At 39.7% G+C, this 549,350-nt stretch overlaps 7 protein-coding genes, 1 long non-coding RNA gene and 1 other non-coding gene across 14 annotated transcripts; 3 read left to right on the forward strand and 6 right to left on the reverse strand.

Annotated features, from left to right (window-relative positions):
• Positions 1-157,082: 157,082 nt before the first annotated feature.
• On the reverse strand, positions 157,083-162,585 carry mycn (MYCN proto-oncogene, bHLH transcription factor). 3 transcript variants are annotated; one of them, XM_057822634.1, is made up of 4 exons: positions 162,417-162,585; positions 161,212-161,403; positions 160,266-160,953; positions 157,083-158,775 (listed from the first exon to the last, which is right to left on the reverse strand). In XM_057822634.1, exons 3-4 carry the CDS (start codon positions 160,930-160,932, stop codon positions 158,057-158,059), a joined length of 1,386 nt encoding a protein of 461 aa, XP_057678617.1. In that variant the 5' UTR covers positions 160,933-160,953; positions 161,212-161,403; positions 162,417-162,585; the 3' UTR covers positions 157,083-158,056. The 3 variants fall into 3 exon arrangements, with proteins under 3 accessions (XP_057678617.1, XP_057678614.1, XP_057678615.1); XM_057822631.1 differs by having other exon boundaries at positions 157,083-158,778; positions 162,417-162,564; XM_057822632.1 differs by having other exon boundaries at positions 157,083-158,778; positions 161,212-161,548; positions 162,417-162,536.
• A 12,248-nt stretch (positions 162,586-174,833) lies between these two features.
• On the forward strand, positions 174,834-320,796 carry LOC130907485 (uncharacterized). Its single transcript, XR_009061485.1, has 4 exons — positions 174,834-174,923; positions 236,048-236,278; positions 315,395-315,475; positions 320,505-320,796. It is a non-coding gene; the product is annotated as an uncharacterized LOC130907485 (long non-coding RNA).
• Positions 320,797-329,011: 8,215 nt separating this feature from the next.
• mrpl19 (mitochondrial ribosomal protein L19) lies at positions 329,012-336,194 on the reverse strand. Its single transcript, XM_057823301.1, has 6 exons — positions 336,052-336,194; positions 335,770-335,893; positions 335,524-335,642; positions 333,020-333,154; positions 332,757-332,938; positions 329,012-329,420 (listed from the first exon to the last, which is right to left on the reverse strand). Exons 1-6 carry the CDS (start codon positions 336,128-336,130, stop codon positions 329,187-329,189), a joined length of 873 nt encoding a protein of 290 aa, XP_057679284.1. The 5' UTR covers positions 336,131-336,194; the 3' UTR covers positions 329,012-329,186.
• LOC130907826 (protein eva-1 homolog C) lies at positions 335,407-473,136 on the forward strand. The gene is given in 10 exon segments (XM_057823300.1): positions 335,407-335,674; positions 338,961-339,171; positions 339,174-339,356; positions 379,026-379,246; positions 380,069-380,192; positions 395,064-395,216; positions 408,004-408,147; positions 465,643-465,777; positions 471,182-471,346; positions 471,566-473,136. Coding segments are annotated over 10 exon segments (1,728 nt in total). The 5' UTR covers positions 335,407-335,662; the 3' UTR covers positions 471,946-473,136.
• A 3,263-nt stretch (positions 473,137-476,399) lies between these two features.
• Positions 476,400-486,741, forward strand: efhc1 (EF-hand domain (C-terminal) containing 1). Of its 2 annotated transcripts, none has more exons than XM_057823692.1 (9): positions 476,400-477,082; positions 480,448-480,726; positions 480,863-481,150; positions 481,234-481,383; positions 481,672-481,864; positions 482,051-482,277; positions 485,666-486,041; positions 486,142-486,288; positions 486,364-486,741. In XM_057823692.1, the coding sequence occupies exons 1-9, from the start codon at positions 477,017-477,019 to the stop codon at positions 486,375-486,377; spliced, it is 1,740 nt and encodes a 579-aa protein (XP_057679675.1). In that variant the 5' UTR covers positions 476,400-477,016; the 3' UTR covers positions 486,378-486,741. The 2 variants fall into 2 exon arrangements, with proteins under 2 accessions (XP_057679675.1, XP_057679674.1); XM_057823691.1 differs by having other exon boundaries at positions 486,422-486,741.
• On the reverse strand, positions 486,540-496,241 carry tram2 (translocation associated membrane protein 2). The gene is made up of 11 exons (XM_057823693.1): positions 496,021-496,241; positions 494,966-495,029; positions 494,734-494,843; positions 493,207-493,323; positions 493,080-493,138; positions 492,784-492,868; positions 490,937-491,007; positions 490,744-490,848; positions 490,514-490,657; positions 490,250-490,407; positions 486,540-487,572 (listed from the first exon to the last, which is right to left on the reverse strand). Exons 1-11 carry the CDS (start codon positions 496,138-496,140, stop codon positions 487,496-487,498), a joined length of 1,110 nt encoding a protein of 369 aa, XP_057679676.1. The 5' UTR covers positions 496,141-496,241; the 3' UTR covers positions 486,540-487,495.
• Positions 496,242-496,792: 551 nt separating this feature from the next.
• On the reverse strand, positions 496,793-496,866 carry trnai-aau (transfer RNA isoleucine (anticodon AAU)). Its single transcript has one exon. It is a non-coding gene; the product is annotated as a tRNA-Ile (tRNA).
• On the reverse strand, positions 496,828-504,698 carry xkr5a (XK related 5a). The gene is made up of 7 exons (XM_057822680.1): positions 504,439-504,698; positions 502,373-502,556; positions 501,020-501,204; positions 500,721-500,933; positions 500,334-500,503; positions 499,853-499,964; positions 496,828-499,745 (listed from the first exon to the last, which is right to left on the reverse strand). The coding sequence occupies exons 1-7, from the start codon at positions 504,569-504,571 to the stop codon at positions 498,805-498,807; spliced, it is 1,938 nt and encodes a 645-aa protein (XP_057678663.1). The 5' UTR covers positions 504,572-504,698; the 3' UTR covers positions 496,828-498,804.
• Positions 504,699-510,285: 5,587 nt separating this feature from the next.
• On the reverse strand, positions 510,286-534,070 carry prdm1c (PR domain containing 1c, with ZNF domain). 3 transcript variants are annotated; one of them, XM_057822675.1, is made up of 7 exons: positions 526,656-526,951; positions 525,483-525,740; positions 522,601-522,720; positions 521,402-521,654; positions 511,727-512,691; positions 511,525-511,653; positions 510,286-511,427 (listed from the first exon to the last, which is right to left on the reverse strand). In XM_057822675.1, exons 1-7 carry the CDS (start codon positions 526,800-526,802, stop codon positions 510,849-510,851), a joined length of 2,451 nt encoding a protein of 816 aa, XP_057678658.1. In that variant the 5' UTR covers positions 526,803-526,951; the 3' UTR covers positions 510,286-510,848. The 3 variants fall into 3 exon arrangements, with proteins under 3 accessions (XP_057678658.1, XP_057678661.1, XP_057678659.1); XM_057822678.1 differs by lacking the exon at positions 526,656-526,951 and adding an exon at positions 533,946-534,070 and having other exon boundaries at positions 510,290-511,427; XM_057822676.1 differs by lacking the exon at positions 526,656-526,951 and adding an exon at positions 528,764-528,930 and having other exon boundaries at positions 510,291-511,427.
• Between the last annotated feature and the right edge of the window lie 15,280 nt (positions 534,071-549,350).

Consider the following 549,350-nt stretch of genomic DNA (forward strand, 5'->3'; position numbering starts at 1 on the left):
TGAGAGAAAAAAGTAGCGGTTTATAGTCCGAAAATTAGGGTAGAAGAAAAATGAATAGTATGGAATTAAAAAAGGAGTTGAATGCTTGTAAAATACAACATAAGGTTTGCCATAAAAAATATATTACATGGGAAAAATATTTCTTAAACAATTCAGAGTTCATTGACCATTGTTAAAATCTGCCTTATCTGCATTTTAACGTATTCTCCTTTTATACTGTTCACTTTCATTTTTACACCTCCCTTGAACTTTCTGCCACATTTCCCAAGATGGGAGGAGCCGGAAGCTGTATTCAAAAATATGAATGAATGAAAGAATACCTTTCATACTGCTAGGTGTGATTGTGTTTGTTTTCTCAGTGTTGTTTTATCGGGATCAAACAGCAGCGAGGGCATTAGCTACAGAGGACTCTGCTCTTTTATTGCCGCTTGAAAGGATAACGATTGTGTTCATACAGAGAGCCGGTGTGTTCAAGGGAAAACTACTAAGGCCAAAGAGGATTTGAGGATGGGAACTCACCCACGCAAAAATCATGCAAATCACTTCAAGGCATGTTGACTCATTGCTGTTTGGGTAACACCAACACAACCGCCCACTTCTCATAATGATCCACGTTGGTTTGCAGGTGACTTTGTAGTTTAAGGTGCAAGGCTTTGCTCAGGGACTTTAGGGCTGTGGGTTTGAGACCAACCAGAGACAAAAATATATGGCGGAAAACACTCAGGTGACTTGAAGTTCCGCTCTGAGACCCCCAATTTGGCCAAATTTAAAAATTGTCCGATATGCATGTTTGATACATCATTGGAAAGCTTAAAATCTACATTTTCTGGGGAAGAAAATTTTTGAACAGGAGGGCATTTTTTAAACAAAATGTTTTTTCAACACCAAAACCCTATCTGGAGGCGAGAGCATGCGAGAGCAAAATTACAGACGCAATGACTTTAACGAGATATTATCGCGTACTTACTTTGTTTCGATCCAAAAACTCCATATAGCATGTATCACTGAGTGTCAAGACACAGTTGTGAATGCCTACAGCTGGATTTTGGGGGGATTTTATGGGTGAAACATGGCAATATAACAAGGGTCGCGATGCAGAAATCTCAGACATCAAGGAGTGGTCGAGATTTTCTTTTTCATATATTTACCCCTTTAAATTTTTTTTTTTTTTTTTTTTTTTTTTTTTTTTTTTTTTTTTTCTTCCTCTGTTTGGATCGATTATTTATCATCTAACATATCGGAGAAAATGCGACAGTAACAAAAAAAAAAATACAATTAAGCAATAGTTATGAGGTAGATATCAGAGACTTTTTTTACAGATGGGATTTTTTTCATTGTGAAGTCATTTGTGTAAAAGTTTAAAATATGCGAGTGAATAATATTTTTAAGTGTTTTTTTTTTTTTAAACGAAATATTAGACATCAATGAATGATTCGAAGCTAAAAATGACAGACATTTTGAATAATATATTTAATTACCTTAGTTTTATGGCTGGGTCAAAACAAAAGCGGTTGCGCGACGTCTGTAAACGGGGGTTTTCAGGGTAAAACGGACAAATTAAAAATAGTTTGGGGGCTTAATGCGCCATGAATCTGCTATGGCAGCATATAGACATATTATTCTATCAAACACAACAGTAGTTTTGGCTTAAAATATAGCAGTTTCTTTGAAAGAGGAGTGCAAGAGCAGAAACTGCTTTTTCAGTCTTGTCTGTGTTTTCCGCCATATATATTTATTAGGGGTGTAACGGTACACAAAAATCTCGGTTCGGTACGTACCTCGGTTTTGAGGTCACGGTTCGGTTCATTTTCGGTACAGTAAGAAAACAAAATGCAAAATATAAATGTGCTCGTTGTTTATTACACACTTTTGTGCTTTCAACAATAGGAACATTAGGCTATACAAAGCTAGAATTCTGCTGAAAAAGTAGTGGGTATTTAAAGATAATCCAACAACAATTTGCCTTTCAGACCCCGCGTATTGGTCAGCTTTCTTTCTGAAAGAAAGAAGAAAAAAGAAGTCCTGTGCTAAAGAGAAAAGCAGTCCCAATGACAAAGATTTTAACATGCATTTTACAAATGCAATTTTATGTAAAATGCATTTTACACGAGTGACTTCCGGCCCGATCCTAGCTACCGGTAGTAGTATTGACGCAGGAGGGCCGCGTCTCGCGTCAAATAATCAACTCTGCCTTTCTCGTGCGTCGCGTTGAGCTGCTTCTGGGACGCGTCTAACACGCGGCCGCACTGCGACTGGTGTGCATTGGCTGATTGACTTTAACGCCCGCGTTTCACTACGTTCTCGCGGTGGCCACGTTGTCGCGCCGTTGACGTTTCTTAACTGTCCTACCGTGTTGGTCCTCATTATAGTAAAGAAAACGGAGTAAATATCTACACAAAGAAACTGTTACCCGATCGACTCACAGCTTCAAAAAGTAAGGGTTACATTATGTTAGAAACTCGTTCGGTACGCCTCCGTTCCGAACCGAGGACCCCGAACCAAAACGGTTCAATACAAATACATGTAGCGTTACACCCTTAATATTCATACATAATTGGGACAAGTAGGAAGAAGGCAATAATGAACAATGTATTGTTCTGTTATTGGATTTCTGGTAGATGTCTGGTTCAACTCTTATGTACCCTTGAGCAATGTTGATTCACAGTCATCGAGGTCATAGGACTCCACAAGTTGTGTCGTTTTGGATAAATAGCGGAACGTTTTCAACCACCAACAATGAGTCAAGTTGCCTTTGAATCCAACAGCAGTACGTGATTTATCCTCAGGCAAGATGCCAAGCCCTCCGGTGTCTCTAGCGACTGCCTCATCAGTGTGTGAATTGCTTTCCTTCCATGGCAGCACACACCACCAGGCAACACTGTAAAAGTGTCTTCAGGATGGACGTGCAATATAAAAATGCAGGCCTTTTTTATGATAGGAAAGACTGTTACTTTCCTGAAGCAATCGGGTGTTGTGACACATTGGCTCTTAACTCAAACCAGATTAGATATATGCTTAACACTGTCACATCTCAACAAAGCTGTTCCGCTAGGGAGTTTTTGTTGAAGATTGTTTGGTTGTGCACAAAAACAACTCACCATATATTTTGGAATCCGGATCAAGATGAGTATACAGAACTTCCCATATATCCAGGACCTATGAAACCTTATTGTTAACTTGTCAATACTGAATGTCGTTCTTATTGATTTTTATATCTTTAATATCAGGTGGTTTACACTCCCAGCTGAGATTGGCCACCAATGTAACCAGATGTCAGAGCAGACATCATCTCACCACAAAACACCCAATGGGTATGGATTAATGTGATCCATCTTGCTCAAGTCCCCCGACAAGATGAGCCAAAATGTTTTTGCGGATGCACTAAACCTGAACTCTCACGAGCCTCCTCTGTAGTCATTCAAGAAAAAAACTCAAGACATGATAATTACATGGAGTGCCTTTTTCAGGTATAGATATCTCAATAAATCAATCTCCCCCTCCACACATGTATGCACCTGAGCATCTTCCAGCAATCATACCCAGCAATTTCATAATATTACCCTGCAAAATAATGACCAAGCACATAATGATTGCATGGGAGAGTATACTCATAGTGTAGATAGATGTCAATGCATTTTAAATCACTGCCGTTCTACCCTGACATCATCTTTGAAGTGTCGGGGTGTAGGCGTTTACTTGCAACATATATACTGTAGGTTTTTCCTTTTACCACAACCATTTCATTTTAGACACAATAATCGAGGGTTGACTGTCTGTTTGATGTGATGAGAACCAACTTGAATTAAAACATCCCTCAGCTTTTGATGTGTTACCTTTACTCCACACCTCTTCCTTTGTAGTATGAATACCTTTAAGCCCAATTGCCATCAAGTAACATGCTTGTTTGTTACAATAAACGTTTTCTACTTCCACTGACAAAAGGATAAGAAAATAATTAGCATATATTTTGTAATAGTTTCCATAATACTGTATCTACAATGACAATAGTCTTCACGCCTGTCTTCAATATAAATATATATGAAGTGATTACCAAACTTTTTTTTGTCAAGAGTGTATGCAATATTTTAAGGAGAAATCTAATCAAACAACTGTGATCATTAGGCCGAAATCTATTCTTAAAAAGAAAACATCTACGCCTGCTATGTTATGCAAAAACAATGGGTGAAATTAGGGCTGCAGCTATCGATTATTTTAGTAGTCGATTAATCTATGAACTTGTTAGTTCAAATAATCGAGTAATCGGATTAGGAAAATAAAAAATTAAAATACCTGATTTTAGCCTCAAATTGTATAAAAATAAATTAATGAGCTAGCTCTAGCTTAAATGCTAAAGTTTTTTTATTTTTATTTTTTTATTACAATGTTCTTAACAAATCGTTCAAACACATATTCCCACCAAGAAACAGCTAAATATACCTATAAATTACGAATGCATTGAAAAAACATATTAGGTTAAACAAAAACTCCTTACGAGGAACAGCTGGATTCAGACATATTACATGAATTACCGTAATTTTCGGGCTACAAGCCGCTGCTTTTTCCCCTACTTTTTAATCCTGTGGTTTATATTCCAGTGCGGCTTTTATATTGATTTAATTGGGACAACAGTGTCATAAAACTGCCATAAGACCGTCATAATTATGACATGATTATGACACTATCATGGACATTAATGAATGAATGAATGTCATTAAGTATCATCCAGAACATTTTGTCACCAACACTCCATTTGTGTCCAGCTCGGATCTTTTACATCTATTCAAAAGTGAGATAATTTGCAGGATGACACAAAATGACATCTGTCATAAGCATTCATTAATGCTAATGGCAGTGCCATGTCATAATTATGATAGTCTTATGACAGTTTTATGGCGCCACTGTCAAATAAAGTGTTACCAAATACCACTTAATGAAACAACTGGAAGAGTAACTGAAGAAATAATTAGAACAGACCATGAATTTTAATTGTTATTTAAATCTGTAGTGCTGCAATGCATGCTAGGAGGCATGTTGTACAACAACAGTGTTGACAGCAGGTGGCAACAGAGGTTGACTGTCTTCCCCAAGGGAGCAGTGATAGCCAAATGAAGCTTCTTGAAGCAATTAAGCTTTGCAGCCAATTGGTTCAAAGCTTCATGGTGGTTCATTTAGTATTATGACAGTCTTATGATGCCGCTGTCTAATAAAGTGTTACCGGTTAATATCTTTTGGTGTACATATCCCATAATACAGTGAGGACAGCTGCAGCTCATTGTCCAGTGCGGCTTATCTATGAACAAATGGTTTTTTCTTGTCAAATTTGGTGGGTGGCAGCGTATAGTCAGGTGCGCCTTATAGTCCAGAAATTACGGTATGTCATGTTCACTGTTGCCACTAGAGGTGGGAATCTTGGGGCACCTAACGATTCTATTACGATTCAGAGGCTACAGTTCGATTATAAATCCACTATTGATGGACCCCCAACCCCCCCAGCGTGCTTTTAATGTTTCGTACATTAGTTCCAAAATTGTTCTAAAATCCTCACAGACTGAACCAAACTACTTTTTCAATATCAAGTTAAAAGTTCAAAACAGTAAATAGAATTCTCAAGTCCCCATTCTGTATCAACAGCTTTAAAATTGTTAAAATTGCTCCCGTTATTCCATAATTTCCCTTCTGTCTACTTTGGACATGTGAAAGTTTTAAAACTGTTTCATCATTTAAAGATAGATTCAAGTCAAGATTTTGCAGATTGAGGAGTATTTTAGATAAAAAGTTGATGAGGTTCGCTGCAACAGAGCCTTCCAGAGAAGTCTACTGCTTTAAGATGGTGGCTGTTTACTAACGCCGGCAAGTCTGTCATTTTGCATCTAGTTCTCTATGTATGTTCCAACGTCGCCGTCGTCTGTCATTTCGCATCTAGTTCTATATATATGTGCTATCTACCGTATCATTATGTGGCCGTATGTTTGGCTGCAGTCAGGTGTTATTGTTTTTTTTTTTTTTTATCTAGCAGCATGAGTTGAACATGATATTTACTATCGTTCCGTTCCTTATTGCGTCCCAAAGACCGCGCTGTGATTTAGTTCCGCTTTACCTGGTATAATTAAATAATCGGAATTTGGATGTCGCACGCCTCTAGTTGCCAGTATAGAATAGTGAATCCACCCAATCAATAAAAATAAATGCAAACACTTTCAAAACAAACCATTACAACGCCACTTTAATTAAACGAATACTTAATGCAGCAACATTTAATTCGAAGCTTTTTTCTAATCGAATTACTCGAGTTGTTCGATTTAGCGTTGTAACACTAGTTGAAATACCCCAGATGAATATGTGAAAAAATAAGGTTGAGGTATTTTACCATCATTTGAAAAACCTGACATGTCTGAGAAAATATTATTCAGTTAAGAACACACAACTTGAAAGTTTTAACCTTACATGGACTGAAATGGTTAGTGTTTAACTTTGAATAAAAAGTATCAACAGCTGCCTATACTAGAACTACAATCACCTTTAAGCGACCCTTAACCATAACTGAAATCAACCCTTTAAGTGCATATGACACCAAAAAGCATGTTTATTTCATATTTCACGCTGTGTTTTATGCTCCTAAATGAAATGGACAGCTTGGATGTGTTGGAAGCGATCGTTTTATATATTCAATTTTTGAATCCCGCGCCATGAAAATGAGTTACTTCCGGCTCCAGTCTCAGGTTTAGCATGAATGCGAATGTGACGTCACCCGGGTCAGGATCTCACAATACAGCATTGCTTTATAGTATGCAGATAGACTGCGGATTCAGCTGATTTTGCGGATTTATTTGTTTATTTTTCGCATCACGCCAACCAAACAGCTGCAGGCTTTTGCAGCTGCACCAGGGAGAGGCCTGTGAGCCTTTTTGGGTTTCAGAAAGTTCCCGTTCACTCCGAGATCGGCCAAAACAAGCGTACGGCAACTGTGGGACCATTGGACTTACGAGAAAGTGAGTAAACATCATGTTTTGTATTATGTTAAATTTTAGGATCATGGCACACGTTTTAATACCGAGGTGGCTTGCATTTTGTGGCTGACATGCTCCTTGTCCACTCGGCCGACGACCGGCGGCTTGTCGCACATCCCCCCGCCGGGAGAGCACTATACACGTCTCATTGCCCTCTTCTGTGCCCGGTGTTCTGTCAAATTTTCCACCCGATCATAAATTGCAACTTTGTGTAAAAAATAGCCGCGTAAACACTACAAACTTTTTTTAAATAAAGGACTATTTACTTACGTTTGATCATGGATGGGCATGTAGAAAAGCTCTCCTCAGACACATTCTGACATGTTAGCTGCACAACAACAACAGCCGCTCTCCTATGACTCTCTTGCTGTTTACGTCTTCATCGTGTAGTAAAGCATTATTTTGCCATATTCGTGTTGACCATCTGGCAGCTACGTGCTCCTCCAACGTCAGCCGTTTTGTCCGGCGGTCATTGTCCAAGTGCTTCCCCACAAACGAGCCCTCTGCCCTCAGCAAGGGAACAACGAGCTCTAACTTGCTCGCCGCCGGGCAGGTTGCCGATCAGCAAAGACGATCGACAACCCCGCCAGCGTGTGAAATGGTCCGGGCTAGGTATGTGTGATTTTTCGCTTCGAAGACTTTGAAACATCACTCGGTTTGGGTTAGCATGTCGGCTAGCTGTCACGCCTCTTGGTTTGTTTACATTCTCTGAGGCCGGGGCAGGGAAATGACAAAAGCCTGACTAACTACGGTGGCATAAAATATCGTTCGGGAGGTGCAACAGTAAAGGTGTAGTCGACAGTTTTGACCATTATGGAGTAATTTTGCCATGTCCTACTGAATGAATGCATTTTTATCATTTCATATTCCATTTAGCACAAGGTTGTTATTTGTCATGACTATACCATTTATTTAGCTATTGGGGGAAAAATACTTGGATAGAAAGAATATCCTGTATGTTGGAACAGAGAGACTAAAACAATGACATTTTGCGGCTCTCTTTATCGTACTTTCCTCGTTCCAAATAATTCCCTCTCAAAAAGCTGAATAGTGAAACAGATGAAACCATTCTCCTGCCGACGTCATCCTCCTGTTGGGGACGCTAGAGCCCTATCATGGTAGGCGTGGCTAACCGGCAGATTAAAAGACTAATTTCTCGCCATCTGCGCTTTGCCAAATTGTTATATATAGTCATATCGTCTCAAAATATGATTCTAATTCACATAATAATGCTATTTAAGACTTATTTTTCTCCTGTCGTACGCACTTTAATCCTATAGTTCACAAGTCACATTGCAGAGTTGGTAAACTGCTTCATCACTTGATTGCGATCAACTGCAGAACTGATCACAAATACTGATTCATTCTTTATCAGTAGTAAAACCTAACATGGAAGTTTCGATATACAGGAAGATTGGGTTTCCGGGTCTGGTTGTGTTACGTTCCGTTGGCAGATGCTTCTTTGCTTACCAACCCTGGAGTCCTGTAGTGTCTGGGATTCAGCCGGCTTTGCGAGATTGGATCAGTCTGGGACAGGAAATACCCCCTAACAAGCAGAGTCAAAATGTGATTAGGCTTCATTTTTTCCTGATGTCTGTTGGTTTTATGTGTGCCGGCCTGTTCTTGTGACTCACATCGCTCAGGTAATGACACATTATCCTTCAACACACACACAGTAAAGCCCCTGCTACTTTATAGTCATGATCAAAAGCAGTAGTCGTGTTGTTTCATCACTCTTATCCACTAAATGAGGCCAAAACATTGCGTTTTATGACAATTCTCAAACTTTTAACTCCAACTTGCTTTCATGGTTATCCCTCTGCCATGTTGGTTCCAGGCCTTCGCAGTTTCTTTCATGATTAAACCTTTATTTCCTAACAGTGCCTTTATGACATATTGTCCTGGTAGGGCTGTTGATGATGAACTCCTAACTTTAGGCCAGCCGTGCGGCCTTAACGAGGGTTCCGCCAGTTCGGTGCGACACTATAGTCCCCCCAGTCGGACACTAACGAGTCGCCGCACACTGACCTCTCAAGCGGCTCAAATTAGATGTAAATTGTGCCTGATTTTTACGGGAGTCCCTAACGTGATCCAGATCCCCCTGCCATCCCAGCCAGCGGGTCAACGCCGTGAGAATGTCTCGCTCCCTAACGACATTTGGAGTGGTCGATGAGAGGGGTCGCGGGTAATGGTGACCTCGCTGGCCTACACTTCACTTCCTTCTAATTAGAGCGCCGGGCCAGATCAAAGGAGCCAAGAGTATCGCAGCAGGAGGGCCACTGAAGAAGGAGGCAAGCTAGTAAAGACCAAGGGAAGGCGGGAGGAGGGTTTTCTATAAGTAATAGTGTACGGATGGGGGAGAATTTAGTTTTTTTTCATTAGTTCTAGAGGTCAAAGGAGCACTCAACCTGTGGGCCGCGGGATGGAGCATCTTCTATGGGCATCCGGAGTCTCTTAAAGGCTAAGCAGGGAAGATTCCAACTATAAATGCCTTGCGCGCCTCATCAAAACTGTGGCTTAGCACAGACCAGCCTGTTGTGCCTCCTCACTTGCAGTCACTAGGATCGATCACCATCAATGGCAGTGAATAAGTTATAATGTATTGAAATAATTAGACATGTGACTGAAAATTTGGCGCGGCAAACTTTAAGCTAAAATAGCTACAATCGCATTTTCGGTTTTCGGTTAAAAGACTGAAAGTTTACCCCACCACCACCACCACCGAACAGTGTGAAGAACCGTAGTCCTCTTGTGATGACGTCATCAAAACACCGCGAGAAGCAAACCTACTGGCTCACAGCCAACATTCCACGGGTTGGAAGTATTTAGAGGTATCAAAGAAATATATAAATTATTAAATGAAATAAAATATGCCGTATTGGCCCGAATATAAGACGACCCAGATTATAAGATGAACCCCTCTTTTTCAAGACTCAAGTCTGAAAAAAGACCTTTTGAACACCAAATTTTTATACAGAAAATAATTACAGTACATCCGAAACAAATGATTATAACACTATATTTGAGAGAAAAAGCATGTTATTTTGCCTCATTCAAATCTTAAAATCTGAACATTTAAATATGTAAACTAAAGTGCAATCACATTCGTAAATGAATGGCTTCTGGTTTTTGAAATGTAAATAAACCAATCTATTGTGATAAAACAACAAAATTGCAACAACTGCATTAACCATCAAAGTGGAGTTTAGCTGTAACTGTAGTCTTGAAACAAATCTGAATAAGGACAAAAAATTGCAATAAAATAATGCAAACTAGTTAAATTTGAGAGTAGCTGGGATCTGTCATGACCTAACATCGCTCCAATGATATCTGGCGCCATCTAGCATCGTGAATGGGTATAATGTCTAAACCGCGAATATAAGACGACCCCCTTTTTCAGTATTATTTCAATGAAAAAATACAGTAATAAATTTGCTTCATCATGGTTACACGCGTCTTCTGGCGTTACTTTCCATTGATGTCCTGCGGCACATTAAGTACAGTGCATTTGAGCCCATGCGTGAGTATTGGAGATTAATCAAGCGAACAGTATACAAATAGTATTTAAATGCACACATGTGCATTTGCTGTGGTATAGTACAATACGTTTATAGCACGACCGCTTCCTCTTTTTGTCACAATTTTTTCCCGAGACTTCCACACCCCCTCTGCCAGTTGCCATTTATCCGGCTCGGAGCGCTAGAACTCTGCCTGCTCGCCTGGCTCCCGGTCGATTCCACTTGTTGCACAAGAAAGCACAGAGCCTTATTTTAAGGAGTATGAGAGATAGTAATAGCCTCGTAAAGAGCTTTACTAGTTTCAACGAGAACGGAATAGTTTTTTGTTGTTGTCGTGAACTAGAGTTCCACTCAAATGGACATCAAGATCTCATTTAGCTTGGCAATTGGAGGCTTGAGAGCCATTTTTCGAGTGTCCCGAACTTGTATGAAAGCGCATTTATCAAGGTTTCATCGGCCGTGACGTGTGCAAACAGAATGCTATGACGACGCCAGCCTGGGTTGTAGAACCAAATACAAGGCAAAGGGCATTAATCAGGAAATAAGGAAATAAAAGGATTTTTGAAAATAAAGAAATAGAAAATTAATTATATGCATGTATATTTTTCTGCCTTTCGGTTTTCGGTTCAAGTGTTTCTAATATTCGGTTTTCGGGTTCGGCCAAGAATTTTTCTTTACGTCCCTAAAAATAATGTAAGATTCAAAGAATGACAATATGCACAAGATCTACAGCAATTTATTCAGTATATTGATGCTAACCGCACTGGGATGGATACAACATTCTACGAACTTCTCGGAGATGACGTATTGATCTTCTAGGTGCTTGGTGTCAGGTTTCAGCAAAATTGCGCACTGTGCCATTGTACAGGTTTACATGAAATGTATGTAGTTTATCTGCAGGAGCACGGTGGCACACTATCACTTCTATCTCTGAACATATGGTAGAATGTAGGCTAATGTGATACCCTTCAATGAGCTTTTAGTAGTAAATTTTAATTTGCTATCTAAATCCACTTTCCCTGGAGAAACAATGCTATAGTTTTACTGTTTTGGTGGACCCTTACTAGACCTGCACAATATATTGTTTGAATATTGCCATCGTGATATGCGCATGCGCAATAGTCCTATCGCAGGATGTGCGATCATTATTATTTTTTTGAGCACGTCAACTTTTGGTTTGCTTCAAAAAAGCAGCAAGTGTGCCGAGATATAGCTTCCTGTATTACTTTTATATACAGAAATCTTTATCATTCACAAATAAACCTTCTTAGCCTGGATTAAATGGTATTATAGGAATACAATCATATATCGCGGTTTTGAAATTTTTTGCACTTTCAGAAATGAATTAATAATACAATTAAAGTAAATTGAAGCTCCTTAAATTTATAATGCAACAATCATAAATTACAGAAACTGAAATAACATTTTGATAATGAATAATATGATAAATTGCTTAAAGAACATAAAGAAAAAAAATCAGACAAACAAGGGGGAAACTCAGGAAAAAACTCTTATATTACTGAATGCAATACACTAATACAATAACATGATAAGTCAACCAAAGTCTTCCCAAACAGAGCTATTCAAGTCATCAGGTGAAAACCTAGTCTTACTGTTCCAATATACAGTATATCGCAATTAGAGCTGAAACGAATACTCAAACAACTCGAGTAACTCGAGTTTAAAAACTGATCCGAATAATTTTATTCACCTCGAGGAATCGTTTAATTTTGCCAGCTCTAAGCATCACGTTTTGCCCGGACTACTTTTAATGCGGGACGACGCGCTGACGTCTCGTGCGTAGAGGAAGAAGCAATTAAAAAAAAAAAAAAAAAAAACGCTAGCCGACAGCTGCTACAAAATACGCCGACGTTGCTAAAATCTATGCCCGCAGGATGCTAGTGTGGTAGCAGGTAGTGTCCGATGCGTCTCATAGATAAGCATGCATTTAGGACTAGATTCGAAATGAATGACTCGGTCGCGTATGGGCAGTTAGTAAATCAATAATTCTATTGATTATGACCACTGTCGATGCGTGGCTAACGTGTCTTACATACAGGCTTTATTCAATCTGTAAAAACACAGCGCTGTAGAGTGATGAGGGTGTAAAATTAAAACATATTAAGGCTAACTGTCAGTTTTAGCTCAGTAGTCATTGCTGAATAAAACACCAAGTAGCACTGGTCCCTAATGTGCTCCAATACAGCAGGTATCATACATTTATTTTGAACACCGGTAAAACTCAAAATCCTATCAGTACTTAAAATTTAGACTAACTTAAAATTTAACTAGAACTTAAAAATAGCTTGACACAAATGGAAATTAAATTGAAACACGTGGGAAAAACACGTAGCTTTCAAGTGATGTGTTTTATCAAGCGTAACTACATTTTTAGGTAAGACATATGTTTTTTTTTTTTTTTTTTATAAGATCTAGAAGTTTTTTGAGTGAAAGCAGTGATTTTTTTTTTCTAGTCACATCTTAGATGCAATTGTTGGCTGTTTTCAACAATGCACATCGAAAATAAAGACATTGATTGACTGAAAATGGTTCAATATTGGATTAAATGTCTTTTTTTCTCAAGTATATTTATAATTGCTCTTTACCTAAAAACAAAAGTTTTATCCGATTACTCGTTTAATCGATAGTTTTCAGCCGATTACTCGATTACTAAAAATATTCGATAGCTGCAGCCCTAATCGCAATATATCGCTAACCCCCAACAAGTCGCAATGTAAATTTTTTCTAATATCGTTCAGCCCTAACCCTTACTACTGTGCTCAAAAGAGATCATTAGGACTCGAGATAAATTATACCGGAACTGGTGTTGGTGGTGATACGATGTGTCTGTACTTTTAGTCAGATACACAGATACAATTTCATGAGACAATACTTTGCAAAAACATCTGCAGTGACTTGTATTATATTTGAGGAAAAAGCAATGTCATGTGTGAAAAAGGTGTTTTCTGTTATACAAAATATTCAAAACGACTAAGAGATCGATTACCATCGTACTTTAATGGAGCCAGACTTTCGGGGAGCTGGCAGTAATCATCAGGATAAGCTCGTGTCATCCCTGTCACTCACCTGGATTTATCAGCAGGAAATCTGGGAATGCCACGACATTCCAGCACCGGACAAAGAGGGCCACAGTGAAACAGATGAGATAGGATTTGGCACTGAGCGGCGCCCTATTGCACGCTTGTCAAAAAACATCATCGATCAAGATGGGTTTGGATTGTTTGTAAACTTAACCGCAAAGGAAAAGGGCGATTTTAGCTAATCTAAACCTCTCATAAATCACAGTGATTAAAAACTTGTTTGTAAAAGTCAAGAAGCAGACCTTCTCTAGTCAGCCATGTAGCTCCCCTGGGGGCGAACCAGTGCACTATACAACCCCCTACTATTGATGTTGACATGTTCACTGACCTAGTCTATCAACACACACGAGCACGCACACACACACAATTGGTCTAGCCCTTCCGTGCGAACAGGCTCTGATATCATTTGTGTCGTCTGATCGAGTCTGATCCGACCTCTGCGTGTATGTATGTCTGTGTGCGCTTGCCCTCTGGTTGTGTATGTAGCGGAGCACAAGACCCCCCGCCCACCACAGGGCCCCCTAAACACCCAGATGAGTTTCTTAGCATGACCCAGAACACTTAGTTCTTTAAATAAATGTACCACCAACAGGGCACAATGTGTTGCCAACAATAAATAAAGAGCCATTCACAAAATAATTGCGTACTGCTTAAATCAGTGGTCTCCAAACTATTCCACATAGGGCCGCAGTGGGCGCAGGATTTCATTACAACAAAAGAAGACGACACCTTTGCATCAATCTGGTATCTTACAAGTGTAATCAGTTGATTGCAGTCAGCTGCTGCTTGTTTTAGTAGAAACTTCATTGGTTAAACTGTCGGTACTCGATCGGTTGGAACAAAAACCAGGATCCACAGCGGCCCTTGAGGACCGGTTCGAGACCCCTGGCTTAAATAAATGAAGTAATACAATACAGCTTTTGAAAATGTGGCCTAGTGCAGTACTTCTCAAATAGTGGGGCGCGCGTACAGGCAGATGCGTACTTATAATAGTAATTTTATAGACAAATACTATTTACAGTGGCAGCAGAGAGTTTGGGGGGGTTGCGAAACATTTAGGTCTTCCTTGGGGGGGCGTAACAGAAAATAATTGAGAAGCACTGGCCTAGTGATTGGATGTTGGGTTAGTAAATGTAACTTATGGTGAAAGTGGGAAACAACACATACGAGCACAGGTCACAACTTCAAGTACTCTAATCTGTTTAGATTGACACTGTTTGAAAGGTAATCATTTAAACAGGATTGTTGGTTTAATTTTCAGTGGTGTGCAAAACTGCTTGAACTGAGAGATGTTTGTAATCATATTTACTTTTCCTTCTAATAGATTGTGCAGGTGTAATTATAGGGTTAGGGTTAACTCATCGCCGACTTTACCTCAACACACAAGGTAATGGGTGGTTACCTGATGCAGTGTTTTTTAAACCTTTTCTGAGACACGGCACGTTTGTACATAGGAAAAAATATCAAAACTGTTCCAAAAGTACTTCCTTTACAGTATATTTAATTATCCAATAATTGCTCAATATTTATTTTAGGCCTGCAGCTATCGATTATTTTAGTAGTCGATTAATCGATGACCTAGTTAGTTCGAATTATCGAGTAATCGGATAAGGAACATAAAATATTAAAATACCTGACCTGAGCCTCAAACGGTATAAAAATTAAATGCTATAAAATGCCAACGTTTTTTACGAGGCTCTTAACAAATAGTTAAAACACATATTCCCACAAAAAACGGCTAAATATACCTTTAAACTAAATGACGAATGCATTAAAAAAACATTAGCTCAAACAAAAACTTATGTTGGTCTTTACAGGGAGCAGCTGGATTCAGCCATGTGAAATGAGACAGACTAGAGGGCAGTGTATCCACCCAAATCAATAAAACTAAATGCAAAAAACAAACCATTACAACGCCACTTTAATTAAACGAATACTCGAGGCAGCAAAATTTAATTCGAATACTTTTTTCTAATGGAATACTCGAGTTAATCGATTAATCGTTGCAGCACTAATTTATTTTAACTCGGTGTGACTTGAGCCTGTTTAGATGAACACAAAGCAGATATCCTGGGTGGAATTGAAGAAAGACGCACACGAAGCTCTTCTTCAACAGCTCTTTTTCTCTGTTTTTTGTTTTTTTGGGGGGTTTTTTTTGTTCTTATTTTTTTCTATCGCAGTTAGGCTTGAAAAGCTCAGACTTATCAGACAGGGGGACTTTAGCAATTTCTTTAACCGCATCAGGGCCGAGCTTCTCGCTGACAATTACTTTGTAGGCAGGTAGTATTTCTCTGCCACAGTGTGGGATTTTTTGAATTAGCAACAGGTTCAGCAACAAGGTGGCTTTGAGGGCTTTCTCAAAAAAGTTGCCTGCTTCTCTGTGTTTTCACAAAGGCTAACAAAAAAGTCCATCGACTTGGTTTGAAGCGACGGGTGTTTTGTTTGGAGATGACATTTCGTGTCGCATTCAAGAACTGCTCTGATTTCTAGCCATCGGCCACCTTGCTGTCCTCGACAATGTGTTGGAGTAAAACACAGAGGGAGGATTGACGGTCGTCACATATGGATAAAATAGAACACTTTCACGTATATCGACACTTGACGAGTCTAATCTAATGACGTACAGTAGATGTGCTGGGGTCCACATTGTCGCGGACAGCAAGGTGGCTAGAAATCCGAGCAGTTCTTGAACGCGACACGAGCAATACCTCCCTCATTTGCACAATACCGAAACCTTTACCTAGTCCTTCCTTCCTTCTGCAACTCCGCCCGACGACGTGAAAAAAAAAAATTGGATAATTTCTCACGGCACACCTGACAATCTCTCACTAGTGTGCCGTGGCACACCGGTTGAAAAACACTGCTCTAATGCAATTATTTTTAGCTGAAAAGTACAATATTTCAAGATGCATTTTAATACAGACAAATTCCATATTAAGTGAGTGTGTGTGAATGTGTTTTTCTATCTCACTCTGAATGCCACGAGAAGGGCTCTCTAGCTGTGCCCTCTATTTCCACGTGATATTGAAAATTAAGACGTTTACGGATTTCGTATTTGGAGTGAGATCGAGTTGTTTTGTTTAGGCCAGTGGTTCTCAGCCTCGCTAAAGGTACCGAACCCCACGAGTTTCACAGGTGAATTCACTGAACCTTTCATTTCATAATAAATCCATTTTTTTATTTTGTATTCAAGACCTAGCAAGTTAAAAGTTAAAAAGTTAGTAAATTTCTGTTGAAATTTCTTTCAGATTTCAAATTTACGACAAATAATTTTGCCTTTTGCTGTTGAGTTTCATGTTGGTAGATAAAATAACTCATTTCATTTCCCACTGTTCCTTTTTTGTTTTTATGTTTACACTCTTTTTTGTTTTCATGTCTACATTCTCATTTTACTCTCACATCCTTGCATTACATAGTATTTTTATGGCGTATACTTCCTCTTACCAAGTGTCAGTCAACCTACCACTGAGCAAACAGATTTCTCTTCTCATTAGATAGAGGGCTAGCAGTTTAAAGAAATGGAATAAAACCTGTAAATTAAGGGCAAACAGTCCAAAACCTGGTCTAAAACGCCACTTCGACTGGATTTAGTCAGCGTACAAATTAGGGGTCTACATTTCTTAACCTTCATCAAACCCCTGAGGCTTACTCGACAAACCCTTGAACCCCAGTTGAGAACCACTGGTTTTGGCGATAGTTTTCCAAATTACTATTCATATGTTACGTTAACAGACACCTATCCATTTTATTTTTATAACTATAATGTATAATGTTTGTTCGTCTCTTATACTCCAGTATGACGTGTATGTTGTTTTCCACTAACCTCAGGTAAGATTTATAGTTCCAAAAATGAGGTATATGACTGGAGCAGATGCAAGCTTACTTTGGGCTAAAGGCAGGTACGTCCAAACCTAGAACCCAGAAGATTGACCTGAAAAGCTGTATTAGTTGAACTTGTATCATTTCATAAACTCTGCCAATACATAGCCATAAGTAAATAGATCAGATTCGGATTTCCCAATCTGATCACATGATTAGAAATTGGGCCGACCGCACCATTTTTTAGAGGGTCGGAATCGGGTTAAAAGGATTGTGTTTTTAATGGATTTTTTTTTTTTTTCTGCATCATGCTCGTATAGCCTCTCATCCTCCCTCCTGCTCACTAAGCATTGCGACCAAACTTGATTTTTCTTCTTGGCCACCAGCAGGCATTTGGTTAACAATGATTGACAGGTTTTTAGCTTTGATCTAGCGAGAGAAGGCTTGGTAGAGTTACAATCAACCGCGCAAATGTTTCAATCATCGTTTAGTTTGTTACACACCAGCCTGTGGCAACTCATGCAAGTGAGACGCTGTTCTCGGCAGCATGAGCGTCAAAGCGTGAGTGAATTTGAGTGGACTCACTCAATTAAATATAGACAACCATTTTTTTGTTATTGTTGTTTAAAAAAAATCACATTATGAAGGCAGTACAGTGGAACAGTGGTTAGCACGTCCACCTCACAGTTCTGTGCGCCTACATTTTGTGTTTAGTGGGGAGCCTTGGCAATATATATTGCAGTGCCAATTTTTTCCAATATCATTCAGGACTATTTTACATATACATATTTTTACTTTTTAAAAAGAAACAAAATAATCCAGAAATACAATGGCATTGCCAAAAGATGCCAAAACCCCCCCAACAAAAAAAACACTTTATACTCTGCATTACTCCCGGAAACAGCGGAAGAGGAAGTACTGGAAGTACAGTACTGTAACATCTGAAACTTCTGTTCAAATAGAAAAGAAAAAAAAAGGTTTTCTCCGGGATTGGATCGGGACTCTGTATCAGCAGATTCTCAAAATCAGGTGACTCAGACTCTGGTGCAAAAATATGTGATTGGGACATCCCTAGATCAGATTAAAATCTGTCATTCGTGTTTTTAGTCAAATGAAAGATGGAAGCCATTTTAAATTAGCACTGCACTGTTGTTTTCATTCAGACAGCTAAATAGGTTTGCAAACTGACTGACAGCTCTCCACACCAACTCGTTATGGTAACAATTACCTTGGAATCAATTGGTCAAATTCTAGTCCAGTGACTGAGGCCTTATTGTGCGATGGCGGAAAACAGCGGCTCTCTTCTCATCTCCCCACCCAACGCATCATTTTGGGCTTGACCCCTCGGGCCCCTTCAACCCCACCGCTCGCTTCCTCGCTCCTAATACCTTCCTGTCTCCATTATTGGACTGTGGAGGTCATGCTGTGTAAAGGTCAGGGTTTAGGGGTCATGGCGTCACACAGGCAGGACGCCAAAAATAGGTGCCGTGTGATTTTTAACCTCACGGAAATAGCTGCGAGCTATAAGCTTCAGTCGTTTGTGCTCGTGATTTATGTCTTTGTGTTATTCATTTCCTTTACATGAAGATTAGCATGCATGCCCACATGAATACTTTGGAGATTTGTTGCACTGTATGTTGACGAAATAAGTGAATACCAGTTGCTTGGCCTACATACCAAAGTGGTTGTTCACAAATGGAGCCGAGTAGGCGTGAGAGCAAGAATCCAGTTATACATTGTAATAGCTTTAGGCGCGGTGGCCAACGTTTACAAAACACCAGAGATTGGAGGTAACTAGGGTTGGGCATCGTTTGAATTTGAACGGTTCTGGTTCCGATTCAGATTCTTTTAATAGGCAGGGTAAACAAAATTGCATTGTTTATATTAGGGTGACCAAACGTCCTCTTTTGCCCGGACAAGTCCTCTTATTACGTGCCCTCCGGAGCGTCCAGCCGGGTTTCATAAATTCATGAAAATGTCCGGTTTTTATGATTTTTCACAGGACCAATTTGAAGAGAATCCCTCCGGCCGCTAGGGGGCAGGGCCTGCCTGCATTGACGTGGATTCTACTTGTAGGGGCGGGAGAAGGAGTAGATCTTCTTCTTCTTTTTTGTTGGCAGTTTACCCTTTGTTTCATGGGGAATTACCACCATCTACTGACGGTTTGGCAAGAGATCAGACTGCAGTAAGGAGTTCAATAAGGAGTTCTAAAAGACGTAGCTCCATACAACTTTCTGTAAGTTTATCTCCTGTTAATGTAGATCACGTGTCTTCTGTTGTATATAGAGTTATATGTGTACACAGTGTACACAGAGATGCAGTATATTTTATGAGTCTTGTAATTATTCTGCATTAGTTTATTTGGTTGAATGCTAGTAATTTATTCTAAATATCTGTGTTTCTTATGAGTTTTTTTTTTTTTTTTTTACGATAAATACGTATATAATGGCAACTGTTGACTTCTGTCCGAGATTTGTACTGGTGTAATCTGTAAAATCCCGTTTGGTGTCGCATCTTTGCGCTGCAGATTATTGTAAACTTTTATAGCAAAGTCTGATTTTGCCTCGGCTCCCGTACTCGTTAATAGGGTAGCAATCAGTGAGCTCAGCCACGCTAGGCATTATGGGCAATGTAGTTTTGAACTGCTGCGTTTGGAAACATGCTGGTTGAATAGCTTGTCAGTTTATTTCGGTTATTGTTTTTCGTACAATCTACAACATTGAATGAGAATAAAAATTGAGTGGGAATAACAATTTGTCAACAACAATTGTCGTGATAGTAATTTAAAAAGATGTTGAGTTGGCACATAGCCTACTGTGTGTGTGTATTGACTGGGCTACCTTCATTTCCATGGGTCTGCATTATATTATTTTTTTTATTCATTATTCGTATTTTTTTAAATTTATTTATTTATTTATTTTTTTTATTGTTTATGTTTTAGGAAGAATCAAGCCTGTTGAGTAAACAGTTGAGTAAAAAAAAAAAGTGGGTCATATAGGCACCTTTGAGTGATCTTCGAGTAAAATTCAAGTATCTCAAAAACGGGCCAGGTGTCCTCTATTTTGGAAATCAAAATATGGTCACCCTAGTTTATATTAATTTCTTCTCGATTATTTTTTAAAAAATTTATATGAGCTTTCAATTAATTTTGCTGTGAATTTGTCACAGGGCTATTTTTAACTTGTATATAAATATCAGTCTTTGAACTTGAATATGATGAAGTTTCTTTCCACAGGAGTGCGCTTTCAAAAAGATGTTTATTTTTCAAAAGCTGACGGGGAAACCATTTACACATATTGTTTTGCCTATGTTTTAGAGTGTCTTATGCTGCAGGCATTTGTTGTATTGCATCGTTAGTTTTAGGTGGTATTTCTACAAGTTGGTTAAGGGCCGTTCAGATGTCAGGCTAGGAGTGTTCTGTCCTTTGATCTTAAGCTGACTACTTTTTAGGTTTGATTTCTTTCTAAACTGATATATTGTTCATCCCTCCGCAAGATGTCACTATTGTAACTCTGGACTCTACAGTTTTTCTTTGGTTTTGCTATGTGCACTTGGCTTCCCCTAGTGGTGACTTACTGGAAGCAGCAGGCAAAAAGGACTTATTTTTTACTTTAGTTGGAAAAGAATCGTTGAGGTGTACAGATGCTACACACGTCCTCTGCACTACACATTGTTGGGAACCCTCGTTAAAAAAAAAATCTAAGTTTGCACGTTTTAACAGAGGGTCTGATATCATTTCGGTGTGTTTATTCTGTTACTTTGTTGTCATTTATGTGAAGCGAAGCAACACGTTTTTGTGCTAAGCTAAATTAGCCACTTCATATGATTTGCTCATAGCAGAGCTAGTCTTCGTGTGGTTTCTTTGTGGTGTTCGGCAGCTATTTCTTCCGGTTGGCAGTCAAGGCATCGAAACTTGGAATCGAAATAAAAAAATTTGAACGGTCCCGAATCCCATTGATTCTCGATACCCAACCCTAGAGGTAAAGTCAAAAAAAAAAAAAAAAAACCTTCACTTTTTGTTTTTGTTTCATACTTTGTCAAAGTAGGCTTGTTTTACTTATTTTCAAATTCTGCGAATGTCAGCACTTTCAGGTTTAAAAAAAAAAAAAAAAAAAAAAAAAAAACGGTGCCGATTGAGTACTTCTACTTTTAGACTTCCCCTATCGTATATGGCTTTTATTTGGTACATGAGCACGCTCAACTCAAAACACTTAGTTTCTCAATGAAATGAAAATGTTGTTACCGGTGGTCTTGCAAAGAAAATGATAAAACATTTCACATGTTTTTAATAAAGAAAATAGCTTTTCATGGTACTAATTTTAGTCATTTTTTGCAGAGAATAAATATTATTTGCCTGTAATTATAGTCATATTCTCATATGTGACTCATGTTTGTGTTCAATTGTCAGCCCCTTACTGCATTATTATAGCCTTTCCCTAGCGGTTCTGCATTAGGGCAGTTATGCGGTTGTCTTAACATGTAATTCTTATTTTGACATTAAAACAAGTTGACACTAGCTGTCAGTAGCATTATTTGAATTGTCTTTTTGAAAGATGTGAGAGTTTTTTTGTCCACCTCAACCACACACCTCGCAGGCCAGCCATAGCCAGGCCTCCATGCAGGATACCTGCTGCCACAAGCATCTGCCACGGTGCTGAAGCACCGTAATGTAAAGCATAAATCAATCCCATCCCTGGCTGGGTACAGTCTGCAGGAACTGAATGCGCCTGCATGGTGGGCCTGCATTCCCAAGCAGCAGCTCACCTGCACGGCGGTGGCATCGTGACGGCTTATCGGGGCTCTTCTTCCCCTTGTTTCTGTTCACGCTCTTAAAGCAGCTGCAACTTGAGAATGCTTCTTAAGGTGCTCATGAATGGGACAAGTTGACGTATTTCGTTAACTGACACGCAAGTGACAAATGGTGCCGCGCGCTGTAAGTGCGTGCGGGTATCTACAATTACCTGAAGAGTTGAGAGGAAAGAGTTTACCTTAAATGTTACTCACACTAAAGATTGACTGCCTCAGGAGTGTAGGTTTAGAAGTCCTTATCTGCATCGGGGCTGAGCGCACCTGAGAGCAAAGGGCATTATTGGGAAATACAAGATGGAAAATGTTTAGATTGCTTTAAAGATTACCATCTCCAAGGAAGTGGGAGGAATAAGTACCTCCTTAAATGATATTACAATATAAAAGATATGGATAACATAAAACGTAATGTAGGTTTGGTGCATTTTTGACTGATCATGGCCTTCCCAACTAAAATTGTCATTACTGAAAACTCCAAGGAAAACTGGGAGAGAGGTTTGTTGCCTATGTTTAAATAAAAATTAGATGTGGAATAGTTTTCGTTTTGTCCCCTAAGGTCGTCTGGAACCGGTCTTCTGCATGTTCCAAGAACAAGAACCAAGCAGGGTGAGGCAGCATTTAGTTATTATGCTCCTCACCTCTGGAACAAGTTACCTGAACGTCTGAAGTATGCTCAAACTGTTAGCTTTTTAAAATCAGGGCTAAAAACACTTTTGTTTAGCACTGCATAATCCATAACTGTCTATATATATTTCAATCTACTTGCTTTCTATTCCTCTTGTGCTTATCTCCATTGCTGATTTAAATTATTATTATTAGTAGTAGTTTTTGTTTTATTTTTATTTATTTTTATTCTATTTGTTATTAAATGCGATTTTTATGTATAATTTTATTTCCGATTTTGATTGTCTTAAATGTGATTTTTATGATCTTCATGTGATGTAAAGCACTTTGAATTGCCTTGTGTTGAATTGTGCTATATAAATAAATTTGCCTTGCCTTGCCTTGCCTTGCCTTGAATAAAGTGAATTTGGACTCATTTACATTGAGTGATAACTTATTTATCTTTGAATATTTTGCAAAATTCTCTAAATAAAAATTTGCTTCGGCCATCAGCGCAAGTAAATCCTTGCGCGAAATAAATGGACTAGTATATCAGCAAAGATGAGCGTGAACAACGAGTGAGTAGCTTCTGCGATAGCATTAATATACTCTATATAAGAAGCGGTCCCAAGATAGAAAACTGTGGAACTCTACACCTTAGAGAGGAATGACTTAATTTTAATACAAACAAACTGCTGGCAGTTTTGCAGGTTATACAAAGCTTAAGATAACGATGATCTCACGATATGGCGATACAATGATTATAGATACATTGGTCAGGAAATCATTCTAGGATATTTTACAGAACAACTAATAAACAGAAAAACAAGCTCTTTATCCTTCTGCTCTACGTTTATCACTAGTAGACGTCCAACCCATTTGAACTGAGAGGGTGGCCATTGATAAACCCCTCCCTCTTCAAACGGGCCACTCCCACTTGGCCATCACTGGCAGCCAATGCCAGGCAACGAGGTAATTCTGGGCCATTTCAGATCATTACTTGTTGATTTTCAGTCACTTCCTGTTAATTTCTGGGTATTTTGGGGTCACTTCTTGTTGGTTTTGTGGCGTTTTTTTCTGTTGATTTTGGGTTAAAGAACAGGAAGTGACCTGCGAATCTCCCAAATGAATAGGCAGTGACTCAAACTCAACGGGAACCGACCTGTAAATGCCCTAAAATGAGCAGAAAGTAATCTGTAAATGCTCCGAAAATCGGAAAGAGTGACTGTGAATGCTCTTGTTTCAAATTAACAAACATTCATTCGCCCTTCCAAGTCTTACAGTGATGGATTGGGCATTGAGCGAAGTCAGTGGCAGCCACAGAGTTAACTGAGGCACTATTATGGTTTTGGGAGCATACTTGTTGGTTTCTTTTTTTTTCCTTTTTAAACATTGACACCTTTTTAAAACGATATCTCGATTCTTGGCGTGAGCGTGTCGATAACCTTTTTGGGATGTAAAGTCTCATGATATATCACCATTTCGATATTTTGTCACACCCCTAGTTAACGGTATCAAAAGCGTTTGTTAAATCCTGTTTTTTCTTAAAGCAAATTGCTTGCTGTTAAAAGAATTGTTGTGTCAAGCTATTAAATAGTGACTGTTACTGTACATCCGTCTTAAGGTAAAAAAAAAAGTTCTCAATATGGCACTCCCACTTCCTTCTTTTGCAAGCATCAACATTATAAAACGACTTTATTTCTTTTCAACAAGTACCTACAATGTTTGATTAATGATATGAATTGATTAGAGTGTGGACTAAGATTATTTCCTTTGATGGTGGCGGTATACGAGTCATCTGTTACAGCGCCTTTCATCAGTATATTATTCATGGTGCAAAACTGTTTGACTTTCCCCTTTTGGAGAGAAAAAAAAGGAGGAAGAATTGATAATAAATCCCACCTGTGCAAGCGTGTCTTCCTCAAACCGGGGGATGTAAAGTTTCCGGGACACCCGTATGCACTGCTATAAAGACTACTGCCTCCTGACCCAGAGGGGGCTAGCCTGTAATAAGAACCATTGGAATGAGGTGATTGATCGCGCAGCTGAGAAGGCAACAGGCTGGATAGGCTGGTGCTTGTCAATGCTTAGGATGGTATGTAAGGTGTGTGTGTGTAAAACCATGAAAAGCGGGACACTCAGAAGCCACAGATTTGGCTTTTGAACCTGCAGTATTTAATTACACAACTTAATAAGAAAAAAAAAACACTATCATGTTGCAAGCTGTTACAAAAAATTATATACTGTACAAAAAGTAACACAACAATACGGAAATGACACAATCTGGAGCAGTTTAACAAACAAACAAAAAGATAGCATGACAAAAACATTTTTTTAAAAAGTAAATTCTTCGATCTGACTTGTCAAAAAAAACAGTGCCATTACTTTTACATTATAGGAGTGGTTATTAACCTTGCTAAAGGTAACGAACCCCACGAGTATCAGAGGTGCATTCACCAAACCCTTTGGAATTTCATAAAACAGCCTTTTTTTTTTTTAATGAATTCCTAACCGAGCAAGCTAACATCTAAGTCAGGGGTGGGCAAACTATTCCACAAAGGGCCGCAGTGGGTGCGGGTTTTTGTTGCAACCCATTTAGAGGACACCTTTTCACCAATCTGCTGTTTTACAAGTGCAATCAGTCGATTGCTGTCAGGTGCTTCTCATTTCTGCTGAAACCGCATTGGTTAAACTATCTGTGCTGGGTCAGTTGGAACAAAGACCAGGACCCACTGTGGCGCTTGAGGACCGGTTTGCCCACCCCTGATCTAAGTGAATTCCTATTTAAATTTGTTCCAGATTTCGAATTCACTACAAATAATTCAACCTTTTGCTGTTGATTTTCACGTTGGAAACTCATTTCATTTCACACTGTTCTTTTTTGTTTTGTTTTCATGTCTACATTCTCATTTTACTGTCGCTTCGTCGCATAACATACTATTTTCATGGCGTAAAATAAAGCATTTTTTTTTTTCCGTAATTACGCAACTCATGTTGTTTGTAGGTCTGTTATCCTTCCTAATACCAAGTGCCAGTCAACCTTCCATTTACCAAACTGAATAAAAGTTGAAAAAATGGAAAAAAGCCTGTAAATTGAGGGCAAACCAGTCAAAAACCTGGTCTAAAACTACTTTGCCTAGATTTAGTCAGCGTACAAAATAGTGCTCTTTCTTAACCTTCACCGAACCCCTGAGACTTACTCGCCGAACCCCTGGGGTTCAATTGAACCCCAGTTAAGAACCACTGCTCTATAGTATCGACCATAGAGGTCAATACATGGATCTTGTCCTTCAAAAAAATGCCACCATGCAAACCATTCATCCTTCCTTGCTACTGGTCAGTGTTGTTTTAGGCAGCGCTTTAAATTTTCGTCTTAGTCTTTTGGTTGGTAATACTTATTATTCTTAGTCATGTGTTTTTCTAGTTTTTCTTGACGAAAACGCAAAACTAATTTCATCTAGTCTTAGTTGACGCTAACTAAAAATGTTTTCATCTGTAGATTTAAAAAATTTACTTCAAAAATAAATAAATAAACGTTGACAGACATGCATATACAACCCCTAGCAAAAAGTATGGAATCACCCGTCTCGGACGAGGACTCACTCAGACATTTTATCATGTAGAGCAAACTCAAAGCAAAACATTGTGGTGGTCAGTAAAGGAGCTCCAAAAAATCTGATTATTACATGCGTCGCGATTCGACACGTGATGATTCGATTACGATTCACAAAGGTTCAAAAACGATGATTTTTTTCCTCATAACTTTATGGGAGCCGCTCGTAGCAGAACGGAATTCAAGACACGTCTGCCGCCCGGGCACCGTTAACGGGCTAACGCACGTTATGATGGATGCTGCCGGTTACTGAGAGAGATTTTAAAACCAGGTGGTCGTGCTTTTGTGCGCAAGTTATTTTTTAGAGCAAGAGAGGAAGAGAGATAGTTCGTTGCTCCTTGTCTTTTAGATGTCCAGCAGTAGTTTTAAGGCATTTCAATTGAAAAATGTCCTTAGTGTGTTGCTAAGACCCGTCTGCATCTATAAGAGGTGAGTACACGAACCCTCTTGTACTGTTTAGCCTTTATTGTTGTTGTTTTTGAGATGTTAATAGTTAGCGCTGAGCACTAAGCTAATTAGCTAATTCGCTAACGTGTATTTCATATGCAGAACGTGTAAAACCATGATTAAGTACAGCGGTAACACTAAAAACATGCAAAATAGTACAGAAATCTGTGAAAACAAAGGATAGTGGTTAAAAAGAAGTCTTATTTATAAAGACACTTAGTTTCCAGAAAATGTGTGATTTATTCCACCTGTGTAAATGTTATTGTATTGTTGAGAGAAATAAGTACTCCCTTTCCTGTAAAAAATTAAACTAAATTTTAAAAAAAAAACTGCTTGAGGGCAGCTTTTTGTTGTATGGGCATGTTTCTATCGTTCCTGTTTAATCATTAGGATATTTTAGATAAATGATGGACATAAATTTATTCGGCTACTGTATTAATTAGTAATGTACGATGTATCGATAATCGCGATAACCATGATAATCGTCAATACCGTGATAATCGTTCAATCATCGAATCGTAGCGCCCTGAATCGTAATCGAATCGAATTGTGGGGTGCCTAAAATGGCACATCCCTAGTAGTCGTTAAATGTTACATTTATAGAGCAAGTGCAGGGAAATATATATGGAATCACTCCATTCTGAGGGGGAAAAAAATGGAATCATGAGAAACAAGCAAAGAAATAACAATCAAAACACATCTCTAGTATTTAGTAGCACCACCTCTGGCTTTTATGACAGCTTGCAGTCTCTGAGGCATGGACTTGGTGAGTATTCTTCATCAATTTGCTGCCAACTCTCTTTGATTGCAGTTGCCAGATCATCCATGCAGGTCGGAGCCTTGCTGTGGACCATTTTTTTCAATTTCCACCACAGGTTTTCAAGAGGGTTGAGATCTTGGCTATTTGCAGGCCATGGCATTGACTGGATGAGTCTTTCTCCAAGGAATGCTTTAACAGTTTTAGCTCTGTGGCATGATGCATTGTCATCTTGGAAAATGACAAACATATTTTCAATTGAAGGGATAAGAAAGCTGTCTAAAATTTCAATGTAAAGTTGTGCATTTATTCAAGATTTAACCACAGCCATCTCCCCATTGCCTCTGCCTGACATATCAACAAGGACTGAGGGAATTTTTATGTTTTCTTCAGGCAGTCATCTTTGTAAATCTCGCTGGAACAGCACCAAACAAAGGTTCCAGCATCATCACCTTGTCCAATGCAGATTGACTCATGACAAGGTGATGATGCTGGATGTATTCGCTAAAGTAAATGCTATGCTAATGCAACAAGTTACATTTAGTGTGTGATGATCACTCAGCACAGATCTTTAAAGGCTCAATCAACATTGCATAATCTCTCTGGCCAAGAAAATAAACCTTACCATGTGTGCAAGCCTGCATGGCGACTGTAGACGACACATTGGTCAGTCAGGGAGGGGGTGGTGTGCAGCACGTCACGGGTGACATAACCAGACACTGTTACGTTTCAGGCTAACTACACATAAAATATAACACATTGTGAACATGTGACAGAAATTATTGCGCATCTTCGTGTCATTCTCGTCTCGTCAAACGAAAACTGGCTTTCGTCGTCTCTTCATGTTTTAGTCCTACTAACCACGTTTTTAGCTTGTTACTGTCTCTTCATTATCTTGAATTAAGTGTTCGTTGACAAAATATTTTCGTCATCATAATTGTTGACGAAAACAACCCTGATATTGGTTTTGTCTTTTATTGATTTATAAGTAAACTACTAGTAGTTAAATTTATTTGGTGAACCAATGTCAGAGTTCCTTTAATCACCCACCCTCCTTAGCATCTGGCTTTGATTGACATATACGATAGCAAGTCAGATCTCGTTTTTGCACAAGTTGCAACGCTGCAGCGCATCCAACCTTGGTCATTGAAAAACACTGTCAGTATGCAGTAAATACAAGAGCGGGTACCGAGTCAAATAAGACACAGAAAACTGAATAAATGAATGCCCCACTCAACACACACACTTTGAGTAATGTTTAAGCCAACAGAGAAGGCCTTGCTGGCCTTAGTGGACAACCACTTAGTAGCAGATTTTTGGACGCGATTTGCGCCATGGTAGAGGCATGAACCTGAAATGAGGTGCAAATCACACTGATAGCTGTCTGTCCTTGCAAAACCACCTCATTTGTTCTTGAGAGCGACTGATTACGGAGCTGTTTCTCAACACCTTTGTCTTGCACTGGTTCAAATCCGAGCAAAGTGACAGTGGCGTGATGGATGCCTCTAGAGCACAAAGAGGCGCGGAGGCAGAGGGGAGGGACTGGTGGAAGACTTGAGCAATTGTTCATATCCAATTTTACATACCTGATGTCATCTTTAAGTGAGCACCTCTGCTTTCTCACGGCCCTTCAAGGCAAGTTATGTCTTCACAGCTGTTATGACTTTGCATACTTGCGACTAGTAGCTGTGTATGTGAAAAGCAAAGATAGTTGGAAGCACTCGCATGCTTTACTTAGGAAGAGGATAATGTAATGTAATTGTTTAAAAACCCTTTGTTTAAAAGTTGTCTGGGATGTATAACACATTTAAAATACATCTCTGGATTCACTTTACAGGGCCTTTAAGTTGGTGTTGATGCTGAGAAACAAAATGTATGACATGCTGTGTGCCATTTGTTGTATTTTTAAACCAAGAGCTAGTTAGCATTGGCCCTACTGTTATGCTTTCAAAACAATGTTTCCACAGTTTTTTAAAGATTTCAAATTTGCAAAAATATTTAATAATTCGAGTTTAAAAAATGCCCCTTTCTTGAATGTAGCCTTTTAGAATTCCAAAATCTGTGGGTATTTAGGATTGTGCAAGACACATACATTCATCACATTTCCTTAACATGATAGTTCTCCCCGATCACGACTAAAAAAATATGCATTAGCAGGGGTCGACAATATGAATTGCCCGGTGGCCCGACGACATATTTCCGAAACCCCCAGCACCTGGCCAAGCACCGGGGGGGAAAAGATTACTCAAGAAAGAGAAAGTCACCGAAGGAGTTGAGGGAAAGCGAAATTCAATATGAAAAGGAAGAGAATGTTTCAGCCCCAGTGGCAAGACCGTTGAATTCGGCTCGGCTACAATGAGACAAAAAACAAGGCTTACTGTGAGTTGTGCAGATCAATGCCCACATATGCAGACAAGTAAGTTGGAGAGAAGTTAGCGGGGATGTAACCTATGGTAATAATAGATAATAAAATAATACAAATAAAATAATATCGTCATAATGACGGCCTAGCTTGAAAATTGTTAGCCATAATTACCTTAGTCATCTCCTGAGCCGGTGGAGGCGGTAAGGCAAAGGCGAGAAAGCTTCTCCCGCAGGCTCGCCTCCCCCGGAGCTCCCAAGAAAAAAAAAAAATTGGGGGTGTTCGTTTCCGGAAAACATTAAAATATGTGTAACTGGTCACTGGAGTCTATTTGGACTTATTTATGATTTTGGTTGGGGTATTCGTTTTCCGGGTTGGTTCACACTGTAAAGTCGAAAACGGGTACATTCTGATGACACATGCCAGTTTGTTACATGCAGACGTTACACAAAAATAAACGCCCTAGATCAGGGGTGGGGAAACCGGTCCTCGAGGGCCGCAGTGGGTCCTGGTCTTTGTTCCAACTGATCCAGCACAGAGCTTTTAACCAATGAGGTTTCAATGGAAACAAGAAGCACCTGACTGCAATCAACTGATTGCACTTATAACCAGGAGTGGAAGTGGGCCAGAACGTTCAGGAATGCAGTTTCGGTAGGGCCAGAACGTAGTTCCGGTATAAGATTCACGGCCGGAATGCTGTTCTAGTACACGGTGCGTTGATTCTGAAAATATGACAGCAACTGTCAAAACGCTATGTAAAAATATTTAAAAAATGCTAAGCTGCCACACATGCATTTCAGCTCCAAGAAGAAAACAATCTACTAAAGATACACGATAATATCGGTCACCGATAATTATCGGCCGATAATGGCAATTATGACGTCACACAGATAATCCAGATAATAAAAAAATTCAACCGTTATATACTTGATTTTGCCTCCAAATGTGCGCAACCGAAGAATTCAGCACACCGCCTCCTCAACCCCTCCCCTCTCTGAAGCCCCTGAGGGAGGAGGGGTTTAGGAGGCGGAGTTACACGACAAGAAGTAATTGAATATTAATGGCGGCTGTTACTAAAAAAACGACGCTCTCGCCATCTGCGAAACATGTACCGTAGAAGTTCCACGAGGCAGAAAGAAAGCATTCATTCATTCAAAACCACTAACCCAGCAGCCATTTAAAACTGCATCACAAAGATTTTTGGAACGAATACGAGGCTGCTGCTAGCGGGAATGCTAAAGCTATTGTAAACACTAAGTTAAACTACAGGGCTTGTGACGATACAGAGTAGCTGTCTTCTGATGGAGCCCGCCGCTCTGGCCGGTCCGGCAGGCCGCCGCCGCCGCCTCGCCATAGGCGGGGTGGGCCGAGCCCGGTTCCCCGGCTTCGGGACCTCCGGCGAACACCCCGGTTTCTCGAGCATTCCCTCACGGCGTGCGAGCAGAGCCAGGACCCGAATACGCTGCGGCGAACCGGCTGGGGCGGGCGGATTATCCGGTACAAACGTAGCTTTTTTTTTTTTTAACCTAAATGACCCGAGAACCACCATTCTTCATGAAAAAGTGATGTCCAGTAAGCAAGCTTATCATGACAGCACAGTGGTTAGATGATAATTTAAACATGGAGAAAACGAAGTCAGCCAGTCAATAATGCATTCAGTATGTAAAATGACGAGCGGTCAGATGACTTTGTAACGCTGCCTTTATTTTCGGCTTAACAAAATTCAGAACACGCACGCGGATGCGAGCTCCAACTCTGTCCAAATAGTACTGCCGTGTATTAGTTTAGCTGCTGTAAAGCAAATGTCGTGAAAGCCGCAAATGTAAACAAAGCGCTGCAGAATGGTTACATGACATCTCGCTCTTTTGAGTTAATCATTTTCACAGTGTGCAACAAAGCATATAACATTAGCAATAACTTTTCAAATTATTTAACTTATTTCTCTGATCAATTACAGTCACAGTAGATAATCAAATTCTTAAATCAATATTATGTAGCCACAAATATTATTCAAAATCTTTCCTCCAAGTTTTTGTTTTTTTTAGGATTAAGTATAATAATGTATTGCTTAAAACAAGGCTGTTAAGATTATTTTCAGCGAGCTATTTTTCTTCCAAGAAATCTGAGAGAAATACACTTGAAGCGATGGCAGATAATTTCACTTACTGCCAATAGGTTCACACTTAAAACTGACTAGTTTTAAGGAGGTGTGTTTTGCAGTGTATTAATGTTATATATGTTAGGAATGGCTTACTTTTAAAGGCATTTTTGTGCAACTTAGGTACAGTGCCATGCAAAAGTATTCGGCCCCCTTGAATCTTGAAATGGAGGTTGCGGTTATTGCTGTTTTTGTTAACTTTTCTTTTGCAAATCATTGAAAAAAATACCATTTTGAATGAAAATCAGCTTTTATATGTGTTATAGAAATAACTGTGCTAAAACAGTTTTCTTTGCATTTGAGTAGTTAAAGATGTTTGACCCCCCCCCCCCCCCCCCCAAAAAAAAAGAAAGGAAAAAAAAAAAATTCTGGCTCTGTGGCGACCTTCACGTCGGGGAGTTCCGGCAAGAAAGTCTAACCACTTTCACCCCTTTTTATAACACACCAGATTGGTGACCTCTTGATGGGTTGCAGCAAAAACCCGCACCCATAGCGGCCCTTTATGGAATATTTTGCCCACTCCTGCCCTAGATGGACTACCTGGGCATCAGAGCGCAAAAATCAGTCAACTGAAGAGGAGATGGAGGAAAAACTGGCTACAGTGGAGTGATATGGAATTGGAATCGGATTATTTGCATTAAATTCATGTTTTTGCACCATTTTGCTGCACACTTAGTTAAATTTGCCTAAAAAAAAAAGAAAATTCAAGCAAATTGTTCTTTTTCGTGATTATTGGGATCAATAACTGACGTGTTACCTGGGCAAGTGGTTTTGATAGTGGAGCCAGTGAACTTCAAAAGCCAGTAATTTCCCTTATTGTCTACCACTGATTAGTACAGTAACAATTTGTTTGCTGCTTCCCACAAGTAATAAAATGTCAAGCTGTGATAGAACTTTTTTAGGAAGGGGATACTGAAGTAAAATGACCAGTGAATGATCAGCCCTCCATGCCCCACCAGCCCCTAAAAAACTGTCTTGTAGGTGTGACATGCCGGTGTTACCGAGGCTTCTAATCCGATTAGCCTCAACTCCAAACCCTGCCCTTCTGCAGGCGATGAGGGACGAAGAAGCGCACAGACTGATTCCCCACCGTGACTCAGTCACACCTGCAGCCGCCAACATCCAGGCGTCACACTCGATTGATCGGAAGTCTGATTCCTGATAAGGGTTGCACCTTTCTGAGCTGTGTTACAGAACATTTCTGGAGAACGAAAAGATGATTGAGAGGCAAACTGCGGGGGTGGCAGAAGCGGGGTTGGTATGAATGTGTTCCTCGGTGGGTGGGAGGTATTCGAATAGGCGCATGACAGAATGATGATGGGGGTGGATCTGAGCCCAAAGCTGTTTTTTTTTTTCTTTTTCCTTTTTTTTTTGAAGGTAGAAAAAGTTGATTGATTACTGGTTTAAAAACCCCTGAGGAAAATCATTGCTTGAACTTCCTATGCTGTTTATGAGTGTTCCCTCAAACCACCTGATTTTCACATCCACTCGTAAAAATGCACATTCAGCAAAATGGGGCAACAAAAGGCCAATTGGACACAATTACATAACATTTTCCTCCCAGACAAGAGTTATGTTATGGATCATAATTTCATGTTGGGCCTTCCTTTGTGGAGTTGTGCATTGTGGGGGGAAAAAATAAGTCTCATTTGACAACAGGCATACAGACCTCCGCTCTGGCTGCTTTAGAGCGAGTGTCGTGTTGTTGCAAGTTGGGATAGTTTCCAGCCCCCAGTCTTAAAACTACTCTAGTTTTGCTGCTCAAACATGCAGTAGCCATAGGAAAGATGATTAATTGTGGTAGACCAATTTACTAGACAGTTGACATTTAACCCTTTAAGGTCTGGGCCTATTTTGTCTGATTTTGCATGCCTTTGAAGTTGCCTTTATATTTCAAAGAAAGAATTGTTTACGATGATCTGGTTTGGTCCCTTTTTTTGTGACACCTTGAACTTCATGTCCAAACTGTTGTTTCCTTCACTAACCAATTATAAATCATCATTTTGGGCCCAAAAAGACCAAAAATTCCAAAATCGTTTTGTCAAAATTTTTAATATTGATGTCCAATTGACAACCAAACATGCGTAACGAACCGTTTTGAAACTTTGTAATATTTATTCAACATGTTAGGATGAACATTCAACCAAAAAAATTTAGAATAAATAGTCTTATATTTGACAATTCAACATAAACAACAGGTATAGCCATAGGCGTTTTTTGCCTTTATACATGCTCTAGTCAAAACAGGTTATATACAGCAGACCAAACAGTGAAGAACAGTGAAAAAATATATACCATCTAACACAAAAAGTGTTTAGAGGCCATCTCTTTGAGTTTAGGTATTGCGGCCCATCACCTGATGAAAACTATGTACACACAATCAAGCTTCTTGAACACACATTTATATACACAAATTGAGAATGCTGATTGTGGGGGAAAAAAAAAATATAACATTGGGAAAAAAAGTATTTTCAAAAATATTTACAATAAACAAGTTAAATTTTTGTCAAAGCAGTTTCGTCCTGGAATTAGACACAGGGCTACATCACACAGCTCACACTTCCATGGGGTGTTGGTCCTCTTTCCACCCTTCCATTTTCATTTCACTTTACTTTCATTGTCACTATAAATGTACATGAAAAAAGTCAGTATTTATGAAAATAGTAAAGTATAAAATAAAAATATATACAGCAATAAATAATAATGGAAATCTATATGTATGACAATAGAAAGAATACCATACCTGAATATGTGCTACATCCCTAATCTTCATATAGAAAGTAGAACACCACAAATTATAAATTCCTGCCTGGGATACCCACAGTGCACGTACGACTTTGATCTGATATGCACATTTTATTATTATATTCACAAACACACACTTATATTGCATCAAAATTAACTTTGTCTTGCGATATAAAAAGAAACTTTCAAAAGAAACTTTTTCATCATAAAAAAAAAAAAAGAGTGAGTTGGCTTACCTCTGCTCGTCGATGGCGTCACCCACGTGTTCAAATCCGTCACTATCTTCACTCGAGGACTCTTCCGAAGAAGAAGATGATGACGAATTTGGACCATCCTCTTCCTCAAGTTGATCAAAAAGCACAATTTCTTGCGCTAAATTTAGTTTTCCGTTCATTGTCAAAGTCACACAAAGTCGCTGCTCGAACCAAACGGCCGTCGCTCGCCACCTCTGCTTTAGAACACTCCTCCCCTCTCGTTCGGTAGAACCTCGCGCGGCAGTTATATTTATTAAAAAAAAAAAAAAAACGCATTTTGTGCTTCCACTGTGACTTCAAAAGGGTTCGTTTGATTTGTGTTTTTTTCATGGAGCTTCCGTTTTGAAAAAGGACAAGAAATGATGGAAATATAGACATAAACAAATGATCCATGCAGCGTTTTAATGTTTTTTTGAGAGGACAATAAAACTATAAAACTTAAATGACAATATCTCACGTTCTAGTTGGTCGATTGACTTCAAATAATAACGAGAGTAAACCGCAACTTCCGCACTTTAAAACGAGACCAACCAAAGGCATAAGGGTGACGTAATTAAAACGTGAGGGCGCTTCAAAGACGACGTGCGCTGAGGACGCGCCGGCGCGTCCTTCGACTCTCAAGGGTTAAAGATAAACATTGTTTTAATAGGTTAATGATCGAGACGCTTGATTATTATTGCAATTCAGAGTATTGTATCGGAGGCCCGACAGTGTTGGACAATTTCCTAATGGACTTGAAAGGTTCCATTGCAGTACTTCCTTTCGTAAATAAGTGTTTTTGTATGAACTGTCAACTCCTTTTTTTCCCCTCTCATTCATTGTCATTCTAATAAGGCAGTTGTTTAGAACAATAGGCAATGTCAAATTTAGGGGGAGTTTACATGGCGACTCTGCGACAAAAGGACGCAATGACTGAGTAGTGGAATGGCCTCACGTGCATATGGTGTTGGCAAAGACGGAAGGCGAAGACGAAAAATTCTGAATCCTGCCTCCAAAGTGGAGGAATTCGATTGCGAGGGATTGAGGGGGGCTTGCTCCGCATGCATATCAAAGGCTCCCGCGGTGCGAGACCGCGCCGATAATGTCAGCACTCGTACACGTCACAATGGGCGTACGCAGTGATGCTACTAAACATTAAAAACAGCAAATATGGCGGAATGTCGGATTTAATTTACTGTTTTAATAATATTTTAATTCAATATTTTGAATGTTTCCATTTTTGTGCCTTTTTGAACAAAAGAAAAATGCCATTGCTTTGAGTGGGCGGGCATATTTTTTTCCGGGTTGAGGAGCTTGGTGGGGTCAAAGTGCATCATTCGCTGTCGCCTTGTAAATCTGCACTGCCCCCTAAGGCCTGGCATGAATACTACATCGTTTTCATGCGGAATTGCCACATTGTTCGAATGGAGATAGGCCCATATAAGTGCAAATTTGGAATTTTTCGTATTCTCAGAGAGTCACCATGTAAACGGCTCCTTAGACATTTGCAGTAATTGCATATTGCAGTTTAACATTCTTACTCTGGTAGTACACAAGGTGCATCAACGCAGTGAAACAAGGCCGTTAAAGTCAAGCAGCGTTTCAGAGTGGCTGCGTTTTAGATGCGTCCAGAAGCGATTAAACGCGCCGCATCCAAAACAAATGGCAGAGTTTATTATTTAATGCGAGACGAAACCCTCCCGCGTAAATCGAACGAGGTAGGATGGGGCAGACCAGAAGTCACTCATGTAAAAATATGGTGGTTTTGGTCAATTTTCAAAATAATATGAAATTAATTTTATTAGTATCTGTGTGGCCCTTTAACTCGAAAATTCATCAATAAAGCTATTTAAAACATTCCATAAGAAAAAAAAAAGATTTTTTGAGGCATTTTGAAAATACAGTGGTACCTCGACATACGATCGCATCAACATAGGAGGGATTTTCTCGTGAGAGAAATCATACCTGTCAACCCGAGGCCGTTGGCAATCTTACAAATAGTGACGTATGCTCTTACAAATTGATGACTAATCTTACAACGTTGTATATAGTGTGCAATATGAAACAAAAGTAAAACTCAATTTGTAAAATAACAAATTTATTGGTAATATTGTAACATATAACCTGGTGCAATCAAAGAACAATCAATATCTTCAGCTACATCATGATTACTAAAATTGAACAGTGACTTTTGTTATAATTGTATGTGGAACTTTTGGCAATTTCTATCATGTCTTGATGGCTGCACTTCATGGCACTTCAGCTCGCAATTCAGTTTGACTTGAAGGTAGTTCGTTAGTTTGTCCAATCATAAATTAAAAAGGTCAATTAATAAAATTAACTCACCGATGCAATCTTTGAGTCAGTAAACATTTCTTTTGCTAATTCTGAGAAGTGATCAGTAGTAGTTGCAGGCAAATTCTGTTCGGCAACAAATTGGCAGAATAAAATCTCCGCTTTCGTCACTTTTTGTTCCTCAGACTTCATCTTTATGACCAGTGTTGTTAATTAATCTTACTTTTAAAAAGTAATTAATTAGTTACAAATTACTTCTCCCAAAAAGTAATTGAGTTAGCAACTAAGTTACCTGAAGGTAAGAGTAATTAGTTACTTGGCAAAGTAACTGGTCTTACCTTTCATGTTTTTTTTTCCCATTTAAAAAAATAAACATATAAATAAAACATAGTAACCTTTGCTATGTTTGGAAATTGTTTAAAGTTATGAATCAACTGTTAAAGTTGTTAAAATTGCTACCGTTTTTGCATTAGTTCCCTTTTGTCTACTTTCGACATGTTAAATTTTTAAAACTGTTTCATCATTTAAAGATTCAAGTCAAGATTTTGCCAATTTAGGAGTATTTTACAAAAAAAGTTACTTAAGTTCGCTATGAAGGTTCACTAAAACAGAGCCTTTCTGAGAAGTCTACTGCTTCAAAATGGCGGTTGTTCATTAACGTCGCCGTCTGTCATTTCGCATGTAGTTCTATAAGCATTTGACATCTAGGCTTAGATTGTAGGCTGTCGGCTACAGTCAGGAAATATTGGAGCCACCTAGCCTAGCATCGCGTTTGCTACAGCTTCACCACATTCTTATCTCTGTGTCTCTGACTTTTCTCGCGTCATTCAACTAACGTCGTAACGCATTGTAATGCACATTGTCTCGTTGCCAAAACTGTGACAAAATCGGAACGGAGAAAAAAAAAAACGTAATGCACGAAAAACGTACAGATTTAGTGCTCACTTGTACAAATTACGCCGAAACCGTACAACTTGACAGGTATGGAGAATTCAACAGGGGTCCCATGACGGTTAGTGCAGGTGGTGGAAAAAGGAAATGCGTAGATTATGCTTACCATTGAAATTAAGATGGAAATGATGGAAAAATATGAGTGTGGTGTGCACGTCAGTGACGATGCAGCTGGCTGGAATGTGTCTACAATCGCTACGGTCCTCCTCCGACCTCTGTTAGCCAATCTTTATAAGTAATTCATTTGAGAACTTGTGCAACACAACAATGCTACTGTCCGCCGTAGCTGACGTCAACAACAAAATGAAAAAAAGTAAAAACTCGCCACTCTCTAACCCGTCGTCAGTCACACGGTGCATTCAGGAACAGCATGCAAAACACAACCACCACATTAGAACCTGAGTCGTTACATACTTATCATTATTATTATTCTGATTTGTATTTATGATTTATTTGTTTCTATGTTTAATTGCTATTTGTTATTGTACCAGCAGTATTTATTAAGTATTTAGCGTAGGTTTTTGGGCTGTGGAACGAATTAATCGAATTATAATGTATTGTTATGAGAAGATCTCGCTTGGCATACGAACATTTCGACTTACAAACCAGGTCCTGGAATGAATCTTCTATCTTTCAGAAACAAAGCTTACCAGGATGTGGGGCCTGAAAGGCAAATGGTTGTTGTTTTGTGACTTTAAATACCTGCTACTCTCGGGCTCTTGCGCGATCTTGCAATCCTCGCGTGAAGAGATCGAGCCACTCCACAGACGCTCTGCTTATAAAATGCATCCTGTTGAAATCAGGGATGAGCGTCAGATGTGCCTGATATATATTACCGGGGTTAGTTGTCGAGATGGTAAGAAGGGTCATGTTAAAACAAAATGGGATATTTAATGATAAAGGCCTTATGTAAGTAGTGAGTTAAGCCTCTGGCATCTACTGTAATTGTCCTCACAATTGACACTTCGGTGATAAAAGTAGTGAACCATTGTACAATGCAATAAAACAAAACGTTAACTTTGAGCGTCCTTCAAACCAGAGGCACAAACTCCAAAGGAAAAGCCAAACATAGGTTTTCTAAAGCGTGTGTTATGCTGACATGTCTTGTGACATCATGCAATTCTGAGTTTTGTATCAGAGGCCCGACAGTGTTGGACAATTTCCGAATGGACTTCAAAGATTCCATTACAGTACTTCCTTTCGTAAATAGTTGTTTTGTATGAACTGTCAACCCTTTTTTTTTTTTTTTTTTTTTTTTTTTTTTTTTGCACGTATTTAGCACATCTCTATTGAGTCGTCACCACCACCCGTAGTGTCGGGTTGTTTCCTTTAGGACGCTCAGGCGTCAACAAAGGTGCATTGTGTAGTTTATACTCCGAAATAAAAACTGAAAAGGAACAATAGAGCGTTTGTGGACACGGCGCAAAGCAGCGGGGGGAAGAGGCGGAGAGCTTTCCTGGAGGAGAAGTTGTGCAAGCTAAGGAAGAATTCAAAGCGTTCGAGAAGATACTAGGTAGGAGAGTTGGCAGAACATTCTCTTACATTTGGCTGCGAAGCGTTGCACTAAGCACCAAGCTGTGTTCCTCTGGCGAGGGCCAGTACTGCAACCGAACAGAATATGCGCACACACTTTGTCTCGGGCTGTTAACAGGCTGGTCGTGAGATATTGCCTTGAGAAACAAGTCAGCGTGCGAAGTTGCTTTGTAACTGTCAGATTATACAACAGTTGCACAGCTCTTGTGACAACTCCCTCTCCTTCTTTATAGTATTGTATTATTTGAAAATGCATTACTCACATCAGGTGTCACAACAGAGCTCAGATTTAAATGCACTGGGATTTGTTAACACAAATCAAATTGTAAGCACCAGATTTACTTGATTTACTTGGTGCAGACATTTTTTTCCCCAACATATGAATAGGGCTGCAGCTATTGGTTATTTTAGTAGTCGATAAATCTATCAACTAGTTATCAAGAATAATCGAGGAATCAGATTAGGGACATTCAGGCTACGTCTACACTAGGACAGATAATTTTCTCCACAGTATTTTGCCAACTATTTTTATACCTGTCCACACTTACGTTTAAGGTGCGTTTAAGGCCCCCTTGCTTCTGCAAGGTACGCCTGCATTTGCGCAAACAACGTAGAAAGGAGCAGCCTCATATATTACGTCATTGCCCGCGCGGTATACCTTTGAAATAGGAACTCGTCATTCGCCCTCGGCAAATTTGGAAACTACTACACCTTCTAGACTGTCGTTATTTTGTGATCACTGTTATTTTTTCGTGAATGCAATTGAACTCATCACGCAGGAGCAGTCGCCGAGTTGTGATTGAAATAAATCTTCAGAGAACAACAAAAACCAGACATCGTTACTTGGCATGTTACAATCAATGCTCAGCTGCGCTCTCACCACTTGGAAAATAACAAATAGAAGCATATCGTGTGGCCCTGCGTATATTTACTGGAAGCCGCAACCAGGAGTGCTTTTGCATAACAGAGGCGGTCCTGGAAGTGGCGACAGTTTTGACATGCATAAATGTCATGAAAAAAAACTGATTGCGCCTCTTTGACTGAGCGTACCACGCAGGTCACTGTTCGGGATTTAATTTTCCTCTACGCATTTTTATATACCGTATTTTAAGTCGCACCTGAGTATAAGTTGCAACAGCCATAAAATGGCCAACAAAGAGAAAAAAAAAACATATGTCGCACCGGAGTATAAGTCGCATTTTTGGGGGAAATTCACTTGGTAAAATCCAACAAACAGTTATGTCATCTTAAAAGGCAATTTAATATAAAAATACAATAGAGAACAACATGCTGAATAAGTGTACAGTGCATGAACAACGAAATGCGAATATACTGTCCTCACCAGGACGCTACGGCTCGGTCTTTGCTATACAGCGAGCTAAACTAAATGACGATGCTAGACGTCCGTATAATTTGCGGAATCAATTTCATCCTCGATACCAAACATGTTCGCATCAACGTAAACAAATGATAATTAGGTGCTACTACAGCAATGACAAACAAGGTTAGCATGCGTTCGCTAGCATTAGCACATCGTTCAAACAACCACACAACTGGCTCTAAGTGTCCGATCGCGGGTGGAAAACACACAACAACAACAACAGAAAAGATGATACACACAGGCGTTGCCTCTGTAGAAATATTTTACAAGCATAAACAATGAACATAGGTTCACAGCCGTGTTTCTCTCTCTCGCCCACTCGCTCAGAGACGCTGCGTAGCTGTCCGTCTTCTTCTGGCGTGTGAGCGCTCTTCTTCGCGTAAACAAGTGCGAGTGCACCCCCACTTGGGCGTGAAAGCGACACAAACTAAAAGCATGGATTTCAATATCAAAAAGTCAATAATACAATTGAACACACATTGCCAAAGCTAGAACGTGAACGTGGCCATAGCTATTAAGAGTTATTCAGATAACTATCGCGTAAAGAACATGCAAACACGTTTACCAAACCATTAGTGTCACTCCAAAACACCAAAATAACATGTGAAATGATATCATAATGTGTTAATAATTTCACACATAAATCGCTCCTGAGTATAAGTCGCACCCCCAGCCAAACTATGAAAAAAACTGCGATTTATAGTCTGAAAAATACGGTACTCATGTTCGGTCGGCGTTGAATATGGAGGGGCCAGCCTTGCAGCTGGCTGATCGGAGGCAACGAGGGAGACAAGCTCTGTAAAAACCGCTCATCTCCGCGTCATCTGAGATGGGAGGACCACAAATGGGCACTGCATTAAAGCATATTATTGAAACGTAGTTTGAAGGTTCAAGAAAAATGTGTGGAAAAGAAAGGAGGAGCAGGAATGCCATGTCGTGATCATCTGCCTCCATTGTTTTCGATGCCATCATGCCGCACTAAAAATGGCGACGGCATGGCGTCACTTCCTTAGTATCCGATTGTTGTACAGAGACAGCAGTCCATAATAAGCAGCAGGTAATATTACCCACCTGCATTATCTATCTAACAACTAATCGGGATAATAGGCATACTAGTGTAGCCGATATTCCATATAGACCAACTAATTACACGTTTAAGGCCATTATCCGTCTTAGTGTAGACATAGCCTTAATGCGTTGGAGAATAAATTTTAGGAGATGTAAAACAAAGGCTTGCCAAGATGGCACTTTCAAAAGAAGCATTAAATGCAAATACAAAATAAAATTCCCGAGTGTTTCTTCAAACTATGCAGGATTGAACTTTCATTTAAGAATAAAATAAAATACCTGAGTTTAGCCTCCAACTGTATAAAAAAATAAATGAGGATCTAAGTAAAACAAATGAACAATTGGCTAACTTGCATAGCAAAAGTCCGCCATCTTAAATTCTATAAAATGCTTTTTTTTTGTTTGCGCTTTACAAATCGTTTATTAACACATTCCAGCAAAAAAACGGCTAGACATACCTATTAACTAAATTATGAATGCATAAAAAAACATTAGTTTGAAAAAAAACTTATCTTATGTTCGTCTTAACAGGGAGCAGCTGGCAGCCATAATAAATGAGTTATGTCATATTCTCTGTTGTCATGGGAGGTCAGTGTATTCACCTAAATCAATAAAACTAAATACAAACACTTTCAAAACGAATAATTTCAACACCACTCTTAATTATAGGAATACTCTAAGCAGCAAAATTTGATTCTAAGCTTTTTTTACTAATCAAATTACTCGAGTTAATTGATTAATCGTTGCAGCACTACATACAAACTTTTTTCATATTATTTTTATATCATTACAGTAAGGTTGTTACTCAGTCCAAGTGTTGCTGCAAAAATACCATGTTGGCAATAGTGCATGTAAGACCACCATTGACCCTGCGAGCCTCTGCAGCACAGAATGTCACTACGCAGCGTTTTTTTCTTTTTTTTCCCCTATTTTGCATGCGTCACACAGAGGCTGACGAGCGCACTCTTGCATGGTGACACGCAGGCTCCGAAAATCTGCTGACATCTCCGCTTTGAGCAGGCGCCGTTCAGGCCTGTGGCTACAGTTGACACTCACAATGACAATGGTCACCCAAGGGTGACTCAAAGATGAAACCCAGGCTTCATTGACAAAAGAGCTTTTAATTTGTCAGAGCTCAAACCTCTGCCAATTATCTCCAAATTACATGTCTACCCACTTCTGACAGATCTACTGAGCTTCTAGACTGGAAACCAGACATCAGCCTTTTTTCTGCTGTTGAATTGTTTGGGCTGAGGAGGGGAAAGTGGGTCAGTATCAAACACCCCAGGGAAGTAATAGCATAGCAAAGGGAGTACTAGCTCTTGTTTGCATGTACGAAAGAGGAGAGTAGTGAGTGAGTGGGTGGGAAGATGGGATGAAAGTAAAGTGAATTGAGAATGCTGTTTTGCTACTCATGCAGAAAAATTAAACCCTTGAACCTTTGGAGTAGTGTCCCAAAAAAACATTCAAATGGCTTGTTTTGCAAGGTAGCACACGTGCTATCATATTGTGTCTTCGTTTTTGGTGCCATTAGCAAGTTGAAACACTTTACATGATTGAGGAGGGTGTGAACCCCCCCCCCCCCCCCCCCCCCCCCCCCAAAAAGATCTTGGAATCATTGGATAGGAAAAGTGCATGCCTGGTCAAATGCCAAACTTTTCATACGAACAACTCTGCAGTTTATTTGGGAATATTCAGTTAAATGTTAACAGTTGTGTGCTGACATTCATTTGAGCATTAATTTGAAGTTATTGGTTAACTTAGTCACTGCCAGGCCCTATATTTGATATATACACTGCTCAAAAAATATAGGGAACACTAAAGTAACACCCGTAAACACCAGTAAACCCCGCAAACAGTTTGCTGAAGACATGTCAACAAAGCACATGGATTACTGCAACCATGTTAAATGGTCCGATGAGACGGGCGGAAATTCTTGTGTACCGTCTTCAGAAGAGGCTTCCTCCTGGGGTGACAGCCATGCACACCAATTTGATGTAGAGTGTGGTGTATTATCTGAGCACTAATAGGCTGACCCCCCAGCTCTTCAATCTCTGCAGCAAGGCTGACAGCACTCCTGTAACGAGTCACATGGCATTTTTGAGGGAAAATGACAAGCAGTACTCAATTTGGACATTTAGGGATGTATTTACTAAGGGGTGTACTCACTTTTGTTGCCAGGGGTTTAGATATTAATGGCTATATTTTAAGTTATTTTGTGGGGAAAATAGATTAACGCTATTATATTAGCTGCACACAGACTACTTTTCATCATGTCAAAATGTAATTTTGTCAGTGTTGTCCCATGAAAAGATATACTTAGATATCTGCAGAAATGCGAGGGGTGTACTCACTTTTGTGATACACTGTATATAGTTTTAAACTTCCCGTTTTTTCAATGAGTTGTAAATGTTGTTGGTCACTTAATGTTGAAAAACATTGCATTTGATCAGATTTGCATAGGCTGATAATGGATTTTCAGTATATTTCATTGTTGAATATAAGTAAATGTAGTTACCTGTTTAGTCACTGAATAAATAGATTTAACTGGTACTCACTTTGTACACATTTTGTTTTAAATACAAGCAATTGAAAAATCAACTATACAGAATATCTTTCACTACAAGGGGCAGTTTATTTGACGACTCTGCAACACAAAGACGGAATGACTGTGTTGCGGAGTGGCTTCGCGTGTATATGGTGTCGGTGAAAACGAAAAATTCTGAATCCTGCCTCCAAAGTGGAAGAATTCGATTGCGGGGTATTGACGGGGTGCTTTTTCCGCATGCATATCAAAGACTCCCCCGGCACGAGACCGCGCCGATAACGTCAGCACTCGTATACGTCACATTGGGCGTGCGCAGCGGTGCTACTAAACATTAAAAACAGCAAATATGGCGGAACGTCGACTTTAATTTACTGTTTTAATAATATTTTTTAATTAAATATGTTGAATGTTTCCATTTTTGTGCCTTTTTGAACAAATGAAAAATGCCATTGCTTCGAGTGGGCGGGCATATTTTTTTCCGGGTTGAGGAGCTTGGTGGGGTCAAAGTGCATAATTCGCGGTCACCTTGTAAATCTGCACTGCCCCCTAGGGATTGGCATGAATACTACATTTTGTTCATGCGGAATTGCAACACTGTTCGAATGGAGACGGGCCCATATAAATGCAAATTTGAAAGTTTTCGTATTCTCACCCTGTAAACATTCACCAAGTCATCATGTAAACAGCCCCCAAATGTAAGAAGTAGACATTGAACTACTGTTCATCTATGACCCTGGTGTTAAATCTGACGCCAAACTTGATTTGACCTTGAGTAGCGGCGACATAAAAGGGTTGCAGAAGTGAGGGTCTGAAACGGGGCAGACGGAACAAGAGAAGAATGAAATAGTAATGAGAGGAGATGGGCCGGGGCTCCACCGCCTAGCATCTCCGTCTCCACTCTCGCCCTTGCCCCCTGCTGTGATAACGTCCCCTCTCGTTTTTGTCTCATCCTGCCATTTGAGTTGCGCTAGTTTCTTCCTGTATCTCCTCCTCGACAGCAGGGGAGAAGCGGCCAGAAGGGGCGAGAGACGTCGATGTGTGAGTGAAGGAACACTTTCTTCCACTCGCTCGTATAAAGCCATCACTATCCCTGTTAAGTCCCTCCGCCGTCTGTCCTCCTCGCCCGCCGCCTGCTTGTCAAAGTGTTTATTCAGCTTGGCATTGTTTCCTCACTCCTCATTTTCACAGAAAGAGTCCGAGAGTGTGATTCACTGCATTCACTTGAGGACAGTAGGGGAGATGAAAAGACATTTGGGGGGTAAAGACCCCCTGCCTCTTGCGCGCCAGTCAGTGGAAGGCAATGTAAGCGTCCATGCCAGTGAGAGGTGGCGCGAAGGTGGTGCGGCAATGGAGAAAAGGGGCCTCTTTGGGCCGTGCCCCCGCTGATTGAGATGTACCCCACACAGGCTAAACCCACTTTGCGGTGGTATTGCATCGCGAAAGGCCCCCGTTAGCCTCCGGGGAGCGCCAATTCCAGTCAAGAGCCTGCTGAGAAGCAGCTTGTAGAGAGGGAGCTGAACTTGACATGCTTCTGGACAGAACCTAAAGGAGCCCGGGATAAGGAGGGGACCCCAGCAGGATGGGGTACTGCTCGGTGCCAGGGTTGCCCGGGTTACAGTCACAAGGAAGAGGCATGATTCTCTCTCCCTTAATGTATTATTTTTGGGGGGAGTGTTGTTTTGTGTGCTCTGCGGTTGTATGCTGCTACACCGCCGTAGGGATGCTCCGATCCCTGCCGTTCTGGTGTCTTGACCACTGCCCTTTGATCTCACTCACACACATGCCCCACACTCCTTTGGTGTCAGTGCCACTTTTATTTGAAGCTTGTTTTGACACTTTGCATGTTTGGCCAAAAATGATGAAATGATTATTTGTCTGAACTCATCCAGACCTGTTCAAAGTACAGACATTTTTAGAAAATCATGCAAGGCAGGACCTTTTAATGAGAGAGTATACCGTATTTTTCAGACTATAAGTCGCACCTGAGTATAAGTAGCATCAGCCATAAAATGCCCAACGAAGAGGAAAAGAACATATATAAGTCACACACAGGGGCGAAAGTGGGCCAGAACGGTCAGGAACGCAGTTCCGGTATAAGATTCAGGGCCAGAACGCAGTTCCGGTATAAGATTAAGGGCCCGAATGCTGTTCCGGTATAAGATTAAGGGCCTGAATGCTGTTCCGGTACACGGTGCTTTGATTCTGAAAATATGATGGCAACTGTCAAAACGCTGTGTAAAAAAAAAAAAAAAAAAAAAATGCTAAGCTGCCACACATGCATTTCATCTCCAAGAAGAAAACAATCTACCAACATCAGATTTACATACATAAGTGTTAACAACAAGCATAATAAAGTACTTGTGTAACGTCATCTGTTTCCACCAATATTTATTATTTATTTTATTCCACGGACGGCATGGAGGTTTCCCCAGCTTCTGCCGTTATCTGAGTCTGACAATGATGAGTCACATCAATGTGCGAACTCGCGCAGCAAACCAAAACGCCTGGACTCATTTATCTGTTCAATTGGCTGACATACTGACATGTGATCAGCAGAGAAAGTTAACTCTGATTGGTTCAAATGTGCATGTTTTCTGGAACAGCAAAAAAAAAAAAAAAAAAAAAAAAAAAAAGGTTTAAGGATGCGACAAAAAAAGGGCAATGCAACCTAAAATGGATCAAATCTTTAAGAGCAACGAAAGAGTTGAGGAGGCTTATTTATCATATTTAGTTTTATTTGCTCTGATGGGTAGGTTCAGAACATCTTAGCTGTCAATGTGCACTTTGACTTATATTTGTTCATTTATGTTAGGCTACCTATTTATTTCCTTATGATTTAAAAAAGTCAATCTTTGCGTGATCTTCAAAATATATTCCATTTCACTCTGCATAATGTAAGTAATTTGTACTTATTTTTCTAAATGTATGTTACTTATATCTTATTTAAAAAAAAAAAAAAAAAAAAAAAAAAAAAGGAAATGTTTACATTAACTTTTATCTAATTTTTATATCCTATGTTCTTAAGCACCGGTAGTTAAAATTGAGATTTGGCATTTAGTATGTGAGGAAATGAGGGAAAATAAAAATTAGAAGATGGAGGTTGGGCCTATTGCTGTTTTATTTTGCAAATCATTGAAAAAATACAATTTTGAAAGAGTCAGTTTTTGTATGTGTTATAGAAATAACTGAGCTAAAACGGTCTTCTTTGCATTTCAATAGTTTAAGAGGTTTGAAAAATTTGAAAGAAAAATAAATAAATAAATAAAATTTCTGGCTCCGTGGCGACCTTAACATCTGAGAGATCCGGCAAGAAATTCTAGCCACCGGAGTATAAGTTGCATTTTTGGGTGAAATTTACTTGATAAAATCCAACAGCGATCCATGGATAGAAAGACTTGTAGTTCTTAAAAGATAAATGTTAGTACAAGTTATAGAAATTTTATATTAAAACCCCTCATAATGTTTTCGTTTTAATAACATTTGTAAAATTTTCAATAAAAAAATTAGTAGCCCGCCATTGTTGATGCCAGTAATTACTTACACAATGCTCATGGGTGCTGAAGCCTATAAAGTCAGTCGCACCCAAGCGCCAGCAGAGGGCAACAAAACTCAACAACAAAAACACAACAAGTACACATTTCACTTTAATGTTTGAGCGGGGCATGTGCTTTCATTGCGTCAAATACTTCAATGTGATTAATTTAAAAAATTAATTACCGCCCGTTAACGCGATAATTTTAACAGCTCTAAATTTGATATAAAAATACAATAGAGAACATGCTGAATAAGTGTATAGTATGACGTTACATGATGCATGAACAACGAAATGCGAATATACTGTCCTTACCAGGATGCTACAGCTCGGTCCTGGCCATACAGCGAGCTAAACTCCCAAATGACGATGCTGGACGTCCGTATAATTTGCTGAATCAATTTCGTCCTCGATACCAAACAGGTTCGCATCAACGTAAGTAAATGATAATTAGGTGCTATTACAGCAATGACACAAACAGTTAGCATGCGTTCGCTAGCATTAGCACATCGTTCAAACAACCACACAACTGGCTCTAAGTGTCCGATCGCAGGTGGAAAACACACAAAAACAACAGAAAAGATGATACACACAGGCGTTATCTCTGTAGAGATATTTTACAAGCATAAACAATGAACGTAGGTTCGCAGCCATGCTTCTCTCTCTCTCTCTCTCAAACAACACGTCACAAGTGACACAACAAGACACTGCTACTATGCAGTCTAACTACACATAAATGTCACACATTGTGAACATGTGATGGAAACTATTGCGCATTTCCGTCTCGTCCTCGTCTTATCAGACGAAAACTGGTATTGGGCTTCTTACATTTTAGTCTCCCGAAAACACGCTGTTAGCTTGTTATCGTCTCATCATTGTCATGAAAAAAGTGTTCATTGACGAAATATTTTCGAAACAATGCTGGTCTCCACTATTACACATCAGACAATGGGAATTCTGTGTTTTTTCAATTTATATAACTAGATTCTTTCCACTGGAATGCACATGATAAAGGTGCTGTTTGTCCCTTTAAAGATTTTGTACTGTAGTGTAAACTGCTTGACACATACACACACGCAGATTTCAGTGAGCACTACAGTAGGGTGTGACAATTGGTCCTATTCAGTGGCTTCACTGATAGCCTAATCACAATAGTTGGAGAAATTACCGCCGAGCCGACAGATTGATTGTATGTGCAGTGAGGTGTGTGTGTGTGATTAGTAGTCTGGCTTGTATTATGGCTTCGATGGGTATAAAGTGCCTACTGTACTGTGAGTCATGAGGTGTTCTGGTATCCATTTGGACCAATCGGCACTGATGACTGGGGGTGGTGAAGAGGGTTGAGGGAAGGGGGGTTTGCTACCCCCAGATAACTACTGCTCTTCCGTGATCAAACAAACCACCAAGGGAGACCTCGGTCATACTCTCGCTCACTCTATTATCCATATTTTCCTTCTTCTTACAACCCCAACCTCTCGACTTTCTCCCGGCATGCCTGAGTTTTTTTTTTTTTTTTTTTTGCCATCTGCCTCTCACAATCAGCATTATCCACAAAAAGCCACACGAGGAAATATGACGAGAGGAGGAACGATTCATGATTCATCAGCTGAAGTGAAAGACAGGAAGCATTTTGGAACAAATAGCGATTCAAGTGGAAATGTTATACCTGATGTGAATGAGTGATGCATAGAGAGTCTGAGCCGTCTGCAGTCTGAGCCAGACAGTAGTCACCTTTAGAAAGAAAAAAAAAGAAGATAATTAGCCTGTGCTGACTTTGTAATATAGTCGTTAAAGGGCTTTCTTTTCACAGAGCAATTATATTTGTGTGTGTCTGAAAACACATCTTTTATATCAATAATATCATTTGTTGCATAAGGATGATAGATGGCGCAAGTGGGTATGAATATATATATATATATATATATATATATACACACAGTTGTACCTCGACATACGATCGCTTCGATCTTTACGACATCCGACGTAAAATTTGACTCGCCATTTGTTTTTACATCCAACGACATCCTCGAAATAAGACAATTTATGGCAGCACCGCAGTTTGTTTTCCTGCAAGACACACGGCGGATTTTCTTGTGAGAGAAATCAACATGGGTTTCAAGAATGTTAGTGCCGTTGGTGAAAATAGGAAAAAGGAGATGCTTACCACTGAAATGAAGATGGAAATGATAGAAAAATATGAGCGTGGTTTGCGTGTCTGTGAACTGGCTCGACAATACGGCCATAGAATGTTTACGATCTCGACAGTCCCCCTCCGACCTCCGTTTGCCAGTGTTTATAAGCTAAGGTGACAATTATTATTGATGTAACATTGCCAAAGAAATCCTCACCTTCGTCAGGTTTTTACGGTGGCAGAGAGATGTCAGGCGAAATGCAAAGTCCAAACACTTTGCAAATAGAAAAAAGCATGAACCCCAATTCCAATTGCTTTGCAAAAGAAGAAAAAACACGAATGCAAACTGCCACAACACGATTCCCAATTCATGAAGAGCAATTGCAAATTGGCAAAAGAACAAACCCAAATTGCCACAACACCAATGCAAATGACTTGCAACATGACAGCAAATGACTTGCAAGACGAATGCAAAAAGCCACAGCACAACAGCAATTTCCCACAGCACGACGGCAAGAAAAAAAATAAAAGGACGAGACTTTGTATGGTGCTATACATGCTTTGTGACCATCACTATGGACCTCCGTGAGGTTGCCCTCCCCATCACACGCGAATTTATATAAAAATGTTGTAAATCATTTGTGCTGTAAAAAATGTCGTTTATGCTGCGATCGTTTTATTGATATTGATATTTTAATTTCGAGTGAGGACGTCATAACTCCTGTGGATGATGGAGCGTAGCAACTCTCTCAATAACAGAGAGGTGTCCAAACAACTAGCTTGAACGTATCAGAAACGGATGACACAACATCGGGTCTATTGCTGTAAATGAGGGGCTGATAGTGACGCCATTACTCGAAATTCAAATCTCAAGCCCCCCCATTTACAGCAAAATGGACCAAAATTCATTTGTGCTAGTTGTTGACACCCCCGTTATTGAGCGAGTTGATACGCTCCGTCAGCCACTGGAGTTATGATGTCGTCACTCGAAATTAATATCTCGTAATCAATAAAACGATCGCAGTAAAACTGACAATTGTTTACAGCACAAACGATTGATCATTTCTATATAAATTTGTGTCTGTTGGGGGGGGGGGACTTCACCGAGGTCCGTAGAGATGGTCAAAAAGCACATATAGCAATATACAAAGTTTTTGCATTCATCTTGCGAGCCATTTGCTGTTGTGTTGCTGGCTATTTCAATTCGTGTTATGGCAATTTGGGTTCGTGCTTCTGCCAATTTGCAATCGCGCTTTAGGAATTGGGGATCGTGTTGTGGCAGTTTGCATTCGTATTTTTTTCTTTTACAAAGCGTTTGCAATTGGGGTTCTTGCTTTTTTCTGTTTGCAAAGTGTTTGGATTTTTGCCTGACACCTTGCCACTGTACGTTTTTAGTCATTTACTGTATTTCAGAACCTGTGCATCTCAATGCGTTGACTGTCCGCCGCAGCTGACGCCAACAACAGAACATGAAAAGTGAAAGTGCACCTTTCTCAGTCTGTGACGTCAGCCACGCATTGCAACCCGATTTGTTACATTATTACAGGTATAATTATTATTATTATTATTACTAGGATTATGAATATTTCTATTTTTATTTATAATTTATTTGTTTTGTTCTGTGTAATTGCTATTAGCAATAGTAACAGCAGTATTTATTCGGGATTTAGGGTAGGTTTTCGGGCTGTGAAACAAATTAATGGAATTATAATATATTGGGAAAATCTTGCTTGACATACGACCATTTCGACCTACAAACAAGGTCCTGGAACGAATGAACTTCGTGTGTGTATAGATATACTAGTATATGTATATACACCATTCGTATATATCTATACTAGTATATGTATATATATACTCTATACACTCACCGGCCACTTTATTAGGTACACCATGCTAGTAACGGGTTGGACCCCCTTTTGCCTTCAGAACTGCCTCAAGGTCAGCAACAATACTCAGATAAGCTGTGGCGTTGCAACGATGCTCAATTGGTACCAAGGGGCCCAAAGAGTGCCAAGAAAATATTCCCCACACCATTACACCACCACCACCAGCCTGAACCGTTGATATAAGGCAGCATGGATCCATGATTTCATGTTGTTGACGCCAAATTCTGACCCTACCATCCGAATGTCGCAGCAGAAATGGAGACTCATCAGACCAGGCAACGTTTTTCCACTCTTCTATTGTCCAATTTTGATGAGCTTGTGCAAATTGTAGCCTCAGTTTCCTGTTCTTAGCTGAAAGGAGTAGCACCCGGCGTGGTCTCCTGCAGCTGTAGCCCATCTGCCTCAAAGTACGACGTACTGTTCGTTCAGAGATGCTCTTCTGCCTACCTTGGTTGTAACAGGTGGTTATTTGAGTCACTGTTGCCTTTCTATCAGCTCGAACCAGTCTGGCCATTCTCCTCTGACCTCTGGCATCAACAAGGCATTTCCGCCCAGAGAACTGCCGCTCACTGGATATTTTTTCTTTTTCGGACCATTCTCTGTAAACCCGAGTGATGGTTGTGTGTGAAAATCCCAGTAGATCAGCAGTTTCTGAAATACTCAGACCAGCCCTTGTGGCACCAACAACCATGCCACCTTCAAAGTCACTCAAATCGCCTTTCTTCCCCATACTGATGCTCGGTTTGAACTGCAGGAGATTGTCTTAAACCATGTCTACATGCCTAAATGCACTGAGTTGCCACCATGTGATTGGCTGATTAGAAATTAAGTGTTAACGAGCAATTGGAGAGGTGTTCCTAATAAAGTGGCCGATGAGTGTATATGTATATATAATATATATATATATATTATGCGGTGACATTTTTTGATGACCTACAGGTTAGATGTGTACAGAAAGCCTTCATACTGCTGACACATCACATACATATTCGATTTACTGTATATCCATCCATAAAAAAGGCCAGTTTGGATCTGGAAAAAAATCTGATTTTGACTGTTCACACTGAGTGAAAAAAAAATCTGATATGTGTGCATATGGAGAAAGAAAGCGGCCTTAAAATCTGTCTTACTCCTATGTTGTGCCACCAATGATAACTTACATCTTTTTAAACAGTTGATTCAGATAAGAATATCGTATGAATCATTAGGCTGGTAGAAACAAGAAGAGGAAGCGGGATGGCACCAACGAGATTGGGGTGTAATAGGAGGGCCTGATGGTTTTAATCCCTCCTTGGTGGCCTGTCTTCCCTTCAACACAACAGGTCCAATAATTACCCCCTCTCCGCTGGCAGCTCACACTCACAACTCTAGCAGCGGGGAGCGGACTAATACTCTTTATCCTCATTGCGCGCGCACACTGTCTTTGGCTCCGTCTGGAAAATGGTGCAAGAAAGCAAAAAAGATGGACACGGTGCAAGAAAGCAAAAAAGATGGACGCTGCGGCCTCTCACTGCGACTCTCGGCCAAAGTCTGCCAGGAAGTCACTTGGTTGGCAGAAGGTGTCGTCAAGTGGCTGTCGCTCTCCGCCTGTCTGTCGGCCTCTCGCCGCCTGTTTGCAGCTCACCTAATTAACACGCTCTCGTCGCCAAGTTGTTTTTTGCGTGAAAGAGCCACCCAGTGTGTTCAGCAGAGCGTGTACCAGACTAGTACAGTGTTTTTTTTTGGTTTTTTTTTGGTACATATTCTGTTTAATGATTGTTACATCATCAAACAAATGTGTGGATTTTGTAGTAATTATCTGACTTGTTTTCCAGTTTGTTTTATGGACAACTTTGTCAGGCAAAAATCTACTTTGCTTTCTATTATGACTGGATTGTTGTTGTTATTTATTTCTTTTCTGATTCATTTTGAAATTGCATCATTAAAATTTAAAGTTGTCAGATAACGACTTTTTAATCGATAACCGATATCCGGATATTGTCCTACTCCAAAAAATCCGATACCGATATATAGTGTACTTAACATATTCATTATTTTTCAATCAGTTATTGTTCCAGTGTTGTCACAGATTACTTGAAAAAGTAACTTAATTACTTTTTCGAAGTGTAATCAGTAATCTAGTTAGTTACTTTGATCATAAAATAATCAGGAAATTAAGTTTCTTACAAAGTAATTCATCGGTTATTTTCCACCAATTTTTCTCTCTTTGCTGCCTCAACATAAGAATGACAAAGAAAAATGTGATCGCATGTTATTGACTCTCCAATAATTAAATTCATAAGGGAAGATCAGAATTTTTCACATAAGGCTTAATCTTGGAGTTGGATGGAGTTTGAGTTCAACCACCATTGACTCACGCTAGCTTAGCCACTCCGGAGCCCTGAAATTAACAAATAACTGACAAACCGCATTGAACTCCACCAACTAATTAAACCCCCGCTAACTCGAACTGACGTTAAAAATTCTGAACTTCGGGTTAGGGTTTAGGGCTTAACAACAGTGCCAATGTCAAACAATGCACATTGACTGTACAATAATCAACAGCAAGCAAATGAATTGCACAGTGCAATAAACATAAAGGTGGGGGCGGGCGCAGATGCGCGTGCACAACATATCCCAAAAATGCTAAACAAACACGTCACCTCACGGCATAAATGTGCAACACGAATATGATGTAAAAAATGCTTGCTAACTTGGAGCGATGACTACCCGCCATTGCAACGGCAAAGCTACGAAACGGTCGCGCATGTAGCGGCTCCAACCTATTGCTGGAACCTTCGAGAAAGAAAAAAAAAAACCCATCATTCATGGATGCTCACACATCAACATTCCCTCACACATTTCAACACAACGCTGCACTCTGCTTGAATGTGCACTGGATTACGCATGCCTTTCTCAGTTCCAAAAAAGGAAGTAACTTTGAGCGGTAACCATGGAAACGAACGCATAGTGGGAAGATGGGAACCTTTAACATTTTCTATTCGAAATGCTCTTCGTACATGCCTACAATATTCTTCATTCTACATACATGATGAGGCAATAACAAAAAGTAACACACAGACACGAAGGAAAAATGAACACGTTAGATTGCTCGTGACTGAAAGAAAGTAATCAGATTAAAGTAACGTGTTACAACACTGTATTGTTCAATTTTTGCACCATGAATGCAAATGGTCTGCTCACATAACAAATCCCAAGCATCTTAGTTTGGAGACATCTAATGGACAATAAGCATTACTGCTGTGCTAAGCTGTGGCCAGCCCTTGTACGAAGGCAGAAGGTTTCTACTTTCACTTTGAAGGCAACTGCATATTTGCCCAAATCCGATAATGAAAAACAGATTTCAATATTATCCAATATCATTTCAAAATGCTTTTATCGGCCGATAATCGGGCAAACCTACTAAAAATGTATTGAGCGGGGTAAGTTACATAGACCTGTTCACATTACACATATGTCAAGTCACTTGTTGCTAGGTAGAATTTCAAAGGCACATTAACAACATGCCACAGGCCACAATCAACAACCTGATGAACTCTGCTAAGGAGAAGTATTGCACTATGTGATTCAAATGGTCACACCATAAACTATTGAACATTTTTCTGACGCCAATATTTTAAGTCTCAAACAATGTAGCATGTACCGTATTTTAGGTCTATATCATGTGTTAATGTAATTTGTTTAATAAATTCAATGCGTCAAACATATGAGGGTGCTTTTTTAGGATTAGATTCGTCTATAAAAAATACGTTTTCTTTTTTTAATCATAGACTGTAATTTATCACCGCGATAAACGAGTGAACACTATAATAGAGTTCAAATGACTATGAAACAGGCATGTTGGTCATGCACTGACTCTCTATAGGAAGATAAAACTCCATCTGTAATGCACACAAATGCACCTTTTTGCTGCACCCTGCCAAGATATCTCATGGTTAATGAAGCAACCGTAATGGACTGCCAAAGACATTAATAATAGATCAGCTCTGGGTTTTTTATAGTGGCTAAATAGCTTCCGAACATGATGACATATTCCCGGATCGATAAAAGGACCACTTTACACTTGGTGCAGATTTCCGCCTCAGGAATGAACACCCTTCAGTGTACTGGATTCATTTTGTCAACAGAGGGGAAATTAGTGGTAAACTTGGGCAGTTCACCTTTTCGCCATGGTTATCCACAGTAACCATACTAACCAATGTTCAGGGGTGAGGCATTTGTGAGTAAATTTAAAACCCTTTCGCTCACTTTGTAAGATATGAAGTAGCTGGTGGTATTGCAAGATACGGTATACAGTAGGGTGAGAAGCTTGTTCATCCGGGAGGGACTTTGGTCGAGCCGCTACTCCTCCGCATTGAGAGGAGCCAGTCTAGGTGGCTCGGGCATCTGGTTCAGATGCCTCCTGGACGCCTCCCTGGATAGGTGTTCCGGGCATGTCCCACCGGCGGGAGGCCCCTGGGACGACTCAGGACATGCTGGAGAGACTATGTCTCTCGGCTGGCCTGGGAACGCCGCGGGATCCCACCGGAGGAGCTGGTTGAAGTGGCAAGGCAGAGGGAAGTCTGGGCTTCCCTGCTAAAGCGGCTGCCTCCGCGACCTGACCCCGGACTAAGCGGTGGATGATGCATGGATGGATGGATGGATGGATGGTATACAGTAAGATAACAGTTCAAAGTTTTCAGTTCTCTAGGACTTTAATACTTGGAGGCTCTAATAAGCCCCAATTGTTCTCTTTTACTAAAATATGTTATTAGAAACACATAAAATATTGCCATTGATTTAAAAATCTATAATATTTAGTACTGTATTTTTTTGACTATAAGTCGCACCTGAGTTTATATGGCACCAGCCATAAAATGCCCAATGTAGAGGAAAAAAAACATACTGTATGTCGCACCACAGTATAAGTCGCATTTTGGGGGGAAATTAACTTGATAAAATCCAACACATAGAACAGATATGTCTTCTTGAAAGGCAATTTAATATAAAAATACAATCGAGAACAACATGCTGAATAAGTATACAGTATGATGTTACATGATGCATGAACAACGAAATGCGACTATAATGTCCTCACACCTACGGCTCGGTCCTGGCCATACAGCGAGTTAAACTCCCAAATGACGATGCTGGACGTCCGTGTAATTTGCTGACTCAATTCTGTCCTCGATACCAAACAGGTTCGCATCAACGTAAATAAATGATAATTAGCTGCTATTACAGCAATGACACAAACGGTTAGCATGCGTTCGCTAGCATTAGCACATTGTTCAAACAACCACACAACTGGCTCTAAGTGTCTGATCGCGGTGGAAAACACACAACATCAGCAGAAAAGATGATACACACAGGCGTTGCCTCTGTATAGATATTTTACAAGCATAAACAATAAACGTAGGTTCGCAGCCTTGTTTCTCTCTCTCATTCTCTCGCTGTCTCTCTCTCTCTCTCTCTTGCCCACTCGCTCAGAGACGCTGCATAGCTGTCCGTCTTCTTCTGGCGTTTGAGCGCTCTTCTTCTCGTAAAAAATTGCGAGTGCGCCCCCACTTGGGCGTGAAAGCGCCACAAACTAAAAGCATGTATTTCAATATAAAAAAGTCAATAAAGCAAATGAACACACATTGCCAAAGGTAGAACGCGAACATGGCCATAGCTATTAAGAGTTATTCAGATAACTATAGCATAAAGAACATGCTAACAAGTTTACCAAACCATCAGTGTCACTCCAAAACACCAAAATAACATGTGAAATGATATCATAATGTGTTAATAATTTCACACATAAGTCGCTCCTGAGTATAAGTCGCACCCCCAGCCAAACTATGAAATGAAAAAAAAAAAACCTGTGACTTAGTCTGAAAAATACGATACATGTTTTGACCTACGGAGGGCGCCATGTTTTAGGCTCGCAATGGACGCTCGGGGTGATGACGTAGATTGTCACTATCACTCGACGAATGCTACAGGGTTACTGCAATCCCTTCTACGCGGCGAGACTTCAACAAATAATCTAATCGGTTAAAAGCAGCTTGTACTTAATATTTGAGTTTTTATTGTCTTATATTACCTTTTCATTTCCTCAAAATACTTTTTGCATGTGTTCCCTCTCATAGTTTTAAGCATTGTGTAGATTGTTGATCTGTTGACCAAATTAGTCACGTAGCATATTTAAACCACCCTTATTCGATATTACTATGTTTAAGTATTTTCTTAAGGAATATTTTGTATGTTCTGTCTGTAGACGTCTAAACAAAATACGCTGAAAGCACACAGTAGTACTTTGGGGTTCAAATTCGCCTCTTGTAGGATGTTTCGCCAGTGTAGAACATTTTGGCAGAACCCCCCCCCCCCACACACACACACACACACACTTTCGTCTCGTCTCATCCCGCCTTTCCTGTTCAGTTTGCTTTTGCTGCTCATTTTGTGAAATATCCACAGTGCTGTCATGCTCATTCATGTTCCTCTCGAGTTCAAATTGAAGGAGTTGAACAGATGACATGTTTATGTCGCTAGAGTCAGTCTCTAGAAGCCCGGCAGCATAACCATGTGACGTCACCGCCCTACGACGTCAACAACAATTGCAACCTACTAGTTAAACTAATTTTACAAATTTTATAAAATGAAAACATCAAGAAGGGGTTTCAATATAAAATTATTTCAACTCATAATAACGTTTCTCTATTAAGAACTACAAGATTTTCTATACGTGGATCATTTTACAACGGACTGCCTTAATTGGTTCCTATACGGAGTTTTCAAAAGTGCTTTTAGGTAAGTCTGCTTTTTCTTGTAGTTTGGAGGTCTGCGCAGCCATTGATTGCATTGTTATGTAACATCTCATTTGCATATCAAGACAAATAGCTGACATTTTTGCGTGGTGTGAAGTAAAACAGATCAAATCCATCTCCCTGCTGAAGGCTTGGGTCGAGGTGAAGGGTTAGACCGAGTGTTTTTGTTTGTGGACGTGTGTGTTCCATTCGGCTGTCATTTTTTTGTTTTGTTTTGTTTTGCATGTGTTGTGATATTAGACCAAAGCAGCACATAATGTATGATGTTGAGAAATGTGTTTTTGATGAAAGCAAGAGTCACAGATCTTTCAAGGCTCCTCATCACATCTAATAACATCACTGTGCATCTTCAATACTACTAATACTTTTGGATAAGATAACCGTCCTGGATACCCTCACAATTCCCTCGCCCATCCCACCTCAACCAACCATGAGCCCCCTATGGGGGTCATACAATGACTGTCATGCATATCATTATTGGTGGAGGCCCTCCTTCCCCTCTGGGGGTCCGCTCATTGACCTCCCAACAAAGGATGAAAGTGTCCCATCCAGGGGAAGGGGCCGGCCGGGCCGAGGTTGGGGTGAAGAGGCCTGCGTCCTCCTCCGGGTCGGGATAAGACCCAGCAGGACTTTCTTCACGCTAATAGGCACGACCCCTGAACCCCACACAAAGAGCATCACTTCAGGAGCCATGGGCACTCAGTGTGTGAGAGCAAGTGGGAACCAATGGAAGTGAAGCGGGGGCTCTGGGTGCCTTTGATAGAGTCGGACCACTGACTTTACAGAGGACAAAATTGAGAGAGCAAGAGGGGAGCTCAAGGGAAGCTTCAGTTTTTGTTTTGGGCAAAAGTACTTGTTGCTTGGGTGAGAAATATTTTGGTGTCATTTTGTAAGCCAACAAACTAGTAGCAGTTAAAAAACATCCTTACTCTTGCTGTGTTTTTGGGAGAAGAAAAATCTTGTCCGTTTTAAGTAAGCTGGACATCGCCATGGGACGATATCAGTTTCTCACGGTATGATAAACTTCACTGTATCACAGCATCAGAATTAATGCACTAAAAATGTATTATTTTTTTTAAAATTGGCTTGAGAAAACTACTTTGAAAATGTTGAATATGTCATCCAATACTTGCATATGGAATACTTTGTAGAACATAAGTATATTTTTGTATCACTTCAGGGCTATCTGATGCCTCCAAGCAACATTTGTGAAGTTGGCCCCCCATCAGACGCAAGTCTATAGAAAAAATTACCGTATTTTTCGGACTATAAGTCGTACCCGAGTATAAGACGCACCAGCCATAAAATGCCCAACGAAGAGGAAAAAAACATGTATAAGTCGCACCGGAGTATAAGTCGCATTTTTGGGGGGAATTTACTTGATAAACCCAACACATTGAACAGATATGTCATCTTTAATATAAAAATACAGTACAGAACAACATGCTGAATAAGTGTACAGTATGATGTTACATGATGCATGAACAACGAAATGCGAATATACTGTCCTCACCAGGACGCTACGGCTCGGTCCTGGCAATACAGCGAGCTAAACTCCCAAATGACGATGCTGGACGTCTGAATAATTTGCTGACTCAATTCCGTCCTCGATACAAAACAGGTTCGCATCAACGTAAATAAATGATAATTAGGTGCTATTACAGCAATGACACAAATGGTTAGCATGCATTCACTAGCATTAGCACATCGTTCAAACAACCACGCAACTGGCTCTAAGTGAACACACATTGCCAAAGGCAGAACGCGAACGTGGCCATAGCTATTAAGTTATTCACATAACTATAGCATAAAGAACATGCTAACAAGTTTACCAAACCATCAGTGTCACTCCAAAACACCAAAATAACATGTGAAATTATATCAAAATGTAGGGTTGCCACCTGTCCATTGAACTAAGGAACGATCCGTAACTGGGAATTAAATTTTGCGTTCCGTATTGAACTAATACTGAATACTGTATAAATGAATATAGTACATTTCTATGCATTTTAGGAGTTTTGGGGATGTCCCTTTTTCTTCCTGCCTGTACAGCTTTGGGCGCGAGGGGGGCGTCCCGTATTTTTTTATTTCTGAAAGGTGGCAACCCTATTATAATGTGTTAATAATGTCACACATAAGTCGCTCCTGAGTAGGGCTGTCCCAAACGACTAATTTCCTCCCGATTAGTCAGCCGACTATTTTTACGATTAGTCGACTAATCTAATATTTATTTATTTTTTTTACTAATTTAATAATGACATTTTTGTTAAAGCTTATTAATTCACAAAAAACATTTTGGAACACCGAAATTCTTTATTAACGTATGAATAAATAACATAAATATAATAAATCACAAACAATGAGGTCAAATGCTGCTGGCATTAACTGGTGCAAAAAAATGTAACCGGAAACACTGTGACTTCACCTTTTTAAAAGGAGTCAAAACAATTCTTACTGTTTTTGCGGTATGTCATTGTCTAGATTGTTCTAAATGTTAAAATTAATTGCAATGTCCTGGACAATCATTTTCAGAATACTTTATGTGAGTTCAGATGCTCTTTCCGGTGTGCATTCCGCATTTTTTGGGGAGGGGAAAAACTGTTCAAATTTTGTTTGTTTTAACCTGAAGATAACGCAGAGGGTACACAGAAATTTTACCACAATTATTTTGAATGAAAGGCACACATACCCACAGAAACAAAAATTAAGTATATAGTATTAATTTTATAGTGTACTACTATATGTAAAACTTTATAATATTAAATAACTAACTAATAAAAGTCGTGAAGTGAGAGGGCTACGTGCAATTCATGTGTGCACCTAACATGGCAAACATAAGTTAATATTCCTTTCTTTAAAGAAAGTTTGTAGTGTGTACTTTGGAATCGCTGCATTCGCGGTCCTTTTTAACGTTACACGCATGCCAACTTTGTCAGAACACCGGCAATGTGCGGCAGAAAACTACAGCAAATATAAAATAGCATTTGTTTTTAGCCCCGTCATGTTAAGTGCAGGGAAAAAATACGACTCACCCGCTGAATTAGTGGGAGGCCTGAGTTTGTTTCGTTGAGACGAGATGGTCCCGAGATGGGAGAGTGAGAGAAGCTAGCATCACAAATACACAATGTTGGAAATTGTAGCACAGTTTTCAGCGCGCTCCTAGCGATGTCAGGATATTCTGAAATGACTTTAATCCAGAACTTCGGGAGAGTTGTCTCAAATGCGATCTCTACAAGCTGATATTCCTGTTCCACAGACATGCTCGAATAACTCGGTTTATTCACATACGGGTCACGAATTCACTCCTTCGCAGTTCGTGGGTCTTTAGTGATTGGGAAGTAGCATAAATTTTGTTTTCTTCAAGATTGTAGGCACATCTTCTGGCTCGTCAGGTTCCCTTTTCCACGTAAAAAGTCTGTCCAAAGACGTCTGTTATTCAGTCATTCTAGTGTGCTAATTATTTCCGGGAAGAAATGTGATTGGCGACGACCTACGTCATACGTTATTATCGAGTCCAAGCGCACATAGATATACAAAACGAGATTTAGTGCTAACAGCCCAATCAATGCATTTCTATGACGACCTCCTATCCTGTAGTTGTATATCTAGAGTAGACAGGGATATTGGTGTGTTAATCGGCACAGGCAAAAGTCAATTGTCCAGAATGCAGTCGTTAATAAATTATCTATTATTTCTGCGCGGCCCGGTACTAAATGCGCCACGGACCGGTACCGGTCCGCGGCTCGGTCGTTGAGGACCCCTGTTCTAGAACATGTTTTCAGTACAGTAAGATCTTGAGGGTGAAGGAGTTTATAATGTGGGAACCAGAGGCCCCCTCTGGCCTTCTCGTTTCAGCTCCGTTGATCAGAGGGGAGGAGTGAGAGAGCGAGCTGGTGGCAGTGGTGGTAGGGGCGGGGGGTTGGATACTGTACCTGCAGGGAAGCTCCAGTGTGAGGCAGCGAGAGGGGTCCACTTTTGGTTCTGCTATAATCCATCCACAATGGCTCTCCTCCCATCGCCTTCCCCCACTCCCGCTTCGCCTTCACCCCGCAGTGCGACATGCCCCCCCGAACCCCCACAAATAAAACTCTCAGCGTCTTCCCACATCCTCATGCTATGCACTGAATTCAAGAAAGGGAGAATGATGGAAAGTGAGAATTCTATTTGAGGCTATTCCATTTTAAAGCCATCACGAGACGTCAAATGGTTATTTTGGCTTCTATTGATTTTGTTGGCAGGGGCTCCTGGGTGTAATTTTTTTTAAAAGGGGGGGGGGCGCATGGAAGGGGCTGCAAACAGCAGCAGAATATGACACTTGTGACAAGGCGTTCCCCCACAATTAAAGTGCCCTGATCTTTGTGGGTTGTCAGCCAAACACTTTTAGAAAGAATGTGTCCCACACACAATCAAAACATACACATAAATGTCCCTGCATAACAGTGCACAATAGGCTGTCATTTCGATGCAATATAAGAGCTGGTATGGGTATATTCTTCCTTCAGAACTGTCTCTACAGCCCCAAAGAAAGTGAATTCCCAGTGGGCGATCACCTGTGGAGATAATCTTGATCAGCACTATAATTAATGAGGTCTTAATGACGCCTCTGAATTTGGCCCTGAGTCATCAGCCATGAGATGATACCTAGAACAGATGTTGGAAACCTTTAAAAACATTTGGCATATTTTTTTGCACTATAAATCAGTTTTTTTTTTTCATAGTTTAGCTGGGGGTGCGACTTAGTAGTATACTCTGGAGTGACTAATGTGTGAAATTCTTAACACATTATTATATCGTTTCACATGTTATTTTCACACTAAACCACCAAACCCCTCGAATACGACTTATACTCTGGTTCAACTTGTATGTTTTTTTTCCTCTTCACTGCTCATTTTTTGGCTGGTGTGATTCATACTCATGTGCGACTTTTGTCTGAAAAATACGGTATAGTAGGTGCGAGATGGTCTTATAATGGGGATTCAATAATGCATAAAAAAACAAGCTTAAGAAAATGCTTCATGGGCAATGGTTTGAACTTTTCATTCATTAATAAATGAAAATATTATGGCCTCTTCAAGACTGCTCTCTGCACCTAATTTATTGGTGTGCTTTAGCATGAACCGTAATTTCGACTCTTAAGGCGCACCTGACTATAAGCCGCCACCCACCAGATTTGACACGAAAACGGCATTGGTTCATAGATAAGCTGCACTGGACTATAAGGCACAGTCCTCACTGTATTATGGGGTATTTACACTAAAAGATATTTAACCGGTAACACTTTATTTGACAGTGGCATCTTGAGACTGTCATAAAACCAAATTAACCACCGTGAAGCTTTGAACCAATTGGCTGCAAAGCTTCATTTGGCTGTCACTGCTCCCTTGAGGGAGACTGTCAACCTCTGCTGTCAACACTGTTGTAATCCAACATGCCTCCTAGCATGCATTGCAACACTACAGATGTAAATAACAATCAAAATTCATGTTCTGTGCTAATTATTTCTTCAGTCACTGTTCCAGTTGTTTCATTAATTGCTAGTTAAGCTTTTTGGGAACACATTTGACAGTGGTGCCATAACACTGTCATGAGACCCTCATAATTATGACATGACACTGCCATGAGCATTAATGAATGCTTATGACAGATGTCACTTTTGAATGGATGTAAAAGATCAGAGCTGGACATACACTCACCGGCCACTTTATTAGGTACACCATGCTAGTAATGGGTTGGACCCCCTTTTGCCTTCAGAACTGCCTCAGTTCTTCGTGGCATAGATTCGACAAGGTGCTGGAAGCATTCCTCAGAGAGTTTGGTCCATATTGACATGATGGTATCACACAGTTGATGCAGATTTGTCGGCTGCACATCCATAATGCGAATCTCCCGTTCCACCACATCCCAAAGATGCTCTATTGGATTGAGATCTGGTGACTGTGGAGGCCATTTGAGTACAGTGAACTCATGTTCAAGAAACCAGTCTGAGATTATTCCAGCTTTATGACATGGCACATTATACTGCTGAAAGTAGCCATCAGAAGTTGGGTACATTGTGGTCATAAAGGGATGGAAATGGTCAGCAACAATACTCAGGTAGGTTGTGGCGTTCCAACGATGCTCAATTGGTAATAAGCGGCCCAAAGAGTGCCAAGAAAATATTCCCCACACTATTACACCACCACCACCAGCCTGAACCGTTGATACAAGGCAGGATGGATCCATGGTTTCATGTTGTTGACGCCAAATTCTGACCCTACCATCCGAATGTCACAGCAGAAATCGACTCATCAGACCAGGCAACGTTTTTCCAATCTTCTATTGTCCAATTTCGATGAGCTTGTGCAAATTGTAGCCTCAGTTTCCTGTTCTTAGCTGAAAGGAGTGGCACTCGGCGTGGTAGTAGCCCATCTGCCTCAAAGGTCGATGTACTGTGCGTTCAGAGATGCTCTTCTGCCTACCTTGGTTGTAACGGGTGGTTATTTGAGTCACTGTTGCCTTTCTATCAGCTCGAACCAGTCTGGCCATTCTCCTCTGGCATCAACAAGGCATTTCCACCCACAGAACTGCCGCTCATGGATATTTTTTCTTTTTTGGACCATTCTCTGTAAACCCTAGAGATGGTTGTGCGTGAAAATCCCAGGAGATGAGCAGTTTCTGAAATACTCAGACCAGCCCTTCTGGCCACGTTCAAAGTCACTCAAACCCCCTTTCTTCCCCATACTGATGCTCGGTTGAACTGCAGGAGATTGTCTTAAACCATGTCTACATGCCTAAGTGCACTGAGTTGCCGCCATGTAATTGGCTGATTAGAAATTAAGTGTTAACGAGCAGTTGGACAGGTGTACCTAATAAAGTGGCCGGTGAGTGTAAATGGAGTTAGTGACATAATTTGCCGGTTGACAAGTAATGACATCTAGCATTAGCATTCATTATTGCCCATGAAAGTGTCATACAATAATTATGACGGTCTTATGGCAGTCTTATTACGACGATATCAAATAAAGTGTTACTTATTAACACAAATAAATCTACAAGTAAGCCACACTGTACTATAAAGCAACAGGATTCAAAACAAGGGGAAAATAGCGGAAAGTCCGAAAATTATGGTTGTCATTCTTATTCCTCTCCAATCCATTGTTGTATTTGAATCAGTGCAAATTCCCCCATTGTGCGCTGAATAAAAGTCTTAAAAATACACACAGGTAAGTTGCATTTTTATGTTGTCTTAACCAATTTTGCATTGTAGTGCAAGTCTCTCAACTTTAATTTAAGAATACAACTTTTGTTAGACCAGTACTTCTCAAATAGTGGGGCGCGCCCCCCAGGGGGGGCGCAGAGCGATGCCAGGGGGGGCGCATGTGACCTCAGGGAACATGCTTTTTTTTGTTTTTTTTTGCCGTACTTGAATAAAGTGTACTTGCACATCCACTCAGTAGGTGGCAGTGGCGCTCTCATTTTCAGAGTGCGCGCAGTATTTTTGAACTAAGGAAGAGCACTCAGCACACACAGAAAACAGATATGAAGAGCTGTAGGCACACTATCCTATTCCCCTCACTATCCACTACAGCAGCTGTAGGCGCACTATCCTAGTGAACCTACAGCGCCGCCGCTATCGAAAGCCGTTTTCCGACCGGACTCACTCGCGCAGCAACCCACTGTCTTGTCCGGCTCTCACATCGCCGCCCGAGAAGTGCAATTTTCGGCTTGGGATCGTCACGACGACCGCCCTCACCTACAGTTCTACCTCGGCCGCCGAGAATGCGCTTTTTTCATGCCGTTTGCCTTTTAGCTTTGAGTTTTAATACAGTGGGTGATGACGAAAGACCACTGTTTACTGTGTCTAAAAATAATTATAGCAGACAGCTAGAAGCCAAATCAATTAAGACGCCACTTAAAGACATCAGACCCCAATCTCATTGATAAGCCGCTTGATTGTTTTTCAGTAAAAACGTGCCGAATATTGCCAACAATCGTCCTGCTTTGTCAGTGTTATATCAGTAAACCAGTGAGCATTGACATTGTTAGCATGCTCATTGCAAAATACCTCCACACTATTGCAAAGGAGGTAAATACTGTGAGCAGCAAAAATAAAAAATGTCCTTCTGTCCAAGGACACTCTTTTTTTCTTTTATTCAGTTTTGGTTTTTTGAGTCCATTTTTTTGGCATATTGTCCTCATGAGTGAATGTTTCTAATCAATTTTAATTTGTTATTATTTACTGATTTTATTACATTTTATTTTTCTGTATCAAATGGTCAAAAATGTACCTTTACAGTTTGGATGTGACTTTTTTTGAAATTCAGGCAAATTGATGCGTGTCAAGTCTTCTCTGTTACAAACAAAACAATGTTAATAAAGTTATACTTTATTATAAGTTGATCTATGTTACTTTTTTTCTTCATTAGAAACAAAGGACTCAATGTTAGGCAGATGCTTATTTATAATAGTAATTTTATAGACAAATGATAATATTTACAGTGGCGGCAGAGAGTTTGGGGGGGCGCGAAACATTTACGTCTTCCTTGGGGGGGCGTAACAGAAAATAATTGAGAAGCACTGTGTTAGACAGATAGACACTCCAATTCTAAGACAAACAAACTGAATTCATGCGACCGCAGCAGAAGTCAAGTGAAGTCAGTGAGCCACTACAGTGACTACAGCATTGGTAAAATACAATAGCCTGTTTGACCAAATCCACATTCTCAGGCAGTCTTTCCTGTACGACTTTCTCCAATGTTTGCCGTGGTAAAACGATATTAAATGATGCTTATTATTTGATGCCTATGAATCTCAAATTTCATACTTCAACTTCCACGTATTTTTAACATCAAATGATGTGATAATGGACATTGCACACACACCGACACGCACGGCCTGGAAGAGTGTTATGTCAAGTACCTCCCATCAAGCTTTGTTCCTGTGTGCTGAAGTGAGTGAAGCGAATGGCAATTCTTCATTCTCACCCTTGGCGCTCACCCCAACTTTTATCCTCTCTTCCCTCCTTTTCCTCCTCACCCTCCCCGCGCCTGACCGCGGCGTTTCCCTAATCTGTATTGAGCCACAGCACCCCACTGTACCCCTACTCTTTTCCTTCCTCTTCAGCCTAACAGCCTTCACTTTAAAAAAATTGTTTTAATTTATGTCCGTTTTCACTGTCGTCCACTCCCCCCATTCAAATCCTTGTTTCCTCCACGTTTGAAATGCCGACAGTTGAACTTATCCTTTTCCCCAGAGTGATTGGCAGGTCCGTTCCCCCTTTGCTTGAATCCATCTCTAGCCCCTCATCTCTAAACCCACTGTAACGATCCATCACGCTCCCATTTTTTTGCATTCCATCACTCTTCTCCAGCATCCCATCGTGGAGCTGAGACAAAGCAGGCCCCCATTGTGTACCCCCCCCCACAACCCACCCACCCAACTACTCTTCAGTTTCCGACCAGGCTTGGGCCGGTTAATCTTCCCGAGGCGCTCAGTGTCGAACCCCCCTCACTCTCCCCACCGCCCCAATGCCAGCAGACAAAGAGGGGGCTCCCTAATTCTCCCTTTCTCTCCTTTACCCTCACCACCAACTGCCCCCTCTACACCTACATTCTCCATCCACTGGGCCTTAGAACCAGCGGAAAGGCTTTGAAGAGGGAGATCACCCCCCCTCAAGTTTCTGCCTTCCATCCTACTAGTACCCACACACCTAAAAAAAAAAAAATGCACCACCATAGCTGGACTGTCAGGGTGGCCCTTCTTCCTATACGCCCCCACCCCTGCCACTTCTCCATGCAAGTGCCTATGTCCACCATTTTACATACCCTTAGCATCTAGTTGCCCCCCTTCACCAAAAACTCATGAAAGATGGACATCGTGAAGAATGTGTTTTCCGCACTGAATGCATGATTGGTGATGTTGACAGCTCTGTGGGCAAGGCGGCCATTTTTAATCAGACGTTAATTTATTACGCCGCGCCTGTGCGGGCATGACTTTTTGTTCGCCGAATGAGTGGGGTGTTATTTCTTTCTTGCTTTTTGTTCATGGTTTTGTCGGGGAGTGTGGCTAACATTAATGGTGTGTCAGAGGCCTCCATCATGGCGCTTATACAATATCTCACCCTGAGCGAGTCGCGCACCATTTTCGGGAAAAATTTGGCAAGCACATGATGCTATATCTATTGAGTAGAACCTCTATGTCGGCCTCCAAACTCAGCATCTATATCCATACTTATTAGTGGTGGGAATCTTGGGGCACCTAACGATTTGATTACGATTCAGAGGCCACGATTCGATTATAAATCGATTATTGATGCCCCCCCCCCTCAGAAGCGACTTGTGTGTGAAATTATGAACACATTGTGATATCATTTCACCTGTTATTTTAGTGCTTTGGAGTGACACTGATGGTTTGGTAAACTTGTTAGCATGTTCTTTATGCTATAGTTATCTGAATAACTTAATAGCTATGGCCACGTTCGCGTTCTGCCTTTGGCAATGTGTGTTCAATTGTATTATTGACTTTTTTATGTTGAAATGCATGCTTTTAGTTTGTGGCGCTTTCACACCCACGTGGGGGCGCATTTGCACTTGTTTACGTGAAGAAGAGCGCTCAAACGCCAGAAGAAGACCATCTTTGAGCGAGTGAGTGAGAGAGAGAGAGAGAGAGAGGAGAGAGAGACACAGCTGCAAACTTACATTTATTGTTTATGCTTGTAAAATATCTCTACAGAGGCAACGCCTGTGTGTATCAGCTTTTCTGTTGTTGTGTGTTTTCAACCCACGATCGGACACTTAGAGCCAGTTGTGTGGTTGTTTGAACGATGTGCTAATGCTAGCGAACGCATGCTAACCGTTTGTGTCATTGCTGTAATAGCACCTAATTATCATTTATTTAAGTTGATGCCAACCTGTTTGGTATCGAGGACGAAATTGATTCAGCAAATTATACGGACGTCCAGCATCGTCATTTGGGAGTTTAGCTCACTGTATTGCCAGGACCGAGCCGTAGCGTCCTGGTGAGGACAGTATATTCGCATTTCGTTGTTCATGCATCATGTAACATCATACTGAGCACTTATTCAGCATGTTGTTCTCTATTGTATTTTTATATTAAATTGCATTTCAAGATTCGTGCAATCCGTGCAATCAGATTTGTTTATTTGCCTGACGTGTTCTTAACGAGCAATGTCACTCTTGCGCGTCGGAAGTTGTCTCCACAACAACACAGATGGCAAACGGGAGAACCGAGGATATGTTCCAATCTGCGGTAAATTCATTTTTAAATGAACAAAAACCGGGTCCGATCACGTCATTTTCAAAGTATCGGAATCGGCCAAAAAATATCAGCCATGCCTTTGTTTAATATATATAAATATTTTTTAATAAAATCGTTTTCTAGTTGTATTTAATGTTACAGACATAATATGTTACACTCATCCAGAGTAGTTTAGGCTTAAGGTAGGGTTATCAAATTTATCCCGATAACGGCGGTAATTAATTTTTTAAAAAATGTATCATGTTAAAATATTTAACGCAATTAACGCATGTGCTGCACGACCAACTCACGCATTGTCACGCTCAATCTGTAATGGTGCCGTTTTACCTGTATGGAGAGATAAAAGGCAGCGTAAAATGAGTAGAGTGAATATTGGCAGCCTTTGGAGCCTTTTTTTAATTGGCTAAAGCCTTACAATCCCTCTCCCTATGATTAGAAATATCATGGGAAGCAATGTGGGGAAGCAAGGTAGCAATTGATCTTTTTCTTAACACCTTATGTTATTTCCCAACGCAGAGAAGATATATCAATTGGTAGCACTACGCACAGTCATGGTTCCACTTCCCATCATGCATTTAGGCATGGCTACAGTATCATTTACTGAAAGCTCAACAAATACACTAGATGGCAATATTTAGTCACAATATACAAAGTCACAAGTCTTTCTATCCGTGGATCCCTCTCACAGAAAGAATGTTAATAATGTAAATGCCATCTTGAGGATTTATTGTCATAATAAACAAATACAGTACTTATGTACTGTATGTTGAATGTATATATTCGTCAGTTTTTTTCATTTTTTTCTTAATGCATTGCCAAAATGTATATGATCAGGAAAAATTATCGGGAATGATTGGAATTGAATCAGGAGCAAAAAAAAAGCAATCGGATCGGGAAATATCGGGATCGGCAGATACTCAAACTAAAATGATCTGGATCGGATCGGGAGCAAAAAAACATGATCGGAACAACCCTACCAAAAACACATGAGCGCAACGACGCAAGTCATTGACAAGTGTCTCGCGTTAGCCATGTTGAATAAACTTCTCCATTGTCTGCTCTCCTCGTATGTTTTTTTCCTCGCGCTAGAGTTTCTTGTCACATTACCAACGTCACGTCCGCCCATCGCTGATTGGTCCACTCCGCTGTTTGTTTGCTGTGGCTTGCCCCGCCCTGGGAATTTGATCCTCGGAACATTCGCCAGACTCTATCGCTGGAACAGCGGTGAGTCTGGAGTTCCAGGCCAGGGTTTGACCTCTGAATGCCTCCATTTTGTGCGGAAAATTAATTCAAAAAATTAGCATAGAAAATGCGATTCGTTTTGGGCGGATATTCATTAGAGGTGGGAATCTTTGGGCACCTAACGATTCGATTACGATTACGTTTCAGAGGCTACAATTCGATTATAAATCGATTATTGATGCGCCCCCCCCCCCCCCCCTCGCGCTATTAGCTGCTTTTAATGTTTTGTACATTAGTTACAAAAACTGTATTAAAAAAAAAAAAAGTTTTAAATAAACGACTATTTCAGTATCAAGTTAACAGTTAAAAACAATACTCAAATCCCCATTCTGTATCAACAGCTTTAAACTACATTCAATTAATTTAATGTTGCGAATCAACCGTTAAAGTTGTTAAAATTGCTCCCGTTATTCAGTAATTTCCCTTTTGTCTACTTTCGACATGTGAAAGTTTTAAAACTATCTTAAAGATTGATTCAAGTCAATATTTTACCGATTTAGGATTATTGCATCTAGTCCTATATAAATATGATATATACCGTAACATTATGTGGACATACTTTGTAGTAGCTGTCAGCAGCAGTCAGGTATGTTGTTGTTTTTTTTATCTCGCGTCATGACTTGAGCTAGAGCCGTGAGTTGAGCATTGGCATTACCCGAGGGGCCGGGTAATGACAAGCATGATGTTTAGCTACTCTCGCTCTGTTCCTCATTGCGTCCTGAAGACCGCGCGGCGCGCTGAGTGTGTTTTACTTCCGCTTTACTTGACATATTTCAATAATCGGAATTTGGATGTTTGTGAATCGTTCTCGAATCTTCCACGGCCGAATCGCGAATAATCTAAGAATCGGAAATTTCGCACACCTCTAATATTCATACTGAAGTGACAGTTCTTTATTGTGTGTTACGCCAGCAATGCTTCATGGGTGGTTATCTTGTGGGTCTCTTGTATTCTTCTCCACGTCGCTTGCCACAATACTGTACTCAGTGATGGAAAAGCGATTGTGCATTAAATCGTTTCTGGTGTCGTTTTATGATTACTCCATTACAGCTGCATCTCTAAGTAAGTATCTTATATCTGCCAATCGGTTGTATTGCATTCATGTTACACAAACCCAAGCAACGCCGGGCCAAACTGCTAGTCATCAATAACACATGCAGATATAACTGGGTAAGAGACAGGGATGTAATGTAATTCAACAAGAAAAGTATTGGTTTGATTAGAGTACTAGACAACTAGATCATGTAGTGACTCTCGTTTTCCGCTTGCTGGAAAGTGAAAACTGGTTTCATGTGGTCTTTTGATGGCTGCTCGGAAACAAAAATATAATTTCTAATACTTTACTACTCCCTGTTGACAGTTACTGTAAGAATGTGCCAGCTAAAACATATAGGATTAAATATTATAGCAATTGTTCAATCAAACTGCCTTTGGTCAAACCAAAGTGTTATCTTGATGCCAACTTTAATGCAAAATGGATGTACGCGTATGTCTAGCATGTCTTGTGAGGTACTCATGAAATTGACTCTGAGGTTTTGCGCAACCTCAGTGTTGTTCTTTGTAAAACCTCACTCTTCCTTTTTTAACATAGCGCTACTGGTGCAACGAGGAATTTTCTAGTTGTTAGTTGGTCACCTCGCCTTGCCGCCCAATGATGACTTTAATACTATTTTCACTAAATTCGCCTATATTTATACACCCTGGCAATAATTTTCAAAAAATGTTTGCGAGGTGAAATAGAAAGCCGAAAAGCCAGTGAATAACAAAGTAGTTATTATAGTGCTGAGGTCAAAACTAGTCCTACTCAGTGCATGTGTGTGTTTAGGGGGGCTAATAATCGCTCAAATGTGGGGATAATGGTGCACACTTGCAACCTTTGCTAGGTGACATTTATAGTTTTGGACAAAGGTGACTTGTGTAACCGTGTGAGAGCCACATTTGGTGCTGCTTTCTTTCGCACGTCTCCGTGTGTGTGCATGTGTCTGTATCCTGATGGGTGTGTGAACAAGCCCTGGCGAAGTGCTGGGGGGGGGGGTTTGGTTGTAGCTGGAGCGCAATGGAAGCTTATTTACATTTTTCGTAAGTTTATGAGAAACTGCAAGAAGAGGTCAGTTTCAGTTTTCCTGTGGCATTTTTGCACAGCACAAGTAGGCACGTTCAGAAACCGCAGATATTACTGTTTAAAAATTTTTTTGTAATACAAATTTTTCATTTAAGAACAGGTTACTTATATTGGCGTAGCCGTGTCACCTCTTCTTCTTCTAAAGTTTGTAAATGAACGACATTTCTGGTCACAAAGAAGCACTCTCAAGTTCATTAATATGTGACAACAACTATGTTTTCCATTCGCTGTACCAGTTTTGTTTTTGGCTGCCCTTTTAATTTTTGTCTTAGTCTTTTGGACGATAATACTCATGTCATATATCATTTATTTCCAAATGTGTTTGTTTTTGTCATTTCTGTTGATGAAAACAGACTAATTGTCTAGTACGTTTACTCAAAATGTTTTTGTCTGTAAAATTCAAACGTTTTAGTCCAAAAATAAATGAATAAATGAAGGTTTCCAAGTATTTCGAAAGGACATTGACAGATGAGCACATATTGTAGCGTATACAAGGACAATGCTGACTTGGTGATAATACACACTCAGCAGGAAAACATATTTTGAATTTATTATACCCACTTGGACGCCACGGACTGTATGCAAAAAAAAAAAAAAAAAAAAGTCTGAGATAAGCAGAGAATGCTCGCCAATTGCCTAATGCTAACGTGAACATAAATGCTAAGCTAACGCTAGGGGTGTAACGGTACACAAAAATCTCGGTTCGGTACGTACCTCGGTTTTGAGGTCACAGTTCGGTTCATTTTCGGTACAGTAAGTAAACAAAATGCAAAATATAAATGTGCGAGTTGTTTATTACACAATTTTGTGCTTTCAACAATAGGAACATTAGCCTTTACAAAGCTAGAATTCTGCTCAAAAAGTAGTGGGTATTTAAAGATAATAATCCTAAAACAATTTGCCTTTCAGACCCCGCGTATTGGTCAGCTTTCTTTCTGAAAGAAAGAAGAAAAAAAAAGTCCTGTGCTAAAGAGAAAAGCAATCCCAATGACAAAGATTTTAACATGTAATTTACAAATGAAATGCCTCAATGAATCTTTTTTCTTATGAACGGTTTTCAAAAGCTTTATTGGTGGATTTTCTCAAGTTAAAGCGCCACACAGAAATTAATAAATTTAATTGTGTAAGCAGGATCTGTGTATTATTCTTATTATTTAGTCACAGGTGCTTTAGCTCATTTCAATTTATTTTATTTAAATGGGCTATTATTTATTTTATTATGTGTTTATATTTTACAAATGTGATGTAGTATTCATTTATATTGTATATTTTATGTTGTATAACTTTAGTTCCTATGTGAATATTAGTTCCTACTTGTTTTGTACTAGGAGGGTTTTGTATTGAACACGGGGCCGTGTTGGTTATTATTATAGCAGAGAAGACAGCAGTAAATCAACAAAGACAAGTCAACTGTGCCCCGATCTACCATTCAAGAGATCTGATTGGCTCAAAAGTGGGTTATGATTGGATATTGGTTTGAAAATTAACCGGATCCACCGTATTTTTACACGAGTGACTTCCGGTCTGCCCGATCCTAGCTAGTAGTATTGACGCAGGACGACCGCGTCTCGCTTCAAATAATAAACTCTGCCATTCTTTTCGCGTGTGTCGTGTTGAGCTGCTTCTGGGACCCGTCTAACACTCGGCCGCACTGCGACTGGTGTGCATTGTCTGATTGACTTTAACGCCCGCGTTTCACTGCATTCTCGTGGCGGCCACGTTGTCGCACCGTTGACGTTTCTGGGTTATATACTGTCCGTGTTAGGGTTAGATCCTCATTATAGTAGAGAAGACGGAGTGAATATAATCTACACAAAGAAACTGTAACCCGATCGACTCACAGCCTTGAAAAGTAAGGGTTACATGGCGTCAGAAACTCGTTCGGTACGTCTCCGTTCCGAACCGAGCACCCCGTGCCGAAACGGTTCAATACAAATACATGTACTGTTACACCCTTAGCTAACGCTATGAGTTACATTTTGTGTGTGGCGATCTCTCAGCAAAGATCCTTTAAAGCAGTGGTCCCCAACCTTTTTTGCACCACGGACCGGTGTGACGTGATCCTTTTTTTCACGGACTGGCAATGTGTGGCAGAAAATGACAGTAAATATAAAATAACAAGTCGAGGCTAAAAACGAATATTAAGTGCAGGGTAAATGTCACTCACCATACACTGAATCTCCTAAAACCTGTCAGAAAATATCCGTGGTTGCAAGCATAATGAGTTCTTCGCCAATTGTGAAAGGTTTCTTAGCTTTAACAATTCGGTTTGCCATGAGGTATGATGCTCTCAGTGCATTCGCTTTTGTTTCCTCATTTGCTAAATTTAAGCCACATGTTATGCAGAATGGGCTTGGTTTTAGGCTCCTCTTCTGGCTCAGCAGGTGGCCTTTTCCCTGTAAAAAAGCTGTCCAAAGACGTCGCCGCCCGCAGCACACATTGACAGCAGCTAAAGTTACTGTTTACAATGACTGGCGCTAGGCTGCTATAGGTGTACAAACAACCTAGTAATTGCGGCCAATCACTAGATGGCGACCTATACAAATCTTTACTCGAATTAGTCTATAGAGTAGGAATATTGATGTGTCAAGAGCCACAGGCCAGATTGCAGTCGAGAATAAATTATTTATTTCCCGATGGTTGGGGACCACTGCTTTAAAGGCTAAAACAGCATTGCATATTCTCTCTTGCCAAGATAAGAAAACAAATCTTACCGTGTGTATTCCAAAACAAGCAAGCCTGGAGACTGGAGTGGACACTGATGAGAACATCACATGAGTGACACAACCAGACACTGCTATTATGCAGGCTAACTACATATAAAGTCTCGTCAGAAGAAAACTAGCATTCGTCTTGTCATGTTTTAGTCTCCCAAGACATATTTTTAACTCGTTATGGTCCTGTCATAGTCATAAAAAAATTTGTCCGTCAACGAAATATTATTGTTATAGTCATAGTCAACGAAAACAACACTGCTATGTAAACATCTTCCACTTTCCAAAAAGATTTTTTTTTTCTGATTTTGTACAAGTACGTACATGGAAGTGGGCCAGACACTACTACGGATATTAGATTTTTGAAGGGAATACGACACGAAACGTCAATTCGTGCATTTGTTCAGCATCACAAGCAATTATCTGTTTTAAGTCATTTTATTTAATTATCTGGAGATCGTTTGGCAAAACTGAAGTTTGGTGTAGTTATGCAGTAGCTGAATTTGTGGTCTCTTACTACTCCTATGACTTGGCTAAGAAATTAGACCCAAATGTGATGCTTCAAGATAAGAATGTTTACCATGTTTATGTTGTGCTTTGCAGCTGCACTAGAAAATGATGCTGGAATTTAAGAGCAGTTGGACCATAATATACAGTACAGAGCTCAAGTTTTCATACGATTTTTTGCTGAGAACAAGTTCCTTATCGTCTACCCGCTTCAGAAATTTGCGAGGAGTTGGGATTATCAGCTCTCATGTCGGGTTGCTAAGCGAAATGGATGAATAACAGGCACTTGATATGGGTTCTCTTTCTACTGGATTTACAGTAAACCGGTTAAGTCGAAATCCGAGCTGGAAGCATGACCAAACAATCACCGTTAGTGTTCTTCAAGGTGACTGCTTTGTTTTCTTGCGGTCCGATTCTCTTTTTAAAACTGATGGACCTTCTCCTCTTTCTTCTCCGCATCCCGCTTTCATCAATGCTCGCGGCAAATCTTTTCAGGTCTACTCTTCTGCAGCATTCCAAAATCCATTAGCAGTCAAAGTAGAGGGTTAGGGTTTTAGAGGGGAGGTATTGCTTGTTTCTGTGGGTGGATACCTGTTTGAATGGCATGTGCGCAGCTGGAAAAATGATCCTACTTCAAACAAGCATATGAATCAGAGGTATCACTAACACCACCCACTCAAAAGCAATAAAACAAGAGCAGGGTGGGGTCGTCTGAGCGCCCGCTCAATCGTGCGCCTTATGAGAAGTGAAAGGAACTCCGCACGGAACACATTAGCCGGCGGAAAAATTAGTCGAACATGGCTGCAAAGGCCGACGATGGTTTTCCTGAAATTATGCTGAATTGAAAAAAAAAATGGCAGCTGTTTCATGCCATACCTCAATGTGTCACCAGGCAATTGTGCCAGTTATGTAATCAGCACAGTGAGCGGCAGCAGCGGAGGTACATATAGGGGAATTACAGAGATCAGGAGGGGGACACTTTACTGAGACATTTGTGGGGCCCCTGCTTAAAAAAGACTAAAAAAGGAGGGTGCAGGATATGAAGTCAGGGCTTGAAAATGCCACCATGCTTCGCAATGCAGCCTTTCAGGCTTTTAATGCACAAACAAAAGGAGTGTGAACACTTCCATAGAAAACGGCTTGATTTTTTTTTTCTAAACAAAAGGTCCAGCCGCACCTTATTAGTTAATCCAACGAAAGCAAATGCCATCAAGCACTAAAATTTGACATAGTTGAAAGTGCCGCTGACATTTTCATTTTTTTTTTGCCATATCTTATCGCAGCACAGTAAGCACACAATAACTTTTTATTGTTCCGACCGCAAAGTTGAATGGCCACTACGCGGTAATACATACAGTGTGTGAAAGATAATTTTGAATTTCATACCTCTTGTCCGTTAGAATAAGCAGAAGGAAGTGTTAACGGCTAAGTGATAACAGACTACTGAATGCATTTCAAGGAAAACGAAATCAACTTCTTGTACAGGAAAAAGTAAAAGTGAGGTAGCGTTGCAAAAAAATGTAACTGATTGAAATATATTTAGAATTGTTATTACTTTGTATATTTTAGATACGTTGCATTACAATAAATTAGAGGTGCAACAATTAATCGATTAATTGATTAGCAAATAAATCGAGTACTATTTTGATAACCAATTAATCGTTTAGGACCTTCTTCACCTTAAAATTGTTTAAATTTTTGAAATGATAACACATATCACTTCTCAGTTGTAAATATTATCAAATTTCTTCTTTATATTTTTAAGTCAAAGTAGGACATGATCAAAATCTACTTTTCCTTTGGAAAACAGCAATTCACATTTTTGCCAATTTTCAGACATCTTACTTTCTAAACTGGCTTCTTGATAAAGCTTCAACAACTAATCGATTAAACAAATTAATGAAATAATTGCCAACGAATATGATAATCGATACAGTTGTAGACTACAGTTACCGTAATTTTCGGACTATAAGGCGCACCTGTCTATAAGCCGCCACCCACCAAATTTGACACGAAAACAGCATTTGTTCATAGATTAGTCGCACTGGACTATAAACCTATATTTACTTCAAAGGATATTAACCGTTAACATTTTATTTGATAGCGGCATCATAAGCTTTGAACTAGGGCTGTCCCAAACGACTAATTTTCTCCCGATTAGTCAGCCGACTATTTTTACGATTAGTCGACTAATCTTATATATATATATATATATATATATATATATATATTTTTTTTACTAATTTAGCAATGAAATTTTTGTTGACGCTTATCAATTCACAAAAACATTTTGGAACACTTAAATTCTTTATTGAAGTAAAAATAAACAGATAAATAACAATAATAAATCACAAATAAACAATGACTTCAAATGCTGATAGAATTAACTTGTGCAAAAGAATGGAATGTAAACAGATTCAGAACACTGACTTCTCCTTTCCAACATGATTCAAAACAATTCTTAAAAAAATACCTAGCATTAATATTATAGTCTACTGTAGTACTATATATAATACTATTATAATAATTATTCATTGCCAATCAGACTTTTCATAAAGTGTGTCGTTTTAAAGGTATTCTTTGTGAAGAATCTGAAGTATGTGGGATTAACTCCAGAAGTCGTTATTTATATGACGAACATGACATGCTTTTATTTTGAAATGCTCACCGGACGTACATTAGCTAAACTGCTAATTTAAGCTTTACACTCCGCAAAAAAGCACTTTTTGTGATTGCATGTGGTGTCAGTAATAGATTTTTTTCCTTTTGCAAATGCTGTTAACCAGCGATTTTTCATGTTTGAATGTCACCTTTTAACTGCAAGTTTTGGAGAAGGCTGCCTGTTTTATAGCCGGCTAAAGTAGGTCTTCTTCTTTTTTTAGCAATGCTAACGTATATAGTGTTTAATATAGATGTGTTTTCTTATTTTGTATGTCTGAACTTTAATTCTACAGCGTGTTGATGAGAGAAAAGAACTAGAGTCTCAGATGCCATCTGCACGCATGCACAAATGGACGCACGCACGCGCAGCGATAAAACGCAGCCGTGAAAATGACCGCCCTCATTTTTATTTACCATACGATATATGGACTCATTGGATATCGCGACAGGCTTAGCAACTTTAATAATACATGTCATTAGTTAGTTAGATGGACTTACAATCTCCTGTCGTTATCATTCACGGCCGACGTGCAGCCAAGCTTGGCATTGAAGAGACAGAACACAACAGTGTACCCTCCTTTGTTTCTATAAAAATAAGTCAATGTTTTGGACTCTCTGGTGCGCTTTTTTTTTTTTTGGCTTTGTGTCGCTTTCCCCGCTTGCATACCAAGTGTCCGACATTCTGAACTTTCCACGCATATATTTTTTTTAACCCTTCATTAACCGTCGACGGGATGTTGTGCTCGTCGGCGGATTTACGTCATCGATGACGTCGACTATGTCGACTAGTCGGGACAGCTCTACTTTGACCCAATTGGCTGCTAAGATTCATTGCTTCAAGAAGTTTCATTTGGCCATCACTGCTCCATTGGGGGAGATGGTCAACCTCTACTGCCACCTGCTGTCAACATTGTTGTCCTCCAACATGCCTCTTAGACTGCATTGCAGCGCTACAGATGTCAATACCAATTGACATTTATGTTCTGTGTTAATTATTTCTTCATTTACTGTTCCAGTTGTTTCATTAATTGCTAGTTATGATATTTGGGAACATAAGCATTCAGTAATGCCCATGATAGTGTCATAAATAACTATGACGGTCTTATGACAATCTTATGACGCCGCTGTCAAATAAAGTGTTACCTATTAACCCAAATAAATAAGCAAAGAAGCCGCACTGGATTACAAACCGCAGGATTCAGACTGAGGGGAAAAAAGTTGCGGCTTATAGTCAGAAAATTACGGTCAGTCAGAAATATTATTATAAAATGTTACTTTTGAAGAAAATAGTCATCCATTTAGTCTTCATTGTTACCTACAGCATGCCTAAAACAACTTTGAGGTCAATTGGTAAAAGGTAATTGAAAAAAGGGACATTTATCCGATTAATCGATTCATCATTTAAATGTTCGATTAATCATTATGAAGTTAATTATTAGTTGCAGCCCTACAATAAATAAATTCAGGGTGGGGCAGAGCAACTTGCTTATTTAAATTTGGTGCCCTGAAGCGATGGTTGCTCTGAGGATGGTAGGGATGGACTTATTTGAGAGGGTGGGGCTTGAAATTTGGTTCTTAGCATGTATTATTTATTTTGTGTTTATTTTTCAGGAACCCCAGTGAGCATCATGGAGTGGACGAAGTTGGAATGTGCTTTCGCTGTTGAGGCATTGTTTTCAAGTGAGCAATAAAATCATTTGGGTTAAGCTTCTGCACTATAGCTAATTTGTAAGGATGAAATTTTAATTCTTTGAGGATTTGTCTCACAGAACGAGCAGACAACCCTAGAGAAGATGCGTGTTTGCGAGCAGACCGTCGGAGAGATCTCAAAACAGATAATGCCACCGCGTCAATGTTTTGGGGTGACCTTGCTGTTCTTGGGAGGCCAGGTTTCTATTTCTTTACATCGCCCATTTCCCTGAAGTTATTTATCCATGAAACAATTGACTACCGGCCAGGAACAGGACCACTTGGGGGTCAATATTGAAATGTCTGCAGAATGCACGTTGTGTTGCGACGACTGAGCGACCGCTTGAAAAAAATGCCTCAACATCGAAAGCGCATTCCAACTTCTTCCACTCTATGATGCTCACTTGGGTTCCTGAAAAATAAACACAAAATAAATAACGCACAATAACAACCAAACTTTAAGCCCCCACCCTCTCAAATAAGTCCATCTGGACCATTCTCAGAGCAACCATCGCTTCTGGACGCCAAATTTAAATTAACAAGTTGCTCTGCCCCACTCTGTACTAGGGATATCACATTGCTTCGATTTGTTAAGCAATGATCCAGTCGTTTGATCAAAATGCAAAAATTGTATCATCATCCCCAACTTTTAGAAATATTGTTTTGTTTAAAAGGTTTTCATTCAAATGCCTGAAATGTTTCAGCAACAAAATTGTGAGAAATCTTGAAAATTGATTTTTATTTTTTATTACTTTAGGAGAAATATGACTTACCATATTAAATGTGTACAAATCGTACGAAATTACGGCAGATTTTGCATTACCGGCAAATATATTGGTTTCCTAAGACTAAATACTATATCGCATACTATATGAAGGGAAATACTATGATGTACAGGCTCAGCTCTTCTTTTCCATGTTAAAAAAAAAACAAAAAAAATGGGTTCTCTGAAATTCAAACTTATACTTTAAAATGTCCATTTTTAACCAGAAAAATGTGAATGCTAATGCAACAAGTTGTACATGTTGGTCCACTTATATCTTAAACTTCAAAAGTAGCTAATGTGAGAGGAATATTGAATTAAAACAACTTTAAAATGACTCTACACTTCAGGATTTCTACATAGAACTGCTTTGAATGAAAATAGTCTTTTTGTCCGCATGTTAGCGTCCTCGCACAAACTCTAACGTGCTCATTTCAATTGGCCGTGGCACCACATAAACCATCGGGCAAGCCATTAAATTGAGCAGCACATCCTTTTTAAGATAGTGAAAAGCCACATATATTATTTTTACATTGGCCTTGACGGCGGTACTATGCACTCAACAGAGAGTGCCCTTTTTGTTGTGCGACATTACGACTCTGCTGCCCTTCCTCTGCCACACACACACACAAACATACAAATACTCTGCTCGCTGATGGAAGGCAAACTCGTAAAAGTGTCACATGGTCCCATTTACCCCAAAAGAAGTCATATGCCATTGTGCCCGCCTCTGTTTAAATCTGTTCCGCTAAACTGAATGAGAGTCTCCGCTCTTTCCTCGAGCCATGCTGAGTTTAGATGTAATTACACAGAATCCTTTAGTTTTATTTATTGTTTATTGTCCTTTTAGTTTTTGTACAAATGCTGCAGGCTTTTGGAGGCATTTTAGTTGTGAAAGGCCGCTGTGTCAATGGCAAATCTCTATCAAAAGTCGTATTGAACTCAGCCGATGTTGTTCGTTGTTTTTAGGAATGCGGCAGCGAATATGAGTTGGCAGCTGAGCCTGAAGGATGTTCCCACAGTGGATGAACCCCGGTTATAAATTACATAAACGTTAAAGTTTATTTCTCGAAACAACCATTGAGACGCTCCTTGCGCTTTTGTCTCACCCATAACTGATTTGTGTGAATGTACGACCACCTAGGATACAAGTGAGGATGGGGTTTGGTTTAGAGATCGGCAGACTTTAAGTGAGGAATGTTCGGGCATACAGATGAGGGATGGGCTTTTGACTTAAAAATTTTCTTGGTTGACTCAATTGGATTCATTTAAAAAAAAATTTTTTTAACTTTTTTTAATTGACTCTGTGATGTTTGCAGTGTTGTATTTTAACATCTGTGTGAAGTACATTGTGAGTTCTCTTTGTTAGAATTCCCATGTAGACAAAAGTGTGAAGGTTTCCCATTATTATTAAACTCACTGTGTCACTTTTTAAAAAAACTAAAAAGGAACCAACAAATGTCTACCTAAATATTCTACTACAATACTGTCTCTGTTAACTCAATGGCTGCCACTGACGGTGCTAGATGCCCAATACATTTAGACTGGGAGGGGCGAATGACCATTCGCTTAATCGAAATCGGAGCATTCGCAGCCAGTCTTTCCGATTTTCGGGGCATTCATAGACAAGTTTCCGAGGTACTTTAGGGTGGCATCACATATCAAAATCCCTCAAAAAAGAGAATTTGGAAACCGCATTCATCTGCCATCATCACGACATGGGAGGACAACATGTTCATGAAGGCAGATGTGGAACCAAGCCCGTGCCATGTTGCCGCTGGTGTTATTGGAAGGTATGTTCTTCCTATCCCTGCATTTTCATGTGTCTGGTGCTCAAAAAATACTAAAGCTAAAATCTTGCAAATGTAGCGTCTTGTTGTCTTTGTCAAATGAGTTTAATTTTGGGGCATCTCAGGTCATTTGCTGTTGATTTTTAGTCACTTTCTGTTGATTTTGGGGCATTTCTGGGTCACTTCCTGTTGATTTGGGAGCATTTATAGGTCACTTCCTGTTGATTTGGGGTTACAGAAGAGGGAGTGACCCGGGAATCTCCCTAAATGAATAGGCAGTGACTCAAACTCAACAGAAAGTGACCTGTGAATGCCCTAAAATGAACCGAAGTGACCTAGAGTTTCCTGAGCGAAACATGGGTGGCACCATCTTTGAGAATTTCTGCTCCGAACTTACGGTTTAGACAGGACAACATGAAGTGCGGTTGAAGTAAGCAGAGTGTTAACAAATTTAAAACGGCAAAATCAAACCAGAGGAACCTATGGAATCTCATAAAATTGATTCAGCAGGACGTAGATGAGAGTCCGAGACTTTCTGTGCTGTGCGTGAACTCCTGGAAGTGCCTATATATATTGTTGGAAGTGCAATGTTTTGATCAGCGACCAGCTAGTAGCTCTACCTTACCATATGCCTTCAATCGAAACCAGCTGCAGACAATAAGTAAAGGATGTGCTTTAAACCTAAGGATCTACAGGATTGTATGTTTGTTGTTTTCACTTCGTTGATCATCTATGGACAAAATCATAACAACCTGTGCAGCCTGTGTTAAAAAGAGGTGTAGATTGATACGCCGGCCACTTGAGACCAAAATAAAGTGAAATTACAAATAATATTACACCTGCCGAATGCAGAAGTGCTGACACGGATTTTGTTGTGACAAGGAAATACTACAAGGTATATAACCGAAAATAGTATGTCATTCTTTTTTATTGCAGATATTATCTCAATAAAACTTTTGGACAACATTATTCCTTTTCTTGTTTTATTAAAACGATTGGCGCATGTGCAAAACAGGTCAATAAATCAGTTTATATAACTATTAGAAAAATATTAACAAAGGTAGAGCATAAGTTGAGCCTTCCATCATCAAAGTAGAACACATGTAGTCTCGATATATGTCCATCAACGTACAGTAAGTGTTGGTGTGAGGCACATCACGTTGTCTTCCCTTTGCTAACAGCGTTTTCCACCTGTAAACACATGATCAAAAAACTTGTATTTATGTGTTCACATAATTGTGCCATCCTACACGTACTGATTAGCAACAGGCTGCTAGCAGCAGATAGCATGTGTTGCAGCCACTGCAGTACAGTGGTAGTAGCAAATAATTTTAAACATGATCATAATTAGAATCATCATCGTAATAACAATATCAAAGACAACAAGTCGTTTCATGCGCAATATTTTAGCTTTAGTATTTTTTGAGCACCGAACACATGAAAATGCAGGGATAGGAAAAACATACCTTCCGTAACACCAGCGGTAACATGGCTACATAAACACCCGTTTTTTGTGGTGGCACAGGCTTGGTTCCACTTGTCTATTATCAATGTTTTGTTTGTTTGTTTTTTAACACAAAAAAAAATAAAGAACGGCAACAGCCGTTTGATGTTGATGTCATGAGTTTTCCAGAACTCTACAACGTGTCCACATTCCGTAGGGTTTGAAGTCAATACTTGTACTGTTCACAGCCTCAGGGGGGCATATTTGCATTGGTATCTGTGTGTGGCTTTTGATTTGCTCTGATAGTCCTCAGTGAATTTCCCAAGTTCATATGACTTTCAATTGAGAACATGCTGTAAAAATGTTGAATTATTTGAATTCAGATGTCATCATATTGACTGTCATCACTTATGTGATGTACTAGCATTTGCCAGCATTGACATAAGCATCTCCACTAGGCATGTGCTGGTATGATATTCTGACGGTATGATAACCTTAAGCCAAAATATCACGGTTTCACGGTATCTCGGTTTTGCAATTACAATTCTAAAATGTGTTACTTTGAGATATATGGATTTTTAAAAAATCTATTGAAACGGATTTTTATTTTTCTAAATATATTAGCAAATTGGAACATAAGTATCATGTTAAGTTCAAATAAATGATAAAAAAAAATATTCTAAATAAAATTAAAACAAATGTAATCCTTTAGGTGAGCTTAAACCCACAGCCACAGCTCAACATTATTACCATCAGAAAAAAAAAAATCTGAATTATTTTCCATAAAAAGCACGTGTGTATGACTCGTATCATGTTTACATTATACACACTCTCTCTTTCTTAACATAGACTGTAGCCAGAGAGAAAAACACCGCATGTTCTACCACCGCTAGACACACTAAACACTCTGGAGTTAACTCTCGTAGCAGGTGGGAAACATTCATGACAGTGTTTACTCACCTTTAATCTTGTTTTAATAGGAAATCATATTGGATGTATTGCCTCCTCAGCAGCCACCCTCCGCAAACATTTTTTACATGTCTGTTGGCCGTCTGTATTTTTTCTGTAGCCGAAATATTCCCATACCAGCGATTTCATTTTCTTCGACAAGGGAAAAAGTTAATGAATTTCACCTTCTCCAGCCATCGTGTAGCACAGCTGACTCACTGACACTGAGCAGCAACTGGTGGGGGAGGGTTGAGCCTTGCAGCTACAAGTGAGGGATTTCTCCACAGATTTTTGGGACATAAAAAAAGCGAATACCTTAAGGACAGTATGACGGACAATTTTTGTGGTTTTGAAATCTTGACGTTTTCATACCACAGTATACCTTGAAACCTGTTCTCGGCACATGTCTAATCCCCACGTATAGGTTGCTCTTCAAAGCATTTTTCTTTACTGTACTATAACAATCAAGAGTTGTCAGAGCACATTTTCCATTGCCTTGAACAGTGCAAATTATCATTTCCATTGTTAACTTCTTGTCATACCATCAATCTCTAATTTCATCGTTTCTCTTTTAAATTCCCACCACTATTCATTGCACACATTCATCCTTGTGAAGCGTATTGGATGCTCATCAAATACGATTAAGGCTAATATAAGCCTTTTATGAACATGAAATCACTTTACATACATTTAATGGCTGCCCACATCTGCACTCTTGGTTTTGGCTTTGAAAAGTGGAATAATTTCAAGGCTTTGAGGATGATAAAGACTGATGGAGGTTGCTGTATGGAGAGGCAAAGTATGCTTTTCCCATATCAATCAAGGCCTATGGATGGCGAGGCTAGTTAGCGGCTCATGATTGTATTGAGGCCCTCGGCTGGGCTTCCAGCGTGTCCCTGAGGCTGGTCTCTTTTGCTCGACCCAGTGGGGGGGACGAGGTGGCGCCTCTCCGGCCCCAAATCCAGCCTACGTTCATGCGTCCGTTCGGATCCATCATTGCGGGGCTGGTGTGGCGGGGCAAGGGCCGGCCTTTGTCCAGCGCCGCATTCTTTGGCCCATTGTAGGCCGACCGCAACCATTTAAGGATTTTAAAGGCTCGTTTGCACAATTCCTTTTGTCGGCGACCCTCGGCCATGAAAAGCGGCCGAGGTTGGTTGGGTTGGGGGGAGCAATGGTTTTTTAAGTAAAAGGGGGAATAGATTTAAAACTAAATGGGAAGTGGGGAATTTAGTTTGTTTTTTTATGTTAATTCTTAATTAGTGGAACTTCAAATGATGAGCACAATCTGTTCCGGTATGCTGTTGAATCTCTGCTTTGTTCGGGTTTTGGAACGATTTTTGCCCGTCGGAAGTCACTGAAATTAATATTCCATTCTGGTGGCAGAATGGGAGTTGTACCAGTGTAAAAATGTATTTCAAGTCAAACATAAAAACAAATAAATCAAACTTGTATCACCCAAAATGGGTTTTTCGATTCAAACTCTGAATCACAAATTTAAGATTTCCTGCCACACTGCATTAATTTGATGATTATTGTTCTGTTCATTCTAGTGTGGCTGCCTTGGCCACCTGAGGACAGTGTAGGACAGGCAGGCAGTTAGATGCACTGTTCTTTGAGATTTCTTAACTCCTCTCAGCTTGTCAGTACGGGCGCTACTATCAGTCGCTCTTCATAGATGATAAGCAATATGTCTTTTAGTACTCTTTTAATTTCTCCATGTGTTGCTGCACCTTTTTTGTCCAGTTGGTTGCTTATAGCACCGTTAGGCATGTGCCGGTATGAGATTTTGACGGTACGATAACCGTGAGCAAAAAAATACCGCGGTTTCACGGTATCACGGTAGTGCAATTATAGCTCCAAAATTTTGAGATGTATGGGTTTAAAAAAAAAAAAAAAAAGAATAAACATTTTTTTCCCCATTGAACAGGATTTTTTTTCAAAACATATTTGCAAATTGGAACATGAATATAATGTGAAAATAAATAAATTAACAAAAAATAACAAATATTTTATATAAAATTAACATAAATAGAACCTAGACTATACCCACAGCCACAGCTCAAGTTGCTCAATATTAGAGCAAGAACAAAATAATTGCTATAAAAAAGTTAAAACACTTCTAAATAAAATTAAAAATATATACTGTATGACTTTTTTTGAGGGGGGGAAGCTCAAGTGAAGTTTTGCCATTTTCAGCCACCGTGTCAACTCTAGTCTACATGATGCCATGCCTTTGTGTTAAAAAGAACAAAGAATGCATAAGTTAATAAGTTAGTTAAAAATGTATGTTAGTTTTATAAGTTAGTTAAAATGTAAATATTGTTGAGGAAAGGTTTCATCTAAAAAAAAATGAGGAGTGAGACCTCCTTTCTCAATTAGCGATCTTTGACGCGATCCTTTTTCTTCCCCCCTTCATTCAAGCTTGTTTCTCACTCAGCGGCTGTGAGACATAAAACCTCGACAAAGCTGCTCTCCCAGCTTAGCCTAGGCTAACATTCGTCTTTGTAAGTTTTAGTTAGTTTGTATATTGAATTTGAAAGGAAAATGTGTGTTTTGTTTTTGGCGAACTTTATAATGGTGCTACTGCTATCCTGTTGAACCTAATCACACGTGGAAAAATACAATTGTACAACGTTTTAAATGTATTCATTTGTATATTTAAGCACGATTTGAGAGCTCAATAAATTGAAGAAAAGTACGCCTTGTGTTTGGAGGGTTTGTTTTTGGGGTTTGCTGGCTGTTTAGCACAATAGCGTCACTGACACTCACGGCAACAAACAGGGGAAGGGTGAGCGCTGCCACACCAAGCCACTTCGGCTGCATTTTGGCGCATGAAAAATAGCGAATACCGTACTAAGGTATGACGGAAAATTTTAGTGGTTTTGAAACCGCGACGTTTTCACACCACGGTAAACCGTGAAACCGGTAACCGGCACATGTCTAAGCACCGTAGAATTGAATTTAGCATTAGAATTTAAAAAAATACTTAAACTAGAGATGTCACCGAAAATTTGGCGCCAAAAACGTTCGGACGAAAATAGCTAAAATTGCATTTTCGGTTTTCAATGTGAAGAACCGTAGTCATCTTTTGATGACGCACGGCGAGAAGCAACACTACTGGCTCGTAGCCAGCATATCCGCGGTTTGTAAGTATTTTGAGGTATCAAAGAAATATATGAATTATTAAATGAAGGACAATAAATTTGCTTTATCGCTGCTACATGCTCGTTCTGAAGTTGCTTTCCATTGATGTTCCGCGTCACATCGAGTACAGTGCATTTGAGCCCGTGCATGCGTGAGTAATTCGGAGTTTAATCAAGCGAGCAGTATATAAATAAAGTAGCATTCAAATGCATACATGTGCATTTGCTTTGGCTTAGTGCAACAATTTTATGGTACAACCACTTCCTGTTTTTGTCACATTTTTTCACGAGTTCGACACCCCCTCTGCCAGTCGCCATTTAATCGATCGATCTCGATCCATTCCACTTGTTGCACAAGAAAAGAGCAAATCTTATTTCAAGGAGTACGAGAGATTGTAATAGCTGTAATAATCCGGCTGGGAGCACTTGAACTCGGCCCGCTCACTTGGCTCTCGGTCGATTCCATTTGTTGCCTTGTAAACCGCTTTACTAATTTCGGTGAGAACGGAATAGTTTTTCGTTGTTGTTGTGAACTACAGTTTCACACAAACATACAAATAAAGAAGATCAAGATCCTCCAGGACTGGCCAGCCCAGTCACCAGACATGAACATCATTGAGCATGTCTGGGGTAGGATGAAAGAGGAAGCATGGATTATGAAACCCAAGAATGTTGTTGAACTCTGGCAAGACTGCTTTCTTTGATGTGCCTGATAACTTCATCAATAAATTGTATGAATCCTTGCCGAACTGCTTGGATTCAGTCCTTCAAGCCCATGAAAGTCATACAAAATATTAAATTTGGATCTCAAAGCACCATTACTTAATTCGCTTATGTTATGTAACATATTTTTGTATTTGAAGTATTTTTTTTTTTTCAATTTTCACACTAATTTCTGTAGGCGACAAAACTTTTGTCTTGCCAAAATTTGACCTTTATGTCTTCATTAGATAATAAATCTTTTTTTCAGTGAAACAAATATATTTTTGTACATTCAACATCATTTGGGAGGGTCTTAGCTTTCATATGAGCCATTTCTGAAACCAAATGAATAATTAAAAGTCAGGTTATTAGCAATTGTTTCTAAAAAAAAAATGGATAAGCGACAATATCATTTAGCTTAGCAACTGGATGCGTGAGACCAATTTTTCGAGTGTCACAAACTTCCAAGAAAGCACATCTATCAAGGTTTCATCGGCCATGACGTCCACAGAACCGAATACTACGACAACGCCATAACATCTGCTTTGGTACGCGTTCAGATTTTGGCACAAAATGCTCACTCCCGCAGGGAATGCACCCTCCCAAGAGGTTTCAAACAAAATTCCTCGAGCCTCGGGAGTTGTAGAACATTTTGGAAGGACCACATTTTATTTGCGCCTCATGGTAAAAAAATTAAAAAGGCACAGTGCATTAATCAGAAAACAATCAAATAATATAATTAGTGCTGTCAAATTTATCACGGTAACGGGCGGTAATTTTAAAAAATATATCACGTTAAAATAATTGACGCATGCATGGAATGACCCATTAATGCGTTGCCTCAAACAGTTTACAATGACGCCGTTTTAGCATATAGGGACAAAAAGGCAGAGAAATGCAAGTGGACACAGGTGTTCATTGGAGGACCGCCCCTTTTATTGGCTTAAGCTTTGGCAACTCTTTCACAACAAATATAAGTATTGTGGCGAACAACGTGGGGAAGAATGACAGGAGACGGTCTTTTCTTAACACACTTAATTGAACACAACGCAGAACATATTGTATACCATTTGCAGCCACCACTGACAGTCATGGTTGCCCAACTTTGCATTGCATTTGGGCGGAACAGGTAAGTCGCTACAGTATCATTTAGTGAATGCACAACAAAAATAATATTCCTCTCTCTCAAAAAAATAATGTTCACAAAAAGAAAAGTGCTCAATGCAAAGAGAACTGGCATTCCCAATCAAAATAGCTATGCAAAATACACATAAAACTTACTCAGACTTTGCCTTGGCTGGATCTCTTAATTAATTTAAAACTCGCCATTGACACCTTGTGGTGTATTTCAATCACTACCTTACGTAGTTAAAGACACTGTGGAAGAACGACAGCGAGCCCATGTGACGTCCTGCTCGGCGACGTCAACAATGCGAGCTATTCGTTTATTTTTAATTGAAAATTTTACAGATTTTATTAAAACGAAAACATTACTGTAAGAGGGGTTTTGATCAGAGGTTGCGCTCGACTTTTTCGTTGTCTGTCATTTTGACTGACAGGGTCATAAAAATCCGGTCATAATCTATTATTACCCGTCACTTAAATTTTTAAAATGATAATAATGACATATTCAATAGTATTTAGTTTTCATTCATTTTTAATTAATATTCTGTCTGAACAAGCTTAACAGAGAATCCACACCGTGCCATCACACATCAAGCAGATGAATATGTAACTTTTTCTCCGCAGTGACAAAAACAGCTGACAGTGGAAGGCTACATATGGAACAATGAAATTAACAGTTCACCTGTTGTGGCCTGAACGCAGTCTCACACCTTCCTCCTGGTGCGCATGGACTTGAATTGCGTGCCCGCTTGTGCATAATCAAAGGTCTCAAGTGGGATTGCTGCAGAGGCTATTGTCATCAGGTTTTGGACTTTTGCCTCGGACAGACGACTTCTCATGGCCGTTTTGATGTTGTTCTGGAGGCTGAATCCGCGCTCTGCAGCCACACTCTTTTTTCACCTCTTTTATCAACACTATCGTCGTTTTGGGGCTTTTTGAAGAAACTTCGGACACTCATTTGCCTTGACCTTTTTTCCGAGTAAGGCCAACGACCTCATGCATCAAGAGAAACAATAGCTAATTAATATGCTCACTCGCCACCCTGTGGTCTGGGGTGTGAATTGCAACCTGTCAAAATGACAGATGGACTTCAGTTTTTTCCGTCACCGTTTTAAAAAACCGGTCAACGATGGAAAATATTCGGTTAACGCGACCCCTGGTTTTGATATAAAATTACTATAAATTGTACTCAAATGTATCTTTTAAAAATTACAAGTCTTTCTATCCGTAGATCCCTTTAACAGAAAGAATGTTAATAAGGTTAATGCCATCTTGTGGATTTATTGTTATAAGAAACAAATACAGTACTTATGTACAGTAGGTTGAATGTTTATGTCCGTCTTGTGTCTTCTCTCCATTCCAACAATAATTTACAGACAAATATGGCATATTTTAGAGATGGTTTAAATTGCAATTAATTATGATTAATTAATTTTTAAGCTGTGATTAACTCGATTAAAAATTTTAATCGTTTGACAGCCCTAAAAATAATATATATTATTAAAAATTAAATTAAAAATGAATTGTATGCATGTGTATTATTCAGCCTTTCGGTTTTTCAGTCAAGATTTTTGCTTTCGGTACATCCCTAACTTAAACCTAAACTGGAACTGACCAGAAAAAGCTTGACACTTCTTTCACAGCCACCTGACGCTATGCACTCTCAAAGTAAAGCATAAATGACCTTAAGAGCGGCTGATATCTCAAAAAAGTACACTGGCTCGTATGTCAATGCATACTGTATAGTTAAAATTCTGTTGGCTAGCACAACTGGTTCTTAATGCACAGGGCAGAATAGATTGGCATGACAACAGATAAAGGATAAAGTCTGATTAGTCAATAAAGCCACCACCCATGCAACCATATGACTGGAATCAGTGCAATGAAGAGAATGGACTTTTGGGAGTAATTTAACATTTAGTCATATGTGTTAAGGCCAGTAAAAATGGCCCTGCTGGCCCTCTTCGCCTGTGACATGAAAAAGGTGAGCAAAAAAAACAAAAAATAAGCAAAACCTACACACATACAAGATAATCCTTGAATGCTCGCAGAACTGAGCTGATTTCATTACGTGTTCACAAAAGCACTTTGTCTGTCCTTGGCCATCAGGACAACCATGTTTTTCTCATGCCAAGCAAGGCACATGTCGTAATGGGATGTGCAGATAACAGCTCAGACGCTTTGCATTTTCTCAAGAGTAAAACAAACGTGGAGCACAACAAAAGCTATCGCGAGCCTCTCCTGGCAGCCTGTGTGAAAACAAGTCGTTATCAATGGAGGGAATATTTTTGCTGTTCTCCGCATTCCCGACCTGAGCTGTGAGGGACCTTGGTGCAAGAGTTATTTTGACTGTGATAAATGTTGGGTGTATGTGTGTGTCTGTGCATGCGTGAGTGTGTGTTGCGTCACCTACCCCTCTTATCCTGCATCCTTAATGACATCACAATCTCGAAGCAGAACATGTATAGATGTCAGATGATTTAAAGGATGTCGTTAAAGGTACTTATTGATATTCAACTGCTGAAGCGACCATCCTTGCGCCACTAATGTAGGTGTGCTGTAATATTGTAACGCACAATTTCCCGCTGTAGGAAATCAGCATTTTAAAAAAAAAATCATTTCAGTATGATATGCCACTCATATTGTGCTCATACCTAAATTAAGGATAATGCTTACCACATTAGATACTGTTTGTTAGTTGTACTAGTATAGTGGAGTAATGAGTTTTACATATTTGACTGTTTTCTGTGTGTTACAGCACTAAACTACTGTTTGGTTTTAAAAAGGCAGCACAGTGCTCTAGTGGTTAGCACTTCCGTCTCACAGTTCTTGGCTTGACGTTCGAATCTGTGCTAATGCTTTTCTCTGTCGAATTTGAATGTACGCACTCAGAGTGTACTCTCGCGTTCCAAAAATATTGAATTAGGTCCACTGAAGACTCTTAATTGCATGTACATATGAATTGCTATTTGGATATACGCTGTGCCACGCCCAAAGTCATCTAAGGACAAGTGTGAATGGATAGTTTTATAAATGTCATATGTATAGATACCAATATGCAAATTATAAACATAAAAGCGGAATGACAAGGCAGTCAGCGGACAACACAAACTTCACAATCCTTTGTATTCAAAGTAACAATATGTAACAATTGAACCTCAATGTGGTAACTGCATTTTTTTCCCATTCATTTGTTAATTAGAACAATGGCATCCCTGTTGTTGCCACAGCAACCACAGAATCAACCGTTTTCAAAGTGTGAGGCAATAGAACGTGAAGAAAACTGGCACACTTGGAGGAAAAATAAAGACAATTATTTTGTTGACCACAAAATGTGAGACAAATCCCAATGGAAGTAGAAAAACACAAAGAACAGCAAGGACCTGTAGACATTTTCGTCTTCAATGAATGTAATGTATTTTTCCAGAAAATACACAATTTCTCCCAGACATAAATGCAACTACAAATGTTTTCAGTATGAATGTGTTTATTTTTTGGATTTACATTGGAAAAACAAAAAAAGCTGAAGAGAAATGTACACATTTTTGCACAGAATGCAAAAAATGGGCTGGACAAAATTGTTAACATCCTCAACTCAATATTGGTTGCACATCCTGTAGAACAAATAAGAGAAAGCAATCGCTTCCAATAACCAACAAGTTTCGTGTACCTCTCAGATGGAATTTTGGAACACTCTTCTTTTGGGAACTGTTCCAGGTCTCTCAGATTTGCAGGGTGCCTTCTTGCAACAGCAATTTTGAGAGCTCTCCGTTGGTGTTCAATGGGATTTTGATCCGGACTCGTCAATGATTCGTGACTCCTTGCACACTGTCAAGGCCCCCAGTGCCAGAGGCAGCAAAGCAACCCCAAGACATCATTGAACATCCACCATGTTTGACTATAGGCACTGTGTTCTTTTCTTTGTAGGCCTCATTCTATTTTCTTGCACTGGGTGCCTGGACAGTGGGCAAGGTGTCATGAAATCTGGAGACTATCAAAATATTTTGCGCCGAATGTAGGGTGTAGTGTCAGAAAACTGGGTCTGTGTCAGAGGTCATGGGTCTTCCAACAGGACAATGACCCGAAATATACCTCAAATAGCACCAAGAAAGGGTTGAAGACAAGGCGCTGGAGAATTCTGAGGTGGCCATCGATTAGTCCGGCTCTAAATCCCATTGAACACTGTGAAGAGATCTCAAAATTGATGTTGCAACAAGGCACCTTTCAAATCTGAGAGACCTGGATCAGTTCGCAAAAGAGGAATGATCCAAAATTCCATCTTAGATGGGCACGAAACTTGTTGATGGTTAAAGGAAGTGATTGCTTTCTGTTATTTCCTCCAAGCGATGTGCAACCAAATATTGAGGTGAGGGTGTCAACAATTTTGGCCAGCCTATTTTTTGAGTTTTGTCGGAAATTGTGTCAATTTGGCTTGTTTCCTCAGTTTATTTTTGTTTTTCCAATGTACAGCGAATAAACAAGCACATTCATACTGAAAACATTTGTAACTGCATTAATTTCTGTGAGAAATGCTGTTTTTTTCTGGAAAAATTCCAGGTGTACCAACAGTTTCGTCCATGACTATGTTTTTTTTGTTTGTGGCTGTGAATTTTCATTTTATGAAATTATTCCATTGCATTTTACATCAATTCGTAGAGCCCTTGTGCAAGAAAAACTCATCGTTAAACGAAACTGAATAATCTGCATATTTTTCACCGCAGCAATCTCTTTCCCACTGCGGGTGCATTAAACAATAGATTCATGCAAATGTGATTGGTTCATCGATTTGTACTCAGCTAGCTGATAAAGTGGATGGATGTGCATGGCTAATGTGATAAGGGGCGTTGGTTCTTGTTGTTGTTTAACGTTGGCCTAACACTGCACGTGAATGCTCCGCCACAGGGGGGGTTGATGGTAGCAGGCTAATCTGATGCTATGTAGGATACTTAAAGACTCTTACGGTCCTCCAAAGCACATTGTTATAATCCTGATTGGTTTTAGCACTCAAGCAGAAACCAGTGCATTCCTTCCTATTGTGTTTCATTCAGCGGAAAAGCTTGAGTGAAACAAAAGAGGCGGCGCATCTCAATCTGTCGCTATTGTTCCTCATACAGTGACCAGCAGAGTCTATAGGGAACCTTTACTGACTTAACACTTGACTGTGAGGAATCATTTGGTTTTTTTTTTTATTCAAACCGCTTTTTTTTTTTTTTTTTGATGGTTTCTGGGATGCCTCGGGGAAATGGGGTGCGATGGGGTGTGCAATGAATGAGGGAGGGTCATGACTTGTGGCTGAAGAGGTCACAAATGTAATGGCATTCAAGGTGGTGATGAACCCAAAGGAAAAAACAAAAGGTTGCTAAGGAAAAGCAGACGGCATTTGAACAGTAGACAGCTTTTGAGAAATGCTTTACTTGGTAGATTGTGTTGCATCCTGTGTGATTTGTTGGCTTATAAAAGGTGTTTGACAGCAAGTCTAGGCAAATGTAAATGTGTGTTCTTTACCTCTGACAAGGAAGCCATGTCAGTGATCAGTGTGGGAGAAGTCATTAAAGTTTTGATGGACCTATGGAGGGATGGATTGTCCATCTGGCTAAAGGCTCAAATTCAGGATTTATTTTTACAACATTGTGGGAACATGACTTGATTTTATGTTTTCAATGCACATTACTGACTCCTACAGGACAGGGGTGGAACATTACTGACTGTAATTTATCACTTGAATGTGCTAGCTGTGGCAGTTGTACTTGTTTTTATTTATCTTGAATCAGAATGTATAATAGCCTTTGTCCATTTCTGCTTACTTAAAATGATATTTTGGACAAGAGATCTTCTTGGGATAACAACAAATGGGCAAAACAAGGGCATGCCATTGGGTTTTTATAAATGGGATTACTAGGAGGAATCAAAATTTGAATCCACACATGCCATGTTTTTTTTTTTCAAAGTACAGGTAGTCCTCAGGTTACGACGTACTCGACTTGATTTACTCGAGTCTCGTCCGCCATTTTTTCTAGTTTTTATTTTATTTTTTTTATTTATTTATTTATTTTTTTAATAATGTTGACTTGTTTTGTGATGCATGCTTTTAGTTTGGCACAGGAAGCAGAGAGCAGGTAGTACTTCCACACGCGAGTAAGAGCGTATGTACACACAAATTTGTGTATTTTCGCACATGAAGAAGCGCACACGTGCACACACGAGGAATAGCGCATTTGCTCACATGAACTCGCACAGCCAAGAGAGAGGATAGATTACAGCTCCAAGCCTGCACGCACATTTGTTACCTGTGAAGCATTCACAGAGGCAACACCTGTATATAACACCCTTTGTACTGTTAATTGTGCATGTGGATTATTATTGTTGTATCAGCAGCTAGTTAGAAACGCAAATTTGAATAGCTCTTTTGAAAATAAAAATAGATTTAATTTCATTTTCATTTTAGTTTCACTCTGCAAGTATACTGAATAAAGTCAGCAAACCACATGGGCATCTGACATCGTCATTTCGGAGCTTAGCTCGCTGTCTAGCTAGGAGTATAAATCTTGGCTAGGACAGTACAATGACATATAAAACATGTTTTTGGATAGTTATTTTGAGAGTGGGGGGGGGGGGCATGAACATGACAGACAAGCACATGGCTGTCGCGCCCCCAGCCAAACTATGACAAAATCTGCGACTTATAGTCCAAAAAACACGGTATTTGAAAGATTCAGTTTTTAGACAGTGGCATTTAAAGTACAGTATAAACTGTAATCAAGCTTGGCCTGACTTCATGTTGAAAAAAATTAAATTAAATTAGACAGTCCACTCTGTCATTATAATTCGACTTTGGCTCAGGTCAGTTTAATCTGTCGGTTTCAACTGTTAAAAGGGGGAATATTGGGACACTCCAGTTGCTTTTGTGCACATATTTGGGTCCTAATTGCGTCTGTCTACTATTTTTCGGATACACCTGACAACTGTTTTCACTCATGGGTGTTGCATAATATGTCTCCCCAAATTTTGTCTTGGGCAAGCAAAAGAGAAAATGTGTTGACTGATTCGAACCACTGGGATTTCAACAAGCAGAGAAGCAGTGGGTCAAATGTGTCAACTTGCTGAGAGTCATGGTTGAGGAACATATTTGTAATAGCGGCTCAGTGACAGAACCAAACACTTGGAGGACTACCTGATGCTGCTTGTCTTCTAGACTATTTCTTGGATTTTTTTTTTGCACTGCACAGCGCTTCGCCTTGTAGCAGCCACTCACAGGAAGTCATTCACTTCCTAATTATCTGCACATCAAACAGAGGCCGCCGTGGAGACGCAGACCATAAATTCAAGCCCCCTCCCTTTGTCCTCTTCCTCCGATGCTGTGGTCCGATAGCGAGGCAACAGCTGCCTCTAATTGGGGCTGTATGGTTCAAACTGCAAACATATGACTTCCCTCCCATCCGCTAATGCCAGGGCCACGGCACACAGATCAGGTCGCCCGCACCGTGAGGGGATGAGGTTTCGGATAAAGAGACGTGGAGAGAAATAAAGCCCCTTGATGGCACACAGGGAAGCGCGGTGTGGTTTGGCGTCTCTGAAGTGGTCTGGCGTGGCCCACTCCTAGCGCACGGAGGCCCTCGGGTCAACAGGAGCTCGCCCAGATTGACAAAGAGAAAGAGAGAGATGAAGAGAGAGAGTGTGACAGGCTGTGATAACAAAGGCAACCACAGTGCGGTTTGGTGATGGCTCTACGGGTGAACGCTGACGAGTTGTTAGATCCGGCCCAGCCCAGATGTTGCAACCCCTGGAGAGGTCTGCTACACTTGCACTTCATCTCTTATTGAAACCTCATGTATCACCACTATATGACCATACAGTGCAAAAGTCTTCGGTCTTCTGCTATCTCCTGCTTTTTTTTAACTATCTTTTCATAGCAGTTATTTTTATACATTAAAACAGCCAGTTTGACTGCAAATTTACAACGGACTATACAGTGTTCAAATATGACTTGCATCTGTCTTCAAACTTTTATCGAATCGTCACCATTTGTGCCTCTCCCCAGGGTAGACATCATTACCCTTACATAAGCAGTGGAATGAATAAAGAATAAATCACCATATTCATGACATTGATTTTATTAATTTTGGACACCAATATAATCTCTAATTGATTTAATACGACATCAACATTGCAAATTTGACAATTTTGTTGCTGAAACATCTCAGATACAGTAGGGGAAATAAGTATTTAGTCAACCACTAATTGTGCAAGTTCTCCCACTTGAAAATATTAGAGAGGCCTGCAATTGTCAACATGGGTAAACATCAACCATGACAGACAGAATGTGGGAAAAATAACCCAGAAAATCACATTGTTTGATTTTTTTTTTTTTTTTTTTTAAAGATTTTATTTGCAAATCATGGTGGAAAATAAGTACATGGTCTATACCAAAAGTTCATCTCAATACTTTGTTATGTACCCTTTGTTGGCAATAACGAAGGCCAAACGTTTTCTGTAACTCTTCATATGCTTTTCACACACTGTTGCTGGTATTTTGGCCCATTTCTCCATGCAGATCTCCTCTAGAGCAGTGATGTTTTGGGACTGTCGTTGGGCAACACAGACTTTTAACTCCCTCATCACCCCGTGGCGTCAAAATGATAACAAGGACAGGCAGCAAAAATCCCAGAACCGCACAGGGGGACCTAGTGTATGACCTACAGAGAGCTGGGACCACAGTAACAAAGGCTACTATCAGTAACACAATGCGCCGCCAAGGACTCAAATCCTGCACTGCCAGACGTGTCCCCCTGCTGAAGAAAGTACACGTCCAGGCCCATCTGCGGTTCACTCGAGAGCATTTGGATGATACAGAAAAGGACTGGGAGAATGTGTTATGGTCAGATGAAACCAAAATAGAACTTTTTGGTAGAAACACAGGTTCTCTTGTTTGGAGGAAAAAGAATACTGAATTGCACCATACCCACTGTGAAGCATGGGGGTGGAAATATCATGCTTTGGGGCTGTTTTTCTGCAAAGAGACAAGGACGACTGATCTGTGTAAAGGAAAGAATGAATGGGGCCATGTATCAAGATATTTTGAGTGAAAATCTCCTTCCATCAGCAAGGGCATTGAAGAAGAGACGTGCCTTGGTCTTTCAGCATGACAATGATCCCAAACACACAGCCAGGGCAAAAAAGGAGTGGCTTCGTGAGAAGCATTTTAAGGTCCTGGATTGGCCTAGCCAGTCTCCAGGTCTCAACCCCATAGAAAATCTGCAGAGGGATTTGAAAGTCCGTGTTGCCCAACGACAGCCCCAAAACATCACTGCTCTAGAGGAGATCTGCCTGGAGGAATGGGCCAAAATACCAGCAACAGCGTGTGAAGAGTTACAGAAAACGTTTTGCCTCTGTTATTGCCAACAAAGGGTACATAACAAAGTATTGAGATGAACTTTTGGTATTGACCAAATACTTATTTTCCACCATGATTAGCAAATTAATTATTTTAAAAAATCAAACAATGTGATTTTCTGTTTTTATTCTTCCCACATTCTGTCTCTCATGGTTGAGGTTTAACCATGTTGACAATTACAGGCCTCTCTAATATTTTCAAGTGGGAGAACTTGCACAATTGGTGGTTGACTAAATACTTATTTGCCCCACTGTATGTCGTTTCGATGAAATGTTTTCGGTCAAATATCTAAAACATGATATTATTCCATGTTTTGCCTTTCAACCAGTTTGATTGTATCATTGCCTAACTGATCGATTGTGTTGTTATACCCCTAGTTTAAGCTGGAAGACACAATATTGATTCCTTGAACAATGATATGATATTTGCCTATCTTCAAAGTCTGCCAGGATTCGATTCGATACAGGGGCCTTCGAGCATTGTATCAAAACAGATTGATCGTTACCCCCTACTAAAGAAGTCTGACTTTAAATAGACATTCTGTACTCTGTCATTCACGGTTTCAGGTGACAACAATGAATTATCTAGAGGTAAAGTGTCACCAAAACAGAAAATGGCTAAGGTTAAGTTGCAGAACACTTTCTGCTCAGAGACATATATTTAGGCAACCCAGTGTAGATATACAGTGCCTTGCAAAAGTATTCGGCCCGCTTGAACCTTGCAACCTTTCGCCACATTTCAGGCTTCAAACATAAAGATATAAAATTTTAATTTTTTGTCAAGCATCAACAACAAGTGGGACACAATCGTGAAGTGGAACAAAATTTATTGGATAATTTAAACTTTTTTAACAAATAAAAAACTGAAAAGTGGGGCGTGCAATATTATTCGGCCCCCTTGCGTTAATACTTTGTAGCGCCACCTTTTGCTCCAATTACAGCTGCAAGTCACTTGGGGTATGTTTCTATCAGTTTTGCACATCGAGAGACAGACATTCTTGCCCATTCTTCCTTGCAAAACAGCTCGAGCTCAGTGAGGTTGGATGGATAGTGTTTGTGAACAGCAGTCTTCAGCTCTTTCCACAGATTCTCGATTGGATTCATGTCTGGACTTTGACTTGGCCATTCTAACACCTGGATACGTTTATTTTTTAACCATTCCATTGTAGATTTGGCTTTATGTTTTGGATCATTGTCCTGTTGGAAGATAAATCTCCGTCCCAGTCTCAGGTCTTGTGCAGATACCAACAGGTTTTCTTCCAGAATGTTCCTGTATTTGGCAGGCCCAAACCATGATGCTGCCACCACCATGTTTGACAGTGGGGATGGTGTGTTCAGGGTGATGAGCTGTGTTGCTTTTACGCCAAACATATCGTTTTGCATTGTGGCCAAAAAGTTCAATTTTGGTTTCATCTGACCAGAGCACCTTCTTCCACATGTTTGGTGTGTCTCCCAGGTGGCTTGTGGCAAACTTTAAACGAGACTTTTTATGGATATCTTTGAGAAATGGCTTTCTTCTTGCCACTCTTCCATAAAGGCCAGATTTGTGCAGTGTACGACTGATTGTTGTCCTATGGAAGGACTCTCCCACCTCAGCTGTAGATCTCTGCAGTTCATCCAGAGTGATCATGGGCCTCTTGGCTGCATCTCTGATCAGTTTTCTCCTTGTTTGAGAAGAAAGTTTGGAAGGACGGCCGGGTCTTGGTAGATTTGCAGTGGTCTGATGCTCCTTCCATTTCAATATGATGGCTTGCACAGTGCTCCCTGAGATGTTTAAAGCTTGGCAAATCTTTTTGTATCCAAATCCAGCTTTAAACTTCTCCACAACAGTATCTCGGACCTGCCTGGTGTGTTCCTTGGTTTTCATAATGCTTTCTGCACTTTAAACAGAACCCTGAGACTATCACAGAGCAGGTGCATTTATACGGAGACTTGATTACACACAGGTGGATTCTATTTATCATCATCGGTCATTTAGGACAACATTGGATCATTCAGAGATCCTCACTGAACTTCTGGAGTGAGTTTGCTGCACTGAAAGTAAAGGGGCCGAATAATATTGTACGCCCCACTTTCCAGTTTTTTTATTTGTTAAAAAAGTTTAAATTATCCAATAAATGTTGTTCCACTTCACGATTGTGTCCCACTTGTTGTTGATTCTTGACAAAAAAATTAAATTTCATATCTTTATGTTTGAAGCCTGAAATGTGGCGAAAGGTTGCAAGATTCAAGGGGGCCAAATACTTTTGCAAGGCACTGTATTTACATTTATTCACTTGAACCAGTGTTGTTTTTGGCAACCATTTTAATTTTCGTCTTAGTCTTTAGAACGAAAATACTTATTAGTCTTAGTCATATTTTAGTCTTTTCAAGATGTGTTCGTCTTAGTCTAATTTTAGTCGACAATGCTCAAAATGTTTTCGTCTATAAACTTCAAAAGTTTTAGTCCATGAATAACTAAATGAATAAAAGGTTTCCAACCATTTCGAATAAACATGACAGACGAGCACATAGCTGTAGAGTCTACAAGGACATCACCATTTTCATGGTGATAATACACACTCGGTAGGAAAGCACATTGTTTGCAAATTATTAAACTCACCTGGACACCACGAACTGTATGTAAAATGTTTTCCAAGAGTTTAAAAGAGACACCGAGTCACCACACTAAATGCTAACGCGAACGCTATGCTAACGCTACAAGTTTGTTTAGTGTGTGATGGTCACTCAGCACAGACCTTTAAAGGCTAAAGCAACATGACATAGCAAAGATAAGAGAAACAATAGTTACCAAACAGCACCTTGACACGTTTCACAAAAGGAGCCTGGAATGGGCACTTTCTTAAGCCTGTGTCTGTGTGTGGCGCACCGGGAGCAGCACGTCACATGAGTGACATGACCAGGGCTGTCAACAGACTTGCAGGGGCCCGGGGACAACAGACCATTATAGGGCCCCCCACCCCACCCCTGCCACCGGCTTGTCACCACAACATACGCAGTACTATCACGCTTTGCAAGCAATGACAGTGTAAATTTTCATATTATTTAATTTGAGATGGACAGTTAAATTTAACAGATCGTAATGTAATGTGACACAATATAAACAAACAATGTCCATCTATTGTCCCATGTCCCATGTCCCAATGCAATACAACTGAGAGTGCTATGCCTGCCTGCTAAGCAACAAAACAGTATAACTAAACATCCTGTGCCTGCCCCCTCCACATCCCTGGGGTTATCAAGCCCTCAAAAAGTGATGCGGCTAGATTTTTTGACAGCATAATCATTTATAACATCAGTGAAATCCAGTTTTTGAGCAAGCTTACGCTCAATGCAAAGCATGGTGTTACCGGCATCCCCAAGGGGCTGCTGTCCGCTACAATATGATCGGCTTTACCAATTTGGTGCAGACATAGAGGTGGGCGAGCGTGAGGGGTGAGATAGGAGTTGTTGAAATTTGTTTTGCAGTAGCGATGAGTTGAGTGGCTGTCCCCCATTGTTAATAAAAGTTCCAGCAAAGAGCCATCCGACGTGTCTCTGCGTTTTTATGCACATCGCCACCTTCCTGAAGGAAAACCCCAACGAACTGACGACGAAACAGCCAAGTAAATCTCCGGTCCACTCCACACTATGGTGCGGAGTTGAGAGCACCCCAATTTACCATAAAGTGCAGTTTGGTAACAATGGCTAGGTTGTGAAGCCTCCACTGTGTGATATGGTAGAGCGTAGGTAGTGTTTTTTTCATTATTTTCATTTTACTGCTCGCTCTCCTCCAGCTACAGTCACTGGCAAAGACAAGAATATGCATCGCACTTGAGTGCCCCAGAGCAGGGTCAAACCATTCTCTGATTAGATGTGGGGGGATGGGGATTAGGATTGGGGGGGTGTTGTGCAAAAAAATGGGAAAAACTATACATTCGCCCGAATGTAAGACAGTGTTTTTTTTTTTTTTGCATTGAAATAAGACTGAAAAAGAGGGGGTCGTCTTATATTCGCGGTCTAGACATTATATCCATTCAGGACGCTAGATGGCACCATATATCATTGAAGCGATGTTCTGTCATGACAGATCTCAGCTACTTTCCCCATTCACGATGCTTGATGGCGCCAGATATCATTGAAGCAATGTTCTGTCATGACAGATCTCAGCTACTCTCAAGTTTAACCAGTTTGCATTATTTTATTGCAATGTTTTCCCTTAATCAGATTTTTTTTTTAAAGACTACAGGTACAGTTAGGCTACGTTCATACTACAGGTCTTAATGCACGAATCTGATTTTTTGTCATATCTGTGTTTTTGGCGTGCCCGTTCAGACTGCCTTTGTCCATTGAGACCATTCAAGTATTACGCATGCGCACTAATTCGCAGTCCGACAAGCGCTGAGCAAGACGACCCGCATGCGCATAAGCATCAAAACAAATGACTACACATGCTGGCTGTCATCCGTCATTCCAGGGATATCATATTTTGCTTTTTAAAAAGAGGACACAAATAACAGACATGAATAATCCCAGTTTAGGTTTATATTCAAAGTATATGGATCGATAGCATGCACGCACTGTCCGTGCATGTCACACACACATACGCGCAGTTTCCCCGATTCTCGGCCGTACAAGCAATGTTGAAATATTGCTTATATGGAGCAGACAGAAAACCGATCATTCTCAGGCTTATCCTCAATCCATTTTTATTATTTTTTTAATGACTGTTGTCAAGTCCGACCCTTCCTAAAAAGCCGTGTTCAAGCCAAGCTAGGCGCTAATGACGCACAGCTGCACCGCTACCGTGGCGTCTCTCTCGCTTTTTGATGACATAATTGCTGCATGAATTCCTATTTGAGAGACTGGACAGTACAGACCGCCGCGACAGTCTGGTAAAATGTGGCCCAGATCGGATTTGAACCACATACGAAAGTGACCCAGATCGGATTGGAAATGATTCAGTTCTATGCGACTTGTCACGTTCAGACCGTCAAGTTAATGCCTCACTCGAGTCGGAAAAACACGAAAAAATCGGATTCGTGCATTAAGACCTGTAGTATGAATGTAGCCTTAGACTTCACTTTGATGGTTAATGCATTTATTGCAATTTTGTTGTTTTATCACAATAGATTGATTTATTTACATTTCAAAAACCAGAAGCCATTCATTTACGAATGTGATTGCACTTTAGTTTACATATTTAAATGTTCAGATATTAAGATTTGAATGCGGCAAAATAACATGCTTTTTCTCTCAAATATAGTATATTGTTATAATCATTTGTTTCGGATGTACTAAAATTATTTTCTGTATAAAAATTAATTTGGTGTTCAAAAAGTCTTTTTTTCAAACTTGAGTCTTGAAAAAGAGGGGGTCGTCTTATAATCAGGGCCGTCTTATATTCGGGCCAGTACGGTATTTAATAGGTTAAAGTTTTTAAGTATATATTGAGTAGAACATAATGTTTAATCAGACAATGATATAAATAAAGAAATATGTGAATGTAAAGTAAATTAAGGGTCGTTCAGGGGCCCCCTTTGGTCTTGAGGCCTTGGACAACATACCCGGTTAAGAGTAGTGTTGGGAATAACGCCGTTATAAATAACGCCATTACATAACGGCGTTATTTTTTCAGTAACGGGGTAATCTAACTAATTATTTTTTCCGCCGTTACAACGCTGTTACCATTACTGACGGTTAAAAGTGGTGCGTTACTTACTCTGAATAAATTGAAATAAACTACCAGCCATAGCGATTCTACTCTGCTCTGTTTATTTGTCATCCAAGACTTTGGGTGCGTTCAGGTTCGAGAATAGCGCACGTGATTTGTTTTCTGCTTTTTCTTAGCAAAGATATACCACACAGGACGTGCTGGCACTCTGTTTCTTTAATAACACATATAACTTAACATTAACACAATCATACGGCTCTCGGCAGGCCATGTCTCTAACTCACTCCCGCATCATGTGAACAAAACAATATTGGCGCCGTGTGCACTTTAGGGTACCTCAGATAATTCTGTATCAGAATATTACAGCATGTACTTATGACTCCAGGCTGTTTTTCCCTGCTCATTCAATTAGACAATGCTTTCCAAAGCTTGCTAACGTTTCTGTTTTTGCTACACCTGAATGCTAGCCTCGTTCCAATCACCCACTGTCAGCCAGCAAGAATGCTGCTTCCATCTTGAGGACAGCAGACACTTTGAGGGTGACGGTAGGAGTTGGGGGACGAGGCTACCTGAATGCACCACCTGGATAGACGCGAAGGAAGTGATTGTGATTGACTGAGGGTTAGTCATGTGTCATGGTAAGCCATTCAGAGCTGGTGTTTTCACACACAAACCGGGACAGCACGTGCGGCAAACACACACACACACAAAACAGATGCAGAGGGATATGATGACAGAGCATTCAGAGGAAAATTTGTCCTTTACAAAGTCAAGATATAAACAGTATTTCAAGTCAAAATACTTGAAGTACAGTAGGCTATGTCTACTTGACCAGTTGTCTCAGGTTGTGAGAGTTAGATTTAATTGATTAAACTCACCTTATATTGTTTACTGCTGATTGTTATTTTATTATATTGTTTACTGTTTATTTTTGTTGCACTTCAAATGTAGGATAAATCTGTTGCTGGTGAGGTGCAATAAATATTACAAGGTTCTATAACACAACTACCTGTCTGTTCTTCTCTATTCAACTGACTCGAATACTGCTCAGAACATTTCAAATTCTTTGACATACAACAACTTTTTAAAGTAACTGAAATAATTACTTTCCCTGCTAACTAGTTACTTTTACTATACAGTAATTCAGTTTGTAACGTGCCCAGCACTGGTTAAGAGCAATTAAAGAACCTGTAAAAAGAAAAAAAAAAAATCAACTTTTTATACACCAGCATTACTGATCTATTTCATTATACATAAATGAGCGAGAGGTGTTCATACGATTACGAGGCTTCGGTAGCTAGCACTAGCGTGTGAATTGGTCCTTCAGAAAGTGAACGAGCGTGTCCATTGCCTTTAATGGCCTCTTGTTCTCAAAAACGGCCACAGCGGGAATTTGACTTGCTCTGGGCTATGTGCAATGCACTTCCTAGCTTTCTTTACTACATTCAGCAGGAAACACAATTAGCCCAATCAAAGTGAAAGGAGTGGGGAGTGTGTGTGAGGGGGAGGTAGGCTCTGTGTTTTACGAACATGGGTGGTGGAATGGCAGCATTGTGACAGCGGAGGGTATTAGGTGTTGGCCTGCAGCTTTTTTGATGTAAAAGAATCATGAGCGGGCATCTGACTCTTGTTAAACACTGGACACGACGTACAATTAAAGATATATGGCCCGGTGCGCCTTGTTATGTGGATACATTAGGAGATTAGATTTTAAAGGGACTTGTTTAAAGGATGGCCAGTAAATACTGTTCAGCACTAATGCGCGCTTGGCGTTGAAGAACGTTTAAAGGTGCTGTTTTAAAAGCACGTTAATGGAAGTCTATTAAAAGTGGTGTTGGAATGATTCATTACTGTTCTGCAAACTGCTGTGTGAGCTGATTTTGATTAATATAGTAACCATTGGAAATACATCTATCTCTTTTCCCACACCATTTCTTCTACTGAAAAAGCTCTTACATGTGCAATCTTTTACCTTTGTATTGAAAGGACTTCTCAAGGCAGCATGTACCCTCTAGGGACAATGAATGTTGTTTTTCATATTGACATGTGTTCATTAGGGTTAAGTCATATTGGACACACTTGCATAATCCAGCTTTAAAGGCCATTGAAGGCTAGGGATCATGTGTCATACTGTATTTTTACACTTTCCTGAATATTGTGGACCTCCACTCACCGGCCACTTTATTAGGTACATCTGTCCAACTGCTCGTTAACACTTAATTTCTAATCAGCCAATCACATGGCGGCAACTCAGTGCATTCAGGCATGTAGACATGGTTTAAGACAATCTCCTGCAGTTCAAACCGAGCATCAGTATGGGGAAGAAAGGTGATTTGAGTGACTTTGAACGTGGCATGGTTGTTGGTGCCAGAAGGGCTGGTCCGAGTATTTCAGAAACTGCTGATCTACTGGGATTTTCACGCACAACCATCTCTAGGGTTTACAGAGAATGGTCCGAAAAAGAAAAAATATCCAGTGAGCGGCAGTTCTCTGGGCGGAAATGCCTTGTTGATGCCAGAGGTCAGAGGAGAATGGCCAGACTGGTTCGAGCTGATAGAAAGGCAACAGTGACTCAAATAACCACCCGTTACAACCAAGGTAGGCAGAAGAGCATCTCTGAACGCACAGTACGTTGAACTTTGAGCCAGATGGGCTACAGCAACAGAAGACCACGCCGGGTGCCACTGCTTTCAGCTAAGAACAGGAAACTGAGGCTACAATTTGCACAAGCTCATCGAAATTGGACAATAGAAGATTGGAAAAACATTGCCTGGTCTGATGAGTCTCGATTTCTGCTGCGACATTCGGATGGTAGGGTCAGAATTTGGCGTCAACAACATGAAATCATGGATCCATCCTGCCTTGTATCAACGGTTCAGGCTGCTGGTGGTGGTGGTGTAATGGTGTGTGGAATATTTTCTTGGCACTCTTTGGGCCCCTTGGTACCAATTAAGCATCGTTGGAACGCCACAGCCTTCCTGAGTATTGTTGCTGACCATGTCCATCCCTTTATGACCACAATGTACCCAACTTCTGATGGCTACTTTCAGCAGGATAATGCGCCATGTCATAAAGCTGGAATCATCTCAGACTGGTTTCTTGAACATGACAATGAGTTCACTGTACTCAAATGGCCTCCACAGTCACCAGATCTCAATTCAATAGAGCATCTTTGGGATGTGGTGGAACAGGAGATTCACATTATGGATGTGCAGCCGACAAATCTGCACCGACTGTGTGATGCCATCATGTCAATATTGACCAAACTCTCTGAGGAATGCTTCCAGCACCTTGTTGAATCTATGCAACGAAGAACTGAGGAAGTTCTGAAGGCAAAAGGGGGTCCAACCCGTGACTAGCATGGTGTACCTAATAAAGAGGCCGGTGAGTTATATCTCATTCAGTCATTCAAGAAGAGGCGCTTTTATCACTATACAACTCGAAACAGCGTTTAGTCTTGGGAGTTGGAGTAAGAAAAAGTAACATTGATTCTAAAGCCCTTTTTTCTGTGCAGCAGGGGCACTGAACACATCTCTCAGAATGAAAGACATCTGAGAGTAAACTGAGGGCAAGAAGTATAATGTGCTGCTGTGCATGTGTCTTTTCAAGACAATGCATCCTCAAACGTTGCACTGAGCTATCAGCAGTAATTTTTATTAGGCATATGGTATTGACTGGGCCCCGGATGATAATGTCCTGCTCAGTATTAGTAAAAATAAATCTGGTTATAAAATCCTGCATGTGGCCATGTAATCGTTTGGTGACATACAAAAACAAGTACAGTGGTACCTCTACACACCAAGTTAATTACTTCCAGGACCTGATTTGTAAGTAGAAATGGTCGTATGTCGAGCAGGATTTTCCCATAAGAATACATTATAATTCCATTAATTTGTTCCACAGCCCGAAAACCTACACTAAATCCTTAATAAATACTGATACTATTACAGATGGCAATTACACATAGCAAAACAAATTATAAATAAAAATCGCAATAATAATAAAATAATTCCTGTAATAATGTAAAGAATCGGGTTCTAATGTGTTTTGCCTGCTGTACCTGAACGCACCGTGTGGCTGACGTCACAGTGAGATAGGTGCCTGCGGTAGATATTTTAGTTTCACTTTTAATGTTCTGTTGTTTTCGGTGGATACTGCTGGGGACAGAAGGCATGTTGTGCAGCAAAAGTTCTGAAATAAATGATTAAAAAACTGACGAACCTGGCGACTTCCTTGCCAATGTTACCACAATAATAACTGTCACCTTAACTTTTAAAGACTTGCGAACGGAGATTGGAGGAGGACCGTTGCGATAGGAGGCATTCTACAGTCATATTGTCGAGCGAGCAGTTCACTGATGCGCACATTTTGATCTTCATTTCAATAGTAAGCGTTAACTTTTTTTCGCCACTTGCACTAATCTTCTTGGAGCCCATGTTGATTTCTCTAACAAGAAAATCCGCCGTGCGTCCGTCTTGCGAGAAAACGAGCTGTGGCGCTGTCATAAATCGTCGTATTTCAAGCATGTCGTCAGATGTAGAAACAAATGGCGAGTCAAATTTTACGTCGGGTGTCGAAAAGATGGTGTGTTGAAGCGATCGTATGTTGAGGTACCACTGTACACTCATTTGTTTAGATCGCCTGTTGTTCTTGAGCACACTAAATATATAATTGCTACTCCGTTATTTGTGGGCAGATTGGGTTGAAATTTGGTTGGTATTTTCTGGATACGCACCAATCCTCTGAGCTCCATTTTTGATGTTTTTTTGTGAGAGTGCTGGGTAATTAAATAATTGGGAAATGTTATCTTAAATGCAGTCTGTTTGGTGGTTGTAGTTCATTTAAACCTTTTACTTGAAGGGGGTGACAGCACCTAGTATAAATGACTTCATGTGAAAGACTGTTGTTCAAAGTATTTAAATATGCAAATTGGGAATTTTTTAGACCTCTGATAATGGAGAAATTGATGTTTAAGCACAAATATTGACAGGTAGCCATTTTGTGACGTATACCATGCTAATAGACTCAAGCACAGGTGCATGATAATGACATCACGATGAAGGGCGGTCAGTCTGGGATATGCTCATTGAATGGCTAAGTTGCCGTTTACATGGTGACGCTGCGACACCAAGACGCAAAGATTGTGTTGCGGAATGGCCTCGCCTTTATGTGGTGAGAGCAAAAACCGAAGACGCAAACTTTTATTCCGACCTCCAAAGTGGAACAGTTCGATTGCGGGGCTTGCTCCGCAACCATATAAATGGAAAGCTCTCGCTCCAATGATGTCAGCACTCGCACATGTCACTTAGAGCATGCGTAGCGCTGCTGCTAAACATTCAAAACAGCAAATATGGCCGAACGTTGGCTTTAATTTTCTGTTTTTAATAATATTTTTCATTTAAATATATTTAATGTTCGCATTTTTGTGCCTTTTGGAGCAAATTAAAAAAACCTGTGGACGCCAATGCTTGGAGTGGGTGGGCATGCTGTCTTCCGGGCTGAGGAGGTTGTTGTCAAGAAAGAGCATCATTGGCTGTCGCCTTGTAAAACTGCTCTGCTCCTAGGGCCTGGCATAAATACTACATCGTTTTCACGCTGAATTGTGACATTGTTCGAATGGAGACCGAACCATATAAATGCAAACATGTAATTTGTCGTATTCTTGGAGCGTCACCGTGTATCACTCAGAGCATGCGTAGCGCTGCTACTAAACATTCAACCCAGCAAATATGGCCAAACGTTGGCTTTAATTTTCTGTTTTTATAATATTTTTTATTTAAATATGCTGTCTTCTGGGCTGAGGAGGTTGTTGTCATCATTGGCCGTCGCCTTGTAAAATTGCTCTGCCCCCTTGGACCTGGTATAAATACTACATCATTTTCACTCGGAATTGTGACATTGTTCAAATGGAGACTGAACCATATAAATGCAAACATGTAATTTGTCGTATTCTTGGAGCATCACCATGTAAATGGCCCCTAACATATCACTATTATTGATAGCAACTTCTGCCCCCATGCCAGGCATTCACTTGCTTCAAATAATGTCTTTTACTTATTTACTATTTTTCTTCACTATTAGACATTCGGGAAAAAAAAAAAAAAATCTTTTTTTTTTTTTTTTTTTTTTAAACCACTGCGATGCAGATGGTTAAGGTATTTTCTGTCCCTGTAAGTCAGAACATACTGTACAGTTTTATTTTTTAAAGTTACCGTAAGCATCAGCATGGGTGGCCGAAATAAATCAGCATCACGCAATGGAAAAAGGAGCACGCGTCCTTTAATGGCACGGACTGAGCTATTTTAAAAAGTTCTAGAATCAGGAAATTCTTCAACATTCTTTGTGTATGCGTTGAAGTGGGGTTGTATAGGATGGCTTAGCTCCCTCTCTGTTTCCAGGCCTCTCAAAAAGTAGGCTCACTGGATGTCCGTAGTCAGCAAATGCAAGGGGGTGCGGACAAAAGGTCTATTCTCACAACAATAGGGGGCATTTAGACCATCACATACCCTGGTTATTCTGAGGGTGGGGATGTTAGGCTGGGGGTGGGGAGGCAAGAGAGCTGAGGGGGCGAGAGGAGATAGCATGGGGGGCGGCAGACATCAATGGAGAAAAATGCTCTCTATAGGAATGGGTTAGTGGTGTCCAAAAGCTAAGCTTACCTATAGGCTAGGTCAGAGGTCAGGTCCTAGACACACAGAGCAATCCCTGTGGTAAACAGGATGGACAACATAGTTCTTTGAACATAACACCTGAACAGTCTGTTAGTTCGTAAAACTTAGCATGTATGCGTGAAGCATAGATAAAGGAGCTGGTAAGGAAATAAGCTCAATGCTTCACAGAGAGCCCTTAGGCAGTCTAGGTTTATAGCCACATTACTGATGGTTCAAGTAAGCACTAACTAATGAGGTTTATGCAAAAAAGGAAGCCGGAACGTAGTTCATCTATAGAGCTGATTGAAGTTACAGATGATTTCTGGAAGTGTCAGGCAAGAAGATTCAGGCTCAGGACAAGCTTTTCGGATCGGCGCACTTAGATGAGAACTTTTAATAGTCCATGTAGACAATTCAGGTTAGACACCTTTATGTGAACTGGACACTGGATTGTAAAGCGGACAAACAGCCATTCTAGTGGAAGCTGTTTTTCCCGCTTGCATACCAAAGGTTTTTCATCTTTAGAGTTTAAGGACTACATTCACCTTCTAAACAGGTCTATCGTGATGGAGAGGCTTTGCATGGCCCACACCACACCTTTTTTTCTTTTTTTGGGTTAAAAAGTGACTAAATTGCCCCATAAGAAGAAAGCACCCGACTGTTTACAGAGTTTCATAAGAATTTAGTTTAACAACACTTGTCCGTTTCATGAATCCGGTTCTTCATCCTGGGCTCTAAAACTTTTTTTTGGAGGTGCACTGGACTTTCACACCAGCATTTACTGAACACTTCCAATCACAAACTTTATGGGATCAATTAAGGTTGTGACTCACCATGTGCCGGTATGAGATTTTGACAGTATTATAACCTTGGTTTCACCGTATCACTGTATTGCAATTACAGCTCTAAAATGTGTTACTTTGAGATATCTGTGTCAAAAATAGAAAGAAAAACTTTTTTCCTTTGAACAAGATTTAAAAAAAAAAACATATTAGCAAATTGGAACAGAAGTATAATGTTAAGTTAAAATATATATTTTTAAAATAACAACAACAAAACAGAAATAATCTAAATAAAATTAAAATAAATGCAGTCCTATAGGTGAGCCTAAATCCACAACCACAGTTCAACACTATTACCATCAAAACACAAATAATTGAATTATTTTCCATAAAAAGCACGTGTTTATGACTCGTATCATGTTTACCTTATACACACACTCTCAACACATACAGTTGCCAGAGAGAGAAAAAACACCACGTTTTACCACTGTTAGACACACTAAACACGCTGGAGTTAACTCTCGTAGCTGGTGGGAAATGTTCATGACAGTGTTTACTAACTTTTAATATTGTATAAATGTGAAATCATATTAGAGGTATTGCCTCCTCGGCAGCCACCCTCTGCAAACATGTTTTACACGTCGGTCAGCCCTACTCCTCTAACTTTTCTGTAGCCGAAGTATTCCCAAACCAGTGATTTCATTTTATTCGATGGGGGAAATAGTTCAGGAGTTTCACCTCCTCATGCCATCGTGTAGCACAGCTGACTCACCGACACTGAGCAACAACCGGTGGGGCAGAGTTGAGCCTTGCAGCTTCAAGCGATGCATTTTCGGGGCATAAAAATAGCTAATACCATACAGATGGTATGACAATTTTTTTATTGCGATTTTGGAACCGTGACCTTTTCATACCACTGTATACCTTGAAACCGCTAATCGGCACATGTCTAGTTGGGAATAAATTCTGTAGATCTTCACTTTTCACTATTTTCGCCTAAATTCTTCTGAGTCCATCTGGCTGCAGCGGAATTCATTCTGTAGCTGCTGTAGATACATTTACGTGAATAATTATTTTACTGTTATCCAGAATATTCGCCGCTTAACAACAAAGTGTTTTAAACAAAAAGAAAAAGCATTTTTATCCATATTTATTGCCTATTTTCCCCACCATTGGTTCTTCAAGCTCTCCCTGTTTTGGCAAATCAAAGGCTGATACTCTAAAAGTGATGAATGACACTGATCTTAATCTGTGAGGAGTAAAGGTAATTTTGCTGGGTGTGTATGTGTAAGCAGAATACAGAGAAGGTCCATTTTTAGAGGGGGTGGAGAGAGAAAGAGGGAAGATGATCTGCAGCAGTGCACAAAGCGAGCGCGTGAGCACCGGGAGCACTCCCCCTTTACAATTGGCCTTGAGGATCGTTAAGTGATTGTGTTACACAGAACAGGTGAACTGCGTCCCTCTCCGCCTCGTCTTTTATATTTCCCTCCCCATTATGATTTACAGGTCTATTCTTCTCGTTTGCCGCCACCCCGCCGTAACTTGTGCTGTTCTTTTGAAGGTGGCCTGCTTGCTGCTTTTGTACCGCGTCCGCTTTGAAGTGCCCAGGTCTTTAAATGAGGATGAGACAAGGAGAGTGAATTTCTACAGACGGCTGAAAAAGAGGGCTCTTGTTTCTGACAGGTGTCTTTTATACAAGGGAGTGTGCAGGGCTGCTGTTTTGTTGAGGATTGAGTTCCAGGCAACCCCATCACCTGCTAATTGAATAACATAAGCTTGCCATCTGTGAAGATTTACCAGAGATGACCTCAATGTAGTGTTTAGATGACTGAGTAGCCAACAATACATTAAATGACTCATACAAATAAAGCGTTTCCTTAAAGTGAAACTCACAACCTACTCTCCGGACGTCTTCAGTAACAATTTGAGGTAGGGATGACCATAACATCAGTTAATTGATCATTTTTGTTACAAGGCCATTCAGAAAAAAAATTAGTGCACTACTTAGATTAATTTGGCAAATCCATCCGTCCGTCCATCCATCCATCCATCATCTTCCGCTTGCTCTGCTTACTGCAGACACTGCACCGATCCGCCTGTCGATCTCTCGCTCCCTCCCTCCTACCCTCACTCGTAAACAAGACCCCAAGATACTTGAAATCCTCCATTTGGGGCAGGATCTCATCCCCGACCCGGAGAGGGCACACCACCCTTTTCCGACTGAGGACCATGGTCTCAGATTTGGAGGTGCTGATCTTCATCCCAACCGCTTCACACTCGGATGCGAACTGCTCCAGTGAGAGTTGGAGGTCACGGCTTGATGAAGCCAACAGCACCACATCATCCGCAAAAAGCAGAGATTCAATGCTGAGGTCACCAAACCGGACCCCTGGCTGCACCTAGAAATCGGTGACAAAGGGCAGCCTTGGCGGAGTCCAACCCTCACTGGGAATGAAATCGACTTAGTGCCGGGAATGCAGACCAAACACGAACAGCCCTTACCAAGGGGCTCGGTAATTTGGCAAATGTGCTGTTAATTTGATCTAACTTAAGTTTGCTGTCTAACGTCCATATGAAGTCAGCTATGGAAAGTCGAGCTAGAATCACAGAACCAAAAATGCATGACAACCTTTACAAGTAAACTTGACTTTGACCATCTTAATTTAACACATATAATCAACTGTTTGTATTTTCAGCACTTTTGTTGCCCTTTGCCTTTTTCCAAAAAGAAGCGGAATGGCAACATTCAAATCAGGGGTTTGACCCATTAATCGGCAAATCCAATTTTCGGCTAATGATGTGCAATGACATCCAGCAGGATGTTACTGTTTAATCATTCATAGACTACACCTTCAGCGGACAAGAGGGCTCTCACAAACTTTGTGCCACGCCTTCCCGTTGGGGGCTGACCCAGGCAGAGCATTTGGCTTTCACTGTTTTAAACTCAAACACACGCTGCGTGCAAACGTTCAAAAAAATGTAATTTAGACATTTCAGGGTCCATACAAAAAATATTGTATTGTACATATTTTATTTAATGTACCATTTCAATCTAAAAACAGCTAAGACCAGATAGCCAGCAACATGTGCCTCCATACTGAGGTAATAGTACCATCGGAATTCAACCTAAATAAGTTGTGATTGTATTCAGAAATATTTTGCCCTTGTTGAGTAAAATGAAGATGATTCTGCATGCTTTCCTCAGGTATTAAGTTTCTGATTTGAAAATTGAGTGATTTATTAGCTTGTGAAAACTTGCACTAAATTTCACTAAAGTTTAAGTTGCTATTTTGGGCAAAAATGTATATGATATTAATTTAATTATTTCTATTGATCCTGAAAATATACGTGATTATCTCTGCATTTGGTGATTTTTGTGCATCTAGCGTAAAATTGAGATTTTATAGCGATTTTAAGTTTTGTTGTACTTGTATAAAAAAAAAATAGTTGGGATTTTATTAAGAAACAACTTTGAATTTTTTTATGCCGCTGGTCATGGAGACTCAAATATGCCTAAGGGAGGTGCCTGTTTTGGTTTTAGCTCGCTAGCGGCTTTGGTTTATGAAATATTTGAATGTTAAGTTTTTGAAAATAGGCCGCCCCAGGCCCGTCAACTGATAGTAAAGTCTGCATCATTTTATGGCCTTCATGTCTTCAGACCGGGGTGTCCAAACCGGTCCTCAAGGGCTGGTTTTTGTTCTTACCAATCGAACACAGACAGTTTAACCAAAGAAGTTTCTGCTAAACTAAGCAGCACTAGACAGCAATCAACTTGTAGGATACCAGATTGGTGAAAAGGTGTTGTATTGTTTTTTTGGAATGAAATCTAGCACCCACTGCGGCCCTATGTGGAATAGTTTGGACACCCCTGTCTTAAGAACGTATTTACACCTGCCTTGTTTGGTCCAGACCAAACCAAAAAAGTTTGTGGTACGCACCTTTTGAGTTGCTGTGAAGACAAACCATTGAACTCTAGTGTGGACAAAACAGCTGGTCCAAGACCTGGCCAGATAGATGGTCTCGGTTTGCTTCCAGGCGGACTTTGGTGCGGTTCGCTATAGGTGTGGAATCGACTGCACCGTGGTCCAGACCATAGCTGAAATTGCATACCTTTTTGCACTTAGCAGGCTTCCGTAACAACAAAATGTTGTTTGGTTAGCATCACAGTCTGTGCTGAGCAGTACGTTGGCTAATATGAGTCGGGGTTCAACGTTGAGCAATAATGAGCGGAGTATCTGCTGTCCTTGTAAAATGAATGTGGGATCAAAGGCTTTTAATGCTCCAAATTTCCCCAAAACGCTTGTATTTGGATGAAACAAATTATTATGAGCACGTTTGCAGCACTATGGAGCTCCGTGATTGTTTACTTCCTTATTTTACCGTGTTGCCCCATCCAGACCATTTCCTGGGGCCCTTACTAAAATTGAAGTGTAAAAAGGAACCCCATTACGAAAGTCTGTACAGACCAAAGAAAGCGAACTATGGCCTTTCCTTGTGTGAATACGCCCTTAGAATAAATAGCGATTCACCTAAATAGGAATACACATATTAGCCACTTTCAAGACCTGCACTGAACTCCAGTTAAATCCCGGGATTTAAACGGGGAGCCATTATGTCTCAAAGCAATTTCCCGGTTCGACTGACACAAAGATGACACGGATATTAACCTGGTCGCGTCCTAGTAAAAAGTCCAGGACTTACCCGGTACTCAGCATGTGTGAAAGCAGCCACTTAATTCCCGGGTCACAGCACGAAGGCTGATGATGTAAATATAATGGCAGGCCGATCGTCATTTCCTCTTTCTTTGCAGTAAGATGAAAAGTGGTAAACCAACATCGCAATTATCAACATGGCAAACTGGAAATAGCAAAATTAAACTGGAAACATAATGAAATAAATGGCTAGTGGATAGAGTCGAGGAAGAGACAGTCAGTCATCCATTTTTGCTAATGTGTAGTTTATTTTGTTGCCGAGGCCAACCAAAAATGACGTAATGTCCAGGTTATAAAATCCGCCATAACGTGTCAATTTTGAACGTGTCCAACCCGGGTAATTCTCAGTACATCTCCCCATGCTTTAAAGCCATGAAACTGATAAACCCCATGTCACCTTACACGGGAATTTAGCAGGAGAAAAGTCTGAAGAAAGGGGCTGTTGTGTCTTAATCAACTTTTTCTCATAACTGTAGGCTCCTTTGCATCATTTGGTTATTTTCCCTAAACACTGGATGAAGGCTTACATTTTATCTTATCATGTGACCGAGATACATTTTCCAAAACTCTACATTCCAATCACCAGTCCTTTTGCGGGAACTGAAGCGCCAATCTGTCCTGCCACTATGACATTTCAATTTGCTGACCTAGTTAAATAAGGTGGTTCAAGGACAGCGTTGTCAGCTGGAGCCCACTTCCACTCATGTACACAGACGGAGTGTCTTCATGCGGAAGCTAATCACATCAGCTGTTATCTCTTCATTAACTCCAGTCTAAACAGTTCATCCTTGGTTAGCGAGTCTGCGGGAAATTGAGAGTCTGCATAGAAAACCATGCATTACATTTGAAACTATGGTGTTTGCGTGTTGTTTTGTGTCAATAGCACAGGTTTCTGGTTATGGAGGCGGCTAAAGACTCGCATTAGCGATAGCACCAACATGCCATCTGGGTCTTGCCCCAGGCGGGTGTTTTCAGTGGGGGTGTTGTTAGTAGAGGTTTGCCGGACAGTACCGCAGATTCGGAGGTAGGGTTAGACCAAATACACCCCTCCTCCCATCCATTGGCTTGCCTGGAGCTCGCAGTGTGATGGCGAGAGACTGAACACACAGCTGTCCTCGGCCATTATCAGTGATGGATGAAGCCGCATCAGAGCATCAATGGCATGCCCCGCCGCTGGTTCTCTCCCTCCCTCTCATCAGTGTGTCCGTGCGTGTGTGTTATTTGCGCGACAAAGACGGAAGGGAATATCCCAGTGACATAAATTAATCACTGCTGGCGATTTAAACGACAAGAACGGAGGAACAAAAGAGAAAATGTGCGCGCAAGATGCCGCGTGCAGTAAATCTTCCTGTCGCGCTATTGGACATTGAGTGTGCGTCTTCTAATTGATGCAGCTGTCCTAACTGCCAACTTGTCTTAGCTGGCGGTCATCGTGCCACCTGTGATTTGCTTTGACAAGGGAGGATGTATCCCTCAGTGGAGGTTATGTTCACTAGATTTGATTTGGAAATCACTTTACATCGCAATGAATTCATGTCATGTGGTCAGTAAAGGTGGAACAGTCACATAACTTGGGTTAGGGTACACGTACTTGTACTGACTAGGCATGTGCCAGTATGATATTCTGATGGTATGATAACCAGTGTTGTCACAGATTACTTGAAAAAGTAATTTAATTACTGATTACTGATTACACCTAAAAAAAGTAATCTAGTTACTTTACTGATTACTTCATTATCAAAGTAACTAAGTTACTTTAGAAGTAATCAGTTACTTTTTACCCATTTTTCTCCCTTTTCTCCCATAAGAATGACAACAGAAAAATGTCATCACATGTAATTGACTTTCCGATGATTGAATTTAAAGGGGAGTATCAGAATTTCGCGCTAGCTTAGCCACTTCAGAGCCCTGAAACTAACAAATATCTGACAAACTGCTTTGAAATTTGTTGAAATCAACTCCATCGACCAATTAAACCCCGCAAACTCTAAGATTAAGCCTAATGTCAAAACTTCTGAATTTAGGGTTATGGTTAACAGCATATCAGTGCCAGTGTAAAACAATGCAAACTGACGGCACAATAATCAACAACACACAAGTGGATTGTACAGTGCAATAAACACAAAGATGATGGCGGGCGCGGATGTGCGTGCAGTCGTGCACATTAACAACCCGTAAGTACTCCTCTCAAAGCACACGCAGTCAATTTGGCCACAAAACGTGGCGGCAACTAAGCGCTTTACACTCAGTCGGACTTACAACACATCACACAGATGCTAAATGAACACATTACTTCATGGCATGAATGCCAAAGCTTGCCAACTTGGAGCGATGACTGCCCGTCGTTGCTACGGCAAAGCTACGAAACGGCCGCGCATGTAGGGGGTCCAACCTTTTGCTGATACCCTCCAGAATGAAGGAAAAATACTCACCTTCATTCATGGATATCCACAGATCAACATTCCCTCGCAACGTCTCAATACTCGGCGCGAATGTCCACCCGCTTCAGTCCCACAACACGTGACACGAGACCAAAACAGGAAATAGAGGTTGTCATGGAAACACGTACCGGGAACCTTTTATTTTAGCATTTTCTATTCAAAATGCTCTTCGTACATGACTACAATATTCTTCATTTTACATACGTTATGAGGCAATGAAAAAATAGTAATGCAGAGACACTAAGGAAACTAACTTTAATCAGATTACTGGTGTAGAAAAATGAACGCGTTAATCAGTAAGAAATCAGATTACAGTAACGCGTTACTAACTAACACGTTACTGACAACACTGATGATAACCTTAAGCCAAAATATCACGGTATCACGGTATTTCAGTTACAGCTAAAAAATGTGTTTCTTTGAGATATCTGGGTTAAAAACAAAGCAAAACATTTTTTCCATTGAACAGGATTTTTATAATTCAAAAACTTAAGAAATTCGAACATACGTATAATGTTAAGTTAATATAAACCTAAAAAAAGTAACAAAATATTCAAAATATAATCAAAATAAATGCATTCCTTTAGGTGAGCCTAAACCCACAGCCACAGCTCAACCTTATTACCATCAGAACACAGATACCGTATTGGCCTGAATATAAGACTGTGTTTTTTGCATTGAAATAAGATTGAAAAAGAGGGGGTCGTTTTATATTCGCGGTCTAGACATTATACCCATTCACGACGGTAGATAACGCCAGATATCATTTAAGCGATGTTCTGTCGTGACCGATCTCAGCAACTAGTTTAACCAGATTGCATTATTTTATTGCAATGTTTTTCCTTATTCAGATTTGTTTCAAGACTACAGTTACAGTGAGACTTCATTTTGATGGCTAATGCAGTTATTGCAATTTTGTTGTTTTATCACAATAGATTGGTTTATTTCATTTCATTTCAAAAACAAGAAGCCATCTATTTACGAATGTGATTGCACTTTAGTTTACATGTTTAAATGTTCAGATATTAAGATTTGAATGAGACAAAATAACATGCTTTTTCTCTCAAATATATTGTAATAATCATTTGTTTCAGATCTACTGTAATTATTTTTTGTATAAAAATTAATTTGGTGTTCAAAAAGTCTTTTTACAAACTTGAGTCTTGAAAAAGAGGGGGTCGTCTTGTAACCAGGGCCGTCTTATATTCGGGGCAATACGGTAATTGAATTATACAAATGTTTTTTATGGAAAATGACTCGTAGCATGTTTACATTATGCACACCCTTTTTTTTCAACACAGATAGTTGCCAGAGAGAAAAAACACCGCTAGACACACTAAACACGCTGGAGTAAACTCTTGTTGTACTAACCTTTAATTTCGTACAAATGCGAAATCATATTGGAGGTATTACAGCCCCTCAGCAAACATGTTTTACATGTCGGTTTGCGCTAATCCTCTAAGCCGCGGCCGTCTGTAACTTTTCTTTAGCCGAAGTATTCCCATACCAGCGATTTTATTTTATGTGATGGGGGAAATAGTTCAGGAGTTTCACCTTGTCCAGCCATCGTGTAGCACAACTGACTCACTGACACTGAGCAACGACTGGTGGGGGAGGGTTGAGCCTTACAGCTGCAAGCGAGGGATTTCTCCATGCATTTTTGGGACATAAAAACTAATTTCTTAGGGAAGGTATGACAGAAAATTTTTGCGGTTTTGAAACCTTGAGGTTTTCATACCACGGTATACCTTGAAACCGGTAATCGGCACATGTGTAGCACTGACTTGACTTTTGTATTTTAATAAGTGATATTTGCTGACTTTGAAATGCACAAATGGATGAGTAAAAGTACAACAGATTATTTTTGGGGTGTCAATTGAAAGGGAGATTGTCATGAATTTGAACAATAACGGCAAAAACAAGTGCATCCTCAGGACTCGAGATTTTTAGGGCCCGAGCACTAGGCGTGCGAAGGCCCTATTGTAATGCAAAGGATTATTATTATTATTAGGGCCCGAGCACTAAGCGTGCGAAGGCCCTATTGTTTTGCAAAGGATTATTTTATTTTTTATTTTTTATTTATTTTTTTTTTTTCAGGGCAAATGAAAACGGCCAATTTGGAGGCCTGAACATGCACGAAAAGTCACCAAAATTTGCACATACGTCCGGAAAATTGTAAATTTCGATAATTTTGCAACGTTGCAAAAAAATATAACAAAATGGCTCAGTGGCGCCCCCTTGAAATTTTAAAATTGGCCTATAACATTAGGGTCTGTCAGCGTAGAGCAATGAAATTTGGGGGGTCTATACCTTGTCCAAAACCGCTCCAAAAAAGCATTTACACGCATATTCCAAACCCAACAGGAAATCGGTTATTTTGGATCAAATATGAAATTTTTATCGATTTACAGGGTGCACATTTGAGACCTTTTCGCCGAGGGAGTTAGTTGGATCATCTTCAAAATTGGTGAGACTGTTCAGGAGACATATGAAATCTTAAGTTTTGAAAATGGTGCGTTTTCATTCACGGGTCTGACCTGGGCGTGGTGCCAAAGTCGACCATTTTTTCGGCAAAATGACAAATTCAGTAAATGACTTATAGTTCCTTGACACAACGTTCAATCTTTTTCATATTTGGCATGTATGTGTGGTATCCCACCCTTAACACGAGTGCATTGAAATATTACCCATTAGGTCTAGCGCCCCCTAGTGAGAACAGGAAATGCCTTTTTTTACGAGACAGGTTCCTCCTCCAAGGGAAAAAAATCTGTTGACCTCAAACCTGCATCAGGGGAGCCTTAAGACCTGTGTTCAGGTGCCTGATGAAAAATATTGAGGTTTTGTTGAGGCGGAGGGGTCCAAACAGGAAAGTGAAAATGAACGTCAACAATTTGTCACGCAAAAAACTTTGAACAGTCATAACTCGGCAGATATACAACATATCTGCGCCAAACTTCCCGTGTTTGTTGAGAGTCATACCCTGAAGGTTCTTGTAGGGGTCATTTGCATCAACTCTACAGTGCCAACTAGTGGCGACAGAAAGAAGTTTTAAAAAAGGCCTTTCCTATTGGGTTTTTTCAACATAGAGCAAGGAAATTTGGGGAGTAGATACCTTATGCAAAACTGCTCCAAAAAGTCTCTTGCACCCATTTTCCAAATCCAACAGGAAATCGGGTATTTTGGATCGAATGTGAAATTTTCATGGGTTCACAGTAGGAGTTTACATTTGGAGGCTTGAATATGCACAAAAACTCGTAAAAATTTGCACATACATGCGGCTTTAGATAACGTTCGATAATCTTGCAATGTTACGAAAAAATGTAGCAAAATGCCTCAGTGGCGCCCCCTTGAATTTTTCAAAAAGGCGTTTCCTATTAGGTTTTTTTGACAGAGAGTGATGAAATTTGGGGAGTCGATACCTTGTGCAAAACTGCTCCAAAAAGTCTCTTGCACCCGTATTCCAAATCCAACAGGAAATCGGGTATTTTGGATCGAATGTGAAATTTTTATCGGTTCACAGTAGGAGTTTACATTTGGAGGCTTGAACATGCACGAAAACTCACAAAAATTTGGACATACATGTGGCTTTGCATAACGTTCAATAATCTTGCAACGTTACGAAAACATGTAACAAAATGGCTCAGTGGCGCCCCCTTGAAATTTTCAAAAAGGCCTCTCCATTTAGGTTTTTTCAACGTAGAGGGATGAAATTCGGAGAGTCGATACCTTGTACAAAACTGCTCCAAAAAGTCTCTTGCATGCATATTCCAAACCCAACAGGAAATCGGGTATTTTGGATTGAATGTGAAATTTTTATCGATTTACAGTGTGCACATTTTACACCTTGGCACCTAGGGAATTAGTTTGATCATTCTCAAAATTGGCGAGACTGTTCATGAGGCATATGAAATCTTAAGTTATCAAAATGGTGTGTTTTCATTCACGGGCCTGACCTGGGCGGGGTGCCAAAGTCGGCCATTTTTTCGCCAAAACACCGAATTCGGAAAATGACTGATAACTCCCTCATACAACGTTCAATCTATTTTAAATCTGGCATGTGTGTGAGGTATACCAGCCTGAGCAGGACTGGATTGAAAATTTACCATTTGTGCTTGGCGCCTCCTAGTGGGAACAGGAAATGCCCTTTTTTTACGGGACACACTCCTCCTCTAAAGGGAAAAAATCAATCTACCTCAAAGCTGCATAAGGGAAGCCTTAAGACCTGTCTTCAGGTGCCTGATGAAAAATATTGAAGTTTCGTTGAAGCGGAGAGGTCCAAACTGGAAGTGAAAATGACCGTCAACAATTTGTCTCGCCAAAAATTTTGAACAGTCATAACTCGGCAGATATGCAACATATCTGCGCCAAACTTTCCGTGTTTGTTGAGAGTCATACCCTGAAGGTTCTTGTAGGGGTCATTTGCATCAACTCTACAGTGCCAACTAGTGGCGAAAGAAAGAAGTTTTAAAAAAGGCCTTTCCTATTGGGTTTTTTCAACATAGAGCAAGGAAATTTGGGGAGTAGATACCTTATGCAAAACTGCTCCAAAAAGTCTCTTGCACCCATATTCCAAATCCAACAGGAAATTGGGTATTTTGGATCGAATGTGAAATTTTCATGGGTTCACAGTAAGAGTTTACATTTGGAGGCTTGAATATGCATAAAAACTCACCAAAATTTGCACATACATGCGGCTTTGGATAACGTTCGATAATCTTGCAACGTTACGAAAAAATTTAACAAAATGGCTCAGTGGCGCCCCCTTGAAATTTTCAAAAAGGCCTCTCCATTTAGGTTTTTCTAACATAGAGTGATGAAATTTGGAGAGTCAAAACTTTGTGCAAAACTGCTCCAAAAAGTCTCTTGCACACACATTCCAAATCCTACAGGAAATCGGGTATTTTGGATTGAATGTGAAATTTTTATCGATTTACAGTGTGCACATTTTACACCTTGGCACCTAGGGAATTAGTTTGATCATTCTCAAAATTGGCGAGCCTGTTCATGAGGCATATGAAATCTTAAGTTATAAAAATGGTGTGTTTTCATTCACGGGCCTGACCTGGGCGGGGTGCCAAAGTCGGCCATTTTTTCGCCAAAACACCGAATTCGGAAAATGACTGATAACTCCCTCATACAACGTTCAATCTATTTTAAATCTGGCATGTGTGTGAGGTATACCAGCCTGAGCAGGACTGGATTGAAAATTTACCATTTGTGCCTGGCGCCTCCTAGTGGGAACAGGAAATGCCCTTTTTTACGGGACACACTCCTCCTCTAAAGGGAAAAAATCAATCTACCTCAAACCTGCAAAAGGGAAGCCTTAAGACCTGTGTTCAGGTGCCTGATGAAAAATATTGAAGTTTCGTTGAAGCGGAGGGGTCCAAACAGGAAAGTGAAAATGACTGTCAACAATTTTTCTCTCCAAAAACTTTGAACAGTCATAACTCGGCAGATATACAAGATATCTGCGCCAAACTTCCCGTGCTTGTTGAGAGTCATACCCTGAAGGGCCTTGTAGGGGTCATTTGCATCAACCCTACAGCGCCAACTAGTGGCAATAGAAAGTCACTCGTTTTTCCAATACATGTCCAGTTCTTTTCAGGTTGGTCATTGTAGTTTCAAGACCTATTAAAATACTTTTTTACGGCCCATGTCCACGTGTCTCTGTCTGTTGCCGTGACGACCCTTTGTTCGCCATTTAAAGGAAATATTTTTTTTCAGAGACTCAGGCAGCTTATAGAGCCACAATAGTTGGCACACTTGGTCGAATTGGCCCAGTTAGAAGATTAATTTTAGTTTTGAATAAGGGCTTGGCTGCACAGCTCAGTAGTGGCTCCTTTTTTGTAGTACTTTCTCCAATAGGGGTTTTTATCTCTTGGGTGTGGGAATGTAAATAGGCGACTTTCGAGCATGTTAGGTTCTAATGAGATGATTAGAGAGGAGGATCTGCCACCGCCCTGACCTGCACACAGTCCGAGTTGCGTGACGTCCGAGTTGCGCTAGATCGCGAGGGCCCGTTCAGTCCTGCTTGCAGGCCTAGTTATTATTATTATTATTCTTCTTTCTTCATGGCAAATGAAAATGGCCAATTTGGAGGCCTGAACATGCACGAAAAGTCACCAAAATTTGCACATACGTGCAGATTCGCGTAAATTTCGATAATCTTGCGTCGTTTTGAAAAAATGTCAAAAAATGGCTCAGTGGCGCCCCCTTGACCCTTAAAATTTTCAAAAAGGCCTCTCCTCTCAGGTTTTCAACGTAGAGCAATGAAATTTGGGGAGTAGATACCTTATGCCTAACTGCTCAAAAAAGCCTCTTGCACCCATATTCCAAATCCAACAGGAAATCGGTTATTTTGGATCGAATCTGAAATTTTTTCGGTTCACAGTTGGAGTTCACATTTGGAGGCTTGAACATGCACGAAAACTCACCAAAATGTGCACATATGTTCAACTTTGCGTAAATTTTGATAATCTTTGAAAAAAATTAACAAAAAGGCTCAGTGGCGCCCCCTTGAAATTTTCAAAAAGGCCTGTCCTATTAGGTTTTTTCAACGTAGAATGATGAAATTTGGTGAGTCGATACATTGTGTAAAACTGCTCCAAAAAGTCTCTTGCACCTATATTCCAAATCCAACAGGAAGTCGGAAATTTTGGATCAAATGCGAAATTTTATCGATTTACATTTGAGACCTTGTCGCTGAAGAAAATAGTTGGATCGTCTTCAAAATTGGTCAGACTATTCAGGAGACATATGAGATCTTAAGTTTTCAAAATGGTGAGTTTTCATCCAAGGGTCTGACCTGGGCGTGGTCCCAAAGTCGGCCATTTTTGGGCAAAATACCAAATTCAGAAAATGATTAAAAACTCCGTGATACAACGTTCAATCTTTTTCATTTCTAGCATGTATATGAGATATCCCAGCCTGAACACGACTGCATTGAAATATTACTCATTAGGCCTGGCGCCCCCTAGTGGGAACAGGAAATGGCCTTCTTTACGAGACAGGCTCCTCCTCCAAGGGAAAAAAATCTATTGACTTCAAACCTGTTTCAGGGGAGCCTCAAGACATGTGTTCAGGTGCCTGATGAAAAATATTGAGGTTTCGTTGAAGCGGAGAGGTCCAAACTGGAAGTGAAAATGACCGTCAACAATTTGTCTCGCCAAAAACTTTGAACAGTCATAACTCGGCAGATATGCAACATATCTGCGCCAAACTTTCCGTGTTTGTTGAGAGTCATACCCTGAAGGTTCTTGTAGGGGTCATTTGCATCAACTCTACAGTGCCAACTAGTGGCGACAGAAAGAAGTTTTAAAAAAGGCCTTTCCTATTGGGTTTTTTCAACATAGAGCGAGGAAATTTGGGGAGTAGATACCTTATGCAAAACTGCTCCAAAAAGTCTCTTGCACCCGTATTCCAAATCCAACAGGAAATCGGGTATTTTGGATCAAATGTGAAATTTTTATCGGTTCACAGTAGGAGTTTACATTTGGAGGCTTGAACATGCACGAAAACTCACAAAAATTTCGACATACATGCGGCTTTGCATAACGTTCAATAATCTTGCAACGTTACGAAAACATGTAAAAAAATGGCTCACTGGCGCCCCCTTGAAATTTTCAAAAAGGCCTCTCCATTTAGGTTTTTCTAACATAGAGTGATGAAATTTGGAGAGTCAAAACTTTGTGCAAAACTGCTCCAAAAAGTCTCTTGCACACACATTCCAAATCCTACAGGAAATCGGGTATTTTGGATTGAATGTGAACTTTTTATCGATTTACAGTGTGCACATTTTACACCTTGGCACCTAGGGAATTAGTTTGATCATTCTCAAAATTAGTGAGACTGTTCATGAGGCATATGAAATCTTAAGTTATAAAAATGGTGTGTTTTCATTCATGGGCCTGACCTGGGCGGGGCGCCAAACTCTTCCATTTTTTCGCCAAAAACCGAATTCGGAAAATGACTGATAACTCCCTCATACAACGTTCAATCTATTTTAAATCTGGCATGTGTGTGAGGTATACCAGCCTGAGCAGGACTGGATTGAAAATTTACCATTTGTGCCTGGCGCCTCCTAGTGGGAACAGGAAATGCCCTTTTTTACGGGACACACTCCTCCTCTAAAGGGAAAAAAATCAATCTACCTCAAACCTGCATAAGGGAAACCTTAAGACCTGTCTTCAGGTGCCTGATGAAAAATATTGAAGTTTCGTTGAAGCGGAGGGGTCCAAACAGGAAAGTGAAAATGACTGTCAACAATTTTTCTCTCCAAAAACTTTGAACAGTCATAACTCGGCAGATATACAAGATATCTGCGCCAAACTTCCCGTGCTTGTTGAGAGTCATACCCTGAAGGGCCTTGTAGGGGTCATTTGCATCAACCCTACAGCGCCAACTAGTGGCGATAGAAAGTCACTCGTTTTTCCAAAACATGTCCAGTTCTTTTCATGTTGGTCATTGTAGTTTCAAGACCTATTGTAATACTTTTTTACGGCCCATGTCCACGTGTCTCTGTCTGTTGCCGTGACGACCCTTTATTCGCCATTTAAAGGAAATATTTTTTTTCAGAGACTCAGGGAGCTTATAGAGCCACAATAGTTGGCACACTTCGTCGAATTGGCCGAGTTAGAAGATTAATTTTGGTTTTGAATAAGGGCTTGGCTGCACAGCTCAGTAGTGGCTCCTTTTTTGTAGTACTCTCTCCAATAGGGGTTTTTATCTCTTGGGTGTGGGAATGTAAATAGGCGACTTTCGAGCATGTTATGTTCTAATGAGATGATTAGAGAGGAGGATCTGCCAACACCCTGACCTGCACACAGTCCGAGTTGCGTGACGTCCGAGTTGCGCTAGATTGCGAGGGCCCGTTCAGTCCTGCTTGCAGGCCTAGTTGTTGTTGTTGTTCTTCAGATGGTTTATCTTCATCACACAGGCTGTCTTTGCCAATGGAGCCACTAGAGAGAGCCTCATTATGTTGCAATACACGATAGGTTTCTGTGAGCTGAAGTACCAGAATGAAGTCGCTATTTTGCATTCGCGCAATGACAAACGGCAAAATAAATGGTGTTATTAATGATGTAAGTATGAAAGTTGGAAAATTTGCATGTATTTACTATGGTTAAGGCCTTCACATTTATTGAGCAAATGAAATAGATTCATATTCAACTACTTTTTGGTAAATTGGTACAACAACAAAAATCCTCACAAAAGAAGTTACTTTTTTTATATTAACCTACATAGAATATGTACTTAGAATGGAGGGCGCAAGACATGTCACAAGTTGTTTAATACACTTTTTCAACAATATGTCATCAGCCTCATAATAAATCGCATAGGTCTCTTTATTTATAAAAGAGTAGAAAGTACATCTTAACCCTTTAACACCGAACGTGTCGGCAGCGACGCGTTTACCCATATCGTCCTTGAAGCTTCGTCACGCTGTAATTATGTCACCCACGTGCCGCTGGTTGGTCTCATTTGAAAGTGCGGAAGTTGATGTTCACATCAGTTTTTATTTGAAGTCAATCGACCAAGTAAAACGGAAGATGATGTCATTTGAGTTTTATAGTTTTATTGCACCCATAAATATGCATTAAAACGTTGCATGGACCATGTATCTATCTCCATATTTCCATCATTTCTTTTCCTTTTTCAAAACCGAAAGCAGCACAAAAGATAACATATCCCAAGAGACGTTGGGATGTCAAGAAGGACAAACCGAATGTGAACATTTTTAATAAATTTCCGAGTGAGGCGCCAACTATGGAAAGGGAGACATGCGAAGCAAGCAACGGCCGGTTGGATTGAGCGAGCAACTTTGAAACGTGCAGAATGAATCTAAAACTAAATTCAGCACAAGCAAATGCATTATTTCATTAACTCAAGGAACAAGATGAGCCGTATTTGTCGTTGTTTTCTTCGGATGAGTCGGCGTCTCGGCGAGTAAAAGTGACAGCAGCGCGAAAGAGTAGGCTGTGTGACGTTGTGTGTGATGCAGCAACATGACCGGTTCGAGAAGAAGCTTTATTGAGTGCGCAAAAAAAAAAAAAAAAAAACTTTATCGGGTCGCATGCCTGAAAATTTTGAATTGAACTGAACTACTTGTCAATATTTTTTAAAATACCTTTTTCAACGTTATATATATATTTTCTTCACTAAAATCTTTTAAATGTTTATATAAATGTGTGTTCAAGAAGCTTGATTGCATGTACGTATATATTTTTGATAAGGTGATGGGTACAATACCTAACTTCACAAAGAGATATCCTCCAAACCCTTTTTGTGTTAGATGATATATATATATAAAAAAATTCTCACTATTTTGCACTGTATATAACCTGTTTTGACCATAGTATGTGTAAAGGCCAAAAACGCATATGACCCATACCTGCTGTTTGTGTTGAATTGTCAAACATAAAACTATTCAATCTTATTAATTTTTTAATTAAATGTTTATCCTAAGAAGTTGAATAAATATGATCAAGCTTCAAAACGGTTGGTCGAGCATGTTTGGTTGTCAATGGGACATCAACATTACAAATTTTGAAAAAATATTTTGGGATTTTTTTGTCTGTTTGGGTTCCAAAATGTGCATTATGATTGGTCAGTGAAGAAAACAACAGTTTGGACATGAAGTTCAAGGTGTCCTGAAAAAAAAGACCCAACTTGGCCATTGTGAACATTTTTTTCTTTGAAATATAAAGCATCATAAAAATAAAACATCAAATGCATGCAAATTCGGCCAAAATAGGCTTCGGTGTTAAAGGGTTTGTAAACTATTTGTCTCATCAGATACCTGAAAAAGTAGTGAAGCACAGTAAAAAAAGTATTTGTACTTCATTCAATATTTGATAAGTCCCGTAATTAGCAGTATTTTATTTCCTATTTGGAGTTCATCACAATCTTTCCTTAGGTCATTTCATATCTTGATTTATATTTACGTCTTGAGATTACATAATAAACAGCTATTTTGATTTGTCACAGTTCCACATATTTAATTTCTCTTCACAACAAAGAATTTTTTATGAACTGTGGGCAAGAGCTCAAAAGTTGAAGATTGCAATCAAGAATGTGAACAACAGTCAACTAGTCCATTAATGGATCTGTAAAATTGATAATTGTGTAATCTTGAGGCATTATTGAGTAGCCACCAGCAAATGAACTGTTGATTAAGCCTCAACTGGTGTGCTGTAATAAGTTCTGTCATTTTCTATTACATATAAAAAAGATTGATTTTCAAGTACTTATTATAGCTTGAATGTAAACATTTCTTTTCGCAGTTTAGGAATTAAATATGTGCAGTATTATTGCTTCGGGGCTCCCACTGCCGTTTGTTTACCTACAGTATAAACTAGGCCTGTACAATATATCGTTTGAACATCGCCATTGCAAGTGCGCATACGTAATAGTCACATCGCAGGACGTGCAATTGTTCTTTTGATTTTTTTTTAACATGTAAACTTTTGTTCTATTTTCATAAAAGTAGCAAGTGTGCAGATCCTTGATCCTGGATCTCTTTTATATACAGCAAGCCTGGATTAAATGGCGTTATATAAATTAGGGATGTCCCCGATCTGATCCTAGGATCAAAAATCGAGCCGATCTCGTCATTTTTCAGAGGATCGGAAGCGGGTGAAAAGTTTTAATTTTAAAAATTCATGTTTTTCTGCTTCAAGCTTGTACAGCACCACAGCTTCTCACCCTCCCTCTTTGTAAGCAATGCGACCAAACTGTTTTTCTTGGTCACCAGTGCAGCTGGCATTTGGTACTTGATGTTAACGATGATTGACAGGTTTGTAGCTTTGATCTGACCCGTGAAGCCTGGTTAGCTCTACGATCTAATGCACAAACATGTTAATCATCGTTAACTTGTAGCTCAGTCTGAAGTGTGCTGTGCCAACTCTTTCATCGTGTAAAGGCTGGTTTATGCTTCTACGGCGGACCTACGCCGTCAAGGAAAACCCGATATACGACCCTCCGCCGTAGCCTGGCGTGCACTTCCACGAAATCCTGACTACTCAAATGGATTGTGATTGGTCCGCTCAGACTGTTGTTTCCGGTTCAGCGCAAAATCATTGCCATTTACAAACATTCTTGCGCTACACTCAAAAATGGCCCAAGCCGACGAGAGGATCATCGAAGAGGTCCGCCAGTACGACCACCTGTACAATGTTTCGTCAAGGCATTATAAAGTTTGCCAAATGGCAAGCAATTCATGGAAGGAGATTGCTGAAACCACGGGGCTGGAGGTCAATGAATGCAAAGAAAAAATTGAATTGTATGTGTGTGTTCAGAAGCAAATTGCCACACGAAATGGTGACCCAGACGGCCAAAAACTGCCAGCTTTTTATCACTTTGTCGTATTTTTGATTGTTGCACTTTATCATTTATTTTGTACATGTTCGCTGTGAGTCTGTGACTTATTTACATTTTACACTTCAAGTTTATGAAGAATAAAGCACAGGTTTGGTGTTAAAAAGAGTTGTTTTTAAGTTTAATTTTCAACAAGACAGTTCACACACTTCATACAGCATCACTGATTGAGAGTGCCTCGGTGCTTTTATGAGAACGTGTTTACCATCGAGGCTGCCAACGCAGTTTGGGAAGTTCCATAGCCGCCAGAAATCTGCTATGGCTTCTCACTGTCTGGTTGTAGGACACAGCAAATAAATCAGACAAAACGCAGGACAATGCATCTTGCTGGCTTCCACCCGATGCTGGAATTTGTAATGTGACTGCAAGTCTCTGTGCGGCATCAACAGTTGGACGGACCACCTCCGCAACCGTCTTCTGCGTCGCCTGCGCCTCAACATTTGTATGATCAACATTTGTTGTTCAATGTTGATGAGCTAAAGACCACATTCAAACGTTCAATCGCCATTGCCATTGTTGTCTAAATGGGAGAAAACTCAAGGAATTCGACAACAGTCCACCAAAATCGTACAAACACAACGCAACACCCCTCTAGTGGCTTGGTGGTGAAATACAGAGCAGCGCGTTCCCTTGATGCAAAAATTCGAATTCTCATTGATGACGTAGGGTCTACGCCGTCGTTACTTCGTCAAGGATAGCTTTAGTGAGAGGCTGTTCTCGGCAGCGTGAGCGAATTTGAGTGGACTCACTCAATGAAGCATTAAATTCAATTCAAACAAGCATGCTTCTACATTATTCTTGTTTTAAAAAAAATTAACTCTATGAAAGCGGCACAGTGGGACAGTGGTTAGCACGTCCACCTCACAGTTCTGGGATCGTGGGTGCAATTCCGGCTCTGGGCTTCCTGTGTGGAGTTTGCGTGTTCTTCCCATGCCTCGCCTGTGTGGGTTTGGTTTGGTGTTAAAGGCGATGCAATGAAAAATGTGGGTGCACCTACATTTTGTGCTGGTACACCTTAAAAAAAAGTTAGGTGCAACCAGTGCAAACAATGCAAAAAGTAAGTGGAGCCTTTGCAATAAATATCGCAATGTTATTTTGTTCTAATATTGTTCAGGCTTAATATAAACATTCACATAAGTCATCTCATAAGAACATCGTGTTCTAAAATAAACATTGTAAAGTTTCTAAATTTTAACAGACTTGAGGGTTTTCCTGCTTGTCCACCAATGTCAAACGTCATTTAAGTAGGTGATCTTAAAGGTTTAAGAGACAAGGGCGGCTAATTAGAAACCAAACAAAGTGCATTTTGAAGTTATCTTCAGGTCACATTGTTATATATTGCTTTAATCCTGTCACCTAGAGTGACAAGATTGGGAACTTTAATTTGCTATTTTGTTGTGGTACAAAATGTAAATTGTTTTCAGTGCAAAAGCTGTCAGTTCTTTGCACGATAAAATGAAGAAGTTAAATGTCAAACCCAAAATGGGAGTTGAGTATTGGATCCACCAGTTGATGGTATCAAAAGTGCATGTGATGGATGAGGTTTCCATAGGATTCAATGATGTCCTCCACTCCCACCAATTAAAGTAATCAGTGTCACGGTTGAGTTGATCTAAACCAGCATTCAGCCCTTCTTGAGTCCTTCAGCCTTCTTGCCTGTGAACACTATTACCTTATTCTTCCAAGCTATCGAGCCATTGTCCCCCTAAATCGAATTCATCCATAATTAACCTTGGGTGTAATCCGGGAGTTGGTTGATGGATGTCCGAAAAACTGACTTAATCCCTGACCGAGGTTTTTGCTGATTAGATTAGTGTGCACTGACTCATATTTGCAACAATGGCGTCATCTGACTCAACAGCTGTCAAACACAAGAGATGGGCATAAGCCTGCCATTAAACATGCTAATATATTTTTTATCCGCTTAGATAAAGCGAATTATGAACGTGAAGAAGCTGCGGGCCTGAATGGTCACTCCCCCTAATCGTCCCAATCTCATCTTGTCAGCACCAAAGGGTGAACGTGGCATAGTTTTTTTTTTTTTTTAAAGAAATCTAATAAGACATAGCCATTTGCATCTGTGTTGAGTCTGTGAAGTAGAAAAGCCATAATGTTATTAAAATGAAGACTGGTAGTTATGTCTGAAGCGTCCTGATCCATCACAGACAAGTGACAGTGGGCAGACAGGCCTGTAATGGAGCGGTCATGGACCGCAGACTCATCAATGTATTGCGGTTAGAGGAGAAGATGACATTAAACGGGATCAACATATCAAAAAAAGCGATTATATACAGTGATTTATGACCGCCCGATGAGTTATGACTTATTCGAAATGCGAGCAAGATAGAGTTAAGCTAGAGCTGTGTAAAGAGTCAAGTTAAAAAACATTTAATAATATTTCAAGTATCTTTCAAACAGTATTAATTTTCCTCTTAATTCAGCACATATGATATTGGGTAGTTTTTCTGCGAGGGTTTTAACAGATTAATCGCGTTTCAGTTAATTGAGTGAAAAATTGCTTGAATGAATTCAACCCTGAAATCTATTCACCTCTATATTTGGTAGGTTCTATAGGCAGTCACAGACCCAAAATGGAAAAATTAGAACGCTAGCTTTGTCCCAATCACATGCATTGTGGTCCCAATTTTTTTTTAAGGTCCACACTTGCTACCTACTGACCCGCCTGTCTCTTTATGTCCCGGCTGCCCGTAGATGAGCACCGCTCCAACTGATAGTGACGGGAGTGTATTGAAAGGCGAGCAACCCCACCGCTCGCCGCGCTCTACGATTCATTAACCCGATTTCCACTGGGCTCTGTCCCACATGTGTCAGGCAGGCGCCCGCTGAGGATTCTGCCGCCCTGGCCCGTCCTCGGCTTGCCATCAAACTGACAGATAACTGTCGCGATATGAGGTCGCGGACCTTTCTTCATCGGCTCTTTTATTGTCAAATTTTCACTTATCCCGCTTTGTACTTTTTTGGCAATTAGCCATCTTTCTGCAACCCAACCATGAGCCTGTATCTATTGACTCAACTCAAGTGAAATGTATTTCCAGAGCACTATGACAGCAACCACTACTCTAATTGTACATTAAACATAGCAGAAGCAGTTAGAATTGACCTGGGGCCAAACCTATCTGGGGCTGAAATTACATTTTCAACACGCAAACCCGCCTTTTTCCACATTTATACTTTTATATTGAGTACCCAAACTGTATTTAATTAACTTACATAAATGAATTTGTAATATCACTGTGTTACCTCTGCGGCTCCTCGCTGTGTCATGAAGCAGGAACCTGCTGATAATGAGGTGGCTTTCTTTAATCACTCACATAAACTGTCTCTTAAGACATTACGGTTAAATAATTGCCATTTTAAATGATTAACACTGCTCTAAGCCTAATTTATGAGGCATTTAAATGACAATTGTTATTGTCTAAACAACAAAATGAAAGAATAATACAGGTAGTCCCCGGGTTACAAACGAATTCCGTTCCTACACTGACGAGATAACCCGAATTTCCGCCTAAGTCGGAATTAACCCTTTAAGTACCCCTAAATACCCCATAAATTTCAAAATAACTATCCAAAAGCATCTATTATACATCATATTAATAAAATAAAGTAAAAATTAGATCTTTAGATAGATATTTCCTCTGGTAACATCGATCATACCATAGTTCTTCTTACAGCTGAGATTTATGAATTTGTCACTGTCAAATTATGAACACACTACTAGAAAATAAAATACAACAATGACATAGAGCGTACAATAATGCTATAAAGTAAATCAATAGAGAAATATTTGCGTACAAAAACATGCCTCAATGGCTGCACAATAGTACAAAGGGAAATAAGGTCCAAATCTTGGGCAATTCAACAAGTAAAACGGCAGCTATTAGTGGCACTGGTCCAGAGGTAAAAACGAACACTGCTCAATAAGCTAGCGGGCTAATAGTGAGCTAACTGGGAGGGGGGGGGGGGGGGGGGGTTGGTTATCGTTGAGCCCACAACGTTTACCGTTTCTCTGCCTTCTTGAAATGTTAACTGGTGTTCACCCCCGCTTCCCAACGTGAAAGCAACGCTCAAAACTAACAGAAAATACCAGCTATGCATCGCAATTACTGTGGAGATCATACATTTACATTAATTAGACCTAATAAATAACTAAATAAAATGACAAATAAAATACTGTACTTACCATCAAATCTGAGAGGTGGCGGGCGAGACACTGTTACGCTACTTAAAAAAACGACTGGAGAAAAAACAGCGGACAAAACACAAGTAAAGTCATAATGTCGTAAGTCGGGTATGTCGTAACCAGAGGACTACCTGTACAGTGGAACCTCGACTTATGACATTAATTGGTTCCGAAAGTAGTTTTGTAACCCGAAAAGTAAATAAATAGAGATGCGTTTTACATGTAAATGCCCTAATCTGTTTCAAGCACTACTGACCACAACATTCAGTTTTATAAATGGGCTAAAACCAGAATAAAACGGCAACAAAATACATTTGAATCATTCCTTAACCTAACCTGTAATACTTTTAATGAAGCAGATAATTGAACAAAATGCAAAAAACAAAAAATCTTAACTTTCAAGTAAGGCAAAGTGCTCTTTCACAAAATCGATGGTGCCTATCGCCTATTCCACTCTTCGTGAAACAAAAACGTGAGGAGCGTAATGTGCTTCGAATGTACTGAAGCGTCTGTGGGCTTAAAAAAACTCTTAGTGAGACCAAAAACACGACGAATCTTGTGCGCATTTGGCTCAGACCTGAACCTGCAATATCAGGAAATAACACCATCGCACCTGTGCACATTATCATACTGCGACACCTAAATTGAAACATCCTCAACAATGAGCCAATAGGCGAGTGCAATTCCATTACTAAGCATGATGGGAAATATTATGACCAGTAGGTCAGCAGGATTGTATGGCACGACATTTAAAAGCATGAAGTACATACGTGTCTTTTATGGTATTGTATAGTATTTTTGCCTCTCGTAACCTAAAATTAAAAGTTATATTTTCCCGTTTAAACATGTTGTCACCTGAAAATAACGTTTGTAGAGACGCGTCGTAAATAGAAGTACCACTGTGCAATGATGAAATGCCTGTGTGTTTGTCACCCGCTGGGTTTGCAAGGGCGTAGGTTTGCATAGGGATGGTAGGGACATAACACTACCAACTTTTCAGGATGCTCAAATTGTCTACACTAACTTTTAAGCAACCTTATTTGCATTATATAAGGAGTTCAGTGGTATAGGTCATTTAAATTGTCTTCCAATATGTTGTAAGGATAGAATAGGCACTACCAATATTAAGTGAATTATTTTCATTATGTTCAGACTTACATTTATCCCTTTCACTTGCTGAATGTGTCGGTCCAGTACACGTTTGATTGGGTGACTTGACCGCATGCATGCCCAACCCGCCCTCCCCTATCCCCCGACGGCAACACAGGCCCACTTACACAGCCCCACCTCCTTCGCCACCTTCGAAGGAGAGGGATATTAGTTTTTTCGGCCACCTGCAACCACTGTAAGTATTGTAAAAAGATGTCAGTGTTGTGGAGGTGGGGGAAACACCCGTAATTTTGCTGCTGAAAGTCCGACCTGCATCAGAGTTAGCATACCAATAAACTGTGTGACGAAGTCAAGCCATCCGTCCCTCATTTGGATCATTGTTTGCGTTATGTGCATTACAGTAATGCAACGCGGTGGCTTCAGAGTGAAAGTTCCTTTATTTAAAAAAAACAAAAAAAAACCAAAAAAAAAACTGGGAGCTATCCAAGAATGGGTCCACTTCAGAGGGACACTGACATGAACGTGATCTGACATGGGAAAAAAAAATCTGTGAAATTAAATCAGACATCAGAATTTCATGAGAATACTTTGGTTCGAGGTTGCCTCAGATGTAGATCGGTCATTGGATGGCTCAGATTTTTTTTGCATTATTTTCCCCTCAAATCAATTTTACATTACTTCAGTTACTTTTATTAGTTTAGTAGTTACTACTACTACTTTATAATACTTTAGTTTGAGTGTCGGGGTGTTCCATTGTCCCCCAAAAGTGGACCCATTTTTGGATAGCACCCTTTTTTTTTTTTTTTTTTTTTTTTTTTTTTTAACAAAGGGACTTGCACTTTGATATGTTTCTTTAGTAGTTTTTGAAAACATAGGTTTGAATAAAACATTGTATCACTTGAACCAAAACACATCAAAGTCGGTATGAGTGAATCCGATTCCCATTCAATAATCTGTTTAGTTATTAATGTCCCCTTCCCAGCAAAAAATGTACATGTAGGTTATAATGTTATATCGTCCCTACCAATTTTGAGACCAAACCTACGCCCTTGGTTTGACACAACATTAGTTTGGCACGAAACGGCTCCAAATGGCATGGAATGAACATTAAATGATTTTTAAAAAAAAAGGGTGGGAAGTACACATTAGCAGAAAGTTGGTGAAACAGGCTGCCAACTTAAAGGCGCCTATTTGATGAGTCCATATGTACAGACTTCACGGACCATTAAGAACATAAGTGCTGTTTGTTTACCCTGTAATTTGTGCACTGCTTCCATTAACTGTTATTCTTTTGGAACTGATTTATGCAATTGCTTCATCCTCACATAGAAAACAACTAGTTACCAAATTTCAGCATCGTAAACTGTGGCCTCCCGCGCCATAGTTCCTGCTCTAGACATTATGCAAACTACCTCATGGTGTGTACACTATGGTCGAATGAACTGATTAGCCCTTTACTGCCAAATGTATCACATTTGATACACCTAAAATTTCATGATTTTGAGAGAAATTCAGAATTTTGACATTTCTTTTTGAAAAAAAAAAATGATGGATGCAAGCCAACACATGCATTAGCAGGTTTCATGAGAAAAAAAAAAACAGGATTTAGCTAGGGTTATAGATATTAGAGCGCTTATTACACATATTAATTTTGACATTTCTTTTTACAAATTTGAAAAAAAGGTTTCATCAGGACCTTATTTTTAAAATTTTGGAATTCTCTGATAATTGCTTCATGTTGCAGGTCTGTAAGGGTTAAATACAGCCACATGAGATATTATAGTCACTTTAAATTATATTTCCAGCTCATTTTTATTTGGGTGTTGATGGAATAGCAAATTTCCTGCCATCTCTTGGAAAATTAAATTGAGTCACTGAAATGATCATTATTTTATGAACGGACACAAATGGACCTTTTATAGCCTGTTAGTAACCGTTACAGTGTTTTGTGTTAGTGTTTTGAAATCATTTTCATGTTAAACTAACTTAGAGTACAGTTCTAATTCCTTAATTTTTTTATTTTTTTAGCAACAACATATATTTCTTTATGTCATATATGCTAAAATGTTACTGAAACATTTATGATAGTGAAAATTTGACCCTGAAGCACCGTAATGTCCTGAATATAACGCGCACTTTTTTCCCCCCCAAAATCGTAAAATAATGGTGCGCATTATAAACGGGCACATGGATGGAGACAGAATTATATATATATTACATATATAAACTGATTTTTTTTTTTTTTATTGACACGGCCACGTTGTGTTGAAGAAACGTATGCGGCGATCCGTTGCCGACCATTACGGTACGTGACGTCACCATTTTGTTTCGGTAATACTTCACTCTAATCGGCCAAATGATTTCGTCCGTGTTAAATTCTGCTTTTTTCACTCTTCATAAAGCACAGAATTTAGTTTCTTGAACTCATTTGAATCGACGTTTATTGCAGCTAGCAACTCGGACCATAACAAACGTAAGCACACACACTTCCTGTGTCCGTCAACTATATCGGTCCCTCGGGAAACTCAAACCCAAATAACAATGTTTCCTATTGTTACTGTCGTGTCGACAGCGATGAGCTCTCTCGAATCTCCGACTTACGTTCACACTTTCATTTTACCATATCAATCCATGGAAGAAACATTTATTCATCATGATGAAATGAGCAAGTTATACAGCAGCCTTTAAAAGAAAAGTCACATCTGTTTTTATTTTCTCCTAGATTCTGGTAAGTTGGAGAAGTTATCAAATCATATTATTACCGTAAATATTGTCAGTTTATGGTAATTTTTTTAAAACTACCAATATGCTATGCTTGTGCTGTGTTTCACCTGTAAGTAAAATGACATTTCTGTATGTGTACACGAGCTCTGTTTTCTTGTATTCTTCTATTTATTGGTGCTAAAATTAGAGTGCGTGTTATAAACAGGTACAATAATTTCCCCTAGATTTTACATGTAATTTTAGGGTGCGCATTATACACGGGTGCGCCTTATATTTGGGAAATTACGGTATTCATTTTGACATTTCTTTTTTCAAATTTGGAAAAAAAGGTTTCATCAGGACCTTATTTTTCAAATTTTGGGATTCTCTGATAATTACTTTATGTTGCAGGTCTTTAAGGGTTAAATGCAGCCACACGAGATATTATAATCACTTTAAATTATATTTTCAGCTCATTTTTAATTTTGCTGTTGATGAAATAGGCAAATTTGCTGCCATCTCTTGGAAAATTAAATTGAGTAACTGAAATGGTCATTATTTTATGAATGGATGCAAATGGACCTATTATAGCCTGTTAGTAACCGTTACATTTCCAAGTGTTTTGAAATCTTTTTCATGCTAAACTATCTTAGAATACAGTTCTAATTCGTATTTTTTTAGCAACATATGTCACATATGCTAAAATGTTACGGAAACATTTATGATAGTGAAAATTTGACCCTGAAGTAGATCATTTCAGAGGTCAGGTACCATCGCAAATAGGATTGTGTTGAGCTCTAGAGCTTCTACCGTTTATTCATCCTATCTTCTTGGGTGTGTTAAATATCACTTGAAGATGCGTTTTAGTGGGTTTAGTTTTAATCTGAGCCTATCTATTGGAAGGTCAGGTCAACGGTCAGGCCTGTCTGAGTGATCAAACTCACAAGCGGAACTAAATGGGCGTAAAATCAGTCGTGCGTCACATGGGGGCATGACGATTGTCAGAAACATTCAGATCTACACACAATGCACATTTTCCCGCTTTCTAATCTTTAAAGGATACTGATAATAACTTTAAAAGAAATACCCCGACAAACACATCGATTGGTATCGGGGACCCTCTCGGGGAGTGCAGATCTGTTATGTCCCAAGATGATGGCACACTGTCAACACTCTGTATGTCTTTCATGGTGTTTTATGTCACCGTGGTACAGTTTGCCAGGCAGCCATCCATCTAGCTGCTCGCGCGTATAAAGGATGTTATAGTTTAGTCTCATTTGCTTTGAATTTATTGGACCAGAAAACAATTTGTTATGTGTTTCCTCTGGAACAGCACTCATGAATCAACCTTGATACATGTACACACATACACAGGAGCAGCCAGTGATTACTCCAAATAAACACACACAATGGAGTGTGGACACACAAACTCAAGAGCTGTTAAACTTCCACAAAAGCTGGCACACGTTCAGATAATCTTTACAAGACGAATACTCATATGAAGTCATAGAAGAGTGTGTCTCACTGTCGATATGACCACTTACTTAATGAGGCTGTCTGGAAGCATGAATCAGGATATTTACAAGAAAACGCTTGTTTTTATGTGGCCCTTTATCTCGTAGGCCACCCGTATGCCAAGCGCTTTGTGCAGTTTAGTGCTAATTGTAGTTCCCTGTAACAGGAGACTAGAAATAACATGGGTAGGATTGTTGCCATGTTACAAGTAATATATGCTGTAAAAGAAAACATAAAACTTCCTATTAGTATTGCTAGCTTATGGTTTCAAGTAAACATAACTCAAATTCTTTGGTTCTACTACCGTATTGGCCCGAATATAAGACGGCCCTGATTATAAGACGACCCCCTCTTTTTCAAGACTCAAGTTTGAAAAAAGTCTTTTTGAACACCAAATTAATTTTTATACAGAAAATAATGACAGTACATCCGAAACAAATGATTATAACAATATATTTGAGAGAAAAAGCATGTTATTTTGCCTCATTCAAATCTTAATATCTGAACATTTAAATATGTAAACTAGAGATGTTTTCAAAGTATCGGAATCGGCAAAAAAATATCGGACATGCCTTTTTTAAATATATATATATATATTTTGTTGTTGTTGTTGTTTTAATTAAATCATTTTCTAATTGTATTTAACGTTACAGACATAATATGTTACTCATCCAGAGTCTTTCATCTTTCGTAGGCTTAAGATAGGGGTATCAAATTTATCCCGATAACGACGGTAATTAATTTTTTTTTTTTAATGTATCACGTTAAAATATTTAATGCAATTAATGCATGGGCTGCACGACCTACTCACGCATTGTCGCGCACAATCTGTAATGGTGCCGTTTTACCTATATAGAGTGCTAAAAGGCAGCGTATAATGAGTAGAGTGAATTTTGGCAGCCTTAGGAGCCTTATTTTAATTGGCTAAAACCATACAATCCCTCTCCCTACGATTAGAAATATCGTGGGAAGCAATGTGGGGAAGCAAGGTAGCAATTGATCTTTTTCCTAACACCCTATGTTATTTCCCAATGCAGAGAAGATATATCAATTGGTAGCACTACGCACAGTCATGGTTGCTAAAGGCGTGTTACATCAACACATCATGCATTTGGGCATGGCCACAGTATCATTTACTGAAAGCTCAACAAATACACTAGATGGCAATATTTAGTCACAATATACAAAGTCACAAGTCTTTCTATCCGTGGATCCCTCTCACAGAAAGAATGTTAATAATGTAAATGCCATCTTGAGGATTTGTCATAATAAACAAATACAGTACTTATGTACTGTATGTTGAATGTATATATTCGTCTGAGTTTTATTCATTTTTTTCTTAATGCATTGCCAAAATGTATATGATCTGGAAAAATTATTGGGAATGATTGGAATTGAATCAGGAGCAAAAAAAAGCAATCGGATCGGGAAATATCGGGATCGGCAGATACTCAAACTAAAATGATCGGGATCGGATCGGGAGCAAAAAAACATGATTGGAACAACCCTAATGTAAACTAAAGTGCACTCACATTCGTAAATGAATGGCTTCTGTTTTTTAAAATTTAAATAAAGCAATCTATTGTGATAAAACAACAAAATTGCAATAACTGCATTAACTATCAAATTAAAGTAACTAACTGTAGTCTTGAAAGAAATCTGGATAAGGAAAAACATTGCAATAAAATAATGCGAACTGGTTAAACTTGAGAGTAGCTGAGATCTGTCATGACAGAACATCGCTTCAATGATATCTGGCGCCCTCTGTGTCGTAAATGGGTATAATTTCTAGACCGTGAATAAAAGACGACCCCCACTTTTTCAGTCTTATTTCAATGCAAAAAACACCGTCTTATATTCGGGCCAATACGGTGAATAACCTGTCAATTTGAGTACAGGTAGTCCCCGGTTTACAAACGAGTTCCAATCCTGCGCTGGCGATGTAACCTGGATGTCAGCGTAAATTGTAATTAACCCTTTAAATACCTCAAAACATCCTCTCAATTAAAAAAAAAAAAAAACTATACAAAAGCATGTATTATACCAGTGTTTTTCAACCTTTTCTGAGTCACGTCACGCGTTTTAACATTGGGAAAAAATCTCGCGGCACACAACAGACCAAAAATGTTCCAAAATTACTTTCTGTACAGAATATTTAATTATAGAATAATATCTCAATATTTATATGTACTCAGTATGAAACTTCAGCCTGTTTAGATGAACACCAAGTCGATATCCTGGCATTAATCTTCGTCAACAGCTCAGAATTATCAGACGGGGGATTTTAACAAGGTCTTAAACCGCATCAGGGCTGAGCATCTCGCTGACAATGGCTTTGCAGGCGGGTAGTATTGTCTCTGTCACAGTGTGGGACTTTTTGGATTTAGCAACAAGTTCAGCAACAAGGTAACTGGCTTTGAGGGCTTTCTCATTTACCTTTGTTATCATTCTCAAAGAAGTTGCCTGTTTTTCGAAGGCGAACAAAATAGTCCATCGACTTGTTTTGAAGTGACGGGTGTTTCGTTTGGAGGTGACGTTTAAGGGGCTAAAAACGCTTTTGTTTAGCACTACATATCCATAACTGACTATATTTCAATCTATTTGCTTTCTATTCCTCTTTGCTTATCTCAATTTCTGATTTCAATAATTAGCAGTAGTAGTAGTATTTGTTTTATTTTTAATTTATTTATTATTTTTTATTCTATTCGTGATTAAATTAGATTTTTATGTAGCATTTTTTTTCCCTATTTCGATTGTCTTTGTTTTTATGATCTATTGATTTTAATGTGATTTTTATGATCTTCATGTGATGTAAAGCACTTTGAATTGCCTTGTGTTGAATTGTGCTATATAAAAAAAATTGCCTTGCCTTGCCTTGCCTTAAGCTTACTTGGCACCATAGCTGCTCGTGTTAGGTCCAATAACGGCTCGGATTTCTAGCCATCAGCCACCTTGCTGTCCTCGATAATATGTTGGAATAAAACACGGGGGAGAATTCACGGTCATCACATATGGATAAACTAGAAAGGACACTTTCGTGGATAGCGACACTTGATGAGTCTAATCAAATGATATACAGTACGCGTGCTCTGGTCCACATTGTCACGGACAGCAAGGTGGCTGATGGTTAGAAATCTGAGCAGTTTTTGAACGCAACACTAGCAATACCTTGCTCATCTGCACACAACCAAAACCTTCTACCTACTCCTTCCTTCCTACTGCAACTCCGCCCGACGACGTAAAAAAAAAAAATGCAACACTAGCAATACCTTGCTCATCTGCACACAACCAAAACCTTCTACGTACTCCTTCCTTCCTACTGCAACTCCGCCCGACGACGTAAAAAAAAAAAAGCGACATTGGATACTTTCTCGCGGCACACCGGATGAAAAACACTGCATTGTCATTGTACTGTCCTCGCCCAGACATTGAAGCTAAGTCCTAGCTAGACAGTTAGTTAAGCTCCGAAATGACGGTCAGATGTCTGTGTGGTTTGCTGACTTCATTCCGCTGCTCATGACACCAATACTTGCAGAATGAAACTAAAATCAAATGAAATAAAATCAGACTCATCTTCAATAGCAGCAATCCAAATTTGAGTTGACAAGTAGCTGCTGATCCAGCAATAACAAACGATTAGCATGTGTCAGTTAGCGTCCGCACACATCAAAAACAATCACATAACTCGTCTCAAGTATTCGACCACAATTGAAAACGCACAATAAAAAGTACAAAAGGGGTTATATACAGCCGTCGCCTCTGGATGCTTCACAAGCAACAAATGTGCGTGCAGGCTGTCTCCTCTGTCGCACGGCTGACGGGTGCTTTGCGTGTGTGAGGTGGGCGGCGCGCGTCTGTACATGCGGTTGCTTCCTGTTTTACGCTTCCTGTGCCAAAATAAAAGCATGCATCACAAAACAAAAGTCAACATTTAAAAAAATAAAAAGACGACGAGACTTAGCCGTCTTAAAGTCGAAATCGCGTATGTCGGGTCTGTCGTAACCCAGTGACTACCTGTACTACTAACTCAGAGTTGTATTAACTTAATTTTTAGGTTTGTGCGCAAAACCTACATTTCTGAGTAAACAGGGCTAATAATGTGTTAATTTAGATGCCTTCAAAAGAGCACGCTGCCTACAGAGGAGTCAGCCAGGGTGTTTAGCTCAGTTGTCTGCATGTTCTACTATCATTGTGATGGTCTGGGTTGGAATCCTAGTTGGATCATCTTCTATGTGTACTTAAGATGAAATCCAGTTCAAGGTGTTAATTTGATTTTGTCCCCGAGTTTTCCATAAAAACTTGAAAATTCAAGTGAAATGGGTTTACTTGAAATTTTAATGTCTGGTCATTTCTGAGCATCGAGATTACCATGAGATTATCCTGTAGTTTCGGGTGTGTTAAAAGTGTTATCGCATTTCTGTGTCAGAATGTATTATTCACAATCCATAATTCTTTGTTGATTTAGCTACTGTAAATCTCCACTGTTTATTGTGTTGAAACTATACTTTTTTTCCTCTCTCTCTACTACAACCAGGCAGTCTGTGTGCAAATTGCCTCTTGCAATAAACTTCAAAACAATAGTTAATCCGTCTCCACTTGCACCCTACAATCAGAACATGTATGTTGTCATTAAAATACTGTGCTGTGCCACAAAAATTCAAACATTTGCTATCATTTAAGGCAGTAAAAGGGTTAATTTTGTCATAAAAGATACATTTTTATGGAAACATGTTTGGTTTACAGTAGACAATGCATCACATTCTAAATCTTATAACTAGAGACGTCAGATCACATTTTTTTGCACCCACGTCATCACCTAAATTTTAGGATCTACCGATACAGAGTGCTGGTCCAATACTACAGTAATATATTTAAGAGAAAAGCACATTGAAATCTTATACAGTGGTATCTCGACATTCGATCGCTTCGACACACGATCTTTTTGACATCAGAGAGAAAATTTGACTCGCAATTTGTTTCTACATTTGACGGATTGCTAAAAATACAACGATTTATGACAGCGCCGCAGTTTGTTTTCTTTCTTTGTCTCTCTTGTGAGAGAAATCAGCATGGGTTCAAAAACTCCCAAGAAGGTTAGTGCAGGTGGTGAAAAAAAAGAAAATGGTGATGTTTACCATTGAAATGAAGATGGAAAGATGGAAAAATCTGAGCATGGTGTGAGCGTCCGTGAACTGGCTGGACAATACGACCGTAGAATGTCTACGATCTCGACGGTCCTCCTCCAGCCTCCATTCGGCCGTATTTATAAGTGTAGGTGACTGTTGTTATTATTATTGTGGTAACATAGCCAAAAAAAATCGCCAGATTCGTCAAGTTTTTAATCATTTATTTCAGAACTTGTGCAACACAACACGCCTACTGTCCGCCGCAGTTGACGCCAACAACAGGCCATTAAGTAAAATCTCTACCGCACCTATCTCACTGTCACATCCCGATTCGTTACATTATTACAGGAATTATTATTATATTCCGATTTTTTTATTCATTATTTATTTTGCTATGTGTAATTGCCATTTGTAATAGTACCAGCATTATTTATTAAGCTTTTCGGGCTGTGGAACAAATTAATGGATTTATAATGTATTCTTATGGGAAAATCCTGGTCGACATATGACTATTTCGACTTACAAACAAGGTCCTGGAACAAATTAACTTCGTATGTAGGGGTGCCACTGTACTTGGAAAATATATTTTTTTCAATCATTTATGTTTTGAAAAATTTTCCATACTGCCGACAGTAGCCAGATTTACATGCTGACTTTTATTCATACCGATTCAAATCATTCCGAATAGAAATTTCACATCAGCTGTTTACATGTCACTTCATCTATTCCGATCCAGCATTTACATGTGACTGCCTTTATTCCGAAAGGACGTTTGACAACTGCCGTCTGACATGCGCAGATTAATCAAAACAAAGCGTCACGTTGCAAAACATGGAGATCGATCGTCAGATCAGCTGCTGTTTTAACTTTTCGAGTGGAAACAAAACTTCAGAATGATACGCCGTTCATTTAAAAAGTTGTGTGGGTGCGCTGTGCGTGTGCTTGGAAGCCATGTTGCAAGTGACGTTACTTACGTCACCGAGTGACGTCACCACGTCAGTACGGAGCATGCGCAGAAAGAACGCAACCAGACACCATTCCGCTTCCCTGTTTACATGATATAATTTTACTTCTAATCGGTTTGGGAAAAGGAATATACCAGCCCTGTGAATCGGAATGAAATTCCATTCGGTTTGGGCCTGTTCATTCCGAATGAGGTGTTTATATGGAACACATTTATTCGGTTTGAACAAATATTCCGATTGTAATTGGAATATTTGGCTCCATGTAAACGTGGCAAGTATCACTGTTTTGCTGTTAGTTTCCCGTGACAATTACCAGAACATTTTGCTACAGGCAGTATACTTCCGCTTCAGCTGTTTCTGGTTGTGTTGCAATGTCGTGTAGTGCAAAATATAATTTTGTTTCTTTTGGCAATATCCTTCTGCATCTGTAGCATTTGAATTACTATGTTACCTTGTAGTCCCTAAAAATGTAAAATAAAAATAAGGACATCTTAAAACCCCAATCTTTTTCACCCCATTCACATCTGAAAATGATTTCTGATCACGTGATCAGATCGGGGACATCTCTAGCTAGGACAGGCTTTACTTATTGCTCAGCATCTATCTATAGTATCATTAGTGAATTATAAAAGATTTGCCGTCCGACATGATTCCTTATCAGTTATTTGGACCAAAGTGAATTAGTTTACGGAAATATAGCATGTTTTCACATTTGCAGGATTAGCATGAAGCTGTAGCTGGAACTCAAAATATGTATGGTCAGATATTGTGTTTTTGTCATTGCCTGCTAATATCTCGTGAAAACACGGAATATTCCAAAGATGGAACAGCATCCAGTCACAATGAGGTCCATGCATCCATCCGGTCTCAGCAGGCTTTAGTTTCTAGGTTTATATTTAAACGCTATTCTAGTTGCTTCCCCTGTATTTTGATCAAACCTCGAGTTTGTGGCTTTACCCAGAGAAAAAATCTTTCCATCCTTTCTTTGACATTTCGTGGCGGTAAAAGCCATTTTGTTGCGGTTTATCACCGCGTCTGTCTTCTCACTTATCTCTGAACCACTGTCGCAACAACTGTTTTTCCTTTACAAATGAAGCAGTGATACAACATTGAGAATTACGAAACATAAATCAGTGCGATGTGCTGATTGAAACATCATTTTAAAATTGAGCCATAATTGGTTAATAATTCTTGAATGCATTCAACAGAGTTTTGAGGTTGATGGCATGTTCTGGCTCGACTGCAGGACGTCATCTCGTGCCTGAGTTGTAGGCGCTGACAGACGCATCATCAGGACATTTGGCTCAGCGGGCCAGTTGCATGAGAACAATAACTTCAAAGAGACATATAGCTTACATAAGAGGGGCTTAAAGATGGACGCGGTAAGGTCATTCACAATCAATACAGGCTGAGTCAGGGCGACTGCTGAATGGCCTCATATTAGCATAGTTATGCGAAGGTAAAACGCGCTAGCTGGATTTGTTTTAATAATTAGCACTTCACAGTGGCTTTTTCCGCCTCTTTCTTCCCATTGTCGCCCTTCTCGCTTTTCACTAATCCTGTCCTAATCATCACCACTTTTTTCCTTTTCTATATCTCTCTCCGTCTTTTCCCCTTCTTGCCCCGCGCTCCCTCCGGCCGGGCTTTCTCTTTCCAGGCGCTGTGTTGTGCGTCCAAGGCCGTTTTCTTCCTCAGAGCACACTCTTGAAAGGCTATTCATGGATTCTTCAATGCAACCCTATTACATTTGTGTGCAAGGGAGAGAGAGACAGAGAAAGACAAATAAGGCGAGGGAAAGGTATGCTGGGGTGCGGGGGGGGGGGGGGGGGGGGTCTACAGTACCATCTGTATGCAAATGTCCTTAGACTTAGTAAACTTTGATCAAACACTAAGGCCTCCTTTTCTATCGCCCTCTCTCTACTCGCCCCAAACCCCTCCCTGTCCACTATATGTGCTCTGCAATTACTGTAAGCTTGTGTCTTTTGTCAACGACTCCATGTTACGCTGCTTTGGAACTGGACTCCCTGGAAGAACTGACCCTCATCCCCTGCCCACACACACCCATGTTTTCTACCCTCCCTAAAATGCCCTCTTACACACGCGCAGTCTCTGAGCACCTGCGACCACAGTAGACCCCTTAACAGATGGTGACCCCCCCTTCCCCTCTTACACACACACACACATAGGCACATACACATCATAGGGCCCTTGGCAATGGGTGACGGGCATGCCTTTGTGCAGAGGTTGGGCATATTACACACACACAGTTGTGTACCCACATACAGCACCCATTGTTTGCTCCATATGGAGAGGTTAACATGTTGAATACAGATCGGGCGTCTGACAAGACAATAGAGGTGTTGTCCCAAGTGTCGTCATCGGAAGTGAGGAAACAAAACAAAAACACACTGCCTTATCTCTTACAGCTTTAATGTATGCCAGCCAAGAGATTTCTAAGCCCATTAAGAAGTGTCTCTGTGTGCGTGTTCACGTGTCTGTCGACAGTCTAACCAGCCAGCCACTCAGTCCAGGCAGGATAATGGGTATTAATCAGGGAAAAGCCATCGCCATATGTTTGTTTAACTCTGCAAAATGAGCCTTGTTTCAGACACCACATAGTGTGCATTTGGGGGAAAGATATAGCCTGTGTGTAAGCAGACTAATGATGGCCATACTATATAATGGACTGGGGTTAAAGGAGTGAAACGTCTGTGGTTCGTTGCGCCCAGCTGATGGCCACCGGATAAAATGCTGACCATGTGTGGTTTGTGATGTTATTGGAGTAAAGCGGTTGGAAGAGTATCAGGTCAATCATTCTATATAGTACAGTATATCAACCTGGACACTGACCTCAAGGCGAATGAACAAATTGGTTTTAGAGGTGTTGTGCATAAACGGAATGTCTATTGTAGTCTTCCTAGAGCCGCAACTACAAGGATGTGCTGTGTCTGTCGCACAATAATCATTTCAAACCAGGGCACGCCTTATGGTTTACCATTCCTGAGGCCATTTGAACTCTGAGGAGTCAGATTTGAACCTTTCTATGGATTGACCAGGACATACAGTATACCACACATACCAGTCATCTTAGGGGCAGTTTACATGGCGACTCAGCGACATGAAGACGCAATGACTGAGTAGCGGACTCGCTTCGCGTGCATATGGTATCGGCGAAGACGAAAAATTCTGAATCCTACCACCAAAGTGGAAGAATCCGATTGTGGGGGGATTGAGCGGGGCTTCCTCGGCATGCATATCAAAGGATCCCGCTGCGCGAGACCGTGCCGATAACGTCAGCACTCATACACGTCACGTTGGGCGTGCGCAGCGGTGCTACTAAACATTAAAAACATCAAATATGGCGGAATGTCGGCTTTAATTTACTGTTTTAATAATATTTTTAAATTAAATATGTTGAATGTTTCCATTTTTGTGCCTTTTTGAACAAAAGAAAAATGCCATTGCTTCGAGTGGGCGGGCACATTTTTTTCCGGGTTGAGGGAGCTTGGTCGGGTCAAAGTGCATCATTCTCTGTCGCCCTGTAAATCTGCACTGCCTCCTAGGGCCTGGCATGAATACTACATCGTTTTCATGCGGAATTGCGACATTGTTCGAATGGAGACGCACATGCAAATTTTTCATTTTCTTGGAGAGTCACAATGTTAACGGCCCCTTAGAGCCTACAGTTTTTGTGATTTGTCACGCAGTCTGAAGGATCCTTTAAAGGGATTCTCAGACTTATAGGCTCTAATAAGCCACAATTGTTCTCTTTTACTAAAATATTTGATTTAAAACTATAATATTTAGTACATGTTTTGACCTTGGGAAAGTGCCATGTTTTATGCGCGCAATGGACGCTCGGGCTGATGACGTACTTTGTCACTTCCACTAGACGAACACTGCCGTGTGACTGCAATTCTTTCTACGCGGCGAGATGTCCAACACATGTGCACATCGGTTAAAAGTGGCGAGTACTTACTATTTGTGTTTTTATTGAGTCTTTTATCCACTTTTTATTGCCTCAAAATATTTTTGCGTGTCATTCACTCTCATACTTTTAAGCATTGTGTTTTCTTATGGTAGCTTCAAAGCAGATTGTTGATCTGTTGAACACATTAGTCACGTAGCATATTGAATCCACCCTTATTTGAGATTACTACGTTTAAGTATTTTCTTAAGGCATCTTTAGTATGTTCTGTCTGTATGCATCTCATCAGAACAAGCTGAAGGTGCACGGTAGTACATTGGGTGTCAAATTCAGCTCTTGTTGGATGTTTCGGCATTGTAGCTAATTTTGGCAGAACACCATTTAATTCTTACCACTCTCGTCTCATCCCGTCTTTCCTGTTCATTTTGCTTTTGCTGCTTGTTTTGTGAAATATCGACAGTGCTGTCATGCTCATTAATGTTCGGGTTCAAATTGAAAAGGTTGAACAGATGACATTTTTATGTCGCTAGAGTCATACTCTGGAAGACAGGCAGCGTAACCATGTGACATCACCACCCTGCGACGTCAACAACAATGGCAACCTACTATTTAAACTACCGTAATTTCCCGAATATAAGGCGCACCCGTGTATAATGCGCATCCCAAATTTACTTGTAAAATCTAGGGCAAATTATTGTACCCTTTTATAACGCGCACCCTCATTTTAGCACCAATAAATAGAAGAATACAAGAAAACAGAGCTCGTGGACAGATACAGAAATGCCATTTTACTGACTGGTGAAACACAGCACAAGCATAGCATATTGGTAGTTCAAAACATTACCATAAACTGACAATATTTACGGTAATAATATGATTTGATAACTTCTCCAACTTACCAGAATCTAGGAGAAAACAAAACAGATGTGACTTTTCTTTTAAAGGCTGCTGTATAACTTGCTCATTTCATCATGATGAATAAATGTTTCTTCCATGGATTGATACGGTAAAATGAAAGTGAGAACGTAAGTCGGAAAACCGAGAGAGCTCATCGCTGTCGACACTACAGTAACAATAGGAACTATTGTTATTTGGGTTTGAGTTTCCCGAGGGACAGTTATAGTTGACGGACACACGCAGGAAGTCTGTGTTGTTACATTTGTTATGGTCCGAGTTGCGGAGCTGCAATAAACGTTGACTCAAATGAGTTCAAGAAACAAAATTCTGTACTTTATGAAGAGTGAAAAAAAAGCAGAATTTAACACAGACGAGATCATTCGGCCGATCAGAGTGAAGTATTACCGAAACAAAATGGTGGCGTCACGTACCGTAATGGTCGGCAACGGATCGCCGCATACGTTTCTTCAACACAACGCGGCTGTGTCAATAAAAAAAAAAAAAAATCACTATATACATATATATATATAATTTCTGTCTCGATCCATGTACCCGTTTATAATGCGCACCATGATTTTACAAGTTGATTTGGGGAAAAAAAGTGCGCGTTATATTCGGGAAATTGTGGTAATATTACAAATGGTATAAAATCGAAATCTTCAAAACGGGTTTCAATATCAAATTATTTTAACACATTATAATGTTTATCTTTTAAGAACTATAAGTCTTTGGATCGGTGGATCCCTTTAAACTACCCATTTCACTTCAGACAACGTCTAATTTTAAAGCCTCAAACTCACTCAGACCAATAAAGCAACAGTGGAACAGTGGGGACTGCTGTACAGTACCTCCAGCCCCTTACTTTATTCAAATGTTGCATCCCATTGGTGTTCCCGTCAAATGTTTATAGAATAGTATATTTAGTGTCATAATGAATCAGCACATGTGTCATTTTTATTCACCCTTTATTTTTCCGGAGATGTTATTGTCCATGAATTTGTTTTCATCCGGTAACCTAGTAGGATAAGCCTTTAGGCAGATGGTGAGGGAAGAAGCAGGGAGGGGCTCCCACGAGCGGTGGCGCACACACTTCGCAAAGACACCAGACCCCTGTTACGTAATCCACCAGTTGCACTCCCCTGCGGAGCGTCTCAAGTCTCGAGCTGTCTCAAGTCCAAAACAAAGTCATCCGTCTTCACGTTGCGTCTTACGTAGCGAGCATACCTCTGGGTGCCTGGGAGCATATGGCTGAATGAATGTAGACTTAAGAGTCAGCTAATATTGTTTGAGCGGGAAGGAGAAAGTCACCCTTTCACGCCATCCCTTGCTTTCTTCGCTAAAAAGGATTAATCAAAGTCATCAGCAATGTCTGTTTTTATGGCTTTAAATTCCCTCCTCACTGACTTCTTTTCTCTGAGCACCCTGTCCCGCTGAATGGCGACTCAGACCGTGGCAACAGATTTCTCTTTCAGCCATCTCCAGAGAACGCCTGGGCCGGCCCCTGAGTGGCACATTTTTGGGCTAAAGCCCGGTAATGGCGGCACTGGAGGGGAGGAGGTAGAGGGGAGGAGGCCAGAGCCATGTGGCTGATGTTGGTAAACAGTATCCAGGATTGTCCTGGCATTGTGGCTGCCGGCGAGCAAGGTCGAGGGTATCGGGCACCCGGGGGCCACACACAGACCGGGAGGTGGCGGCGATCGGCCGGGGTGTCGTACAATAGATAGACACACACATTTGCATTCATGCGCACAGGCAGAAATACAGACAAATAAAAGACTCGCTCTCTGTGTCTGCCACTCAGCAGCTGCTCTAGTTTCCATGGCGACGCACCGAACAATGTACGAAGCGAGCCGGTTTGCATGTGTGTGTGTTTCAGCGCACTTCAAGTGCGTGTGGGTGGTTGTGAGAGGCTTCGGGGGAAGAGGATCCAGAAATCTTTTTTCTTTGTCAGGATTTGCAAGAAAACAAATAGGGAAATTGTAAAATAAACAGCAGGGCGAGTAAGGTGGGGGTCATGACTAAGGGATAGGAGTGGATAAAAAGAGTCATAACAGCCAAGATGTGGGTTTAATGATGTCTATTTATTTGTCAAAATGAGGTATTTCAAAGTGCTATGAGTTGCAGCACTAATAAATGTACACTTTAAAAATCGGGAGGGGAAAAAACATCTCATATCCATATACCCAATTCTATGCACCCGATAGTTACAAATATAAACAAAAGAGAGCGGAAGAATAAAAAGTACATTAGGATAGAACACATTTGCTGTACAAAGGTTTGAGATAGAAGATGAAAAAAGATAAGTGATATCTACTGAGAACTCATTTTCATACGAAAATATAAGTATCAAATTTAGTATGTATCAGGTTCACACTAAAAAGCGTAAAAGGTGTGTAGAATTAGTAAAATGATACGATACAAAGAAAATAAGGGAAAAAAAGCAATATATTGTTATATTACAAAGTTCACGACGCTCGAAAATTGAGGCCTTACAGTACTTTTTAAAGGTATACAAAACTTCCAGTCTAGTTATTATTGGCAGCATCCTGACATGAATATATTTATATAAAAAACCAAGGACAAAATGCATTATAAAACAAGGCAGATCTGAGTGTATTTTGTCTGTACACTGTTGTGCAGTGGATAAAAACAGTCAGTGCACCTCTGTTCAAGAGCGGTATGTTTTTCCAGATAAAGACTAATAATTTCAAAATCTTTATCACCATGAATGTAAAGTATGAGCTGTCAACAAAATTAATCAGTTTGGCAAGTCTGTCAAAAACAGTCTAATTTTGTCAGAATGCGAGGCCATTTCCTGTCTTCAGATCACACCACAGATCAAGATTAATTGGGTGGGCTATTTCATAACCATCTTCTGCTGAAGCCGTTTATTTTTCTTGATTTGGTTGTGTGCTGGAAGTCGGTCTTCATGTGCAGCTTTCTCTGAGAAACCTAAAGTTTTGGTGGTATTAACAACTTCAAGATTCCCTCCATCTTGACTCAGGACCCGTTTGAACCTGTTCTATTATTTCAAGTTATGGATTTAAAAAAATCACTTATACATTTTCATAGCCTAGACATAGATGGGAGTTCTCCTCAGCTCGATACATTTTTACTGGTAGCCTTTTAGAAGCAACCGTCACAATTAGAATTTCTACATTTGATTGACTCTCGTCACCACGTTCCCTGGGAAATTTGTTTTGTGCTGGAAAATTGGAATACAAAGAATCAAGAGAAGCCTACAAGAACATCTGAACTTTATTTGGGGTTAATCAGAGGCACTTTCAGTGGTTGCTGGCTCACAATTTACCATGAGTTTGCAGTATAAGAGGGTGTTGCAGACTTGTGCAACCTTTTTTTTTATACTACACCTCTTATTTTTTTTCTAATTGAGTTGTAAAAGTCATAGTTCACATTAATGGTGTAAAAAGTTCTGAAAAAATTATCTTGTCTCACTTTTATATTACAAAAAAACTGGCATTTGAACATGGGTGTGTAGACTTAATATCCACTGTATATACAAAAGTGTCTGCTAGAAAGGTGCACAGGTATACATCCATTTACTTGGTTGGAGCACCAGTGTGATCAAGGAGTGAGGGGAGAAAGAAAACCTGTAGTGGCATCATCGCTTGTGTCCATATAGTCTTTGTTTTTCTATTTCTTATAAATTTGTCCGCTTTTGCAGTTGTGAAGGCAAAGTTAGAGGTGTGCTCGACCGGCTTCGTGTTCATGCACGATAGTTAAGTCGAGCGCTCTGAGCAAAGTGCCCTCCAACACCGGTCCCGTTAGGAATCCCCCCCCTGATTCCAGGCTGGTGTCACAGTGAGTACAAAAAAACACAATGAATACAATACAAATAATACCAAAACATGATATAAAAAAGCCTCTATTTCCTCATTCTTTATCGTTCCTCAATGTGACTGGATTGAAAAAGTAAACCCTAAACATTCTTAACGTCAACAAATGTGCAAAAAAAGTGGCGGCAGTGAAAGTCCGAACATCGCTCCAGTAAGCATCCGCCCCCTCCCTCACGTTAGTGTGTGACGAGTCGTCCTCCCAGTTGTGTACATGCGGGCCTGCGTGTCTGAGCTTAAGTGTGTAGGCCAACTCAACGTTTACCCATCTGAGACTGGGTTGATGAGGCGGTTTTCGGTGGAGGTGGTGGCGTCCCGGGAACGCGTGTGAGTGTTATGGGCGTCAAAGGCGCTGGTGTGTCAGCGAGTCCTTGCCTGCTCCAGCCTGCGCATTAGCTGCTGCCGGCGTGCGTGCAGTCTGTCCTTCTCCTGCTTGAGCCGCCGTTCCTCCCTGTCCAGGGAGCTCACATACTCTGTGGCTTTCTTTAGGATCAGCACCTTGGCGGCCTTCTCGTTGTGCGCCAGCTCTGGCACGTGGTCACGCAGCGTCAGGAAGCTGGAACGCAGGTCGTTGCGACGCTGACGCTCTAGGATGTTGTGATTGCGCCGGCGCTCGCTGTCCTCTGAGTCAGAGCTGCCCCTCGGGCTGCTGTCCCCGCTGGAGCTGCGCTTGCTGCGTGGGCCCGAAGAAACTGAGGCGCAGTAAGAAGACGAGGCGGTTCTGGTCGGGGGTCGGGCGGTGTCTGACGTCCTCTGCTTCTTGGAGGGCGGCGCCGGGTCGTCGTCTGACGTGTATGGCGAGGGTGCGGCATAGTTGTGTTGCTGCTGGTGCACCGAGCTCCGTTTTAAGATGAGCTCCTGTGGGGCTCGACTGACGAAGCGACCCACTGTACCAGAACCTGAGGTGGCGTTCCTCTGCTCTTGACTTCTGGAGATTGCAGCTGATATTTTGCTGATTGTAGAACGCCTCTTTTCTACTGTTACCACGTCAATCTCTTCCTCTTCCTCCTCCTCCTCATCGTCATCCTCCTCCTCCTCCTCCTCTTCTTCTTCATCATCATCCTCTTCCTCCTCCTCTTCTTCTGGGAAAGTAAAACACAATGCACATGAGTTAATCTGTCAGGCCCAACAAGTATTCTCACAAATGTCATATATGTGTGCCAGCCGATGACAGGTATGCATGGGCGCGCAACTTATACGAGACAGATAAAGGGAGTTGTTGCTCAATGCTGTTTGCATAAGCAAGAAGTGCCTTAATGCTTAGTGTCAGTCACTGCTCGGCTAATCTGCCGCACAGGCGTTGACACGTCGAGTCTCACTGCTGAGCAGGCAAGTTGGCTTTCTGCCTCCGAAACTTCTAATCTGCTTCGTCTGGGTGCGACGAGTTGGAAGTCGCCTCTCGTCTGTCCCACTACGGGGAAGCGGCAGCACTGACTTTGACCTTTGACAAAGACGGACCCCTCCTCTTTAAGATAAGCCGCTCTACATAATACCTTAAATCAAGTGTCCAATTGTTACACGCTCTTATTATCAGTCAGTGACAACCTTTTACACACAAATCAGCTCCTCCAACAAAGAACCCTTTAAAATTTCATTTTCCAGGTTTTCGTTGTTGTTGGGGCTACGCTATGCGGTGACCAAGCCGTCCCAGCAGGGGGAGCTGCATCGAAAAGCGTCAGACAGACATCTTAAGGATTGTTTTGGCGCGAAGTAGTAGACTGACTTTTTTTTTATCATTGCTTCTTATTGGCTTTGTGAGTCTTACGAACACGGTGTGCGTGTGGCCGCAATCGGATCACCCACTCCACTACCCCACCCCCGGCTTGGAGGGGCGCCAGGCAGACAGCTGTCGAGATGGCGCGCTTGTTCAAAGCTGTCAGCCCCCTTAAAAACACAAAAAAGAGGGCCCTCCTCTGCCTTGTGTGCGGCGGAGGAGGCGTTTTGGCAAGGCTGCCCCAAGCGTACGCTCGATGCCAAGCTTGAGGCTCTTTGTGCTTCTCTTTTACTGTTTGTTTAGAGTATTCGTAAAGAGATAAAGGCTCCCCCGATCTCCCGCTTCCTATCTCGTGTCATCCCTCCGAAACAGTGGAGCGTCAACATGTTTTTGTTGTAGTCCAAGAGGCAGCCCTTTATGATGACATCATTGGATACTTGGGGCACATGATGTCCCCTATTAATGCCACTGTGTACAAATGCTGCATTTAAAAATAATTCCACAAAGAAACAAAGCTTGATCATTAAACAATGATCACTGAGAAGTTTTGATCTTTTTTGGCTGTTATTAGACTCTGGTAGGATTTTATTGTCTAAAGCTTTTTTTGTTTTGTTCACTGTGGGGTACGCACACACACATACAATTTCCTATTTTGCCGCCATCTGCCGGAAGAAGAGGCGTCTGATTACATAAACCCAGTTCACAGTGTCACTTCACCAGTGTGTGCCTATAATCCGATTGCGAGCCAGTCATATGAACAAGTCACTCCAGTGTGGGCACAGTGCGCTTTTGTTACTCTTGTGTTTGGCGGTCAACTGCAGACAAAGACATTTGTTTACATGGGCTCTTTCTTACCGGAGTCGCTGTGGGCGGTCGCGTGGGTCGTGGACACGCTCACACTGGCGTTCGAGTCTCCGCTGCCGCTCATCTTGTTGACGGGGAAGGGAAACACCACAGCGGGGTCCACGCACTCCGACGCCACGCTGCGGCTCACCACCTCGGGCGCTTTAACGCAAACGTCCCGCCTCCCGGCAGTAGCCGCAGCAGCAGTAGCGGAAGCCGGAGAGGTCACCGTGGCTGTGGCACTCGTAATAGTCTTGCCTAGTTTCTCCGTGACCGCCCTCTCCAGCTTCTCCCTGGCCGAGAATGCACTCCACATACAGTCCTGGAGGATGATGTTGTTTGGGTTTGTATCCAAAGCGGAACCGAACAGATCCATATCGTCGGATGCCCCCCAAATGTCGTCTTCGGGCAGTAAGAGCAGCTCCGAAGCCCAGTCCAGTGGATCCCCTAAGCCGAAGCCCAGGAGGTCCGCCTCCGGGGAGGCTGCCGCCGGTTCCCCAGGTAGAGCGGCTCGGCTCGGGGAAAGGGGCGGAGTGGGCAGCAACTCGAATTTCTTCCAGATGTCCTCCCCCGGTGGCGCAGAGTCGGGACCACAGAAGTAGAAGTCGTCCTCGTCCGGGTAGAAGCACGGTTGGAAAGAGTCAAACATGTCAGAGTTTTTACTGATGACCGCCGGCATCCTTTGCCACCCTCGAGAAACCTGACGTGGAAGAACAACAACAATAAAAAATCACTTCTGGACCTTGTTATACCTGCGGACACACGCGTGAATCAAAGCCCACACAGAGACAGTCTGCCTCCACACTGCATTCCACGCGCACTCCTGTGTGACTTTTTTTAATGCGCACCCTCCCACTCTGTGCGTAAAATGTGCCACCCGTGCGTTAAAGATGCAACTTTGCAAATGACAGTACAAGCATTCAGCACAAAACTCCTGCCGTTATAATGGGACGCTTACCTTATCCTGACTGTGGTTGTTCACGCGTGGACCGGTTGGTCTACAGTGGCAGTCAGCAGCAGCGGAACAGACACCAGATGTGGAGCAGTCATCGACGTGGGGAGCACAGACAGTCCTCTGACACGCACCGTGGCTGGCTGCACTGTTTTACGCTCACGAGCCAGGCAGGAAAAGCTCCTCCCACTCGCCGTGCTTGGAGGAGGAGGAGGAATAGGGGGGCGAAGGGGAGTTGATAGTGGGTCGAGAGTGGAGGGAGGTGTTATGGTTGTGGGTAGTCAGTCTTTCAAGGTGAATGGAGATCAACATTGAAACAAGACATGAACGGATGCAAAAGGGACTAAGAAGAAAAAACAAGGATATTTGTTATTTTTTGATTACATTCTTTTTAGTGATGTCCAATTTATTTAAACTGGTAGGAGTGGTTGTGAATGCTCATTTTTCAATGCCATCAACGACGCTAGAAATCCAATCCATTTAGACTGGGAGGGCTAAAACCGATTATTTATTGTCAGCCTCTCCCAATCAAAATAAATTGGACGTCTGTCGTCGTCAATGGCAGCCAATGAATTCAACTTATTTCACATTGATTTCATTAGAAAATTGTTTTGAAATCTTATGAAAATGTCATAATTGCTTTATCAGATCAAAAAGGTTGCAAAGTTGTATTAATTGAAAATATTTCTACACAATCATAATCCTTATATATGCTCTTAATCACATCGTATTTATTTCAAAGCGCTTCCAATAACGTTTCCCTCCAATAGTCTCTTTTGTCTGAGGGTCATCAGCTTCCCGTGTTGTCTAAACTAAGGCTCACTGCGCCCTCCTACGGATACATTTGTAAGTGCAGACCTTATTAGGCACAATGAGTAATCCAGATGTTTTTTTGTTTTTTTTAAAAAATAAAAGCACTACGACTAGTGATGAAATGACGAATTTTCTTTATTCTTTAAGGCACTGGTTCCCACGCCGCAGCGGCACATTAGAAAGATCTCTTATCCGAGGAGAAATAAAACCCAGCGTTTTATTGTGCTTTATTGCACACTTCAACTATACATAGGCGCTTTCAGTTAGATTGATAACATTGCGTCAAAAACAAACATGAACTATTAAATACTTAACTAAACTTTGGCCAGTGCTCAGCAGAGAACAGTGTGTTAACGTTTTAAAGCATAAAAAACAAAAATAAAATAAATGTCACCTACCAGTGCCAGTTAGATTTATATTTTATATAAACTTGTATAGTATTGCTCGAGTAGCTCCTGTAGTCCTTGTCGCACTTTTTGTAAGTGATGTGATGACTAGGTTAGCTACAGTACGTGTATTGAGGATGAGTAGTTGTTTGATCCTTTAGTCATCGGTGTCATTAGTGCTTTTGTGACATCACTGTTTATTCATCAAACACATCACTTGATGAGTTGCATCTGTTTTTGACATATAGGTAATATGATGTATGTATGTCATTTTTTCCCCATTTCATGCTTTATATTATGAATTCACTGCTCAAAACAAGTTTTTAAAGGATTTTGCTTTGATGTTGTTTTTGTGTAACTTTAGACAATATGGTAATGGTAAATGGTGTTATATTGCGCTTTTCCACCTTTCAAGGCGCTCAATACTATGCCTCATTTGGCTTAAATGCTGGGAAAATCTGTTATAAAGTGTGTAGTGGGCAGAGGTGGGTTGAGCCAAAATTTTTACTCTAGTAAGAGTAGCGTTACTTTAAAATATTACTTAAGTAAGAGTAAAAGTAGATATAAAAAAAATGTACTCAAGTACCCGACAAGTAAAAAAGTATCCAGTGAAAAGAATACTCAAGTAATGAGTATAATTTTGAGTAACTGCGTATTTTTGTTTGATTTTGTTTTTTTAAACAATGGTATTTTTTTTTGTCTCTTAGCACAAACTTATCTATGTGAACTGTTGTTATAATACTGTACAAATAACCTATTACATAACCACCTTAAGCCAAAGAAATAATAATAAAAAAAAATATGGCGGAAAACACAGACAAGACTGAAAAAGCAGTTTCTGCTCTTTCACCCTTCTTTAAAAGAAACTGCTGTATTTTAAGCCAAAAGAACTGTTGTGTTTGATAGAACAATATGTCTATATGCTGCCATAGCAGATTCATGGTGCATTAAGCCCCCCAACTATTTTTAATTTGTCCGTTTTACCCTGAAAACCCCCATTCACAGACGTAGCGCAACCGCTCTTGTGTCAACCCAGCCATAAAACGAAAGTAATTATTATTATTATTCAAAATGTCCGTTGTTTTTAGGTTAGAATCATTAATTGATGTCTCATATTTCGTTTTAAAAAAAAAATCGACTTAAAAAAATTATTCACTCACATATTTTACACTTTTAAACAAATTATGTCACAATGAAAAAAATGGCGTCTGTAAAAAAGTCACGGATATCTACCTCATAACTATCGCTTAATTGTATTTTTTTTTGTTACTGTCGCATTTTCTCGATGTGTTAGATGATAAATAATTGATCCAAACAAAGAAAAATAGAAAAAAAAAAACGTTTAAAAGGGTAAATATATGAAAAATACATTGTCGACCACTCCTTGATTTCTGCGATTTCTGCATCGCGACCCTTGTTATATTACCATGTTTCACCCATAAAATCCCCAAAAATCCAGCTGTGGCCATTCACAGCTGTGTCTTGACACTCAGTGATACATGCTACATGGAGTTTTTGGATCTAAACTAGGTAAGTACGCGATAATATCTTGTTAAAATCATGGCGTCTGTAATTCTGCTCTCGCGTGCTCTCACCTCCATATAGGGTTTTGCTGTTTAAAAAAAATGTTTTTCTTTTTAAATGCCCTCCTTTTCAAAATTTTTCTCCCCCCAGAAAATAGAGATTTTAAGCTTTCCAATGATGTATCACACATGCATATTGGACAATTTTGAAAGTTGGCTAAATTGGGGGTCTTAGAGCAGCACTTCAAGTCACCTGAGTATTTTCCGCCATATCTTAAATTACAGACAGAAAAAAACCCGTCGTGAAGTATTATTTGTCAAGTATAACACCATAACACCATTAAAGAGCATGAGTGCCCTGCCCTCTAGTGGAGAAAATAGTTCCTAGTTTGAATAGTGAATACTGTAGTTCCTTCATAGTTACCATTATGAAATTAAAAGGACCATATTTCCGGTTTTCCGTGATCAATCGGTGCCAAATAAAAACTGGGAAAGAGCTTTAAATCCGCGCTTTCGATTCATGTTGAGGGCAGCGCTCTATGTCAAACAATTTGTTACGGTGCTTTAAAGACACGTGATTGAACAGGCTTGCATGATCATAGAATGGCAAGCTTGCGTCTGATTGGTGTAATGGAGACATGTGATTATTGTTGCGATGTCTCATTGGTGAAATTAGTAGCGCTTCTTTTGGCGATAGCATCGCTAGCAAATAAATAAATAAATATAATATGTAGAATAAAGAGGAGAAATGTAACGACTCTTGTGTAGCCCAAATTAGCGCAGTAAAAGTAGTGTTTTTTTCTTCACAAATCTACTCAAGTAAAAAGTATGGCTTCGTAAAACTACTCTTAGAAGTACATTTTTCTCAAAAAGTTACTCAAGTAAATGTAATGGAGTACATGTAACACGTTACTACACAACTCTGGTAGTAGGCAGCAGTGCGTTCACTTGTCTCCGGGATGAGGTGTTATGCAATAGCAAGCGGTGGTTGTAGCCTGGAGTCATTTCTATTGCCCACTTTTTAAATGACAGTTTAAGCGGAAGGCTGCATTTGTAATTATGTGAATGGGCACACTCACACACACACACACACATAGGCACACAGCCTGATATTGACATAGGGCAACGTTTACACAATGGCTTCGATTTGAAGGCCAGCTGTGAGGAGGAGGAGGAGAAGTGACTTCCTCCTGTTTTCCCCGTCAAACAATTGGAGATGACTTCAGCAGAATGCAGGATTATATCGCAGATCCATACCAGCAATATACCGCAAAATAGTGTCTGCTGAGGTAGCGTTAATGCTAGAGGTGAACTTTTTTTTTTCCGGTTGTTTGTTTTAGGGTTGAGTTCAAACAGACATTGAAAAGTGAGAATGTGCAGCTGTTGTCTTTACCAAGGAGAAGTAGCAGGGAGTTTCCTGGGACCGGGAAAGACGGTTAAAGGAGTGGGAAAACTCCCCACAGGCTTTTGTCTTCATATTTCTCAAACTCCTGTTCAGTTTCGATACTCTAGCAGTGACAGGAGTCTCTTATGTGAAACAAAAACATCAAACATTTAACGGATCAGGCAGCGCACAGCATTTAACATTCTTAGAAGATGATAAGTAATGTAATCAAGACGTTGATAGAGATAATCTTGTTAGTGGTGGAAATCCATAGAAAAAGTAAAACCCACAATTAGAAGTGGTTGGACCACTCAGCCTCCAGTTTTTTGTGTGAGTTTGAATGCATTTATAATCAAACAAGGAGGAGGTACAGGGGCAGGGGGCATCTCTTGTTGTTTTTAATAACAACCGTGATGTACCCCCCTCTGCCCGCTCATTCCCTTCTGGACTACCACATGGATGGTTAAGCAATTAGGACAGTTATGATAAAAGATTCATAAGTCACTCACAGTGGATGCTGCAAAGTCAAGCCACCGCAGTGACGTAGGCGCACACCTTTATTATGTTAGTGTGTTATTAGGTTGGTTATTTGAAATGTCTCTCTTGTGCAGTTATTAGTAGTCATAGCTGTTTTTTAATTTACTTCCAGTAACCTTGAATTCTGCCTCACAGAAAGTGACAGGCCATGACCGAGAAAAATTATCAGAGCAATTCAGTTGATCTACACTTGTGATGAATTATTGTTGTGTAATGAAAACATACATTTGCGCCATTGTGGAGTTAGTATTACTTGCTGAAGCTAAAAGGAACCTTTGTTACCTCTGCCAAAGAGGTCAATCAAACGGATTAACAACACAAAAACATTGGTAATGAATGACGTATTTCAAAGTTATTTAAAACTGGGAACATATCAGAGATTTACTTACTTAGAGCTTTAATGCTTTTATTCAGGACATTACATGAAATTGCTTGGTCATAAGCTTTGAAAATCAAGTTATGGAATTAAGTAGTTCGGAAAAAGTCTAATTATTCCCTGGATACTTAATGGAACAAAAGATGCATTTATTTATTCATTAGCAAGTGTTTTGTTTTTTGGGGGACAGATTCTCATCAAAGTTTATTCCTTGTTCTGCTTTGTCTAATAACATACATACGGCTGCATTAAGTACATGACCTTTAAAAGAACACATTCCAATACTGATTTTTTCCCCTCCCAAGATGGCGCCTTTGATTTGCCCGCCTTGTATATTGTTGCAGTTTGTTGTCATCAGACTTTTTTTTTTTTTTTTTTTTTTAAATCATGATTGATGAGCGATGTCCAGCACACTCTAGTGTGTACATCTTTGATCCACTGCTCAAAGGAGAGACAAATTTGTGATGGTTATGTTCTGTCATGCATTCTCAAAAATGCTTGACATTTTCCCCTTGTGTAGCACATTAATTTCCCTGTTGACGATAATTCATGTTCAAAGTAAGTCGTTATTTCTTTTCCGATAAGGCTCCAAAATAACTTCATCAGACAGTTTGCGAGTCCCAACAAAGCTCTAAGGAATTCATAAATTAGTTCCTCTGTGAATGATTCCAGTGAAATGTTTTTCCCACTATATAAACTAACATGACAAATGTGATCAAAGATCATGTTTGCCCATGTTAAAAATTTTCACCCACTGTTTGTGCTTTTGTTAAGGAATGTTCTAGTCTTTCAGAACACGTATGATTGATTTGATATCGTTTTTATGACGTGAACGAAAAGTGGAATCTGTCTTGTTCGATCATGCCCGCAAACCTTGTTAATACTCCAGGTCTACCGGTTCAATCAAACGGCACATCCGATGAGTCACACACAGCGTCATGTAAGAGCGCCGTTAGGCACACTTGGAGGATTGCCTGGAGGCCTTCGTGTTCTTGTTACCTCAAAGAAACAGACTTGAAAACGACTTTTGTTGCCAGCTACCTTTTAAACGTTGATTCCGCACGTCAGCTTTAACTGAACCTTGTCTACAAAGATCCATGTGACGCCTTGCGGTGGAGCTGCCGGTGCACGTGTAGAATGCATCAAGTTATTTCACGCGACCGGCACCCAGGCATTCCGTTCTGCAGGGTGTTGTATGTGGGAAATTTCATGAAGATGAGCAGATAAGCGCATCTTGACGTTTCCCGTCACTTTGCGGAAATGAACGTATAGATAGGACAAGTTGTTTTGTTTAAATAGCATGAAGGCGTGATAGATTCGTATCAAGTTTTGAAGGGGAATGCTTGAAAAATGTACTGTTGGAAATTTGACTTTACTTTTTGGAAACAATCAGCTTCTAGAACTACACAGACTAAGGGGCTGTTTACATGGTAACTCTCTGAGAATACGAAAAATTTCAAATTTGTGTTTCCATTAGAACAATGTTGCAATTCCGCATGAAAACGATGTAGTATTCATGCCAGGCCCTAGGAGGCAGTGCAGATTTACAGGGCGACTGAGAATGATGCACTTTGACCCCACCAAGCTCCCTCAGCCCGGAAAAAAATATGCCCGCCCACTCGAAGCAATGGCATTTTTCTTTTGTTAAAAAAGGCACAAAAATTGAAACATTCAACATATTTAATTTAAAAATATTATGAAAACAGTAAATTAAAGTCGACATTCCGCCACATTTGCTGTTTTTAATGTTTAGTAGCACCGGTCTCGCACCGCAGGAGCCTTTGATATGCATGCAATCGGATTCTTCCACTTTGCAGGCAGGATTCAGAATTTTTCGTCTTCGCCGACACCAGATGCACGCGAGGCGAGTCCGCTACTCAGTCATTGCGTCTTTGTGTCGCAGAGTCGCCATGTAAACTGCCCCTCATACCCCTTTCCCACTGGCCAAAAAAACCCATGTCAACCCACTAACAATCGGCTTTTGGTGGCAGTGGGAAAGGTGCAGCGACCCGCCTTGACCCATGTCAATCAACACGCCAAGCGACCCGTGTTAAAATAACCTCGGCTCTGATCGTCATGCAGTGTAAAAGCAAAACCCCGGGTCAACAGTCAACACCCTAATCTACGTGGTGACGTAGGCTCTTACTTGATGCGTCATAACAACGTGCCAGTTGCCTCCCATTTAACACGCCCCACAACTGTAGTTACGTCGATGCTCGCAACAAAGCTAGTAGAAGAAGAAGGAGCCAGTAGCGCACCAAACCAAAATTCACGTCGCCTACGTTGCCTCAGCACAAGCAAAGTGTTGATCCTTTGCTGCATTTCGAACATTTTGAGGGCAGTAAACAGCATGAAAATAGAGAACACAAACGGAAAGGAAGCTTCCATGTTGCTCTGCATTGTTTACTTCCTTGAACTGAATGAATTCGGTCGCACTTGTCAACGCGCATCTTAGCTTGGTGACGTCATGTAACCTTACACACGGCTGAGGAGGAGTGGGGGGTTAGACAGGTGGAAAAAAAAAAAAAAAAAGACACTGCTTTTTTTTTTTTTTTTTTTTTTTTTTTTTTTTTTTTTTTTTTTTTTTTTTGTCAATGGGAAAGGTGCCAAATGCCAATTGCTAGTGGGTTGCATCGGCTTGGAAAAAACGCGCGTTGACCCACTAGTTTCAGTGGGAAAGGGGCATTAGAATAACCAAGTCACAACAACATAGCCCAATCTGGCAGGGCTTTTAGGTGTACTCACTTTGGTATTTTGCTACTCAAAAGGGCAGAACCCTACTGTGAACAGAGAATCAAGAAATTAACATCTCAAAGCAAACTAAATCAGCCCAACATTCTCATGTTTTCCCCCTCCTTTTGTGATGACTTCAAGTAACGAGCCGTTTGCATTCGTAAGGATTGGTTACTTGATTAGGCATGGCCAAGAAAACAACAGCGTATCTTTTTGTCTCCGTTGCTTTGCACACAAAGTTCGTATCCCAAGTTTGTAATAGTGTGTCGCACTTGAAGGAGGAAAACATATGACTCAGGTGCAAAATATATACTGTAAACCACACAGATAATTTTGGGGAAGCGAACAACCGCATTAAAGCCTTTTTTTAAATTTATTTTTTATTTTTTATTTTTTAAATAAATATTTAACTTTCCCTGAGTGCATATCATGAGTGTAAACCACAAGAAAAAAAGTTGTATATCACCCAAATAGAGGCTGACTATGTGAGTCAATTGGTGCTGCTTTTTTGGTTAGCAACATAGAGCTGAGAAAAGCTGGTTGTATATTTGAGTTTATTTGTTAATATGCTTTGTTTTGTCGTCTTTTGTTGAATTTTTGATTAGCTTGTGTCATTTTCTTAACACCGTGAATTACCAAGGATCTTTTTTGTTTGTTTGTTTACTTAAAAATTGTCTTTGCAGTGTGTTTCCATTTGTTTTTTGTTGTTGCTGGAACAAAGAGTCTCTTGGGTGCAAAGTAATTTAAGCAACAAGTCACTGTATCAAATACAGGTCCACAGTGGTGAAAGGTTTTTTTTCTCAAGATAAAAAAACATTATCAGTGGCTAATCACACACATTTGTGTACAGTCAATGCATGAAACTTGTCATAAGAAGAAGGTACAGGTTTATGACGGAAAACACTCAGGCGACTTGAAGTTCTGCTCTGAGACCCCCAATTTGGCCAAATTTCAAAATTGTCCGATATGCATGTGTCATACATCATTGGAAAGTTTAAAATCTCAATTTTCTGGGTGAAGAAATATTTTGGACAGGAGGGCATTTAAAAAAAAAAAAAAAAGGGAAAAAAAATGTTTTTTAAACAGCAAAACCCTATCTGGAGGTGAGAGCATGTGAGAGCAGAATTACAGACGCCACTACATTAACGAGATATTATCGCGTACTTACCTTGTTTCGATCAAAAAACTCAGTGTTGCATGTATCACTGAGTGTCAAGACACAGCTGTGAATGGCCACAGCTGGATTTTTTTGGGGATTTTATGGGTGAAACATGGTAATATAACAAGGGTCGCGATGCATAAATCGCAGACATCAAAGAGTGGTCGAGATTGTCTTTTTCATATATTTACCCTTTTAAACGTTTTTTTTTCTTTTCTTTGTTTGGATCAATTATTTATGATCTAACTTATCGGGGAAAATGCGACAGTAACAAAAAAAAATACAATTTAGCGAGAGTTATTAGGTAGATATCCGTGACTTTTTTACAGATGCCAATTTTTTCATTGTGACTTTATTTGTTTAAAAGTTTAAAATATGCTAGTGAATTGTTAAAAGTTTTTTTTAAACAAAATATTAGACATCAATTAATGAATCTAAGCTAAAAATGACAGACATTTTGAATAATAAATATAATTACTTACCTTGTTTTCATGGCTGGGTTGAAACAAAAACGGTTGCGCGACGTCTGTAAACGGGGGTTTGCAGGGTAAAACTGGCAAATTAAAAATAGTTCGGGGGCCTAATTGTTAGGTTTTGTGTTGGTTTTCTCCTAGTGTGACCTGTCCCTGTGATTGCCCATTGATTTCACCTGTTGTGCCTTCTCCTAGTGTATCCTGCAATCTGCATCCTACTGTGTTACCCAGCTGTTCCTCGTTCTCTTGTTACCCCTTGTCTGCGTGTGTGTATATAAGCACCCAGTTTCTTGTCACTCCTGGTTGCGTCATTGTCAACGTCAAAGTCTATGTCAATGTCCATGTTCTGGTCAGCATTATTCCCGTTTATCCAAGCCCTCGTGTTCCGTGTAAAGTTTTGAAAAGCAGTCTTTTGTTAGTGACAGTTTTGTTTGCCTCAATGCTATCTTCGGATTACCACAGCCTTTGTTTTGTACTTTGTTTTTTGTCGGCTGTAATTAAATCATTTTTGCACCGTTATCTGCCTCGCCTCCATTTCCCTGCATTTGGGTCCACCTTGCCCGCCCGCGCTCCCTGACACTAATGCGCCATGAATCTGCTATGGCAGCATATAGACATATTGTTCTATCAAACACAACAGTTCTTTTGGCTTAAAATACAGCAGTTCATTTTAAAAAGGGGTGCAATAGCAGAAACTGCTTTTTCAGTCTTTTCTGTGATTTCCGCCTTATAATTAAAACACTGTGGTAAATAGGACTTGACAGTGTTAAATATTCATCAATCATACAATGATTGAAATAAAACCCAATAAATCGAGCCAAAAATGTTTTTGATGTTGTACATATATCTTGTGACATAGCAGATTTTGTTAAAGCACCCTACACAACTAACATGCTAACAAAATAAGACAGCCCTCTTGGCTGGTTTTCCAATCCAACTTCAAACCATGACAAAGATGGACTACCTAATCTTGTTTCAAATGTTTTTTTTTTTTTTTCAACATTCACAATATAGTTTTACTTTATAATTGTATATGCATTTATTCAGGTGTACTGTTTATTTATTCATTAAATCGATCAATCCCTGACCTCGGTCCTTCCCATTGAAGCGTAAAATGCTCGGTAATTGTGCATTGCTGTTTCATGGATCACATTACCAGTTATCGATCAACTCGTGACCACGAATCAATCAAGCGTGGCCCAGAAGGTGAACATCATTAGAAAGCCTGACGATCAACTGGAAATCAATATCATTGATGAATTCACAACAAGGGCGCCAGCAACAGGAACCATTCAGTTGGTTGTCAATGCACCATCTCACATGTGCAATATTGTTTCCCCCCAAAGTCAGCCCACAAGAAAACATTTTAGTCCAATTGTTTAAAGTGGCATGTAAATCTACGTTTACTTTGACAGCTTTACTGACCTGTTGTTGCTGTTTGTAGAAAGCAGAGACTTTGGCAAGTTTGTAGGCTCATGAATCACACAACGGAAACCCGTTTTGACTGATGTTGATGTGGGGGTCAGTCAAACAGACAGCATAGTCACAGGCTGTTAAATGCGCTCTAATAGGCAAAGACATGCTTAAACAATCAATGTGTTGATCTGTCGTCTGTTTCCGAGAGGCTGAAGATGTTCAACTGTACTATCTAGTTGCATTTATGCTCTCAATGTGTCTAAATCAGGTGGCATTAAATTAGTCCATTTGAAAAATCTAATGTTTCCAAACTTGTTTGTATTTTACTTAATCGTTTGGCATATGTTGAGGACTTTGAGCAGCTGGTTGATTAAAAAATGCAGATAACGCATAATCGTGATACTGACCGTGTGAAAACCAACATGGGGGAGAAAGTTGATGTGGGTCTGAAAGGAAGAAGGTGAAATAGCTGTTGTTTTTTGTGATGAACAACAATAGATAGGTGAAGAGAAATCTAAACAAAAATTGAGGTTTTATCGCTCGATCATGAGAAAGAATGTTGATAAACACTAAACCAGTCATGATGTCGAAGCTAAAATTGTACATTTTAGCTTTAAATTTACACAATTAATGAGTTCTGGGTTGCTGATAGCTGAGTTTTTTTTTTCTGTATTTCATCACTGTGCAATGAAAAAAAAATGTTCGATATACCCAAAGAGATTACCTGAAAGCAGAAAAATGTGGCCACTTTTTAACAATGTTTTTTGGAGATAATTAAAAATTAAATAATAAGTTAAAGGATAGTTTTTTCCCTAAATTTTGATGTAGATGTCAGGTATTTGCCATTGTTGTGCAGTTGATTTTCATTTCATATTTTTTTTAAAAAGAAGCACAAATGTGCTATTATAGGCTGAAGGCTGGCTGTGCAGAAGTGAGCGCATGCCCTTTAATGGCAACAATAAGCCAGCAATTAATTAATCAACCCGCATACCAAAAAATAAAAATTAAAAATGGGTACTGATCCATGCTTATACAGACGTAAAATATACCCACCAAATTTCATTGTGATCCATCCACGGATAACAGAGGAATAGATAAAAATGATAGCGTACACACCCCCAACAACAACATGAGCCTCAACTTGACAGGCCTTCAGCCTATAAAAACAGTTACAGCTGTAGATATGAGCAAGCGTGGACTGGGCATGTGCCAGTATGAAATTCTGACGGTATGATAACCTTGAGCCGGGCGGGATACCGAAAATTTACCGTTACCGAAATTCTTTATGATAACCGATGTAATTTTAACCATATCGGTAAATTCGCTAATTCAATAAAACAAGAAAATATAATCTTTTCATCATGCTTTGACTCTGTGTTGTGCGGCTATGTTCATTCCCCTTTAAGAACTCAAACCAACAACAGCCAGATAGGCTAACGCTAACGCCTAATGCTTTGCCAAACTTTCACCTGACATTAAGACTCTTGGTGGCCTCCAGACTGGCTTTCACCCGCTGTCCTCCCTGGTTCTCACGATTTCAGGAGAGGGTGCTTTCAGCGCTTTCTACTGGTAGCCAGGCCACAGGCTAAAGCTAGCGGCTAACGCTACAAATGAACGTGATGAGTCAGATAATGGCCCTAACCTTGTCGAAAAGGCTGAACTTAATGAGTGGATTGGGCACGGACTGCACCCAGCAATCAGTATGTCGCGTTATTTTGTATCTCTCTGTGTGTGATGTCTCTGATACCATCATAAAAGCTATGAGTGTAAAGCATTCTGCATAAACTATAATCCATCAGTGAATCCTATAATATGACCGTTTAATGGCCACAGCTATTTTTCTGTATGTGCTTGCTTTATTCTGTGTCATTACTGCCATCATAGAAATCTTAAATGTTTCATTGGCATAAGAGCAATATAGCTTTAAAGCGGAAGTTCAGGATTTTTTACATTAGGCTTAATCTTCAAGTTAGCAGGGGTTTAGTTAGCTGATGGAGTTGATTTCGACAAATTCAGTTAGTCCGTAATTTGTTAGTTTCAGGGCTCTCGAGTGGATAAGCTAGCGCGAGTTAGTTCATGTTTAGATTGCATATACAATTCTTAAATTGAAAGCTGGTAAGCAAATAATCGAGAAACGGTTAATTTGTATTTCATTTCGTTGATTCCGATTTTCAAATTATATAACAGTCCGCTTGGGCAAATTTATCGTCATTTATCATTATCAAGGTAAATCTGCTCAATTTACCGTGATACGTACTTTAGGCCATATCGCCCAGCCCTATGATAACCTTAAGCAAAAAATTCACGGTATCTCGGTATTGCAATTACAGCTCTAAAATGTATTGTTTTGAGATGTCTGGCTTAAAAAAAAACAAAAATGTTTTCCATATAAAAGGATTTTTATTTTTCAAAACAATTGGAACATAAGTATAATGAAATATTGTAAATAAAATTAAAATAAATGCAGTCCTTTGGGTGAGCCTAAACCCTCAGCCACAGCTCAACATTATTATCACCAGAACAAAAAAATTGAATTATTGTCCAATTTCCATATTTGTTTTGCCACCGCTAGACACACTATACACGCTGGAGTTAACTCTCGTAGCTGGTTGGAAACGTTCATAACAGTGTTTCCTAGTCTTTAATTTTGTAAAAAGCAATTGGTGGTCACATAAATGCAAAATCATAGTGGTGGTATTTCCTCCTCTGGCAGCCACCCTCTTCAAACATGTTTTATATGTCTGTTCGCCCTTTTCCTCTAAGCTTCGGCTGTCTGTAACTTTTTTTGTAGCTATAGTATTCCCATACCAACAACTTTGTTTTCTTTAATAGGGAAAAAGTTCAGGTGTTTCACCTCCTCCAGCCATCGTGTATCACAGCTGACTCTCAGAGCAACAACCGGAGGCGGAGGCGGAGAGGTAAGCCCTGTAGCTGCAAGCAAGGGATTTCTACCATTGGGACATAAAAAAAGCTAAAACTGTAGGAATGGTATGACGGAAAATTTGTGTGGTTTTGAAACTGTGACATTTTCATACCACCGCATACCTTGAAACTGGTAACCGGCACATGTCTGGTGTGGACTTAGTAGCAAATTGGTTTGGATTTGTTGTCAGTGTGCCTTTGAGACTCGTGACTTTCTTCTTGATTATAACTGGCCAAAATTGGCTAAAACTCAATGTCACAATTTGAAGTCAAATCTGTTGTTTCAAAATTTCAAAAATGTAGATGACAATATTTAGTTTTGAGTTTTTATTTGGTCACCAAAACAGAGATTCTTCTCAATAGGTGCCACTTCATCACCAGTATTACTTTCAGTTCTTGGTGTTATTGTTATTAGTCTGATCAAGTAAGGACCAAGTACCGTGATTTCCCGAATATAACGTGCACTTTTTTTCCCCAAAATCAACTTGTAAAATCATGGTGCGCATTATAAACGGGTACATGGATGGAGACAGAAATATACATACATATATATATATATATATATATGTATGTATTAGGGGTGTCAAACGATTAAAATTTTTAATCGAGTTAATTACAGCTTAGAAATTAATTAATCGTAATTAATCGCAATTCAAACCATCTATAAAATATGCAATATTTTTCTGTAAATTATTGTTGGAATGGAAAGATAAGACACAAGATGGATATATACATTCAACATACAGTACATAAGTACTGTATTTGTTTATTATAACAATAAATCAACAAGATGGCATTACCATTATTAACTTTCTGTTAAAGCGATCCCTGTATAGAAAGACTTGTAGTTCTTAAAAGATAAAAGTTAGTACAAGTTATAGAAATTTTATGTTAAAACCCCTCTTAATGTTTTCGTTTTAATAAAATTTGTAAAATTTTCAATCAAAAAATAAACTAGTAGCCCGCCATTTTTGATGCCAATAATTACTTACACAATGCTCATGGGTGCTGAAGCCTATAAAATCAGTCGTGCCAGCAGAGGGCGACAAAACTCCGAAAAACACAACAAGTACACATTTCACTGTGCTGTCATTTTAATCTGAGCGGGGCATGTGCGTTAATTGCATCAAATATTTTAACGTGATTAATTAAAAAAATTAATTACCGCCCGTTAACGCGATAATTTTGACAGCCCTTATATATATATGTATAAACCGATTTTTTTTTTTTTTTTATTGACACGGCCACGTTGTGTTGAAGAAACATATGCGGTGATCCGTTGCCGACCATTACGGTACATGACGTCACCATTTTGTTTCGGTAATACTTTACTCTGATCGGCCGAATGATTTCGTCTGTGTTAAATTCTGCTTTTTTTCACTCTTCGTAAAAGACAGAATTTAGTTTCTGGAACTTATTTGAGTCGACGTTTATTGCAGCTCCGCAACTCGGACCATAACAAACGTAACAACACAGACTTCCTGTGTGTGTCCGTCAACTATATCTGTCCCTCGGGAAACTCAAACCCAGTTAACAATAGTTCCTATTGTTACCGTCGTGTCGACAGCGATGAGCGCTCTCGGATTTCCGACTTACGTTCTCACTTTCATTTTACCGTATCAATCCATGGAAGAAATATTTATTCATCATGATGAAACGAGCAAGTTATACAGCAGCCTTTAAAAGAAAAGTCACATCCGTTTTGTTTTCTCCTAGATTCTGGTAAGTTGGAGAAGTTGTCAAATCATATTATTACTGTAAATATTGTCAGTTTATGGTAATGTTTTGAACTACCAATATGCTATGCTTGTGCTGTGTTTCACCATTCAGTAAAATGACATTTCTGTATCTGTACACGAGCTCTGTTTTCTTGTATTCTTCTATTTATTGGTGCTAACATGGTGCGCGTTATAAACGGGTACAATCATTTTCCCTAGATTTTACAAGTAAATTTGGGGTGCGCATTATACATAGGTGCGCCTGATATTCGGGAAATTACGGTAAGTTCTTGGTCCCAGTGAACCCTGTAAAACCTCCTGCAGGTCACTGGACTCTTTTTAGCGGTCGTCCTCTCCTTTCTCTACCTATCTTTACCGCTTGCATTTGTTTTGAACCTTAGGGGTCATTAGCCAGACTAAATGTTTGTCTGCTCACAAAAGGAGATGGTTAATATGTTTCAACACTTCCATTCGTCAGCTTTCTTCTCCGGTTGCTCGCTGTGTGCGTGCGTTTGTGTGTGTGTGAAAGGGGACCTCAACGTCTCAACTGGCATTTCAAGACTTACAAGCATTTCAACACCTCTGGCGGGGGAGGCCTTCCGAGTGTGTGTTTGTGTGTGCATGTATTTACGCGGCTCAATGCATTCCACCTCCAGGGTTGGGTTCCCAGCCAGCCGGGTCGATATATCATACCTGACATCATCAGTGTGCAGTTTGGAGACGAGGGAAAATAGAACGTTAGGTTTCCTGAGAACATGCGTCGTCTTGTCCGTTCGTTCCAGTCAGATTAGCTTGACTTACGAGTACCGGGTTGAGGGTGTGAGAAGAGAGGCTGCTTGGCGGCAACGTTATTTACTTGAGAGGTGAGAAGGAGGAAACCAAAGCTATAAATTTGGAGTCAGATGTTTGTGTTGACAGGAAGCGGTGTTGTTGCTGCTGTTGTGATGATATCGCTGGTGATTTGCTGAAGCCAGACTAGTACAGGAAGTCAGCGGTCAGCGAAAATGGCTGTCCTAACAGCGTTTAGCCATCAGTGGGCAAAGGACCCATTTGTCTGTGTGACGAGTGATTCTCTCCTCCTGTTCTCAGTACATTTTTGCGGTATTAAAAGACTCATTTTCTACAGTTGCTAACGTAAATGTCATTCATTAGTTAATTTGCTTCAGAACTGCCTGTCCTACAAATCAAAATGCAATTATTTTGAATCAAATTTAATTTGACATTTGTTAGAGAGCCCTAAAAATCTCTTTACTGAAGAAAATCACTATCACTTTTGTTTCTACTGGGATTTAAATTTTGTTCAAATTGTGTATGCTTCATGTTTTTTTTTTTTTTTTTAAGCAAATGTATGCATGTACTTAGTTGTAATCCAGAGCATGTCTTTGTGCGTGTGTTTAAAGACAACACAGTTAAAAGGTAGTTATGGCCTAATGAGATGTAAATGACTGCAGGAGGAGTCCTCCCACTCATTCAATAGGGGGAATGGCCGCCCCTCCATCTTTGATGTCTTGATGTTGAGAGTCGGGGGAGTAGTGATGTTCCATGCCCCCCTCTTTTTTTCATCACTAGTGAATTGTCTTTAAATCCTGTATTGATAGGCATGGGCCATTATTCCTTCATTTTTGGTCTCCCTCCCATGTATAATTTTCCAAAAAGAAAATAAGACATCAAGTAGCAAAGTGGAGTTCTTGGGGAAGGTTTAAGGAATAAATGACAGCTACTAATAGTATTAGGTTCTACTAAATGTATAGTTTGTACAAAAAAATTGGACAGGTTCATTTGGCCTTTTATCATACCTGTCAACCCGAGGCCGTTGGCAATCTTACAAATAGTGACGTATGCCCTTACAAATTGGTGACTAATCTTACAACGGTCTATAAAGCGTACAATATGAAACAAAAATAAAACTCAATTCTTAAAATAGTATGATTTTTTTAGTAATATTGTAACATATAACCTGGTGCAATCAAAGAACAATCAATATCTTCAGCTACATCATGATTACTAAAATTTAACAGTGACTTTTGTTAGAATTGTATGTAGCACTTTTGGCAATTTCTATTATGTCTCGATGGCTGCACTTCTTGGCACTTCAGCTCGCAATTCAGTTTGACTTGAAGGTAGTTTGTTAGTGTTTTTTTTTTTTTTGGTGAAATTATCAATTAAAAAGGTCAATTGATAAAATGAATGTACCGATGCAATCTTTGAGTCAGGGAACATCTCTTTTCCTAATTCTCAGAAGTGATCAGCAATAGTTGCGGGCAAATTGTGTTCGGCAACAAATTGGCAGAATGAAATCTCCGCTTTCGTCACTTTTCATTCTGCAGACTTCATCTTTATGACCAGTGTTGTTCATCTTACTTTTAAAAAGTAATTAATTAGTTACAAATTACTTCTCCCAAAATGTATTTAAATTTGTAACTCAGTTACCTGAAGGTAAGAGTAATTAGTTACTTGGCAAAGTAACTGGTGTTGCCTTTCATGTTGTTTTTTTTTTCATTAAAAAAAAACAAACAAAAAAACATAGTAACCTTTGCTATGTTTGGAAATCGTTTAATGTTGTGAATCAACTGTTAAACTTGTTAAAATTTCTACGGTTTTTGCATTAGTTCACTTCTGTCTACTTTCGACATGTTAAAGTTTTAAAACTGTTTCAGCATTTAAAGATAGATTCAAGTCAAGATTTTGGCAATTTAGGAGCATTTTAGATAAAAAGTTACTTAAGTTCGCTAGGAAGCTTCACTGCAACAGAGCCTTTCTGAGAAGTATACTGCTTCAAAATGGCGGCTGTTTATTAATGCCGCCGTCTGTCATTTCGCATGTAGTTCTATAAGCATTTGATATCTAGGCGTAGATTGTAGGCTCTCGACTACAGTCAGGAAATATTGGAGCCACCTAGCCTATCATCGCGTTTGCTACAGCGTCATAACACTCTTCTCTCTCCGTGTCTCTGACTTTTCTCGCGTCATTCAACCAACGTAGTAACACATTGTAAGGCACATTGTCTCGTTGCCGAAACGGTGACCAAATCTGAACGGAGAAAAAAAAAACAAAAAACTAATGCACGAAAAATGTACAGATTTTCAACGTACGGCGTACACTTTTAAAAATCAGAGCTCACTTGTACAAATTACGCGGAAACCGTACAACTTGACAGGTATGCCTTTTATGATTGTGTTGAATGGGGTTCCATCAGATAAGAAGTGGCTAATAAGAAGTGGTTCCTCTGTCAAATCAACCTCCAGGACGAAAGCCAAGAGGGTTAGCTCATCAACTTTCAGTTCTTTTATCAAGGGTTTGAAAGGCATATTCTCCTTGTCTGTCGTCGTGTAGATTTTTGCTGTTTCTGAGAACATGCATTATGCGTTCATAGATTACTCAAAATTTTCACTAGGTTTGATTGGGTGCTTGTTTTTATGTGCCCTAAGATTGGCTGGTGTCCAATCCAGGGTGTATGAAGCCTCTCGTACAAAATCAGATGGGATTGGAAAAGTAAAAATTGGTCTTCTACAGTTCATCCATTTGTGTTCCATTTTCAGAAGTAATTATTATAAACGAGAGAACTGGGCGTACATTTTTGAAGAGGTATAGATTAATACATTTTTGTCATACATTTGCTTTTTGTATGTATGCACTGTATCCAATTTACAATGGACACTATAGTTGCTTGTTTATTTTCAAACTTCTTAACTTTGATCTGCTAAAAGAAGACCTCAAGACGTCTCTTTTGACTAACTGCTTAAAACATCAAAGCGGATGAACAATAAACAAGAAGTATTTTGTTGATTGTATTTTAGTGTTGATTTTTTTTATCATTGTATTTGTTTTAGGTCATGTCACGTGTTCTGTAAAAGCACTTTTGTATCGCTGCGCCTATGGTGAAAGTGCCATAAAAATGAAGTAGGGTTTAGTTATTTATTTATTGTATTTTAGTGCTGCAACGAATAATCGATTAACTCGAGTAATTTGATTAGAAAAGAGCTTCGAATCAAAAGTAGCTGCTTCGTGAAGTCGTTTTACTAGAGTGACGTTGTAAAGGATTGTTTTGAAAGTGTTGGGCGTAAACCCAATACAGCATTCCAGGAAAAGAACCTCATACCAGTTGTGAAGCATGGAGGTGGAAGTGTCATGGTTTGGGGATGCTTTGATCCAGCAGGATCTGGCCATCTCACCACCATAGAATCCACCATGAATAGGAACATGTGAGATAGTCTGTGAAAAAACATAAAGCTGAAGCGAAACTGGACCCTGCAACATGACAATGACCCAAAACATACCAGGAAGCCCACCAAGGACTGTCTAAAAAGAAATGATGAGATTCCTGCCATGACCGAGTAAAAGCCCAGATTTTAATCCCATTGAGATGCTGTGGGGTGACTTGAAACGGGCTGTAAATGCAAGAAACCCCTTAAATATCTCACAGCTGAAAGTATTCCGCTTTGAGAAGTGGGGCAAACTTTCTTCAGACTGATGTCAAAGACTGGTAGATAGCTACAAAAAGCATCTCTCTGAAGTTATCTCAGCCAAAGGGGGTAACACTAGCTATTAGGTGATAGGGTGTCCTAACTTTTTCCTCAGTTAGAATATGCATTTTTATTTATATATTTTGTTTAATGAGTAAAACAAGTTATTTTTTGTTTTTTACCTGTAATTAAATAACTTCCATTTCCAGAGATAAACAAAAACAAGATCAGACATATTTAATGGGGGGCCCTAAATTTTTCACATGCCTGTATAACTATTCAGCATTATACCCATAAGCATAATTTAAAAAGTTAATTATGAAGGTTACAATAACAATGTATGTCCAAATAAAGGAGCCACTACTCAGACCGTCTGATAATCCTTCTACTCAAACTCATTTGCATCCCAAAAAGGAGAAGATTCCTTTGGGGATAACGACTTGAAAAGAGGTGTAAATGAAGTCGTTTATTTCGATCCAGACAAGCCATTTCTGAACAAAGGACAAGTTTTGAGGCAACACCTATCGTCTGCTTACAACAATACCCCCACATTTCTCCCCCATAACATTGTCTCAATCTGTAGGAAGAGTGGCCCTTCGGATTTTTTTTTGTTGGTCGACGAGTAATTGTCAGATTGGTATGTGCAACGGTCGTTCACAAGCCATTTTGGAAAGCAACAACACCCTATTTCGACCATCCCCAGGTGGATCCATGGACTTACAACAACCCAGATGACTTGTTGCTTTACTTGCTAGCCAAAATGTGGGTTGAGTGAGCTTCAGACAGCCGTGTACTCAGTTTTGCGCCCATCATCCTTCACCTTTAAGGCCTCTCACTTTATTTCTACATTTTCACTGCATGTCATCCTGCAGCAGACTACAAACCAGATTTGCTGACAGGTAAAGTCTGTCCTATGCACATACACATGAATGCACACCAAGGTATGAACAGATGGAGCAGCAAGCAGCGTCTGGCACATAACCTTGTCAGTGGTCAAACTGCACTTTACGCCTGACCCGTCCTTTGTGGCTGCCATCAAAGTCACTAAATACACGCTCACATAGCAGCACATAGCAGCGGGGGTTGGCACCGTGTGCATCATACTAACCATCTTCTCATCTTGGGCTTTGCAGGATGTATTACTTGCCTTGGCTTTTATTCAGTCTGACTTTGACTATCAGATACCTAAATGCTTTTCAACAAGTGTAGGCTCAATTTTTTATTTGAAAAATAAAATTGGGCTGCAGCTAACGATTATTTAGGCAATCCATTAATCTATCAATTATTGAGTCGAGTAATCGAATTACAAACATTTATTTTTAGGATATGTCATACAAATAAACAAGTGTTTATGCTTGAAATAGTATTTATTTTGGCTTGCTAAGATTCCCCTTTCAAAACAGCATTAAATGCAAATACAAAATAAAATTCCTGAGTGTGTCTTCAAATTATGCAGCTTTGCACTTTCATTTCACAAAAGCAATAAATGCATTTTAAAATTAATTATAATACCTGGGCTTAGCCTCAAACAATTTACAAAAAATAATTAAGTGAGCATCTAAGTACAACAAAACAACAAAGTCCGCTAGATTAAATGCTATAAAATACTGATGTTTTTTTGTTTTATACAATGCTCTTAAAAAATCGTCTTAACACATATTCCCACAAAATAACTGCTAAATATACTTTTAAACTAAATAACGAATGCATAAACAAACATGTTAGCTCAAACAGAAACATACCTTATGTTGGTCTTATCAAGGACCAGCTGGATTCAGCCATGTTAAACGAGTTATGGCATTTTCACTGTTGCCAATAGTCTATCCTATGTGTATCCACCCAAATCAATAAATCTCAGACTTTGATATGTGAACATTTCTTAATAAAGAACTGAATATTTAATGGGGCGTCCTAATTTTTTCACATGACTATATGAGCAGTTTCAGTATCGCAGAATCTCACTTACTGCGGGTCAGTACAGAATGTACTCTACAATAAACGGGTGTTCACTGTAGTTTGAATAACCATCGGACAAGTGGGACAAAATGTTCTTCCCTCGTCCCAGCAGACTATACTCTTGTCTTGTCATCATTGATCATGCTTAGCTGTCAATTGACGGTCTGCTCATTGTGAATACATATGAGTAGCCTACAGCCATTTGACCTTTCTAGTGTCCACAAGGTCAGTCCACCACAGAAAAAAAATCTACTTCCTCCTGCCTCTCCTCTTAAAAAGTCTATCACGTGGTTCTCTAATCAATTAACCCGCATCTGACATTCCACTGTTGTGAGGTCATGCCAATGTTTCCTTGAGGGGGTTTCTCCCTTGACCCACTCCCACCCCTTCCGTTTACCCTCTTTCCTCCTCACGCCAGAGTGTCTGTACAAGCATGTGGCGTTTGATTAAGTGGCTTTCATTTGTGCTTTTGGACATGGCTGGAAGGAAGGAAACATGCGCTTGCTTCAAGCAGTTTATTTGTTACTTCCAGTTGAAGTTCACTGTAAAATTGATCAATGTATTGCAAGAGAAGCTGAAACTCACACTTATGCTACCAAATGATAAGTGCTGTTGGGTCTTGATTTGAGCTTAAGCACAAAATGTCACAATATTTTCCTAGTTTTTAAAATTGGTGAAAAAAAATCTGACATTTGCGTACTGTAAAATAACGCATGCAGTCAGAGAACAAATACATTTTGTCTGTCACGGTTCCACTGTATTATTTTTTAGGGCTTCTGTTAGTCATGGGCCCCTTGATATCGTCATCACTATTTCCCCATTGCGGCTTCCTAGTGTGATATGTATGGAAGTAATGTGAACCCCAATACAGCGTATCAAATCTATCCATATTTTTTTTTTTCCCCTTCCAGCAACTGGCTGCTACACGCTACTTTGCACTATTACTTTTGACAAATGAATAATGAACGGAAGCAGTTGTCTACGTTTTGTCGCGTCAAGTGAGAACCTTGCATAATAACAATGTTCTGAGCTAAGGATTGATAATACTTGTCATTTTGCCTGACGGAATCTGATTGATGCATGCATGGGTGGTTAAACTCACTATTCATCAAGGAATTAAACTGAAATTATTATTCTCAGTAAGAGGTTTTTGTAAACCTGTCATGTTGGTATTCAAGATGCAGATTTTCAAAAGCTGAGAAAAACATAAAAAGTAGGGCTGTCAAACGATTAACATTTTTAATTGAGTTAATTACAGCTTAAAAATTAATTAATCGTAATTAATCGCAATTCAAACCATCTATAAAATATGCCATATTTTTCTATAAATTATTGTTGGAATGGAAAGATAAGTCACAAGACGGATATATACATTCAACATACGGTATATAAGTACTGTATTTGTTTATTATAACAATAAATCAACAAGATGGCATTAACATTATTAACATTTTACACTCTTAAAGCGATCCATGGATAGAAAGACTTATAGTTCTTAAAAGATAAATGTTAGTACAAGTTATAGAAATTTTATATTAAAACCCCTCTTAATGTTTTCGTTTTATTAAAATTTGTAAAATTTTCAATCGAAAAAAAAAACTAGTAGCTCGCCCTTGTTGATGTCAATAATTACACCATGCTCACTCATTGTGCTGAAATCCATAAAATCATTTGGGCCCAAGCGCCAGCAGAGGGCGCCAAACAGCAAAAAAACAAGTAACAACATTACACAGACATTAGACACTACACTGCTGTCATTTTAATCTGTTTAAGTGGGGCATGTGCGTTAATTGCGTCAAATATTTTAACGTGATTAATTTTAAAAATTAATTACCGCCCGTTAACGCGATAATTTTGACAGCCCTAATAAAAAGGAAGTCCGATTTATCTGTACGTGTTTAAAAGCGTAACTGATTAAATATTATTATGACTAAAAATTCAAGTTTAAGCTTTTCAAAAGGTGAGAAAAACAAAAAGGGAATCCAAGTGATCTGTACGTATTTGAAAGCGTAACTGATTAAATATTATTATGAGTAAACATTCAAGTCTAAGAATTTATTCATTTATAAAGGATGATTTTCTTGTCGTAATCTAGCAGAAGCAAACTATACAATTGTTTTGTTGTGTTTCCTTATTTGATCACTTTTAAATTTAAAAGGGGAAGTTCAGAATTTTTGACATCAGGCTTAATCTTCGAGTTAGCAGAGGTTTAATTAGTCGGTGGAGTTGATTTCAACAAATTCTGTGCAGTTAGTTATTAGTTTCAGGGCTCTGGAGTGGCTAAGCTAGTGCAAGGCAATGAGCCCGTCCTAGCATAGCAATAAAAACAACATATGCACCCATGAAAATCACTGATGACCCATGCAATCTATAGTGTTGGCTATGTTTTCAGGATGAAGTTAGTAAAACTTACCATTGCATGTCAATAACCAGTGTTGTTAATAATGGCGTTAGAATATAACGGCATTACTAACGGTGTTATTTTTTTCAGTAGTGAGTAATCTAATTAATTACTTTTCTCATCTTGGCAACGCCGTTACCGTTACTGAGGCGGGAAAGGCGTGCGTTACTAAGCGTTATTATGTTGGTTGAATGATGCGAGAAAAGTCTGAAAGAGACGGACTCATGGAAATGAGAGAGCAGAGCAGGAGTGGGGAGGAGGTAAGGGAGTTGTGACGCCGTTGCAAACGTGATGCTAGGTAGCTCCAATAATACCTGACTGTAGCCGATAGCCTATAAACTACGCCCACATGATGCTACGGTAGATATCACGTTATAGAACTAGATGCAAATGACAGACACGGCGGCATTAGCAACATGTATAAAGAACTAGCGGAGTCGGAAAAAAAAAGTACCATGACGACACTCGACAAAATGTGCTGCCCTTCGAAAAGCAGACCGTCAATAGTAAAACTAAAGAAGGTAGTTTACATTGTGTTGTATTTACCTTAGCCCTCATTTTTCCTCCACTTGCTTAGGAGAAGCCAGGTTTGCTGGAGATCAACAAGTCTTTTGATGGCCAAAACGAAAAAAAAAAACAAAAAACGCTTGGAACGCTTTGATATCGCAACTGGTACCATCCGAGTGGGATAAGTCTGACTTCCCACCTTCCTCTAATGCAGCATGAGCACGAGTGGCCGAAGCACTCCTCTTTATTGTGGTCGCATTACACATCTAAAAAAATAGTCCTGCAGAAATAAATGAATTACGGCAGTTTGGTGTGACATTGTTTTGGCTACATGGGTATTTTGAACAACGATCTGCATTTTAAATTTGAGTAAGTTAGATCTGTTAATATTGTTTTTCATTGGCATGTTAGGAAAGGACCATTGACTCGCACTATCGAAGCCACTCCGGAGCCCTGAAATTAATAAATAACTAATAAACTGCATGGATTTGTTGAAATCAACTCCACCGACTACCGTAATTTCCCGAAAATAAGGCGCACCCGTGTATAATGCGCACCCCCAATTTACTTGTAAAATCTAGGGAAAATTATTGTATCCGTTTATAACGCGCACCCTAATTTTAGCACCAATAAATAGAAGAATACAAGAAAACCGAGCTCGTGTACAGATACAGAAATGTCATTTTACTAACTGGTGAAACACAGCACAAGCATAGCACATTGGTAGTTCAAAACATTACCATAAACTGACATTATTTACGGTAATAATATGATTTGACAACTTCTCCAACTTACCAGAATCTAGGAGAAAACAAAACAGATGTGACTTTTCTTTTAAAGGCTGCTGTATAACTTGCTGTATAAATGTTTCTTCCATGGATTGATACAGTAAAATGAAAGTGAGAACGTAAGTCGGAAATCCGTGAGAGCTCATCGCTGTCAACACGACAGTAACAATAGGAACTATTGTTATTTGGGTTTGAGTTTCCCGAGGGACAGATATAGTTGACGGACACACACATTAAATGGTAAATGGTGACTTATATAAGTCTGTGTGCTTTCGTTTGCTATAGTCTGAGTTGCGGAGCTGCAATAAACGTTGACTCAAATGAGTTCAAGAAACTAAATTCTGTGCTTTATGAAGAGTGAAAAAAGCAGAATTTAACACAGACAAAATAATTCGGCCGATTAGAGTGAAGTATTACCGAAACAAAATGGTGACGTCACGTACCGTAATGGTCGGCAACGGGTCGCCGCATACATTTCTTCAACACAATGTGGCCGTGTCAATAAAAAAGAAATCGGTTTATATACATATATATATTACGGCTGTCGATATTATTGCGTTAATGGGCGTTAATTATTTTTTTTAATTAATCACGTTAAAATATTTGACGCAATTAACGCAGATGCCCCGCTCAGACAGATTTATATGACAGTACAGTGAAACGCTCACTTGTTGTGTTTTATGGAGTTTTGCCGCCCTCTGCTGGTGCTTGGGTGCGACTGATTTTATAGGCTTCAGCACCCATGAGCATTATCTGAGTAATTATTGACATCAACAATGGCGGGCTACTAGTTTATTTTTTGATTGAAAATTTTACAAATTTCATTAAAACGAAAACATCAAGAGGGGTTTTAATATAAAATTTCTATAACCGTACTAACATTTTTCTTTTAAGAACTACAGGTCCCGCTATCCATGGATCGCTTTAACAGAATGTTAATAATGTTAATGCCATCTTGTTGATTTATTGTTATAATAAACAAATACAGTCCTTATATACCGTATGTTGAATGTATATATCCGTCTTGTGTCTTATCTTTCCGTTCCAACAATAATTTACAGAAAAATATGGCATATTTTATAGACGGTTTGAAATGCGATTAATTACGATTAATTAATTTTTAAGCTGTAATTAACTCGATTAAAAATTTTAATCGTTTGACAGCCCTAATATATATGTAATATATATATATATATATTTCTGTCTCCATCCATGTACCCGTTTATAACGCGCACCATGATTTTACAAGTTGATTTTGGGGGAAAAAAGTGCGCGTTATATTCGGGAAATTACAGAACTTAACTCCCGCTTACTCGACGATTAAGCCTAATGTAAAAAATTCTGAACTTCCCGCTTTAAATCTGTTAGCATCACACAAGAAAGATAATGTTTGCAGTATGGAAATAGTTTACAAATAGTTGTGCTTTTTTTCTCCCCTCCATTATACACCATCGAGGTATTGGCAGATACTCAAAATCAGGTGACTCGTGTGCAAAAATATGTCATTGGGACATCCTTAACGGCAGCTTAACAGGCCATTTTCTGTTTCTAGGTTAAAAAATGACCCAGTGATCTATTGCTCCATAGGCCATTTTTTTAATTAATTTATTTTTTAAATTAATTTGATAGTGTGACAACACGATGAAGTACTAATGAGCAAACTTGCCACACAGTTGAGAGAGAGTCTACTAGTACGTTGGAATTTTTACTCAAGCCCTTCTGTGGTGTTTGCATGTTCTCCATGTTCTCGCTTATGCTTCCATTAATGTGAACATGGGTGTGAATAGTTCTGTACATGCCCCCTGTGAATGACTGCCGACCAGTCCAGGATGTATCGTACATCAGCTTTCCTTTCAAGGATAGGTTAATGAGAATGGGCATTATGATAATGAAGGGATGTGGAAGTGGAATGTTCTCCGTCCTAAATAAAACATACACCACTGCAAACATGATAATTAAAACACTAATGTGATTGGTCTGGTACTATTTATAGAAGAAAATTTGAGTTATGGTTGTAATAAAGTGTGATGTCGTTTCACATCACATTCCTGCGTACTGCCTGGGAGGCTCACATCCTCGCTGTGTGTGTCCCGTGAGTTGCATGAGGCCCACAATCACACTCAGTAATCACAGTGCTAAATTTAACAGTGCAGGGATAACGGGGCAAATCAAAGGCCTTGTTATCTGCTCCGTGCTCATAATGTAGATTCTTAAACTGCGCTGTGATCTGATAAACATGTGGGCCAAAGGGGGCAGGCCTGAAACATCTGCACGCCTGATGGCCACACGGTAGCAAGAGGAAGCCAGCCTTTAATGAAAAGGAGGACACGAAGCAGGGGAAGGAAAATAGAAGTGTTTCAAGTAACCTACTTGGTCACTTGCTCGGGATACGATACTTGAGCCTTGGAGGACCAATTGTATCTGAGTTGAAGGAAAGGAGGAGGGAGGGTGAGCGTTCTGGGTTGAGGATGGAGCTGAACAGGAAGAGCGATTGCCTATGGCAACTGAGACTTCCTGTCAGATCCAGGTCACTCAGTTGCAGCATGACACTACGGAGGGGGGGAAATGGTCTGTAATCGCAATAATCAACGTGATTAGCGCAAAACAGGCAACAGACCTGCAATAAAGAATTTCGCCACCCAGTCTGCTGCTGACAGATAAGCACCCTCAACATCCCTACATGGGAATAGTGGTTGAAATCTGATTTGTTTGGATTCAGTGTTTTTCCTTGTATGAAGCTTCCCATGACTCTTTATAGGGTAAGTTATATAGAAAAAGATGAATAAAAATCCAAACAAAAAGAACATGTTTGTGGATGATATCCTTTAGATGATCACTGATCTGAAGTATCAAGATCGATGTCATACATTACGGTAGTGTGAACTCCAAAATGTTGTGAGGCAGCGATTTTGGTCAAGAGAGCACGGTGACATAGTTTTTAACACATCTGCCTTATACACTGCTTGCCAAAACTATTGGCACCCCTGCAATTCTATCGGATAGTGCTCAATTTCTCCCAGAAAATGATTGCAATTACAAATGCTTTGGTAGTAATGTCTTCATTTAATTTGCTTGCAATGAAAAAACACAAAAGAGAATGGGGAAAAAATTAAATCGTTATCATTTTACACAAAATTCCAAAAATGGGCTGGACAAAAGTATTGGCACCCTTTGAAAAATCGTGTGATGCTTCTCTAATTTCTGTAATTAACATCACCTGTTACTTACCTGTGGCACATAACTGGTGGTGGCAATAACTAAATCACACTTGAAGCCAGTTAAAATGGATTAATGTTGACTCAACCTCTATCCTGTGTCCTTGTGTGTACCACATCGAGCATGGAGAAAAGAAAGAAGACCAAAGAACTGTCTGAGGACCTGAGAAGCAAAATTATGAGGAAGCCTGGGCAATCTCAAGACTACAAGTCCATCTCTAAAGACCTGAATGTTTCTGTATCTACTCTGTGCAGTGTCATCAATCAGTTTAAAGCCCTTGGCACTGTGGCTAACCTCCCTAGATGTGGACGGAAAAGAAAAATTGACGAGAAATTTCAATGAAAGATTGTGCAGATGGTGGGTAAGGAACCTCGACTAACATCCAAATAAGTTCATGCTGTCCTGCAATTCGAGGGTACAACAGTGTCAACCCGTACTATCCGTCGGCGTCTGAATGAAAAGGGACTCTATGGTAGGATACCCAGGAAGACCCTACTTCTGACCCAGAGACATAAAAAAACCCAGGCTGGAGTTTGCCAAAACTTACCTGAGAAAGCCAAAAACGTTTTGGAAGAATGTTCTCTGGTCAGATGATATAAAAGTAGAGCTTTTGGAAAAAGGCATCAACATAGAGTTTGCAGGGGAAAAAAACGAGTCCTTCAAAAAAAAGAAATCGGTCCCCACAGTCAAACATGGCGGAGGTTCCTTGCTGTTTTGGGGTTGCTTTGCTGCCTCTGGGACTGGACTGCTTGACTGTGTGCATGGCATTATGAAGTCTAAAGACTACCAACAAATTTTGTAGCATAATGTAGGGCCCAGTGTGAGAAAGCTGGGTCTCCCTCAGAGGTCATGGGTCTTTCAGCAGGACAATGACCCAAAACACACTTCAAAAAGCACTAGAAAATTGTTTGAGGGAAAGCACTGGAGACTTCTAAAATGGTCAGCAATGAGTCCTGACCTGAATCCAATAGAGCACCTGTGGAGAGAACTGAAAATGGCAGTTTGGAAAAGGCACCCTTCAAATCTCAGAGACCTGGAGCAGTTGGCAAAAGAAGAATGGTCTAAAATTCCAGCAGAGCATTGTAAGAAACTCATTGATGGATACCGGAAGTGGTTGTTCGCAGTTGTTTTGCTAAAGGTTGTGCTACCAAGTATTAGGAAGAGGGTGCTAATACTTTTGTCCGGCCCCAGGTTTAATTTTTTTTCCCCATTCTCTTTTGTTTTTTTCATTGCAAGCAAAATAAGTGAAGATATTACTACCAACGCATTTGTAATTGCAATTATTTTGTGGGAGAAATTGAGCATTATCTGACAGAAATGCAGGGGTGCCAATACTTTTGGCCAGCAGTGTAGATGAGAGGTTCTGTGTTTGACTTCCGCTATTCTCTGTGCTAACCATCTGGATACCACCCAAAACGGGTCCACTTTTAGGTTCCGACCTACAAGTTGAGAATCGTTGCTCAACAGGGTCTGTAGATGAGTGTGAATGGCATCCTGAATGAATCCTGCGTGTCCTGTGATTGGCTAATGACCAGCCCAGGGTGTACCCCTCCCCTTGCCTGCAGTCAGCTGAATGATACCAGAAAAGACAATAGTAATAGATGCACTGTGAACACATTTAGGGTTATGACCAAATGTAGAATATTTGATTGTGAATGGTGGGAACAAGAGAGCCACTTCCTCCTCAGCTGGCCCAGAAAAGAAGCCAAGGCTGTATCACAAATAAGTAGCTCCTCCTGGGGAAACAACTCCCTGAAAAATCTCAGTCACAGTAGAACATCAGTCATGACATATACAGTGGGGCAAATAAGTATTTAGTCAACCACTAATTGTGCAAGTTCTCCCACTTGAAAATATTAGAGGCATGTAATTGTCAACATGGGTAAACATCAACCATGAGAGACAGAATGTGGGAAGAAAAAAAAAACAGAAAATCACATTGTTTGATTTTTAAAGAATTTATTTGCAAATCATGGTGGAAAATAAGTATTTGGTCAATACCGAAAGTTCATCTCAATACTTTTTTGTGTACCCTTTGTTGGCAATAACGGAGGCCAAATGTTTTCTGTAACTCTTCACAAGCTTTTCACACACTGTTGCTGGTATTTTGGCCCATTCCTCCATGCAGATCTCCTCTAGAGCAGTGATGTTTTAGAGCTGTCGTTGGGCAACACGGACTTTCAACTCCTTCCTCACCCCGTGGCATCAAAATGATAACAAGAATGGGGAGCAAAAACCCCAGAACCAAACAGGGGGACCTAGTGAATGATCTACTGAGAGCTGGGACCACAGTAACAAAGGCTACTATCAGTAACACAATGCGCCGCCAGGGACTCAAATCCTGCACTGCCAGACGTGTCCCCCTCCTGAAGAAAGTACACATCCAGGCCTGTCTGCGGCTCACTAGAGAGCATTTGGATGATTCAGAAGAGGACTGGGAGAATGTGTCATGGTCAGATGAAACCAAAATAGAACTTTTTGGTAGAAACACAGGTTCTTGTTTTTGGAGGAGAAAGAATACTGAATTGCATCCGAAGAACACCATACCCACTGTGAAGCATGGGGGTGGAAACATCATGCTTTGGGGCTGTTTTTCTGCAAAAGGATCAGGACGACTGATCTGTGTAAAGGTAAGAATGAATGGGGCCATGTATCGAGAGATTTTCAGTGAAAATCTCCTTCCATTAGCAAGGGCATTGAAGATGAGACGTGGCTGGGTCTTTCAGCATGATAATGATCCCAAACACACAGCCAGGGCAACAAAGGACTGTCTTCGTATGAAGGATTTCAAGGTCCTGGAGTGGCCTAGCCAGTCTCCAGGTCTCAACCCCATAGAAAATCTGCAGAGGGAGTTGAAAGTATACCGTCCGTGTTTCCCAACGACAGCCCCAAAACACCACTGCTCTAGAGGAGATCTGCATGGAGGAATGGGCCAAAATACCATCAACAGTGTGTGAAAAGCTTGTGAAGAGTTACAGAAAACGTTTGGCGTCCGTTATTGCCAACAAAGGGTACATAACAAAGTACTGATTTGAACTTTTGGTATTGACCAAATACTTATTTTCCACCATGATTTGCAATTAGATTCTTTAAAAACCAACCAATTGGATTTTCTGTTTTTTTTTTCTTCTCTACAGTCTGTCTCTCATGGTTGAGGTTTAACCGTGTTGACAATTACATGCCTCTCTAATATTTTCAAGTGGGAGAACTTGCACAATTAGTGGTTGACTAAATACTTATTTGCCCCCTGTAGAAATAGTCAGTATTTTGCCCTATTTTATATGTGTGTTTTAACGTCATTTTCTTTTGCGTTGAAGCCAATTTTGGACTCATTCGGTCACCTCTGCCCTGCAGTGTCAGTGACTCGCTGTTCTTTGACCATCCATCTCTTTGTGTCTAAACAGCTTGTCAATCAAATCGCTGGCACTTCCTGTTTACCTGTCCCATTGACCCCCTCTGCCTTTGGAGAGCCACCGGCACTGAGTGCCTGAGGACAAGCACTCACACGGCTAGCTTCAAAGTTAAGGCAAAGTTTACCCAGAGTTGAGCTTCCACAGGCTGCCCTGTCCTGTCCTGTGGTGGTGTTCAGATAAGAAGACTGCTTCCTGGTTCAACATACACATACAAAAAGAGTGTGAAGGTCCCAAACGAAACAAGAGGATGAAAGGCAAACATTGTCATTTGTTTGAAAAGTGACTCAGTAGATGAGAAAGACGTCAGCTTGCGTGACAGTTTGTTTTGAATTTACTTAGTGGTCACTGTTTTGTATGTGCTACTGAATTTGTCGGTATCAAGGAATCCAGTTACAACTTGATAAGATGACTTTGTGTTCAGTCAGTTATGAATGCCACAATCTGCTGATGGAATTCGGTAGATTAATTACATTTCCATCGGGATAATCATCAGGTCGACCAAAATTGTGTTGACTGTTAGTGATTACGGTGTTTGTCCCTTCTGCAGTGTGCTTCTCTGGGTTATAATTCACCACCATTTAGAGCAGTCTACTTCCATTAAAGCATGGCATTCCTCATTGTCTGGGCCCCTGTTCATTTCAGTCTTTGGGGCCTATGGCGTCTAGTATTGACCGGCCTGTGAACTGGGAACATAATGATTGTTCTGTTCCTGCCATCTTTCACATGTAATGGTACAGTAAACCAACTGCCCCTTGAGCCACATTGCCTCGCCTCCGTGGTAGTCCGACAGCAAATTAGGGAGGAAAACTAAAAAATTCGCTCATCTGTCAACATGAAGAGTGAAAAGTGGGGAAAATGGGCAGCCATTTAAGCCTAATGCGTTTCAATTAGTGGCTAACTGTTAAGGGGAAAGCGGATGTCCGATTTGAGAGTCGTGCCGGTCATCGGTGAGCGGATTGTCAACACTAGGGTGGGTGACGGTAAGCGAGTGGGGAAATAGGGGGATTTCCAAGTATAAATAAAGGCCTTGTGAATTTTAGCAAATGAGCAGTAATGTCCGAGGAATGACGGCTATAATGATGCATTGGACAGGACATTGGATTTAGGTTGGGCCCCTAGCACACACAGGAACTGCTTGTTTGTTCCATGCAGCGCTGTTTCCTGTCGGACCGGCTGTGTGGGTGCGTGTGTGTGTTCCACTGTGATAATCAGGGCAGGCGTGTGTGTACGGGTTACCCCTCAGTTTTCCTCTGCTTTGGCTGCCTGTTCAAAGTACCGCTGTAGCTCGCGAGGACGGATGCGCCACGTAACCCACGGATGAGATCACTGCACGTCCGACAAGGGACTTCCTCCCTACACAGGAAGTGGAGGCGCAGCTGAGAGAGAAAGGGCTCTTCCTTTACCGCACTTCTTTGCTTTTCCACTATTCTCCTCCTCCGCCGTGATCCGTGTTTTGTCTCAGGAATGAGATAAAGCATCACTGACGTCCCCCCACCCCCAAACCAGGAAGTGCCGCCTGTTGTGTTTACGCAACAGAGGTCCAGGAAAAAGTCACCAAAGGCCTCTGGGAGTTTGGGAATCCCCACGTTTATATCCTCATATTTGTGAAGTGGACATCCGTCATGCATTGACAAGACATAAGTGTGTCTGCATGGGTATATGGTCCTGTGACGCTTCGGCGGGAGAGAGGAACAGAAGAGCATCTGTGTCCATGTTGATGGCCTTTTCCTGAGGTGGTTTTCTACTTAAAGTCAGCTCTGTAGGAATGAAAGATTGACTCATTTTATTCTCGGCAAAGTTCCCACTTTCCATCATGTTTCACTTCACACTCGTGCATGATTCCAATCATAACCATTTGCAGTTTTTACACTGGGAGATACAAATACCATTGTACATGGATATGACTGTTTATGTGCTGGATTTGTTCCGGAAGTGGGGGGGGGGGGGGGGGGGGGTCAAACTCACAAGGTCCATGTGATGGTTGAAGGTTCACAGAGGTCTTTGTATTCACTCCTCCGGAAGTGTTCTGATATTGCCATGACCAAAGAAATGAAGGCCATGAGAAGTATGTGGTTACTTTTGTGTGTATACAAACTATATTTGCAGGTCAAAGTAATATTACAGCAAATATTAATGTTGAATTGACTAGCTTTAAAGACCAAATGTGAACTAATTTCATAAAATGCCAAATAGGGTCACAATTAATGTAATTAAACATTGTCCAACAAATAAAGCATGAAAAAATCATCGCGTTTCCGAAGTCCGAGCCTGAAAGGGGACGAACCCGGAAGTGATACGTCACACCGAGAACAGCGATGGCAGCGCTCCATATGGCCGCCATACAAAGCCCTTCAAACAATAATTCAAACAACGATATAAGCGATAGATAGAGCGCAAGTGAGGAGATCCAAGTTTTTGAAGAGTTGGAGGAAGAGGAGGAGGTTGGAATTTTATGTTGGACCGTACATGTATTAGCCAAACGCTAATCAGGATGCAAACAATGTGCCCAGACTACCTGACATGGAATGGAGACAAGACCCATCGAGATTACAAGATTGGTAAGATATAGGCTGTTATTATTTTTATGATTTGAAGCACGTCAGGTAAATAAACCACCTACTATTGCCTGGGATAAAAGAAAAGTTTTGACGAATCCCCGATCATATTGTGTAATGAACAGTAGAAGCTAGCGACGTTAGTTTTTATTTACCTGACATGTTTCAGCGAACACTTCCGCCTTCGGACTCTGACGAAGGCGGAAGTGTTCGCTGAAACAGGTAAATAAACCACCTACTATTGCCTGGGATAAAAGAAATGTTTTGACGAATTTATTAGTGTAGGCAAAATGAACTCAATACAACTATGATCGGGGATTGCCACGAGTTAGCTTTCGGCTAGGGTTGCCACCTTTCAGAAATAGAAATAAGGGACACCCCCCTCGCACCCAAAGCCTTACGGGCGAAAAGAAGGGGGCATCCCCAAAACTCCTAAAATGCATAGAAATGTATCTATTTTTAGATGAGAAAACTGTATAGAGCACTATATGGGCATGGCAGTTTCCTTGCAGCAGATTTTTTTTTCTCTGCGGGTTAGTGAAAACAAAGTTGTGAATATCGTAATGAACATTTTATGTTGTCGGCACTGAATCCGGTCACGTGATCCATTGACAAGCCAAATTTCTTAAGGGAATGTTCCAGGAGAGCTACAATTCCAGCAGCTGACTCGTCTGCATTCTCTATGAAGTCCAGCATTTTGTTGGTGAGCTCAGACTCTGGACTGAAGTACTGGACAGCAAGGGGAAACATCTTCCTGCTCAATTTATTCGAGGCATCGGTCTGTATGGAGAATGGGATGGGGGACTTTAAGATCTTGAGCACATCACCCACTGCCTTTGGACACATGACTTGTTTCAACAGTGCCTCTTGCTTTGTTCTCCCCAAAGTCATTTTCTTCACCATTTTGGCATCGAATAAAAATCTTCTGATTGAGTCTGTGTCTACAGTCAGCACTATTGTAGCTCTGGCTGGGTACATCTTACTGTGTGGTATACCTGTGTCACCTCAGCTGCAGTAATTTAGAGGGTAGGAGTGGGATTATGTCACATTCACTATTAATCAATCAATAGTATGTATTCGCAGTAGGACTATTTATTCAGTGTTTGTTTGCTGTTAATCTATTAGGAATAATTCCAAATGAGGAGCATTAGTTAACAAAATAAGATGTTCTTTATGGGTACATAAATTCATTCGAAATTCATTCCATATTGATTGATAATAAATGCATGTTTAAAAAAAAAAAAAAAAATCAACATTCCTGAAAATAATCAATCATCGTAGCAACTGAAATAGCTTAGCTATGTTCCTATCAATGCAAGATGTATGAAGGTAAATATAAATATAGCCTATATGTTATCCATATACAATAGCATAAAACATACCAAATCAAGCCAGGGGCTGTTTCAGTTACGAAGAATTGTGACCAAGGCTCTTCTGGGATCTTATATTCCATTTGTGCAGGTCCCCTGGAGCATGCTGTTTTACACCTCCGTGAGACACTACAAAGTAGGGCTGGGCGATATGGCCTTAAGCACATATCGCGGTAAATTGAGCAGATTTACCTCGATAACGATAAATGACGATAAATTCGCCCAAGCGGACTGTTATATAATTTGAAAATCTGAATCAATGCATGAAATACAGATGAACCGTTTCTTGTTGATTTATTTACCAGCTTTCAATTTAATATGTTTAACAATCGTACATGTAGTCTAAACATTAAGTATACAAAAATTTATTGTAAACAATAAGATTTCAAGTATGAACATTTATAACAGCTTGTATAGCTTGAACAATACACATTGTCAAAATCAATATGCCTGTGCAAACATGTCATTGTAATACAAATGACTTGCAGCTTGAACAGTACACTTCAAAAAGACAACTTCTTGTTAATGGCTGCTGTGACATACTTACTTAACACAAGTGTTTACTTCAAGGTTTGTTTGTTTAAAAAGCTGCATTGATCTAATGACACAGAATTAAGCACATGCAGAAAAATAGCTGAATGCTTTACTATCACAACAGCCATCAGAAATCACACATAGACAGAGATACAGTGATACCTCGGCTCACGAACGCTTAAGCTCACGAACTTTTCGCCTCAAGAACATTAAATTCGCGAGCATATAGTCTCTGCTGACGAACTAGTTTTCGGCGGACCAACCAATTCACGCGGTCGAAAACCGCCACGAGAAGCTGACGCACGCTCACGGCGTCCCAGTTCGTCCCCTCACTTTCGTTGAGTGCGGACGTGGTTTGTGTTTGATAGAGATTTTGGACCATATTGAGTGTACTTTTGCTATTATGGGACCGAAAAAGAGTTACCTACAGTCCTTATGGAAGGTGACTCGTGTTACCAATTCGCCCTCGACTGGTAATTGGCGGTGCTTTCAGCTTCCCACCGTAGTGAGAAGTGGACCGGCGAGTCACGTTGGCTCGTTGTCGTCGGTTGTCTTCGGTTCGCCCGATTTCCTCTCCAGAAAGGTGGCGGCGTGCATACAAACACCCAGACGCGTCGGATGGCTTTTATTAACAACCAAAAGCATGTGGTGGGCACAGCAGTGGAGTCTACGCTAACTGCGCACTTTGCCGGTAACACTCTCCTTCCAAACAGTAACTCCCTCCCTCCCTCCTCCTCCCACTCCATTCCATCAAGCCATCAACTACCATCACAAAGGTAAATAAAACGACTTTATTATACAGTACAGTTTATTTCTTTAATTATAACACAATAGCACATTTATTATACATAAAATAAGGTATATTTTTGTGTAGTTTTAAGGCTTATTTAGTAGAAAATTATGTTTTATGGGGACCTGGGAACGGATTATTCTCATTTTAATGGTTTCTTATGGGAAATAAATGTTCGGAAGACAAACTTTTCGCCTTACACACACTTTCTGGGAACCAATTATGTTCGTGAGCTGAGCTATCACTGTATACAATAACGTGACATACTAATTGCTAAATGCAGTCCGTGCCCAATCTACTCATTAAGTTCAGCTGTTTCGCCAAGGTTAGAGCCGCTATCCGACTCCATCATGTTATTTGTAGCGTTAGCCGCTAGCGTTAGCCACTAGCGTTAGCCACTAGCGTTAGCCTGTGGCTTGGCTACTAGTAGAAAGCATTGAAAGCATCCTCTTTGGAAATCGTGAGAACAAGGGAGGACAGCAGGTGAAAGCCTGTCTGGATGCCGCCAAGAGTCTATTTAATGTCGGGTGAAAGTTTGGCGAACCTCCCTTAAGCCACACTCCATCACGTTTGCTTGTAGCGTTAGCAACTAGCGTTAGCCACAGGGCTCTTGTTTGTTTGGCTTCCTGATAACCACGTGACTCCATACGTAAGCACACGTTCTGCTTTCTTAAAGGGGAATGAACATTGCCGAACAGCACAGAGTCAAAGCGGGATGAAAAGACTATATTTTCTTGTTTTATTAAATTACCGAATTTACCGTCATGGTCAAAATTACGTCGGTCATCGTGAAGAATTTCGGTGCCGGTAAATTTTCGGTTTACCGCCCTGCTCTACTACAAAGACTTTCCTGCCTGCCTTTTAGTTCGCTTTATAATCACCATCAGTGACTCTATCGAGCCACGGGTTACCCTCTTCTCACTCCAGTCTATGTTTTGGAGACGTCTCCCCTTTTGAGGATGAGGTGGGGTGTCCTGAGCTTCTCCTGATGACGAAGACAGTTTTGAAAACGCGCGGGGCGGTGCACTGAGCAGAGCTAGCGAGGTAACTAGGCAACGAACCCGGAAGTGGAGCACCCCGCACAGTGCAGGGCAGACAGCAGCGGTCAGGCAGATAACTATCTTGCTGTCTTTAGTATCTCCTGCTCTTTTTGTTCATTATTGTTGGCTCAGTGGTCACTTGTGAGCGCAGGTGTGTGTTTATGTGTGACAGGCGTGCATAGGCTGGGCTCACCGCCGCTCGCCACTCCCCGCTGCTGGAGCGCGGGTCGCGTGGGGTCGCCCCATGGGACAGTTGTGAAATACAGAATAAACTGGAATAAACAACTTTTACTTCCCAATTACGGAACGATTCCGTATTTCAAGGGACGGGTGGCAAGCCTACTTTCGGCTAACGTCGCTAGCTTCTACTGTTCATTCAACAACACGATCGGGGTTTTGCCTCAAGTTACCTTTCGGCTAACGTCGCTACCTTCTACTGTTCAATCCACAACAGTTGGCAGCTCTGCTTTGACAAAGTAATCAGTCATCGATCCAAAAATCACACTTACTTTTTTGCAAATCCTTGATCATAAGCAGACCGGTTGAGGAAGCAGGTATCTTCGAAGTGTATGTAGCAGAGAACACTACTTGATGATGGCGTGGAATTTGTTCGCTTCGCGTGAACGAAAGATGTCCATTTATGTGCCCTGCTATGCTTTGGCCACTCATACAACTTTTCTTTAGATTGAGAACAATACATCGCCACACACCGCCGTGGCATCTTACCGAGAAGCAATGCAACAATACTGTTCAATGGCGGACTTCCCTCGCAGTTCTCTGTGTGACGTAATTTCCGAAGATTGTCGAAGAAAAGCATTTTCTTTGTCAAGGGCGTTGCTATGGGTTAAACAAAGAATCTGGAAGGGTTGCGTTAAAAAAAAAAAAAAAAACGAAAATATGCTTATCATTGTTTAGCCATTGATATTATTATAAAAACATGGTTGGCCAACCTTCACATTTGGTCTTTAAATCACACGCCTGTGTTATTAGCTATGGGCAATAATTGCACTGACAGTGAAAACTATTCATTTTCATAGTTAAAAAGTTTGACAGCTATAATCAATGACGGGTAATGAGATAAAGCACCACATGCCAGTGGGACTTTTTGTAAATTCCTAGTGTAATGCTTTAAATAAATAAACTGGAAGAGCGTGGCTGAATCGCCATAACAAAAATCATAAAGCAATGAAACAAATCGACATTTTTCGGGTATCAACAAAAGTCTTGGAATTCCCTAAAGTGGCCCATTTTGAAATTTACTTACACTTCTATTAACAATATGGATGGAGAAATTGCAGGCTTACACAATTTAAATGCTAATTATTCCAATAATCTGTTTGATATATACACCATTGCAAAGTGTTTTTAATGCCTTTCTGGAAATGTACGTAATTTATTACCATATTTTTTGGACAAAAAGGGGCAAATACTTTATATTTTCCTAGTGCGAACATGCACACCTTCTACTGGCTAATGTCTAATATACAGGCAAGAATTGGTCCCCAATTAATTAATCAGCACTGATACAAAAATTAAATATTGGGCTCCGAGGATAAATGCGAATACATCCCTAAATTAAATCAACCAATTTAATTGTAGAACATTTTAAAAATGATGGTGTACACAACCCCAACAACAACATGAGCGGTGACTAAAAATTGACAGTGCACTTTTTGTATGAATTCTGGGTGTTCCCAATGACTTCGAACTTTTGTTTGAGCCATAACTGTTACGCTGCTCCAGTCATGGCATACGTTCATCATACATTAAACCTACAAATTAAAAAAATAATTATTACTTTACTAATTAAAACAGTAATTACATTGTTAAAAGATTTCGATCACATGACATGTAGTAAATTGATGCTAGTAGTAGTAACTTGGGTATAGCAGTCCTGTGGTTGTCTGAGGTTTGGGTTTGGAATAGCAGCTCAGCTTTCACCCACATTCCGCAAACATGTATGTTAGATACTTTTAAGACCCATAAATGTGAATGTGAGTGTTAATGGATGTTTGTCTATATGTGGCAGCTTGCCAGGACATAACATGCCTCTTGCCCAAAGTTACGTGGGACCCAAATGAAGACAAGAACAGTTTGTATTCTGAACATTTTATATACAATGAGTCAGTGACCAATCTACTAAAGTAAATTAAAGATTGATATAATGATGCACACAATGCATATACAACCAATTAAGTAAAGATTGCATTCTAAAAGTGATTGTCCACAATTAAATAAATTAAAATTATTCTGCCTCCCCCAAAGACTGGCATTTTTTGTTGTTGTATTAATTAGAGCTGGGAATCTTTGGGCACCTAACGATTCGATTACGATTATGATTCAGAGGCTCCGATTCAATTATAAAATTTGATGCACCCCCCCTCCTTTTTTTTTAATTTTTATTTTTTTTATAAATCCTCTCAGGCTAAACCAAACTACTATTTCAGTATCAAGTTAACATATAACAGTAAACAAATATACAAAAATAACAGTAAACAAAAAACTCCACTAACTAAAACTACAAACTTAAACTACATTCAATTCATTTAATGTTGTGAATCAACTGTTACAGTTGTTAAAATTGCTCCCGTTATTCCACAATTTCCCTTCTGTCCACTTTTGTCAAAGTTTTAAAACTTTCATCATTTAAAGATAGATTCAAGACAAGATTCTGCCGATTAAGGAGCATTTTAGATAAAAAGTTAATTAGGTTCGCTACAACAGAGCCTTCGAGAGAGGTCTTCTGCTTTAAGATGGCGGCTGTTTACTTACGCCAGAAAGTCTGTCATTTCGCATCTCTGTTTAATAATACATGTTTTAACACGGACATCATCTGCCATTTTGCATCTAGTGCTACATATATATATGATATCTACTTTAGCCGTATGTTTGTAGCAACTAGCAACTGGGCGTTGTTTGTAGCGGTTGTCAGCCACAGTCAGGTATGATTTTTTTTAATCTAGCGGCATGAGTTGAACATGATATTTACTCTCGGTCCGTTCCTCATTGTATCCCAAAGACCACGCTGACTGTGTTTTACTTCCGCTTTACCTAGTATAATTCATTAATTGGAATTTGGATATTTGTGAATCGTTCTCGAATCTTCCACGGCCGAATCGCGAATAATCTAAGAATCGGAAATTTCGCACGCCTCTAGTATTAATCAATAACGTGACACTTTATTGGATAAAAAGATAAGAGAATGCAAATAAATTCACAAAATTAATTTTAAGTGTAATTACTGTACATAATGTATTCATGTTGTATCTATAGCCCCTTTCACAAACATATCCTGGTAAATTCCCGTGTAAAGTGACGTGGGATTTACTCGCGTTATTGCTTTTACACGTGTAGCGATATCCCAGGTTGGACACTTTCACAGTCTTGTCCCATGTTGCCCACTGGTGCTCTCTGTGCTGGGAGGGCTGCTGGTCAAATCGTATTTTGTTACAGAGCCAGTTATGGCAGCGTTCCTGACGTCGTAATTGCAGCCAATTGAACCTCATCAAGACTGTATTTAAGCCCAGGCAATCAAGGAGAAGGGTGCTGAGATATTAACTTACTGGGCGCCATTCGACACCTTGTACTGTTGAATTTCATGCATTTGCTAGCTTGTTCGTCTGCCGTCCTTGTTTTGAAATTCTCTGCGTTGTGCAGGTATTTGAGTGCATTTGTTTTGTTGTCGTAACGACTATCTGCCTACCACTTAGGTTAGTATTACTGATCCCCGTCGACCTAATGTCACTGACCCATTGTGTTATCCCCCCTTTATAAACCTTTGAACGCATCCCTCCGTTGTTTTGTGCTTTGAGGTCCTTGTTTCTGCAGTTGCGGAGCCTAACATCAGCAACAAAATAAACCACACATTTCCAAAGATGGACGATGGACTCTCTCCCTCACCTCTACAATCAAGTAACAATTTAATTCCGTTTTGTTTCAGTTCAATTTAGCTATTTTCAGCTTGCTATGTTCATAATTATGATGTTTGTTTACCGCTGTTTTACTGCGAAGAAAGAGGAAGTGACAGTTGGCCCGCCATGAAATTTACGTCATCAGCCATCGTGCTGTGACCCGGGAATTTAACGCTTGCTTTCACATACACCTCGTCCCGGACAGTTTTCTAAGACGCGACCCGTAAATGTTCGGGTAATCTCAGTGTCAGTCGACCCGGGAAATTGCTTTCACATACGAGGCCTGCCTGTTTAAATCCTGAGCTTTAAACGGTGTTCAAATGTATGTAAAAGGGGCTTATGTGTTCGTAAAGGGCCGTGTCATTGTGTGTGAGATGTTGCGAGTTGGAGTTGAGTTTGCTGTATGGGCACAAGTATAGCCTCACAATAAAAAATATCTAAATGACGTGCCATAACTTGAAAAAAAGTCATAAGCTTGGGCGGTCACAAGAAATGGGCTGTGAGCAGGATAACTTTAGCACGGTTTGATTGGACGCTCATCAGGCAGGTTTTGAAGAAGAGAAACCAATGTGGATGATGACAGTAAAAATGACCTCACTGTCACACATCGTAAAAAAATCTCTGGTGACGACGGATACTTTATAGTACGTTTACCAAGAGGGTCCTCCCAATATCTTGAGGGTCTTTTGCTATGCTCTTAAAGTCAATAATTGGAGTGGCTGCTATAAACTGATGGCCTCAGGAACTGCTGGTGGAGGTCAGCAAGTGCAGGAGGCGACAGCTGTAGAAACGCCGGGAGCCTGGTGCTGCATGAATACTGGTGATTATAGCAAGCATCACACACATGAACACATTCAGCACACACACATGCAGAGTGATCAGATCTTTATCTAAAGGATTCATTGTTTAGAGCTTTTAGGGTATATAGAACACTTATAGTTCGCATGTCTGTGTTTCCTTCATATGACATATCACCTGATCAAAAAAAAAAAAAAAAAAGGGGGGGGGGGGGGGGTGCTGTCCAGCTTCTGTTTTTTTAGGACAGTCTGTTCTGCATTTATTGCCCATATGTCCACTAAGGTGTGTGGAACTAGTATCTGTAAAGTAGACACCAGTGGTAAGAAAAGGAAGTACAAGTACGAGTGAATATGTGATCCTCCTTATAGCTTTATGTGCTGGATGTCTTGTTACATAAGTCCTCACCCCTCCCATTTTCCTTGCTGGGGTGATCTCATACATACGTATCCCTATATCTGTTTCACAAAAAGTGCATGCAACATTACAATCAGGGGCGTTATCAGAGGCAGGGGTGGGCAATGCCCACCCACGGACACGCTCTGCCCACCCAAAGAAAACTGGATGTAGTACTAACGGCAGTCTGGGCACCGCGTATGGTATCCCATTCATATAGTACTGATGAGTTCTAAGTTTTAACCTTTGTGTTGTTACCTCCTCTTTCACCTTAAAAAAGACAACAACAACAAAAAAATGAAATGAAATGTTGGTTTTGAACTCAAAGGGGCTGCGGAACAAAGAATAACCATAATAATAATAATAAATCCGAGGAACCACAATCGGTTACCTAAAAAAACATTGTCACCTGCATGTCCATACTGTTCAGTTATGCATGTGTTCTAAGTCAAATAAAATCAAATCAACTTTTATTTGTATAGACCAAATCACAACAATAGTTATCTCAAGGGGAAAACAAAACATGTTTTAAGGTGTAGTAGCCCTACGCTGGATTTCAACCTACTTGAGCATTGTTGTTTTTTTTGTGTGTTTTTTTTTTCCCCCAGGTAAGACTAATGCCCACCCACACTTGCCATCATGGTAACACCACTGATTACAATTATTTTTAGATTTGAATAAACTGCCTGGGTGGGTCATTATAATTTGGGATTCAATGTTGGTGTACTCGTACCAAACATATTTTACCAAACCAATAGTTCATAATTCCGGTAGGGAATGTAACATGCAAATGCAAGAGCGTATGTTTGGTCCCAACATTGGTAGGGATGATAACAGCATAACCTGCATGTACACTTTTTGCTGGGGATGGGACTTAATAAGACCAAACAGATTGGGTGAATGGAGGGTCAGTGCTACATTTTTGTCACGAATATGAACCTAATTAATTGCTAGGCTAAATTATCAATGCAAAATAAATCTGTATTGGTCTTTTTACTTTAAGTGTATTGGTTCAGGTGTTACAGCGTTCAATTCAAAACTTTGTTTATAAAAACTACTAAAGAAACGTTTTGAAAACTTCCAGAATAAATGTCTGGATTTTATTAGCAAAATTAAATTAAAATATTTGACCATAACCTAAATTATATTTTTCTGGTTCTATAGTTTCCACCAGAGTTCACTACAATTCTCACAATGTAATTAACATTAACAGTGTAAAATACATACAGGAGAACACTTCTCGCTAAGCAGCTTCCTACTCGAGTTTTGCAGATTCCCACATTTTAATGTTACGCTAACTCTGATGCAGGTCTGACTTTTAGTAGCAAAATTAGTGGTGTGTTCCCCAGCTCCACGTGACCGTTTTTTGTTTTTTTTGTTTTTTTCAAACATTACTTACAGTGGCTGCTGCTGCCCCCCCCCCCCCAAAAGAAAAAAAAAAAATTCTGATATCCCTCCTCTGCGGAGGAGGCAACATGCCTTCGACATGTTAATCGGTCAGGGCTGTGTGCGTGTGTGTTTGTGCAAAGGTGGTGGTGGTGGTGGGGGGGGGGGGTTGCAGTCAAGTCATCAGCCAATCAAACATGAGGGGGAAAAATGGACTAGCACATACAGCAAGTGAAAAGGGGTAACTGTAAGTCTGACCATAAAGAAAATAATTCACTTAATAATGGTAGGGTCAATTCTACCCTTACAACATATGGGAAGACTATCTAAATTACCCATAAAGTTTAAAGTTGAACTCATTATTTAATGCAAATAAGGTTGCTTAAAAGTTGGTGGGGAAAATTTGAGCATCCTGAAAATGTTCTAGTGTTATGTCCCCACCGTCCCTATGTAAACCTACGCCCTTGTGCAAATGTAAACAATATGTGATGTTATACCAAGCTGAAGTGTATGTGGGGAAAAAGAGTGCATATTACCATGGAGAAACTTGCAAATCGTTCTTTTTTTGATTCAGTTTTGAATAATTATCACTGATTTTCGTCTCTATAAATTAACGTGCATGTATAATCACTACTACTATCACTATCGGGGCAAAGTATCATATGGCACTCTTTGATTCATGTAGCTATTAGTTGAATGTTTATCGAAGCCTGAGCATTCAATTGGGGTGGCCATTTTAGATGATGGGGCAATTTTCTGGTAGTCGCAACCAGATGACCAAGCAGATTGTTCAGTCATTCCATCAAACATGTTGGAGTGGATTTCTCAAGATAACTCAAATCTGATCTCTGCATTAAACCTCCCACATTTGGAAACTGGGCATTTAGAAATGTGCTTTTGCGTTCTGGTTGTCTGGTACAAAATGACCCCATAACCATTTATTGAAAGGAGTATTCCGGTCCCTTAGATGCAAAGGCCCTGGGCTTGTTTGAGGTCACGGCCTTGGATGCCCGTAGAGAGGTGTTCCAGCTGGGGTGGTGCTCTGGTGCTGGTAGAAGCAGCTGTTGTGTGTTAGACTGTCAACATAGTATTGAACGAAGGGATCTCTCTGGCACAAGAAGTTTTTCTCCCTCAAGTTACATTTGTTTTGACATTGTATCAACTATTATTTTACCTGAGATAACGTGTGATTGCCTGTTCAAGAAGCGAAGTTCTCATTATCCTAATGTATTTTAAAAAATCTCAATTCCAATGAGTACAGGTCTTTTGCATCCTCGATTTCTGATCTTCCCTTTGGTACATTCTCATGGGAACCTCACCGCATTTCAATGAGCTCTCTGGTTCACCTCTCAGCGCGAGCTTCTCTGGGGTTAACTCCAGGGTTCAAAGGTCACAGGATCACAGGCTCCACAATGCCTCAGATTGTTGATTGTTGATGCAAAGGGCGGACACGTAGAGGAGGGATCAGGCCGCGTGTGAGTGCTTGTTTGCGCTTGTTTGATTGTACGCATTTATCTGTTTGTGTATTTGTGTGATTGGTTAAGTGTGAATGGGTTTTCGGGGAGTACTCGTGCATGCCAGCTCCGCACGTTTGTGACAGAACCTGATTGGTCGGACCACCGTGGCAGATGAAACTTGATGGACTGCAGGCTCTCTAAGCTCCTGTTGATGGGGATTTGGAAGGCCTGTATTTGAGAAGAAGGGGGGTGGGGAAATTCAATTTCCTCCCCCTGCTTGCCGGCGCTGTTTGGATAGCTTGGCCCGGGATTGTAGAGGGTGTGTGACACTCAAGATTACCCACTCACTGCAAATCTGCTGAGAAAGTGGTGCGGTGGTGATCAGAAGCATACCGTGACTCAACTTAAGAGGAATGTAGCACGGCTGAGAGCTGTCATTCTGTCTGTCAGCAAATCTGTGCATCTGCCAGTCTCTTTACGTTTTTCTCATCTCTCCGCAGTAACGTACTTATTAAAAATATTAGCATATTCATGACGTGTCCTTATATACACTTGGGTACATTTCCACATTTTAAACACATGCATACAGTCAGTACAGGTTGTACTTTATATACTACATTTTTAATAGATATGGCTTCTAAATGTACCCACAGTGTTTCCCCTAAGATTTTTTGAAGCTGTAGTGGTGGTAGTCGGCCGTGGACAACCCCATCATGTGCCGCGGTGAATTTGTATCATATCATGACCAGTGTTGTTAATTTTATTTTAAAAAAGTAATTAATTACAGTTACAAATTACTTCTCCCAAAAAGTAATTGCGTTAGTAACTTTTTTTTTCATGTTTTGTTTTGTTTTTCTCAAGGAAAAAAAAAAAAAAGGTCATACAATGTGAAGTTTAAAGGGTTTTTGGGACAATTGGCCCTAGCCCAATTCTTTACCCTCCACTTAACTAGACACAAGGGTATTGCGGTAACTAGATAGTAACCTTTGCTATGTGTGGAAGTCATTTAAAGTTGTGAATCAACCGTTAAAGTTGTTAAAATTGCTCCCGCTATTGCATTAGTTCCCTTCTGTCTACTTTCAACATGTGTAAGTTTTAAAACTGTTTCATAATTTAAAGATAAATTTAAGTCAAGATTTTGCCGATTTAGGACCATTTTAGATTAAAAAAAAAAAAGTAGGTTCGCTAGGAAGGATCTCTACAACAGAGCCTTCCTGAGAGGTCTACTGCTTTAAGATGGCGGCTGTTTACTAACGCATGTATTCCTTAAACATGTTGCCAATGCAGCCGTGTCTAACAATTGCATCTAGTTCTATAATATGTGATATCTACCGTATCATGTGGGCGTAGTCTGTAGGCTACAGTCAGGTATTATTGGAGCCACCTAGCATCGCGTTTGCAACGGCGTCTTCCCCACTCCTGCTCTGCTCTCTCGTTTCCGTGAGTCCGTCTCTCTGACTTTTTTTATTCAACCAACTTAGTAACGCATAGTAACGCACGCCTTTCCCGCCTCAGTAACGGTAACGGCGTTGCCAACATGAGAAAAGTAATTAGATTACTCACTACTGAAAAAAATAACGCCGTTATATTGTAACGCCGTTATTAACAACACTGATCATGACAAATAAAAGATTTTTCACAACATTAATTTTTTTCTAAGAACCTTAACCTTTGCAAAGTTTGCATACTGCCTGCGAACATTTGATTTTACTGGACTAAAAAATAAATAAAAAGGAAAATCAGCAATAAATGGTCAATTTTTAGTGAGGCGTGCTGCAAGATGGTCCCCCTGATTCTCAAGTCTGTCTTCACCTACACAGGAATAAGAAAAAAATGAGATCTGGGAAATGAAGACACTCAAGCATCTTTAACTTACATTGTACAGTTGACTAAATGTCTTACTCCGTTCTATGCAGACAAATCTCTCTCACAGTTCACTGTTGAGATGGGCAAGGTCAACGCAGTGGCCGACAGTTGCCGTCAGCAGCACTCCCCATTCATCAGTCTATGATGCCATTTTTGACATCATGACATCTGACCTGGTCCATAATCTGAAACACATTCAATGTTTTACCCATTTGGATTTGAATCAAATATGTCTAATTTACATTAATCAATCCGACTTCAGTTCAAACTGAAGTCTTTGTTGGAGTTACTTTTCTGATTGTTAGTGCAAATTCATATAATTTTTTTTCAATGAGATGAAAAATACTTCTTTCAATGTAAATACGCCATCCGTCTTGTAATTTTTTGTATAAGGAATATGCCAGGTTATTGACAATAATAATGTCTATTGTTTATAGACAATTAACCTTTTTCAACACCAGAATTTAAGGTAAAATAATACAATTATCAATTTATGATGAATAAATTGATGATGAATAAATATAATAGGTGCAGGATTCTTAACACTCACCTTGATTTGTGTGCACTGAACCTGACCAGCTGCTGCCACGGTAGCAGCCTCCTGCCCCGGCTTGGCTGGCTGTCCGTGAACCTGGTTAGCTGCTGCGGCGCTAGCCTCCTGCTGCACCCTTGCCTGCCCATTAGCATGATCGCTGCAGCTGCCCTCATCGCCGGTTGTTACTTTTCTGACTCATTTTGAATCATCTTCCTTCTTTTAGAAAAAAGACAGTAAATGCAACTGTCTTTTTTGCATGTTGAAATACTGTTTGATCCTGGCTGCTTGCTCCCCAGATGCTGCAAATTTCCAGTTTTTTTTTTAGTTTATGTCAGGAGCGTGATTTGTCAGTCCAGCTTTTCAGTGCATCATCGACCCGTTCAAGTGATGTTAAATTTACATATACAACATGCAATTCTTGCGATTTATTCTATAAATGAATTTATGCATATTATTATTTTATTGTATACATTTAAAAAAAAACTTTTTATATTATTATTATTTTCTATACACAAGAAGTGCCGGATCTGCCCAAATAACCCCGGGAACACAGGAAGGCCAAAATCAAGGGTGCCGGATCTTGTTCCGGCAGGATCCGGCACAAATTAACCCCTGACAGTGATCCCTTGCTACTTGTGCTTCAAACTTTGCGCCCTCAATCTGTCACGGATTTGTTTCAATTAAATTTAAAGAAAAAGTAAATAAATACAGTAGTTTATTTTAAAATGTTAAGATATATGCAAGTATACATGTACAAATCATTTTTTATTTTACTGTATATATAATTATTACATGTGCAGTGCTTAGAAACAATTTATAAAAATATACATATAAATACAGTTTTGTTTGTTTTATTATTTTACTTTGGTGGAAAAAAGGGAAAAGTATGTCTTAAATGTATCTTTTCCCAATGCTGTTAAATCTAAATAAATACATGGATCAGACACATTTTTTAAAAAAAACAAAAATAGGCTCTGCCCCTACTTGGCAGATTTCCGATTTTCACGGAAAACGAGGGATCACTGTAATAATATGTTAATAATTTCACAGAGTTAGAGTCCGAAAAATATAGTACTAGTGATTATACATGGTATATATCGAAACAATGTTGAATTCTTAATATTCACCCACTTACATATAGCTATGTAAACAAGGAAAGTCCATGTTCAGAAATACCTCTCAATGGGATTCAGAACAATTCAACACCACATCATTGTTCAGCGGTTCTCACTTTCTAATTTGTGCATTAGATCGTGCGCGTTGAGACAGAAACAAGCCAATTGAGGGGTTACATTCCAGCTCACCAGGAATGTCAATTACTATGGCATTGTTTGTGCTATTGTTTGTTTGTTTGGCCTGGTGGAGGGCTGTGATAAAGATCACGTGGTGGTTGGGGGCCGCTGTAACTGACACTTGAGCTGCTGGCCTCCTCATTACCCTCAGCCGTCACTCTCTTTCACTGAGCCATAAAATAGTGGAATGTCTTTAAGTCCTCATCCTTTTTTATTTTACAAGACCACTCCATCTTCCACAGATGTCGAAGTGTGTGTGTGTCTGTCTGTGTAAAATCACTGGGAAAAGTCAGCGGTCTTAAAAATTCATGAAAGTTTTTCAGTCTCTAATAAATAGGAATGACATTTGAGACATATTTGGTGCATAAACATTGTGATAAACTTTAACATTTTATGTAGCAGTACATAAAACATAAGCACTTAACAGATGTAGTCAGGCATTTAATAGTATAAAAATATGACTTTAATGCGCTCAGTGACTAACTGTCCGTGTTCAATTGCTTGCAGCACCACGGTGCACTGACAAAACACTTTAAAATTTATGTATTTAATACTGGCTCAACATAGTTATTGTCTGGCAGTAAATCACCTACAGTGCCTTGCAAAAGTATTCGGCCCCCTTGAACCTTGCAACCTTTCGCCACATTTCAGGCTTCAAACATAAAGATATAAAATTTTAATTTTTTGTCAAGAATCAACAACAAGTGGGACACAATCGTGAAGTGGAACAAAATTTATTGGATAATTTAAACTTTTTTAACAAATAAAAAACTGAAAAGTGGGGCGTGCAATATTATTCGGCCCCCTTGCGTTAATACTTTGTAGCGCCACCTTTTGCTCCAATTACAGCTGCAAGTCGCTTGGGGTATGTTTCTATCAGTTTTGCACATCGAGAGCCTGACATTCTTGCCCATTCTTCCTTGCAAAACAGCTCGAGCTCAGTGAGGTTGGATGGAGAGTGTTTGTGAACAGCAGTCTTCAGCTCTTTCCACAGATTCTCGATTGGATTCAGGTCTGGACTTTGACTTGGCCATTCTAACACCTGGATACGTTTATTTTTGAACCATTCCATTGTAGATTTGGCTTTATGTTTTGGATCATTGTCCTGTTGGAAGATAAATCTCCGTCCCAGTCTCAGGTCTTGTACAGATACCAACAGGTTTTCTCCCAGAATGTTCCTGTATTTGGCTACATCCATCTTCCCGTCAATTTTAACCATCTTCCCTGTCCCTGCTGAAGAAAAGCAGGCCCAAACCATGATGCTGCCACCACCATGTTTGACAGTGGGGATGGTGTGTTCAGGGTGATGAGCTGTGTTGCTTTTACGCCAAACATATCGTTTTGCATTGTGGCCAAAAAGTTCAATTTTGGTTTCATCTGACCAGAGCACTTTCTTCCACATGTTTGGTGTGTCTCCCAGGTGGCTTGTGGCAAACTTTAAACGAGACTTTTTATGGATATCTTTGAGAAATGGCTTTCTTCTTGCCACTCTTCCATAAAGGCCAGATTTGTGCAGTGTACGACTGATTGTTGTCCTATGGAGAGACTCTCCCACCTCAGCTGTAGATCTCTGCAGTTCATCCAGAGTGATCATGGGCCTTTTGGCTGCATCTCTGATCAGTTTTCTCCTTGTTTGAGAAGAAAGTTTGGAAGGACGGCCGGGTCTTGGTAGATTTGCAGTGGTCTGATGCTCCTTCCATTTCAATATGATGGCTTGCACAGTGCTCATTGAGATGTTTAAAGCTTGGGAAATCTTTTTGTATCCAAATCCGGCTTTAAACTTCTCCACAACAGTATCTCGGACCTGCCTGGTGTGTTCCTTGGTTTTCAGAATGCTCTCTGCACTTTAAACAGAAACCTGAGACTATAACAGAGCAGGTGCATTTATATGGAGACTTGATTACACACAGGTGGATTCTATTTATCATCATCGGTCATTTAGGACAATATTGGAACATTCAGATATCCTCACTGAACTTCTGGAGTGAGTTTGCTGCACTGAAAGTAAAGGGGCCGAATAATATTGCACGCCCCACTTTTCAGTTTTTTATTTGTTAAAAAAGTTTAAATTATCCAATAAATGTTGTTCCACTTCACGATTGTGTCCCACTTGTTGTTGATTCTTGACAAAAAAATTAAATTTCATATCTTTATGTTTGAAGCCTGAAATGTGGCGAAAGGTTGCAAGATTCAAGGGGGTCGAATACTTTTGCAAGGCACTGTATTTTGTCCTGATAATAGTGGGGACTACAATAGAGGAAATCTTTATTGTTATGACAAATTTATCATATTTTGAACCAAAATGTTTTGTGAAATGTATGTATGTAAACCCTTTGGAATTTCTGCATAAATTGGTCATAAAAGTGGTCTGATCATCTAATACAAAAGTGTAAAAAAAAATCTGCTTAAACATCACGTTTTCATATTTTAATCAACAAATGTCTTGTCACAAGACAAGAAGGAAAAAAAAACAAGTTAATCTTGGATTTAATAACTTTTTCACCTCATTTTGTCAGCAATAAGATCAACTAAACATTTCCTGTAGTTGAATATCCGACATGCAAAAATATCAGGGAAACATTTTGGTCCGTTCCTTATTACAAAACTGTTGCAGTGCATGGAAATTCCTGGAATTTCTAGTGTGAATAACTCTTTTGAGTTCAAGCCAAAGCATATGCATGTTGATATTTTCTTTAAAATTGGTCTTCTTGAAAATTAAATTCCAGGCCTTAGCGTATGCCGAAAAGAAAAAAAACAAACACTCTCAAACCATAAGGCTGTGTTAGTAAATAAGACACCTGAAAATGTTTACCGTATTTTTCGGACTATAAATCGCCGTTTTTTTTTTCATAGTCTGGCTGGGGGTGCGACTTATACTCTGGAGCGACTTATGTGTGAAATTATTAACACATTATTATATCATTTCACATGTTATTTTGGTGTTTTGGAGTGACACTGATGGTTTGGTAAACTTGTTAGTATGTTTTTTTATGCTATATTTATCTGAATAACTCTGAATAGCTATGTAGCGTGACATACCGGCCACGTTGTTCATGCATCACGTAACATTATCATACTGTACACTTATTGAGCATTTTGTTCTATATTGTATTTTTATTTTAAATTGCCTTTCAATATGACATATGTGTTCTATGTGTTGGATTTTATCAAGTAAATTTCCCCCCAAAATGCGACTTATACTCCGGTGGGACTTATATGTTTTTTTTCCTCTTCATTGGGCATTTTTGGGCTGGTGCGACTTATACTCAGGTGCGACTTATAGTCCGAAAAATACGGTATATTAAATCTCTAAGATAAACTTTAGATATAGCTAAGCATGTCGCGATAACACATTTTTGTAGGCAAAATATTGTCTCATAAATTATTGCCGATATGTGATATTATTGCCTATTATTTTTAACCTAATCAACCATGAATATAGTGACAATGGATCCAAATAAATCACCTATTCAAATGCAGTAAATTGTTATTCTTAAATAACACACAAACTGTATTAAAATGTATGAATATTTAAAAGAAAAAAATCACTAAGCATAATGAGTCATTTTAAAGCTAGTTGAGTGCAGAATAAAAAATAGGTGAGAAACCCAATGTCATTTTTGTTGTCTGCCAATTAGAGCCCACTAAAGGTGTTAATTTGATCCAAAATGACTGTCACCTTGTCCTGCAAAGTGGGCATGCAACAAATTTGAACGTAAATTATAATCATTTGTTACATAATATTATCATTGCCAAACAGATTTTTCATAATGGGTGTAATTTTAAATTAATTTTTAGTGTAGAATCTGAAGTATATGCGATTGCCTCCAGAAATCTGAACATGACATGCTTTTATTTTGAAATGTTCACCGGAAGTACATTTGCTAAGCCACTAACCGTAAGCTTTACACTCAATTAAAAAAAAGTGCACTTCGCTTTATTAAAGCATATTGTGTCAGTAATAGATTTTTTCTTTTGTTTGCATCGCTTGCAAATTCTTTAATCCAGCGAATTTTCATGTTTGAAGTGTCACCTTTTAACCCAAATTTTCGTTGTGGAGAAGACTGCCAATGTTTTATAGCAGGCTAAAGTGGTTAGTAAATTGTCTTTTTTCCATTAGCCTCAATGTAGCAATGCTAACATTTTACAATGTTAATATAGAAGTGTTTCCTTATTTTGTACATCTGAACTTTAATTGTACCGCATGTTGATAGCCAATAAACATCTGTGAAAGCTACTGGAGTCTCATATGCAATCAACATGCACGTGTGCTAAGTGCACGCAGCACACATGCACAAATGTATGCACACACGCACGCAGCGATAAATCGTAGCCGGGAAAATTACCGCCCTCATTTTTATTTACCGTGCAATAGTTTGACTACTAGTACTAACTACCATACTAAGTGTTTATGTGGTTCAATGGCTACATTTGTATGCAGTCAACATATTAACTTTCTCGGCGTGACTGTTGCAAATTAGAATAGCCCTTGAATCGGACACAACATATATATGGCGCTGGTTCAATCAGAATCAAGTGAAAGTGATGAAAAACAACCTGTGAAAGTTTTCATTGTGGATTAGGTGTCAATTCAACCGCGGGGAACCGCCCACCTTTGGAGGAAAACAAACTAAGGATTTTTTAGCGACTCAAAATTTCTGAATTTTCGTCCATCCATTATGAATGAAATTTAAAATTATTCATCTTGGATAAAAAAAAATGGTCGTGGTCTAAGTATTTCTGGGTGGAGATCCCCTACCACTTGCCATCTTCTCTGCATTCAAGTTCACTTATGACTGCTAAACTAAGCCTTTCCTATATCCCAGCATGCGGTAGTGTTTATTACATCACATCCTCATACTGAAGACTTCAGTCGTGTGCTCATGTGTACGGTAAATATTCAACCACAATTGCAACTACATATAGGGAGACATCGCCCGACTTTGGTTTGCACCCATGGCTGACAAATAGCGACCAACGTCTGTGTTCCCAGTACGATACAAATATGTACTCACATGTATATGTACTCACAGCAGGCAATGAAGTTCATGAATCACTCCGGAATTGGCCAAAAATATGTACGTAAACGTGGCCACTGTTTCCGAATGTCTCGTTCCCCCATGTGTTTGTGTGGCCGCGCCTCTGTCCCCCCAGCCTTGTAAGGTCGAGGGTTCCCACAGTCAAGGAATGGCCCTGTGAATAGATAAAAGCCCACTTTTGTACTTTTCACAGCCATAAACAATGTGATGGAATGGGTTGTACATCATACACATGCTGCACACTGCACACGACTCCCTGGAGTGCACATACGGACGGCTAAATCAAGTCAGTCACCTTCCGCTGCCCTCGTATGGATTTCACTGAGAAGCCTGCATGCAAATCATACGTAGATTAGTGATTTACACAGTCGCCTTCAGATTGCATTTACAGACATGAGAGGAGGTGTGGTGCAGATCAGATAACTGCAGTGGAATGACTTGTTCGGATGGGAAGCGTTGCTATATTTTTAGTTTTAAAGGTTAAAGGTCACATGTCATATTCCTTTTTAACATCTGTGTTTGGATGAAGGTGCCTCTTTTTGGATAATATCCCGTTCACCTTGTCTCTCCCTCATTCATGTTGTCTCTTCTTGTTTCCCTTTGACTCTAAGGGCGCTTTCACATTAGACCAAGAGGACCAGGGTCTGGTTGGAGAGCTACCTCGCAACAACACTTGCAAATGACTTATTGAAAAGGTGCATAGAGGAAAATTAAACCACGAAAGGGAACCATGTGGTACCCCAAGTAACACAGGCGCGATCGCTCTCACTTTCGTGACTTTTTTTGACTGTCAAATTGTCGCCACTTCCAGGAAAGCTAGACTCACGAAACAGCCGCTCTGAGAGGCTCGGCCTGTCTTGGCAGCTGTCACTCTCCTACAGTCCGTTCTGGAACAGCATGCAAAACACGACCGCCACATTACAACCTAATTCTCTGTATCAAATACAACTGCTTAGCGCAGCAAAAAAACATTTGGCCATAGTTTGTCATCTTATCATTGTTGATTTTGAATAGTGTGGGCGCTCTACTTCCTCTTCCAAGGATGCTCTGTGTGTGGCGTCACAGCCTCCAGCGTCACAGCCTGGGGCTGTGACACTGTACATAAAGTAGCAAAAGTGCACCCTGCTCCGGTTGCATGCAAAAGTGAAGCATTGTGCGCTTAAGTGGAGATGCACGATTTTTGAGTGGACCAGATTTCGTTTGTGTGGTCCGAACTAGAGTTCAGATGCGCGTTTACATTTATAACACGAAGAGGACTATCTGAGAAAAAGAATTCTGGCCCGTTTAATATGGACAAGACAGTGTTAAGCCTGAGTTATGCTACCGCGTTGCGGTGACGGCGGAGCGACTACGGCGTCATTTGACATTTGATGGGTTCTTCTTCTGGGTGACGTGTTACTCTGTAATTCACCGCCAAGCCACTAGAGGGGGGTGGCGTTATGTTTGTACATTTTTGGGGTATCCTTGTTGACTTCCTCTTGTCTAGTTTAATGGAGAAAAAAAATAAAGAATGCAAGATGGAACGCTTGAATGTGGATCTTCAGCTCATCAAAATTGAATATATGTTGATCATACAAATGTTGAGGCGTAGGCGACGCAGACGACGTTTCGAGGCGGTCTGTCCAACTTTTGATGCCACATAAGGTTCTAGCCTCGGGTGGAAACCAGTTAGCTGTAGCGGCTAGCTTCAAACTGGCGTTGAGCTCTGCGTCCAGTGTTTTGTCCGAGGTCTGCAAAGCCCTCCAGCCCGATTTGTTTGCCTTGTCCTACAAACAGCCAGTGGGAAGCCATAGCAGATTTCTGGCGGCTATGGAATTTCCCAAACTGCGTTGGAAGCCTTGATGTTAACGTTATCATAAAAGCACCGAGGCACTCTCAATCAGTGATGATGTATCGTGTGTGAACTGTCTGTTGTTGAAAATGAAACATCAAAACAACTCTTTTGACACCAAACCTGTGCTTTATTCTTCATATACTTGAAGTGTGACACGTAAATAAGTCACACTCACAGCAAACATGTGTACACAATAAATGATGAAGTGCACCGACCAAAAATACGACATAAAGTGATAAAAAGCTGGCAGTTTTTGACCCACTGGGTCGCCGCCTCGAGTGGCCATTCGATTCCGAACACACACATACTGTACTTGTCTCGGTGGGTCTTCCATTTTTTTTTATTCAATCGCTGGCTGACCTCCAGCCCCGTATTTTCAGCAATCTCCTCCCACGAATTGCCTGCCATTTGGCAATCTTCATAATGTCTTGACGAGACATTGTAGAAGTTGTCGCACTTGCTCTTCGTTGATACTCTCGTCGGCTAGGTCCATTTTTGCGTGTAGAAAAATAATTTTTGAGCATGGCAGTGATTTCGCGCTGAACCGGAAACAAGTCTGGTCTGAATGGGCCAATCATAGTCCATTTCCTCCACGTCACACGCGTTGACGCGACGTGATGTCAGAAAAAAAGGACCCAGAGAGGCTACGGCGCAGGGTTGTAAATCGGGTCTTCGTTGACGGCGCAGGTCTGACATGGAAGCATAACTCGGCCTTTAGTGTGAAAGAGCCCTAAGTACAACTCTTCATTGTCACCCCCACCCCTTATCTGTTCTACACTTATTCTTATCAAGGAGTCCCCCCTCAGCTCCTCCTCATATTTCTCACTAATTTCTGTGCCTCTTTACCTTTTCTTCCTTACCTTCTCTTCTTGGCTATCTTTTCTCCTCCCCCTGCTCACCTGAAATACCCCCAGTTGCCTCTCAATCCCGTATCATACCCACCCCCCATTTTTTTCCCCAACCAAACCCACCCTCTCTTTACTCCCTTATCTTTGATGCTTTATATCCGTTTTCAACTTCATCCTGTCCTCTCCTTGCCTTACTTGTCATCACCTTACCACCCCTCATATATCCTTAAGCCACCTTACCTTCCTCTCTTTTCCTATTTTCCGTGACAAATGTGTTGCTCCCCATCACTTTTTCCTGCACTACATCCTCACTTATGCCTTGGAATGAATATTGTCGTTTTTCCAGGTCATTCTTTTCGCAGTTTAGGACATTGAATTGATTGCTAGTGGACTCTTCTGGATGTGTTTGAAGATGTTTGACCTAGTACTGGACTCAAGACCACATTATCTAAGACAAAGACCAGAGTTCAATGAGACCAAGACCTTTGATAGCCAATACCAAGACTCTTTGTGTTCCAGACCATGACCGACTGTGCACCAACTGATGAAGCCTGCCCCAATGAGCAACTGCAGTTGCAATCGATTCAATGCCCTTAGAATCACCACTTATTCGTGTCTCGCCACAACTCCTTTTCTCTCCTAGCATCTCCTTTCTGCTCGTTTTCCCTTATCTTGCACTTCCTATGTATCCCTCAGCACTCTCTTCGCTTCTTCTCCAGAGTTGGCTCTCCTCATCTTACCCCTGTGCTCCTCTTTCTTTCTTAAATCGCCTTTTATCCCTGTTTTCTAACTCTCTCTTCCCTCATCTCCTCGTCTCTCAATCCTCTTATCCCTAGTGGGGGGTGCACCGATACCACTTCTTCGCGACTGAGTAAAAGTACTTATATTTGACTTCTTATCGACACCAAGCCATTGTTTCATATTTCTGATGAAAACACAATGTAGCTAACTAAATACACTTGCAGTTCCCTAAAAGTGTGAGACTGTATCTCCACATGGTTGAAATGGCTTCTACTTAAGACGTCATGCTTGTCAAGTATTATTGATGTGTGTAGTATTGGTGCCTTTTTCAGGGGATGATTTCCAACAGACAGTATCAAACCCGATACCGATCTTGGTATCTGCGCATCCCTAATCTGTACTTAACCTTTCTCTCCTAGCTCTTTCTCTATTCGCCTTAACTTCATTTGCCTCACTTCACCTCTCTTATCTTTCTGCCTTACTCTCTCTTCTTCTTGCTTTGCTTGCACTCAACTCCTTTCCCTTATCGTCCCCTGTGCCGTGCCCTTCATTAAATGTGCTGTCGGTGCACTTTATCTCAGTCTTGTTTGCATTTTCCATCCGTTCGTTTTCTAAATCGCTTGTACTCATTAGCCTCACAGATGAGCTGGAACTCTCCACTGTGTTCCTTCTATGCATTTTCTTCTTATTAAATTCAAAATGTTTGCTGTTCTTCAGCACATGTAGCTGCCAAGTCTCCTCACTGTTTACATCCCTATGCCTTTCTTCTTCTCTTTCCTGAAATCTTTCTCACCTCGACTCAACTCCGTTCGCTTTCACACCACTTGGCTCTTTTCCCCTCATTTCTCCTTGCGTGGCCTCCCTTCTCACGCCTCCTCCCATCTCCATTTTCCTTCCATCTTTTCTTTGTCTCACTCTCCACTCTCAAGCCTCCCTGCAACTCACATAACCTCACTTTACCTCCCTCCCGCCCATATTCCTTCACACCCTGCGTTCTCGTCTCACATCCTAGCCGCCGTGTGTCTCGTTTCACATCTTCTCATGTGTTGCCCTCCTTCGAGCAATCACGTGTAAAGCGTGAGTCGGATTCCGACGGCTGTGTTGTAGCTTTCGCTCACACCTCATCGCGGTGCAGATATTGCAGGCTTTTTGACGGCCACTGCTATGCAGGAGCTTATCTCACCCTTTGATCTATATTGGTTTATTTGGGTTTGTATCAATCAGCCTCGTCTAAGGTCTCTCCTTTTCCGGTCCATGACTTCCTGCCTCAGATTAGTCCTCCATCCTGGCCACCTTGGTGCCTCACGACGCAGCAGCTTGTAAGGATCACGGGTCAGAGATCAGAGGTCGGCTAAAGAGCGTTGTAACGATGTCCAGACTCGGAGCAACTGACCACTGCCTGTTGTGATCGTGTATGTGTGTGCGTGTGGAGGTAGTTAAATGCTTGAAAGGAAACTGTCCATCAATGGTCAATCTGAAAACAATTTGACTGCATTAAGGCATTTAAAGCATCTCCACTGATTTCCCTATTGGCCTCTCCTCAGTAGGAAACACACACACACATATGTTGTGGAGGCATGTCTTGCACAGAAGGCCTTTTACAATTATGCATTCAGATGACTGTTTGCGTCTTCATTTATACACGAGGTTATTCATTTATTCATTTGCTATTGACTGCATGCTTGCCGTCGTGTGTCGTGTGACACATGAACTGTGACTGGATTAGGGAAAGTGTGAATATGAATGTGTGTGTTTGTGAATGTGTGTATGCAAAGACATGAAAGTGCAGAACAGAACTTCTTAACCCTTAGATGCACAAGTTACTGGACCCTACACTCTTCCATAAGTGGGTCAAAAATGACCCATATTAGAACCAATGTGTTTTTATTACCTTTTGGTGAAGAATAATCACTTGAACATTAATTAGTATTATATTTAGGGCCACACAAGAATGATTTCATGCTTGAAATATCTTTATGATTCAATTAACATTTTTTTTGGGGGGGGGGACATCAATAGACTTCATCCTTCCTTGTATTTTATCATCAATGATGAAGAGCTCCCTTGCATCTTTTTGGTGAGACAGCGGTGCTAAGCCCTTGTGCAGGCACTGACTTTCTGAGGATATTGAGTTCTGTGTTCTGCCTTGGGTGGGAGGTAATTCTCTATAGTAAGAGCCCTACCAACTCATTCTGTTGGCCATTATTTGGACACTTTCTTCTTCAGAGGACACATAAGTGGAATCTTATGAGTCAGATTGATCCTGTTCATTTGGAATTCCAGGTCGACAACTGCCACTGCCACCTGAACAGTTGTCTGGGTCCTCATCATTAGAAATTTTGGACACTTGAGTCCAACCCCGTCACTGCCTCTCCGTCATCCAACATCTGTAGGACCATTTCAGTTGTAAATCTAGCAGCTATGACATTTTGGATAAGGAAACATAAAAGTAGTGTTTTCAATAGATCAATATGTAGCTATATAAATAAATACACACACACACTATATATATATACAGTAATGTTAGCTAACCCAGGCTAGGTACGAGTCCGATTTTTTTGTGTTTTTCCGACTTGACTAAACGGGAAAAGTCGCATAAAAGTTGACCATTTCAAATTCGATCAAGGTCACTTTCGTATGTGGTTAAATACCCATCCGGGCCACATTTTTCCATAATGTGGCTGCGGTCCGAACTGTCAAGTCCCCCAAATTGGATTTCATGCAGCAATTAACATCAGCAAAGAGCGAGAGAGACCGGGTGCTACGGTAGCGGTGCAGCTGTGCATTAGCGTTAGTGCCTAGCTTGAAGGCGGCTTTTGAGGAAGGAGCGGGCTTGACAACAGTCATAAAAACATAAAATGGGTTGAGGAAAAGCCTGACAACGCTCGGTTTTCTCTCTGCTCCAATGCTCCTGCGCACGCGGGCTAGTTTGCTCAGCGTATCTCGGACTGCGAATTAGAGCGCATTGTGTGATACTTGAACTGGCACAATAGACAAAGGCAATCTGAACGGGTACGCAAAAAAAAACATGACGAAAAAATCGGAATTGTGCAATAGGATCTGCGGTATGAACCTAGCCTTAGTTAGCTAGCTAGTTATGAAGTAGAGTAATTTGTTGATAAATAATAATAAAAATAGTCATGAAAGACACACACACAAAATACTATATGGACATAATACTTACACTACGCGTATCAGCTCTTGCTGTGTAAAATAATCTTCTTAAGGGATGTCACATTTTACATACAGAGTCTGTGTGGTCCACGGTAAATTTATTCCTGACAGCCAAAGTTGAAAAGAATGAAAGAATGAAAGATTCCCATTGGATTCCATAGAAAATGCATGTGGGTCATTTTTGACCCACTCGTGGAAGCTTAGGGTAATAATACAAAAATGACAATTTCTTCAAATGTATAAAAAAAAAATCATCAAAAATTTGAACGGCATTATATCAAAAACATGTTTTTTGAGGAATACCTGGAATATGAATTGATAACAATTTTTCATTCCGAAGATATTTCAAGAAAACAACCTCACCAGGTCATTTTTGACCCACTTATGCATCTAAGGGTTAAGAATTCCCACACAGGATCTGTTTCCTTTCCAGTCCATACAAGTGCCAATAGCACATAATAACATGATGGATAACGCTTAAAGCTGATTAAACAGCTGAGTCATATGACCCAAAGCGCATATTTCTAAAAAGGTTAAGTATTAGTCGTTGAGCATCATAACTCTGCCTGGTTTATTAATTATCAGCACTGGAAATAACTCTCGGGCAGCACATATAATTTACACATGAATCCATATGGTAAAACAAGTAGGAATGGCGCAATGTTAATTAGCATTGATGCAGACAAATCAAGCTAATTAAATCAGCAATAGAGGTTCAGTTTACGTAGAACCAAATTTGAAACAGAGACGCTGCAACAAATGTTTCTGTGTGGATGACAGTAAAAGGAAAATCCCACAAAAATACTGTTATGATGTTTCATGTCCAAATTTTATATATACTGTATATTTCTTTCTTATATTAAAACAAATTAGACAGATGCAGGCAATCACAAAGTCAGTTGTGCTCAACATTGCCAAAGCATCTTGCCTAGTTATACATTGCAAAATTAGTCATAGTGTTTCAATAATAGTATTGTTTGATGGCATCTGTTGGCATGATTGTGCCAAGGAAATAATGGGAGTAAGTTGAGGAGCTTCATTGAGGCAAAGGTAGAGTTTAGGAGTCATTTTGTGGGATCTTAAGGCACTTACAATCAGTGTTGTTAATAACGGCGTTAGAATATAACGGCGTTACTAACGGCGTTATTTTCTTCAGTAGTGAGTAATCAAATGAATTACTTTTCTCATCTTGACACCGCCGTTACCGTTACTGAGGCGGGAAAGCCGTGTGTTATTAGGCTTTACGATGTTGGTTGACTGATGCGAGAAAAGTCAGAAAAAAACGGAGTCATGGAGATGAGAGAGCAGCGCAGGAGTGGGGTGGAGGCAAGGGAGTGTTACACCGTTGCAAACGCAATGCTACTATGCTAGGTGGCTCGAATAATACCTGACTGTGGCCGATAGCCTACAAACTACGCCCACATGATGCTTCGGTAGATATCGCATATATACAGAACTAGATGCAAATGACAGACACGGCTGCAATAGCAACATGTATAATAAAGAACTAGATGCGTTAGTAAACAGCCGCCATCTTAAAGCAGTAGCCTTCTCAGGAAGGCTCTGTTGTAGAGAACCTTCCTAGCAAACCTAAGTAACTTTTTATCTAAAATACTCCTAAATCGGCAAAATCTTGACTTAAATCTATCTTTGAATGATGAAATAGTTTTAAAACTTACACATGTCAAAAGTAGACAGAAGGGAACTAATGCAACAACGGGAGCAATTTTAACAACTTGTACAGTTGATTCACAACATTAAATGACTTCCACACATAGCAAAGGTTACTAATGTATCCAGTTATCGCAATATCCACAATACCCCTGTGTCTAGTTTTGTTTATGTTTGTTTAAGAATTGGGCTAGGGCCAATTGTCCCAAAAAACCCTTCAAACTTCACATTGTGCGACTTTTTTTTGTTTTTTTGTTTTTTGTTTTTTTAGAAAAAAAAAAAACATGAAAATTATCACCAGTTACTTTGCCAAGTAACTAATTACGCTTACATTCAGGTAACTGAATTACTAACGCAATTACTTTTTGGGACAAGTAATTTGTAATTGTAATTAATTACTTTTTTAAAGTAAGGTTAACAACACTGAATTCGATGGTATTCCAGGTGACCCTGAAGAGCATACCAGCCAGATAAAAAAGGATGGATTGATGGCTCGTTAACTATTGTTGATTTGTGCCTTGTACTTTGTGCCTTTTTTGCTTTCTTGTTCTGGAATGTGGACACTATGTGTGCACATAAACACATATACATTAGTTTATCAAAAATTCTAAGTTGTTCATTGGTGCTAATATCAATTTTTTCAGAGATAGACCTTTTGTATTGATTGGCGACCAGTAAAGGGTTTACGTTTCCACTCGCCCACACTTGGAATACCCTGCCTGCTGACCCATTCCAACAAGCATTGAAAATTGATGGATAGATTATTGACCCATTCCAACAAGCATTGAAAATTGATGGATAGATTATTGTTTAAACTTTGGGCCCAGTTCCTTGTCGCCCGATTTTTGATTTGATCGACTGCTGACCTTTTTGAGTTTTGACCACATAATGACTCAATAGTTCCACAATGCCATCAAGGCCTTTCTCTAAACCTCCCCAAACCCATGAAGAAGCCTGCTGATACCTCTATTTAATTGTAGCATGTAATCCGCCTTAAACACAAGGCTGATAATAGCGCTGTCTAAATGAAGGTTAGGAATAGAAAGGCCGGCCCCCCGATTCGGCCCAACTCTCTTATTATCCCCTCAACCTCGGCCGCAAGGAAGCGCCGAGCCTCTGCTCTTGTTTTAAGCTGCGCCAGTTTCTTTATGAGTCATGAAGGTCCAGAAACATTGGAAGAGAATGGCACCCCTGTTTGAGCGCGTCAGCGTGCCGCTTGTGGCTCGCGGCACCCTGACGGATTGCTGTGAAACGCAAAAAGCGAATCTTCCTCCATGCTGTGTGAATATGAAAAGTACATATTGTGGGTCTTCGCTCACAGCCATGCAGCCCTACTTTTTAGGCTCGCATAGTTGAGGTAAACGGACGTGAAAAATGGCAGGGAACAAGCCATCCTTAAAGGTGGGGATGACATTTTTAGCGTTTTTGCATTGTGGAGCGCTCTTTTTCAAAGTTAGAAAAATACTAGACATGAATGATCACATCTCGGCATCGCCTATCATGTGATGGATTACAAGAAAAAAAAGTCAGCCTTTGCAGACACAGTGCTATATATACTTGAGGCTTCTGCATTATGTAGAAGACAAAACAGCATGAGGAAAAAAAACAGTTCTTTCGACAGTCAAGACAGCATCTCATTTATGCTCTCTTTAAATGTTTCTATTTTAAGAGCTGGCAGGCTTAGAAATAAGATAAAAAGCCCTTTGTCTTTTACCTTGCCATAATAAAAGTTATAATTGCACAGAGATTCCACAGAAGTGCCACAATTAGAGATCTCTCATGACTTGAATAGTAGCCAATAATGGATAATTATACACACATAGTGGATGAAAACATTTTGAATTCCTCAATGGATTTATTTGACTTTTGCTTTTCATTTGAATTCTTTGTGCGACACATTGACAGCTCAGTGACCTCGTGTTTCGCAAATCTGCCTCAAAGTCAAGAGGTTGCATGTTCAAATTCTCTTGGAATTTTTATATTTTTCCCTTTGTTCGTGCAGGATTTCTTTTAGGTGCTACACATTCCAACAACTCGCTTGTCAGTAGTAATGAAGACTTTTCAGAGGTTCAACAATTGTGAATGTGAGTCTCCTTGTGTATCTTGTGGACCGAGATGGGATTGGATGGATGGCAGTTAAAAGGGATGGATAGATGGAAAGACAGACTGTATACACATGTATCAATGATACATTTGGTGAGAGTACACAATTAATAGTTTTTAAAATAATCCATTTAATTCGCAACTTTGTAGGTAAATCATCTTGATTAATTGCATTTTAATTGCACAACACTATTTAAATAGATCTTCGTGAACAATTGAATCAAATATACACAGTTAACAACACTTAACAAATTCATTTAATCAGATTTACATACAGAACAATAAAAATATATCCCTGGCCAGATTTGAAAAGAGAAGAGTGCTGTCGTGGTACAAAAACTCCTCCAGTGGTACTTTATGATCTGTAACAAATTGGTTAAATAGTAATATTAAATATATAATAGATACATTGCTCAACAATGCAAGAATTTGTAAAATAACTGAATCCTAAATTGTGTTAGTATTAGGGCTGTCAAACGATTAAAATTTTTAATTGAGTTAATTACAGCTTAAAAATTAATTAATCGTAATTAATCGCAATTAATCGCAATTCAAACCATCTATAAAATATGCCATATTTTTCTATAACTTATTGTTGGAATGGAAAGATAAGACACAAGATGGATATATACATTCAACATACGGTACATAAGGACTGTATTTGTTTATTATAACAATAAATCAACAAAATGGCATTAACATTATTAACATTCTGTTAAAGTGATCCATGAATAGAAAGACTTGTAGTTCTTAAAAGTAAAATGTTAGTACAAGTTGTAGAAATTTTAAATTAAAACCCCTCTTAATGTGTTCGTTTTAATAAAATTTGTAAAATTTTCAATCCAAAAATAAACTAGTAGCCCGCCATTGTTGATGTCAATAATTACTTACACAATGCTCATGGGTGCTGAAGCTTATAAAATCAGTCGCACCCAAGCGCCAGCAGAGGGCGGCAAAACTCCATAAAACACGATTAACAAGTCTGAGCTGGGCATCTGCGTTAAATGCGTCAAATATTTTAACGTGATTTAATTTTTAAAAATTAATTAAAGCCCGTTAACGCGATAATTTTGACAGCCCTAGTTAGTATATATTCAGGAGCTACTGTTTCCATCTGTCTGTCCGTCCGTCCATCCATCCATCATCTACCGCTTTATCCGGGGTCAGGTCCCTCCCCAGCCACTTCAGCCAGCTCCTCCGGCAGGATTCCAAGGCATTCCCAGGCCAGGCAAGAGACATAATCTCTCCAGCGTGTCCTGGGTTGTCTCTTGGGCCTCCCGCCGGTGGGACATGCCTGGAACACCTCTCCAGGGAGTTGTCCTGGAGGCATCCGAACCAGATGCCTGAGCCACCTCAACTGACTCTCTCAACGCGGAGGAGTAGCAGCTCGACACAGAGTCCCTCCCAGTTGGCCGAGCTTCTCACCCTATCTCTAAGCGAGAGCCCGGCCACGCTGCGGAGGAAACTCATTTCGGCTGCTTGTATCTTGGTTCTTGTTCTTTCGGTCAAGACCCACAGCTTGTGACCATAGGTGAGGGTAGGAACGTAGATCGACTGGTCATTCGAGAGCTTCACCCGATCAGCTCCTCCTTCACCAGTACGGACCGGTGCAGAGTCCGCATTACTGCAGACCCTGCACCGATCCGCCTGTCGATCTCCCGCTCCCTCCTACCCTCACTGGTGAACAAGACCCCAAGATACTTGAACTCTTCCACTTGGGTCTGAATCTGTATACTGTTTTTTAAAGAAAAAAAGAAAAAAAAAATTCTGTAAATTCAGTTAATTAGTATAAAGAACAACCTTGCGTGTGTGTGCACCAGTGTTGTCACCGATTAAAAAAGTAATTTAATTATGATTACTGATTACGCCTTAAAAAGTAATCTAATTACTTTACTGATTACTTCATTATCAAAGTAACTAAGTTACTTTAAAAGTATTTTATCAGTTACTTTTTACCAATTTTCTAACTTTGCTGCGTCAACATAGGGATGACAACAGAAAAATGTCATCGCAGGCTTTCCGAGAATTGAAATTTAAGGAGAATTTCAGAGTTTTTCACATAAGGCCTAATCTTTGAGTTAGCGGGGGTTAATTAGTTGATGGAGTTGATTTCAACCATCATCGACTCGCGGTAGCTTAGCCACTCTGGAGCCCTAAAACTAACAAACAACTGACAAACTGCAAGGAATTTGTTCAAATCACCTCCAATGGCTAATTATACCCCTGCCAACTCGATGATTAAGCCTAACGTCAAAAATTCTGAACTTCCCCTTTAAAATACAGACCTAGCCATTCAAATGTTCTCTATAACAGTATAACATGAGGTGCATGGAGTGCTGCTGGGTGTAGAAAGTATACTTCTGATGGTCTTCGATGTGGAGATCAAAAAAGTGATGATTCAAAAAACAGGCACTCAGGAAGTGGAAAAATAAGTATCAAATAAGTAGTATTAAAAATATTAATTAACCTAATTAATTAGAACCTAATTAATTGATACGCTAACAGATCATTGCAAAATAAATGTGTATTGAGTTATGCCAGTCCTTCTCAATTATTTTCTGTTACGCCCCTCATAGGAAGACACTATGCGCTCATGCGCTGGTCCTCATGGGAAACACAGTCCTAAAAAAAACTACCGCTTTTGTCCACCAGCGTCGCTAAAATAGACCAAAACTGAAAAGCTACCAAGTGGTGCTTTAATACCACATAAACAAAACAAAAATGAAAATCGAATAGAAGGGGGTAAACCTTGGTTCACTACATTTCTCACAGTTTAATTTACGTTAACAGCAGAAAATACATACAAAGTGGAGGACACTTCTCCCTAAGCAGCTCCCTACTCAAGTTTTGCAGGTTAGGAAATTCACACAGTTTAATGTTATGCAAACTCTGATGCAGGTTGTCGCAAAATTTCAGTTGCAAAATTTGTGGTGTGTTCCCACCGCCATAACATTGACGTCTTTTTACATAAAGTGGCTGCTGCTGGCTGAAAAAAAACCTTCTATTCAATTCAATTTTATTTGTATAGCCCTGGATCACAACGACGTTGTCTCAAAGGGCTTTGCAGAGGCAATATGATACACAATCAGAAACAGCTAAAGAAGCAACAAAGATGAATAAATAAATTCAAGTCCTGGGTATCCCCCATCCTTAGACCCTCCATGTCGGCAAGGAAAAACTCCAAAAACTCTAGAGTCTTTGGGAGAAAATGAGAAACCTTGGGGAGTACCACAGTCAGGAGAGATCCACTCCCAGGACAGATTGACAGGAAGCCCCAGGACTGCTAATGGGAATTAGCAGGCGAAGTTACAGTCCGTAAAAATGCAGTGGAGTAAAGGAACAAGAAGAGGTCCATCTAGCCAATTGAGACGGGGGTAGCAATGAGGACGTCCATCCAGCCAGGGGTCCGGACAGTCAGGAGGCTGCAGCTGAAAAATAGCCCCTCCCCAGAGGGGAGGGGGGAAAGGGGACACTGGGTGACTAGTGATGAAGAGACTAGACAACTCGATATTAACATTGGAAAATAGAAATAAAGTAAGATAAGTGGTAGGTAGAGTGAGAAAAAGGAGACAGAACTCAGTGGCTGTACTTCCCCCAGCTTTATAGCTTCTAGTGCAGCTTAGACTAAACTTTGAGTCTACTCCGACTTCAACTAGCCTGACCATAAGCTTTGCTGAATAGGAACGTTTTTAATCTGATTTTAAATGTGCAGACTGTCTCGGCTTCTTTAATATTAGTTGGAAGCTGATTCCATAAAACAGGGGCTTGGTGGCTAAAGGCTCTAGCTCCGACAGTACTTTTAGAAACCCTGGGAACTACCAGTAAACCTGCATTCTGAGAGTGGAGTGTTCTGTTAATATCCCTTCTCTTTGAAGGGGGCGTATGAGGCAGCATGTTGGATTCTCGTCGGGTCAGTGTGTGTGTGTGTGTGTGGGGGGGGGGGGGGGGGTCAAGTCATCAGCCAATCAAACGTGAGTTTGAGGGGAAAAATGAACTAGCACATTCAGCAAGTGATAAAGGGGTAACTAAGTCTGAACATAATGAAAATAATTCACTTAATAATGGTAGGTTCAATTATATCCTGACAACATACGGGAAGCCAATCTAAATTACCTATTTAACTGTACTCATTATAAAATGCAAATAAAGTTGCTTAAAAGTTGGTGGGGAAAATTTGAGCATCCTGAAAAGTTGGTAGTGTTATGTCCCTACCGTCCCTATGCAAACCTACGCCCTTGGTAAGATTTCTATTAGAAATGGTCTTCGTACCTGACTACAGTATTCTTCATTCTAAATACATTATGAGACGATAACAAAATAGTCACTAACAGCCACTAAGGAAACTAACTTTAGATTACTGGTTTGGAAGATGAACACATTAGATTACTTGTTACTGAAAGAAAATAATCGGATTACAGTTTATAGTAACGGGTTACTGACAACCCTGGTGTGCACCATGGCCAGTCGGAGGCAGCACTTCGAAGAGAAGAGCCTGCATGCCTTGTTACACTAGTGGAAGAAGAAGAACGCGCCCCTCCGTATATAGAGTAGATGGTTGATATAACTTGTTTATGCCCGTATACAAAGAGCATTTGCCTGTGAAAATATTTTTTTTTACATTCCAAAAAATGGCCAAATGACATATAAAGGGTTAAATAGCAAAGTTGTGTCCATGGATTGGACTTCCCCCTACTTTGTCATAGTAGTGCGTCCGCTTCATAATGCATGCATACATACTGCATGTGTTTTCTCCGTGCCATGTGTTTAATCCTTATGGGTGAGTGTTCATTAGGGAATCCTAATCAATAGACATGTTAAATGCTAATCGCCCACTACGCCACCCCATTGTATTGATTCCCAATATGTACATTCGGAAAGGCAACAGCTGTAGGTAGAAGTTCACGGCTCTGCACACAAGCACGCACATCGCCAGTCTGTGCCTGAACACACAAAGATCCACGCTCTTTTGATGATGTGGGAGGAGGGGGTCTTGTATGTATCGATTGGGCCTGCCTCTGAAGGACACGGTCGCAGGGTCATCTGTTACAGAGGCAGGAGGCGATGATGACGTTCACTACACTTCAAACGCAGCGGGTGTAACGTGCGGCGTTGCTTGATAGGGGTCACGTGGGCGTGGAGGTTGTGGTCAGGGCACGGCTTACATTGTTAGGCTGTATTTGATCATGGTGAATGTGAACGATGGCAGCTAACTGGGGATGGACCTAAACTCCAAAGGCGACCTGAGCTGTCAACAAGTAACTGGGTTCTATCAGCAAGACTACTTTATCAGATTTTGGAATAATTATTTATTTTGCTTCTGGTAATAATTGACTTACATTTGTTGACAAACTAAGCATGGAACGCAGTAGAATGTTGGTTAGAAAGTTTGCCTCTCAGTTTTAAGGTTTGAGGATCAGGCATCAGTTCAGCTCCGCCTTGCTTGTTTGGCTTTTCCTTGGGAAATATTCAATAAGTTTCGAAAACATCCTTAATTAAATGCTTTATATTATTAAAGTTGTCCTGATCTGATACTCAATATCAGTATGGCGACATAGCTATTATATAGAATTAGAAAGTATTTGGTCACAAGATCGGGGCCAATCCAGGATTCATGTGTGTTTTCAGCAACTTCACGCTTTTTGTCTGCTGTAAATCAAACCACTCTGTAAACTTCAGTACTACCCCAAAAAGTTTTAAAAAATCAGAAAATCAACTAAACGTTTTATTTTGGCAATTTAACATTTAGGATGAAACCAACTAGGGCTGCAGCTAGCAAATATTTTAGTAATCATTTTAGTAATCAATAGTTTTTTTTACATATATTTATACATGAGAAAACATGACATTACCAGGAAGGAACTTTAGAAATTCAGCAGACACTTGGCAGAACTATAGCCAACCCAGGGGCGGAAATTATGTGTGGGACTGGCAGTCTAGGTCTAGGGGGCTTGGCTTTTGGGCATTAAGGGGGCACGGGTGGGCGAGGTTTGATTCTCAAAATAACGTATGATGATGCGTAGAGCTACAATAGAGCGCATTATTGTTCAAATTTCTCTACCATGGTAAGGACTCTGACATATGCCCCTTTCCCACTGAAACTAGTGGGTCAACGCGCGTTTTTTCCAAGCCGATGCAACCCACTAGCAATTGGCATTTGGCACCTTTCCCATTGACAATTTTTTTTTTCACCCGTCTAACCCCCACCCCTCCTCAGCCGTGCATAAGGTTACGTGACGTCACCACGCTAAGATGCGCGTCGACACAAGTGCGACCGAATTCATTCAGTGTAAGGAAGTAAACAATGCAGAGCAACATGGAAGCCTCCTTTCCGTTTGTGTTATCTGTTTTCATGCTTTTTACTGCCCTCAAAATGGTCGAAATTGTTGTGACACATAACGTAAGAGCCTACGTCACCACGTAGATTAGGGTGTTGACTGTTGACCCGGGGTTTTGCTTTCACACTGCATGACGATCAGAGCCGAGGTGATTTTAACGCGGGTGGCTTGGCGGGTTGATTGACACGGGTCGAGGCGGGTCGCTGCACCTTTCCCACTGCCACCAAAAGCCGATTGTTAGTGGGTTGACATGGGTTTTTTGGCCAGTGGGAAAGGGGTAATACTGAGGAAAAAACATAATTCAGTGATGCAAACTCTTCTTACATCTTGATTAATCTGTGAACTAGCATTTTCTCACAGACATAAAGTAAGGCACTGAATGAGATTTAGTTTTGCTAGTTTTGCTTTGAAATAAGTTTAATCAGCTGAAGGTCTCAAAGAGGAGTGCCTCATGGCAGCTCCAGCTGAATGTGAAGTATGCCGCTGACACAGGCTGAAAAGTATTCCCGCTATGCTTTATTCTGTTTCCGCGCGGCTACATCCTCACTTTGACATTTGGCTGTGATAAGAGGAAAGCCTTGAATCCCACGCGTATCCACAGTGAATTCCGAGCGCTGCGGATCCCGACTGCACTCCCACACCGAAGCGGTACTGTAAACTGCTGCGCACATCCCGGGACAATGCTGGGATTCAAGCCCGTATGCATGAGGCCCATTCACGCTCCTATCGCGAGCATCTGCAATGCTAATGACGTTTTTTTCCTGCTGGAGAGAATGCTTACGACTTTGCGACGCATGCTCGTCCTTCCATATTCTGTTCTTTCTTTCATTCTTTCCGCAGACCTCTCTCTCACCCTATCCTTCCTCATGTTGTGTAGGCGTGACATGAGAAGCTGCATCAAAGCACAACCCTGTTAGCAAACGTCATTGACGCTCTAATCTACCTAACTGTGCAACTGTAAGCAGCTGCAGTTGAAAAGTTAAGGTCAAATAAAATCGATTCAAGGATGCTGGCTGAAAAATGTAGTCTTAGTAGCATCCGTAAAACAAGTGTATAAAAGAGAGGAAGCAGCTATGGCGACTATCCAAAAAAGTGTTCGAAGATGCCGCATGACTGCTCACATTGTTTACCTCATAGGACTGGGGGAAAAAAATGAAAATAATAAAATGAAAAGCTCCTCTCCTGTGATGAGCTTAATGAGGGTGGATGTACATACCACGACCCGTACACTATAGCCCCTTTCACAAACATATCCCGATAAATTCCCGTGTAAGGTGACGTGGGATTTACTCACATCATTGCTTTCACGTAGAGATATGAGATAGACATAGAGATGTATTGATATTCCCGGAATGACGCGGGTTGCACACTTTCAAAGACTTGTCTCGTGTTGCCCACTGGTGCTCTCTGTGTGGGGTGGGCTGCTGGCGTGATTTTATAACCCGGACATTACGTTATTTTTGGGCGGCATCGGCTGTCACAATGTTGGTCAAATCGTGTTTTGTTACAGAGCCAGTTGTGGAAGCATTCCTGACGTCGTAACTAGAGCATATTCAAGCTCATCAAGACTGTATTCAAGCCCAAGCAATCCAAGAGAAGGTTGCCGAGATATTAACTTGCAGGGCGCCATTCAACAACTCTCCCGCCCTTGTTTTGAAATCCCCTATGTTGTGCTGGTATTTGAGTGCATTTATTTTGTCTAATCGGCTCTCTGCCTACCTGTTAGGTTACTATTATTGATCCCCGTCGACCTACTGTCACTGACCTATTGTGTTATTCCCCCTTATCCGCGATCGCGTGAATTTTTGTTTGTATGTAATAAACCCTTGAACGCATCCTTCCGTTCTTTTCTGCTTTCAGGTACAACCTTGTTTTCGCAGTTACTGTCCCTAACATCAGCAACAAAATAGACCACACATTTCCAAAGACGGATGATGGACTCTATTCCTTGGCTCTACTATCCAGTAGCAATTTAATTTTGTTTTGTTTTCAGTTTAATTTAGCTATTTCTAGCTTGCTATTTTAATAATTGCGATATTTTTTTTAACCGCTTTTCGTCTTACTGTGAAGAAAGCGGAAGTGACGATCGGCCGGTGATGATATTTACGTCATAAGCCATCGTGCTGTGACCCTGGAGTTTAACGCTTGCTTTCACATAAGCCTCGTCCCGGGTCTTTCCTGGGAATTATACTAAGACAGGACCCGTGAAATGTCCGCGTAATCTTCATGTCAGTCGACCCGGGAAATTGCGTTCACATACAGGGGCTGCCCGTTTAAATCCCGGGATTTTCCCGGTGTTTCGACATGTGTGAAAAGGGCTTTATTGTCAATACCAACCTAAGCGGTAGGCAGAGAGCTGATAAGACGACAACACAAATACACTCAAATACCAGAACAATGTAGGGGATTTCAAAACAAGGGCGGCAGAGGTGTCGAATGGCGCCCAGCAAGTTAATATCTCGGCACCCTTCTCTTGAATCGCCTGGTCTTAAATAAAGTCTTGATGAGCTTGAATTGGCTGCAGTCACGACGTCGAGAACCCTCCCACAAACGGCTCTGTAAAAAAACATGATTTGACCAACATTGTGACAGCCGATGCCGACCAAAAATGACGTAATGTCCGGGTTATAAAGTGGCGCCAGCAGCCCTCCCCACACACAGAGCGCCAGTGGGCAACATGGGACAAGTTCTGAAAGTGTCCAACCCGCGTCATTCCTGGGATATTTCTCCATGCGTGAAAGCAATGACGTAAGTAAATCAGCGTCACTTTAGATGGGAATTTGCAGGGATAGGTGTGTGAAAGGGGCTTGAACGAGTTAAATAAAGTGATGAATTTTAGTATTCACTGATTGAATTCTCAGGTGACTGATGTTGTAGCCTTGGGAAAGGTCTGCCCGCTTGTAAAATCAATCTTTAACATGACTTGTATTTTGGCATCCCTCATCTAAACAGTCAAAGCACACACAACGCTTTCTTGACTTTGCAGACTTTGTTACATCAGAGTCTGCTTTGACTTTCCTCTGACTGCCGTCCGGACCGAGTGAAGAACTGCTGGAGGCGCTGGGCCTGCCGGAGGTGACTTCCTGTTTAACAGCTGGGCCCTTGTTCGCCCCCTGCACGAGCTACACGCCGATAATCTCCCATGAGTCTTTCCACATGGCAGAGAAGACGCCATGTCGCTCTGCTGTTTTTCCTGCCTTCCAACAAAGAAGAAAAGGTGATTGTGTTAAGTCCTCTTGGCCTCCGCTTGAGGTCCAAGTTTGTGTGTGTGTGCGGTGCGTGCGTATTCAAGCTGTGAATCACTTTGCTGCCAGGATGAATGCATGAATCAGCCTTTTCAGTAAGTATGCGAATCAGCGGCTGGCGGAGGTGTACCGATTGGGAGCGTTCAGCTGTCACCAGCTGACCTCACCACAGACACACTTTGTGAAGCACACTGGGCTTTTCTCTGAGCCAGCCTCCTCTGGAGAACACACACACCTCAGTTGGCTAGCCCTCCATCATCTACACTGACTTGTGTGTATGTTGAAGGGGGGAAACAACCATTTACTAAGATTTTCCCCTCTCATCATCCAAGCTTTGGTATGACCTTTAACGCCCATGGGCACAGGAACTGACCCGGGTTACCTGAGTATATCTGCATATTCTGACGGGACTGAGAGAGTTTGTTACCTTTGCCAAAAGGAAGTGTTTATGGATATTTCGTTGATCACAGGATCACATTTGTATTAAAAAGAAATGGACTACTTGATAATCTCCCAAGGGACAGTCCATTATATTTTGAAGATAGTCTGGTATTGTGTTGAAACCTTAGAGACTATGTTGGTAAGGACCAGTGTCCAAGAGAACCCCAGTAAATGTGGGACCATTGGCCAGAAAAATCTAGAAGATTTGCAAACATGGGCCAGGAAAAATCTATAAATTTGGAGCCATATGTCAAGGGAAATATTGGGACCAAGTCCAACAAAAATCCCCAGATTTCAGGCCACGGTCCAAAAAAATACTGTGCACAAAAGCGTAGCCACTAGGCAGCAGGACTACAGTTTAAATAAAGATCCAGAAAACTGCATTTGACACTGATCCAGTAAGTCGGTGCCATGGCTCTAGAAAATCTCAAAAACCAAGCTACAAATGAAGAAAATGGTGGAACGAAGTCCAACAAATATTGTGAAATTTGGTGTCTCTGGGCCAGTATTGGGCAAGTTACTTTAAAAAAGTAATTAGTTATAGTTACTCACTGCGTCTTCCAAAAAGTAACTGAGGTAGTAACTGAATTACTCAATAGTAAAAGTAACTAGTTACCAGGGAAAGTAACTATTTCTGTTACTTTAAAAAGAAGTTGTTGTATGTAAAAGAATTTGAAATTTTCTGAGCAGTATTCCAGTCAGTTGAATAGAGAAGAACAGACAGGTAGTTGTGTTATAGAACCTTGTAATATTCATTGCACCTCACCAGCAACAGATTTATCCTACACTTGAAGTGCAACAAAAATAAACAGTAACAGCTAGTTTTCGCCACTAGCTTTGTGGTAGCGTGTGTAGTTGTTAGGTGCCTCAGCAGATTTGAATTGCTTACCACAGATGTCGACAAAAGCTTTGCCCCGGAACATAAATTACACTTTACATGCACGTTCTTTCCTTTAATTTTGACCAACTTGAAATAGTGTTTATATCCCCACTTCGTAAAGGACAAATTTTCCTCTGAATGCTCTGCCATCATATCCCTCTGCATCTGTTTTGCGTGTGTGTTTGCCACACGTGCTGTTCCGGTTTGTGTGTGAAAACACCGGCTCTGATTGGCTTACCGTGACACATGACTCTAACTCTCAGCCAATCACAATCACTTCCATCGCATCTATCCAGGGGGTGCATTCAGGTAGCCTCGTCCCCCTACTCCTCCCGTCACCCTCAAAGCGTCCGCCGTCCTCAAGATGGAAGCAGCATTCTTGCTGGCTGACGGTGGGGGATGGGAACGAGGCTAGCATTCAGGTGTAGCAAACACAGAAACGTTAGCAAGCTTTGGAAAGCATTGTCTAATTGAATGAGCAGGGACAAACAGCGTGGTGTCATAAGAAGTGCGTGCGCTATTCTCGAACCTGAACGCACCCCAAGACTTGGATGACAAATAAACAGAGTAGAGTAGACTCGCTACAGCTGGTAGTTTCGTCAATTTATTCAGAGTAAGTAACGCACCGCTTCTGACCGTCAGTAACGGTAACGGCGGAAAAAATAGTTGGATTACCCCGTTTCTGAAAAAATAACGCCGTTATTTAAGGGCGTTATTACCAACACTGCTCTGGGCCAAGAGAGATAATGAAAATTGAAGGTATCAGTCTCATGATGATAACAGAAATTTTTGACAATCATTCTGTATGTTTAGAAAGATCCATAAATTTTGGATCATAAGACAATGTAGATTCTGAAATATTTGGCCTACAGATACAGAAAGACTGCAAGATTTTGAGCTATGTTATGGAAACATCCTGAAAGTTTGCATCATAAGCCAAGAAAGCTCAAACCATCCGTTAAAAGAACCGCTCGACAAGCAACCAGAAATTTGGAGCCATTGGTTTAGAAAGCTCCAGGATTGTCTTGGGCCAAAAGTGATCTACAAATTTGGGCCATAGACCAAAAAAATAACCCAATTCGTGATCCTTTGTCCAAAAATTATCCAGGAATCTATAGCTGTAGTCAACAAAAATCCACTATTCCACTTTGTTTTATTTTTGTATTTTTTGCCAACGTAGTACTTAGTCCTTAAGGCTACTCTTTTACTGATATACTGTACATATTATGCTATTTTTATATTGATTGTATCTAGGATTTTTTTCAAATTTTCTTCTGACAACCATGTTCGGAATGGGTCTTCCACATTTACTGAATCCGTCCTGTTCTGTTGCCGAAGAACACAGCAACAAGAGTCATGCTGTTTGGTCCAACACAGAGCCTTTCTGAACTTCATTTCCAACTGAAAGGCGGATGACACACGTGCTGCTATGATTGGACGAGACAGCTGCTCCAGGGATGTACAGAGGCCTTTGATTGGCCTTGGCAGCTGCCCATGCTTAGCTTAGCTTTAGTGCTTGCTAAGTGTGTGTGTGCGCGCATTATCAGTGAGGTCACCGTTATACCATACCCTGTAAATGCTTTTGAGCTGATGTTTATCCGACTAATCAAGTTAAGGCTTTGACTGCAGCGAGCATCATTGAAAGGAAGGCTTGTATTTGTGCTTTGTGACACTTTGAAACACGATTTTAGCAGCCGGGAATCTTGAAAAGTATTGTTTTATTCCCAACTGGCCATTTTGGGAGATGAAAAAATGTTATTGTTGTCCATACAAATGGATACACTTATTGTGAAACGTAGCACTGGAAAGCTTTTTGTCATGAATTGAACCCTTCCTTTGGAGCAAATCCTTTTTGTAGGGTTACTGTATATTTACATTTCAGTTGTATTTTGAGTGCTTATAAAACCCTGGCGGTATCTTGGCGGGTCCAACAACAATATATACCGTGCAAGCCCTTAATCAGACTGCAAGATTTAAGCCCCATTACACCACGTAACACAATATTTTGTTCCCAGGTTCTAAGTGGTATTTCCTAGTTTGTGTTGTCGCATTGACATAGAAAAACACTTTTGTTTCCCAAAAAGTTTGGGTTTGTAGTCAAGACTTTGAAATTGTATTTTCCACTTTTCTTGTACTTTCGAATACTTTTCTAACTATCCATCCATCATTTACCGCTTAATCCTGGGTCGGGTCGCGAAGGTAGCAGCTTTAGCAGAGAAACCCAGACTTCCCTCTCACCAGCCACTTCAACCAGCTCCTTTGACAGGATCCCAAGATGTTCCCAGGCTAACCGAGAGACATAGTATCTCCAGCGTGTCCTGCGTCATCCCAGGGGCCTCCAGGAGGCATCAAAACCAGATGCCCGAGCCACCTCAACTGGCTCTTCTCAACGCGAAGGAGTTGCAGCTCGAGTCCCTCCCGGATGACCGAGCTTCTCACTCTATCTCTAAGGGAGAGCCCAAACACCCTGCGGCAGAAACTCATTTCGGCCGCTTGCATCCGGGATCTTGTCCTTTCGGTCACGACCCACAGCTCATGACCATAGGTGAGGGTAGGAATGTAGATTGACTGGTAAATCGAGAGCTTCGCCTTTTGGCTCAGCTCCTTCTTCACCACTACGGACTGGTGCAGAGTCCGCATCACTGCAGACAGTGCACCGAGCCGCCTCTCGATCTCCCACACCCTCCTACCCTCACTCATGAACAAGACCCCAAGATACTTTAACTCCTTCACTTGGGGCAGGATCTCATCCCCGACCCAGAGAGGGCACCGCACCCTTTTCTGACTGAGGACCATGGTCTCGGATTTGGTGCTGATCTTCATCTCTAATGCTTTTATATATAATTACGTATATCTATAGATGTACATTGTCATCCTAATTTAATAGACTTATTTTGCCCTTAAACACAAAGAAATGACATTCAACAAATATTTTCTGCCTAATTAGGACATAAAATGGAAAATTCTGAATATAGCTTCAAAATCAAACTTTTACCATTTTAGTGGCACTTTTTCCATTTAGTTTGGACCCAAGCAACACCATAATATGATTACTAGCCAGGAACACAATTGTGTTTTTTTTTCTGTAACATTGTGTTATTGGACCTACGGTAGTTGCGAAAGATTTTCCAGAATTTCCAGAAGCCCAACATTTTCAGTTTATTGGGATTATTTCAACATTTATTGAATGTCATAAATATAAAGTAGATTATGCACACAAATACAAAACAGTAAGCTACAATAAGTTGTTCAAAGCCACACTTAGATGCTAATTCGCAGACTAAAGCCTAATTTATGCTTCTGTGTTGCGGTGACGGAGTAGCGACGGCGTAGACCCTACGTTGTCAACAAGCATTCGAAGTTCTGCGTCAAGGGAACGCGTTGCTCTGTAATTCACCGCCAAGCCACTAGAGGGTTGTTGCATTGTGTTTGTGCGGTTTTGGGGGGCTTTTGTCGAATTCCTTGAGTTTTTTTTCCGGTTAGACAACAATGGCAATGGAGAGGGAACACTTGAATATGGATCTTCAGCTCATCAACATTGAACAACAAATGATGATCATACAAATGTTGAGGCGCAGGCGACGCAGAAGACTGTTGCGGAGGTGGTCTGTCCAACTATTGATGCCACACAGAGACTGGCAATCACATTATGAGTTCTGTGGTGGCTAGCTACAAACTGGCGTCAAGCAATGTGTCCAGCGTTTTGTCCGATTTCTTTGCCGTGTCCTACAACCAGCCAGTGGGAAGCCATAGCAGATTTCTGGTGGCTATGGAAGTTCCCAAACTGCGTTGGAAGCCTTGATGGTAAACACGTTATCATAAAAACACCGAGGCAATCTCAATCAGTGATGATTTACAGTATAAAGTGTGTAAACTGTTGTTGAAAATTAAACATCAAAACAACTCTTTTGACACCAAACCTGTGCTTTATTCTTAATATACTTGAAGTGTTAATGTAAATAAGTCACAGACGCACAGCAAACATATGTAAAAAAAAAAAAAAAAAAAAAATAGCGGAAAACACTCAGGTGACTTGACTTTCCGCTCTGAGACACCCAATTTGGCCAAATTTCAAAATTGTCCGATATGCATGTGTGATACATCATTGGAAAGCTTAAAATCTCACTTTTCAGGGGGAAGAAAAAATTTGGACAGGAGGGCATTTTTAAAAAAATATATATATATTTTTTTTTAAACAGCAAAACCCTATCTGGAGGTGAGAGCACGCGAGAGCATAATTACAGACGCCATGACTTTAACGAGATATTATCGCGTACTTACTTACCTTACCGTTTTGCTCCAAAAACTCCATGTCGCATGTATCACTGAGTGTCAAGACACAGCTGTGAATGGACACAGCTGGATTTTTGGGGGGATTTTATGGGTGAAACAGTCATATAACATGGGTCGCGATGCAGAAATCGCAGACATCAAGGAGTGGTCGAGATTATGTTTTTCATATATTTAACCTTTTAAAACGTTTTGTTTTTCAATTTTTCTTTGTTTGGATCGATTATTTGTTATCTAACATATCGGTGAAAATGCGACAATAACAAAAAAAAAAAAAAAAATAGCGATTGTTATGAGGTAGATATCCGTGACTTTTTTACAGACGCCATTTTTTTCATTGTGATGTAATTTGTTTAAAAGTTTAAAATATGTGAGTGAATAATTTTTTAAAGTCGCTTTTTTTTTTTTTTTTAAACAAAGTATTAGACATAAATTAATGATTCCAAGCTAAAAATGACATTTTGAATAATGAATATAATTACTTGCTTTTTTTTTTCATGGCTGGGTTGAAACAAAAACTTTTGCACGGTGTATGTAAACAGGGGTTTTCAGGGTAAAACGGGCAAACTAAAAATAGTTTGGGGGCTTAATTTGCCATGGATCTGCTATGGCAGCATATAGACATATTGTTTTATCAAACACAACAGTTGTTTTGGCTTAAAATACAGCAGTTTCTTTTAAAGAGTGCAAGAGCACAAACTGCTTTTTCAGGCTAGTCTGTGTTTCCCACCAAATGATAACGTGCACAACCAAAAATACGACATAAAGTGATGTAATGCTGGCAGTTTTTGGCCGGCTAGGTCCCCGCTTCGTGTGGCCATTGACTTCCGAACACACATACTTGTCTCGGAGGTTCTTCATGTTTTTTATGCATTCGCTGACTTCCAGCCCAGTATTTTCAGGAATCTCCTTCTACGAATTGATTGCCATTTGGTAATCTTATAATGCCTTGTCGAAACATTGTCCAGGTGGTCGTACACGCGGACCTCTTCGATGGTCCTCTCGTTGGCTTGGTCCATTTTTGAGTGTAGCGCAAGAATGTTTGTAAATGGCGGTGATTTCCCGCTGAACCGCAAAGAACAATCTGAGCGGGCCAATCAGGAGTCAGGATTTTGTGGAGGTGCACATCAGGCTATGGCGGAGGGTCGTAAATGGGGTCTGCCTTGCTGGCGTAGGTCCGCCGTAGAAGCATAAACTAGCCTTAAAGGACAAAGTTTTGGCGTCACTCACTAGGACACCCTCCTTAAAGTCACGGCACGTACATGTCATTGGTTTTTATTTCTTTCGTGATATTGAGTGTCAGGAATGCACTTAAGCACATCACTCACAGTGCGTTGCAACTCAGTTTTAAGCTCTCAAGCAAAGAAAAAAATTAACAAAAACATGGCACAAGGACCTTGAGCACTTCTATCCTAGGAATGTACGCTCATACAGTGGTGTTCATAAAAAGAGCTTTCGGAGCGGCGTGGCCATAAAGTCAATATCCACCCTCTGCGGTTTGTTTTGAGCTGTACGGGCAGCTGAAATGATTACATAATCGTCGTGTTGCCACAGACCGTGCCACCGCCGCAACGGCAGAGGTGCCACCAAGGGCCAGGCCGCAGATGGCGGTCCTGCCTGCTCGCACCTGTGAGTCATTTGGGCCCAAATTGTTTATTTGGCTTTGCTTAAGTGCTACCAGTGTTTCCTCTGTGTCCCTTTAGAAAGAAAAAAAAATCACAGCAGACCTCCTCCCCACCTCAAAAACAGCATGTCCCTCTGGGCGATACACAACTTCAGCATGACCACTAGCTAAATAGGACCAAATTAATCTAAAAGGATACCCCCCACTTGCAACCCCCCTAATCTTGCATCCTCGGGCGGCACACTTCCAGAAATACCTACCCACTTAAAGCTAGTAAAGAAGTCATTCTGGCATTTAAAGGAAACGCATAACTGTTGTATTGGGATTGTTTTGTTCTGTTTTTTTTTTCTTGGAAAAAGGAAAAGCTCTCTTCCTGGTAGTCTAAATATCTTGGTGTGTGTGTTTGTTGTTGCCACCACAGCCGACTAACCTCCACTAAACAGCTGCATGGGATGGATGACTCAGCTTGTGGTCAAACGTCACAGCTGCCAGCTCCTGCTTTTAACTTGGTAAGTCGATGCAGATACACAGACGCAGTCATGCTCGGCTCGAAGCAGATGGCCACCGCAGTGATCAAATCAACTTCCTGAAAGCCAAAATGCATCCGAAAACTCGTGATTTGAATGGAATCAATCCCACACAAACACCAGAACAACATGGTGGCGTTTACAGGTGCTAACGAGATCCGCTCCATTGGCTAATGAGATAACGAGGAGGCTAATGAGGCCCTGAAAGAAGGTCATGATGTAATGAAATACCCAACACACACACATACAGCGACATGGAAGATGTACTCTTCTGGGGAATTAAAGATCTCGAACTGAATGTACAGCATAATAACTAGTCTATTATAGCTCATCCCTGGTGGGGCGGGTATTCTTAATAGGCGATCAGATGATAATAGACATTAAAGTGGAGTCAAGTGAGCGGAAAGGGGGATGTTTACAATTTATCAGAGATAACCAGAGCGGTTTAACGAGCCATTCTGGGGCAGAATGAAAAAAAGTTGACTTATTTCTTATGAGACATCAGTAACATCCAGAACTCATATCATAATGAATCATTGTTTCTGTATTAATTGAATAGAAGAGATATCTTTTGAATTACATGATCAAATTATGACAAAAGGCATTTATAGGGCATCCGCAATGTCTTGTGATAAAAGCACTCACACTGATGTCATTGTGTTCATGTTCTTTTTAGTTTTCACGGATGACGAAAAGAAATCGAAAATGGTGCTGATGCTTAAATTTGTCCTGCTTACATTTGAATATGGTGATGGTTTTTAAAGGGATCCACGGATAGAAAGGTAATTCTTAAAAGATAAACGTTATTATGAGTTAAAATGATTTGATATTGAAACCCCTCTTGATGTTTTCGTTTCTATACAATTTGTAAAATTGGTTTAACTAGTAGGTCGCTATTGTTGTTGATGTCGCAAGGCGAGATGTCGCATGGTTACGCTGCCGGGCTTCCAGAGTATGTCTCCAGCGACATTAACATGTCATCTGTTCAACCCTTTAAATTTTAACCTGAGAGGAACATTAATGAGCATGACAGCACTGTCGATATTTCACCAAACAACCAGCAAAAGCAAAATGAACAGGAAAGACAGGATGAGACGAGACGAGGGTAAGGGAAAAAAAAAACGTGTTCTGCCAGAATGTTCAACACCGGCAAAACGTCCTACAAAAGCTGAATTTGACACCCAAAGTGCGACCTTGTGCTTTCAGCTTGTTTTGTTTAGATGCATACAGACAGAACATACTAAAGATGCCTTAAGAAAATACTTAAACATAGTAATATCTAAGGATGCAACAATACTCGGTTTTATATTGAACCGTTCGATACGCCCTCTTCGATTCAATACGCAACAATCTTTTGAAATCATTAGTCTTTTGACAAGAAGAAAAAAAGCAGACAAAGAGCATATAATTAATAATTCGGTCCTCTTTGGCATTTGTTGAGCTCATAACAGCAAACACTCATCGTTGTATCTTGGATTTTCTGACTTCTCCTTTTCTGTGAATCTGTGGAAAGATGCCAGATTGCCTTACTTGCTGCCAACTGAGAAAACACGCTGTTTGAATCCTAATCCAAAATGCTGACCCCCATAAAAGGAAGACTGATTACCGAGAACTCCATCGGGAGCAAATTGATGAGGAACTGAATGAAATAGTTTTGATATAAGATTTTTTTTTTTTTTCATTCCCAAAAGCTCTGCTCTATTTCTGCTGAAGACACACTGGCCACACATGACGCTGCTGGCTGGCTCTTAGCACTTTACTGGAGACCTGCTGGGGTCTTAAAAGCATTGTTGACGTTTATGATTTCTACATATTTCCCGTTTTTTTGGCATAGAGCTTCAATAGTTTCCTGAACTGGAAGGAAGTGCTTTGTCCTGTTTTGCCAAGAGTGGAAGGTGGTTACGCATAACTGCAAATAGAGCAGGAATTCATCGGTTTACAGGGATCAAACACCTGGTGGGAATTTTGCTGTTCAGCTGCATGTCAAATAACAGCAGGTTTTGCAAAAAGTACTGAAACATTGGACAGTTAGACATTCAAATGTTTGCGAAAGAGCACCTGTGGATGTACAGTACAACAATTCTGGTTCTTTCTGAAATGTCATTGAATGACTTTTGTAGCGCATAATTAAAGGACTCTTCGATCTTAAAAGACATGTAAGCTCTAATAAACCACAACTGTTCTCTTGTTCTAAAATAGGTTGTTAGAAACACATAAAATGTTAAGTCAATGGCAATATTTTATAATATTTATAATATTTAGTACATATTTTAGCACCATGTTTTGCGGGTTAGGAGTGATGACGTAATTGGGACGTTTCCAATTGTGTACAACAATTGTGTATTGCTGCCTAAACTTGCTAAGTAAAATGCCACGATGTGCTGCTTTTTGATGTAATTTATAGTCAAATGGAAACAAGAGGAGTGATGTGAGTCTCCACAGATTTCCTATTGACAAGAAGAGGAGAGATGTTTGGGAAAATGCCTGTAGACTGACAAAACTTCCCAAAGACCCAAGGCTTTGTTCTCGCCATTTTTCTTCTAACGCGTTCGAGGCTTTTAGTCGACGACAACTTATGAAAGAGCTCACCGGAGCGACTGGATATAAGCAGAGATTGAAATCAAATGCTGTTCCAACTATTTTCCCTCACAAGAAGCCTCAACGCGCTCAGGTAGCGAGTGAAATGCGCGCAATAAAGCGCCAAAGACAAACTGATGGCCGCTAGCCACAGAGGAAGCTAATAATTCACCTCTACTGTCAGTTCATCAGGCAGTAAGTGTGTCTGTTCAGTATTCACTTAATATGAGTGATGCTGCTACTCAAACTGATCCAGACACGCCGATGCAGCGATAGAGTGGCCAGCTGATGCGCACTTAATATGGACCACCCTTACGTAGCTAAACTTGAGTTGGATGTACAAGACATGGAGGACACTTGATCCAGATGACGAATTTAATGAGAACTGTCAGCCATGACACGATTCCGATCCTGACTATCACACGTGTGCATTCTTAGTTTTATTACCTTCAGTGAGAGTTTATAATGTCAATACTAGTAGTGCTGTCAAACGATAAAAAGAATTAATCTAGTTAATCATCTGTCAATTGTGTGATTAATCATGATTAATCACATTTCCCTCGGGATAAATAAAGTTGCTCTTCAGGAAAAAAAATCTAGGAAAATACTATAATTGACTTAAAATTTGTTTTAAGATTAAATGTATGATGTGGGAATGAATTTATAATTAACCAAATAGAGTTTTAAAATTTTATTAAACAACTTTTCCAAAAAAATGTGTAAACAACTTGTCAGTTAAATTCAACATTTCACACAAATAAATGCAGCATTTGCAGTTTTACACTAAATGGCCTGAAAGCTATGTGAGATATTTAAAAATAAATAAATAAATAAATTTTAAAAAGTCAATTTTCACACACTTAACTGAAAAACAGTACACTAAACTGTGTGTAAAGGTGTTTAGAAACACTGCTTAAGTTAGCCATACTCTTATTTATTTATTTTTTTTAACTAACTGCTCAGGCAAACTAGCTAGTTGACATTTTCAGATATCAGAGCAGACCTTTTCTTTTGAACAATGTGCCCTGTCCAAGAAAACAGTCTCTCGCAAGGAATGGTTGTGGCAGGTGTGACCAGATACTTTTTTTGCGAGGTGGGCCAGCTTACTGTGGGCACTATTGTGCGCAGACCACCACTGTAGTGGACATGAGTCATGAGTCCATGCTGGCACTGCCTTGTACTCGTCTAGTGGATTGTCATTGGTTGTTGCTGTTTGTTGTCAGTGTCAGTTGTCTTCGACTATGTTAATGGGTCTACAGTCTCTGGCTACCCATGTAGCGATAACAGTAGTCAACCTACCTGGTTTCTTTTTGTTGGCAAGTCCGAGTCCGCACTCTGCCGTGTAGCTTGATGACTGCGGCTTGTTCCCGCAGTGTTAGCATCATTGCTAACACTAGCGAAGATATGCTTTGCCCGAAGGTGGTAATTTAGGCTGGTTGAGCTTCGATCGAAGTACAGTTCATCACAGCAGTATGTGCACACAACTTTGGTTTTATCCAGGTTTCCATTAGGCAGCTTTTTAAAACGGAATTTGGTCATCATCCTCACTCATCGTGGCTGGCATTTTGTCCTGCATTGCCGCAATGAGAATGTAAACATCAGCGTGTGGGACTACGGGAGGCAGTTGTGGCCAAACTTAGTGTGAGCGGTAAGATGCGTTATTTTTTTAATGCGTTAATATTTCCAGATTAATCATGGTCGTTAACGCGTTATTGTTGACAGGCCTAGTCAATAGTCATGAAAATAAAAATACACAAATGACAAGTTGTGTTCAAACTTTTGGCCTGTACTGTATGTAAAGCACACGACAACTCTGGATGCTAACAAAAATTATACTAGAGTCTGGAATAAGTTTGATCACGCAATAGCTCACCTTGAAGATCTGCTAACAAAACCGGAGGTCTCAACAGCATACGCTCTCTCGCTCCGTTGTTATTGAGACACGCTTGCTGCAAGTACATCATCAGTTTTGCCCAACTCTTTTCTTATCAGGTATTTCCTGCTCTGCATTTTGCCTTTGCTGCTCGTCTTGTGAACGACCGACAGTGCTGTCCTGCTCTTCACTTTTCCACCCTGGTTCAAATTGGAAGGGCAGAACCAACGACATGTTGGGGTAGCTAACGAGTGACACGCTGGAAGTTTGGCAGCGGGCCCATTGACGTCACCGCACTGCGACGTCAACAAGAATGGCGACCTATCACTTAAAATAATTGTACACATTTTATTAAAACGAAAACATTACGAGGGGTTTTAATATCAAACTATTTTAACTCATACTAACATTTATCTTTTAAGAATTACTTGTCTTTAAGATCGAGGATCCCTTTAAGACCTTAAAAGCATAAGAAAGAAAGAACACAATTAAGTTTTCAGTAGGGTTGTTCCGATCATGTTTTTTTGCTCCCGATCCGATCCCGATCGTTTTAGTTTGAGTATCTGCCGATCCCGAGATTTCCGGATCCGATTGCTTTTTTTTTGCTCCCGATTCAATTCCAATCATTCCCGATACTTTTTCCCAAACATATACATTTTGGCAATGCATTAAGAAAAAAATGAATAAAACTCGGACGAATATATACATTCAACATACAGTACATAAGCACTGTATTTGTTTATTATGACAATAAATCCTCAAGATGGCATTTACATTATTAACATTCTTTCTGTGAGAGGGATCCACGGATAGAAAGACTTGTAATTCTTAAAGGATAAAGGTGACTTTGTATATTGTGACTAAATATTGCCATCTAGTGTATTTGCTCAGCTTTCAGTAAATGATACTGTAGCCATTTAACTGTTCTGCCCAAATGCATGATGGGAAGTGCAACCATGACTGTGCGTAGTGGTACCAATTGATATATCTTCTCTGCATTGAGAAATAACAGCGTGTCAAGAAAAAGATCAACTACTACCTTTTTTCTTTCCCACATTGCTTCCCATGATATTTCTAATCGTTGGGCGAGGGATTGTAAGGCTTTAGCCAATTAAAAAATGGCTCCAAAGGCTGCCAAAATTCACTCTACTCATTTTACACTGCCTTTTAGCTCTATATACTGTATGGGTAAAACGGCGCCATTATAGATTATTGTAACGTGATAAATGTAAAAAATATTACTTCTCGCCGTTAACGCGATAAATTTGATAACCCTACCTTAAGCTTAAACTAAAGACCCTGAATGAGTGCAACACATTATGTCTGTAACGTTAAATACAATTAGAAAACGATTTAATTAAAAAATATATATAAAAAAAGGCATGTCCGATATTTTTTTCCCGATTCCAATACTTTGAAAATGACGTGATCATCCCGATCGATCGGGACATCTCTAGTTTTCAGAGGTCCTTTATTTTCAAAGAGTTAGAATTCATCATTTTTATTTTAATAAATGGAACCAAATGGGTCAACAATGTTTGCTGAACCTCTTACCTTTGTGCTTTATTCCATTGTCCAGCCTTTGTGCCTGAGCTGACAGTTTTGACATAACTGTACTTTCCAATTGTTTGACTTCTAAAAGAAAGGGAAAGGAATTCAAAACATATCCACAGTGAGAGTAAAACGTCTGACTCACCGGTTGAGCAAAGCATCCTCAGCATGTATGTGTATTTTGAAAGCCTGAAATAGATCATGGAGTGTATCCGCACATTCTCTCCTCACGGTTTTTAATCTTCCTGTCCATTTGTCCATCATGAACTTCCTGCCACCATCGCCGAGGCGATGACTGCGTGGCCAATAAAAAGTCAAACAGGAAACTTAGCAGAGCCCCTCCGATTGTTACAAAGGTGTCTGCATCAGGCGCCTCTCCTCCCCCCCTCTGTTTGTACATCCGCCGTGCCTTTTTCCACCCTGTTCAAATGCGCAGCCTAATGAGTTTGTGTACAAACTTGAGGTGAAAAAACACTTTGGCGTCCCTGTTGTGTAACTAAACACACAAACACACGCGTAGGCCGAGGGGAGTTCTGAGTGGGGTGGGAGTAAGATGATGGGTACGTACAGAATGGAAGATCTGGCGGCTGAATGCAGGACAGATGAAGAGTTTGTCAGTGCAATTTGACAAATTTAAACTTTGGACAAGTTCGTCGAAAGGACTGTCATTTCTGAACGCATAACTGCGAGAAGAATTTGATTTTTTTGTAGTTTTTTAGCACTCCGTCAATACTGCCTTCCAAAACCGGAAAGGACTTCATCCATAGACGCACAAGCGATAGTGGTATTTCCAGCCAAAGTAGCCGTTCAGGATCGCTTTTTCGTGATGTTAGCGATGACGAGGGCTCTGAGGAAAGATTATCTACAAATAATCTCTACATGTTTGAACCTGAGGCGTTAGATAACGACAATTTACTCAGCACATCAGACAGTGGTGATGACACCGATTTGCGGCTCGACACTTCACGAAAGGAAGAGTAGTTGGCATCTAGCATTATTATTTCTCTCTGAACCTTTCTTTCCCCAGTCATTCTGTGATAAGTACAGCATTGGCCCGAATATAAGACGATGTTTTTTGCTTTGAAATAAGACTGAAAAAGTGGGAGTCGTCTTATATTCGGGGTCTAGACATTATACCCATTCACGACGCTAGATGGTGCCAGATATCATTGAAGCGAATGCTGAACTTGAGGAGTAATGTTCTGTCATGACAGATCTCACCTACTCTCAAATTTAACCAGTTTGGATTATTTTATTGGAATGTTTTTCCTTATTCAGATTTGTTTCAAGACTACAGTTACAGTTAGACCTCAATTTGATGGTTAATGCAGTTATTGCAATTTTGTTGTTTTATCACAATAGATTGGTGCATTTACATTTTAAAAACCAGAAGCCATTCATTTACGAATGGGATTGCACTTTAGTTTACATATTTAAATGTTCAGATATTAATTTGATTATTTGAATGAGGCAAAATAACAGGCTTTTTCTCTAAAGTATATTGTTATAATCATTTGTTTCAGATGTACCGTAATTATTTTCTGTATAAAAATTAGGGCTGTCAAACGATTCAAATTTTTAATAGAGTTAATTACAGCTTAAAAATTAAGATGGATATATACATTCAACATACGGTGCATAAGTACTGTATTTGTTTATTATAACAATAAATCAACAAGATGGCATTAACAATATTAACATTCTGTTAAAGTGATCCATGGATAGAAAGACTTGTAGTTCTTAAAGGATAAATGTTAGTACAAGTTATAGAAATTTTATATTATTTTTTAAAAATTAATCACGTTAAAATATTTGACGCAATTAACGCACATGCCCTGCTCAGATTAAAATGACAGCACAGTGCAATGCTAACTTGTTACTTGTGTTTTTTGGAATTTTGTCGCCCTCTGCTGGCGCTTGGGTGTGACTGATTTTTTTGGGCTTAAGCACCCATGAGCATTGTGTATTTATTGACATCAACAATGGCGGGCTACTAGTTTATTTTTTGATTGAAAATTTTACAAATTTTATTAAAACGAAAACATTAAGAGGGATTTTAATTACCGCCTGTTAACGCGATAATTTTGACAGCCCTAATAAAAATTAAGTTGGTGTTCAAAAAGTCTTTTTTCAAACTTGAGTCTTGAAAAAGAGGGGGTCGGCTTATAATCAGGGCTGTCTTATATTTGGGCCAATATGGTAATTGCAAAAACATACAAGTAGTTATATATATTATTAATAGAGAACCTGTCAGCTGTCCTATCTATTGTACTTATTTCAGGCCAGCAACATCAACAAAATTTACAGGTCGCACTCAATGAACAGACAGAAGGATTTGCCTTACAATATCAGCAGAAATGCATTGGATTTATGAATTAGAAAAGCCAGGAAGGGTCTACTTACATCTTTGAAAAACCAAAATTGTATTCTCTTAGGCTTTCAAAGCTGTCGTCGTTAAAATGTTGAAAAGAAAGAAGCGATCGAGGAGCCAGGAAGAAGTTCTTCCGCGTGACTCTCACAAAAGATAGCCAAATCCTTGCCGAAGAAGGTTTTTTTGGGGCCTCGAGCTTTTGTGTGAGCAATTCATCGCTATACATCGAGATAGCATGATGAATCTCGCAGGTAAAACCCAGAAAACCTTTCAATATATGGCGAGGATAGCGTAGTGCTACACTTCCCAGCAGCGAGGCGCGTCCCTCGTTGCTAAGGAGTTGTTATGGCAGTAACTCAAAAACTATGCGGCCAATTCAATTTTTGTTTTTTGTTTTTCTTTTGTAAAATGAGTTTCGACACAGCGTATGATCCATTCAATACAATTTAACGGAGCAAAACGCTCAAGAATTGAACTCTTCATCTGCCCTTCAAAACTCCAGAGTAAATTAACTGCCCTGCCATGCCCTAATCCGTCCTTTCTTCTCCCGTTCATGTCCTTGTGACTATTAGGTGTATCCCTTCTCCAACAATAATAACAATAATTGTGTGAAATGATGTAGGGCACTTGAGAAGCATCAGGGAAATTACATGTCATCCTCATGCCGCTGATGAAGCCACATTTGCTTCCTGGTGCATCAACAAATGAAGTTGATCGATTCAGACAGGGTGGATGTGGCCAGACAGGAGCCACCTGGTGAAAGGCCAAGGCCTGGACCCTAACCCTGGAAGGAAGTGGAGGGCCCGACTTGCAGGAGAGAGGTCGTAGTGTTCAGGATGTGTAGGAAAGGGGCCGCAAAGACTATGCTCTATCCATTATTGCTCCATAGGCCAAACCATTTGTCTGGGTCCTGTCAGTTTCTATTATTGCGTTACTATTTTAGCACTAGTCTGGTCTCTGCTGCTGTTTTGGTACTTCAGTGCAGCATTTTTGCACTAATGACAATTTGGGGGAAGTATCTAAATAGTTATTACAAATATTGTTTTTATTTTGTATCATATTTTCCGAATGTTTTAAACTGAAAGCTAACAACAACAACTTGTCACGAGAAAAGATGTTATTACTGTAAGCCTAGGGTCTGCAAACTTTTTGGATGGAAGCAAGCACCACTTTGATGTTCTTCAACTTGATCAAGCTAAATTTAATCCTTCAGCAATTTCTTGTTTTGTACTTAGTTTGTGAAACCGCTGCATAACAGCTTCCTGTTATAGGTGGTAAAGGCGGAAACACACCCGACCTTTTGGAGACATTTCTGAAGTGGATGGGGACGCTTACAACTCCAATATGGCTGTGGCAATAGAATTTGCGGCGATAGCCTTAATATATAAATGAGTTTGAGTAGGCGGTAATGCACCATTTCGTTGGTTTGCCAACTACCATTGACAACACCCCCTCGCCCCACCAAAGAAGAAAGAAATGGTAAATGGACAGTACTTATATAGCGCATTTATCTACATTGTTACAATGCCCAAAGCGCTTTGCATTAGCACACATATACCCTTTCACGTACAAATTCACACACCAATGGTGCTGCTGCCATGCAAGGTGCATTGGGGGCAAATTAGGGTTCAGTGCCTTGCCCAATGGCACTTTGACAGGAATCAAACCGCTGACCCTTCGGTCCCAGGACAACTCGAGCTACCAACTGCGCCACGGCTGCCCAGAAACACCAAAGAATATTGAATATTCAAGCTTAACTTATCAAACTTTCAAGCAAGTACCGTATTTTTCATACTATAAGTCGCACCTAAGTATAAGTCGCTCCAGCCATAAAATGCCCAACGAAGAGGAAAAAAACATATATAAGTCGCACCGGAGTATAAGTCACATTTTTGGGGGAAATTTACTTGATAAAATCCAACACATAGAACAGATATGTCATCTTGAAAGGCAATTTAATATAAAAATACAAGAAAACAACATGCTGAATAATTGTACAGTATGATAAAGTTACATGATGCATGAACACCGAAACGCGAATATACTGTCCTAACCAGGAAGCTACGGCTCGGTCCTGGCTATACAGCGAGCTAAACTCCCAAATGATGATGCTGGATGTCCGTATAATTTGCTGACTTAATTTTGGCTGTCATTATGACACCATCATTTAAAGAGTGAAACTAAAAATAGAAATAAAACAAATCAATTTCGTCCTCAATACCAAACAGGTTCGCATCAATGTAGATAAATGATAATTAGCTGCTATTACAGCAATGACACAAACTGTTATCATGCGTTCGCTAGCATTAGCACATCGTTCAAACGACCACACAACTGCCTCTAAGTGTCCGATCTCGGGTGGAAAACACACAACAACAACAGAAAAGATGATACACACAGGCTTTGCCTCTGTAGAGATATTTTACAAGCATAAACAATGAACGTAGGTTCGCAGCCGTGTTTCTCGCCCACTCGCTCAGACGTTACGTAGCTGTCCGGCTTCTTCTGGCGTGTGAGTGCTCTTCTTCGCGTAAACAAGTGCGAGTGCGCCCCCACTTGGGCGTGAAAGCGCCACAAACTAAAAGCATGCATTTCAATATAAACAAGTCAATAATACAATCGAACACACATTGCCAAAGGCAAAACGCGAACGTGGCCATAGCTATTAAGTTATTCAGATAACTATAACATAAAGAACATGCTAACAAGTTTACCTAACCATCAGTGTCACTCCAAAACACCAAAATAACATGTGAAATGATATCATAATTTGTTAATAATTTCACACATAAGTCGCTCCTGAGTATAAGTCGCACCCCAGCAGAACTATGAAAAAAAACTGCGACTTATTGTCTGAAAAATACGGTACCATTATTTCAGGTTACACTCGGTCAAATGTTTTAATCCCTCTACCAAAGTAACTGAACTAGTGTGTTTTTGCCTTAGGGAAAATGGTTAAATATTTTTCAGGATTTTGAGGTGGCCAGCAGCCCTACCTCTACATCCCCTAAATTAGAACCACCCCTGTCCTCAGGAGTTTTCCACATTCAGCACCATAAGTAATAATTGTACTTTTTTTCAATTAAAATGTAAAAAAATAAATACAGTATTTTATTAAGCTGTCCCAATCCGATCACGTAGTCTCTCATTCTCCCTTCTACAGCTTTTCTTGGTCAGGCAGTGCACTGGAGCTGCTTGTAAATTTAACAATGATTGACAGGCGTTAAGGTTTGTTCTTGCCAGAGAAACTTGGAAGCCGAAACTTCAAGGCGCCGCATGTGTCAATCATCGTTTAGCTTGTTATAATAATTATTACAGTTGAAATGTTTAAAACCTTTTTTTAAAATATACATAAAAAGTTTTTTTTCTTGTTTTTTTTTTAATTATACTTTGGGGGAATGAAAAAACATGTCTTATATTTATCCTCTTTGCAATGGTAAAGCTGAATAAATACATTGAACACACACACAAAAAATATATTTTTTTAATGTACATAAGCTCTGCCTCTTACCACTTTGCGGATTTTCGATTATCACGGCGGGATCACTAAAAACAATTTACTAATTATTTTTGATAATTCATCATCATGTGGTTAGGCATGTGCCGTATGAGATTCAGACGGTATGATAACCTCAAGCCAAAATATCACGGTGTCACGGTACCACAGTATTGCAATTACAGCTTTAAAATGTGTTACTTTGAGATATCAGGGTTTTGAAAAATTAATAAATAAATAAATATTAGCAAATTGGAACATAACATTATACTTCAGTTAAAATAATAACAAAAAATAACTGAAATATTCTAAATTAAATTAAAATAAATGCTGTCCTTTAGGTGAGCCTAAACCCACAGCCACAGCTCAACAATATTACCATCAGATCAAAAATAATTATTTTCCATTAAAATGTGTGTATGACTCCTATCATGTTTACATTATATACACACCCACTCTTTCTCAACATAGACAGTTGCCAGAGAGAAAAAACCCCAAATGTTTTACCACAGCTAGACACACTAAACAAGCTAGCGTTAAGTCTCGTAGTTGGTGGGAAACCTTCATGACGGTGTTAACTAAACTTTTCATTCATTCCTTCATTCATTCATTCATTCTTTCATTTTCCGAGCAGTTTATCCTTACAAGGGTCACGGGGATATAGGAGTCAATCCATGCTAACTATGGGCAGTAGGTGGGGTACACCCTGAATCAGTTGCCAGCAAATCGCAGGGCACAGGGACACGAACAACCGTTTGTGCGCACGCTCATACCGAAGGACAATTTAGAGTCTTCGATCAGCCTACCATGCATGTTTTTGGGATTTGGGGGGAAACCGGAGTGCCCGGAGAAAACCAACGCAGGCACGGGGAGAACATGCAAACTCCACAAAGGAAGGCCGGATCCTGGGATTGAACCCTTAATCTCAGAACTGTGAGGCGGAGTTTACTAACATTTAATTTTGTATAAATGCAAAATCATATTGGAGGTTTTGCCTCCTCGGCAGCCATCCTCCTCAAACATGTTTTACATGTCAGTTAGCTCTCCTCCTCTATGACACGGCCATCTGTAACATTTCTGTAGCCGAAGTATTGCCATACCAGTGATTTTGTTTTCTTTGATGGGGGAATTATTTCAGGAGTTTCACCTCCTCCAGCCATCGTGTAGCACAGCTGACTCACTGACACTCAGCAACAACCGGTGGGGGAGGTTTGAGCCTTGCAACTGCAAGCGAGGGATTTCTCCCCGCATTTTTGGGACATAAACAATAGTTAATACTGTAGTGACGGTATGACTGAAAATTTTTGCGGTTTTGAAACCTCGACGTTTTCATACATTGGTATACCTTGAAACCGGTAATCGGCACATGTCTACATGTGGTATGTTCATAAATCAGACCTTGACATAGGACATAAGGTAGAGGAAAACTTAATATATCTGTGACTTAAAACTTAATTCCTAAGGCATTCTAAAGACTATTGTTTTAAATTATCATTATTATTATTATTATTTAATTTTTCAAATATTTTTGCATAGCTAGAAAAGCTCCACTTAAAACCAATGCATTATTTTTAAGTAGTAGTAGTTGTAGTACTAGTAGAAGTCAGGTGCATGCTGTTGCCTCCCTCTCCCATACGCACACAGATGTATTTTTTTCAGGCCTGTATCGAATATATATATATATATTTTTGCATATGCCGCAAGTTGTTAAAAAAAAGGGCGTCGGGCTGCAAATGGTCCCCAAGCCATAATTTAGATACCCTTGGTCTAAGAACTAAAAATTGTGGTTTGTCCACACCACCACAGCAACCAAATGCATTACTTATATTTGTCAAATTTTAAAAGCATATCACCAATGCAAGATATTTGAAAGAAGCTTTCAGTTAAGACCCCTGAGAACAAGCCGTTGGTCTACATAATACTCATCGTAATGCTTCTTTACAAAGTGATGTCACTGACTAACTGGCCTTTGCTTGCTTATGACTGTGTTTTTCCAAACAGTTTTTTAATTCAATTTTTCTCTAATGGATTAGTCAATATGATGTTTGCTGTGGTATAATTCCAGACAAAAATTAGACTTAAAAAGAAGAAACTGGATGACACTATGTAAAGTGTTCATATACACAACAGCGCTTGCTTAATACTGGTTTGGCCTTGACGTCTCATAAACAGGCAAACTAGTTGAAATGAGTCAAAGCATCTTTTGTGCCTCTCTCTCCCTGCTGCATGCCGCTGCCCCTTCCTTCTCTCATTTGACATCTGCAGTGTATGTTTTTTCTGCAACATGCGGCGTCACAACATAACCCCGTGCCAGTGTTCATGCCGCCGCTGAGCCGGAGCACGCCGCGCCAAACCCCGATTTACGTCGACGCATCCTGTTGCTGACAGCACAAGCGTGCATTCACATCAGTACTGCCCACATGAAGATTAAAAGAAAAACACAATCTTGAGAATTTTGCATTTATACTATTTATTTTTGGATAAGATTTTTTTTTAACTTATACCCTTTTATTAAAATAATTAAAAATTGAAAAGTGCATAAAATACACAAACTACTTCAAACTATTTGTGAGGAAAATCATCAAAAGTGTAGATTGTTTTCTAGAGTAAAATCAGATGTTTGTTTCATATAATTTCACACAATGATACCTAACTGGAAATCAAACACTGAGTCAGCCATTTTGGAAAAGTGTTTTTAGGTTTCGAGCTGCTCCTTTTACAACATATTGAAATTCTTGGAAAGCATCTTTGACAGATAGCCAATGCTAAATTGCCAAGCTTTTTTGCCCATGCCAAATAGCATATTATTGGGTGATATTTTAGGATCATGTCTAAGGATTAAAAAAGAAGTGGAAGGAGACATACTATATATTGCTGCTTGCAGCTTTAATTAGTTATTTTTTATATTCATGCTATACAACTCTTCAAGACATTAGACGCTAAAAACAAGCTTTGATTTGACAGCTTTGGCTATATGAGTATATAATAAGTGAGTTTATAACTGTGAGAACATCATAAAAGTGAAGCATACAGTAGCAGCATGCCAGACCTCAACCTCGCTATAGCCAGCACACTGACTTTTAATGGATGCCCTCATAACGCCATCGCTTATTTTCTCTGGGAATCGGAGTGTTGCTGGCGCAATGTTGGGCAAAAGCCTGCAATTACAGACAAAGTTGTGAGATTTCATTTGGCTCATTTTCAAGCATCGCGCTGCACACGTTTTGCCAGAATGCATGTGGTCGAGAATCAAGAATCTGTGTCATTTATTCACTTTTCAAATGTTGATCACAAACACAAACGTGACCTTGTTGTTTTCCTTTTTTTTTTACATCAGAAATACGAAAGAATTTTCCAATTCCATTTTTGATCTGAGACATATAAAACCTTCGTGAATTTGTCCTCTTATCAGAAGCAAATGTAAAGAAAAATGATGTAAATCGTTTGTGCTACATTTGGGCTTGTTTGTGCTGTAAAAAGTTTTGTTTGTGCTGAAATTGATTCTAAGAGACAGTGATCCCTCATTTTTCATGGTTAACGGGGACCAGAACCCATAGCGATAATTTAGGAACACTGAAGAAGCGAAAGGAAAAAAAAAAATATATATATATATATATATATATATAATTTTATTTTATTTTGGTGTGTTCAATGTATTTATTCAGATTTAGCATTGGAAAGAGATACATAGAAGACATGTTTTACACGTTTATGTATTTTAATAAATGTTTTTTAGCACTTCAAATGTAATAATTATGATAAATTGTAAACATGTTACTGTCCCACCGAATTATTTTTAAACAAGAATAAAGAAGAAAAATGCTTTTCTTTATTAAATGCTTCATTGAGTAAGTCCACTCAAATCGGCTCAAGCTACTCACTTACACACAATGAGTTAACACAGCCACTGTTTTACAAGTTAAATGATGATTGACGCATACGGCGCTCTGAAGTTCGTTTCTCTGGCTAGAGCAGACATTAAACATCTGTCAATCATCTTTAACTTTAATAAGCAACTCCAGTGCACTGCCACCAACAAAGAGCAGGAGGAGGGAGGGAGGGAGGGAGGGAGGGAGGGAGAGAGAGTTTGACTATGCGATTGGCTTGGGACAGCTTATCTGTATTTTTTTTTTTTTTTGAAAAAAATTCCACGATGGACTGAGGGCACAAAGTCTGAAGCATGAAGTAGCGAGGGATCACTGTATGTACAATTCTTTTATAAATTAATCTGAGGTCAACCAGCCCCACATTTTGATTAAAAATGGCTAGAAATTGCGTCAATCGTTCATGCTTCATTTGTGCTGGTTTCTGCTGTAAAAATTTTCGTTTGTGCAGTTGTGATTTTTCCTGATATTGAGTTAATTTCGAGTGATGGCGTCACGCAGCCCCCCATTTATTAAAAAATGGACCCAAAATGGTGCCATTCGTTTATGCTTAAATATTTTCATTTGTGCTGCTATTGTTTTATAGATATTGAGATATTAATTTTGAATCATGACGTCAATCGTAGCACCTTCGTCTTGCAGTTAATGGGGGCTGCGAGAAACTTCATTACTCGAAATTTAATATCTCAAGCCCCTCATTTACTGCAAAATGGACCCAAAGGGCTGTCATTTATCTGTGCTACGTTTGCGCTAGTTGTTGGTACACCCCTCTGTTATTGAGAGAGTTGGTACACTCCGACAGCCGCGGCAGTTGGATATGGAAACGCTGCGAGTGACATCATCACTCGAAATTAATATCTCAATATCTATAAAACGATAGCAGCACAAACAATTTTTTTAAAGCACAAACGAGCACAAATAGAGCATGAGCGAATGGCACCATTTCAGGTTTTGCAATAAATGGAGGGCTATGTGACGTCATCAATCGAAATTAATATCTCAAAAACGACAGACGCAGAAATGAAACTTTTTACAGCACGAACCAGCACAAACGACTTGCACCATTTTGGGTTTTGCAATAAATGAGGGGTTGCGTAACGTCATCAATGTAAATTAATATCTCAAAAACAACAGCAGCAGAAATGAAACTATTTACAGCACAAACCAGCACAAACATAGCACAAACAATTGCCATCATTTCGGGTTTTGCAATAAATGGGGGGCTGCGTGATGTCATCAATAAATATCTCAAAAACAATAGCAGAAACAAAAATTTTTACCGCACAAACGTAGCAAAACAATTGACACCATTTTTAGCCATTTTTAATCAAAATGGAGGGCTGGTTGACCTCAGATTGACTTATAACCAGTGTTGGGCATGTTACTTAAAAAAAAAAAAAAAAAGTTTTAGTTACTCACTACTTCTTCCAAAAAGTAACAGAGTTAGTAACTGAATTACTCTATCGTAAAAGTAACTAGTTACCAGGAAAAGTAATTTTTCCGTTACTTTAAAAAGAAGTCGTCGTATGTCAAAGAATTTGAAATTTTCTGAGCAGTATTCAGTTGAATAGAGAAGAACAGACAGGTAGTTGTGTTATAGAACCTTGTAATATTTATTGTACCTCACCAGCAACAGATTTATCCTACACTTGAAGTGCAACAAAAATGAACAGTAAACAATAAAATAACAATCAGCAGTAAACAATATAAAGTGAGTTTAATCAATTAATTCTAACTCTCACAACCTGACACAACTGGTCAAGTAGACATAGCCTACTGTACTTCAAGTATTTTGACTTGAAATAGTGTTTATATCTCCACCTCGTAAAGGACTAATTTTCCTCTGGATGCTCTGCCATCATATCCCTCTGCATCTGTTTTGCGTGTGTGTGCCGCACGCCCTGTTCCGGTTTGTGTGTGAAAACACTGGCTCTGATTGACTTACCATGACACATGACTCTAACCCTCAGCCAATCACAATCATTTCTATCGCATCTATCCAGGGGGTGCATTCAGGTAGCCTCGTCCCCCTACTCCTCCCGTCACCCTCAAAGCGTCTGCCGTCCTCAAGATGGAAGCAGCATTCTTGCTGGCTGACAGTGGGGGATGGGAACGAGGCTAGCATTCAGGTGTAGCAAAAACAGAAATGTTAGCAAACTTTGGAAAGCATTGTCTAATTGAATGAGCAGGGAAAAACAGCCTGGAGTCATAAGAAGTACGTGCTGTAATATTCTGATACAGAATTATCTGAGGCACCCTAAAGTGCACACGACTCCAATATTGTTTTGCTCACATGATGCGGGAGTGAGTTAGAGACACGGCCTGCCGAGAGCCGTACGTTTGTGTTAATGTTGGTTATATGTGCTATTAAAGAAACAGTGCCAACACGTCCTGTGTGGTATATCTTTGCTAAGAAAAAGCACAAAACAGAACACGTGCGCTATTCTCGAACCTGAACGCACCCCAAGTCTTGGATGACAAATAAACAGAGCAGACTCGCTACGGCTGGTAGTTTCTTCAATTTATTCAGAGTAAGTAACGCACCGCTTTTGACCGTCAGTAACGGTAACGGCGGAAAAAATAATTAGTTAGATTACCGCATTACTGAAATAATAACGCCGTTTTGTAACGGCGTTATTTATAACGGCGTTATTTCCAACACTGCTTATAACAGAATTGTTAATAACTTAAAAACGATAGCAGCACAAACAAAACATTTTTTTCGTCACAGACCTTGCACAAACAAAAAAATTTTTTCTATAAATTTGCGTCTGATGGGGGGCCAACTTCACAGATGTGCATAACCATAGCCATTTTTTTCTTGTAAGATGAAAAATTGCTAACTCTAAACATTATAATTCATTTAGTAGGTCTGACAGTTGTGTTTAATACATTTTTGGTTGCGGAATCAAAAACTTTTTTTTCTCCACAGCTTGTCTTTTTTCTATGTTACTGCATTCACACTCCTTTGTAAAAGCATAATAGTGTTAAACATTGTAGTAATGTTTGCTACGTTCAAATTTTACGTCAAAAATGTAAAAAATTAAAAAGAAACAAGTTTTCTTTCCACATTATGAAAGAAATCAGAGATTCTTAAGTTCATTTAATTTTGATTAATCATCGAAATGCTAGTTAAAATAAGTCATATATTTTATTGTGAATTGAAAATGTAAAAAATGATTTGAGCAGCATCCCAATCTGCTCCCCTCAAAAAAAAAAAAAAAAAAAAAAAAAAAAAAGAACCATGTAAAGGTAATCAGTGACATGTAAACAGGCAGGTCGCTGATCTGGGAGCGCATTCCCGTGTTATCCGTGAAATGTCAGGGCCTGCAATAATAAATGAGCGGCGTTTTAAAATTTGGCTAGGGTTCTGTCAGAGGTCAAAAGGTGTCGCCTTTGTGCCCTTGAGCTCTTTCTTCAGGAGGTCAGCGGAGGTGACGGCATAGCCACGGGCAGTGCAAACTCAAACACACACATAGTTCTCACTGCCAGTTTTCCAAGCAAGGTCAACAGACTCTTTGTTGCTCCACATATCACATCCAGGGTCAGCTTTATTTGTATGTCTCTTCACTGTACTGAGAGGCCTTTCCGCGCGAGGCCTCTCCTCAATGCCGGACGAGGACAGACCACCGTCGTTATTGGAGGTCAGACACATCTCTCCCATTGCGTCGGCAACCCCCCTCCTCGCCGCTGACCCTGTGAACTGTGCGTGTACAGAACCGGAGCGGAACTAAACGGGTGGCTCCGGCGGCGTCATGAGAAGAGCTTGCCGTCATCCATGCAGAATGCGTGTCAGGGGGATTGGGTAACTCTGCCAGGGGAAGAAAAGGCAGGGAACTCACACTGCACACATTGTTGAAACACAAGACAGCTCACTTACACAAGACAAGTGCGTTGTATGTATGCGTGTCTGTCTGTGTGTGAGTATATACCATGAATGAACATTTTATATGCATGTCCTCTTTGTGTGTGTGTGTGTGTGTGAGTTCTTGAAATCTCTATTTATGGATTTTCTATTTGTCCTCATCTAATATGTAATTATGAAAGTGGGGGGAAACCAAAAATAACACATAATCTCGTTCTATTATATTGCAGTGTCATTGAGTTCACACATGTCTGTATTTTTGCAATTTATGATGCATTATTCTTAGCAGTTCAATTCATCCATCCGTTTTCTAACCGCCAATTCTCATTATGGTCATGGCTGAGCTAAATTCTATCATAGCTGACTTTGATCAAGAAACAGGGGACACATTGGTGTCTTGAGTAAACCCAGCATGTGTGTTTTAGGAATGTGGGAGGATGCAGGAGTACTCACCGAACAGCCACACAAGTATAGTGACTTGTGCAAACCCCACACAAAAAGGCAGGAACTTACAGTGCCCTCCATAATTATTGGCACCCCTGGTTAAGATGTGTTTTTTAGCTTCTAATATTTTATTTTTTTTCAAATAATTTGGGACCTCAATGGAAAAAAAGAGAAAAATCCAACCTTCAGTATAAGTGCATTTATTCAGTGGGGAAAAAATCCCACATCAAGAAATAATTATTTGACATCAACAGGGGTCGCGTTAACCAAATATTTTCCGTCGTTGACCGATTTTTTAAAACGGTGACGGAAAAAACTGAAGTCCACCTGTCATTTTGAGAGGTTGCAATTCACACCCCAGACCACAGGGTGGCGAGTGAGCATATTAATTAGCTATAGACCCTACTCACGTGACGTCACAGCCACGCCCCCGCGCCATGTTGTCCGGATACTAGTCATGTTAATGCATTAGCGCTTCGTAAATTCCTCCTATTATGGCGTGTTTTTCTGCTCGTTAACATTAATAATCAAAATGGTGAAGTCGTGTGTGGCGGTCGGTTGCAAAAACAGAGAAGATAGACGGAGAGACTTGAATTTTTACCGTATTCCGAGAGACCCGGAGAGGAGACCGAGATTGACTGCTGCAATTCGACGAGAAAACTGGGCTCCAAACGACTACCACAGATTACGTAGTAGTCATTTTATATCTGGTAAGATGCATTTAATATATATTTAGAGGGTTTTGGGCTGAGAACCACAATTAAGATCATTGCTAGGCTAATCGCCGACAACATACACTCAGACGTTGTGAATGAACTACCTGAAAATATATAATTATAAGGGGATAATCAGACAGTTGTCATACAATTAATTTACAATTTAACTATTGAGGTCAAAAGCCAAAAAATAAATTCAACTAGGGACAATCTGGAGTAGTGCTATCGCACTTCATATTTATTACGTATTATATATGTATACAGTGAGAGTGCTATCGCTAAACCATATAAACATTAAAAGCCCTAGCTCCATTGACAAATGATATGAAATACATTAGACTTGACAGTGGATGTTAGCAAGAACAAAAGATTTTGAATTGAAAATTTCGTAACTCACCTTCCGAGCACAAGATTCCTGCCGAATTTTCGTGTACGAGGACCTGTTTCACCCAACCAGCAACGTAGCATTTATAAGCCTCCAAGCTCTTAAAGTTTTTCAAACTTTCGTGAGAATAGGCTGATTTTGTGTGGACAAGATAGTTGTAAATATCAGGATATCAGATGTCAGGCGAAGCCAGCGGGTCGAAAAACATCGATTTAGGCATCAAATACGGATCTGGCGAATGGATAAACTGAAGCTTTTCCACGTAACGCCTTTTATGCAACGGATCCAATGAGTTTACAGCGTCAGATAACACCGGGGCTTCCATGAATTGCTCTATAACTTGCTCGACTAATTGAAAACAATGAGAATAAGTCTGAAAAAGAGGTACAATATGGCGGCCGGAAACAGCGACACGCCCATTTTGTGACGTAGGTGAGTAGGGTCTATTGTCTCTCTTGATGCATGACGTTGGCCTTACTCTGAAAAATGTCAAGGCAACTGAGTGTCCGAAGTTTCTTCAAAAAGCCCCAAAACGACGATGGTGTTGATAAAAGAGGTGAAAAAACAGGGACTGCACAAGCGGGCACGCAATTCAAGTCCATGCGCACCAGGAGGAAGGTGTAAGACTCCGTTCAGGCCACAGCAGGTGAACTGTTAATTTCATTGTTCCATATGTAGCCTTACCTACTGGGGCCACAGTCAGCTGTTTTTGTCACTGATGAGAAAAAGTTAAATATTCATCTGCTTGATGCATGATGGTACGGTGTGGATTCTCTGTTAAGCTTGTTCGGACAGAATATTAATTTAAACTGAATGAAAACTAAATACTATTGAATATGTTGAAGCGGTATGCAATGTTAAGAGTCTTGTTAGCTCGAATTGCTGTGTCCAGCCGCTGTAGCTCTGCTGCTCTCTGTGAACTCTATTCAAGCGTACACCTGAACGCGCGCGGCTCTTAAGTGTCTCTGTCACATGACTGTGTCGTAGCCGCTAACGCGCTCGGCCAAATGGACACACAAGTACGGAAGGTGAATTATGCCAAACAAAGGGTCACCACAATGTCATTATCGTCACTTTAAAAATTTAAGTGACGTGTAAAAATAGATTATGACCGGATTTTTATGACCCTGTCAGTCAAAATGACAGACAACGAAAAAGTCTAGCGCTACCTCTGGACATCAAATAATGTGTGTCACAATTATTAGCACCCCTGGTGTTAATACTTTGTAGAACCCCCTTTTGCCATCAAAACAAGGTCTGGGGACTGAGATGGCCATGGGAGGAGCTTGATTTTGTGTCTGGTGAACCATTTCTGTGTCGATTTGGCCATATGTTTAGGGTCATTGTCTTGCTGTAAGACCCAGTGACGACCCATCTTCAGCTTTCGGGCAGAGGGCAACAGATTTTGATTTAAATTGTCCTGGTATTTCAAAGCATTCATGATGCCATGCACCCTAACAAGGTTCCCAGGGCCTTTGGAAGCGAAACAGCTCCACAGCATCACTGACCCACCCCCATACTTCACAGTGGGTATGAGGTGCTTTTCAGCATGCGCATCTTTCGTGGCATGCCAGACCCACTTAGAGTGTTTGTTGCCAAAAAGCTCAATCTTGGTCTCATCTGACCAAAGCACACCGTCCCAGGCTTCAACTGGGACCGTGAATAGGGGTGCCAATAATTATGGAGGGCACTGTATATTCAAACCAAGGGTTTGCATAGGGACGGTAGGGACATAACACTACCAACTTTTCACGATGTTCAAACATAGACTTCATAATGATATTGACGGTACATGGGTTGTGGGGGCGATTACCGTATTGGCCTGAATATAAGACGGTCCTGATTATAAGACGACCCCCTCTTTTTCAAGACTAAAGTTTAATAAAAGACTTTTTGAACACCAAATTAATTTTTATACAGAAAATAATTACAGTACATCAGAAACAAGTTATTAATGATCAGAACAATATATTTGAGAGAAAAAGCATGTTATTTTGCCTTATTCAAATCTCAATATCTGAACATTTAAATATGTGAACTAAAGTGCAATCACATTCGTAAATGAATGGCTTCTGGTTTTTGAAATGTAAATAAACCAATCTATTGTGATAAAACAACAAAATTGCAATAACTGCATTAACCATCGAAGTGAAGTCTAACTAACTAGTTTTGAAACAAATCTGAATAAGGAAAAACATTGCAATAAAATAATGCAAACTGGTTTAACTTGAGAGTAGCTGAGATCTATCATGACAGAACATCGCTTCAATGATATCTGGCACCATCTAGCATCGTGAATGGGTATACTGTCTAGACCTCGAATATAAGACAACCCCCACTTTTCAGTCTTATTCCAATGCAAAAAACACAGTCTTATATTCGGGCCAATACGGTAATAGAGCGCCTGCATTGTTGGCGTGGCTGTCAAAGCTGACTGGTGGAATCACAGACAGAGCTTTTTCGTTGAAAATTCTTGTGAATAAATGCTTAAATCCCTGAATTCTTTATAGACATGGATGTAAAACAGTCTCAATTTTTGGTTAAAAGAAAAAAAAAAAAAAAAAAAAAAACGTCTAGTTAGCGTTTATTTTACGTAAATATGTCGAAGTATGATGCTAGTCTGTGAGTCAATGTGGAGGCCGCCACAGGTAAACAGAGCTTTTCTGGTGAAAATTCTTGTGAATAAATGCTGAAATCCCTGAATTCTTTATAGATATGGACGTAAAACAGGCTCGATTCTTGGTTAAAAACAAAAAAAACGTGCAGGGAGCATTTATTCTACGTAAATATTGCGAAATATGAGGCTGGTCAGTAAGGAAATTAGCAGCCGCCGTATGTAAACAAAGAGCTTTTTCCGTTGAAAATTCTTGTGAATAAATGCTTAAATCCCTGAATTTATAGATATGGACATAAAAGAGTCTCGATTCTTGGTTAAAAGCAAAAAAAAAAAAAACGTGCATGTAGCATTTATTTTACGTAAATATTGCCAAGTATAATGCCAATGCTGTTGCGGCTAATTTCTCCCATTTATTTTTTTCACAACGTTTCAAAATGCATGCATGGTACGAAAAATATAATAATTACCATGAATCCTCGAACAAATCATTCCTGAGACAATCCTTCCTGTTTGTTTGCGGTACAGCTTTCGTACTTTTTCAACATAAATCCAGCGTTGAATTGCTGCATGTGTCCCTGCGACCGACTACGAATAACTGAAGCGAATTTTGGAATGGCCCCCTACTTCAAGGCGTAGCGCACTGAAGGTCGAATCTGACCCGTCAATTTCATTATGAAGTCTATGGCTCAAATTGTCCCCACCAACTTTTAGGCAACCTTATTTGCATAACATAATGACTTCAGTTATTTAGGTAATTTAGATTGTCTTCCCATATGTTATAACGATAGAACCTACTATTATTAAGTGAATTATTTTCATGATGTTCAGACTTACTTTTGACTTGCTGAATGTGCCAGTCCATTTTTTCTCCCCAAACGTACGTTTGATTGGCTGATGACTTGAACCCCCAACCCCCCCATCACACAGACACACATGCCCACTCACACAGCCCGACAGATTGTGTCAACAACATAACGCCCCCTCCGCCCCCTTCGAAGAGGAGGGATATTTGAAGTTTTTTTTCCAGCCAGCAGCGGCCACTGTAAGTGATGTAAAAAGACGTCAATGTTGTGGGGGAAACATCACTAATTTTGCGAACGAAAGTCTGACTTGCATCAGAATTAGCATAACATTAAACTGTGTGAATTTCCTAACCTGCAAAACTACAGCAGTCAGGCCAGCCTCCACGAGGAAAAACGAAGTCAAGCCGTCATTTGGATCATTATTTGCATTATGTGCGTTAGGGTGATGCAATGCGGTGGCTTAAGAGTGCAAGTCCCTTTATTTAAAAAAAAAAAAAAATGGGGAGCTATCCAAGAATGGGTCAACTCCATGGGGACACTGACATGAACAAGAACTGACACGAACAAAAAATCTGTGAAATGAAATCACACATCAGAATTTCATGACAGTACTTTGGTTTGAGTCTTGGAAGTAGCCTACTATGCCTCAGACGTAGATCAGTCCTTGGATATCTCAGATTTTTTTTTTTTTTCCATTAATTGCACTTCAAAACGTTTCTTTAGTAGTTTTTGAAAACAAAGGTTTGAATCAAATGTTGTATCACCTAAACCAATACACATGAAAGTTAGTATAAGTCAATACTGATTTATATTACATCGATTATTTAGCCTGTCAATTAATTAGGTTCATATTCGTAAGAAATGTAGCCCTGACCCCCCTTCAATAATGTTTTTGGTCTTTTTAATGTCCTGTCCCCAGCAAAAATTACATCCAGGTTACCTACGCCCTTGCAAACCCAGAACTTAAGAACTGCGATGCAAACCATAACCGCAACATGCTTCCCTTTATTAAAAATTCTCTGAGTGTCTGTGTGTGATTATGCATCTGGTCGCAAACTACTGAACTCGAAAGAAAATTACCCCTAATTACTCAAGGTGCCACAATTGAATCTGAAGGGAAACTGGTTTAGGATCTAGCACTATTTTTCCGTCTTTAGATCACAGATAGACAAGTTAGGTGGTGAGCACCTTGAAAACACAGAGTTGGCGGTTCTGGTTAATGTACTCTGCAGTCCTAAAACACTCGTGTTAGGTCAAATTCAAAGTGTGGAAAGGTGAATCCTTCAGTCTCTTTGATTGACTGGCGATCAGTCCAGGTTGACCCCGCCTTTCTAATTCACCTCCTTCATGACTCTTCACGGGATCAGCGGTATGGATGATGGATGGACTTTGACTAAATACGTTGTGTTTTGAGAGGCATTAGCATTGAGGAACAAGTTCTGCCGGGGCTGCCGTGACGGATTCGGTTTCAGCCGTCCATGCAACCATCTGTCCTGCTTGTTCATCCGCAAAATCCGGCTCCACCCTGGAAAAGTGACTTAGCTTTGTCCTCGAACGGCGACGCTTGAAGGGAAATATGTAAGCTTATAGGCTGAATCACCTTGCTGCTTTATACAATAATATTTATCATAGTTGCCTTGCGTAACGAATGTTTCTTCCCAAATTAATGCATTCGAGTTTTACTGGTCACATTAATGGTGGAAAGACTTTAGAAATTATTTGTCTTGATCTATTTTTTTTAAAAGACCCCAAAACCTGTCATTTCGACATGGGTGTGTAGACTTTTTATATCCACTATATGTGCCATACGATGGACCAATAACCAGTCCAGCATATCTTGCCTCTCACCTCAGCAAGGTTTTGAAAATAAATGAATGGATATGATGGCGTCCCATGATAATACACTATTACTTCACAAAGCTTGTTTAATTATTAGAATACCATCAATTATGTCAACGTTATCTCAAATATTCATTAAAAACAATAGCGAGTGCAAAGGTCAGACAGAGCCAGATAATTGTAGATTCATTTCTCCCTGCTTCCTTTTATAAATGCTTTTACCTTGTCTTTCAGTGAATTTTCACCACAACACAGTCTACACATTGCATACTCTACATTCATTTAGTCCAATAAATTAAGGGACAAATACTGCCACAGAAATTCCTGAGTCAGTTAGATGCGAAATCCTGCGCAAACTATAATATAAGGATTCACAGCTAATTAGAAATTGACAGTTTCAAGTTTTTATTTCGCCTATCATCCCTCCTTGAATAGCTTCACACTTGAGCTTGGCAGAGGAAACAAGCTCACAATTGCTTTTGAAAACTGGCAATAAATGGGATTGATGTTCACATTAGCCTGTAGCAGTATAAGAAGCTTGGAATTTATGTGGCAATAAATGTAACACTAATGTAATCTAACAATTTCAATAGGATGAATACATTTTTCTTTCCCCTTGGCATGAAATGCAATGAGAGCTTATGATAATCATGAGTTACAATATCCTACATGCATTATAATTGAATTTCTCGCATCAATTGGTATGAAAATGTACTCTGTACACAATGTCTTATGTTGCTTAACTTAAATGACTCCTTCAAGAAAACAGGATTGTCATACATTGAATTCTCTAAAGTACATTGGGGCAAATAAGTATTCAGTGAACCACTAATTGCGCAAGTTCTTCCACTTGAAAATATTACAGGCCTGTAATTGTCAACATGGATAAACCTCAACCATGAGAGACAGAATGTGAAAAAAAAAAAAAAAACAGAAAATCAGTATTTTTTAAAAAATACTTTGGGGAAAAAAGTGAAAAACATGTCTTCTATGTATCTCTTTCCAATGCTAAATCTGAATAAATACATTGAAAACACCAAAATAAAATTTAAAAAAAAAATATATATATATATATATATATATACAGTGGGGCAAATAAGGATTTAGTCAACTACTAATTGTGCAAGTTCTCTCACTTGAAAATATTAGAGAGGCCGGTAATTGTCAACATGGGTAAACCTCAACCATGAGAGACAGAATGTGGAAACCACCCCCAGAAAATCACATTGTTTGATTTTTAAAGAATTTATTTGCAAATCATGGTGGAAAATAAGTATTTGGTCAATACCAAAAGTTCATCTCAATACTTTGTCATGTACCCTTTGTTGGCAATAACGGAGGCCAAACGTTTTCTGTAACTCTTCACAAGCTTTTCCACACACTGTTGCTGGTATTTTGGCTCATTTCTCCATGCAGATCTCCTCTAGAGCAGTGACGTTTTGAGGCTGTCGTTGGGCAACACGGACTTTCAACTCCCTCCACAGATTTTCTATGGGGTTGAGATCTGGAGAGTGGCTAGGCCACTCCAGGACCTTGAAATGCTTCTTACGAAGACACTCCTTTGTTGACCTGGCTGTGTGTTTGGGATCATTGTCATGCTGAAAGACCCAGCCAAGTCTCATCTTCAATGCCCTTGCTGATGGAAGGAGATTTTCACTCAAAATCTCTCGATACATGGCCTTATTCATTCTTTCCTTGACACATATCAGTCGTCCTTGACCTTTTGCAGAAAAACAGCCCCGAAGAATGATGTTTCCATTCCTATGCTTCACAGTGGGTATGGCTATTTTCGGATGCAATTCAGTAGTCGTTCTCCTCCAAACACGAGAACCTGTGTTTCTTCCAAAACATTCTACTTTGGTTTCATCTGACCATAACACATTCTCCCAGTCCTCTTTTGGATCATCCAAATGCTCTCTAGCGAACCGCAGACGGGCCTGGACGTGTGCTGGCAGGGGGACACGTCTGGTAGTGCAGGATTTGAGTCCCTGGCGGTGCATTGTGTTACTGATCGTAGCCTTTGTTACTGTGGTCCCAGCTCTCTGTAGGTCATTCACTAGGTCCCCCTGTGTAGTTCTGGGATTTTTGCTCACCGTTCTTACAATTTGATGTCACGGGGTGAGATCTTGCATGGTGCCCCAGATCGAGGGAGATTATCAGTGGTCTTGTATGTCTTCCATTTTCTAATAATTGCTCCCACAGTTGATTTCTTTACACCAAGTGTTTTACCTATTGCAGATTCAGTCTTCCCAGCCTGGTGCAGGTCTACAATTTTGTCTCTGGTGTCCTTCGACAGCTCTTTGGTCTGGGCCATAGTGGAGGTTGGAGTGTGACTGACTGAGGTTGTGGACAGGTGTCTTTTATTCCGATAATGATTTAAAACAGGTGCCATTAATACAGGTAACGAGTGGAGCCTCGTTAGACATCGTTAGAAGAAGTTAGACCTCTTTGACAGCCAGAAATATTGCTTGTTTGTAGGTGACCAAATACTTATTTTCCACTTTAATTTGGAAATAAATTCTTTAAAAATCAAACTAAATCCAAAATAAAAATCTCATGATTGAGGTTTACCCATGTTGACAATTACAGGCCTCGCCAATCTTTTCAAGTAGGAGAACTTGCACAATTGGTGGTTGACTAAATACTTATTTGCCCCACTGTAGATGTCTAGATGAGGTGGTATAGTTTGGAATTCTACCAACTAAGCATGTGCCGGTATTATATACTGACGGTATAATAACCTTAAGCCAAAATATCATGGTTTCACGGTATCACCGTATTGCAATCACAGCTCTAAAATGTGTTACTTTGAGATATCTGGGTTAAAAAAAAATACATTGAACAGGTTTTTATTTTTCAAAACATTAGAAAATTGGAACATATGTTTAATATTAAGTTAAAAAATTTTTTTAAATAAATTTAAATGAAATCAAAATAAATGCAGTCCTTTAGGTGAGCCTAATTTTCCATAAAAAGCACGTGTGTATGACTCGTATCATGTTTACACACTCTCTTCATCAACACGGACAGTTGCCAGAGAGTAAAAAAACACCACATTGACCACTGCTGGTCACGCTAAACACACTGGAGTTAACTCTCATAGGTGGTGGGAAACATACATGACAGTGTTTACTAACCTTTAATTTTGTATAAATGCGAAATCATATTGGAGGTATTGCCTCTTCGGCAGCCACGCTCGGCCAACATGTTTTACTTGTCTCCTACTGTAAGCCGCGGCCGTCTGTAATTTTTCTGTAGCCGAAGTATTCCCATGCCAGCGATTTCGTTTTCTTCGATGTGGTTAAAAAGTTCAAGAGTTTCACTTTCTTCAGCCATCATGTAGCAGAGCTGACACTGAGCAACAACCGTCTCCATGAAATATGTGTTTATGTGTGTATATGTTTATAGGAAGCGATTGCTTTCCGTTATTTCTTCTAAAGCAGGGGTCCCCAACCTTTTTAGCACCACGGACCGGTGTGATTTGGGTCTTTTTTTCACGGACCGGTGTTCTGTCAAATTTTGCACCCTTATAAAATTTTGCTCCCAAAGCTTTTGTGCCGAGAAAAAAGCCCTCTTTTATATTCAGTTGGACTCTCAATGTTATCCAATGGTGCTAAAATACTATTTACATCATAAACATACATGTGCAACACGAAAATGGCGTAAATTAATGCGTAACGACACAGCGAAGTCGTTAAGTGAGAGAGCCGCGTGCAGTTGTTGTGTGCAGCTAACATGGCAAACGTAAGTTAATATTCCTTTTTTTAAAGAAAGTTTGTAGTTTGTGCTTTGGAATCGCTGCATTTGCGGTCATTTTTATCGTTACGCACATGCCAAGTTTATCAGAACACCGGCAATGTGCGGCAGGAAAATACATCAAACATAAAATAACATTTGTTTTTAGCCCCGTCGTGTTAAGTGCAGGGAAAATACAATTCACCCGCTGAATCAGTGGGAGGCCTGGATTTGTTTCTTTGAGACAAGATGGTCCTGAGATGGGAGAGTGAGAGAAGCCCGCTTCACAAATATACGATGTTGGAAATTGTGGCACAGTAATTAGCAGCGATGTCAGGATATTCCGAAATGACTTTAATCCAGAACCTCGGGAGAGTTGTTGTCTCAAATGTACGTTTAAGGTCGCCGGGATTTGCGATCTCTACAAGCTGATATTCCTGTTGCACAGACATGCTCGAATCACTCGTTTTATTCACATACGGGTCACGAATTCACTCCTTCGCAATTTGTGGGTCTTTAGTGATTGGGAAGTAGCATAGATTTTGTTTTCTTCGAGGTTGTAGGCTCATCAAGTTCCCTTTCCCCTGTAAAAAGATCTGTCCAAAGACGTCTGTTTTTCAGTCATTCTAGTGTGAGGGCTAATTATTTCCGGGAACAAATGTGATGGGCGACGACCTACGTCATACGTTATTATCGAGGCCAAGCACACATAGATATACAAAACAAGTACTGCTAACAGTCCAATGAATGCATTTCTATGACGACCTCCTATCCTGTAGTTGTATATCTAGAGTAGACAGGGATATTGGTGTGTTAAGCGGCACAGGCCAAAGTCAATCGGCCAGAATGCAGTCGTTAATAAACTATTTATTATTTCTCTGCGGCCCAGTACCAAATGCGCCAAGCACCGGTACCGGTCCGCGGCCCGGTCGTTGGGGACCTCTGTTCCAAAGGATGCGTAACCAAATATTGAGTTGAGGGGCTAACAAGTTTGTCCACTCCATTTTTTGAATTCTGTGTAAAATTGTGTACATTTTGGCACTTCTCTTAGCCGTTTTTGTGTTTTTCCAATGCACACCCAAGAAATAAACACATTCATACTGAAAACATTTGTAATTGCATTAATTTCTTTGAGAAATGCTGTATTTTCTGGAAAAATTCCAGGGGTGCCTATAATTTCATCCATGACTGTAGATGCATCTATTTCAGACGCACCCAGGACAAGTTAAATCAAACAGAACATGGCTGGCTTCACCAAAATTGTTGGACCGATAGACTGCACTCATGTGTAACTTGTTCCCCCCTTAGTTTATATACAGTAAAGAGATCGTAAGCACACATTCTTTAAATGTGCAAACTATGTGTGGTTCGAAAGGGGTCATAACAAATGTGGTGAACCATCCTGAAAGTGTTTGCCTCTTCCACTAACACTTCTAATTCTATCACTTCAGATTGCACTCCTAAATTTACCATAGTAAAAAAACAAAAACATTACAGCTACCTTAAACCAAAAATATATAGGTTAAACTCCACTCACTGTATGCCTATGGCCAACAGAATGTACATTTTTGTTAGTGACTGTGTGAACACCTAATTTTTGGACTCTTAGTTGATCTTAGTTAATTATGCCAGGAAACTAACAACATCATACCACCAGTTCTCAATTTTACAGTGGTATGAAAATTATCTAAACCTTTTGGAATTTCTCACATTTCTGCATAAAATCACCATCTAACGTGATCTGATATTTGTCAAAATCACACAGATGAAAAATCTGTGTTAACTAAAACCACCCAAACATTTATAGGTTTTCATATTTTAATGATGATTGTAAACAAACAATGACAGAAGGGGAAAAAATAAGTAAGTGAACTATAATATTTAATATTTTCCACATTTTCAACCAGACGCTTCCTGTAGCTGCAGATCAGTCTGGCACATCGATCAGGACTAATCTCTGCCCATTCTTCTCACAAAACTGCTGTAGTTCAGTCAGATTCCTGGGATGTCTGGCATGAATCGTCTTTAGGTCATGCCACAGCATCTCAATGGGGTTCAAGTCTGGACTTTGACTTGGCCACTCCAGAACGTATATTTTGTTCTTCTGAAACCATTCTGAAGTTGATTTACTTCTGTGTTTTGGATCATTGTCTTGTTGAAGCATCCATCCTCTTTTTAGCTTCAACTGTCTGACAGAAAGCCTCAGGTTTTACTGCAAAACATCCTGATAAACCTTTAAACTCATTCTTCCATTAATGATTGCAAGTTGTCCAGGCCCTGAGGTAGCAAAACAGCCCCAAATCATGATGCTCCCTCCACCATGCTTCACTGTGGGGATAAGGTGTTGGTCAGCTGTTCCATTTTTTTCCTCCAAACATGACGTTGTGTGTTACTCCCAGACAGTTCATTTGGTTTCATAATTCCACAAAATATTTTGCCAAAACCTCTGTGAAGTGTCCAAGTGCCTTTTTGTGAACATTAACTAATTCACTCCCAGCCATTTTCACCAGAGCAAGGCCCTTCGCTCCCGGCCGTTTTTCTGGATTTTGACCGATTTTGCAAGGCCCACAGAAAATTCTCTTCTCTTGCTATACAAACATGGAACCCACCAAAAGAAAGATTAGACTCTCTTCTTTCAGCTGAAAAAAGTAAGTTCATATATTTTTCCATTCTTTAGAAATCAGCATTAGAAAATAGCTTAGTTTGAGCAATTTTCCAATTTCTGATGAAAAAACAGAGAAAATGAGCTTTTTGTAAACGCATACATTTCAAACATAACTTTGACTTTAACCAAGCTATTTTTTGCATTAGTTACATCCCAAACATCTGAATCATGTTTTCCTTTTACAAAATACCATGAACAACCAGACAAATAGAGTTTTTGATAGCAAAGTAACAATTTATTCACACATGACTACTGAGAGATGACGCCGTTGTCACCACGTCAGTCGTGTAAACTTTTCCCTCATCGTTGTTTGTCTCACAAAGATGGATTATTTTTGCGTTCCTGCGGGGTCTGCTCGGCAAGCCGCTGCACTGGGGGTCTCACTCGTTTTGCTCGGTCTTCCAGCGCCTGGCCTCCCAGGCGTCCTCTCTGTTATTTTGTTCATGCCGCCAGCGCTCCGACCATGCTGACGGGCCGTTCACTGCTGTTGAATCGGGTTGCCTTGTCTTACAAAATGCACTACTGCCCTCCAGTGGCCAGTTTTATTGCTTTAAAATGGGTTTGGCGCGTTGTTCTTTGTTTCTCAGATAGTGCAGAAGCTATATACTGTATGCTTCTTATAAACAATTTTTTTTTTAAATTAAAAAACCCAAAAGACTTATAAATACGTTTTTGGGACAGTGAAGCATTTAAAAATATAACGTATTTATACGTTTCTGAGAGCAAATGAGTTAAACGAGCAACAAAGTTTTTTTTTATAGAGCAGTGGCTTCCTCAGTGGAGGCTTAACTTATTTTCCCCATTCTGTCATTGTTTGCATGCTATCTTCATTAAAATATGAAAACCTATAAATGTTTGGGCGGTTTTCGTTAAACGGACAGTTTTTTTCATCTGTGTGATTTTGACAGATATCAGATCACATTTGATTGTGATTTTATGCAGAAATGTGGGAAATTCCAAAAGGTTCAGATACTTTTTCATACCCATGTAAAAATCTTAGACATGACAATTCAGAAAAAAAGATTAATGCACTTGCAGTGAGCCTTCAATACTTGTTAAAATTATACTTTTGACATATTAATGTACCGGTAATGATTATCGTATTTTTTACACTTGACAGTTCACACGTTATTTTATGATGACAGCAGATTGACCCTGGAACAGATGAATTCTCTTTCCATTATGTCCCATGGGAAAAAATCTGAAGTTTCCACTGTAAGAAGAGTTCGCGTCTTTCTTCCCACCATCATCATCAGCATCACCATCACTAGTTGTGTGTTTCCTGTGTGCCTCTCTGCGCTAAAAGACACCAGTCATCCATTCACCTCATACAGTTAAACCCATTATAGGTTTCCTGACCCGCATTCCTACCAAACGATCCAGCCGACGGATGCCTGGAGCAGCGCTAGCGTTCCCATCCTCACACTGCTCTCCATACATCCACCTAATCAAACTCGTACTTGCAAAATGTCTGAGGCCCGGTTGGTCGGATGCCATGTGAGTCGCCAACCGTAACAGAGACCGCAGGCTCACGGTAGGAGAAAATCGTGAACGCCATCATCCTTGTTTTTTAAAAAAAAAAAAAAAAAGGAGGGGGTTCTTCGGGGCCACTGCAGTAATGGGATGGACAGATGTTTAGATGTGAGCGAGTTAGCCCCCGCTTTGAGGCCCCTCGTAGCAGTGCGGCCTGACAGAAAGCAATCAGTTTGATGTGGAGGAACACAGTAGTGTACTGTACATTCACAGGGAGAGCTGCAACATGAGTCGGGGAAGAAGGATTTAGATGAAGCCGTGGATAAGGAGGGAAATTAGCAGTGGGTCAATTTAAGGGGAAAAATGTATAAAAGAAAAGATACTCCGGGGGAATGGGAAGTTTTTTTTGCAGCCCCAGTAGGGCAAAAAACTGAGTGCAAGAAGGTGCGATAGATATGAGTCATGCTGGCAAGAGAGAAGGGGGAAACAGCTGAGAGGTTTTTTGGAGGTGCGCCTTTGGCTCCGCTTGCACTTTTATTTTGGCTCAAGTAAGGTGATCCTCACCATCAAAAAGCTGCACAAGGTCCGTCTCGACTCCCCTCCTCACCCGTCTGTCGCTGCCAATTTTTCTCTTTTTTTTTCCCTGCTCTTTTTTTGTCCTGTGAGTGTTTCCACATGTGGCGAGCCAGTGCTACTAGTTTGGCTTGTAACACTGACTCAACACAAAGCCCTCCTTATAGAAAGCCTAGAGCAAACAGGAAAGCGGCCATGATTACCTCATAATGCTTCACTTTTAACTTAAAAGCCTGCGTCGGAATAAATGGAAAGCAGCGGACTATGCTCTGTGCGTGTACTAGAGCCAGAGAAAATATTCATTATGCACCGCAATAGGCCTATCTTATGTACCTTTAAAAATCCTACACCGTTTCCCTGCATTCTTGTCATTATTGGCTTGATTCAAAACACATTTGAATTTGATCATGCTGTCTATTTATGGCGTTATATTTGTGCCACTATTCTGAGCGAGCAATGATGGATTTTGAGCACAGAAAAATATATTGAGGGAGCAATTAAAGGTTTTGTGCAAACAATGATAGATTTTGAGCACAGAAAATAATATTGAGAAAAAAAAATAAAAAATCTGTGCTCCTTAACTGTGTTTGCATGTTAGTTTTACGCGCTCAATTCCCTTCTCCTTATTGAGTTAGCTGTATAGCTATGGTAGCCAAATTACACATCAAACAATGTCTTATTAAAATATTTATGGCGGAAAACACTCAGGTGACTTGAAGTTCCGTTCTGAGACCCCCAATTTTTTCCAACTTTCAAAATTGTCCGATATGCATCTGTTATACATCGTTGGAAAGCTTAAAATGGAAAAAAGAGAAGACTTGTTAGCCCCAGCCTGAGCATTGCAACTAGAAGCCCCCAAATTTGGAATGAGCTCGACGAAAATCTAAAAGTGTTGAACAGAGAATAAATGTCAATCAGCAGCACTTTTTTTTTTGTTTGAATGAAGAGGACTTTTGTCTTATTTGTGTACTGAGAAATTCTTTTTAGGGCCCGAGCACTAAACGTGCGAAAGCCCTATTGTAATGCAAAGGATTTTTTTTTTCTCGGCAAATGAAAATGGCCAATTTGGAGGTCTGAACATGCTCAAGAACTCACCAAAATTTGCACATACATGTGGCTTTACATACATTTTGATAATTTTGCATCGTTGCGAAAAACGTAGCAAAATGGCTCAGTGGCACCCTCTTGAATTTTTAAAAAAGGCCTCTCCATTTAGGTTTTTTCAACGTAGAGCAATAAAATTTGGGGAGTCGATACCTTGTGCAAAATTGCTCCAAAAAGTGTCTTGCACCCATATTCCAAACCCAACAGGAAATCGGATATTTTTGATCGAATGTGAAATTTTTATCGATTTACAGGGTACATTTGAGCCCTTGTCGCCTAGGGCGTTAGTTGGATTGTCTTCAAATTTGGTGAGACTGTTCAGGAGACATATGAGATCTTTTCAAAATAGTGCATTTTGACCTGGGCAGGGTGCCAAAGTCGGCCATTTTTTGGCAAAACGCCAAATTCAGAAAATTACTAATAACTCCCTCATACAACGTTCAATCTATTTCATATTTTGTATATATGTGAGGTATCCCTGCCTGAACACGACTGCATTGAAATATTACCCACTAGGCATGGTGCCCCCTAGTGGGAACAGGAAATGCCCTTTGTTACTAGACTGGCTCCTTCTCCAAGGGAAAAAAATCGATTGACCTCAAACCTGTTTCAGGGGAGCCTTAAGACATGTGTTAAGGTGCCAGATGAAAAATGTTGAGGTGTCATTGAACCAGAGGGGGTCCAACAGGAAAGTGAAAATGACCGTCGCCATTTCTTCTTGCCTCAAATTCTGAACAGTCATAACTTTGCAGACATACAACATATCTGCGCCAAACTTCCCATGCTGGTTGAGAGTCATCCTGTAGGGGTCATTTGCATCAACCCTACAGCGCCGTTTAGTGGCAGCAGAAAGTCACTCATTTTACTTACATAGTATGTCCAGTTCTTTTCAGATTTGTCATTGTAGTTTCAAGACCTTTTGTAATATTACATTTTAAGGCCAATGTCCACATATTTCTGTCTGTTGCCGTGATGACCCTTTGTTCACCATTAAAAGGAAGTATATTTTTCCAGGGACTTAGGCAGCTTACAGAGCCAAGGAGTATGGCACACTTGGTCGAATTGGCCCAATTAGAAGATTCACTTTGGTTTTGAATAAGGGTGTCGCTGCACAGCTCAGTAGCGCCTCCTTTTTTGAAGTACTCTACAGTAGGGTTTTTTTCTCCAAGGTGTGTGAATTTATTTCTTGTCCCAAAAAACGAGGCACGTTTCAAGCATGTTATGTTCTCATTAGATGTTTAGAGGGGGGCGTTCTGCCACCACCGCGACCTGCATGCCGTCCGAGTTTGCGTGAAGTCCGAGTTGTGGCAAACTGCGAGGGCCCGTTCAGTCCTGCTTGCAGGCGTAGTTAATCTTTTATCAAAAACTTTTTAAAGTTTTATGTACCTAAAACAGTACAGTTATAGACTACAGTACAGTTAAGTCGGGAAGCTGTAATAAAATTATTTTTGAAGGAAAGTCATCCATTTTGTTAAATTGTGAAGGTAATTGAAAAAAGTGGCATTTATCCAATTAATCGATTAATCATTTAAATAATAGTCCGATAAAGCAATAATAAAAATAATTTTTAGTTTTAGCCCTGCACATGGTATTATTATAAACAAATAAGATTAACATACTACGGTAACTAATTGTCTGATAAAATGGGGCGAAAAATATGTTGTCGTACTTTCTTAATTATTGCAGAAGAGAGTATACTAAAATGCTTCTTTTATACAATAGTCTGTTACTAGTTCAACTTCGCTGTTGAGCGTAGTAGCAACGTGATTAAAAATATATACACATAAATATATATTTTGCCGTAATTTGAAAATATATACAGTAGGTCTGAGTTTTTATTTTGCTAGCACAGCAATACTTAAGATAATAATAATTTAGACAGCAATCATGATAAGTCCAGGAAATATGAAATGATTACTCATTTTAATGTAAACCAATTTTTAGGGTTACTGATACACCTGTTCTCACAAAACTGTAATAAAATTTAAAAAAAAACAAAAGTAAACTTTAAATGCATTTGGAAATTAGCCGCAAGTAGTCAGAACATGTTAGCACTACTGCGCTAGGTAGTCGATGTGTAGCCTTTTGACTGGAGGCTATAAATTTTGCTATCTGAGCACTTGACAGGTTTAAGTTGAGCATTTATGACAAGATGTGTCACAGCATCAGACCGGAAAAAGTGTGTGTTGGGGGGACAATTAGCGGGTGTCATGTTTACATTAGAGCTGATCTGAGCTGGAGCTGATAAACAGCCGTGACTACCGCACAGTCATCGGACACCGGAATGAAGGTTGTTGTATTCCCGTAGCAGACAAAAGCCAGATGTTAGTGTGTATCTAAAGTGAAAGTGTATTATGTTTTTACAACTTAATACATTGCAACTTTCACTTATTGCATGTGTAGTATTTGTTACTTAAAAGTAACAATGAACATATGGTGATGATACGTTATGTAATTAACGTGTTATTCCTTTCACTTTATCAATATTTTTAGTGTGGCACATTGAAACATTTTCAATTATCAAAAGGGCAAATCATAATTGGAGGAGTGGAAATTAAGTATCTGAGTGAGATGACAAATCACACACTTGTGTCATATGTTAGTGCCTGCCACCATCACGGTGGTGGGGGCAGGAGGGTAGTGGGTTCATGGTAGGTTTTGGAGGGGGGGCAGCCTTTCCATAGCCTGAGAATGCTAAAGGCTAATCCTGCAGGAATGCTTTGGGAATGTGAAAGTTGAGTCAGGGATCGAACAAGAGGGAGGGTAGATTGAAAAGAAAAGAAAAAAGGGAGAAGGGACTTAGAATAGGAGGGGGGAAACGTGGTTTCCATGAATAAATAAAAGGGAGAGTAAAAGGTAAATTGGCATTTGGGGGCACTCTAAAAGAGAGGTGAATTATAATTTAGAGGGAAGAAAACTGGGGAATTAAAGCCTGATTAACGTTTGAGTAAAAAAAGTTTAAAAACTCGATAGTTTTTGAAGGCAACTGCTGTTCTGCAGGTACACGCAAAGATTTTCCAGATAGTTATTTTCCCCAATGTGCAAATTTATCATCTAACCACACAGGATAAAACACAAGCAGCTTGTAACAATTGTCGTTAGCTTGCCGCTGACGCTTGAGGCATCTCAAGATGAGTTTGGGCTTGTCCCTACTTCCAGTTTTGTTTTGTTTTTTTTTCCTCTTCTTTACACAATGTGGTGTGAGCATAGTTGGAGCAGGTTTGGACCAGTGTTGTTTTTGGCAGCCCTTTTAATTTTCCTCTTAGACTTTTGGACAATAATCCTTATGAAACCTGGTCATATTTTAATCATCTAAAAATGTGTTTGTCTCCGTCTAGTTTTTGTTGATGAAAAGGCAAGACTAATTTCGTCTAGTTTTAGTCGACATTTACTAAAAATGTTTTCATCTTTAACGTTAAAAAAAAAAAAAACTCTAAAAATAAATAAAGGTTTTCAACTATTTCGAATTAACATTGACAGATGAGCACATATTGTAGCGTCTGTCTACAAGGACAATGCCAACTTGGTGATAATACTCAGCAGGAAAACACCACATTCTTTTCTTCAATTATAACCCCCTGGACAACACCAACTATAAGTAAAAAAAGTTGTCCGAGAGTTTAAAAAGACGCTCACCATTAGCATTACCCTAATGCTAAGTTACATCTAGTGTGTGATGATCACTCAGATAGGGTTGTCTCGATCTGATATTTGGATCGGATCAAGTCCCTATATGCGCAAAAAAATGTGCATCGGTGTCGGAGCGGCCAACACGGAAAAAATTCGATCCAGACTCCTGATCCATTCCGGATTTTCCAGCGCACCGATTTACACAATCCATTCCAGTTTTTGCTTTGGTTTACCTAAAAACCGGTCCACTTTTACCTTACACCTTCAGCACACTAGCATTACCGTCTCCCAATTTACCTCCATGAAATCTCCTGCATTATAACTGCAATGTAAATTTAAAGTTTATCAGTAAAAATGTCAGCTGTCACCTGAGCATCTTGAAATGCTTGTCTTTGTCAAAAAAAAATCTCTCCATCATGCTGGGACTGCATCCAGGGCAAACAGCTGAAAGGAGTGTGTAGAATAGATGGAGATGGAGCAACAAAGTGTGGAGAAGATTGGGGAGTAGAAGCCATTTTTGGTTTAAAATAGTATTATTTGCACTGATTTTTTAAAGCCTTGGTACAGTTGTTCAAGAGCAGAGAACTGATGCTGAGTTAATAGTTTATTTTCCACTGAGGTTGTTTGTGTGTTTTGCTTTTTTAAGACAGTTTACAATATTATTTGCACGTTTTAATGACTGAATATGCCATTTATGTTTGTTATTTATAATGTTTTGTATTTATCACTGAATAAACAGGTCAGTTTCTTGTTACCAACCATTTTGTGTTATTCAAACTCACCTAATTCAGCTGGCTAGTTGTTATCAAGAGTACTAAAACCCTTTTCAACTTGAGTCTGACAACTAAGTAAGGAGGCTAAATAACTTAAAACTTTGATACATGCTCAGAAAGAACATTATCGGTATCAGCCAGTATCTGTTTCGGATGGGAAGTGCAAAACAATATCGGTATCGGATCGGAAGTGCAAAAACCTGGCGAGTCAGGAAAGGGGGGGGGTGCAGCACGTCATGAGTGACACAACCAGACACTGCTACGATGCAGGCTAACTACCCATAAAATGTCACACATTGTGAACATGTGATGGAAAATATTGCACATTTTTGTCATGTTCTTCTGAGTCAGACGACATCTGGCATTCGTCTCGTTATGTTTCAGTCTCCCGAAACGCGTTTTTACCTCGTTATCGTCATGAAAAATGTTTTTGTCGTCATCGTTGACAAAAACAACACTGATTTGGACCAAGGTTTCGGTAGGAGGTGGGAAGTATCTCCAAATTTGGATTTTGTTTGTTCTTTGAATGCTTAATCCGACCCTGAAGAGCAGAAGTGATAAACACAAACTAAAACTTGGAGTTATATTTTTCAGTGGACAGCATAAGGAATAGAATTTTTACCCTGGACAGGAAAGAAATTGCTCTGTTGTTAATGTATTGTGATTTCTTTAGTTTACCTGAAGTACAGGTGTGGTGATGAGGAGGAACTGCACATGCACATTTTTTGGAGGAGAGTCTGCTGGCTTGTGTAACACTGATCACAGTTAGACAGTTACAGTTGGACTAGGACATGCTGACACAGCACAGCTACTCTGTGTGGCTGTGTGCAACTGTGTGAAGGTATGTATATGCAAATATTCAGGAATGTACGTGCAGTGCAGGTGAATCAGTGGTTCCTGATAGATTAAGATTGCTTTGTAGATAGAATATGACTCAAGTCCATACACAAAGCAGCCAAACCACCACAGAAGTGAAATTGTGAGGAACATATCAAACACAAGGGATGTTTTGTTTACAGCAGTGTTCCGAACTGCCAGATCTGACCTGTAGGCCTTGAGTTTTACACTTTTGAGGGTACGACAGGAGAAAAAACGTTTTGAGACGATTCGACTATATAAAACAATTTAGCAAAGTGCAGATGACGAAAAATTAGTCTTTTTATCTGCCGGTTAGCCACGCCTACCATTATAGGGCTCTAGCGTCCCCAACAGGTGGATGACGTCAGCGGAGTCGCGATTTCATCTGATTTAGTATGCAGCCCATTGAGGGGGAATTATTCACAACGAGGAAAACGCGACGAAGAGAGCCGCAAAATGTCATTGTTTCAGTCTCTCTACTCCAATATTTTCACACGATATTCTTTTTATACAAGTATTTTTCCCCAATAGCTAAATAAATGGCTTGAGAAAGACCAGTCAGCCCGTTGAGGGGGAATTATTCAGAACGAGGAAAACATGACGAAGAGAGCCGCAAAATGTCATTATTTCAGTCTCTCTCCTCCAATATTTTTGCAGGATATTCTTTTCATCCAAGTATTTTTCCCCAATAGCTAAATAAATGGCATGGTCATGACAAATAACATTCTTGTGCTAAATGGAGTACGAATGAATGATTATACATTTATTCAAGACGACATAGCAAAATTACTCCATAATGGTCAAAACTGTGGACTTCACCCTTACTGTCGCAACTCCCGAACAATATTTTATGCTACCTAAATCGGGCTTATGTCATTTCCCTTCCCCGGCTTCGGAGAATGTAAACAAACCAAGACGCACGACAGCTAGCCGACATGCTAACCCGAACCGAGTGATGTTTCAAAGTCTTAAAAGCGGAAAATCGCACATAACTAGCCCGGATCATTTCACATGACGACTGGGTTGTCGATTGTCTTCGCCAATCGCCAACACGCCCGATGGAGAGCAATTTTCAGCTCGTTTCCTTGCTACTAAGGACAGGAGAGCTCGATGGGGTAGCAGCTGGACAATGACCGCTGAAAAAACTGGCCGACGTCGGAGGAGCGTGTAGCTGCCAAATGGTCCACACGAATATGGCAAAATAATGCTTTACGACACGCCGAAGTCGTAAACAGCGAGAGACTCAGTGGAGGAGGGCGGCTGCATATGTTGTACAGCTAACATGTGCAGCTAATGTGTATGAGGAGAGTTTTTTACATGCCCATCCATGATCAAACGTAAGTAGTCCTTTATTTAAAGAAAGTTTGTCGTGTTTACTTTGTAATCTCTTTATTCACGGCTATTTTTACCTCAAAGTTGCAATTTCTGATCGGTCGGAAAATTTGACAGAACACCGGGCACACGAAGAAGGGAATAAGCCGAGTGTAGTGCTCTCCCGGCGGGGGGATGTGCGACAAGCCGTCGGCCGAGGGGAGAAGGGCATGTCAGCCACAAAATGCAAGCCACCTACATATTGAAATGATCCCAGTGTTTGACATAATACAAAACACGATGTTTACTCACTTCCTCGTAAGTCCCATGGTCCCACAGTAGTAGGGCTTGTTTTGGCCAATAATCACCGGTGAGTGGGAACCTTTTGAAACCCCAAAAACCTCGTACAGCAAGATTTTTCTGCAGCCTTTTGGCGTGATGCGAAAAATAAACATATTAATCCACAAAATCAGCTGAAACCTTATTCCTTCTAATACAACAGTACAGCTGTATTGTGAAGAGGACTCCTTCCTCCGTACACGTCACAGCGCCTTCTATCGCAACTCGAGACTGTTGCCGGAAGTCACTCATTTTCATGGCGCGGGATTTTTAAAAAAACTAAATAAATATAGCGATTGCTTCCACACACATCCAAGCGGTCCATTTCATTCAGGAGCATAAAATACCGCGTGTAATATGAAATAAACATGCTTTTTCGTGTCACAGGCACTTTAAGACAACTCATTGTCCTAATCTACTGGTACATGTTTTTGTAATGTGAATAAAAGAGTAAGTGGGAAAAAAACCATGAACACCACCTGTCAGAATTAAGTGAAAAGGTTTCAATTTAACGTGACCTTCTGTGTGGGGTGTCCTTCTGAACGGCCATGCAATCATTGTGTCTATACATTACATAGGAAGTCCTTTAGGGAGTCTCCAGCCATCGTGTGCTTGTCTGTCTGTGTCCTGTGTGGGTTTCAGAGGGGTAGCAGGGGTGTGGGGTAGTGGCATGGTCTGAGAAGAGCAGGTTTAATTGGTGTCAAGCGGGCCTCGGAGACCCGGGATGCTAAGTGAGACAGGAAAGCTTTTATTAGGGGACTTCCTCCCGACTGCATGACTCTCTCTGTGTCCCAGTCTGTCCCATTGTCTCTGACCATATCCCTGCCTCTTAAAATCTCTCAGCACTGCCCTAGTTTTCCATCTGCTGGCTTCCTCTCCCACTCTCTGTCTGCTTTTTTTTTTTTTTTTTTTTTTTTTTTTTTTTTTAAAACACTCTATGCTGATCGTTCATCCTTGCTTTTCTTCTGTTTTCTTTCTCGGTCCCTACCGTCCCATTGTTTTCACGTCCGACGTGTGTCCTTGAGTAAGCGAGGGAATTTGTCTCCAGAGAAATAAGGAAGCCAGAGACTTAAGTCAAGCAGTCTAATGATAACAGACAGACACACTCTAACTCTGCATGGATTAATTAGGGTGAAATGAGACTGAACAAAAATATCGTTGATAGACAGTTTATATTACCTTGGCTATGGTCACTGGCTAGCAGTGTACAGTAGAGTCAGCTGGGATATGATCCAGCTCAACCACAAATCCAATGTGGACAAGCAATGATACACAAGTTAGATCGTTGATTTCCGTTGTCTATTTAAAAGTAATGTTAAGTATAATGATAACGCTATTGGACAAGTCAAACAAGAAACACAAGTTTTGTTGCTTCAATCCAATCTTTGCAGATTACCATAACCAGTGTTGTCACAGATTACTTGAAAAAGTAATTACTGATTACTGATTGTGCCTCAAAAAAGTAATCTAGTTACTGTACTTATTACTTTATTATCCAAGTAACTAAGTTACTTCAAAAGTAGGGCTGTCAAAATTATCGCTTTAACGGGCGTTAATTAATTTTTTTAATTAATCACGTTAAAATATTTGACGCAATTAATGCAGATTACCCGCTCAGACAGATTTAAATGACGGTACAGTGAAACGCTCACTTGTTAATTGTGTTTTATGGAGTTTTGCCGCCCTCTGCTGGCGCTTGGGTGCGACTGATTTTATAGGCTTCAGCACCCATGAGCATTGTGTAAGTAATTATTGACATCAACAATGGCGGGCTACTAGTTTATTTTTTGATTGAAAATTTTACAAATTTCATTAAAACGAAAACATTAAGAGGGTTTTTAATATAAAATTTCTATAAATTGTACTAACATTTTTCTTTTAAGAACTACAAGTCTTTCTATCCATGGATCGCTTTAACAGAGTGTTAATAATGTTAATGCCATCTTGTTGATTTATTGTTATAATAAACAAATACAGTCCTTATGTACCGTATGTTGAATGTATATATCCATCTTGTGTCTTATCTTTCCATTCTGATAATAATTTACAGAAAAATATGGCAAATTTTATAGATGGTTTGAATGCGATTAATTACGAACAGTTACGATTAATTAATTTTTAAGCTGTAATTAACTCGACTAAATATTTTATAGTTTGACAGCCCTATTCAAAAGTAATTCATCAGTTACTTTTTAGTTTTCTCCGCCTCAACATAAGAATGACATCAGAAAAATGTCATCGCTTGTAATTGAATTTTTCACATAAGGCTTAATATTTGAGTTAGCATGGGTTTAATTAGTTGAAGGAGTTGATTTCAGCCACCATTGACTCGCACTAGCTTAGCCACTCCAGAGCCCTGAAACCAACAAATAACTGACAAACTGCACAGAATTTGTTCAAATCAACTCAAACAACTAATTAAACCCCAGCTAACTCAAAGATTAAGCCTAATGTCAAAAATTCTGAATTTCCCCTTTAAAATAAAGACATTAGCTATAGCCTTTAAAATTCCTTTATAGCCATTAAAATGCTGTCTATAAAAGTTGTAAAGCAATAACACAAACAACATTTATCAGTTACTTTTTACTAATTTTTCTCTTTGCCGCCTCAACATAAGAATGACAACAGAAAAATGTCATCGCATGAAATTGACTTTCCAATAATTGAATTTAAAGGGGAAGATCAGAATTTTTCACATAAGGCTTAATCATAATTAGTCGATGAAGTTGATTTCAATCACCATTGACTCGCGTTAGTTTAGCCACCCCGGAGCCCTGAAACTAATAAATAACTGACAAACTGCATGGAATTTGTTGAAACCAACTCCACTGACAGTTAAACTACAAGATTAAGCCTAATGTCAAAATGTCTAAATTTCGGGTTAACAGCATATCAGTGCCAATGTAAAACAAATCAAATTGACTGCACAATAATCAACAACACACAAATGAATTGCACAGTGCAATAAACACAAAGGTGGGGGCGGGCGCAGATGTGTGTGCACAACCTGGAAGTACAGCGTACACACACACGGTCAATTTAGGCACAAAACGTGCCGGCAACTAAGCACAATACACTGAATCAGATTTACAACACATCCTAAAGATGCTAAACGAACATGTCACCTCACAACATAAATGTGCAACACGAATTTGATGTAAACAATTTTCGCCGATGACTAACCGCTGTGGTAAAGCTATGAAACAGCCGCGCATGTAGGGGGTCCAACCTATCGCTGATACCCTCCAGAATGAAGGAAAAATACTCACGTTCATTCATGGATGTTGACAGATCAACATTCCCTCGCACATGTCAACACTCGGCTTGAATGTGCACCCGCGCTGGCAGCCCGGCCCACGCCTTTCTCATTCCCAAAACACAAAGTAGCTGTGAGCGGTTACCATGGAAACGAATACGTACCGGGAATATTTCTAGCATTCTCTATTCAAAATGCTTCTCGTACATGACTACAATATTCTTCATTCTACATACATTATGAGGCAATGACAAAATAGTAACACACAGACACTAAGAAACTAACTTAAATCAGATTACTGATTTGGAAAAATTAATGTGTTAGATTACTCATGACTGAAGGAAAGTAATCAGATTACAGTAAGCAACGCGTTAGTGGCCATAACACAGACGATTGATAATCTACCCAACACAATTTCTGCAAGCTCTTTGCTAATATTGAAGATATTGAAAATGTGAAACACAAAAATAAATAAAAACATAAAAAGTCAAATTACTTTGAGCCTTAAAGGTCAGAAGTCATAATTTTACAAATATACAGTATATTAAAATATTTTCTCTTAATTAAACTGATTCTGATATAGTATAATTATCACACGAACTGTAAAATGAAAATAAAAGATCATGTTGGTCCTTTTTCAGCATGTTTGAGTAAATTGCAAATATATTATGATGGATATGAAAGAGCCGCCCCACAGTTCTGAGATTGTAGGTTCAATCCCGGCTGTGAAGTTTGCATATTCTCCCCGTGCCTGCGTGGGTTTTCTCCAGGTACACTGGTTTCCTTCCACATTCCAAAAACATGCATGGAGGGCTGATTAAACACTCCAAATTGTCTGTGGGTGTGAGTGTTGTTAATAGGATAGGATCCAGCACCTTCGTGACACTTGTGAGGATAAGTGATTCAGATGATGAATGAATGAATTTATTTTAGTAGATTATTAGATTATTTTAGTAGTCGATCAATCGATGAACTTGTTAGTTCGAATAATCGAGTAATCAGATAAGGAACTTGAAAATTAAAATACCTGAGCTAAGCCTCAAATGGTCTAAATAAATAAATGAGGATCTAAGTACAAGAAAAGAACAATTGGCTAACTGACATAGCAAAAGTCCACTAGCTCAAATACCATGAAATGCTAACTTTTTTTTTTTTTAACAATGCTCTTAACAAATGGTTCAAACACATTCCCACAAAAAAAACTGCTAAATATACCTATAAACTAAATTATGAATGCATTAAAAAAACATTAGCTCAAACAAAAACTTAGCTTATGTTGGTCTTAACAGGGAGCAGCTGGATTCAGCCATGTGAAATGAGTTATGTCATATTCACTGTTGCCACTAGAGGGCAGTTTATCCACCCAAATCAATGAGACTAAATGCAAACACCTTAAAAACAAACCATTAAAACGCCACTTTAATTAAACGAATACTCGAAGCAGCACAATTTAATTCAAATCTTTTATTTTTTTCTAATCGAATTACTAGAGTTAATCGATTAATCGTTGCAGCAATAGAATGAATGTTCCAAAAAATATACACCCGATTAGGCGAATTCACAATAACTAAAATGCTAATATGCGGGATCCCACTGTATTTTTACAGCAGTTTTACAGTAGCACACTCTGAAATGTTATCACACACCCTTGCATAAATCAACCAAACACTTTCTTCTCCTTTATCAAAATAGTTTATCCTTCATAATGATTTGATTTATGATTTGATATACATTTCCTGGCACCCAGACAGGGGATATTCTATTTTACTGTTGTCTTGATGACAATTGAGCTTACACCCACTGGGACATTTTACGACCTCTTTTTATGACCAGGAAGTTATGTTTCCATCGACACACAGCTTATTCTTAGTGTTATTTTTAAGTCTCTTCTTCAGAGGATGTTCCCGTTACGGTTTGGCTAAGGGCCACACACGGAATAGTGAGATTTTCACACTTTTTTGTTGTAGTGTTGTTGTAGTCCAATTTTTCCTCAAATGTTAGTTTTTTGCAATGTGTATGTGGGATCCGAAGATGCATTTTTAAATCAAACTCAATTCATAGCAGATCCCAATTTCAATTTCATCTATTAAAAATTTCTACATTGTGTGTAACTGATTGTTGGTAATCAGAGCAGTCAACCCCATTTGTCAGTTGTTTTGGAATTGCTTTTTCAAAACCCACAGAATATTCTGTGCTATGATCATACTGATGTATACATTAATTATACCAAATTAAAGAATATTCTTTTTTTAAGCAGTAAAATTGATTCTACCTTTTTCCATTCATCAACAATCTACAGTAAAAGATATTTACAAAATGCAGCTGTTTCTCTCAGAAACCCCTTAATGTGTACTTACAAATTGTGCTGATATTATTTAAAAAAATATTTTACTGGCAAATGTACATTAATCATTTTCCGCATCAGACGTTCTTGCATCCATCCCCAATGCAAAACGCAATATATCGAGTAAACTCGTCAATGGCTGTGAATATTGGGATTCTAATTGACAACTATAATGATCAATGGCAGTGCATGTTTATCATACCTTGAAACAGTTGAATATAAACAAAACACAGTTGTTTTTTTCCCATCAGCAGTTATACGGTTAATCTGTCAACACGTGTTTGTTGCTTAAAGCAGTAGACAGTGATGTAAAATGTAAGAAGTTGGATGACATATTCAATATACAATGTCAAACATAACTTCAGAACAGTCGTGGTTTAAACTTATAATCCTCCATATTCCGTTAAAAAGAAAATAAAATGGTTTAATGGCGTACCGCAAGCAACACGTCCCTTTTGCTCATTAATATTCATGATGTTAGCAATTGTTACTAGGCGGGTCAACCTCCCGTTTGTCCCTAATAGTAAATGCATGAAAATGGTAAACGAGATGTTTACTGAGCTAAACCTACCAATTCTGTCCGAAAATAATGTCCCTGGTGCCAAATTCACTGGTAAAAATGTGGACGAACATACTAATGTTCTGTTAAAGAGATGGCTTGAGTGTCGAGGGCTGAAAAAGACGGGAAAAAGAGCCGACCTGATCCAGAGGTACCTTTTTTATCAACATCTTTTTCTTGTGTGCATTGCCTTACACCACTGACAATGACATTCTCCTGTCTCAACATTCTATCCTTTACCACCATATGTCTTTCTTATATATTATTTCTTCTGGTTGTCTTCGTCTCTTACCGTTCTTGGGGCTATTTTACATTGTCATTTTTATGTGCCAATCACAAATGATACTCAGTACCAGCCAACGAACACTTTTAATTTTTTAATTAATAACATCTTAATTCTATAATATATTTACACTTCCCCCTAACTAAAGTCTTTTTTTTACAACAGAAAAAGGTAACAACAGTGGCAGTCAGTCAGATACCATTCTAATTTTGTACAGGTCATTCATTGTCAGACAGAAGCAGTCCAGCAAAACGCCACACTAAAAAATAAGTAAAAATATCAAAATGGCTTACCTCTTGGTCCTCTGTAGGACCATGGCCCCCAACAAAATGTTTACTGCATATGAAGATGAATGGCTTCACCATGCTGGCGTTAAACTGGTCTTTTGACGTCCGCACAAGTTGATCCATTTTTCATGTTTTTTCCTCCGAGTTTTTGGCTTCGGGAAACGTATGAAGAAAACTTCCTTCATATGTCGTAATGTCTAGAGGCATTGCTACAAGTTCCATAGCAGCAGTGTTTGCTGGCATGTTCTTTATTGTAAGATTACGCACACGCTATAGTTTCTGTACCTGTGCACTCTGTCTCTGTCTGAGATTCAGATGAAACCTGTTTCACTTCATGGATTCATGAAAGCTTGTTTCTGCAACAGCTTTGCGGACTATAGTGGGTAGCCAATGCGTGAGTAAGTAGGACAATCTGGTATACTCTCATTTGATTGGCTAAAATAGAACTTGTCTTTAAAAATGTATCAAAAGAAGGGGAAAAAAATATAACAATGACAATGGTTATTTTGTCTACTTCTGAGAAATATTGGCTTTTAGAAGTTTCTCCACTACAGTGGTACCTCGACATACGGTCATTTCGACATCCGACGTAAAATTTGACTAGCCATTTGTTTCTACATCCGATGACATGCTCGAAATACGACGATTTATGACAGCGTCACAATTTTTTGTTTTCCCGCAAGACGGACACACAGCGGATTTTCATGTGAGAGAAATCAACATAGGTTCCACGAATGTTAGTGCTGGTGGTGACAAAAGGAAAAAGGTGAGGCTTACCAGTGAAATGAAGATGGAAATGACAGAAAAATATGAGCGTGGTGTGCCATCCGTGAACTACAATCTCGACGGTCCTCCTCCGACCTCCGTTTGCCAGTCTTTATAAGTTGAGGTGACAATTATTATTATTGTGGTAACATCGTAAAAAAATCGCCAGCTTTGTCAGGTTTTTAATCTTTTTTTCTGAACTTGTGCAACACAACATGCCACCTGTCCACCGCAGCTGAACAAAGTGAAAGTAAAATGTCCTCTGCAAAGTCAGCCACGCGGTGCGTTCAGGTACAACACGCAAGACACATCTGCCACATTAGAACCCGATTCGTTACGTTATTATTATTACTATTTATTTGTTTTGCTCTGTGCAATTGCTATTTGGAACAGTACCAGCATCATTTATTAAGGATTTAAGGGCTGTGGAACGAATTAATGGAATTTTAATTTATTCTTATGGGAAAATCCTGCTCGACATACGGCCATTTCGACTTGCAAACAAGGTCCTAGAAAGATTTAACTTCGTGTATAGAGGTAGCACTGTATTCCCATCTGAAAAATGAAATTCTGTGTCTTTTTTTAATAAGGTTCTCTCTGCTGGGATGCACGTGATCAAGGTCTTGTCTATCCCTTTAAGTGCCTATTTTTGGTTCACATTCAAACAACACTTGTGGTTGTAATTTTCTGTGCTTTACATTGGATTACAATCTTTTATTCGAATGAATTGAAAACAAAGTAATTTCGGTCTTTGTAGATCACAGCAATTTACACTGAACATGTTTTTTCGCTGAAATGTTTTAAATCTTGGCACCGTCTGCTTTCGCTGTGTGTTCTTGTTTGTAATCTTATAAGTTTTAGAGAGAACAACCTGCTTGCTGGGAGACAACAGTAGGGGTGAAGGGTTTAAAAATTGGGCCCGCCGCCCAGCACAGCATGCCACACTCCAGGCTTCATCCAGCCTCTCTTCAAACAACCTGGAAATCTTTCAAGAATCACTCAGACAAATTAAAGTAATAAACAACAAGTGCCCCCACCTCCTTCCCCTCATAGACTCTTAAATACTCACTAGACTTCACCTCCCAAGGGGAAAACAAACGGGCTGAGGTCCCGTTGCCCTGGCGACTGAACCCTAATCAGCCCATCCAGCCGCTGACCGTCTGTTTCCAACTTTGTTTGTTTGTTTACCATAGGATGCGGGGGGGTTATCTGCACGGAGCTAAGGCTAAAAGGGGAAAATAAAGAAAAAAATAACTTTAATTACATGTGATTTGGTCCATCATGGACTCATACGGCGATGGTAATTTGATAGGGGGAGATAAGAGGAATGGGCTTTAATGATTGCTGGTCTACAGGAAAATTGGGTGTACCTCATTTAATTGTCTCCTTACTGTAAATCACAACTCATAACGTTTCAAATAATTGCAGACTTGGTTTTGTAGGAGCTGTAGGGAAAAAAAGCAACCAAGAGGGAGGCGCAAGGTACAAAAGGTCTCACCCGCACTGTATAACAGGTAACCGTCAGGAGCTTTTTTGAGAAGCCTTTAACTTCTCATCTTCACTTGAAGTTTGTCTCCAAGAGCCTGTTACAGCATGCCCATATTCTGTAGGTTAGCAGACATTTAGGGAATGTTTACACAACACCGGTTCTAACTGAAAATGGTTTCATGCTGTGGGTTCGTTTACTCAACAACTGCATTTTGAAGACTGAAAAACCAAGCATATTAAAACAAGCTCTAAAGATGAAAGTGAACAACAATGACAAGTTTAGTTTTCGAGGAATCGCACCGTTGCGGTTACGTCGTCAAAATTCATCAGATAAAAAAAGTGCTGTTCTTGATGTTTCTATACACCTTTAAGGTTAAGCACACTATAAGAAAATTCTTCTAGTACCGTAATTTTCGGACTATAAGACATTACTTTTTCCCCTCATTCAGAGGTGTCGCATCCCATTAGGCAAAACAGGCAATTGCCCAGGGCCCCCAGCCAGCAGGGGCCCCCAGAGGGCCAACAGATTTAACACACGCAGCTTTACTGCACAGTCGCAGCGACAAGTGTAGGGAGTCTTTCAATACCATGGAATCATTTGGTAGATTATCTAACGATTCTGTTATCAATGTGACTACTTAAAGAAATGGTGATTTTTTCCAAAAAAGTCTCTTAATGGGTCTATCATATTCCTCGTTGAATATTCTATAAGAAAAATATAACATACATGCATCTGAAATAATCCTAAACAATTTTATTAGCAATTTAATACTCATTTCGGTCGGTAGTCCACCAATCAGTGGTTTTTACGGAATAATTTGAATTTGGTGGGTCGTAGGGCCAATCTGACTACTGAATTCACACAAAGGTATATACCTCTGTCACGTCATGGGGGAGTTGTGTCACGTCATTTCCTGTTTTATTTTGAAGGCTTCACCCTCCTTGTGTCTGTACACCTGCCCTTCCTCTTGTCACCTAATCACCTATTGTTTCCACCTGTTCCCCCGTTACCTCTTGTGTATAAATAGTCTGCATATCCCTTGTCTTGTGCCAAATTGTCTTACTACCCATGTTAGTCACGTCGGCCTGGTTTCACAGCAGTCATAGTTGTCTAGATTTTATCCTTCATTTGGAGTGCTTTTGGTTTGAACTTTTGATCATAGTTATCTTGGCTTTTTCCTCCATTGGGAGCGTTTTATGTTTGTAATTTTCCTCCTCTTGGTGTGATTTTTGTTTGAGCTTTTGATCGTGATTGTCCTGACTTATTCCTCTGTCTGGAGCGCTTTTTGTTAGTATTTTTCCTCATCCCCGCGTGCCTGCGGAAGAATCTCTTTTTTCTCAATAAAAGTTTTTGCTTGAAACTCCGCAGCTGAGCCCGCCTCGTCATCTCGGCCTGACAACCTCCGCATCCGATGGTGCTTTTTTTGTGTTGCTACCCTTTCTTCTATTGCTGCCCCCGGGGACCCTTGGTACGCCTCTGGCCCCATTTTGAATCTTGCGGCATATAGTCAAGTGCGGCTTATTTCTTGATTTATTTGGGTTCATAGGTAACGATTTATTTGACAGTGGCATCATAAGAGTGTCATGATTATAACATGACACTATCATGGGCATTACTGAAGGCTTATGAAAGATGACACTAAATGACATCTGTTATACACATTTATTAATGCTCATGACAGTGTCATGTCATACTTATGATTGTCTTATGACAGCCTTATGGCGCCACTGTCAAATAAAGTGTTACCAAATACCATAACTAGCAATCAATGAAACCACTGGAACATCTGTAGCGCTGCAATGTATACTAGAAGGCATGTTGGACGACAACAGTGTTGAAAGTGGGTGGCAGCACTGGTTGACCGTCTCCCCCAAGGGAGAAGTGATGGCAAAATAAGGCTTCTTGATGCAATGAAGCTATGTAGCCAATTGGTTCAAGGCTTCATGGTGGTTCATTTTGTCTTATGACAGTCTTATGATGCCGCTGTCAAATAAAGTGTTACCGGTTAACATCTTTTGGTGTAAATATCCCCTAATACTGTAAGGACAGCTGCAGCTTATAGTCCAGTGCGACTTATCTATGAACAAATTTTGTTTTCATGTCAAATTTGTTGGGTGCACCTTATAGTCCGTATATTACGGGAGTTCTCGAACTTTTTACACCAAGTATCATCTAAAAGTTACTTGGCGCGCCTATTAAAAGTTATTTGTATGTAACATGATGCAGTTTTAATAATAGGTACTTAAATTACGGTACCTTAAATTATTATTCAATTAAAATGTGTTTCACATTAAGTCAAATTAAAAAAATATAGGGAGTCCCTGGTTTATGAATGAGTTCCGTTCCTGTGCTGCCAATGAAACCCCGATGTCCGCGTAAGTCGGAATTAACCCTTTAAGTACCTCTGAACACCATCTAACCTGAAAAAAACCTATCCAAAAACATGTATTATATGTCATTGTAGTGTCCTCACCAAGATGTTGGAGCTAAGTCCTATCTAGACGAGAGCTGAAACGAATACTCGAGCAACTCGAGTAACTCGAGTTTAAAAACTGATCTGAGTAATTTTATTCACCTCGAGTAATCGTTTATTTTGACAGCTCTAAGCATCACGTTTCGCTCGGACTACTTTTAATGCGGGACAACGCGCTTACGTCACGTGCGTAGAGGAAGAAGCAATAAAAAAATATAAAAAAACATTTCCGCAGCCGACAGCCGCTCCAAACTACGCTGACGTTCCTAAAAACTAGCCCGCATGATGTTAAGTTGGTAGCAGTTAGCATCTGATGAGTCTCATAGAGATCACATGTATGTTGAACTAGATGCGAAGTGACAGACTCGGCCGCGTCTGGGCAGCGTTAATAAACAGCCGCCATCTTAAAGCAGTAGAGCGCTAAGCGCTAATAAATAAGATTAACGTTACTGTCTGAGTCACTAGCTCACGTAACGTTAGCCCTGCGGAGGGCTAGGTTTCTATTAATTATGACCACTTTCGATGCGTGGCTAACGTGTCTTACATACAGGCTTTAACATAACATAGCTTTGTGGAGTGATGAGGGTGTAAAATAAAAACGCAATAATGCTAACTATCAATTTTAGCTTAGTAGTCATTGCTGGATAAAACACGAAGTAGCACTGGTCCCTAATGTGCTCCAATACAGCCTGTATCATACATTTATTTTGAACACTGCAAAAACTCAAAATCCTATCAGGACTTACAGTTTCGACTAACTTAAAATTTAACTAGAACTTAAAAATGGCTTGACACAAATAGAAATTCAATTGAAACACGTGGGAAAAAATCCTAACTTTTAAGTGATGTGTGTTATCAAGCGTAATGGCATTTATTTATATATATATATATATATATATATATATATATATATATATATATATATATATATATATATATATATATATATATATATATTTTAAATAAGATCTAAAGGTTTTTTGAGTGAAAGCAGTGAATTTGTCTTTTTTTTTTAAATTCTAGTTATATCTGAGATGCAATTGTTGGCTGTTTTCAACAATATACATCGAAAATAAAGACATTGATTGACTGAAAATGGTTCAAGATTAGATGAAATGTCTTGTTTTCTCATGTATATTTATAATTGCTCTTCACCTAAAAATATATTTGTTTTATCTGATTACTCAATTAATCGATAGAATTTTCAGTCGATTACTAAAATATTCGATAGCTGCAGCCCTAATCTAGACAGTGAGCTAAGCTCCAAAATGACGATGTCAGATATCCGTGTGGTTTTCTGACTTTATTCAGCTGCTCATGACATCAACACTTGCAGAATGAAACGAAAATAAAATGAAATTAAATCAGTCTCATCTTCAATAACAGCAATTCAAGTTGCTCCCGATGCAGCAATAACAAATGATTTGCATGTATCAGTTAGTGTCCGTACATCACCAAAAACAATCACATTAACTCGCCCAAAGTATTTCACCACACTTGAAAACGCACAATAAACAGTCCAAAAGGGTTTATATACAGCCGTCGTCTCTGGGTGCTTCACAAGCAACAAATGTGCACGCAGGCTGTCACCACGATTCTGTTAATAACTTTTATAGACAGAATTTCCAGGTGCAGCCGAAGCATTAAGGGGTCCCGGTTTGGTGGCCTCAGCATTACTTCTCTGCTTTGTGCAGATGATGTGGTGCTGTTGGCTTCAACAAGCCGTGACCTCAAACTTTCCCCTGCAGCGTTTCGTGGCAGAGTGTGAACCGGTTGGGATGAAGTCAGCACCTCCAAATCCGAGACCGTGGTCCTCAGTCGGAAAAGGGTGGCATTCCCTCTCTGGATGGGCGATGAGATCCTGCCCCAAGTGGAGAAGTTCAAGTATCTTGGGGTCTTGTTCACGAGGGTTGGAGGGAGAGGGAGATCGGCAGGCGGATAGGTGTAGCATCTGCAGTATTGCGGACTCTGCACCGGTCCGTAGTGGTGAAGAAGGAGCTGAGCCGAAAGGTGAAGCTCTCGATTTACCAGTCGATTTACGTTCCTACCCTCACCTATGGTCACGAGCTGTGGGTCGTGACCGAAAGGACAAGATCCCGGATACAAGCGGCTGAAATGACTTTCCTCCGCAGGGTGTCTGGGCTCTCCCTTAGAGATATGGTGAAAAGCTCGGTCATCTGGGAGGAACTCAGTGTCAAGCTGCTACTCCTCCGTGTTGAGAGGAGCCATTTGAGATTGCTCGGGCGCTTCCTGGACGCCTCCCTGGAGAGGTGTTCCGGGTGTGTCCCACCGGCGGGAGCCCCCGGGGGACGACCCAGGACACGCTGGAGCAACTGTCTCTCGGCTGGCCATTGGAACGCCTTGGGATCCTGCCAAAGGAGCTGGTTGAAGTGGCTGGGGAGAGGGAAGTCTGGACTTCCCTGCTAAAGCTGCTGCCCCCGCAGAGATCCCGGATTAAGCGGCAGATAATGGATGGATAGGTGGCTGTCACCTCTCTATGTCACTCAGCTGCTCTAACTCAATAAATGCTCTCACGTGCGGAAGTACTACCTGCTCTACGCTTCTTGCCCCAAAATAAAAGCATGCATCACAAAAAAAAGTCAAAATTAAAAAACAACAACAACAAAAAAAACTACGAGAAGTCGAAATCACATAAATCGGATACCGTACTACCTCTATTCTGAAATGATAATTTACTCTTGAAAATTGAAGATCGTTCCCATTGTTTCTTGCATGCATAATACAACATTTTTCATCATTTTTTACAATACTTCATGAATTGATTTAAATTTCCAAAAAACTGGCGCAACATATGAAGAAAGAAAATTTCACAATACCATTGCAGCTTATCACAAGTCACCACTAGCATTCGGTATGACAAAGTTTATTTGCCTTGTGCTTTTTTTTTTCTTTAACTCATTGGCTGCCTCTGACAACAATAGACATCCTATTCAATTTAAATGGGTGGACTGGCTCTGAATACACATTTTTAGTGCCGTTGGCACGCTTGAATAGCTACCAGCCCTCCCAGGCATATTGGATTGAACGTCTATCACCGTCGATGGCACTAAATGGCAAGGCAAGGCAAATATATTTATATAGCACAATTCAACGCAAGGCAATTCAAAGTGCTTTACATCACATGAAGATCATAAAAATCACATTTAAATCAATACAACGTAAAAACCAAGGCAAAAGATCGCATTTCATCACAAATAGAATAAAAATAAATAAAAATAAAACAGAAATAAAAATAAAACAAAAACTACTACTACTAATAATAATTGAAATCAGCAATAAAGATAAACACAAGAGGAATAGAAAGCAGGTAGATTGAAATATATAGCCAGTTATGGATATGCAGTGCTAAACAAAAGCGTTTTTAGCCCTGATTTAAAAGAGCTAACAGTTTGAGCATACTTCAGACGTTCAGGTAACTTGTTCCAGAGGTGAGGAGCATTATAACTAAATGCTGCCTCACCCTGCTTGGTTCTTGTTCTTGGAACATGCAGAAGACCGGTTCCAGACGACCTTAGGAGTCTAGATGTCTCATAGGAATCTAACAAGTCAAGCATGTATTTTGGTCCAAGGCCATTAAGTGTTTTGTAGACGAGCAGTAGTATTCTATAGTCTATCCTTTGACTCACTGGAAGCCAGTGTAGAGATTTCAAAACCGATGTAATGTGGTCCAGCTTCTTTGTATTTTTGAGGACTCTGGCTGCAGCATTCTGTACTAGCTGCAGCTTCCTGACTGATTTTTTTATCAAGACCTGTAAATATACCGTTGCAATAGTCCAATCTGCTGAAAATGAATGCATGCATAAGTTTTTCCACGTCTTGATGAGTCAGAAGCCCCTTAATTCTGGTTATATTTTTTTAGGTGGTAATAAGCGGATTTAGTGACAGACTTTATATGGCTATCAAATTTTAGGTCTGAGTCAATAATGAGTTAAATGTTGCTTGGCATTTAGCACTCAGATGTCATATCCAACGATTATGGAAAAAAGTGCCGCATAGAAGAAACTAACGTCTTTAAAAGACCTCTCGCATGGTCTTCATACTTCATATTTCCAGACTGTTACCAGGGCTATGAAATGTTGGTGAGGGCGTGAAAAAGTACATTTACCTCTCATTTACATGTGGTCAGCAAGAAAGCTTTAGTTGCCTTCCGCGGCCAACATCATTGGGAACGTGTGGAATTTGTCAGGGTAATAACTCGCAGTCTTCCACTGAAAACTTCACGAAGACGTGCTAACAAAAAACCTGTGGAGAATTGCTGGCTATCAATCACAACTCTTTCCTTTTATCTGCTCTAAGCTAAGAGGAAAAACAGATAAACACTCTGCAGTACCGCGTGGCCAAGGTCAATCCCCGTGTGACACCCGAGCCACACTTGGAGATCCAGCAGACGTGGAGGTGAATGAGGAAGAAAGCAAAGCGCTGCAGACAGATTTAAAGACGCATAAGCAAAACGTAAATGTTTAAGTTTAAGGATGTGAGCGGGGAGCGTACCTCCCACAACCTGGTTGTTGTAGATCAATCACACTGATATCAGACAGTCATGGGTGGAATGTCAACAGCGCTCACCTCTAACCCCACGTGTGAAGGCATTACAGTGCAGCGCTTACCCCCCGCTTCTCCTCAACGTGACCTCCACACAGCCCCACACTAATGGAGATTTTATGGATGGAGTTGTACTTTATAGAGACCGTCGGGCTGACTGGACAGCTCTGGGAGCCAGATGTGCTGCCACGGACAAAATAGACCAATTACACGGGGACGGAAAAGAGCGTTGGCTCGGCTTCCACGAGCACACGCACGGATGTGTCCATTAAGTTGAGCTGCTTTTCCACAGCACGATACCAACCCCTTGCTCACCTTTTCCAGTTAGTTAGTGCTTACTGCATTTTTAGTGTCACTTCAAATGAGTTTCCAAGTATGCCGAGTAGGAAGATGAGAAAATGATCAGATAAAACTAGAGTTGTCCGATAATGACTTTTTAACCAATATCCCGATAATGTCCAACTCCAATAATCCAATACAGATATCAAACCGATACCAATATATGTGGTTGTGGACTTAACATATTATGGCTAATTGTATTGTGATGCCCCACTGGATGCTTTAATCATGATAAATGTAACAACTTCAAGGTTTTTCCAAATGAAATTAACGTTTTCTGAAAAATAAGATGACAACCTCAACTGAAGTTGTGGGGAAAAGTGCCTATATTGCACCGCGGAATTTAATTGTTGGAATCAAAATAGTGCAAATATCTTTTTTTTCTTTTCTTCTTTTTTCGAACAAGTGTAATCGCAACGTTACAGTAAGGCACTTATTCTTTCCTCAATGTGTGTGTGGGTACACAAATCGACAGATAGCGAATAAATCAGGCTCTAAAGAGAAGTCAGACGCTGGCGTAAAGTTGATTTGGCTTAACTGTGGTCATCTTTCTCTTGACAAGAGCACTGATACTTTTTTGTAAAACTAAAAACAACAAAGCATTTTGTCAATAACATGAAAAAAGTCAAACATAAATAAATAAATAAATAAAGCAAAGTATACACCACGTGTCAATTTGAATAGCAACTGGTAGTACAGTTTGCAATAAGGAATATTTATATAACCAGATTTCACCACAAATGCAAAAAAAAAAAACAATGAAATATACACATCTCCCATGTACTACACGACACTCACGAATATAGAACAAAGGAAGACTATAACTTACAAGTGATGCTTGTATAAGGCACAAACAACGTGGTGAGATGGCAAGAACTGCTATGTACACTGGCTGCAGACTAACTCGTCAACTTAACTCTCTCTATTCGCAATGAGCTGAAGTCGACATATAATTACGTCAGCAGAAAGTGCTGGAACTTGTCAAAAGAAATTATACCTAAGTGCCAACAAGAGGCAAGAAAACACTAGAAACACAGGCAGACAGTAAGTGGTCATGACAACACTGCCAAATGCATAGTGGCCCAAAACCGACAATGAAAAACTGATGTGGATAGTATCCGATATCATTTTGAAATAATTTTATCGACCGATGTTATCGGACAACTCTAGATTAAACCATAGATGCATGTATAAAGTCAGGCAGCATCTACTTTCATTTTGAGAGGACTCACGTTAGTTGAAATCTGTAAATTCCTGATTGGTTTCTAATGAAAGAATCTTTTCCAAGACTTTACAGTACAGGTGTCAAACTCAGGCCAAGTGTTTACATACAGTCCACAACAGAATTTTTGTTTGGGCTGCAAAAAGCCTGATAGAATTTCGTCTTCTTTTCAAATAATTGGACGTTTTCTTAAAATATTTGCTTTTTCAGATTTTTCAGGAAACACAAAAAACTGAACCATTTGTTGAATTTTTCATATTTACAATAAAAAAAAAAAAAAATTTCCAGAAAAAAATGAGTTGGGCAATTTTTTTGCATTGATGATATAATCTTAAAAATGATCAACACAACTCGTTAAATGTGCGAGAAAGTAGCACGTCTTCACAAAAGCTGATGTAAGATGTCACCGAGTCTATATATTCATTCAAGCAGGCGGCTGAATTTTCAAAGATGCTCCAGTCTGTGCAGTCCAAACAGTCCTGCAGTTTTAGCTTTGCCTTATTTGTACTGTATTTTGGATAAAACGGTGATCAGATGAAGCCAAAGCAGCACCGATAACAAAGCAATATGATTGTGGTGTAGCAATAGTCAAGAATGTTGTTATATTCTAGTTATTTCTCGATACAGATATTTTTGACTTCCAATCCAATTTTTTTCAAGACAAATGTGAGCAAAAATTATGTCATGCAAAAACCCGCAAAGTTTGCACTAGCTGTCAATTCTGTTCACAACTGAAGATGATGAAATATCTAAATCCCTTTACATAATTCCTACATAAAACAAAAAGGCTTGTGTGAGAACTGTTATTTGGTGTGAAAAAGGTGATTTTCCAGTTGAGATGGGACATAGTTGTTGGCGCTCGGGGCAATGGGGTGGGGGTACACATAAAGTGTGAGACAGTGAGAGGAATGATGAGGCAAGAAATACACCGAGTCGGAGCACAGAGAGATAAAAGGATGGAGAAGGAGAAGAGAGATCAAGTGTCAAGTCCACTGTGGTCCATTTTTTCCCGGAGACAGCTGCAGCCACAACTGACAAATCCAGAGGGGCCCCTTCCTCTATAGGCACCGGGAAAGCACCGGGAATTTTCCGACATCTCAGCTCTCTGCTCCTAAGGGAACCCCTCGCCCTTTCTCTTTAGTAAGTAGTGAAAAAGAGGAGGGGAGGGTCATGGCCAGTTCCACTTCCAGGCCTCTACTGATACCCTTGTCCTGCACGACTCTGCCCCCCGGCAATCCTGACACATAAAAGGTAAAGCCCAAAGATCCAGGGAGCATGGAATTCTCTCACCCTTCCCTGATCCCTCACCACTTCATTCCACGTATATTCTCTCATAATGATTTGTATTTATGTGAACATGCTGGGCAGAGCAAGTGTGAACAGCAGTGATATATCGTCATGCAGGGCATGATAATATAAGCATGTCATTAGGGCTGGATGTTACTAAAGTGTACGGCGTTTTGAGCAAACTCAGTTCAAAGGAGGCCACAGTTTGCTGGTAAAGCCTGCTGTGCTCGTAAAAATAAGGAGAATAAAATCAGTCAAATGAATGCGACCCAGCGCCGTTGAGAAAGAACAAACGGCAAGCAGGCTTGCGGATATTAGCGCAGCGATCAGGTAAAGAGGGAGAGAGGGGTGAGCGGTAGCTGAGGAGGGAGGGTGAGAAAGCTAGAAAGAGGTTTTGATGTCAGGGGATGCTGTGCAGCAGGGGAGCGCATGGTAATGTATCTATTGAAGTTCAAACCTCTGTGTTTGATACACTACATCTGTACCCCATTTCCCTCTTCTCCCCAAGCTTGCACCCTCACGTGTGCAAGAACAATGAGGCCGGGGAATATATATTCCCTCACTAAACTGCATGCTTGCTTCCTTTTATCTTGCTTCTTTCTGGTGTTTATCAGCTCTTTTCTGCAATTATTGGTGCTTTTGCTGCCTCTCTTTGACCCCCACATAGCCTATTAAGCAATCAATTATTCAATCAATGGTTGTGTTGAGTTACCAAGTTCAACCTGAATCTAATTTTGGACTTCAACACTTCGGGAAGACCTCTTTTTTTCCTCGGTTCTCATAGGTCAAGCATTTAAGAGCCCAGTTCTACAAAAATACAAACATCTTTAGGATATACTGCAGTCGAGGCGCTTTTGTGTGAAATACGTTTTTGCTAAAATGATATTGGACAAAAGTCAAGCGATACCATGGATTGATTGCCAAATATTTGTCATATTTCTATCAATCCAACAATTTCCCAAAACACTTTAGTAGAGTCTGGAACTGCATTTTGCAAAACAAAAGCAATATTTCAAAAATTTTGGCCAAGTATAGTATAATTGTGAATGAAATGTGAATTGTACCTCTTGTGAAGTCTCATCCTTCGATATTACCATATTGGCCTGAATATAAGACAGTGTTTTATGCATTGAAATAAGACTGAAAAAGTGGGAGTTGTCTTATGTTCGCGGTCTAGACATTATACCCATTCACGACGCTAGATGGCGCCAGATATCATTGTAGCGATGTTCTGTCATGACAGATCTCAGCTACTCTCAAGTTTAACCAGTTTGGATTATTTTATTGCAATGTTTTTCCTTATTCAAATTTGTTTAAAGACTACAGTTACAGTTAGACTCACTTTGATGGTTAATAGTTATTGCAATTTTGTTGTTTTATCACAATAGTTTGGTTTATTTACATCTCAAAAACCAGAAGCCATTCATTTACGAATGTCATTGCACTTTAATTTTCATATTTAAATGTTCAGATATTAAGATTTGAATGAGGCAAAATAACATGCTTTTTCTCTCAAATATATTATAATCATTTGTTTCAGATGTACTGTAATTATTTTCTGTATAAAAATTAATTTGGTATTCAAAAAGTCTTTTTTCAAACTTGAGTCTTGAAAAAGAGGTGGTCGTCTTATAATCAGGGCCGTCTTATATTCGGGCCAATACAATATAATGAAGGAAGATGGACGCCTAAAACCTGTTGTATGAGTCTCAGACAACTGAACAGAAGTGATCATGTGAGACGTTTGCGGTATGCATATTTCAATTTAGAAATGTCTGAAAAATCATATGACCTTTTTTAAGCTTCAGCAATTTGCATTACTAGTTTTTTATTGCATAATATTGGTGTTGTGAAATACTAGGATCACGAAAACACAGCCACATTTAAGCTTTCCTAGCCGGGTTGAGAGAAGGACTACATACTGGACTAGTCAACAGTCAATCATAGGGTACTTAGGCTACGTTCATACCGCAGGTCTTGATGCACAAAGCCGATTTTTTCATGTTTTTCCGACTCGAGAGAGGCAATAACTTGACTGTCTGAACGGGAGAAGTGGACCATTTCAAATCCAATGTAGGTCACTTTTGGATGTGGTAAAAATCTGATCTGGGCCACATTTTCAAGAATGTGGCTGCGGTCTGAACTGTCAAGTCTCCCAAATCGGAATTCATGCAGCAATTACATCAGCAAAGAGCGAGAGAGGAACAGAGGACGTCAGCAATGGAGCTGTGCATTAGTGTTAGCGCTTAGCTTGAACTCGGCTTTTAGGGAAGAGGCGGGCTTGACAACAGTCATAAAAAAATAAGATGGGGTGAAAAAAGATAAACGTGAGAACACTTGGTTTTCTTTCCGCGCTCCAAATGAGCAATATTTCAAGATTGCTCCTGGCCGAGAGTCGGGGCAAACTGACCGTATGTGTGTGCGTCATGTACGTTCTATCAATCCATATAAACTTTGACTATAAAACTAAACGGGGATTTTTATGTCCTCTTTTTGGAAAATAAAATATGATCACCCTAGAATGACGTAAAGCCAGCATGTGCAGTCATTTGTTGTGATGCTTCTGTGCATGCGGGTCAGTTTGCTCATCGCATGTCGGACTTCGAGTTGGTGCGCATGCGTACAACATTTAATGGGCTCAATGGAAAAAGGCAGTCTGAACCGGCACGCCTAAAAAAGAAATAAAACTCGTAATTGTGCATCAAGACCTGCGGCCTTAGAGCCAAAACAGCCATTCATCCCTACATTGATACCTATGGACAATTTACAGTCTTTAATGAACCTAACATGCACCTTTTTGCATTTTTTGAGGACACCAATTTACCCAGTAAAAAGAGAGATTTGAACCCCAAACCTCAGAACTGTAACGCCAACCACACACCTCGTGAATTCAACCATGACTTGGAATGGACCATTGCAAAGAAAAAAAAAAAAATCTACAGACGCTCTGCGACATGCATATGAAGCCCTGCAACTTTAATAAGGGTAACAAAGTGGAATGATGGATCTACTTAGTGATTTCCGTCTCAAATGCGCATATACAGTAGAGTAACACATGGACTAGCATACCATGTGACTTGGCAACTGAGGCCTCACAAGTGTTCTTGAAGACAAATTGATTAAAAAAAATCTCAGACAAAATCCAAAATATCTGTGAAAGTCTTCCTAGAAGTGTGCGAGCTGTTATCGTCTGCTGCCGACTTCTCACAAGCTATCATCACAACCTTGTAAAAAAACTTCAATAAATTGATTTCCTCTCGGTGAGAGGGCGCGTGTCTTCTTTCCGACGTCTCTCCTCGCACTCCCCTGGTCTCTTCGCGCCTCGCTGTCATCAGAGCATTCTGATCACAAGGAGTGGAAGCGTCAGCCGGGCCCCCCGTCAGGTCCACCGGGGCCGGGTGAGCGGTCAATGAAATATGGTAGCTGTCGCATTAGGAAGTCCATTGAAGTTAATGAGGGCCGGTGCTCTCGGAGCAACATCTGCAGCTGGTTACCAGCCAACACTCCCTCCCATCTCCAATCCGGACACTTATGTTAATACTGCAGTAGGGAAAAGTTGAAACTTATTGGGAAACTGGACCTTGGGTATTGAGTGCTACTTGCCACCAGTTGGCTATGAAGACTGGCAATGGCTCCGAGGTCGCGACCTTTCGGTAATGGTGTCAGGGTAGTACATCGAGTAATAGATACTGCGTTGTTATCGGGGCTATCAGCTGGCTAAGCTGCAGTAAAACCAAGGAAATCGGTTTATCCACACCCACATGCTGTAACAACATCTGATATCGATCTGACAATAAAGATTCTTTATAGATGTATGTTATTTCATTATAGTCTACAATCAAGAATAGAAGAACAGTACAATACTACAATATTGTGTAGTTTACATCCATGTGTAATTTTTTTTTTTTTTTTTTAACCATCTGTCACTTTTAAATCATAGCATTTTGGAGTTATCAATGGGAAATAAAATGTTAAGTGATGGTGCTAAAAGGGAAAAAAAATATATATATATATATATATATGGCGGAAAACAATCAGGTGAAGTTCCGCTCTGAGACCCCCAATGTAGCCAACTTTCAAAATTGTCCGATATGCATGTGTGATACATCATTGGAAAGCTTAAAATCTCAATTTTCTGGGGGAAGAAAAATTTTGAGCAGGAGGGCATTTAAAAAAAAAATATATATATATATATATATATACAGCAAAACCCTATCTGGAGGTGAGAGCACGCGAGAACAGAATTACAGACGCCATGACTTTAACGAGGTATTATCGCGTACCTACTTTGTTTCGATCCAAAAACTCCATGTAGCATGTATCACTGAGTGTCAAGACACAGCTGTGAATGGCCAGAGCTGGATTTTCGGGGGATTTTATGGGTGAAACATGGTAATATAACAAGGGTCGCGATGCAGAAATCGCAGACATCAAGGAGTGGTCGAGATTTTCTTTTTCATATATTTACCCTTTTAAACTTTTTTTTCAACTTGTTTTTTGTTTGGATCAATTATTTATAATCTAACATCTCGGAGAAAATGTGACCGTAACAAAAAAATACAGTTAAGCGATAGTTATGACATAGATATCCTTGACTTTTTTTACAGACGCCATTTTTTTCATTGTGACATAATTTGTTTAAAACTTTAAAATATGTGAGTGAATAATTTTTTTAAAGTCTTTTTTTTTTTTTTAAACGAAATATGAGACATTAATGAATGATTCTAAGCTAAAAACGACAGACATTTTGAATAATAAATATAATTAATTACCTTTGTTTTATGGCTGGGTTGAAACAAAAGCGGTTGTGCGACGTCTGTAAACGGGGGTTTTCAGGGTAAAAGGGACAAATTAAAAATAGTCCGGAGGCTTAGTTTTCCATGAATCTGCTATGGCAGCATATAGACATATTGTTCTATCAAACACAACGGTTGTTTTGGCCTAAAATACAGCAGTTTCTTTTAAAGAGGAGTGCAAGGGCAGAAACTGCTTTTTCAGTCTTGTCTGTGTTTTCCGCCATATACAAATTAAATCACAGACAAAAGTGCTCTAAAACCTTTCACTGGGATAATTAGGGGTGTTAAAACACCCACACCTCTTGTAACATGCTCTCAAATTCAAACACGAAACAGGAGAACTTTTATTTTCTTGTGCTTTTGAAGTTTCCACAATGTCAAACTTATTCCTTGCAAAAAAAAAAAAAAAAAGGGCCCAAAACGCCGCACTTTTTCCCAGCTCGCTGCCCAGTGTGCACTAAGTAGAATGGGGGTTAAAAGCCAACCACAAATTTGCCAACTTCTGAAGTAGTGTGAAAAGCGTAACATTGGAGGAATGCCAGCAGTATGTAAGAAGAATGTAAAGTAAAGCCTAGACCTCTGTGGTGAAAGTTATATTTTGTTGTTGCTGTATTGTTTTGTTATTTTATTATCAGCAAAGGGACGACAGTTGTGTTTGGAAACAGCTGTGTCCTTCTGTGTGTTCTGTGTACAATCTCAACATGATTATACCTCTGGTGCCAATTTGTTTATAAGGCAGTGTTTTTTTTTTGTTTTGTTTTTTAACCACTCTCTTAAAGGTGTTTTTTTTTTTTTTTAAGCCTAAAACTTATTCATATAGTTTTAAAAATAACATACTTTAACATTTCTGTGCCCTTAAAATTAATATTTTTTGCAAAAATGTCAAACAAGCCTGAAACAATTAAAAAAAAAAAAACAGTTTCAGTAGTGACATCGTCTCGATCCATGAAATGAAAGACAAAAGTCTTGTTTTCTAAAGACTGACACACAACAGGGTCAAAAGTTTAATGATGGTGCGCACGCATTGTGTGAAAGATAGTAACGCGGGTTGTGTATTGACATGTCGAGAAACATTTCAGAGCTTCCGTGAATGGCCGGTCACAGCATTTTAAAAGATCACACTCTCAATGCGAGATGTCATCCATCTACCTGATTCAAGGGGTGTTGACTCACCTCTGACTGCTCACATTTTTATTTGGCAGTCTAGCTCCTTTTCTTTTAATTAGCTTGAAGTTTCCAAATGGGAAAAGGTGTCAGTGTAGATACTCTGAAACTAGTCACAAAATGTAATTTTCTTATGCTCTAGTTAAATCAAAGTGTATCAAAGTACTTTTTAATTTTTTTTTATTAACTGAAGTAAAAGTACAGATTGAGGGGCTAAGACATACTTAGGTAAAAGTACAAGTATCGAAGAACAAAATACTCAAGTGAAAGCACAAAAGTACTTGTTTTAAAATTTACTTTACAAGTAAAACGTAAAAGTACTTTCTCCTGATGCGAATATATATATATATATATATATATATATATATATATATATATATATATATATATATATATATATAATATACACACACACACACCGTATTGGCCCGAATATAAGACGGCCCCGATTATAAGACGACCCCGACCCCCTCTTTTTCAAGACTCAAGTTTGAAAAAAGACTTTTTGAACACCAAATTAATTTTCGTACAGAAAATAATTAAAGTACATCCGAAACAAATGATTATAACAATATATTTGAGAGAAAAAGCATGTAATTTTGCCTCACTCAAATCTTAATATCTGAACATTTAAATATGTAAACTAAAGTGCAATCACATTCATAAATGAATGGCTCTTGGTTTTTGAAATGTAAATAAACCAATCTATTGTGATACAAAATTGCATTAACTGCATTAACCATCAAAGTGAAGTTTAACTGTAACTGTAGTCTTGAAACAAATCTGAATAAGGAAAACATTGCAATAAAGTAATGCATACTGGTTAAACTAAAAAGAGTAGCTGAGATCTGTCATGAGAGAACATCGCTTCAATGATATCTGGCGGCATCTAGCGTCGTGAATGGGGAGAGTAGCTGAGATCTGTCATGACAGGATATCGCTTCAACGGTATCTGGCGCCATCTAGCGTCTTGAATGGGTATAATGTCTAGACCACGAATATAAGACAACCCCCTCTTTTTCAGTGTTATTTCAATGCAAAAAACACTGTCTTATATTCGGGCCAATACGGTATACAGTACATATATAGATGGCAGAAAACACTCAGGTGACTTGAAGTTCCGCTCTGAGATCCCCAATTTGGCCAACTTTCAAAACTGTTCGATATGCATGTGTGATACATCATTGGAAATCTTAAAATCTCAATCTCCTGGGGGAAGAAACATTATTAACAGGAGGGCATTTTGAAAAAAAGTTTTTTAAACAGCAAAATCCTATTCGGAGGTGAGAGCATGCGAGAGCAGAATTACAGACGCCATGACTTTAACGAGATATTATCGTTTACTTACCTTGTTTTGATCCAAATACTCCATGTAGCATGTATCACTGAGTGTCAAGACACAGCTTTGAATGGCCACAGCTGGATTTTGGTGGGATTTTATGGGTGAAACATGGTAATATAACAAGGGTCGCGATGCAGAAATCGCAGACATCAAGGAGTGTTTGAGATTTTATTTTTCATATATTTACAGACATCTTGAATAATAAATATAATTAATCACCTTCATCAAACACAATAGTTGTTTTGGCTTAGAATACAGCTGTTTCTTTTAAAGAGGAGTGCAAGAGCAGAAACTGCTTTTTCAGTCTTGTCTGTGTTTTCCGCTATATATATATATATATATATATATATATATATATATATATATAACATAATTTTCGTACTATAATACGCTACTTTTTTCCCTAATTTTGAATCCTGCTGTTTATAGTCCAGTGCGGCTTATTTGTTGATTTACTGGGTTAACAGAGGCATCGTAAGACTGGCATAAGACCGTCATAACTATGACATGAAACTATCAGGGCATTAATGAATGCTCATGACCAATGTCATGAAATGTTATCCGGCAAATTATGTTACTAACACCATTTATGTCCCGCTCGGATCTTTTACATCCATTGAAAAGTGAGATCAGTTGCTGGATGACACAAAATGACACCTGCTATAAGCATTCATTAATGTTCTTGGAAGTGTCATGTCATAATTATCATGGTCATATGACAGTCTTATAGTACCACTGTCAAATAAAGTGTTAACAAATACCATAACTAAAAAATAATGAAACAACTGGAACAGTAAATGAAGAAATAATTAGCACAGAACATGAATTTTAATTGTTATTTACATCTGTATCGCTGCAATGCATGCTAGGAGGCATGTTGGAAGACAACAGTGTTTACAGCAGGTGGCAGCAGAGGTTGGCTGTCTCCTCCAAGGGAGGAGTGGTGGCCAAATAAAGCTTTGCAGTCAATTGGTTCAAACCTTAATGGTGGTTCATTCAGTCTTATGACACCACTGTCAAATAAAGTGTTACCGGTTAATATCTTTTGGTGTAAATATCCCATAATACAGTGAGGACAGCTGCGGCTAATAGTCCAGTGCGACTTATCTAGAACAAAAGCACTTTTCCTGTCAAATTTGGTGGTTGGCGGTTTATACTCAGGTGCACCTTATCGTCTGAACATCACGGTATACAGTATATGCACATACAGAGATCTGAGACAATCATGAAAGAAATACCCAAAAAATTCATTGACTGCTCATTTCTATGTAAAACTGTGCAGAATGGAAAAAAAACATGCAATAAAATTGACTACATTGTAAATAGAAGTTTAACAATCCCAAAAACTTAGCTTAATGGCGGATTACAAGCAACTATCAGGTGCATACCTCCACCTACTGTACAAGAGCCTGCAGCAGCCATCTGAAGGCGCGCTTCTCACTGTTGGTTTTTATTGGTCAATATCTTACTCACATGCTGAATCTTGCTTATACATGTGTTGCTACCTCTAGTGCTCAATTACGGTATAGTTGCACTGAGCATATCGATTGCACGGAGGCATGAAAACGAAACTATCAATTCACAATGAGAAAAAAAACCAAAAAACAAAAGTAACTTGTAACGCAGCCGACAATTTGAAAATTTGTGGAGTTATAAAGTACAAATACATGCTGTAAAATATAGTGAAGTAAAAGTAAGAAGTACCACTTCACTCAAGTAAAGTACAGATACACAAAAAATGTACTTAAGTACAGTAACTAAGTACTTTTACTTTATTACATTCCACCACTGAGCAAATGTGCATTTAGTGTTTAGTAAATTTTATACACTAAGATATGTTTAAGACAAATGAGATTTTCATATCAAGTAAAACAGGAACTAATTGGGCTTCAATGTTTAGCAAAGTTGTAAAAACAAACACTTAAAAACAAAAAAGCTAAAAAATGTACTTATTTACTTTCCATCAAGGCTCATCAGCGTGAGAAAGACAGTGAAGAACTAGTCACTTAACCTTTTCCGAATCAAAAATGAAGCCCCCCGGTCAGCTGTCACATTGGTTTAGTAGGCCTACTGAGGCAACCGGTCATTTGTCACCTTCAGTTCAGCTCAGGCAACGGTGTGTCACTTGGCCGCGGCCCTGTCCGTGTCATCCATCTTTGCATTCTAAGTGTGTGTCCGGTGTGCGTTTCACGCCATTTGTCAATAGTTCAGAGTGCATCTTTGCTCATTCATCTTCTGCAAGTGTCTTAAGAGTGCATTCTTTGTGTCCACTCAGGTCATTAATGACCACGGTGTATAATTGATGAGTGTGAAGAGTGGATGTCTTCGCTTGACTGGACAATCGAACGCATATGAGGTAAACCCATTGTTTTAAATGTGAAATTTACTGCATTTATCTTCAAGGCAATGACAAAGGAAATTCAGGGTTATGTCGACTTTTTCTTTTGAATTGTAATAAACAGACACATTGACAGCAAAATTTGTGAGCTAGTGTTAGCATTACAACAACCTGGTGAACCTTCAACTAAGTATGATTCAGTTGGCATAATTGCCACTGTTACGGCGGAAAACACTCAGGTGACTTGAAGTTCCGCTCTGCGACCCTCAATTTTGCCAACTTTCAAAATTGTCCGATATGCACGTGTGACACATCATTGGAAAGCTTAAAATCTCAATTTTATGGGGAAGAAAAGTTTTGAACAGGAGGGCATTTAAAAAAATATTTTTTTAAACAGCAAAACCCTAACTGGAGGTGAGAGCACGTGAGAGCAGAATTACAGACGCCATGACTTTAACGAGATATTATCGCGTACTTACCTTGTATCGATCCAAAAACTCCATGTAGCATGTATTACCGAGTGTCAATACACAGCTGTGGATGGCCACAGCTGGATTTTTGGTGGATTTTATGGGTGAAACATGGTAATATAACATGGGTCGCGATGCAGAAATCACAGACATCAAGGAGTGGTGGTGATTTTCTTTTTCATATATTTATTTACTCTTTTAAACTTTTTTTTTCAATTTTTCTTTGTTTGGATCGATAATTTATCATCTAACACAGGGGTGTCCAAACTTTTTGCAAAGGGGGCCAGATTTGGTGTGGTAAGAATGTGGGGGGCCGACCTTGGCTGACGTCCCTTACATAGAACAATATATTTAAGCAAATTTTAGCAAGCCATTCTGTGTGTCACATTTGCTTTATTATTATTATTTGCATTTAATAATTTCAAGAATCTTGCAACTAGCCTTTGTGGCGTTCGACTCTCAGGATATTGCTGCTGTGAAATTAAACTAGCTTCAAGCTGCTTCAGTTTCTCGCTGCGTATCTTCCCTATAATCTTGTCGTACATGTCAGCGTGTCTTGTTTGGTAATATCGCCTGACATTGAACTCTTCAAAAACAGCGATTGTCTCTTTGCAAATGAGGCAGACACAGTTGTTGTGTATTTTATTGAATTGTCCAATTTCCACCTATCCTTGAAGCGTCGACCGTTGCAGTCAACTTTTTGTTGTTGTTGATTATTGCCATTTTAGAAAATTGGAAGTCAAGCGTCACACGGGGTAACGTTGCTTAGAGTGCTGCTGCCTTTTAGTGGGTAAACAAGGAGCAGCATTTAATGTGTAAGCTACTTCATATGCTGGTAGCAGTACTGCTGACCAATTTATTAAGTCTGTGTGCGGGCCAGACGTTATTGATCTTATGACAGAGGCTGGGGGCCGGATGAAATTTGACCACGGGCCGCATTTGGCCCCCGGGCCGCGCTTTGGACATGTCTGATCTAACATATCGGAGAAAATGCAACAGTAACAAAAAAAAAATACAATTAAGAAATAGTTATGAGGTAGATATCTGTGATTTTTTTACAGACGCCATTTTTTCATTGTGATGTAATTTGTTTAAAAGTTTAAAATATGCAAGTGAATAATTTTTTTTTCTTTTTTTTTTTTTTTTAAACGAAATATTAGACATCAATTAATGATTCTAAGCTAAAAATGACGGACATTTTGAATAATAAATATAATTAATTACCTTCGTTTTGTGGCTGAAGCTTTTCAGTTTTGTCTGTGTTTTCCGCCTTATGTATTTTGCTTTTTGTTTTTAACTCAGACTGAGATTTCATTATGAAAGAGTGGACATGATACGCTTGATAACAGGTTTCCACACGCAAAACATGCAGCATTGATGCTTGTCCATCACTATTAAAAAACCCTGTATTTAATGTATTTTGAGTTTATAAAAGAGGCTGTTTTTCTTAGTAATTAAATTACAATCGAAATAAATGTATTACTGTTATGTCACAAAAATATGACTTATTGCTTCATTGTTAAGATGTGTCAGAGCTATTTTGTCACATTTGTTTTCAATGGTAAAGCTCAAATGCAAAATATAAGATTACAATTGAATGATCGCTTTTTTTTTTTGTGGTCGTAAACGGACATAGTTATTAAAGTAAAGCATATCTGTGGACACGCAGCATTAGCAACCAGGCCTGACTATGTTGTTTCAAAAGACTTCAGATGATTCACTTAGGTGTTTAGTGGCCTTCTTGACCCGGGGCCATTGCAGCACAGAGTTCGTCCGGGTTTACTATCTGATCCGGTTGCCTCCCACTGTGATGAGATTCCACTGGACTGTTTGCCCAAACCTTTGAGTGCCCTTTCATTCTGTCATATGGCTAACCTTTCAAAAGCTCTGCAATCTGGCAGAAAGGAAAAAAAAGATTGCACCAATTTACCAGTGAAATAATGGTTGAAAGCGTTTTAGTTTGATATGACATATAAATGAGAAGTGGCGGTGAGGCGTAGATGGAGCACGAATGTGTGCGGATTTGGCATTAGATCAACTCAATTTAGTTTTATCTATAAGACGCGTGTGTGAGATTGAGGTTTGAAATACTTTATGTGTACATCCATAAAACATGATAATAACAAATGCAAGTGTACTTGATGAATGTACAGTGCCTATTGTTTTTTTTTTTTTTTCCTGTGTTCTTCAAGGTTTATTGGGGTTGCATCCCAGCTTAATTGTGCATTAGCGCCACTGATATTGTCCGTTTACTACAAGGAAACCAGTGTGAATTGATGGTGACCAGACATCTAGTGGTAGGTGTTTAAAGTCGACGTGCCTCTTATCCAAGGCCGTAGGTTTGGACTCAACATTGGTGGGGACGATATAACAGCATAACCCGCTTGTAGTTTTTGCTCAGAACGGGAGATTAATAAGACCAAACAGATTGGTTGAACGGGGTTTAGTGCTGCATTTCTCATGAATATTAACCTATTAATTGATGAGCTAAATCAGGGGGTGCTCATTACGTCGAATGCGATCGACCAGTGGCTCGCAACGCTAGTGTGGGTAGCTTGCGGCATCTAAAAAAATGCATTTAAAAAAAAAAAAATTATTTATGTACATCTTTAATTATGATTATTTTGCATTTATGTTGTGTTGTGTGAGCAGCAAATGAGGTTATGCAGCACCCCTCTCTCTCCAAGCAGCTTCTTGCTCACAGTTTTGTGGTTCTATATTTCCAGCAGATTTCACTGCATTTCTCACGGTTTAATTAACGTTAACAGTAGAAAACACAAACTGAAGGACACTTCTCTCTCAGGCTAGGTTCATACTGCAGGTCTTAATGCACGAATCCGATTTTTTCGTGTTTTCCCAACTCGAGAGAGGCATTAACTTGGCAGTCTGAACGGGACAAGTGGTTGAAATCCAATCTGGGCTACATTTCTCCAGAATGTGGCGGCGGTCTGAACTGTCAAGTCTCCCAAAACGAAATTATGCAGCAATTACGTTAGCAAAGAGTGAGAGCGGCACGCACTGCAGCGATGTAGCTGTTCATTAGCGTCAGCGCTTAGCTTTTACTATGCAGGAGGCAGGGTTGACCACAGTCATAAAAAAATACAATGAAGAAAAGCATAAGCCTGATAATGCTCATTCTCTTATTGTGCGCCAAATGAGCAATATTTCAGTATTGCTTACATGGCCGAGTTGGGGCAAACTGACGCACACACATAAGGCTTATGTGTGCGTCATGCACACATAATGCGTAGTTATTTGTTTTGATGCTTCTGTGCATGCGGGTCAGTTTTCTCAGCGTGTGTCAGACTACGAATTACTGAGCATGAATAATACCTGAACGGGCTCAATGGACAAGGGCAGTCTGAACGGGTGTTATGGTGTTATACTTATATAGCGCTTTTCCACCTTTCAAGGTGCTCAAAACGCTTTACACTCCAAAAAAAAAGATATGACAAAAAATCGAAAGACCTGCTGTATGAACCTAGCCTAAGAAGCTTCCTACTCAAGTTTTGCAGTTTAGCAAGTTCACAAAGTTTAATGTTATGCTAACTCTGATGCAGGTCGGACTTTGAGTGGCAAAATTTGTGGTGTGTTTCCCACGTCAACAACATTTACGTCTTTTTACATTACGTACAATGGCTGCTCCTGGCCGGAAAAAAAACTTAGTGACTGTGAGCGTATGTGTGGCAGGTGAGCCAATCAAACGTACGTTTGGGGGGGGGGGTACCGGCACAAAAGGAGTAAATGTAAGTCTGAACATAATGAAAATAATTCACTTAATAATGGTAGGGTCAATTCTACCCTTACAACATATGAGATGACAATCTATATAACTGAACTTGTTATATAATGCATATAAAGTTCCTTAAATAATGGTGGGGACAATTTAAGCATCCTGAAAAGTTGATAGTGTTATGTCACTACTCATTCATTACTCATTATCATTACTCATTTCTCAAGACAAAAGCAAAAAACAGCCACTCTACGTTTCCATTCATCTCAAAAAGATCAAAAGTCAGGTCCTTCACAACTGAAGGGGCCACTATAGTTTTATTACATTAGCCTCAGGACAAAAACGATAAATCGTTGAGTTTTTCATCAAATAACAAAGGAATATACCACCCAAATATCTGTGAGTAGTGACTTAAGAAATGACAAAGCAAGAATATGGAGTATTGACCGTGTGTTAGATTGTTATTTGGTGAAATTGTACTGTTGGGGCTTAGAATAACGGAGGTCAAGGTAGGTGTGCAGGAAATTAATGTGAGTCAGTGTTCTCGCCTGACTGTGTGTGTGTGTACAGTCATTAGCAAACTCCAGCCTTGTGCTCACAGTATGAGCCCACTACTTTCCCTTCACTCTCAGGCGCTCAGATAAATGAGGTTAATAAAGTGGAACGTTTACTACCAGCATCTCCCCTTGCCCTCCTTCTTCTGCCTTTACCTTCCTGTTTCCACATCCACCTCCTCACCCAGCACTCCTCCCAATTCCTAAGTCTCCCTCCCTCTTTCATCTAAGCTGCAAAGCTTTCTTCCTCTTTTCCTGACTTTTTATTATTATTATTGTCATTGGTGCAGGGCGAAAGCTCAGGGATTTCCTCCTTCCATTTCCCAGGACAGAGCTGCAATTACAACTTGGGATGGAAGAAGACCAGCTGTGCGGCCCATTGGGAATGGTGAGGATGCTAAGATTAGGGCGCCTCTCAGAGGAATACCACTGGGACTGCACCTATATATCATGCTGGGATCAAAGCAGCCGGAATAGTTTCCGAGCTCATGGCTGCTTTTCAAAGTGCCCTGACAAGGTCATCGTGACCAAACAGAACCAACCGCCCATCATAGCACCTAGTGTGCTGTGTTATGACCTGTCCCGAGCGTGAAAACCCACATAAAAACACAAGCTGTGGCCGGAACACGCTGTGATACCCTGGAAATGTGAAAAATGCGTTGAACAACCTTGGTGCTGTTATCTTGAGCAACATGCAGGCACACCAAAAAAAAAGTGAATTATGATTGTACCAAAACCGGTACAGGAAATATTCAGACAGCTGCCACTTGTGCAGGAATTATTTTAGGACTGAGTGACGGCACATTTTTGCATTGGAAATAAAATTGCGGTACAAAACAAACTAAAAACGTTCTAAAAAAAAAAACTTTCTGTACAGTATATTTAATTATATAATTTCTCAATATTTATACTTCTTCTGTGTAATATTTGATGGACCGTGAAACATAATGGAGTATTCGTCTCATCCCTGGTGAGAGTAAATCTGAAACGAAACATAGCGTTCATTGTATTGCCTTGCCTTTGAGCTCGTCTTGCGTTCAAGAACTGCTCGAAATTATAGCCATCAGCCACATTGCTGTCCATAACAATGTCAACCCCAGCACGTCTGCAGTATATAGGTAATTTGATTAGACTCGCCAAGTGTTGATAGACACGAAAGTATCCTTTCCATTTAATCCCTATGTGACAACCGTCAATCATCTGTAGACAGCAAGGTGGCTGATGGCTAGAAATCCGAGCAGTTCTTGAACGCGACACAATCAATAACTCGCTCACCTGCACACGACTGAGAACGTTCCAACTCCTTCCTTCCTACTGTAACCTCGCCCGACGACGTCCGCGTGCTGTTAACAAGGCTGAGTCATCGACTTCATAATGATATTGACGGGTCAGATTACACCTTCACTGCGCCACGCCTTCAAGTAGGTGGCCATCCCACAATCCGCTTCAGTTATCAGCAGTCGGTCCCAGCGACACATGCAGCGATCCAACGTCGAATTTAGAATGAAAAAGTATGAAAGCTGTACCGCATACAAACAGGAGGGATTATCTCAGGAGTGATTTGTACGAGGATTCAAGGTAGTTATTATATTTTCGTTTTTTCACAAGAATTTTTAATATAAAAAGCTCTTTTTTGTAAGGCTGCCGCCACATTGTCAAACAGACTAGCATCATTCTTCGACATATTTACGTAAAATAAATGCCAACTGCTCGTTTTTTTTTTTTTTTCTCTTTTAACAAAGAATCGAGACTGTTTTACGTCCATATCTATAAAGAATTCAGGGATTTAAGCATCCCTTCTCCCTTCTTCTCCTTCTTTTCTTAAAAAAAATAAAATAAAATAATAATAATAATAATAATAATAAATACCAAAAAAAAAAAACTCTTCCATGGCAGAAGGCCAGTCTGCCTACCAGGGGCGTGGAAGCAGCTTGGGCTCTAGCTTAAGACCGCTCTGCCTACCAGGGGCGTGGAAGCAGCTTGGTTATTCACAAGATTTTTTTACTGGAAAAGCTCTGTTTACATAAGGCGGCCGCCACATTGACTAACAAACTAGCATCGTACTTCGACATATCTATGTAAAATAAATGCTAACTGCACGTTTTTTTTTCTGCTTTGAACCAAAAATCAAGACTGTTTTACTATAAAGAATTCAGGGATTTAAGCATTTATTCACAAGAATTATAAGCGGAAAAGCTTTGTTTACATAAGGCGGCCGCAACATTGGCTAACAGACTAGCATCGTACTTTGACATAATTACGTAAAATAAATGCTAACTGCACGTTTTTTTGTTTTTGTTTTGCTTTTAACCAAGAATCGAGACTGCTTTACTACCATATCTATAAAGAATTCAGGGATTTAAGCATTTATTCACAAGAATTTTCAATGAAAAAAGCTCTTTGTCTTCAATTCCACTCTACTCCATTGTTGGCCAACAATGCAGGCCCCCTATTAATCGGCCCAGCGCCCCGTGCCATGTCAATATCATTATGACGTTTATGGCTGAGTATCCTTCAAAATACTGTCAGGGCACCCTAATAGTGTTATAAATTCTATATATTTTTTTTAAAAATCGATTTTGGACTATTTCTCGTGGCACACCTGACTATCTAGTGTTGAAAAAAACTTGATATAATGCATTGTGTTATAATGTCATTAAATTGTCAGATACACGTGCACACTACTGACTTATTTTTCTCTTACTGCTATACTTGCTGCCCAAGGCATGAAATACTGTGTCAAAAAAAATAAATGCTCTTCGTTGTTTCATTTCTGCTTCCTGACATGCTGTATAATGTGGGCTTTTTTTTTTTTTTTTTTTACTTCAGGACATCTAATAGATAAATAAAATCCGACTTGATTACTTGCCAGACAAATGTTTTAAGAATTACATTTGCCTCTGGAATGTTCAGAGTGTTCCTCTGATCATATGACCAAAGTCCACTGGCACACTTGAACATGGCTCATAGTGGTACAATCCTCCGTTTGTTTGTTGTTGTTTTTTTCAACTATGGGCGGATGTGGGTAGAGTAGCCAAAAATTGTACTATAGTAAGAGTAGCGTTACTTCAACAATACTATTATTCAAGTAAAGGTAAAAGTAGTCATCCAAAAAATGTACTCAAGTAAAAACGTGCTGAAAAGCATACTCAAGCAATGAGTAACTACTTACAAATTTGTTTCATTTTTTTCTCAGCATAAGGTTATCTACATGAACTGTTGTTACAATGTTACTGTACAATAACCCATTATATAACCACATCAAGCTAAAGAAATAAAAAATAAATTAAAAAATCATTAAATTCCGACGAGAGAGAAAAAAATGATAGAAATGAAGCATTATTTGTCCAAAGAGCACAAAGGCCCTCTAGTGGAAAAAACAGTTCCTAGTTTGAATAGTGAATAGTTCCCTCATAGTTACTATTATGAAATGAAAAGGCTCATATCTCTGGTTTTCCGTGGTCAATCGGTGCCAAATAAAGACTGGGAGAGAGGTTAAAATATGCGCTTTCGGGTCATGTTGACGGCAGCGCTCTATGTCAAATATTTCATTTTTTTACGTTGCTTTAAAGAAGCCACGTGATTGAACAGGCTGGCAGGATCATAAAACGGCAACCTTGCGTCTGATTGGTATAATGGAGTTATGCGATTATTGTTACGACGTCTCATTGGTGAAATTAGTAGAGCTACTGTTGGTATCGCTGGCAACAACAACAACAAAAAAATCTAATATGAAGAATGAAGGGGAAAAATTGTGTAGGCCAAAGTAGTGGAATAAGAGTAGCATTTTTTTCCTCACAAATCTACTCTAGTAAAGGTAAAAAGTATGGCTTGGTAAAACTGCTCTTAGAGGTACATTTTTTTTTTTTTTTTTTTATAAAGTTGCTCAAGTAAATGTCACGGAGTACATGCAAGACATTACTACCCACCGCTGACTATGGGTTTAAAGATTTGTGAGGCAGCCAATTAAACCACGCATGTTTTTGGGATGTGGGAGGAAACCGGAGTCCCCGGGGAGAACCAACGCAGGCACGGGGAGAACATGCAAACTCCACACAGGAAGGCCGGAGCCCGGGATTGAATCCTTGATCTGAGAACTGTAGGGTGGACGTGCTAACCACTCGGCCAAAACATGCGTGGTTGGCTGATTGAACACTCCAAATTATCTGTAGATATGAGCATGTGCATGAATGGTTGTTTGTTTCGTTGTGCTCAGCGACTGGCTACTGCCAATAGTTAGCTGGAATAGGCTCCAGCACCTCCATGACCCTCCTGAGGATAAGCGGCATGGAAAATGAATGAATGAATTAAGTCACTCAGAATGCCACCAGCGGTATTTTAGTGCCAGTCAATTTGAAGTTTGCAGCTTGTACAGGGTGTTCCACAAAGTATTTGAGTAACTACATGTCCTTGGACACAAAACTAAATGCTTCATGTTAGAAAAGAAAAAGAATTCTTAACGGATGAATATTTTATTTGCGATTTCACAAAGCTTCCCATACAATCAGTATGCATACACTGCCTTTGACAAGACATATGTTTCTTATTGCCTTCCTCTTCAAATCCTTGGCCTCTATTGTCATGAACGGTGTAAATCTTACACGAGTTAGACAGGTGTTGGTAATTTCTTCGACAAGCCAATTGAAGCGCTCCCTCTCATTCCCTTTAAATGTGATACTGAGAGTCTTGTGTCGCGACATGGTTCTGTTCTCTGTATTTAGATGATACGTGATCGCTGTTTACTATAGTGGCACTTTACAGGGAGTGATGTTATAGTCGCCTGACTTTGGTGCAGATCAGAGTGAATGAGAGTTTATGTTCCCTGTGATTGCATAGCAGCAGTACGTAATATAGCGTACAGTATTTTAAGTGAACACTGTGTCAGAGAAGCTTTTTGTAATTAGATTTTGTAGGTGTACCCACTTTGGAGGTTTTAACTTTGGCTTCTCATGCTTTATGCTGACAAGCACATAAAGATGACACTCAAACATCTTGCCTCTTGATGCTTTGTCAAGTGTGAGAAATTCGGGTTACGTCACAGCGACATGAATTATCAGTTGTGTCACGACGTGAGTGTGAGGAATTTGAGAGGACCACGGTTTCCTGTTTCATCTGTCAGTCATGGAGTGCTCAGTTCATTTGGGAGGCGTTGATAGCTACTTCCCCGCGTGCCCGCCAACGGAAACGTACCTCGCAAACGTGCCGCTTGATTGACATGCCGACCCGTGACACATAAAAGGACTGCTTGGCCCCTAACTGCAAGTGAACCCCTGACCCCACAGAAACCCGCCAGACCCCTGCCACACAGGACGCCATTAATAAAAATGGCTCTTGATGGGCGCCGGTTCCGCTGCAGGCATCAGCTGCTGGCTAGGCGACGTACGCCAACAGCTGCCGCCTCTGTCGGGTTGTGTGTGAGTGTGTAACGAAAAGAGAGAGTGATGGCAGCAGGAGACCATCGGGGGCCACTGGGCGCAGACGGCCGTGTCATTTGGCTTGAAGCATATGGTGAAATTCAAGTGTGTAATTCAGCCTGGATCTACGGGTGGCCTGGCATATGTGCACACACTACTATACACTATACTATACTACTATACACACAAAGTGACAAGATGTAATTTACCTGAAGCCTACGGGTGGCCGAAGATCCTGTTGCACTTGTCATATGTACAGACAGTTCAAACACTGTACGCTACCCTGCAGCTTTAAAAAGAAAAAAAAAAAACTTCACAATAACCTACGCACGTTTGCATTTTGCATGTGAATGGAAAGACAGATGTTTATACTATATGCAGTGTTGGGAAGATTACTTTGGAAATGTACAATAATTGGCTATTTTTACAAGTTAAAGTGGTATGAAAAAGTATCTGAACTTTTGGAAATTTCTCACATTTCTGCATAAAATCACCATCAAATGTGATCTGATCTTTGTCAAAGTCACACAGATTTAAAAAACTGTCTGTTCTACCTAAAACCACCCAAACATTTAAAGGTTTTCATATTTTAATAATGAGGATAGCATGCAAACAATGACAAAGGGGGAAAATAAGTAAACGAACCCTCTGCCTAAGGAGACTTAAAGAGCAATTGAAACCAATTTTTACCAAGCAATTTGTCAGGTGTGTGCCCAGTCACTGATTAGTGGTTTAAAGCTGCCCTGCCCACTATAAAACACACACCTGGTAAGAAATGTCTTGATGAGAAGCATTGTCTAATGTGCATCATGGCTCGGTCAAAAGAGCTGTCTGAAGACCTGCGATCATGATTTGTATAAATCTCTAAAAGTCTGGGTGTTCATCAATCGACAGTCAGAGAAGATGTCTACAAATGGAGAGTTTGGCACTGTTGCTTCTCTCCCAAGGAGTGGCCATCCACCAAAGGTGACGCCAAGAGTTCAGCGCAGAATACTCAGAGAGGTAAAAAAAAAAAAAAAAAAAAAAAAAAAAACGCTAGAGTGTCTGCTAAAGACTTACAGAAATCACTTGCACAGTCCAATATCTATGTGCAGACATCAACTATATGTAAAACTATGGCCACAAATGGTGTTCATGGGAGGACTCCATGGAGGAAGCCACTGCTGTCTAAAAACATTGTTGCTCGTTTAATGTTCACAAAAAGGCACTTGGACACTCCACAGACGTTTTGACAAAATATTTTGTGGACTGGTGAAACCAATGTTGAATTGCTTGGGAGTAACACACAACATCATGTGTGGAGGAAAAATGGAACAGCTGACCAACATCAACACCTCATCCCCACCATGAAGCATGGTGGAGGGAGCATCATGATTTGGGGCTGTTTTGCTACCTCAGGTCCTGGACAACTTGAAATCATTAATGGAAGAATGAGTTTATCAGGATGTTTTGCAGGAAAACCTGAGGCCTTCTGTCATACAGTTGAAGCTAAAAAGAGGATGGATGCTGCAACAAGACAATGATCCAAAAATAGAAGTAAATCAAATTCAGAATGGTTTCAGAAGAACAAAATACACATTCTTGAGATGATGTGGCATGACCCAAAGTCAGTGATTCATGCTAGACATACCAGGAATCTGACTGAACTACAGCAGTTTTTTAGAGAAGAATGGGCCAAGATCTGTCCTGATGGATGTGCCAGACTGATCTGCAGCTACAGGAAGCATTTGGTTGAAGTTATTTCTGCCAAGGGGGGGCACAAAATATTAAATGTGATGGTTCACTTACTTATTTTTCCCCCTTTTGTCATTGTTTGCATACTGTCCTCATTAAAATGTGAAAATCTATGAATGTTTGGGTGGTTTTAGTTAAAGCAGTTTTTTCATCTGTGTGATTTTGACAAATATCAGATCACATTTGATGGTAATTTTATGCAGAAATGTGAGAAATTCCAAAGGTTCAGATACTTTTTCATACCACTGTACTATTTCGATAGCTTTCTCATCCATTTTGTGTTAAAAAGAATTATTGTGGCATATGTGCACATAAAAGTAAAAAATTAAAGCTGAAGAACTGACAAGTTTACATGGTGAAATAATCACTCAATATGTGTATGTAAATGGAGCATCACATCAGTGATGTGACAAAAATTTTGGCAGTGAGTGATCACCAAATGGATTGGACATGTATCACCAAAATGTTAATGTGATTAGCCACTTGTCAACAAACCCTGAACGCTCTGCCTACCAATTGCACGTCGAGCGTGAATGGTCCATATCTAGTTTCCTGTCAAGCTGGGCCTGTCCCAGACGTTTACAGTTGCCACTGTTTGAGGTGTCTGTCTGCGAAGGCTGATAGTGTATGTGTGTTGGGGTTAAAAGTATGCATGTATGGGTGTTTGATCTCCTTTCCCAGCCAGGGGGGCTTTAACTCCAGGTGCATAGAAGTCAACCTGAGGGCATGCGAGGCACATTAAGTAGAGATATCTCACTGTCTTATGCACTCACACATGCAAACACAGGAACTTTCCTTGAAGCAGTAACTGCACTTTAAAACTGGTTTACCAGTTGCTGTATGCTTATAAAGACTTGGCAGCATGCTGCAGGATAAACATCCCGGATCCGTGCCTTTGCACTGAACATCAGTTGGGAAAGGAGAGGGGGGAAAAAAAGCAAAATAAAGAGGGAAGGTGGTGGAATGACAACATGCTGGGTGATTTACTGTACACAAAAGCAGCTGGCTTTTTTGCTGCAGGTCCTAAGTGTTGATGTTTTTGTAGCGGACTTTGGGTCGTTTGACAGGTGCACTGTTTGGTGCCAAATAAGATGTTGTGTATATATATGATGACGCTAAGAGAGCTTTTAGGACGTTAACTGTCACAACAGATGATCACCCTCTTCATACATTTCCTATCTGTGTGGTCCGTAATGAGCCTGGTAAACATCTGCTACTCCATATTATAGGCCATTTTAACCCCGTCTCATCCTGTAATATGGAGAAATTAGAGTGCAGGGACTCATTGACTGTTTATACACACATTCACCAAGAGCAGACATAACATAAGGAGTCTAAGTGTTTTTTTTATACTAGGCGAGTGACGCGCTAACATACCTTCTCAACACCGCAACTTTCCATCCACAACAGTAAAACACTACTGGGTGTCCTCGGTACATTTGCTCTCAATACCGCCATGCACTTTCCTCCCTTTTTACAGGTTTACACAGAGTGAAATACTTCTAATCAGTAACTTGTACTCAAAGGCTTCTTTTAGGGTTTTGCGCCTATGAAAGAACTAAGCTCACTTCTGTTGATTCAACTGCAAAATTCTGGCAGAGTTCTTGCTGCACTTACAGAGGCTTGGTTACGTTTCAAGAGTATATGGAAGGGAACAGTGCCGCCTAGAGCCAAAACCGTTTAATACATGTAAAACAACAGACATGAAGTCCCGCTATACTGTTGGGTTGTATTTATTACGCAATATCTGCATGAAAACAGACTTTTGGCAAAAAAAAAAAAATCTCAGTCCAGTCTATTGAGTTGGTAGAACAATGTGGCACCTCAGGAGGTTTTCAGCTTGCTTGACTCATGCTGGATCTCATTGTAGATCTGCTTCTCAATCTCAGAGGTGTCGTACTCCTGCAACATGTCATACTCCAACCAAGGCTTTGCCCATTTTTTGACGTACTCCATCCCTGCAGGAGATATGTACAGGTCGAAGCGGATGCCCTGGATGGCGAAATTGGGCCGCTCCCAGTGTTTGGACCATGGCCTTGGACGCATCTTCACCTTGAGCTGAAGGACGGATAGACAGGCGGAGTTGAAAAAATGTCAATTTAGATATATAGCAACGATATTTTGATAAAAATACACATTAAAATACAGTAATGCATTTGGTGCCTTACAGATACTATTCTGATATTTAGTGTTTTTTTTTTTTTTTTTTTTTTTTTTTTTTGCATTTTGGACTTTCCGCAGGTTTTCAAGATGTGGTACAATCCTTATCAGAAAACTTACTTTAGTATCCATAAGAATTGAGGAAAATGGAACGTAAATAGGTGGACCATTTCAATAACAATAAATAACGACCATAGTATGTCCTTAAAAAAATCACCTATTTGCCAAGGAGAGTTGTTTATTTTTACTTGAGTATAATTAAACATGTTGCATTGCAGGAAACATTAATATCATCATTGCAGTGTTATTCAACCTGTGTGCCATGGCACACTAGTGTGCCGTAAGAGATCGTCAGGTGTGCCGTGAGAAATTATCCAGTTTGCTTTTTTTTTTTTTTCCGGTCATGTGCATGCGAGCGAGTTACTTCTCCTGTCACGTTCAAGAACTGCTCTGATTTCTAGCCATCAGCCACCTTGTTGTCCACGACAATGTGTTGGAATAAACCGCTGGGGTGGATTGACCGTCGTCATTTATGGATAAAATGGAAAAGATACTTCCGTGAATATCGATACTTGTCGAGTCTAATCAAATAATATACAGTGGACGTGCTGGGTTCCACATTGTCGTGGGCAGCAAGGTGGCTGATGGCTTTCATTCCGAGCAGTTCTTGAACAGAAGACGAGCAATTACCTCACTTGCCCGCACGCGACCGAGAACGAATGTGACGCACACGGAAGTCATGGTGGCAGTCATGGATAACTTTTTAAAAAGGACAACTTCGAAATCCAAACCTTCCAAATCCAAGCCTTGGACAAGGCCTTAGTATGAGTCGTGGTACCAAAACAAACAAACAAAAAAAAAAAAACAAAGACTGAGAGCTCAAAGGCAAGGCAATACAGTGAAAGCTATGTTTTGTTTAGGATTTACATTCACCGGGGATGAGACAAAACCTACTCCATTATGTTTCACGTTCCATCAAATATAACACTGAGTAAGTATAAATATTGAGAAATTATATTAATAATTAAATTTACAGTACAGAAAATCATTTTGGAACATTTTTAGTGTTGTGCTGCAAGATTTTTTTTTTAATGTAAAAACATGCCTTGACTCAGAAAAGGTTGAAAAACACTGTCTTATTGTAGCTTACAGTATCTTATTTTTTACTTTATTTTATTAATACCACTGTTCTGCCCCTTGGCAAAATGTGTATTTAATGATAATGTTGACTTTTGTTTTGTGAAGCATGCTTTTATTTTAGTGGAGGAAGTGTAAAGCTGGTAGTACTTACTCACACGAGTAAGAGTGCATGTATACACAAAGAAGAACGTATTTGCACGCACTAAGACGAGCGCACGTGCACACACAAGGAAGGGGGCATTTGCTTCCACGGAAGGGGGGGGCTCCAACGTCTTGGCGCAGACAGTACAATGAAATATAATTCATGTTTTTGGATAGTTATTTTGAGATTTAGGGTTACTTAAAGGGTGAATTCCGACTAATGTGGAAATTCTGGTTACGTCGCCAGCGTGGAAAGGAACTCGTTCGTAACCAGGGGACGTACTTCAGCCCATTCCTCGGAGACCCAATCATCAAACACAGGTATAGACCCTACTCACATGACGTCACAACCACGCCTCTGCGCCATGTTGTCCGTCTACTTGTCGTGTATACGCAATACCGCTACGTAAATTCCTCCTATTATGGCGTGTTTTTCTGCTCGTTAACATTAATAATCATAATGGTGAAAGCGTGTGTGGCGGTTGGTTGCAGTAACAGAGAGGATAGACGGAGAGACTTGAAGTTTTACCGTATTCCGAGAGACCCGGAGAGGAGAGCAAGATGGACTGCGCAATTCGACGAGAAAACTGGGCTCCAAACGATTACCACGGATTATGTAGTAGTCATTTTATATCTGGTAAGATGCATTTAATATATATTTAGAGGTTTTTGGGCTGACAACCACAATTAAGATCATTGCGAGGCTAATCGCCGACAACATACCGTTTCAAATTCAAGATGCTTATTTCTTCCACCATCATTACATTTTGAATAATATTTAGCTGGTACCAAGTGAAAGAAGCTGGCCTCGTCTACGGATCATCAGTTAAACAGGTGTGCCCAAACCTTTTGCAAAGGGGGCCAGATTTGGTGTGGTAAAAATGCGGGGGGCTACCTTGGCTGATTTACATAGAACAATATATTTAAACAAATTTTAGCAAGCCCTTCTGTGTGTCACATTTACTCTATTTTTTTTTTTTCATGAATCAATAATTTCAACAATCTCGCCTTTGTGGCGTTCTCTTTCGACACTCGGGCTCTTGCGAAATACTGCTGCTGTGAAATTAAACTAGCTTCTAGTTGCTATAATTTTTCGCTGCGTATCTTCCCTGTAATGTCGTACATGTCAGCGTGTCTTGTTCGGTAATATTATCGCGTCACATCGAACTCTTTGAAAACAGCGACTGGCTCTTTGCAAATGAGGCAGACACAGTTGTTCCGTGTTTTATTGAAGAAATAGTCCAATATCCCCCTATCCTTGAAGCGTCGGCCATCGCAGTCAACTTTTTTTTTTTTTTTTGATTGTCGCCATTTTAGAAATCGCACAGGGTAATGTTGCTTAGAGTGCTGCTCCTAAAGTTTTTCAAACTTTTGTGAGAATAGGCTGATTTTGTGTGGACAAGATAGTTGTAGATTCAGGGTAGCAGATGTCAGGCAGAGAGGGCGAAGACAGCGGGTCGAAAAATATCGATTTAGGCATCAAATATGGATCTGCCGAATGGATAGACTGAAGCTTTTCCACATAACCCCTTTTATGCAACGCATCCAATGAGTTTACAGCGTCTGAAAGCACTGGGGCTTCCATGAATTGCTCTATAAACTGAACGACTAATTGAAACCATTGAGAAAAGGGGTAAACAGAGACGGACAATATGGCGGCCGGATACAGCGACACGTCATTCTGTGACGTCGGTGAGTAGGGTCTATAATGGCATTTCACCCATAGGTTCATATTATTTCTGTGTAGAAAATTTACATTAGTTTTTATCCCACTCTGTATTTTTCAATTATCTTTGCCCTACAGGAATTACTGTGTGTTGCTCAAATATTTGTAGTACATTTTTAGTTTTTATATATAGTGTACTATGTCTTCTGTGTTTCCGTTCTTGCTTCAGATGCTGTGACAAGTAATTTTCTCTCCTGTAGGATTAATAAAGTGCAATCTAATCTCACCGTGTTGACTGGCACCTCTCCAGTGAGGGAGTAGGGCACAGGCTTCATTTCTGGATCCACAGTGCTGTACTCAGGCAGCGCATCTCTCAGGTACATCAGGTTATCGTCCAGCCGTTTCTCCAGCTTCAGCACCTGGATCTCCTGAATACGTGGGCTGTACAGTTCGTAGCATATCTCCACACCTGGAAATCATGCAGTGAATATAATTCGATTTTAGTATTTTGATGGAAAACAGCAAATGGATTAGCACTTAATTAGGTCACCTTGACTATTGATGATGTTCCTTAGGATAAACGTTGCTCCGAGACCCTTGCCACCTCTCTGGATGCATATGCCGACGAAGCGGTTTAATTTGCCACTGGCATTTGGGTCGGCCATGGTGACCGCAAGTATACTACCTATAAAATCATAACACAAGGCTGTATGAGTAAAATAATTACGAAAATCAGGGGTCTCCAAGGCCCAAACATTTACTGTTACCGAGGTGGTTCACGATGAACGACGCAGTTTTGACCATGTTGGTAAATTTGTTTTTTTAATGAAACAAAAATATTAAGTATTTTCAGCCCGCTTTAATTATGTGTTGTTCAGCTATGCTCATTCCCCTTTGAGAATGCAGTCAGTGTGTTTACGTGTGAAGTCACATGGCTATCAGGAAATCAAACAAACAGAAGCCTGGTACGGTAACGCTAGTGGCTATCGCTACAAATTAACATGATTGAGTCGGATAATAGTGAAATGGCTACTAGTAGCCAGGCCATAGGCATTTTGAGTATAGCATCGGTCGACGCTGATAGTGTGGTGCCAAGAAAGTTGCCGTCACCACCTGTGACAGCGGCTCTAACCTTGTCAAAGCGGCTGAACTTAATGAGTTGAATGGGCAAAGACTGCATCTAGCAATCAGCATGTCACGTTATTTTGTATCTTTGTGTGTGTGATTTTTCTGATAGCTTTCATGATGCGGCTTGGCCGGGGACGCCGCGTCGACCTGTTCCGTCCCTCGCATCCGTGCTTCCGTCCGGTGGCGAACGGCCCCATGCCCGAGCGAGAAAGCGTTTTACAGTTTCAGCATCAAGTATAAACCAACAGTGTAGCCTATAATATGACCGTTAAATGGCCACAGCTATTTTCCTGTATGTGCTTCCTTTATTCTCCGTCATTACTGCCATCATAAAATCTTAAATGTTTCATTGGCATTGGAGTTAGAGCAGCATAGCTTCAAGTGTGTGTGCGTGCAGGGTGCATGTATTTTAAAAAATGCTCTGGGGAAAAAAGAAACCTGAAATCATCACTTATATTCGAGTAATCATGTCACAGCAGCCATTAACAATAATTTGTCTGATACTCGGTCCTCTGTTTAAATTGTACTGTTCAAACCCCTCTTGCTGTAAGTCATTTGTGTTATGACATTTTTGCACTGTTGCCATATCGATATTTATAATGTTTTCCATTGTTCAAGTCATACAAGCTGACATAAATGTTAAGACAGATAATTTTCTCCAGTGTATTTTGCCGACAATTTTTATACCTGTCCACACTTACGTTTAAGGTGAATTTAAGGCCCCCCCGCTTCTGCAAGGTACGCCTGCATTTGCGCAAACTACGCATGCGAAGTAAGGAACAGCCTCATTTGTTACTTCATCTCCCACGCAGTTTACCTCTGAACCGGAAACTCATTACTCGCCGGCGGCAAATTTCGAAATTACTACACCTTTTAGACTGTTATCATTTTGTGATCACCGTTTTTTTTTTCGTGAACGCAATTGAACGCAACACGCAGGAGCGAGAATGAAGGGAGAGCTCGGGCGGCTTTTACGAGCAGTCGCGAGTTGTGATGGAAATAAGCCTGACATCGTTACTTGGGATGTTACAATCGATGCTCAGTTGCGCTTTCATCGCTCGGAAAATAACAAATAGAAGCATATAGTGGGGCGCTGCATATATTTCCTGGAAGCCGCAACCAGGAGTGCTTGTGCATAACAGTGGGGATCCTGGAAGTGGTGACAGTTTTGACAGCCAGAAATGTCATGGAAAAAAAACTGATCGCGCCTCTTTGACTGGAGGTACTACGCAGGCCACTTTTCGGGGTTTAATTTCCCTCTACGCATTTTTATATACTCATGTTCGGTCGGCATTGAGTTGGGAGGGGCCAGCCCTGCAGCTGGCTGATCGGAGACAACGTGGGAGACGAGCTCTGTAAAAAAAGCTCATCTCCACGCCATCCGCGATGGGAGGACCACAAATGGGCACTAAAATTAAGCATATTATTGTGACGTATTTTGAAGGTTCAAGAAAAATGTGTGGAAAAGAAAAGAGGAGCAGGAATGCCATGTCGTGATCGTCCACCTCCATTGTTTACGATGCCGTCATGCCGGACTAAAAATTTCAACGGCATTATGTCACTTCCTTAGTATCCGATTGTTGTACGGAGACAGCAGTCCATATTAAGCGGCGTGTAATATTACCCGCCTACATTATCAGTCTAAAACTAATCCGGATAATAGGCATACTAGTGTAGCCGACATGCCATATGGTCCAACTAATTACAAGTTTAAGGCCATTATCCGTTCTAGTGTAGACGTAGCCTGAGTTCAACCAATGAGGTTTCTGCTAAAACAAGCAGCACCTGACTGAAATCAACTGATTGCATTTGTAAAACACCAGTTTGGTGTTCTTGTTTGGTTGGAAGTAAATCCTGCACCCACATCAGGCCTTTGTGGAATATGTTGGAGACTCGATGTAAATGAGTGCCATGCAAGCGACTTACCAACATAGAATTCAGGAATGTTGAGCACACTCCTCCTGCGGATCATGTCTTTCCTCTCCATGTAAAACTTTAGCGGATTTGTCCTCTGACGGGGAGGAATGAATTCTGGGCTCAGGTACCTAACAAATAGAGCCAACAAATGCATGTCAAGGTAAGACGGTGCATTCCAATTTAGATCTGTTTGTCAAAAACTTTAGACAAAAATATCAACAAAAGAAACCGCTTCCATTTGAGTGTTGCACATACTTTCGCAAGGCTGCCACGGTTTGCGTTTTGTCAATTATGACAGGCTTTGGCGGAGGGGTGAATTTCGGTGGACGCTCGCTGTCGCTTTCGGCAGCCAGATGAGACACGGACGTTGACAAAAATCCTGAAAATGAAAAGGGCCGTTTATTTAACCATAACTTTACAATCATAACGTTACAACGGTGAGGTGACGACGGACCACTGAATTAGCAACGTTAGCTTATGGTTAGCTCGCGTGGTCACTACTGTTTATAGGACAGTTGGCTACACGTGGTAACTTACGTTCATTTCGTAGATGTAATTTTCTTAGCAACACTGAGGAAATTAGACATTTTTTGAGCCCTTTAGTGGAGGCTGCCATCTTTGACCTTCTGTTGCCTCATGTCATGTACGGAGTACGGAAGCCTTATTGGGGCAGTCTTACAAGTTTGTTTACAACTGCAATGTAGCCTAATGACCACAAGATGGCAAAGTAGTTTTTCAAATGGATTCTGCTAGTTTGAAGTACAGTAAATGCAAATTGAAGTTACAATTTAGACAATTATGAATAATTTATCCATCCATATATTCTTCATAAGATGTATTTCACAGGCGACTGTATAAGTGCAAGTCAACTGAGTTGGAATATCGTGGAAAGGTATTTCGGTCGTGCATAAAAAATGTCATTATCCAATCTTTGCGCATTAAATTCATGTTTCATTTTTCTTTTGGAATGAGTATGGCTTCTGACTAATGAAAATTTACCATCTCATTAGATCTATTTAAGTTTGAATAAGGAAATTTCCTTCTTAAAAGTAACTTATTTACTGAAACTGTATAGAATCAGATTGAATTGACTTGGACTATTGAAATATTCATTTGATATGTACCAGTACTGTATGTTATGAGATATTTAAATTCTGTACCAAAGGTTAGTCTCAATAAATTAGATATATCATTCCCAACTGATGTGCCTTAGTAGATGTCCTATTTCACCTAATTGACCCCCCCAAAAATTATATTTTTATTACGGAAATGTATTTTGTTAAAATTCGAATTATAGGTAATCTATACATTTTTGTGTGATGTATGAATAACTTTCTAATCATACATATTCTAATTTACGTAGATGTACTTGTTTGGAACATTTATATAGCGATCCCTTGCTATATCGCACTTCAAACTTTGTGCCCTCTGTCCATGGAGGATTAAGGGGGAAAAAAAAGTTTATATAAAAGAGGGTTTTTTTGTTTTGTTTTTTTTTTCAAATGTTAAGGTACAGTGGTATAAAAAGTATCTGAACCTTTTTGGAATTTCTCACATTTCTGCATAAAATCACCATCAAATGTGATCTTTGTCAAAATCACACAGATGGAAAAAAGTGTCTGCTTTAAATAAAACCAATATTTTGATGAGCATAGTATGCAAACAATGACAGAAGTGGGAAAAATAAGTGAATCGTCTGTCTAAGGAGACTTAAAGAGCAATTGAAACCAATTTTTTACCAAACAATTTATGTCAGGTGTGTGCCCAATCACTGATGAGTGGTTTAAAGCTGCCCTGCCCACTATAAAACACACACCTTGTATGAAATGTCTTGATGAGAAGCAATGTTTGATGTGCATCATGGCACGGTCAATAGAGCTGTCTGAAGACCTGCGATCAAGGATTGTTGATTTGTATAAAGCTGGGAAAGGATACAAAACCATCTCTAAAAGTCTAGATGTTCATCAATCGACAGTCAGAGAAGTTGTCTACATATGGAGAGAGTTTGGCACTGTTGCTTCTCTCCCAAGGACTGGCCGTCCACCAAAGATGCCAAGAGTTCAGCGCAGAATACTCAGTGAGGTTAAAAAAAAAAAAAAAGAACCCTAGAGTGTCTGCTAAAGACTTACAGAATTTAGTGGCACCAATATTTGTGCACACATCAACTAAATGTAAAACTATGGCCAAGAATGGTGTTTATGGGATGACTCCACAGAGGAAGCCACTGCTGTCTAAAAAAAAACATTGTTGCTTGTTTAATGTTCGCAAAAACACACTCCACAGAAGTTTTGGCAAAATATTTTGTGGACTGATGAAACTAAAGTAGTAGAGCACAACGTCATGTGTGGAGTAAAAATGGAACACTCACCAACATCAACACCTCATCCCGACCGTGAAGCATGGTGAAGGGAGCATCATGATTTGGGGCTGTTTGCTACCTCAGGGCCTGGACAACTTGCAATCATGAATGAAAGAATGAATTCAAATGTTTATCAGGATGTTTTGCAGGAAAACCTGAGGCCATCTGTCAGACAGTTGAAGCTAAAAAGAGAATGGATGCTGCAACAAGACTGATCCAAAACACGGAAGTAAATCAACTTCAGAATGGTTTCAGAAGAACGAAATACACGTTCTGGAGTGGCCAAGTCAAAGTCCAGACTTGAACCCCATTGAGATGCTGTGGCATGACATAAATACAGGGCTTCATGCCAGACATCCCAGGAATCTGACTGAACTACAGCAGTTGTGTAGAGAAGAAAGGGCCAAGATTAGTCCTGATTGATGTGCCAGACTGATCTGCAGCTACAGGAAGCATCTGGTTGAAGTTCTTGCTGCCAAAGCGGGGCCCACAAAATACTAAATGTGATGGTTCACTTATCTTCCCCCTTCTGTCATTGTATGCATATTATCCTCATTAAAATATGAAAACCTTTAAATGTTTGGGTGGTTTCAGTTAAAGACATTTTTTTCATCTGTGTGATTTTGACAAAGCTTAGATCACATTTGATGGTGATTTTATGCAGAAATGTGAGAAATTCCAAAAGGTTGATACTTTTTCATACCACTGTTGATGCATGTATACATGTACAAATCATTGTTTTCTTTTATACATATAAATCTCATTTATATCATTACATTTGCAGTGCTTAAAAACCACGGATTAAAATATGCATATTATGCATCTCTTTCCAATGATGTTAAATCCAAATAAATACATTGAACATCCCCCACCCCCCAAAAAACTGTTTTTTTTTTTCTTCTTTTTTTAATGTAAATAAGTACTACTTCGCTGATTATCGATTTTCGCGTGGCGGGGGGGGGGGGGGTCCCATTAACCGTGAAAAACGAGGGATCACTGCATTTATTTATTTATTTATTTTTTGTCAATAAAGCAGTAAGAAATCTGATATCGTTAATGGCACCGTTCTGCCTAATTGCGTCTGCAGGTGTCAGGAAGCTTGCAGAGGAGGGCAATAGTCCTCCAGGTGGGCCAGCACCTCCACCACCACAGTTCAAAGAAAGCAAGAAAAAAATGCGTGCAGCTGCACCCTGGAGGAGGAGGAAGAAGCGCCTCCATCCCGATCCCACGAGTTTTTGCAGCGTGCTCGGGGGGCATTGAACGTCTCTTGTGCGCCACTCGGAGCCTACTGGTCCGCGCTGCTGCTGCTTCTATTTCCGATGTGGACTTTCTGATGCCAAGCGGGACCTGACATGCACCTTTGAGGCTTCAAGGATGTTCCACCTCGATGGGACTCTGTCAGCCGTCACTAATGCGCTCCTGTTGGGAATAACTTGTCTGACCGTCGTCTGTGATTTCTCTAAAGGCAACTCCGACTTCTCAGGTCAGCTATTTCATTATTACGATGATTTGTACCACGGTGAAACACGCAATCGACATGTGCAAGCACTTGTTTTAATGCCGCGGAAGCTTGAATTGCGCTCCAACTTATCTGAAGTGACTTGGCATCAACATTTACTTCAGAAAGTAAACTTTAAACAGATTCGAAGTTGCATCGTGTGTCGGAGCTGCAGCTTGCACTCTCGTTTGTTGTCAAATACTAAACACGTGGAAATTTGCGGTTATCATTTTACATGTCTGGCAAATTTTAACAGCTTGTTCTCCTCTCATTTAGTGATTTCACCACGTAATATACATGAGTCATGCTTATTCTAAAGACTTTTCGCTGGAAATATTCCATAAGAACGTTATTAAGTGTTGCTGTTACTTGGACATTTTAATTTGGTCCAGGTTTTTACATAATGAATTAGGGGAGGCAAATGATGATTTAGTTGAAATGTAAGTGTTTACCTTTGGTTTGTACAATATGGACAGCAAGGATTTCAGCCTTACTGTGTATGTTTGTTGCATGCTTGCATATGAGTTGTCTTGGTCCTCCTCCACATTAAACTTGCTAAGGTATTTAGTCTAATTTTCCATAGGTCTAAATATGAGTGTGAATTGTTGTTTGTCCATGAGACCTGTGACAGGTTGGCGACTAGCACTTTTTTTCATAATCAGTGGGAACAGCTGAGGAAAAGTGTTTTTTTTTTTTTTTTAAATGGATGTGTCACTGTATTGATCGCCAGTATTGTATAGCATAATTTTTCAATTTCGAGGGATGCAACTGTAGACAATAACGATTTTTTATGCACAGGTGGTGATCCATTCTAGTCAATACTGTCTTCAGTTTTGTCGAGGCTGTTCCAAACGATTATTTTTCTCACGATTTGTCTGCAGACTTTTTTTTTTTTTTTTTTAAACAATTAGTGGACCAGTGTAATATATTTTTATGAACTTATAAAAAATAAAAAATCTTGCAATTAAATTTTTGTTGATGATAATTAATTCACAAAACCTTTTGGAACACTAAAATTCTTTATTAAACTACAAATAAACACATAAATAACAACAATAAATCACAAATAATGAGGTCAAATGCTGATGGCATTTACTAGTGCAAAAGAATGGAACGTAAACAGCTTCAGAACACTGTGACTTCCCTTTTCCAGCAGGATTCAAAACAATTTTTACTTTATCTTTTTGTGGTATGTCTATATTGTTCTCAGCATTGGAGTGAACACCAGCTGAGTAGATAAATACATGTCACGTGTCACTGGAGTAAAGTATGTGGATTAAAAAAAAAAAAAAACTTAATGATGCGCGTTGATACGACAGAGTTTTATGCCCCCCCCCCCAAAAAATAACGATTAAAGTCGTAATATTGCTACGAGAAAAAAAGGTCGCATGATTACGTAGGGCTAATGTAGCTGTGAGCCGCTATGCACTTTACATACATGTACCTTCGCTGGGAGCTACGATTTGATTTGTATGATTTGTAAAACCGATTCTAAAACACAAGATGCTTTCAATATTGTCTATTTAACGGCGGCGGCAACGCGCTGCTTAAAATACGTAGCTGCTTAATTAGCTACATTAGCCCCTAATACTCTGTCCTACGACCCACATAAAGGCAACTTCAATAAAAAACGTCATTATATGGACTTACGATCCGCCAACTTGTTGTCTCCATCAGTCTTTGAAAACTATACCTGGGTGACGGCGCTTTAGGTGGTTATTCATAGCCGACGTGCTGCTGTCGTATGCAAGCTTGGCATTGTAGAGACTGCACACCAGTGTACCCTCCTTTGTTTCGTTGAAATAAATCCATGCTTTGGTGTCTGGTGCGCTTTTTGGCTTTGTGCCGCTTTCCCCGCGAATTCCGAGCATCCACCATTCTCAACTTTCCACTCATATACTGTAATTGTTTAAACCGGTTTTTAACCGTCGACAGGATAGTGTGCTCGTCGACGCATTTACTTAATCGATTACGTCGACTAGTCGGGACAGCTCTACTTTTGTCTACAGTAAGTGAAAACTGATGCATAAAATTTAGATCAGATCATGTCGCAGACACTAAAAAGTCTTGTTTGCTGCACCTTACTATGCCCTTTAACAATGATCTGGGACTAATCATAATTCATTTGTTTTTAGTTTGTCAGGATGTCAAAGTAAAACATTGCAATTTGTCAATGCAGATTACTTATTGTTTATTAGTAAGGTATCAGTGAAGTGCAAGACAGACACCATTATCTAATGGAGATAAACAACAACTAAATCTGGTTAAAATGTCACTAGACAGCTATTATCTTGAGATGGTTGAGACGGTTTCTAGATTCATAGCCCAGACAAGAAAGCAAACAGTCCTGCAGCTAAGCGCGTGTATGAATATTCTGTCAAAGTAAACGAATAACTTAATATCATCGCGTGAAACCTGCCAGGCTGCCAATTACCTGGGAGCTACTCTATGTGCACAAAGGTGTGATAGAATATTTTGCTTTTATGTCTCTTAAGAAAGTCAGCCTTATGAAATAGAGGAGGCAAATTTGACTAATGTGGCTCTGTGTTGCATTACCGAGCCAAGAGCATGCCTGTAGGTTTTGTTTACTGTGTCATAAAACAGGAAGGTGGCTTTGCGTTGGTGTTAATTGGTCTCTAATGGCTGTAATAGCTGGTTAGTACACTGCAGGGGAGAGGTGCTAAGGACCACATTCGTGTCACATATTCCCTGCATGTACTGTATGGTTGTGCTTTAATGGTTGTGCGTTAACAGGCTTGGTGATATAATGGGGTTGTTGGTTTGGCCGCCAATAAGGCTAGACACTGATTAAAATGAAAGTTAAATTGAGTAAGAAGGGGAAAGTAATTTGAGCAACTGATTACAGATTTCCTCTTTGAGTTGGTTTACCAAAACACCAGCGGCTCAGCTGCGATTATTCAAAACCTCTGTCGTAGTCCTTAATTAATGAATTAAATCTCAACTCGGGCAGAGCAATTCTGCAATGGGCCATTGTTTGCCTGTTTAATACAGCGTCTGAGGCAAAATCTGCAGTGTTTTTTTTGTGTGTGTGTGTGTGTTCTTGCTTCTAATCTCCAAAGTGGCACTGGCTTCACATTTCACTATTACCTTATCCCTAGCGCCTTGTGTACCGCAACGTACTGGAAATGCTGACCTGGCATCCTTAGGTTGTGAATGGAGATAAAGGGGACATCCCCCAGCACAGCTCGGGGACAAAAACATGCCTTAGTTCTTAAGCTACGTCTACACCCAGCCAGATACCGGTAATTCTTTTGGCTTGTAATTCGGACAATATTTTATACCTGTCCGCACTATGTTTAAGGTTAGTTTATAAATGCCACACTCCTGCAGCGGGACCCGTGCAATTGTGCAGACTACGCTTGCGCAAAAAGGATCAGGCTCGTGTGTGGCGTCATCGTCCGTGCAGATCACATCTGAACCGGAATCTTATAATTTTTGGGAGTTGTTTAAGGTCTTCTCCGGACATATTCAAGCATAAAATGTATAGGCTCCGTCCGCAGGAAAGCTCAGTCTGTACCGTTCTGTTCCATTGCTTACAATGCCGGTTACAAGTATTCGACTTTTACATGGCTAGCCTGGCTGTACTTGGCGGCTTAGGCCACATCTACACTAGGATGGATAATGGCCTTAAACATGTAATTAGTTAGACTATACGGCATGTCGGCCACACTAGTATACCACTTGTCTGGATTAGTTTTTACACGGATAATGTAGGCGGGTAATATTACCCACCGCTTAGTTGTACAGAAATAGCAGTCCATACTATCAGATCCTAAGGAAGTGACTTCATGGAGCGTGCCATTGCCATTTTTAGTGCGGCATGACAGCATTGTAAACAATGGAGACAGACGATCAAGACTTGGTATTATTCCTGCACCTCTTTTCTTTTCCACAGCAAGCTGCGATGAGCTGATTCTGCATTCCCACATTTGTCTAGAACCTTCAAATGTACGTCGCAATAATATGCTTCAATTCAGTGCCCATTTGTGGTCCTCCCATCGTGGATTAGTTCATCGTTAAGTGTCCGATCAGCCAACACAATGCATCCCAACACAATGCCGGTCGAACTGGAGTATATAAAAATGCATAGAAGAAAATTAAACCCCAAAAAGTGAACTGCGTGGTGCCCAAAGTCAAAGACGCGCTAGATCAGTTTTATGTTGATGACATTTCCACCTGTCAAAACTGTCGCCACTTCGAGGAGCGCCACTGTTATGCATAAGCTATCCTTGCTCCGGTTTACACATCCAGAAAATATACGCAGCGCCACACCATGTTTCTATTTTTTATTTTCGAAGTGGTGAGTGCGCAATTGAGCATCGATTGTAACTTCCCAAGTAACAATGTCAGGCTTTCGTTTTTGTTCTTTTTATTCCAATCACAACTCGGCGACTGCTTGTAAAAGCAGAGTATGCCCTCAGTCCCTTTACTCTCGCTCTGTTTGATGCGTTCAACTGAGATCACGAAAAATACAGTGATCATAAAACGGAGTTCCTGACCCCTGGTCAAGAAGGTGTAGTAATTTAGAAATTTCCCGCCGGCGAGTAATGAGTTTCCGGTTCAGAGGTAAAACGCGCAGGTGATGGCGTAACACATGAGACTTCTTTCTACGCATGCGTAGTTTGCGCAGATGCAGGCGTACCTTGCCGAAGCGGTGGGGCCTTAAACGCACTTTAAACAAAGTGCAGACAGGTATAAAAATAGTCGGCAAACTACCCTGGAGAAAATGATCCCTCCTAGTAGCCTTAGTTCTTGAAATTACGCGCCTCCCTAGTCCGTGTAATAAATCCCAAGACATGAGGTACATTAGTGTAGCCAACATGCCAGTAGTGTAACTAATTGCATGTTTAACGCCAATATCTGTCCTAATGTAGACGTACATTCTTGATTAGCTGGAGTTAATTGTTTGTTTTTAACTGTCTTTTTGATTTAAATAACTTTTTTGTATCTTTTTTTTTCTATTCCTTGATTGTTTATTTTAAATGATGTTTTATTGATTTTTAATGTGATGGAAAGCACTTTGAGTTACGCTGTGTTAAAATGAGCTATACAAATAAATTTGCGGGTGGCATGGTGAACTAGCGGTTAGCATGTCCACCTCACAGTTCTGAAAACAAGGGTTCAATCTCCGGCTTCAGCCTTCCTTTGTGGCGTTTTCATGTTCTCCCCACACCTGTGTGGGTTTCTCCGGGTATTGTGGTTTCCTCCCACATCCAAAAAACATTCACGGTAGGCGTACGGAACACTCGAAATTGTCCCTAGGTATAAGTGTGTGTGTGTGACTTGTTGTTTCTCTTTGTGCCCCGCGATTAGCTGGCAACGGATTCAGGGTGTACCCCGGCTACTGCCCATAGTTAGCTGGGATAGGCGGGTTAGAAGATGAATGAACTAAATTAGATTTGTCGTCCCTTGCCTCGCCTCCTGTCACAAAACCCCATTTAACACCAGTCAATGGGAAGTGAGGGTTTTGGAGGGGGCAGAAAGGTTAACTGAGGTCACTGCATCGTAACTGCAAACATGGTTTAAGGCGGCTGTGTATCTTGGTCTTTGTCACTTCCCTCACAGAATCACGGCAAACGCAGACACAAGAGAGAAAACCATAGTCATATCTAGATTAGTGTCAACTGAAAGTTTTCTGTTGAATTTCCCTGATGGTCACTCCCAACTCCTGTTAAATGTTGAGTGCTACCACTAACACCCAAACCCATCTTCTGATTTTGGCTTCAACAAACATTTAATTTGTAAGAACTTAAAATTGTGGCACATCACCGAAAGAATATTTCAGAAAGTCCATAAAAGGGGGAATTGTGTACCTTCTGCTGTCTTGTTGACCTCATAATATTATGAACCTGTACATTACAATATGCATGCCAATCCAGTTAGTAGCTACACATATGTATGATTTATGTTAAATTTTTACCTTTTTTTAAACAAGTTGTAGGAACCTGGTTTTCAGTGTCCAAAATGTTGTTCTCATGTAAATAAACCACCCAGTTTTTTCCCCATCTTCAGTTGGAAATGGTGGAGAAATGGTCTCTGTAAGTGCCTGTGAAGGCATAAAAAAAAATCTTAAATAGCATTATTATGTGAATTAGAATCATATTTTGAGACGATTCGACTATATAAAACAATTTGGCAAAGCGCAGATGACAAGAAATTAGTCTTTTAATCTGCCGTTTAGCCCCTGCCTGTCATTATAGCGCTCTAGCATCCCCAGCTGGAGGATGACATTGGCAGGGTCACGATTTCATCTGATTTAGAATTCAGCCCATTGAGGGGGAAATTATTCAGAATGAGGAAAATGTGATGAAGAGAGCAGCAGAATGTCATTGTTTCAATCTCTACTCCAATATTTTTTTTTCCCCCAATTGCAAAATAAATTGTGTGGTCATGACAAGTAACAGTCTTGTGCTAAATGGAATACGGAATATTAAAAATGCATTTATTTAGTACGACATGGCAAAATTACTCCATAATGGTCAAAATTGTCGACTTCTGCCACCGGAGTTAGTCCGGCTTTTTTCATTTCCCTGCCCTGGCTTCGGAAAGCGTAAGCAAACCAGGAGGCATGACAGCTAGCCGACACGCTACCCCGAACCCAGCGGCGTTTCCAAGTCTTATTCTCGCCTTTTAAAGCGAAAAATCACACAAAATTACCCCTGACCATGTCACACAGCGGCGGGGTTGTCGATTGTTTTCACGGATTGGCAACCCCCCCGGCGGCGTGCAAGTTACAGAGCGTCGTTCCCTGCTGCGGGCCAGAGAGCTCTTTTGCCGGGAAAGCAGCTGGAGAATGAATGCCAAACAAACCGGCTGACGTCGGAGGAGCGCGTAGCTGCCCGAGCCCAATCGGAGGATAGTGGTCTATTGCCGGGCACACGAAGAAGGCAGAGGAGGCTGGAAGTCTAGACGATATTGAGAACCGCACGAGCATAAGCAGAGTATAGTGCTCTCCCGGCAGGCACGCAAAGAGGACCGAGGGGGTGTGCGACAAGCCGCTGATCGTCGGCCGAGTGGCATTCTCGGTGGACAAAGAGCATTGTCAGCCATAAAATGCAAGCCACCTCCGTATTAAAACGTGTGCAATTATCCCAGTATTTGACATAATACAAAACATGTTGTTTACTCACTTCCTCATGAGACCAATGGTCCCGCAGTTGTTGGACTTGTTTTGGCGAATCTCTGGGTGAACGGAACATTTTTGGACCTTTTTTGGACATTTTGGCTGGTGTGATGCGAAAAGAAAAACAACTAATGAATCCGCAAAATCAGCTGAATCCGCAGTCCATCTGCATGCTATAAAGCAATTCTGTATTGTGATACGCTGACCCGAGTGACGTCTAAAGGAGTGTCAAAAAATCGATTATTAGATGCATCACGATTCGACATGTGACTATTCAATTACCATTCATAAATCTTCAAAAACGATGATTTTCCCTATTAACTTTATGACAGCTGCTCGTAGCGGAACGGAATTCAAGACTCGTCTGCCATCCAGACGCCTTTAACGGACGCACGCACAACGTTATGATGGATGCTGCTGGTTACTGAGCGAGAGATTTACTCCTTTTCAAAAGACTGGAAAAAATATTTGTGTATGAGGCAGGCAGGACCCAGCGGTCACGCTTCATTGAGCAGGTTATTTTTTAGAGCGCGAGGGGAAGAGAGTTCGTTGCTCCTTATTTTTCAGTTGTCCAGCAGTATTTTAAAGTCATTTCAATTGAAAAATGTCCTGAGTGTGTTGCTAAGACCCGTGTGCGTCTATAAGAGATGAGTACACGAACCCTCTTGTACCGTTTAGCCTTTATTGTTGTTTTTGAGATGTTAACAGTTAGCACCGAGCGCTAAGCTAATTAGTTATTCGCTAACGTGTATTTCCATGTCCATTTGTGCATTGTTTGTTGGTGTACAAAAGTTACTCCATATACAGAACGTATAAAACCATGATTAAGTACAACGGTAACACTACAAACATGCGAAATAGTACAGAAATCTGTGAAAACAAGCTATAATGGTTAAAAGTTTTTTTTTCTAAAGACACTTTGTGTGTAAATTTTAATGTATGGTGAGAGAAATAAGTACTGCCTTTAAAATGATTAATGTTTTTGCACTTTGTTTAAAAAAAAAAAAAAAAAAAGTAGTTTAAGAAGCTTTTTATTGTATGGGCATGTTCCCATCATTTTTGTTGAATCATTAGGATATTTTAAATGAATGATGGACATAAATTTGTTCGGCTACTTTATTAATTAGTAATGTACGACGCATCGATAATCGTGATAACAGTGATCATTGTCAATACAGTGATCATCATTAAATAATCTAATCGTAGCACCCTGAATTGTAATCGAATCGTGGGGTGCCTAAGATGGCACACCCCTAGTTACATTGGCATTCGTCCTCAACCCGAGACTGGAGCCGGAAGTCACTAATTTTCATGGCGCGAGATTTAAAAAAAAAAAAAAAAAAATAATAATAATAATAATAATAAATAAAATGATCGCTTCCACACAAATCCAGGCGGATTTCATTCAGGAGCATAAAATACAGCGTAAAATAAAATATGCTTTTTGCTGTCATAGGCATTTTAATCTGCTCTGATTTTTGAGTGCCACTGGATGAGGGTTAACACTGACCGCATGCTCCTTCTATCCATCCCCTCCCCCTGCTCCCCCCCCCCGCCCCCCCACACACACACACACACTAATCACCTCCCCTTCATTTTTCTAGTCTTTGCCTTCCTGGGGCTTGCCCCAAACACTATCTGCGTGTGTGTGGGCTAGGTGAGCTCCATCTAAACAAATAGATCCTCTGACTTGTTTTGTCTAGCTGACTGTAGACAGACAGCAAGGCGGACAGCGAGGAGTTGACATAAAACCGCTTTGCTCTTTGTCTGATCACATGGAGGGGACGCCTCTCTTCTTCACGGGTTAGTTTACTTCTTAGGAAATTCCAGACGTAAGAAGACGTCATTGTTTTTGTTGCCTTATCAGAGCAGAAACCACAAAGCTACATAAAAGACAATTTGTGGACATTGAGGCTTGTGTTTTCATTCAGTCAAATCCAAATTAAATCTGGCCCAGTATCTGTTTGGAACGAGGAAGCCAAAACAATGCATGGTTCATGAATTAAATCAGTGATTTCCAACTAGGGTGTCGAAAGAGGTCATCATTGGTGTTGTAGGAAATTATCCAATTTCATTTAAATTTGCCTGAATATCATGTGAATCAAGTGATGGCTTCCTGTGTTTTTATCAGTTTTAGGATCAGTTAAGCCGACCTTCAGTAAGCAAACTCTTGATTTGCCTGATTCGTGGTAGAATTTGTAAAATCAGCAAATATTGTATTTTTGTCTAAAGCATAGAGATTGTATCATCATGAAACTGGTGAGTTACACTCCCTGTATCGTCATGAAATTGGTTATCTACACCTCTAAAGAAAGAGTATAGCTATACACAATAGAGTAAACAGAAAACACGGCTCAGTGATGTTAGGATTTTATTAGGATCTGTGCTTCCTTGGTTAGAGCTACGTTGTTATTTTTATGACTTTAAACATTACCTGTGCTGAGACCTTAAAAAGTTTATTAGTTGATCGTTAACTAAATCATGACATAATAGATATACCCATTGAAACAGGTAGTGCCCATTATGTAGACGACTATAATTTAGGACGCAGACTTTCAAATCTAAGGTTAAGGTGGGGTCTATATTACATGTTTTTCCAGACACTCAATTAGGTGTTATGGTTGTTGTTAGGCTGCTTCTTTTGTGTATGTAGAACAAGTACTGAAAAGATACCTCCCTTTGAATGCATTAAGTACACATTTGTGCACAAAAAGCAGACATTGCACCTGTGTTTGTGACAAAGTGCTATTGAATTGAGAACTAAATCCAAGTTGAAGGAATATTTTCTTTTTTATTTGTATTTTTTTAAAGCCCCACATACAGAGCAATTAAACCATTTACCGAAATGTATATTGTCACACTTGGGGTCTCTTTCAGCGTCTCATAGGTGTAATCCTCCTTGAAACCAGTCTAATAGACATTCCTGAGTGAAAAGGCAAAGCATGTGAAAAGAAATGTGTTGACATGATTAATGTGGAAATATGTCCAATACGGACGTGCCTCAAAGCTTTGTGTCAACCGAGTCAAGTCTGGGCATACAAGCCATATTAATGTACGCCAATCACAGTCACTTATTGTTGTGCTGCCGTACACAATACTGTATGTCTGGGATGAGAGCGTAATCTAGCTGAGGTAATGCTCCTTAAGTCTGTTTTGTTGCTAGGTTGGTAATCAAAATATTTTGAAAAGTTATTTTTAAGGATTTGTCATTTATGATTTGAAAATATACCTATTGTTTGCATTTACAAATACAAAAAATAATGGGTAATAAGTGGCCTTTGCAGGGTTTGTTACATCATATTTGATTGTCACACTCAGGGGAATAAAACTCTGCACTACCATTTTATTCAATTAAAGCAAGACTTGGTTACGTTTCCGTTTTGGTCGATTTTAGCGTTATAGTGTTTTGTCTTAAGGAAGACTGCATTTCCCATGAGGACCAGCGCACACCCGTACAGTGTCATAAAATCATCAATCAATCAAAAATCAATATACCGGTCACCTGCAGATGGATTAAACAACATTTCTGTTTCTAGCGCAGGGGGCGGGAACCTTTTTGGCTGGGAGAGCCATGAACACATTTTTTTAAATGTAATTCCGTGAGAGCAATACATTGCTTAAAACTAAAAATACAAGTAATGTGTGCATTTTGTGTAATTTCAACACTTTTAAAGTAAAAGAAGTTTCTGAATTCTTTTTAATAACATACTGTAGTTATGATGTTGCTAATCATTGAGTATTTCTTACCATTCATGTGACTTCTTGTGCTGCACGGTTTTGCTGATGGCTTTGTAGTCTGGTTCATGCGGGCATTGAGATGCATGGAGCAACAAGTTTATCCATCGGTAGATTTTTTACTTTACCGTGAAGGACTTGAATAAATCCTCCCCTCTTGTTGTCACTTTCATAGTCAAAACTTTCCAATCACGCTGAACTGCGATAAATAGCTAACGTCTGTTGACTCATCCAAACCGATAGAAAAAATGGTGTCACATTTATGTCCTGCTGAAAAGTACGACACCCCTCCTTTTTTTTTTTTTTTTTTGCCATCTTCTAAAATTAGATGACAACGCTGAAAACGAAACTGACAACGAGTTTACTTCCTGAACTCATAGGCCGCCATTTTCGACGGAAAAATACGGCAACCCCACTTGAACAGTTTCTCTGCCTCATCTGCTTTGCCTATGCGATTGATACAGTAGATAGATGAATAGATAGATGGACACAACGACATGTATGTTTGCCACTTTCCCACTAAAATCACCACTAAATGGACTTGCGTGTCCAATGATCACCGTGGGCTCACGCAGCCAATGGCATGGGACTTGGGGAGATCTAACATAGCACATCTAGGTTGCTATTTGATATCTAGTGCGAAGTGCGGGAGTGTTGTCGGAGCATTAAAAAAGTTAACATGCGCCGCAAAATCCCGTCTGCTCATTACTGCACAACACCAGCGTATGACCGGTGACCGTTGCCGTTTCGCACAATGCACATAGGAGTCTAACGGAACTTTTTTTTTTTTTTTTTTTTAAATATTAAAGATTACTCTGTTAGCCAGATGCAGTCATCAAAAGAGCCAGATCTGGCTCACGAGCCATAGGTTCCTGACCCCTGTTGTAGTGTCTGTGTGAAGAATGAATAGAAAAAGGTAATGAATCCAGTTGTGGCTAAATAATAGCATATGACTGTTAGCAACCATGTGGCTTAGCGAATCGACCCCCCCCCCCCCCCATCTGAACTCGTCAGCGCTGACAATGTCAGCGAGTGAAAGCCAGGTCCATGTTTATTTTATATATATCATGGTATCCTGCATTTTTTTTTCCTCCTCAGACAAAACTTTTTGTCTCTTGATGCTCTGCCATCTTTGCAGAATTCGCGCAAAAGCGACTTCCATCTTTATAATGAATGGGGAAAGGGGGAAGTGACGTACACTGTAAAGCAGGGGGTCCCCAAACTATGGCACGCGGGCCGGATACGGCCCGACTCCACATTTGGTCCGCCCCCCTGAACAATACCAGAGAGCTTTTTGACCCCCCCATAAGTGTTATTTATTTCCTGGGGGTTTTTTTCTGTGAAGAACCTAGAGAGGGTTATTTGGTTATTATCTATTTAATTATCTATTTAATTAAGTATTATTTTTATTTTATTTACTTTTGTTCCGTGAAGAATCCAGAAAGGGTTATTTGATTGTGGCTTTCTGAAAAACAATACATTTTTACATTTAGTCACACTTTTTCTGTTACAAAGTGACCCCGGCCCTTCATCAGAGAAGGGAAAAGTTATGTGGCCCTCACAGGAAAAAATTTGGGGACCCCTGCCGTAAAGCAATCAGCACGTTTTTTTTGTGTGTGGCAGGGTTCCTGCCACCCTCCTCAGTTAATTAGTGCATGTGAAAGCGATACAAGACCCCCTCAAGATATAAAAGAGGTGTCATAGTTGTCAGTCGACATATTATCACAAATGGAATGAAAATATTTTTATAAAGGTTGAAAAGTGACCTAGTGTTGCTTTAAAGTATATATATTATGATCTTAATTATGGTCTTAATTTGTATTTTTAGCCTTTCATCACAGCTCTATTTATTGTTAAAGTGCCATAGTATACGTAAATAATATTCAGTTGAGAAAATGCCTGGATTGCTTGCACTTGCCCTCTCTTGCAAAACGAACATGGCAGCGCCAAGACAAACTAGTGACTCTATGAGGGAGATTCTTGAGTGACACTCGACGCGTCATGCAGCCAAGCTGTCCTCATACGTATCTCTATATATAATGCAATAAATTAAGAATGTCTGTGTCCTGTTCACTGAATCGCTATTTTCTAAAATGCATTCAAATAGCATAGATGAATGGGTATAGCTTAATTAGAGAGGGTTACCATGTGTTGAGGACATGCCCGGTGGGCGTGTGCATCAGCAATTATCTCTACATGTCATTCCATCTTAAGTGCGCTGTTGAATTATGTCCTCACATTTTTGCTCTCCTGTCTTGGAGAATTTAGCTTTGATGGTCTCCCTTCTCAGTCTCATTTTCCGTCTTTCTCCATTCCCTGCAAGCTAATATATGTCCTTCAATTCTACCTTGATCTACCATACCTTTGTTTTAATAGCCCTTTCCTTTTAGTTTGCCCCCCCCCCCCCCCTTGAGTATTGCACACTGAAAGAATATTCTAGATTCTAAAGTTTGATGAAAAGCTGGTGAGGTGGGCCGCAGAAGGGGGCCAGTCTGAACAAGGAGGCTTTGTACAGCCCCCCAACTGTGTCGCCCTGACAGTCTGCATTACAACACGCTACAGCAGCCTGCTCCCAAAAGCAAGGCTAATCTGCTACTTTCTGGCCCCTCAGAAGAGCTCAGGTAAGGGGCTCTGAGAATTTCGCAGTTTTCTAGTACAAATTGTTGTTCAGTGTAGGTAAGGCTGCAACTAGTGATTATTTTTAATAATCGATTAATCTGCCGATTAAAAAAAAAAAAAAAGATTGATCGGATAAATGTCACTCTTTCAATTACATTCACAATTTCACTTGAACTTGTTTAAGGCATGTTGCAAGGAACAATGAAGACAAAATGGATTACTATTTCCTTCAAAAATAATACTTTATTACAGCTTCCCGATTTAAGTATAGTCTACAACTGTACTATTTTAAGTACATAAAATTTGTTAAAGTTTTTAATAAAGATTCTGAGAATAAAACATTTAAAAAAAAAAAAAAAAAATCAGTACACAAATTGGACCAAAGTCCTGTTCAAAAAAAAAAAAAATGCGGCTGATTCGACATATTTTTTTTTTTTTTTTTTTACTTGTTGGCGAAGCGCTGATATAAACTGTGTAAAAGACTCATTTAGTTAAACAAACTAAGCAACAAAATCTAAAAAGGAGGAGCCAGGCTGTAATGAATAAGTTGTCTTTGTCAAAAAGTTGTTCACAGGTACAATTGAAATACAATTTCAAAGCACACTCTCTTGTATGACAATTTAGTTTGAATGGGAGTTTGTGATGAAAGGAGACTAAACTGTTATATGAATGGGTTTATGTGTGTGGTTTCTTTATAAAAGGAAATGAGACAACTTTACTATCTAACAGTAACTCAAGTGCTAATATGCTTCTCCAAAACACAATACAAACAGACACATAAGACACTAATTAGCAAAATTGCTAAGTAGCGTAGCGCTCCGTGCTAAGTAGTAACGTCTCATCAACAAAGAATACAAACAATAAAATGGCGTACCGCAAGCGACACGTCACTTTTGCTCATTAATATTCATGACGTTAGCAACTGTTGCTAGGCGGGTCAAGCTCGCGTTTGTCCCTAATGCTAAATGCATGTAAATAGTGTACAAACAAGATGTTTACTGAGCCTTTACCACCATATGCCCTGTCTTTCTTATATAATATATCCTCTGGTTGTCTTGCATCTCTGACTATTCTTGGGGGTAATTTACATTGCTATTTTTGTGTAGCGATCACAAATGCTACTCAGTGACAGACAATGAACACTTTTCATTCCACTCATTTTTCATTAATAACAAATCTTAATTCTATAATCATTTGAACTTCCCCCTTACTAAATTTGTTTCTTTACGACATAAAAGGTAACAACAGTGGCAGTCAGATACATTTTAATTTTTTTGAGGTCATTTATTGTCAGACAGAAGCAGCACAGCAAAACGCCACGCTAAAAAAATCAGTAAAGATATCAAAATGGCTTACCTCTGCCGGCAGGCAATCGATCAGAATTGTCTATCTGTAGGACCATTGCCCCCAATAAAATGTTATTGTATATGAAGGTAAATGGCTTCACCTTGCTGGCATTAAACTGGTCTTTTGGACATCTATACAAGTTGATCCATTGTTCACATTTTTTCCTCTGAGTTTTTGGCTTCAAGAAATGTATGAACAAAACATCCTTCTTATGTCGTAATGTCTAGAGTCGTTTCTAGAAGTTTCATAGCAGCAGTGTTTACTCGGCATGTTCTTTTTTGAAAGATTACCAGAAAACAGGCAGTACTAACATGGGTTGTATGCGAGGGCACTTCTATGTTGACCCACTTCCGGTTTACAATGTACGTTTTATGTCCGGTTTACGTCACGGTCCAAAAATAGCTTTTGTGCCGTACGCCATGGGCTTGTTTTACTCACGTCTGACAGAGGCATGCTGGATCTAACAATATAAAAGACAGTCTAATCTCGACACTTCGTAATATTATTGATTCAGCAACCCAACTTGAGTGTAACAGTGAACGCTCTCTTGCTGTAATCACTGGCGTGTGCGCGCAGCCTCACATTACACACAAACAAGGACACACCCGGGACTGCTCATAGCTCCCGGCAAAAATTGGTGATCAAATTCGTGGGCAACTAATTTATTAGTTGATTTAAATCGATTAGTTGTTGCAGCCTCAAGTGTAGGCTACTGTATGTGGAGTGTTTTGTGTGATTTCAAGCATGGCCTCATCCCATGACAACTTAGAACAATGCACGAAACCACGAGTTGTTCAGTTTGTCTATCAGATGGTAGCTGTTATACATAAATTCAAACTGGGAAAAGAACTCCGTCCAACTCATTTTCCTTCCACCAAGTGTTTTATTAATCAGTTTAGTTTTCACATAGAACTGCTTACTAAGCAGCCGACCAACAAACTTGGCAAAACATTACCGCTTGTTTTGTTGTAAATCCATTTAGTGTACTGCTTGTGTATCCAGGTAAACAACTGGTGATTACACAAGCAACTCTTTGAAAGTAGAAGCGAGACATAGAGATAACGCTATACACATTAACGCTATACACAGTGGTAGGAATTTCTCAATTTCTGCATAAAATCATCATCAGATGTGATCTGATCTTTGTCAAAATCACACAGATGAAAATAGTGTCTGCTTTGGCGAAAACCACCCTAACATTTATAGGTTTTCATATTTTAATGAGGATAGCATGCAAAATATGACAGAAGGGGAAAAAAAAAGTATAGTAAGTGAACCCTTTGCCTAAGGAGACTTAAAGAGCAATTGAAACCATTTTTTACCAAACGTTATAAGTTAGGTGTGTGCCCAATCACTGATGAGTGGTTTAAAACTGCCCTGTCCACTATAAAACACACACCTGGTAAGAAACGTCTTGATGAAAAGCATTGTCTGGTGTGCATCATGGCTCAGTCAAAAGATCTGTCTGGAGACCTGCGATCAAGGATTGTTGATTTGTATAAAGCTGGGAATGGATACAAAGTCATCTCTAAAAGTCTGGATGTTCATCAATAGACAGTCAGAGAAGTTGTCAACAAATGGAGAGAGTTTGGCACTGTTGCTTCTCTCCCAAGGAGTGGCTGTCCACCAAAGATGATGCCAAGATTTCAGTGCAGGATAATCAGAGCATTAAAAAAGAACCCTAGAGTGTCTGCTAAAGACTCACAGAAATCACTGGCACAGTCCAATATCTTTGTCCACACACCAACTATATGTAAAACTATGGCCAAGAATGGTGTCCATGGAAGGACTCCACAGAGGAAGCCATTGCTGTCTCAGAAAAACATTGTTGCTTGTTTAATGTTCGCAAAAAGGCACTTGGAGACTCCACAGACGTTTTGGCAAAGTATTTTGTGGACTAATGAAACCAAAGTTGAATTGTTTGGGAGTAACACACAACGTCATGTCTGGAGGAAAAATCGAACAGCTCACCAACATCAACACCTCATCCCTACCGTGAAGCATGATTTGGGGCTGTTTGCTGCCTTAGGGCCTGGACAACTTGCAATCATGAATAGAAGAATGAATTCAAAGGTTTATCAGGATGTTTTGCAGGAAAACCTAAGGCCTTCTGTCAGACAGATGAAGCTAAAAAGATGATAGATGCTGCAACAAGACAATGATCCAAAGCACAGAAGTAAATCAACATCAGAATGGTTTCAGAAGAACAAAGTATACGTTCTGGAGTTGCCAAGTCAAAGTCCAGACTTGAACCCCATTGAGATGCTGTGGCATGACCTAAAGACTGCGATTCATGCCAGACATCCCAGGAATCTGACTGAATGACAGAAGTTTTGTAGAGAAGAATGGGCCAAGATTAGTCCTGATCAATGTGCCAGACTGATCTGCAGCTACAGGAAGCGTCTGGTTGAAGTTATTGCTGCCAAAGTGGGAGCCACAAAATATTAAATGTGATGGTTCACTTATTTCCCCCCCTTCTGTCATTGTTTGCATACTACCCTCATTAAAACATGAAAACCTATAAATGTTTGGGTGGTTTTAGTTAAAGCAGACAGTTTTTTTCATCTGTGTGATTTTGACAAAGGTCAGATCATATTTGATGGTGATTTTATGCAGAAATGTGAAAAATTCCAAAAGGTTCAGATACTTTTTTCATCCTACTCGAGATGGAGCGTTGCTTTTCATAGTTGACTGCAAAGAAAGGTGTATTTTTTTTCCCGTGATATCTCATTTGGAGATTTTATGGTCCATAAAAAAATCAATGAATGTTTTGACTAAAATAACGTTTCCTTTCCAAATTACAGTAAAGTATGTCAAGGCCAGTCACAAACTTGTTTTAAGTTAGTGAAAAGGACTTTCGGCTTCACTTTTTCATAGCTACTTTCTTCACGCTTTTGATTGGCCAATAAGTGCTGGCACAATATTATGGCCACTTGATGCTTTGTCTTGTGTGAAACTATGTTGAGTTAGACTGCATTAAGAGAGAGATTGGTAGAGATGCCTCCTAAAATACAGTATAGTCAATCAAGCATGGCATAATAATTAGGGTTGTCAAACTATTAAAATTTTAATCGAGTTAATCACAGCTCAAAAATTAATCGTAATTAATCGCAATTCAAACCATCTCTAAAATATGCCATATTTTTCTGTAAATTATTGTTGGTATGGAAAGCTAAGACACAAGCCAGATATATACATTCAACATACTGTACATACGTACTGCATTTGTTTATTATAACAATAAATCCACAAGATGGCATTAACATTATTAACATTCTTTCTGTTAAAGGGATCCATGGATAGAAAGACTTGTAGTCAAATTTATCTTTTAAGAACTACAAGTTATAGTAATATCATATTAAAACCCCTCTTAATGGTTTCGTTCTAATTTGTAAAATTTTCAATCAAAACAAACTGATAGCTCGCCATTGTTGACGTTGCCGAGCGGGATGTCACATGGGCTCCCTGCCGTTCTTCCACAGTGTCTTCAACTACGTAAGGTAGTGATTGAAATACACCACAAGGTGTCAATGGTGAGTTTTAAATGGTGTTACACTTATATAGCGCTTTTCCACCTTTCAAGGCGCTCAAAGCACTTTACACTATCTCACCATCCACCTACTGGTGACGCAGCACCAGGAGCAAATTAATTAGAGATCTAGCTAAGGCAAAGTCTGAGTTAGTTTTATGTTTATTTTGCATCGTCATTTTGATTGGGAATGGGATTTCTCTTTGCATTGAGCGCTTTTCTTTTTGTGAACATTATTTTTTTGAGAGATAGGAATATTATTTTTGTTGTGCTTTCACTAAATGATACTGTAGCGACTTAACTGTTCCGCCCAAATGCATGATGGGAAGTTGGGCAACCATGACTGTCAGTGGTGGCTGCAAATGGTATACAGTATGTTCTGCGTTCTGTGTTCAAATAAGCATGTTAAAGAAAAAGATCGTCTACTGTCATTCTTCCCCACGTCGTTCGCCACAATACTTATATTTGTTGTGAAAGAGTTGCCTAAGCTTAAACCAATAAAAGGCGCGGTCCAATGAACACCTGTGTCCACTCGCATTTCTCTGCCTTTTCGATCTCAATGTGCTAAAACGGCATCATTGTAAACTGTATGAGGCAACGCATGAACTGGTCATTCCATGCATGCGTTAATTAAGTCAAATATTTTAACGTGAATAATTAAAAAATTACCGCCCGTTAACGCGATAAATTTGACAGCACTAATAATAATTGATTAAATAAGAATATTCTTTTTATGAAATTAACTGCATGTATCTGATGTGTCTTCAAATTGTACATCATTCACGATATTAATGATGAGCATTCTTTGACCTCTGCTTTCTCCAGCCTCGGGCGTCACATGACTACACAAATTATTGCTTCAGCCCATTTCAATATGATGAAGAGTGTGCCTGATGGAAGATCCATCTGTTGTTCACTTAGTGACAATAAAGACAGAGATGCATCTGTCTGGAGTCCATTGGGCTGCCAGCAATGAGCACGTCTGGAACCCACTCAGTTCTCGCGGGTCATAAAAGTGACCATTAAAATGACGTATCTCACCTTTACATGCACTACAGCTCCATCTCTTTCTGTGTCTCGTCCCGTTGTCACATATACACACTGATTGCGTCTGTGGGTGTCTGGACACTCATGCAGGGACTTCTAGCAGATCTCCCTTCCCCCACGTCACGCTTTCACCACCTTATCCCTTTTCACCAGTGATAAGTACTCTCACAACGGACATGCACAGAGTAAAAGTGTCCTCTTGCAGATTGTCCTTTGACCCAAAGAGGTCATAAAGAGAGGCACACGCTAAAGGAGGTCGCGGGAGGCCATGCGTGGGACCGGAGTTTGGTTTTCGGGTACTCCCCAGGGAAGAAATAGCTCCTATCCTACTGTGAGGCCATGTCTTTTCCTGGCAGATGTTCTGTACCCTGTATCACCCCCGAGGATGAACTTAGACAACAGAGTGGGTTCACTCTTTATTGTGACCTCTGGCTTGTTGCTAGTGTCACTTGGGTGGCCTTTGATTGTCGGTACACAAGCTGTATTGATCGAAATGAAGAGAAAAAGGCACATTCAGCATTCAAGCGCTCTTGCAGAGGATAAAGCCTTCTCCCTATCTGGCATGTGTCCGACACCTAATCAGTTCTGATTATTTATTCCTCTCGCTGTTTCTAGATTTCCATATACAAACTAAGGGTGTGCCAAAAAATTGATTATTAGACGCATCGCGATTCGACAGGTGACGATTCGATTAAGATTCGTAAATGTTCAAAAACGATGATTTTCCCGAATAACTTTATGACAGCTGCTCGTAGCAGAACGAAATTCAAGAACGTCTGCTGCCCGGACACCTTTAACGGACGCGCGCACAATGTTATGATAGATGCAGCTGGTTACTGAGCGAGAGATTTACTCCTTTTCAAAAGACTCATAAATAAATTTGTGTATGAGACAGGCAGGGACCCAGCGGTTGCACAATGGGTCCTCTTCTGTGCGCAAGTTATTTTTTAGAGCGAGAGGGGAAGAGGGATAGTTCGTTGTTCCTTGTTTCAGTTGTCCAGCAGGAGGTTCAAGTCGTGTTAATTGGAAAAACTCCCTCGTGTTTTGCTAAGTCCCGTGTTCGTCTGAGGTGAGTACACGAACCCTCTTGTACTGTTTAGCTTTTATTGTTGTTTTTGAGATGTTACTAGTAAGCGCTGAGCGCTATGCTAATTAGCGACTTCGCTAACATGTATTTCCATGTCAAGTTGTGTGTTGTTTGGTGTACAAAGTTATTCCAGATGCAGAACGTTTAAAACCAGGATTAAGTACAGCGGTAACACTACAAACATGCGAAATAGTACAGAAATCTGTGAAAACAAAGTATATTGGTTAAGAGAAGTCTTATTTCTAAAGACACTGTTACCAGAAAATGTGGAATTCATTCCACCAGTGTAAATTTTATTGTATTGTTGAGAGAAATAAGTACTGCCTTTTGAAACAGCTAATGTTTTTGCACCTTGTTGTGAAAAAGAGCATCTCAAGGTCAGCTGTGTGATGTATAAGCATGTTGAGAAATAAGTACTGCCTTTAAAATGGTTAATGTTTTTTTTTGCATTTTCTTGTAAAAAAAAAAAAAAAAAAAAAAAAAAAAGCAGTTTAAGGGCAGCTTTTTGTTGCATGGGCATGTTTCCATTGTTCCTGTTGGATTATTTAGGATATTCTAAATAAATAATGGACATAAATTTGTTTGGCTACTTTATTAATTAGTAATGTATGATGCATCGATAATCGTGATCATCGTCAATACTGTGATCATCGTTTAATAATCGAATGGTAGCACCCTGAATCATAATCGAATCGAATCGTAGGGTGCCTAAGAGGGCACACTTCTCATACAAACCCGGTTGTTTATTGGTCAGTAATTTGATTAGAGAACATAATGGTAGTTCCAAGTTGTTGACAAATATTTTGAAATGCTAGCACCAAAACAGCACCATTCATCCAATGATGGTGTCACCCACCACAGACCAGGATATTTGTCACAATAAAATATATATTGTGTTTTAGCGCTCTACTTGGTTCAGCTGACATAATTCAGTCAATATCTCATAGGTGAAAACTGGTACATTTACAGTATATACTAGAGCTGAAACGAGTACTCGAGCAACTCGAGTAACTCGAGTTTAAAAACTGATCCGAGTAATTTTATTCACCTCGAGTAATCGTTTATTTTGACAGCTCTAAGCATCACGTTTTGTTAGGACTACTTTTAATGCGGGACAACGCGCTGTGACGTGCGGAGAGGAAGAAGGGAAAAAAAAAAAAAACTTACCGCAGCCGACAGCCGCCACAAACGACGCCGACGTTGCTAAATACTAGCCCGCACAATGCTACATTGGTAACAGGCAGCGTCTGGCGCGTCTCATAGAGATCACATGTATGTTGAACTAGATGCGAAATGACAGACTCGGCCGCGTCTGGGCAGCGTTTGTAAACAGCCGCCATCTTAAAGCAGTACAGCGCTAAGCGCTAATAAAGAGCGCTAAGCGCTAATAAATAAGATTAACGTTACTGTCGCTACTAGCTCACGGAACGTTAGCCCTGCGGAGGGCTAGGTTTCAATTAATTATGACCACTGTCGATGCGTGGCTAACGTGTCTTACATACAGGCTTTAACATAACATAGCATTGTGGAGTGATGAGGGTGTAAAATAAAAACTTAATCATGCTAACTATCAATTTTAGCTCAGTAGTCATTGCTGGATAAAACACCAAGTAGCACTGGTCCCTAATGTGCTCCAATACAGCCTGTATCATACATTTATTTTGAACACTGCAAAAACTAAAAATCCTATCAGGACTTACAGTTTAGACTAACTTAAAACTTAACTAGAACTTAAAAATGGCTTGACACAAAGAGAAATTCAATTGAAACACGTGGGAAAAAAATCCTAACTTTTAAGTGATGTGTGTTATCAAGCGTAACAGCATTTTTAGGTAAGATATATATATATATATTAATAAGATCTAAAAGTTTTTTGAGTGAAAGCAGTGAATTAGTCTTTTTTTTAAAATTCTAGTTACACCTGAGATGCAATTGTTGGCTGTTTTCAACAATATACAACGAAAATAAAGACATTGATTGACTGAAAATGGTTCAAGATTAGATGAAATGTCTTGTTTTCTCATGTATATGTATAATTGCTCTTCACCTAAAAATATATTTGTTTTATCCGATTACTCGATTAATCGATAGAATTTTCAGTCGATTACTCGATTACTAAAATATTCGATAGCTGCAGCCCTAGTATATACCCATTTTGTATCTCTACAACCTACCGGCTTGACTGCGTGTTTGGTTTTATTGTCCACTAATCTACGTTTGTTTGTGTGTGTAAGAGAGCGTAGGAGTTAGAATGATAAGCCATCTGAGGCAGGAGGAAGGGATGTGGCAATCAAAGTGTTTGTGTTTGCATCTCTGGTTTGGATTACTTCAACTACTCTAGCTCTGTTCTTTGTCAAGACTTGGAAAGCTTTGGTCACACTGCCATCTGAATTAAGGAGGCCATAATCAGTGGATATTGATAACACCCAATGAGCCAAGACCTCTGGTTGTTGGAAAGAAAAAAACATAACAAGGAACGTGTTGGAACAGCGTCAGGTTGTGTCTGCGGTTTGCAATCACACAGTTGCAGGAAATGAATGAATCCAAATGTTGTTTTGAAATTGTCTCCCAAACAGCTGTCATGGGAATTGGAAATCAACATTGTGTTGTTCATCTGTCCATCCAATTACCTCCATTCAGCACAGTTAATTAGACTTTAAACCATGTTTACTCATTTGGTTGCAAGTAATATATAAACATGTGGATAGAAATTGTAAAATGGAATTTTGAAAAATCTGTTCAAGCACAATCTCACATTTGGTCTGCCATTTAATTAATTTTCTTTGTAAATACTGTAATACGAATGGAACAAATCAATTATTTGGTCAAAATATCTACTTATAAATGTGTTCCTGTATTCTGTCTATTGTTTTTGAGACATACTAGTTTTCAAGCTGCTTGTTTTGATAAGCAGTTTTATTATCCGTTTTTGGAGTGCCCCCCCCAGTCTTGGCTGCAAACTGTGAAATGTGTTTTTAGTTTGTTTCCTGCAGAGGGGATGAGAGACGGGTGGGAGGTCTTTGTTGGTTCTGAGGAACAGGATCTGTGGTCCTCACTGGGTTCTTAATCCAAAGTCCAAGAGCAAGACCATTGCTGAGGTTAAATTCAGGGCTAAGCCCCTTCAGCTGACACCTCCCACTTTTAAGTGTAGCTACTGAATGTGTACACACAATTGAATGCGAATGAGATCTCATTCCAGCAGTCACTTCACATGCCACCCAGTAATGCTGTCAACAACCCCATCTGCCCCCCCCGTCACACTTTGCTGTTTGCCCTTTAGCTCAATATACCACTATGCTGTGTGACCTAATTGGTCTCTGACTCTCTTATACAAGCTATAGTTTCCTCATGAACAACAGCCGTTCAGTGGTGTCAATTTTTAGTTGAACACTGTTAATACGTTTGCCGTTCTGGTTGTTTGTTACATGACAAATGTGTTTTTGATGACTTTTTGTGATGTTTGTATTAGGCATGTGTCAATTTGATATTCTGATGGCATGATAATCTTAAAACAAAATATCACAGTTTCACTGAATCAAGGTATTGCAACAGCTCTAAAATGTATTACTTTGGGATATCTGGGTTTAAAAAAACAAACACAAAAAATTATTCCATTGAACAGGATTTTTATTTTTCAAAACATATCATCAAATTGGAACATAGGTATAATGTTAAGTTAAAGTACATTTTTTAAAAATGTTCTAAATAAAAAAAAAAATAAATGCAGTCCTTAAGGTGAGCCTAAACCCACAGCCACAGCTTCATAAAAATCACGTGTGTATGACTCGTATCATGTTATCATGTTACACACCCCTTCTCAACACAGGCTGTTGCCAGACAAGGAAAAAAAACACCACGTATTACAACCGCTAGACACACTAAACACTCTGGAGTTAACTTTCGTAGCTGGTGGAAAAAGTTCATGACAGTTTTTACTAACCTTTAATTTTGTATAAATATAAAAATCATATTGGAGGTATTGGCTCCTCGGCAGCCACACTCCGCAAAAATGTTTTACATGTCGGTCGGCCCTCCTCTTCTAAGCTGTGGCCGTCTGTAACTTTTCTGTAGCCGAAGTATTCCCATACCAGCAATTTAGTTTTCTTCGATGGGGGGAAAAGGTTTAGGAGTTTCACCTCCTCCAGCCATCGTGTAGCATAGCTGACTCACTGCCACTTAACAATGTAATAATGTAACATAGATATTCATCCAAAGCAACAACCGGTGGTGGAGGGTTGAGCCTTGTAGATGCAAGCAAGGGCTTTCTCCATGCATGATTGGGACATCAAAAATACCTAATAGCTTAGGGACGGTATGACAAAAAATTTTAGCGGTTTTGAAACCTTGACGTTTTCATACCACGGTATACCTTGAATCCGGTAATCGGCACATGTCTAGTTTGTATATATGAGTATTTCACATGCTGTCTTTTCTATAGCCAGCTGTAATTTTCTAGTTTCTAACTGCAAGGTTAAAAGGCACTGTAACATATAGAGCACATGACATCAGTCACTTCCACACTGAAGCCTTCTAAGCAGTCTGTTGTCTTTAATATCTTCATCACAGTCAATTCCGTCACCAAAATTCCAAAATAGCATGCTAATGCATGTTTCCGTAGTTGTGTGTACACAATCTCAGGTGGTTTCGCTCAAGACTCTGTGCAGCGCTTGAAAGAACTTGCCGTAAGCTATCCATTTACTCTAAGTAGTTGAGAAAGTAATCCAACCCTGACTTTGTCAAGTTTGGCTGCCACTGCCTTTTCCTGCTGCATACTGTAAAAAGAGGGAAGAAAAGTCCACTAATCCGAAATGTTATTTAAGCAGAAAGGCGATTTCGTTGTAATCAGTGGAATGCAATGAATTTTAAGAATGCATTTTTTTTTTTTCTGTCCAAGTAAATTCAGGTGTGTCCGAGTTGTGAGAAATCTCTACTGTGTAGTTTTGCACTGTGGTTTGTGGTGCTGTTTTGGGTCTTTAGCATGTCAGCACACCTTATCGACATGCCTAGTTCAGCTCGTTTATCACTCGTTCACGTCTCTAAAGGTAAGTCAGGGTCTGACCACATATGATTTAAAACCAGAGGGGCTCGAGCCGTTTTATCATCATGTCACGGCTGTGCTCGCGGGGCCTCATACAGCCTCTGCGGTCTTTGGGGAGAAGTAATTAGTACAGGAGCTAAAACCACCCCCTCTGGCCTTTGGACCTCTGCTGCCACATCCTGTAAACTGTGGCCATATTCAGAAAAATTGAAGATTGTGATCACTCAATTTCAGCTTTTTAAAGTTGTCACTGATTTTTAACAAAATACTTAGTAAACGATGCCCCTGCTATTTTCATTCATCTCCCGCTCTCACCTCTTCATCTCCAACGAAACACACTTAGTTTTTCATGTTGCCTCCACGCTCCCTAGTAATCGCCACTTGAAGGGAATTCCTTCTGCAGCAGGCCTGCAGATCTGCTTTTCTTAAACATTTGATGGTTTTGACAGCTATAATTTGCTTAAAATAACACCAATAAAGCCATGAAGCTGTAAATGGTTAAAAACCTAATGTAGCGAGATGAAAAGCAATGCAGCCTTTGATTTTGTGGCTTTCATGAACTTTGTTTTTGCCGTGATGTGATTTGAGGTCTTGTTACAAATGTATAATTATAATGATCACTTGATCTATTTAAAGGCGCTTCATTCCCATTCATACGTGTGGAAACTCTCAAAACTACAGAAAGAGCAATCACTTATGTGGCACTAAATTACTTAAAATTATCTGATAGTGTCAAATTATTTCTTTTTGTTCAGGATGTACTTAAAATGTACATACATATATACAGTGCTGGCCAAAAGTATTGGCACCCCTGCAATTCTGTCAGATAATGCTCAATTTCTTTCAGAAAATTATTGCAATTATAAATGCTTTGGTAGTAATATCTTCATTTTGCTTGCAATGAAAAAACACAAAAGCGAATGGAGAAAAAAAATTAAATCATTATCATTTTACACAAAACTCCAAAAATGGGCCGGACAAAAGTATTGGCACCCTCAGCCTAATACTTGGTAGCACAAGCTTTAGAGATGGTATCCATCAATGAGTTTCTTACAATGCTCTGCTGGAATTTTAGACCATTCTTCTTTGGCCAACTGCTCCAGGTCTCTGAGATTTAAAGGGTGCCTTCTCCAAACTGCCATTTTCAGATCTCTCCACAGGTGTTCTATGGGATTCAGGTCTGGAGGTTTGAGTGTGTTTTGGGTCATTGTCCTGCTGGAAGACCCATGACCTCTGAGCTTTCTCACACTGGGCCCTACATTATGCTGAAAAAATTGTTGGTAGTCTTCAGACTTAATAATGCCATGCACATGGTCAAGCAGTCCAGTGCCAGAGGTAGCAAAGCAACCCCAAAACATCAGGGAACCTCCGCCATGTTTGACTGTGGGGACCGTGTTCTTTTCTTTGAAGGCCACGTTTTTTTCCCCCTGTAAAATCTATGTTGATGCCTTTTCCCCAAAAGCTCTACTTTTGTCTCATCTGACCACAGAACATTCTTCCAAAACATTTTTGGTTTTCTCAGGTAAGTTTTGGCAAACTCCAGCCTGGCTTTTTTATGTCTCTGGGTCAGAAATGGGGTCTTCCTGGGTATCCTACCATAGAGTCCCTTTTCATTTAGACGCCGACGGATAGTACAGATTGACACTGTTGTACCCTTGGACTGCAGGACTGCTTGAACTTGTTTGGATGTTAGTAGAGGTTTTTTATCCACCACATCTTTATCCCTCTTTTCCGTCCACATCTAGGGAGGTTTGCCACAGTGCCATGGGTTTGATACCTATTGATGATACTGCGCATGGTAGACACGGGAAAATTCAGGTCTTTGGAGATGGACTTGTAGCCTTGAGATTGCCCATGCTTCCTCACAATTTTGCTTCCCAAGCCCTCAAACAGTTCTTTGGTCTTCTTTCTTTTCTCCATGCTCAATATGGTACACACAAGGACACAGGACAGAGGTTGAGTCAACTTTAATCCATTTTAACTGGCTGCAAGTGTGATTTGGTTATTGCCACCACCTGTTATGTGCCACAGGTAAGTAACAGGTACTGTTAATTACTCAAATTAGAGAAGCATCACATGATTTTTCAAAGGGTGCCATTACTTTTGTCCGGCCCATTTTTGGAGTTTTGTGTAAAATGATTAAAAAAAAAAAAAAAAGCCATTCTCTTTTGTGTTTTTTCATTTGCAGGGAAAATAAATGGAGATATTACTACCAAAGCATTTGTAATTATCTGACAGAATTGCAGGGGTGCCAATACTTTTGGCCAGCACTGTATATACAAATGTGCATGCATACAAATAAAAAAAAAAACATCAACTGGGATTAAATACTACGTCCTGAAGAATTCTACTCTACTTGCATTACTAACTCATGGAAAACATACAAGTCTACTGTAGAGTAGCTCACCCAACACAACACCACAATTGGTACCTCGAACTGTTTGCCAGTATCAGCCGAAATTAAGTGCAGTTATTTTCTTTCCCATTTTTGTTAACTGAACACCAAAATAGTTTACCACAGCAATAACCAGAGGTGGGTAGAATAGCCAGACTTTTTACTCAATTAAGAGTAGTTACTTCAAAATAATATTACTCCAGTAAAACCAAAAGTAATCATCTAAAAAATATGCTCAAGTACAAGTAAAAAAAAATATTGAAAAGAATACTCAAGTAATGAGTAACCTTGTGAATAACTGCTTAAGATGTTAGGTTTATTTTTTTAAACAATGGTATTTTTTTCCCCCCTAAGCACCGTTATCTCTATGAACTGTTATTATTATACTGTTCTATAATATATTACATGACCAGATTAAGCCAAAAAAAAAAAGACAAACCAAAACAACTTTGAATTCCGGTGAGAGAAAAAATCTACAGAAATTGGGCATTCTTCGTCCAACGCGCATGAGTGCCCTCTAGTGAAGAAAACGTATCCTTTTAGTTTCATAATAGGAAATATCTCCGGTTTTCCGTGGTCAATCGGTGCCAAATAAAAACTGGGAGAAAGATTAAAATCTGCGCTTTCGAGTCGTTCAAGTTGACGGCGGCGCTCTATGTCAAACACTTAATTTTTTTACGTTGCTGTAGCGACGGCACATTATTGAATATGCCCCTGTGATTATAAAACGATAAGCTTGAGTCAGATTGGTATAATGGAGTCATGTGATTATTGTTGCGACGTGTCATAGGTTAATCTGGTAGAACCACTGTTTGTTGGCGTCTCTGCCCCCCAAAAAAATCTTTAGAATGTAGAATAAAGAGGAAAAATGTAACGACTATTGTAGCTCAAAGTAATGGAGTAAGAGTAGCGTTTCTTCTTCAAAAACTACTCAAGTAAAAGTAAAAAGTATGGCTTCGTAAAACTACTCTTAGAAGTATTGTTTTCTCAAAAGGTTCCTCAAGTAAATGTAACTCGTTACTGCCCACCTCTGCCAATAACTAAACCTGATTTTACAACCTGTCTACCATACTTCATTGTGCTCATTACTCAGACTCAGCCAATCAAAGCAAATAACATATTTTGAAAAGACTGAGAAAGCCTGAAGCAGAACATATTCTCCAGCTGCACTGCCGCTGGAGTAAAATCACTACCACTCCCCTTTTCCTCCTGCCACCTGTCAGAAATATTCAGTATGACAGCCTCAGAATGTTTATTTTTACTTTTTACTTCCTCTCAGTCTGGCCTTAAATAAGAGGTGAGATTCTTGTGTAAACAAGCTTGAGACTATGTCGGTTTGAAGACTTGTTGGAAAGCATGAAAATAAATATTTACAAATGACAACATCCAAGGCTGTGTGCTTTTTCACAAAGTTAACCATGTTCTTTACTTGCACCCAAGATGCAAGTAGTTAAAGTTGCAATTATAGCCTGACAATACTCTAACAGTTAACCATTAACTGGGTTGTCTAAACAAAAAGGGAGGCTGAGGTTTCGGGCTCAACTATTTCATTCACATTCAAATAGCAAGCCTGCTGTCGCAAAATCATAAAGCAACTCCAGCCTATTGATCCCTGGTGAGAAATATGTCAACCTGCCTAAGAGTTAGGTGGGACAGCAACTGAGCGATTTACTTCCATCTAGGCCTGAACGATATTGGAAATATTATATAGTGCTGCAATGATTAATCCATTAACTGGAGTAATTCGATTAGAAATATTTGCAAATTCAATTTTGCTGCTTCGTGTATTCGTAAAATTAAACTGGCGTTGTAATGGTTTGTTATGAAAGTGTTTGCATTTAGTTTTATTGATTTGGGTGGATACACTGCCCTCTAGTGGCAACAGTGAATATGACATAATTCATTTCAAATGGCTGAATCCAGCTGATCCCTGTTAAGACCAACATAAGCTAGTTTTTGTTTGAGCTAATGTTTTTTTATGCATTCGTAATTTAATTTATCAGTTTATTTTGCCATTTTTTGTGGGAATATGTTTTTGAACCATTTGTGAAGAGCATTTAAAAAAAAAAATCACTGAGCATTGTATAGCAAGAAGACTTTTGCAATGTAAGTTAGCCAATTGTTCTTTTGTTGTCGTTTATTTATTTATTTATTTATTTATTTATTTATTTTTCCGTTTGAGACTCAGCTCAGGCATTTTCATTTTTTGATGTTCCTTATCCGATTACTCATTTGAACTAAGCAGTTCATCGATAAATCGACTACTAAAATAATTGATAGCCGCAGCCCTAATATTATATAACTATAATATTGAAAAAACAATCATTGATTTTTCTTTAAGGGGGGGGGGGCGTGTGTGATATTTTGCTATATTAAAAGTAGAATTTTCACTAGATAACTTGAATAGCTTTGTTTGGGATAGGCCTGAATGATATTTGGAAAAAATTTACATTGCGATATACTGTATATTGGCTCTGCACTAACTTTTTCTTAAGGTGCACGATTACAAAATGTAGGGGCACACATATTTTTCATTGCATCACCTTTAACGCCATACTTTTGAACACTCTTCATAACGTTCATATCATTCATTCATTCATCGATCTCACGAGGGTCGCGGGGGTGCTGGAACCTATCACAGCTAACTTCAGGCAGAAGGCGGGGTACACCCTGAACTGGTGAAGGCCAGAGCCGGGATTGAAGCCATCATTCCAGAACTTTGAGGTGGACGTGCTAAACACTGTGCCGCCTTCAAATGTGAATTGTTTCCAAACAAGAATACAGTAACGTAGAAAATGCTTGTCTTAATTGCTTCATTGAGTGAGTCCTCTCTTTCTCTCTCACCTCCCTCCTGTCTCGTCTATCAAATTTATGTTCAAAAAAAAGAAAACACTCAGGTGACTTGAAGTTCTGTTCTGAGACCCCCAATATGGTCAAATTTCAAAATTGTCCAATATGCATGTGTGATGCATCATTGGAATGCTTAAAATCTCAATTTTCTGGGGGAAGAAACATTTTGAACAGGAGGGCTTTTAAAAAAAAAAAAAAAAAAAAAAAAACCTAAACCCTAACTCGAGGTGAGAGCACGAAAGACAAAAAAAGTAAAGACACCATTATTTTAACGAGATATTATCGGGTACTTACCTTGTTTTGATCCAAAAACTCAGTGTAGCATGTCCCACTGAGTGTCGAGAAACAGCTGTGAATGGCCACAGCCGGACTTTTGGGGCATTTTATGGGTGAAACACGGTAATAACAAGTATCGCAATGCAGAAACCGCAGACACCAAGGAGTGGTCGAGATTTTCTTTTTCAAATATTTAGCCTTTTAAACATTTTATTTTCCAATTTTTCTTTGTTTGGATCGATTATTTATCATGGAAAATGAGACAGTAACCAAAAAAAAAATATATACAATTTAGCGATAGTTATGAGGTAGATATCCGTGACCTATTTACAGACACAATTTTTTTCATTGTGATGTAATTTGTTTAAAGTTGTTTTATAATGTTTTGTTTTTTTTAATTGACATATTAGACATCAATTAACGATTCTAAGCTTAAAATGATAAACATTTCGAATAATAAATATAATTTTTTATGGCTGGGTTGAAACAAAAGTGGTTATGCTGTGTCTGTAAACGGGGGTCTCCAGGGTAAAACGGGCAAATTAAAAATAGTTTGGGGGCTTAATGCGCCCTAAAACTGCTATGGCAGCATATATAGTAGACATATTGTTCTATCAAAAACAGCAGTTTTTTGGGCTTAAAATACTGCACTCCTGTATTGAGTTCAGTTTGTCTACACTTATGAATTATTATTATTATTATTATTTTATTTTATTATTATTTTTTTAAATCCCAGACAATTGTGACAGACTAAAGTGTTTTCCGAAACATGTCAGATAATTAAAACAACCTAAGACAATTGTCTGGGATAAAGGAAAAATTCAACAAATTAAAATACAGCAGTTTTTTTTAAAGAGGGGTGCAAGAGCAGAAACTGCTTTTTCAGCTTTGTGTTTTCCGCCATATATATATCACACATCATGGTGATGCGAGTATTGCGCATCTGCACATCGCGATGACGATGTTCAAATGATTATCGTTCAGGCTTACTTCCTTCTGAAAAATCCGAAGGTACAAAAGGTGTTGATTAGATCCAATATTTACAAAACGTTTTTTTTTTTTTTTTTTTCTGCCATTCTCTAAAGATCCTATAAAATAATTGCGCTGGAATTATTGATTTCTTTTTACTCTTGTGATATATTAATAAAGTACTAGTTTATAATTACCAGTGTTGTTAATCTTACTGAAAAAAAGTAATTAATTATAGTTACAAATTACTTCTCCCAAAAAGTAATTGCGTTAGTAACTCAATTACCTGAATGTAAGAGTAATTAGTTACTTGGCAAAGTAATTGGTGATAATTCCTTTTTTTTTTTCCCTCAAAAAAAAAAAAAAAAAAAACATTGGCCACACTATGTGAAGTTTTTTGTGAAGGTTTTTGGTACAATTGGCCCGAGCCCAATTCTTTACCCTAATTTACCCTTTACCCTGGATCAACTGTTAAAAGTTGTTAAAATTGCTCCCATTATTGCATTTCTTCCCTTCTCTCGACTTTCGACATATGAAAGTTTTAAAACTGTTTCATCATTTAAAGATAGATTCAAGTCAAGATTTTGCCGATTTAGAAGTATTTTAGATAAAAAGTTACTTAGGTTCGCTAGGAAGGTTCTCTACAACAGAGCCGTCCTAAAAAGTCTACTGCTTTAAGATGGCGGCTGTCTACTAACGCATTTAGTGCCATGCAGTGTTGTTAATTTTACTTTAAAAAAGTAATTAATTACCGTTACAAATTACTTCTCCCAAAAAGTAATTGCGTTAGTAACTCAGTTACCTGAATGTAAGAGTAATTAGTTACTTGGCAAAGTAACTAGTGATATTTTTTTTTCTCAAAAAAAAAAACAAACAAAAAAAAAACACACAGGTCACACAATGTGAAGCTTAAAGTGTTTGGGGGACAATTGGCCCTAGCCCAATTCTTTACCCTCCACTTAACTAGACACAAGGGTATTGCGATAACTAGCTAGTAACCTTTGCTATGTGTGGAAGTCATTTAAAGTTGTGAATCAATCGTTAAAGTTGTTAAAATTTCTCCCGTTATTGCATTAGTTGCCTTCTGTCTACTTTAAACATGTGTAAGTTTTAAAACTGTTTCATCATTTAAAGATAGATTTAAGTTAAGATTTTGCCGATTTAGGAGCATTTTAGATTTAAAAAAATTACTTAGGTTCGCTAGGAAGGATCTCTACATCAGGGCCTTCCTGAGAGGTCTACTGCTTTAAGATGGCGTCTGTTTACAAACGCTTGTAGTCCTTAAAACATGTTGGCAGTGCAGCAGTGTCTGTCATTTGCATCTAGTTCTATAATATGATATCTACCGTGTCATGTGGGCGTAGTTTGTCGGCTATGGCTGCAGTCAGGTATTATTGGAGCCACCTAGCATCGCGGTTGGAACGGCGTCTTCCCCACTCCTGCTTTGCTCTGCTCTCGTCCCCGTGAGTCCGTTTCTCTCAGACTTTTTTTTATTCAACCAACTTAGTAACGCATAGTAACGCACGCCTTTCCCGCCTCAGTAACGGTAACGGCGTTGCCAAGATGAGAAAAGTAATTAATTAGATTACTCATTACTGAAAAAAATAACGCCGTTAGTAACGCCGTTATATTGTAACGCCGTTATTAACAACACTGATAATTACCAGTATGTATTTTACAAGACTTTTGCAACAAAGTCTGGTCAACTTCCCAAGGAAGCAAATCTTTCTCCAGTGGCGATCCTTTTTTTTTTTTCCTCTTCTCTCCATGTCATGTTGACACAACACACTTGGCCAGCACTAATCCCCGTCATATGTAGCTCTCCCTCTATTGCAGGGTCAAGATTTTAGGGTCATCACATGATGCCTTGGCAAGAGATTACAATTTAAACTTAAATATGACAGGTAATTGCTTCACATGACCGGATTGCTCCTTTACTTGTCTGGAGCTCAATAATCGCTGGTGTAGCTTCTGAGTTCAATTCAAGAGGAAAATGCCCTTCTTGTACATGATTAGGACTACCTTTGTAATGGGCATTTACACAAACCAGCAAACACAATTGAACACCGCTTTTGTTCAGTGAAAGGCCAGTGCACTAGTTAAGGAAGGGTCGCCATGAAAAGAAATGGGGAGGAGAGACTTGTGGGTGTTCTTTGAGTATCGTGCAGGTTTTCTGCCTCTGAGGGACACCTGTCATTGGCTAGCTGGTTTACACAGGTGCCTTGAAGGCGGCGTCAGTCAACAGGTAGCATGAAAGGGAACAATGATGTAGAGAAAAGATAGATGAATAGCAAGACAGTATGGGGGGAAAAAATCATCTCTCAGTGAGATAATATGCTTGCCTTCGAATCTTATTTTCTTGGGTGGAGGATCATATCAGTGGTGGCCACTCCTACCTCACAGTTCCAATCATCGACCGCTGTATCATTTGAACCCCTTACACTACACCAGCCTGTTCCCATGGTTTCACTGCTGTCGCCAAGACTCTGCTAACTGAAGGGCGCAGAAAACTCGTGGTCCCTCTGCGTACTGGCTCATGGCCCAGAACAAGCCCTAATGATAATTCAATTCCCAAGCAACACACACACACACACACACACACACACACACACACACACACACACACACACACACACACACACACACACCCTTCCTTTAATAACAAGCAGCTAGTTTTCATCCCACTATGTTGTTTTCCACAGATCTCACAGCCAGACAGTTTTTTTTTTTTTTTAAAAACATGCACAGGCTTTTATCACAGATGATATTCATCTGATGCAGAAATATATGGAGAGTAAATTATGCAATATACCGTATACAGTTGTGCCTTGAGAAAGTAATTACCTAAGATTTTGATATGATACAAGTCATCATGTGACTATTTTTTGTTGTTGTTTTGTTACTTTTAGGGATGTTCCAATCGCATGTTTTTGCACCCATGTCCGAGCCGCGTGATGTTGAGAATCTGCTGATAGTCACGATCCGACACCGGGGAGTTTTTTCTCCAATTGCCCTATACAGTATATACACATATACATTGCTCTAAACAAATTTCTATCCTTTCCACTTTGCATACATTGCAAGTCGCTGTCTCCACGTTGTATGGTAAAACATTTCCACACAGCAGACATTACCACTCTAGGAGCTGTTAAGTTCCCACGTTGCAGCTGTTTACAGTACTTCTTCCGCTTTTTCCTTTTTCATTGCGAGGTATAAAACATACATATTTTTATTTCTTTTGGCAATGCCATGGTATTTCTGGATTTTTTTGTTACTTTTTAGCCTTTAATTATTATTAATTTTTTTAGGGAACCATGAACAAAGACTTGTAATTCTTGAACGATAAATGTTAGTATGAGTTATAATAATTTGATGTTCAACCCCCTCTTAATGTTTTCGTTTTTATAAAATTTGAAAAATTCGTTGAACTACTAGGTCGCCATTGTTGTTGATGACGCAATGTGGTGACGTTACTGGGCAGTGCTGCTGTACTTCCACAGTGTCACTCATTAGATACATATTTATGTCGTCGGTTCTGCCCTTCTAATTTGAACCCGAGCGGAAAAGTGATGAGCAGAACAGCACTGTCAATATTTCACAAAACGAGCAGCAAAAGCAATTAAATGAAAGTCTCCAGCGAGATTCAAACATGCGTTTCCCGTGCGACAGACGAGCACTTAGACCACAGGACTATACATCCGCGTGACGTTTGTCATGATTTTCCTGAGAAAATCAATCGCAACCCACATGCTCTGTCTGTCTGTGCGGTAAAAACTGAAAGGGAAACGCAACTGAAAAGAAAGTGCAGCTGGCTTGACCACGGAATTAAAAAAAACGCGGGTCACTTCAAAAAACAGACAACATGAACATTGGGATTGCGTAAAAGGGTTTATTGAACACACGCAAAAAAACACGCAATTGCAAACAGGGAGACACAATAAAGGTCCGTGACAGTCGGTCGGGATCAATTTAAAAAAAAAAAAAAAAAAAAAAAAAAAGGGGGGGGGGGGGGGGACCACAGTGAGAGGCAGACAAACTAAAACACAAGGCAACGATGCCACTAACAATAAAGGGATATACAAACTGTCAAATGACAGTAAGTCAATACAAGCCGCCTAGGATCGGTTTAAAGACGCTGCTGGATGCAAGTACAACGTTGGGAACTAATTCCACATCTCTGTAACAAAACAATCTGACCAGCAGCAGAATGTGACAAAATCATGCCAGTCGTCATCCTAGCTTTGCTTGCTAGCTAGCACAGCTTTTCTCCCAGTCCAGGCCAACTGCATCATCACCCTCAGCGTGCATTGCGCATGTAAAGCATGGCACCCTCCGTAGGTCAAAACATGTACTAAATATTAGATTTTTTAATCTGGCAATAATATATGTGTTTCTAATAACACATTTTAGTAAAAGAGAACAATTATGGCTTATTAGAGCCTTCAAGTCTTTAAGTCCAAGGATCCCTTTAAAAAATTGAAAACCCGATCCTTTTTACCTAATTCCGATCTTCTGAAAAATGGCCCGATTGGCTCGATTTCCGATCACGTGATCGGATCGGGGACATCACTAGTTTCTATAAATGCCGTCGAAGTTTCAATTAAATCCCTATGCTTGTACATAATATCAAAATTCTCACCAGAATAAATGTATCCATAAACCACCCCTCTAAAAAGTTTTCTGTTGTCTGCCAAAGGTGTAAATATGTGACTCAGCCAGAGTGGTTTAATAAGCATCCGTATTCCGTATTTAGACATGACCTTTCGAGGCCTTCCTCCTTGAAACTGTGGCCATGGTGATAAGGGGACAATGTGTGTTCTCCGTGTAAGCATGCGAGTATGTGTGTTCAGGAACACCATTTCATTGTAATCCCCTCCTCCCAAGCAAAGCCCGACCAAATAGTGGTAATTGAATCACACAGTGTGTTCACTTGGTGCGTGTTTACGTATTTGTGTGTGTGGGCAGACCTGTTGACTCTTTGTAAATGTGTTTGCTCAGCACTTTACTAGGAGACTTGAACCCAGTTTATAGGTTTTTAGATGTTTGAATTTCTAGATATTTTGATATTTTTCATTAACAATTTCTAATTTGCGATAAGGAGGCTAGTGATTTACTCCACGCCTAACAATTATTCCTTTTATTCATACCTCCACAGAGATTTAAAATCTAAATAACTGCAAATACAGCTGCGATGTCGCCTCTTTTTATCAGTGCTTTGTCGTCACAGGTTGGAATGTTAATGGCGACTTGTGGTGGGTTTGGTTCTTCTGTGTGAGTGACAGAGTGACTGTTGGTCCTTGATGGCTGTAATGACACGGTGAAGCAAAGGAACACAGAAGAGCATTTTCCCAGTGACAAACTGGCTGTTAAATACTTGACGAAATGCCTTCATTTGTTTTATTGGAGGCCCGGGGGGGAATTAAATTGTGGGCTGTTAATGCCAATAGCGTACCGTACGCAACATGTCACCTTTGCTCATTAATATTCATGACGTTAACAACTGTTGCTAGGGGGGTCAAACTCGCGTTTGTCCCACATGCTAGATGAATGTAAATAGTGTATGAGCAAGATGTTTACGGAGCTAACCCTACCAATTCTGTCTGAAAATGATGTCCCTGGTGCCAAATTCATTGGTAAAAGTGTGAAAGAACATGCAAATGTTCAGTTAAAGAGATGGTTTGAGTATCAAGGGCTGGAAAAGATGGCAAAAGAGCCGACTTGATCCATTTTTTATCGACACCTTTTTCTTGTGTGCATTGCCTTACGTCACCAACAACGACATTCTCCTGTTTCAACAAGCTAACCTTTGCCATCATAGCCCGTCTTTATTATATATTATATCCTCTGGTTGTCTTATGTCTCTGACTGTTCTTGGAGGTAATTTATATTGCTATTTTTGTGTAGCGAATGCTACTCAGTGACAGCCAACGAACACTTTTAAATGTTTTCATTAATAACAATTCTTAATTTTATTAATTACTAGAGGTGTACGAAATTTCTGATTCTTAGATTATTCGTGATTTGGCCGTGGAAGATTCGAGAATGATTCAGATTATTGAAATATGCCAAGTAAATCCGAACTAAAACACAGTCAGCGCGGTTTTCGGGACGCAATGAGGAACTGACCCAGAGTAAACATCATGCTTGTCATTACCCGGGTAATGACATTTCTCAACTCATGGCTCTGGCTCAACTCATGCTGCTAGATAAAAAAACAATAATAATTGACTGCTGCCGACAGCCGCTACAAACTACGCCCAAATAATACTACGGTAGATATCACATTTATAAAGAACTACATGCGAAATGACAGACTCGGCGGCGTTATCAGCACATGTATAGAAAACTAGATGCGAAATGACAGACTTGCTAGCGTTAGTAAACAGCTGCCATGTTAAATCAGTAGACTTCCCTGGATGGCTGTTGTTTAACTTTTTATCTAAAATACTCCTAAATCGGCAAAATCTTGACTTGAATCTATCTTTGAATGATGAAACCGTTTCCAAACTTTCACATCTCGAAAGTAGACGGAAGGGAAATTATGGAATACCGGGAGCAATTTTAATAACTTTAACGGTGTATTCACAATATTAAATTAATTGAATATAGTTTAAAGCTGCTGATACAGAGTGGGGACTTGAGTATTTTATTTACTGTTTTGAACTGTTAAGTTGCTACTGATATAGTCGTTTATTCAAGCTTGAGGGGATTTTTGTACAATTTTTGAAACTATTGTACGAAACATTAAAGGCAGCTAATAGCTGGGGGGGGGTGCATCAATAATCGATTTATAATCATCAATCGTAGCCTCTGAATCGTAATCGAATCGTTAGTGCCAAAAGATTCCCACCTCTATTATTTAAACTTCCCCCTTACTAAGGTTGTTTGTTTACAACAGAAAAGGTAAAGCTGTTAAATCTAGAGTCTTCCTGCAGGCATGAACAGGCTTACCAAAAAGAGACTGAGGCCAAACATGGCTAATTTATTTAGTTATCCGTATTTAAAATAAATAAATACATAAATAAATAAAAATAAGTCTACATGACTGTTGTGATACAGTATATACATACATATAAAAATGGCTTACCTTTTCGGGGAAGGCTGGGGCAGGCAATGGATCAGGATTGTCATCTGTAGGACCATGGCCCCCAACAAAATGTTTACTGCATATGAAGGTGAATGGCTTCACCTCGCTGGCGTTAAACTGGTCTTTTGGACATCCACACAAGTTGACCCATTCTTTACATTTTTTCCCCTCTGAGTTTTTTGCTTTGGGAAACGTATGAAGAAAATATCCTTCATATGTGGACGGTCGTAAAGTCTAGAGGCGTTTCTACAAGTTCCATTGCGGCAGTGTTTACTCGGCATGTTCTTTTTTGAAAGATTACCGGCAGAAACGAGCAGTACTAGCATGGGTTGTATGCGAGCGCGCCTCTATGTTGACCCCCTTCCAGTTTACGATGGTGACGTCAAGCAGCCTTGCGGCCTAAAAATAGCATTTGTGCAGTACGCTGTGGTAAAAGGTAACTCCAGGAACTGTAGCTGGAATGCTTAGTTCGCATCTAACGTAATGCCCAACATATTTATTAACAGTCGCTATTGTCTTTTGTCTTTACAGGTTACTTGTCCAAAGTGTTGAAGAACTACACAGAGCAGGCCTGTGACGGAGAACTCCTGTCCGTTCGCTGCCCGCCACGCACCACAATCACAGTCCAATCAGCTTTTTACGGAAGGAAAGGCGCCTCCGACATCTATCAGTGCCCTCAGAGCTACCAGGCTCTCCTCGGTTATTATGACGCTCTGGGGGATGAGTACTGTTCTGTCTCCACTGCACTACAGGTAATTCCACATCATCCTCTTTTTTATTTCTCATTTGTACTTATTTTATAAGAAAATGATCATTTCAACTGTGGTCAAGGATAATTCATATTTGGAGGCCTGCTGATTATGTAATACATTGTGATAGTGTTTTCCAGTAAATTAAACTTCCTAAAGAGATGGCAGGCTTCTGTTTTCTTGGGACACAAAGCAATTTCATGGGCTCTTTGCCTCAGCATCCACTCTCAAATTAGAATACGGGTAGAAGTACTGCATTGCAATACAAACACAGACGCACACACCCTGTTTGCTATTCATTGAGCTATGTGGTGTATTTTTAGGACATTGTTGTGTTGAACACCAGCGTGTTGTTTCGTAATAGGCTGGACTTTTATGAATGCTCAGAGACACAGAGTGCATTGTTTTCAAGTGCAAGAGTCCAACAACTTCTCTCGCCCACTATGACCCTCACTCAATTCACCTCACATGTGTGCTTTTTGAAGGGGAAAAAAACCACACACACAACCATTGAGAGGAATAAAATCTTATTTTCCTTGCGCTGTATACAGTATATGATTCATTCTACCATTCAGGAATTCCTCGTGGAAAGCAGTTAGCTAACTCAAAGTCGCATGTTTGACCATCTTGGATGAAAACTGAGATGGAAAGAGATGAATGAGTAGAGTAGATCCTTCCGGATTCTTTCCTCCCTCCTTTTCTCCCCCTTTGCGCTCTGATGGTTTTACGAATCCTGTTTGAAGTGGTTTTAGGTTTGCCTGCTCCTCATTGTTAACCCACTGAAACCATGTTTTGGTCTTCTCCCGCCGCCCTGCCTCTGTGTAGAAAATGCTGGACGAATGCCAAGACAGAAGGAGCTGTCAAGTGCTTGTCAACAGCCGCGTGTTTGGGATTGACCAGTGTCCCGGCAGCAGCAAATACCTCACAGTGTTGTACAAGTGCAGACCTAGTAAGTCATTCCATATATTGCATCCACTCCTGATGACTTTTAAATGTTTTCCCTCACAAATAACACACTATTCACTCACTTGATAATCCATAAAGGCTATGGTTATGTACTGCTATATTCAGTTTGGCTCTCATTTGTTATTTAACAGTTAACACTAAAGTATTCAAGTGTTTTCAAACTCCTTTACACTGTTTTTAACTGAGCTGTTTTCAATATCTGTTCGCTCCGTTTTGCAATTTTCAAAGTGCTGTTTTTAATAGTTTACTCCCCTTGCGTTGCTTATTAACCTGGGCTTATTTTGTCCGAATTTGCCTGCCTTTGATGTTGCCTTAATATTTCAAAGAAAAAAATGATCATAACGGCCTGGTTAGGTCCCTTTTTTCAGGACACCATAACATTCAAGTCCAACCTGTTGTTTTCTTCACTGATGAATTATAATCAAAATTTTGGACCCAAAAAGGCACAAAAAAATCCCCAAATATTTTGTCAAATGTTGTCATATTGATGTCCCATTGACAACTAAACATGCTCAACGAAACGTTTTGAAACGTGATAATATTTATTTAACTTGTTAGAATAAACAACAACGACAAATCTGGCCTATCCTCTTCTTCGAGTCGCTCGCTTAATCCAACCAGCTATGGCTCGTTACCATGCCTCCCTCTCTTTAAATGGTGCCTGGCTTGGCAATATCAGAGACTTCATAATATATTGATTGGACACAGGGCGCGGGGCTGATTAATTAAGGGGCCTATCTCTGTCAAAGCTGGCCGTGTGCAATCACAGAGAGCTTTTTACTTTGAAAATTCATGTGAATAAATGTTTAAATCCCTGAATTCTTTATAGATATGGATGTACAACAGTCTCGATTCTTGGTTAAAAGCAACAACAACAAAACACGGGCAGTTAGCATTTATTCTACGTAAATATGTCGAATGTGCTGCTAGCCTTTAAGCTACTGTGGCGCCGCCTTATCACCACAAAAAGCTTTTTACGTTGAAAATTCTTGTGAATAAATGCTTAAATCCCTGAATTCTTTATAGATATGGACGTAAAACTCTCGATTCTTGGTTAGAAGCAAAAAAAAAAAACAGGCTTTTAGCATTTATTATACGTAAATTTGTCGAATGTACTGCTAGCCTTTAAGCCACTGTGGCGCCGCTTATCAGTACGAAGAGCTTATTACATTGAAAATTCTTGTGAATAAATGCTCAAATCTCTGAATTCTTTATAGATGTGGACGTAAAACAGCCTCGATTCTTTGTTAAAAGAGCAAAGAACTGTGCATTTAGCATTAATTTTACATCAATATGTCTAATGTGCTGCTAGTCTTTAAGCCACTGTGGCGCCGCCTTATCACCAAAAAGAGCTTTTTACGTAGAAAATTCTTGTGAATAAATGCGTATATCCCTGAAGTCTTAATAGATATGGACGTAAAACAGCAGTTAGCATTTATTGTACATAAATATGTCGAATGTGCTGCGAGTCTTTAAGCCACTGTGGCGCCGCCTTATCACCACAAAGAGCTTTTTACGTTGAAAGTTCTTGTGAATAAATGCGTATATCCCTGAATTCTTAATAGATATGGACGTAAAACAGTCTTGATTCTTGGTTAAAAGCAAAAAAACGGGCTGTTAGCTTTTATTTTACATAAATATTACAAATTATAACACCAAAGCCATAGCAGTTAATTTCACCCACTGATTTTTTTCACGTTTCAAAATGCATGCATGGTATGAAAGATATAATAATTATCTTGAATCCTCGAACAAATCACTCCTGAGACAATCCTTCCTGATTGTATGCGGTACAGCTTTCATACTTTTTTTACTTAAATCCAGCGTTGGATCGCTGCATGTGTTTGAAAATAACTGCTACCCACTTCGACCGACTGAAGCGGAGTGTGGGACGCCCCCCTACTTGAAAGTGTGGCGCAGTGTCTGGGGCGTGTGTACCGTCAGTATCATTATGAAGTCTATGGGGAATATATTAAGTTTTCAGAAGACGTCCTTTCTTTGTGAACTCACAGTGGCTCCTGGGATATGTAGTTTTTTGTTGTGCTTTCCGTTTTGAAAAAGGACAAGAAATGATGGAAATATTGCATTTTAATGTTTATTTATGAGGAAAATACAACTATAAAACTCATTTGACATTATCCCCCGTTTTACTTGGTCGATTGACTTCAAGTAAAATTGGCTCAGAGGGGTTCACAGGCCCACAGTTGACAAACAACTTTGGCATCTACTGTTTGGAACTCCCAAAAGAGCAAGGAAAAACCCATAAGCTCCAACCCTAAACTTAAAGCGGAAGTTCAGGTGGCTAAGCTAGCGCAAGTCAATGGCACCATTATAGCATGCCAATAAAAAAACGATGCAGATCTACGAACAGATCTAACATTGGCAAATAAATTCAAAACACAGATCATTGTTTCAAAACACCCATGCGGCCAAAACAATGTCACACCAAACTGCCATATTTCATTTCATTCTGCAGGACTATTTTTTTAGATGCGTAGTATGACCCCAATAAAGAGGAGTGCTTCGGTCAGTCGTTCTCACGCTGCATTCGAGGAAGGAGGGAAGTCGGACTTATCCCACTCGGAGGGTACCGGTTGCATTTCAAGCGAATGTAAACAGCAAAGATGGTTGATTGCCGTTGTTTTATATTTTGGCCTTCAGACATTTTGACCTCCAGAAAACCTGACTTCTCATAAGCGATTAAATAGTGGATGTGTACTAATGATATCTTTCCAGATCAGAGGTTTGAAACTCTGACTTCCCATCTTCCTCGAATGCAGCATCAGTCTGTTAAGTGACGGCCAGCAACATGGCGAATTGTCCATTTAGAAGCTGTGGAAACATGCAGAAGAAACGGGCGAAGGAAAATTTCCACAAATTACCTATGAAGAACGAGGAAAAATATAAACTAGTAAATTCCTGCTGCTACGACATAAAAAAAAATCCGCCCGATGTGATATCTCTCCGCCCTGCTATTCTGCAGAGCTTCTGGATTAAAAATCTTGCTGTTCATACTACAATTATTGACATGCAATGGTAAGTTTTAGTAACTTTATCCTGAAAACATAGCTAACACTATTGGTTGCATGGGTCATCGAAGATTTTCATGTGTGCATATCTTGTTTTTTATTGGCATGCTATAATGGTGCCATTGACTTGCGCTAGCTTAGCCACTCCGGAGCCCTGAAACAAACAAATAACTTGCAAACGAAATGAAATTTGTTGAAATCAACTCCACCAACTAACTAAACCCCTGCTAACTCGAAGATTAAGCCTACTGTCAAAAATCCGGAACTTCCGCTTTAAACTTTTTATTTATTATTTCTTTCTCATAAAGGTTATTTTAATTTGTGTCAATCGTTTCACAGGTTGTGTTAACAGTTAAAATAATTAGATGTTTTTGTTTTTTCTTATTGTCTTATTGCCTGTAGCCTGTATATTTTACAAAATATTGATCAATGTCGAGTGTCCAAAATGACTTTGATTATTGTTTCAGTTCAATATTATTGTTTAAGAAAAAAATGTAATTTTTTGTTTGTTTCATGCAAACTGATTTTGGAAATGTAAGATTTCCATTCGTTGGTAGCATTTTGTTAAGTCAGAGGTGTGTCAATGGCGTACCGCACGTATGCTATTTTTAGACCGTGACGTCGCATCGTAAAGCGGAAGTAAAGCCGAAGTGGGACATTATAGACCCGCCCTCGCATAGACCCAACGTAAAAAGTGCTACTTTTCTCCGGTAATCTTTCAAAAACGAACATGCCGATCACGCATTGCTTTTTTGAAACTTGTAGAAACGACTGTAGACATTACGACACATGAAGGATGTTTTCTTCATACGTTTCCGGAAACCAAAAACTCGAAAGGGAAAAATGTGAAGACCGACTCAACTTGCGCGGACTTTAACACCAGCTCGGCGAATCCATTCACGTTTCATATGCAGTAAACATTATGTTGGGTTGGCATGGTCTTTCAGAGGACAAAGAGGTAAGCCATTTTTATATTTTTAACTTATTTTTTTAGCGTAACGTTGTGCCGTACTGCTTCTGTCTGACAATGAATGACCTGAAAAGAATTACAATGGTATCTGACTACCACTGTTACCTTTTGTTTTATATATATATACATATACATATATGTATTAGGGCTGTCAAACGATTAAAATTTTTAATCGAGTTAATTACAGCTTAAAAATTAATTAATCGTAATTAATCGCAATTCAAACCATCTATAAAATATGCCATATTTTTCTGTAAATTATTGTTGGAATGGAAAGATAAGACAAGATGGATATATACATTCAACATACGGTACATAAGGACTGTATTTGCCTATTATAACAATAAATCAACAAGATGGCATTAACATTATTAACATTCTGTTAAAGTGATCCATGGATAGAAAGACTTGTAGTTCTTAAAAGATGAATATTAGTACAAGTTATAGAAATGTTATATTAAAACGCCTCTTAATGTTTTCATTTTAATAAAATTTGTAAAATTTTCAATCAAAAAATAAACTAGTAGCCCTATTCTGTCCTCAATGTGTGTGAGTACACAAATTGACAGATACCGAACATAAGTTCCAAAAAGAAATCAGACGCTGTGGCAAAGTTGCATGGCCTTTACTGAAGTCATATCTTTTTGACAGGAGCACGTTTCTTGTATTTTTGTAAAACTGAAAATAACAAGGCAATCTGTCAATTACTTGCATAAATCACAAAATAACATAAAATGTACACACACGTGTCCATTTGAGCAGTAGCACTAGCCAATTAACTCACAAGCATCTAACAATGTAACTGCATTTCACCATATATGTGAACAAATTCAAATACACATCATCAATAACTATCTAATGCTCATGAATATAAACAAAGGAGGAATATAACTCACAAGCGATGCATGTATTAGACACAAACAGTGTGATGGGGCTATGAGAACTGCCACTGAATACTGGATGCGGACGTTAGCTGGTCTGAATAGCACTGTCTATTAGTGTGAGTTCGCGTCGACATATAATCACGTCAGAAAAGCGCGCCGAAACCCAAATAATCAGCTGCACTGAATCGCCAGCAGAGGGCGACATTACGCCACATAACATATGCAAGTCACACCCAAGCGCCAGCAGAGGGCGGAAAAACTCCATAAAACACAATTAACAAGTTGGCCTTTCACTGTACTGACATTTAAATCTGTCTGAGCGGGCCTAGTGCGTTAATTGCGTCAAATATTTTAACGTGATTAATTTAAAAAATTAACGCCCGTTAACGCGATAATTTTGACAGCCCTAATAATATATATATATATATATAAACTTTAGTAAGGGGGAAGTGTAAATAAATTATAGGATTAAGATGTGTTATCATTGAAAAAATTAAAAGTGTTCGTTGGCTGTCACTGAGTAGCATTTGCGATCGCTACACAAAGCTAACTAAATTACCCCCAAGAACGGTAAGAGACGTAGGACAACCAGAGGATATATAAGAAAGACAGGGCTGATGGTAAAGGCTAGCTTGTTGAAACAGGAGAATGTCATTGTCAGTCGTGTTGATAAAAAAGCTAAAGCTATGCTTAGGTCGGGTCGTTTTTTTCGTCTTTTTCAGCCTTCGACACTAAAGCCATCTCTTTAACTGAACATTTTTGTGTTGTTCCACATCTTTGCCAGTGAATTTGGCACCAGGCACATCATTTTCGGAGAGAATTGGTAGGTTTAACTCTGTAAACATCTCCTTCGTACACGATTTCCATTCATTTCCTATTAGGGACAAACGGTGGCTACTCCTTACTTGGCAACAGTAGCTAATGTCATGAATATTAATGAGCGGAAGTGACGTGTTGCTTGCGGTACGCCATTCAGATCGAATCGTGCAGTTCTTAACTGTCACCAGCCCTACCCTAATATTAATCAATTGAGGGAAGAGTCAGCCCAGGACTGCACACATCCTGGGTTGAGTCCACATTACGCCTTTAGTCATCTGGAATTAGCTCCACCGCCTATCGTTACCGTTAACAAGATAAGCGGAATTGAAAATGGATGGAGGCCTTCCCTCAATCCCTCCATGAGCCAGGAAACCAAGAGTATGACTACAACAGTGCAGTAATCCCACCTAGATTCCCGTCTTCATTAGTGACTCCCAATGCAGTTCACAGTGGAGTGAGCAGAAGTGGGCAATTTAATCCACTGATCCCTCTGCTTTCCCTAGTTTTCCTACCTCCAATCAACAACTCTTTGTTCCCTGTCACTTAACCAATTACTTTTAGGAGAAGAAAAAAGGCTGCATGGGGCAGCACCAGAAATGTGTCACTGCCTCCAAAAGAAGAGGTTTATAGAGGATAGAAAGAGGAAGCGAAGGGGAAAGACTGCATCCGTCACCAAAAGACATAACAAGCCATTCTGGCAACCTTCTTGCCTCCGTTTGTCCTCTGCATTCCTGTTCCACTCCCCACATTAATGCGGGCTGTTTTTATTTGGCGGCCAGTGGTGCTGCTCTGGTGGTCACAGGTCACCATGACTGGATGTGTGTGAGGAATGCCGCTGCATGGCTCTACTTGTCCACCTAGCAACTCTACCTCTTTCTGTTTACGCTCCTTAATGCCTTCCGGCCACGAGTGCGAGCTTATTGAGAGCGGAACATTTGACATATTATACATTAGCTTCATACCAGATTACATTAAACAAAGTAAATGTTGGAACATGCATTTGGTTTGTTGTGTTATATTAAAAACATCTTTTTGATCTAAAAGAACAGACAACACATTTATCATGTGCATCACAGTGGGAAGATTCTTGTTTAATGAATTGAAAAAACACAGATTTTTTTTTTTTTCTGATGTGTAATAGTAGTGAAAAACATAACTAAAAGGCAGTATTTTTAGGAAATGGTTGTGCAATATGGGGCAGACGTTTAATCAATGCTGGTACTAGTTTAGCCAATCATCTATGAGTATCCCAGATTGCCCACCCTTCTTCTGGATGTCTTTAAGACTTGCTATCACACTCACCTGCTCGAGTCCATCAATTTGTACAGTGGGGCAAATAAGTATTTAGTCAACCTCTAATTATGCAAGTCTCCCACTTGAAAATATTAGAGAGGCCTGTAATTGTCAACATGGGTAAACCTCAACCATGAGAGACAGAATGTGAAAAAAAAAATAGAAAATCACATTGTTTGATTTTTAAAGAATTTATTTGCAAATCATGGTGGAAAATACGTACTTGTCTATAACAAAAGTTCATCTCAACTAGGGCTGCAGCTATCGAATATTTTAGTAAACGAGTAATCGACTGAAAATTCTATCGATTAATCGAGTAATCGGATAAAACAAATATATTTTTAGGTGAAGAGCAATTTTAAATATACATGAGTAAACAAGACATTTCATCTAATCTTGAACCATTTTCAGTCAATCAATGTCTTTATTTTTGATGTATTGTTGAAAACAGCCAACAATTGCATCTTAGATGTAACTAGAATTTAAAAAAATACTAATTCCCTGCTTTCACTCCCAAAACTTTTAGATCTTATTAAAAAAAACAACAACATATATATATATATATATATATATATATATATATATTAGGGCTGTCAAAATTAACGCGTTAACGCGCGGTAATTAATTTTTTAAATTAATCACGTTAAAATATTTGACGCAATTAACGCACATGTCCCGCTCAGAAAGTATTCTGCCTTTTGGTAAATTTTACAGCAAGGCTTTTTATGCTGTCCAACAGCGAACTCTTGTGGTCGCTTTGCGACATGGTTTATTGTTTTCTTACCAGTTCATTATGGCTGCACGACGTCTCTGGCTGATAATGCTGTGCTTATATGATCCTTGGACAAGATTTGTCCGTAAGTATGGTTGTTGTAAAGAATGTACATATTATGTTAGTAAGCGAAATGTTATATTTTTTGTATGAGACGCTTTTTGTTTATGTTTAGTGAATCTGTATAGCGTGCTAAGCTAACGTTGTTGCTAATGCAATGCTTGTGTACTTTTATTTTGTAGTTTTACGACGGTCTAAAGAGGACAATGGTTTGAGACCATTTTATTAATAAATTAGATGAAAAAGGAAGAAGAATTATTAAGGCGTCGTTCACTAGCTGTCTAGCTTTGGAAAAAGTAGACGCTTCGGAGTGAGGACAGCATAGACAGATTTAAATGACAGTAGAGTGAAATGCCCACTACAGTCCTTATGTACCGTATGTTGAATGTATATATCCGTCTTGTGTCTTATCTTTCCATTCCAACAATTTATTTTACAGAATATATATATATATAATTTACAGAAAAATATGGCATATTTTATAGACGGTTTGAATTGCGATTAATTGCGATTAATTAATTTTTAAGCTGTAATTAACGCGATTAAAAATTTTAATCGTTTGACAGCCCTAATATATATATGTATATATAAATATGTGTATACATATATATATATCTTACCTAAAAATGCCGTTACGCTTGATAACACACGTCACTTAAGTTTGTTCCCACGTGTTTCAATTGAATTTCTATTTGTGTCAAGCCATTTTTAAGTTCTATTTAAGTTTTAAGTTAGTCGAAACTGTAAGTCCTGATAGGATTTTCAGTTTTTGCAGTGTTCAAAATAAATGTAAGATACAGGCTGTATTGGAGCACATTAGGGATCAGTGCTACTTGGTGTTTTATCCAGCAATGACTACTGAGCTTAAATTGATAGTTAGCATTATTAAGTTTTTATTTTACACCCTCATCACTCCACAACGCCTATGTTATGTTAAAGCCTGTATGTAAGACACGTTAGCCACGCATCGACAGTGGTCATAATTAAAAGAAACCTAGCCCTCCGCAGGACTAACGTTACGTGAGCTAGTGACAGTGACGTTAATCTTATTTATTAGTGTTTAGCGCTCTTTATTAGTGCTTGGCGCTCTACTGCTTTACGATGGCGGCTGTTTACTAACGCTGCCTAGACGCGGCCGAGTCTGTCATTTCGCATCTACTTCAACATACATGTGATCTCTATGAGACGCATCAGACGCTACCTGCTACCAACGTAGCATCGTGCGGGCTAGTATTTAGCAACGTCGGCGTCGTTTGTAGCGGCTGTCGGCTGCAGTAAGTTTTTTTTGTTTTGTTTTTTTTTCTTCTTCCTCTATGCACGTGACATCAGCGCGTTGTCCCGCATTAAAAGTAGTCTGAGCAAAACGTGATGCTTAAAGCTGTCAAAATAAACGATTACTCGAGGTGAACAAAATTACTCGGATCAGTTTTTAAACTCGAGTTAGTGTTGCTCGAGTATTCGTTTCAGCTCTAATCTCAATACTTTGTTATGTACCCTTTGTTGGCAATAACGGAGGCCAAACGTTTTTTGTAACTCTTCACACATTGTTGCTGGTATTTTGGCCCATTCCTCCACGCAGACCTCCTCTAGAGCAGTGATGTTTTGGGGCTGTCGTTGGGCAACATGGACTTTCAGCTCCCTCCTCACCCCGTGGCGTCAAAATGATAACAAGAACGGGGAGCAAAAATCCCAGAACCACACGGGGAGACCTAGTGAATGACCTACAGAGAGTTGGGACCACAGTAAATAAGGCTACTATCACTAACACAATGCGCCGCCAGGCACTCAAATCCTGCATTGCCAGACGTGTCCCCTTCCTGAAGAAAATGCACATCCAGGCCCGTCTGCGGTTCACTAGAGAGCATTTGGATGATCCAGAAACGGACTGGGAGAATGTGTTATGGTCAGATGAAACCAAAATAGAACTTTTTGCTAGAAACACAGGTTCACTTGTTTGGAGGAAAAAGAATACTGAATTGCACCATACACACTGTGAATAATAGGGGTGGAAACATCATGCTTTGGGTTTGTTTTTCTGCAAAGGGACCAGGACGACTGATCTGTGTAAAGGAAAGAATATATGGGGCTATGTATCGAGAGATTTTGAGTGAAAATCTCCTTCCATCAGCAAGGGCATTGAAGATGAGACGTGGCTGGGTCTTTCACCCTGACAATGATCCCAAACACACAGCCAGGGCAACAAAGGAGTGGCTTCGTAAGAAGCATTTCAAGGTCTTGGAGTGGCTTAGCCAGTCTCCAGGTCTCAACCCCATAGAAAATCTGCGAAGGGAGTAAAAGTCCGTGTTGCCAAACGACAGTCCCAAAACATCCCTGCTCTAGAGGAGATCTGCATGGAGAAATGGGCCAAAATACCAGCAACAGTGTGTGAATATCTTGTGAAGAGTTACAGAAAATGTTTGGCCTCCGTTATTGCCAACAAAGGGTACATAAAGTATTAAGATGAACTTTTGGTATTGACCAAATACTTATTTTCCACCATGATTTGCAAATAAATTCTTTAAAAATCAAATAATGTGATTTTCTGGTTTTTTTCCCCACATTCTGTCTCTCATAGTTGAGGTTTAACCATGTTGACAATTACAGACCTCTCTAATATTTTCAAGTGGGAGAACTTGCACAATTAGTGGTTGACTAAATACTTATTTGCCCCACTGTATGTGCGTGGGTGTAATTGACGTCACAAAATGGCTGCGCTCCTAAGTGGTGTCATATTTTGTGTTGAAACATCATTCTCTCCATTATCAGAGGTCTACGGAACTCACACTGAGGGCGCTTTCACACTTATACTGTTTGGTCTGTTTTAAACGGACCAGAGCGTTCTTTTTCTCAGATAGTCCGCTTCTTTTTGTAAATGCGAATGTGCACCCGAACTCTTGTCCGGACCAAACAAATGAACTCTGGTCCGCTCAAAATCGTGGGTCTCGGTTCGCTTTAAGCGAACCCAGCTTCGGTTGTGAATGCAACCGGACCAGAGTGTGCTTTTGCTACATTATGTGCAGCGTCACAACTTGGAGCTGTAATGGTACATGCAGGGCATCCTTGGAAGCATAGGCATAGTTTGATTTTTGGGGCAGGGGAGGCACAACATGTTGATGACCCAAAACGTAGTGTCAGCAATAAAATTAACTTAAAAAAATATTTGTAATAAGTTGACAATGGGTGTTTTTTGTTTCCCATCATTCTTGAGGGGGAATTCTAAATCAGGCTGCTTAGGCAATACTTTTGGCCGATCGTGATCCATTGAATATGGTACGCTCGCCGATGTTGTGCCAATGTAGTTACCCCAGTCAAAAATTGTATCCCCTGGGCGGAGCCATATAGAGGTAGATTTGTGTCTTTATTATTCAATCAAAAAAAATATTTTCAACCCAAAAACATGTCGCTTCAATCAAAAATAAATGTGTTTGAATCCAAAAATAAATTTGAGACTCAAAAAAACTAACAAAAATAAATGCATGTGAAAGCTATTTTTCTTTTTTATTTATTTATTTATTTTTAATAAATTTATTTTTGATTGAAACAACTTTTTTTGATCGAAATAATGTTGATTCGTGTTTGGGCCACATTTTGGCTAGGACATTTTTGTCTTTATTATTCAATCAAAAAAAAAGTTTCTTCAAAAAAATATATATACTTTTTTAATTGATTTTAAAAAAAGAACATCCCTTCAATCAAAAAAAAGAAAAATATCAATCAAAAAGTTTTTGAATGCAAAAAAAAAAAAACTTGAGATTGAAAATGTTGCATTTGAATGCTTAATTTTTCATTGAAAAAGTTTTCTTTGATTGAAGCAATCCTTTTTGTGTTAGGACATTTGTGTCTAAATCATTCAATCCCCAAAAAGCCGTTTCAATATAAAAACAATTTCAATCAAAGAAGAAAAAAAATTAAATATTTTTTCCAATTTTATTTAAAATTTCTTTTAATTATATGCAGAGCAAATGACCGTCTAAGGTCCTCGAAAAATAATTTTGACCCATTATAATTCTTTTTTTTTTTTTTCATTTCAATCATTTTTGTTGCAGTTTTATTGCTTTACAACTTTTATATATATGTTGGAAAGTGAAATACATGCAATCACACTTTTCGGCCTCAAATCCGCTTATGCTTGGAAGCAGAAGTACAGCGCGAACGCTGTTCAAAATCAACAATGGCAAGATGACAGACGATTAGCCTTGGCCAAATTTTGTTGTGCTGTGATAAGCAGTTACATTTTACACACAGAATTGGGTTCTAATTTGGCGATTGTGCTTTTGCAAGCCGTTGCTGAGCGTACCGTGTGAGAGTGACTAGCCGAGACACTTTTATTTTATGTATTTATTTAATTTTTCCAAACTTACGTGTATACAAACTTCTGCTTCACAAAACAGTCGACAAAAAATGGACACATACAGATTATCATTGCAAAATAAAGACCATGATAAAAAAGTATATATATACAGTTTAACATGCTACATTACGTGCGTCACTCTACACTCCCTCCCCTCCCAGGAGGAATTTCCTCTTCTAAAGTTGTCCAATCAATGAATGTGCCTTTCGTCCATGTTGTTCTACACAGAAGGTTCGGTTGGCGCAGTGTGAATGCTGAACCTTTTCAACAACTCATTTTCCATATAGTGGTATTAAAAAATATCTGAACCTTTTGGAATTTCTCGCATTTCTGCATAAACTCACCATCAAAATTGAACTGTCATTGAATCTTTGTCAAAATCACACAGATGAAATAACTGTCTGCTTCAACTAAACCCAAAAATGTTTGGGTGGTTTTTCATATTTTAATGAGGATAGTATAGAGGATAGTAATGAGGATTAATCTTGGCCCATTCTTCTCTACAAAACTGCTGTAGTTCAGTCAGATTCCTGTGATGTGTGGCATGAATCGCTGTCTTTAGGTCATGCCACAGCATCTCAATGGGGTTCAAGTGTGGGCTTTGACTTGGCCACTTCAGAATGTGTATTTTGTTCTTCCGAAACCATTCCGAAGTTGATTTACTTCTGTGTTTTAGATCATTGTCTTGTTGCAGCAGCCATCCTCTTTTTAGCTTCAACTGTCTGACAAACAGCCTCAGGTTTTCCTGCAAAACATTCCGATAAACTTTTGAATTCATTTTTCCATTAATGATTGCAAGTTGTCCAGGCCCGGAGGTAGCAAAACAGCCCCAAATCATGATGCTCCCTCCACCATGCTTCACGGTGAGGATGAAGTGTTGATGTTGGTGAGCTGTTCCATTTTTCCTCCACACATGACGTTGTGTGTTACTCCCAAACAATTCAACTTTGGTTTCATCAGTCAACAAAATATTTTGCCAAAACTTTTGTGGAGTGTCCAAATGCCTTTTTGTGAACATTAAACGAGCAACAATGTTTTTTTTTAGACAGCAGTGGCTTCCTCTGTGGAGTCCTCCCATGAAACCCATTCTTGGCCATAGTTTTACATATAGTTGATGTGTGCACAGAAATATTGGACTGTGCCAGTGATTTCTGTAAGTCTTTAGCAGACACTCCAGGGTTCTTTCTTTAACCTCTCTGAGTTTTCTCTTGGCGTCATCTTTGGTGGACGGCCACTCCTTGGGAGAGAAGTGCCAAACTCTGTCCATTTGTAGACATCTCTGACTGTCAGTTGATGAAGATCTAGACTTTTAGAGATGGTTTTGTATCCTTTCCCAGCTTTATACAAATCAACAATCCTTGATCGCTGGTCTTCAGACAGCTCTTTTGACTGTGCCATTATGCACATCAAACAATGCTTCTCATCAAGACATTTCATACAAGGTGTGTGTTTTATAGTGGGCAGGGCAGCTTTAAACCACTCACCAGTGATTGGGCACACACCTAACTTAAAATGTTTGATAAAAATAGGTTTCAATTGCTCTTTAAGTCTCCTTAGGCAGAGGGTTCCCTTACTTATTTTCCTCCTTCTGTCATTATTTGATGCTATCCTCATTAAAATATGAAAACTTATAAACGTTTGGGTGGTTTTGGTTAAAGCAGACACTGTATTTTCATCTGTGAGTTTTTGACAAAGATCAGATCAGCGCTCCAACCGGACCCTGGCCCTCTTGGTCTAGTGCAGTGGTTCTTAACCTGTGTTTGATCGAACCCCATGGATTCCGTGAGCAAGTCCAAGGGGCTCGGCGAAGGCAAAGAAACGCAGACCCCTATTTTAGTACGCTGATTAAATCCAGCCAAAGTGGCTTTTTAGACCAGGTTTTGGACTGGTGTGCTCCCAATTTACAGGCTTAATCCATTTCTTTTAATTGCTAGTCATAGATCTGATGGGAGGAGGAACTGGTTTGCTCAGTGGAAGGTTGACTCGCACTTGGTATGAGGTAATACAACAGACTAATGGGCAGCGTGGTCTCAAATTTGGACCTGTTTATAAAGCATACTGTCAAAATTAGACGAATTTTGAATGGGAATGTGCTAAATTATCAACTTACTTGGTTGGATATATTGGTTTTGAATTTGGAAAAAAATTGCTTACCGTAATTATCTAATCCCGAAGGGTTCGGTGAATCCACATGTGAAACTTGTGAGGTTCGGGACTTTTAGCAAAGTTAATAACCACGCCCTTAAATGCATATAGCTACCATAATTCACATGAAGGTCATTTACACTAGTTGTTGTCTGTTCTTTTAACACAACAAACTGAAAGGTATACTGTACTAGTATATATCTGCGGTAAACTATGGGAATTTGTTTTGCAATTGAATCACAGTTCAGTAATACATATTAATTAAGTAAATATAAAGCTGTACATTAGTAATTATTTTGTTATTTTTGTCATTGTTATGACTTAAAACAGGGAAATTAGCAAAATAACTGTCACATTTAAATTGCAATGAGATACGGAGACATTTGTGTATAGTTTTAAAGATATGTTCCTTCATTACAGCGGAAAGTGAAAATAGTTAAGCTGAAAAATGGATTGGCAGATTCTCCTCTTGTTCCTTCATTGCAGTAAATTTGCTGTAAATCAATGTTTTAAACTTCTTCTTTTTTCCAGATGAATATAAGAGCAAAGTGGTGTGTGAAGAGGACAGGATGAGGCTGAGCTGCAAACGAGGAATGCAGATCGCGGTCTACTCTGCCATGTATGGTCGCACCCAACAGGGCACCCTAGAATGTCCTCTGCATCACAGGAGAGCTCCATCAGTGGGTGAGCAATGACAAAAACACTACATCATCCATTTAGCAAACAACTACTTCCAAATAGAAGAAAAGGTTCAATTCTGGTACAGTAGGACAAGTAAGGGCAGCACCAGTGTTATATCCAGATCAATCAATTATGGAATTAATTTCCCTACTACATAAACGTGTGACCTTTAAATTTGTTCTTGGATTTAAAGGTCAGACAAGGTTCAGGGGGAACTTTTTTGGCATTAAGACAAAAGCAGGCCAAGGCAAATCAAGTCTTTGCATGATATTTAAATCACAACCCATGTCCTGCAAATGTTCTTCTGCATATTACTGGAAAAATAAGGGAAGAACTGCGTCAGTTTTTTTCTAAGAAGCAAAACATACCAGGCATCATTTTGTGGCTCGCAGTTTTTACTAATGAGTTTTTCATGTTAGGACTTGAATGCATCTTGAGCACAAAAAGCAGCACAGGTCTTAATTCTGCTATAAATCGTTCATTTTTTTTAGGGAGCGGGGGTTGACATTGCATGATTATACCATGTTATGTCGTCTTAAAGAGATTTGCAGCTTCCGATGAGGATTTGTTGACCGACACACCCATTTTGGATGGATCAGCGCTTTAAAACTGAGACAGATTTATTTTCATTTTACGCAGTTATTTCCTTGCTCAGTTCTTAGAGCATCCTGGAATACTATATAAAACCCCTCTCATACAGATGGACACATTGTCAGGGCGGAACTGGGTTGGAATGTAGATCGGATGTCTTTTAAACCTCAGAGATGCGCCTAGAAAAAAAATTACAAGGATTGGGTTCCCATTAAGAATGAGTGTGTCTTTGTGTGTGTGTGAGCATTTACAATCCAAGCTTGGACAACTATGCTCATAATTTAAAAGTCTACATTTTTATTGTTGTTTTTAATGCTTGTGTGAGTTTAAATGGCGAGGTGCACCATTCAAACTGTACAATACAATGTGGACTTGCCCCGCGGTGCCTATGTGTGTGTGGCCTTTATTCGACACAGGGTTCAAAAGGCTAACACTGGCTGTGTGAGTAATCAGAGACAATTATAAAGCGCATACTGTGCTCATGGAGCGCCCCCCATTCCAGTAGAGCAGCAGGTGGTTGGGGGTGTGTGTGAGTCTAATATCTGGTTTCAAGCTCGACATTAAATACAGTAGCGTAGCTGTGGCAGTAGCGTTGGCAGATGAACTCTACTGTTACAGAGGTACAAAGGCCAGATTAGAGGCAGGGCGAAGCATTGTTAACCGTCAAATGGCATTAGCATTGTGTGTGGTTACAATGCACATGCAAACGCCATGCTTGTCTATTTCTTTCATTGATGCACACACACACACACACACACACACACACTCAAGTGGGATTCCCCCTGTGTTTAATGTGGCTCTAGTGTCACTCGGAGCAGGAAGTGAGGTTGTCTTGACTGACATCTCAGAGCCACACTGCTAATTATCTTTCGAAAATGGGCCTCCTCTTCTTTTTGTTGCCATCATACACAAGATGATGTGTTTATGGCATCTGAAAGTCCAAACCAAAATTGGTCTTTTTGTATGCACCACTGCATTTTGGCAGTTTAGCCATGTTTATTGTGTGCTGTTTTTAAAGCTTTTTTGGTCATGTGGAACTGTATTTTTGGAAAACTCCAGAGCAAAGGCCCAGATTTTACAGTTGCAAGTGGAGACCAGGAATTTGCTGCTTCTTTTATTTAATGTATTTCTTACTCGACTGTGAATGGCACGTGATATAAATCTATCTAGGGGTGGGTAGTAACACGTTACGTATACTCAGTTTACATTTACTTGAGTAACTTTTTGAGAAAAATGTACTTCTAAGAGTAGTTTTATTAAGCTATGCTTTTTACTTGAGTAATTTGTGAAGAAAAAAACGCTACTCTTGCTCTGCTACTTTGGGCTACACAAGAGCCGTTACATTTTTCCTCTTTATTTTACATATTAGATTTATTTATTTATTTATTTATTTATTTATTTATTTATTTATTTATTTTTGCCAGCGATGCCAAGAGGAGCTTTACCGATTTCACCAATGAGACATCGTAACAATGATCACATGACTCTATTATACCAATCAGACGCAAGCTTGTACATCCGAAACACATGATTATAACAATATATATTTGAGAGAAAAAGCATGTTATTTTGCCTCGTTCAAATCTTAATATCTGAACATTTAAATATGTAAACTAAAGTGCAATCACATTCGGAAATGAATGGTTCTGGTTTTTGAAATGTAAATGAACCAATCTATTGTGCTAAAACAACAAAATTGCAATAACTGCATTAACCATCAAAGTGAAGTCTAACTGTAACTGTAGTCTTGAAACAAATCTGAGTAAGGAAAACATTGCAATAAAATAATGCAAACTGGTTAAATTTGAGAGTAACTGAGAGCTGTCATGACAGAACATTGCTTCAATGATATCTGGCGCCATCTAGCGTCGTGAATGGGGAGAGTAGCTGAGATCTGTCATGACAGAACATCACTTCAATGATATCTGGCTCCATCTAGCGTCGTGAATGGGTATAATGTCTAGACCGCGAATGTAAGACGACACCCTCTTTTTCAGTCTGATTTCAATGCAAAAAACACAGTCTTATATTCGGGCCAATACGGTATTTGATATAGACTACTGCCCTCAATATGACTTATAAGTGCGGATTTTAACCTCTCTCCCAGTTTTTATTTGGAACCGAGTGACCACGGAAAACTGGTGATATGATCCTTTTAAATTCAAAATAGTAATTTTGAAGGAATTATTCACTATTCAAACTAGGAACTTTTTTTTCCACCAGTGGGCACTCATGCTCTTTGAACGAATAATGCTTCATTAATGTATTTATTTTTCTTGTGGGAATTTAATGATTTGTTTATATACAGTATATATATTTCTTTGGCTTAATGTTGTTATGGAATGGGTTATTGTAGAGCGTCATTATAAAAACAGTTCATATACGGTGCTGGCCAAAAGTATTGGCACCCCTGCAATTCTGTCAGATAATGCTCAATTTCTCCCAGAAAATTGCAATTACAAATGCTTTGGTAGTAATATCTTCATTTATTTCGCTTGCAATGGAAAAAACACAAAAGAAAATGGGGGGGAATGAAATCATTATCATTTTACACAAAATTCCAAAAATGGGCCCGAAGGCGAACACAAGACGAAGGTTAAGGGATCGTGGAGTCTGGGTAGCTGTGCTAGCATTTGGTAGCGTCACTTTCAGAGTTACTCCGAGAAGTTGCAATTTGGTTGGATAGTAAAGGAAAGGCCTTTACCTCAGCCTGAGCGAGGATTTCAGCAGCAGTGTGTTTTTGATGAGATGCTTTCTGGAAGTTTACCTAACAGTTCATCGACGCAACCAAATGCTAACGACCAGACCTTACCAAATGCTAACAACCAGACTCCACGATCCAGCTAATCACTTAGCTGGCTCTGCCTGAGGTATATGATTGACAGAAAGCAAGTCATTGTGCAGAAAAACGACATCATGAAATAAAAAGGCCATTGTGGAAAAACACATTATTTAAAAAAAAAAAAAAAACTTTGTGAAAAACGCTATGTTTTTCATAATAATATTACCTTATTTTACAATTTAAGAGCCATGTTACACAATTTGCCTGCTATTCATCAAAAATGGTATTCATTTCAAAATGTTGTTTTTATTTATTTAATTTTGATCCTTCTGGGGTTCTAAAGTTGGCAGGCACGATGATCATTGAAGTGGGAGGAAAAAAAATTTGAGATTTTCTTCTTGCCAACACAGCTTCAATAGACGGGTCATTTAAATGCAGTCGGTATAATTCTGTCCGTGCAAACCTTGTTGAGAATAGAACGCAATGGCACTGTGCTTGAATTCATGTGAATTAAAATAAGCAGTCTTTGCATTTTAAATTTAGCCCAACGTTATAATACTCCACAATCCTCCTGCCAAAATATGGCTACTGTATACACAACTTTTTTAGCTTGTAAAATTTGCCCTTTCTCTGGTCACGGAACACTGCACAATAGCGCAATAAACGCACACAACTATGATTATTTCAAGGAAGTGCACAAAAGATATGCCCAATTGTAGAACTTCTTTGATGTTGTTTGCTCCTTGTTTTTTGGGGGAGTGGTCACGTGGGACAGGTCTTAACTGTGATGGAGGAGCCTCAAAGCAAAAGCCCTCTTCTCTCATCTGACCCATTATCATCACACAAAACTCCTGACATCTAAATTACTCTCCCTTTGCCAGATCTGCTACCACTTCTTGTTTCTCAGGGCCGCCGTGCTTTCATGGGTTTCAAGCAAAGCCCTAACAGATCATAGGCATCTACTGATGGAACTCTAAATGATTGCAGTGCTGTTTCACTAGAACTAAATGACTGGCTTTGATGTGTTAGATAATTACTGTGTTGAATTGCATTTTTTGTTTCTTATTAAATCTATACTAGAGGAGCTATTTTAAGTGGTATTTCTATATTCAGGCATTGACTCTAACAGACATAATTGATTAATCATATGTGTGTGCATCTATTTAACAAATGTTAGATTGACTGGCCTTTATTTATAATAGGTGGGGTGACTGTAATTTGAGTAAATACATGATATTTTTGCACCCGAGTTCGGGTCACCTGATTTTGAGAATCTGCCGATACAGTCCCGATACAGAAAAAAAATGGTTACTTATTTGTTTTTATTTGAACAAAAAGTTCCAACAAACATGTTACAGGATTGTACTTTTTGCAGTACTTCCTCTTCTGCTTTTTCTGGATTTGTTGCGGAGTATAAAACTTTGTATCTTTTGGCAATGCCATTGTATTTCTGGATTATTTTGTTACTTTTTAGCCCTTAAAAAGTAAATATATGTATATATATATATATATATATATATATATATATATATATATATATATAATGCGTGAACAATATTAGGAAAAAAATGACATTGCGATATACAGTAGTATGAAAAAGTATCTTAACCTTTTGGAATTTCTCACATTTCTGCATAAAATCACTATGAAATGTGATCTGATCTGTATCAAAATCACACAGATGAAAAAAAAGTGCTTTAACTAAAACGACCAAAACATTTATAGGTTTTCATATTTTCATGAGGATAGTACGCAAACAATTACAGAAGCGGGGAAAAATAAGTAAGTGAACCATTACATTTAATATTTGCTGACCTCGGCCACTTTTCAATAAATCAGTTCTCTGTCAAAGGCTCTCCAATTCGTCAAAAGCTGTTCCGAGAAATCGCAACACAGTTTGTGCTACGTCTTGGCGGTGGACAGTTCTACAAATTAATATAACAGGATGAAATTCCGCATTGCCACGGAGCGCCAGCTACACACATCCTACATGGTTGACTCCTATTTGTTGTTTTCTCAGCTCATATTTGAAGGTAATTTTATGCAGAAATGTGAGAAATTCAGATACTTTTTCACACCACTGTATATTGCAAGAGCTCCACACTTACTTTTGCATTGGTTGCACTGGGGTGGCAAACTTTTTTTTTTTTTAATTTTTTTTTTTTAATTTTTTTTAAGGTGCACCAGCACAAAATTAACACCCACGTTTTTCATTGTATCACCTTAAACGCCATACTTGTAATCACTGTCCATAACATTCATTAATCTTCTGAATCAATTATCCTTATGACGGTCACAGAATTGCTGGAGCCTATCACAGCTAACTCCAGGCAGAAGGTGGGGTACACCGTGAACAGGTTGCCAGCCAGCTGAGGGCACTCAGAGACGCAGCCATTCACCCACACACTGACACCTATGGACAATTTGGAGTGTTCAATCAGCATACCATGCACGATTTTTTGGGATGTGGCAGGAACCCGGAGAAACCCACGTAGGCATGGGAAGAACATGCAAACTCGACACAGGAACTGTTGATCTAAGAACTGTGAGGTGGGAGTTCTAGCCACTGTCCCACCATGCCTTTTTCAAAATGTAATTTATTTTTAATAGGGCTGTCAAAATTATCGCGTTGACGGGCGGTAATTCATTTTTTTAATTAACCACGTTAAAATATTTAACGCACATGCCCCACTCAAACAGAATAAAATGATAGCACAGTGTCATGTCCACTTGTTTCTTGTGTTTTTGGTGTTTTGTCGCCCTCTGCTGGCGCTTGGGTGCGCTGATTTTATGGGTTTCAGCACCATGAGCATTGTGTAATTATTGACATCAACAATGGCGAGCTAATAGTTTATTTTATGATTGAAAATTTTACAAATTTTATTAAAACGAAAACATTAAGAGGGGTTTTAAAATAAAATTTCTATAACTTGTACTAACATTTATCTTTTAAGAACTACATGTCTTTCTATCCATGGATCGCTTTAACAGAATGTTAATAATGTTAATGCCATCTTGTTGATTTATTGTTATAATCAGCAAATACAGTACTTATGTACAGTATGTTGAATGTATATATCCGTATTGTATCTTTCCATTCCAACAATAATTTACAGAAAAATATGGCATATTTTATAGATGGTTTGAATTGCGATTAATTACGATTAATTTTTAAGCTGTGATTATCTCGATTAAAATTTTTAATCGTTTGACAGCCCTAATTTTTAAACAAGAAAAACATACAAAAATGCTCGTCTTTATTAAATGCCTCATTGAAGGAGTCAACTCAAATTCACTTACACGTTGACGCTCATGCTGCCGAGAACAGCCTCTTGACAACGAAAATTGGCTAAACGATGATTAACACGTTTGTGCCTTCGATCGTAGAGTTACCGAGCCTTCTATCAAAGCAACAAACCTGTCAATCATCATTAACTTTAAGTACCAAACACCAGCTGCACTGGTGACATAAAAGCAGCAGGAGGGAGGGGTCTTTAAATTAAAAACCCGATCCCACCCAATTTCCGATCATGTGATCGGATCGGGAAATGCCTAGCTGTAATATAAAAATCAATTAATATACACCACTTATTTATAAACAGACTACGTTTTGCTGTGTATGTTGGATTGTTCCCACTGATTGGAAAGAATGCGTAGTGTTCCAATAAGAATGAAGTAATGTGTTACTCATATCTTGTGGCCTCAAAATATTCAGCTATCACCTTACATACCATTACATGTCAAACGTCTGCTGTACAAAGACTTGAGGTATCACAACCAACTTGTGCATCAAATGATACGCCTCACATGTGAGTCATATGAGCGGAGAAGGAGATAAAATAGGTCCTCCTATTGTAAATTCCCAGACAGGTTTTGAATGCATGTTTGTGTGGGATGAAACCTTGGAGCATTGTGTCCGGAGATGCTATTGCATCAATATTCGGGAAAAGTGTACTTTCCGAGACCATTAGTGTTTATGTTAAGGAAGAAAAAAAGGTTTAAGCTTCCCGTTTGCAGTCTTCAAGGTTTGAGTTGTAAAACTTACACTGCATCAGCTATGAATGATAAAAAGTCTCAGGAATGACTATATTACTGCTGTTTTCTCTTGACTGTGGAGTTTTTCTTGCAAACCACAGGCCTGACCTTGTTGGCAATGTGCGCTCCGTAAGGTGGTTGAGGGTAAAGGTCAAAGTTAACAGAGGTTATTCATGCCTGTGCACTCTGTGTGGGAGTCTGTGTTTGCATGTAAAATGAGGTTCTTCTATGCTCGTCTGTCCGTGGTAAAGCTGAAATGGGAGACAGAAAAGGTTGGACCCAAGGGAATAATCATTTAAACTCTGTACAAAATATTCAAGCACACGATGCGTAAAATAAGGCTAATTTTTCCACATTTTCTCTACACAACACAATGCTTTGTTTTGCATGTCTACCTTAATGGGATTCTGTTTTTTGAATCTCATACTCAAACTTTAAATGGTTCATAGAAATTGTTTTATTATTTTTTTTATATGGTCCCTGTGATTAAATGGCTTTTCCTTACATCCCTTCATGCAAGGGCATTGGTTTGATCTCAACATTTGTAGGGACGATATAACAGCATAACCTGCATGTAAACTTTTTGCTGGGGGCGGGACATTAATAAGACCAAACAGATTGGGTGAATGGGGGTCAGGGCTGCATTTCTCACAAATATGAACCTAATTAATTGAAAGGCTAAATGATCAATGCAAATTAAATCTAACTTTCGTGTATATTGGTTCAGGTGATACACCGTTAGTCAAACCTATGTTTTAAAAAACTACTATAAAAACAGTTTAAAAACTCCCAGAATAAATGTCTGGATTTGATTAGCAAAATTACATTTCAATTAGGGCTGTCAAAATTATCACGTTAACGGGCGGTAATTAATTTTTAAAAATTAATCACGTTAAAATATTTGACGCAATTAACGCACATGCCCCGCTCAAAGACTAAAATGACAGTACAGTGTAATGTCCGCTTCTTACTTGTTTTTTGTTGTTTGGCTCCCTCTGCTGGCGCTTGGGTCCAACTGATTTTATGAGTTAGTAATTAGTACAAGTAGTAGTTAGTAATGTAATTATTGACATCAACAATGTCGAGCTACTAGTTTATTTTTTGATTGAAAATTTTACAAATTTTAATAAAACGAAAACATTAAGAGGGGTTTTAATATAAAATTTCCATAACTTGTACTAACATTTATCTTTTAAGAACTACAAGTCTTTCTATCCATGGATCGCTTTAATGTTAATATTGTTAATGCCATCTTGTTGATTTATTGTTATAAAAAACGAATACAGTACTTATGTACCGTATGTTGAATGTATATATCCGTATTGTATCTTTCCATTCCAACAATAATTTACAGAAAAATATGGCATATTTTATAGATGGTTTGAATTGCGATTAATTACGATTAATTAATTTTTAAGCTGTAATTAACTCGATTAAAAAATGTAATCGTTTGACAGCCCTAATTTCAATATCTGAACATAACTCAAATTATTGCATTTATTGTGTATTTTAATATAACTAATAAGTACAATAAACATTTGTCTTAAGACAACTAAATATTGAGAAATTAGTATAGCATATATATAATATTTACATTAAATATAACTGGGAAAAAAAACCTTTAGTCAGGGAATAACAAAAAAAAATAATAAAAATTCAGCCTTCCTTCAGGTAAGACACTACTGTACTGCTTTTGTCCACAAGCAGAGCCAAACCGAAAAAAATCAAAGCTCCTTTGGGCTGCTTTAAAACCACATGAATAAAATAAAAATGAAAATTGGGGAGAAAGGGATAAAATTCGGTTCACTGCATTTCTCAAAGTTTAATTAACGTTAATAGTAGAAGGAAGACACTTCTCTCTAAGCAGCTTCCTAATCAAGTTTTGCAGGTTAGCAAACTCACACAGTTTAATGTTATGCTAAAGCTGATACAGATCGGACTTTCAGTAGCAAAATTAGTGGTGTGTTCCCCACCTCCACAACATTGACGTCCTTTTACATTACATACAGTGGCTGCAGCTGCTGCTGGCTGAAAAAACAGCTAATCAAACATGCATTTGAGGGTGAAAAATGGACTGGCGCACTGTAAAAAGGGGTAAATGTAAGTGTGAACATAATGAAAATTATTGACTTAATAATGGTAGGGTCAATTCTATCCTTAAAACATATGGGGGGTTGAGGGGCAATTTTAAATTACCGTCCCTATGCAAACCTACGCCCTTGCCTTCATGGTAACTTTTCAATGAAAGTCTGGCATATATTAATGATGATGCAATCTTTAATTGACGCCATTGTCAAAACACGCTTATCTAATTTTGGCTTGTCTGAAAACTGAAGTGACTCGGGTGGGGGAAGTCTCTGCCGAAGATGCTGCCCACTTTGACCTGAACTGATTTTAAGCAGAAGAAGGATGGGTAAAATTTAAGACTATAAAAAACTTTCTTGAATATCAAATGGAATTATTGTGTTTGAAATGTCTCTTATTAAGATTTTTTTTTAGCAGATCGGAGGGATCTGTGTACCTGTAAAACTATTGGAAAGGCATCACCATTGTATTCAATGTTCTTAATTAAGGTGATTGTCTTATTTCGTAAAATAATTTTAATATAGTTAAAGAGAAGGAAGTTGTCCTGATCCTTTCTGTTAATTATTGTTCACATGCTGTCCAGTCTCTGAAATGTCTCAAGTTTTCCAGTTTCATGCTGGTTTCCTGCAGGCTTTGACCCTACCATGTCCTGGTCAGGAATTCCAGATTGTTGGTTCCTGCTGGGGAATGTCCGTTTGCACCCGCCAAAGTTTATCCAAAGGGATAGGTTTTGATTAGGGTTTACATTCTAGGAAAAATTATTATGGTGTGATTCATTTGTATGGGCTATATAATTAGGAAATAAAACAAATTAAGATCCCATTTAGATAAATCTTTTTTCTAGATTAATTGTAGCCCAGGCCCTAACACTGACAGTGAGCATGGCCAATAGATTGCCCACTTTCACTTCCTGACTGGAACAGTTACCCTTTTGACCTGTACTACCATTCACTGTAGCCTGTCGACATGCAAAGCCAAGCTGCTCCCTCATCTTCTGTCCGATCTTTGTTTTTCTATTAGGCACACTAACTTAACCCAGGTGAGAACCAAGTGTCCATTTTCAAAGGCTCATCTCCTTGTGTTTTTGTTAGGGTTTAAATGGATCATTTTAGGGGTGACGTGCAGCGTGGAAACTCAAAGGAACAAGAGCCTATTACATTCCTATACTCTCCCAAAAAGCGTCTTTAACTCCTCGTCACACAAATGTTTGTCAGAATTTTGAATTTAGTACATGGTTTAAAAATCATAAATTCAGTGTACAAGGGAAACATAATGGATAAGGTTTAGCTTCAGTGACTGTAGCCCATCCAATAACAGAAATATTGGGTGGAGAGGTTTTCACCAAATTGTCATCTCAAACAGATGATTGTTTTCCTTTATTGGGCTGAACATATTCACTACAGTCATGTATTCCTATGAATAGCACTAGCAAAAATCTGCTTTTCTCTCTCTCCAGACTCATGGTTAATGTGTATGTACAAATGTTAATATTGTGTTTCACAGGGAAGACAATAAATATCAGTTCAGTCGAATAAGCCAATGCATGCGTATACGGTTTTATATTTGTAGATGTGGTTTTGTTTACAACTAGCCAATCACATTTATGAACGGAGGGAATACCAAAGAGGTCCAAGTAAGAGTCAGTTTCTGCAAAAAATCTTAAGTAAAAGTAAGTCAAAATTTTTTCTCACAGGACAACAATAGTGCAAAGTTTACATTCCATTAAACAAAATGCAGACTTGATTACAATTGAAAATTCAGAATTATAGACACACTCAAGTAGAATACTGGGTTCTAGACCACATGGCTGATTTATGTACACTCCACCCCTCCCAATCACTTCTCTCTTCGACCCCCTATCCCCCTTTTCTTGGTTATCAGGCAACCGGAAATACAACTAGCTACCGATAGCACCAACATATTCATAGTTATTTAGAGTAGGCGTTTAATGCATTTCTTGTTGTTTGTGCTTCTTTTGTCTCTCCCTCTTTTCTTCTGTTCCCCCATAATCCCTTCCTGTTCGCTGCTTTCTCGTAATAAACGAAGTACGTTGAATGATCACAATGGATGTATGTCATACTCCCATGTGATACATTAAACTGTTAAGATCAATCGGACACTCAGGGGCAGTTTACATGGCCACTCTGCAACACGAAGACGCAGTGACTGAGTAGCGAAATGGCCTCGCGTGCATAGGGTGTCGGCGAAGGCAAAAATTTCTGAATCCTGCCTCCAAAGTGGAAGAATTCCATTACGGGTGTCGCATTGCCTTCATATGAATGGAAACCGCCTTCGCTTCGATGACGTAGGCACTCGCACACGTCACATGGGCGTGCGCAGCGGTGCTATTAAACATTAAAAACAGCAAATGGCGGAACGCCGGCTTTAATTTACTGTTTTAATAGTATTTTTTAACTATGTTGAATATTTCCATTTTTTTTGTGCTTTTGGAGCAAAAGAAAAATGCCATTGCTTGGAGTGGGCGGGAATGTTTTTTTTCCGGGTTGAGGAGTTTGTTGGGGTCAAAGTGCATCATTCCCTGTCACCTTTTAAATCTGCACTCCCCCCTCGGGCCTGGCATGAATACTACATCGTTTTAATGCGGAATTGCGAGATTGTTCGACTGGAAACGGAACCATATAAATGCAAATTTGAAATTTTTCGTATTCTCGGAGAGTCACCATGTAAACGGCCCCCCAGATCTCCATTCTCCGTGTCAAGGAGCTGAACAGGAAAGGTTTAAAAAAAATAAATAAATAAAAAATTCTGAATTCTTTAGTAGATATTGAACATTATAAAAAATATCCTTAAAGGAAAGCAGACATATAAACTAAATGAAAACAAATGGAGTATGTACACAAACAATTGTCTTAGTGTAGATATTGTCTCAACTGTGCGCAAGATGTCTTGTACATGTGCTCCAAAATGATTTAATCCAAAAGTGCTCTGTAGCTCATTAAAAGGATGAAAGTGGAAGTCGACAGAGTAGAAAAAGCTAAGGAGAAGTTTTACAATAAAATGTGACAGCTATATTAATCAATCTCTGGTATCTGTACACAAACATGGATCGAGTGTCCTTTGGACAAAAAGAGGCCCCATTTTATTGTTGTCTTCAAAAAACCGTGAGACCGCAAATGAGAAGATGTCTGAACAGTTCTATAGAATTTGCGCCCGGTATGTGTGTGAGCTACAGCTGAGAGATATTTATATAGTATTTTGCAATCTTTTTGTCACTCTCCTTTTGGACCTAAAATAATTATTTGTCAATATTTTTATTTTGGTTTTGTCTCCTGTCAGATTGCCAGTCATCCATTGCCCTTCAGCTTGTGACCTCTCGCTGCCAGGCCAAGAAAAGCTGCGTAGTTCGAGCCTCCTCCAGGGAGTTCGGGGATCCCTGCTACTCTGGCACCAGAAAGTACCTCAGTGTCATCTACACTTGTGGTAAGACAGAAACTTCCTATTCATGCCACAAGAGGGTACCGTTTCATCACTAATAAGCTTTACAGTTTGTCATCGGGCTGCTATTGTATATTGTTTATACAAAAAGGAATACCATTTCATCACGGCATGATTTTTGGGCTTTTTAAAACAATTTATCATTGTTGGATAAAGTGTGTTCAAGATAAACCGGCATTTCTTTCTCTAAGTCATATGAACAGTTATGTTTTCAATAAGAAATATTATTAGTAATAATGATGACAGAAGTTGAGTGGAGTGGTGTTTTCAATTCCTGCCTTTGAGTTCTGAGGTTTGGGGTTAAATCTCAGCTGGAGCCTTCTTTCTAGCTTGTTTTCTCTCTGCTTTTGTACCACGTTCCCAAAACATGCACGTTAGCTCCAATGAAGAGTCAAATTGTCCACAGATTTAAAATGGAATCATTGTTTGTCAACAGTGGATATATAATGAGGTAAACAAAAATAAATTTCATTTTTGACTTTAGCATTGAAGAAAATGTTCTTTTCAGCTTTTTTTCAGCCGATCAACTGAAATGAGATTTTTCACGATCAAATTACGATCGCATATTTTTGCACCTGAGTCAGTCACCTTATTTTGATTTTGATTTTGATAACATTATTTTTTAAACAAAAGTTCCAAACATGTTACTGTCACACAGTGCCGCCTTTATAATGTGAATCATTTTTAAACAATAATGTAAAAGTAAAAGAAAAAAAATGCCTATTAAATGCTTCATTTGGTGAGACCACTCAGATCCACTCAAGCTTTGATGCTCACGCTGCTAAGAGCAGCTTGTCACTTACACAATGAGTTTCTTCAGCACACTTATGCAAGTTTAACAACGATTGACACATGTGTGCCTTTGAGCTACCAAGCTTCTCTGGCAAGATTACAGCTACAAGCCTGTTAACTTTAAGTAACAAACGCAAGATGGACAGTTTGACCGCACAGTTTAGCAGGAGAGAGTGTGAAAGGCTGTGGCGTTGGATACCAATTTTTACCATTTTTGGCCCTGATACCGATACCTGGCTGTGCAGTATCGTCCGATACCAATACCATTCCGATACCGGTCTGTTTGAAAAAAAAAATACATATATATACCGTTTACATGAAGAGCTACATACTTGGATGTGAAATCATTGCTTTGCATTGCATTACTTTTTTGCATACCACCTGGGATGGGTGACAAATGATAATTTACTAATAATTGACCACAGCATCCTGTCTCTCAGCCTCCATCTCTGTGCAACCAGCAGCAACATAACTCCATCTTTATAGCAAAACACAAATGCAAGCAGCGCACGAGTGAGTCTCTCTCTGACAGACGCAGGTTAGCCACTTAGCTTAGCTTACTTTGCTTACTTCTACAGCACTTTTGAATAGGCTTGCCATCCGTCCCTTGAAATAAGGAATCGTTCCGAATTGGGAATTAAAAGTTGTGCAGAATACGGAATATATATAAATTAGGGCTGTCAAAATTATCGCGTTAACGGGCGTTAATTCATTTTTTTATTAATCACGTTAAAATATTTGACGCAATCAACGCATGCACTGAATGACCCACTCACACATTACCTCAAACAGATTACAATGACGCCGTTTATGGACATCAAGAGTGAAGAGAATGCCACCGGCCGCTTGGGGGCAGCGCCGTTCCATACTAATGTTATTCCTTCTAAACGTGGGAGAATTAGTACTTGTGAGACGTTTATGCTGTTGTTTTGTGCTATTTGTGCTCCACACATATTTCCGTAAGTTATCTTTCTTTTAGTGGCAATTGTGTGTGTCTTGTTGTATTTTGGGTAACATATGTACAGAGATATATATGTTATAAAGGCGAGTGGACACAGTCGTTCTTTGGACCGCGCCGTTTATTGGCATAAGCTTCGGCAACTCCTTCACATCAAACATAAGTATCATTTAGTGAAAGCACAACAAAAATAATATTCCTATCCTATCCTATTGTTATAATAAACACAATATAAAATACAGTACTTATGTACAGAATGTTGTATGTATATATCCGTCTTGTGTCTTACCTTTCCTTACCAACAATAATTTACAGAAAAATATGGCATTATTAGAAATGGTTTGAATAGCGACTAATTACGATTAATTAGATTTTAATCTGTGATCAACTCGATTAAAATTTTAATCGTTTGACAGCCCTAATATAAATAGATACATTTCTATGCATTTTACGAGTTTTGGGCATGTCCCTTTTTTTCGTCACCTGTACGGCTTTGGGCGTGAGGGGGGCGTCCCTTATTTCTGTTTCTGAAAGGTGGCAACCCTACTTTTGAAACAGGTCTCAAATTACTTCGGCATTTCTTTCAGTAAAAGACAATAAAAGTAAAGTAGACGAAGTGAACTGACAGGGTTTGTTTCTCCGGTCCAACCCCCTTTCTCTTGGTAGCAGTTTCTGTTGTTGCAGCCTCAAACTCTTTGTGTCTGTTCACGTTTCGTCTTCAAATGTTACAACAGGTTTGAGGTATTCAAACTGGCCGATTTAACTCCCCCTCTCGAAACTTTCAGGCCGCAAATCTTGCATGCAGCCATTGTATTCGATGGAGTTTCTATGCTGAAATATTCACAGACCGCAGACATTTTTTCTCCTGGTTTGTTTTTCCTCCATATGAAAAAGCTGCCCCGGAATTGGTTAAGAGCGGCTATTGGCCCGCTCTCATTGGTCTGGAGCAGGCCAATAGGTATAGCTGCTTGGCATGCAAAGTGATCACCTGTAATCACACAACAGAGTATAGTGAGTGTCAGGACAAAGAAGGCTGCATTCAAGCGATACTAGCAAATGGTATCGGCGCCCTATTTGTTGGTTCTCACCGATACCACCATTTTAGTGCCGTATCGGCCCCCCCACCAACACTGGTATCGGTGCAACATTGGTATTTATGGAGTATTATGGTGTGTTTAAAGTAGGGGTGGGACAAAATATCGAAATGGTGATATATCGTACTTTGTATCCCAAAAAGTTATCGATATGCTCCTGCCAAGAATCGAGATATAGTTTTTAAAAAGGTGTCAATGTCTTAAACAAAAATAAAAATGAACGAACAAGTTGCTACCAAAATCTTCCATCATAATAGTGTCTCAGTTAACTCTAAGGCTCATTGACGGTGCTCGACGTCCAATACATTTAGACTGGGAACGTTCGTTCATTTGAAACCAGAGCATTCACAGTCATTCTGTCTGATTTTCAGGGCATTTACAGGTCACTTGCTGTTCATTTTAGAGCATATACAGGTCATTTTCTGCCTATTCTATCCATTTTCTGCCTAGGCAGGTTCATCACTGCATATTCATTTGGGTGATTCCCAGGTCACTACCTGTTCTGTAACTCAAAATAAACAGGAAGAGCCCCATAAAATACCCCCAAATCAAGAGGAAGTAACTGAAAATCAACAGGAAAATGACCTTAAATGACCCAAAATTATTTCATTGCCTGGCATTGGCTGTCACTGACGGCCATAGACATTCAATCCGTTTGAAGTGGGAGGGATGGCAGCGAGTGAATGAATGTTCATTCGGTGCCACCCTCCCAGTTCAAATGGATTGGATGTCTACAAGTGATAAACTCATTCTAATTCACAGCAGAAACTTGTTTTTCCTGTGTATTAGTTGTTTGTAGAATATCCTTGAATGATTTCCTGACCAATGTATCGATAATCATTGTATCGCCATATCGTCAGACCATCGTTATCGTAAGCTTTGAATCGCAAATCATATCGTATCGTGAGATACCAAGAGGTTCCCACTCCTAGTTTAAAGTGTTGTTTCAAGATACACAATGTATTTTTTATGTGCCAGAAAAATTCCACTAACAGAACTCTTAAGTGCTTAACTCATGCCAAGATTACTTAAAACCGTTGTTTATTTTTTGTGCAGACAAGTGTGAATGATGGACTTATTCTTTTGTTTTTATCAGTAACACACCCTCTGGCTAAACCCGACAGGTCAAGGTTGTAATTCTTTAACCCCTCTTCTCTGTCAGACACAACACACACACACACATTACCCAGATGCCTCAACATCCGGGAATGATCAATCTGGAGCTTCTCAGATGTATGCAGCATAGACAAATCAGAATGCCTGGTGTGAAGCAGGTCTACACTGAGTGTGAATCTGACATTTCTAGCATATCTGCTTTTGAAGGTCCATTGTCAAATAGTTTGTCGGGTGTCCATCCATTTTTATCTCAGTAACAACTAGTGGATGCAGACAGGAACAGCCAGATTGTTCAGCTGTGTTTATGGAGTCGTGTTGTCTTCAATCTGTGTCTGACCTTTCTTATCTGGCTCTGATAACCCATCAGAAACTCGCCAAACAGCTCGATAAATGAGCGAGTGTTTGCGAGCAAGAAGGGAAGGAAATGGGACGGTAAATGTTCAACAGAAAGAGGGGGTGTTACTGCAAGGTTGAGCGATTAAGAAGTTTTGAACTTGAATACATCACTGTAGACACGAAGTCACTGGTTGCCCTAAGGCTCAGGCAAAATTGGTAGTTTGTGTGTGCGTTTGGTGGGATGGCGGGGGTCCACTTTCATTGGCGATTGAACCCTATTTATGTATCCAGACTCTGGGTGGAAGAATGTGTGTGGTGGTGAGCGTTGCAATGTTTTACTCCAGTTTGAAAAGGTCTATTCCAGCTAGCCTCTTGAATACTGGAATCTCGACAATCAAACACCCCTTAGGTCATATGATTCAGTCTGACTAAAATTTTCAGCCTTCAAAGTGAAATTACTCTTTCGGTGGTCAGCAGCAAATGAACCAGAACATGCCATTAGCCTCCAAGCAGAAGAAAAAAAAATATACATGCGCACACACTTCTTCGACAGCACCGTTGAGCCTCATTGCTGTTTTCCCCACTGTTTGTTTCAAAACAAAAACCAAACAAAACTGGGCTAAATTATATGAGTTACTATCACAGACCAGATTACAGGCAACTCACATCTTTATGAGCACTCAGCGCAATGATTGCAGGTCTTGACTTTTCATCACTGGAAGCTGAAATATTCACAATTAACGTTGCTTTTGAGATTGATTGATGAGAATGCTTGGGGCACTTTCTTAAAAGAAACAGATTCGAATGGGGAACCTTTCAAGTTAATTTTTAAAGGATTTGCCCAGGAGAATGAACAATTCTATCTCTTTGCAGTGTCCAGACATGCTTACAATTTTATTTGGGCTCCATTTTTACTATCCCCCCCAAAAGTACAATGTGTCACTGTTTTTTTTCGCTACTGGAGGAAGCCATAACCAGTTTTCACTAATCTTCGCAGGTGAAAAGTGCATGAGTCGAGAGAAAACATTGAATGTTGGTGCAAATGATACTTTTCCAGTAGCACAGTGTTTATAACGTCGTTTATTGAGTGGTCAGTAAGCTTGAAGAAATTCCGGGTTTGGATCCCAGCTCTGAGAATGGACTTCATCTGCTTTCCACATTGGAAAAACATGAGTGTCAGCAAAACTGCACTGATTACCGTAATTTTCAGGTGATAAGGAGCACCTAACTACAAGACGCACCCACCAAATTTTTCGAGGTTAAAGTATTTGTTCATGTATAGGATGCACTGGACTATAAATGGCAGGTGTCTTATGAGATATTTACACCACAAGACATGCTAATATGATATTAATAATATATGCACAAGATTACATGAGCCTATTAAAATCCATAAATTAGCTCAAAGCGGGGTAGAAAAAAAAGTAATGTCTTATAGTCATATATAGTCAAATATGGTAAATAAAAAGGTCCAATCAAGACTTGATGATAAATCATGAGACTCGCGTCTATGTAGTAGCAAATTACCGTATTTTCCGCACTGTAAGGCGCATTGGAGTGTAAGGCGCACCTTCAATCAATCGCCTATTTTGAAACTGTTTTCATATGTAGGACACGCCACATTATAAGGTGCCGTAGTAGTGGTTGGGGTTGCGTTATGCATCCACAAGATCAGGGGTCGGGAACCTTTTTGGTTGAGAGAGCCATGAACACCACATATTTTTACATGTAATTCCTTGAGAGCCATACAAATATGTTAAAACTAAAAATGCAAGTCATGTGTGCATTTTATGTAATTTTAACACTTTTAAAATACAATAAATCTCTGAATTCTTTTTAATAACATTGTTATGGTGTTGCTAATCAATGATGAGTATTTCTTACCATTAATGCGATTTCTGGTGCTGCATGGTTTTGCTGATGAAGAGGCGCCACAAATCCTCTGTTTTTCCCCACCATGCACTGAGCACCATCAGTGCACACCGAAACAAGTTTATCCATCGATCTATTTTTTTTCTTTAGTGAACTCCGTGAAGGACTTGAATAAATCCTCCCCTCTTGTAGTCAAAACCTTGCAATCACGCTGAACTGGGATAAATTGAGAAAAGAAAAAAAACAGTGCCGCATTTATGTCCTTCACTTGTGTTGCCTCAATTTGATTTAACATCATGATGGTACGATCGTGAACAGTTTTTACCGATGGAGGCATGTCTTTTATCCGTTTAATTATCTTGTCTTTATCCTGTCCATTCCTGCTGAAAAGTTCGATACTCATCTTTTTTTCTTTTTGCCATCTTCTCAAAAGGGTTTCAAAAATCAGCTGACAAGGCGGAAATTAAAATGAAAATAAGGAAAGTTTCTGATCTCACACACATGCGCGCATCGGCCGCTATTTTTGACAGCAAAATACAACAACCCCACTTGAACAGTGTTTCTGCCTCATCTGCGTTGCCTATTCGATTGATTGATAGATAAATAGATAGACACAATGACATGTATGTTTGGCACTTTGCCACTAAAAATATTGTGAACCGGCTTTCTAGTCGTTGGTGACCGTCGCCGTTTCGCGCAATGCGCAAAGGAGTATAATTTAGCTCCCCCCCCCATTATAATTAACTCATTTGCTCCCAAAAACATATAAATGTTTTATTTTTAATTGTTTCAGTGTCCCAAAGACGTATTTATACGTCTTTTACGTTTTTTTGTTTTTTTTTGTTTTTGTTTTTTTCCAAAAAAGACATCTCTGGCTTCTGATTCAATTGAGGTCCAAAGCACAAAGCTGAAAATCTATTTTAAAGCAATAAAACTGGCCACTGGAGGGCAGTAGCGCATTTGGTAAGACCCGCAACCCTATTCAACGGAAATGAGAGGCCAAGCTGCAAAGTCGGGGCGCTGGCGGAAGACAACTGAATTGATGCCAGGCAGCAGACGACCAAGAAGAACAACCGGTAGGACGCCCGGGATGCCAGCTACTGGACGACCGAGCAGAACGACCAGGACCACTAAATGCTGTTGAGCCCGGTCTGTTCGCGAGCAGAGCCCGCAGAGACTCAAAAAAATTCATCTTCTTGAGACAGGCAACGATGAGGGGAAAGTTTAACCAGCTGTCGCGGCCACAATAGCGTCATCTTTTATTTTTGCGTAAGTAAATTGTTCTTTGCTATCAAAAGCTCTATTTGTCTTGTTTGTATTAATTTGTAAAAGGAAAACATTATTCAGATGTTTGGGGTGTAACTAAAGCAAAAAATAGCTGTGTTAAAGTCAAAGTTTGAAATGTATGCTTTCACAAAAGCTCAATTTCTCCGTTTTTTTCATCAGAAATTAGAAAATTGCTCTTTTTATAATACTAATTTTTAAAGAATGGAAAAAGATATGAACTTTTTTTCTGCTGAAAGAAGAGGAGAGTCTAATCTTTCCTTTGGTGGGTTCCATGTTAATATAGCAATAGAACGGAATTTTCTGTGGGCCTTGCAAAATCAGTCAAAATCCAGTAAAATGGACTGGAGCGAAGGGCCTTGCTCCGGTGAAAATGGCTGGGAGTGAATGAGTTAAAGATTTGTCTGCAAGCCAGATGCAGCCGTCAAAAGAGCCAGATCTGGCTCGTGGGCCATAGGTTCCCGACCCCTGCAGGTTTTGCCGCTTTTGACAAAATTGAAGGCTTTTAGGTGCACCTTATCGTGCCGAAAAAACGGTAAATGATTATTCATACCATTCTGGGATAACAAGTTCTAAAATTTTGAACTACTTCTGACATAAGATAAATGAGGGACATCAAATAAAATACTAATTGCGCTGATCTATGTCACGATAACTCATTCATATTTGCTGGGGCAGTTAGGGTCACAATCTAGAGTAATATTTCCTATTCATATTTCGCTACAAGCCTCATTTGCCAGTGATCTGTTTCAAACTGTTTTTATGTTAGAGTAGAGGTGGCTTACAGCAATAATCTATATATTTTAGTTTCTACGTTAGTCCCAGAGATGAACCTCTCTACTCTATATTCAGGCTTACTTCCCTTCCTCCCCTGAGCCTTCTTAAACCTAAATCAAGATAAGGAGGCACTCTTTTCCGAACTCCCCCCTCAATGACTTCCCATTTGGAGTGCTGCAGTGTAATGGATAACCCTCAGCAAGACACACACGCTGCCTCCTTTGAACCATAGACTGCTGACTGTTTGGTGGGAGGTTACGTTTGGAAGATTTTAATGAGCAACGCTAATTGCTAAGGAGGAAATTGATTAATTGCAGCACTTAGCTGCTGGTAAAACACACAGCTCAGGTATTTGTACTTGTGGGGGTGAAACCGCAAGAGGTCAGGAGAATTTGGACTGGAACCCAAGTGAAATGATTGGTATGGAATGATTAGTTCATAAAAGGATAGTACCGGTATGTATTTGGTTGTGTTGATTTGTCAGTAAAAAGTGCTACACTAAATATTTTTTGCATTCTTACTGTCTGATATAATATGCCATTCTTTGGTGTTGATGAAGGTTGGTGAAAGTTGCAAACACTTTGAATTCTTCACTCTATCACTATAATAAGTCAAAGACATTGCACAAAAGTTAAACCCCTGATCTTGTACACTGATTTAGATTCTGGTTGGTCCTGTTGTAGTTTAGTATTTGGATGAATGATTTAGTTGTACACGTTAAGAACTATTATTGACCAGTGATCTGTTCTCTGGTAGTAGGTTCAAGTAAGTCCCTCATGACTCAAACAGGATAGAGATGATGGATGATCTGCCTTGGTTTAACAGATGTCCAGTAACTAACAACACATTTATGGCAGCTTTCAAGCATAAAGTGAGGAAGCTTTTTGAAGACAATGACTGACTTAATCCTTTTTTGACACATATGAGTTAGCATACTGTACGTTACCGCTGGGCTTTTAATGAGAGGGGGAAAAATCCGATACACAAGGTACTCATTGACTCCTGCAATTTGCACACCCCTCCTCCAAGCCACACAATTTGGGGAGAAGAACCCAAGGGTGTTTATACTGGCGTGCTTGTATGGATGTGCGGTCACTACACGCTGCTGTGTAGCCCCCAACATCAGTCTCCCGTCAAGGTGGTGGAGAAACCCCAGAAACATATGTACATTAAGTGCACACTAATGTGAATAAACATGGTTTTCAGTATCTGACATCATGCCACACATGCAGACTTGTGCATACAGCTGAGGAGTCAGGTATAGGTCCCAAGACTAAATCCCTGTCAGGTCATACAGTTTTATACTCAGCACCCATTTTTGGCCAATGGCATGTTTCACACATCAAAATGTTGGTTTCTGAAAAATTCCCAATTGCCTTTTATGACCACCCAGATTGTCCACAATCTTAGAGAGTCTGGCTGCACTCTGGCATGTTTTTTACGCATTGATTTTTATACTCATTCCGGCGAAACAAACAAAATGTTTTCTCTACAATAGAAACCATGATAGTGGGGTTGGAAGGAAAAAGTAAAGTTAAAAGGTAAAAAAGTATTTCTTTCTCATGGCGTGTTTGATTTTTAGTGTGTAAAAAGGCTACCCAGCCTCATATAACACAAACCTGACTCTGCACAAAACAACCGCAGCTGGCACTCTCAGGAACACCGTTGCGAAAAAACACACAACGTTTGACCTTGTCTGACCTGTGTGTGTATGTTGCATTAATAGCAACTGTTGTGTTGCCTGCCAATACCCATACAAGGCATTCTGTGTGCGACTTGCTCATGTGCCAATAAAGCTTGGGCCATCTTGGCAAAAGTTAAAAATTAAGCATCTGAAAAGTTTCTGCGGGTGTGGTCTCCCAAGAGAGGTGCCAAAGGGGTTGCTGTGGTGATCTGCTGATGCCTGGGGCTTGCCCGGATTGTGCATTGCCAGCAGGTTAGGTCAACCGTCCTGAAAAGCGTCTCATGTACTCGTGTCATCTGGTCGCCAGCTAACCGACTGATGCACACAGACACAAAAGCAGGCAAATACAAAGTGTGGAAGTAAGCTTTAATCACACTCAAGATTACAGGTTATATGTCTTGATAGAGATCAGGAGCCTCTGGGGAACGTTTTTCACTTTAATTAGATTAAAATGAATTCAGAGAAAAGTGGATTTGGCAGAAGCGCTAGGTGTTAAATTCCCTCCTCTGTTTTTGCAACCCCTCTGACTCTCGTCCTCCTTTTCTTCCTTTAAGCCTTCATCTAACACTTTCTCTGTTTATGTAATCACCACAGCATTTTTTGCTCACCGCATGTTTTCCTCTCATAGCTTGCAAGCTGGTATCCATCTCGTTATGTTTGTCTCCCAAAACATGTTTTTAGCACGTCACGTCATTGTCATGAAAAAATTGCTCATTGACAAAATTTTGTCGTTATCATCATCAGTGTTGGGAATAACGCCGTTAAAAATAACGCTATTATTTTTTTCAGCAACGGGGTAATCTATTTTTTTCCCGCCGTTACTGTTACTGACGGTCAAAAGCGATGCGTTACTTAATTTGAATGAATTGAAGAAACTACCAGCCGTAGCGAGTCTGCTCTGTTTATTTGTCATCCAAGACTTTGGGTGCGTTCAGGTTCATGGCAATGAAAATAGTAAACACGCATAGCCTACCTTTGCAAGAACGATGGCATTGCCGTTTGATGCGGTCATAATGTGCAGGTCCTGCACCCATCCGCAGCAAAACTGTTCGTAGCTTTGTAGCAATTTGTAATTTCGGAATCGCTGATGAGTTTAGTAACATACACCAAACAATAAATACTGCAGAATGTCCATTTCGCGTAATTGTCGAAGCCCGTCGACATCTTTACTGTATTTGTCTTCGGCTTGCTCGTAAGGGTCAACATTAGAGATGTCCCGATCGATCGGCATCCTGATCACGTCATTTTCAAAGTATCGGAATAGGCAAAAAAATATCTGACATGCCTTTTTTTTAATATATATATATTTTTTAATTAAATCGTTTTCTAATTGTATTTAACGTTAGAGATAATATGTTACTCATCCAGAGTCTTTAGTTTAGGCTTAAGGTAGGGTTATCAAATTTATCCCGTTAACGGCGGTAATTAATTTTTTTTAAAAAATTATCACGTTAAAATATTTAACGCAATTAACGCATGCGCTGCACGACCCACTTGTCACGTTCAATCTGTAATGGCGCCGTTTTACCTATATATAGAGCTGAAAGGCAGCGTAAAATGAGTAGAGTGAATTTTGGCAGCCTTTGGAGCCTTTTTTTTATTGGCTAAAGCCTTAAAATCCCTCTCCCTACGTTTAGAAATATCGTGGGAAGCAATGTAGGGTAGAAAGGTAGTAATTGATCTTTTTCTTAACACCCTATGGTATTTCCCAACGCAGAGAAGATATATCAATTGGTACCACTACGCACAGTCATGGTTGCACTTCCCATCATGCATTTGGGCAGAACAGTTAAATGGCTACAGTATCATTTACTGAAAGCTCAACAAATACACTAGGTGGCAATATTTAGTCACAATATACAAAGTCACATTTATCCTTTAAGAATTACAAGCCTTCTATCCGTGGATCCCTCTCACAGAAAGAATGTTAATAATGTAAATGCCATCTTGAGGATTTATTGTCATAATAAACAACTGTATGTTGAATGTATATATTCGTCCAAGTTTTATTCATTTTTTTTCTTAATGCATTGCCAAAATGTATATGATCTGGAAAAATTATCGGGAATGATTGGAATTGAATCGGGAGCAAAAAAAAAAAAAAAAGCAATCGGATCGGGAAATATCGGGATCGGCAGATACTCAAACTAAAACGATCGGGATCGGCTCGGGAGCAAAAAAAACATGATCGGAACAACCCTAGTCAACATTGTTCACATCCTTAAGTTTGATCACATATCTGTGATCACATATCTGTTCTTCGCCTTAGTAACGAGTTTCTCTTTATCGAACTGGCAAGTTTAATGTCCTGTGAGCCAGACCTGCTTCCAATATGGCTGCGTTGTTGTCAAATCTCACGTGATCCCCCATTCTGTGACGTAAACGCTCCAGCCTAACTGCGCACGTGCTTCAGAGCCGGTGTTTTCACACACAAACCGGAACAGCGCGTGCGGCAAACACACACACGCAAAACATGCAGAGGAATATGATGGCAGAGCATTCAGAGGAAAATTTGTCCTTTACGAGGTGGAGATATACAGTAAATACTATTTCAAGTTGGTCGAAATTAAAGGAAAGAACGTGCATGTAAAGTGTAATTTATGTCCCGGGGCAAAGCTTTTGTCGACATCTGTGGTAAGCAATTCAAATCTGTTTATTTTTGTTACACTTTAAGTGTTGGATAAATCTGTTGCTGGTGAGGTGCGATAAATATTACAAGGTTCTATAACACAACTACCTGTCTGTTCTTCTATATTCAACTGACTCGAATACTAAACAGAAAATTCCACTTCTTTGACATACAACAACTTCTTTTTAAAGTAAAGGAAATAGTTACTTTCCCTGGTAACTAGTTACTTTTACTATAGAGGAACTCAGTTACTTTTTGGAAGAAGTAGTGAGTAACTATAACTTATTACTTTTTTTTAAAGTAATGTGCCCAACACTGATCGTCATTGTTGAAAGTATGCATATACTTTTCACACTCCAGTCAGTTGACTATTCGGGCAGGGAAGTGTAACATAAGCATAAGCAAACCTGTTGGAGTGCTTGCTGCCAGCTTTATCTTAGTCATAATGCACTTTGGGCACAGTGGTCTTAGTGTCACTCAAAGCGTGATTGCTCTTACATTTTCCTTGTTTTACATCAAGCTAGGTGGCGGTAGTATGGGTTAAATTTGGAGCGAGCAGTCTGGTAATTCTTTTCATCTTGTGGCTGGTTTCAGTTTTTTTCATGCAGTGGATGAAGACAGGGTGAGAGAATGAGGGAAAAAATAAGTGGGAAGGATTGCTATGGGAAGAAGTACTGGGGAATACTTTGTCTTTGCAGAACTATTCATCAAATTAATGTTGTATGTTACTAAAGAGTTACACTCCACCGCAAATGTATTTAACATGTTTTCATTTTACAACACATAGCTTCACATTGGAATTAAATGTTAAGTCTAACCTCATTCTACATCGTAAAGTACATAGCGTGGTTTTTGCGACAATGAGTTTGCATTCTTTGAAAGGGAGAATGGGGAGTAAAATGGAGAATTTTGTCCCACAGTGGACTCACCATAGATTACATTACCATATACAAAATAATGATTTTTTTTTAAGTCATGGTTAGAAGGTTCTTCGCATAAGTTTGATAGTGTGTGAAACGTGCGACATTTTATAAACAGTGAAACCGTGAACTTTTTTTCCTAAATACAAGCTGTCATTCGGCGAACATTTTGCTTTGACTTGTTAGTGCTAAGCGATTGCCATTCAGATGATGCAAAGTGTAAATGAAACTTAAATGTCTTTTTTAAGTATAATTAATCACACCTTGAACTTGTATTGTAATGAATAACCAACATTTTGGGTATAAGCATAGGTCTAAACCTGCAAACAATATAGCTTTTTTGGAGTCATTTAGTAAGGCTAACGACCCCTGGTATGGTTCAACATTCCTCCCATGTTTCTCCTTTTCTGAAGAGAAGCTCTGACTGTGATTGACTGGATTCAAAGAACCATGTAAACTTTTTCCATAATAATTTGATATTGATTTTAATCACAGTTGTTTTTATTTGTTCTTTAATTACTTTGGATTTTTGTGATGGGCAGAGGTGGGTAGAGTAGGCCAAAAGTTGACTCAAGTAAGAGTTCCGTTACTTCAAAACAATAAAACTCAAGTAAAAGCCATCCAAAAATGTACTCAACTACAAGTAAAAAGTTTTTTGTCGAAAAGAATACTCAAGTAATGAGTAACATTGTGAGTAACTGCTTACTATATTTGATTTTTTTTTTAAACTTTTTTTCTCAGCACAAAGTATATGAACTGTTATTATTATACTGTACTATAACCTATTACATTACCACATTAAGTCAAAGAAATACAAAAAAAAATAAAAAATTGAATTCCGGCGAGAAAAAAAAATCTACAGAAAGGAAGCGTCATTTGTTCAAAGAGCACGAGTGCCCTGTAGTGGAGAAAATAGTTTCTAGTTTGAATAGTTGAATAGCGAACAGTTCCATCGCAGTTCCTATTATGGAATTAAAAGGATCATATTTGTCATTTTCCGTGGTCAATCAGTGCCAAAAAAACTGGGGGAGAGGTTAAAATCCACGCTGTCCTGTCTTGTTAAGGGCAGCGCTCTGTTTTAAATAATTTTTTATGGTGCTTTAAACGCGCCACGTGATTAAACAGGCCGGTGTGAACATGGAATGGCAAGCTTGAGTCTGATTGGTATAATGGAGTCATGTGATTTTTGTTGCAATCAGGCAAGGCACTCACAGCAGGGGGTGCTGAGGATCTTTTTCAATTTTTCCCCCATCCAAAAACAGGTCCAAATTTGTCATGCTCCCACTTTTTCTCCTTACAAGGTGTGCACAATGGCAGTACACATGCATGCTGGATAATTTACTTACTACTACTAGGCTACTACAAAGACAGCACTCTATTTCATCTACAGTGTGTGTTGGAGTTTTATATTGGCTATTAAAAGTGCCCGCGTATGATAACGCAAATCCCTGCGGCCAAATGACACACCAACACATTTGAAAACTAAAGGTCACAGGTCAATTGCACACGAATAACCAACAGCATGCTGCACGGTGAAAGCTCAACAGCAACAACAAATAATAATGTGGCTGCAATGCAAGCATTTTTTACCTATTTGAAGCAACCAAAGGTAGATTTCCTTTCTGAACTCCACGGTCTAAATCTGCAGCTAACTTTTGCTTGCTGGGCACTATTCTCGAACTATCATCTTCATTTGCCATTTCGAATTGAATTTTAGAAAATTTCACTTTTTGTAAAGAAAACATTTTTGTGCCATGTTAATGCCTCCTCTGTCAACAGTTAACTCTTGCGTTCTAATAGTGCCTTATTCAACGTAGCCCAGTGGCAAGCAAGGTGTAAGGGGTGACCACGTTATTAACAAAAAGTTTTTCAACATATATATTTAATCCCCAAAGTTAAATATCCTATTGTTTCACTGTGTTTTGTTTATTTTATTTATTTTTCAACAAGAATAATTTACCAAAAGTTATTCTTTCTCGCCAACTCCAGGGGACGCTGCAGCACCCTCAGCATACCACTCCCCGCTCCACTGGTTGCGACGTCTCATTGGTGAAACTGGTAGAGCTACTGTTGGCATCGCTGGCAAAAAAAAAAGTAAAAACTAATTAAGAGGAAAAATGTAACGACTAGTGTAGCCCAAAGTAGCGGAGTAAGAGTTGGTATTTCTTCTTCACAAATCTACTCAAGTAAAAGTAAAGAGTATGACTTGGTAAAACTACTCTTTTTCTCCAAAGTTACTCAAGTCAATGTTACGGAATAAATGTAACGAGTTACTACCCACCTCTGGTGACAGGGTGTATTTACCGTATTGGCCCGAATACAAGACTGTGTTTTTTGCATTTAAATAAGACTGAAAAAGTGGTAGTAGTCTTATATTCAGGGTCAAGACATTATACCCATTCATGACGCTAGATGGCGCCAGATATCACTGAAGCGAATGCTGAACTTGAGGGGTAATGTTCTGTCATGACAGATCTCAGCTGCTCTTAAGTTGACCCAGTTTGCATTATTTTATTGCAATGTTTTTCCTTATTCAGATTTGTTTCAAGACTACAGTTACAGTTAGACCTCACTTTGATGGTTAATGCAGTAATTGCAATTTTGTTGTTTTATCACAATAGATTGGTTTATTTACATTTCAAAAACCAGAAGCCATTCATTAGTTTACATATATAAATGTTCAGATATTAAGATTTTGAATGAAGCAAAATAACATGATTTTTCTCTCAAATATATTGTTATAATCATTTGTTTCAGATGTACTGTAATTATTTTCTGTAAAAAAAAGGAATCTGGTGTTCAAAAAGTCATTTTTTCAAACTTCAATCTTGAAAAAGAGGGGTCGTCTTATAATCAGAGCCGTCTTAAATTCGGCCCAATACAGTACTTTTTCTTTATTGAAAAACTCCAGTCATGATCAGTGTTGTTAATTTTACTTTAAAAAAGTAATTAATTACAGTTACAAATTACTTCTCCCAAAAAGTAATTGCGTTAGTAACTCAGTTACCTGAATGTAAGAGTAATTAGTTACTTGGCAAAGTAACAACTTATAATTTTCATGTTTTTTTTTTCTCCCAAAAAAAAAAAAAAAAAACAGGTCACACAATGTGAAGTTTAAAGGGTATTGCGATAACTAGATCGTAACCTTTGCTATGTGTGGAAGTCATTTTAAGTTGTGAATCAACCGTTAAAGTTGTAAAAATTGCTCCCGTTATTGCATGAGTTCCCTTCTGTCTACTTTCAACATGTGTAAGTTTTAAAACTGTTTCATCATTTAAAGATAGATTTAAGTCAAGATTTTGCCGATTTAGGAGCATTTTAGATAAAAAAAAAAAAAAAAAAAAAAGTTACCAGTACTTAGGTTCGCTAGGAAGGATCTCTACATCAGAGCCTCTCTGAAAGGTGTACTGCTGTAAGATGGCGGCTGTTTACTAACGCATGTGGTCCTTAAAAAATGTTGACAATGCAGCCGTGTCTGTCATTTGCATCTAGTTCTATAATATGTGATATCTACCATATCATGTAGTTTGTAGGATATGGCTACAGTCAGGTATTATTGGAGACACCTAGCATCACGTTTGCAACGACGTCTTCCCCACTCCTGCTCTGCTGTCTCGTCTCCGTGAGTCCGTCGCCCTCAGACTTTTTTTATTCAACCAACTTAGTAACGCATAGTAACGCACGCCTTTCCCGCCTCAGTAACGGTAACGGCGTTGCCAAGATGAGAAAAGTAATTAATTAGATTACTCATTACTGAAAAAAATAAGGCCGTTAGTGACGCCGTTATATTGTAACACCGTTATTAACAACACTGGTCATGATCAGACCAAAGTGTGACAAATATGCAACAAAATCTTGAAAAACTCCAGTCATGATCAGACCAAAGTGTGACAAATATGCAACAACAAAAAATCTGAAGTCGGGAAGGGCACAACTCCTTTTCACAGAACTGTACATGTTGGCTTCTTGAGCCTGTTGCGCACCGCATTCCCAATTTCATCTGAATTAAATCCCTAGGTCATTTCCTGTAGCTGCACACTGCTGCCTCTCTCTCGCTTACACACAAACACAGAGGGCACCCCCTTCTATCCCTCCCTTTCCACATCTCTGACTGCTAACACAGTAGTACGCTGTGGAGGTGAACACTACTACATGTCCAGCTAATGTCTGCTGCCTCCCACTCTCTCACTCTCTCGCTCTCCCTCAGAGACACACTCCCTCCCGCTCGCTCTCGCTGTCACATTCCTGTTGTCTAAAGCCGGGTTAACTCGAAACAAGGACTGGAACAGCCCAAAAAAAAATTAAGACTGCTTCTTAGTCCTCCACATTGGATGAGAAGCAAACTTACGTGAGGGACTCACTATAAAGGAGCATACCTTCGTAAAGGGGGTTATTCATCTGTTCCCTCCCTTGCTTGCTGGCGCACTACATTTTCCTTTTTTGGGCTCTGCTTCATTCTGCTTGGACCCACGCTGGACTACTCACGTGAGAGCTTGTTTTCAAAGTCTGAGGAGTTTGACAAGAGCGTCTTGTCAAGAAAGTAACTGGCTGGACATTGAAGGTGTTTTCGTTCAACAATGTGTGTGTAAGTGTCACCTTGATTTCTGCCTGAACTTGCTTGGATTACTGTGTTATGTTGCTGCTCTCGCTCGTCTGGGATGTAATGTCCTCACTTTTTAAATGTCTTGTCTCGCATCGCCTTAGGGGATGTGTACACACTTGCTTTTTAAGGATGTGAGTACAAGTTAATTGGGGTGTGCGCGCTAATTGTGTATGTTGGAGGATTCCAGTGAAACATGAGGTAACACAAGCAGAGAGGGGGTTTTGCCAGGTTTGACTGACTGGATTAGACTCTTGACAGGGAACTGCAGGTTTCAATTGTGGACAGACAAGGTAAATGTGTATGAGATCACTGCAAATTCACGCATCTCCTGAACATTTGCGCAGTACCTAAAATAGTCACTAAATTGTACCTCCTCCTTGAAAGGTTGGCATGACTGATTGAGATTAGGATGATTTTCATGAAAGCTGACAGAGCAGTAAATCTGAGGGGATTGAAATGATTTCATTTTTCAGGTAATTTTATATTAATGCCTTATTTGGAAATGGTAAGGGTCTGTATGAGCACAATTTACAGGAAGTAGCCCACTGGAAAGACTGCATAGAGTAGTACCTCTACTTACGACATTAATTTTTTCTGGAAATAGTCTCGTAACCCAAAAATTCCATAGGTAGAAACGCATTTTCCCTTTAAATGTCCAAATTGGGGTAAAACCAGAATAAAACAACAGCCAAACACATTTTAATCATTCCATATACCTAACTGAACCATTATTACCTGTAATGAAGTAAATAATACAACATAATGTAAAGGAACAAAGAAAAAAAATTAATGTATTTTACCTTTGAGTGAGGCAATGTTCTCTTTCACGAGATCGATGGTGCCTATTGCCTATATCACTCTTTGTGACACAAAAACGCGAGGTGACCTGTGCTCTAATGTGCTACTAATGTAGTGAACTGTGTGTGGGCTTAAAAAAACTCTTCCTGAAACAAAAACGCGAGGAACTTCTGCTCTTTTTGTTCAGACGTCGACCCGCGGTCGCTATATCAATAACACCATCGCGCCTGTGCACGACATCATACTGCAACACCCAACTTGAAACGTCATTAACAATAGGCCAGTAGGAGAGCTGAATCCTATTACTGAAGCATGATGAGAAAGATTCTGACCAATAGGGAAGCAGGATCTTATGGCGCGACATTTAAAAGCAGGAAGTACATACGTATCTTTTAAATTATTGTATAGTATTTTTGCCTTTCGTAATTGCCTCTCGTAACCTGAAATTTCTTTCTTAAAGGCCAGATGAAGTGTTCTTTTTTTAATGTTTTACTCTGTTAAATTGTATTGAATGCATAATTCGCTGTGTCAAAAATCAGATCACAAAAAAAAAAAAAAAAAAAGAATTGACCTAGTTGTTTTTGAGTTACTGCCATAGCAACGAGGGACGCGCCCCACTGCCGGCCGCTACCTGGTGACGTAATTTACAGAAGACCTCGCCAGCACTTCAATACGGAAGTATAGCACTACGCTATCCTCTCCATATATTGCAAAGATTTTCTGGATTTTACTCGACAGCTTTGAAGGCCTCAGAGAATACAACCTTGTTTTTTCAAAGACGTAAGTAGACCCATAGGCTAGGTTCATACCGCAGGTCTTAATGCACAAATCCAATTTTTTGTCATGTTTTTTTGGCGTGCCCGTTCAGACTGCCTTTGTCCATTGAGACCGTTCAAGTATTACAAGCATGTGCACTAATTTGTTGTCCGACACGCGCTGAGCAAGAAGACCCGCATGCGCAGAAGCAAAAAAAAAAAAAATTACACATGCTGTCTGTCCTCCTTCATTCCAGGGAGATGATATTTTGAGTTCCAAAAAGAGGACACAAATAACAGACATAAATAATGCCCGTTTAGGCTTATATTTTTAAAGTTTATATGGATCGATAGCATGCATGCACTGTCCGTGCATGTCACATACACATACGGGCAGTTTGCCCCGACTCTCGGCCGTGTAAGTAATCTTGAAATATTGCTCATATAGAGCAGATAGAATGGGCTTATTTTCAACCTATTTTTATTTTTTATGACTGTTGTCAAGCCTGACCCTTCCCAAAAAGCAGTGTTCAAGGCAAGCTAGGCGCTAACGCAAAGCTGCACCGCTACCGTAGCGCGCCGTCTCTCTCGCTCTTTGATGACGTAATTGTTGCATGAATTCTGATTTGGGAGACTTGACAGTTCAGACCGCCGCGACATTCTGGAAAAATGTGGCCCAGATCGGATTTAAACCTCATACGAAAGTGACCCAGATCGGATTTGAAATGGTCCACTTCTATGCGACTTGTCCCGTTCAGACCGTCAAGTTAATGCCTCTCTTTAGTCGGAAAAACAAAAAATCTGATTCCTGCATTAAGAACTGCAGTATGAACCTAGCCTGACTTTTCTAATTCTAAAATTTGCTTCAATTCTGTTGATATAGGTGGGCAAATTCTACTACCTGTTCATTGAAGTGCGATGTGTTTTTGTTGTTGCTGGCCTGTCATAAGTAGATAGGACGGCTGACAGGGTTGTCTATTCATGTGAATTTGATACATTTACTACTAGTCCAATATAATTACTTGTCTGTTTTTGCAATTACTGACAATTATATCACAGAATGACTGGAGAAAGAAAGGTTCAGAGAGAAATCACGATGCTAGACATAGGCTTGCCACTCTACCTTTCGTGAAGTGTTGAGCCGCCAATCGGCGTCATCACAATAGTCTGCTATGCCGAGTAAATCGTCGTTATCTGAAGTGATCTTAAATGGGTACTTTTGCTGGAAATATCACTGTAGCTGGTGCTGCTATGGATAAAGTCCACCATGTCTTCTGTTGCCTTCTGTAAAAGATGTCACACTTCCATGGTTTGGGAAGGCAGTATTAATGGAGTCCTAATAAAAACTATACAAAAAACTCTAAATTCTTCTCGCAGTTACGCGTTACAAATGACAGTGGTTTCGACGAACTTGTCCCAAGTTTAAATTCGTCAAATTACTGAAATCCAACAAACTCTTTATCTGCTCTTTAACAAGAGGCAATATTTTCCTGCTTAGGCGTGTCTTAAACTGAAAATTATGTTTGAAAAGACGTTTGGAGAGGTACCACTGTATAATATAATAGCTTCAGCTAAAACAACAACTTTAAAGTGTATTTATGTGATGCACTGCTTTATAATGAAAATGTTTCAGTCATTTGCAAAGACAAAATCTACTTTAGTATCTTTTAAGCAGCGAGGACATCTCTCATGTTGTGCTAGCATAAGCGCCGATACTATATTTTAAGATACGCTATCATGTTGTCTAAGTTGTGTTCTGATAGTGTGTGGAATATAACACCATTCCATCCATAGCTTTTGGACATGACATTTAACCTGTTTATGTTGTCAGATCCGGGTACTACCTGTTAAGTAATTCTAGTGCCGAGAGTGAGCTTGCTTTCCAATTTTGCTGACATTTAGTTCAGCACTGGTATTCTCTTATTGGCCCAACAGATTTGTAATTTTTGTATCATTGCAACTTTTGAGAAAGCACACATCTAAACACACACGCAATATAAGCACTCCTTGTTGCTATTATTCAAACTATGTTCCTTGAAATCTTTAACTTGCCTGTACATTTACTGGATGCTACAGTGATATTATTCACGGTCTCCATTTTATGGTCTGTTTTGTTGTTGTCCTCGGTCTCCTCTTGATTTTAAAAAGTAAAACGGGAGCCCTTCATTCTCCTCCTTTGTTGTTATTCGCTAGTGTGTTTTGTTCTGACCGATGCATTCTGTGAAGGTTGTTTTTTGCCTTTTCCTGCAATAGTGTTATGGGCTGACAACATTGAAAGCACTTTGTTCATGTAGTTACTTAACGTCTGTAATTCCATGTGTTTTTCCAAAGAAACCTAATTTAAAAACACGTCATCCCTCGTAAACCGTGTTTGTGAAGGCCAAAAAGAGGTCATATACTGTAACCAAAATAGTCTGATTGGCTAACAAAAAGTGTTGTCAACGCATGGCTCTCTTTTTGTCGTGACGTCTTAAATGCCTTTCTATCACAATGAGCCAAGTTTTGCTCCTGTTGATGGGGTAACTTTTCAGCACACACTATAGCAAGTCCAGGTTCCTCCCTAAATGGTAAATGGTGTTACACTTATATAGCGCTTTTCCACCTTTCAAGGCGCTCAAAGCGCTTTACACTATCTCACCATCCACCTACTGGTGACGCAGCACCAGGAGCAACGTGGGGAACCACAAGGGACGCTTTGTTGGTAATTTATGAATTAGTCTGCGGTTTAGGTTATGAGACAAGAAGGCAGGGCAGAGGCAGGGAGCACGTGAACAAGAGAGGCGATAAAGACCGTTATCTTGATGAACGCGTTATGATGAATTTAATGTAAAATCTTATTCATTCAATTTTTCGGAATAATTTGACGTAATTTCCTTTAAAAGAATAAAGTGTTTTTTTTTATGTGTGTGTGTGTGTGTGTATATAATATATATATATATATATATAATATATATATATATACAGTGGGGAGAACAAGTATTTGATACACTGCCAATGGGAAAACCCATCGCAACGGCGCAGTCTTGCCTATATAGAGAGATAAAAGGCAGCGTAAAATGAGTAGAGTGAATTTTGGCAGCCTTTGGAGCCTTTTTTTAAGTGGCTAAAGCCTTACAATCCCTCTCCCTATGATTAGAAATACCATGGGAACCAATGTGGGGAAGCAAGGTAGCAATTGATCTTTTTCTTAACACCTTATGTTATTTCCCAACGCAGAGAAGATATATCAATTGGTAGCACTACGCACAGTCATGGTTCCACTTCCAATCATGCATTTGGGCATGACTACAGTATCATTTACTGAAAGCTCAACAAATACACTAGATGGCAATATTTAGTCACAATATACAAAGTCACAAGTCTTTCTATCCGTGGATCCCTCTCTCAGAAAGAATGTTAATAATGTAAATGCCATCTTGTTGAATGTATATATTCGTCGGGGTTTTATACATTTTTTACTTAATGCATTGCCAAAATGTATATGATCGGGAAAAATTATCGTGAATGATTGGAATGGAATCGGGAGCAAAAAAAAAAGCAATCGGATCGGGAAATATCAGGATCGGCAGATACTCAAACTAAAACGATCGGGATCGGATCGGGAGCAAAAAAACATGATTGGAACAACACTAATATATAATATATACTGTGTCAAAATCGTCCTGTGTGCATGTGTGATACATCATTAGAAAACTTAAAATCTGTATCTGCAGGAGGGCATTTTTTGAGACCTTAAAAGTAGGTCAAATCAGGTGAGTGAAAAATACATTTTTCAGACCTTTAAGATTTCCTTTCTCATGAAAAAAAAAAGCTTTTGGACACCCATACTGGTACATAATAAATAATGAACGCTTCAAGATGACATCCCCCCCCCCCCCCCCCCCCCCATTGTCTACTCAAGTCTTTGATAATCAATATGCATGTAATAAGACATGTGGGCCGAAGTACAATAATGAAGGAAATTGGTGCATGAGTAAATTTAGATTTAATTTAGCCCTGTGTTTTATTTTGTAAATAAACATGGCTAAAGGGCGAGTTAGCTGTATGGTTAATGATAACTTTTCTGCATAGTTTTTGATTCAGCTCCATTTTAAGCTGTGCAAAGAAAAAACATTTCCAAGGGGAATTTTAGGGGTTAAACTCCAATACCATAATACGTATTTGAATTTTTGCAGTTGGCTTTTAATATATTTTTTCAATTATGATAAAGGAATGTAAGTGAGAGATACTGAGAATAAAAGGCTCCATATGGCTAAAGGGAACATAAATGTGAGTACATAACACTATTTATTTACTGTATTTTGCTGCTGTGTCAATAATTCTCGAGCTAGCGGTCGATGCAATGTATGTCTTTTTGTGGCTTTCCGGTAACTTGAGGTGAGAGCATGAGAGCACACCATGATTTTAACGAGACATTATCGCCTAACTACCTTGTTTCGATCCAAAAACTCAGTGTAGCATGTATCACCGAGTGTCAAGACACAGCTGTGAAAGGCCACAGCCGGACTTATTGGGGATTTTATGGGTGAAACACGGTAATATAAGAAGGGTCGCGATGCAGAAATGGCAAACATCAAGGAGTGATCGAGATTTTTGTTTTGTTTTGTTTTGTTTGTATCGATTATTTATCAACTAAAACATCGGAGAAATGCGACAGTAACAAAATAAAAAAACAATTAAGCACTAATTATGGGGTAGATATCTTATTTACAGACATTATTTTTTTTTATTGTGACGTAATTTGTTTAAAACTTTAAAATATGCGAGTGAATAAATTTTAGACTTTTTTTAAACTAATACTAGACATCAATTAATGATTGTAAGCTAAAAATGATACATTTAAAAGAATATAATTACTGGGTTGAAACAAAAGCGGTTGCGTGGTGTCTGTAAACGAGGGTCACCAGGGTAAAACGGAAAAATTTGAAATAGTTCGGGGGCTTAATGCGCCATGAAACTGCTATGGCAGCTAGACAAACACAACAATTCTTTTGGCTTAAAATACAGCAGTTCATTTTAAAGATGGGTGCAGGAGCAAAAACTGCTGTTTCAGCCTTGTCAGGGTTTCCGCCATATATAATTTTACAATTTTTATTTTAACTTTTCAACTTTAACGTCTATACAACAGACATACACAGATGAGATCCAGGACCATGACAATAGCATGTAAATCTGCATCTGGTCATTAGATAAGGCTGACTGTTAAAAAGCGGTAACTGAAGAAAGCCAGTCCATTATTTTTATCGCACTACACAGGGTCGCAGACTAACCATAAACTATAGTCTAGAGTGAATATTTCTATAAAAGTATGTTTGTGTATGTATTTTAGTTTTTTTTTTTTTTTGTCTACTAAGCAAACCCTTCACTCATATATTGCTTTTATGGAAAGTTGAGGGTGAGGATTTTCCAAACTAACTGCAGCATTTGCGTGTTTGCAAGTTTTTTCTCCTTTACATGATATCATAGTTATTCTAACATTAATATTTTAGAGAATTGTTTTTACAGAGTGTTATATTTACACATAACTTCTCAATCCTTCCAGCCCCTTTTGTGGGTTGCTTTGGCATGCACTTGACAGCTGACAAGATGACTTTTTCACCCCTGAGTCCTGGGAAAATAGTATCAACTGTATGTAATTGTTAAATATCCATGTATGCCTCGAAGTAACCACTCCTTGCTCAAATAATCTTCACATTTTTATCACTCATTCCATCATCATTCAGTTGCAGCTTTTCTTTGTCATCAAATGGCTTTATTTACTCTAGCAACTCGGAGTAGAACCTGGCACCCGATAAACTTAACTCCGTCCGCTCTGACTGTCCGCTCTATTTATTGGATTTCAAAAAGAAGGGAAAAAAAACTTTCTAATGTTTCCAGTTTTATGAGTTCTGAAACTCTGCATGCTTTCATAAAAGTTTTACTTTACTCTTTTAGATCGCATTTCTTTTCTTTAAAAATACTCCATCTTGAAGTTATTGGTTAGACACGAGTGGGGGTCGGGTGATGGCTAAAGCAGATGTACTTTAACTTCCTCGAAACACTTGCTGGGGGTGGAAGGTTTTCATCTCCCACCACCATTTCGTGTCATATGCACATCCTCTATTCTTCATTAGAATGTCCTTGACGGCTGCTCACCTCGTCAACTTTTTGTAGGCAGGCTTCACGACTCAGCCTTTGAAACTGAAATGGCTGTCCTGTCAGCTAGTGACATGCATCCTTCAAATTAAAAGTACAAGGAATTGGGTTTGATTTAATATACAGTGGGGCAAATAAGTATTTAGTCAACCACTAATTGTGCAAGGTCTCCCACTTGAAAATATTAGAGAGGCCTGTAATTGTCAACATGGGTAAACCTCAACCATGAGAGAGAGAATGTGGAAAATAAACCCAGAAAATCACAGTTTGATTTTTAAAGAATTTATTTGCAAATCATGGTGGAAAATAAGTACTTGGTCAATACTAAAAGTTCATCCCAATACTTTGTTATGTACCCTTTGTTGGCAATAACGGAGGCCAAACGTTTTCTGTAAGTCTTCTCAAGCTTGGGGTTGAGATCTGGAGACTGGCTAGACCACTCCAGGACCTTGAAATGCTTCTTACGAAGCCACTCCTTTGTTGCCCTGGCTGTGCGTTTGGGATAATTGTCATGCTGAAAGACCAAGCCACGTCTCATCTTCAATGCCTTTGAGATTTTTACTTAAAATCTCTCGATACATGGCCCCATTCATTCTTTCCTTTACACAGATCAGTCGTCCTGGTCCCTTCGCAGAAAAACAGCCTCAAAGCATGATGTTTCCACCCCCATGCTTCACAGTGGGTATGGTGTTCTTCGGATGCAATCCAGTATTCTTTCTCCTCCAAAAACGAGAACCTGTGTTTCTACCAAAAAGTTCTATTTTGGTTTCATCTGACCATAACACATTCTCCCAGTCCTCTTCTGGATCATCCAAATTCTCCCAACGAACCGCAGACGGGCCTGGACGTGTACTTTCTTCAGCAGGGGGACACGTCTGGCAGTGCAGGATTTGAGTCCCTGGCGGCGCATTGTGTTACTGTTACTTTGTTACTGTGGTCCCAGCTCTCTGTAGGTCATTCACTCGGTCCCCCCGTGTGGTTTTGGGATTTTTGCTCACCGTTCTTGTTATCATTTTGACGCCACGGGGTGAGATATTGCATTGAGCCCCAGATCGAGGGAGATTATTAGTGGTCTTGTATGTATTCCATTTTCTAATAATTGCTCCCACAGTTGATTTCTTTACACCAAGCGTTTTACCTATTGCAGATTCAGTCTTCCCTGCCTGGTGCAGGTCTACAATTTTGTCACTGGTGTCCTTCGACAGCTCTTTGGTCTTGGCCATAGTAGAGTTTGGAATGTGACTGACTAACATTGTGGACAGGTGTCTTTTATACCAATAGTGAGTTAAAACAGGTGCCATTAATACAGGTAAAGAGTGGAGCCTAGTTAGACCTCTTTGACAGCCAGAAATCTTGCTTGTTTGTAGGTGACCATATACTTATTTTCCACTCTAATTTGGAAATAAATTCTTTAAAAATCAAACAATGTGATTTTCTGTTTTTTTCCCACACATTCTGTCTCTCATGGTTGAGGTTTACCCATGTTGACTATTACAGGCCTCTCTAATCTTTTCAAGTAGGAGAACTTGCACAATTGGTGGTTGACTAAATACTTATTTGCCCCACTGTATAGTTTGGAATTGTTATTAATGATTCACTTATCAGCTCTTGTCATTGTAGTTTCCTTTTTTAAATTTTGTAAAGTATGTATTGGATGCATCCAAAAACCACATTTCAAAGTGTAATATGTTTCAGACAGGCGCCATTGCCATCAGAAAAAAAAAAAAAAAAAAAAACCCTAATTAATATAATTGGTGTGTCTACTGAACTCTCCTCCAATATTCTTGTTAACTCATTAACTGCTAGCCTAGGTATATGTACTGTATAGTATTTATAGCGGACTCCTCGGAATGATGAAACACGCAGGGCGTTTTGACGGGTGTTCTTTTCCATAACGCTTTTCAATTTTGGATGACTCCGTGAAAACTAGAAAAACTTCACAAAATGTAACGCAATGGTATCCTATTAAAACACAATCGAACAACAACAACAATAAAATACATTTCCATTTCTTCCTACCTTCATCTGCCTTCAAAGGGTGCTATCTTCAACCGAACCAATTATACATCTCCACACTACAATCTTTGTTCAAACACACATATACAATAAAAAAACATATATAAACATAAATTCCCACCATGGTAATAAGCCTCACGATTTCTCTATGAACTCACCTACGACATACCTGCACTGCTTCTCAACAAGCGCAACGTGTGGAAAAGTTTACACACAGGTATGGGAGGTTTTCCCATTAGGATAAAACCAGAAGCATTAGGTTGTACGCGGTGCGCCCTTTAAAATAAACTAAAAAATTAAATAAATAAAAATCCCCACAAACCAACGCGCCCTATACAGTATTCACTGAGTACAGTTCCTGACAAAAGTCTTGTTGCTTATCCATTTTCTAGAAACAATTGCTAATAACCTGACTTTTGATTATTCAATTGGTTTCAGAAATGGCTCATATTAAAGCTAAGACCCTTCCAAAAGATGTTGAATGTAAAAAAAAATATATTTGTTTCACTGAAAAAAGATTTATAATTTAATCAAGACATAAAGGTCAAATTTTGGCAAGACAAAAGTTTTGTCGCCTATAGAAAGTAGTGTGAAAATTGAACAAAAAATGTACTTCAAATACAGAAATATGTTACATAACATAAGCGAATTAAGTAGTGGTGCTGGGAGATCCAAATTTAATATTTTGTATGACTTCCATGGGCTTCGGCAAGGATTCATACAATTTATTGATGAAGTCATCAGGAACATCAAAGAAAGCAGTCTTGCATCCCTCCCAGAGTTCATCAACATTTTTGGGTTTTGTCTTCCATGCTTCCTCTTTCATCCTACCCCAGACATGCTCAATGATGTTCATGTCTGGTGACTGGGCTGGCCAGTCCTGGAGGATCTTGATCTTCTTTGCCTTGAGGAACTTTGATGTAGAGATTGAAGTATGCGATGGAGCCCCATCCTGCTGCAGAATTTGTCCCTTTTTATGGTTAGGAATATAAAAGGGTGCTAAGATTTGTTGATATTTTCAACAGTGCAACCCCCTTCGCTCCCAGCCGTTTTCCTGGATTTTGACTGATTTTGCAAGGCCCACAGAAAATTCTGTTCTATTGCCATATAAACATGAACCCACCAAAAGAAAGTTTATACTCTCTTCTTTCAGCAGGAAAAAAAGTAAGTTCATATCTTTTTTCCATTCTTTAGAAATCAGCATTAGAAAATAGCTTAGTTTGAGCAGTTTTCCAATTTCTGATGAAAAAACAGAGAAATTGAGCTTTTTGTGAAAGCATACATTTCAAACATAACTTTGACTTTAACACAGCTATTTTTTGCTTCAGTTAAATCCCAAACATCTGAATAATGTTTTCCTTTTACAAAATAACATAAACAACAAGACAAATAGAGCTTTTGATAGCAAAGTAACAATTTATTTACACATAACTGAGAGATGACGCTGTTGTGGCCGCGACAGCCGGGTAAACTTTTCCCTCATTGCCGCCTGTCTCATAAAGATGGATTTTTTTTAAGTCTCTGCACGGTCTGCTCGGCAGCAGCACGGACTCAACGGCATCATCCGCTGCACTGGTGGTCCCGGTCATTCTGCTCGGTCATCCAGCGCCTGGCATCCCAGGCGTCCTCTAGGTTGTTCTGCTCGGTCGTCCGCCGCCTGGTATCCTGGACGTTCATTCGGTCGTCTTTCGCCAGCGCCCCGGCCATGTGGCCCGGCCGTTCGTTGCCGTTGAATCGGGTTGTGGGTCTTACCAAATGCGCTGCAGCCCTCCAGTGGCCAGTTTTATTGCTTTAAAATGGATTTTCAGCTTTGTGCTCTGGAGCTAAATTGAATCAGAACCCAGACATGTCTATTGTAAAAAAAAAAAAAAAAAAAAAAAACGTAAAAGACGTATAAATACGTCTTTGGGACATTGAAACAATTAAAAATAGAAAATTTTAATACGTTTTTGGGAGCAAATAAGTTAATAGCGGTACATTAACTTCCTTTTACCTTGTCCCGAGTAACGCTCTGCCTTTGATATTGAGCGGGGGCTAGGTGAGCGGGTTGCGCAGTGGCGGTCATCGGTCGCAGGGTCCAGCCAGGGTGCAGAAGTGTCGGTGTGGCCGCGGGTAGCTGGGGCCGGACGGGAGTATTGTTCTGCAAACGCTGTATTACAGTGAATATATGAAACAGTGTTCGCCTTGGTCTCCAGCTTCAAATGCTCCCACACTTTGACATTTTCTGACCTTTCTTGGTGCATTTTTCTTGGCATTCGTTTGCTTCTTCGTTATCTCTATATCCATGCATGGTTATAATCAAATCTATCCGCCGCCGCTGTTTTCTTCCGGTACGTACGTGACGTCAGCACGTTGTCCCGCATTAGAAGTAGTCTGGGCAAAACTTAGAGCTGGAAAAATTAAAAGATTCCTCGAGGTGAATAAAATTACTCGGATAAATGTTTAAACTTAGTTACTCAACTATTCGTTTCAGCTCTACTCCATTTACCATTACCATTAAACGAATCAGAAGTGACGGGGTGAATACTAATGCAGGAGAGAGAGGTGCAGTTGCATCTGAGCCAAAATAACCTGGTTTTAAATAATATTTTTTTCATATTGGCCGGCCGAATTTAGAAAAAAGGCCTATACCGATATACAACAAATTTCCAAATATCAGCACCGATAATCAGCCTGGCCAATCTCTTGTGTTGAGGAGTGCATAGCTATGTCATGTATGTTCTCGTATAAAATTGGGGAGGTGAAAGCTGTGGATTCTGCCAGATTCATGGGGTCACTGAGGTGAATGAGAGTGAGGAAACATGAATAGGGTCATGCATATGGGAGGATGCATGATGTATGCAAAGCACACGTGCACAACTGTGGTTATGTCGATGCATAGAAGTAAAATCATCCATGTAATTGATAGTTACGCTATATAATTTGATAGTTTTTTTACCAACGTAAGATGGCGAGAGTTTAGGTTAAGATCAACAAAGCTGTTCTCTTTTATCAGAAATCCTATAAAAAAGAAAATCAAAGGCCACATAGAAGGATTAAAGGCTAGAATTTAGGTGAAAACTTTAAAGATGCCATTTGCAGAGGTTCTTGTTTAATTTTGTTGTATATTGCAAGTTTAGTCAACCAGTAAAAAACTTTGGGTCGTGTGGCTTTTATCGTTTTATTGCATCTTGTATTTGAGGTTGCCAGAATTAGTAGACATGCAGTAGTACTTTCTGATCTCTACATTTTACAGTGTAATGAGTATGATATAGTGCACATGGATTTCTGCTTGCTTGGAAATAAACTGTCCTCCGTATGTGGAAATGTAACCTTAGCATAAGTCAATTTGAGGTTATTTACATAACTCTTTTTAAAACATACAGTTCAACCAGCCTGTTTGGCTTCATGCGACTTCATACCAAAATTTGTGGTCTAGAGCAAATAAATCTCCATCCACAATATTTTGGAAGCTTCTTGAGAGTATCAGGATTTAGTGGCGGTAATATCTTAGCCATGAACCCTGTATTTAATCATCTTTGACTTCAAGAAGGGAGATCACGAGGCACCAATCTGTGGTCATTTCTGTTTGCCGTATGTCAATGAATCTGCCGCTGTGTAGTATGCTACTGGAAATGTAATGTCTTCCCATGATTTATAAAACAAGAAAAGAATTCAACTTCTCATAGTTTGTGAGTTTATCATTTTAACTAGTTGTTATATTTTTGTTATCAAGGGATAACCTCACTTCTGAAGCTGATGAGTTGTTTAAAAACAAAAAAAGACTGAAAGAAAGAAAAACAAATCCTATTCATAATCATCCCTCAAGTCACAAAATATCCAGTCACTCAATAGAAAAGTACAGTAGCTTTTTATAGACTACTGATGTAGTCGCTCCAGACATGCTGGGTTCAAAATCTCTCACAGAACTCTATCACTGTGATCTTTGGCTAGCAGCCTCTGATCTGGTCCCCTAACACGACGGTGGCCTCACTCTTCCTTTTCCTTCCAGCTGAGGATGAAAAGATGAAGGATGAAGTTTAAAAAAAAAAAAAAAAAAAAAAAGTCAATCTCGCTTGCCTTCTATGGCATTTGGATTTTTTTCCACCGTTTTTTTTCCCGCCCCAGCAGGCCATCTGTTTCCTGCCTGCAACCTGATACCCAAGAGGTTTCTACTACTCATGAGGTGTGCTCTGAGCGTTGCCACTACTCTGGACTGGTCATCTATGCTGCTAGATTCCTGTGTTTGTATGTGATGTTATGATGGATTAAAGCAGTATACCTTTGAGGTATCAATGATTTTAATTGTTCACTAGGTGCTGACGTGAGTGAATTAATTTATCTTCATTATTTTGAGCCAATGACCTTAGTTTACAACAAAGGGTATACGGTTGTAGCTGTCGATTATTTTAGTAGTCGATTAATCTATCAACTAGTTAGTTCGAATAAACGAGTGATCAGATTAGGAACATTCAATGCGTTGCAGGATAAATTATAGCAGATGTAAAACAATGGCTTGCTTCTTTTTTTTTTTTTTTTTTTTTTTTTTTTAAACAGTACTTTTAAAAAATCGTTCAAACACATGTTCCCACAAAAAACAGCTAAATGTACTTATAAACTAAATTACAAATGCATAAGAAAAACAATAGCTTATGTTGGTCCTAACACGGAGCAGCTGGATTCAGCCTTGTTAAATGAGTTATATTCACTGATGCACTGATTTTTTATCCACCAAAATCAATACATTTAAATTCAAACACTTCCAAAACAAACCATTATAATCCCACTAATTAAACGAATACTTGAAGCCGCAAAATTTGATTCAAAGATTTTTTTCTAATTGAATTACTCGATCTAATGGATTAATCTTTGCTGCATTAAAAAAGTAGGGGTGTGCTATCTTATCGATTCGATCACGTTTCAGGGTGCTATGATTCGATTACTGAACGATGATCATGGTATTGTCGATCACGGTTAACACGATTATCGCTGCATCGTACATTACTAATTAATTAAGTAGCCAAACAAATATATGTCCATTATTTATTTAAAATATCGTAATGATTCAACAGGAACGATGGAAACATGCACATACAGTACAACAAAAAGCTGCCCTTAAACTGCTTTTTTTTTTTTTTTTAGAAGAAGAAAGTGCAAAAACATTAACCATTTTAAAGGCAGTGCTTAGTTCTCTCAACAATACAATAAAATGTACACAGGTTGAATGAATTCCACATTTTCTGGAAACAAAGTGTCTTTAGAAATAAGACTTCTTTTAACCAATATACTTTGTTTTCACAGATTTCTGTACTATTTCGCATGTTTGTAGTGCTACCGCTGTACTTAAACATGGTTTTACACGTTCTGCATTTGGAGTAACTTATCTACACCAACAAACAACGCGCAAATGGACATGGAAATACACGTTACCAAATTAGCTAATTAGCTTAGCGCACGGCGCTAACTGTTAACATCCCGAAAACAACAACAATAAAGGCTGAACAGAACATGAGGGTTCGTATACTCACCTCTTAAAGACGCACATCGGTCTTAGCAACACACTCAGGACATTTTTCAATTGACATGACTTGAAACTACTGCTGGAAAACTGAAAGACAAGGAACAACGAATTATTTCTCTTCCCCTCTCGCTCTAAAAAATAACTTTTAATGGGTCCCTGCCTGTCTCATACACAAATTTATTTTGTAGTGTTTTGAAAAGGAGTAAATATCTCTCTCAGTAACTGGCAGCATCCATCATAACGTGTGTTCGTCTGTGAAAGGTGTCCGGGTGGCAGACATGTCTTTAATTCCGTTCCACTACGAGCGGCTGTCATAAAGTTACTAGGCAAAATCATTGTTTTTATACATTTATGAATCGTAATCGAATCGTCACGTGTCGAATCACGATTCATCAACTAATCGATTTTTTTATTTTTTTTGGCACTCCCTTACTAAAAAGGCATATTTTGGCAATGTAGTTTGGAATAATTTTAACTGTAGTAGAATTCTCAACTACTTTTCTTGTTTTGCTTTGTGTGATTACATCGTAGCAGTCATCCCAATGAGGTTGTTGATCATTTGTTGCATGAGAACAGTAGGGGTGTAACGGTACACAAAAATCTCGGTTCGGTACGTACCTCGGTATGGAGGTCATGGTTCGGTTCATTTTCGGTCCAGTAAGATAACAAAATGCAAAATATATATGTGCTAGTTGTTTATTACACACCTTTGTGCTTTCAACAATAGGAACATTAGCCTATACAAAGCTAGAATTAGAATTCTGCTCAAAAAGTTGCGGGTATTTAAAGATAATCCAACAACAATTTGCCTTTCAGACCCTGCATATTTGTCAGCTTTCTTTCTGAAGGAAAAAAGAAAAAAAAGCCATGTGCTAAAGAGAAAAGCAATCCCAATGACAAAGATTTTAACATGTATTTTACAAATGAAATGCCTCAATGAATCTTTTTTTTTTTTTTTTCTTATGAACGGTTTTCAAAAGCTTTATTGGTGGATTTTCTCAAGTTAAAGTGCCACACAGAAATTAATAAATTGTGTAAGCAGGATCTGTGTATTATTCTTATTATTTAATTACAGGTGTTTTAGCTCATTTCAATTTTATTTAAATGGTCTATTATTTATTTTATTATGTGTTTATATTTTATAAATGTGATGTAGTATTCATTTATATTGTATATTTTATGTTGTATAACTTAAGTTCCTATGTGTATATTAGTTCGTACTTGTTTTGTTGTGGTAGGATGGTTTTGTGTTGAACACAGGGCTGTGTTGGTTATTACTATTGGTTATTATCATTGATGGTATAAATCAGCAAAGACAAGTCAACTGTGCCCCGAGCTACCACTCAAGAGATCTGATGGACTCAAAAAGTGGGTTACGATTGCATATTAGTTTGAAAATCGACCGGATCCACCGTATTTTTACACGAGTGACTTCCGGTCTGCCCGATCCTAGCTACCGGTAGTAGTATTGACGCAGGAGGGTCGCGTCTCGCGTCAAATAATAAACTCTGCCGTTCTTTTCACGTGCGTCGTGTTGAGCCGCTTTTGGAATGCGTCTAACACTCGGCCGCACAGCGACTGGTGTGCATTGGCTGATTGACGTTAACGCCCGCGTTTCACTGTGTTCTCGCGGCGGCCACGTTGTTGCGCCGTTGACGTTTCTGGGTTATACTGTCCTACCGTGTTGGTCCTCATTATAGTAGAGAAAACAGAGTAAATATAATCTACACAAAAAAACTGTAACCCGATCGACTCACAGCCTTGAAAAGTAAGGGTTACATTACATCAGAAACTCATTCGGTACGCCACCGTTCCGAACCGAGCAGCACGTACCGAAACGGTTCAATACAAATACATGTACCATTACACCCTTAGAGAACAGTGTTCATCAGTAATTACACTTGTGTAGTAAAGTGGGGTGGTTTCTATTTGAACCACAATTATTGGCCTCTTCATGCAAAATGAGTAGCCTCAATGACGCTGGTTAAACCCTGCTGTTGATTTCTGCTTCGGCAAGGCAATCAAGGAGAAAATATTACATAAATAAATGATCACCTCAAGTTTTCAGATACCTTTGCTTGAATTTAGCCTTGTTATAATGGGCCGCGACAGACTTCTTTCTTTGGCGGTGTGTTTTTTTTTTAATCATATTCTGTTAGAACATTCGCAAACTCAAGCAAGCCAGACTCCCAATTTGTTGTGGAGCCCTCTGGGCACCCTGTAGTCATGCTCACAGCCTGGGCCAAAGGATTAAGATACCAGCAATCATTATTTGTACCATGCACAAGCACAAAACCCTAAACTTGCTTTTGCACATTATTCTCTAATACGAACCATTTCCAGTTTTGCTAGAAATGCAGGAAGAGGTACAAGTCTGGGTTGAATGGAAGGTGACCAAAATGATTTCTTCACTGGTAAAAGTACAAAGGCTTGTCAAGGGCTTTAAGAATCTGCAAGACTGCAACCATGTGTGCCTTCTGCGAGTGTCATATGTCTTTCATACACCTAATAAAATGTCTTCACAGTGTGTTGATGTGAGATTTGCCCCATAAAGGTCACTCCTTATTCATCAATGGGTGGTCTTTTCCTGCATTTACTTTAAACTCTCATGTCCTTGGAATGTCCTTGACCCTGCGTGAACCAAAAAGAAAGACAGTACTGTATTTATCCACCTCACAAATAGGTTCGGGTTTTTTTTTTCTTGTATTTGTCTGTTAGCAGGATTCTGCCAAATCTAGCTGACTGACGTTCACCGAACTATGTTAAGAGTTAAGCCAAGAAAGGAGCCATTACATCTGGAAGCAGATCTGTAGCCGATAAACAAATAAATCCCCAAGGAGCAAGTTGGGCTCATGACAGGACTTCACAGCTCACTAGACAAAGCGCACACACTCTGCTTTCAGCACTTTGGTCAGTGGAGATGGAGTGTAGGTATTTAATCATGTATACGCGAACAGTATGGGGAGACTACATTTTTTTTTAGTTTTGATTAGCTAATATAAAACTTAAGTAGCTGTCAGTCAGACGAATTATTTAGAAAAAAAGTATTAGGTTAGAGAGGTAGGTTTTTTTCCATGAACAAACTTTCCCAAAATAGTGCTTTTATAAGAGTGTGTGACGCACTTATGTGCTGTATTTTGTTAAGTCTGCTTCCACTTTCATTGTATCTGTTCACCCTCCTCATCGTGCGTCTGCTGTCTCTGGCCTCAATCTACATGCCGGCAAGGTGTTTTATGTAGTATGTTTGAGTTGAAGTGTCAAGTGTCAGCCTGTGCGCTAACATACGCTTGTGTGAATCTGTTTCGTGTCAAATATGTGATGTGCTCCCCTGAAGCCAAGCTCACAGATCAAATTGCATTAGCAACTCTAGTAAGCTAGAGACTTATGCAGTCGTTTCTTAAGGGAATAGAGAGCAAGGAATAAAAATAGTAGAGTTAAATTAAGACTGACAGTTCATTTCACAAGTAAAACTATGATTTGTGAATCTACCCCCAAAGACGCACCAAAATCATGTGCAGGCATCAAGGACTTTTATGTTTTCTTTTGTTTTATTTTTTTTGCCCTTTCATTTTACTGGCCCCAAACATCCCCATTTCCATCGTTACTTGTAATAAAATTGGAGACAGGCAGTATTTTATTATTTTCATTACTATTACCAGTACACACATACGTCCATAAAGATTTTGTCTACCAAACCATATGACTCGGGTTTGAATTCCCATAGGTCAGGTAAATGTACTTTATTGTTTGTACTTTTTTAATCTTAGCTGTATTTCAGTTATTTGATGGTTACGAATGATAAATGTTACTTTAAAAGACTTTTATGATAAGTATGTTAGGTATTGTAGGAAAGAGTGAACAAAAGAAAGACTTATGAATTTATGAAATGATGAATTCATTAGTTCTTAACCCTATATTGCAAAAAATGATCAAATTTGACTTAAGGTCCAGTTAATTATGCTAATTAGAGGACGCCGATCGATCGGATCCGATCACGTCATTTTCAAAGTATCGGAATCGGCCAAAAAATATCGGCCATGCCATTTTTATATATATATATATATATTTTTTTTTTTTTTTTTAAATTAAATCGTTTTTTAATTGTATTTAACGTTACAGACATAATATGTTTCACTCATTCAGAGTCCTTAGTTTAGGCTTAAGGTAGGGTTATCAAATTTATCCCGATAACGGCGGTAATTAATTTTTTAAAAAATGTATCACGTTAAAATACGTAACGCAATTAATGCATGCGCTGCACGACCCACTCACGCATTGTCGCGCTCAATCTGTAATGGCGCCGTTTTACCTATATAGAGAGATAAAAGGCAGCATACAATGAGTAGAGTGAATTTTGGCAGCCTTTGGAGCCTTTTTTTAATTGGCTAAAGCCTTACAATCCCTCTCCCTACGATTAGAAATATCATGGGAAGCAATGTGGGGAAGCAAGGTAGCAATTGATCTTTTTCTTAACTTATTTCCCAACGCAGAGAAGATATATCAATTGGTAGCACTACGCACAGTCATGGTTCCACTTCCCATCATGCATTTAGGCATAGCTACAGTATCATTTACTGAAAGCTCAACAAATACACTAGATGGCAATATTTAGTCACAATATACAAAGTCACAAGTCTTTCTATCCGTGGATCCCTCTCACAGAAAGAATGTTAATAATGTAAATGCCATCTTGAGGATTTAGTGTCATAATAAACAAATACAGTACTTATGTACTGTATGTTGAATGTATATATTCGTCCGAGTTTTATTCATTTTTTTCTTAATGCATTGCCAAACTGTATATGATCGGGAAAAATTATCGGGAATCATTGGAATTGAATCGGGAGCAAAAAAAAAAAAAGCAATCAGATTGGGAAATATCGGGATCGGCAGATACTCAAACTAAAACGATCGGGATCAGATTGGGAGCAAAAAAAAACATGGTCAGAACAACCCTAATGCTAATGACTTTCAGAGTCAGAAACTGCTTGGGAAGTTGTGATGCACGGTATGTTAATGATTGAATGATATATCTTCAGTTGACAAAATTTGCCAAAGTGTCTAAGTTTCTTTGGTCCCCTCCCCCCCATCATTTGACTTTTTGAAAAACTTATTGAGTTTGCATCTGGGAGTGAGCAATTTGATGCTCTCTTGTCTCACATTTTCCTTCTGGATGAAGTATTTTAAAGATATTACTGAAGTCCAAAATGGAACCAGAGGAGGAAGTCGAGGGGATATTTATCTCAAAGACTTTTACAGCGATGTCTGCAGTAGCCTTTGCATCAGTCATGCTGGTGTCTGTCTCCCTCGCGCCTTCTCGCTCCACTCTTGACCCCTCAGGGAACCAATCAGCATCTGTTGGAGCTCAAGCTGTTTTAAGACCGTGGCTAAGTGGACAGGGTCAGAAGAAGAAGCAGGAGGCCGAGACGACACATAAAATGTACTAACTGCAATCAGTGTTGATAATGCCAAAGTGTTGGGCCCACATCAGGCACTTCTAGAATGGAAAACAGCACAGTGCTATTTACAGTATGTGGCTTTTATACACAATAGTAGCATTTGTTCGCCAATTTGCCCCTCTCATCTGTCCCCCATTCTCTTTCAAAAGCTAACAGCTGTTCTTTGGAACAACCCATAAATAGTTATTTCTAGAGTTCTTTAAAACAATAGCCCCCAGCAGCATGTTGTCATAACGCAAATAAAAAGCTCTGACTGGTGTGAGACTTGGCTTTGAGCCTCGGGATTGGCAATGCCAGACAAAACTTCACCCCAGCACAGAAATGACCGGGCACAGAAAAAGCAGGCTGTAAACACACAGGTGAGTATAATCATATCCCAAAGTTAGGTACCCATCGCAAAAATTTGCTACTCATCTATTGCTTAATCTCGTCTCGTGAGACAAATTTGATCATCTCGAATTTATCTCATTCTCTGCTTATTTGTTTCTGAGTTGGTGCTCCTAAGGGTACACTTAGGAGCAAGTGATGAGTCAAAATGAGCAAAGACATCATTGAGACAAAAGAGAATTTGAGAAAACAGATTTGAGCAATATTTGAGAGTAGAAATTCTCATAATTGCAAGTGGAGTTATACTTGTACAGCACCTTTGAGGCACTCAAAACTCTTTGACACTATATCCTTATACTGGTGACTAGGGGTGTAACGGTAACCAAAAATCGCTGTTTGGTACGTACCTCGGTTTTGAGGTCACGGTTCGGTTCATTTTCGGTACAGTAAGAAAACAAAATAGCAGCATTTATAAATGTGCTACTTGTTTATTACACACCTTTGTGCTTTCAACAATAGGAACATTAGCCTATACAAAGCTAGAATTCTGCTCAAAAAGTATCGGGTATTTCAAGATAATCCAGAAACAATTTGCCTTTCAGACCCCCCCGTATTGATCCGCTTTCTTTCTGAAAGAAAGAAGAAAAAAGAAGTCCTGTGCTAAAGAGAAAAGCAATCCCAATTACAAAGGTTTTAACATGTATTTTACAAATGAAATGCCTCAATGAATCTTTTTTTTTTTTCTTAGGAACGGTTTCCAAAAGCTTTATTGGTGGATTTTCTCAAGTTAAAGCGCCACACAGAAATTGATTAATTTAATTGTGCAAGCAGGATTTGTGTATTATTCTTATTACAGGTGTTTTAGCTCATTTCAATTTATTTTATTTAAATGGGCTATTATTTATTTTATTATGTGTTTATATTTTACAAATTTGATGTAATATTCATTTATATTGTATATTTTATGTTGTATAACTTTACTTCCCATGTGAATATTAGTTCCTACTTGTTTTGTTGTGGTAGGAGGGTTTTGTATTGAACATTGGGCCGTGTTGGTTATTATTATAGCAGAGAAGACATCAGTAAATCAACATAGACAAGTCAAATGTGCTCCGATCTACCACTCAAGAGATCTGATGGACTCAAAAAGTGGGTTACGATTGCATATTAGTTTGAAAATTGACCGGATCCACCGTATTTTTACACGAGTGACTTCTGGTCTGCCCGATCCTAGCTACCTGGTAGTAGTATTGACGCAGCATCAGGCGTCCAATAATAAACTCTGCCATTCTTTTCGCGTGCGTCGTGTTGAGCCGCTTCTGGGACGCGTCTAACACCCGGCCGCACTGCGACTGGTGTGCATTGGCTGATTGACTTTAAAGCCTGAGTTTCACTGCGTTCTTGCGGTGGCCACGTTGTCGTGCCGTTGACGTTTCTGGGTTATACTGTCCTACCGTGTTGGTCCTCATTATAGTAGAGAAGATGGAGTAAATATCTATACAAAGAAACTGTAACCCCATCGACTTAAGGCCTCGAAAAGTAAGGTTTACATTACGTCAGAAACTCGTTTGGTACGCCTCCGTTCCGAAACGAGCACCTTGCACCGAACCGATTCAATACAAATACATGTACCGTTACACTTACTGGTGACGCAGCAAAGTGGGGTTCAGTGTCTTGCTCAAGGATACTTGAATGAATTCATCAGGAGGGAGAATTGAACTCACACCCTCTGGGTTGGGGAATGACTTCTCGACCACTGAGCCACATACAAATACACTGTGCTCAATGTGACGCGGTACATCAATGGAAAGCAACTTCAGAAAGAGCGTGTAGCAGCGATGAAGCAAATTTATTAATAATCATCAAACAAGAGGACTAAGGTTCTTCACATTATTTTGTGGTAAACTTTCAGTTTTAAAACAAAAAAAAAAAACGATAATGCATTTGTAGCAGCCGATAGTTTTCGGCACCAAATTTTTGGTCACATCTGTATTTTTTACATTGAACCAGACGTTTAATTATTTGACCGATGATATTCAGATTTTGGCACAAGATGAATTAAGATGTGGTTGGACATGTCAGAGCAGACACTACTCTTTCTTACAAGGAAAGAATCTCTAAAACCGAAAATGAGCAATTGCAGACTGGAAGGAGAGCAAATTGAGAAATATTTGTAAGTGACACAATATAGGGTTGCTTGGCAAGCTTTGAGGCAAGTTTAAGAAAAAAATACTTTGCTCATCCTTATCTTTCACTGAGAAATGACTGAGATCGTGAGTCCAAGTAAGGAGATCAAATTAAGATGCATTTGAAATCAACATAAGATCTCATAGTTGTCTCTTGGTGAAATGTGAAAGCAGACAGCTGTGAGATATTAAGAAATCGTGCCAGCTCGTAGATCTATTCTCAAGCCCTTCTCGTGTAATGCTCACTGTGAGACTTACTTCTCACGAGACAGATTTGAGAAAACTGAGAAAACCACTCTGGTCTCGATTATTGATTATTCACTTCTCAGAGATGTAAATGAGACATGAACAAGATCTCATCTTCAATTTTGCTTTGCTATGGGTACTTTAATTTTTCAGCTCATTAACTCATATGCTGACATTGATGGTGATAAACATCAAATCCATTTTGACTATCAATGGCAGCAATTTAGCAGAGGAGGGTAGTAATGAGCTACATTTACTCCGCTACATTTACTTTAACTTTTTGAGAAAAATGTACTTCTTAGAGTAGTTTTACAACAAAATACTTTTTACTGGAGTAGATTTGTGAAGAAACACTCTTACTCCACTTCTTTGGGCTATCCAGGGGTTTTCAACCCAGTCCTCAAGGCACACTGTGGGTCCTGGTTTTTGTTCCAGCCGATCCAGCAGAGACAGTTGAACCAATGAGGCTTCTGCTAAAACAAGCCACACCTGACTGCAATCAACTGATTGCACTTGTAAAACACCAGATTGGGGAAAAAGTGTTGTCATCTTGTTTGGTAAGAATGAAATCCTGCACCCACAGTGTGCCTTAGTGGAATAGGTTGGGAACCCCTGGGCTATACTATAGACAAGTTTCCTGAGCGAAACATGGGCGGCACCATCTTTGACAATTTATATTCCGAACTTCCTGTTTAGACAGAACAACATGAAGTGCGGTTAACGTAAGCAGTGTGTTTACAAAGTAAAAACTACAAAATCAAACCAGAGGAACCCAAGGAATCTCCAAAAATGGATTCAGCACAACGTAGATGACTCCGAGACTTTCTGTGATGTGCGTGAACTCCTGAAAGCGCCTATATATATGGTTGGAAATGCAATGTTGTGACCAGCTACAGTGCGGCAGTGTGAATCTACCTCGCCATACGCCCTAAATCGAAACCAGCTGCAGACAATAAGTTATGGATAACCTATGGAATCCACCTAAAAGATTTTGTGTTCATTCTTATCACTTCGTTGATCATTTGTGGACAAAATTCTAACAACCTGTGTAGCCTGTGTTGACGGGAGATTGATACGCCGGCCACTTGAGTGACCAAAATGAGGTGAAATTACAAATAATATTACAGTTGCCGAATGCAGAAGGGCTGACACGGATTTTGTTACAAGGAAATACTAAAAAGTATGTATATATAAACAAAAATAGTATGCCATTGTTTATTATTGCAGATAATGATCGCAATAAAACTTTTAGACAACATGATTCCATTTGTTAAAATATATTAACGAAGGTGGAGCATAAGCCGAGCCTTCCATTATCAAAGTAGAACGCACGTAGTCTCGATATGTGTCCATCAATGTACAGTAAGTGTTGTTGTGAGACACATAAAGTTGTCTTCCCTTGCCTAACAGCGTTTTCCACCTGTAAACAAACGAACAAATAACTTTTAACACTTGCTTTAATGCGTTTACATAATTGTGCCATCCTACACGTACTTATTAACAACAGGCTAGCAGCAGATAGCCTGTGTTGCAGCCACAGCAATAAAGTAGCTGTATTAAATAGTATTAAACATCATCATAATTACAATCCTCATCGTAATAACAATATCACAGACAACAATTCGTTTCATGCGCAACATTTTAGCCTTAGTATTTTCTGAGCACCGGACACATGAAAATGCAGGGACAGGAAGAACATTCCTTCCATAACACCAGAGGCAACATGGCTACATAAAGACCCGGTCCATGTGGTGGCACAGGCTTGGTTCCACATCTGCCTTCATGAACATGTTGTCGTCCCATGTAGTGATGATGGCAGATGGATGCGGCATTTCCAAATTGTCTTTTTTGAGGGATTTGATGAGTGATGCCACTCAAGCTCCACTGTTGTTTTGGATGGAAAAAAAGTGTAAAACGGAATTCACGAGCAGAAATACGGAAAGCAGAAGTACCTCGGAAACTGAATTTATTTTGCCAGAGATGCCGACAGTGGCCATCTCAGTTTCACCAATGAAACATTGCAACAATAACGCCATGACTCAATTATACCAATCCAAAGTAACTGTGTTTGTTCTCCATTAGAGGGCACTCATGCTCTTTGGACAAGTGATGTTTCATAGTGTTGTTCTGGTCTGAATTTGATGATTTTTGAGTCATCTTTTTTGGCCTGGTATGGTCATGTAATAGGTTATAGTACAGTAAAATAATAACAGTTCATATAGATGAAGTTGTGCTGAGAAAAAAAAATCTGGCATTGTAAGCAGTTACTTACAATGTTACTCAGTACTTGAGTATTCTTTTCAACGAATACTTTTTTACGTGTACTTGACTAAATTTTTGTATGTCTAATTTTGAAATACTATTTAGAAGTAACACTACTCTTGAGTAAAAATTATGACTACTCTACCCTCCTCTGCAAATTTGTTATTATAATATAAAAGGACCATTGATGTTAAACAACCCTAAATACATACAATTTCGGATATAACTGACATTCAGTAAAAAAAAAAAAAAAAAAACATTGCTGACATCACATTCATTTCCGCTTACATCATACTTTAACATCTGTATGAAATAGTTAACATTGCCTCTACAATTAAGAAAGTTTTAACGACTGCAGTGGCGTGACCCTTCACCAGATGAACTCCAGTTCAACTATTTCCCTGGAGAATAAATAATTTATAAATAGGAATAAATTGGATGTTGAAAAAAACTGCAAAAAAAATCCTAAAGTTATTTACAGGATAAGTTAAAAATAAGAATCCATTTCATGCAGCTCAGTGTCTAAATTTTAAGCTCAACATAAGAAGGAGTTTATTATGTAAGTATGAGTACAAGTGGCATGTATCAGCGTGATGATAAGGGTGATGACAGACCAACCCAGACCTCCAAACCATTACCTACCACACTCCCCTGTACTGTCAACATACAGTGAGAAGGAAAGCATGCTTCCCTTCTTACTAGTATCTTATATGCGTGTTTAAAAAAAATGCAAATATTTCATACAGTAGGTGATATTTAGGCATACATGATTATCTTCAGACTGAACATTGACTGGTTACGACTCTGACTAGAAACTTGCATAATTATCCAACAATGACAGGGTGGAGACAAGGATACGGCAAACAAGTGTTAAGCTTTTACCAAAATGATAACGAAGGCCAACGTCAAATCATAGGGTAAAAATATGATACAGATGCTGCAGCGTTTAGTTGAAGCAGTCTCCTCTCTATTTAGTAACAATGGTTAATCTATTCCAGGCATCTGTGGTGTTTATGACAAGGCCAATGTGATATGGTGGGAGGCTTTAACACACCATATGATTGACTAACCAGTCACAGCAGTCCCAGATTAGCTTTAAAATTGGGTGGTGTCCCTCAAGATTTATCCCTAGGGTTTCCAATTTTTTTGCAATTATATTTTATATACAAATACTATATGAGCCATTAAATGTCAGCAAAAAGACTGTTGATTTCAGCACGTGTGTGGTTAAACAATCGTTCCATATTGTTGTATTGTACCTGTCTATCTCCAACTGCCTCTCCATATATTCCATGAAAAATTCAATGTTCATGGATTACACTTTCGTTTAAAAGTGATCTGATCAAAGATGCATCATTGGCCATAATGAAAATGAAGCACAGAAATTTACTTATGATAGACACAAACACAACTTTACCATGACATTAATCTTTAAATAAAGTACCATATTTTTCGGACTATAAGTCGCACCTGAGTATAAGTCACACCAGCCATAACATGCCCAACGAAGAGGGGAAAAAAATATATAAGTCGCACCGGAGTATACGTCGCATTTTGTGGGGGAAATTTACTTGATAAAATCCAACACATAGAACAGATATGTCATCTTGAAAGGCAATTTAATATAAAAATACAATATAGAACAACATGATGAATTAGTGTACAGTATGATAATGTTACATGGCGCATGAACTACGAAATGCGAATATACTATCCTCACCAGGACGCTACGGCTCGGTCCTGGCTATACAGCGAGCTAAACTCCCAAATGGCGATGCTGGACGTCCGTATAATTTGCTGACTTTATTTTGGCCGTCGTTATGACACAGTCCTTTGAAGAGTGAAACTAAAAATAGAAAATAACACAAATCAATTTCGTCCTCGATACCAAACAGGTTCGCATCAACGTAAATGAATGATAATTAACTGCTATTACAGCAATGACAAAAATGGTTATCATGCGTTCGTTAGCATTAGCACATTGTTCAAACAACCACGCAACTGGCTCAAGTCAATAATACAATTGAACACACATTGCCAAAGGCAGAACGCAAATGTGGCCATAGCTATTAAGAGTTATTCAGATAACTATAGCATAAAGAACATGCTAACAAGTTTACCAAACCATCAGTGTCACTCCAAAACACCAAAATAACATGTGAAATGATATTGTAATGTTTTAATAATTTCACACATAAGTCACTCCTGAGTATAAGTCTCACCCCTAGCCAAACTATGAATAAAACCTGCGACTTATAGTCTGAAAAATATGGTATAATTTTCGACATCTGGAATCTTTCCTTCTATGCCTTTTGATTAGCTTCTTCTAGGGAAGTTGGCTCTATCACTGAGACATATTTAGCTAGATGACCAGATTTTTTCCATGTTTTGACTTGTGCATGGTGTTTTTTTTGTTTGTTAATCTCAGTTTGGTTACCAAGTCATCTCCCGTATATCCTTATTTGCTCACTCAAATTAATCAACCCCATTGATAGAGCTGCACTTTTATTGTGACATACACTGCTGCTATTGTCTAGCGGTAGCATATCTCAAAGTCGACCGCAATACAAAGCAGAAAATCAACTGATTTACGAATTGGGAATAGATAATCTTATATGGAGTAGCTGTATGTACTACTGTGATGAACGACACACTGTTGCTGTGAATAAACTTTAAAAAATGTACTAGTAATGTTTAAAAAAATGTAACCCTTTTTAACTTTCATATGTTAATAGTAAAATAAACGACATATACTCATAAAAGTTTAAACAGAAGCTAATCACTGGTAACGATGAAGCATTCATAGAGTCGAACAATTATTTGAATGTCGTTTTCTTGAAACCGCATACTGACTATACCTGCCTTTCATGCTGAAGCCATTAAAATAACCTACCATTCCCTCCTCTCTTGGCACAACGAATAACTGTTTTCACAAGATACTGCTATTTGATGGCCTCAGCAGCATCCAATGCATTACCTCATGAGTCTGATATGGAGGAGTGAGTTTAGACGGGCGGCACAGTTTGATGAATCAGCATTGGTCACATCCTTGTTAACCCATTGGAAATGTTAGATAATGACCAAGCTGAGCTGACTTGGACAGTCGGTTCGTTTCACCTGTGTGGAGCCAATAAGCCAATTTTGGAGTAGAGAGCTTGCAGTGTCAAAGTTTAAGGGAAAAAATGGTTCACTAAGTTGTTTGTGTAAATAATGATATGGGGTCATGGAAATTTTGTCAGACGCTTGGCTCAACACCATCACTAATCTATGTTTATCATGTACTTGGGTTATCAGGAAATTCTGCTATTAATAAGTTTTTAGTGTTGCAGGTTTTCTCTCTTTATCCTTCTTTCAGTTTAACAAGCATCACAGTACAAATGATGGACTCGTCTTCATTGTAAATTGGTAATTCCATATCTTTATAAGACATTTTGGACAATCCCATGCTAAGATTTTTTAGGAACTACTTTGGGTGAGCTTCCACTGTTTGTATGTTAGATGTTGCTTGTACCAAATGTTACCCATATTGTTGCTGATATCATTGCCATCACTACTGTTCTTTACATCTCATCCTCTAAAAACATGTTTGCCATTTCTCTTAAGCATCTAAAGGCTCTTTGATGCCAATTTCCTGACTTCAGTTTGGCATCCACGCTCAAGTTTAATGGTGTACTGAGCATTGTAAATCCACACCTGAAAATGATTTCAAAAACAGGTGTGACACAACTCTAGATGTTGTTTAAGGAGACAGTTTTGCCCTCGTCCTTTATCCTCCACAAAAGTCAATCAGAACTTCTGAAAGTCTTCTTAAATACCTCTCTACTGGAGTTTAACCCATGATATCCATAGCCTAGGTTCCAAAACTCAATTCAGAATTTGACATTGGAAAAATCTTGTGGCGTACCAATAAACATACAGTGGGGCAAATAAGTATTTAGTGAACCACCAATTGTGCAAGTTCTCCTACTTGAAAAGATTAGAAAGGCCTGTAATTGTCAACATGGGTAAACCTCAACCATGAGAGACAGAATGTGGAGAAAAAAAACAGAAAATCACATTGTTTGATTTTTAAAGAATTTATTTCCAAATTAGAGTGGAAAATAAGTATTTGGTCACCTACAAACAAGCAAGATTTCTGGCTGTCAAAGAGGTCCAACTTCTTCTAACGAGGTCTAACGAGGCTCCACTCGTTACCAGTTGTAATGGCACCTGTTTTAACTCATTATCGGTATAAAAGACACCTGTCCACAAGCTCAGTCAGTCACACTCCAAACTCCACTATGGCCAAGACCAAGGAGCTGTTGAAGGACACCAGAGACAAAATTGTAGACCTGCACCAGGCTGGGAAGACTGAATCTGCAATAGGTTAAACGCTTGGTGCAAAGAAATCAACTGTGGGAGCAATTATTAGAAAATCGAAGACATACAAGACCACTGATAATCATCCTCGATCTGGGGCTTCATGCAAGATCTCACCCCGTGGTGTCAAAATGATAACAAGAACGGAGAGCAAAAATCCCAGAACCACACGAGGGGACCTAGTGAATGACCTACAGAGAGCTGGGACCGCAGTAACAAAAGCTACTATCAGTAACACAATGCGCCACCAGGGACTCAAATCCTGCACTGCCAGACGTGTCCCCCTACTGAAGAAAGTACACGTCCAGGCCTGTCTGCGGTTTGCTAGAGAGCATTTGGATGATCCAGAAGAGGACTGGGAGAATGTGTTATGGTCAGATGAAACCAAAATAGAACTTTTTGGTAGAAACACAGGTTCTCGTGTTTAGAGGAGAAAGAACACTGAATTGCATCTGAAGAACACCATACCCACTGTGATGCATGAGGGTGGAAACATCATGCTTTGGGGCGGTTTGTCTGCAAAGGGACCTGGACGACTGATCTGTGTTAAGGAAAGAATGAATGGGGCCAAGTATCGAGAGATTTTGAGTGAAAATCTCCTTCCACCAGCAAGGGCATTGAAGATGAGACGTGGCTGGGTCTTTCAGCATGACAATGATCCCAAACACACAGTCAGGGCAACAAAGGAGTGGCTTCGTAAGAAGCATTTCAAGGTCCTGGAGTGGCCTACCCAGTCTCCAGATCTCAACCCCATAGAAAATCTGTGGAGGGAGTAGAAAGTCCGTGTTGCCCGACGACAGCCCCAAAACATCACTGTTCTAGAGGAGATCTGCATGGAGGAATGGGCCAAAATACCAGCAACAGTGTGTGAAAAGCTTGTGAAGAGTTACAGACGTTTGGCCTCCGTTATTGCCAACAAAGGGTACATAACAAAGTATTGAGATGAACTTTTGGTATTGACCAAATACTTATTTTCCAGCACGATTTGCAAATAAATTCTTTAAAAATCAAACAATGTGATTTTCTGGGTTTATATTCCACATTCTTTCTCTCATTGTTGAGGTTTACCCATGTTGACAATTACGGGCCTCTCTAATATTTTCACGTGGGAGAACTTGCACAATTCGTGGTTGACTAAATACTTATTTGCCCCACTGTATTTGCTACAAAATGATCGATACATAAATAGTGATGATCTCAATGAACTCCCAAATGTAATTTGTTTACAATCAAATCGATACACAACTTAAATTTACCTTCTGACATTAGTACGAAGGACAATATTAAAATTGTAGCAGCAAGACAGAGTTACAGAACCTGAACAGTACAGTTGGTCAAATTTTGTGTGACTGGATGGGAATGGTGGGGTTAAAGACATGTGTGAGTGTGTCTTAATCGTGCTGCTTATGTTTATATGGCTCCCATGAGAAATACAATTTCATCTGGTCTGCACTACAGTTGTATGTACAGCAATGGGACGATAAATTTTGATTTGATTTGAGTTCACTACTACCTTATTTTAATGATTGTTTTTAATACCAGAACCAATGTAGTTTGAAAGAAAATTCAGTAGTATTGTAGCCTGTGTGTCGTTGTGAAGTAGCTTCACAGCTGAGTGGTTTTGTCACTCATTGTTATGAGCGCACGCTGCCAAAAGTACGACTATTTCTGTCTGCATCCAATTAATGAAGCCAACTGTTTGTGTGTTGTTTAGGGAGTGATTCAAAAATAGCTGAGTTTTCTGGAAGCGGCCTAATGCCCATTGTAAATTGAGAGCTATTTAATCTTAAGCGCATGGTGTCTTTTTATTTGTGTGCATTGGAGTTATGAGTCTATCAACATTGGGTGGTGATTTTAACTACTAAATAAGGCATAATTTTATTTATTTTATTATTAAGCTGTAAAAACACGTTTTTGACAGTCTCCTCATATAATTTTTGTTTTCTTTCCATTTCTTTTAAGTGGATTTCTCAAATTGCATTTCATGTCAGTTTTCTTTTTGGCACTGGGTTTGTGGCTTTTGAGCCTTCTAGTGTACTGTTGGAGAAGATGGTTGTCTTGTGGTGTCCCTCTAAAGGAAAATGCATCCGATAGTTATTGATTTTTATTACACTGGCCTTAGATATTTTTCCATAAAGTAAACCGATGTCAAACGATGGTGTGAATGTACTCCTTTTTAATCCAAATATTTTAGATCAAAGTGTCAGTGACATTACTAGCAATTCTGCAGTAGCTAACATAGCTTTTCCATGTAACTTAGCTGTCTAATAATTCAAAACCTGTGGCTAAGGGGTAAAATATTGGCCAAGGGGTAGAACAGGGATTGGCTTCAAATGTACTTATTTGTCTCATCCTCTTTAACTTTTTTTTTTTTTTTTTTTTGCTTGAGGTTTTGGTGAGTTCGCATTCATGCGTTTACAAATAATCACTGTCAATAACTTCCTAGCATAGCCAGCCTCCTGCCAACAGCCTCAGATCATTTCCTGCTGAGTCTTCTGGGTGAATTAAGGGCCTTAGCTGATGGCAGCTTTCCAGCATGGAACATTCTAATTGTGGCTTTTTCAATATTGAATTTCCTCTAACTGTACATTAACATTCGGTGTCTGTGGATGTTTTTATAACCGTATTATGAGATGTTCTGTAGCTGCTAGCTCCGACTTTGCAAGCATATATTATGCCATTTCTGTGGGCTGGTGTAGACGAAGCAATGTTTCCAAGGCCACATAAAAAATGGATATTGATTGCTTTTGATGTATGGCTCTTGACAAAAATGCTAAGAAATTAGAAGCACTTTAAAAACGTAGTGAGTTGGCGTCAATTTTCAAAACTATTATTCTCTGGCTGTACGTTTCACTTATGTTACAGTATGCATGCTCATACACATGAATATGAACAAATTACAATGAAGTAGTTTGTTCTCTCAAGAGTGAATGGAACAGACAGTGTATTCTGTGTGGCAAGACGAGAATGAAATAAGTGTGTTAATCATGCCCCTGACAGGCATACTTTCAGTCTATTTGGTTTAGTGATGTCAAAAGTCATACATCCACAATGTGATGTTTATGCCTCTTCTTGGATGAGGTCATTTTGTGATGCTATCCTCCACTAAACAATACTCTATTTTGTTTATGTTATCAAATTCATGCCATCTTGTGCTCACAAAAGTGCCTCTGTCAGCTGGTTATTGTTAGGAAGCTTCCAATGGGGGTTTTGAAGTCAAATGATTTAAGGGGACACCCTCACTCTGGCTCTTTTTAACTGAAATCATGATCTACAAAAATGTCATGAGCTATTTGAAATGTTTAGAATCAGTATGTATATGTATACATAAATGGTGATGTGTACAGTTTGTGTGCATGTGTGTCTCCGCAGTTGCACTTTAACAATTATAGTTTAGGTAAGAACTGCCTGCGGATTGAAACTTGATATTTCATTGATATACTAACAACATTAGCTGAATGCACTTTTTATGGAAACGACTTTGACTTCAAATTACAAGGGCGTGAAAGAAAGTACAATGATGAGAGCATATAACTTGAATGTATTGTGAATGTAGCAATACATAACCAGTGTTGGGAATAGCGCCGTTATGTAACGGCGTTATTTTTTTTAATAACGGGGTAATCTAACTTTTTTTTTTCCCGCAGTTACAACGCCGTTACCATTACTGATGGTCAAAAGCGGTGCGTTACTTACTCTGAATAAATTAAAGAAACTACCAGCCGTAGCGAGTCTACTCTGCTGTTTATTTGTCATCCAAGACTTGGGGTGCGTTCAGGTTCGAGAATAGCGCACGCGTTTTGTGCTTTTTCTTAGCAAAGATATACCACACAGGACGTGCTGGCACTCTGTTTCTTTAATAGCACATATAACTTCAAAATTAACACAAACGTACGGCTCTCGGCAGACCGTGTCTCTAACTCACTCCCGCATCATGTGAGTAAAACAATATTGGCGCCGTGTGCACTTTAGGGTGCCTCGGAATATTTCAGCACACACTTCTTATGACTCAGGCTGTTTGGCCCTGCTCATTCAATTAGACAATGCTTTCCAAAGCTTGCTAACGTTTCTGTTTGTGCTACTCATGAATGCTAGCCTCGTTCCCATCCCCCACTGTCAGCCAGCAAAAATGCTGCTTCCATCTTGAGGACTGCAGACGCTTTGAGGGTGACGGGAGGAGTAGGGGGACACGGCTACCTGAATGCACCACCTGGATAGATGCGATGGAAGTGATTGTGATTGGCTGAGGGTTAGAGTCATGTGTCATGGTAAGCCAATCAGAGCCGGTGTTTTCACACACAAACCGGAACAGCGCGTGCGGCAAACACACACACGCAAAACAGATGCAGAGGGATATGACGGCAAAGCATTCAGAGGAAAATTTGTCCTTTACGAGGTGGAGATATAAACACTATTTCAAGTCAAAATACTTGAAGTACAGTAGGCTATGTCTACTTGACCAGTTGTCTCAGGTTGTGAGAGTTAATTTAATTGATTAAACTCACTTTATATTGTTTACTGCTGATTGTTATTTTATTATATTGTTTACTGTTTATTTTTGTTGCACTTCAAGGGTAGGATAAATCTGTTGCTGGTGAGGTGCAATAAATATTACAAGGTTCTATAACACAACTACCTGTCTGTTCTTCTCTATTCAACTGACTCGAATACTGCTCAGAACATTTCAAATTCTTTGACATACAACAACTTTTTAAAGTAACTGAAATAATTACTTTCCCTGCTAACTAGTTACTTTTACTATACAGTAATTCAGTTACTAACTCAGTTACTTTTTGGAAGAAGTAGTGAGTAACTATAACTAATTGCTTTTTTAAAGTAACGTGCCCAACACTGTACATAGCAGAGAAAGCTATGAAGGTTGAAAAATCTGGTTACTTTTAATATACGGTACCTGTACGTAATGGAAAATCCTGTTGTTCACCATCTACAATATGTACATCAATAAAACGCTAAATATCACTACTCGCTTAGGGTATTCATCCAGGCTAAAGTGTGTTTAATTTGTTGGCTCACGTCTGATTTCATTTTGGATTTAGCATGGTTTAATATTTCACTATATCCCCACTGGCTTACAAGGGCTTTGTCCCAACTGCACTGGTCAGCACATGGGCCACATACACACACTTTGGCGCTGGGGGAGAGCCATAGTGAAAACAAAGCTTAGCCCTGCCAATGTAAACCCAGGCTATTGTTATGAAAACTCTTTTCCCCCCTAGTATCTTCGCGCCCAGTGGCCATTCAAACCTCTTGCCACCAAGTGGGACGATTCTGTCAGAGATCATCAGGTGTGTTATTTACTGGAAAACAAGCTGGTGTTGTCTATCCAGCAGGCAGCACAACACGGTATATGCATGTTAAGTAAATCTGGTAGTAAATCGGGATGAGACCATTATTTTAGTAGCTAAAGTGCGCATCGACTGATGGTGTGCAATGAAGTTCTTCGAATGTAAAATATATGCCGCAGCTCAGTAAATCTTAGGAAGCATTGTATAACACTGTTTTAGAAGAGTTATCCTTGATCTTGTTTAGCCAACACAGTAGCTGTGTCAGCAACATAAATAATGTGACATAACAACATGAAAAAGCTCAACCAAGTTGAGTTATTCAAAGGTATTGGACAACAGCCATCATTTCTATATTTTCTATCTTGATGTTATGCAGCTGTAAAACACATGAAAACAAGCTTTGTTTGGGAAAAGGCCAATTTGATATCAGAGCCGGGCAGTTTACCGAAAATTTACCGTTACAGAGATGGTTCACGATGACCGACGTAGTTTTGACCATGTCGGGAAATTCGTCTTTTAAATCAAACGAAAAAATAAAGGCTTTTCAGCCTGCTTTGTATATGTATTGTTTGGCTATGCTCATTAAAAAAAGGAGCCTGTGTGCTTACATGTAAAGTCACATGGCTATCAGGAAATTAAACAAACAGAAGCCCAGTACGCTAACGCTAGCGGCTAACGCTATAAGGGAACGTGATGCCTGTCTGGTAGCCAGGCCACAGGCATTTCAAGTATAGCGTTTGTCGACTCTCATAGTGTGGTTTTGGTGCCATGAAAGAACTCGACGTCTGGAAAAATTTTGGATTCAGAAAGACAAAGTCGCCATAACAACCTGGGACAGCGGCTCTAACCTTTTCAAAGCGGCTGAACTTAATGAGTGGATTTGGCACAGACTGCATATAGCAATCGGTTTGTGTGCGTGTGATTTCTCTGATAGCTGTTATGATGGTACAGCATTCAGCATAAATTATAATCCAACAGAGAAGCCTATAATATGACCGTTTAATGGCCACAGATATATTTTTTTTTTTGCATGTGCTTGTCTTATTCTGCGTCATTACTGTCATTATAAAATCTTAAATGTTTCATTGGCATAAGGGTTAGACGAGTATAGCTTAATGTGTGTGTGGGGGCTGCATGTGTGCGTGCGTGTACTTCAGAAAATGCTCTGGGGAAAAAAAAAAAAAAAATCTGAAACCTTGAAGTAAACATTTGTGTTGAGTAATCATGTCACAGCAGCCATTAACAATAAGTTGTCTGATACACGGTCCTGTTTGAAGTGTACTGTTAAAGCCCCTCTTGCTGTAAGTCATTTGTGTTACAGTGATATTTTTGCACAGTGGCCATATTGATATTTATAATGTTGTACATTGTACAAGTCATACACGCTGTTATAAATGTTCATACTTGTTTGCTTATTGTTCTCAAGATATTTATATACTTAATGTTTACACTATAGGTAAAATTGTTAAATGTTCATTTGAAAACTGGTAAATAAATCAACGAGAAACTGTTCTTCTGTATTTCATGCATTGATTCAGATTTTCAAATTCTATAACAGTCCGCTTAGGAGAATTTATCGTCAATTATCGTTTTCGAGGTAAATCTGCTCAATTTACCGTGATAAGTACTTAAGACCATAACACCCAGCCCTATTTGATATACATACTGTACAAATACCATACTGAAATGCTCATTGCACCAAACTACTTGTAAGATTAAAGTGTGATCGCCTTCTATGTAAAGTTTAAATTCCCCCACCTGCAGAAAGCATCTGTTCTTAAAGGCCATTTTACACCAAGTCATATTATGTCAACATACTAGGTTGGTGGTGATGATTTTTATCATGAGATGACATGTGTTTCTTTAATGTTTTATTATTAACAGCAGGGATTTTCCTCACAATTTCAGATGTTCCACTGTAATTTATAGACTTTCTTTGGCTTCTGTGCACTCTTGTCTTGCAATATTTTTACTGCTTAACCCATGAAAGTATGCTCTGCAACAATTGCGTCATAAGGTTTTCAGATTTGACAAAATTGCTATTTTTTTGACCGGACAAAAAACAATAGGGCCATTGAGACAAATGGAAGTGAGGATCGTGAAGAATTGACAAAACCCCTTTTGCGGTTGTTTAAAAATTTACTGGATATGGGTGCATGTGTGTCACGCTATGGCATCTCATAGCTGTGACCTTGGGCCACATATGCAGCAAATTAGAGCCAATCAGAAAGCTGTAATCAAGGTGTAGAGTAGGAGATGTTTGCATCGTGGTAGCAAAGGAATAGGGGTTGGAGGGGTTGCTTTTAGAGCTGTGATTAGCGTGCCAGACTGATGAGGAATGCTGGCTTTCTCACCTCCACTTACGGGGTGCTTGTTGATTTAGTTGGCACTAAGCAATTTTGAATGAATTGGGGTATCAGATTTTTGGATTTGATAAACAATTTAAGTGGCATATTGTGTGGTTTAGCCACCGGAGATGAGTAAAATGCAGAAATTGATATGAAATTTATAATTCTCAAAGCTGAAAGAAAACAGATGTGCATGCCAATTATTGTTTTGGCGTCACATTCTCAGACTTTTTATATGGAAAAAAAATGAAGTCTTCTTTGCTGCTGTTTTTTTTTATTCAATAGATAATAACTATTTTGTACATTTGTGTGATAGTTGGATTTAGGCTGTTTTTCTTTGTTCACATTTATGGAAACATTTCACTTAGCAGCTCATCTAGTGGCTGAATGTTCCAAGTTTACTCTCAAGATGGATTAAAAGTCTCACTTGCAAACTCCCCAGGGAATGTTTTTCATGTTCTCTCACATTGCAAGCAGTTTTTGACAATGACGTACATGATTCTTTTTGTTTTTTTAATATTACCCATGCACACATTCTTAACTATTACAGCAATTGATGTCAGGAAACAGCTGATTTGTCTACATTGACCATTGCTCCCAAGTGACACTGATACGGCAGAGGTGTAATTCACCACTGATCTGACAGGGCGCACAATCATACAGACTGAGCTGTAGCTCAGTCCACCAAATCCACATTAGAGCAGGGGCAGGAATGTGTGACGCACTACATCGTGGGTTTGCAATGGGGGAAAGAGTGTAGACTCCCTGACTCGCTCACAGGACACTGTGAGGTTTATGGGGAGTATGAAGGGAGGGGCATAGGTTTTGGGAAACAGTGCAAGGTCAAAGATGTTGTGTGAATCACAGCAGATTCTTTAAATAGAACACGTTTGTCGTTGTTTTGGCAATCTATACCAACTGATTCAAGACCAGAGATTATGAATCACGATGCTTGGAATTTTTTTGTTTTTTAAGAAAGTGAATCAGCAATTTCATCGTAACTCAATGGATCTGTTAGTCAAGCAGGAATTGCATGAGTCACACATTGTTATTCCTCCGCTCAAATAATCCGTTCTGCTTTGGGGAAAGCATAAGTGTGCAAAAATCTGCAAAAGAATTAGCAGATGTCAGTTATTATGGTTGCTTTGGGTAAAAGCTAAATATATTGAGTTCATCAATGTAACTTCTTCCATATGAACACTCTGCTGCTCTTTTACATACTACATCCCTGCTAAGAAATACAGCAGATGGTGGGTTCTGAAATAGCAAGACCAGAACAAAAGCACAAAAAATCCAGCAGAACTATGCTGGATTCATTGTGTTTTGGTACTGGTTATGCGGATACAGAAAGCAACATATGCTGGATTTCTCAGTCGGGATGGTGTACCTACAAGAGAACAACAACTAATAATATTTAGGGTGGCTCTTCACCTCAGTATAATACCTACTCATCCTGACACATCTCTTTCAAATGACTTTTCCATTCTACAAAATAAGTTATTCCATTTAGTACCTTGTCAGACACCAATCACTGCCAGTCACATTTATACACCCTTTTCCTGTGTCTTAAACACTGGGCTCAGCAGTATTGAATGAAAAATATGCCTTAACACAACCCTTGCTATTGATATTATAAATGATTATGATTATCAATCATTATAATTGTTCACTTGTGTCTTCTTCTTCATTGTCATGCATGGGCATCCATCTCCCTAAAGTCCCAAAGAAGTTGCTCCAAGATCAAAGCTCCATACCACCAGCCTACTCCCCACCACCCAGCGCCCATGACCCCAACATAGTGGGAGACAGCCCTCCTGAGGGGACCTCGGTTAAACGCCCAAACACTGTTTCAGGTGAGTAAAAGTGCACATACACTTACAATTAGGCACTCGTAGCCCCCCCCATGGAGAGGGGTTAACACTAAACAGTCTTAGGCCCCATCAGGCTTTAAGAGGAATAATATTGAGGTCTCAAAGCAGAAAATGTATGTATATTTGAGTCACAGAGATCCAACTGTTTCTATGTGTATTCTTGTAGGTCCACATACGACGAACGGCCTAAAAATAATCTAAGGCTAAGTTCATACTGCAGGTCTTAAAGCAATATTCCGATTTTTTGTCATATATGTTTTTTTGGAGTGCCCGTTCAGACTGCTTTTGTCCATTGAGCCTGTTCCAGTGTCAAGCATGCACACTAATTTGCAGTCCAAGATGCGCTGAGCAAACTGACCCGCATGTGCAAGAGCATCAAGACAAATAACCACACATGCTGGCTAAACTGGGCTTGCCACCCGTCCCTTGAAATAAGGAATCATTCCGAATTGGGAATTAAAATTTGCGTTCCGTTTTGAACCAATACGGAATATACGTGCATAAATACATTTCTATGCATTTTAAAAGTTTTGGGGGTGTGCCTTTTTTTTTTTTTTTTTTTGAATATGGAAAAATAATTGGATTTTTTTATTTCTGAAAGGTGGCAAGCTGAGACTCAAAGTCATTCAAAGGTGATCATATTTTGATTTCCAAAAAGAGGACACAAATAACAGACATAAAATAAACCCCGTTCAGTCTTATATTCAAAGTTTATATGGACCGGTAGCATACACGCACTGTCCGTGCATGACACACACACACATACGGACAGTTTGCCTGACACTCGCCTCGTAAGTAATCTTAAAATATTGCTCATTAGGAGCACAGAGAAAACCGAGCGTTCTCAGGCTTACTCTGAACCCATTTTATGTTTCTTATGACTGTTGTCAAGCCCGCTTCTTCCCCAAAAGTCGTGTTCAAGGCAAGCTAGGCGCTAACGCTAATGCACAGCTGCAGCACTACCATAGTGTCCTGTCTCTTTCGCTCTTTGCTGATGTAATTCCTGCATGAATTCCAGTTTGGGGCACTTGATAGTTCAGACCGCAACCATATTCTGGATAAATGTGGCCCAGATCGGATTTTAACCACATACGAAAGTGACCTAGTTCGGATTTGAAATGGTCCACTTTTATGCGACTTCCGCCGATCAGCCCATCAAGTGAATGCCTTACTTGAGTCGGAAAAACACAAAAAAGTCTGATTTGTGCATTAAGACCTGCGGTATGAGCCTAGCCTAAGGTAATGGATGCATTTATACATATAGAGTGGGGCAAATAAGTATTTAGTCAACCACTAATTGTGCAAGTTCTCCCACTTGAAAATATTAGAGAGGCCTGTAATTGTCAACATGGGTAAACCTCGACCATGAGAGACAGAATGTGGAAAAAATAACCCAGAAAATCACATTGTTTGATTTTTAAAACATTTTTTGAAAATCATGGTGGAAAATAAGTATTTGGTCAATACCAAAAGTTCATCTCAATACTTTATGTACCCTTTGTTGGCAATAACGGAGGCCAAACGTTTTCTGTAACTCTTCACAAGCTTTTCACACACTATTGCTGGTATTTTGGCCCGTTCCTCCATGCAGATCTCCTCTACAGCAGTGATGTTTTGGGGCTGTTGTTGGGCAACACAGACTTTGAACTCCCTCCACAGATTTTCTATGGGGTTGAGAGCTGGAGACTGGCTAGGCCACTCCAGGACCTTGAAATGCTTCTCACGAAGCCACTCCTTTGTTGCCCTGGCTGTGTGTTTGGGATCATTGTCATGCTGACAGACCCAGCCAGGTCTCATCTTCAATGCCCTTGCTGATGGAAGGAGATTTTCCACTCAAGATCTCTCAATACATGGCCCCATTCATTCTTTCCTCAACACAGATCAATTGTCCTGGTCCCTTTGCAGAAAAACAGCCCCAAAGCATGATATTCCCACCCCCATGCTTCACATTGGGTATGGTGTTCTTCGGATGCAATTCAGTATTCTTTCTCCTCCAAAAACAAAAACCTGTGTTTCTACCCAAAAATTCTATTTTGGTTTCATCTGACCATACCACATTCTCCCAGTCCTCTTCTGGATCCTCCAAATGCTCTCTAGCGAATCGCATACGGGCCTGGATGTGTACTTTCTTCAGCAGTGGGACACGTCTGACAGTGCAGGATTTGAGTCCCTGGCGGCGCATTGTGTTACTGATAGTAGCCTTATTTACTGTGGTCCCAGCTCTCTGTAGGTCATTCACTAGGTCCCCCCGTGTGGTTCTGGGATTTTTGCTCACTGTTCTTGTTATCATTTTGACGCCACGGGGTGAGATCTTGCATGGAGCCCCAGATCGAGGGAGATTATCAGTGGTCTTGTATGTCTTCCATTTACTAATAATTGCTCCCACAGTTGATTTCTTTACGCCAAGCGTTTTACCTATTGCAGATTCAGTCTTCCCAGCCTGGTGCAGGTCTACAATTTTGTCTCTGGTGTCCTTCAACAGCTCTTTGGTCTTGGCCATAGTGGAGTTTGGAGTGTGACTGACTGAGGTTGTGGAGAGGTGTCTTTTATACCGATAATGAGTTAAAACAGGTGCCATTAATACAGGTAATGAGTGGAGCCTCGTTAGACTTCGTTAGAAGAAGTTAGACCTCTTTGACAGCAAGAAATCTTGCTTGTTTGTAGGTGACCAAATACTTATTTTCCACTGTAATTTGGAGATAATTCTTTAAAAATCAAACAATGTGATTTTCTGGTTTTATCCACATTCTGTCTCTCATGGTTGAGGTTTACCCATGTTGACAATTACAGGCTTCTCTCATCTTTTCAAGTAGGAGAACTTGCACAATTGGTGGTTGACTAAATACTTATTTGCCCCACTGTATGTGACCACAGCCAAAATCAATCATCCAACCCTATGAAGAGTGGACAGACACATGGTAATTGGAATAAAGGGAACAATAGGACTACAAACAAATTTAGTATTTATCACGGAAGGCAGCCTGTATCTGCATTAGAACACCAATTAGCAATGATGAGGATGGTATATGAACAAATGAAAAGGACAGAGGATGTATGCAACGGTGATGACAATTCCTCATGCTCAAAAGGCCTTGACTTCCTTGGAAGTTCTTCCCAACTTTCCAGCTCATCTGGAAAAACGAGTTTTCGTGTTTATTTGAGTAATGCAGGATGAATTTTGTAACATTCAGACATAGGGGTGGAATGTGACACGTTGACATTAAAGTCTACATTCCTGATCACATCTTTTGTCTTTGGAGTGAAGGCAACAGCTGCTGTCGAATAGGTAGTTAGCAGAGGTGGGTAGTAATGCATTACATTTACTTGAATAACTTTTTGAGAAAAATGTACTTCTTAGAGTAGTTTTACAGTGCAATACGTTTTAGTTTTACTTGAGTAGATGTGTGAAGAAGAAACATTACTCTCACTACTCTACTTTGGGCCACACTATAGAGGCGTTTAATGTTTCCTCTTTATTCTACATATTGACTTTATTTTCGCCAGAGATGCTGACCGAGGCTCTCTTTTTCACCAATGAGACGTCGCAATACATGCTCCACTATACCGATCAAAGGTAACAACAACACTAGAGGGCGCTCTTTCTCTTTGGACATTTTTTTTGTTTTTGTTTTTTTTATCCACAAGAAAATTATATTTAATTCCAGTCAAATTTTTATCACTCGACAATGCATAAAGAGGGTTGGGGGGGATCTAAACGATTCCAAAAAGCAGTGCAAAATACTATTATTATATAATACACTAATGGTTGACATGGTCACCTCAATAGGGCACAAATAAGATTAAATGGTTTCTAATGTTTTATGACTAAAGTATGGATGTTGTTTCAAGTGGTTTTCTGGTCTGAATTCGACGATTTATGTGTCTTTTCGCCTAATATGGTATGTAACAGGTTATAGTACAGTATAATAATAACAGTTAATATACTGTAGATGACTTTGTGCTGAGAAAACAATATACCATTATTTAACAAAAAAAATCATATTGTAGGCAGTTACGTACAATGTTACTTATTACTTGAGTATTGTTTTCAAGGAATACTTTTTTACTCGTTCTTGAATAAATTTTTGGATGACTACTTTTACTTGAGTGATATTATCTGAAAGTAACGCTACTCTTACTTGAGTATAGTTTTTGGCTTTTCTACCCACCTCTGGTGGTTAGCATAGTGCGGAAGGTACAGCACATGGTTCCGGCTGTGTCTCAAATAAAATTCAGTTGAGTAGTGTAAACAGGTTGACAACCTTAACTGTCAAAACATGCCTGGAGGCTAAGATAAAGTTTTCAGGTCTGGCTCACACTCAGTTCTTTGTTTGAATTTCAGTTCTGGTCTTCTTATGTAAAGGTTGTCCAAAAGCATGCATGTTAGATTAAATGAATCGTAAACTGTCTGTTGTTCCCTCTTCATCTATTCGGTAAGTGCACTGCGATTTACTTGGACTAGTCCATGGTGTACACATGTCCTCTTGCCCTGAATCACTTAGAGTGGGCTCCAACTCAGAGGAGCATTGAAATAGTTCTTGCAGTGTTACCAACAAAATGAGATGATAATGATCCATAATGACTCATTTCACCTGTTAAGATTGTGTTGTTTATTTTTCTGGCTGGCTTAATGTGTTTCACCGTGAATTCTTGGTAATGCTAGTGGGCATGTACGCCAGAGCTGTAGGTCCAGGTGGAAACATTTATACATGCAACCAGCAATTTAAGTCCAAACGAAGTTCATCAGTTAAGAAGTCTGACACACCTCTAATTACATTGCGTTTGTATGACATTTAAACAAATAATGCTCAACCACAACAACTGTGTTAGCACCACATAGATTCTGTATTTTTTTATCTATAAGACGAAGTTCTGCAATCGCCCAATCTACTCTGTAACGCAAAGGAGAATACATGGCAAATCTACCCTTGTGCTTCAGATGCAACATTTGCCGAGGCGGCTTTATAATAGAAGCTTGTGTAAAAAACATTGTTTAGACTTTCCCTGAGTGGTTATCTAGTCTCAATGGCCTGAGTCAGGCAGAATTTTGCTGCCTTAGTGCCGTGCTATCTTGTCGATCACAAGAAAGAACATGTGTTTAATGCATCGTCTCAGAAGAAAATGAATAAAACACCCACTCAGATGCTGTTGAATGACTCAACCGCTATGACACATTTCACTTGCTTTACTGTAAATGACCCAATTGATGCATGCCATCATGATCTGACGCCACATGTGTTTATGCGATGGCTGAAACATAAAGTGTCTCATCAGTTTCAAGACCAGATTGAAGTCTGAATACCTAAGGCCAACATCCTGAACCTCTCCGTTATCTTATGTTCAACCGTTCTTTGACTCACTTTCCTGTAATTTCTTGCCATTCCAGACCGGAAGCGCATCAGGGAGACCAGCTCCAACCAGGAGAAATATCCAGAGGTCGGAAGAGGGGGAGGCGAGACTCCGAGGCCCCCGGAGATGAATCCCATTATCAACTCCAATGCCAGCATGTCCCTCATTAGCAACGCACTGGCAGCCTACACATATGTTTCAAGTAGGAACGCATTTGATTATTATTGTCTAAAAATTTTGTCAAGAAAAGAATTAATCATTGAAGTTTGTAATTTTAGTAAATAGTCAAGAGAGTATAAGAGCTATAGGTCTAGTGAACCAGAGAGTACAATATTTGATATGAAACAAAAGCAAGCAATTATTGCAGTAGCTGTCATATATCACTCACATATGTGGTCATTATCTTTCCGCTCTACACCAGACCACCCAGAGAGGGCGGCGCTCTTCTTTGTCTGTGGCGTCTGTCTGGGCCTCTTCCTCACCCTCTTCGCACTGGTGGTCCAGATCTCCTGTCGCACCGACTGTCAACCCCGACGGCAGCCCACCGCCAAGAAACGCGCGCGCCCCGCCGATTCGTCGTCGGACTCCAGCGACTCCGACTCAGACTGGGACGCCAACTCGGACCTTTCGGCACGACGGCACCGGAGGTTCGAGCGCACACTCAACATGAATGTGTTCACGTCGGCGGAAGAGTTAGAGCGAGCGCAGAGGCTTGAGGAGCGGGAACGGATCATTAGAGAGATCTGGATGAACGGGCAGCCCGACGTCCCTGGAACAAGAAGTCTCAATCGGTATTACTGACGACCGTTTCGGATGAAACATTTACTTGAACAAGACTTAGGATGGCTCGCACCTGTCAACCAGCAAGGGGGTACTGCAGACTTGAAAGCCCTCTGAGGTCAGCCTTCTCCTTTGGGTATCATAAGTTTTACCCCATCTGTAGGAGTGTTTTTTTTCCCCCCCTATGCCTGTCAGCTGGAGCGTACTGACGGAAGCGAGGGGGTGAAAGGCTAAACTGCCTCGTCTGAGACCTCAGAAGGCCTTTTTTTTTTATGGTTTTTATCTGCATTGGACCCATACAGGCCAGCGGAGACTTCCCGGTGATTAAAGGAGCGAGGCCTCAGGCAGCTGCAACACTTGGAACTTTAGCCAACATTCAAGCCCAAGAAGTGTACAGCACAATCTTTTTTTCTCCACAGAGGAAGCTGTCTTTCATAAAACCAAAAGATATTTCCTTTTGCCCCTTCAACGCTTATGAAATCTATTTTATAATATTTAATAGTTTATTGATGTTTGTGTATTTTTGTTCTCATGTATGGTTTATTGTGAGATATTTTTATACTTGGCAAAGGTTGTCCGGCGCCTCAGGGATACAATCCTACAGTGTCTGTTTGGTTTTGCCTTCCAAGAGGGGGGGCATCCGCCCTTTTTTAAATCATGTACAATGGCATTTAAAGAGAAAATATATCATACAGAGATCCTCAAAGAGGTTTTTAGTGATTTAGCCTTATTTTTGATACAGTATGTGGAACTCACAGTGCAGTGCCTTTTTCAAGCTACGATGCCTCTTACAGACCTGATCGCTAGAAAGACCAAATAAGTGAGTGTGTTTTCTGATAGTTGAGCAAAAGTGAAACCATAAGTTCAATCAGACCATCAAGAAAACATCCATCACTGTGAGATAAGATTCAAATCACATCACCCTTATTAAGCTATTAAAATCCAGTTGTTTTTGCTTCTCTGGTTTCAAGTGTAGAAATAACAATATTTTTCATTTAAAAAGTTTTTTTTTTTCTTTACTTGAGAGTTGACTAACAGACAACACACCGTACTTATGAGGATCACCCATATTGGGACAGCCTGTCTATGCTGTAACATTTTTAGACCATTTGTTTTCATTTGAAGATGAACACTGCAATAGCTGACAAACATAAGACCAAGAGATGACTCCTGTGTTTGGAATAAACGGTTCAAAAATATTGTGTTCGGATTTATTTTCACCAAATAAAAAAATATATACCTTTTTTTATTCAATTATATATCGCATTTCTCTTTGCAGGTACTACAGTGCTGGCCAAAAGTATTGTTACCCCTGCAATTCTGTCAGATAATGCTTAATTTCTCCCAGAAAATGATTGCAATTACAAATGCTTTGGTAGTAATATATTTATTTTGCTTGCAATGAAAAACAAAAAAAGAGAATGGGAGAAAAAAAATCATTATCATTTTACACAAAACTCCAAAAATGGGACGGACAAAAGTATTGGCACCCTCAGCCTAATACTTGGTAGCACAACCTTCAGACAATATAACTGCCAACAACCGCTCCCGGTATCCATCAATGAGATTCTTGCAGTGCTCTGCTAGAATTTTAGACTATTCTTCTTTGACCAACTGCTCCAGGTCTGAGATTTGAAGTGCGCCTTCTCCAAACTGCCATTTTCAGATCTGTCCACAGGTGCTCTATGGGATTCAGGTCTGGGCTCAATCCTGGCCACTTTTGAAGTCTCCAGTGCTTTCTCTCAAACCATTTTCTAGTGTTTTAATAGACCCATGACCTCTGAGGGAGACCCAGCTTTCTCACACTGGGCCCCACAATATGCTGCAAAATGTGTTGGTAGTCTTCAGACTTCATAATGCCATGCTTTGCTGCCTCTGGCACTGGACTGTGCCAGAGGTTTGACTGTGGGGACAGTGTTCTTTTCTTTGCTTATTTTTATTTGTTTTTTAAGCAGTTGTATTTTTTTCCTCTCCTCACAAACTTATCTATAAGAACTGTTGTTATAATGATACTCTGTTAATGCCTTTTCCCGAAAAGCTCTACTTTTGTCTCATGTGACCAGAGAACATTCTTCCACAACATTTTTGGCTTTCTCAGGTAAGTTTTGGCAACCTCCAGCCTGGCTTTTTTTATGTCTCTGGGTCAGAAGTGGGATCGTCCTAGCGAGCCTAACTTCGAGTCCCTTTTCATTGGCCGGGTAGTACGGGTTGACACTGTTCTACCGTCGGACTGCAGGACAGCTTGAACTTGTTTGGATGTTAGTCGAGGTTCTTTAGCCACCATACGCACAATCTTTCATTGAAATCTTTCGTCAATTTTTCTTTTCCGTCCACATCTAGGGAGGTTAGCCACAGTGCCGTGGGCTTTACACTTATTGATGACACTGCGAATAGTAGACACAGGAACATTCAGCTCTTTGGAGATGGCCTTGAGATTGCCCATGCTTCCTCACAATTCTGCTTCTCAAGTCCTCCGACAGTTCTATGGTCTTCTTTTCTCGATGCTCAATGTGTTACAAGGACACAGGAAAGAGGTTGAGTCTACTTTAATCCATTTTAACAGGCTGCAAGTGTGATTTAGTTATTGCCAACACCTATTATGTGCCACAGGTAAGTAACAGGTGGTGTTATTTACACAAATTAGAGAAGCGCCACATGATTTTTCAAAGGGTGCCAGTACTTTTGTCCTGCCCATTTTTGGAGTTTTGTGTAAAATGAAAATGATTTTTTTTTTTTTTTTTTCTTCCCCATTCTCTTTTGTGTTTTTTCATTGCAAGCAAAATAAATGAAGCTATTACTACCAAAGCATTTGTAATTGCAATCATTTTCTGGGAAAAATTTAGCATTATCTGACAGAATTGCAGGGGTGGCAATACTTTTGGCCAGCACTGTATAAACGCTATTGAACAGGTAAGGAAAGACAGACTGTCAAAACATCATACTGGACTTCAAGCTATGTGGGCTTTGTGTCCACCTATTCTTCAGAGGTAAAGAGTTCACATGGGCTGATGTCCAGTGTGAAGTTTCCACAGTCCACGCTAATTTAGTGACATGTCACTGCTGTTGATCCACTGTGTTTTCCAAGGTCAATTTAATGCAGCCATCTACCAGGAATTTCTAGAGCACTTCATGCTTCCCTATGCTGGCAAGCTATTTGGGAATGCTGATTTGCAGCAGGACTTGACATCTGCCCGCCTGACAAAGGTACCAACAGCTGGTTCCATGACCATTGTGATGTTTTTTGTTTAGCCAGCAAATTCCCCAGACCTGAACCCCTTTGAAAATCTATGAGCTGTTGTCAAGTGGAAGATGAGAGACGCCAGACCCAACAATGCAGATGGCCTCAAGTCAGCTTCAAAGCAACCTGGGCTTGATTTTAACGATGCCATGACACATTGAGGTGATTTGGGGAAAAATGAGGACCCATCAGGTATTAAGTGCATCGAAATGAACATACTTTTCGTAATCCCGCCATTTGTGCTTAACCCCTTCAGACCTAAGCATGCTGCTAAAGAACATGACGTGTTCGCGTCTCTAAACGAATAAATACACAGAATTTAGTTGCTATTTCCACTTCTTTGAAATTATTGTATGAAACTTTACCCATCAAAATCAAATCATGAGGTTTTGCATGCCCTCTTTGCTTTTTTTGTTTTTTGGGCTCTTTGAAAATGGCTGACCAAACGCAACTTCAAAAAGGATAACTTAAAGGGCTAATTTCTCATTAAAAATACATTAAAATTAACATGGATAATATTCAATAAAAGCATGAAATATCCCCGACCAAACAATTGCACTTTGTTCTGGTGTTTGAGTAGGGTAAACATCAGTGCAGATTTTTTTTTTTTTTTTGCCCAGCAGAAAAAAATGCGGGTCTGAAGGGGTTAAAACATCCTTTTCTGATCGGGCTTCTGTGATATTATAATTTTCTGACACTGAATAGCCTATTTGGTTTTCATGGTACATACTCATCAAATAAAAACTTGGAAATATTTCACTTTGGTTAATAAATTTATATTGAATAACGGCTTGACTGAAATAACACAAATATTTGCCATCCCCCCCCCCCCCACCCTTAAATTCCTGCAACATGAACCAATTATCAGAGAATCCCAACATTTGAAAAATAAGGTCCTAATCAAACCTTTTTTTTTTTTTCAAATTTGTAAAAAGAAAAGTCAAAATGAATATGTAATAAGCGCTCTAAAATCTATAACCCTTGCTAAATCCTTTTTTCCCCCTCATGGAACCTGCAGATGCATGTGTTGACTTGCATCAATCTTTTTTTTTTTTTTTTTTTTTTCCAAAAAAATGTCGGAATTCTGAATTGGTTTCAAAATCATCAAATTTTAGGTGTATTAAATGTGATACATTTGGCAATAAAGGGTTAAAATTGTTCTTGTGTATTTCTATCTGCACAGTCCTAGCGCCCCTTTGTGGTCAACCACTGGTATCACACTGCAAAATGTGACACACTTAAAATGGAAATCACTTAGTTTCAGTTGCCTTTGTAGTTTTATGATATTTTTTTAAATTCGTGGTTCTATTTTTTTTTTTTTTTAATCATTGTTTATCACACACGCAACAGTGCCGCGGCACCAAACGTAGTTAAGAAAGTAGAATATTTTCAATTCGAATCCATTACATTTTTATTTGTTTCATTCGGATAATTTCGCTATGTTGCTAGTTGACGTCGTATAATGCTGTCACGCAAACGGTGACGATTAGCTTGCCTAAATGGTGAACGTCAACTTTCTGAAATAGCACTAGCATGTTTGAAATAGACGTTTTAAAACGTGTAAGGCGTAGCCCTGAAGCTCAGTTTCTCTTCCCGTTCTAACACTGACATCATCGTCGTTTTGAACACAAAGCTTGGATAGATTGGAAAAAAAAAATGTACTTCATAATTTTTGAAAACAACACAAAAGGCTTTTCTAATAATCACCGAAGTCGCATCCCGGAAACGAACAAAATAAAAGCGGCGTCGGGTTGTTTTACTGTCGTTCTCGCAGTTACAAACTGCAAGAAAATAACAAAATCGTGTCATTAAACATTAACCCGACTACTATATTGCTCGTCTACTCGAGTGAAAATGGCACGCAAGTTGGACAATAACGGCTTGCCTTTCTTGCCGGGGTTCTCTTTCCAGGATGTATCGGTAAGTAAGTTGTGCAGAAAATTTGTCAAACTCTGCTCTTGTAACGTTCCAAAATTATTTGATTAGTGTTCATTTTCAGTACTGGTAATTGGATTTATGAAGTCTTTCAGTGCCATATCATCGTTCAGATTGCTCATTTCATCCTTCTGCTGTACATTGAAATGAGCTTGTCACTAGTAGACGTCCACTCTATTTGAACTAATGTATCTGAACGTCTGTTGCATGGTTAGACTGCTTGCATTTGTCAGATGCATAAAATTAAAACCCAAATGGCTTACAGAATGCTTTTTTTATGTGTGTCACCCATGCTACAAAATCCAGCAAATGTTGGTTTCTGAACCAGCAGAAGCATTTGTTTGTTTTGGTACTGGTTTTGCTGCTACAGAAACCAGCATATGCTGGATTTCTTAGCAGGGATCAGTTGATCTCACTAACATCAAACGGTATGCGTGGTTGGTATTGGTAAAAGCAAGGGCATAGGTTTGGTCTCAAGTTCTCAACATTGATAGTGACAATATACAGTGTATTACAAAAGTGAGTTCACCTTTGCATTTCTGCAGATATTTAAGTACCTTAAGAAAGCTTAAGATAGCCAATTCTGAGTTGAAAATAATAATTGAGGGTCTACCAATTGAAAATGTAAATGAAGCTAAATTTCTCGGTGTTACAATTGATAACAAGCTGTCATAGAGACCCCATATCAGATACACGGAAAACAAAATCTCCAAATGTCTGTCAATCATAAATAAAGCAAAACAATACCTTGATGTAAATGCACTAGCTACTCATGTATTATTAGTGATGTGTGTGTATATATAATATATATATATATATATATATATATATATATATATATTGGTGTTGTTGTGATTACTGCAACTATTATTATTACTATCAATGTACTCATTATGATTAGTACAGCTGTTGTTGGGAAGTGACTGCATTCCTATGGAATTTTTGGAGTGAAATGGGGGTGGGACACAAAAAAGCTTGGCTTCTTCCCACTCCTTTTCGAGCTACATGTGTATGTATTGTTATTATTTTTGTTATAATCATCATTACTGTTTTATTATTTTTTTTTTTCCATACTTGTTGTTTTTTGTTGTTATTGCTCGAAATAAAAATCAATCAATCAATCAATCAAAAGCCCGCAAACCGTTTGTAAAGACATGTCAACAAAGCACATGGATTACTGGAACCATGTCCTATGGTCTGATGAGACGGACGGGCTTTCTTGTGTACCGTCTACAGAAGAGGCTTCCCCCTGGGGTGACAGCCATGCAGACCAATTTGATGTAGAGTGAGGCGTATGGTCTGAGCACTAACAGGCTGACCCCCCCACCTCTACAATCTCTGCAGCAATGCTCACAGCACTCCTGTAACGAGTCACATGACATTTTGGAGGAAAAATGACAAGCTGTACTCAATTTGGACATTTAGGGATGTGCATTTTTTCATAGGGGTGTACTCACTTTTGTTGCCAGGGGTTTAGATATTAATGGCTATATTTTGAGTTATTTTGAGGGGAAAATAAATTAACTCTATTATATAAGCTGTACACAGACTACTTTTCATTGTGTCAAAGTTTCATTTTGTCAGTGTTGTCCCATGAAAATATATACCTAAATATCAGCAGAAATGCGAGGGGTGTACTCACTTTTGTGATATACTGTAACAGCATAACCTGAATGCACACTTTTTGCTGGGGATGGGACATTAATAAGACCAAACAGATGGGGTGAACGGGGGTCAGGGCTACATTTCTCACGAATATGAACCTAATTAATTGACAGGCTAAATGCAAAAAAATCTAAATTTCATGTGTATTGGTTCAGGTGGTACACAGTTTGATTCAAACCTTTGTTTTCAAAAACTACGGTACTAAAGAAACATTCTGAAAACTTCAAGGAAAAAATGTATTCTATTAGCAAATTTAAATGGCAATATTTGAACATAACGTAAATTATTTTAACATACACTATTAATACAGACTAATTGGAGACAAGGGGGTAACCCTCGGTTCACTACATTTCTCACAGTTTAGTAAACGTTAACGGTAGTAAACACATACAGAAGGACACTTCTCTTTAAGCAGCTTCCTACCGGAGTTTTGCAGGTTAGCAAATTCACACAGTTTAATGTTATGCTAACTTTGATGCAGGTCGGACTTCCAGTAGCAAAATTAGTGGTTTGTTCCCCACACCTCCACAACACTGACATCTATAAGAGGGCTGTCAAAATTATCGCGTTAAAGGGCGGTAATTGATTTTTAAAATTAATCACGTTAAAATATTTGACGCATTTAACGCACATGCCCCGCTCAGATTAAAATGACAGCACAGTGTAATGTCCACTTGTTACTTGTTTTTTTTGTGTTTTGTCGCCCTCTGCTGGTGCTTGGGTGCGACTGATTTTATGGGTTTCAGCACAATGAGCATTGTGTAATTATTGACATCAACAATGGCGAGCTACTAGTTCATTTTTTGATTGAAAATTTTATTAAAACGAAAACATTTTAATATAAAATTTCTATAACTTGTACTAACATTTATCTTTTATAGTTCTTTCTATTCATGGATCGCTTTTACAGAATGTTAATAATGTTAATGCCATCTTGTTGATTTATTGTAATAATAAACAAATACAATACTTATGTACCGCATGTTGAATGTATATATCCGTCTTATCTTTCCATTCCAACAATAATTTACAGAAAAATATGGCATATTTTATAGATGGTTTGAATTGCGATTAAGTACGATTAATTAATTTTTAAGCTGTAATTAACTCAATTAAAAATTTTAATCGTTTGACAGCCCTAGTCTATATACATTACATACAGTGGCTGCTGTTGCTGCTGGCCGGAAAAAAAAATCTAATTTCCCTCGTCTTTATAGGGGGCGGAGGAATTATCGTGTTGTCGACAAGTTGTATTTCTGTCGGGACGGAGGAGGCGGTATGTTGTCGACATGTTGTATTTCTGTCGGGGCTGTGAGTGTGTCTGTTTGTGGGGTGTGCGGTCAAGTCATCAGCCAATCAAACATGCGTTTGGTGGGGGTGTGGACTGGATCATTCAAGTAAAAAGGGGGTCATGTCTGTCTGAACATAATGAAAATAATAATAATGGTAGGGTCAATTCTATCCTTACAACATACTGGAAAAAGATCGAAATTACCTAAATAAATGAAGTCATTATATAATTCAAAAAAGGTTGCTTAAAAATTGGTAGGGACAATTTGAACATCCAGATAAGTTGGTAGCGTTATCTCCCTACCATCCCTATACAAACCTACGCCCTTGATTGAAAGTAGTAGTTCTTGGGGTCATGTTGCTGATTTTTTTCTATATATTTTTTACCTTCCCAGAAAACAGCCTTTCATCGTCCTCAGACGTTGTCGTATGCCAGGGGCTTGGCATTGGCTCGTCAGCCTAGGTTAGGCATTGGACTGGAGCCTCTATTAGCGGAACAGATGTTGCAAGAGGAGCTAACTGGCATGGCCGGTGACATGCCAGACTTCACTTACGGCTCCTTTGACACCAAATACATAAAAGACTTGGTTAATTTGTCCTATCACTCAGCCCCTGCACCTACCCACGCTGAACCTCAGCCCTTCATACCATCCTATGTCACTCTTGACAAGAAGGTATGGTCCATAGGATTTATAGGTGTATATACTGGTACATACTGGCCTTAAACAATTAAGCACAAAAGTAGAAAAGCTACTTACGGTTTTCCATAGTTGTGTGTGCTCTTCATGCCTCGCCTATCTTTAACAACAGGTGCTTTGCTTCAGAGCATACTTTAAGGAAGATATCATCAACAGTCGTCAGGAGAAGAACTGCGTCCGCCATGTGGATATATACTACTACCTTGAGGACGACAGCATGAACATCTCCGAACCCTGGATGCCAAATTCTGGGATGCTACAAGGCCAGCGGCTCAAACGCCACTGTTTCCCCAAGAAGGAGCCTGGGAAGTATTATCACTGGAAAGACCTCAATCTTGGCATTGACCTGGAAGTGTATGGTGTCAAGTACCACATTGCTCAGTGTGATGCCTTTACTAAGGTGCTACTAAACACCTGTATCTGCATCTCTGCAACTGTCAGTCTGACACAAACATGAAAGTGTGACTTTTTCTCATTTTATAGGACTTTATGCAGCGTCAGGGCATTATTCTCAATCCGCCAGAGGAAATGCCTGTGGATACTTATCTCATGAATCGGAAAAAACCTACACCAACCTTCACGACACCCTCTGAATTTGACAGCAGGTACCAGTTTCTTCACATGGATCGCAAGGTAATTTCCTTCAGAACCAGTGCACTAGCAAAAGAATAACTTGCTCACAACATACAGACATCATTGGTGTTACGTTTTAACTGTAAAAGTTGGGTGATTGTAAAAGGCAGCAGTTTATTCTCATGAGAATAAGCAGTACAGATACTGGGTGGAATATTCTGTTGAAAGATCAGTCAAAATTCTCTTTAGGAATCAAGGCATTGTCTTTTTTTTTTAATGGTTTCCTTTAAATGATCTCTACCATTTATTGGGGTTCACTGTACTGAATGTAACCTTTTCTCTGGTCAGGTGCTGCGTTTCTTTGCCCTATGGGACGATTCAGAGTCTGAGCTTGGTGAAATCTTGCCTGTTACAATTCACTACTTCTTGGTGGATGACACGGTGGAGATCAGGGAGGACCACAAGCCCAACAGTGGCCGCTATCCTTTCCCGGTGCTGATGCAGCGGCTTAGGATACCGAAGAAAATGAAGCCAGGCCATGGTAATAAACAAAGCTAAAGTCACGTGTCCACCAAACGGATGAAATTATTTACATCCAATCACACTGAAGCATGCATGCAAGCAGTACCCTCACAAAGTATTGAACAGTGTGTTGAAATGCTTTCTCAAGCTGTAGCAATTATCCTATGTTAACATTATTTTAGCTTTGAGTCTTTGGCTTTTTCAGACCAATTCCCTAGCTGTGTTATGGAAGATTCTGTCGAAGAAGTGGAAGAGTACTTCTCCCCGAAAGACTTCCAAGTTGGCGAAATGGTGGCAATATTGGGACGCCGTTTCTTACTGTACGACTGTGATGAGTTCACTAGGGACTACTACCATGAAAACTACCCAGAGATGACCATCAAAAGCATAGAAGTACCCAAGCAGTTGGGCAAGTTTGAGGGCATGCAAAGGGTGAGATTTACAATAATCCTGTGATATTTGCGAAAAGGGGCAGTGAGTAGCATGAGCATAAAGGTTTTGATACCGTTGCCCCTGAAATGTTGCATAAACATTGCAAAATCTATGATTCCAAATATTGAAAAATATTTAATGTGCATGTTGCAGATTTTTCAAATTTCTACCAACGAGCAAAGGTGGGTAGACTAGCCAAAAAATTTACTCAAGTAAGATTAGCATTACTTCAAAATAATAGTACTCAGTGAAGTGAAGTATCTGGTGAAAACAATACTCAAGAGTAACATTGTGAGTAACTGCTTATTTTTATTTGTTTTTTAAGCAGTTGTATTTTTTTCCTCTCCTCACAAACTTATCTATAAGAACTGTTGTTATAATGATACTGTACAATAACCCACTACAGAAATACAAAAAAATCATTGAATTCCAGCGAGAGAAAAAAGAAAAAAAGAAATGAAGTATTATTCGCCCAAAGTGCATGAGTGCCCACTAGTGGAGAAAATAGTCCCTAGTTTGAATAGTGAATACTTCCTTCATAGTTACTACATAAGCGGATACATCAGGCTCCCCATGATGGCCGAAAAGTGTCATTGCATGTAATTGACTTTCCTATAAATATATATAAAACTGCAACAAAAATGAATGAAGTGAACAAAATATATTTTTATAATGGGTCAAAATTATTTTTTGAACAGATCATGTGACTAGCAACTTAGCCGGCCATTTACTTCGCATCTAATTTTCAAATGAATAAATAAATACATTTAAAAAATTCGGGAAGGGCAATTTTATTTTTCAAATGATTTTTTTCTTTGATCGCAAGTATTTTTTTTTTTTTTAAATTAAGCAACATTTTTGGGGATTAAATGGTTTAGACACAAATGTCCTACCCATAATATGGCCCAAACACAAAAAGAATTGCCTCAATCAAAGAAAACTTTTTCAATGAAAAAATAAGTGTTCAAATGCAAATTTTTCAATCTCAAATATTTTTTCGCATTCAAAAACTTTTTCCATGATTTAAATTTTTCTTTATTTGATTGAAGTGATTATTCTTTTTGAAAATATTTTTTTGAAGCAACTTATTTTTTGATTGAATAGTAGACCAAAAATGTCCTAGCCAAAATGTGGCCCAAACACATATCAACATTTCAATCAAAAAAACTTGACTTCAATTAAAAAAAAAAAAAAAAAATCAGAGAAAATATCTTTCACATGCATTTTATTTTTTTTTTTCAAATTTATTTTTTCAGTCAAATACATTTTTTTTTTTTTATTGAAGTGACTTTTTTTGGGTTGAAAATACATGTTTTGATTGAAGCAACTATTTATTTTTTATTGAAGCAACTTTTGTTGATTGAATAATAAAGACACAAATCTACCTCCATAATTTTTGACTGGGGTAACTACATTGGCACGACACCGGTGGGCGTACCATATCCAATGGATGACGGTCTTCGCGAAAAATATTGCCTAAGCAGCCTAATTTAGTATTCCCCTCAAGAACAATGGGAAACAAAAAAACGCTCATTGTCAACTTATTATCATGAATATTCTTGTAAGTTTATTGTTGACAGTGCGTTTCAGAGTCATCAACATGTTGTGCCCCCCCCCGTCCCAAAAGTCAAACTCCGCCTATGAGTTACTATTATGAAATTAAAAGGATCATATCTCCGGTTTTCCGTGGTCAGTCGGTTCCAAATAAAAACTGGGAGAGAGGTTTAAATCCGCGCTTTCGATTCATGTTGAAGGCAGATACTTCATCTTTTTATGGTGCTTTAAAGACGTGATTGAAAAGGCTGGCCTGATCATAGAACTGTTAGCTTGCGTCAGATTGGTGTAATGGAGTCGTGATTATTGTTGCGATGTCTCATTGGTGAAATTGGTTGAGCTACTCTTGGCATCGCTGGCTAAAAAAAATAATCGAATACGTAGATTAAAGAGGAAACATTTAACGACTCTTGTGTAGACCAAAGTGGCGGAGTAAGAGTAGCGTTTTTTCTTCCTAAATCTACTCCAGTAAAAGTAAAAAGTATGGGTTAGTAAAACTACTCTCAGAATTAATTTTTCTCAGAAAGTTACTGAAGTAAATGTAACAGAGTACATGTAACGCGTTACTACCCACCTCTGCCAACAAGATAGCCTAAAACATACCTCCTCCCGGACATGTCTTGTGGAAGTTTTTCCATTATCACCTCGACATTCTTGCTTGATGCCACTATTAGACTGGATATTTCTTTATGTAGGTAATAAAAGGCGAATTCACAAATTGCAATCCCCTGGCAAGATAGGATTACCTCTAAAGATGTCCCGATCGATCGGGATGCCGATCACGTCATTTTCAAAGTATAGGAATCGGCAAAAAAATATCGGACATGCCTTTTTTGAATTTTTTTTTTTTTTCAATTAAATCGTTTTCTAATTGTGTTTAACGTTACATACAAAATGTCTTACATTCATCCAGAGTCTTTAGTTTTGGCTTAAAGTAGGGCTATCAAATTTATAGCGTTAACGGCGGTAATTAATTTTTTAATATTAATCACGTTAAAATATTTAATGCAATTAGCACATGCGCTGCACGCCCTACTCACGCATTGTCACGTTCCATCTATAATGGTGCCGTTTTACCTATATTTAGAGCTAACAGGCAGCGTAAAATGAGTAGAGAGAATTTTGACAGCCTTTGGAGCCTCTTTTTAAATGGCTAAAGCCTTAAAATCCCCCTCTCAATAATTAGAAATATCGCGGGAAGCAATGTGGAGAATAACGGTAGCGGTTGATCTTTTCCTTAACACCCTATGTTACCTCCCAACGCAGAGAAGATATATCAATTGGTGCCACTACGCACAGTAAGGGTTGCACTTCCCATCATCCATTTGGGCAGAGCAGTTAAATGGCTACAGTATCATTTACTGAAAGCTCAGCAAATACACTAGATGGCAATATTTAGTCACAATATACAAAGTCACATTTATCCTTTAAGAATTACAAGTCTTTCTATCCGTGGATCCCTCTCACAGAAAGAATGTTAATAATGTAAATGCCATCTTGAGGATTTATTGTCATAATAAACAAATACAGTATTTATGTACTGTATGTTGAATGTATATATTCGTCCGAGTTTTATTCATTTTTTTCTTAATGCATTGCCAAAATGTATATGATCGGGAAAAATTATCGGGAATGATTGGAATTGAATCGGGAGCAAAAAAAGCAATCGGATCGGGAAATATCGGGATCGGCAGATACTCAAACGATCGGGATCAGATCGGGAGCAAAAAAACATGATCGGAACAACCCTAATTACCTCATTTTAGTTTTTTCAATCTGCATGTTGTTCATAATAATTTCTTAATTTTTTTTTTTTCTTCTGGCACATTTCTAGGAGATTCCTCCCTATAATGGCTTTGGATCACTGGAAGATTCCCTCCAGAGTTGTTTATCTCTACTCCCCCAACCTCCCAGAAAGAATGTGGTAAAGATGCTGGAGAATGAGCACAAAGTGCTGCGTTACAGTGCCCGACTGGTGTCGCGTAAGGACGCATCAGAGTCTCAGAAACGCAAAGATGCGGATCGATTTTTCATTTTGTCCTATTTTTTGTCCGATGACTCAATCTGTCTTTACGAGAATCCCAAAAACAACTCCGGATTCAAGGGCGGAGTGTTCTTGAGAAGGACACGTGTTCCCAAACCAAATACTTCTGTGGACAATCCTGAATTCTACACACCGTCAGACTTTTCGATTGGAGCAGTTGTGGACAGTGAGTCTTTTTCCGCATTTCGAGACAACTCAAGCCTTTCAGTCGATGATCAGCTACAATTTGAACCTGCCAATTTTTTAACTCTTTTTTTTCCTTGTAGTTTTTGGTCACCGCTTCACCCTCATAGACGCTGACCTTTATGTGCTAAATTACATGGAGGACAACCCAGGAATGATTCCCTTGGAGACTCTAGAAACCATCCGCCAGAAGCTTAGGTCTGAACCCAAGCAGACAGCTGAACAAAATGGTAAAATTCAATAATTCAAAATCCACTATACAAGTTCGAATTTTCGAGTTTTAAGTTTTAACAATTTTTTTGTAGAACCACCCTCATGATTCCAAGTCAACTTTGTACCCTCACGTCAGTTTCGTGCCCATAGGACCAGAAGTCAAGAGCCTGAGATTCTTGACACAAGACTTCGGGAAGTAGTTTTACCGTATGCGTAAACAAGTATCAGAAGCGCAATGAGGACTAAAAAGTTAAATTGTTCAAGATGCAACAGAAGAGGATCTCATTAAGTTACAGTTTAGTGTAAGAGTTACACATTAGAAATACAATTCTAACAGTTTCACTATTACAGTTCACACTTGTACAAAAACTGTATAGAGAAGTTCACACTTGTACATAAACTGTATATAGATTATTGCTATTATATGGCATAAAACAATGATTTAAAAGAAAATGCTTTTTGGTCTGCTGATATTGCAAGGCATGAAATCTGTGTGCCTGATTTTTAAAAAATGGAAGAAATTTACAGTGACAGAAAATGATGCATCAAGTCATTTTGTTCAGAAAATTATTCATCATTGAACAAACGGACAATCAATGGAACGGCATGTGGTAAAGTACATAATGACATGCGTCGTGGAAGTGACAAATACAAGACATGATTTACTTGAGAGGAAATATGGACACTTTTCCACCAGTAGGCCAAAGTAGCTTCCATCACCTTGCACAGTTGCATGGGAGCTACCATTAATGGGGCTTACAGTAAGCCTCTATTATGTTATCGTCAGTAACATATTTGCTACTCTCAATAGACCAGACTGGAAAAGAAGCAAAGCTGGCTCAACGGCAATCAGACGAGCAATACAGTACTTGGTAATGAGGATTACATGACCACATTCAAGTTACGACACAGTAACGTGCTACATACTGTGTTTGTACACTTCTGGCATTTTGCACTTAATAGTGCTCATTAATGAAGAAAAGCAGGCTCTCTGGATGTATGAGGATAAAAAAAAAGCAAAAAATAAGTATGATCCGAGTACATGTCTCTTGGGCTCAAGGAATTTCGTTGGATTTTATTTTCCAGCATTCAAGCCCTACTGTAAGTCTGTAGTCACAGTCCCTGGAGCATGTCGGGATGGAACTCGACCAGGAAACACCATCAGCTCCTGTTGTGTTCAGGGATCTCGGCTTGGCCACCGCTCAGCTCAGTCTGATTGTTTCCTTAGTGAGATTTGAGTTTTTTGATCCTTGGAGACGTTCCGTTTTCTGCTTTTAGGACTCCATTTTCATAATGCCCAACTAAATAAAAGATAAAAAATGTCAATAAGAAGAAAAAAAACAAAACAGTAGAGTGGATTACAGTACTAGACTGCTCGGAGTCACTTTCCATTCACTATTTAGTGCTCTTTCATGGAAAAGTTTGAGAGTTGCCACTTTTTGTTTGCAGATTTTTAGTGTTTTTAGACTTGATGTGTAGTGAATTTTGAATCGGGAGCACAATGCATTTTGAAAAATAGGGGAAAATTAAAAATCAGCAGAATTTTATCTATTTTCTCTATTCTGTGATGTGTCAACTTCTCAGGGACTTTAATACAGTGATCCCTCGTTTTTCGCAGTTAATGGGGACCAGAACCCGCTGCGATAAGTGAAAAACCGCAAAGTAGTCCCCCCAATTTTAATGTGTGTATGTGTGTGTGTTCCATTATTTATTCAGGTTTATCATTGGAAAGAGACGCATATAAGACATGTTTTTTCATTTTTTTCCCTGACATATAAAAAAATAACTTATGTATGTATGTATGTACAGTTTATATATATATATATATATATATATATATATATACTGCCGCGTTAACGGGCAGTAATTAATATTTAAAATTAATCACGTTAAAATATTTGACGCAATTAACGCACATGTCCCGCTCAGACAGATTTAAATGACAGTAGAGTGAAATGCCCACTTGTTAATTGTGTTTTATGGAGTTTTGCCGCCCTCTGCTGCGACTAATTTTATAGGCTTCAGCACCCATGAGCATTGTGTAAGTAATTATTGACATCAACAATGGCGGGCTACTAGTTTATTTTTTGATTGAAAATTTTACAAATTTTATTAAAACGAAAACATTAAGAGGGGTTTTAATATAAAATTTCTATAACTTATACTAACATTTTTAAGAACCACAAGTCTTTCTATCCATGGATCGCTTTAACAGAATGTTAATAATGTTAATGCCATCTTGTTGATTTATTGTTATAATAAACAAATAGTCCTTATGTACCGTATGTTGAATGTATATATCCATCTTGTGTGTTATCTTTCCATTCCAACAATTTATTTTACAGAATATATATATAATTTACAGAAAAATATGGCATATTTTATAGATGGTTTGAATTGCGATTAATTACGATTAATTAATTTTTAAGCTGTAATTAACTCGATTAAAAATTTTAATTGTTTGACAGCCCTAATATATATATATATATATATATATATATATATATACATATATATAAGGCGGGAACACAGACAAGGCTGAAAAAGTAGTTTCTGCGCTTGCACCCCTCTTTGAAATAAACTGCTATATTTGATAGACAACATGTCTATATGCTGCCATAGCAATTTCATGACGCATTAAGCCCCAAACTATTTTTAATTTGTCCGTTTTATCCTGGAGACCCCCGTTTACAGACCCCGCACAACCGCTTTTGTTTCAACCTAGCCATAAAAAGGTAAGTAATTATTTTATTATTCCATATCAATTTTAACTTACAATAATTAATTTATGTTTAATATCTAGTTTAAAAAAAAGACTTGATACAATTACTCGCATATTTTAAACTTTTAAACAAATTACATCACAATAAAAATGTCTAAATAGGTCACCGATGTCTACCTCATAACTATCACCGAATTGTTTTTTTTTTGTTTTGTTTTGTTACTGTCGCATTTTCCCCGATATTTTAGATGATAAATAATCGATCCAAACAAAGAAAAAAAAATGTTTAAAAGGGTAAATATTTGAAAAAATCTCGACCACTCCTTGATTTCTGCATTGCGACCTTTGTTCTATTACTGTGTTACACCCTTAAAATCCCCAAAAACTCCAGCTGTGGCCATTCACGGTGTGTCTTGACACTTGGTGAGACAGAGTTTTGGGATCGAAACAAGGTAAGTGTGCGATAATATCTCGTTAAAGTCATGGTGTCTTTAATTATGCTTTTTCGTGGTCTTACCTCGAGTTAGGATTAAGGAGTTGTTTTTTTTTAATGCCCTCCTGTTTAAAGTTTATCTTCCCCCAGAAAATTGAGATTTAAGCTTTCCAATGAGGTATCACAGATGCATATAGGACAATTTTGAAATTTGGCCAAATTGGGAGTCTCAGAGCGAAACCTCAAGTCACCCGAGTATTTTCCACCATTTTTTTTAAATGTTTTTTTTTTTGCACTTCAAATGTAATAATTATGATAAGTTTTAAACATGTTACTGTCCCAGCGAATTATGTTTAAACAAGTAGACGCCCAATCCAAAAAGTAGAAAAATGCTAAACTTTATTAAATGCTTCATTGAGTGAGTCGACTCAAACCCGCAAGCTGCTCACTTACACACAATGAATTGCCACAGCAACTGTTTAACAAGTTAAATGATGTTGACGCATGCGGCGCTTTGAAGTTTCGGCTTACAAGCATCTCTGGCAAGATAAAACCTTAACTGTCTGTCAATCATCGTTAACTTTAATAAGTGCACTGCCTGACCAAGAAAAGTGGCAGGAGCGAGGGTATTGACCTAATTATTTGAAAAAAAATCTGAGATGGACTGAGGGCACGAAGTAGCGAGGGATCACTGATATTTAAAATTCTAGCAATATCGCAGCAACACTAGGCAGAATGCTTTGAATTACTAAGCTTAGCTAACAATTTGAGATGGGGGGTGTCTTGACTTTGAACACAGCCTTAGTTTATCTGGTCAACTCACGAGAGTCCCGCTTCATTGGCCGAATGGCTTGTTTGGTGGCAGCCTTCTTGCGGACAGCTTGCTCGTGTCTGAACTCCCGCCAGCGCCGGAGTTGGAAGCGGATAAACTTCCAGAGGAGCCAAGATTGTGTCGTACATACAAGCAGAAGAAAAGTCATCCTGAGAGCCCCCGCCCAAAAAAGGAAAAGATTAGGAACACTCTTGGAAATGTGTGTTAAGTTTTCATTTCCTTAAGTCAATTCATCATTTGGAAAAAATGTCATACCTTATGAGTACAGTGTTAAAATTGCCTGTCTCCCAGTCTAGCACCTGGTTATCACTACGTGCTAAACCGAATCCAAAGACAAGAAACATGAGCGTAAGTGTCCACATACGAGTAGTCACAAAGCTGACCGCCCATACGTCAAACCTAAAAATGAGGGCACAGTACATACGGTATGAGGTTATTGGTTATGCTCCAGTTTAAATACAAGTAGTGAAATCGGGTAAACTTGCAATTTCTGGTTGTTTTCGTCAGTGAAGTAGAAAAGTCTGGCTGTGTGGAAGACCATCTCTGTCAAATACTGGAGGCCGAGCAGCAACAGACCCAAAGGTGTCAAACTGAAGAGGTCCACAAATATTGTACTTTTAGAGTAGCTCATTTGGCTTGTGAGCACATTTTGAATTTGCAGGTAAACATGCTGCTTACTTTAAAACATACGCTGCCAAGATGTGCGACAGATACAAGCCAATGTACTGGAGCTGACGAGAGATCTCTTCCTGGCAAATGACCAACACACACTTGCACTGTCAAGTCACATATATGCACAAGAATGCGCTGGCAAGAAGATTGACATATGGGGCATTTTGTTAAAATATATTTTCAAGCACCACTTTTAACTTATTTATGCCATCACCAAATTCTCAACAGCAAGGCAACAATTAGAAATAATTATCCTGTTATTCCTGTAGATTCCCATGCATTTCTGTTAAGAGGGAACATTTCAGGCATGAAAATGGGTCGGGTTAAAAAGGTAAGAAGGGTGCGGAGGAAATATGTTCCTGTACACTGTACAACTAGGGCTGTCCCAAACGACTAATTTTCTCCCGATTAGTCAGTCGACAATTTTTACGATTAGTCGACTAATCTAATAACCCCCCCCACACTTTTTTTTTTTTTTACTAATTTAGCAAAGGAAATTTTTAATGACGCTTATTAATTCACAAAAACTTTTTGAATACAAATTCTTTATTAAAGTACAAATAGTCACGTAAATAACAACAATAAATCACAAACAATGAGGTCAAATACTGATGGCATTAACTAGTGCAAAAGAATGGAATGTGAACAGATTCAGAACACTGACTTCGCCTTTCCAACATGATTCAAAACAATTTAAAAAAATATCGAGCATTAATATTACAGTATACTACTATAATATTTCATTGCCAATCAGATTTTTCATAAAGTGTCATTTTAAAGCTATTCTTAGTGTATAATCTGAATTCTGAAGTATGTGGGATTAACTCCAGAAATCGTTATCGTTACGAACATGACGTGCTTTTATTTTGAAATGTTCGCCAGAAGTACGTTCGCTAAACCACTAACCGTAAGCTTTACACGCCGCAAAAAAAGCTCTTTTTGTCATTGCATGTAGTGTCAGTAATCAATTTTTTTTCATTTGCAAATGCTGTTAACCAGCGATTTTTTTCATTTTTGAAGTGTCACCTTTTAACCGCAAGTTTGCGTTTTGGAGGAAACTGCCAATGTTTTATTGCAGGCTAAAGTAGGTTGTCTTTTTTTTCCCCATTAGCCTCAATGTAGCAATGCTAACGTTTACAGGCTTTAATATAGATGTGTTTCCTAATTTTGTATGTCTAAACTTTAATTATACGGCGTGTTGATGACCAATAAACATCTGTGAAGGAACTGTTGTCTCATGTGCCATCAGCACGCACAAAAGTATGTACGCACGCGCGCGGCGATAAAACTTAGCCGTGAAAATTACCGCCCTCATTTTTATTTACCGTGCGATAAATGGACTCATATCATATCGCGACAGGCTTCGCAACTTCAATAAAACATGTCGTTAGTGAGTTAGATGAACTTACGACCTGCTTGTAATTGTCTCCTGTCGTCTTCCAAAATTACAACAGGGTGACAGCGCTTTAAGTGTTCATTCACGGCCGACTTGCAGCCAAGCTTGGCATCGAAGAAATAGGACGCAACAGTGTACCCTCCTTTGTTTCTTTGCGATAAGTCAATGTTTTGGCCACTCTGGTGCGTATTTTTGGCTTTGTGCCGCTTGCATACCAAGCGTCCGACATTAAAAAAAAATCTCCTGACCCCAAACCCCGCCCCCCCCACCCGCCCCCCCACTTCCTTAAAATAATTCTCCTCGGATCTACACAATTCACGTAGGTCAACCTTTCTGATTTCAAAACTGCGAATTTCACCAAAAGGTGAGAGATTTTCATGCCTGACATTTTGAACAATTCCTGGAATTTTGCTACCCTAGGTGTAACACACACAAACCCAAATTCTTCCATACTGACCTTGCGCACTTTCTGAAAGTAGAGCTCAGGCAAAGCATGAAGCCAGTAGGCCAGCTGAGTGAGGTAGAAAAACTTCACCTGGAACCTGAAACACATCCAAATCATAGGAATAATAGACAGAAGGCATGTTTACATACCACAGTAGTACAGTATTCATACTCTTATTTCCTAAGTGGAAAAGGGGAGCCCATAACTTTAACAAAAACTGATGAAAATTAACCAATACCTATTTTTCTCTGTAGCGCTTTCACAGAAATAACAGAGAACCACCCCCACCTCCAAAAATGAAGACATACCTGAGGTGTGCATGTGGATAGTTTTCCCAAACTCTGTTGGGATGCAGGACATAGCCTTCCTGTTGTAAAAGAGACAACCCATATAATGTCTTCCAAAGAGGATATGTTTCAAGTGTGTGCCACTCACCGTTATGACAACGTAGAAGCTCCACACACTGGACACCAGATAAAACACACACAGTTGACCCGACTCATTAAACTTGGTGTTCTTGCTCTTTGAAAGATGAAGACGCCTGTTGATTTTCTGCAAGTAAGAGTTACATGACAGATACATGACTATAGCATAAAGAACATGTTAACAAGTTTACCAAACCATCAGTGTCACTCCAAAACACCAAAATAACATGTGAAATGATATAATAATGTGTTAACAATTTCACATATAAGTCGCTTCAGAGTATGTCGCACCCCCAGCCAAACTATGAAAAAAAAACTGCGACTTACAGTCCGAAAAATACGGTATGTGTCATGTAAATAACTGGGACAGGAAAAAAGAATTTTGCATTTGAAGCATTTTAAGAAGTGGCACTTAAAAATGTTCTGCTGTGTGGTCACGGGACTAAAATTACACCAAAATTGGCATTTTTTTAAAACAGCTGCACAATATTTTGCTACTCTCAGACAGCTAGTGTTTTCATTATCCAAGATACTTGCCCTTAAATACGAATTCTCGGATCTCTCTATTACATTAACATAATTTTAGAAATGACAGCCATGAGAAACTATGGATTTGTTGTTTATAATTATATCACAAAAACAACAATCTTGGGTACTGTGCTGGAATGTAACGAAGTAAAAGTACTTTTACTGTACTTAAGTACATTTTTTTGTACCTGTACTTGAGTACAAATGTGAAGTGCTACTTTTTGTTTTTATTTCACTACATTTTACAGCACGTATTTATACTTTTTTCACCATTTACTTTACAAATTGTCGCCCGCGTTAAACGTTACTTTTGTTTTTCTCACATTGTAAACTGATAGTTTCGTTTTCATGCCACCAGCGCAACCAATAAGCTCCAGGCAACTATACCATTATTGAGCACTAGAGGGAGCAGCACAAATACAAGCAAGATTAAGCAGGTGAACAAGATATTGACCAGTAAAAAACAACAGTGAGAACAGCACGCCTTCAAATGGGTGCTGCACACTCTTGTACAGTAGGTGGGCGTTGTTGCTTGCAATCTGCCATTAGGATAAGTTTTGGAGTTTTCTTTTGCTTGTTCAGCTTCTGTTTACAGTGCAGTCAATTTCATTGCATTTTTTCCATCTGCAGTTATATATATCATATTTTTGCATCGGTAGAAAACACTTTTTTTTTTACCTGTAAATTTTAAAGCAAGTACTTTGTAATTGAGTAATTTTTTTCTTTACTCCTTGTATATTTACTTAAGTATTTTTTTTGCCTCTGTATCTGTACTTTTACTTTAAAACAAACAAAAAAAATGAGTACTTCATCCACCACTGCTTGGGTGTTGAAACTATGAGGCAAATGTGCTAACTACTAAGATTCTGCGTTGCACCCACAGCAAAGGGTTTCATGTGTGTCATTTTTCGTAATGACCTACTTCAAATTTTTAATACAATGTGTTTTACAGAGACATTGACCACCTACAATGCAATAAGGCCCAATGTGGGCACTGGAAAGTACTCACATCCAGCAGATACTCCTGCACCAAGGCATGGAGGATGATGGTAATAAAGAAATAGAAGAGGATGGTGGCGCAGTCCTTCCATCCGTAGTGATACAATGTTACTTCTCCATCTAAAAGAAAAAGTACACTGAGATCAGGTGGGTTCACTATTTCTTTCAAGTTTTCCCCCTAAACATAGTCTAATATCGCATTCCGTGCTTAATAATTCTGTCATGCATGCAAGACTCTTTACCTGGTGTCAGTGTGGTAACATTGTATTGGGGCTGAATAAAAAGTATTGCAGTTTTTGCTGTTGCCTGAAATGGAGAGTGACATGTTCATTAATGTATGGACTCACAACATCAGCAAAGTTCCTTAAGAGTTGGCATTTTTATTCAAAGATTACATACTACTAAATGTGATTGGGACACTTTCCAGGCAATAGTTAAGACACCTATGTGTATGACAGTAAAGTGGTCTTTTCAGGTGACACGTCAACTTGTACAATGAAAAAGACGAAGGAAATCCCCTCTTGCAGGTCAGCTGTAAGTACTCACATAGCATTTTGGTACGAATCTCACTTAATATTCAAGTATGGGTACTTTTTAAAGTAAAATTGCACAAAATACGCATGCCTGGAGGTCGGGCTTGGACTTTGTGGCAGGTCATTTGTTTCAAAATGTGGCCCTTGTCTGTAGTAGGACATCGGGAGATTGAGACGTGGCAGTGATCATCTAATATAGTCAAGTCAGTCCCGACAAAACGCTTTTGCTTCCCTTTTTAAAAGTCTTTTTAAAAAATAAAAGTAGAAACGCCGCGACATGTGCACTGTTCGAAGGCAAAAGGGAGCTTTGTACTCTTACTTTGAAGGCTACAGATGACTTACTTCCTCCTAAATCCGGCTTCCTTTCTTGTAAAGTGACGTGATAAGTGTTATCAAAAATATTGCAGACAAGGCAGTAACGTAAAGCTTTTGGTGCAATTTGCCTTTAGGCAGATAATTTGCTGCGCTAACATGTGTCAAAATAGCCGATAATTACTGTCGAAGCAGTTGTTTGCTCCAGTTTTAGTTGCTATTGTTCACCGACTGTAAAGAACTGCAGGTAAAAAAAAAAAAAAAAAGCTTGTAACAAGTCACTACTTTTTCAGATAGTACTTGACTGTACTTCGGTAGCATAAGCCTCTTTTTCCAGAAGAAAATGACACATTACCACCAAGTCTCGCCAATATATACATGCGTTCATGCCATCAGAAAGTAGCTGTGTGGAGGGAGACTAGGGGAGAAAGAGTGAGTCTTGTGTCTCTCACCTCAAACATCAATCCAATCAAAACAAAAATCACCAAACTGAAGACGATGTCGGCGTGGTTTTGGATAAGAAACTCCTGACTGAAGAAAGGATAACTCTTGTTTCTTCGGCGAAATGCCATGGCAATTTCTTGCTACTATGTGATAATTCTTGAAAATCTGGTCTCCCCTTCTCCTGACTACGAAGTTCAGTGAAACTTTTTCCCACTTGAATGCGCATGCGCGTCCTCATAAAGGGCGAGTGACAGAAATACCTTACTTGGGGCCATTTACACCAGGTTAAATCAGGTTTTGGCTTCACGTTTCGGATGACGTCCAAGTGTAGTAATGTTAGCAAGAATGTTTTTTTTTTTTTTTTGCCAGTACCAATCAAAACAAGCTAGTGTGATGTTGCGTTACTGGAATAAGAATTATATGATGTTTATACGTTGGGAAAATTCATCAGTAGCTAAAGCGACAGTGGAAGGCTCCCTGCGCTATCTTAAACTGTTATAAGCGGTGTCCTTCACATTTTAAACCTGGATTTAAAAAAAAACAAAAAAAACTGGTAAAGTAGTTAATGCAGTTCCTGCGAGCTTGGATTGTTTAAAATTGATCGCTGTTAAACCTCCAAATTAAAAAAAAAAAAAAAAAACATTTTGCCGTGACTTTTTGATTGAGAGCAGTTGTACGCTTCTGTCGGTATAAAATTGTTTGGATGTATAGTCAGGTAATATGTCGAATTGCATTGTCTCCATTTACTATTCGTTGAAAGAAGAAGAAAGAAAATGTGAATGGCCCGTACGGGGATCGAACCCGCGACCTTGGCGTTATTAGCACCACGCTCTAACCAACTGAGCTAACCGGCCTATATGAATTCTGTATGGTACACTGAATATGTTCCGACGAAAAGGAATGGTGTTTATCATCGTTTTCATGTGTTACCTCTGGCGTAAAGTATCAAGAGAAAAATTACCATTGGCGTGTTCAAAGTTTAACTTCATTCTTATTTGTATTTCGTATAACCATTACTGTTTATATAAAAAATGCTTGTTATTTCCATGTCAACCTTTTGGATTTTTAAGTACAGTATCCATGATATCTCTGAACAGCGTTGTTAATATTTGTCAAAATTACTGTTTGATTTTCCAACTCAAAATTTTATCACTTCAATTAGGCCCATTAATTGACTGAGTCTTATAACAAAATTTAATATTGTAGTATTATTTATTTTTGTCTATAAAAGTAATGTGAAGAGTTAACATACCTAATCGTCAGATATACCTCCACTGATGGTCTTCCAGTTTAAAGTAATTGAAAGTCTTTTTTTTTTTATTATTATTAATCAGTTTGATGTGCTTGTTTTGCACTCTGGGCCACCATACTTCACCCTCCTGTTATCCTTGGGGTCAATTTGACCTCATTCAATGTTTAACATTAAAAGATAACTTTTTGGGAGGAGGGAGCTTCATATGTTATGACTTTTCTCATTCGATTGGGACAAATAATTAAGCATACATTTCTTATATTTTCTCAACGTGTTGTATACATTTTACATTTACAGTATAGGTGTTCCTCTGGGATCAGTTTGACCCCAATTTGTTGTACCTGTCTCAAGGACTGAAACACAGGAAAATTGAGTCAAAGAAGGATTTTCCTGAGCAACCTCATAATGTGCGAGTAGTGCACTGCTCTCAAACTCAACATCTGGCGATCAGATACGTCCCACCACATAATTTTTTGTGGCCCGTAATATGCACTGAAATTGTTTGTTTTCAGTTGAGTTCATTTTAATAGAAGCAAGGAATCCAAAGCAAACTATGTCATAGATTAACATCACAACAAGGAAAATGTGTCACAGTTAACAGCAGAACACCTTTATTTGACTCACTCAGTAGCTCTGCATTTTATTGCTCATTTAAAGCCACAGACGGCCTTGCAATTCACAGTTCAAATATTATACAGGCCTAGAGTGCAAAAGAAATGTAAAATGTTAGCTTATTTTGGACTGCCAAATTTTCACAGCAAACTTAAAATTTTTTTTTTTTTTTTTTTAAACACTTTTTCTTAGCAATAGCACTGATGAAAGTCACAGCAGGTTCGTAATTTTAAAGCCTCATTTTCTGGTTTACACATCAATTCAGCTCAACGCACAGCAAACTGATATGTTTATATGCCAAAAATACATACAGTATACAGTATGTTGAGTCTGAAGTTTACTTTTATTTTCCTTTTTTCAATGTTAAAAAAAAGCAATAAGTTGTGCTTTTTCAAAGTCAATGAAGTGAAGGCTTGTGCTTAAGATTGTATTTAAATTTAGGTGTAACCTAGTTGCTCTGTTATCATAAATTCTGTAATTTAATCATTTGATTCATCAGGGAGGTTACAAAGTTTGACTTTGTCAGGTAAAGGCTACACGGCATCTCAGACCAGAGAACAGCTGCATAAAATGTTAAGTTAATTGGTATTTCCAAAGCATGTGAAAGAAGAAATAATGTAACAGTGCACTTTCCTGTATTCCCTCAAATAGGACCAGATGTGTATTGGACACATTAGACAATTTGCTCTTTATTACTGATAGCGTTAACTTAAATGAGCATATGTAAATTTAGCACTTGTGCAATATATTGCTATTTCTTAGTAGCCATAATAGTGTTATTACCTCTTTATGATAATTTTGTTTGCTTACAGTATTGTATGCTTGCCTCTTATTGCTCAATTTTGGATACATCAGTTCACTTTAAAACAGAGAGGTTCAAACTGTATTGATGGATTCACTTGCTTAAGTCACCCTATCCCTGAATCAATCAAAAATGTTCATCTTCATCTCTTCGGGACAATATGAGCTGCCTCCTGGGACCACTGAGATGAGGGACACTGGAGGGAGAATCCAGCACTCCCAAGTCCAGTTTAGGGGTGGATGTGTAGCGTGGCCCGACCCGGCCGATTAACCCTCGAACGTCCCTGTGAAGAGCCGGATCACTTGGAATGGAATTGAGACGAGCGCCCTGCTCCGAAGCGCCAGAGTCCCGGTCCAAACGGGGGTTACTGGCGCTGCTGGGAGACTGGGGATCAGCGCTGAAGTACAAGGTTGAACTGGACTCCGTAGGGCAGAAGTACGGCTCAGGACTGTCTCCAAATACAGACTTACCCTCAGGTGAGCTGCGTTTGAAATCAGACACAGGTGACTCCAGCGGACTCTCCATCTCCAGACTGTCATCCTCTGCTTGTTCGAAGGAAGTGGGTTCACTCACAGTCTGAAATTCGTCTTTGCAGTCTGAAAGGGGTGCCAAGCCTTGCCCCAGAGACTCGGAGTTTGACATGCCCTCGCAGTTGCCCCCGGCTGAGCTCGTGATGCCATCGTTACTCTTAAACTCCTGGTTGTAATCTTCCAAGTCCAAAATGGCTGCCGCGCCACCCGCTCCATACGCTCGGTTGATCTTACCCAAGTCGCCTGTTTTGAGGGCCAGCCTGATGAGAAGCCAGTGGTGGTGGTAGCAAGGACAGGAGCTGTTTGGCCTCCCTCTGCACGTGCTGGGATGCTCCAGTAGTGAACCAGCCACACCGGAGAGAGAGAAGCTGCCGTGGTTTTGGACACTGCCAACCGGAAGACTTTTGTCTCCAAGAGAGAAAGAAGATTCCCCTCGTTCAATGCAGGTACTACCCATGTGGTTGTTGTGGAGACCTTGGGCGATCTCTGTTGACTTTGGATGCAGGAACCGGTAGTAGAGTGCCAGAGAGGTAGCGCCTGGTAATCATAGAAACGGAAAACAATTTTTGCAAAACGTTTATCATAATCATTTTTTTTTAAACTCTCAATATCATGCTATTTTTCTGCTATTAGTAGAGACTCACCAAGGATAAAGCTACATAGGACAGTGATGGGTAGGGTCATATTGTCCCAAGATGCTTCGCTAAGTAAGTCAGAGGCAGCCAAGAGCAAAGTGGTGTTCTCAATGAGCATGAACTGAAAGAGAAAGGTCATGTCATCATGACATTGTCCAATTATCTATCCAGAAATGTGCTGTTGAGTCCATTCCAACATACTTGCCATTAACAATTATTACTCAATACGCTACATTTGTTGTTGTGACTTTTGGCTTGTTCTACCGGGGTCCACAAAGTGGGTCATATGTTTTATTTTGGCACGCTTTTTATATTAGGATTTCTTCCTGGAGCGCACAACCCTCCCATTTTACATGCAGGGTTCAGATCAGCAATTGACGGATACTAGAGCACTGTCCATGATTTAACGCCACATTTTCTGAATGAAAAGTAACGGCATGTACTACTACAATTGAGGTCATCCGTATTAGATGTAGCATGACTTTCTTACTGTATAAAAGCTAGCCATGCGAAAGCGCGATGGTCCATCTTTGACGTTGAGAAACAGGAAGACGTGGATGAGCCCCAGGAGGCCGTTGAAGGCACGCCAACACCAGGGCCCAGTGCAGATGTCTGGTTGTTGTGATACCAGCCAGAAGGAGGCAGTCAGCCAGTGAAAAGCTGCAGGTCAACATAAAAATAGACAAGGGTGTGTAAACGCAATAAGAGGATGAGTGTACTCTTATCAAGCTAGCGCAGTTAAATAGTAAAAAGCGCCCATATGACCACTTATCAGCATACGTTGATTGAACCTGTGAGGCACTAAACTGAACAAAATGATTTAATTATTTCATTTGTTTACAGAGGGATATCACCAAACAACTAATGTGTTCCTTACCTGCCACTCCACAGACCCACCAGTTGAACACCCTGGCAAAGAACATAAGACAGGTCACCCTAGCACCCAGCATGCCCGCCCTCCACACCAGCTGGCAGAGCAAAGCCGCCGGAGGCATTGCAAGGTGGCCTGGTCGGATGAGACAGCAGGCGCGGCTGTACAGCACCAAGGCCCAGGAAACGGACAGCATGCAAAGACCACAGCTATAGGCCACTGTAAGGAAAACAGAAATCATGCATTATTTCCAAGGTCATTATTTCTTTGAGGTCATAATCATAGTACCTTTGAGATATGCTCACCTGGTGACGTGATACCCACGTCAGTGGACACGACGATATATGCCTGCAGTAGGCTCTGAGGTAGGCTGACCACCAGAGCCTCCAAGAGCCAAAGGGCGGCAACATCTGCCTGCAGCATGACGACAGCACCAAGCTCTGCAACTGAGCCATGCATGTGCGACACGTATCTCATGCAGTCCCATAGCCTACCAGCAGAGAAGAGCATAGACTCTGTCATGTCTATGCAGTAGACACACTTCAAATAGCACTAGTTTTCTGTGAGAATTATGCAATAAGCACAGTCACAGAAAGTACAATCCTATAAATGTTTTTTTGACATATACTAACGGGATAATGGCAAGTCTGGCTTTGGTTACCATGACGACTGTAAGCAACGACTAGAGTGGCTTTTACTTGCGGTAACAGAGCCCAGAGTGTAGTGGGGAAAATACAAAAGCATTATTACTCATGGAGGCCACATTTAAGATAGAACATTGTAGGAGTGGGAACCTCTTGGTACCTCACGATACGATACGATTTGCGATACAAAGCTCACGATAACGATGATCTGATGATATAGCGATACAACGATTTTCGTTACATTGGTCAGGAAATCATTCTCGGATATTGTACAAAAAACTAATAAACAGAAAAACAAGCTTCTGCTGTGAATTGGAATGAGTTCATCACTAGTAGACGTCCAATCCATTTGAACTGGGAGGGTGGCAGCGAATGAACATTCGTTCATTCGCTGCCATCCCTCCCACTTCAAACGGATTGAACGTCTATGTGTGTCAGTGGCAGGCAATGCCAGACAATGAGTAATTTTGGGCCATTTAAGGTCATTTACCAGTTGATTTTCAGTACTTCCTATTGATTTTGGGGTATTTTATGGGTCACTTGCTGCTTATTTTGCGTTACAGAACAGGATGTGACCTGAGAATCATCCAAATGAATAGACTGTGACTCGAACTCAATAGGAAATGACCTGTAAATGCCCTAAAATGAAAAGCAAGTGACCTGTAAATGCCCCGAAAATCGGACCGAATGACTGTGAATACTCTGGCTTTGAATGAACGAATGTTCCCAGTCTAAAATGGATTGGGAGTTAAGCACCGTCAATGGCAGCCTTTTAAAAAAAATAATATTTTTTTTTTTAAATTGACACCTTTTTCAAACGATATCTCGATTCTTGACAGGAGCACATCGATAACCTTTTGGGATACAAACTATCACGATATATCACCATTTGGATATTTTGTCACACCCCTTTTATACAGTATGTGTAACATGAACACATTAAAATTACTCGAGTGAAGTTTCACTGGAGTGCTTACCCTTAAAAAGTGTCATATTTCATTTCAGTGGCCTTACCGTTTGAAGATACCCAAGTGAAGAATGTGTATAGTCGAAAGGTACCATCTCCTATCATCACCGTCGTCGTAGTACCATTTGACACTTAGCAGCTGTACCGCAGTGCCCGGGAGGAAGAGCCCAAGCGTGAAACCGGCCCATCGTGTCTCATCGTTCCAAAGGTAAAACCCGATACAGTAGATCACTGTAAAAAAACAAAAAAAAAACAAAAAAACACGTAATAATATTACTTTATACATTAGTGACAGAGAGCATGTATCAGTGCCACTACAGTTAACTTTAAAGTGATCCTCGATTTTAAAGACATGTAGGCTCTAATAAATCACAATTGTTCTCTTGTATTAAAATATGTCGTTAGAAACACATAAAATGTTAAATCAATGGAAATATTTTATAATATTTAGTGCATATTTTGACCGATAGTTGGCGCCATGTTCTGCGGGCGCGGAGTGATGACGTTGTCATCGAGATGCACTTGCCGCAAGTACACCAGAAGTTTAGCCCAACTCTTGCCTCATCAGGTATTTCTTGCTCTGCATTTCGCCTTTGCTGCTCGTCTTGTGAACGACCGACAGTGCTGACCTGCTCTTCACTTTTCCGCTCTGGTTCAAATTGGAAGGGACGAACTGACGAGATGTTGCTAATGAATGACACGCCGAAGTGCGGCAGCGGGATTTGTGACGTCACAGCACTGCGACGTCAACAACCATGGTGAACAATCAGTTAAAATAATTTTACAAATTTTATTAAAACGAAAACATTAAGAGGGATTTAATGTCAAATTATTATAACTCATACTAAGATGTATCTTTTAAGAATTACTTGTCTTAAAACTAGAAGATCACTTTAAACTTTTAAACAAACTACAATAACTGACCTACATTAGGACCTCATACATGGATGACTACAATTAGAATTTCTCTAGTACCCTATAATTTGTGTTGATTACTCCAATATTTTCAGCATATATTTTAAGCTTTCGAACAGAGCTGCAGTGCACCAATGCACCTCTCTGAGGTAAGCTGTCCTCTAATTTAGCAACTCTATTATGTAAGAATAGACTTAGTAACACGGGGTTATAATCATTCGCCTTTAGTCACAGCAGTCTGCTTGTCAAGGAGAACAGAACAGAGAGCTCCTTTTATCATGATTAGTGTGATTAGAAGTTCTGTGACAAGTTGACCCCTGTGCTGCATTAGGTATTTGTGTTAAACCTTTGTGCCATTGACAGAAGTCACACTAACAATCACGCTCCATTTTCATGCACTGTCCTTGGCCCATTGATTTGCTTAGTCAGGGAGTCATCAGACCTGTTGTCAGCGCAGAATGATTGTTTTGACAGTATGGCATGTTGGCATTCCTAAATATATACGAACAAAAATACTAACTAGCCAGACCTACTCCCTATGTTTATACCATGCTTATTAGTTTAGTTCTGCAACTTTTTGACAAACATGGCAATTAACTATTCACACTCACTTTCACGCAGATGGCAATTTACAGTTATCAATGGAAATAACTTTGGGCAGAAACATTAAGGAAGACATGCTAACCATTTGGTAATAATCATATTGTTATACATGAATCAATCCAGCAATCAATCTTTTTTCTAGAGTACTTGATTTTATCTGTGTATATGATTCATATTGGAACGTCAACTTCAGAAAAGCCTAATGTGTATCTGAGTACAATTTTACCTGTAATAGATTTCAACATTCATTTTTAATACAATATGCTGCAGATGAGAACTAAGTGTCTTGTCAAAAAAAGTGAATTTAAGAAGTATCACTGTGTTAATAGCAAATTTCTGAATGTTTGAAATTCTATCTACTGAGCACCCCTAAAGGTCAGCTCCTAGAATTCTAGACCTGGATCATGTTAGCATCATCAATTCGGGTATAGTGGTCGCTGCCAGCCTAGCAACACGCCGTCATTCATTCTAGCCCAATGTCAAATGGAAATACGCCATCAGAATCTAAGATCCATCGGAGTTGAATATTAAAACAGAAGTCGATGTGCGTCTCCAATGCACCCCGAGCGTGCGGTGTAGTGTATCGCTCACTTACGAGCGCTCCTTTCGGCCGCAATGACCAGCGCCGACACGCCGAGCAGCGCAGCTTGGCACCAGGCGATCCAGCGCTCGCTCCGCCGGGCGGACGATGGCCTCCTGCGGCCCACCGCCTCCGACGTGCTAATCATGCTGCCGGGCGGAGAGGGAGGCTCCACAGCGGCGACATTATCCTTTGCATCCTTCGCCCTCGTTGCGTCCGCTCCTTTCTTCTCCCGCTGCTTGTCTCCTGTCAAAAATAGATGACGTCACTGCATACTTTTAAAGGGACACGACTCACCCACGCTTCCAATATTGTCTCGTAACCTCCTCTCCTGCTCACTCTTAGCTTAATCTTACATATGAATGGATTCAAACAGGTATGTTAACTTAATATTTTCATGGTTTTGTGTAATCATTTAATAATGCAATACGAGTCTTTCATTCATTGCGCGTCAACTTTCTGCTAGACTCAAATTACAACTTTAGAGGGTGTCAGGTGGCCTATTGTCCAAGCAGGCTATCCAATGATATGATGTAGTACCCGCCATCAATTCACTTACCATGGTGGTAAATACAATCTGTTGACAGATTCCCCCACCTTCCATGCTTCTCCAAAGTAATAAACTCAGTGGTCACAACATTGGATACACATACACAATGTAATGACATTCAATACAAGAGCTTGATCAAGCATTTTGCTTTTGCAAACAATAGATTCAGGTTTATTAATTCATCAATATGATTAATGCTTGAATGTGAGTATTAACCCTTTTATGCATGAATTATGATTTTTTTAAGGACCCCCCCTCCCCCTCAAATACAGTGGGGCAAATAAGTATTTAGTCAACCACCAATTGTGCAAGTTCTCCTCCTTGAAAAGATTAGAGAGGCCTGTAATTGTCAACATGGGTAAACCTCAACCATGAGAGACAGAATGTGGGGGGAATAACAGAAAATCACATTGTTTGATTTTTAAAGAATTTATTTCCAAATTAGAGTGAAAAATAAGTATTTGGTCACCTACAAACAAGCAAGATTTCTGTCTGTCAAGGAGGTCTAATTTCTTCTAACGAGGTGTAACGAGGCTCCACTCGTTACCTGTATTAATGGCACCTGTTTTAACTCGTTATCGGTATAAAAGACACCTGTCCACAAGCTCAGTCAGTCACACTCCAAGCTCCACTATGGCCAAGACCAAAGAGCTGTCAAAGGACACCAGAGACAAAATTGTAGACCTGCACCAGGCTGGGAAGACTGAATCTGCAATAGGTAAAATGCTTGGTGTAAAGAAATAAACTGTGGGAGCAATTATTAGAAAATGGAAGACATACAAGACCACTGATAATCTCCCTTGATCTGGGGCTCCATGCAAGATCTCACCCCGTGACGTCAAAATGATAGCAAGAACACTGAGCAAAAATCCCAGAACCACACCGGGGGACCTAGTGAATGACCTACAGAGAGCTGGGACCACAGTAACAAAGGCTACTATCAGTAACACAATGCGCCGCCAGGGACTCAAATCTTGCACTGCCAGACGTGTCCCCCTGCTGAAGCCAGTACACGTCCAGGCCCGTCTGCGGTTCGCTAGAGAGCATTTGGATGATCCAGAAGAGGACTGGGAGAATGTGTTATGGTCAGATGAAACCAAAATAGAACTTTTTGGTAGAAACACAGGTTCTCGTGTTTGGAGGAGAAAGAATACTGAATTGCATCCGAAGAACACCATACCCACTGTGAAGCATGAGGGTGGAAACATCATGGTTTGGGGCTGTTTTTCTGTAAAGGGACCAGGATGACTGATCTGTGTAAAGGAAAGAATGAATGGGGCCATGTATCGAGAGATTTTGAGTTAAAAATCTCCTTCCATCAGCAAGGGCATTGAAGATGAGACGTGGCTAGGACTTTTAGCATGACAATGATCCCAAACACACAGCCAGGGCAACAAAGCAGTGGATTCGTAAGAAGCATTTCAAGGTCCTGGAGTGGCCTAGCCAGTCTCCAGATCTCAACCCCATAGAAAATCTGTGGAGGGAGTTGAAAGTCAGTGTTGCCCAACGACAGCCCCAAAACATAACCGCTCTGGAGGAGATCTGCATGGAGGAATGGGCCAAAATACCAGCAACAGTATGTGAAAAGCTTGTGAAGAGTTACAGAAAACATTTGGCCTCCGTTATTGCCAACAAAGGGTACATAACAAAGTATTGAGATGAACTTTTGGTATTGACCAAATACTTATTTTCCACCATGATTTGCGAATAAATTCTTTAAAAATCAAACAATGTTATTTTCTGTTTTTTTTTCACATTCTGTCTCTCATGGTTGAGGTTTACCCATGTTGACAATTACAGGCCTCTCTAATATTGTCAAGTGGGAGAATTTGCACAATTAGTGGTTGACTAAACACTTATTTGCCCCACTGTATCTAGGTTACATTCATAAAGGAGAAAGCAACTTTTGAATAGTTGTCTATTGTAGTGATCACTGCCCCCGAAAGGGTTGATGTTTGTATTTCCTTTGGCTGGTGAGCAAACAGTTCAGGGTACACTTCGGCTGCTGAAGTTAATTGTCATACAGCTTACTCAAACCTATGAGAATGATTGCTGCACAAAATACAGTGGACGTTTTGCAGTAATTTAAACACCCTCACTTTAGACCCTGAATTTTTGGGGGGTCGATCTTCGAGTTATTTATAATACTGTATCGGAAATTTAGAATGGAAGGTTTAAAACAGTGTCTATATGTGGTTATTGCACATGTGCCATTCTGTATGGAAAGAACTTAATAGGACATGCGCATAATGAATGTCAATACTGTCAAAAATAACTTGCTGTAATAATGGTGAAATGAATACATTTTGTATCTTCTATTAATTATTTGCCCATTCTAGAGAATAAGCCTTCAGCTATTTGATTTTATTCTTAGTATACTGCTGTATTTCCTTAAATAGTAAAACCCCTGCCCCATAGAAGCCATGTCGTATCTTTATGACCATCATCCAGTTAAATAAATTAGTTTTTCAAATAGACACCCACAGTTTTTTCCTTCGACGAAAGCACAAGAGGAGGTGTCAACCACTATGAGTTGCACTAAATGTGACAAAAGAGGAAAAATAGAAGTGGCATCTGTGAACTGAAGTTTTCAATAGTGTTTGTGTAGTTATTAATTATAATGTTTATACACGGTAATACATAAAAGTACATATACAGTACATGTACAGTGCTGGCCAAAAGTATTGGCACCCCTGCAATTCTGTCAAGTAATGCTCAATTTCTCCCAGAAAATGATTGCAATTACAAATGCTTTGGTAGTAATATCTATTTATTTTGCTTACAATGAAAAAACACAAAAGAACACCTGTGGATAGATCTGAAAATGGCAGTTTGGAGAAGGCAACCTTCAAATCTCAGAGACCTGGAGCAGTTGGCCAAAGAAGAATGGTCTAAAATTCCAGCAGAGCATTGCAAGAAACTCATTGATGGATACCGGAAGCGGTTGTTCGCAGTTATTTCATCTAAAGTTTGTGCTACCAAGTATTAGGCTTAGGGTGCCAATACTTCTGTCCGGCCCATTTTTGGAGTTTTGTGTAAAATGATAATGATTTTTTTTTTTTTTCATTCTCTTTTGTGATTTTTCATGACAAGCAAAAATAAATGAAGATATTACTACCAAAGCATTTGAAATTGCAATCATTTTTTGGGAGAAATAGAGCATTATCTAACAGAATTGCAGAAGTGCCAATACTTTTGGCCAGCACTGTATTCACATACACCTTACATATATTTAATATATATATGATATAAGAGGGGCTTCATAAAATAAGGTGGGATTTTTTTTAGTATAAGGACTTCTAATAAAGATATAAACTTTTGTTTCTGTTTTACTTTTTCACATGGATTTAATTTGTTTTGCAGAAAAGAAAAAAAAAAGCGTTTTGGTGATTAACAAAGATGGCCGACCAAGAAGTATGCTCTAGGATTGAACAACGGTCAGTTATCAAGTTTTGGTTCCTGAAGGGTGCAAACCAGTTGAAATTCATAGGAGAATGTCAATTGTGTATGGTGCCGCATGATTCAGCTGAAAAAACGTCTGAAAAAATGGCGCAAAGTTTGAAAGTGACGATAAAGTCAAAAGTGTGACCGACTGGCTTAGACATCAGGCCAAAGATTTTTATGCTGAGAGAATACGGAAACATGTGCACAGGTGCTAAAAGTGTGTGACAGTGCTGAGAGATTACAAAAAGGTAAGCTTCTATCTATATTAGAAGTCCTTATACCCCCCAAAAATCACCTTATTTATTGAATGACACTCGTATATATGGTGGAAAACACTCAGGTGACTTGAAGTTCCGCTCTGAGACCCCCAATTTGTCCAGTTTTCAAAATTGTCCAATATGCATGTGTGATACATCATTGGAAAGCTTAAAATCTCTATTTTCTGGGGGAAGAAAAATTTTAACAGGAGGGCTTTTAAAAAATTTTTTTTTTTAATGTTTTTTAAACAGCAAAACCCTATCTGGAGGTGAGAACACGCGAGAGCAGAATTACAGACGCCATGACTATAACGAGATATTATCGCGTACTTATCTTGTTTCGATCCAAAAACTCCATGTTGCATGTATCACTGAGTGTCAAGCCACAGCTGTGAATGGACACAGGTGGATTTTTGGGGGATTTTACGGGTGAAACATGGTAATATAACAAGGGTCGCGATGCAGAAATCGCAGACATCAAGGAGTGGTCCAGATGTTCTTTTTCATATATTTACCCTTTTGAACTTTTTTTTTTTTTTCAAATTTTCTTTGTTTGGATCGATTATTTATCATCTAACATATCGGAGAAAATGCGACAGTAACAAAAAAAAACAAAAAAAATACAATTAAGCGATAGGAGGTAGATATCCGTGACTTTTTTACAGACGCCATTTTTTTCATTGTGACGTAATTTGTTTAAAAGTTTAAAATATGCGAGTGAATAATTTTTTAAGTCTTTTTTTTTTTTCAAAACAAAATATTAGACATCAATTAATGATTCTAAGCTAAAAATGACAGACATTGTGAATGATAAATATAATTAATTACCTTCATTTGATGGCTGGGTTGAAACAAAAGCGGTTGCGCGACGTCTGTAAACGGGGGTTTTCAGGGTAAAACGGACAAATTAAAATAGTTCGGGGGCTTCATGCGCCATGAATCTGCTATGGCAGCATATAGACATATTGTTCGTTCAAACACAACAGTTGTTTTGGCTTAAAATAAAATACAGCAGTTTCTTTTAAAGAGGAGTGCAAGAACAGAAACTGCTTTTTCAGTCTTGTCTGTGTTTTCCGCCATATACACATAATTTGTATATATATTTTATAATACTGGTATACTGACATACAGTACATATATTACATGTATTTACAATGTATTTGTACCAATAAATGATGCCTCCTTACACCAAACAAATTCCTAGTCGCCAGAAGAGGTGATAGTGAGCCTGAAGCTAGCTGCACATTCATATTGAAAGGTAGTTAGCGGGCTCAAGGTCAGGGCCGGCCCAGCCTATACGCAGACTATGCAGCTGCTTAGGGCCCCTGACCACTAGGGGGCCCAGATAGGGGGAAATCTGGAAATTGTTTAATTTATATTCTATTTTGTTTACTACAGTTTGCTTTATTTGACTTTTGTGAGTTTTGATTTTTGATTACAAGCTTAAAAAATAAACGTTCTTCCTTCTTTCTTTCTTCTTTTAGAAAAAGGTTTGGCGTTATCTGCTGTAAGTACTGACAATCATTTGGGGTGAGAAGTTTGAAGAATGCAGTGCAACAAAATCTAATTAATATACAAAATATGGACATACAGTATAGGTTGGATTGCATGTATGGGTTTCACAGTACACTGTGACGAAATGGTGGGCCAAAAATATGGGCCCCTTGGCATTATTTTGCTTAGGGCCCCCAAATGGCCTGGGCCAGCCCTGCTCAAGGTTTGACGCATGTTGTACATATGTCTGTTCAGCCCATAACAGGAAGTTTATCTATGTCTACTACCCCGTACGTCAACAGAGCTTTTTCACAAAAGGCCACTACTTCAAAAACAATGGAGGCTTCCTCTTCACAGTCATACTTATGCTTTATTTTTATCTTTAATTGGAAGACATAACACACACATCTTATTTTGTAACAGCAAAGAATAAAAGCTGTCTTTATGCAAAACCGCACATTTGGCTGACATAAGAATACAGTGATGTCTAATGTCAAAACCCTGTTTATACAGATGAATGTGAACAATTTAATAAATTAGTAACATTATATACATGAAACTAACAGAGTGCCAGGCTGTGCTGGTGGAGTCTCAATTCTTCACGTGCAAGAGTTCTTTATAGATGAGGCTTTACCTCAGATGGGGCATAACCAGACAGCTGCTGAGTTGACCTGTAAGGATTATATGGCTGGATTACCAAAGCCGTCTTCAGACTCTGACATGCAGCCTGACTCCCGCTTGATGGTGCTGGGATGCAGAGGTAGATGAGATCCGTGGAGAATTTGCATAAATGAAACTTTCTTTACTGAATCAAAGAGTTCAGAGACCCCCGTAGCACTGTCCTGCTGGTTGAAGGTTCGACTGTCCATCCTTTGTATGAGGTCAAGCACATCCCTTTTGTCCATCTTGGCCTCTGCCGCCATGGCTTCGAGCTGCTCGGCCGCTTCGCTCAGGTCGAACCTTTCGATCTCTGAGTTGACCTTGTGGAGTTCCTCGGAGGAGTGATTGTGCGGAGGAGAGGGTGAGAGAGGGCAGAAGCCCCGAAGATGTACCTGAAGGCTACACTGGTGGAAGTAGGCACAGGGGCAGCAGGGACACCGGTATGGACGCTCCCCAGTGTGGAGACGTTTGTGGAGCTTCAGGTGGATGAACTGAGTAAACCGGGCTGGGCACATTTTGCACTGGTAAGGCCTCTCGCCGGAGTGCAACCTTTGGTGGGTCTTTAAATTACTAGTGCTGCTGAATCGCTTGTGGCATACCTACATCAAAACAAGATTATGTAATTTCCACTTCCAATTTTTACACTATGCTTATTGACATATTGTATCACAAAAATGGGCTAATTAGAAAACTCACCTTGCATTCATGGGGCTTCTCCCCAGTGTGAACTAGGTAGTGTTTTTGCAGATGGGCCAGCTGTGTAAAGTTCTTGTTGCAGGTTTGGCATCTGAAGGGGCGCTCGCCACTGTGCACTCGCAGGTGGACCTGAGGACAACAGTTCATGTTTTCGTCCTCCAAATGATATCATTCACTCCTAATTCATCATGTATTTTCATACCTTGAGGTTTGAGAGTTGGCCAAAGACCTTCCTGCAGATATTGCACTCGTACCGGATTTTCCCATTCTGCCTGGTGAGTGGGTACGACAAGGTCTTGTAGCCAGTCACATGGTCCTCTCGTTTGCCTTTCCTGAGGTCCATTGCATGTGTGGTGTTGCTTTGCAAGGGCGTTGTAGGTTTTGAGGGGACATGGTCGAATGAAGCCGCCGTACCCAGTGGTGGAGAACATCCTCCAGGCAAGAACGAGGGCTGCGCTTTGCATTGGTTGGTGAACACAGATGTGACGCTGGATGTTGATGGTAAAGGGAGGTCTGCATCCTCTGGATGCTTGGAAATAATCTTGAGATCGTCGCTTCGAGATGTGAGGTTGTTTTCATTTTTGGTATCCTCAGTTGCAGAAGTAATGAGGTCTTCTTTGGTATTTGTTAGTGCAAGTGCAAAGTTCTTGTTTCTTGAATGGGGTAGGTTTGCATAGCCATCAAAAGGCATTAAATGAGTGGAGAGTGTCAGGTAGGGTTTTAGTCGATCAGGGTACGACAAGTATGGGTGAGGTAGAATTCTGTCAGGGCAAGTTGAGTAGTGGGGAAGGAAATACGGAGCGTGCCTAAAGGTAGGATAAACCCGATCGTGTACTGAGAGTTCTGGGTAAGGTTTGGCTAGAACATGGCCTGGGCTGTGCTGGAAACTGAAGTGCAAATTAGGAGGAATGTGGATACTTAAAGCAGTTTTTTTGGCAGCCGGAGGACTACAAGGTGGTAGAGGTGGCAGAGCTGCATATCTATGGACAGATTCAGAAGGTGGCTGAATTGGGTAGACTGTTGGGAAAACTGAGGGGTTACCCTGAGATGAAGAACTGTCCATTTGTTGGTGAATGCTAGTAAGAGGTTTTGGGGGTTCTTTTCTGAGTATCTCTGTCACGCTGTGTCCTCGTTTCTCTGTTATCTTCTTCTGTAATTGATGGTGCTCTGTTGGCCAAAAGAAACATTGGTCAGGATTCATCTGCCTATTTAGACGCAGTTAAGGTTCTGGGTTCGCAGCATATTTCATTTAAAATCCAATAGGATTCAGTCAAATACAGAGCACTAACAAGGCAAAGCAATCCTGATCATCTACAGCATTTAAATGGTAAACGAATAAGTTGAAAGTTCCTATTACTGTTCCACTCCAGTCCTGTAAGTGGTGATATTGTGTGTCAATATAGAAAGCCTTTAAATGGTTCAATCTGCTGTACATATTGGATCACTGTCCCATTTGGCTGCAACAGTTAGACTCCCCTAGCTAAAATGTCTCAATAGAACAGTCCCTTCCCATATTCTTAAAGATACTTGCCATTCTAAAACAAACATGTTCTAAAGCAGGGGTAGCCAACTCCGGTCCTCGAGGGCCCCCATCCAGCTTGTTTTCCATGTCTCCCTCCCTTAAAACACCTTAATCAAATGATCAGCTCATCAGTAAGCTCTGCAGGAGCCTGATAATGATCCTGATTATTTGAGTCAAGTGTGTTGGAGGAGGGAGACATGGAAAACAAGCTGGATAGGGGCCGTCGAGGACCGACGTTGGCTACCCCTGTTCTAAAGCAATTCACCCTGTCCATGTCACGCATTATGTGCGCATGAGTAGCACCTCTTTGCTAACCCACCCTTCCTGTGTTTTTCACCTATTATTCTTTAACATATTTAGCCCACACAAACACACAGTGCAACCCTTATCTACTATTTCCCCCGTGCGACCCCCTCCTCGCCTCCAACCCAGGGCAAATAAACAGCCGACACTCAGTGAGACATCAGTCTGTCAGCAGGTTGCCCTGTCAGGAAGTTCAAGTAGTCACTGGAGCGCTTCCTACTTCTCCTCCTCCTCAAGAGCCGAATAAATAAGAGGAGTCGTGCCAGTATGCTGTCAACAGCTCAGGGGACCCTACGTTTGTCAATATGTGTGTGTGAATCATTGAGCATTTTGTATGGATGCCTTTCACTCTGGAAGCATGTGCACTCTTTGTGTTTATGAATGGAGAGGCACATGCTTTGTCAGGTAACGAGATGACAGCTGTGTTTCTATGTGGCGTTCAAGAAGAAACTGACACAAGACCAGAAATTGGTCTCGTCTTACCTACGAGGACTATGGCTACACCTGGGATCGGGCCCTTCATTCATTGGGTCTACTCTCTTTTTTTGTCCCCAGTTAACAAAAGGTCTGTGGGCGTGACTAGCCACCTCTAAAACACCCAAACAATAACGCCTGTCACTCGGCCACTTGTTTGATTGGGAGTATCATATCTCACTGACGTATGGGTACAAGAATAGTTCACAATTTAAACTGAAATTTCATTATGAAACGCTATTGTAGTGGCATAATTACATTTAGAAAGAAGTTAATATTTTCATGGCTTTTTTGCTGCTTTGGAGTGTAAGGTTTTGAAATGCTAAAACTAGGGCTGTCAAAATTATCGCGTTAACGGGCGGTAATTAATTTTTTAAAATCAATAACGTTAAAATATTTGACGCAATTAACGCACATGCCCCGTTCAAACAGATTAAACTGACAGCAGTGTAATGTCCGTTTGTTACTTGTTACTTGTTTTTTGTTGTTTGGCGCCCTCTGCTGGCGCTTGGGTCCAAATGATTTTATGGGTTTGGGGAGTGAGCATGGTGAAATTATTGACATCAACAATGGCGAGCTACTAGTTTATTTTTTGATTGAAAATTTTAAAAATTTTAATAAAACGAAAACATTAAGAGGGGTTTTAATATAAAATTTCTATAACTTGTACTAACATTTATCTTTTAAGAACTACAAGTTTTTCTATCCATGGATAGCTTTAAGAGAATGTTAATAATGTTAATGCCATCTTGTTGATTTATTGTTATAATAAACAAATACAATGTTTATGTACTGTATGTTGAATGTATATATCCGTCTTGTGTCTTATCTTTTCATTCCAACAATAATTTACAGAAAAATATTGTTAGGGTGTGCGACGAGGAGGGATCTAAGTGCAGACACACGGTGGTTGCGGTGAGTAATATTTATTTACAGACACCAGAGATAACGTGGCGGATGGGGGTTGCTTCGTGAGCCGGCGTGAGACGTGGGAGCTTGGGAGGAGACAGGCGTGGGAGCTCGGAAGGAGGCAGGCGTAGAATCCGACAAGGAGCGCGCAGAAGACAGGACCTGGGGCGAGAGCAAAATAATCGTGAGCCGGGAATCAGTGATATCATATAAAGAATGCGAGAAGCAACTGACGGCGAAACCAGACGAGTTGATCGGGCGACGAGGTGGAGCGTCTGCTGGGCTTTTAAAGCTGGCTGATGTTCATTGCTCTCAGCTGTGGCCGCTCCACTCGTCTGACCTGCAATCAGCTAAAAACATGCACACCTGCTGGAGGTGGGCATGTCTCAGAAGGAGGGGGAAGAGGACCTAACAGGACCCCCCCCCCTACGGGCGACACCAGGCGCCCGACGGAGACGCCCAGGATGGGCACGGTGGAAGTCCCGGATGAGCGCCCGCGACAGCACCCACCGGGCAGGGATCCAGGACCGCTCTTCCGGGCCATAGCCCTCCCAGTCAACTAGGTACTGGAGCCCACGGCCACGGCGGCGGACATCCAGAAGCCGCTCCACCCGGAAGGCTGGACCCCCGTCGACCGACAGAGGCGGCGGAGGGGGCGGAACAGGGGGGGCCAAGGGACTAGTGGAGACCGGTTTCACGAGGGAGACATGGAACGTGGGGTGGACCCGGTAATGTGCAGGGAGCCGGAGACGCACTGCGTTGGGGTTTACCACCTTCGTGATCTCAAAGGGGCCAACGAACCGGGGGGTGAGCTTCACGGACCCTGTCTTCAAGGGCAAGGACTTGGAAGAGAGCCACACCTTTTGGCCGACAGTGTAAATCGGTGCGGGCGAGCGGCGACGATCGGACTGGGTACGGGACCTCTCAGAGGCGCGGAGGAGAGCGGCGCGCGCTTGTTCCCAGACTCTGGAGCAACGGTCGATGTGGCCTTGGACAGACGGGACGGCTATCTCACTTTCCTGGGAGGGGAACAACGGGGGTTGGTAACCCAAAGAACACATAAAAGGTGACATACCCGATGAGGCATTCGGCAGGACGTTGTGCGCGTATTCAATCCAGGGTAACTGGTCACTCCAAGTGTTGGGGTGAGCTTGAGTGGTGCACCGGAGGGCCGCCTCGAGTTGCTGGTTTGCACGCTCACACTGGCCATTTGTCTGTGGGTGGTAACCGGAGGAGAGGCTCACTCCCACGCCTAGTGCCGCACAGAAAGCCCTCCAGACCTGAGAAGTAAACTGGGGTCCCCTGTCGGAGACTATATCTGTCGGGATGCCATGCAAACGGAAGACATGGTTAGTGAGCAGGGTTGTAGTTTCCGTGGCTGACGGAAGTTTACGAAGGGGAATGAAATGAGCGGCTTTGGAGAATCTATCCACTATAGTGAGGATTACAGTGTTTCCTTTGGAGGGGGGCAAACCGGTGACGAAATCCAGGGCTATGTGGGACCAGGGTCGGCTTGGGACAGGTAGTGGGCGAAGGAGTCCAGAGCTGGGCTTGGTTGATGTTTTGCTGCGCGCACATACCATACAGGCTAGGACATAGGATCTAGTATCTTCTGGCATGGAGGGCCACCAGAACCGCTGGCGTAGTACAGCCAATGTCCTACGGATGCCGGGGTGGCAGAACAGCCGGGATGAGTGAGCCCACTCCAAGACCTGGGAACGGAGACCCTGGGGCACAAACAGGTTAGACTGGGGACCGGCTCGAGGATCTGGGTGCTCACCATGGGAATCCTTTACTTTGCGTTCGATCTCCCATTCCACGGAGGCCAGGAAGCGGGTTTGAGGAATAATCGGCGCGGGTTCCTCCTTAGGTTCAATGCTTTGGAACTGACGAGACAGGGCGTCGGGCTTGGTGTTTTTGGAGCCTGGGATGTAAGAAAGAGCAAAATCAAAACGGCAGAAAAACAAAGCCCACCTGGCCTGTCGTGGATTCAGTCTCCTAGCCGCCTTGAGGTACTCTAGGTTCTTATGGTCCGTGAGCACGAGGAATGGCTGTGGTGTGCCTTCCAGGTGGTGACGCCATTCTTCCAGAGCCAATTTTACTGCTAGGAGCTCTCTGTCCCCGATACTGTAATTGCGTTCAGCGGGTGAGAGCCTGCGGGAGAAAAAGGCACATGGGTGGATTTTGCCATCAGTGGGCTGGCGTTGGGAGAGCACCGCGCCCACGCCCGACTCCGAGGCATCAACCTCCACAATGAACTGGAGTGACGGGTCGGGGTGGACCAGCACGGGGTCTGAGGTGAAACGACTCTTGAGTTCGCTGAAAGCGGCGTCTGCAACGTCGGACCAGAGGAACGGTTTTGCGGTGGAGGTGAGGGCCGTGAGGGGTGCTGCGATCCGGCTGTAATTGCGAATGAATCTCCTATAAAAGTTGGCGAAACCGAGAAAGCGTTGTAGTTGCTTCCTGTCAGAGGGGCGAGGCCAGTCCAGAACAGCAGTCACTTTTGCCGGGTCCATCCGCAGCTTCCCACGCCCCACAATGTAGCCAAGGAAGGCAGTTTCTGGAACATGAAACTCACATTTTTCAGCCTTTACATACAGTCTGTTCTCAAGGAGCCGCTGGAGCACTAGACGAACATGGTTCTCATGCTCGTGTGGTGTGGGAGAGAACACCAGAATATCGTCCAAGTAGACCACCACAAACTTATTAATCATGTCACCGAGTACATCATTAACCAAATTCTGGAAGACAGCAGGGGCATTTGTGAGCCCAAATGGCATAACCAAATATTCATAATGACCGATGGGTGTGTTGAAGGCAGTCTTCCACTCATCGCCCTCCTTAACACGGACGAGGTGGTAGGCACTACGTAGGTCTAGCTTCGTGAAAATCGTAGCGCCCTGGAGGGGGGTGAACGCGGAATCCATCAGCGGAAGAGGGTATTTGTTTTTAACGGTGATCTCATTCAGGCCACGGAAGTCTATGCAGGGTCTTAGGCCTCCGTCTTTTTTACCCACAAAAAAGAACCCCGCACCAACGGGGGAGGAGGACGGGCGAATAATACCCGAGGCTAAGGACTCTGTGATGTACGACTTCATCGCCTCCCTCTCTGGAAGCGAGATGTTATAAAGACGACCCTTGGGGAGAGTCGCTCCAGGAAGAAGGTTGATGGCGCAGTCGTAAGGACGGTGGGGAGGAAGCGACAGCGCGTGATCCTTACTAAATACCTGCCCAAGGTCATGGTAGCACTCCGGCACCGCAGACAGGTCGGGCGGCCCCAATTCCCGGACCGGACCGGACAGCACTAGAGCAGATTTAAGACAGTGAGTATGGCAGTAGTCACTCCATGCAGTTACCTTAGGGTGTGTCCAGTCTATGGAGGGGTTATGAGTTTTAAGCCATGGGAGACCAAGGACGAGCGGTGTTCGAGGACTACTAAAAACCAAAAAGGAGCTCACCTCTCGGTGGTTGCCTGACAGGATGACGTCGACGGCCTCAGTCCGTCGGTTCACGTTAAACAGGGGCTGTCCGTCCAGTGCTGTGGTCCTTAACGGGGCAGGAAGTGGGTGCGTGCACAGCCCCAACTGGTTTGCCAGGCCTTCATCAATAAAATTTTCGTCCGAACCACAATCGACTAGGGCGGTGACTGTGTGAGACTGGCCCTTCCTGGAGAGGGTGGCTGTGAGCTGGAGTCTGCGTGAAGAATTGTGAGACATGTGGCTCACCAATAGTCCTTCCTCTATTGGCGAGCCATTTCCCGGACGCACCGGACAGCCACGAATAAAGTGCCCTCCCTCACCGCAGTAAATGCATAACTGAGCCTTATACCTGCGTGTGCGCTCCTCCGGGGACAGCCTTGTGCGGCCCAACTGCATTGGCTCAGTTTTGTCAGAAGGGGGCGACTTCGCCTGCACAGTGTCAGCTGCCTGGGCAGGAAGTGGCGGTGGTAGTGGAAGGGCAGGGAAGATTTTGCGTGTGGCGTCCAGCTCTTCTCTGCGTTGTCTTTCTCGCTCGCGTAAGCGATTGTCAATATTTATTGCCAAAAGAACCAGGTTTTCCAAGGAACTGGGCTCGTCCCGTGTGGCCAATTCATCCTTGAGGGATTCGTTCAAGGCGCGGGTGAACACTTCCTGGAGAGCCGCGTCATTAAACCGGCTTTCCGCGGCCAACGTCCTGAACTCAACCGAGAATTCGGCGACGCTCCGAGGCCCCTGGCGAATGGACATTAGCCGCTTGGCTGCCTCTTTGCCACGGACTGGATGATCGAAGATTTTGCGCATTTCCTTCGTGAAGCGGGAGTACGACACACACACGGAAGAACTCTGCTCCCATATTGAAGAGGCCCATTCCAAAGCCGCTCCGCGAAGGCAGCCGATGAGGTAAGCAATCTTTGTACGGTCCCCTTGATACATGGACGGCTGTAGTTCGAAAACAAGGCTGCATTGGACCAAAAAAGCCCGACACGTACCGAGGTTTCCATCGTAAGGCGCCGGTGCGGGAACGTGCGGCTCCCGGTCTGCAGCTGATGACACCAGGTTAGTTACGGGAACGTGGCTTGGCGAGGCGGCGGCGCGGCGAAGGGGAGGCGGGGAGAGTTGTGCTTGTATGGCCTGGAGTGAGTGGGAAATGTCCGTTACCTTATGGAAGAGGAAGTCAATGGCTTGGTGGTGGTCTCGGAGTGACGTGGGTGAGCCGGTGGGTTTGTCTGCGAGATCCATTATGGCCCGATCAAACTGTTAGGGTGTGCGACGAGGAGGGATCTAAGTGCAGACACACGGTGGTTGCGGTGAGTAATATTTATTTACAGACACCAGAGATAACGTGGCGGATGGGGGTTGCTTCGTGAGCCGGCGTGAGACGTGGGAGCTTGGGAGGAGACAGGCGTGGGAGCTCGGAAGGAGGCAGGCGTAGAATCCGACAAGGAGCGCGCAGAAGACAGGACCTGGGGCGAGAGCAAAATAATCGTGAGCCGGGAATCAGTGATATCATATAAAGAATGCGAGAAGCAACTGACGGCGAAACCAGACGAGTTGATCGGGCGACGAGGTGGAGCGTCTGCTGGGCTTTTAAAGCTGGCTGATGTTCATTGCTCTCAGCTGTGGCCGCTCCACTCGTCTGACCTGCAATCAGCTAAAAACATGCACACCTGCTGGAGGTGGGCATGTCTCAGAAGGAGGGGGAAGAGGACCTAACAAATATGGCATATTATACAGATGGTTTGAATTGCGATTAATTACTTTTTAAGCTGTAATTAACTCGATTAAAAATTTTAATCGTTTGACAGCCCTAGCTAAAACATACCCCAAATGTCAGTGTGTTTGCAACCCACTTTACATGGCCACCGTCCGGTGTGCTCTTCAATGTATCCAAGTAATGCAACCAAACGTGGCTGAATCAAACAATTGCAAACCAAGACCCCTCAACTGATGCTATGCTACTCTTAATGGTTTTATTGTGAAAAATCTTTTGATACGCCACATATAATTTACTGTTTTACGTTGTGTTGAACTACAAACATGGCACGATTGTCTAGGACAGGGGTGTTCAAACTTTTTGCAAAGGGGGCCAGACTTGGTGTGGTAAAAATGTGGGGGGGCCGACCTTGGCTGACATCCTTTACGTAGAACAATATATTTAAACAAACTTTAGCAAGCCATTCTGTGTGTCACATTTGCTTTATTATTTTTTTCAGTTAAGAATTTCAACAATCTCGCAACTAGCCTTTGTGCCATTCTCTTTCGACTCTTGGGCTCTTGCGAAATACTGCTGCTGTGAAATTAAACTAGCTTCAAGTTGCTTCAGTTTCTTGCTAAGTATCTTCCCTGTAATCTTGTCGTACATGTCAGCATGTCTTGTTTGGTAATATCGCCTCACATTGAACTCTTTAAAAATAGCAACTGTCTCATTGCAAATGAGGCACACTGTTGTTGCGTATTTTAGTGAAGAAATAGTCCAATTTCCACCTATCCTTCAAGCGTCGGCCGTCGCAGTCAACTTTCTTTTTTTTTTGTTGATTGTCATTTTACAAAATTGGGAGTAAACTCTTGTTGCTTAGAGTGCTGCTGCCTTTTAGTGGGTAAATGAGGAGCAGCATTTAGTGTGTAAGATACTTCATATGCTGGTAGCAGGACTGCTGACCAATTTATTAAATCTGTGTGTGGGCCAGACTTTATTGATTTTATGACAAAGGCTGGGGGCCGGATGGAATTTGACCACGGGCCGCATTTGGCCCCCGGGTCAGACTTTGGACGTGTGTAGTCTAGAAAGAAGCGGATTTCCATAGCTACAGTATATGATAATAACCAAACGAGATGAAACAGGTGGGGTAAAAGGGCGGGCGTGGATCTCTCAGAGGCAGATAATACCATTGACTGCTTAGCTTAATAAGCTGAAAGCACAAAATCATAAAAGTGGTATTGTAAAAGTACGTACTCTTAACTACATTACGATTAAATTATAAGTTTAGTTTAAAATGTTCTTGTAAAACTAGGTACTCTTTGCACTATTGTATATTGATATGGCCTTGCAACTGCAGGTTTGGCGTGCCCACTAACTACATTTACAGTTTTCAGTCATTTTAGTTTGTGCGACAATTCTGTTGACCTTACCATTGACCTTAAAATTTTGTTTCCCAAGTTCCCCCCCAAAAATCCACTAACAACCACTTACCAGCACAGTCCATGGCTAGCTGCCCCAGTGGTGGGTAGTTACAACGCTGAGCTAGTTCCGAGCAGTACCACACCAACATCTCCTGGCCTGGAAGAAGAGGCTTAATGGTGTAGAAGTAGATGTCCAGACCACTCTGGCACGCGATCAAGTTCTGCTCGTCGATGCCGCATGCAGGGTTTACGTATCGCATCCAGTTGCTCTTTTCTTCATTCAAACCATCCAGGATGTGGTGTAAAGTCCCATGGGAGAAGACCTGCAGTAGCAATACAGTCACATGCGCATTCAGTCACTAATGACTAATCAGCTTTATGACGTGCTCTCAACCCGAAACTATGAAGTCACAGGCCGCCTGATGCTTTTATGGTAAATGCGATAGAATCTCTCGGAGAGGCGCCAATTGTCTTTACGTCAAAAAGTAACACAGGAAGTTTATTTAATGAGTGGTGTTGTGTACAATCTTATTTTCTGCATCATAGATGACTCATCAATTCTTCATTTGATGATTTGTGGAAATTCAAAGTTCAAAAGTATTATACAAATAGGATTTAGTTTGGTTCTGTTTTCAGACTATATTTGCCCACCTATATTCTATTACTGTTTATAGGAGATTAAACATTTAACTGCATTGCATTCTCTTTGGACTGGATGATGGTTGTCATCTTTACATACAACTTGTTCCTCCCGAAATTTCAAGAACGTGGATGGTAGTTTAATTGAAGACATTGCCCATAGGTAGTGTGAATTTTTGTCTATATGTGCCCTTTGATAGACAGATGATGAATTCAGGCTTTTATGGTTTCACTTGCAACTTGTGGTGGAACGTGAGAATGTGTCATGAAAGTTGTCCAAATGCTGCTTATTTGGAAACACACGGTTCTCAGGCTCAAAAGCCACTTCCTTTCACTGCGTCAGCCTGCAAGCGTTCAGTACCCTGGAAAAGCGCGGACAATATGTACGACGTATTTACTGGCAGAGACGAGCGCAGTGAGAGGAGAAGCACTGCGTCACTGAAACCAAACAGCTGTGCGCCTGTGACCTCTGACAGTCACATTTAGAGTGTATTCAGACCCTAACCATGTCAGAAACTTCACAGGAGGCAAAAACCACAACGGCTAACCAGTCCCACAGCACGGCCGCATAGACGTCTCAGCGAAAGGATGTGAATGGTTTTCATGACAAACTATGCGTTGCTCGCTTACCCTCCAAAAATACTTTCTATTGGCGTCTTTCAGCAGCATTTCGTCGGTGTATCTTTCCCCCACCAGAGGCCCAAAGCGCGTCCCCTTTGGTATCAACTCCGTGCTGGTCACTCCAAGCACCTGTCCAAAACAGATGAACAGTAGTTGACAAATTGAAGGCTTAAGCAAGCATCCAGATGAGTCAAAAAACCTAATTAGAGGGAAGAACAACCAAAAAGACAGACATTAGTCCAGCTACTGCTGTGGCTCAAGGGCTTATTTGACATTTTGGAGCACTCAGTGGTCATATGCTTTTAAGCCTTCACAACCCATCAAAAAAATTGCAATTTGCACAAGGTCGTTTGTTGATCTCTAACTGAATAATATGGGTGAGTTCGTATGACTCCATTTCAATTGGCCTGGTTGATCCGTTCACATATGGTGGGGCAAATAAGTATTTAGTCAACCACTAATTGTGCAAGTTCTCCCACTTGAAAATATTAGAGAGGCCTGTAATTGTCAACATGGGTAAACCTCAACTATGAGAGACAGAATGTGGAAAAAAAACCAGAAAATCACATTGCTTTATTTTTAAAGAATTTATTTGCAAATCATGGTGGAAAGTAAGTATTTGGTCAATACCAAAAGTTCATCTCAATATTTTGTTATGTACCCTTTGTTGGCAATAACGGAGGTCAAACATTTTCTGTAACTCTTCACAAGCTTTTCACACACTTTTGCTGGTATTTTTGCCCATTCCTTCATGCAGATCTCCTCCAGAGCGGTTATGTTTTGGGGTGTCGTTGGGCAACACAGACTTTCAACTCCCTCCACAGATTTTCTATGGGGTTGAGATCTGGAGACTGGCTAGGCCACTTCAGAACCTTGAAATGCTTCTTACGAAGCCACGCCTTTGTTGCCCTGGCTGTGTGTTTGGGATCATTGTCATGCTGAAAGACCCAGCCACGTCTCATCTTCAATGCCCTTGCTGATGGAAGGGGATTTCACTCAAAATCTCTCGATACATGGCCCCATTCATTCTTTCCTTTACAAAGATCAGTCATCCTGGTCCCTTTGCAGAAAAACAGCCCCAAAGCATGATGTTTCCACCCCCATGCTTCACAGTGGGTATGGTGTTCTTCGGATGCAATTCAGTATTCTTTCTCCTCCAAACACGAGAACCTGTGTTTCTACCAAAAAGTTCTATTTTGGTTTCATCTGACCATAACACATTTTCCCAGTCCTCTTCTGGATCATCCAAATGCTCTCTAGCGAACGGCAGACGGGCCGTGTACTTTCTTCAGCAGAGGGACACGTCTGGCAGTGCAGGATTTGAGTCCCTGGCGACGCATTGTGTTACTGATAGCAGCCTTTGTTACTGTGGTCCCAGCTCTCTGTAGGTCATTCACTAGGTCCACCCTGTGTGGTTCTGGGATTTTTGCTCACCGTTCTTGTTATCATTTTGACGCCACGGGGTGAGATCTTGCATGGAGCCCCAGATCCAGGGAGATTATCAGTGGTCTTATATGTCTTCCATTTTCTAATAATTGCTGCCACAGTTGATTTCTTTACACCAAGCGTTTTACTTATTGCAGATTCAGTCTTCCCAGCCTGGTGCATGTCCACAATTGTGTCTCTGGTGTCCTCCGACAGCTCTTTGGTCTTGGCCACAGTGGAGTTTGGAGTGTGATTGACTGAGGTTGTGGACAGGTGTCTTTTATACCGATAATGAGTTAAAACAGGTGCTATTAATACAGGAAACGAGTGGAACCTCGTTAGATCTCATTAGACGAAACTAGACCTCTTTGACAGCCAGAAATCTCGCTTGTTTGTAGGTGACCAAATACTTATTTTCCACTCTAATTTGGAAATAAATTCTTTAAAAATCAAACCATGTGATTTTCTGTTTTTTTTCCCCACATTCTGTCTCTCATGGTTGAGGTTCACCCATGGCCTCTCAAATCTTTTCAAGTAGGAGAATTTGCACAATTGGTGGTTGACTAAATACTTATTTGCCCCACTGTATATCCGACTAGTGTAACATGGTAATGCTCCCAACAAAAAAGGCAATAAGACATCTACCGGAGAGACAGAGTGACAGATTGTGCTCCTCCCCTTACTCACTCTGAATATTTCAAAAACCAATCACCCATGTAGTCTTTCTTGTCTTTCCCTGCATTAAAATTTCACCACTACTCATGTTCTGTCACATCCAGGTGTAAAACGCACCACTCTCCAGCCTCCAGGGCAGAGAAGAGAGGATAAAGTGTCACGGGCATCCCCTCTTTTACTATAGTCAACAGCACCTTGAGACAGGCGTTCAAACCTCTGTAAGGGTGTAAGCTCCATGGCGGTTCTCTTGTGTCACCGGCTGCTGTAACAGATCCTTCTCTTTGGTGTCAACTAGACCCCAGACAGACTTCACTGTCAGAGGGCCACTGTTGTATTTTAGCATCTTGACTGCATCCTCTGATCTTGTCTGACAAAGCACGCCACCTCTTTATGCATCATCCATGGGGTTAATCTTTTACCATCTACCTTACTATCATGATCTCTTGCAATGGGGTTAAACATAAACCACCTTACAACAACTTGCAAGTAAAATGGCCTGATGTGGCTGCCCAACAAGGTGGAGCCTTGGTGCCTCTACTTTGCTTTATGGGGTAATTTAGCACTGGAACAAAAGAGTTGAGAATCCGAGGTAGCTACTAATCACACACACCCCGGGCAATGTGCTGAGAGGCTTGGCAATTGTCTCGAGCTTTGCCTTGACATACAGAAGGCTGAAATTAGACAACATGTCAAGTATTTCCCACCTGGAGATGGATGAGTGGATGCAGAAGTGACGCAAGGTAGTGCAAAACAAGTCGGGATATGACTCAGTGATGGACGAACTGCCTTACCTGCAAGCAGCCTAGCCTGCGTTTCAGCGCCAAGTTCCTGGGCAAGGACCTCTCGGCTCGTGTCTTTCTGTTGTTTTTAGACACTTCTTCCAGCGGTTGGTCCTTCACGATGTATGTGCACTTCTCCTCGAAGTCGGCCTCACTCCACAATGTCATGTCTGCGTCCACAGACTCTGCCATTGCAACCGCCATGACCTCTGTCCTGTGCGGTGACCCTTCAGAGGTTAACATGACAGGGCTGCACTCAGAGGACGAGCCCTGCAGCAAGAAAGATTTCAGCAAGATTATTTCTCAAGACTAACATTTATCTGAGTTACAAGTGTGATGTTAAGTATGTAAAAGTGTGACATTGTTGTAGAGGTAAAAAAACAACAACAAAGAAGAACAAGAACATGGCTGAAAACAGATGAAAATACTGTCAGAAGTTAGGACAGTGGGTTTATTTTATTAGCATTCAACAATACAAGCTTTTAAAGTGACACAAATGTCCGTTATCTACTATAACAGGGCATTTTTGTTAAAAATCCTATTAAGTTGTCATGTGCTTTACCCAATTCACCAGACTCATTCATGTAAATCAACAATAAAGCATTATATGACATGTCACTTGCTTAGTTAGTGCTGTAATTACCTTGTAATGAATGTGACAACTGTAAGGTTTTCGTTTATTTTATTGAGAAAACATTTTTTTAATGAGATAATCGAGGTAGATTCAGTTAAACTATTTTGTAGTTACTAAAGATCTACTCAAATTATTTTCTGAAAAGACACAGTGACTTAATCTAGCTTTTGGGGATCCCGTGGTGATTTAGGGCTGTATAAATGACTCCACTTGGTGACTGATTCATTATTAATTTTTCTCTTTAATCTTCAGCATCTAGAGACAACATGGTGAGAATCTTAACAATCCAATTTAATGTAAAGTAAATGTTACCAACATTGGCTAAATTCTTCAAATAAAACAGGCTTGGGCTACCAATATAAAGACCACTAAAATAGGTCACCTAGGATAGCCATGTAATTAAGCTACTCTCTTTATGAGTGAGTAATATCAATAAAATTTGAAAAAGAAAAAACTTTGGTCAAGTTTCACGTTAAGCAAAGAGACAATGGAAGGCATTTTACAAGATGTAATAGAGCTAAAATTACAGTGAGGAGGCAACAGCCACTTACTTTCCCAGCCTCGGCTACTACCGGACAAACAAACTTCAAAGCGGACCCCTCATGCAGGCTGCCCCTCTGCCCCCACTGTCCCATACATCCTGTGAAAATCCCAGTCACAAACCCCGGAGCTGTAAGGGAGGTTCCTGTGCGCGTCATTCCCCCTGCAGCAACATCACTTTCACAAGGAAGCCAGCCAGAGTTCTCAGTGAATCGAGCAGACTTCCTCTAGACCAAATGAGGCTCTGTGCTCTCTTCCTCTCTTGTGTACTGTCTCTCCCTCCAGTTCACATGAAGATTGTAGACAGATATCTCAACCACAGCCCCACCCCCCACTTCCAACAAACCCACGACTGATGGGATGAAACAGTGAAGACAGAAGAAGCTTTGATTAAAAAAAAAAAAAAAAAAAAAAAACAATGCTGGGATATGCCCTCTCATAAGTGCTTCCTCCTCATGCTCATCAGGTTGCCACTCAGATGGAGATAAGATAGTAAGCAAACTTTTCTTTGGACTATTTTAAGTTTTACCACTTTATTGGTGTAAAGATACATCTTTAAAAAAAAAGTTGATTTTGCAATCACGTTGCTATGTGCACAATGGGCCTTAGAAATACTAATAAGAATTATTGGCAATTTTCACGTAATTATTTTGAGTCCAACAATCTTGGCACTATTATAAAAATATTTTTACAATTCAAATAAAGCATGAAATTAATGACTGTGTGAGCCAGTAATTTCTGACAATTTTTTAAACAAAATATTTCTATACCATATATACAGTATTAATAAACTTGTTTCATTTTCAGCTGAAATATATAGTAAGTACATAATTACATTTCAGATTCGCTGACTCTGCATGTAAACATTCATAAGCACTAGTGCTGCAACGATTAATCGATTAACTCGAGTATTCGATTAGAAAAAAAGATCCGAATTCAATTTTGCTGCTTCGAGTATTCGTTTAATTAAAGTGGTGTTGTGATGGTTTGTTTTGAAAGTGTTTGCATTTAGTTTTATTGATTTGGGTGGATACACTGCCCTCTAGTCTGCCTCATTTCACATGGCTGACTCCAGCTGCTCCCTGTTAAGGCCAAAATAAGCTAAGTTTTTGTTTGAACTATTTTTTTTTTTTTTTCATGCATTCTGTGTTTAGCTGTTGTGGGTGTATGTGTCTGAACCATTTGTTAAGAGCATTGTTTAAAAAAAAAAAAAAAAAAAAAAAAGCATTTTATAGCATTTAAGCTAGCGGACTTTTGCTATGTAAGTTAGCCAATCGTTCTTTTGTTGTGCATAGATCCTCATTTATTTTTTTATTTTTTTTATACTGTTTGAGGCTCAGCTCAGGTATTTTAATTGTTCATGTTCCATATCCGATTACTCGATTATTTGAACTAACTAGTTCAACGATTAATCCACTCATAAAATAATCGATATCTGCAGCCCTAGAATAGACACTACTTTAAAGCAATATCTACGGAACCATTTCATTTCTTCGAGCCAATCATGAACAAGATAATGATAAGGAAAAAGTTACTTTTTAAGTTACTCAATTTAGTAGAAAAAAACAGTAGTGTAAGACATTAAGGATAAATTAATGATGCAGTACACAACCCACATGAATTCATGACAACAAATGCAAATCCGTGTATTGCATTGGCAAAATAAATAAATGTCGTCATTTTGTTTAAAGGACGCCAATAAAATCTAACCTCTCTAACTTTGGATCAACTAAAGTCACACAATTTCAGACATTAATCTAAATATGTAAAATCATATTACACGCCTTAATAACTATAAAGAGCAAATGGCAGTAACTTTTCACCGCGTTTTGCCGTCAAAAAAGCTTGCGCATCGGAATGAGTGTCACAAGCCTAACAGCTCACTCCGAAACCTTGGATGCCAGTGGTGACACAGCACAAAACATATTGTGAAAATCAAGACATGACTCAAAGGCGCACAGCTGTGACCTCGCGTGTAACGTCATGAAGATGCCCTTTGTCTCTCTATACACAGCTTGAGTGATGCAAAACCATAAAAGGAAACACAGGGTCATTACATCCGTAGGGAACATTGCATGTTAATTGGTATTAGTCGAAAAAAAGGATGTAAGGCACTTACTGCGAAGCCTTGAGAGGAGCCACACATAAGTGAAGCTGTATGGCGAGCTTGAGTATGTGTGAGCAACCGGTGGCTCTTGTCCCTCTCTATACCTCTCTCTCTCTTTACTCTGTCTCAGGCAGCCTCTGTCTACCTGTTTGTGATCGACTCTACACTCACTTTGCCGGTGCAACCTCCTCCCCTTTACCCATGACTCCTCCTTGCAGAGTGTGTGTGTGTCACTCTCTTGCCCCAAGGCGTGAGGCTTTCTCTAAAGGTGGTGGTGGGGGGGCTGTCACCCAGCTATGTCCGGATCAGACAAATACGTCTTCATTCTTCCAAACATCTACTTCCACCCGTCTCTGAGTGGAAGACAAGGCATGCGCGCTTTGTGTTCGGAAGTGAAGACTGTTAATAGGAGATGACATCATTTGGGCGCGCGACTGCACTGCAAGCAGACAGTCAGGCGGGCAGGAAGGCATTGCAGCTAATATTTTACATACACAGTTAAATGCAAATACATAGGTAAACTGAAGAACATTCCCCTTGTGTCTATTATAGGCAGTTACAATGTTTTCTTATCACAAAATCTCAGTTCTAGTTACTCTGCAGGACCTATTAGCCTAATTTTATGAGACGTCGTCGTGAAACGGTTTGACTACTAAAGCTTTGTGATATTTCTCTGTAAGACCTATTAGCTTGATTCTATGAGACATCGTTTTGAGAAGGTTTTATTTCTAAGGCTTTGTGATATGTATGCGATTATCTGAGAGCAAATGTCTTTTAAATTCGTTTAAATCCTGCCATACGGTTGTATGCAGGAATTTGCTGTGAACAAATCACAACCAAATGGTTGAAGAAAACCACAAATCAAAGCTAATCTTTCTAAAAGTTAGTGATTCCCTGATGAATAGATAGATAATACAGTGTATCACAAAATTGAGTACACCCCTCGCATTCTGGGACATCTTTTCATGGGACAACACTGACAAAATGACACTTTGACACACTGAAATTCTGTGTGCAGCTCATATAATAGTTAATTTATCTTCCCCTCAAAATAACTCAAAATATAGCCATTAATATCTAAACCCCTGGCAACGAAAGTGAGTACACCCCTATGAAAAAACGTACATCCGTAAATGTCCAAATTGAGTACTGCTTGTCATTTTCCCTCCAAAATGTCATGTGACCCATTACAGGAGTGCTGTCAGCATTCCTGCAGAGATTGAAGAGGTGGGGGGTCAGCCTGGTAGTGCTCAGACCATACGCTACACTCTACATCAAATTGGCTTGCATGGCTGTCACCCCAGGAGGAAGCCTCTTCTGAAGATGGTACACAAGAAAGCCAGCAAACAGTTTGTTGAAGACATGTCAACAAAGCACATGGATTACTGGAACCATGTCCTATGGTCTCAGGCAGGCATCATACATAGTATGATCATACATAGAATGACATAGTAATAAAGTGACTGGAAAGGAAAGAAAAGAAAAACAAAACATAACATCAAGGAAGTACTGGCTATCAGTGCACAACAAACAGGCTTTTGCGCCAATGGCGCCACAGGCTTGAACTAATTCTAAATCTTTGTAGGGTCTGTCAAATTCATTAAAACATTATTTCCAGACTCATTTAGCCGACACATGAAGCTGTACATCAGTTTTCTTAAAAGCGTCTTAAAGGTGGGTAACCCAGAGCTAACAAATAATTGGCTGGCGCTGTACCCTCTAGGCACACGCAGTAACAGCCTCAGGGCATCATTGTAAGCTACATTTAGCCTCTGCATAGATTTAGCTGTGTACCTTAACCACAGGTGAGCAGTGTAAAACACTGTGCAGTACGCCCTAAACAGTGAGGTCTTAATAAATCAATCAATCAATCAAGTGTATTTATATAGCCCTTTACAAAAACCCGAAAGGCCCTCAAAGTGCTGTACAACAAAACATTACTCAAGATAAATAAAAGGCAGGAAAGTATTATACAATGACATTAAGGAAAAAGAAATAAAACAAAAACAGCACACCGCGATAGAAGTCCAGCAAATAAAACAATAAAACCGATAAAATCTAAAAACATTAATAACCCTAAACCAAATAAAACCAGGCTATCCTAATCTGTATAAAAGGCTAGTCTAAAAAGGTGTTTTTAACCGAGACTTTAAAAGACCTAGATCTGTAGTGGTGCAGATTCCAGGGGGAAGGCTATTACACAGCCTAGGGGCAGCAACCGCATAAGATCGGTCTCCCCACTGTTTAAGTTTTGACCTCAGAACATGTAAAAGAAGCTGGCTGGTCGAACGAAGAGTCCTGCCAGAGTTTTGGAAGGTTAAAGTTTCCGATAAATATATTGAGCCTGGCCATTAGTAGAATTAAAAACAAACAGTAAAAGTTTGAAATCAATTCTAAAATGGACTGGAAGCCAGTGGAGTGATGACAGCACGGGGGTAATATGCTCACGTCTAGGTGTACCTGTTAAAAATCGAGCAGCAGCATTTTGAACAAGTTGCAGACAAGAAATTGAGGACTTGGGGAGACCAACATAAAGTGCATTGCCTTCAACTTATAAAGAGATCAAGATCGTGGCGACTAAGAAAAGGCTTCACTTTGGCCAAGAGACGGAGCTGGAAAAAACTTGCTCTTACAACAGAACTTATCTGCTTTTTAAAGGTTAGCCTGCTATCGAATATCACTCCGAGATTTTTAACGTGTGTCTTAAAAATGTCAGCCGGAGCGCCAGAGTTGGGCTCAAGGGCATTCATCATAGAAGGTGTGCCAAAAGTAATAAATTCAGTTTTGCTCTCGTTAAGATGTAAGACGTTTTGTGCTTAATGTGAAGGGACCACATAAAAAATCTTCTTTTAAGCATGTTTGCCTGTGCATAAAGTGTACCACATTGATGAAGAATATCACCGTAATCTGACATGTCTTCAGATATGAAGTGGCCGAGATATTTAACTTCATTGAAACTATTTAGAGCTATTTTGCTCAGAAAGAACTGAGGGAATATAGCCGGCCTGTCTTGTTTGGAACGTGCAATCATGATGTTGCTTTTCCCTGCAGCAATAACCCCAACCTCCATCTCCTAATTTTTATTTTCCCTCATTTCCTCACATACTAAATGCCAAATCTCAATTTTAACTACTTAAAAACATAGGATATATATTTAAATTGAAGGTAATATAAACATTTCCTTTTTTTAATGATGAAGATATAAGTAACATACAGTGGGGAGAACAAGTATTTGATACAGTATCAAATACTTGTTCTCCCCACTGTACATTCAGAAAAATAAGTACAAATTACTTATATTACGCAGAGTGAAATGGAATATATTTTGAAGATCACGCAAACATGTTAAATCATAGGGAAATGAATATGTAGCCTAACATAAATGAAGAAATATAAGTCCAAAGTTCAAATTGACAGCTAAGATGTTCTGAACCTCCCCATCAGGGCAAATAAAACTAAATATGATAAATAAGCCTCCTCAACTCTTTCGTTGCTCTTAAAGATTTGATCCATTTTATGTTGCATTGACCTTTTTTTTGTCACATCAATTCAACAACCTTTTTTTTTTTTGCTGTTTCCGAAAATGACTTTTTTTTTTTACTGTTCCAGAAAACATGCACATTTGAACCAATCAGAGCTAACTATCTCTGCTGATCACATGTCAGTATGTCAGCCAATTGAACAGATAAATGAGTCCAGACATTTTGCTTTGCTGCGTGCATTCGCACTTTGACGTGACTCATCATCGTTAGACTCAGATAACTGCAGCAGCTGAGGAAACCTCCATGCCGTCCGTGGAATAAAATAAATAATAAATATTGGTGGAAACAGGTTACGCTACACAAGCACTTTATCATGCTTGTTAATAATACACTTGTGTATGTAAATCTGATGTTGGTAGATTGTTTTCTTCTTGAAGATAAAATGCATGTGTGGCAGCTTAGAATTTTTTTTTTTTTTTTTACATAGCGTTTTGACAGTTGCCGTCATATTTTCGGAATCAAAGCACCATGTACCGGAACAGCATTCCGGCCCTGAATCTTATGCTGGAACAGCATTCCGGCCCTGAATCTTCTACGGGAACTGCGTTCTGGCCCTGGATCTTATACCGGAACTGCGTTCCTGACCGTTCTGGCCCGCTTTCACCCCTGGTTATTTTTTATGTCAAAATGATCACTAAATTGGGAACATATTGAGAGTAGCTCCTGCAAGCCAGCACGGCATAGGGTGAGCACCACCACATAATCCGCGTACATAAGATGGTTAATGACATGACATGAATGTTGATGTACCATTTAACTTTCTTTTAAAAACACCAACCTTTGAAATCTTTCAATACGGGATGTTTGGAGAGGACAAGTTTGTGATTTAGTTGTAGTTTTAGTGTTGCTTGTGTCACTTCTGTTTGTCTGGTTTATAGCACTTTGAAGACACTCCTTCAGACAAGATATTGCGCTCAACTTCACTTTTTGGTCATGTAAAGAAGGATTGGAGTGACTCATCTTATTGTCCAAGGGCGCGTGTTAAAACAGAACATTTTTAGACAAGCATCATCAAGCCCACCTGAACACAAGGAAAACAATAGTTTCTGGCCTTAAATATCATTTCTGATTGTTTGAATTTCATTCCAGTGATCATTCAAAACAGAAAATTAACGGCATCAAATTCCCTCTCAACAGAACTAAAGCATCTCAGTACAGTAAGATTGAGCAAAAGCATGTGAAAATGAGCCTGTATTACAGGTATTCCTTTCTATTTTTATTTGTCTCTGACCTCAATTGCTTTTTTTTGATGAAGGATTATACTGGCTTTAATATTGACTGTTGGGTTTATGATTCTGACTGTTTTAATGAAATGTTCATAAAGCAGCAGTAAATTTCATTCGTTATTTCGCAGATTTTTCATTTGAGTGAGGTGATAATTTTCATGCAACTATTACTAGGAATGTCTGGAATGACAGGTTCTTTCTGTACCTTGGAATGTGACATGGGCTTCGAGGGGTTTAATTGTGTACCTTTGAAAATATGAGCAGAATTTAGGTTTCCTTGGTTTGTGAGAATTCTATTTACATATCATTAATGTTCTGAATTTGAAACTTTCTGACATGAAAGTACATACATAAATACGTCTCAGGAATCTCAAGAACATCGGAATGATGAACATCAATCACATCAGTGAAATGAACAATATTTACCTTTGGGATTTAGAACAGATTTTTCTTGGTTTTGGGTACTCAATCTTCCTTCTCCTAAGTCATAGAGAACTAGTTTCTTATTAGGACTTTTAAGTCAAATTCTATGTGACATCGGATGAAAAATGTTTTGCCACTAAAGCTTTATGACATGAGACAATACCTAACAAAAACTAATGGAAAATGCTTTGTATGTAACCCAGACGTATGTTGTTGTTTTTTTTTACTAGTTCCAGGAGTAGTTATACTCACTATGTTTGAGACTAAATTGTGTTGTAATGCTGTCTCTTTGAGTGGATCCATGGGAGAAAAGTCCTAATTTAGTCTTAGAATACATGAATAGTTGAATGTTACCAGTTTTTTTGTTGTTTGAATCTTTGCCCTATATTTTACCATCTTAACTTAGTACTCCTATGGCGCTGTACTGCAACAATACATGTGTTGTTCTGCATGTTGACATATAGACCAGCTTTCACTCTCGTCTTCTCTCTTCTTGTCCTGCCTTCCAAAAGCAACATTTACCTTGGCGCCTCGCCAGCCCATTCAAGAAGCATCTGGATTTCCACACACATGATTCTCGTGCTTGACACGCGACACGCTGCAAACAACCTGCCTTGTGTTTCCATTCAGTGCAGGCTTACCATTATGCTGTTCTTGCCCTCGTGCGCCACACTTCATTCACATTATGACTTGTGTGCTATTGTCTTGTTGTTTTTTTCTTCATTTCTTTTCTGACACATCCTGTCCTGCTCGCCACACCTTACTAAGCTACTAATTACAACTGCTGACATGAGCCACCGTGTAATTTAGAATCCGCTTCTGCGTCTCACTGTTTGGCTCTTTCTCCTTGCCTTGGGTCATCTCATTCATCACCTTCTATTTATCTCCCCTCCTCTTCCTCTCTAGGCTTCCCTATCCTAGTCTTGTGTAGCTTTAATACTCACATGTATTGTGTGAGTATTCACATGTGGACTTGTGTGTTCATTGTACCTGCGTGCTAGATTTGGGAGTTGGCCCAGACGACTTGATGTCTGATGATAAGTGGTTTTATAGAGTTGTGACAAACCTTATACGCACAAAGTTCACGGGAATGTCATTCCAATCTGTGGCATGTTTATGTGAAAACAATTTAGTTGGCTGTTTACCAGGGTGAAAAAGTAACTTTGCTTTTTGTTATAGTAAAACGACTATATCACGTAATCAAGAAGTGTACATGAAAAAGTAGACAGTGGATTGCACATCTACCTCATTGTTGCTTTTCCATTCATTAAACTTCTGTACCGCTTATGCTCAGGAGGGTCGTTGGGTGCTCGAGCCTATCCCTAACTCTGTGAGCAGGTGTCGGGGCTAAGGGCGGAGGTTTGCATAGGCAGGGTAGGGACATACGGTAATCCTTCCAACTTTTCAGGGTGCTCAAATTATCCCCACCAACCTTTAAGCAATCTTATTTGCATTATATAATGACTTTAGTTATATAGGTACTGTAATTTAGATTGTCTTCTCATATATTGTAAGGGATATAATTGACCCTACTATAATTGACCCTATAATTGATGATTATAGTCCCTTAGTCTCCCTGAGTAAATGCATTCATCAAATCAATGAATGGATGTGCCAGAATTTTCTCCAGTTAAATGTGGAGAAAACAGAGGTGATCATTTTTGGGCCAAAAAAGGAAAGGTCAAAGATAAGCAGCCAACTTAGCACAATGTCACTTACAGCTACAAATCAAGTCAGAAACCTTGGCGTAATTATTGACTCAGACCTAAAATTTGATAGCCATCTAAAGTCCGTCACTAAATCCGCTTATTACCACCTAAAAAATATAACCAGAATTAAGGGGCTTCTGACTCAACAAGACATGGAAAAACTTATGCATGCATTCGTTTTCAGCAGATTGGACTACTGCAACGGTATATTTACAGGTCTTGATAAAAAATCAGTCAGGAAGCTGCAGCTAGTACAGAATGCTGCAGCCAGAGTCCTCACAAATACAAGGAAGCTGGACCACATTACACCGGTTTTGAAATCGCTACACTGGCTTCCAGTGAGTCAAAGGATAGACTATAAAATACTACTGCTCGTCTACAAAACACTTAATGGCCTTGGACCAAAATACATGCTTGACTTGTTAGATTCCTATGAGACATCTAGACCCTTAAGGTCGTCTGGAACGGGTCTTCTGCATGTTCCAAGAACAAGAACCAAGCAGGGTGAGGCAGCATTTAGTTATTATGCTCCTCACCTCTGGAACAAGTTACCCGAAGGTCTGAAGTATGCTCAAACCGTTAGCTCATTTAAATCAGGGCTAAAAACGCTTTTGTTTAGCACTGCATATCCATAACTGTCTATATATTTCAATCTACCTGCCTTCTATTCCTCTTGTGCTTATCTCCATTGCTGATTTCAATGATTATTATTATTAGTAGTTTTTGCTTTATTTCTATTTTTGTTTTATTTTTATTTATTTATTTTTATTCTGTGATTAAATGCGATCTTCTGTCTTGGTTTTTACGTTGTGTTGATTTAAATGTGATTTTTATGGTTTTCATGTGATGTAAAGCACTTTGAATTGCCTTGTGTTGAATTGTGCTATATAAATAAATTTGCCTTGCCTTGCCTTGCCTTACCATTATTAAGTTAATTATTTTCATCATGTTCATACATTTATTTACATTTACCCCTTTTCACTTGCTAAATGTGCCAGTCCATTTTATTCCCCCTCAAATGCATGTTTGAATGACTGATGACCCCCCCCCACACACACACACACACACACTCACAGCCCCAGCCCGATGCCATCTTTATTTTTGCATTCCTGGATAGTGAAGAAATCATTAACAAGTTTAATATTAATTTGGTTTATCTTCAACTATTGAAATGTAAAATTAGCTAATAAATAATAAATACGTTTACAAAATGTTTCTTTTGTAGTTTTTTTTTTTTTTTGAGGTTTGAAGGGTTGAAGGTTTGACTCGAACGGTGTAACACCTGAACCAATACTTTTGAAAGTCAGTATAAGTCAGTACAGATTTATTTTGCATTGATCATTTAGCCTATTAATTAATTAGGTTCATATTCGTGAGAAATCTAGCCCTGACCCCCGTTCACTCAATCTGTTTGGTCTTATCAATGTCCCGTCCCCAGGAAAAAATGTACATGCAGGTTATGCTGTTAAATATTTTCTACCAATGTTGATACCAAACCTACGCCCTTGGTCAGGGCCAGGGGTGAAAGTGGGCCAGAACGGTCAGGAACGCAGTTCGGGAATAAGATCCAGGGCCAGAACACAGTTCCCGTAGAAGATTCAGGGCCGGAATGCTGTTCCAGCATAAGATTCAGGGCCGGAATGCTGTTCCGGTACATGGTGCTTTGATTCCGAAAATACGGACGGCATGGAGGTTTCCCCAGCTGCTGCAGTTATCTGAGTCTGACGATGTTGAGTCATGTCAATGTGCGAATGCACGCAGCAAAGCAAAACGCCTGGACTTATTTATCTGTTCAATTGGCTGACATACTGACATGTGATCAGCAGAGATGGTTAGCTCTGATTGGTTCAAATGTGCATGTTTTCTGGAACAGAAAAAAAAAGCTTGTTGAATTGATGCTAAAAAAAAAGGGCAATGCAACATAAAATGGAGCAAATCTTTAAGGCCAACAAAAGAGTTGAGGAGGCTTATTTATCATATTTAGTTTTATTTGCTCTAATGGGGAGGTTCAAAACATATTAGCTGTCAATGTACACTTTGGATTTATATTTGTTCATTTATCTTAGGCTACTTTTTCATTTCCTTATGATTTAAAAAAGTCATTGTTTGCGCAATCTTCAAAATATATTCCACTTAACTCTGCATAATATAAGTCATTTGTACTTATTTTCCTGAATGTATGTTACTTATATCTTTATTATAAAAAAAAAAAAAAGTAAATGTTTACATTAACTTCAATTTTAATATATATGCTATGTTCTTAAGTAGTTAAAATTGAGATTATGCATTTAGTATATGAGGAAATGAGGGAAATTAAACATTAGGAGATGGAGGTTGGGGCTATTGCTGTTTTTGTTAACTTTTTTTTGCAACTCATTGAAAAAAATACAATTTTGAATGAAGAATAAAACAATTTCTGGCTCAGTGATGACCTTCATGTCTGGGAGTTCCGGCAAGAAATTCTAGCCACTTTCACCCGTGGTCAGGGCATATCCTGAACTGGTTGTCATCAAATTGCTGGACACATATAGAGCACATGCTTCGACTTCGTAGATGCTGAATTTGTGTATATCCACCTGCTATTCACCCCATACTGATTAGACCCACATAATGCTGAAAGCGTATCTTATCAGCTTTATTGGACATGCATGAAGCCAATTACAACTCTCAACAAACATGTTTATCATTGTTTTTAAATTTGTTACGTCGCTGCATTACAGTTTTACACTCAGTTTCTTTGCAGTGGCTCTGGAGCTCAAAGTACAGTGTTCCTCAGGTTCATGGAAAACTTGGACACTTTTGATTGACATTTGTACTGTCTATGCTAATGAATTCAGTCACAGCTGCAATGTTTCACAGGTTTTCCGACAAGTGTCTTTCTGTCGCCTCAACTGTCTCTCACTCAATTTAAAAGTTAATTACCCTGTCCCTCATGAATGAGTGAATGCGCTTCACTAATGGTATGTATGTTCACCAGAAAGTAGACCGATAATTACTAGAATTGCAAGATAATACAACATGCAAGGCAGCTATAATCGCTCTATCCGCAGCTACCATTAGCGCTCTGTACCGTGCGACCTCACAATTGTTTAATATTGACGGTCTCTTCCATTCTCTCATCTCACGGCTTGCATCCGTCCAATCCTGTTTAAACATTTGATTAGCTAACTTTTATTTGTTATTGCCTTCTGAACTGGTCTCTTGTGAATTATGCCGCAGCCTGAGGGGAGGCTTATTGGATAATGAAAAACTTTAAAATGCTAAGTTTTTACAAAATAGTCTTGAGTTTTCTGCTTTTATTTAGCTCTATGTGCTATCCGGAGCTATAGAGTTTGTTACGGTATCTTTACTACAATTTCCATGCTTGACTTTGTGCCTGCCTAAGGTCATTTCCCGTCACTGAGATTGAAGGTGACCATCCCATCACTGTCATCTCCCCTAGGTGAATCTGGTGATCTTCACCAGGGATTGTTGGGAGTCCTCTTTTATAACCCATGTAATGGTTGACACAGATTCCCTCTGACTTTTATGGCTGACGAAAGGAGAAATAGTTCATTTATTCTCGCGGCGCTCCCCCCTTTACCCTTTTCGTCCAGACTTCTCGCACCTTTTGTATACCTTTCTTTTTTTGTCCTGTTGTTGTAGGGTTTTTTGTAAGGACATGTGTAGTAATGATTTTAGAACCGGACACTAATGCTAATACAAATCATAGGCGGAGTTTGAATTTTGGGCCGGGGGGGCACAACATGTTGATGACCCCAAAACGCAGTGTCAGCAATAAAATGAACTTACAAAAATATTTATAATATTAAGTTGAGAATGAACGGGGTTTTTTTCCCCATCATTCTTGAGTGGAATTCTAAATCAAGTATACGACAGCTATACTTTTCGCCAAGATTGTCTTCCATTGAATAGGGTACGCCCGCCGGTGTCGTGCCAATGTAGTTACCCCAGTCAAAAATTGCATCCCCTGGGCGGAGCCCTATGGAGGTAGATTTGTGTCTTCATTATTCATTATTCGATCAAAAAAAATGTGTTTGAATGCAAAAATAAATTTGAAACGCAAAAAAATGCATTTGAAAGCCATTTTTCTTTGAATTTTGGGGGGGATTGAAGTCAATTTTTTCTGATTGAAGCAACTGATTGAAGTAATGTTTTGCGTTTGGGCCACATTTTGGCTAGGACATTTGTGTCTTTATTATTCAATCCAAAAATAAGTTGCTTCAAACTAAAAATATATATTTTCAAATGAAAAATCACTTCAATAAAAAATTTTTTTTTTTTTTAATTCAATCATAGGAAAAAAGTTTTTGAATGCGAAAAAACATTTGAGACTCAAATATTTGCATTCGAACACATTTGATTTTTTATTTAAAAAGTTTTCTTTGATTTTAGCTATCCTTTTTGTGTAGGGGCCATATTATGGGTAGGACATTGGTGTCTAAGTCATTAAATCCCCCAAAAGTTGCTTCAATCAAAAAATATATATATATTTTCAAACCAAATGTAAAAATACTTTGAAAAAAATGTATATAGGAAAGTCAATTACATGCAATGACACTTTTCGGCCATTGGGGGGGGCTAGCCTCCCTTAAACTCCGCTTATGGTACAAATTGAGAGATGTTCTCACTGACCCGTTACTATTGTTGATGATCCGGGGGGCTCGGCAGTAATAATGGGGACACCTGTTTCTTTATTAATTACTTTATTACTTTATTACTCTCTATTTTCCATCAAATGTATTTTAAAGCTTTTCTTTTGCCCATCAGTTCTTTAAAAATTCTTAGCTAACATATTGCTAATCTAATACAAAGTATCCCAATATAAAACCTGAGGTCTGACTTTTTGTTCTAGTTCAAGACACCAAAACATTCAACACCACCACCCACCTGGACATCCACTGTCTGTCTTTGCTTCACTGGTGGATGATCTCCTGTTGACAGGTTATTATCATACTTTCGAGGCTAAGAGGAATGTCGCATTACTACACATACACACGCATGCATGCACACACAGCTTTAAATCTTGCCCACACCACCCACAGAGACAAGGCAAAGACACTTTCATAGTGCAAAAGTGAAACCCCTGTCAATGAGAGACAATGTCCAACATAGGCTTGAGTACTTCATGCCTTAAATGTCATCTATTTATATCAATGTGCTTCTCCTCGTTTGACTTCCATTGGCCATTTACAAATAAAATAACAGTTGACTCCTTGGTTCCTACTAAGAACAGCGCCTTCATCTTTCTAAGACTTATTGGACAACTCAGTGTTTTCCAATGTTTGGGAACTCCATTTTTTTTCCCCAACAAGACTAAAAGCCATGTCTGTATCCCTGAATGGTTTGTGAGTGTCTTCGTTACTCTTCTGCTGCTTTTCCCACTGTTCTTCCTTAAGACATTAAAAAAAAAAAAAAAAAAAAAAGCAACAACGTTTAATATTCCGTTTTACAGTCTGAAATCTGGCTTAATCTGTGGCTAATTTCTTGTTCGTCATTAGCCACTTTTACATGCTGACTTTTATTCATACCGATTCAAATCATTCCGAATGGAAATTTCACATCAGCTGTTTACATGTCACGTCATCTATTCCGATCCAGCGTTTACATGTGTCTGCCTTTATTCCAAAAGGACGTTTGACAACTGCCGTCTGACATGCGCAGATTAATCAAAACAAAGCGTCACGTTGCAAAACATGGAGATCGATCGTCAGATCAGCTGCTGTTTTAACTTTTCGAGTGGAAACAAAACTTCAGAATGACACGCCGTTCATTTAAAAAGTTGTGTGGGTGCGCTGTGCGTGTGCTTGGAAGCCATGCTGCAAGTGACGTTACTTATGTCAAAGTGACGTCACCACGTCAGTACTGAGCATGTGCAGAAAGAACGCAACCAGACACCATTCCGCTTCCCTGTTTACATGATATAATTTTACTTCTAATCGGTTTGGGAAAAGGAATATTCCACCCCTGTGAATCGGAATTAAATTCCATTCGGTTTGGGCCTGTTCATTCCGAATGAGGTGTTTATATGGAACACATTTATTCGGTTTGAACAAATATTCCGATTGTAATTGGAATATTTGGCTCCATGTAAACGTGGCATTTGTCTCATTGACGATTACAAGTCTGCGGTCTGTTTTCATGGGAAATAAGGCTCTTGTATGAGGAGGAGTTTGGTTGTCGTTGTTTTATATAATATAATTACAGTAGATTGTGTTTTAAATACATTATAAAAATAGGATTGCAGTTTAGTGTATATATATTATGACTCTCAGTATTAATTTTTGTTATTCTTGTTAGTAGTAGAAGTTGACATAATAGTAGTACTTAACTAAACTTCTACTCAACCTTTCACACTAGCTATCAGTCCAGGTTACTGTAGTTAAAGGGAACCACGGATAGAAAGACATGTAGTTCTTAAAAGATAAATGTTAGTACGAGTTATACTAATTTGGTAGGAAAACCCCTCTTAATGTTTTCATTTTAATTAAATTTGTAGAATTATTTCAACTAGTAAGTTGCCATTGTTGTTGTCATGATCCGCTGCTGGTTAGATTTTGTTTGTTTCAGAGCCAGCTGTGGGAGCATTCTCGACGTCACACCGGCAGCGAGTTCCAGCTAATCAACACTAATATATAAACGGTGGCGAACCAACACAACAGTGCCGAGAGATTAGTTTGCTGGTCGCCATTCGCACATACTGCTTTCGAGCCTCTCTGTATTTGTCATCTAGTTCGTCAGACGTCTTAGCTTTGTGATCCTCTACCTTGTGCAGGTATCGAGTGTATTTTTGTTTGTCTTTTTGGCTATCTGCCCCATTGCTATTTTCGCTTTTTTTTTTTTTCCCCCGTCGACCTACAGTGCTGCTCAAAAGTTTGTGAACCCCCTCAACATTTTGGAATTTTCTATTATTTCAACCTGATTTCCTAATCAATCAATTCAGTAGGTTTTTTTTGTTTTTTTTAACAGTTGTGTTGTCGAGACTAAATTAAAAAGAGTTTTCATCAACTGATGTAGGTGCAAAATTGAACTGTTTGGTCACAACCAAAACCGCCATGTCTGGCGAAAAGTCAACACTGCATACCACCAAAAGAACCTTCTCCCAACAGTGAAGCATGGAGGTGGGAATGTCAAGATCTGGGCTTGCTTTTCATCCTCAGGACCTGGACAACTCCACATAGTCCAGGGAATCATGAATTCTGAGGAATATTGTCAAATCCTAGAACATAACCTGACGCCATCTGTTTTGAAGTTAAAGCTTGGCAGAAGGTGGATCATGCAACATGATAATGATCCAAAGCATTCCAGCAATACAACCAAGGAATGGCTGAAAAAGAAGAAGATTCGTGTTCTGGACTGGCCCAGTCAAAGTCCTGACCTAAATCCCATTGAAATGCTGTGGCGGGACCTGAAGCGAGCAGTTCATGCCAGACGCCCATCAAACCTCTCTCAACTGACTGCGTTCTGCAAGGAAGAATGGGCAAAAATCCCCCAAAGTAGATGTGAGAGGCTGATTAGTCACTACAGAAACCGTTTGGTTGAGGTAATCTCTGCAAAAGGAGGCGCAATATCCTATTAACTGAAGGGGTTCACATACTTTTGCACACATGATATCTGAGTTTTTCTTAAATCAACCACTTTTGTTAAATAAAGAATGACAATATAACTATTTCTTTTGTTTCAGTCCATTATTTGGAATGTCAGTATTGTGGATTTGGGTATAACTTAACATTTAATAAGGTTATTTTAGTTTTTTTTACAAAAAATCTGACCATTGCTGTGGGGTTCACAAACTTTCGAGCAGCACTGTATATGTCACGGACCCCTTTTGTTAGTCCCCTTTTTCCGCGTTCGCGAGTTTGTTTTGATTGTGATTAAAAAATCCCCGAACTGTTGTCTGTTTTTGGGTCCAGTCTTGTTCTCCGCATTCGCGGACTGTAACAGTTGTGGACTTTACAGTTGTGGACTTTACAGTGCGGTGATGTCACATGGGTACGCTGCCGGGCTTCCACAGTGTCACTCTTTAAGTACATAAACATGTCGTCGGTTCTGCCCTTCCAATTTGAACCCGCGCGGAATATTAATGACAAGGACAGCGCTGTCACTAGAGCAGGAGTGTGGTGTCAAAAATGTTTACAGATCTTCACGGTAAACTATTGTGTGATCCAATTTATTCCAATATTAATATGGAGATAGTTAGCATCCAGAGCTGCCGTGTGCTTTACATATCGTTAGTGAAACATAACAGTTTGCAGGTAGCTCGTACTGTACATAACAGCACACGAAAATGTTGATATGGTTTGCCTCTACTGAGATGTCTAATGGCATCTAATGACGTCTTACCTTATTTTTTCACGTAAAAGCGCTGTCCAGGTTGATGATCATCCTGCTGGTGTTCTCAGATGTTGCTTCCGAAGCTTGTCATTTTTATGTAGTTAAAGAGTGACTCTGTGAAAGTCCGGCAGCATACCCATGTGACGTCACCGCCCTGCAACGTCAACAGCAATGGCGAGCTACTAGATAATTTTTTGGTTTTAAATTTTACAAACTGTATTAAAACGAAAACATTAAGAGGGGTTTTAATACCAAATTATGATAACTCATACTAACATTTATCTTTGAAGAATTAAAAGATATCTTTCTATCCGTGGTACCCTTCAAATGTCATTCTAGATAATTATTTGTGCACAATGGAGCCCCTTTATAATTAGACCACACAAAAAGTTTACTCATTCCAGCTTCAAAATTAGCATAAAAAAAAAAAACAAGCATAAAAAAAAAGAAATGCTTGCATTTTTGTCTCTGAATGCAGTCATAAAATATTGTAATTCATATTCATACATTTTAACAAGCTAAGGAAAATATCATTTCCCAGTGTCATAATACGTCAGAATATCATGAAATGTATCCAGTTACAATGTTGTCATTACTATTATTAGTTATTAAATATATCCTTGAAAAATACACAATTAAAAAAAAAAAACTTCCAAGTGGGAAAAAAAGTGTCATAGTTTTGCTATTTTACAATTCAAAACTTTGGTCTTTAATAATAACAATACATATTATTTATATGGTTCTTTTCATGATACTCACAGATGCTTCACAGAGATGCATTTTAAAGAGGTTAAACAGAAAAATAATCATGATAAATGAATAAAGATGAATAAAGAACACACAAAATCCTGCAGTTAAACATTAAAAGCAATTTTGAGCAGATAGGTTTTGAATTCTTTCTGAAAGGCGGGGAGGTCAGACCAGGCATGAAGTGACTGGGCAGTGAGTTCCAAAGGCAACAACAACCATTCCCGCTCCAGGACAATTTAAAGCTCAATAAGGATTCCCAGGGCAAATTCCCTATTATTTACATATGTTTTATATGTATTATTTGAACTTGATAAGACCCAAATGACAAGTCAAACACGAACTGGACAAACGTGGCCCGCGGGCCGCTATTTGCCCCAGTCTGGTTTAGGTGATCGCATACCACATGGCTACTTCCTGCAGACGTTTGTTTTGAAGAGTTAGCGTGCAGCACTGTCATTTGTTGTTGAGCAAGAGGACAAGGGGAGAACAATGCAGTGTGATTCAAGGCTTTACTGTTGGAATGGCGTGTGTTGTAAAAGGGGGAACTTTGAAGGCGCCCGGTGACAACATAGATGACTTCACCAGGTGCCGCTGTGTCTGTCTGTGACACTTTTACACAATCACGTGGCATAGACGTGCACTCTCTCTTCTCTCGGGAGCAGTCAGACAGCACTGCCCTCCACCTGTCTCCATGTCTTACCTGCCCTAGTCATTAACAGGGTCCTGGAGCCCCACTGTAAGTGCACATGTCAACAGCGAAATTACAGGGCGCACCTCGACACACATATTTGTTTTGCTTTTAAAAGGGTAATATCCGTCTGCACGCAAAGCTTTATACTCATTCTGCTCGCGGTCCGGTCCACCTTGTGAAGTTCAAACACAGAGGAAAAGGGATGATGGACACATTAAAAAACACTAGGGGTCTTCTTATGTCCTCTAAGCTAAAGTTACTGTACATAAGCATTAATGTCAAGTTTCCTGCGGTGTATAATAGGAAAATTATTGACCAATTATTGATTAGACCATTTTAGAAGGCCCTGTTGGATGTCCCAATGTCACCCTTTGCTTGCTTGCCTATAGTGAAGAAAATCTGAATAAAAATATGGCAAATGCCTATTTTACTTTTCAGTTGTATGTTAATCACCCAAGGGCGAAGGTTTGCATGGGGACGGTAGTTACATAACACTACCAACTTTTCAGGATGCTCAAATTGTCCCCACCAACTTTTAAGCAACCTTATTTGCATTATATAATGAGTTCAGTTAAATAGGTAATTTAGATAGTCTTCCCATATGTTATAAAGATAGAATTGACCCTACTATTATTAAGTGACTTATTTTCATTATGTTCTGACTTACATTTATCTCTTTTCACTTGCTGAATGTGGCAATCCATTTTTTTCCCCTTCAAATGTATGATTGATTGGCTGATGACTTGCATTTATTCAAAATATACTTATCTAGTGTATCACAAACTATTTTTAAATTCCAGAACATTAAAATTCATGGACATGGTTCATTTTCAAACAGCTCAGCTAACGTATAAGGCTTTACTAAAACAGGTCACTTCCTGGCAATATAGAGAAATTATTTTTTAACAGAGAAGGACAATACAGTTTGAGGGGGGAGCTTCACTTACAGCATCAGAGGGTACGAACTACATTAAAAAGTGTTTGTGTTTCAGTTTGTGGAGTGAAGCTGTGGAATAAACTAGATAAGGGGCTCAAGCAATGTCCAAGCATGACCCAGTTTAGGATGTGGTACAAGCACATGGTTTTCACTGGGTATAGGGAAGAGGAAGGGGTCCTTTTTGGACACAATGAATAAATTCTGATCTTGTTTATTATTATCATTATTATTATTGTCTTAACTATTGTTGCTGTTATTTCGAGAATATCATTGGTTCTTTCAGATTTTTTTTTTTCGTTTGTTTTGTTTGTCTATTATTTTTATTTTTTTCTCATGTCCAAATAAAGCATTCATTCATTCATTCATTCATTCAAAGTGAGTAGACCCTCGCATTTCTGCAGATATTTATCTTTTCATGGGACAACACTGACAAAATGACACTTTTACACAATGAAAAGTAGTTTGTGTGCAGCATATAATAGAGTTGGTGTTCAGACCATACGCCACACTCTACATCAAATTTGTGTGCATGGCCGTCACCCCAGGAGGAAGCCTCTTCTAAAGACGGTACACAAAAAAGCCCGCAAACAGTTTGCTGAACATGTGTCAACAAAGCACATGGATTACTGGAACCATGTCCTATGGTCTGATGAGACGGGCGGGCTTTCTTGTGTACCGTCTTTAGAAGAGGCTTCCTCCTGGGGTGACAGCTATGCACACCAATTTGATGTAGAGTGCGGCGTATGGTCTGAGCACTAACATGCTGACCCCCCACCTCTCCAATCTCTGCATCAATGCTGACAGCAGTCCTGTAATGAGTCACATGACATTTTGGAGGGAAAATGACAAGCAGTACTCAATTTGGACATTTAGGGATGTACGTAGTTTCTAAGGGGTGTACTCACTTTTGTTGCCAGGGGTTTGGATATTAATGGCTATATTTTGAGTTATTCTGAGGGGAAAATAAATTAACTCTGTTATATAAGCTGCACACACACTACTTTTCAAAACTGTCATTTTGTCAGTGTTGTCCCATGAAAAAATATACTTAAATATCAGCAGAAATGCGGGGGGTTTACTCAATTTTGTGATACACTGCATGTTCTATCAATTATTTATAAATATTTTTTCTTTGCAGCCTATACAGACATTTTTCCCCAGATAATTATACATTAATCATTATCGAGGCCAGAAGTTTTCATTTTTTGTTGAATTTGGCTGGGTTGTGGACAAAAGCAGTCATGTTTTACTTGAAGGAACGTTCTATTTTTATTTATCTGTGTTATTCCATGACTAAGTTTTTTCAGTTATATTAAATTCATTTATTTAGAGAGACAATGTTGAGTGGTCTTAAGAAAAATGTTTATTTTTTTGCATTCCTGGACAGTTTAGAGATTATAAATTTGTATTTATTGTGTATGTTAATTCATAGACTTCATAATAATATTGATGGGACACCTCCCCAGACACTGCGCCACGCCTTTAAGTAGGGGGCCGTCCCACACTCCGCTTCAGTCGGTCGAAGTTGGTCGCAGTTATTCTCAAACGCATGCCGCGATCCAACGCCGAATTTAGGTTGAAAAAGTACTAAAGCTGTCCCGCCTACAAATAGGAAGGACTGTCTCGGGAGTGATTTGCTCAAGGATTCAAGGTAATTATTGTATTTTTCGTACCATGCATGCATTTTGAAATGTTGTGAAAAAAATCAATGGGAGAAAGTAACCATTTCGGCATTGGCGTCATAATTCGCAATATTTACATAAATGCTAACTGCCTGTTTTTATGCTTTTAACCAAGGATCAAGACTGTTTTCAAACCATATTTATAAAGAATTCAGGGATTTAAGCATTTATTCAAAAGAATTTTCAACGTAAAAAGCTCTTTGTGTTTCCACTCGGTTAGCTTTGACGGAGATAGGCCCCCTATTAATAGGCCCTGCTTCCCGTTTCCCATCAATAAATTATGAAGCCTATGGTTAATATAATTTATGTTATGTTCAAATATTGAAATTGAAATTTTCTGATCAAATCCAGATATTTATTCTGGAAAATGTTTCTTTAGCAGTTTTTGAAAACAAAGGTTTCAATCGAACAGTGTATCACGTGAACCAATACACATGAAAGTTAGTATAAGTCAATACAGATTTATTTTTCATTGATAATTTAGCCTATAAATTAATTTGGTTCATATTCGGGTAGAAATGTAGCCCTGACGCCTGTTCACCTAATCTTTTTGGTTTAAAAGTGTACATGCGGGTTATGCTGTTATAGCGTCCCTACCAATGTTGAGAACAAACCTACGCCCTTGTAATCACCGACCACAATAACGGAAATGTAAATGAAAATCTTCATCAATTTATTTCCAACTTTTAAGTATGGTCCCACTCAAAAATAATAAATTGTGTGGTGGTGCTATCTTACAGCATGTCACCTTCCACATTATGACACATTATGATTTATTCTAATAAAAATAGGTTTGTTAACGTACTACAGATTACTTACTGTGTATTACAAATATCATTCTATAAGGTTAATATAGTCTCCTGCATTGTGAACTAAGGTGACACTCTGTTGTTAATGTTTAATTGTCAGCTGGAGTGGTAAAAAGGTTCCACTAAGTGTTTTCTGTATTTTTGTTAGTAAGCAGATACTTCCTTGATTATGAAGTTTGACAAACAGCGTTTCAAAGTTTCATTTTGACATGGCGTTTGGTTCCCATGGGCACTTGGTAACCTGAGGAGGACTCAATCATTGGTGTTTTGGGGTACAAAGGTCCACACATACTATATGATGACAAGGCAAAACCAAATATGCATTTTAATCCGGATTTGTTTAAATATATGGCTCTTTAGCACATGAGAATGTTTTTTAGTTAATATACAATGGGGCTCAACAAAGACAACCGTCAATAAACCTCTCACCTTCACTCTTAATGAAACTTAACAGAAAGGAAATGCGACTCTTTTTACGTCTGATTGTACATTTAAA

Source organism: Corythoichthys intestinalis, chromosome 19 (assembly GCF_030265065.1).
Source record: "Corythoichthys intestinalis isolate RoL2023-P3 chromosome 19, ASM3026506v1, whole genome shotgun sequence".
NCBI lineage: Eukaryota > Metazoa > Chordata > Actinopteri > Syngnathiformes > Syngnathidae > Corythoichthys > Corythoichthys intestinalis.

Coding starts and splice junctions, on each gene's coding strand:
- tram2 (XM_057823693.1), bottom strand. CDS start 496,140: ATGGCATTTCGCCGAAGAAACAAGAGTTATCCTTTCTTCAGTCAGGAG. Junction 494,844..494,965: donor TGTTACCACACTGACACCAG/GTAAAGAGTCTT, acceptor TTTTTCTTTTAG/ATGGAGAAGTAACATTGTAT. Junction 487,573..490,249: donor GCCAATGAAGCGGGACTCTC/GTGAGTTGACCA, acceptor TCTTTTATTTAG/TTGGGCATTATGAAAATGGA.
- mrpl19 (XM_057823301.1), bottom strand. CDS start 336,130: ATGGCAGCCTCCACTAAAGGGCTCAAAAAATGTCTAATTTCCTCAGTG. Junction 335,894..336,051: donor ATTACATCTACGAAATGAAC/GTAAGTTACCAC, acceptor TTTCATTTTCAG/GATTTTTGTCAACGTCCGTG. Junction 335,643..335,769: donor ACCGTGGCAGCCTTGCGAAA/GTATGTGCAACA, acceptor TCTATTTGTTAG/GTACCTGAGCCCAGAATTCA.
- xkr5a (XM_057822680.1), bottom strand. CDS start 504,571: ATGATTAGCACGTCGGAGGCGGTGGGCCGCAGGAGGCCATCGTCCGCC. Junction 501,205..502,372: donor CACTTGGGTATCTTCAAACG/GTAAGGCCACTG, acceptor CTCTGCTGGTAG/GCTATGGGACTGCATGAGAT. Junction 499,965..500,333: donor GCATGGCTAGCTTTTATACA/GTAAGAAAGTCA, acceptor TTTCTCTTTCAG/TTCATGCTCATTGAGAACAC.
- mycn (XM_057822631.1), bottom strand. CDS start 160,932: ATGCCGGCGGTCATCAGTAAAAACTCTGACATGTTTGACTCTTTCCAA. Junction 158,779..160,265: donor GACCGCCCACAGCGACTCCG/GTAAGAAAGAGC, acceptor TTACTTTCCCAG/AAGAAGAGGAGGAGGAAGAG.
- prdm1c (XM_057822675.1), bottom strand. CDS start 526,802: ATGACGCGCACAGGAACCTCCCTTACAGCTCCGGGGTTTGTGACTGGG. Junction 525,741..526,655: donor TAGTAGCCGAGGCTGGGAAA/GTAAGTGGCTGT, acceptor TTCTTGCTGCAG/GGCTCGTCCTCTGAGTGCAG. Junction 512,692..521,401: donor GCTAGCCATGGACTGTGCTG/GTAAGTGGTTGT, acceptor TTTGGCCAACAG/AGCACCATCAATTACAGAAG.
- efhc1 (XM_057823691.1), top strand. CDS start 477,017: ATGGCACGCAAGTTGGACAATAACGGCTTGCCTTTCTTGCCGGGGTTC. Junction 481,151..481,233: donor AGTGTGATGCCTTTACTAAG/GTGCTACTAAAC, acceptor CTCATTTTATAG/GACTTTATGCAGCGTCAGGG. Junction 486,042..486,141: donor GATTGGAGCAGTTGTGGACA/GTGAGTCTTTTT, acceptor TTTTCCTTGTAG/TTTTTGGTCACCGCTTCACC.